General features: G+C 43.4%; 9 protein-coding genes and 1 long non-coding RNA gene across 15 annotated transcripts; 4 read left to right on the top strand and 6 right to left on the bottom strand.

The window, feature by feature from the left end:
* Positions 1-24,257: 24,257 nt before the first annotated feature.
* dact2 (dishevelled-binding antagonist of beta-catenin 2) lies at positions 24,258-45,667 on the bottom strand. Its single transcript, XM_067988270.1, has 4 exons — positions 45,196-45,667; positions 31,903-32,035; positions 28,077-28,379; positions 24,258-26,175 (listed from the first exon to the last, which is right to left on the bottom strand). Exons 1-4 carry the CDS (start codon positions 45,439-45,441, stop codon positions 24,554-24,556), a joined length of 2,304 nt encoding a protein of 767 aa, XP_067844371.1. The 5' UTR covers positions 45,442-45,667; the 3' UTR covers positions 24,258-24,553.
* An 8,420-nt stretch (positions 45,668-54,087) lies between these two features.
* Positions 54,088-58,295, top strand: LOC137324372 (microtubule-associated proteins 1A/1B light chain 3C-like). Its single transcript, XM_067988588.1, has 4 exons — positions 54,088-54,276; positions 54,390-54,445; positions 54,541-54,647; positions 56,025-58,295. The coding sequence occupies exons 1-4, from the start codon at positions 54,219-54,221 to the stop codon at positions 56,200-56,202; spliced, it is 399 nt and encodes a 132-aa protein (XP_067844689.1). The 5' UTR covers positions 54,088-54,218; the 3' UTR covers positions 56,203-58,295.
* A 2,572-nt stretch (positions 58,296-60,867) lies between these two features.
* LOC137324371 (mitogen-activated protein kinase kinase kinase 21-like) lies at positions 60,868-148,296 on the bottom strand. Its single transcript, XM_067988587.1, has 10 exons — positions 147,176-148,296; positions 88,324-88,504; positions 85,485-85,633; positions 82,606-82,781; positions 80,231-80,471; positions 78,443-78,565; positions 75,280-75,433; positions 73,535-73,635; positions 70,819-71,598; positions 60,868-68,950 (listed from the first exon to the last, which is right to left on the bottom strand). Exons 1-10 carry the CDS (start codon positions 147,969-147,971, stop codon positions 68,514-68,516), a joined length of 3,138 nt encoding a protein of 1,045 aa, XP_067844688.1. The 5' UTR covers positions 147,972-148,296; the 3' UTR covers positions 60,868-68,513.
* A 13,699-nt stretch (positions 148,297-161,995) lies between these two features.
* Positions 161,996-191,674, bottom strand: ints9 (integrator complex subunit 9). The gene is made up of 17 exons (XM_067988586.1): positions 191,617-191,674; positions 185,738-185,865; positions 182,980-183,040; positions 182,087-182,149; positions 180,998-181,137; positions 179,848-179,934; positions 178,296-178,416; positions 176,704-176,838; positions 175,909-176,020; positions 174,967-175,147; positions 172,976-173,036; positions 172,185-172,356; positions 169,550-169,674; positions 168,609-168,776; positions 167,677-167,775; positions 166,532-166,669; positions 161,996-165,400 (listed from the first exon to the last, which is right to left on the bottom strand). The coding sequence occupies exons 1-17, from the start codon at positions 191,623-191,625 to the stop codon at positions 165,224-165,226; spliced, it is 1,977 nt and encodes a 658-aa protein (XP_067844687.1). The 5' UTR covers positions 191,626-191,674; the 3' UTR covers positions 161,996-165,223.
* A 225-nt stretch (positions 191,675-191,899) lies between these two features.
* On the top strand, positions 191,900-243,616 carry LOC137324369 (homeobox-containing protein 1-like). Of its 5 annotated transcripts, none has more exons than XR_010963595.1 (10): positions 191,900-192,151; positions 224,216-224,689; positions 225,458-225,543; positions 227,110-227,220; positions 228,112-228,265; positions 229,353-229,435; positions 230,262-230,357; positions 231,805-231,899; positions 233,484-233,680; positions 242,980-243,616. XR_010963595.1 is itself a non-coding variant. In XM_067988584.1 (10 exons), exons 2-9 carry the CDS (start codon positions 224,226-224,228, stop codon positions 233,622-233,624), a joined length of 1,227 nt encoding a protein of 408 aa, XP_067844685.1. In that variant the 5' UTR covers positions 191,900-192,151; positions 224,216-224,225; the 3' UTR covers positions 233,625-233,651; positions 242,980-243,616. The 5 variants fall into 5 exon arrangements, 4 of the variants coding, with proteins under 4 accessions (XP_067844685.1, XP_067844683.1, XP_067844686.1 ...); XM_067988584.1 differs by having other exon boundaries at positions 228,115-228,265; positions 233,484-233,651; XM_067988582.1 differs by having other exon boundaries at positions 233,484-233,651.
* Positions 243,617-244,348: 732 nt separating this feature from the next.
* Positions 244,349-412,076, bottom strand: LOC137324366 (kinesin-like protein KIF13B). 2 transcript variants are annotated; one of them, XM_067988580.1, is made up of 40 exons: positions 411,663-412,076; positions 391,199-391,292; positions 330,286-330,298; positions 328,293-328,353; positions 326,458-326,550; positions 325,900-326,080; positions 324,290-324,377; positions 321,907-322,041; positions 320,594-320,706; positions 315,233-315,344; positions 312,805-313,017; positions 311,367-311,477; positions 308,803-308,937; positions 307,321-307,451; positions 306,493-306,579; positions 305,755-305,945; positions 301,389-301,596; positions 300,732-300,894; positions 295,663-295,809; positions 291,031-291,180; positions 287,796-287,924; positions 286,762-286,935; positions 285,882-286,039; positions 284,438-284,570; positions 282,054-282,200; positions 281,495-281,524; positions 280,858-280,957; positions 279,926-280,052; positions 278,932-278,987; positions 277,672-277,796; positions 276,245-276,421; positions 273,896-273,988; positions 269,331-269,483; positions 266,906-266,983; positions 265,562-265,615; positions 264,110-264,227; positions 257,059-257,192; positions 255,845-255,907; positions 253,573-254,779; positions 244,349-252,004 (listed from the first exon to the last, which is right to left on the bottom strand). In XM_067988580.1, exons 1-40 carry the CDS (start codon positions 411,715-411,717, stop codon positions 251,706-251,708), a joined length of 6,036 nt encoding a protein of 2,011 aa, XP_067844681.1. In that variant the 5' UTR covers positions 411,718-412,076; the 3' UTR covers positions 244,349-251,705. The 2 variants fall into 2 exon arrangements, with proteins under 2 accessions (XP_067844681.1, XP_067844682.1); XM_067988581.1 differs by lacking the exons at positions 324,290-324,377; positions 325,900-326,080; positions 326,458-326,550; ... (2 more) ...; positions 391,199-391,292; positions 411,663-412,076 and adding an exon at positions 323,521-323,618.
* Positions 267,262-283,763, top strand: LOC137324368 (uncharacterized). The gene is made up of 3 exons (XR_010963594.1): positions 267,262-267,291; positions 277,702-277,802; positions 283,743-283,763. It is a non-coding gene; the product is annotated as an uncharacterized lncRNA (long non-coding RNA).
* Positions 412,077-425,387: 13,311 nt separating the features above from the next.
* krtcap3 (keratinocyte associated protein 3) lies at positions 425,388-446,801 on the bottom strand. The gene is made up of 7 exons (XM_067988579.1): positions 446,680-446,801; positions 439,320-439,504; positions 436,244-436,303; positions 433,314-433,514; positions 432,239-432,373; positions 430,963-431,060; positions 425,388-429,248 (listed from the first exon to the last, which is right to left on the bottom strand). Exons 1-6 carry the CDS (start codon positions 446,690-446,692, stop codon positions 430,971-430,973), a joined length of 684 nt encoding a protein of 227 aa, XP_067844680.1. The 5' UTR covers positions 446,693-446,801; the 3' UTR covers positions 425,388-429,248; positions 430,963-430,970.
* A 9,234-nt stretch (positions 446,802-456,035) lies between these two features.
* Positions 456,036-522,953, bottom strand: nrbp1 (nuclear receptor binding protein 1). The gene is made up of 17 exons (XM_067988577.1): positions 522,768-522,953; positions 502,122-502,244; positions 501,687-501,788; positions 500,891-500,980; positions 499,532-499,572; positions 496,265-496,359; positions 477,224-477,307; positions 474,652-474,710; positions 473,420-473,518; positions 469,813-469,945; positions 468,411-468,513; positions 467,359-467,409; positions 467,022-467,157; positions 466,325-466,378; positions 464,508-464,571; positions 462,922-462,977; positions 456,036-462,031 (listed from the first exon to the last, which is right to left on the bottom strand). Exons 1-17 carry the CDS (start codon positions 522,936-522,938, stop codon positions 461,933-461,935), a joined length of 1,560 nt encoding a protein of 519 aa, XP_067844678.1. The 5' UTR covers positions 522,939-522,953; the 3' UTR covers positions 456,036-461,932.
* A 2,196-nt stretch (positions 522,954-525,149) lies between these two features.
* Positions 525,150-556,453, top strand: ppm1g (protein phosphatase, Mg2+/Mn2+ dependent, 1G). The gene is made up of 10 exons (XM_067988578.1): positions 525,150-525,444; positions 532,676-532,745; positions 534,305-534,390; positions 538,100-538,226; positions 540,679-541,190; positions 543,846-544,025; positions 545,653-545,887; positions 547,875-548,004; positions 552,381-552,483; positions 555,339-556,453. The coding sequence occupies exons 1-10, from the start codon at positions 525,334-525,336 to the stop codon at positions 555,519-555,521; spliced, it is 1,737 nt and encodes a 578-aa protein (XP_067844679.1). The 5' UTR covers positions 525,150-525,333; the 3' UTR covers positions 555,522-556,453.
* Positions 556,454-576,716: the final 20,263 nt, after the last annotated feature.

Here is a 576,716-nt window from a genome sequence, read left to right as displayed (position 1 = left end):
TAAAGTCTAATTGCTACAATTGGGCACGTCCTGAGGTTGTTTAGAAGACAATTCCCTGTAGACATATCCTGAGGTCAATTAGGGGGTTACTGTTTCTCTCTAGATTGGTAGCTGGTCTTAGGTCCTTGGCTGCACCCCAAGATAAGAAAAAACATCAGGAATATAACTGGCTGACGTTCTCTTTTTTTTTCCAATGTTGGTGCTCATGGTAAGTTGGAAGTTTTATAATAACAGGGGTCGTATGCTAGGTCGTATTAGCCAGGACACTGACATCAGTCTTGGGGCAGCCCAGGGCCCAGGGAGCAGTGGCGAGGGGGCCCAAGGGTTTGGCAGTACGGGAATGGGGGAAGGGTCTCATGGTTGAACAGTTATTTTGAGGAGAAGTCCCAAGTTCTAGGAGCACTGGGAGAGGGGGTCCCGGGAACACTGGAGAGCGAGATTTTAGGAATAGCAAAGAGGGTCATTGGGAGAGCAATCTGGAAGATTTGCGACGGGAGGTTTCAGGATCAGGGAGAATTGGCAATAAGGTCCAAGGGCTTGTGAGCACTGAGGCCCAGCAGGTCTGAGGAGAAGTTTTAGAGCATGGGGGGAGAGGAGGAGAGGGGGAGAGGGGAGAGGGGTGGAGAGTTTGGCAGTCTTAGTTGCTGCGAGCTGAAAGTACTGAGGGGAGCAGGATCTAACAGTCTTCTGGAGGAGGGGTCCAGAAAAATGGATGCTAAAATACCATCAACCCTTTTGAACCATCAGGCCCCAGCCCCCATGCTCATCAGCTAACCACACCAACCAGACCCTTTTTTGCAATCCTCATGTACCCCTTACCACTCTCTCAATAGCCAGTCGGTTGCTGCCTTAAAGCATTCAAATGTAAACATTCTGCTCGTAAAAATGAATGGATGGAAAATCAAAGATAAGGGGGTGCTCAGTTTCCTCAAATGCACTCCCGGCATAAACCGCGAGTGCAGAAATGGAAAGTTTTGTGCATATTACTGAGTTTGCTGACTTATTTTAAGAAAGAACTTGCATTTATATAGCGCCTTTCACGACCTCTGGACGTCCCAAAGTGCTTTACAACCACTGAAGTACTTTTGAAGTGTAGTCACTGTTGTGATGTAGGAAACGTTTGTTTTTATTACTTATTTCCAAGTTTTTACATATCTATTATACCTTAAAAACAGTGGGGGATATCAGATGGGCGATAACAGATCAATCACCTGTTATACATTTCTCCCCATTTTCATCTCCATCAAAGTCAAAAAGGCCCCCAGCGAGTGGTCTTAAACGTCTCCTGACAGTGGGCGTATAGCTGGCCATCGGCAGCCCCTCTTCACCCTCAGACACTGGCTACTGCTCTCCGCCTGCCTCAGACCAGTCGGTCTCCCCCCTCCCGGAAAATTTGCCCTTCTGGGACCGTTCAATAGTCAAATTACTGCTGGGGGCAAGCAGGAATCCCTGATACCCACACCACCACTAAAGGGGACAATATTGAGCTGCCATCGCAATATAAGATACAGTCACCAGTCTAGTTTGGGAAAGACAGATTTAGGAAATCCAGTTTTCCTCAGCTTCTCCACACCTAAAAGAAAGTGTTTTACTTTGACCTTGGCCTATGTGAGGGGGCTTTCCTCCCCCCACCTCCTTTCACATCCATCTCCCGTCTCCATTCCCCCTCCTTACCTACTCCCTCATCCCCCCCCTCAACGTCTTATCCTCCCTGACCCACTTCACCCTCTCCTTCTCCCTCTTCCTCACCGTCCCCTCCACTGAATCTGCCACCATTGCTTTAAACTTCTTCCCTTCTTTCCTTCCCTATCCCCTCGTCTTTCTTTACTACCCACCCACCCAACCCCCTTCCTTCTCCTGTTCCCTACTCTCCTCTGCCGAAGATCCAAGAGCTTGTTGGGCACTGGGGCCAGAAAGAATGGGTGGTGTAGCAAGCAATACACAAAGTATGCAAATGTCTTTAGGATTAGAGGGGAGGAAAATTAGGCAATTAAAAAAAACAATGGGCTCTTGAACTGTGCTCAGTTAGAGTCGGTGGGAGTTCATCTGGAGCTTCCTACTCCCTCCCTTCCCCCCTCTCCCATGAGACTCAAGCCCTTGCTATGACCCTATGTACAAAGAACGACTCATGCATATGGATAATGAACCCTGCTTCCAACTCCAGGAACAGCAAACCCGAGCCTGCTCTGGGAAAGGGTTTTACGTTACCGTAAAACAAATTGTTTCCATCTCGTGAAAGTTTTGTTGGCCCTTTTAACATTTCTGGTCTCCAGTACAGAATTACTACAGAGAACGCGAGCAAATGTATAAGATTGTCGAGCCATTATTAGTTAGTTGCATCGGGGGGGGGGTCTTAATCTGATGGCGGATTTGTACATCCACATTTCGAGGGTCTACGATGTCATGGTCCAAACCTTTATACTCACGGTGATAGTACATCCGCAGTGTTCCACTTTCTGCTAATAAAATTCTCATCCTTGTTTTCAAATTCCTCCTTGGCCTCGCCCCTCCCTCTCTCTGTAGCCTCCTCCAGCCCTACAACCCTCCGAGACCTCTGCACTCCTCCAATTCTGGCCTCTTGTGCGTCCCCGATTTTAATCGCTCCATTGGCGGCCTTGCCTTCAGCTGCCTAGGCCCTAGGTTTTGGAATTCCCTCCCAAAACCTCTCCGACTCTCCACCTCTCTCTCCTCCTTTAAGACGCTCCTTAAAACCTACCTCTTTGACCAAGCTTTTGGTCACCTGAGCTAATATCTCCTTATGTGGCTCGGTGCCAAATTTTGTCTGATAATCGCTCCTGTGAAGCGTCTTGGGGGCATTTTACTACGTTAAAGGCGCTATATAAATGCAAGTTGTAATACAATGTAGTAATACGTTGGCGATTTGTTTAAGCTCAGATCACAGGAATCCAACGTCCATACACCAGATCCCTGTGTTTACGTTGCCAAAAGCAGTTCCCTTAAACCAAACCAATGCATAAAAGTATGGGTCTATGAATCTGCCATCAGGGAAATGTCTTAACATAGACATGACGAGTCAGCGCACAAGTGTCGTCGTTCCTAGGTGGGCAACGACAAATAGCAGGAATTTCCTCAGAGCTGCTCCCGCTCTACCTCCGTAACTCCGCTAAAATGTTAACTTATTTTTCTCCTTCAGCTGCTGATGGGTCGGTCGTCTGTTTCTAGCTTTTTGTGTTTTTAATTGGGATTTCCGAAGTTCTCTGCCTTTCTTTTTGACTCTACAGAGTAGCTGAATGTTTGTTTTTGAAAGAAAGAAAGAATTTGCATTTATATAGCGCCTTTCACAACCTCAGGACGTCCCAGACTGCTTTACAGCCAATGGAGTACTTTTTGAAGTGTATTCACTGTTGTAATGTAGGAAACGCGGCAGCCAATTTGCGCACAGCAAGATCCCACAAACAGCAATGAGATAAATAACCAGATAATCAGTTCCAGTGGTGTTTATTGAGGGATAAATATTGGCCAGGACACTGGGGAGAACTCCCCAGCTCTTCTTCAAAACAGTGCCATGGGATCGTTTATGTCCACCTGAGAGGGCAGACGGGGTTCTTGATCCCCCTCTCAGACTCCTGATCTCCCTCTCCCTCAGGCTCCTGATCTCCCTCCTTCTCAGGCTCCTGATCCCTCTCTCCCAGGCTCCTGATCTCCCTCAGGCTCCTGATCCCCCTCTCCCTCAGGCTCCTGATCCCCCTCTCCCAGGTTCCTGATCCCCCTCTCCCAGGCTCCTGATCTCCCTCTCTCAGGCTCCTGATCCCCCTCTCCCTCAGGCTCCTGATCCCCCTCTCCCAGGCTCCTGATCTCCCCCTCTCCCAGGATCCTGATCCCCCTCTCCAGGCTCCTGATCTCCCTCTCCCAGGCTCCTGATCCCCCTCTCCCAGGATCCTGATCCCTCTCTCCCAGGCTCCTGATCTCCCCCTCTCCCAGGCTCCTGATCCCCCTCTCCCAGGCTCCTGATCTCCCTCTCCCAGGCTCCTGATCCCCCTCTCCCAGGCTCCTGATCCCTCTCTCCCAGACTCCTGATCCCTCTCTCCCAGGCTCCTGATCTCCCCCTCTCCCAGGCTCCTGATCCCCCTCTCCCAGGCTCCTGATCTCCCTCTCCCAGGCTCCTGATCCCCCTCTCCAGGCTCCTGATCTCCCTCTCCCAGGCTCCTGATCCCTCTCTCCCAGGCTCCTGATCCCTCTCTCCCAGGTTCCTGAACCCCCTCTCTCAGGCTCCTGATCCCCCTCTCTCAGGCTCCTGATTCCCCTCTCCCAGGCTCCTGATCGCCCTCTCTCCCAGGTTCCTGATCTCCCTCTCCCAGGCTCCTGATCCCCCTCTCTCAGGCTCAAGTTCCCCCTCTCCCAGGCTCCTGATCTCCCTCTCTCAGGCTCCTGATCCCCCTCTCGCACGCTCCTGATCCCCCTCTCCCAGGCTCCTGATCTCCCTCTCCCAGGCTCCCGATCTCCCTTTCTCAGGCTCCTGATCTCCCTCTCTCAGGCTCCTGATCGCCTGCTCTTTGCATGAGGCAAAGCGTGTGGAACACTCATCAAGATTAAGCTCAAATGTCTTGAAGTTTAAGAGTGTGGTGACTGATGGAGGTGTCTCATAAATGGGTCAGCAGCACTGGTCAGGTTTCATAGCTGGAAATTAGAGTGGGGGCTATCTTATGCATCTGTCACCTTACATGTGAGAATATATGTAAGCACTGGTGTGCAGACACTTTGAACTCTGGCCTTTCTTTTGTATAACTAACACCAGTTCTCAATCTGAGTGGAGAGATCACTTTTTATTTATATTCCCCTCTCTCTCACATGCACAGTTTCTCACAGAGAGGCCTTTTACACATCAATTTTCTTTCATGCTTTTTCGGATGGAAACAAGACACAATGAACCGAGACCCTGCAGTTCTGGCGCAAAGACAATCTCAACTCTGCTGCCCTCTCGGGTGTCACTGTTTTCTCTCACTCATCTGTTTTTAGTGATGTTGTTTGAGGGATAAATATTGGCCAGGACGCCGGGGAGAACTCCCCTGCTCTTCTTCGAAATAGTGGCCGTGGGATCTTTTAAGTCCACCTGAGAGGGCAGACGGGGCCTCGGTTTAACGTCTCATCCTAAAGACGGCACCTCCGACGGGGCAGCACTCCCTCAGTACTGCACTGGGAGAGTCAGCCTAGATTTTGTGCTCAAGTCTCTGGAGTGGGGACTTGAACCCAGGATCTCCTGACTCAGAGGCGAGAGTGCTGCGCGCTGAGCCAGGTATTTATCTCATTGGTGCCTGTGGGATCTTGCTGTGCTCAAAATGGCTGCCGCGTTTGCCAACATAACAGTCAACTCATTTCTGCGCTCGCTAGCCTGTGGTTTCCCTTCCAGCGGGAATGGAATTGGAGAACCCCGGCCTGCGGTTCAAATGAATTGCGTATGAAATATTTTGGGACATTTCTGAGAGGAAAATGATGACCCTGATAATCGAGGACAGGACATCTTCGTGCAACACATGGCGTATTTTGAAAGCTGCTTTTGAACTTCCAATAATTTCCACTTCGGCAAACTCAAGTATGTATTTTCCTTTGACCTTCTGTGACCCCTTGACAGAGCCTTGCCTTGGGGGGAACTGGATACTTACTGTCGTGGGATGCTCTTTATTCCACTCAGTTTTGCTCAAAATACTGATTGACGTCTTCTTTCTAAAGCTTGACCCCTGATGAACTGGTCACGGCCGGGGCCTAGCGCTGTAACAGCCTGCCACCTGAGCACTCGTGCCCTCTTTGTGCGGCTCCAGTTAATGAACAACCAGCCCTGCGTGATTAACTCAGTCAGAGGACGGGCTCACTCATTTTCAGCTCAGGGTAGTCAGGCTTGTACTGGCTTGTCTCTCGAAAAGGCCTCAGGGAGGTGGGGGAAAAGGTGTCAAACCTCCATCCCTATATCAACACAGGCCTCGTCTAACCCGTCTTTTCTCTTTTCAGATGCTGACGGGTCCCACTGTGTATTTTTGCAGCATTTTTAACCTCGTTTAAGGTTCCTGAATCTGTCGCAGACAAGCCACTGCCTTGCGGAAAGATTAACATTCCTTCAGGTTATTCAAGAAGAATTTCGCGCCATTCGCAAGTGAACGATCGGGTCGGTATTCTTATTCGCGGCAAATAAAGTGGCCTCCTTCTCCAAGGCCCAAAAGTGTCACTTTCTTCACAGGAGATTGAGAACGGGGCTAATCGCTGACCTGTCTCCAGACAGCCACAAGCAGCCCGTCAACACACCTGGTTACGACACGTTAACTGGCTGTTGAGGTCAATTTAAACATTCTCCAACCAACCCGCCCCCTCCCCCCTCCCCACCCCTTCCCTCTGATAAAAAGTTATCAGTTTGGGTAAAAAGACGCTGGAAATCTGAGATAAAAACAGCAAATGCTGAAAATACGCAGCAAGGTCCACCAGCATCTGAAAGGAGAAACAAGGGGGTTCATGTGTTGGGTCGAGACGTCTCAGAGTGCTTTAAGTCGTCATCCTTGACTTGTAGGCAAGTGTGCCAGCCGCACTGCGCACAGCAAGATCCCACGATGAAATGAATGACGGGTTAATCCGTTTTGCGTGATGTCGGTTTAGGGACGAATGTTGGCCAGGATATCGGGAGCACCGGCTGCTCTTCTGCAAATGGTGCCAGGAGATCTTTAGCTGCTTTTATACTTGTAAACAATTTTACAACACCAAGTTATAGTCCAGCAATTTTATTTTAAATTCACAAGCTTTCGGAGGCTACCTCCTTCCTCAGGTGAACGATATGGAAACGATGTTCACCTGAGGAAGGAGGTAGCCTCCGAAAGCTTGTGAATTTAAAATAAAATTGCTGGACTATAACTTGGTGTTGTAAAATTGTTTACAATTGTCAACCCCAGTCCATCACCGGCATCTCCACATCATGCTTTTATACTGTGAGTGGAGTGTTTATGCCAACAGCTCCTAAAGTGTGGGTCTAATGTCCTCCAGGGAAGGAAACCTTACCCGGTCTGGGCCTCTACGCGACTCCAGTCCCACACCAACCCATGGTTGACCCTTAACTGCCCCCTGAAGCGGCCTAGCGAGACACTCAGTCGCATCAAACTCTCTCAGGGCAACATCCACCTAAACCAGTGCAACGAGCAAGCGTGGAGTACCAGCCTCTGAGAGTGCAGCACTCCCTCAGAAGCGTACTGAGGTGTCAGCCTAGATTTCAGCGAGTTTACACCAGAAACGTCAAGCTCCTTTCGGATGGTGACAAGCCTGCTGTGTATTTTTGACACTTTCTATTATTTTTTTTTTTTGAGTCCTCTATATGTTTTTTGTAAAATGCACATCTCATGGAAAGAAAAACACACACCGAGAGTCTGAAGTGGGACTGTGCGTCGGTTGCTTAGAAACTACACCTGGAAAACTAAAACAAAAGGCAGACATCTCACATGGGGCTGTTTATGTAATTCGCAAATGGCACCAGCAGTGAAGTTCCAAGTGTGGGGAGAATCTTTTGAGTCAGCAAACTCTTTTCATATCTTTTAATGAGCCATGAAGCCGACATTAATTTAACTAAATTTCCAACTGCTTGAAAGAATATGTGTGTCCGTGTTCCCCTGTGTCATCACCTCTGTGCTCGTTGACCTGCACCGGCTCCCAGTCCAGCAACGCCTCGATTTTAAAATTCTCATCCTTGTGCTCAATTCCCTCCATGGCCTCGCCCCCTCCCTATCTCTGTAACCTCCTCCAGCCCTACAACTCTCCGAGATCTCCGCGTTCCTCCAACCCTAGCCTCTCGCGCATCCCTGATTTCTTGCACCTCACCATTGGCGGCTGTGCCTTCAGCCGTTTAGACCCTAAACTCTGGAATTCCCTCCCCAAACCTCTCTGCCTCTCCACTGCTCCCTCTCCTCCTTTAAGACGCTCTTTTAAACCTACCTCTTCGACCAACCCGTTCTAATGTCTCCTTTTTCCTGTTTACGATCCTATGAGGCGCCTTGGGATGTTTTACTACGTTAAAGGCGCTATATAAATGCAAGTAGGATGCAGGGAGGATGTTTCCCCTGGCTGGGGGTGTCCAGAACGAGGGGGGTCACAGTCTCAGGATACGGGGCAGGACATTTAGGACTGAGATGAGGAGAAATTTCTTCACTCAGAGGGTGGTGAACCTGTGGAATTCTCTACCACAGAAGGCTGTGGAGACCGAGTCACTGAATATATTTAAGAAGGAGCTAGATAGATTTCTAGACACAAAAGGCATCAAGGGGTATGGGGAGAGAGCGGGAATATGGTATTGAGATAGAGGATCAGCCATGATCATATTGAATGGCGGAGCTGGCTCGAAGGGCCGAACGGCCTATTCCCGCTCCTATTTTTCTATGTTGTTGTAGCAACCTGTCAGAGATGATAATAACCCTTGTATTTTTACAGCACCTCATCACATCAAAACGCTTCAAACCATGATTTCCTTTTGAAGTGCATTGACTCTTCGCAAATGTGACCAGCCATTAGAAAGAAAGAAAGACTTTCATTTATATAGCGCCTTTCACGACCTTAGGACATCCCAAAGCGCTTTACAACCAATGAAGTACTTTTGAAGTGCAGTCACTGTTGTAATGTATGAAACGCGGCAGCCAGTCTGCACACAGCAAGATCCCACAAACAGCAATGGGATAACGACCAGATAATCTGCTTTAGTGATGTTGGTTGAGGGATAAATATTGGCCACGGGGAGAACTCGCCCGCTCTTCTTCAAATAGTGCCATGGGATCTTTTATATCCACCTGAGAGGGCAGACAGGGCCTTGGTTTTAACATCTCATCCAAAAGATGGCACCTCCGACAGTGCAGCACTCCCTCAGTACTGCACTGGTGAATCAGCCTGGATTATGTGCTCAAGTCTCTGGGAGTGGGACTTGAACCCATGACCTTCTGACATTCAGAAGTGAGAGCACAAGCCACTGAGCCACAGCTGACACATTACCAGCGACTGCCTACAAACAGCAACGAGTGACTGGTTTATCTGTGGGGGGTGGGGTGTTGGTGGCTTTGGTTGAGGGAAGCATGCTGGCCTGGGCATCACCCTGCTCTTCCTCACCTAAACTGATAAGACAGGGCATTCAGCATCCTCCACGGTTCTGTCTCCGTCACTGTGGAACTGAGCAGCAGCCTGGATTTCGTACCTCATTGCAGGAGTGGGGCTTGAACCTAGGGCCTTCCTGGCTGAGCAGCGAAGGATGATATCAGCTGACACACTGTTGCTTGGTGAAGGGGAACATCTCATTCAAGATCATTTCCAGATCGTTGCCCCTTCTGATCCGTTGTTTTCTGATTTAGGGAAATGTGGCATGAAGCTGGCATGCCAAGACTTGTCCAAATGCTGAAGCATCTAATTCAGAAAAATGAATGTGTTGTTTTCATTTTCGTTTTGAAGTTGGAAAGAAGTAAAGGCCATAAACCCAATCAGAGTCTTGAAAATTTGAATTCAGTTTAAGAAGAATCTGGAATTAAAAAGTTGGTTATCAGTAAAAGTGGCCTTGAAGCTCTCGGGTTGTCGTAAAAAAAAACCCAACTGGTTTCACTAATGTCCTTTAGGGAAGGAAACCTGCCGTCCTTACCCAGTCTGGGCCTATATGTGACTCCAGTCCCACACCACAGTGTTTGATTCTTAACTGCCCTCTGAAGTAGCCTTGCAAGCCACTCAGTTGTATCAAACTCTCTCAGGGCAACTAGGGATGGTCAATCAATCCTGGCCTTACCAGCAAAACCCTCATCCCAAGAATGAATTTTTAAAAAATGAGTCCCAGTCATTGGGTCTGCAAAGGGACCATATCAAATCCATTTAAAAGAAAGAACAAACTTGCGTTTATATAGCGCCTTTCACATCCTCAGGACATCCCAAAGTGTTTCTTAGCCAATTAAGTACTTTGCAGTCACCATGTAATGTAAGGAAACTTGGCAGCCAATTTGTGCATAGCAAGATCCCACAAACGGCAATCAGCTAATTGACCAGATAATCTGCTTTAGTGAAGTTGGTTGAGGGATTAATGTCAGCCAGGACACTGAGCAAACTCCCCTGCACTTCTTCAAATAGTGCATGGGATCTTTTACATCCCATGGGAGGGCAGACGGGACCTCGGTTTAATGTCTTATCTGAAAGCCAGCACCTCCGACAGTACAGCACTCCCTCAGAACCAGCCTGAATTATGTGCTCAATTCTCTAGAGTGGAGCTTGAATCCTTTGCCTTCTTAACTTAGAAGTGTGTGTGCTACCAACTGAGCCAAAGCAGATACTTTATTAATTTCCCACATACCTGTCACTTCAAAAACTTGACTCCATCAGCGGTCAGTTCTAATCCCAGATAGCTACCTGCCTGGTCCCAGATATCTGACTGCAGTTAGTTCTGGTCCTAGAAATCTGTCCGCAGTTAGTTCTGGTCCCAGACATCTGTCCAAGGTTAGCTCTGGTTGCAGACATCTGTCAGAGGTTAGTTCTGGTCCTAGAAATCTGTCCACAGTTAGTTCTGGTCCCAGACATCTGTCCACAGTTAGTTCTGCTCCCAGATGTACCCCAGCTGGACTCAGTGCTTTCATGGGAAGAGAAAAGGAAAGAAAATTGTGAATAAATAAAACGCACCCAGTTATTTTTCATAATTGTTTGGAGCAACCCAGGGATTCTAAATTTAAAATGTTTTAACCTGCATCGAGTACTGAGGTATTGCAGCATTTGAAAGAGAACAAAATTCATTATCACCCCCGAAAATGGGGGTGAAATGGTCGACGGGCTTGTTCACGTGGGCTAAGGAACTGCGCTAAATTGGTCTCCGTGCCAGTTTAGCATGAAATAAGTGAGCTGCCAGCGTTAGTCACCCAGCAGCGAGAAGGTATCCAGGCTAGCTTCCCCGCCATCGTGGGCAGAGCTGGCAGAGCAGGTCAGCGCCAGAGGTAAGACTCCTAGCTCATAGCTCTCCCGATGTCCTGGCCAATATTTATCACTCAACCAACGTCAGTAAAACAGATTATCTGGTCATTATGACATTGGTGGTATTGGGATCTTGCTGTGCGCCAATTGGGTGCCGCGTTTCCCACATTACTACGGTGACTACACTTCAAAAGTACTTCATTTGCTGCAAAGCGCTTTGGGACTTCCTGAGGTTGTGAAAGGTGGGGGGTGGGGGGGTGAAGGGTGGGGAGAGTAAAGGTCATGGTCAAAGAAAGGGGTTTTGAGGGTAGGAGGGAGGTGAACTGGTTTTGGGAGAGAATCCCGGTGGGCAGCATCATGGTAACCGATTGCCCAGCCTCCGGTAGTGGAGCAGTGACATAAGAACATAAGAAATAGGAGCAGGAGTAGGCCTTGCGGCCCCTCGAGCCTGCTCCGCCATTCAATCAGATCATGGCTGATCTTCTACCTCAAATCCACTTTCCCGCCCGATCCCCATATCCCTTGGTTCCCCTAGAGTCCAAAAATCTATCGATCTCAGTCCTGAATATACTCAACGACTGAGCACCCACAGCCCTCTGAGGTAGAGAATTCCAAGGATTCACAACTCTCGAAGTGAAGAAACTTTTCCTCATCTCAGTCCTAAAGGGCCGACCTCTTATCTTGGTCTCCTTCCTTAGGTAAGGAGATCAAAACTGTACACAGTACTCCAGAGCCCTTTATATAATTGCAGCAAGACTTCCTCACTCTTATACTCCAACCCCCTTGCAATAATGGCGAACATACCATTTGCCTTCCTAATTGCTTGCTGTACCTGCATGTTAACTTTCTGTGATTCATGTACAATCCCTCTGAACACCAACATTTCTTAGTCTCTCACCTTTTAAATATTTTGCTTTTCTATTCTTCCTACCAAAGTGGATAATTTCACATTTTCCCCACATTATACTGCATCTGCCACCTTCTCGCCCACTCACTTAACCCGTCTACATCCCTTTGCAGCCTCTTTGCATCCTCCTCACTGCTTACTTTCCCATCTCGTTCACCTGAGGAAGGAGGAAGCCTCCGAAAGCTTGTGAATTTAAAATAAAATTGCTGGACTATAACTTGGTGTTGTAAAATTGTTTACAATTGTCAACCCCAGTCCATCACCGGCATCTCCACATCAGAGTTAGGTGTGTGGAGGCTGCGTAATAATGTACAATATTAAAGGGTTTCCCCTTCCCCTCACCTCCCCCACCCCCTTCTTTAGTGTCGCCCAACTGAAAGGAATTCCTAAGCTTAAAAGCAGGCTCTAGCTGGCATTTGGTCCCAGTGTTTAGTCTTTGATATGATATTGTCCTTGTGACACAGATCAAAGTGATCTCGATTGGCTGATTTACGGTAATATTTATATGGATATTTACTGGAACAGGTGTCAGTGACTTACTGCCCTTTTGTTGTCTGGGTTCCACATTTGAACCTGAAGCCAAGCTCCAGTCTATCACATTATTGCGCAGTTACTATGCTCCAGAACTTGAACAAAGGCCCACCCTTCGAATGTAACATGATTCAGGGGAGGTGCGCTCTTTCTACTGTGACTCCCAGTGGAACACCACTTGTATCGTTTTTATTGAGGGCACGTGCAAACGGTGAGGCCACGCGGGGGCCAGATCACTGGGGCGTTATCGGGAGCGCTGACCCAAGAGCGTGTGATGTTGTGGGGCCAAAACCGGCAACACTGGGGAATTGTTCTGAGTGGGACGAGAAAGAAAAGAGGGAGGCAGGTCATGAGACGTTAAACCGAGGCCCCTCTCGGGTGGGCTTAAAAGATCCCATGGCACTATTCGAAGAAGAGCAGGGGAGTTCTCCCCGGTGTCCTGGCCAATATTTATCCCTCAACCAACATCACAGATTATCTGGTCATTATCACATTGCTCTTTGTGGGATCTTGCTGTGCAAAAATTGGCTGCTGCCTTTCCGACATTACAAACGGTGACTACGCGTCAAAAGTACTACATTGGTTGTAAAGCGCTTTGGGACGTCCCGAGATTGTGAAAGGTGCTATATAAATGCAAGTCTTTCTTCTTCATTTAAACTTTGTGCACTTTTAAGAGTGAAATACAGTTAAAATAGGCTTTACACCAAAACAGAAGAGCCTCACTCCAATTTGACAGGCCCAGTTAATTCAGCAAAATAATAAAAGATCCAACAGCAATTTACATTTATGCCTTTCGTGGGACACAAAATGTCCCAGAGTGTCTGGCAGGAAGGAGCGGTGGAAACTGAGCAGGAAGTTAAGGGAGAGGTGGTGACCGAAAGAGTGGGCCCAGCCATTAACTGCAGCTCTCTGACCTTCGAATTGGAATTAAAGGCCAGGGCTGATTGAGAGGGCAGTAGTCCCACCATCTCCACCATCAGGGCCAATTGAGAGGGCAATAGTCCCACCATCTCCACCATCAGAGCTGATTGAGAGGGCAGTAGTCCCACCATCTCCACCGTCAGAGCCGATAGAGAGGGCAATAGTCCCACCGTCAGAGCCGATTGAGAGGGCAATAGTCCCACCATCTCCACCATCAGGGCCGATAGAGAGGGCAATAGTCCCACCATCTCCACCATCAGAGCCGATTGAGAGGGCAGTAGTCCCACCATCTCCACCATCAGGGCCGATAGAGAGGGCAGTAGTCCCACCATCTCCACCATCAGGGCCGATAGAGAGGGCAATAGTCCCACCATCTCCACCATCAGAGCCGATTGAGAGGGCAGTAGTCCCACCATCTCCACCATCAGAGCCGATTGAGAGGGCAATAGTCCCACCATCTCCACCATCAGAGCCGATTGAGAGGGCAGTAGTCCCACCATCTCCACCGTCAGAGCCGATTGAGAGGGCAGTAGTCCCACCATCTCCACCGTCAGAGCCGATTGAGAGGGCAGTAGTCCCACCATCTCCACCGTCAGAGCCGATAGAGAGGGCCGTAGTCCCACCATTTCCACCGTCAGAGCCGATTGAGAGGGCCGTAGTCCCACCATTTCCACCGTCAGAGCTGATTCACAGGGTAGTGGTCCCACCATCTCCACCATCAGAGCCGATTGAGAGGGCAGTAGTCCCACCATCTCCACCATCAGAGCCGATTGAGAGGGCAGTAGTCCCACCATCTCCACTACCAGTGTTGCATTTTGGCACCGCTCAGGACTGCTCTGACCTCTAATTCTCAGAGCAAACAAGGTATAAATACTTTCATGGGCGGCCAGGATGGCTGGCTCACAATGAGATCTCTGAGAAACAGCGATCGGATGGGAGATTATTTTCAGTTCTGATTATGAGGTCCTCTTTCAAAAAGGACTGCACCAGTCACATTGGTCAGGTTAACCCTCGCGTGTTTATTTTGTTTGTCTGGATCTGATTTGTATTATTTTATTGTAATTTCTGTGTTTTATTCAAAACATAATGAACTGTGCGTATCCTAGCCTGACTGGCAGGGTTTCCATTGTAAAGTGATGCTTTTCATCATCATGCAAGGTGATTTAAGATGTTAAAGAAAGAAAGAACTTGCATTTCACAGCCAATGAAGTACTTTTAAAGTGTAGTCACTGTTGGTAATGTAGGAAACATGGCAACCAATTTGTGCACAGCCAGATCCCACAATCAGGAGTGTGGTAATGACCAGATAATCTGTTGAATTGGGCTGTTGGTTGATGTGGAGATGCCGGTGATGGACTGGGGTTGACAAATGTAAGGAATCTTACAACACCAGGTTATAGTCCAACTGTTTTATTTGAAAATCACAAGCTGATGTTGGTTGAGGGATAAATATTGGGCCAGGACACCAGGGAGAACTCTTCTTCAAACAGTGCCGTGGGATCTTTTACGTCCATCTGAGAGGGCAGATGGGGCCTTGGCTTAACGTCTCATCCAAAAGACAGCACCATCCAAACAGTGCAGCGCTCCCTCACTGTTCGCCGTACCTCTCGCACACTCCGCAACCATCTCATACACCAACTCTACAGCAGACGCCACAACCTCGAAACCAAGATAGAGTCCATACTCTCAACCTGTACTCAGGACACAGCAGACCAGCTACGTTATACCGCCAAACAGACGAGGCAACGGAACTACGCTGCCTACATGAAAACCAAGAGCAGGAAGCTTGAGAAACTCGGCATCACCACCAGCAACGACCAAGCTTCCCCTGGTACCACGGTTGCAACCACAGGGAAGTCTATTGTCAATTTATCCGACCACACCCTTCAACCAGACGAAATCGAAGTTCTCAGCCGAGGGCTCAATTTCTGCCCCACTACCAAAATGGACCCCACTAGTCTCGCGGCGGACACAGAGGAATTCATCAGGAGAATGAGGCTCCGGGAATTCTACCACAAACCCCAAGATTTCAGCAGCGAACCCAATGAGACAATCGACGATCCGGAACAGCAGACAGAGGGATCCGCGGTACAGCAACCGAAGAGGAAAGAGTCAAACTGGACTCCTCCGGAGGGTCGCTGCCCTCAGCTGGACATGTATGCTCAAGCTGTCAGGAAATGCGTCAATGCCAGATTCATCAGCCGCACTCAGAAGACAGTCCAGAATGTCACCCGAGCACAACGCAACGCCATCAACGCTCTCAAGACCAACCGCAACATCGTCATCAAACCAGCGGACAAAGGAGGAGCCATAGTCATACAGAACAGAACAGACTATTGCAAAGAAGCATACCGACAACTGGACAACCAGGAACACTACAGACGGTTACCCGCAGATCCGACCAAAGAACACACCCACCAGCTCAACAAACTGATCAAGACCTTCGATCCAGACCTTCAAAGCATCCTACGCATTCTCATCCCACGTAATCCCCGCGTGGGAGACTTCTACTGCCTCCCAAAGATACACAAAGCCAACACACCCGGACGTCCCATCGTATCAGGCAACGGAACCCTGTGTGAGAACCTCTCTGGATACATCGAGGGCATCCTGAAACCCATCGTACAGGGAACCCCCAGCTTCTGTCGTGACACTACAGACTTCCTACAAAAACTCAGTACCCACGGACCAGTTGAACCAGGAACACTTCTCACCACGATGGACGTCTCGGCACTATACACCAGTATCCCCCACGATGACGGCATCGCTGCGACAGCATCAATACTCAACACCAACAACAGCCAATCTCCGGAAGCCATCCTACAACTCATCCGCTTCATCCTGGATCACAATGTCTTCACCTTCGATAACCAGTTCTTTACCCAAACACACGGAACAGCCATGGGGACCAAATTCGCACCCCAATACGCCAACATTTTCATGCACAAGTTCGAGCAGGACTTCTTCACTGCACAAGACCTCCAACCAACACTATACACCAGATACATCGACGACATTTTCTTTCTATGGACCCACGGCAAGGAATCACTAAAGAGACTACACGATAACATCAACAAGTTCCATCCCACCATCAAGCTCACCATGGACTACTCCTCAGAATCAGTTTCTTTCTTGGACACACGAATCTCCATCAAAGACGGGCACCTCAGCACCTCACTCTACCGCAAGCCCACGGACAACCTCACGATGCTCCACTTTTCCAGCTTCCACCCTAACCACGTCAAAGAGGCCATCCCCTATGGACAGGCCCTGCGAATACACAGGGTCTGCTCAGACGAGGAGGAACGCGATGGACACCTACAGACGCTGAAAGACGCCCTAGTAAGAACGGGATATGACGCTCGACTCATCGATCGACAGTTCCGACGGGCCACAGCAAAAAATCGCATAGACCTCCTCAGGAGACTAACACGGGACGCAACCAACAGAGTACCCTTTGTCGTCCAGTACTTCCCCGGAGCGGAGAAACTACGCCATGTTCTCCGCAGCCTTCAACATGTCATCAATGAGGACAAACACCTCGCTATGGCCATCCCCACACCTCCACTACTCGCCTTTAAACAGCCACCCAACCTCAAACAGACCATCGTTCGCAGCAAACTACCTAGCTTTCAAGAGAACAGCGTCCACGACGCCACACAACCCTGCCACGGTAACCTCTGCAAGACATGCCAGATCATCGACACAGATACCACCATCACACGAGATGACACCACCCACCAGGTGCATGGTTCATACTCCTGTGACTCAGCCAACGTTGTCTACCTCATACGTTGCAGGAAAGGATGCCCCAGAGCATGGTACATTGGCGAGACCATGCAGACGCTGCGACAACGGATGAACGGACACCGCGCAACAATCGCCAAACAGGAGGGTTCCCTCCCAGTCGGGGAACACTTCAGCAGTCATGGACATTCATCCACCGACCTTCGGGTAAGCGTACTCCAAGGCGGCCTTCGAGACACACGACAACGCAAAATCGTCGAGCAGAAATTGATAGCCAAGTTCCGCACCCATGAGGACGGCCTCAACCGGGATCTTGGGTTCATGTCACGCTACACGTTACCCCACCAGCGAACAAATGTTATCTGTTTTTAATATAATGGGTCATTTGCTGGCTCTCTCTGCCTTCCGGATGTTTCTGCCTCTCTCTGTGTTTTTTTTTCTCTGTTTTTTTTCCCTGTTTGTTTTTTTGTTGAATGTGTATTCGGAGGTTCTGCAGGTAACACCTCTCTGTCTGAACACGGTGATTGCCTTGGCAACGGGCAGTTGCAGGGGCAGTCTGTAAACACCATGTATTATTGTTCAATATGTATAAATGCGTAGGCTTCAAGGAGATCTTGAAACATTTGCCTGAGGAAGGAGAAAATCTCCGAAAGCTTGTGAATTTAAAATAAAATTGCTGGACTATAACTTGGTGTTGTAAAATTGTTTACAATTGTCAACCCCAGTCCATCACCGGCATCTCCACATCATGACTACTACACTGAGAGTGTCAGCCTAAGCTTTGAGCTCAAGTCTCTGGAGTGGGACTATGAACCCGCAACCTTTGGACTCAGAGGCAAGAGCATTACCGCTGACATCCAATGAGCTTCTATACAGGCACTCTCACGCTGGAGGAGTGCGGCCGATGGTAGACACAATGCAGTTCTCCCACAACCCTAAGTGTAAACCACCTGACAGGCACTGTGCCAGTGGCAACACAGGCCCGTGGTAATGTGAGTTTGCACCAATCTGTCTCCAACAGAATAAGGCCTCAGGCTGCAGCAAAGCATACAGAGGGGAGCGAGCCAGTCCAGCAATCTGAAGCCCAACATGTTGTCAGAGACCAGCAGCTGACACCGAATATAAAAATGGGGGAAGCTGCCGCAATTGCAACAGTGACTACACTTCAAAAATACTTCATTGGCTGTAAAGCGCTTTGGGACGTCCTGAGGTCGTGAAAGGCACGATGTTAATGCAAATTCTATCTTTCTTTCTTATAGCTCACAAGTACAGGACTCAGCTCTGTAGAAGGTAGATCCAAACAAGGCAATTGTGCATTGAGCTCTCACAAAATAGGTGGCCGAGGTCCCCCTTTGGACCCCACAGGAGGTCTTTTCTTTTTATAAGGGAATCAGAGGTTAAAGCGTCTGTACCCTGTGCACCCCACTGCAAATTGACCTGGGATCACACTCGCTCTCCAGGTCAAGCTATTGTCATGCGTGAAGATTTCTGAGCAAAGCCTATGGACCCCGACAGTCCTATTCATATGTACAGTCCAGTGTTTCTCTTTAGAAGCTGGGGCCTACCAGGAAAAGGTTTAAATTTAGAGATAGTATTTCTTTCTTCTCCCAATCTTTTTTCTGCCGTCAAATGTTCTCTCCTCCCCTTGTGACAGCGCCTTTACCTTTAAGCCATCAGGGTGACCCAGTAAGATATATATTATTTTCTTTCCTTTCTCTCTCTTCATCTTTGAGTCACCATCTTACCAGTTTATGGGCTAGACACTCCAGCCCTGAGCTCCCTCCCTGTAACAACAACAACTTGCATTTATATAGTACCTTTAACATTGCAAAACGTCCACAGGAGCGTTATCAGACAAAATCTGACACCGAGCCACATAGGGAGATATTAGGACAGGTGAGCGAAAGCTTGGTCAAAGAGGTAAGGTTTTAAGGAGCCTCTTAAAAGGAGGAGAGCGAGGCGGAGAGGCTTAGAGAGGGAATTCCAGAGCTTAGGGCCCAGGCGGCTGAAGGCACGGCCGCCAATGGTGGGGCAATGAAAATCGGGGATGCGCAAGAAGCAAGAATTGGAGGAACGCAGGGATCTCAGAGGGTTGTAGGGCTGGAGGAGGTTACAGAGATAGGGAGGGGTGAGGCCGTGGAGGGATTTGAAAACAACTCATTTTCCAGGTGCTACGAAGAGGATAAGGGGGAGGAGGACTGTCAGGTCAGAATTTCCAGTGTCTCCCTAGTCGGGCAGAGCCAGGGAGCGTAGCGGACATTCCCGGCCATTCCGTCTCAATTCCTGGAACTGCAAACCGAGGAGAGCCCACTTGAAGTGGCACCCCAGGAAATTGGCTCTGGTCCTTGCCTTGGACGCCCCCCACCACTCCCCCCCCCCTTTCAGACCCACGGCCCTGCAGCAAGCCGAAGAGGACCATAAAAAGGGTAAGTTTGAACTTCCCTTTACTGATACCCAGAAGCTCTTTGTCCTCCGGGCTATTGTTTGTTCTCCAATAGCAGCAAGAAGGCCCCAAGGCTGGTGGCCAGACCCTCAGCTGCAGGTCTTGCCGCTGATTCGCAGTGCAAGGGCTTGCCAGGGGATGTGTCAGGGGTCCGGCCGACCAGTCCTCATAGCCCAGCACAAAAAATTCAGGGGTGTGGTGTGCTGGACAAACAGGGAACACTTCCAATGAGTTCCACAGCAATGTGCACTCACAAACCACGCTCAAATGAGGGGTTTTGATAGATTAGATAGGGAGAAATTAGCAGGGGGGGGTCAGTAACCAGAGGACACAAATTTAAGATAATTGGCTAAAAAAAAGAGGGGGGCAGTTGAGGAGAATTTTTTTACATGGCGAGTTGTTATGACCTGGAATGCACTGCCTGAAAGGGCGGTGGAAGCAGATTCAATAGTAACTTTCAAAAGGGAATTGGGTAAATACCTAAAAAGGCAAAATTTGCAGGGCTATAGGGGAAAGAGCAGGGGGAGTGGGACTAATTGGATAGCTCTTTCAAAGATCCGGCACGGGCACAATGGGCCGAACGGCCTCCTTCTGTGCTGCATGATTCTATGAAATGGCGTCACACTTTATTGGAGGTAAGTCCAACCACCAGGACAATGACCAGGTTCAAAGGGTAAGCACACGTCAACGCATGCCTTGGTTTAGAGCACTAACAGGCTATGAATGACCTCCCAGTTAGAGGTCAAGCAAACAGTGAGCCATTGTCAAAACGTCGGCCTCCTACAAAAAATGCCTGCGCCCCTTTATTCCTATCTAGATGTCCAACGGTGGGGTCCCATTCACATTACAGCGCCGGTTATTGTCAACGTGGCGGGCGCCCTTTCAGGAAATCCCGTGCCTCTCCTTTGTTGGCGCTCCCCCTTCTTTGTGACAGATACTGTATCTGGAGAGAGCGCGGGAAGGAAAAGAACTTTTCAGAAAGCCCACCGGGACGCCACGATATTCCAAAAGCTCCAGCTCCACGACTCTGCTAAATGAAGCTCTTATTGTGAGCAACAAGGGGCACTAAGCCCTCAGCCCACTTCTGTTGGATGAAGAGGCTCTCGGGGCTGCACTGCGAACACATGAAGAGTTTCATTTCTTTTTTTTTTTGACCCCGGGCGATTAATTTGTCGATGCTGCCTGTCGGCAATGGCCGTGCTTTAAGTACCTGCTGCCTGGTGAATACAATGCGGTTAGTTAGGCAAATAACAAAGAGAGGCCCTAGCAAGGAACTGTGATCATTCTTGCAGCATCATCCACTATTGGAGAGAGCAGGGGGGGGGCGTGCCGTTTTGTCCCTCATCGCCTCTCATTTGGTTACTTCCAAAGGTTTTTATTTAAGGCCCTCTGGAGCCACTTAGTGTCAGCTGTTGCTCATTGGGTAATTCTCTCACCTCTCATTCTGGAAGATTGTGGGTTCAAGTCCCACTCCAGATATTCGAGCACACAATCCAGGCCGACACTCCCAGTGCAGTACTGAGGGAGTGCTGCACTGTCGGACGAGTCGTCCTTCGGATGAGACGTTAAACCGAGGCCCCGTCTGCCCCCTCAGGTGGACGTCAAAAGATTCCACAGCACTGTTTCGAAGAAGAGCAGGGGAGTTCTCCTCAGTGCCCTGGCCACTATTTATACCTCAACCAAACTCATTAAAACAAAAACAGAGTATCTGGTCATGATCACGTTGCTGTTTGTGGGACCTTGCTGTGAGCAAATTGGCTGCTGTGTTTCTTACATTACAACAGTGACTACACTTCAAAAGTATGTCATTGACTGTAAAGCGCTTTGGGATATCCTGAGATTGTGAAAGGTGCTATTTAAATGCAAGGTTTTTTAAAAAAATAAACACTAACAGAAACAGTTGCAACACAATATCCCATAATAATGCCAGTGGAGAACAGGACTACCAATGAATCAAATAAATACTAATGCTGCTCAAATCTAATTACAACATAACACTTTACTTCAACAAAAGCAAAATACTACGGACGCTGGAAATCTGAAATAAAAACACAAAACGCGGGAGAAGCTCAGCAAGTGAGGCAGCGTCTGTGGAGAAAGAGACAGAGTTAATGTTTCAGGTCGAAGACCTTTGGTCAGAACTGTTCAGATGCTGCGTCTATGCTTTACTTTTAATGTGCTTCAGTAAGCTGGTACAGGAAACTTCTGCACATGTCCACTTGACTGAATGTACTCCAGGCACAAGGATTTTATGATCAGTTCTTTCATGCACCGTTAACCATTTAATCACTTCCTGCGAGTGAAAGGAGCTCTCAAACCCAGTGTTAATAGTGCCGTGTCCAGTTATACCAGGGCACTTTGAAGCATGGGCAGGAACGGGTGATGATGGGATGGATACAAAGCCCTTGAAGTGGCAGCTGTAGTCAGAGCTAGGAGCCTAGGAACGACTGCTGGTGATATTGGCAAACAAAATAAAACTTCACGCATCCGTCTGACATTCCCGAGCACTACTTTAATGCGGGAGTTAACCTGTTTATTTTGAACGGATTAGTGCCTCTGCTAAAATAGGAACATCATACCAAGGTGTCCTCCCGCGAATACCAGCGAGTCAGTCTCAGGCTAGGAATAGTGTTATCTTTCTAAAGTTTGTTTTTTTCCTTTTTCTTTCCCCTTTTCTCTACTCGTCTCCTGAAAGCGTTGATTCCTTGTTGGGGTTCAGTTCAGTACCGCAGGCCCTGAAACCATTCTTCATGAGTTCTAGAAGTAAAGGGAATTAGGGGTTACGGGGAGCGGGCAGGAAATTGGACATGAATTTAGATTTGAGGTTAGGATCAGATCAGCCATGATCTTATTGAATGGCGGAGCAGGCTCGAGGGGCCGATTGGCCTACTCCTGCTCCTATTTCTTATGTTCTTATGAGGAAGCCTGGCTATGTAACCACGGAGGCCGTCACAACAGACGCTATTGCAGTCCCTACTCGTCGCCCAAACAAGCAATCAAGACTGGGAATCCAGGCTGATTTTGCACCCCCCCAACCTCAGCCCAGAGGACAGTTTATAGCAGTTCTACATCATGCCCAGCTCGAATCAGCTAACACAGCAATCGGAACATGGAGCCTTCTGGTTTACATGCCTTGGCACCACACCATCAACCTTTAACTAATTAACCAGCACCTTCAACCTTTAACTAAATAACCAGCAGCTCCAACCTTTAACTAACTAACTAACCAATCAGGGAAGTTTGATTGATTGTGCACCGTAATTTTGGCCATTTCTTATCTGTTAGTCACGAGCAAAAATTCAATATAAATAAATCAGGTAAGAAGATAAGAATTAATTTTTTTTTGGAACCGGAAAAGACCATTAGTTTCAAATAAGCCCATCCCTTTTTAATAGACATTCAACGGCATTACCATCGCCAAATCCCCCACCATCAACATCCTGGGGGTCACCATTGACTAGAAACTTAACTGGACCAGCCATATAATTACTGTGGATACAAGAGCAGGTCAGAGGCTGGGTATTCTGCGGCGAGTGACTCACCTCCAGACTCCCCAAAGCCTTTCCACCATCTACAAGGCACAAGTCAAGAGTGTGATGGAATACTCTCCACTTGCCTGGATGAGTGCAGCTCCAACAACACTCCAGAAGCTCAACATCATCCAGGACAAAGCAGCCTGCTTGATTGGCATCCCATCCACCACCCTAAACATTCATTCCCTTCACCACCGGAGCACTGTGGCTGCAGTGTGTACCATCCACAGGATGCACTGTAGCAATTCGCCAAGGCTTCTTCGACAGCACCTCCCAAACCCGCGACCTCTACCACCTAGAAGGACAAGAGCAGCAGGTACATGGGAACAACACCATCTGCACGTTCCCCTCCAAGTTGCACACCATCCCGATTTGGAAATATATCGCCCGTTCCTTCATTGTCGCTGGGTCAAAATCCTGGAACTCCCTTCCTAACAGCACTGTGGGAGAACCTTCACCACACGGACTGCAGCGGTTCAAGAAGACGGCTCACCACCACCTTCTCAAGGGCAATTAGGGATGGGCAATAAATGCCGGCCTCGCCAGCGACGCCCACATCCCATGAACGAATAAAAAAAAAAGCAACTCCCATCTATCCAAAAGATACTCAATTGCCCATTGAACCCATTTAAAGAATGAACTTGCATTTATATCGTGCCCTTCACGACCTCCCGAAGCACTTTCCAACCAACGAAGTACTTTTGAAGTGTAGTCACTGTTGTAATGTAGGAAACGCGGCAGCCAACTTGCGCACAGCAAGATCCCACAAACAGCAATGTGATAAATGGCCAGATAACGTGTTTTAGGTCAAAAGCAAAATACTGCGGATGCTGGGAATCTGAAATAAAAGCAGAAAATGCTGGAAATACTCAGCAGGTCAGGCAGCACCTGTGGAGAGAGAGAGAGTTAACGTTTGACTGTTTCTCTCTCCACAGATGCTGCCTGAACTGTTGAGTATTTCCAGCATTTTCTGTTCTTCGGACTGTGGAACTATTTACACTGCCTGCTTCATAGGTCTTCCCGGTGACTTGTTCCACAGCAATATTATCCTTTGGGTTTAAGACGATGAGTCTGACTTCTCTTATTCCCAACGCCCCGATGAGGTTTATCTTCTGCTCCCTGGTATTTTAACCCTGCACCATGGTGGACAAGAAACTGTCGACTGCCCAAAGTGACCTGGAACCAGTAGCCCCTGCACCGAGTTTACCTCTGCTGCCCTGTCGATCCATCGCTATGTGAACACTACACCGAGAAAGAAACTGGCCACGTCCGCTATCACAATGTGGTATTTTTATTCATATTTTCACACAAATGCCCTTTTCAACGGTCGAAATAGGAAAACGAATTATTATACACGGTAAAAAGACAACAGAGCAAGTTAGATAAGACTGAGCCCAGTTAGTCACTTGTATAAAAAAGGGCCCTTGCATTAACACAGGGGTCACTTGCAGTTCACGACTGAATGTCGCTCTTCTTTTAGGAGGTAATTTCCTTTGTTTCTGGGGACAACAGTTCCCAATGTGCTGTCTCCATGGGATACGCCAGGGGTTCACGCCCCTCCGCTTCCCCTTAAACCATGGTCATAATCTTTAAGGTCTCGGGTTGGAATCTCCGGATCTTTTTCTTCAGTGCTTTCGACGCCTTTATGCGGCAAATCCTGGCCTCGGAATGGCTGCTCCGGCTGGTCGCCCCCGCCGTCTCGGAGCCCTGCGGCCAGACGAGGGAGCTACTGCCCCCCGCGGGGATGCTCAGGCCTCCGTCGCTCGACTCGCCGTCACCGAAGCAGTTGGCCGTGTGGTCGCTCCGCTCGTCCCCGCTGGTCTCGGCCACGGTGGAGTGGAAGAGCGAGGCGCACTCGGCCGAATACTCAGACTGGTCCGACTCGCTCCGGGCCTGGTCCCTAGATGGCCGACTGAAGCCTGCATTGCCCCTGGCCACCCCAACCCTCCCCGCTCTCTGCCGGTGGGCTCCCCGGCACAGCTCGCCGGCAGCGGGGGCCTGGGCGAATATCTCGACGGACGACAGCCACCTGCGCTGTTTTGCCGTCGTCCCTCCTTCGCGGGCCTTGGCATCGGGGGCGGAGCTCTGGAAGGAGGGTCTGTAACACGACGGGGACCGCCTGCCGCACATGGGGTAAAGGCTGGACTCCGAGCACGAGCGGCCCGCCGATTCCGGGCCCGCGTCGGCCGTTGCCGTCGTACCGCTGCCCAGTTGCGGCCTGCAGCCGCCATTTCCATCAGGGGTTGTCCTAAAGCCCTCGCCGGCTCGGACGGGCAGCCGCTTCCCGGCTCGCACCTTCTCGCCGTTCCTCCTCTTGATCTTTACCACCTTGGTTCTGCTGCCGGCCGGTGCGGTTTGCACCCGTAGCCGGGGTTCTGCCGGCACAAACTGAGCATGCACAAAACCGTTCCCGGGCCAGGCCTGCCCGCCTCTCCTGGCTGAGCCCCCGTACCTCTGGCCGCTCCTCCGAGGCGCTTCGGCACCGGGTGCGGTGGGGTCGCTGTAGGTCAGCCGTTTGGAATCGGACCGCACGGGTAGGCCCGAGCCACTGGCCACGGGCGTGAACGGACGAGCGCCGACGGAGGCCGGAGGCTCTCCCGCCAACCGATTAGCCGAGGGCGCGACTGTCGAGCGGCCGGTAGCCTCCTGCCGCCTCAGTCTAGCGATGGCAGCGGTTTCTGCTGGGAGTCTCCAGCTGGAGCCCTGTCGTGGGAGGGCAGCGTTCTCGAATTGCCCCCTCACTCCGTCGCCGTTACTGTTATTTCTCATGGCCTCGGCGGGTCGAGAGAGGTCCTTTTCTGGCATGGCAGCTTTTGGACTCGTTTCAGGATCTCGGTCGGTGGAGGCCTCGTTGATCTCATGTACGTGACGTTGGGCTGGTTTATTTACGTGACCAAGTCTGGCTTCGAGTGGCATTGGCCTTATCGCTGGATTGGGAGGCGCTGTGCAGGTTAGACTGCGTCTGCCATCCTGCCCAGACAGACAGAACAAAGGGCTCTGCAGGGCCACGGCGTGGAGGGGGCTAGGGTAGTTGTAAACGTCGCCGCTGTTCTTGGAGACCAGATCGCATCGATACTTCTGATCTGCAATCGGGGGCTGTAGGTCGCCGCCAGCACGTACGAACAGAAGAACATTCAGACCAGGGGGGGTTGGAGGGTCTCTCCGCGACGGCTGGAATCTCTCCAAGTCACCTGTATCGCGAGTGAGAAGGAGAAAAATACACATCACAATATTGGGAATCGTTGTTCATTGTACTGTCACCTGTTAGCCGGTGCGTCTGTCAGTCAGTCAGTCAGTCACGTCTCCCGTGGGTCACTCGGTACCCCCCCACCCAGTCAGTCAGTCCGTCTCCCCCTCGCTCGGTCCGTCTCCCCCCCGCTTGGTCCACCTTCTCCTCACTCGCTCCGTCGCCCCCCACTCGGTATGTTACCCCCCACTCGGTATGTTACCCCCCACTCGGTATGTCACCCTGTCAGTCAGGAATGTGAAGCTCTGAATATATCCACAGAGAAAGGAAGACAGATAAGGAAAGAAAAAAAACCCGGAAAGACAGACAGAAAGAATTTGCATTTATATAGCGCCTTTCACAACCTCAGGACGTCCCAAAGTGCTTTACAGCCAACAAAGTACTTTTGAAGTGTTGTCACTTTTACAACGTGGGAAACGCGCAGCCAATTTACGCACAGCAAGATCCCGCAAACAGCAATTAGATGCATGACCAGATAATCTATTTTTAGTGATGTTGGTTGAGGGATAAATATTGGTCAGCACACCGGGGAGAACACCCTTACTCTTCTTCGAAATAGTGGGCTTGGGATCTTTCACGTCCTCCCGAGAGGGCAGGCAGGGCCTCGGTTTAACGTCTCATCCGAAAGGCGATACCTCCGACAGTGAAGCGTTCGTCACCTGATCACGTGAAGTGCAGACCCGTTGGGCTGCAGAGCCCAACCACCAAGAACTCAAGTGTATCTCTACACCTCTCCACTGGATGAAGTGAACACTGAGGGTCTATGTTACCCAAACACACAGACTTCAAACCTTGGATTATATGGATATTTTCACCTCATTATACCCATAGACACACCCCCAGCAGGTGAAGTAGGCACTAAGGATCTGCATCACCCAGACAACTTCGAAATGACACCGTGGGTTAACTGCACCCAAACACTTAAGTGTGTTGATTTGAAATTCCTCTCCCCATTACTTTAATGGGGGCATTAACCTACCCATTTCAAACTGGCTATCGCAATTTTCGGGCAGCATAATTTCAAGATTCTTGTGAGTTCGAACTGTGCTCTCAAAGTCTTCAGGCTTCTATTTAACAAGTGGAAAATCCTGCACAGACCCAGCGACCCCTCCACCCAACACAAATTCCCAAAGCTCTGTGTCAGGAGTACACACTGGGAAAATCTCCCTTATATGTACATTTGCACACCATTAAACTCTGAGGCACTTCCGTCAGCGGAGGTGGAGTCCGAGGCTACGCCGTTTCTCTCGTGCCTCAAGATTTTAATGCCCTCTTCGCTTCCGTATCCAGTGCAAGTGACCAGATCAGACCCGTTGACCATCAACGGGCGACAACCGTGGCTCAGTGAGTAGCCCTCTCGCCTCCGAGTCAGATGGTCGTGGGGTCAAGGCCTACTCCAGAGACTTGAGCACAAAATCTAGGCCGAAGCTCCCAGTGCAGTACTGAGGGAGTGCTGCACTGTCGGAGGTGCCGTCTTTCGGATGAGACCGTTAAACCGAGGCCCCCCCCATCAGCCCTCTCAGGTGGACGTAAAATCCCATGACACTATTTCGAAGAACAGGAGAGTTCTCCCTGGCGTTCTGGCCAATATTTATCCTTCAACTAACATCATTGAAAGAAAAACAGATTATCTGATCATTATCACATTGCTGTTTGTGGGATCTTGCTGTGCGCAAATTAGCAGCCGCATTTCCTACATTGCAACGGTGACGACACTTGAAAAAGTACTTCATTGGCTGTAAGGCGCTTTGGGACATCCTGAGGTCGGTGAAAGGCGCTTTATAAATGAAAGTCTTTTCTTTTAGGACAACGCGAGGTATATGCAAGAGCGAGAGGCAAAACTACCTGTAGAAACCGGTCTCGGCCTGGCGACTCCTGGCTTCCCAGCGGTAACGGTGAGCACTGGTTCAGCGGTGGTCCTGATCCCCGGCCCAGGTCGCTTGCCCGGCCCTTGCTGCTTGAAGCCTGCTGACTTCACGGTGGTTTCGTCGGCAGATCGAGGCCTGTACTCCGATTTGCTGGCCTTGGTCTCGGCTTGCTGGCTGCAGTACAGCAAGCTGCTCTGGGAGGACGACATGCACTCGCTGTACATGGACGTGCAGGAGTTGGACAGGGAGCAGGAGCCCCCGTCACTCAGCTCATAAAATCCTGCAGACCGGAAACAGAGTCAGATTTAGACAGCCCGCATTAGACGCACCGAATAGATTAATAAGCATCTCGGGGCCTCCGCGGTTACAACGTCACAGAAAGCGAAATACCGCAGATTACCGGGCATCGGAGATTAAAAACAGAAAATGCTGGAAACACTCAGCGGGTCAGGCAGAGTCTGTGGGGGGAGAGAGAGAGAGAGAGAGATAACGTTTCAGGTCGATGACCTTTTCATCAGAACTGGAAGACGTTAGAGATGAACAGTATTTAAGCAAATACAAAGCCAGGGAAAAATGTGGTGGGGGCGGGGGCAGGGAGGGAAAGAACAAAAGGGAGAGAGGTCTGTGATAGGATGGAGAGCAGGAGTGATTAAAATGCCACACTCTGAGTGGAACACTCTCCATTGATTACCTACCCTATAGGACTCTCTTTCACCAGCCCGTAAATTACCCTATTTATTCAGGAGCATCCCATGCCGGGATTTGAATGCACAACCTCTGGGTAAATAATCCGCTACCATAACCACCAGGCTACCGTATCCTTACTGCTGGTCATTAAAATGCAAGTCCGAGCAGCATCTGTTTCTCACTGACACCGAACTGGAAGCGACAAGTAGAGAGTGCAGTAACGTCCAGAAGATGCAGTAAGAGATTTGCAAAAGAATTTGGATCGGTTTTGCTATTGGACAGAAAGATTCAAGACCGAGAAATTCAAAGTATTACACAGAATTTACAGCACAGAAACAGGCCACTCGGCCCATGTTTACGCTCCACACGAGCCTCCTCCCATTTTACTTCATCTCACTCCCTCAGCATTACACGTTGGTCGAACAATTTATGGAATTGAATCATCACCAAGAGAATTTGGAAGGGACCCAAGAAAAAGGAAAGATCATTTTCAATTTCCAGACAACGTGGTGCTAATATAATTCAGGGGAACAGCCTGATCCATAGAATGCAAGTGTACAGAAGTTATGCTGAGGCTTTACGATGCAATTGGTCAGACCAGGCCGAGGGGACTTTGCCCAGTTTGGTCGTCACCTCGTTACATAAACTTACATTAGGAAGACTGCAGGCAAGACGGATCCCATGGATAAAGGGGGTGAACTGAAGAAGGATTGGAGAAGCTTAAACTTTGCAGCCTTGGAAACCTATTAAAGGGAGCGACCTCACTGAAGTATATAAATGGCAGAGATAACATAAACCCTGAATATTACTTCCTTTCAGAGTCAGCCAAGAAAGTGGGACCAGAAGCACATAAAGGAAAACGAGCGAAAAGTAAATTCAGAACAGATGTCGGGGGAGAAAAACGATCTCCTTGAAGAATGATGGTGATTGGAATGATTGGCCACGCAAGGTAGAAGATACAATAGATGCACTAACATTGGGGGTTAATCAAAGTACAATTAGAAGCCATGAGGAGAGTTAATGTACGAGAGGGATGGGCTTCGATGGACAATACCACACATGTCGGGAACGCTGTCTCACAAAATGACCCCAATTGAGTATAGGCTTAAACTGGCTTGTTAAACACGAGATGTGACCCTCCAAGTAAAAGGCACTGACTGTTGCTATAAATCTTGTGCACACGACAACGCCTGTGTCGTACGTTAGCTCTGCTAACAAAAAAAGAACGGCTGGCTGTTCTGCTGCTTCAGTGAGTCTTGTTGGAATCTGCCTGCCTGGAGGGTGAGAGCATTAGGATTATTCTGCGTGTCTGAGCCTCTTTGCCTGAAGTGCAAGGGACTTAACGGTGTTTTTAAGCATCACAGCAACCTTAAAATAGAAATAGCTCTTAGGCTGCATTTGCAGCAATGGCACTGACTGGTGTGAATAATATAAACGAGCTCTCACTCGTGCCCACAGGCGGCCAGGGAGACACACACCTGAGCGTACCGTTCGAAACCGGAGCTTATAGACTAGGCTGGGAGATACTATTGTACGAGCACAGTGGGACAAGGAACCTGATACAAATGCATTGAAGGATTCATACAATTAGATTGCACTGTGTAGTTTCCAGGCTTACATCATGCTGTTGCGTTATGTATTCAACAGAGGGAGTCTAGTCCTGGAGCATGGTCGCTGAAACAGGATGTGACAGGAATAAAGTACGGGGACAGCGATCTTGTACAAGGAGTGGTTTATCTTCCATTTATGTTCAAATCCAATTCCATTCACTACAGAATGAGGAGGTCACATAGAATTTACAGCACAGAAACAGGCCATTCGGTCCAACAGGTCTGTGCTGGTGTTTATGCTCCACACGAGCCTCTCCCTATCTTACTTCATCTCATCCTATCACCAAATCCTTCGATTCCTTTCTCCCCGAGGTACTCATCTAGCTGCCCCTTAAATGCATCTTTGCTATTCGCCTCCACTACACCGTGTGATATCAAGTTCCACATTCCAACCACTCTCAGGGTAAAGAAGTTTCCCCTGAATTTCTTGTTGGAATTATTAGCGATTATCTTGTATTTATCGCCCCTGGTTTTGGACTCCCCACAAGTGGAAACATCTTCTCTGCGTCTACCCGATCAAACCCCTTCATCATTTTTCACTACATAGTCAGAGGGTGAAGGAGGGTGGCAGTACATAAATGGCCGCTGTTGGATGCCATGTGCAGCTATTTATTCAGACCCATGGCTCTCAGCCCACCAGAGAGAGCCCGCTTGATCGGCAGCCCATCCACCACCTTAAACATCCACTCCCTCCACCACCGGCACACTGTTCCTGCAGTGCGTACCGTCCACAGGATGCACTGCGACAACTTGCCAAGGCTTTTTCGGCAGCACCTCCCAAACCCGTAACCTCCACCATCTAGATGGGAACACTATCCCGACTTGAACATATATCGGCCGTTCCTTCATCGTCGCTGGGTCAAAATCCTGGAACTCCCTACCTAACAGCACTGTGGGAGAACCTTCACCACACGGACTGCAGCGGTTGAAGGAGACGGCTCACCACCACCTTCTCAAGGGCAACTAGGTGGGCAATAAATGCCAACCTTGCCAGCGACGCCCACATCCTGAGGATGAATATTAAAATAATGTGTACACGACAGCAACCTGGTTTGTGCATCGCTGGTCTGTACATGCCTCGTCCTAAGATAAGGGAAGGCTTCGGACTAGAAAATGAAAGTCAAAATCATGATAGATTTTTGTGAGGCAAGGGTATTAAAGGTTATGGAACCAAGTCAGGTAGATGGAGTTAAGATACAGATCAGCCATGATCTAATTTGAATGGCGGAACAGGCTCGAGGGGCTGAATGGCCTACCCCCGTTCCTGGGAGTGTGCATAGTTATTTTCCCAGTTACCGCTGGCTCTCTGTAATCTGTCCCACTGTATATTTTCACATCGTTCACCTGACGAAGGAGGAAGCCTCCGAAAGCTTGTGAATTTAAAATAAAATTGCTGGACTATAACTTGGTGTTGTAAAATTGTTTACCACTGTATAAAACAGGGCAGGCTCCAAAGTCCTGGACGGCCCCAACACATTCGCTTCCATGACACAAGTCATACATCACCTGAACTCGGTCTGCTGTCACTCTCCAGCTGGTCTGTGGAAGCCTTGTTGACGTCCAGCTTGAGCTCGCTGATTTGTCGGTCCAAGTGTTGCAGATGAGTTTTCAGCCCCGCATCTTGTTTTCTTAAGTGTGACTGGAAAGCAAACAAGGACTGTTTACTCAGCAAACCAGAAAGACAATTAAAAAAAACTCTACTCTTGACATTCAGCTGTGAAAGTTACATGGGTCAATTTCAGCGGATTTACACTAACGGAAGGCCATTGGTTGTGATACTGCACAGCCACGGTTTGATATAAGTGGCCTGAGCTCGGGAGACCCCCCCTCCCCATTGGAGGTGTACATGTTCCCCGGTTGTATGGGCTGCCACTACCTTCACAAAGATAAGCACAGCCATTCAGCCCATCTAACCATAGCACCCTATTGTTTCCCCCATCACGGCATCTAACTGCTTCTGGAATGACTCGAGAATTTTTGCCTCAACTACTCTTCCCATTAAAACTGAAATGGCGGCGCCCATTCCCTCCCTTTTCCCCATGAAAATCGTGGATACCTGGACTTGCAAGGCAAGAAGAAAGGTAAACGGGAGAGAGAGCTGGTCATGGATCTCCGCTTCAGGATAGTCACCCCACTACCACTTTATATAAAGAAAGATTTACATTTATATAGCACCTTTCATGACCTCAGGGTGCCCCAAAGCGCTTTATCGCCAATGAAGGACTTTTGAAATGTAAACACGACAAGTTCCCACAAACAGCAATTTGATAATGACCACATCATGTTTTTTCTTTAAAAGTGATGTTGGTTGAGGGATAAAAGTTGGCCAGGACACCAGGGAGAACTCGTCTTCAAATAGTGCTGTGGGATCTCTCACATCCACCCGAGAGGGCAGACTGGAGCTCGGTTTAACGTCTCATCCGAAGGACGGCACCTCCAACAGTGCAGCACTCCCTCAGTACTACACTGGGATTTGAACCCACAACCTTCTGACTCAGAGGCGAGAGAGTGCTACCCACTGAGCCACGACTGGGACCTTGCATACAATATGTAAGGGGGGCATTTCAGCACAGAGCGGTAACTGAACACGTGTCCTTCCTGGTCTATACAGCTAAGTACCCACGTGGGCAACACGTTTACCAACTGAGCCATCAAGAGAACATATTGTTTTTAAAAAATTAGCTATTATGTATTTCTTCTCCCAGATCAAGCTATCCAATGAGGAGGAAACTAGAGATGGAGTTACCTCCTGGAATAAGAGAGAGTCTGCAGTGATTTATTTGTTGGTGTGTCTGTTTACCGTTTTGCAATGACCCAAATCCACTTCAAGCACTGACTAACCCGCAGCCAAAGCATCCTGAAGTCTAGACTTTCTTGATTAATGGCAGCAGGTCACAAAAAACCATCCTGAAGATATACAGCGGTCATTGATAATTTAGTACGTCTCAAAGATCTCATTTCAGTCATTTCAAGAAAAACAAAGACATTAATCGTTATTATGTGATGCAAGTATTCGGTTTCCTATAATTATAGCTTTCAAATGTGGAGAGAGAGACACACACAGACACAGAGAGAGAGAGAGAGAGAGACACACACAGACAGAGAGAGGGACGCACGCAGACAGACAGAGAGGGACGCACGCAGACAGACAGAGAGAGACGCACGCAGACAGACAGAGAGACGCACGCAGACAGACAGAGAGACGCACGCAGACAGACAGAGAGACGCACGCAGACAGACAGAGAGACGCACGCAGACAGACAGAGAGACGCACGCAGACAGACAGAGAGAGAGAGAGAGAGAGACGCACGCAGACAGACAGAGAGAGAGAGAGAGAGACGCACGCAGACAGACAGAGAGAGAGAGAGGGACGCACGCAGACAGACAGAGAGAGACGCACGCAGACAGACAGAGAGAGAGAGAGAGAGACGCACGCAGACAGACAGAGAGAGAGAGAGGGACGCACGCAGACAGACAGAGAGAGAGAGAGAGGGACGCACGCAGACAGACAGAGAGAGAGAGAGAGAGGGACGCACGCAGACAGACAGAGAGAGAGAGAGAGGGACGCACGCAGACAGACAGAGAGAGAGAGAGAGACGCACGCAGACAGACAGAGAGACGCACGCAGACAGACAGAGAGAGAGAGAGAGGGACGCACGCAGACAGACAGAGAGAGAGAGAGAGGGACGCACGCAGACAGAGAGAGAGAGAGAGAGAGAGACGCACGCAGACAGACAGAGAGAGAGAGAGAGGGACGCACGCAGACAGACAGAGAGAGAGAGAGAGGGACGCACGCAGACAGACAGAGAGAGAGAGAGAGGGACGCACGCAGACAGACAGAGAGAGAGAGAGAGACGCACGCAGACAGACAGAGAGACGCACGCAGACAGACAGAGAGACGCACGCAGACAGACAGAGAGAGAGACACACAGACAGACAGAGAGAGAGACACACAGACAGACAGAGAGAGAGAGAGAGGGACGCACGCAGACAGACAGAGAGGGAGACACACAGACAGACAGACAGAGAGACGCACGCAGACAGACAGAGAGGGAGACACACAGACAGACAGAGAGAGAGACACACAGACAGACAGACAGAGAGACGCACGCAGACAGACAGAGAGACGCACGCAGACAGACAGAGAGAGAGAGAGAGGGACGCACGCAGACAGACAGAGAGGGACGCACGCAGACAGACAGAGAGGGAGGCACGCAGACAGACAGAGAGAGAGACACGCAGACAGACAGAGAGAGAGACACGCAGACAGACAGAGAGAGAGACACGCAGACAGACAGAGAGAGAGACACGCAGACAGACAGAGAGAGAGACACGCAGACAGACAGAGAGAGACACGCAGACAGACAGAGAGAGACACGCAGACAGACAGAGAGAGACACGCAGACAGACAGAGAGAGACACGCAGACAGACAGAGAGAGACACGCACACAGACAGAGAGAGACGCACACAGACAGAGAGAGACGCACACAGACAGAGAGAGACGCACACAGACAGAGAGAGACGCACACAGACAGAGAGAGACGCACGCAGACAGAGAGAGACGCACGCAGACAGAGAGAGACGCACGCAGACAGAGAGAGACGCACGCAGACAGAGAGAGACGCACGCAGACAGAGAGAGACGCACGCAGACAGAGAGAGACGCACGCAGACAGAGAGAGACGCACGCAGACAGAGAGAGACGCACGCAGACAGAGAGAGACGCACGCAGACAGAGAGAGACGCACGCAGACAGAGAGAGACGCACGCAGACAGAGAGAGACGCACGCAGACAGAGAGAGACGCACGCAGACAGAGAGAGACGCACGCAGACAGAGAGAGACGCACGCAGACAGAGAGAGACGCACGCAGACAGAGAGAGACGCACGCAGACAGAGAGAGACGCACGCAGACAGAGAGAGACGCACGCAGACAGAGAGAGACGCACGCAGACAGAGAGAGACGCACGCAGACAGAGAGAGACGCACGCAGACAGAGAGAGACGCACGCAGACAGAGAGAGACGCACGCAGACAGAGAGAGACGCACGCAGACAGAGAGAGACGCACGCAGACAGAGAGAGACGCACGCAGACAGAGAGAGACGCACGCAGACAGAGAGAGACGCACGCAGACAGAGAGAGACGCACGCAGACAGAGAGAGACGCACGCAGACAGAGAGAGACGCACGCAGACAGAGAGAGACGCACGCAGACAGAGAGAGACGCACGCAGACAGAGAGAGACGCACGCAGACAGAGAGAGACGCACGCAGACAGAGAGAGACGCACGCAGACAGAGAGAGACGCACGCAGACAGAGAGAGACGCACGCAGACAGAGAGAGACGCACGCAGACAGAGAGAGACGCACGCAGACAGAGAGAGACGCACGCAGACAGAGAGAGACGCACGCAGACAGAGAGAGACGCACGCAGACAGAGAGAGACGCACGCAGACAGAGAGAGACGCACGCAGACAGAGAGAGACGCACGCAGACAGAGAGAGACGCACAGACAGACAGACAGAGAGAGAGAGAGAGACACGCAGACAGACAGAGAGAGAGACACACAGACAGACAGAGAGAGAGACACACAGACAGACAGACAGACAGAGACACGCAGACAGACAGAGAGAGAGACACACAGACAGACAGACAGACAGAGACACGCAGACAGACAGACAGAGAGAGACACGCAGACAGACAGACAGAGAGAGACACGCAGACAGACAGACAGAGAGAGACACGCAGACAGACAGACAGAGAGAGACACGCAGACAGACAGAGAGAGAGACACGCAGACAGACAGAGAGAGAGACACGCAGACAGACAGAGAGAGAGACACGCAGACAGACAGAGAGAGAGACACGCAGACAGACAGAGAGAGAGACACGCAGACAGACAGAGAGAGAGACACGCAGACAGACAGAGAGAGAGACACGCAGACAGACAGAGAGAGAGACACGCAGACAGACAGAGAGAGAGAGACACGCAGACAGACAGAGAGAGAGAGACACGCAGACAGACAGAGAGAGAGAGACACGCAGACAGACAGAGAGAGAGACACGCAGACAGACAGAGAGAGAGAGACACGCAGACAGACAGAGAGAGAGAGACACGCAGACAGACAGAGAGAGAGAGACACAGACAGACAGAGAGAGAGAGACACACAGACAGACAGAGAGAGAGAGACACACAGACAGACAGAGAGAGAGAGACACACAGACAGACAGAGAGAGAGAGACACACAGACAGACAGAGAGAGAGAGACACACAGACAGACAGAGAGAGAGAGACACACAGACAGACAGAGAGAGAGACACACAGACAGACAGAGAGAGAGACACACAGACAGACAGAGAGAGAGACACACAGACAGACAGAGAGAGAGACACACAGACAGACAGAGAGAGAGACACACAGACAGACAGAGAGAGAGACACACAGACAGACAGAGAGAGAGACACACAGACAGACAGAGAGAGAGACACACAGACAGACAGAGAGAGAGACACACAGACAGACAGAGAGAGAGACACACAGACAGACAGAGAGAGAGACACACAGACAGACAGAGAGAGAGACACACAGACAGACAGAGAGAGAGACACACAGACAGACAGAGAGAGAGACACACAGACAGACAGAGAGAGAGACACACAGACAGACAGAGAGAGAGACACACAGACAGACAGAGAGAGAGACACACAGACAGACAGAGAGAGAGACACACAGACAGACAGAGAGAGAGACACACAGACAGACAGAGAGAGAGACACACAGACAGACAGAGAGAGAGACACACAGACAGACAGAGAGAGAGACACACAGACAGACAGAGAGAGAGACACACAGACAGACAGAGAGAGAGACACACAGACAGACAGAGAGAGAGACACACAGACAGACAGAGAGAGAGACACACAGACAGACAGAGAGAGAGACACACAGACAGACAGAGAGAGAGACACACAGACAGACAGAGAGAGAGACACACAGACAGACAGAGAGAGAGACACACAGACAGACAGAGAGAGAGACACACAGACAGACAGAGAGAGAGACACACAGACAGACAGAGAGAGAGACACACAGACAGACAGAGAGAGAGACACACAGACAGACAGAGAGAGAGACACACAGACAGACAGAGAGAGAGACACACAGACAGACAGAGAGAGAGACACACAGACAGACAGAGAGAGAGACACACAGACAGACAGAGAGAGAGACACACAGACAGACAGAGAGAGAGACACACAGACAGACAGAGAGAGAGACACACAGACAGACAGAGAGAGAGACACACAGACAGACAGAGAGAGAGACACACAGACAGACAGAGAGAGAGACACACAGACAGACAGAGAGAGAGACACACAGACAGACAGAGAGAGAGACACACAGACAGACAGAGAGAGAGACACACAGACAGACAGAGAGAGAGACACACAGACAGACAGAGAGAGAGACACACAGACAGACAGAGAGAGAGACACACAGACAGACAGAGAGAGAGACACACAGACAGACAGAGAGAGAGACACACAGACAGACAGAGAGAGAGACACACAGACAGACAGAGAGAGAGACACACAGACAGACAGAGAGAGAGACACACAGACAGACAGAGAGAGAGACACACAGACAGACAGAGAGAGAGACACACAGACAGACAGAGAGAGAGACACACAGACAGACAGAGAGAGAGACACACAGACAGACAGAGAGAGAGACACACAGACAGACAGAGAGAGAGACACACAGACAGACAGAGAGAGAGACACACAGACAGACAGAGAGAGAGACACACAGACAGACAGAGAGAGAGACACACAGACAGACAGAGAGAGAGACACACACAGACAGACAGAGAGAGAGACACACACAGACAGACAGAGAGAGAGACACACAGACAGACAGAGAGAGAGACACACACAGACAGACAGAGAGAGAGACACACAGACAGACAGAGAGAGAGACACACAGACAGACAGAGAGAGAGACACACAGACAGACAGAGAGAGAGACACACAGACAGACAGAGAGAGAGACACACACAGACAGACAGAGAGAGAGACACACACAGACAGACAGAGAGAGAGACACACAGACAGACAGAGAGAGAGACACACAGACAGACAGAGAGAGAGACACACAGACAGACAGAGAGAGAGACACACAGACAGACAGAGAGAGAGACACACAGACAGACAGAGAGAGAGACACACAGACAGACAGAGAGAGAGACACACAGACAGACAGAGAGAGAGACACACAGACAGACAGAGAGAGAGACACACAGACAGACAGAGAGAGAGACACACAGACAGACAGAGAGAGAGACACACAGACAGACAGAGAGAGAGACACACAGACAGACAGAGAGAGAGACACACAGACAGACAGAGAGAGAGACACACAGACAGACAGAGAGAGAGACACACAGACAGACAGAGAGAGAGACACACAGACAGACAGAGAGAGAGACACACAGACAGACAGAGAGAGAGACACACAGACAGACAGAGAGAGAGACACACAGACAGACAGAGAGAGAGACACACAGACAGACAGAGAGAGAGACACACAGACAGACAGAGAGAGAGACACACAGACAGACAGAGAGAGAGACACACAGACAGACAGAGAGAGAGACACACAGACAGACAGAGAGAGAGACACACAGACAGACAGAGAGAGAGACACACAGACAGACAGAGAGAGAGACACACAGACAGACAGAGAGAGAGACACACAGACAGACAGAGAGAGAGACACACAGACAGACAGAGAGAGAGACACACAGACAGACAGAGAGAGAGACACACAGACAGACAGAGAGAGAGACACACAGACAGACAGAGAGAGAGACACACAGACAGACAGAGAGAGAGACACACAGACAGACAGAGAGAGAGACACACAGACAGACAGAGAGAGAGACACACAGACAGACAGAGAGAGAGACACACAGACAGACAGAGAGAGAGACACACAGACAGACAGAGAGAGAGACACACAGACAGACAGAGAGAGAGACACACAGACAGACAGAGAGAGAGACACACAGACAGACAGAGAGAGAGACACACAGACAGACAGAGAGAGAGACACACAGACAGACAGAGAGAGAGACACACAGACAGACAGAGAGAGAGACACACAGACAGACAGAGAGAGAGACACACAGACAGACAGAGAGAGAGACACACAGACAGACAGAGAGAGAGACACACAGACAGACAGAGAGAGAGACACACAGACAGACAGAGAGAGAGACACACAGACAGACAGAGAGAGAGACACACAGACAGACAGAGAGAGAGACACACAGACAGACAGAGAGAGAGACACACAGACAGACAGAGAGAGAGACACACAGACAGACAGAGAGAGAGACACACAGACAGACAGAGAGAGAGACACACAGACAGACAGAGAGAGAGACACACAGACAGACAGAGAGAGAGACACACAGACAGACAGAGAGAGAGACACACAGACAGACAGAGAGAGAGACACACAGACAGACAGAGAGAGAGACACACAGACAGACAGAGAGAGAGACACACAGACAGACAGAGAGAGAGACACACAGACAGACAGAGAGAGAGACACACAGACAGACAGAGAGAGAGACACACAGACAGACAGAGAGAGAGACACACAGACAGACAGAGAGAGAGACACACAGACAGACAGAGAGAGAGACACACAGACAGACAGAGAGAGAGACACACAGACAGACAGAGAGAGAGACACACAGACAGACAGAGAGAGACAGACACACAGACAGACAGAGAGAGACAGACACACAGACAGACAGAGAGAGACACAGACAGACAGACAGAGAGAGACACAGACAGACAGACAGAGAGAGACACAGACAGACAGACAGAGAGAGACACAGACAGACAGACAGAGAGAGACACAGACAGACAGACAGAGAGAGACACAGACAGACAGACAGAGAGAGACACAGACAGACAGACAGAGAGAGACACAGACAGACAGACAGAGAGAGACACACACAGACAGAGAGAGACACACACAGACAGAGAGAGACACACACAGACAGAGAGAGACACACACAGACAGAGAGAGACACACACACAGACAGAGAGAGACACACACAGACAGAGAGAGACACACACAGACAGAGAGAGACACACACAGACAGAGAGAGACACACACAGACAGAGAGAGACACACACAGACAGAGAGAGACACACACAGACAGAGAGAGACACACACAGACAGAGAGAGACACACACAGACAGAGAGAGACACACACAGACAGAGAGAGACACACACAGACAGAGAGAGACACACACAGACAGAGAGAGACACACACAGACAGAGAGAGACACACACAGACAGAGAGAGACACACACAGACAGAGAGAGACACACACAGACAGAGAGAGACACACACAGACAGAGAGAGACACACACAGACAGAGAGAGACACACACAGACAGAGAGAGACTCACACAGACAGAGAGAGACACACACAGACAGAGAGAGACACACACAGACAGAGAGAGACACACACAGACAGAGAGAGACACACACAGACAGAGAGAGACACACACAGACAGAGAGAGACACACACAGACAGAGAGAGACACACACAGACAGAGAGAGAGAGAGACACAGACAGACAGACAGACACGGCGGGGCAGCCACGGACAGCAGTTCAAAGCTGACACGAGGAAGATGAAAGCAAAAGAAAGAATTCATCCCCATGACCTACGACCTCGCCAGGCTCTAGGCTTTGAAGGAAATAAGCATCAATATTGAGTTTCCTTTCACAAATTGATGGTGCACATCATTTCACGCTAGAATCACACAGCACAGAAAGAGGCCATTTGGCCCATTGGGACTGTGCTGGCTCTTTGAAAGAGCTATCCAATTAGTCCCACTTACCTGCTCTTTCCCCATAGCCCTGCAATTGTCACCTTTTCAAGTGTTTATCCAATTCCCTTCTGAAAGTTACTACGGAGTCTGCTTCCACCACCCTTTCAGGCAGCGCGTTCCAGATCATTGCAACTCGCCACGTAAAAAAAAAAATTCTCATTTTTCCTCTGGTTCTTTTGCCAATTATCTTAAACCTGTGTCCTCTGATTACCAACCCTCCTGCTGGTGAGAACAGTTTCTCCTTATCTAGACTATCAAAGCCCCTCATAATTTTGAACACCTCTATTAAATCTCCCCTTAATCTTCTCTGCTGTAAGGAGAACAATCCCAGCCTCTCCAGTCACTAATGCCAGACGCTGTGATTCACCCTTAATGCAGATTCTCAGCTCCCCTGCCTGCTCAGTTAGGAAAGGCAGGATGTAACTGTGCCCATATGGGCCAGAAAGCCCCAGGCTCATTCCCAGTCTGTGCTGAGGTAGTGGACCTCAGTCCAGGTTGCAGTTAGTGAGGGGTGTCACAACTGACCTCAATCCCCAGGGCTAGGGAGGAGGACCCAGTGCTCCACTCCTGACTGCTGACCACTGCTAGAAAGTGCCCATGCACCAGGTGAGGACAAGATCAGGCTCGGCTACGATGCCCCCCATGGTCAAGCAGCCCACCGTCACTCAGTCTCGACGCACGGATACAAAAATGACCACTTGGGAGAGGCACCCATGGAACGGTAGCCTGGAACGAGTCAGCACCTTCAGGACAGTTGGGGAGAAAACTGAAGGGAAATAACATGAACTTGTTTAAAAAAAACAAAAGCACTGGTGCACGGTATCAACGGTCAGTGTCAGACTAACGTGGGCAGGTTCGTATAAAGGAAGAACCGTCCCCATGAAAAGGTGACCTTCCTTCCTTTCACTTGGTGCCAGCAGCAGTGACGAAGCCCCACAGATCCCATGGCACTATTTCGAAGAAGAGCATTGGAGTTCTCTCCAGTGTGCTGGCCAATATTTATCCCTCAACCAACATCACTGAAACAGATTATCCGATCGTTATCATATTACTGTTTGTGGGATCTTGCTGTGCGCAAATTGACTGCCGCATTTCCCACATTACAACAGTGACTACACTTCAAAAGTACTTCATTGGCTGTAAAGCGCTTTGGGACGTCCTGCGATCATGAAAGGCGCGATATAAATGCAAGTTCTTTCTTTTCTTTTTCAAGTGACCTCCAGTGGAAAGAGTAAGTGCGTGGAGTATGGGTGAGGATAGGATCATACTCAGCAGATGCCCCTGCAGTCGAATAACCTGAACACTTACTGCCCCGACTCACTTAGGTCAGGTACCGGAGGGTGACCAGAACGGTGTCCTGGCATAAATCAGCACCTTTAGGACAGGCGAAAGGGAGAAAACTGTCAAGAAAGTACGGTGTAACCGGGCTAGATACTACAGAACAAAGGCAAAATGACACCTTTAAGAAGCAAGTTGCAACGATCTATGAATGAATAGGTGTCCTCACAATAGGTGTCCTCACCTCCACATCATGACAACCTGGAAACACACAATTATCTGGTACTTGCCAACCTACAGCTTCGTAAATCAGGCAAACCCAGCCAAGGAGGAGGCTTATCTTAAGGGCAATTGTTCCCTGTCTGCCTTTAATTAACAGGTACAGGCTGCTGTTTACTGAGGTCACTCCCTCCACATCAATGCCCCATTCTTCTCAAAGAGGATTTCTTCTTTTGTTTGATTTCCTAAACATCTTTATCTCATCTTTTTGTCTAGCACTAAAGCAGCCTTCAGTGAACAGTCATCCCCCAGATGTTTTGAAATATTTCGTTCCCTCTCTCTCTCTCTCTCTTCCTCCCAGTTAAATTGGTCTTATTACCCGCTACTGAGGGAGTGCCGCACTGTCGGAGGTACCGTCTTTCGGATGAGACGTTAAACCGAGGTCCCGTGTGCCCTCTCAAGTGGACGTAACAGATCTCCACGGCACTAATCTCGAAGAGAAGCAGGGGTGTCCTGATTGTTTCAGATTATCTGATTATCCCACATTGCTGTTTGTGGGATCTTGCGCACAGCAATGAGATAATCAGATAATCTGAAACAATTTCACAACACCAAGTTATAGTCCAGCAATTTTATTTTAATTTCACAAGCTTTCGGAGGCTTCCTCCTTCCTCAGGTGAATTTTGTGGAAAAAAAAATTTTTTCCACAAAATTCACCTGAGGAAGGAGGAAGCCTCCGAAAGCTTGTGAAATTAAAATAAAATTGCTGGACTATAACTTGGTGTTGTGAAATTGTTTCAGATTGTCAACCCCAGTCCATCACCGGCATCTCCACATCATAATCTGAAACGTAATTCATTGGCTCTAAAGCACTTTGGACATCCTGCAGTCATGAAAGGCACTATGTAAATGCAAGTCTCTATTTCTTTTTACAAGAAAACAATCGAAAATTTAATCCATTCTAAAAGCCTGAATTATTAGTGTTGAACTTTTGAAGTGTGGGCAGGTGGAATCTAGTTTGTGGAATTGGTTGAGATGTCCCCTTGGAGAGGATTGAGGGGGGTGGGCGGTGGAAATGAGAGGAATGCACATCTGTAATGAATGTGTAGTGCGAGCAGATCACCACCGGAACAGCAATCGCCTAGACAGCAATTATCAGATGGGAGCGGGGGTCTGGGCCCTGGAGACGATCTGCCCAGTTTTCACACCCAGTTGATGGGGGCTGCTGATGTTTTAAGTGTGTAAAGCCGATTTGGGCTAAATGTAACTGTAAAGGTGAATGTGTATCCCGTGCGATGTGGATTGAGACTTGATGGCTCGCCGTCTGAGCGGTCACAAGCACTAATTAGCCGCTAAACACCACACCAAGCAGGTGACGGGGCTGTTCAACCAAGGGGTGAATCACTGGGGACTGCTACCCGTCCAGGGTCTCTCTCTCTCACCATTTAATCCAGTACTTTTTTAAAAAAAAATAAAAACTATGAATGTTTTACATCCGGTGCTTTATTTATGTTTACTTGAGACTCTTTAAAATAAGAAAGGTAATAAGAGGAAAACGGGGTGCAGTTTTCCTCTTATTACCTTTTTTATTTTAAAAAGTTTGAGGGATCAGCGCAAGGCAAAGCATATCTGAGTCTTAACCTCAATCACAGTCTGCGACGAAATATCAAGAATTAATTACATTTATATAAAACCCTTCTATATATGTATGTATAAATCCTTATGAATAACCTATTTAATCCTAAAATATATTCATATATCCTTTAAATATAAGTATAACCCTTATATAACATAAAATCCTGAAATATTTTATATAAATAAATAAATAAAAACACTCGAATACATAGATAGAACCCTTAAATACACTTCGGTAAAATTCTTAAATATATATGTAAAACACTTAAACTTTAAATATAAGTAATTAAGTGTATATATTCTTAAACATAGATTGTTGTAACGCTTAAATACACCTACAAAGCCCTTAGATATGATATATCTTTAGGAATTAGACATATATCCCTTAAGCATATAAGACCGTTACAAATATACATTACATTTTATCTTAAAGTAAATCCACAGCAACCCGTGGATTTTGTACAGCAAAACACAAATATATATGCAAGCAGAAAGTCTGGAGGATTTAACTGTTCTAGTTAAACAGTAAAACCTTCTAACCCTTTACATCAACAACTCGTTAAAAGTTACAGATTTTTTTTAAAAAATGATTGGAGTACAGGTTTTAAGGATCTAAAACACCGCAACTGGTGACTGGAAATAAATCAAACCAATTTGTGGTTAAAAAAATACTAACATGTTGCCATTAAACAGCAACTGTCAGATCAGAAGTTATTTCTGGCAGTGGGTTTGAGGCTGGAGACTCCTTACCAATTGCTCCTTCAGTGCACTCAGAGTGGCTTCTAGCCGCTGCTCCTCCGTGTAGCTCTCCCTGTTCCTCTCGTCCCTGCCGCACTTCGCTCTGGGGTGCTCCATCTCCAGCGCCCTTCTCACCAGCTCCCCCTGCCTCTCCTTCAGCAGGTCGAGCTCCTGCAGCCCCGCCAGGGCTGCCCGCAGCCTCTCGCCCGCCCTGCAGCGATCGAAAGCGGCCGAAGGGGCAGGGGTGGACCCGGGCATTGTGGAGACCGCTGTGCATTGGCCGTCAGCTCCCTGGAGCTTGACAGGGTCTCCCCCCTCTAACTATAGCGGGGGGGTTGGACGAAATGGTCAGGTTCAGTGTCCAGAGAGAGAGAGGCTAATGTGAGTATCTTACACAGAGAGAGAGAGAGAGAGAGCTGGGCTCACACAGTAGAGTGGGAGAGCAAACACTTAACACTTCAATCCCAACATACTTGCTGGCAAACTAAGCCCCAGCCACCTGCTCAAAGCAATCCCTCTGATCACCTCCCCCCACCCTGTCCTAAAATCATAAGCCAGCCTTCAATTGGTGAGACCAGATTTACACCCTGGTCGTCATCAGCTCCTGGGCCGTGCCCATTGACTTCGGAAATCCCAGTGCTGCTTTGCAAATGCATCCCAAGTAAAAAAAAAGATATTCTTAACATAAAGGAAGTTTACACGAGTCCCTGCTCAACAACTCCAGAGGGCATACAGCCAACTACTCCAGGATCCCTCACTAGAGTCCCAGCACGTCACACTTCAGTCCCCATCCTATTTCCCTTATCTCGATCTCAAACATCTGACCCCCCCCCCCCCAAAAAAAATTAAATTTCCCTGTAGGAAGGAGAGATTAGGAGATTGTATTTTTAAAGGAAAGGGTTTATTTAGGACATGGAGTTCCCTGCCAGAGACCGTGCTGCAAGCAGAATCAGTAATAGCTTTTACAAAGGAAATAGATTTTTAAATAAAGACTTGCATTTCTATAGCAACTTTCACAACCTCAGGATGTCCCAAAGTGCTTTACAGCCAATAAAGTACTTTTGAAGTGTAGTCATTGTTGGTAACATAGAGGAAATGCAGTAGCCAATTATGCACTGAGCAAGGTCCCACAAACAGTACATGAGATAAATAGGCAGATTATCTGTTTTAGGCACTAGTTGAGGGATATATATATATATATATAAAGCAGGACACACTGCTCTTCTTCAAATAGTGGCATAGAATCTTTTGCATCCACCTGGGAGGGCAGACAGAGCCTCAAATTAACATCTCATCCAAAAGACACCTGGATTATATGCATCAAATCTCTGGAGGGGGACTTAAACCCACAACCTTCATGACTCAGAGGCAAGTGTGCTACTCTGTGAGCCACAGTTACCCATGCTATAAAGGCCCCTTCAGCATTTTCACAGATCCCTCATGGTGATCCAGGACATAGCAAGAACCCAGATATGTTCTTTGGTTGTCATTACCGATCTGAACTTTTATTTACACACTTATTGTATCGACAGTAACAACAATGGTCATCATCAAAGTAATGGGAAGGGAGTTTGGGAGAGGGGGACGAGATCACACTTCTGGTAATTTGACACTGGAGTTATAGCTAGAAGAATAATAATGAAATGCAGCCTGTTGTCCTCTCCTTCAGAAGGCATTGATTCCTCTCTGGTGTTAGGCACAACGGCCTCTGGCCTCCCTCAGGTACCTCACCAGAGTGGCCATTCTTTACGTGTTGACAGTGCAGTGTTGTCATGCTATTCGACCATGGGAGGCAAACAGCCGACCCTCTGACAGTCCTCACCTGTTTCCCAACACTTTTCAGCAGGAGGTACCGGGTAGAACGGTGGCTGATTTTGACCCTCCAGATAACTCAGCGCAGACCGGCTTTGAACCTGGGACCCTCCAACTCAGTTAACAGCCACTTTCACCAAATAAGCTGTCAGGTCAGCTACTGCCCCTTCGAACTCAATATCCCTGCAATGTTAGTCCTTCTCTGAGCTAAAATAATTGGATCCATGGGCTCACATTACTGTATGGTTCAATGAAAGAAAAGAAAGAATGACTTACATTTCTATAGCATCTTTCACAACCCCAGAGGTCCCAAAGTGCTTTACAGCCAATGAAGTATTTCTTGAAGTGTGGGAATGTAGGAACTGCGCGGCAGCCAATTTACGGACAGCAAGCTCCCACAAACTGCAATGAGGTGATGATCAGATCATCTGTTTTTTTTACTGATATTGGTTAAAGGATAAATATCGGCCAGGACACCGGGAGAATTCCCTGGCTCTTCTTCAAAATAGTGCTGTGGGATCTTTTACATTCGCCTGCAGTAATTGTAGTACCCTTATTTCTGCCCTGGCTGAGATCAGCTAACTCGGCACTAAATTCTACTCGGGGGACCTCCTAGCCTGTATCATAGACACATGCAGCACAATCTTCTGACTCAGAGGCGAGAGTGCTACCACTGAGCTGCGACTAACACCGTGACTTGGATTGGAACAGGAGGGAGGCTACAGATCGGAGTCACAATCAGCAACGCTCTCCTTGGTCGGAATCTGTTCTGTGCTTGCTTGTCCTCGTTCTATATAACATTGCCCAGTGCCAGCTCCCTGCACAATCATTGATAGAAATTGGCACCTCCTGCTAACACACTTGGAGTGGTGCCCAGTGTATTGCAGTGGACAATCAGAACTGGTATTGAATGCATGCATTTACTGCAGGGGCGAGTGCTAGGGCTTAACACTACATTCAAAATCAATTTGTTTAATACATTCATAGATATGTATATATAGCTATGTATATGAATAGTTAAATAAATAAATTAAAAGTCCTTGAGTGTGTATTTAGTGAATAGTATTGTCTCATGATTTCTGTAGTATAAGAATTTATTTGTTAGAACTCTGTTTTGTTGTCTACTGATGAAGCTCTAAAGTAAATTACTGTTTACTTAGCACAGACTGGGGATTGAACCTGGGACTTCTAATCCCCTGTCTCTACATAGAATTTACAGCACAGAAACTGGCTATTCAGCCCAACAGGTCTATGCTGGTGTTTATGCTCCACATGAGCCTCCTCCCTCCCTATCAGCATAACCTTCCATTCCTTTCTCTCTCATGTGTTTATCTAGCTTCCCCTTAAATGTATCTGTGCTATTCGCCTCAACTACTCCATGTGGTAATAAGTTCCACATTCTAACCGCTCTCTGGGTAAAGAAATTTCTCCTGAATTTCCTATTGGATTTATTAGCGACTATCTTATATTATAGTCTTGGTCTCCCCCACAAGTGGAAAAATCTTCTCTACAGCTGTACGGCAGTGCCACTCACCAGGGTCTCTTTGGCCTTGAGTTGATTCCAAAATGACATGGTGGGCAACGTAAGTTTGGAACAGAGTCCCACCTCCATGGCAGACCATGTATTCCGATACCTGAGACAGACAGGTCCACAGTATTCTGGGACGCTGTTGATGAGTGACCAAACTGACCAGCTCGTTGGTGGGAGCTACAGAGATAAACTGGAGCGTAATCAGACAAAAATTTACACTGAACCACATTAGGAGGTATTAGGACCATCTTGGTCACAGATTAGGTTTTAAGGAGCATCTTAAAGGACAAGAGAGATGTGGAGTGAGGAGAGGTTTAGGGAAGGCATCAGGAAGCTGGCAAGCAGCATGGTTACAGCCAGTTAAACTCCACGATACCCCTATGCACTCTTGGGAGCCCCTAAGTCTCGGCTCTTGCCAGTCTGTGATTTCTCAGGGCTGATGCGTGACAGACACCTAGGTGACCAAAAAAAAAACTCACCGGATAAACTCGCTGACCCATCCGGGACCCTGTTTCTAACTTGTAATTTCTTTTGTTGGTGAAATATTAAATTCTACCTCATGGGTAAACCTTACACTTATCCCACAGTAGAATGGGACTAGATGCTGAACCTTCATTTAACTGTGAAAATAGTGTCTGTCTCCCCCTGCACATACAACGAGTAATTTTGCTCCACTGCAGAGAAAAACCTCGCCAGATAGCAGCATGGGTCGCTGATTTGGCCCCATAATGTTATAGGGCCATCTCCATGCTGGGTTATTATTATTGCTCTAACCTCTTCCTGAATAAACACAGCCCTGATCCTAAAGCAAGATGGTGTTATACTGCCACCTGGTGGATCCCTGTTATTTCACCTTTTAAAAAATATCATATTTAAAACGTGTCACCTTCGAAGCACCCCATGTTAACATTTACTTTTATTTTTCTGTGTTTTTCTCATCCAATTGCTCCCCTTCCTCTTCCCCTGAACAACAACTTGCATTTATATAGCGCCTTTAAGGTTGTAAAACATCCCAAGACGCTTGGGAAGACACTAACTGCTTGCCAGGTTATAGTTCCACGGACACCAGTTAGGCACCAATGCCTCGCCTCAGTGACTATTCATGTGTTAGTGTGGGTCGGCACATTATTTGAATGCGGGGGTAAGGGGGCATCACAATTGAGGCCAAACAGTTGTTGTTGGATAGTGAGTAGGACGGGGGGAACTTGGTCAATTTTCCCTCCCAACCCCAGGTTACTGAGGCCAATTATACCGTTCCTACCATTACCCCAGCTGAGATCAGCTAGCTCAGCTTATGTATACACAAGTATTCCGGCCTCTTGTGCATCCCCGATTTCCCATCGCTCCACCATTGGCGGCCGTGCCTTCAGCTACCTACGCCCCAAGCTCTGGAATTCCCTCCCTAAACCACTCCGCCTCTCTCTCCTCCTTTAACAAGCTCCTTAAAATCTATCTCTTAGACCAAGCTTTTGGTCAGCTGTCCTAATATCTCCTTATGTGGCTCGTTGTCAAATTTTGTTTGATAATCGCTCCTGTGAAGCGCCTTGAGGACATTTTACTACGTTAAAGGCGCTATATAAATGCGAGTTGTTGTTGTATGGTGGTGCCGCCTATGCAAAAACACTTCTATGAACCTTTGAGCCGATCAGATGAAAAGCTGATTCCCCTGGAGTTATCGGATGCCCCGTTGTCACATTGTACAGAAGTAAGAGTGACTGCGGAAACTGTCATTCCTGGAACTGTTTCTGGGAATACGTTTGCCAAGATCCTTCTGAACCATCTAAACATCAAAAGGCCCCGATCACTAAACAGGCACAAGATCGATGGAGACATCAGGCTCCAAATAATCTGCTTTGGTGACGGATGGCGACTCGGGAGGTGGAAACTGAAGTCGACTCCCACATTCGGCATCATAGATTTTATCCATCAGTGAATAATGCTCCGTCTCTCTCTCTCTCTTTCTCTTTAGGAACTGAGGACCTGCTGTGGAAATAAGTGAAGCCTAGTGGCCGTGCCTTTGGAGGCAGTGCTGTCATATAAACAAGTCGGTCCATGTGTCTCTAGAGATAGTAGTGATGGGCGGGCGAGACCTTGTGCAAGACAGGATGAGGGCAGCAGTTTTAGATGAGTTGAAGCTGGCGAGGAGACTGTGGGAGATGTTGAATCTGGTAATGAGAGTACGGTTGGGAGTTTCAACTGAAGTGGAGGCGAGGTTGCACAGAAGTGGACAATGCGTTGGAGGTGTAAGTAGTTACACTGAAAGGTCCTTAAATAGGTTTTGGGTCCCTCATTAACATTTTCAAGGGGCCTAATGCCTGTTTAAGACAACCACCTGGGAGGTCAATATCGCTTCGGACGTATTTCAGGTGTCCTTGGGGTACAGGGCATAACCCTGTGAGATTGGTCATTTTTGCCCCCAGAAAACGGACACGACGAGGATCAATTTCTACCCCTAAGCTCAAAGCTGTGGGGTTCAGGATAAACCTTGGGTATGGATAAGAAACTGGCTGTAGGGTAGAAAGCAATGGGTACCTGTTAGAGGAGTTATGTAGGGGTGAAGGAAGTACCAAGTGGATTGCTCCAGGGATCAGCGTTGGGACCACTACTGTATCAAATTGACATAAAATGACTTGGACTCAGAAACTCAGTGCAAACTGGTCAAATTTGAAGCAGATTCTAAACTAGGAGGGGCTGTGGAATTAGCTCAAGAACTACAAAATGAGTTGGTCAACATATGTAAGTGGGTGGAACAATGGCAGATGATATTTAATACCAACAAATGCACAAAGGAGGAAAAATGGACAACACACTTACTCCATGAATGGTGTGGTAATAGCTAAGGATGAAGTTGAAAGAGATGGTGTCTTAGTAGATCCAACATGTCCAACAAGCGACCTACAAGGCTACGGACCAAGTGCTGGAAAGTGGGATTAGGCTGGGTGGCTCATTTTCAGCTGGCGCGGACACGATGGGCCGAATGGCCTCCTTCTGTGCCATAAATTTTCTATGATTCTAACTAATGGAGAGCAGCAATTAACAAATCCAATAAAGAAGAAGGAAAGACTTGCATTTATTTAGCGCCTTTCACAACCCCAGGACATCCCAAAGCACTTCAAAACCAATGAAGTAATTTTGAAGTGTAGTCACTGTTGTAATGTAGAAAATGCAGCAGCCGAATTCCACACAGCAAGATCCCACAATCAGCAATGAGATAATGACCAGATAATTTGTTTTTTTAGTGATGTTGGTTGAGGGATAAATTTGGCCAGGACTCCAGGAAGAACTCCCCTGCTCTTCTTCAAACAATACCATGGGATCTTTTACGTCCACCTAAGAGGGCAGACAGGACCTCAGTTTAACATCTCATCCGAAAGACGGCACCTCTGACAGTGCAGCACTCCCCTAATTACATGCTCAAATCTCTGGAATGGGACTATGAACCCACAACCTACTCACTTCAGAGGTGAGAATGCTACCAACCGAGCCACAGGTAACTCAATGGAATGTTGGACCACATACCCCAAACAGTAGAATACGAGTCATAGCAAGTTACGATCAAACTGTACAGTGCTCTGGCCGGTTCTGAGCACCGAGACACAAGGAAGACATTCAAACATTGGAGGCAAGGGTCACAAGTCTGATCCCTAGTGTTAGAGGTCTGAGGTATGAGGAAAGATTGGAGATGCTTGGGCTTTTCGGCCTTCAAAGGAGGCGTCGAAGAAGTGACCTTGTAGACCTCAACTCCACTTTCCCGCCTGATCCCATTATCCCTTGATTCCCCTAGAGTCCAAAAATCTGTCTATCTCGAAGTAATACATTTCAGGAGGACGAACGAGGAGAGGCAATATAAACTAGAGGGCACAACTCTAAAAGGGGTACAGGAACAGAGAGATCTGGGGTATATGTGCACAAATCGTTGAAGGTGGCAGGGCAGGTTGAGAAAGCAGTTAAAAAAGCATGTGGGATCCTGGGCTTTATAAATAGAGGTATAGAGTACAAAAGTATGGAAGTTGTGATGAACCTTTATAAAACACTGGTTCGACCACAACTGGAATATTGTGTCCAGTTCTGGGCACCGCACTTTAGGAAAGATGTAATAAGACTGCCTTACTTTTGTACTCCAACCCCCTTGCAATAAAAGCCAACATTCCATTTGCTTTCCTAATTGTATGCTGTACCTGTATGCTAACTTTTTGTGTTTCTTGTACGAGGACACCCAAGTCTCTCTGAACACCAATAGTTTCTCACCATTTAAAAAATACTCTCTTTTTCTGTTTTTCCTACCAAAGTGAATAACTTCACATTTCCCCACATTATACTCCATCTGCCACCTTCTTGCCCACTCAGTTAACCTGTCTATATCCCTTTGCAGACTCTTTGTGTCCTCCTCACAGCTTACTTTCCCACCTGGCTTTGTATCGTCAGCAAACTTGGATACATTACACTCGGTCCCTTCATCTAAGCCATTAATGTAGATTGTAAATAGCTGAAGCCTCACTAGTTACAGCCTGACAGCCTGAAAATGACCCCTTTATCCCTACTCTCTGATCTCTACATCAACCACAAAATCATAATTTAATTGGTGTTTTTTCTGTTGCTTATCAAGCATATTATTTAATTAGATTTTTTTTGTTTATTTATTATATTAATGGTGCCTAAGGGCACATGTCACATTGATTTTATGTTTCTGTTTGGTGACACTGGGGCAACAAAAAAGGCCAATTGACTTAACTCCTCTGTAATTATCTTGTGAACTTGCAATCAGCACAAACTACCAACAGTGTGGCCTTAATTTTGCATCAAACGGTGACTTTATCTACGAGGTCATCAGCGGAGCCACAAGTAAAAAAAAACTTTCGACTTTCAGCTTATAGTCTCGCCAATTCAATGCATGTTCCTTGGAGCAAAAGGTCAACTTTGCCATCCTTTCATTCACAGGGTGTGGGAGGCTGCAGCCCCTGTTCCACTATTTAAGGGGGCTGCTCCTCAAGTTCTGGCTGCATTTCAGTCCCACGCTCCTGATCTTTGGCTGCCCGGTGAGGGTGGGATGGGATGGGGTGGGGCGGGCAGGTCGGTGGACGTCCTCGTAGGCCTGCTCCTGGGTGGCTATCCACAGGTCCAGGTTAGACGCGGCCCGCGGGGGCGGTCGCTCCGACGGTCTGCCTCTCTTCCGCGGCGTTCTCCGCGCCCGGGTGGCCCTGGAGAGGGAGCACGCGGTGTCTGCCGGTACGCTCGAGGCTTTCCGCGACCGGTGGGCACCGCAGGGGCTGGAGTGCATCCTGGATCGTTGTAATAAAATTATTATTTGACATTTATTTTGGGTTTATTGGTTGTCTGCACACGAACACACCCTTATAAAAGGGGGGTCTAAAATAAAAGGGGGGAAAAAAGCTGAATAAAGAACTTTGCCATCCTGCTTTGTCTTAAACCTGTTTAAAAAAAATGTTGCTATGCCAGTTTCAGTCATTATAATTGGACGGAAGTCGATTGGAATTAACACGTATCAATCATTGGCTTATATATTGAGCGTCTGTTGGCTGCTCAGATGCTGTTGGAGATCTGCCTAGCAGTTCATTCCTGGAACACGGGTTAATCCGGTCCGGAGTTCACCACCTACCCAGCACTTTCATTAACGTTCCAGGTGCTGGCCGGAACGAGGTAGGGGTAGGTTGGAAAAACTGGAGTGTGGAGTATGGCGGTGGTGCACCGGACACACGGAGCTCAGCGCTTCAAACACAGAAAAACCTTTGGTGAGTGATCCTGTGCTAAGCTACCAACACCTTAACTTGTCTTTATTGTGGAAGAGGAGACACACTTGCTCTGGGAGCTTGAACTGTTAATTTTTCCCCCCCATCTATCATAGCTGCAAGAAAGGAGGAGTCTGCGCTCATTCGATCCAAATACCCACATAAAACACCGGTAAGAATTGGCCTGGATCTCCTCCAAAGGCGATTGACTCAATCCCTCTCTCAATCTCTCGCTCTTTCGATAAAGATACTCGTTTCTTTCTGCAGGTTATTGTGGAACGGTATCCCGGCGAGCTGTATTTGCCTTCACTGGACAAAACCAAATTCCTGGTTCCTCAAGATGTGATCATGAGCCATTTCGTTACCATCATCAGGTATCATTGACCAGGCCACGAATAAAACGTTGCATTCAGGCCTAATAAATAGATTGGTCAACATCTAGTTACTGGTTTTGCCAACAGTGGATTTGTATGTGTGTTGTGAAATGGGGGTTTATATGTTATTCCAATGCTCTCCTGGTCAGCCTCCCATCGTTCACCCTCCATAAACTTGAGCTCTACTGCTTGTATTCTAACTTTCACCAAGCCCTGTTCACCCATCACCCCTTTGCTTGCTAATCTATATGGCTCCTGGTCTGGGAATGCTCACCCTTGTTTTCAAATCCCTCCATGGCCTTGCCCCTCCCTATCTCTGTAACCTCCTACAACCCTTTCAGATCTCTGTGCTCCTCCAATTCTGGCCTCTTGCACATCCCTGATTGGTGGCTGTGCCTTCAGCTGCCTAGGCCCTAAGCTCTGACATTCCCTCCCTAAACCTCTCTGCCCCTCTCCTTAAAACTGACTTCTTTGACCAAGCTTTTGGTCACCTGTCCTAATCTCCTTGTGGCTTGGTGTCAAATTTTGTTTAATGCTCCTGTGAAGTGCCTTGGGACATTTTACTGTTAAAAGTGCTATATAAATGCAAGGTGTTCATACATGTGCAAAATGACCATTTGTAAATGTGATCAGACCCTGTTGTGCATGTGGTACAGCTCTTTAAATGCCCTGTCCAGTGTTGGACTACAATGAAATGGTATTCATCCTATTTGTCTTTCTTGATAACTCGCTGCTGTATCGACATTGCTTCCAATGTTGACATCCTGTTTTTTTTGTGCAGGAGTAGGTGTGGCTATTGGCTATAGCGATTGAACTCTGTCAGCCTCCTACCAACTGGTGAGGCTAGCAGAAAAATAGCTATAATAAACAGGATATAGAGGCACGGGAGATGGTACAAAAAAAATTACAAGGTTGATGCCAGAACTGAGGTTCTAATCTGGGAAAGATAGGCTGGGGCTTTTTTTTCTAGACCTGGGTGAGGTCTTTAAAATTATGAAAGGGTTTGATAGGGTAGATGTAGACTAAAACTAGGGCTCAAATATAAGATAGTCATCAATAAGTCCAATAGGGAATTCAGGAGAAATGTCTTTACCTAGAATGTAGAACTTGCTACCACATGGAGTAGTTGAGGCAGATCGCATAGATGTATTTAAGGGAAAGCTAGATAAATGAGAAGGGGTTCGATGAAGACATGTGTGAAGAATAAACACTGGCATAGACCAGTTGGGCCAAATGGCCTATTTCTGTGTTGTACATTCTATAATACTACTCCTGGGGTCTACTTGTTTGGTATATTAAAAATCCATATCCCATTGGATTTGGATATGATTGAGGTACACAATGTAGTTTTCTTACTAATGTTTGCCCTTTCCTCAGGAACCGGTTGGCTCTGTCATCTAATCAAGCTTTTTACCTTGTGGTGAAGAACAGAAGTCTAGTAAATATGTGTACTACTATTGCTGAGTTGGACCAAGATTTCAAGGATTCTGATGGCTTCCTCTACATGTCCTATGCATCCCAGGAGATGTTTGGTGCAGGCTGTTCAGGTTCCTAGGGAATTCAAGGAGGTTGGAGCCTGGCGAGAGACTTTTCCTGATTGCATTTCAGAGTATCTATCTCTTGCCTCATGTCAGTCTGTACTGCACAGAAGTAGTTCCTAAAGTGCTACAAAGTCCAAAAAGTTGCCTAGTCTTTTGGAAGGTGAAAAGCAAACTTTTTTCCAATGAATTTGTGGTGGACACTTGACATTTCATTTAATCAAACCACTATAAAATTTGCACTTTTTGTTTAGTAAATTACCAACAGATTGAGTTAAGAGTTTACTAGAGCAGTGATGGATGTACATGGACTAAGGAAGAGGCAGTAGCACCGATGAAATAATCACCAAGCTTTGGAAAGCAGAGCTTGATTGTCAGACCCCTTTTTTAAGCCATGAAATTACAGTGGGTGACATTCAACTTTTGCTGTAGAGCAAAACAGGCTTCAGAAAGAAAAGTTGGGTGGGGCATAACAGGCTGCTGATTGGCTACCACCTGTTTGCATTCCTGCCAAAGTCAAATTTCAGGAGTGGATACAATGGCACTTCTCCATCTGGCCAGATTTGTATTGCTGTCTCCAGTGTCATGCACAGTTAAGTGGTACACTTCCCTTCAAACAATGCCCACATTTAATAGCTTCAGTTTGGCAGATCTATCTTGCAGTTGGCATACTTTAACAAGTCCCAGAATAGTGCTGACATGTCCTGTAGTCTACAAGTTGTGCCTGTTTTAGAGCAATGATGGCAGTTGCTTTCATGCCATTTGTAAATGTCATCCAGTGGAGGCCTTAATATCTTCTAAAGTCTAAACTTAGGATAGTGCCTTCACCCTTCCACCAACCCACAAGTGGCTTGTAACTTGAGTACCTGTTGGGTGCAAAGGGCATGGTGAAGAACAGTGAGTCAATGGAGATATAGCATTGGAGCATGCTATAGAGCAGCCTGTGATCTGCTGCCTCTTTAGGTCCTGGTTAGTCTACTCATGGTTCTCAGTTGCAAAATGCAGTAGTTTGGAGCCTTTCTGCTATTAGCTTGTACAGTACTAATAATTGATTTGATCTAGTTCAGACACAAGGTGCATGCTGTCATTGGGTTTATTTATAGTATTTGTATCCTAGACTAAAGGAGGGCATCAATTGCACTTATACCAGTGTGCTTCCCCCCTGACACTTATGTCACTGCTTTAACTTCTTCCCTCCCCTGCCCCCATCACCATTTTCACTACCTCAAGACCTAACCCAGTTGGAAAGAAAAATCAATTTGTATTGCTGATTTGTTTTTAACAGTTCAAATGGACAAAGGAGAAAAAAGTGTCTACAATTCAGTTTGAACGAAACCCTAGTGTCAGTATTCAGTCACAGATCTTTTGTACTTTAAGGCAATCATTGCTCATAAAGGAAGTTTATTTACCTCTTGTTTTTTTTATTGGAGAATAATTTAACTGCTCAATCCAGCACTACTGTAATAACCTCTTACACCAGTGCACCTCTTATTGTGAATAGCACTGTAACTGATATCCTGAAGTAAACTTTTATTTTGGTAACAGTAAGGTGGAATGGTTTACCTCAAAGTCTACAACTCAACTCAAACTTGGGAGGAATGAAGTAATTCCTGAGAAAACACTTGCTTTTCTGTATTAGCATTACTAACAGTGTGTAGAGGTGTGACATTTACTGTGAGAATATTCCAAAGATGAAGTATTGCAATCCAAATGGATGGCTAAGGCTACACTTTTTTGGGGGGAGCCTCTAGGTACAAGTGCACCATGAAGTGCTAAAGTATTCTTTCCCAATTTGCAAACTGAGGTAAATTGATTTGTAATCAGGTGGTCTTTCTAGTGAAAATTCTAGGAAAAATTTCCTTTTGGAATAAAAGATTCTTTAAGACCATGAGGTGAAATACTGTGCAAAAATGTTGTTTCCAGCCCAGGATAGCTGTGAGACATGTAAAGGAGTAACCAAGCCACACTGCAGCAGGACATAGCCTCTTCCCACCCTGCTGCTAGCTTCCTGTTCTAGGAAAGATGCAGGCAAATAAGTGCATTTTTGATACTGCTGAGCATCATTCCATTTAGATACTACTCTCTCCATGTACTGCGTGTCCATGTCGCCCAGTTTATACCACTAAGCTAGTCCCAATTGCCTGCACTTGGACCATATCCCTCTATACCCATGTAACTGTCCAAATGCTTTTTAAAAGACAAAATTGTACCTGCCTCTGGCAGCTCGTTCCAGACACTCACCACCCTGAGTGAAAAAATTGCCCCTCTGGACCCTTTTGTATCTCTCCCCTTAAATCTATGCCCCCTTGTTATAGACTCCCCTACCTTTGGGAAAAGATTTTGACTATCTACCTTATCTATGCCCCCTCATTATTTTATAGACTTCTATAAGATCACCCCTTAACCTCCTACTCTCCAGGGGAAAAAAGTCTCAGTCTATCCAACCTCTCCCTATAAGTCAAACCATCAAGTCCCGGTAGCATCCTAGTAAATCTTTACTGCACTCTTTCTAGTTTAATAATATCCTTTCTATAATAGGGTGACCAGAACTGTACACAGTATTCCAAGTGTGGCCTTACTAATGTCTTGTACAACTTCAACAAGACATCCTAACTCCTGTATTCAATGTTCTGACCAATGAAACCAAGCATGCTGAATGCCGCCTTCACCACCCTATCCACCTGTGACTCCACTTTCAAGGAGCTATGAACCTGTACTCCTAGATCTTTGTTCTATAACTCTCCCCAACGCCCTACCATTAACGGAGTAGGTCCTGGCCCGATTCGATCTACCAAAATGCATTACCTCACATTTATCTAAATTAAACTTCATCGGCCCAATTTATCAAGATCCCGTTGCAATCCTAGATAACCTTCTTCACTGTCCACAATGCCACCAATCTTGGTGTCATCTGCAAACTTATTAACCATGCCTCCTAAATTCTCATCCAAATCATTAATATAAATAACAGCGGCCCCAGCACCGATCCCTGAGGCACACCGCTGGTCACAGGCCTCCAGTTTGAAACACAACCATCTTCTGTCGTCAATCCAATTTTGTATCCAATTGGCTACCTCACCTTGGATCCTGTGAGATTTAACCTTATGTAACAACCTACCATGCGGTACCTTGTCAAAGGCTTTGCTAAAGTCCATGTAGACCACATCTACCTTCTTAGTTACCCCTTCAAAAAAACTCAATCAAATTAGTGAGACATGATTTTCCTCTCACAAAACCATGCTGACTGTTCCTAATCAGTCCCTGCCTCGCCAAGCCTATGGGCTGCAGTAGTTTAATGAGAAGGCTCCATCTTCTTGAAGGCAACTAGTGATTAGCAATAAATGCTTGCCACAACTATAAATCTGCAGAATTAATTTAATATAAGTACCAGACTATCTTTATTTTAAGCTAGTACCATGGATACTGATGAGGGACACTAAGCTGTATCAGTATGATTCAGGAATCTAGACTGAATTATCAATTACAACAGGAACAGTTCATTTAGTCCAGAGAAATGGGAGTTTAAGAAAATCCAGCAGGGCTGGTGTATCTCCCCAATGAATGCTTATAGGTTGACTTTTAGGAAGGTGATATTAGCACATGATACTTAAAGATACAATCTGGAGCTGACTTTGAAGGTGAGTTAACTTCCATATACTGTTTCCATCCCAGAAACCTGTAAGCAAAGGAAGTAAAAGTCCACATACCTATTTAGGAGGAGGTGTTGATGATGGGAAGTAATTCAAATACATTACACTGCAAGTTCAGTACCAAATTGCAACCTTGCTATTAAGACTACCATTTTAGATCAAATTGAAGTGGTTTGTGCTTGTGGCCCATTTTACCAAGGTAAATGTGATTAAATAGTCTAACCATCACATTGAGCAAACCAAGAGAAGCCAGCAGATGCCAAGGAATAAGCAAGCTCTGTTCTGTAATGTAGTTTCCAGGGCACTGTCAGATGCAGCTTTTGTACTTGAGGCAGTGCTTCAGCATCAAACCTACTTTTATGGTGTTGCTGGAGGTGGAGTGGCCAAATCAGTGTAATTTGGCTGCTTTTATATCAAAATATTTATACCCCTCTTGACATAAACTCAGTGCAAAAAAAAATCTCCCATTCCCTAAGGTGTTGAATCCTACTATGGTATAAAGTGCATAGTGGGGTGCAATCTTTTACATTTGCCTGATGGGGCAGATGGGGCTTCGGTTTAACGTCTCGTCCGACAGTGCAGTATCGCACCGGAGTGTCAGCCTAGAGTACATGCTCAACTCTCTGGAGTGGGGTTTGATCCCAAAATTTTGACTCTGGAGACAAGAGTGCTACCAATTGAGCCACAGCTTAAACTGAACCCTTAGAGGCCTTGATGAGGAGTACTAGCAGCCATCCAATTGTGGAGGACATCACAGCCACGTCTTATCCTGTCCTCACTAAAAGAAAATACCAAACTCCAAGTACTGTGTTTTTGTTAAAAAAAAGACTTTTATTCTAAACCAACCGTGCCTCATTTATCATACCCATAAAACTTTACAGCACATAGAGGCCATTCACCCATTGTGTCGTGTCGGTTCTTTGTTCAGCAATTTAAAACAAATTCCACGCTCTCCCCATAGCTCAATATCTTCCTCCATAGAACCATGGTAAGAAAACTAATTATATAGCAATAAAATAAACTATAAACAGCTTACTGAAAAACTGGGGTTTTATTAAAACTGATATGCATCTGGTGTTGGCCAAAAAAAGTGCCAGAATTCTCTGTACAGCACAATTATCTCATACAAATAACCTCTTTTCCAGAAAGTGATGCAGTGATTTTCCTCAACAGTACCGTGGGTGTCAACTACAACTTAAAATACAAAACACAAAAACAATTTATAGCTACAGAAAAATATTCAGTAGTACACACATCCGATTATAGATTTGTACTGTAACAGTGTTAATATTTGATTCCAAACAGCACCCGTGATACAAACTGGGATGTGAACACCACCAGCCTGCGATACAAGTAAAACTGACAAGCAGAGTATACTGTCCAATTACATCCATCCCATCTGTGCCAACAATTCAGTTTACACAATCCACTCAAAGGAATACTCCCACCACCATTTAAATACCTTCCCTTTAAGACAAAAAAATACATGGGCACCTTGGCCACACTGAGGTGCGTGCAACTCTGTATTGCAATGCAGAAACCCAGCAAGTGAAACCGTTATGAATTACAATACAAATCTTGTAGGCTGTTTAACCCAAATACTTTTGCAGTATTTTAGCAACTTTAAATAACTATATATTTTGGAATGTGCAATCAGTTTAACTCTTACAGTCTAAGTCAATCAGGGTATGCACACAGCAATATGGCAGAGGGATATAAGGTCCTTCAATACAATGGTACATTCTAATATTTGGTCTATTATCTATGAGCGGTAACATGCGGTAATCAAAGCTTCACCCAATACAGTATCCTTTTCAATCAATTACAAACATCAATGGGCTTTTCGTTCTGACCCACTGTATTTAATGCAAAATAGATTTTAAGGCACAGAAACAATGTAGTTATACATCAGCCCAGCATCAGGGAGGAGTAACACCCAAACATCTATTCAAGCAGTTTGCAACATTTTTTTTGTTTGAAAAAAAACTCGTGGTTAATACTGAATTGCTTTAAAGTCTCTTAGCATTTAAAATAATTTATTTTACTCAAATTCAACCTTGAGAAGGGAGGGAGGGAAATTGAGGTTTAGATATTAACGCCCGATTCCCCCCCGCCCCATAGGGGGGTAGGGGAATGACGTCCTTTGAAGTAGGTGATCAAAGGTAGTGGTGACAAAAAAAAAGTGGCCATGATAAAATACATGGACTCTGGTCAAAGTGGGGTCAATGGGCCAAATGATATTTCCTCACTCTGACTTTATGTTCATGGGCGACAAAAGGCTCCCCCCATACAGTGGAAGGACGCAGGATTGTTCCTAATGTTACCCACATGGCTGTCAACCGTATCTGGCTACAAGGGGAGAAACCAAAAGGGTGCTTGGGATTTCCCATGATGTTGGGAGGGAGAAAAAAAAAAGGTATTGGAATCTTACCAAAAGAGTCAGTAACTCACTCTAAAATTGCTGTCGCACACCTTCTAACTTCTACTTAAGAACAGTATTAGCACTAGTTTAGAAATCAGACTGCCTATCTCAAGTTGTATAGCAGCATTTTTGTGTGTGTGTGTTGGGGGGGGGGGGGGGGAGGAGGAGAAAAGAGAATGGGGGGTAGAAGCGTCTAATCTGAAAGGCAGGAGATAACAAAATAGGGATCAAAAAGCCCATATTAATCAGTTTTAATTCAGGCTGTTTGAAAATGTTTCATATCACTGTATTTAATTCAAAATAGGAATGCCAGTTACTTTCTTAAGGTATGAGGTGTATTGTACTGTATGGAGCATTATCAGACTGTCTTGTTCCATACTCAGGACACCATTGTAAACTCTTAATAATAGATTTTAAAAAATTAAAAATCCAAATACATAAGCGCACTGGTTTCCAGTAATAACTTAGTTAAAAATATGCATTTCGTGAGTGACCTCAACAGCAATACAATCTTCAATTTCTCTGTCCTGTTGAAAACAGATACATTCAAACATAACTCATTTTATAGGGAAACAGGCTGACTTTATGGAGTTATCTTAAATTTTTAAAACAGTGAGCCACGTTCTTGTATTATTTGCTTTTTCATTGTCAGATTTCTAGAGTGGAGGAAGATAACTTTTAAGATGGAGAATTCCACCCTGAAATTGGGGAGGGGAAACAGAAGTCTCATATCCACAAGAGAGAGAATATGTTGTAGCTAGATTTGTTCTAGCTTGTGCATAGGCATTACATCAAAAGGACATTGTAATCAAGTGGAATTTTCACTCCCTTTGGCAGTAGGACACTGCAGGACATCCTTTTTTTTTGTTTTGGCTTGAAATTATTGGCCACACCAAAACTTTCCAGCATTTCTCACCAATGTAACCACCCCTAGAACACCAGATACTAATCATCCCAACTGAATACTGACTTGGCTGAAGGCCACCCTCATTATGATGGTGGATTTTAGTTGAGGATGATTGGATAATGCAATTGTTGATAGTCTGGACTAATGCCCAGGCCTTGATGAGGGCAAAATAGATTTAATTTTAAAAGGGGGGAAAAGAAAAGGAATAAAATGTTAAAAAAAACTCAGTAAATCTCCTCCCCATCTCTCTTGAAGGCACGGACTCTTCCTGGGGTATAGCTCCATGGGTACTAGCTGCCCTCTGGTACCTTGCATATGTGAGCTTACTCAGCAAGTTTTGGCAGATTGGTTAACCAGAGGGTACTACAGTCAAGCCCAATTGTGTTCTCACCCAATGTCTACACGTGCACTCAAAGTTATCAGGCACTGCTGGGAGAATCCCATAATATGGATTTTTTTTTTAAAAATTAAATAATTTATATGATCATTGTTGAATTAAGAATACTTTCATTAAAATTAGATTCATTACCTAGGAAAGAGATTTAAAATGGATGGTACTGATCTATTTATTGTATAGTTTACACTTGGTCAGATTCAGATAATTAACATTAAATGATGGAACAAGGGGGCACAATCTTAAAATTAGAGCTAGGCCATTCAGGAGTGAAATCAGGAAGCTTTTCACCCAAAGGGTAGTGGAAATGTGGAACTCTCTTCTGCAAAAGGCTGCAGATGCTGGGGGTCAATCGAAATTTTTAAGGCCGAGATCCACCGATTTTTACTAGGTATTTTATATGGGTTTTAATCAAGGGACATGGATCAACAGCAGGTAAATGGAGTTGAGGTACAGATCAGCCGTGATCTAATTAAATGGTGGAACAGGCTCAAGGGGTTGAACGGCCTACTCCTATGATTGACGGCGTACATTATGAGTAAATGAAGAGATTTCACATCACCCAATTTCTATAGTTGCACTGATCAGTGATTAACAAGCCCTAGTCGTCATGGTTTATGTTTAGGCTACACTGGTCAACAGAATTTGTTTCTGCAATTTTTTTGTTCAGTCAAGACACGATTAATTATGAAATCAAAATAAGGATATTTTTTAGAAAGGGCTTTCATACCAAAAAAGATACATTTGACGAGGGGAACAAAATGGGCTATACACATACTCTGATGCTGAGCTTCTCAAAAGGGACTCCCATTAGCTTTTGTTGGGCTCAGCATGGACCAAGCCCGCTTGGCAAAATACACTGGCAAAATATAAAACAAGTTCTTATTTAATACCTAAGATTTTACATAAATATTATTCAAAGTCTCAAACTGCAGTAAAAATACAACTAAACAAATATATAAAGCAGCATCTTCAAGTGAAAAGACCTTTGACAGATGATTTACATAGTGGTCGTATGCATTCTTATTTTACTGAAAAAAATCATAGCACAAATATATTGTATGATTTCGAGTAGCAAGAGTCAGAATCAGTCTCTTTGAATGTAAAGTAATTAATGCTTTAAAAAAAATTAAGATTGTATTTGAACAGAGGTAAAAGATGATGATACGCCATCAACAACCTGTTATTCAAAAAGCTTAGCTAGTTTTAAAGTACACAATAACACTGGCAAGATGAATCAACTGGATTACAGATAAGAATGTGAAACAGTTCCATTTTCTACATTAAAGTTTAGTATTATTGGACTATTTAAAATAAAAAATGACATTCTCTGATAGAAAAAAATTCACACTTAGAGAACTCTGAATCATCACTGGATCCTCTTGCATTTCCCTGATTATTACTGGCCGCTGGTACAAGTACAGAAAGGTATAATTTAAAACAAAATGATTCTTTCAAAAACAGATACAATCAGCAGGGGCACAAAGTGCTCCACTGTTCCCTTTCTCGTTTAACTTATGAGGAACTATACCCTTTATGACTCATTTCAAACATGAGGAACTCAAACTCCACTGCCGTAATACCATCATTTCATTTTATTAACACAAATGGCTGGAGTGTCCCCACATACATCCAGAACAGCTTTTACCGTGGTATGAACGCCAAGTTCAGGTCTCAGAAAAAGGGACCTACTTACGCTATTTATATGGTAAAGTGGAAATGGCCTCATGCAGGTCAGCTCCTGAAATAAAAGCTCGTTGTTCTGGGCAATCGGGAGGGGGGGGTTTCCTACTGCTGGCACTGACAGCTGCTGAACCCTACATCTTGCCCGGAAGTCTGGCACCGAGCATGGCCTAAGCATGCTGGCAGACCGAATCAGCTCAGCACATCTACAGGGCTGTACAAGGAGCTCAGGAGTAACAGAGGCAGATCGGGAGGCAAAAGAAAATGAACGTAGATCGGTAAATTTGCTTTTGGTAGTGATGTTGACTGCGCGGGACCCACTGGTTGTGCTGCTGTGATGTAAAATGCCTATTAACTTACCAACATTCAGTAAAAATCCCAACCTCAACAAAGAAACATTAGTATAAGAAGAATTACAGACATTTGAAAGCTACAATGCCCTACAGGCTGCTTTTTATGATTTTACTTGTCCAGTACTAAAAAGCAAAATGATGTAGCAAAATTTTGCTGCATTTGACACTGAAAACTAAGGATATACCTTTGTTCAATACAGTGGAATGTAATATTTACTTGTAACTCAGCTCTTGATTGTGCAATACCCATGTACAAAAAAAAAGAAAATTAGAAACATTTTCAAAATGTGCCAACAGAACAATTTTCTTTAAATAACATTCATACTGAACAAACCATATAACTTTGTGAGGCATTGCAGCTTTAAAAGGACTTGGGAGTGATAGTTGATTGTACCCTGAAAGCATCAAGTTTGTGTAAAGCAATAATCAATAAGGCAAATTGGGTACTAGGATGCATCTGGAGAGCATTGGGTTACAAGTCAGAACAAATTAAATACAGTCAGTCAAATCTATGATAGCTATACAGTACGAAAGAAATCAGTGTTCAAACTGGTCAGTAGACTTGTAAAAATATCTTCAGCATACGGACTACATTTTACACACAGGCTAACTTTTTGAGAAGGCTTGTCACATATGTTGAGAACTAGCAGCAGAATATTTTGTATATGCCATTGTGTTTTGATTTAGAAAATAAGTCTTTTTAGTGGATTCTTGCAGCCTGGAAGAATTGAATAAGTTAATAAGAAGGTGGATAAGTAGAAACCAAAAGGTGAAACGATTCACACTCTACAAACTTTTCACGTAAGCCTTCATAGCCATTCCTTTCTCAAAAAAAAATTGAGACGACACTGTAAAAACAGCTGAACTTCATCAACGAATTCCGGTGTTTGAGTGGCTTTTACTGTATCTTTCAAAAGTAAAGTTGCAGTTTTAAAAAAAACCCTTGGCGGTGGAGTTTTATGACCTTATACTTAACGTACATAATCTTAGCTACAATTTTCTGAAATTCCACTTCTAAAAGGTGAGCCATTAATCTCAGAGACATGTCATTTAAATGATAGCCCTCTTAAATCACTTCAGAAACAGTTACAGTTCTCAGAATTTATTCTACATTAAGACTTCAGATCTAAGTGGCAATGTCTCAGTACTTTAATTCCTTTTCTATATGGTAGAGTTTGTTCTATTTAATGCTCAAACTTTATATTATATGACTGCAACAAAACTTTAGACAGTATCCCTTTTGTTGGTTTATCAACAGTTGGTTCCATCTTTGCTCCTCCTTTCCTGAAGGCGTACACTCCCTCACTGAGGTAAAGTTTCACAAGCACCTGGCCCCCTCCATTACCTCACTCAAATTGCCACAATTCATGTGTGAGCCTCGAGATAGAGAGAAACTATTTCCTCTGGTGGGAGAGTCCAGAACAAGGGGGCATAACATTAAAATTAGAGCTAGGCTGTTCAGAGGTGATGTCAGGAAGCATTTCTTCACACAAAGGGTAGTGGGAATCTGGAACTCTCTTTCCTCCCCCCCCCCCCCCAAAAAAAGCTGTTAAGGCTGGGGGTCAACTGAAAATTTCAAGACAGAGATTGATAGATTTTTGTTAGGCATGGGTATTAAAGGTTCTGGAACCAAGGCAGGTAGATGGAATTAAGATACAGATCAGCCATGATCTAACTGAATGGCGGAACAGGCTCGAGGGGCTGAATGGCCTACTCCTGTTCAGCTATTCCTTTGACAGTCAGTGCTGGTAGGTTATTTGACTGCAGGGTCATTATATTCCGGTCCAATCCTGTCCTCATTCCACAGCCACACTTACGGCAAGGGTCGTTTGTACAGTGATCACAAATGCAATTCCTGGTCGATTTTACCTTCCAGGTGTGCTACAGTTAGTTGTAGCACCCCTAACTGCTGCTCTGCCTATGATCAGCACAGACAGGGAACAAACCTGGGACATCCCTGGTCTGCATAGCTCAGCGACGGAACCTCTACTCACGAGCCATTTGTGAGGAGCTTCGCTGATGTATTTTTAAAAAAATTATTCATAATCTGTGCAATATGGCTGCTTCATCTGTCTCCCGGATTCTTGGGGCACATTTTGTCAAACATAATGAAAACTGCAACATTTAAATTGAATTTGTATAGTGACTACCATGATAAACCTTTGAGCAAGGTAGGTCATCTTAGCATTTGAGAAGACAACTATGTCGATCATCGACAAAAGGGATACCGTCTTTACATAGAACTGTTTTGACTCTGCCAGAGTGAAAAAAAAATTAAGGTCGTGAGCTAGAAGAGAACGTCAAGTCGATATACTGGTCAACTACACGTAGAGAGAGTGTCAAAGTTCTTAAGACCACAGTAACGGTTCAATGCATAAAAGACTAATCAAGTTTCTTCAGACAGACAACCCAAAAAACCCAACTAGACTTGCAATTTAAATATGAACGGGCACGCTGTAATGACCTCAGATTAAATTTTGTTGCTGTTTAAAATATTCAAAGTGCAATGTACCATGGGTTACATGCAAAACTGATCCTTCAGTTTCACACGCAGCATATTGATCTCGAGGTTGGCAGCAACAAAATGCACTTCCTTTCCCAAATATGAGAACCATAGCTAGGTGCAGTATAAACAGTCCTTCTGTACCAGAGACCCAAGATCAAATCCAGCTCAGATCCAGGAGGTGAGGGTCAGGTGTTAACGAAGAGAGCTAAGTAGTGAGATAACATTCTTCATCTGTTCTGATCAGATAGGACCCCATGGGCCTACAGTAGAAAAGCGCCATAAAACACCTAAAAAAAAATTTACATTCTGTTCACATTTTTTTTCCCAAATAAGGTCTCATTGCATTCACATAATTAATCTCCCAAATAAAAAAAGGGAATGTTTGCATGGTCCTGTCTCCAAGGCAGTGAGTGCTAAGACAGAAACTCTTTCTCCAGTTCAAAGACACTTGGTCTGCTAGGCTTGGATTCACTTCTGCAGAGGGGTACTGTGCCATCCTGGCTTTGGCCTTCCATGTCCATGTCGAGTAGAGAGTAGGCACCAAAGGGCAAACTGGGTCGACGCTCAGCAGTGAGGAGTGTGTCCAAACTAGGAGCTGTGGCATCTCCTGAACCTTCTGGGGACTCATTTTGGCTGATCGAGTGAGACACAAGTCGCCAAGGGTCTGTTCTGATTCGGGGCAAGGAAGGCCGAGGCCTAGGCACCATGTCCCCAGATTTTGGTCTCTCGGGTGTAGCGTCCCTTTTTGGGGCCCTTCGTCTTGCAGACGCTGGGTACATGGTTTTGGGATCTGGAAGACGAGGGAACTCTGATGACTCTCTACGTGGACTGGAGTCAGCAACTCCATTAGCTAAGAGAAATTAACAAAAGAAAATGAAGAAACCATCAGTGGTTTCACGTCCATCTGAAAGAGTAAGATTCTGCATCCAAATAAATAACAACAGACATACAATGCAATGAATTTGACAAGCTGATTTTTGTGCATTGCCTACACCAGGTTGGCACATAATACCCTAAACACGAAAATCATATGGCCAAATAAATAGGACAACTGTTCTGGAAACTCATAGCCCAATAATCAAGTTTGTACTTAGCAAGCCTCAGCCTCCTTCCATGTACTGCATATATAGAACGGTTACAGCACAGGAGGCAGCCATTCGGCCCATCGAGCCCATGTCGGCTTTTTGCAAGAGCAATCCAGTTAGTCCCATTCCCCCGCTCTTTCCCTGTGGCCCTGCAAATTTTTTTACCTTCAAATATTTATCCAATTCCTTTTTGAAAGCCACAAATGAATCTGCTTCCACCACCCTTTCAGGCAGCGCATTCCAGATCATGACTGCTCACTGCATAAAAAAGATTTTCCTTATGTCACCTTTGGTAGTTTTGCCAATTACCTTAAATCTGTGTGCTCTGGTTCTCGACCCTTCCGCCAATGGGAACAGTTTCTCTTTATTTACTTTATCTAAACCCGTCATGATTTTGAATACTTCTATCAAATCTCCTCTTATCCTTGTCTGCTCTAAGGAGAGCAGCCCTAGCTTCTTCAGTCTATCCACGTAACTGAAGTCCCTCATCCCTGGAACCATTCTAGTAAATCTTTTCTGCACCCTAAGGCCTTCAAATCCTTCCTAAAGTGCAGTGCCCAGAATTGGGCACAATACTACAGTTGTGGCCAAACCAGTGTTTTATAAAGGTTCAACATAACTTCCTTGCTTTTGTACTCTATGCCTCTATTTATAAAGCCCACGATCCCGTATGCTTTTTTAAAACCACTACTCTGTTTCCTGTCACTTAGCCAATTTCGTATCCATGCTGCCACTGCCCCTTTTATTCCATGGGCTCCAATTTGCTGACAAGCCTATTATGTGGCACTTTATCAAAAGCCTTTTGAAAATCCATCTACACCACATCAACCGCATTGCCCTCATCAACCTTCTCTGTTACCTCATCAATAAACTCAATCAAGTTAGTTAAACACGAATTGCCTTTAACAAATCTGTGCTGGCTTTCCTTTATTAATCCACACTTGTCCAAATGACTATTAATTTTGTCCCGGGTTATCATTTCTAAAAGCTTTCCCACCACTGAGGTTAAACTGACTGGCCTGTAATTGCTGGGTTTATCCTTACACCTCTTTTTGAACAAGGGTGTAACATTTGCAATTCTCCAGTCCTCTGGCACCACCCCCATATCCAAGGAAGATTACAGCCAGCACCTCTGCAATTTCTACCCTTACTTCCTCATAATGTGACCCATGGATATTTGTAGCCCACCTGCCCTTTTGTGGCTCTCACCATACGTGCTGTTCCATATTTCTCTGGGCCTCCCATTCATTACCTTGCTAGCAATGGAGGTGTTGACGGATTCACTGTTAATCTCTTTCCTTTTCTTGCTCTCCAGCAAAAGAAGGCAAGGGTGTGTGTCTTATGAGGAGAGAGGTTTATCTCAAGTTCCATACAGGTGACAGAGCTCTGCTGAAATACAACTGTCAAATAGAATATTGGTCCAAAGGGGAGGTTCTGTGCCCTTTCTGGTGAGAGAAGTACCCAGGCCTCCAAGTTGGTAACAGGCCTACAGTGGCGTGATTAAAATCAGGTGTGGAGTGGGGAATTCCAGGTGCAAATCCACATCCCTTCATTCATGATGCAGCATTCCAGAGAGTGGCCCCCGAGCAAGACACTTGGTTGGAATTGTGGCCCTTGACAAAAAAAAACTTACTGGCTGGGCTTCCTTCTGATGGCATCTGCCCGCGGTGGGTTACATTGTGTTTAGCAGCTCCCTCTGCTGGCACTGCACTGGATTCTTCCAGACTTACAGAAGCGGGTGCATCAGTGTCCGACAAAGGAGACTCGTCCAGATTCCTGTGCGTTCCATTCACAAAACTGTTTGAAGGATTGTCAGTCAAGAATTCTGGTTTGTGGATGACAGTGTCAGGAGTGAGGGGCATGTTACCAATGGACGTTTCCTCGCTGTCTGACCGGAGCAAGGACCTTGTGGAATTACATTCGGATATGGAAGACATTGACAAGAGATTAACAGCGTGCGAGTTCAGCGAGGGAATGTTTGTCTCGTCCTTCTTGGGTGCTGTCCTGTTTGGAGGACTTGTGCTTCTGCGAAACCTGCTGGTTCTCTGAAAGAGGCCTTCCTTTTTCTTCTTCTCCTCCTTGACCTCAATTTCTTCCAAAACCTGCGATTTGTTCACTTCTCTGACGTCAAACCCTAAGGCCACAGATGCAAGCAGCACAGCACACCCGTACAGTACCATATCAGTTTTCTTCCTCTGAGTTAATCGCTTCAGGCTGTTTGTGGGAGTGACCTGCGGGGTGCTGTTGGCTGAACTGACTGGTGTCGCCTCCTCCTGGCTTTCACTGCCACCATCTCCCTCTCCCTGATGATCTTTACGAAGAGGTAGATTAATATACACCTGATTAGGTAATTTGGACTGCTTTGGTCGGTTTTCGTAGTCTTCAGCTGCTCGTGTCTGCTCAGAAGCACTCCCTGTGGATAAGACAATCGGACAGTTCAGTAACTCAACCAGCACCTGTTAAACGACGATAATTAAGTTAACAGGTAGTTGTTCACAAAAAGAGGGGGGGGGGAGGGATTTCCTCGGGCTTTCTCCCACCCACAGCCGTAGCTTCAGTGGAAACCCTATTAATAGGCATAAGTGGGGTTTACGCCAAACTCACAGCAGCAAAGAGGAAGAATCCCAAGGAAATTCATCCTTCTAGAATCATAGAATGTTGCTGAACAGAAATGGGCTGTTTATCCTATCAATTTCATGCTGGTGTTTCTCTCCGTGACCCACCTTGTCTAAATCCCACTCTCCTGCTCGCCGCCCGTACCTTTTAATAGTCCTCTTTTTTGAGTAACTTTCCAATTTATTCTTCTAAAGATAATTTATAGACCTGATCTGACCATTTTTCATTTCCTGGACACCCTATTCCTGCGCAAAAAGTAGGTAACTGCTCCAATTCCCTATCAAGCACTTCAATAAGCCTGTACTCTCTGCACTAGATGCCACTCTGTTCCACAAGTTCATTCGTTTTTATTCCTTGAGCTTAGTCACTCCCACTCCATGTACTATGTATTTCATAATATGAAAAGCCATTTGCGATTTCTTTCCAGTTACTAAGTCTAAACCACTGAATTTTATTTTTTCATCTAAGGTGGTGTCTTTATTCCCTCCCTCTTTTTCTGAAGGCACCAACTCCATAGGTGCCGGGAATGCTCCTGTTCCCTACCCAAGTAGTCAGTCTCCATGTGTCAGCCTAGATATTGAGCGCTAACAGACTGACTGTGGAAGGGATCACAGCCAAGCTGATTCAGGTCCTCACCGGCCATGCGCACACTTAACACTGGACAGTGATTAGAAGTAGGAACCCTGACCGATTGCCGGGGTGTCGAGGTCCCGACTGATCCAAATCTGTACTGCCCAGGGATCTAACCTTGGAATTTCCGATCAGTCCCACACCGGACAATGGCTTTATATATCAGGCCATCAGGGGCACTAGATCTCTGAATGTGAGATCACTTGAAAGCTAAACTATTTGGTGAAGGTAAATACCCTTAAAAAGAAAAGAGCTTGCATTTATATTTATATCTTTGGGATCAATGGCCGGATCCAGGTCTCAGGACACAACGCTGCCGTAATAATGAACAGGGTGATCATCTGGAACACACGCCCAAATTTCAGGTCAACAACGGAACTAAATCTGCGCAACCTCTCAGGGAATACTAAATACCGTGAAAAAGAAACACTCCTTTCCTCAGTTCAAAACATCTACTATAGTATGGGCACATTTTAAAAAAACCTTCCATCCTGCTTCCCCTCGTGGCATAGAGGGTTTATCCAGCCATACAAACCATACAAAGCCCTAGGTTCAATCTCAAGTCTGTGCTGTTAGTTGATCTCAACCAAGGCTGTTGTAGAAGCACTACAATTGGTTTCAGTGTCCCTGGGCTAAGGCGATTAGAGTATGGACATGTAGATGTCAGGTAAGGAAATGAATGGGCTTTGGTTGCGATTTGCCCCTCCCTGTGGTTAAATAACCTGCTGGATCTCACGATCATGGTTTAGATATGAGTAATGGCCACTTGGGTGAGATACCAGAGGGTCCCTGCCTTCAGATAACCATACGATCATCAGCAGTAAGCCTGTATGATTTACCCTTTCCTAGCCCGGGCCACCAGCGTTAACTGTTCATCCCCCAACTGAAATCAACTAACTCATCACAGACTATCAATCAAAACTGGTCTGTAACTCTGGCACTCCCCTAGATTGGTTTTCACGCACACAAAAAAAATCATCCGCTGTCACATCAATGAATCATAAATTTCCTTTCCTAGACCAGTGGATGATTAAACTGCACATGGAACTTCAACAGACGTGGAATAAAAGGCATTTGTTAAAAATGTAAGCAAAAATTCATACCCTGGTCTTCAACATTTGCAAAAACTGAGGTTAGAGGTAAAGTTGGAGTCTTCAATAAACTTGTAGACCATGGATTGTTTCCATCTGACAAAGGCCTGGTCCTAAAATTTAAAACAAAAACCATTTTGCATCATCTTACTTCTCATTGTGTGCTAGTTTTTTATCCCCCCTAGTCATCCAACATGTACAGTGAAAGAGAAGAGGACCTGTTAACACAGCCATTCACACAGCGTCTTCTGAGAAAACAGAGCCATCAAAAAGTAAAACTGTGCTTTCTTCAACAGGTGCACAATCACCACCCAGCAGCACTGGCTCGCTTCAGAGTGAGTTGTGTGCAGGTTCAGAGTCTAGGAACCCTGGTTCGCTTCAGAGCGAGTTAGATGCAGGTCCACAGCCCAGTAACACTGCTTCACTCCAGTTAGTTACATACAGTTTCACCGCACAACAGGACAATGATAACCCATTATGGCTACCACTACAATTTTTCTTAAAAATTCCTCCTTCGCCTGCTAATTGTCTCTTTCCCCATCCTTATGTCCTGAAGGTGTTCCACAGACACCCTCTGGTACACTTTACCTCAAGTGGTCATTCTCACGTGAGCCAGACAGCGACTGTTTGCAGGTGGTCTGAATGTTGGGAGCATCACAGCTGTGCCTCATCCTATCCTCGGCTGATGCCAAACACAGATTGCCAGCCAGATTTGGAGTGAGAAGCTTGCCTAATTTCTCTTCTTTAGCCCAGGTGTGCTGAGGCCCATTATAGTGCTCCTATTATCACCACTCCACTTATCATCAGCCAACGCAACAAACCGGAGATCCAACTTGGGGTTTTCCTGGTCTCTATGGCTCAGCTACATCACTCTTTAATCAGCTGAGCCACCACAGAAATCTTCAGCCATTAAAATTCTATTGAAACAGGCAGGCACTGGGACCCTGAAGACATTCAATTGTTACTTCAGCCTTCTCTGACCAGAGTTACCAAGTACAAAAAGCTCAACTTTCCACTGTACCAGCAGCTGTAAAACATTTAGCTGCATATTCCCCAGATACTGAAAAACAAACAACTTCCGTTGATTCGGACTGAAAAATTTATTTACCCAAACATTTTTCCGAAACAGCTGAACAACCTAATCCTTGCAGGAACAACCAGCCTGTGTCTAGAATGAATGCTTAAAAGTTGTATGGCCATTTTATGTATTTTTCTCCAAAATGCTTGTGTATAATGATCCAGGGATTATAAAACAAAAGATAGACTCCCTCACTAAATCAGTTTATCTAAAAAATGTTAAACCCTGCAATTTTTTACAAATATACGTGCATATCTATTACCCGAATAGATAAAGGCAACAGCTGGTGCAGCACTAATTAATATGGAACAGGAATGGCGCACGGTTGATTCCCAGCCTGTGCTGAGTGAGCTGAAGTTGCAATTTGGGTGACCTCAGCAGAGGGAGGTGGGGGCGGCGGTGGGGGGAGGATTGAATCAGCACGGGCTCCCATTTCCCGATCACTCTTCTATGATCTCTGCTGAAAAGCGCACATAGGTGAACATCGGGTGAGTATGGGTTCAGGCGCAACTGTGACATCCTCCACAGTCGAGCATTCTGCCAACACGTAACAATTTAGCCTCACAAATGAAGAACGGCCACTTGGGTACGTACTGGAGAGCTGTCAGTGCCCCCCCAGAATTGTACCCGACCACAACACGAGTGAGTGGGGGAACAAGGCCCATCTTCCAGTACTCACCTTTCCTCACAACTGGCTCGCTCCTTGGTTTGCATAGAACTAGGACCCCAAGTCCGCCCTTTCTTCTTGCATGCTTTCTGCACATCTTCATCATAATCTTCATGTCGGTAGACTGTGCTTTTACCCCAGGTTCTATTACTCTCATCAAGGGTAACTGTACAAAACAGAGTCAGAACACTTTGTTACGGGTAATCTAAGAGTCTTAAGAACATGGATTTATCCCTGCAGGGTTACAGAAAGTGTCAGCTGGATTTTAAACCAAATAAAAAGCATAAAAAGGCAGAGACAGCCAGGCGACACAGAACACGACAGTGCATCATTAAGGCCACGAAATCCCAGCAGAGAAGATCACAGAAGTTAAAACATTTCGTTTCGGTTTTTGCTAAATAGACCTGACAGCCGAAGAGAACCACAACCAAATTCCAGCAGCAAGCCGATGGGGCAACAATAGCAGAACCCGCTGAAGAGAGGAAAAGATGGATCAGTTTGTCAATTGACAGACGTCTGACAACAGGCAGATTTAATCTCAAATGCACTGTTCAGTGGTGATTGCCTAGAGTCAGGCTGTCAAAATATGAAAGCATTCACTTCAAAAGATGTGAAGTCAAGGATGAAGAAAGGTCAGTTTATTCAACCCATTCTTCTTGTATTAACTTTCAGCATGGTATCTAATTGTACTTTGAATAACCCCAATGTTTTTATCTCTATTACCTTGCTTGGTAGATCATTCCGAACTTTCATCGCTCTTCAAGGGGGATTGTAAAAAAGACTGCCTATAATCTGCATATATTAAGGAAGGCACACAGAATTTAAAATAATCAGACCATGTGAAGTATTTGAGGGAGCACTGTAGAGGAATTTAAAATAAAATGTTAGCCAATAATAGTGATAACTTTTTTTCTCCCACTTTTCCTCCCTGCATGGATAATTTCTACCTACGTCTGAATCCAGTGTTGGGAGCACATTTTGGTCCAGGCCTTATGTTCGACAGCTATCGACACCAACTTAACTTACCATTAGATAGTCGGCTACTGCAGGGCAGACTGGCCTGACATCCTTTGCTACTTCGTCCCAAGGACTGGGGTTGGGGGAAGGAAATTAAGGCAGTGTCATCTAGCACCTTGTCTGAGGCGTTCGTTTAAACTGAGAATTTAGCATACACCACTGAAAGTCAGTTAGCTCATTACAAGATGACAGAACGCATGAAGATTGGGGTGGGGGGGGGTGTGTAATTTTGACCGTGAGATAGTGTATAACAGGTGATAGCAAATCGGCTGCCCGTTTTACATCACTCCTGATTTTTATTTCCATTAACGCCAATCGGAGAGATGTTAAACGGGCAGCCGATTCACACTATCACCCGTTTTACACTAATCTCTAAAGTGATCGTACACATACAAGCACACCAAAAACATTATGGAACTAAAGGAATTGGTTTGATTGCTTTAGGGACACCACTTAACAGTGCATTATGGAGTACGAAGATGACTTATTGCCTGCTGACAATTTAACACAAAAATCTTGCCTTTTGTCTTAGCCCTACTGAGGGATTTCCTTGCACATTCACTTGCGATATCCACATCCTGTTGGTATACATATATGCTGTTCCGATGGCCGCTGGAATTGGCAGTATCAGTTTTGGAGCTCACTGAAGAAAATAAACAAAATTGGGGAGGGGGGCAGGGAAAAAAGCTGCGTGTTTTAGTTAAGTATAATTGTTTTTGAACCTCTATTATTTGTGCGCAGAATTTAAGATATTGAGAACGCAATTTATGATAACCACTTTTAATAAAAACAATACCGCAGTCAGGTTACTTTGTGACACTTTTTGTTGCCAATTTTGTCCCTTTCTCTGAAGGCTTAGACTCTGGTGTACAGTCCCACAGGCACCAGCAGCTCTCTGGTACTTCTTCTAAGCTCAATGTGCCTAGATGATAAATCCCAGTGTGGGTATTCAGTTATGAAAGCCTAGCCCGATTCCCACCCTCCCATATACACGTTCCAGTAGGAGTCAGTGCCATTAGAACCCTGCGTGATATCCCCTCCCGCCCTAGTTTGGGTGCAGAGGGTAATTGTAGCACCCCACCAGGCTGAGATCAACTAAATCAACACAGATATAAACAGAAACCCCTGATCTCTATGTCTCTGCATTGGGTGGTGCCTTTACCCATTCGACCATCAGCTTCAAAAATTTCTGACCTCTCAGTTCCTGTGTATCAGTACATTCGGTTCCTGGTACTGGACCAGCTCCAGAACTAAGAGACTGATCATGTGTGTGACTAATGCTGGAAGGGGACGTACAAGACCCAAACCAGGATGCCATCTCCCTGGCCATATGAATTGCAGAGAATGCCGATTGCTTGGTGCATTTTTCTAACAGTGCTCCCTATCTAAACTCAGTTCCTTTATCTGGCCTGGAGCTGTGGATTTACTTCCTGGAAGAAGCAGAGTTGAAGGCCTCTTTGCATTGGGGAGAACTGAATTGGGGATACCTTTCCAGTGAATCAGACTAGCATATGAGCCTTTTTGACAAGACCACACACTGCTGAAAGTGAGATGAGGGCAGAAATAGCCTATGAATAGTATCAGCTATGAGGAAGGTTTAACCATGATGTAGATCCCAAAGCCAGAAGCTGACATCAAAAGAAAGCCAAAAAGGAGATATCAACCAGAGGCTAATCAGAACTTGCTCAGTCAAGGTAGGCCTTGTGGCCAAAGTAAAGCAGGCTAAAAGATGGGGTTGGTAACTTTTAAAACCAAAGTCAACAGAATTATACTGACCGTTTAAAAATTTGGAGATCATCACTAAAATTGTAATTTAGTTAACAACATTATTTTAGGGGGATGGCGGGGGAGACAGCAAAAAGATAAAACCTTTTGCCTAGGTCGTCTTGGAATAAACAAGATTGTCACGAGAAATGAAAAGCAAGATTTTGGTCCAGAATAAGAAACTCAAAGAATGCCTGGACAAAATGTACTGCAAAGATATAAATTCCCTCAACCTTTGGTCATTTTTTTCCCTGCCCCATAAATACAGGAAAATTCTATGTGGAGGATAACTGAAAAAATAAAGAATCACATTCCAATCGCTTCTCTATTTGCCAAGCACTACAAAGCAGTTGCAAAGCACAGGATTGAACAACAGAAACTAAATTCCGCTTACGCTGTATAGCCCTGAGTCGAGGGATGATGGTAGGGCTGCTTGGCGGACTATAACTGCTGCCATTCAAGCTTTTCCGCTTGTCGAGAGTTGGAGATGCTTGAACTGTGATCTTGTGCTGAAAATCTATCAATTTAAAATAATTTAAAATGTCACAGTACGCACAGAACATGTTCCATCACAGTTACAAGCCCGACTCACAATATTACAAAGATGAAATCACTAAGGGCTTGGAGAAACATGAGCTGATATCAGGTCATGCTTGACCAACCTTCTAAAATTCTTCAAAGAAATAAAAGAGGATAGATAAGGAAATGCAGTGGATGTGGTTAATGAGTTATGAAAAAGTATTTGATAAGATACTTAAATAAGAGACTTATGGTGAGGAAAATGTCAGAGAATGTGGCCACCAGCATAGATGGCTGGAGGACTAAAAGCAAAGGGAAGGCTAAAGGGACTGGAAAGATACAAGTAATCCTCCACTGGGGTTTATTTAGCGGCCATTCTTATTTACTGTACATATAAACTATTTGAACTTAGGAACTGAGGGAGAAATAGCGAAATGGCACCAAATTGGTATAATGGCAAACTGTGACCAGGATTGCGACAGGATACAGGAGGGCATTAATAGGCTAGCACAATGTGCAGAGAAGTAGCAGATGCAGTTTAATGTAGAAAAATGTGAAATAATACATTTTGAAGTATAGGGAAAGGGAATACATCTTTAAGATTTTAAATGGAGTAGAGGGATGTTGATGTGCAAATACAGAGGTCATTAATGGTGGCAGCACAAGTAGATAAGGCCAATAATAGGCAAATGGAATCCTTGGTTCTATACCTCGAGAAACAGAATACAATAGCAAGGAGGCGCATGTTCAACATCTTAATTATGCAGTAGATGGAGCATTGTGTGTTATGGTCACACTGTTATAGAAAGGGCATAAAATAACGTAGACGGTGCAACATTGGCTCACTAGATGTTACAGGGAATGAGGGGTCACATTAATGAGGAGACACTTGAAAAGTTAGGGTTTTTCTCCCCCCACTAGAGCTTTGAAGTCTAAGGGATGAACTGATCGGGGTCTTCAAGACCATGAAAGACGATGATAAGGTAGATGGTGATAGATTGTTTCCACCTGTTAGTGAGATGGTAACATGTGGGCAAAAGTTTGAAAATAAGCATAAAGAATTAAAGGGGATATTAGAAAGTTTCTCTACACAAAGAATCCTCTGCCAAAACCATTGCTGAAGCAAAGGTCAGCAATTCTTTTGAACAGGAATTAGATAGCTGTTTGAAAAAGAAGAATATTAAAAGGCCTTGGGTGGCATTAGGCTAGGTGGCTCATATGGAGAAATTATTGGCAAAGTGTTGATGGCCTGTTCCTGTTCTGTTGCATTATATGTATTAAAGCACCCCTGCACTGAAATTTTAGCTTGTTTGTGGCGACTTTTCATGCCTTTTCTCCTGAAGGTGACTCCTTGCTGGCATACAGTTCCACGGGCACTGGTAAACCTCTGGTATCTCTGGACATGTAGAAGTTCAGAGAGTGTCGGCAGGCTATGACTGCTGAGGTATCAGTCAAACCCATCCTATCCTCACCGTTCATTAAAACATGTGCACTTTCCAGCAGGGGTCACTGGATAGCAATCAGGATCCAACACACTGGCTGATTTATCCCCTTAAGAAACACATTTCTTAATACACATTTGCATCAGACTGAAATTCCTGTTTAGCTTGACATGAGTATTCCCCCTGTGCACACACAGACACCTTAGTTTCTAAGTCCATACCTGAGGGCAAACTGATTCGGTTTCCATCTTTTAGCTTTAGCCGGTTTTTCCTGAACTTGCCTTTTCTTTTCTTCACTTTTGGTTTCTCTTGGTTCAGCTGGAAGATGAGAATGTTCAGCTCGCGTTCCAGCACATCAATCTCCCGCTCCGCCAACTGCTGCTCCCGTCGCTTCAGCAGCTCCTCGTGGGACTTCTGCTGCAACTCCGCCCTTGTCAACTCCTCCTCTCGTGATCGTAACTCCTAGGAACCACAACAGGACAAAGCTAAAGAGAAAACTGCAAATACTGGATTGGTCGCAACAGCAACTTGCATTTATGTAATGCCTTTAACTTACAATCGACATCTCAAGGCACTTCACAGAGGCATAATAATAAAAAAAATAATGGACACAGAGTCAAAGGAGGAGATATTAGGAAGAGCAATCATCAGCTTGGTCAGAGGTAGGTTTTAGGGAGGGTCTTAAAAGGAGGAGATGGTGGTGGAGAAGCAGGGATATTTTGGAAAGGAATTTCAGAGTGTAAGGCATAGGCAGCTGAAGGCATGGTCGCCAACGTGGGGTGAAAGGGTGGGAGGAGGGGTGGTGGGTGGGTGGGTGGGGTGTACAAGGAGGTCAGAGTTAGAGAAGCAAAGATTTCGGGAGCGAGAGCTTGAGGAGGTTCCAGAGATAGAGGAGAGACCATGAAGGGATTTAAACATGAGGATGAAAATTTTAAGTTTGAGGCACTGGGGGACCGGGAGCCAATAAACACAAATGTGACAATGACCAAATGTTTGCAACATTACATGCTTCAGTTGTATCATTGATATCGGTATGTTAAATAAGCCCAATGAACTACTAGAAAAATCACATCTAGGCCAGTATGTTTCAATGTTGTGCCAACAAACTTCTTGTACGATACTCCTAATTAATTGCTTCAAATTTGTCCCACCAATGACAAGACCTGTAATCACCAGTACTTCGCCCTAGTGTTATACAGCTCAAAATGCTCTCTCCAGACACAAGCCACATTTGGATATACAAAATAACTAAAATAAGGGTGAAGTAATTACCAGTGGTTACAGGTCTGCAATTGGCGGCGTTAATGAGTTAACATCACTAATCTATATCCTAAATCTACTGGGAAATGCATTACACAGTTCAGGAGAACACAGCGTGAAGACTTCACCCATCCACAATTGTTCTTTAAATCACAGTGACATTAGTTTTTACAACATTTCAAACCGTATGAAGCTAGAATCAGTCAATTTCCATGTGCTGAGTTCATTAAATTAAATCTACACTGGAGACTTATACAAGAGAATTTGGAGTAAATTTCATACAAGTTCATATCGTATGTGGATGACAGGCATTTTAGACATCAGCAATGACTGAGTGACAACGATACAGTATGGACAGCAGAAAATATGTCATTTATACTGCACTATGTCAAATCAAATTGTCTTAAAGCATATTACACATTGAATTACTTTGCAGTAAAGTGATTGTGGGACATTTCAGCTATAGAATACTGCCACATTTCCCTAATGGCACTTAATCACGGGCGTGACTTTACTCTGAATCCTCTCTTGTCCCTGTCGCCAAGTCACAACCTGAGCTTACACAGACGACAAACAAGAGAGGATGTGAATTTTATAACTACTGTGAAGATAGTTTATTTTGAATCGGGAGCCGTCCGACGTAGCCCTCAAATTGAGATGGGCTGGACCCAAGGCATCAGTATTTTTAGGATATGGGCCTTCAAGATGTTATGCCAACCATTGTGATGTGGAGGGCGCCCTTTTAACATTTACAGGTTATGTCTTAGCAGCAGTTTGCAGATTATACGTCATAACCAGATATAAATTTGTTCCTACTTTTAAATGATCAAAAAGTAATTAGTGCATCCAGACAAATTGCTCCAATCTTCTGTATCATGGAAAACACACTGCAACTGAAAGCAAATGTTCTCACCGGGGTTTTAGTAAAGTATAATTGTGGGTCTGTGGATTTTCTGGGCTTAAATATGGGTTATAGCTTCACATATATAATATATGACATGAGGTTAGCCAGTTACCAGTAACCAGTTAGCCTTTATTTTTTTTGTTGATGCTAGTTGAGGAAGAAACATTGGACAGCACACTAGGAGAACTTCATGCTTCAGCTTAAATAATGGGTCCACCCTGAATCAGCAGAACAGGCAGACAGGGCCTCAGACTCTCAACTGAAAAATAGTACCTCTGACAATTCAGCGCTCTCTCAGTAACTACACTGGAATGTCAATTTAGGTTATCTGTTCCAGCTCTGCCATGGGACTTGAGCTAAAACATCTAAGGTAACGGGATTTTTAAAAAACTGCACTAAATACTTTCAAAGAAGAAAAAAAACTGGACTCACTTTTTCCTTTGTCCTCAGCTCATTAAACATTTGCTGTATTTCCATCTTCCAATCGTCCTGCATGGAGTGAAAGGACTCTTGGGGCATGTCAGTTATGACTGTCGCCTCGATAGCAGTAAGCTGCTCCAAAATGGTAGCAAACGTTGGACGAACGTGAGGATCCTGGTCCCAGCACTCTGAAATGTACAACAGAATTATCCTTTCAAAAAAAAAACATTTATTTACTGTTTTTTCCCCTCCAATTTTCTCCCCACTTCTCCCGAAAGCACCAACTATTCCTGGAGTTTGGTTCCGCAGCCAATGGCACCCTCTAGTACCTTGCCTAAGTGACCATTCTTCGTGTCTGAGACTAGGCAGAGCTCATTGTCAGGCTATTAAATCTGAAGGCTATCACAACCAGGCCCAAGTTCCGCAGGGGTCACTGGAAAACAATCAGGTGTAAGAATTCTGGCTGGTCTTTCTTTTCCTCTCTAGTCCATGTATACAGAGGTCTCCTGTAGCATTCTAACTGCTGCCTAACTGAGATGAGATGAGCTACTGCAGCACAGACCATAACTCAAACCTAGATCCTTTTTGGTCTGTATGGCTTGGTGCTACACCTGGTAAAATTTGTTTTACACAATAGCTCACCAGGGGAATTTTGAGCTGTTCAATTTTACACAAAGCAAAAAAAAACAGGTCCACCAACAGAAATATAGAAGTGGAAAATTCTGTTCTATTCTGACAGAAATTTTATTGCAATCATTTGTACATTATAAAATTGATAGCTATGGTTTTACACACTGAAATCTAGATTAACCACTGGGATATTTTTTCTTGCCATATAGCCACCATGCAGATTCACTTCAAAGAAGAACAAAATTCACTCCCTGGTCTGTGCTGGGTAGCTGATCAGACAGGCTCCAGTTCCCCCAGGTTAGGGAATACAGGGAAAAGAAAATAGCAGACTCCTGATCCAGCGATGCCTGTTAGAAATGCCTGTGTGCAGATGTCGGGTGAGGACCAGAAGTGCTCGGCTATGATGCCTCCACTCGCTCACTTGAATGGCCTGCTGACACTTTACTGTCTAGGTTCACACACGAATAATAGCCACTTGAACAAAGAACAGAGGACATCTGCCACCCAGAGAACTGTATGCCAGCAAGAAGTCAATGTCTACAAATTTGGAGCTGGATAACCTCCTAATCATTTGCTGCAGATTTTGATCGAACAAGGAGGACTGTAAATATACCTTAAAGAGAAACTATAGCAGGAATTGCTGTATAATGCCTTCATTTATGCTCCAGATGGCACGCAGCACTGCTTCAAAACCAGACTTATAACACTTACACATTTTGTAATTCTACTACAAAGTGATGAACTAAATAGAGTAACCAAGTTAAACAGTGAATTCTTTTTTTAAATTAATAGACTAAGATGAAGGACCAAGGCCACATGTGCAGGTATCACCAAGGTTGAAAAGCCAGAAGACAAAGCAAGGCAAATCAGTAAGTATTAATAACATGAACGAAAGACAAAGAAAGAACACCAGAATATCCTTATGAGAATTAGCAATGCATATGGGAGGTGACCACCCTAGAGGACCCTAAATATCTACCATGGAGGCCTACAATGGATCCTTTCCCTCCACCGAGAAAGTTAGAGTAATCCCAATACAAACTAGGGTGGATACCACACCAAAAACTGAAGCCCAAAAGCAGGAGTGGATTTGGGGCTCAGTGTGACTGGTAACATTTGCCTCAAATCTGGACAAACACATAGCGTACCATAATTTACTATCCCACTCATTCCCATCACACATAGCGTACCAGTTTATTATACCCACTCACTTCCATTATACATAGCGTACCACAGTTTATTATACCCACTCACTCCCATTACATACAGCACACCAGTTTACTATATCCACTCACTCCCGTTACACATAGCTTACCGTAGTTTACCATACCCACGTAGTCCCATTACACATAGTATACCATAGTTTACTATATCCACTCACTCCCATTATGTTGAAGTACTGATCCATTTCTTGGCAAAATTGGTTCTGCACTTGCCAAGATTAAACTGCAGTTTCAACTGTGATCTTTCAGCTGCGCTCCTGTCTTACAAAATGCTCACCATGATCCATCTGGATTTTCTGGACCAGCAATAGGGCCAAGTCCATGCCCAAGAGCAATAAAGCCACTTAAACATGGAATAAAAGCAGAGACTTTGAAGTGAAAAATCCATCCATAACATTATCTTGTGATTAATTTTTTTCACTTTACAAGTCAACAACAAAGAAATGTCAAGCAGCAAACAGGATAAGCTATTGCCACAGCTCATACAGAAAGGTTTTTGTTGTTAAGGAAGTGAGAGCATGAAAATGACATCACTACTGACTTGTTACTTTAAAATGTAACTTTTGACATTTAACAAACTGACCTAAGTCAGTAGCAAAGTAGATTTATTTGGATTCTGGCTGCCCAATGTGCAACAGAGCCATGCAACTAGGTCCCAGGTTCAATTGCTGGTCTGTACTGAGTTAGATATCATCAGCCGGGGCACACCAGGGATACCACAACTGGCCCAACCCTTCAGTCAAGGTGGATTTGCTGAGCTCTGTTCCCTTCTTGTGTTGTGCAGAAACCCAACACTGGATGCAGTTGGCTTAGTATGTGAACGTAATAGTGCTTCACTGCAACAAGTTCATTGGCTACAAATACTTCACGCAATGTGAATGTGAAATCAGCAGGTAAAACGTACAGCAAAGAGAAAAACCAATCACTCGTAAATCAAAGTTACTAACCTTAAATAATTCATAATGAAACATTATTCAAGAAATCAAAGAAGCCTATTCTTTCAAAGAAGTCCATTTTACAAAAAGACCCCCTGCTTACCTTCCATTAGCTTGGTGAATGGTTCAGGACATGTAGATGGAATAGGAAGGGTTAATTTGTTGACAGCTACTCCATACGCTACTGCAAGGCCATCAATCCCACGATAAGGGACTTCTCCCGTCAATAACTCCCACAGCAACACTCCATAGCTGCATGCAAAAAGAGAGGACACCAAACTTATTAAGTATCAACAGTAGGAACTTTAGGAACAGGCTATTCAACCCCTTGAGCCTGATCCGCCATTCAATTAGATCATGGCTAATCTGTACCTCAACTCCATTTATCCGCCTTTGCTTCATATCCCTCGATACCCTCACCCAACAAATATCTATCAATCTCAGTCTTGAACATTTCAAATGATCCAGCATCCAGTGTTTTGGGGAGGAAGAAAACCCTGGATTTCCACCACCCTTTGTGTGAAAAAGTGCTTCCCGATTTCACCTCTGAACGGCCTAGCTCCAATCTTAAGGTTGTGTCCCCTTGTTCTGGATTCCTGCACCAGAGGAAATAGTTCCTCTGTATCTACCCTAGCAAACCCATTTAACATTTTAACCACCTCGACTGGATTACCCTTGAAACTTCTAAACTCCAGGGAATACAAACCAAGTTTATGCAACTTGTCCTCATTATTTAACTCTCTCAGCCCCGGTATCATTCTGGCAAATTTGCACTGTGCCCCCTCCAAAGCCAATATATCTTTCCTGGGGTGCGGTGCCCAGAACTGAACGCAGTACTCTAGATGGGGTTTGACCAAGGCTCTTTCCAAATGAAACTTCATGAGATAAAGGCCAACATTCCATTAGCTTTTTTGATTACTTTTTTTTAAAAAACCTGTGCACTAGCTTTTAGTGATGTGTGTTCCTGGGCACTTAAATCCCTTTGCTTCTCAACAGCTCCTAAGTCTCTCACCATTAAGAAAATATTCCGATTTGTCTTTCTCGGATCCCAAGTGGATGGACGTCACACTTCCCCCCCCCCCCCCCCCACTGAATTCATTTGCCACAGTTTTGCCTACTTGCTTAGTCTATGTCCCTTTGTAGCATCCTGCTCCCATCCACACAACTTACTGTGCCTCCAGTAGGCTATGTTCAATACCTTTGTTGGTCTAAATGAATCAAAAATGGATAACGATTATTATCCATTTATGCTCCAATTAATTGATCTTATTTGCAAGAAAAGTTACTGTGCAACAATTAAACTTAGTGCTTCTAGGTAGCAAAGAAAATCATTCCCATCACTGATCCTTAAAGTGAATTGTTATTGCTCAGATTTAGTCAGAAAACCAATATTTTCATCGCCTCCAAGACTTTTAATGCAAAATTGCAGTACTTAAGCAGCAAATCAGGCTTAGGCACTCACAGGATCTGTCACAGGACGTTGCACTGTACCAAATCACTTGTCGACTGACTGCTATCCAGTGAATCTTCCTGGAAGCATGTGTGAGGATAGGATCAGGGTCAGCAGTGATGGCCCCTTCATAGTCAAATAGCCTGGCAATACAGTCCACCACTTATACTGTCCGTGTTTCTCAGGGACAGCTACCTATATTGGGCAAATAGTGCTACCCATCTGACATTACGATAGGAGTCAATTACAAAGGCACCCCGCTTAGAACGTATGAAGTACACTGGCTATTTCAGGCATGCTTTGTCACAGAATCCTTGTTTTTAACAGATCTTCCTGCAAGTTTTCATCCCTCATCCATTGCTCATCTTCCGGCAGCTGCCTGAGAGTTTGCTTTTCTTTCTCTCTCGCTTTCCTTTCTTGCTGTGCCACTTCGGTACTCTCCCGTTCAGTTGGACAAAAGGTCAGCGCTACAGTCCCGTGGCTGCCTCCTGCCACTTGTTTTACAACAACAACTTGCATTTATATAGCACCTTTAACATAGTAAAACATCCCAAGGTGCTTCACAGGAACATTATCAAACAAAATTTGACACCGACCCACATAAGGACGGACTTGATGCAAGTTAGGATATGGGCAGCAGAGTTTTGGGTGAGCTCAAGTTTATGGAGGGTGGAAGATGGGAGACCAGCCAGGAGAGCATTGGAATAGACCAATCCAGAGGCAACAAAGGCATAGATGAGATGAGGTAGGGGCAGAGACAGGCAATGTTACGAAGGTGGAAGTAGGTGGTCTTGGTGATGGAGCAGATATGTGGTCAGAAGCTCATCTCAGGGTCAACTAGGTTGCAAAGATATGGAAGACAATTTAAGCATTGTCCTGTAAATGATATTTAACCTTGCTTTCTCCTGCTCAGAAGGTAAATTCTATAGCCTACACTCTATTCAAGGTATCACACTGGTTTGTATGGTCTGAAGAAAGTGCATAGCCTCAGACAGTGCCAGGGGGAGGGATGGAGTCGGTGGCTAGGGAACGAAGTTGGCAGCGGCAACCAAAGACAATGGCTTCGGTCTTCCCAATATTTAGTTGGAGGAAATTTTTGATCATCCAGTACTGGATGTCAAACAAGCAGTGGGACAATCCCTATCCCTACCACCCAATCCCTTTGGCGGGCGAAGCACGTTAGCACCAACACGCCCGTTATAAGCAGTAGGGAGTGTACTTACCATGAGGAAATGAACACTTGGGCAATGTACCAGAGATCTGCCAGAGTCCCCCCACAAGAGTCAGTGGCCTCAGGAGAGAAAGGGAAAGAGGTGGATGGAAAAGGACAGTAGCTTTCAAACCTGCATTCTGGCTTAATTACAGAAAAAAGAAACTGTTGTTACCTTACTCAAAATTAATTCTGTATTCGCAATAGCTTCCTTAAAGTACTTAGTAATTGCAGCATAATAATCCACAGTTCAGTGTTAAGACAGTTCGAGATCCTACCTACCTCCAGACATCACTGCCTTTGGAAAACATGGAAGATTTGATAACCTCAGGTGCCATCCAAGCATAGGTTCCTGCAGCACTCATTTTAGTCGTTTTGTGCCACTCCCTGGCCAAGCCAAAGTCCGTGATCTTCAGTGTCTTGTTGGCTATATCATCATTTTCAATCTTCTCGAGTAACAAAACTGGGAAGGGGGAGGGGAATATGAAAGGCAATTTAAGCATTGTCCTGTAAATGATATTTAATCTTGCTGTCTCCTGCTCAGAAGGTAAATTCTACAGCCTGCCTACACTCTATTCAAGGTATCACTCTGGTTTGTACGGTCTGAAGGAAGTGCATAGTCCACCTCTATACTTTATGATCAATATTACCACCAATGGAACATTTTTAAGTACATGAGTACCCCTAGAAAAGCCACAGCCTGTACCGGCCCCCTCACAAATCCCAGTTCCATAAACAACTGGCCAGGTCACTATGTGTAATAAACTGGAACTGAGCTGAATGGATTTGCAAGATGGTGACAAAGCATTTAAATGTGGCCCAGTTCTTTTTTGAGGGGGTGCAAGGGAATAGGGGAGAAGGAGAAGAGTATTTTTCTGCAGTTCTCCTCAAGATGATAGGCTCCAGGGGCACCTGCAACCTTCTGGTACCTCGCAGAGGCACCAATTGTAGCACCTTAAAAGGGAACTTGTGGTTTGTTCAGCTTGGGTGATGCACCAAGCTGTGCCTTTACCCCAGGAAAATTGTTAAGTTGAATTCAGATGTCAGGAGTCCATCTATTCAAATAAAAAACTGTTTAATTCTCATCAGTTAGAATCCATTACAGCACACACCAGAATTACAATATCAAAGTGTTTAAAATAGGATAATCATTTGAATATCAGGGACTTACAGAAGAATTTTTTTTAAACCATAAACAAGTCCCAGATGTAATTCTGCTTCATGTTGCAATGGATGTTAACATGGAAATTAAATTCTACCTCCAGTTCAACGTAGGAACATAGGAACAGGAGTAGGCCATTCAGCCCCTCGTGCCTGCTCCGCCATTTGATAAGATCATGGCTGATCTGTGATCTAACTCCATATACCTGCCTTTGGCCCATATCCCTTCATACCTTTGGTTGCCAAAATCTCAGATTTAAATTTAGCAATTGAGCTAGCATCAATTGCCGTTTGCGGAAGAGAGTTCTAAACTTCTACCACCCTTTGTGTGTAGAAATGTTTTCTAATCTCACTCCTGAAAGATCTGGCTCTAATTTTTAGACTGCGCCCCCTACTCCTAGAATCCCCAACCAGCGGAAATAGTTTCTTTCTATCCACCCCATCTGTTCCCCTTAATATCTTGGTTGAGGTGAGGAGACCAAGATGAAACAGACTCCTTGAACCTTTAAAGACACACAGCCCCCAGTGCAGGCACAACTGAACTTAAAATCTACCTGATCCCATAAGCACAGTGCAACAAAAATGTAAACGCTTCACAAAAATACATATTTGCAGATAAATGCTTGAAAATTTAATTTAAAATAAAAAGCCCTTACCAGGGAATTCCTACCAGCATTTGGGCTTGCTAAACACTTCAACTTGAAACATTGGAGCATGTGCAGCGAGGTCAAAGTTCTTATTAATTGCTCTAGAAGCATAACCCCACCCCAAAAAACAGAACTAAAATTGTCCAGAGTTTTACAGCAGGGTTCTTATTTTGTACAGAGGTGCCAAAAACCACAAAGTTGTCCACAGAATTGCCAGTTTAAACGCAAAGGTGAGGTGCCTCATAATGGTACACTCTATCAACAGCAGAACCACACAACTTGCAATTTAATCTCACACTTTTATTGATCTTCCCAGATCAACTCCGGTGCTAGCTCCCATTTACCAGTGTTTAAACTGCAAACAATGCCTGTATTGTAACACTTATCTCGGGAGTCAACACCATTAGGGCAAGTTTCGAATTCCACTCCATCATGTTGTTGAATCTCAAAAGTATTTAATTAGTAGTTTGAGACGAATGATAGAATAATAGTTGACCACAGAATTTCTGAAGCATTAGCATGATAGCTGACCACTGATAGTTTCCGGAGTATTACCCAAATTTGTCCTGTGTGTCACCACTTACCGCTCTTAGGACAAAAGTGAGACACAACAGGCACTTCTGGTTTTACGCTGGGTTTTGGGACAATGACGCTAAACCGGCCTCCATGCATCAGACTTCTGTATGGCAGGCTGATTTGCAAAACGGGGACTCAGCCTTCTGTGCATGTGCAGAAAACCACCCAGGTTTCCTTTTTGCAAATCAGCCTCCTCCAACTGGCTTGTCAGGCAGCGGAGGCATAAGTCAGGATAGAATAGTTGTGTATTTTTTCTTAAAACTCAAAATTACAAAAGGTGCATGGCCTGAGACAAGATGCTGGACCAGCCCTGTGCATCAGTGTGGTTGCATTGTCATGTGATTTGACCTCTAGGCTCATACATAAAGAATGGGCACTTAGGCGAACTATCGAAGAGCTGCTGTTTTTTTTCTCCTCCCTGCTTTCAAGGAGTTGACTCATTCTGGGGTAGGTGGAGCCAAACCCCCAAAACAGTTAATTGCTTAAAAGGCGAGAATGCGGTATGACCAGGACAATGTAGTTTTTGTACGGCATCTTCCAATTTATATTCACTCAACTTACCTAGTTATATTATTTAACATTATGTTCATTCAGATGCACCAAAGTTAATTACCAATTCAATCAATCCCCAATCCTTTTCCACTTCACCTTTAGTTATTTCTGCACAATCTATTGTATACTAATGACACATTTCCCAATGAATAACACTGTACACTAATCTGTACAGGATTTCATCTGCTACTGATCTGACCATTTACAGATTTTATTTAACTCCTTTTGTAGGTCTCTGGGTGTTTCTTCCAATTTAAAATTCCCCCCTAGGTTAGAATCATCTGAAATTAACCACTTTACATTGGATTTCTGAGTCATATCGTTTATAGGAGCCTCAGCACCAAGTACCGGGGACTCAACTCAGGACTCTCTCCCTCTCCCCCCCCCCCCCCAACTAATAAGCCCAATCTATACGCATGTCCAGGTTTTACCTTCTATTGCTTCCACTTTCAGTTTCAGGTGCAGAGAAGAGTAAAGGGAAGAGAACTGGCATAAAAAGATCACTTTTTAAGTCAGCAGGGCTCAAAGAGTTAGAAGGTTGTGGGTTCAAGACCATTAATCTAGACCAACACTTCAGTACACTACTGAGGGAATGCTGCATTGTCAGAGATGCCATCTTTCAGATGACTTGTTAAACAAAGATTCCTGTCTGCTTCTTTAGGTGGATGTAAGAAAATCCCATGGCATTTTTTTTCCCCAAAGAGCAGGAGTTCTCCCAGTGTCCTGGTCAATATTCCTCCCTTCTGAAATATCACCAAAAACAAGTTACCTGGTCATTTATCTCACTGCCGTTTAGGGGACTTTGATGTGCGCAAATTGGCTGCCGTGTCTGCCCACAAAACAACGACTGCACCTCAAAACAATTCATTGGAAATGAAGCCCTTTGGGATGTCCTGGGGATATTTTTTTTTATTATTCGTTCATGGGATGTGGGCCTCGCTGGCAAGGCCAGCATTTGTTGCCCATCCCTAATTGCCCTTGAGAAGGTGGTGGTGAGCCACCTTCTTGAGTGGCTTGCTAGGCCATTTCAGAGGGCGATTAAGAATCAACCACATTGCTGTGGGTCTGGAGTCACATATAGGCCAGACCAGGTAAGGACGGCAGGTTTCCTTCCCTAAAGGACATTAGTGAACCAGATGGGTTTTTACGACAATCCAGTAGTTTCATGACCACCACTACTGATACTAGTTTTTTTTTTTATTCCAGATTTTTATTTAATTAATTGAATTTAAATTCCCCAGCTGCCGTGGCGGGATTTGAACTCATGACTCTGGATTATTAGTCTAGGCCTCTGGATTACTGGTCCAGTAACATAACTACTATGGTACCGTACCCTTGTATGAAAGGTGCTATATAATTGCAAGTCTTTCTTTAGTTATATTTTTTCTGTACTTTGCATTTGAGACCTTTATTCGATATAATCAACACCATCAAAACATTTAACTACAGAACATTCTGAAGAGGGAGGGAGAACAGCCAGAGGTCGTGGTCCATATTAGTACCAACGACATAGGAGGAGGGATGAGGTCCTGCAGGCAGATTTTAGGGAGCTAGGAAAGACATTAATAAGCAGGACCTCAAAGTTAGTAATCTCCAGATTACTCCCGGTGCCACACACTAGCGAGTATAGAAATAGGAGGATAGAGCAGATGACTGCGTGGCTGGAGAGATGGTACAGGGAGGAAGGCTTTAGATTCCTGGGGCATTGGGACCGGTTCTGGGGGAGGTGGGACCTGTACAGGCCGGATGGGTTGCACCTCAACAGAGCTGGGACCAATGTCCTCGCTGGGAGGTTCACTAAGGCTGTGGGGGAGAGTTTAAACTAATTTGGCAGGGGGATGGGCACGAGGATGTAGCATTGGAAAGGAGAAACAAGGTGCACAAAGGATTGGGAAAGACAGATAGCACTAGAGTAAGAAATAGTATGGTATTAGGTGGGTCAGACTAAGAGAATACAAGAAGGTCCAAGATAGGTTTACAGTGCATGTGTTTAAACGCACGAAGCGTGGTAAATAAGGTTGGTGAGCGCCAGGCGCAAATAGCCACATAGGAATATGATGTTGTGGCGATAACAGAGACCTGGTTCAAAAAAGGGCAGGATTGGGTACTAAATATTCCTGGATACAAGGTGTTCAAGAAAGGTAGGGAAGGAAAAAAAGAAAGAAGTGGGGGGAGGTGGCAGTATTGATTAAGGAGAATATTGCAGTGCTGGAGAGAGAGGATGTCCTGGAGGGGTCAAGGACAGAATCTATTTGGTTAGAGTTAAGAAACAATAGATGTGCCATTACACTAGTGAGTGTATTCTATAAGCCATCAATTGGTGGGAAGGATATACAGAAACAAATCTGCAGAGAAATTAGAGGTTCAAGAGCCATACAGCAGTGATAATGGGGGACTTCAATTATTCTAATATAGATTGGGATAGTAATAGTGTAAAGGGCAGAGAAGGGGAAGAATTTCTGAAGTGTCTTCAGGAGAACTTTCTTGATCAGTATGTTTCCACCCAATGAGGAAGGAGACATTGCTGGATCTGGTTCTGGGGAATGAAGTGGGTCAAGTGGAGCAAGTGTAAGTAGGGGAACATTTAGGGAACAGTGATCATAGTATCATAAGGTTTAGATTAGCTATGGAAAAGGACACAGGAATCTACAGTAAAAATACTTGATTGGAGGAGGGCCAATTTCAGTGGGTTGAGAACAGATCTGGCCCGGGTAAATTGGAATCCAAGATTGGCAGGCAAAACTGTAATTGAACAATGGGCGGTTTTAGAGGAAATGGGTCGGGTACAGTCTAGGTACATTCCCATGAGGGGGAGAGGTAAGGCAACCAAAGCCAGAGCTCCATGGATGACGAAAGAGATAGCGAGTAAGATGAAGCGGAGAAAGGGGGCGTATGACAGGAGTCAGGTTGATAATACAAGTGACAACCAGACTGAATATAGAAAGTTCTGAGAAGTGAAAAAGGAAATAAGAGAGGCAAAGAGAGAGTATGAGAACAGACTGGTGGCCAACATATAAGGGAATCCAAACGTTTTCTATAGGCATATAAACATTAAACGGGTAGTAAAACGGGTAGGGCCGAGTAGGGACCAAAAAGGAGACCTATGCATGGAGGCAGAGGGCATGGCTGAGGTACTAAATGAGTACTTTGGCAGCATCTTCCTTGGTAAAGACAGATGCAAAGTCACTGTAAGAGCAGCATTATGGGAGAACTAACAGCACTGTGAGGAAACTTTTAGAAACGATAATCTGGGGCAAAATTGTCACTTGGACAAGTGTGGATTAATTAAGGAAAGCCAGCATGGATTTGTTAAAGGCAAATCTTGTTTAACTAACTTGATTGAGTATTTTGATGAGGTAACAGAGATGGTTAATGAGGGCAATGCGATTGATGTGGTGTATATGGACTTCCAAAAGGCGTTTGATAAAGTGCCACATTGCTGCAGGAGTTCCTCAAGGCAGTGTCCTAGGCCCAACCATCTTCAGCTGCTTCATCAATGACCTTCCCTCCATCATAAGGTCAGAAATGGGGATGTTCGCTGATGATTGCACAGTGTTCAGTTCCATTCGCAACCCCTCAAATAATGAAGCAGTCCGAGCCCGCATGCAGCAAGACCTGGATAACATCCAGGCTTGGGCTCATAAGTGGCAAGTAACATTCGCGCCAGACAAGTGCCAGGCAATGACCATTTCCAACAAGAGAGAGTCTAACCACCTCCCCTTGACATTCAACGGCATTACCATCACCGAATCCCCCACCATCAACATCCTAGGGGTCACCATTGACCAGAAACTGAACTGGACCAGCCATATAAATACTGTGGCTACGAGAGCAGGTCAGAGGCTGGGTATTCTGCGGCGAGTGACTCACCTCCTGACTCCCCAAAGCCTTTCCACCACCTACAAAGCACAAGTCAGGAGTGTGATGGAATACTCTCCACTTGCCTGGATGAGTGCAGCTCCAACAACACTCAAGAAGCTCGACACCATCCAAGATAAAGTAGCTCGCTTGATTGGCACCCCATCCACCACCCTAAACATTCACTCCCTTCACCACTGGCGCACTGTGGCTGCAGTGTATACTATCCACAGGATGCACTGCAGCAACTCGCCAAGGCTTCTTCGACAGCACCTCCCAAACCCGCAACCTCTACCATCTAGAAGGACAAGAGCAGCAGGCACATGGGAACACCACCATCTGCACGTTCCCCTCCAAGTCACACACCATCCCGACTTGGAAATATATCGCCGTTCCTTCATCGTCGCTGGGTCAAAATCCTGGAACTCCCTTCCTAACAGCACTGTGGGAGAACCGTCACCACACGGACTGCAGCGGTTCAAGAAGGCGGCTCACCACCACCTTCTCAAGGGCAATTAGGGATGGGCAATAAATGCCGGCCTCGCCAGCGACGCCCACATCCCATGAACGAATAAAAAAAATGAAATTTAACACAGAGAAGTGCAAAGTGATATATTTTGGTAGGATAAGGAGAGGCAATATAAACTAAAGGGTACAATTCTAAAGGGGACGCAGGAACAGAGAGACCCGGGGGCATATGTGCACAGGTCATTGAAGGCGGCAGGGCAGGTTGAGAAAGCGGTTTAAAAAAACCGTATGGGATCCTGGGCTTTATAAATAGAGGCAAAGAGTACAAAAGGAAGGAAGTTATGCTGAACCTTTATAAATTACTGGTTCGGCCACAACTGGAGTTTTGTGTCCAATTCTGGGCACCGCACTTTAGGAAGGACGTGAAGGCCTTGAGAGGATGCAGAAAAGATTTACTAGAATGATTCCAGGGATGAAGCACTTCAGTTATGTGGATAGACTGGAGAAGCTAGGGTTGTTCTCCTTGGAGCAGAGATGGTTGAAAGGAAATTTGATAGGTGTTCAAAATCATGAGAGTGTCTGGACAGAGTAGATAGAGATAAACTGTTCCCATTAGCGGAAGGGTCAAGAACCAGACGACACAAATTTAAGGTGATTGGCAAAAGAACCAAAGGCGACATGAGGAAATTTTTTTTTAACACAGCGAGTGGTTATGATCTGGAATGCACTGCCTGACGGGGTGGTGGAGGCAGATTCAATCGTGGCCTTCAAAAGGGAATTGGCTAAGTACTCAAAGGGAAAAAATTTGCAGGGTTACGGGGAAAGGGCGGGGGCGTGGGACTATCTGGATTGCTCTTGCAGAGAGCCGGCATGGGCTCAACGGGCCGAATGGCCTCCTGCTGTGCTGTTATGATTCTAGAATTCTAACTGATCCTTCATTTTATCTGCTGTCCATTGCGAGAGCCAGTTTGTGCAAGGCAATGTGCAGTTGTCTACATAACACCAAATGCACTTTGGAAAGTAAATAATTCGATGCAAAGTTCTTTGGGGCCTGAGAAGGCATTATAAAAATGCAAGTTTGTTCTTCAATGTAGTTAAAATAGAAAACAAGCTTCAAACTGTACAAACAACTGCAATACTGCCTTCTGCTGAACAGGGGCAGCATAACTACACCTTCTGGTTTCGGTTTAATTGAAAAAGACATCCAAAAAACAAGGGGATAATAGGCACTATCAGGAATGAATGCCTCTGCATTCAGAAGCAGAAAGAGAAATTGATGGAAATACACATTTGAAAAACAGAGACACAAGTTAACATTTCAAGAGGAAATACGTAGTCAGAACAGTCAGTTACATTACAGATGCTGAAGGACCTGCTGGGTACTTCCAGCATTTTGCTTCAGCTTCTCCTGATTTTTCTTCGTCCCACTCTATGCCTCAGCATTCTGATATCTGCTGCATCTTTTTTTGCTTCAGATGCAGAGAATATTTTTTCCAGCAGAAAGTCATCTGTCAATATAATTTGGCTCAAAATACAACTACTTACTCTTGGATTACGTGTGACTACATTGGCAGTGAAACAATTCCCAATTATCCAATATAACTAGCATATAATTAAATGGCCTGTCATGACTACTGTGAGATTACAATCTGCTTAAGAGGGAAAATCATAGCATAAATCTCCCAATGATTACAGATGTGCAACTTGCCTCCCCAATCAATGACACTATTGCCTCATGCCAGAAGGTGCTTAACTCAAGTCTGCATACAAACACAAACTGACTGCACTTAGATTAAATAGTCATCAAGACAGGGAAGACTGGGTGGTCCAGTGTGTTTAGATACTGGCCTTTCACCCCTCGACCCTGGGTTTAAATCCAGCCCAGAGAGGTGAATGAAAGATCTGATCGCATAGACTGCACACTGCAACCTAGCCATGAGCATTCAAAATCTCAGGAGGAATTTGATCTCGAATGGAATTTTAATTGAGAAAGCCTTTTAAAAAAAATAGTAAGTAGAAGTAGTATATTGTCAATTCCTGTTCCTTCCACCTCCCCCACCACCACGCTTCCTTCATAAAAGTCAGTTTGTGAACTGTCGTCCCGCCACTTTATCTCTGGTTTTCAGTTTAAATTAGAACCCGTAGTTTTGCAGGATTCTGTCAGTTTAGCAATGTTTCCAGACTAAACCCTTGACCTAGGTAAAATTTGCTAACATAATTAGTAATTTGACACATCTCTTAGTAATTTGGTAATAAATTCTATTTCTTTACAACAACAATGCTACATTAAATGCCTTGGTATCAAAGATCAATTCAGAGTGAGAGAGGAGCCAAACATTTAGCAAGCTGTATATTCCATAAGCCCTTACATCTCATACACTGAAAAGTTCTTCATAGGATTCAGTCCGGCAAAACTTTTTTTTGTTAAGTGTGAAATTTTTCAGCACAGAAGGCGACCATCCAGCCCATCGTGTACCGGCTCTCTGAAGGAGTTACCCACTTAGTCCCATTCCCCTACCCTTTTCCCTTTCAATTTTTTCTTTTCCAAACACTTAACCACTTCCCTTTTATAATGCAATTATGGATTCTGCTTCCACCACTGTTCCTGGTGGGGCATTCCGTGTCCCAACAACCCTCCGCGTAAAAGAAAAAGATTCCCCTAACCTCTCCCTTTGCTCTTATGATCATAAATTGATGCCCTCTAGCTACCGACTGACTGACTGTGGAAATATTTACCTCATCAAAACTGCTCATAATTTAGTGGGGGAATATTTGCTTTGTTGAATGAGCAGGAGCAAATAAGAGAGGACAGAACAGGATGCAATTTGGAAGAACTGTAATAAGGACAAAAGTCCCATGAAATTAACCCGACTGAGTGTACAGAAAGGCCCAGAGAATTTATACAGCAGTGTCAAGAGGCAAGGCCCAAATTTCCATGTAAGCTGACTCATGCTCCAACAACCTTGGCTCTGTCAGTGATAGTTAACTGTGTTTGAGCTGCTGCATATAAAGGAGTATTTCAGACAATGAGCACAGTCTATAAAGTGTATAAAGCTTTGCTGCTGGCATTGTGCTGATTCTTGGATACAGAACGTTGAGGTGCAGTTGCAGCAGCCCACGTGTGCCTGGGATAGACACAGAGGTTGTACTTAAACATCTGCACCGTTGCTGCTGTGGGCACATAGGCTAGAAGGCCCCAGATTAGGGTCACAGTCTGTGCTGAGTTGGGTGACGGCAGTTGGGGCAATGGTAGGATGCTAAAACTGCGCTTGACATCCTGGGTTAGGGCAGGGACAACTGGCCGGAGAATCCTGTTGGAAATGCATGCTCGGTGAGGACAGGCTCAGGCTCAATTACTCTGCCTTCCACAATGAAACATCTTGCCGTCCCTAGAATAAAGGCCACTTGGGCAAGATATTAGACTTCACCCACTGTGCAAAGAATCCCAGAGTCAATGCAATCGGGGGGGGGAAGGCGGGAAAAGAGGAAACAATTGACCAAACTAGCAAAAGTTGACCAACATCTTGAAAAAAAGCTGACATAGCCCCCAAAAAGCTGACAGCTGAAAAAAGAGTCATTCAAGACAAGGGAGTTAGTCTGAAAATGCAGTGGGACACGGGTTTGGCATTATCTAGGCAGCAGGCATTTTTTAAAATGGGATCTTGGGATGTGGAAGACGCTGTCAAGGCCACATTTATTGTCCATCCCTAACATTCCACCACTTTTACTCAAGTACAAAAAAAAACACCGGCAGCGCCGATTTTTTAATTACAGAAGAGGGATGCGAGTGCTGTAGACAGGAGATTTGTTTTCTATGGGAGCATGCTGCACCCTCAGAACACTTCAATTTTGGACACCTGATTCGATGCATTCATTGACATTTTGGAGCCAAATGTAATTGAGCATCAATCTCAGTATGATTTTTCAATAAAATGCACCATCTCTCCAACCTGACTCCTTATTTTATTTTTAAGCCGTGGCTCATACACAGCTGCAGTGACAGGGATGGTCAAATAAAGCCAGTAGATGCAGTCGTGCCCAGGACCGTCCACCTTATCTCAAATGAACAGGTGCAAGCAGCATCGGGAAAAAAATAAACCCATATATAAAACAACAGTTGGGCGTGCCCCCGAAAATTTCTTTTGCGGAAAATAAAGTTTCAGAAGCTGCATTTTGGCAGCTTATTTATTATACATCATTTCTTCAAGGAGAAACACTAAATAACGCACTTGTAACTGGGACTCTCAGAAACCAACAGCTCATTTTAAGTTGTGCGGCCTCAAATTAGTACACAACCCTCCAAACTATCTGGTTCATGATAGGCTCTAGTCCCACCTTCTAAATTACCTGATTAGTTGATCCCGACAACCTCCAATGCCAGTGGAAAAAAGCCAATTTTTCTTGTTAAATACTGACAAGCGGACTGTCAACTTGAAATGATCGCAGGCATGCATACCATCTAATTTTGAAGTGCAGTCATTGTTGTTTTGCAGGTAAACTTAGCAGCCAATTTGCACACAAGAAAATCCCATGAACAGTAAATGAGATGAATGGCCAAGTAATCAATTTCTGGTGGTGTTGGTTGACCAAATAATGTTGGCCAGGACATGGAGAACTATACTCCTCTTTTGATTAGTGCTATGGGATTTTTCACATCTACCTGAACTGGCAGATGAAGCCTCACTTAAGCATCTAATCCTAGAGATACATCTCTTGACAATGCAGCACTCCCTCAGTACTGCATGAAGTGTCAGCCCAGGTTATGTGCTCAAGTCCTGCAATGGGGCTTAAACCCACAACCTAGTGACTCATGAGGCCAGAGTGCTACTGCTGAGCAAAGTTGACACTTTTGGTATTAATTTTGGTATATGTGCTGTTGAAGCAAAAACAACTCATACCTACGCCAATATGCCTTGATCTTGATTTATGTGTCACTCTTTAATTAATCATCTCAAATTGCTCCCACCATTTCCAATGCCAGTGACAGACCTGTGGCTACCAATACTTGTGTTTCGCAGCTCAAAATGCTCTCTCCAGACACATCCCAATTATGGACAGTCTAAATTGCACTTTCATAGCTCAAGTGGGCATAGCGTAAAAACGCCATTTGCTTACCCGTAAACTTTATTGAAATCCTAGTGGGAGGAAACTCCTAAAGTGTAGTTGTGTGAAAATATAACATACCCATCCTTATGCATCATTAGTGAACAATGCTCATTTAAGTGGGTGGGTGAGGGAAGAAGGAAGAAGAGAATGAGAAAAAACAAAAGAGAAAGCGAGAAAATGAAAGAAAGAGAAAACGAAAACAAGAGAACGAAAATGAGAGAGAAAACGAAAGAGCAAGAGAAAGAGGGAGGGACTTCTCCATTTTACCGAAAATAGTGCCTCCCCTCAGTCCCACCCAGTATCAAATACTGAGATGGACTATAACCTACTGCCTTAATTTGGGCATACGCATTACTCAATTAACCCTGCAATATATATCAGAAAAATATACAACAAACTAATTCAACACAGCCAATGCACCCCATTCTATTTTTTTTTTTGAGGTGTACATCAGATTTGTATTAATTCTTTTGTACCAATTTCTCCTGAAGGCACCAACTCTTCCTGGGTTTCTGATCCACGGGTGCTGGCAGTGATCTTGCAAACGGGAGCAACTGATTCCGCCCCCACCACCCCCACCCCAGCCCCTGCCTACCACCCCCCCGCCCCCACCTTAACTCAGGGCACGGAGACCAATTAGACAACTCCCACTGCGGAACAAGATCAGACTTGTCCAGGACACCGCACCCTGCCCCCCCCCCCCCCCCCCCAGTCAGTTTGTCACCATTCACTGTCTAGACTCACACAGAGAAAAAGTGACTGCTCCATTAGGAATCAACGTCATTGGCAGAGAAGTGGAGAAAATTGTTCGGGAATAAAACGAAAGTCCACCAAGACCAATAACACAGGTTAAAAGGTTGACCATAAAATCCCTTAAACAGTTTACTGCTTGTAATATAATTAGTAGAAGTTGCTCCCAGACAGCTTTAGAGAACTACAAGATGTACAAGGTATATTGCAGCAAGTGGCCAGCGAGCTGGCTGGCATAGAAAGTCTTTTGACAGAAGCAGTCCCATTAGCTGCGCTGCTGTTGTGCTAGAATCAACAGTAGTGTTTTCACTCCGAAGGTGAACAGAGACATTCCTGAAATTTCTAATCGTACGTAGATCTGGCCGAAACCAAAAAAAAGGCACCAAGGACCAGCCTGGCGATAAGCCAAGTTTCACTTGAACCAGCGGCCCAAGTTTCGGAGAGCACTTTGCTCTTCCGCTTTCTGCCAGTAAGGCACAGTGCTTCAGCAGGCAGCCAGCCAACATGCAGAGCTGAACAAAAACCCAGGCTTGAGGGCCAGTGATTGAGGCATTCTTGTGGCCCAAATGCCTAGCAACCTGCATTCCACAGAAGCGTTTTGTTTACTTTCCAATCAAGTGGAATTCAGCTGAACCCTGACAAACGCACAACTGATCTGCCAAGTAACTGTACACTTGGATCAGGACTTCTATACGAATGCTAATGGTATACTGGAATTTAAATGGCGTTTTTATATTATCCCGATGGGAGAGCCACACTCAAGGGGAAACCCATGGCTTGTATTTGTGTATCAGTCCTCGTGTGGAAGAATGTCACAGGGTGCTTTATGGTGGGGGGAGGGGGGGGGGGTAAGGAGGGAGAGAGCACAGAAGGATACTGAGCATGAGATGTGAAAGACTGATGGAGAAGGGAACTGAGAGTTAGGTCAAAGAGATAGGGCCACATGGAAGAAGGCCCAGACGTTGCTGTAACTGACAGCAGCTCTCAATACTTAGGCAGGTCCAGGATATGGTCAGAGTTCCTCCCAGCACATTATTAACGTAAAATGGACCTTAAGGTTGGATCATACTTGAACATGTTCCGCTGGATTTGACTCCATATTTACGTAGCCTCTGTTAATTGCTGCTGTTCAGCATCACCTCACACACACTCCAACACAACTCCACACACTCTTGCAGAGTGAGGGACAGGCTGACACAGGAGGTGAAGATTGGAACACACCACCACCTACTTCAGGCGCAAGAATATCTCAACCACATCGGCAGGAAAAGTAGGACAATCACCGTGTACCACTGTCTGACCACCTCCGTCCCGGGACCCCCCTGAAGCACAGAAAATGATAGTACCAATAAGCAGAATAATGCTGATATGCTCGTATCAACGTATCCTCCTTGTAAATATGGTGTTAGAAAAATTTACAACGGTACCAAGATGTAAATCTGTGTACGATTCTTTTCTTTTTAAGTGGAAAAATACAAGGCATTGCCCTGAAGGTAGGGAAAAAAAAGTAAAAATGAAACTTTACTCCCCGAAAAATGTAAACTGAGGTACTTTGGAACATACTCAAGAGACGAGATAGTTCTCTTCAAACAAAGACTGACATACCAAAAATGAATCAATGCATCATTGTTATATGCTCATACAATCTCCAACTTATTCACACAGAACAGCAAGAGTGCCATACAAGAGTGTAGTGTTAAAAGATCAAAGATCCCCAAGCTTCAGAATCGAAGATTAATTAAAAATAGCTCCCCCAATGACATAGCACGTGTATCCAGTAACTAGCCGAGCCATGAAAACCGGGTAAGCTACCAGATTTGATTCTTGCGCTGTACTGAGTTAGCTCAACTCAGCCAAGCAGCCACTGGGGGGTAGAACGACTATAATTAGCCGCAGCACAGCTGGACAACGAAAGGGAAAGAAATGAATCGGAAAGTAAGCTTGCTACATTCAACTTGGAGCTGGAGTAGAACGTGACAGAATCACTTCTACTGTGGCAACTGTCCTGACAAAAAACATTGGTAATCTTCACCAGACAATCCTCAGGTTTGGTATTCAAAGTACAGCTTTGGGGGGCACGGGGACGGGGGGAAAATTACCAATGCATGTCCACAACAAGGACAGTTTTTAGCCACTGAATTTGCTGTGAGCGAATCTCACCTGCTGGTAAATTTTCATTCACAATGCAAAACACTGAATTTAAGAATGAAGTTATGCAATGCACCAACTGAAACAAGAATGCCACTACGAGAAGCAAAGAAGCGTATCCTGGCCGGACTCCTTTTTCGGGGAAATAGCGGAAGAAAATAAAAATGTGGTTGACTCCGAAAGCTTTTTGAAGCGGCCTGGGAAGCCATTTGTACAAATATCAGTTTTGAACCAGGGATGAGCAATAAATATGACCATGCCAACATCGTCCACAACCCAAGAACAAATAAATTCTATTGTTCACAGACCCAGAGGCAAGAAGGAATTTTATTTAATTCTGCTTCCCCCTTCTAATTTTCTCCCCTTCCTCTCCTGAATGTGCCGACCCGTGCGGGGCTACACTTCGATGGGTGCGTGCAGCTTGCTTCCTCGCTAGATTCTTCATGCAAGAGCTTAAAAAGGCTATTCCACATTTGGGAGGCATCTGTACTGAACCTGATCCTTCAAGAGGTGTCACTGGATAGAAATCAGGAACAGGAACCCTGGCTGAATTTTTCCCCCCTTCACAGCCCAGGGTGCTGTGGCCAGATGTAGCAGCCAACTGCCACCCTGGTCACCTCTGCAGAGAGTAGGAATTGAACCCAGGACTTTCTGGTCTGAATGACTCAGTTGTACGATGGCCTTTATCCATTTAATTGTATTGCTTTTCTAAGCATCTTGGAGTGACGCAACACTACTGAAAGAAAGAATGCGGAATCCCAGACTCAGCAACTCTGACTGACAAGTTAAGACAGCCTACAACAAATATTTTACATTACAATTATGATAGCTACCTGACTAAACTTGCAATGATGAATACTTGAAATGCACATATTTCAGGGACGATTGCAAAACATGTTTGAAGGCATCAGGCTCAATCTAATTAAAGGACATGTACAACACCCACGATTTACTTTTAAACAAATGTTCTGAGCCAAAAAAGGTCATTTTTTGGGTGTGGGGATAATAGGTCAAATGAATCTTTTAAAAACATTTTCAGATACAGTCCCAATAGTGCCAACACACCTTCAGCTCCTAGTGCTTTTCGTTCCCAGTGAGCTGAAAATTCCTCATCTTCCTCCCTGAATCATCACTTTGCTGAAATCAAGACCCATTGCACATCATCCTATTCTAATTCATTCTTTCGCTAGAACTCAAAACTGTATCATTCCTCAGTTCCCTTAAGGTGCTTTTACTTTGTAGCTCAAATATCAGGAGAGCAGCGCAAATGATTCCTCCCTCACCCTACGTACATACCTGCCTCTGTTTTCCAATGGATGCCAAACAGAAACAGAGCCAGCAAATCAAGGAGGAGTTGACGATGCCCATAAAAAAGTGTAAACAATTTTACAACACCAAGTTATAGTCCAGCAATTTTATTTTAAATTCACAAGCTTTCGGAGATTTTCTCCTTCCTCAGGCAAATGTTTCAAGAGCTCCTTGAAGCCTACGCATTTATACATATAGAACAATACATGGTGTTTACAGACTGCCCCTGCAACTGCCCGTTGCCAAGGCAATCACCGTGTTCAGACAGAGAGGTGTCACCTGCAGAACCCCCGAATACACATTCAACAAAAAAACAAACAGGGAAAAAAAAGAGAAAAAAAAAAGAGAGAGGCAGAAACATCCGGAAGGCAGAGAGAGCCAGCAAATGACCCATTATATTAAAAACAGATAACATTTGTTCGCTGGTGGGGTAACGTGTAGCGTGACATGAACCCAAGATCCCGGTTGAGGCCGTCCTCATGGGTGCGGAACTTGGCTATCAATTTCTGCTCGACGATTTTGCGTTGTCGTGTGTCTCGAAGGCCGCCTTGGAGTACGCTTACCCGAAGGTCGGTGGATGAATGTCCATGACTGCTGAAGTGTTCCCCGACTGGGAGGGAACCCTCCTGTTTGGCGATTGTTGCGCGGTGTCCGTTCATCCGTTGTCGCAGCGTCTGCATGGTCTCGCCAATGTACCATGCTCTGGGGCATCCTTTCCTGCAACGTATGAGGTAGACAACGTTGGCCGAGTCACAGGAGTATGAACCATGCACCTGGTGGGTGGTGTCCTCTCGTGTGATGGTGGTATCTGTGTCGATGATCTGGCATGTCTTGCAGAGGTTACCGTGGCAGGGTTGTGTGGCGTCGTGGACGCTGTTCTCTTGAAAGCTAGGTAGTTTGCTGCGAACGATGGTCTGTTTGAGGTTGGGTGGCTGTTTAAAGGCGAGTAGTGGAGGTGTGGGGATGGCCATAGCGAGGTGTTTGTCCTCATTGATGACATGTTGAAGGCTGCGGAGAACATGGCATAGTTTCTCCGCTCTGGGGAAGTACTGGACGACAAAGGGTACTCTGTTGGTTGCGTCCCGTGTTAGTCTCCTGAGGAGGTCTGTGCGATTTTTTGCTGTGGCCCGTCGGAACTGTCGATCGATGAGTCGAGCGTCATATCCCGTTCTTACTAGGGCGTCTTTCAGCGTCTGTAGGTGTCCATCGCGTTCCTCCTCGTCTGATAAGACCCTGTGTATTCGCAGGGCCTGTCCATAGGGGATGGCCTCTTTGACGTGGTTAGGGTGGAAGCTGGAAAAGTGGAGCATCGTGAGGTTGTCCGTGGGCTTGCGGTAGAGTGAGGTGCTGAGGTGCCCGTCTTTGATGGAGATTCGTGTGTCCAAGAAAGAAACTGATTCTGAGGAGTAGTCCATGGTGAGCTTGATGGTGGGATGGAACTTGTTGATGTTATCGTGTAGTCTCTTTAGTGATTCCTTGCCGTGGGTCCATAGAAAGAAAATGTCGTCGATGTATCTGGTGTATAGTGTTGGTTGGAGGTCTTGTGCAGTGAAGAAGTCCTGCTCGAACTTGTGCATGAAAATGTTGGCGTATTGGGGTGCGAATTTGGTCCCCATGGCTGTTCCGTGTGTTTGGGTAAAGAACTGGTTATCGAAGGTGAAGACATTGTGATCCAGGATGAAGCGGATGAGTTGTAGGATGGCTTCCGGAGATTGGCTGTTGTTGGTGTTGAGTATTGATGCTGTCGCAGCGATGCAGTCATCGTGGGGGATACTGGTGTATAGTGCCGAGACGTCCATCGTGGTGAGAAGTGTTCCTGGTTCAACTGGTCCGTGGGTACTGAGTTTTTGTAGGAAGTCTGTAGTGTCACGACAGAAGCTGGGGGTTCCCTGTACGATGGGTTTCAGGATGCCCTCGATGTATCCAGAGAGGTTCTCACACAGGGTTCCGTTGCCTGATACGATGGGACGTCCGGGTGTGTTGGCTTTGTGTATCTTTGGGAGGCAGTAGAAGTCTCCCACGCGGGGATTACGTGGGATGAGAATGCGTAGGATGCTTTGAAGGTCTGGATCGAAGGTCTTGATCAGTTTGTTGAGCTGGTGGGTGTGTTCTTTGGTCGGATCTGCGGGTAACCGTCTGTAGTGTTCCTGGTTGTCCAGTTGTCGGTATGCTTCTTTGCAATAGTCTGTTCTGTTCTGTATGACTATGGCTCCTCCTTTGTCCGCTGGTTTGATGACGATGTTGCGGTTGGTCTTGAGAGCGTTGATGGCGTTGCGTTGTGCTCGGGTGACATTCTGGACTGTCTTCTGAGTGCGGCTGATGAATCTGGCATTGACGCATTTCCTGACAGCTTGAGCATACATGTCCAGCTGAGGGCAGCGACCCTCCGGAGGAGTCCAGTTTGACTCTTTCCTCTTTAGTGATTCCTTACCCACGGCAAGGAATCACTAAAGAGACTACACGATAACATCAACAAGTTCCATCCCACCATCAAGCTCACCATGGACTACTCCTCAGAATCAGTTTCTTTCTTGGACACACGAATCTCCATCAAAGACGGGCACCTCAGCACCTCACTCTACCGCAAGCCCACGGACAACCTCACGATGCTCCACTTTTCCAGCTTCCACCCTAACCACGTCAAAGAGGCCATCCCCTATGGACAGGCCCTGCGAATACACAGGGTCTGCTCAGACGAGGAGGAACGCGATGGACACCTACAGACGCTGAAAGACGCCCTAGTAAGAACGGGATATGACGCTCGACTCATCGATCGACAGTTCCGACGGGCCACAGCAAAAAATCGCATAGACCTCCTCAGGAGACTAACACGGGACGCAACCAACAGAGTACCCTTTGTCGTCCAGTACTTCCCCGGAGCGGAGAAACTACGCCATGTTCTCCGCAGCCTTCAACATGTCATCAATGAGGACAAACACCTCGCTATGGCCATCCCCACACCTCCACTACTCGCCTTTAAACAGCCACCCAACCTCAAACAGACCATCGTTCGCAGCAAACTACCTAGCTTTCAAGAGAACAGCGTCCACGACGCCACACAACCCTGCCACGGTAACCTCTGCAAGACATGCCAGATCATCGACACAGATACCACCATCACACGAGAGGACACCACCCACCAGGTGCATGGTTCATACTCCTGTGACTCGGCCAACGTTGTCTACCTCATACGTTGCAGGAAAGGATGCCCCAGAGCATGGTACATTGGCGAGACCATGCAGACGCTGCGACAACGGATGAACGGACACCGCGCAACAATCGCCAAACAGGAGGGTTCCCTCCCAGTCGGGGAACACTTCAGCAGTCATGGACATTCATCCACCGACCTTCGGGTAAGCGTACTCCAAGGCGGCCTTCGAGACACACGACAACGCAAAATCGTCGAGCAGAAATTGATAGCCAAGTTCCGCACCCATGAGGACGGCCTCAACCGGGATCTTGGGTTCATGTCACGCTACATGTTACCCCACCAGCGAACAAATGTTATCTGTTTTTAATATAATGGGTCATTTGCTGGCTCTCTCTGCCTTCCGGATGTTTCTGCCTCTCTCTGTGTTTTTTTTTTCTCTTTTTTTTCCCTGTTTGTTTTTTTGTTGAATGTGTATTCGGGGGTTCTGCAGGTGACACCTCTCTGTCTGAACACGGTGATTGCCTTGGCAACGGGCAGTTGCAGGGGCAGTCTGTAAACACCATGTATTGTTCTATATGTATAAATGCGTAGGCTTCAAGGAGCTCTTGAAACATTTGCCTGAGGAAGGAGAAAATCTCCGAAAGCTTGTGAATTTAAAATAAAATTGCTGGACTATAACTTGGTGTTGTAAAATTGTTTACAATTGTCAACCCCAGTCCATCACCGGCATCTCCACATCATAAAAAAGTGCATCTTTGCTGATGCCAGATCAAGGCAAGCTGGCCTTTTTAAACTTGCTTGAGCAGCTGACTGCGTGAATGCCATCAGTTCCATCTTTAGAATGTATAAATGTCCCTACAGTCTATATTTGTTCCATTCATCATTCAGGCTAGAAAGCCCAGGCTTTGGGGCATCTATCCACTGTTCTCTGCTTTACCCGATCTTTCCTTTTACTCTTTCGTATCTTGGTTTTATTCTGCATTATGGGCTTTGGCCTTTCACCTTGGTTTCAGAATATTAAAAAGTGTCCATCCACCCATTACAACACCACCAATAGATTTGTAACACAGTCTACTGATGATAATTCATAATTGCCTTCTGAAAAAATTCAAAATCTCCAGTAATTCAAATTAAGCAATGTAAACAACAGTGGGAATTTAGTGCGAAGAATTGCAATTATTCAACAATTCAAATAAAGCGACATTGAATTAATAGCAGACTATAATTAGCTCAGAATGCACTGCAAGGCAACAGCACTGCAGGGCAAACACCGCCATATGTAATCAAGAGTCTAAGTTACAGAGCTATCTGCGAGCTATGGCCAAAACATTTCCTTTGGGCAAGCAGATCCCCTTCTTTTGAAGATGGAGAATGTGATGTGACACTTCCAGAATCAAACCATGTGACAGGAGCCATTCAAGCCTCATCTTGTGCGATATCCAGCTACTTGATCAGGATTAGCTATTCCACAATCAGCACAGAAGGGGCCCATTCGGCCCATCGTTGAAAGAGCTATCCTACAACCCCTGCTCTTTCCCCACAGCCCTGCAATTTTCTCTCCTTCAAGTATTTATCCAATTCCTTTTTGAAAGTTACTACTGAATCTGCTTCCGCTACCCTTTCAGGCAGTGCATTCCAGATCATTTGCTCATGATTTTTTTTTAAAAAACTGCCAAAATGTAAACCTCCTCCCCAAGTAAAACAAAAACTGGCCATAACTCAAACGGTACAAGCTTTGGATATCCATGGGAAAACATGGAATGAAGAAGATTCCCAATTCTGATAAAAGTTAATTTACAACTGTTATGTTAAATTATTTTTGTTTAAACTTAAAAGTTTCTGAAGAGCCTACTAAGAATCAAACAGGTTTGGAAAATGAATAAGAAACAATACAGAACCACAGTACTTGGGATTATGTACACCACTTGTACTCATAACATGGCCTGTGAGCCTTTTGCAACTCATCGCCCCCTTCAGTTGTAGGCCTCAGCGCACTAGGCACTCCCAGGGCTTCTAAGCCTCCATTCACAACCTACCCAACTATGGATTAAGCACCACTCCTGCTTCTTTTCCTGCTATGCAACAAAAGGCAAGGTTATCCCAGCCTCCACACAGCAGTTGCAGGAACACTAGTAAAACAGAACTATAGTTTTCCTTTCCACTTCCTGTGGGGAAATTGCATTGTGGCATTCAAACATCAACCAGCCAAAGTGGAAGGACTGAACACAAAAGTTTGTTGTCCAACTCTGGGTTACAGGTTTCCTGAGAGTAACTCTGACGCATAACGTTGGTTGGGATTGTAGCCCTTGATTAAAAGTTACTGAGCAACACTGATCTACAATAAAACTTTGACGTCAGAAAATAGGACACCAACTTCAAAACAAATGAAGCTTCTTGAGATTGCAGCTTAATGCCAAATTAGGGACAGTTTTGTGCATGCATGCCCACGAGGAATTAGATTGAGACTATCCAAACCTATAGTCAGCCAACAGAGAAGAGGAGATTCATACCCAGGTTCCAGAGATGAACCCACACAGTCAGAGCTGTGACTATGGGCATGTGACTGAGTCAGGGCATGTTTAGGGCAGAAGCCAGAAGGTATTTCCTTATACCAGTGATCAAAAGCTTGGGCTGCCAGGAAGAGTGGTTAAGGCTAATGATTGAGGCCAAGACTGAGCTCATTTAGCAACTAGGTGGTGCAATGGAATGATAGTAGGGTTGGTATTCTGGAAGGATGAAATCAAATGTGCTGATGGGCATTCTGCATCTGAACTCATCTTGCGATGTATGAGCCTCAATGTTAACGGTCAGCAGGCTATTTGACTGTGGAGGCCTCATAGCCAAATCCAATTCTGTCTACGCCAGAAGTCAACACACACAACCAGTTCTAGCATGGGTAAGTGGATAGCAATTGGAAGAGCCAAATTTCTCCCTTCCTTAACCCACTGGTGCTGAGGCCATTCGTGGTATCTCACCACTGATTCAGTTGAAAGCAGCTAACTCAGTACAGTCTGAAATGTATGATAGGCTAGGTGAGTTGGAGCACTTGTGGAGCAAGTATATTTAGGCCAAAGAGCCTTTTCTCACTCTTGGCCAAAAAAAGGATAGTTTCAGGAAGCAGCAGGAAAACAGATATGGTCACTCACATAGCACAAATATCTTAACATTAAAAGGAAAGGAAAGTCTGAGGGCTCAAATGTATACCCCTAGCTAGTAGAGTGGAATCACAGGATCCCAGACAGCTCTCAAATTGGTCTGAAGTCACAGCCCCATTTTGTTTCCAATGAAGCTGTTCTGGGACATACCCTGTATCTAAGGTGACCTGGAAATAAGGCAAACTTGCAATGCAACTCAGAAAATATGATAGAAAATTTCAGGCATACTTCTCTGCACTTTGAAAAACAACCCTGCTTAGACCTTGCTTCCCTTTTAAACAAGTGTATTATAGCTGAAGTTAAGTTCAGGATTAAACCTTCTCAGGATCCTATCTACTGAATAATTTCTCAATAGATCTGCTGTGCTCGGTCAAAACTTTTAAAAAAGGGAATGTATTAAATGCAACAGGTCTGTTTGGCACAATTTACGTGATGTCAATGAGCCAGAACGTCCCTAAACCTACAGGTCAATCATCACTTAAGCGGTTTAGCAAGCTTCCTTGCAGAAGAGTGAATTCATATTTCATTTTGAACAGTCAAAAATAAATAATGGTAGAGAGAGAGGTTTGAAAGGAAAGGAAACCTGCATCACACCACTTCTTACAATCTTTCCAGGTAACCCACAGTTCCTCACCACTGGAATCAGTCTAGACATTTTTTTATTCAGCAATGATCTGAGTATGCTGCGTCATCATAATTCAACTCCTCTGACTGCACTAGAACCTGGAGAAAAGAACTACGAATGGTAAAAGAACGGTCTTTTAAAACAGTGAAACAAACAAATGTCATCAGTCACAGAATCAGACTGGAATGCTTGGTGCTACCATAACAAGACATTGTTTTCAGGCTGGCTGGATGAATTGGGCAGCTTTAGCACTGTGTACTGCCAGGGTTTTTGAGACGCTGGACATGGACAATGGTGCCAATTCAATAAAAGTTATTCAAGCATAACGACACACATTACATCTGAAAGGCTGCTGTGGAATAAGTTCACACAAGATTGGGGTGTCAGTAGAGATCATTTATTTTCATTAATATTCAACAATTACTCACACCACTAGCCTAAAAGGGGGGAGAAGGGAGAGAAAGACATTTATATTTAGACCCCAGGCAGACAGTCGAGCAGTTGACTTTTTTTGTACTGGGAAACAAGTTCTCTAACCTCCACTGAATATAATGCAAACCATTTTAAGGGGCAGATAAGGCCACTTGGCCCATCAGTCCTTCTAGTGTTGCAACTCCACCCAGCCCAATATCTCACTGTATTTCCTTCAGTGGTGAATTAGCTTATCTCAACTACACTAGCAGTAGGAACGTCACACTTGGCCTTAGTGCCCCCGGGGTTAGAAAAGTGGGGGGGGGGGGGGGGGGGGGGGGAAAGAGAAGCATTCCCAGTCCTGATCGTTATCCAGTGATCTGGCTGGAATTGTGTGTGTCTAAGACAGTGAGCTAGGACAGAATTGAGCTCAGCCGTCTTGCCCCGCGCAATCAAATAGCCTGCTAACACTCACCAGTAAATGATGAATCATGCACAAGCACAACATTTGTTTTGATTTCATATCATGTAATTCAAGCTCCACAATGTTCCTTTTCTTAAGAAACCATACAATTCAAAAGGTGCAATGGAATTGATATTGTCCTTTCACCCCGATTCATATCCAGTCCAGACTAATGGGGTGAAGGTCTCCTCCTGTGCCTTCTAGCTGTGAAAATTACCCCCTGGGGTTATAGCATCTGCTGCCTGCGCTGCATTATTTACATTATAGCACTACCATCAAAGTCCCAGCTGCAACAGGGTCCCGATATGAAGCATTATGATTCCCAGCCCAAGAGATGCAGATCTAGCTTAGCAAAGTCAGAAATTACATACGTGTGAAAGTGCAAGTGGGATCAAGTTTTTTTTTTGATTGTGTTCCTTGATTATAACACATTATTATACATGGTTACGTAGTGCTAATGAATGAACTTTACAAAGTGGGAGCCCAAGATTTTAAAAGGAGTGTTATAGTGCAACACAATAACCAGATAACTAGGTTATAATTTTTAAAGTTCCAAACAGAATTTTATGTATAAAAAATGTGAAAAAAACATTTTGGAAGGTTTATATAAACTCACTAGAAATTAGAATTCTTATATTAATTAACTTTTTTTTAACTCCTCAATTTCCTCTCTCCTCTCTGGAAACTCCAACTCATGGTGGGGTACAATTCCACAGTGCCTTGCACCCTCTACCCAAGCGACCATTCATGTGTGAGCCTAGACTGCGAGCCTTGCAGGTTATTCGATCACGGAGCACATTCAATTTAAGCCCGATTCTGTCCTCAGCCATGCACTTTCTAGCAAGGGTCACTGGGTAGCAAGAACCTTGGCTGATTGTCTGTGTCCTCCCTAAAGCCGGGTCGCTGAGGGCAAATTGTAGCACCCCTACCACCACCCAGCTCAAGGCGCACAGAGGCTGAATGTAGCACTCCTGCTGTTGCCCCAGACTGAAATTAGCTACCTCACCACAGACAAAGGATCGATCTTTGGACTTTCCTAGTCCAATTATCTGATTATTCACTAATTCCTGAAGCTGTACTCTTTTGCAGACTTTACATATCAGGTCTGGAACTACTCCAATATTATGTTTACATGTGAGTTCTGATAAGCTAGCCAGGCCCAGCCCAGTCCCATTAAGTGTAATGATTTAGTACGATGAGAAGGTTATACTTTAACAGTATGTGTACTGCTCAACAATCTGATCTCTGGTGCTTATCACCCAGTGTTAGCTATGACAGGTTTTCTCAATTTGTTAAAAAAAGAACTTTTTCTTTTTGGTTTTATTTAATGAATAGTACAGCAAAAGTCTAATCTAGGATCTATCAACAGAGCAGGCAGTCTGCACTATAACAAAAACTGGCTGGAATGTGCTGCCAGGGAGTAACATATCAAAGGGAAATTCAGGTTAATGCCATTATGTTCTCTCAGTAGGTTAACCATCTGAACACAGTTACTGCCTGGAAACACACTTCCACCAGCTTTATCTTTAAAATACAAAGAGAAAGAAAGAAAACGAGATAGTCACCCACTTCAGACCGATAGACTATCACAACCACAGCAATAGTGCTTGTGAGCTTTGCTTCAATGCAAGATATAGAGAAAACATACACTGAATACATTATAGAGGAATAGGACACATTGTATAGCTCACGTTACCCCCGAGGAAGTGCACAATGCAGGTCTTCAAAATGCTAAAATGTACCTACATTAGTATGTTTAAGTTTGAAGCTTTAATGTCACAGCCTATTTTCACACATTATACTTACCTGTTTGACCCTTCTATGAACCCCAAGCTCTAAACATTTGGGATTGTAGCCAATGAAAAAGTGTATTCCAAATAGTTATCTTATGGTTGCTTGTTAATTGCATACATTAACATTACATGCTAACAAGACTGCATTCCGGGGGTTGATTTACTTAACTGCCAGACAAAGAATTAATGCTCTGCATGGTTAATGATCTGTGTTATTGCTGTTGCCGAGCAAAGCAGTTATAATTTAAATTAACACAAAGATTCTTCAATCTGAAGCAGGTCACTATGTTGCATTGTAAAGATGTAAAAATCTAAAGATTTATACCATGGTTGAGGTCAGCAATACTTTAAGTATTACGAAGCAGGAACAAAGTGCCTACTTAGTTTGTTAAAATATTGCAGAAACGGATTTCAAAAACCACTTGCATTGCTACTTAGGTTTCTATCCAGAGGTCGGTCGGGGGGAGGAGAGGTGAAAGATCTCAAAGATTTTGGATTGGCGATTTTTTTCGTTCCTTCTCACCCCCCAACTGAAATCCATTCATTTCGATTTTGGGTTGCTTTAGGTTCAGTTTTCCAGTGGAACTGTCAAATTACCCATCATTGAACATTCAACATCCACATTCAGATAAGCAGGCTGTACAGGAGGAGGACAATGGAGAGAGAAGACATCACTTGGACACTGCCCCTTTTAAAAGTTTGGCATCATTCAGCAGCCACATCTATCATGTGGACTTTCCCCACTATTGCTAGACATGGAGCTTCAGTCTGGAAATATACCGCTGTTCTTTTCAAAGGGCAACAGCTAGATCAATGTCACAGAATGCTCCGTACATGGAAGTCAAAATACATTCCAAGAAGGAGGAAGGCGACATCAAAGGTAAATCACCTCACATCCTTCCTCATTCATTCAACTTCCACATACATGTGAATTGTGCTAAAGTAGTACAGAAAACAGAGGTAGGAAGCTTTACAACTTAATAGTAACACTCGCTTGTCACACCATTGAATTTGGGGATCACAAAAGCATATGACATGGCACACGTAGGAAAAAACCTCAACTTCTGAGGATCACAAACAGCTGAAGAGTAAAGCAGTATAGGGAGATTTGTAATTGTTGCCTGCATTAACCATGAATTGACAGATTGACACCTTGCTAGGTACAGTGACTGATGCAATTGGGGTACTTTAATTAGGGATGGTGTCAGCTCTACCAAAAGCATTGCACTCTCTGCTACAGTGAGTGACAGCAAGATCAGGACCAGGTCTTGCAGGGCTGTGGAGATAGAACCAAAGCCTTCAATCAGTAGATTCCAATAGATTCTACAAAGGGTACTTCAGTAGATTACTTGTCTCAACGTTTATGGAAACATTGTCAATCAAGGCCAATTGTGGGTCTGGGGAACAAGGAGAGGCGATATTAATAACCTCCACCTGCGGTTGAGCACAGGCAAGCACCAGCATATTGGGTCGGTGGCAGTCTGACTGCAGTGGAGTTGATGCCAGTATAGTAGTCAAGACGGGTCGGCAAGGTGCCAATGTTCTCTCAGTAAAAGGTTATTTCAATACTGAAACCTCAGATCACGTCGAGACTTATGCTCCAGTCCCTTACGATACTAAAGGAACTCCAGAGTAATCGGACTGCTACATTTTACTGCTGGAGCTGGAAGAGGTTGGACATGGACTCAAGGAGTTGTACAACACAATTTAGTCAGGGCTTTGCATTTGGACCATTCCTGGGAACATCTCCTACACGCACTCAATTCTTTGGCCGACTCAAGATTGCCTTTTTTCCCCAGAAAGCTCAACTCCAATGAGTGTGGAACATTGAAAGAAGTCACTATACACTGCAAGATTTTCCAACAAATTTAATGTTCACTACAAGTCCCATTGCTGCTTCACCAAGAACAGGCTTTACACCTATAACATTTCCAAATGTTGCATGCTACAGGCACTTACCACTAGAAAGGATTCCTGAATTTGGGCACTGCCATTGACTGAAGCTAATGATCAGTAGTAAGGAATAGAACCCCTTCTCACTGATCGCATCCAGCATCTCGTAGAATAAAGCTTCTGCTAGTCTATCTCAAAGTGTCTTAATCCCAGTTTCAGAACAGCAAACCCCATTGCAATATCAACCACATTCACTGCCAATATCAGTCACCCACAAGGTCTAAGTGATATTGCTAACTTCATCCAAAAGTCAGTCTGTTTTGAATAATACAGCCTAAGAACTGAATTGAGACTATTTTCCAAACGTAAGTAAACAAGATCTCATTAAACTGGTATAATTTCAAAGCCAAATCTTAAATGCAATGAGTGCGGTAATCAAATGTGCACATCATCAAACTATATTTTCCTTGCCCCCCTTCTATTTCTCATCTACATGCCGCCCTTCGGCGACATCATCCAAAAACACGTCAGGTTCCACATGTACGCTGATTGCACCCAGCTCTATCTCACCACCACCTCCTTTGAACCCTCCACTGTCTCTGATTTATCACGCTGCATGTCCGACATCCAGTACTGGATGAGCCTGAGATGAGCTTTCAATCACATACCCACTCCATCACAGCTTACTTTCACCTCTGTAACATCACCTGTCTCCGCCCCGCCTCAGTTCATCTGCTGCTGAAACCCTCATTCATGCCTTCGTTACCTCCAGACATGACTATTCCAATGCTCTCCTGGCCGGCCTCCCATCTTCTACCCTCCATAAACTTGAGCTCATCCAAAACTCTGTTGCCCGTTTCCTAACTCGCACCCATCATCCCTGTGCTTGCTAACCTACAGTGGCTCCCGGACCGGGAACGACTCGATTTTAAAATTTTTATCCTTGTTTTCAAATCCCTCCAATGGCCTCGGCCCTCCCTATCTGTGTAACCTCCTCCAACCCTAAAACCCTCCAAAATTGTTGCACTCCTCCAATTCTTGCGTCTTGCGCATCCCCGATTTTAGTCGCTCCATCATTGGTGGCCATGCCTTCAGCTGTCTAAGCCCTAAGATCTGGATTTCCCTCTCTAAACCTCTCTGCCTCTCCTCCTTAATTGTAAACAATTTTACAACACCAAGTTATAGTCCAACAAATTTATTTTAAATTCCACAAGCTTTCGGAGGCTTCCTCCTTCCTCAGGTGAATCGTGTCGAAGTGACATTTTCGAATCCTTCGCATTTGAAAATCACAGAACAATGCCTGGTGATTACTGCCCGTTGCCAAGGCAATCACAGTGAGCAGACAGAAAGGTGTCACCTAAAAGGCCACCGAATATACAAACCCCCAAAAAAGAGAGAGAAGGAAGACAGTCAATGACCCGTTATATTAAAAACAGTAAGAACGGGATATGATGCTCGACTCATCGATTGACAGTTCCGACGGGCCACAGCGAAAAATCGCGTACACCTCCTCAGAAGACTAACACGGGACGCAACCAACAGAGTACCCTTCGTCGTCCAGTACTTCCCCGGAGCGGAGAAACTACGCCATGTTCTCCGCAGCCTTCAACATGTCATCAATGATGACGAACACCTCGCTATGGCCATCCCCACACCTCCACTACTCGCCTTTAAACAGCCACCCAACCTCAAACAAACCATCGTTCGCAGCAAATTACCCAGCTTTCAGGAGAACAGCGTCCACGACACCACACAACCCTGCCACGGTAACCTCTGCAAGACATGCCAGATCATCGACACAGATACCACCATCACACGAGAGGACACCACCCACCAGGTGCACGGTTCATACTCCTGTGACTCGGCCAACGTTGTCTACCTCATACATTGCAGGAAAGGATGCCCCAGAGCATGGTACATGGGCGAGACCATGCAGACGCTGCGACAATGGATGAACGGACACCGCGCAACAATTGCCAGACAGGAGGGTTCTCTCCCTGTCGGGGAACACTTCAGTAGTCATGGACATTCAGCCACCGACCTTCGGGTAAGCATACTCCAAGGCGGCCTTCGAGACACACGACAACGCAAAATCGTCGAGCAGAAATTGATAGCCAAGTTCCGCACCCATGAGGACGGCCTCAACCGGGATCTTGGGTTCATGTCACACTACACGTAACCCCATCAGCGAACAAATGTTATCTGTTTTTAATATAACGGGTCATTGACTGTCTTCCTTCTCTCTCTTTTTTTTGGGGGTTTATATATTCGGTGGCCTTTTAGGTGACACCTTTCTGTCTGCTCACTGTGATTGCCTTGGCAACGGGCAGTAATCACCAGGCATTGTTCTGTGATTTTCAAATGCGAAGGATTCGAAAATGTCATTTCGATACGATTCACCTGAGGAAGGAGGAAGCCTCCGAAAGCTTGTGGAATTTAAAATAAATTTGTTGGACCATAACTTGGTGTTGTAAAATTGTTTACAATTGTCAACCCCAGTCCATCACCGGCATCGCCACATCATCTCCTCCTTAAAACCGACCTCGCTGACCAAGCTTTGGCCACCTGCCCTAATATCTCCTTATGTGGCTCGGTGTCAAATTTTGTTTGTTAACGCTCCTGTGAAGCACCTTGGGATGTTTTACCATGTTAAAGGTGCTATATAAATGCAAGTTTTGTTGTTGTTGACCACATTGACAATGCTTTAGGTTGCCGAATTGTTAACTAGCTTCATTAAAGATCACAATCCAATCTAAAGACCCACTCTGTCACTAAAACATTACAGCATAGCTGGTGTATAACTGCTTTCTGTTTGGTCCTCTTGAGACAGATGCAAGACCATAAGTTGAATTTATTCGGTAGATCAGATAACTTGCATGAAAATGTCTGTGCATGCTACGATTTCAGTAAAGCCTACATTAAAACAGTGACTACATTTTTAAAGTACTTCACTGCCTGTGCATTATATAAATGCAAGCCCTTTCATGTCCTTTAATAGCAGACACAATATACGTCCCCACAATTTAGGCCTTTTCTACCAGGCATATAGTATATTGTAGTGGCTATGAGCAACCAGAGGTCGTGAGTTCAAATCCCACCATGGCAAAATCAACACAAAAAAATGACCATGAAAGCTGCCGAACTGTCACAAAAAAACAACTGGCAACCTGCCTAACCCTATCTAGTCTGGCCTAAACGTGACTCCTGTCCCACACTACAAAGGTGGTTCTTAATGCCCTCAGGAAAACAAGGGATGGGGAATAAAAACTCCCTTGCAACAACATCTACATCTGAAGAACAAATTTAAAAATATTTCAGTAAATGTAACGGCGGGTATGCAATACTTTTGCATTATAACGACTTAAATAGTAGTAAACAGCCAGCAGTTTGTCTGATTACAGTACACTATAAAAGCAAATTGCCTTAATTAGTTGTTCTTCCTATAGTGTATTGATGCCAACAGCCCCAATAAACTTAGTGACAACAATAGTGCATTTAAAACATAATATGAACATACCAAGATTATCTGACCAAGAGAATTTTTCAGTGCACTATTTTCATTCCACCTACGGTATGCATTAATGCAAGTTCGATTAAAAAAACCTAACACATGCACCCATTTCATTTCACCTACTTAAAATACAATAATCCCAGAGTGTTTTATCACTGCCTCAAAGCTTCTGCTGCCTACTGGCTCCTCTTCTACCCACCTCTTTCCCACCCAGCAATGCCTTAATCTCTAGCCCAGGAGGCACATTTACCGTAGGCCAGGAATAACAGTCTCAAAGTTTTCTCTGTGAATTACAGAGCCAGACTGATTATTCCTACCGGACACGTTTCAGCCAACAGATTTGTATCACAGCAGCTGATTCCCCATAGGGCATTTTTAAATCCGTCTCCTACTTTTTTTTGTTAAATTAGGTGCGAATGTAAACCAGGCACTGTCCCTTTTTAATTCATGACTATTTTTTCTCTAAAAATTAGCAAATGGTGGAAAATATACTTGTTGTTAACTTAAGTACCACAAAAAGAACCCAAAAAGGACCAAAGTGTAAACAGGGAACAATTCATAACTCAGCAAAGCTCAATTCACTTGCATTTTATACCAGAAGGATAAACTAGTCACCTTATCCACTGTGACTACGCCATAGAAAAGGCAGGTATCTGTCCATAGACAATTTTTTTAGCATTCTTCAACTTTTATCCAAAGCAGGGGGGAGACTTCAAACCTGATAATAAAAAAAAAACCCACAGGAAAAGGCCATTTGGCCCAACAAATCTATCCCTTTTCACGTACATACCTTCTCACCACGTCTTACAATCCTGTCTCCCTACAGAAATATGTTCAATTGTTCCTTGAACCAATATACACTGTCCACTTCAAAAGTAATTCATTGGCTGTGAAGTGCTTTGAGGCACCCTTAGGACATGAAAGATGCTACAGAAATGCAAGTTCATTCCTTCTTCTCCTGGGTAACTTATTGTACTGTCCTTTTGTTGAGAAAGTTCTGCCCGACTGACCTTCTTACTCAGAATTTCTTGTTCTATTATTTTCATTTGAACCCTGTATTCTTTTCAAAGAAATTTATTTCCTTTCAAATAAATAGGTGAGCAAAACTGCACACAATAGATGAGATTTGATCAACACTTTATACAGCAGCCATACAATCTCTCTTTATCTGTACTCTATTCATCTCCAAATGCACCCCAGTGCTTGACTTGACCTTCTGACTGTAGCTTAGTCCACTGTAACTAAGAGTTGTCCACTGTAACTAAGAGTTGTCCACTGTAACTAAGAGTTGTCCACTGTAACTAAGAGTTGTCCACTGTGAGTAGCCTTTAGATTTTTGGAAGATGTGATGCAAGCAGCAACTTTTCCCGGTTAGCACCAGGGCCATGTCATCTTCTCTTGAACCAACAGACAGCATAAACAGAGCACATCTGCAGTCATCCTCATCACACACGGTCAGCAGAAGGAAGTTACATCAGGGAGGTGCTGAGCTGCAGCTAATGATGCACATCAACTCCTTTTAGTATTATACTTTGTGAAGCCAATTGCAAGTGTTTATTATTCTACCATTCCATGTAAAATTGTTTTGCTCTTTAAACCCAGGAGTTTCCCAGTTTGGACACTTTTATTTTAAAGCTTGTAAAAGAGTGGATTGCCTCAAAGCTGTTACCCAGTTTGTTGACTTGAATTCAGTAAAATGTAAATTCAAAAAACCAGAAGGCATTTTTTTAATCCTTTGATCTTTTCCCTGATCAACGCAGCACCCCATTTAGCACACATTCCCTCTCGATTCCTTACTCCCATTAGGAATTATTTTAGTTCTCCACACGGAACTGCTTTTGCCGTCGAATTATTAAATTACCTAAAAGGTTAAATAAAGGGGAGAAATAAATTGCATTTTCTAGCACCTTTTATATCCTCAGGATATCCCAAAATGGCTTCACAGCCAATTAATTACTTTTAAAGCATGGTCACTGTTGCTTTGTAGATAAATACTGCTGAATCTGGCTGTACTATTCCTCATTATTTGCCTTTCCTTCTATTTTTGTATTATTTACAAACCCGCAGTGTTTGCCAGTGATAGACATGGTCAAGTCATTAATATATTATAATAAGGGCTCTCATGACAGACCCCTGAAGTACACCACTTATGACTTGCTCCGAGTTCATCTATTACTAACCATAGAATCATCGAATCCTACAGTACTGAAGGAGGCCATTTGTCCCATCGTGCCTGTTCTTTGAAAGAGCTGTCCAATTAGTCCCACTCACCTGCTCTTTCCCCAGAGCCCTGCAATCTTTTCCTTTTCAAGTAGTTAACCAGTTCACGTTTGAAAACCACTTCCTGTTTTTAAGCCAATTTTCTGATGAGTGCCATACCTCACCTCCTATTCCATATGTTAACTTTATCTTAGCTAGTAACGGATGTAAAAATCGTTCCAGAAGCTTTCTGAAAATCCATGTATATAATACCAAGTGCATTACCTACCGTCCTCCAGGTCAGTAATATATTCAAAAAACTGCAGGTGGTTAAGTTAAACATGACCCATATTTCCTGAATCTGCTGATTATGTTTTCCCGAGCTTTCACCTATTAGATTTGCCATAATCGTTTCAAAGGCAGATGTTGAACTTACTGGTCTACCATTTTCAGCTTTGTCTTGATTTGTTTTATAATAGTTAAGCTGGTCACTTTTCAATCCTCAGAAATTTCTCCATGCTCCATACACAACATGCTGCAATCAGTACCCGCCAAGCATGGAAAATACATTTTCAAAGCTTCTGTCAAGTGCCTGGTCGTGTCATACACTGCTCGAGTTTCCAAGAAAACAGTCAACTATTTGATCTGTAACGGCATACCACACACACCTTATTTAAAATGAGCTTTCCTGATAAATATCTTCTCTCTCCCCTCTACACATGCCTTCAAATACTAAGTACAAAAACCTTTTCCTCAAGAACTAATTACTTGCAAAAAGAAACTTTCTACTGCATAATTACACAAAAGAAGCCACTTGATGTCAACTCCAATGAGAACAGTCCCAGTTCAGAATCTGTTTCAACGTAAAACACTATTTCCATTCATAACAGGGTAAAGGAAGCATGTAGGTTACAGGCTCAATCCCTGGTCTCAACTGAGTTAACTGATTTCAACTGGGGCAGCAATAGGGCCACTATAATTGGCCACATTGGCTCTAGCCAATGGAGGGACAAAAAATAAGCTAGGGTTCCTGTTGTTGATTGTTAGAAAGTAGTCTCTACTGAAGGCTGACAAGTGTGCGGATGGGAGGACAGGACAGTATTCTTTTTGGCCGTGATGTGATGTGATAGACTATTGACACTCGCTGTCTAGGCTCAATGGTTACTGGGAAGAGGTGCCAGATGGTGACCAACATGTCACCCCAGCATGCGACAACAACTACAGGAGGGAAGAAAACTGAAAGGGAAAAAAAAGGTACCCTTTCACCACTGGATATCTCAAATATATAATGTAAATACATTGGGGTACAGTTTCTGCTTTGGGCGCAAATTGCGCCAGCTAGGTTATAGTTCAAGTTTCCGCTAAAATGCATTAACATAATCACAAACGTAAAATCTTCCATGAATCAGTGCAATCCGGCAACTTAACAGAGCATAATAGTTTTTTTTTCTTGGCAATAAAAAGTATTCATTGATATATTTAAGATGTATTTAAGAGTGGTAACCTGCGGTAGTTTTATTAATACAGCTGAAAATGGGTTTATCACAAACAATAAGCATTTTTAATCAGAGCGTCTAGTCCTCCACCTGTGAGCAACCTGATTTTAAATTACTGAAAATGACTTAAAATTATACTGAGCCATACTACTTTCATTGGTGGACATTAGTCAGTTTCTTAATAAATTAAATATTTTTTTAATATTTAAAACCGTTTAAAATGTGCATACTAGTGCCTGTGCACGCTTAATTTGAAGACCCTCATCGAATGGCCGCAGGCAGGCGCAATCGGCAGAAACTCCCATTCCTTGTTATTGCATTTGGGGGCGTGGCCAGTTTTGTGGGCGGGGCTGGCTCAGCACGATGATTTTTGAACCAGCACAAAAGATCGTGGAAACTCAAATAATGCTGGACGTAATTTGCACCCAGCGTAGAACAAAATTCCTCAATCTTTTGTGCTGATCTGATCGAATTGCGCTGAAAAAAAACAGCGCAATTCAGTGGAAACTCTACCCTATTATTTTTTCTTTAGGAGTCTAATGTTTCCCAACTGTAAGCACTGAGCAACTGAGACTAGAAGAATGTTTGAAAGTTTATTCAATTTGAAAACGATGAAAGGTACCAAATGAGTAAACAAAGATGTCGGTCAATTAAAAAAAAGTATCAACATTTACTGTAACATTATGTACAGATAATTGTAAACTTTAGCAATGTAAATCCTTCCAGTATTAATAATTTGAATTTCAGGAAATTCTACCCATCTCCTTACACACGCCTAAATGCTAAGAAGTTCCCAAAGAGCACCTCAATAAGAAATTCTGCTGGATACACAGCAGATCTAAATTCTCTATGTCATGAACTGCTGATTACTGGGTATGATAAAGGAACCTTATATGCAAATCTATACATTTAGACTAACACAAGTACTGCACATAATGGTACTAAGTGCAAGGCAAGGAATATTGAGCGGAGGTATTAAACAGTGTTAAAAAGAAAAATTGTGAATTCTACAAATCTTCCATCACCCCTCTCTTTACCAAGCTCCACTGGCTCCCTATGCCCAGACAAAATGACCTTCAACATCTTAGTCCTTGTCTTCAAATTCCTCCACACCCCTCGGACTTGGGTTTCCTGCTTATTCCCCACTCCTTCCACTCCACCATGGGAAGCCAATCTTTCAGCCATTACTCCTCTGTCCTCTGGAATTCACCGAAGCCACTATGCCTTGCTGTCTCCTTCTCTGCCTTCTGAATAACTCTTTTTCTTTAACTGCGTTTTCAGGCTCTATCTTTCCCACCTTAAATTTTGCTCCTTCTTCCTGCCTCATCAAGCTTTTGGTCACCTGTATTAACGTCTCCTTATTTGGCTCGGTATCAATTTTTGTCTGATTGCAGTCCTGTGAAGTGCCTCGGGACGTTTTATTATGTTAAAGGCGCTATATAAATGTAAATTGTTATTAAGCACTCAAGACATTTACTTCTACTTGAGGAGCGCTATGCAAATCCATGTAGTGGGAAATGCACAGCCTAGGTCAGTCAGCATCTGAAAGGTTAACATTTCAGGTGGGATCCAGAATTGAGTATTTTTTTTTAAGCACAGAAGTATGTTGTGAACAAAAAAGGGGCAACAGTATTGTTATATTTACAGTATAAGTGTTCAGTATTGATTGTGTTACAACATTCAACTGTAAGCATATTAATTAGTATTTTATAATATATTGTAAAATATATAAATTATAATATATCCAGGACAACTGAGAAAAGAAAAAGAATTTGCATTTATATTGCACCTCATCACATCCTAAGGAGATTCCAAGTGCTTTACCATCAATGGATTACTTTCTGAAGTGCAGTCACTGTTATATAGGCAAACAACGCAGCCAATGTGTGCACAGCAAGATCCCACAAACAGCAAATGATTGAATGACCCAATAATCTTTTTGGTGGTAGGAAATAAAATGGCCCAAAAAAGTGGTGTTTTAAACCACTCTGCTGATTTCCGGTAAACCAAAAAGTTTAAGACTGGAATACTGGGAGTTTTAGACAACATGCTCAAGAGAACAAAGAACTCTTGTACTGCTTGAGCTAAGATGTCCAGACTGCTCAGGGCCATTGACTAAATAGTTGTCTGGAATAGTACCAGATAAGAAAAACTATGATCATGCTTAAAACCCGAGAGAAAGACAGGAGTTGAATCAGCAACTAATTGGATTTTGGCCATTACAAGTCTTTCTTTCTCTTAGGTTTTAAGCATCAGCATGAAAGTACCAGAAAAGAGAAACAATTCCAGACAACATAACTTTATATTGTATACAAGTAAGGCCTAGCTAGTGCCAAGTTATTGTGATACTTTAAACTGCTCTTGTGCATGCAAAGATTTTTTAAAACTCACATTGAATAGTATCCACCAAATACGGTGTGTACTCCTGTGTGTAAACCTGGAGATAGGATTAATTATGAAAAAGTTAGTAATGTAGTGTCAGACTATATCTTTGATGACTTTAGAAAGAAGAGGTTAACTAGTTCACTCAATAGTGCACAGTGTTCCCAAGGGGGTTAGTTTGTTTTGAGTTAACTATTAATATACTTTGGCTAGATGTTGTAATAATGTGAGCCACAATTTTAAGCTTCTAAAAGCCCTTAGATGTGAGTGATCGATCTCCAGATAATTCTTTGATGAAGCACTGAGATAGAGGGGTTATAGATCTGTCTAATACTTGAATGTAATATCCTGCATATTCTTTATACCCTTGAGCGTGTTGTCTAAAGTTCCTAGAGTACTACTCTTAAACCTTCAGGTTTTCCCAGAATTCAGTAATGTGATTTAAAACACCACCTGTTTAGGCAACTTTTCCTGCTGGGAGCTATGACTATAAGAACATAAGAAATAGGAGGAGTAGGCTATACGGCCCCTCGAGCCTGCTCTGCCATTCAATAAGATCATGGCTGATCATCTACCTCAACCGCACTTTCCTGCCCAATCCCCATATCCCTTGATTCCCTTAGCGTCCAAAAATCTGTTGATCTCAATCCTGAATATAATCAACGACTGAGCATCCACAGCCCTCTGGGGTAGAGAATTCTAAAGAGTGAAGAAATTTTTCCTCATCTCGGTCCTAAATGGCCGACCCCTTATCTTGAGACTACGACCCCTAGTTCTAGACTCTCCAGCCGGGGAAACAGCCTCTCAGCATCTACCCTGTCAAGCCCTCTCAGAATCTTATACGTTTCAATGAGATCGCCTCTCATTTTCTAAACTCCAAAGAATATAAACCCATTCTACCCAATCTCTCCTCATAGGACAACTCTCTCATCAAAGGAATCAATCTAGTGAACCTGCGTTGCACACCCTCTAAGGCAAGTATATCCTTCCTTAGGTAAGGAGACCAAAACTGTACACACTATTCCAGGTGTGGTCTCACCAGAACCCTATATAATTGCAGCAAGACCTCCTTACTCTTATACTCCAGCCCCCTTGCAATAAAGGCTAACATACCATTTTGTCTTCCTAATTGCTTGCTGTACCTGCATGTACAATGGGAAAATTCCCCACTCTTCTTCAAAAGGATTGTTTACATCCACCTGAGCAGGCAGATGGGGAAGGCAAATGGGGACTCCATTTAATGTCTCATCCAAAAGACAGCACCTCTGACAATGCAGCACTCCCTCATTACTACACTAAAATGCCAGCCTAGATTGTGTACTAATGTCTGTAGTGGGGCTTTAACCCGTAACATTGTGACTCTCAGGTAGGAGTGCTACCACTGAACCGAGCTGAGATCCTGGATGTATATATGGCTCTTGTGAATAAAATCATTCCCAATTCAAAGCCATGCTCTCATACTGACATTTCCCTTCTTCAGTCTCATTTTCGCAAACGATACATGGTAAAGCTTTGGTGGCTGTAACACACAAATTCGTTTTTCCCCATCCCATCCAGAAGGCATTGACTCCATGCTAGCATACAGTTCTATCAGCACACCTCACATGGACATTATTCATCTGAGCCTAGATGATGAAAATCTAGAATATTTGACTCCATGATTGATTAGTCTGTTGGCACTCACTGTCCAGTTTAACACCTAAGGAATGGCTATTTAAAAACAATTTGCATTTATATAGCACCCGTAACGTCGTAAAACATCCCAAGGCACTACATAGGAGCGTTATCAGACAAAATTTGACACCGAGCCACATAAGGAGATATCAGAACAGGCGACCAAAAGCTTAGACAAAGAGGTAGGTTTCAAGGAGCATCTTAAAGGAGGAGAGGGGTAGAGGGTCAGCTGAAGACACAGCCGCCAATGGAGGGGCGAATGAAATTGGGATGGAAGAGAGACCAGAATTGGAGGAACACAGAGCTCTGAGAGGTTTGTAGGGCTGCAGGAGGTTAAATAGATAAGGAGGGGCGAGGCCACGGAGGGATTTAAACACAAGGATGAGAATTTTAAATTTAAGGCACTGCCCATGGGATCATACTTCAGCATGAGGCACCAGCTTCAGCAGGAGGCTAGGGGGATATTAAAACATGCTGGTGTTGATTCAATGCTTGTTTTAATTCAACTCTTTTATAGGGCTATGAAAACCCTGACTCCAGAGAAAGTGCAGCACAAGATTAATCAATGACTCCTGAAAACAGAACAAACCAGGAGTATTGTGCAATTAATCTCCTGCTGCATTTGTCATCACACCCCGTGAATAGGATGTTCTGATGAGGAACCGCAGCAAGATTACATCTGGGGCAGCACCACAAAAGCAGCAAACATTTAAATCAGTGCTCGCATTGGCATTAGGAACACAAGAGCTGCTGCAGCTGCACTTCTCCGTTCCATGTCAATCCATGAAGTCTGAACACAACGCCAGCAGCAAAGCTTCACACACTGCTTCTGCTGACTGTGGAACTCTCTCTCGCGTTATCACCTGGAATTCTGTCTCTCACTCAAACTGTACACCAAGTTAACCATCACTTGAAGGGAAAGGATAGGAAAAAAGATTTTTATATGCCAAGTGCTGTTGGAACATGGAATGTCCTACCTGAAGTTGGTTAAAGCAGATTCAATTATAGTTTTTTTTTTAAAAAGGGGAAGTGGATAAATATTTGAAAATAAATCTTTTTTTAAAAAAAAGGTATAGGGGTAGAGCAGGGAATTGGGACTAATTAGATTGCATTTTGAGAGAGCTTGCACAGGCACAATGGGTCAAATGGCCTCCTACTGTGCTGTAACATTCTGATTTTATGAACCAGGGTCACTGATGGTCACAAATACATTCTATAAGGAATTCAGAAGAAACTTCTTTACCCAGAGAGAGTGGTTAGAATGTGGAACTCACTACCTCAAGGAGTAGTTGAGGCAACTAGCATAGATGCATTTAAGGGGAAGCTATATCAGTGCATGAGGGAGAAAGGAATAGAATGATATGCTGATAGGGTGAGATAAAGTAGGGCGAGAGGAGGCTCGTGTGGCGCATAAACACCGGCATAGACCAGTTGGGCCGAATGGCCTGTTTCTGTGCTGTAAATTCTATGTAAGCCCACCTTAGCAAACTGGAAATCTGTAGGCGATTTTACATTGTCAAGAGAACAGTGCTCATCCTCTATGAGCTGCTCTCCCAGTTTTCCCACTAGAGACCCAATAGGGAGTCAGGGTTCTATTTTCTCTCTAACTGCAGCTATTGGAGCCGATGAAAAGACATGTGGCCCTGAGCATCAAGGACATGGAGTTGACATCCTTTGCGTTGATAGTGAGTTGCCAGGCATGGGAGTAGCATGTACCTGTTGCTATCATGATCAACTTAAAATGCAATGACAGCTGCTGTTCTCTCCAGCTGCACGCACCCTGATATGCAAGTAATAGCCTCGGAAAAAAAAAATCATCAGTAACTTGACATTTGGCTAACATGCTGAGATTTGATGTGGAGATGCCGGTGATGGACTGGGGTTGACAATTGTAAACAATTTTACAACACCAAGTTATAGTCCAACAAATTTATTTTAAATTCCACAAGCTTTCGAAGGCTTCCTCCTTCGTCAGGTGAACGGTGTGGAAACCGTTCACCTGACGAAGGAGGAAGCCTCCGAAAGCTTGTGGAATTTAAAATAAATTTGTTGGACTATAACTTGGTGTTGTAAAATTGTTTACAAATGCTGAGATTTGGTAGAGTTTGCACAGTCACACACATACCGGCAGCTCCACGCACCAAGAAAAGGTTATTTGTGTGCCAAATGGCGGCAGTTCACAGGTTACATGGCTTCTATCCTCAGTACTGATTTAACAAGGATTCTCTTCTTTTACCTAAACTAGATGGGGGAGGGAAGGTCCTTCCAATTTGCTTGAGATTTGTGCATTGTACCCAGAGATTCCAAAAAGATATAAATTTACCAGATGCAAACATTTTTAAGTATGTATTTTTTCACACAAAAGTGCAGTAAGTGATTAATACTGAAATGATGTGGAGATACCGGTGATGGACTGGGGTTGACAAATGCAAACAATCTTACAACACCAAGTTATAGTCCAACGTTGGGTACAGGGAACCCCCAGCTTCTGTCGCGACACTACAGACTTCCTACAAAAACTCAGTACCCACGGACCAGTTGAACCAGGAACACTTCTCACCATGATGGACGTCTCGGCACTCTACACCAGTATCCCCCACGATGACGGCATCGCTGCAACAGCATCAATACTCAACACCAACAACAGCCAATCTCCAGACGCCATCCTACAACTCATCCGCTTCATCCTGGATCACACTGTCTTCACCTTCGATAACCAGTTCTTTACCCAAACACACGGAACAGCCATGGGGGCCAAATTCGCACCCCAATACGCCAACATTTTCATGCACAAGTTCAAGCAGGACTTCTTCACTGCACAGGACCTCCAACCAACGCTATACACCAGATACATCGACAACATTTTCTTTCTATGGACCCACGGCGAAGAATCACTAAAGAGACTACACGATAACATCAACAAGTTCCATCCCACCATCAAGCTCACCATGGACTACTCCTCAGAATCGGTTCCTTTCTTGGACACATGAATCTCCATCAAAGACGGGCAACTCAGCACCTCACTCTACCGCAAGTCCACGGACAACCTCACGATGCTCCACTTTTCCAGCTTCCACCCTAACCATGTCAAAGAGGCCATCCCCTATGGACAGGCCCTACGAATGCACAGGATCTGCTCAGACGAGGAGGAACGCGATGGACACCTACAGACGCTGAAAGACGCCCTCGTAAGAACGGGATATGACGCTCGACTCGTCGATCGACAGTTCCGACGGGCCACAGCAAAAAATCGCATAGACCTCCTCAGAAGACTAACACGGGACGCAACCAACAGAGTACCCTTCGTCGTCCAGTACTTCCCCGGAGCGGAGAAATACGCCATGTTCTCCGCAGCCTTCAACATGTCATCGATGACGACGAACACCTCCACTACTCGCCTTTAAACAGCCACCCAACCTCAAACAGACCATCGTTCGCAGCAAATTACCCAGCTTTCAGGAAAACAGCGTCCACGACACCACACAACCCTGCCACGGCAACCTCTGCAAGACATGCCAGATCATCGACACAGATACCACCATCACACGAGACGACACCACCCACCGGGTACATGGTTCATACTCCTGTGACTCGGCCAACGTTGTCTACCTCATACGTTGCAGGAAAGGACGCCCCGGAGCATGGTACATTGGCGAGACCATGCAGACACTGCGACAACGGATGAACGGACACCGCACAACAATCGCCAGACAGGAGGGTTCCCTCCCAGTCGGGGAACACTTCAGCAGTCAAGGACATTCAGCCACCAATCTTCGGGTAAGCGTACTCCAAGGCGGCCTTCGAGACACACGACAACACAAAATCGTCAAGCAGAAATTGATAGCCAAGTTCCACACCCATGAGGAGAGGTTGAGTAGATTGGGACTCTACTCATTGGAGTTCAGAAGAATGAGAGGCGATCTTATTGAAACATATAAGATTGTGAAGGGTCTTGATCGGGTGGATGCAGTAAGGATGTTCCCAAAGATGGGTGAAACTAGAACTAGGGGGCATAATCTTAGAATAAGGGGCTGCTCTTTCAAAACTGAGATGAGGAGAAACTTCTTCACTCAGAGGGTGGTAGGTCTGTGGAATTTGCTGCCCCAGGAAGCTGTGGAAGCTACATCATTAGATAAATTTAAAACAGAAATAGACAGTTTCCTAGAAGTAAAGGGAATTAGGGGTTATGGGGAGCGGGCAGGAAATTGGACATGAAGCTGAGTTCGGATCGGTCAATGCCCTGTGGGTGGCGGAGAGGGCCCAGGGGCTATGTGGCCGGGTCCTGCTCCGACTTCTTGTGTTCTTTAGATTTGTGGTTGGGATCAGATCAGCCATGATCTTATTGAATGGCGGAGCAGGCTCGAGGGGCCGATTGGCCTACTCCTGCTCCAATTTCTTATGTTCTTATGTTCTAACCGGGATCTTGGGTTCATGTCGCGCTACACGTAACCCCACCAGCGAATAAAAGTTATCTGTTTTTAATTCAACGGGTCATTTTCAGTCTTTCTCTTCCTTTCGGATGTTTCTCCCTCTTTCTCTCTGTTGTGTGTTCTGGCCGTTTGTATATTCGGTGGTCCTGTAGGTAACACCTATCTGTCTGAACACTTTGATTGCCTTGACAACGGGCAGTTGGAATGATTATCTGTAATCACCAGGTATTGTTCTCTGAATATAAATGCGAAAGGTTCAAGGATTTCCTGACATTCACCTGACTAAGGAGGTAGCCTCCGAAAGCTTGTGATTTTCAAATAAAGTTGTTGGACTATAACTTGGTGTTGTAAGATTGTTTACATTAATACTGAAAGGACGCATTTAGCAATGGTCTCAAAATGCAGCAAATCCCTGTTTGAGCAGCACTTCTTCCTTTGACTACTGACATCTGTGTATCTGAATTTAGTCCAATTTGCCTAAGACTTTTGTCTAACCACAACTCCCCAAATGACTGTAAATAGGCTCAAGTTACACAACTGGAATTTTCAGAGAGTTATGCCCAGTGCAATCACTTTGTCCTCAGCAGCATCTCCATGCACAAGAAAACATGGTGTAAATGTATATTAGTCTGCGATTGCTATTACATTTAGAGTATAATGCACTATCGCCAATCAAAGCCTTTGGCAGTTACTATAGTTGTAAACAAAATTCAAATGCACTGTGGATAACAAGCAGCAATCAGTCCAATGTGCAATTAGCAAGTAATACTACATCTCATGTTTTAATTACTGTAACTTATTTTGCTCATTTTCTTTCTTCTCTCCTAAAGGAGGTGACTATTGCTGGGGTCTGGGTCAATGGGTGCCAACAGCCCTCCGGTACCTCACTATTTGCTACTCTTCACGTGAGCTGAGGCAACGATTATCAAGAGCCTTATTTATGGAGGCTATCACAGCCAAGCCTCGGCCTCACCCGACGTCTACACACATGAACTTGCTAGCTGGGGAGTACGGGAGTTACTGAATAGCCACCAAAAAGGAGAATCTTGGCTAACTTCCATCCCCCCCGACCCCTGTCCTTTATCTGGCCTAGAGCACTGAGGTAAAATGTTGCACCACAACTGCAGAAATTGGCTAACTTGGCACAAACCAAAAATCAGGCCTGATCTGTAAACCATTTAACCTACACCAGGCAGTGCCTTTACTCACTAGCCCATTAAGAGACGATGTAAAATCTAATTAAATGTGTCTTTCAAGGCACAAGAGAGAGAAACAACTAGCCCCAGTCCTCCTAAATTAGGGAGGGGAGTAAAAGCACAGCCAGGGTTCCCATTCCTGATGGCTGTGATGCCCCTGCAGTCAAGTAAACTTACCGACACTCACCATCATGTGTAAAGATTGGCCACTTGCACAAAGCACCACAGTGCCATTGGAACCAGTGAAGAGTCAACACTTTCAGGAGGAGGACGGGGAAAAAAAATAAAACCATAACTCTTGGGCTGCAATAGAAGCACAGTACACTGCATGGGTAGGACAAGGGTTCACAGACTTCCTGGTGAGGTGTTTTGTCGCAGCACTGATAAAGAAAGACTTTTACAACACCAAGTTATAGTCCAGCAATTTTATTTTAAATTCACAAGCTTTCGGAGGCTTCCTCCTTCCTCAGGTGAACGTTGTTAGAAATTGTCAACCCCAGTCCATCACCGGCATCTCCACATCAAAGAAAGACTTGCAATTAAACAGAGCCTTTCACGACCTCAGGACATCCCAAAGCGGTTTCCAGCCAGATGAAGTACTTTTGACGTGTAGTCACTGTTGTAATGCAGGAAAAGGTCACAGAGGTTACGTGCCTACCCACATCAACTGGGGAATGACATGCATGAAGATGGGGAGAGAAAAACTGAAGGGGAAAGACAGTAGAAGACATAAGGTGCAAGTACTTTCCCCTATAGGATGCCTTCTCTTTCAAATGAAAATAGTTAAAATGTAGACTGTTACATTGAGCAATCTTAAATCCAGACAGTATTTGGAAGTGTGGCATCCAGAAGGTAGAGCAGCGTGGAAGCCAAGGCTGATGTGGCAGGCATGGAATCTAGTCTTGGCAATTGTAACACACCTGCTCAGAACTCTCCTGTTCAGAACAATGGGAGCACGTGCTTGACAGCAAGAGGTCTTGCTGCCCGAGCTGCGTATTTTTGCATTCACAGCTCCACTCTCACGGTATTCAGTAAGACAGGCCTCACATGCAGTATTACCAGAAGGGGGAAAAAACATTTAAGATTTAAAACAAAGACTCATCTACATCTGAACTCAACTTTTCTTTCAAAGTAATCCACTTTTCCTCCAATGAATTTTGGAGCTAAATTTGACATAGCATTGGAAAGAATGCTGTAACATGAGATGAAAAGTACAAAGTCTCAAATTAAAGGGACTCTGAAAGCACAATGTCAATGAGCATTCGATCAATGCAGATTTTTTGGGAGGGGGCAGGGAGGAAATTGGAGAGTCACACCAGACAGCCAACAATGAGAACATTGGCAGCAACTTGGGAGAAGGCTGCTCACCTGCTCGCTTGGCAACAAAGACGAGTAGGTCAGGCTGACCGAACATGGGAAATAATTTATAAATAGAAAAACATTAAAAAAATAAAGTTGGCTATCTACACTCAGCTCTCAACCTATTGCTCATGTGAGCCTTTGCCTTTTTTATATGAAAGAGTGATAATGTCAACTCTCTAACTGGCCTGCAAAACTAAACATAAGCTTACTCCCTCCAGAAGATTTCTGTAAAAGATAATGGCGGCAGTGTGAAATTCTCGTTCCTTGTCCATTTAAACTGTGGAAAATATCCGATGGTATTATTTCAGATTCTGTCCTTCCAAGACTGGGCTGTGCCTAGAGAAAGTACTTTGAGTTGTTTAATACTAGATGCAGTATTGATGGTTGCAGGTTTCGGTGGCAGCAATTTGAGGCGATGAACTGAAGTCTCTTTTATATTGGGCTGAGTGCCAGGTTAGTGCTGCTGACTCCTGTTGCACGGGTCTCTTATTGCACCGAAGTAAACTTTCTGCCAGCTGGGACAACCTTCTTTTTAAAAAACTGAGTCTTGCCAGCCGCCAGCCTTATTCAATTCAGCAACTTGACTTTAGTGTCGCCGCTGGCTGCACAAGATCCATGTGACATAAGTAGGCAGATCTAGCACAACATTAAACCAGAAATATAAAAGCAAATTTAGACCGTCATTGGCAAAGTTTGTTGGCGCAGCACTAAGTGCAGTGCAGTGCAGTGTTTCTCAATATGCTAAATAAGCTCAGTATGAGGGGTGACCTAATAGAGGTCTTTAAAATTATGACGGCATTCGATAGGGTAAACGTAGAGAAGGTGTTTTCACTTGTGGGGGAATCCAAAACTAGGGGTCATAAATATAAGATAGTCACTAATAAATCCAGGAAGGAATTCAGGAGAAACTTCTTTAATCAGAGCGTGGTTAGAATGTGGAACTTTCTACTGTATGGAGTAGTTGAGGCGAATAGCATAGATGCTTTTAAGGTGAAGCTAGATGCGTACATGAGGGAGAGAGGAATAGAAGGATATGCTGATAGGGTTAGACGAAGAGGGGTGGGAGAAGGCTCGTGTGGAGCATAAACACCAGCATAGACCAGTCGGCCTGAATGGCTGGCTGCTGTGCTATAAATTCTATGTAAGACACTGCATGTAAACAGTATGTATTCGTACTGATTCGATGGGTATCACACAGAAGTTTAAATGTACACACCTTTTTTTTGAATGGCCACAAAATGTTCTGATTAGGCTTCAGTACTTGGTCCTAATTCAAAACTTGAATTTTTTTAACAACTTGGAGAGGAACCAGGGACTGGGTCGTGCAACAAACAATATGAATGGACTTCATTACCGTCTCTGACATATTTCAACAGCGAGTTTGTTCAACACTTCAATTTCCTAATATTAACAACTTATGCATCTTGCGTCCTTTCCAGATGTCTGATAACTTATACATATGAAGGGAACTGATCCAAGCAAACTGCTCACTGTGGTGAAGGGCTCAAATACCAGGCAGCACGAGTTAAAAATAAGGAAGTGAGGAGTAAGAAGGAAACTGGGCAGAATCTTTTTCATCCAAAAGGCAGCAGAGCTGTTGAATAAGTTATGTGGGAGTGCCACTGAGGCACATAGGATTCAAGGAACAATCCGATGTACTTCTGAAGGGCTTATAAGATATGGTACAATATTCCTTATGGTGAGAATTTGGATAGGTGGAGTTGATCTCTGTAAAAGGGACAGACTTGTTGGGTCTAATGGTCTTTTCATGTTCCTAAAAATTCTGCCCCTCGGGTGAATGCAAATGAGTGTGATAGCTTTAACAACAGCTTGTACAAAGTTTAAAGTTGCAAAATAATTTGAATTTGTTAGCGATTTTAATTCATTAATCAGGGCTCAATACAAAACTTTTGGACATACGTAGCATGGCAGCATACCAATAACAAAATAGCAGTCTCCAACATAATGCACTGCATAATTAACAGAACTAGTGTTTATATGGATTAGGTGATATAGCAAAACATAAAACTGCACACTAACATATGGAAAACTACTGTGCAAATTTGCTCTACCTAGAACTAAAATTTCTGATGCCTCAATATCCATAGGATCATTAACTTTATAAACATCCAAGATACGCACAAGGCATTACTTGCCTGCACCGGGGTAGCTGGTCTCAGGCACAGTGTAGTATTTGGAAATCAGAAGGGGTGGAGAAGATCAGCCAGGGTTCCCTGATAGAAAGTGCACTTCATATGGCTTTTGGGTAAGAAAAGGATCAGGCTTGGCTATGATACCCTCCAGAATCAAACAGCATGCAGACACTCACCATCTAGGTGCATGCTGCAGCGGTTCAAGGCGGCTCACCATCACCTTCTCAAGGGCAATTAGGGATGGGCAATAAATGCCGGCCTCGCTAGCGACGCCCACATCCCATGAACGAATAAAAAAAAAATCTAGGTGCATGCAAGAATGGTCATTTGAATGAGGCATCTGTGGAACCACATACCAGCAAATATCAGGGAGGAGAGAAGAAACTGGGGTGGGGGGTAGGGAAAGAGAGGGAATACAAGGCCTATATAGTGACAACTGCCATGCTTTTAAATGCATTTGTCAAAAATATACTCACAATTTTTCCTACGCTCTGCAAACCTGCCATTATAAATACAAACGGGAGGAAAATGGAGAGAGAAGAAACAAGAGACAGCTAAAAGAAATAGCAAGGAAAGACAAACATAGAAAGCTAAATGTATTTTGAAGAGGGAATATAAAGTATAAATAAAAATAATGGAAATTCCTCCCCCCCCCCCCCCCAATCAACCTCCAATCGCAGCCTCTTCTCTCCCTCTCCTGAAAGCAGCAGCTCATGTCAGTTTATGGCTCCACAAGCGCTGGACTCTGGTACCTCCTCCAAGTGACCAGTCTCTATTTGTGGGCCTAAACAATGAACGTCAGCCAAATACCGAACCATGGAGGCCACCATAGCCAACCAAAGCTGTAATCTCACTTCAGCCTTCAGATGACTATTATAAACCACCCAACCTCATCAATGAAACCTCCAGTAGCAGAACAGGAGAGAGGCACTCTGGCACTGAGCAGAGTTGGCACTGAGCGCTGGTAGCAGCAATTAAACTGGTTCATCCAGGGGCAAGAAAAGTTCTGCCACATAAACAGGAAGGTCACTAGCAGGAGTGCAGGTAATTTGGATTCTATTATAGCATCACAGTCCTGATAGCTACATTTTACTTCCCACCTGCGGAAAAAAAGGTCCTTAGACCATCCTGTGAACCACATCACATTATTCTGCAATGTCGTCAGTTTGGCACTGCTTTGAACTGTCATTAGTTGAGATTTTATTTGGAATCCATAATAGATCATTTAAAAAATAAATCTATAAACCACTCAGCTTTGTGAAGTCATGTGAACCCCCTTGGTTAAATTACAGCCTATTACTCACTCTCAATCATTCATAATTCTATATGCACAATTTAGAATGTAATTAAATGGGACACAATGTACAACGACTACCAGACCCAATAATAAATATTCCTTGAATTGCGTCAAGGCTGAAAGAATTTCTTTGTACATTTCTGGTCACAAGCAGTAGCAACATTCAACAAGCCACTAGACCATGCCACAGGACTATTCCAAAGACCTTTCAAAACCAGCAATCAACAAATATCTATATAGATGTCTCCAAAAAGGACTAAGAGATCATAACTCTAGTATAAATGTTCACTGCTCTCATCTGTAGGTCTGCTCAATATGATTTTTTCCCCCTACAAGACTACCTGAAACCAGACACTATCTGGAACGTTTTAATGCAAGTCACATTAAAATCTAAAAGACGCGTTGCAACAATTCCCAATGTCTTCAAACCCAACTCATCTCACTAGTCCTTTTCTTGCTAGTGTTCTCCCTCTCTCCCCTTCCTTAAGGCATTGATTCTTGTTGGGATACAGTTCCACAGGCACCAGCCATCCCCATTACCTTGAAAAGTGACTATTCTTCGCACGAGAGCCTGGACAGTTCATGTCAACCAACCTCCACATATTCCCCCATGTGTTATTGGCGTTTTGGTCAGTAAGCAGAAGTTAGATAAGCACGGGAGGGAGGGAGGGAGGGAGGGAGGGAGGGAGGAATAGAAGGTATGCTGATAGGGTTAGACGAAGTAGGGAGGCAGCTCACTTGAAGCATAAACACCGCACAGACCAGTTAGGCCGAATGGCCTGTTTCTGTGCTGTAGTTTCAACGTAACTAGTCTGAGACTGGCACAGAGTAGCGCTTTCAAACTTTTCAGCAATCTCCTGCAAATACTGGCATGCTCCCCCAAACATTGAAACACCCTCAGGCATCTGCTGTTATCATTGCAGAAAATATGTTTCATTAGTACACGGCTACAAAGCTAACAAATACAGAAAAATTCAGGACTGACGACAGTTGGACTGAAATCTGATGACCTCAGGGATCCCCTATTGTCTTGGTCTCCACTTTGAAAATGTACAGCATGGGGGGCATTAAGTTAATGGTCCTCAGTCTACGAATGCAAGAATGAACAAGAATGAAAATAAACAGCACTATAGTCGATCAGGTTAGGCCCAAAATCCATAAAATAGAATTCCCCTCTATCTAGGGTACCTGTCAAATTTTGAAGATTCCAGACCAATGAATGACACTATGATTTTGATAAGTACAAAAAAAATCCAGATGCTTTCTAATTGTCTACCATTCTTAATTCAAATTATCTGATGATTAATTTTTCAAGCTCTAAATTCCCACTTAGCTGTGTTGTTTAATTCAAATAATCGGATACATTTTTTGGGACATAAAGCAACTTTGAGTTGTCAGGGGTAGGCTGTACACAGATGCTGTACGACTCCCCTGCAACATAAAAGAGGAATTGGTGTTCCTTGCCTTTATTTAAGACATCCTCAACCATCACAGTAACCTGCCATGAATTACTACACCTGCCAGCACTAAAACAGAATCAACAAACTAGAAGTTAACCACCATCTCATTGAACTCCACTCAATTATAGTATACACAGATTACTACATGCTGGAATCCACTTTGAGGACACAGCATTAGGGCTGTGGTTTTCAAATATTTCCTGTACGGAAATGTTGACACGCTCTCAGAGACACCCCCACCCCACAAAAAAAAATCGCAGGGACCCCATTATTCTGTTTGACTCATCCTGCTCCTGCCATTGAACCGTTTACTTAAATTTACTGGTCAAGGACCAGGAGACTAGTGTTATGTCGAGCCGTACATTTTTAATGATTAAAATAACTTTTTAAATAGATATATATGTCTCCCGTGGCATTGCTCATGATCAGCCAGAGGATAATGTTATTTTGTAAGGTGCTTTCTATCACGTAATGTACATTTATCCTGTTAGGTGGAGCCGTGTGCAATCTGGCCACTCTCTTTAAACGAACCAGGTCTAATCTGTTTGGTGGTTGGCTCCTTTTGTAGACAATGGTTGGACGACCTTCAGCTCTAATAAACAGCCTCCACCTACACTCGCCTTTGTGTTATACAACTCAAAACGCTCTCTCCAGATATAACCCAAAATCCGTAATTGTTCTGCTAGGTGTTTCTCACAGTTCAAGAGGAACACAACAGCAAAAAAATCTAATACATCTACCGTTTCTATTTACTGAAATAACCCATCTGCAGTGCGGCTGCATGAAAATTTAACACACATATCAATACATCTTGCCAATCTCCCAATCTACCCAGCTTGAAACGCCCGATGTTGCATGCAAAACGCTTTAACGCACTGCTTCACTGTTCCATTTACGGCAATTTAGTTCTAAAGTTTGTCAAAGTCTAGAATAAGCACAGCCACTACCAAATGAACTGGGATCTTCCTAAGAGGCATTACTGAAATCCTGGTGCCAACACTGATGTATAAATCTTTCCGTACAAAATTCAATCATTTTGGTTTAAAAATGTAACCTATTTTAAACGCGAGAAACATAATAAACACAGCTCTATGCGGCTTTGTGATTTGGTTGACTTTTATCTTGCTTGCAATTTTTTCTCCCTTCCTGAGAGAATCAATTTGAGAGCGACAGCAAGCTGTTCAACAAACAGGGTGGGGGGAGAAGACAGGGGTCACAGATGAACCCTCACCAGTCCTCATCCCAAACATTTCCAGTGGGAGTCACTGGATACCAATTAGGCATGGGCACTCTGGCCAATTTTCCCCTCCCTAATCCAGCAATGCTGAGGCCAATTGTGGTGCCCCTATTGTTGCCCCAGTTAGATCAGCTAACTAAACACAGACCATAGCTCAAACATGGCACTTTACTGATTTATATGGTCCACTACTCACTGTCTCACTTTTTTCTTAAAATCACAAACCTTCTAACATATCCCAAGTTCCTGAAAGCTCCAATATATAAAAATACTTAGGTATACATACAGTCTTTGTTCAGTAACATTCTACATTAGCCCGTGCCCTTTCAGTATATGCAAACCCAGGTGTCATTTAGTAACGTTATATGTAACCCACTCATCCATTTAATAACATCTAAGCCCCCAAATAACAATGTTTTTTTATTCATTCATGGGATGTGAGAGTTGCTGGTAAGGCCAGCATTTATTGCCCATCCTGAATTGCCCTTGAGACGGTGGTGGTGAGCTGCCGTCTTGAACCGCTGCAGTCCGTGTGGTGAAGGTTCTCCCACAGTGCTGTTAGGAAGGGAGTTCCAGGATTTTGACCCAGCGACAATGAAGGCACAGTGATATATTTCCAAGTCAGGATGGTGTGACTTGGAGGGGAACATGCAGGTGGTGTTGTTCCCATATGCCTGCTGCCCTTATCCTTCTAGGTGGTAGAGGTCGCAGGTTTGGGAGGTGCTGTCGAAGAAGCCTTGGCGAGTTGCTGCAGTGCATCCTGTGGATGGTACACACTGCGGCCACTGTGCGCCAGTGGTGAAGGGAGTGAATGTTTAGGGTGGTGGATGGGGTGCCAATCAAGCGGGCTGCTTTGTCCTGGATGGTGTCGAGCTTCTTAAGTGTTGTTGGAGCTGCACTCATCCAGGCAAGTGGACAGTATTCCATCACTCTCCAGACTTGTGCCTTGTAGATAGTAGAAAGGCTTTGGAGAGTCAGGAGGTGAGTCACTCGCCGCAGAATAGCCAGCCTCTGACACGTTCTTGTAGCCACAGTATTTATATGGCTGGTCCAGTTAAGTTTCTGGTCAATGATGACCCCCCAGGATGTTGATGGTGGGGGATTCGGCGATGGTAATACCGTTGAATGTCAAGGGGAAGTGGTTAGACTCTCTCTTGTTGGAGATGGTCATTGCCCGGCACTTGTCTGGTGCGAATGTTACTTGCCACTTATGAGCCCATGCCTGGATGTTGTCCAGGTCTTGCTGCATTCTATGTAACTCTGAGTTAATTAATAAAATTCTACAAGCCTGTGGTCTATTTAGTAACATTTCTGTAAATTGCATTCTTTATAAACCCTGTGACTGATTTAGTAACATTCTATATAAACCTGTAACATATTTAATAACATTTCATTTAAACTGGTTGGCCTATTTAATAACATTCTATGTAAACCAGTGACCAATTATGTTAAAAGTTAGATTATTTCTCAATCTGACATTTAACACTATTTTATGTAAATACGATCCGTTTCTAACATACATAAATCCGACCCTTAGAATGGAATGTAAACAGTATAGTGTCACAATGTAGTCACAAGCTTTGGCCACTAGATAGTGCTGTGGTGCCGGTCTCGCTCTCTTCCCAACTCTGTCTTGCCATCTTGTTTTCCTTTGGTTTTGAATCTTGAAGTATTGAGAGCTTGCCTGCAGGTATTGTTTAACTTTTTCATTGTTTCAAAAGTAAAATATTCCAGTATATTGCTTACCCAATATATATCGCCCAGCATGCTAGTTCTCCCCCAGCGCTGCTCACCCACCTGATACATAATAAATATCTCCCCCACATGCTTTTCTCCTAGAAGCGCTGCCTACTTGCCCAATAAATAAATACTGTTGTACTGTTTGCTCAGATTTCATGATACTGCCCGACACCCCATTTATAAATAAATATTTCCCTGCTGCCTGCCTTTGCTCTTAAAATTCAATGTTGCTACCAACTCACCCAAATTTATAGATAAATATTTGCTGGGGAACATGGGGCATTAGACACAAAGATATGACAGACACATTACAAGACAATGCAATGGACAGAGATCCCAGCAACAAAAACACAGCAGTGGGAAGAAATGCATCAGGGTGCAGAGACACACACAAACATTATCAACAAAGAGGGAAACTGATGTACACAGACATAGATATGGGCAGAGACATAAATCAGTAAATAAACAGTGGCACAGTCTGGACAGAGGGACATGGATGACAGAAATCATTAATTCACAGACAAATTTTGGAAAAACTTCAACCCAGAAAATTATATGAAGAACAACTTGCATTTATCTAGCACCTTTAATGTAATAAAATGTCCCAAGGCGCTTCACAAGAGCGTAATCAGACAAAAATTGACACTGAGCCAAAGGAACAGCCATTAGGACAGACTCAAAAGCTAGGATAAAGATGTAGGTTTTAAGAAGTGTCTTTTAGGAGTAGAGGTGGAGAGGTTTAGGGAGGGAATTCCAGAGCTTTGGGTCTGGATGGCTGAAGGCACCACTGCCAATGGTGGGGTGAAGAAAACGGGGGATGGACAAGACCTAGAGTTCTCGGAACGCCGAGATCTCGGAGGATTGTAGGTTAGAGAGGCAGGGAGGAGTGTGGCCATGGGGGGATTTGAACATGAGGATGAGAATGAGGATGAGAATGAGAATTTCAAAATTGAAGCATTTGGGTACCGGAAGCCGATGTAGGTCAGCGAGCAGAGGTCATGGGTGAGTGGGAATTGGTGCGAGTAAGGATACAGACAGCAGAGTTTTGGATGAGCTTAAGTTTATGGATGGTGGAAGATGGGAGGCCTGTCAGGAGAGTATTGAAATAATCGAGTCTGGAGGTAACAGAAGTATGGACGAGGGTTTCAGCAGCAGATGGGCTGAGGCAGGGGCGGAGACCGACGATATTAGAGGTTGAAGTAGGCGGTCTTAGTGATTGAGCGGATATGGGATCGGAGGCTCAACTCAGGGTCAAATAGGATGCCAGGGTTTCAAACAGTCTAGTTCAGCCTCGGACAGTGCTCAGGGAGTGGGGATGGAATCAGTGGCTCCAAAGACAGTGACTTCCTGATGTTTAATTGGAAGAAATTTCAGCTCATCCAGGACTGGATATCGAACAAGCAGAAATGGAAATCAGGCAGGCAGACAGAAAGATTAATTGGAAATAAGATCAGCATGCACACAGATCAGAGAGAGAGAGAATTCAAGCAGATATTAAACATCATAAAACACACATATCGGTAAGAAAAAATGTTATACCAGAACAGTAGACAGGTCAGGGTGATCGAATAACAGATACAAAGATCAAGGAGTGAGAACACTCACCATGAGATCTACTAGTTACATATAAATCTGTCCAATTTCTAACATTATATATCTGACCCATTTCTACGGTTGTATATAAATCTGACCCATTTCTAACATTTTATGTAAATCTGATCCATTTCTAACATTTTATGTAAATCTGATCCATTTTTAACATTGTATATAAATCGTACTCATTTCTAACATTGTAGGTCTTTAAAATTATGAAGGGGTTCGATAGGGTAGATGTAGGAGAAGATGTTTCCACTTGCAGGGAATCCAAAACTAGGGGCCATATGTATGAGATAGTCACTGGTAAAGCCAATAAGGAATTTAGGAGAAATGCCTTGACTCAGAGTGGCGAGAATGCAGAACTCACTACCACATGGAGTGATTGAGGTGATTAGTATAGATGCATTCAAGAGGAAGCTAGATAAACACATGAGGGAGAAAGGAATAGAAGGATATGTTGATAGGGTGAGATGAAGTTATGGTGGCTGCAGGCTCATGTGGAGCATAAACACCAGCAAAGACCTGTTGGGCCGAATGGCCTGTTTCTGTGCTGTAAAATACTATGTAGACAACTTTGATCCAGTCATATCATTATTGTATACAACTCCAATTATAGCTATATAACCCTGACCCAATAAAACACTGTACATAACACCAGACCATTTATATTATTGTATACAACTCAAATTATAATCCTGTATATAATACTGGCCCAATAAAACACTGTACATAACACCTTTATAGCATTACATATATGTAACTCCCACCCATTTATAACACTGTAAACAGCTGTGACCTCTTCGTCCATGTATCTAGCCCTGCCCCATTCGAAACATTGTATGCAACTCAGACCTTTATAACGCTGCATATAGCTCTAGCCCACTTACAGCTGCATATAACTCTTAGCGCCAATGTATATCTGACCCACTTAAAAGACTGTATATACTGTAACTCACCATATACATTTCCCTCTCCCCATGAATGTGACCCCCTAACTCCCTCCCCAAATTTTAAATAGCCCTGATTCTCCTCAATGTATACAGATATGACCCTCCCGTACACTGTACATGTCGGTATGGGTGACCCTCCCGTACACTGTACATGTCGGTATGGGTGACCCTCCCGTACACTGTACATGTCGGTATGGGTGACCCTCCCGTACACTGTACATGTCGGTATGGGTGACCCTCCCGTACACTGTACATGTCGGTATGGGTGACCCTCCCGTACACTGTACATGTCGGTATGGGTGACCCTCCCGTACACTGTACATATCGGGATGACCCTCCTGTACACTGTATATATCGGTATGACCCTCCTGTACACTGTATATATCGGTATGACCCTCCTGTACACTGTATATCGGGATGACCCTCCCGTACACTGTATATATCGGGATGACCCTCCCGTACACTGTATATATCGGGATGACTCTCCCATACACTGTATATAGGTATTTCTGACCCTCCCATACACTGTATATAGGTATTTCTGACCCTCCCATACACTGTATATATCGGCATGACTCTCCCATACACTGTATATAGGTATTTATGACCCTCCCATACACTGTGTATATCGGTATGACCCTCCCGTACACTGTGTATATCGGTATGACCCTCCTGTACATTGTATATATCGGTATGACCCTCCTGTACACTGTATATATCGGTATGACCCTCCTGTACACTGTATATATCGGTATGACCCTCCTGTACACTGTATATCGGGATGACCCTCCCGTACACTGTATATCGGGATGACCCTCCCGTACACTGTATATATCGGGATGACCCTCCCGTACACTGTATATATCAGGATGACTCTCCCATACACTGTATATAGGTGTTTCTGACCCTCCCATACACTGTATATAGGTATTTCTGACCCTCCCATACACTGTATATATCGGCATGACTCTCCCATACACTGTATATAGGTATTTATGACCCTCCCATACACTGTGTATATCGGTATGACCCTCCCGTACACTGTGTATATCGGTATGACCCTCCTGTACATTGTATATATCGGTATGACCCTCCTGTACACTGTATATATCGGTATGACCCTCCTGTACACTGTATATATCGGTATGACCCTCCTGTACACTGTATATCGGGATGACCCTCCCGTACACTGTATATATCGGGATGACCCTCCCGTACCCTGTATATATCGGCATGACTCTCCCATACACTGTATATAGGTATTTATGACCCTCCCATACACCGTGTATATCGGTATGACCCTCCCGTACACTGCATATATCGGTATGACCCTCCCGTACACTGCATATATCGGGATGACCCTCCCGTACACTGCATATATCGGGATGACCCTCCCGTACACTGCATATATCGGGATGACCCTCCCGTACACTGCATATATCGGGATGACCCTCCCGTACACTGCATATATCGGGATGACCCTCCCGTACACTGCATATATCGGGATGACCCTCTCGTACACTGCATATATCGGGATGACCCTCCCGTACACTGCATATATCGGGATGACCCTCCCGTACACTGCATATATCGGGATGACCCTCCCGTACACTGCATATAGCGGGATGACGCTCCCGTACACTGTATATAGCGGGATGACCCTCCCGTACACTGTATATAGCGGGATGACCCTCCCGTACACTGTATATAGCGGGATGACCCTCCCGTACACTGTATATAGCGGGATGACCCTCCCGTACACTGTATATATCGGGATGACCCTCCCGTACACTGTATATATCGGGATGACCCTCCCGTACACTGTATATATCGGGATGACCCTCCCTTACACTGTATATATCGGGATGACCCTCCCGTACACTGTATATATCGGGATGACCCTCCCGTACACTGTATATATCGGGATGACCCTCCCGGACACTGTATATATCGGGATGACCCTCCCGGACACTGTATATATCGGGATGACCCTCCCGTACACTGTATATATCGGGATGACCCTCCCGTACACTGTATATATCGGGATGACCCTCCCGTACACTGTATATATCGGGATGACCCTCCCGTACACTGTATATATCGGGATGACCCTCCCGTACACTGTATATATCGGGATGACCCTCCCTTACACTGTATATATCGGGATGACCCTCCCCTACACTGTATATATCGGGATGACCCTCCCTTACACTGTATATATCGGGATGACCCTCCCCTACACTGTATATATCGGGATGACCCTCCCTTACACTGTATATATCGGGATGACCCTCCCGTACACTGTGTATAGGTATTTATGACTCTCCAGTACACTGTATACCTGTAGGCAGGTAGAACCCCCTCCCCTCCCCCGAAGGCTACTCACTGTTGCTGGATTTCAAGTCCCGGTGGATGATCGGCACGATGGCCTCGGCGTGCAGATAGCACATGCCGCGGGCGATCTGCACGGCCCAGTTGACGAGGGTGCGGGGCGGGATGCGTCGGCCGGCCAGGGCCCGGTTGAGGGGCCCTCCCTGGGCGTACTCCATGACCAGGCAGAGGTTGGGCTCCTGCAGGCAGACGCCGCGCAGCGCGATGATGTTGCGGTGCCTCAGCATGGAGAAGAGGCGGGCCTCTCGGCGGGCGCTCTCGGCCGTGGCGCCCACCTCCTCGTCGGGGTCTCGGCGGGCCGCCTTGACGGCCACCAGCTGGCCCATCCAGGTGCCCCGGTAGACTTTGCCGAAGCCGCCGACACCGATGATCTCCTGCAGGGTCAGCTGGCTGAACTCGATCTCGGTGGCTACGGCCTGGGCCCCGACTCCGACCCCGGCCTGAGTTGAAAGCTCGCCCGCCTTGCCCCTGGGCCGAGCCGGGTTGCGGGTCACGTAGTTGGACGGGAAGATGCCGACCCGCTCGCCGATCTTGCCCGTCCACCAGCCCTCGTCGCCCGACACCTTGGCGTCCGTCGACAGCACCTCCAGCACGTCGCCCTGCCGCAGGCTCAGCTCGTCCTCGGCGCTCGCTTCGTAATCGAACACCGCCGTCCAGAACGGGCCTGAGCCGGCGCCCGAGCCCAGGCAGGCCGACCGGCACCGGCCGCCGCCAACTCCGACATCCGGGCTGAACAGGGCCTTGAAGGGATCCATAGCAACCGCGCCGCCGCGGGTTCGAGTCGCGCTCATGGGCCGAGTCCGACCAGCGCAGCAGCGGTGGCCGCGTCCAGCCCCGCCGCCACCGCCGGTACCGGCGCCCGCTCCGGCTCCATGGACACGGCCCCTCCTCCTTCTTCTTCTTCCTTCCCCGGGTATTCGCTTCTCTCCCCGACCCCCACAGCCGCGCCGTGCTCCGCCCGCGCCCGTTGCTACCGGGATGCTGGAGCCCCCGGGGGGGGGGGGGGGAGGAAGGGAAGAGTTAGGCCGCGGCTCCCTGCGCTCGCCGCGGGGTTACTGTCAGGCACAGCGCGGCCGCCGCCAATCCGCCCGGACTTTGAACCGCGGCGGCGCCCATTGGACCGCGCCCGTCACGGGACTGCGGCCGAGCGAGAGGGAGGGGTTGCAGGGAAGGAGGGGTTGCGGACGAGGGGGGGAGGGGAGGGGTTGCGGACGAGGGGGGGAGGAGTTGCGGGGGGGAGGAGTTGCGGGGGGGAGGAGTTGAGGACGAGGGGGGGGGAGGAGTTGCGGGGGGGGAGGAGTTGAGGACGTTGAGGACGAGGGGGGGGGAGGAGTTGCGGGGGGGGAGGAGTTGCGGGGGAGGGGGGGGAGGAGTTGCGGGGGAGGGGGGGGAGGAGTTGCGGGGGAGGGGGGGGAGGAGTTGCGGGGGAGGGGGGGGGAGGAGTTGCGGGGGAGGGGGGGGAGGAGTTGCGGGGGAGGGGGGGGAGGAGTTGCGGGGGAGGGGGGGGAGGAGTTGCGGGGGAGGGGGGGGAGGAGTTGCGGGGGAGGGGGGGGAGGAGTTGCGGGGGAGGGGGGGGGAGGAGTTGCGGGGGAGGGGGGGGGAGGAGTTGCGGGGGAGGGGGGGGGAGGAGTTGCGGACGAGGGGGGGGAGGAGTTGCGGACGAGGGGGGGGAGGAGTTGCGGACGAGGGGGGGGGGAGGAGTTGCGGACGAGGGGGGGGGAGGAGTTGCGGACGAGGGGGGGGGAGGAGTTGAGGACGAGGGGGGGGGAGGAGTTGAGGACGAGGGGGGGGGAGGAGTTGAGGACGGGGGGGGGGGAGGAGTTGCGGACGCGGGGTGGGGGAGGAGTTGAGGACGAGGGGGGGGGGAGGAGTTGAGGACGAGGGGGGGGGAGGAGTTGCGGACGAGGGGGGGGAGGAGTTGCGGACGAGGGGGGGGAGGAGTTGCGGACGAGGGGGGGGAGGAGTTGCGGACGAGGGGGGGGAGGAGTTGCGGGGGGGGAGGAGTTGCGGGGGGGGGGAGGAGTTGAGGACGAGGGGGGAGAGGAGTTGAGGACGAGGGGGGGGGAGGAGTTGCGGGGGGGGAGGAGTTGCGGAAGGGGAGGAGTTCAGGACGAGGGGGGAGGAGGAGTTGAGGACGAGGGGGGGGGAGGAGTTGAGGACGAGGGGGGGGGAGGAGTTGCGGACGAGGGGGGAGGAGGAGTTGCGGACGAGGGGGGGGGAGGAGTTGCGGACGCGGTGGGGGGGGGAGGAGTCGCGGACGAGGGGGGGGGGGAGGAGTCGCGGACGAGGGGGGGGGGAGGAGTCGCGGACGAGGGGGGGGGAGGAGTCGCGGACGAGGGGGGGGGAGGAGTCGCGGACGAGGGGGGGAGGAGTCGCGGACGAGGGGGGGGAGGAGTCGCGGACGAGGGGGGGGAAGGAGTCGCGGACGCGAGGGGGGGAGGAGTCGCGGACGAGGGGGGGGAGGAGTCGCGGACGAGGGGGGGGAGGAGTCGCGGACGAGGGGGGGAGGAGTCGCGGACGAGGGGGGGAGGAGTCGAGGACGAGGGCGGGGAGGAGTCGAGGACGAGGGGGGGGAGGAGTCGAGGACGAGGGGGGGAGGAGTTGAGGACGAGGGGGGGAGGAGTTGCGGACGAGGGGGGAGGAGGAGTTGCGGGGGGGAGGAGTTGAGGACGAGGGGGGGAGGAGGAGGAGTTGCGGACGAGGGGGGGGGAGGAGTTGCGGACGCGGTGGGGGGGGAGGAGTCGCGGACGAGGGGGGGGGGAGGAGTCGCGGACGAGGGGGGGGGGAGGAGTCGCGGACGAGGCGGGGGGAGGAGTCGCGGACGAGGGGGGGAGGAGTTGCGGACGAGGGGGGGGAGGAGTTGAGGACGAGGGGGGGGAGGAGTTGCGGACGAGGGGGGGAGGAGTTGAGGACGAGGGCGGGGAGGAGTTGAGGACGAGGGGGGGGAGGAGTTGAGGACGAGGGGGGGGGAGGAGTTGAGGACGAGGTGGGGGGGGAGGAGTTGAGGACGAGGGGTGGGGAGGAGTTGAGGACGAGGGGGGGGGAGGAGTTGAGGACGAGGGGGGGGGAGGAGTTGAGGACGACGGGGGGGGGAGGAGTTGAGGACGACGGGGGGGGGGGAGTTGAGGACGACGGGGGGGGGGGAGTTGAGGACGGGGGGGGGGAGTTGAGGACGACGGGGGGGGGGGAGTTGAGGACGACGGGGGGGGGGGAGTTGAGGACGACGGGGGGGGGGGAGTTGAGGACGACGGGGGGGGGGGGAGTTGCGGACGACGGGGGGGGGGAGTTGCGGACGACGGGGGGGGGGGAGTTGCGGACGACGGGGGGGGGGGAGTTGCGGACGACGGGGGGGGGGGGGAGTTGCGGACGACGGGGGGGGGGGGAGTTGCGGACGACGGGGAGGGGGGGGAGTTGCGGACGACGGGGGGGGGGGGGGAGTTGCGGACGACGGGGGGGGGGGGGAGTTGCGGACGACGGGGGGGGGGGGAGTTGCGGACGACGGGGGGGGGGGGGAGTTGCGGACGACGGGGGGGGGGGGGAGTTGCGGACGACGGGGGGTGGGGGGAGTTGCGGACGACGGGGGGGGGGGGGGAGTTGCGGACGACGGGGGGGGGGGGGGAGTTGCGGACGACGGGGGGGGGGGAGTTGCGGACGACGGGGGGGGGGGGGAGTTGCGGACGACGGGGGGGGGGGGAGTTGCGGACGACGGGGGGGGGGGGAGTTGCGGACGACGGGGGGGGGGGAGTTGCGGACGACGGGGGGGGGGGGGAGTTGCGGACGACGGGGGGGGGGGGGAGTTGCGGACGACGGGGGGGGGGGGAGTTGCGGACGACGGGGGGGGGGGGAGTTGCGGACGAGGCGGGGGGGGGGAGTTGAGGACGAGGGGGGGGGAGTTGAGGACGAGGGGGGGGGAGTTGAGGACGGGGGGGGGGGGGAGTTGAGGACGGGGGGGGGGGGGGGGAGTTGAGGACGGGGGGGGGGGGGGGGAGTTGAGGGGGGGGGAGTTGAGGACGGGGGGGGGGAGTTGCGGACGAGGGGGGGGAGTTGCGGACGAGGGGGGGGAGTTGCGGACGGGGGGGGGGGGAGTTGAGGACGGGGGGGGGGGGAGTTGAGGACGGGGGGGGGGAGTTGAGGACGGGGGGGGGGGAGTTGAGGACGGGGGGGGGGAGTTGCGGACGAGGGGGGGGGGGGGGGGAGTTGAGGACGGGGGGGGGGGGGAGTTGAGGACGGGGGGGGGGGAGTTGAGGACGGGGGGGGGGGGGGGAGTTGCGGACGGGGGGGGGAGGAGTTGCGGACAAGAGTGGGGGGAGGGGTTGCGGACAAGAGTGGGGGGAGGGGTTGCGGACAAGAGGGGGGAGGGAGGGGTTGCGGACAAGAGGGGGGAGGGAGGGGTTGCGGACAAGAGGGGGGAGGGAGGGGTTGCGGACTAGAGGGAGGGTTGCGGACAAGAGGGAGGGTTGCGGACAAGAGGGAGGGTTGCGGACAAGAGGGAGGGTTGCGGACAAGAGTGGGGTGGGGGGGGAGGAGTTGTGAACAAGAGTGGGGTGGGGGGGAGGAGTTGTGAACAAGAGTGGGTTGGGGGGGAGGAGTTGTGAACAAGAGTGGGGTGGGGGGAGGAGTTGTGGACAAGAGTGGGGGGAGGGGTTGCGGACAAGAGGGGGGGTTGCGGACAAGAGGGGGGGTTGCGGACAAGAGGGGGGGTTGCGGACAAGAGGGGGGGTTGCGGAAAAGAGTGGGGGGAGGGATTGTGGACAAGAGGGGGGAGGGGTTGCGGACAAGAGTGGGGGGGAGGGGTTGCGGACAAGAGTGGGGGGGAGGGGTTGCGGACAAGAGTGGGGGGGAGGGGTTGCGGACAAGAGTGGGGGAGGGGTTGTGGGGGGGAGGGGTTGTGGGGGGGAGGGGTTGTGGGGGGGAGGGGTTGTGGACAAGAGTGGGGGGGCAGTGGTTGTGGGCAAGAGTGGGGGAGGGGTTGTGGGCAAGTGTTGGGTGGAGGGGTTGTGGGCAAGAGTGGGGGCGGAAGGGTGGCAAGAGTGGGGGGAAGGGGGCAAGAGTGGGGGGAGAAGGGGGGTATGAGTGGGGGAGAGCGTGGGAGAGGGAGAGGGAGAGGGGGCAGCAGAGGGGGAGGGGAGAGGGGGCAGCAGAGGGTGAGGGGAGAGGGGGAGGGGGAGGGGAGAGGGTGAGGGGAGAGGGGGAGAGGAGGGGGGAGAGGAGGGGGGAGGGGCAGACAGAAGGGGCGAGAGAGGGGTGGGAGAGGGGAGGGAGAGGGGAGAGAGAGGGGGCGGGAGAGGGGAGAGAGAGGGGGCGGGAGAGGGGAGAGTGATGGGGCGGGAGAGGGGGCAGCTGGGGGGAGAGGGGGAAGCAAGGGGGAGAGAGAGAGGGGGGAGAGAGAGAGGGGGCAGCAGGGGGGAGAGGGGGAAGCAAGGGGGAGAGAGAGAGGGGGGAGAGAGAGAGAGGGGACGGCAGGGGGGGAGAGAGAGAGAGGGGGCGGCAGGGGGGGGGAGAGAGAGAGAGGGGGCGGCAGGGGGGAAGAGAGAGGTGGCGGCAGGGGGGGGAAGAGAGAGGTGGCGGCAGGGGGGGGAAGAGAGAGGTGGCGGCAGGGGGGGGGAAGAGAGATGGGGTGGCGGGGGAAGAGAGAGGGGGCGGCGGGGGGGGGAAGAGAGAGGTGGCGGCAGGTGGGGGGAAGAGAGAGGGGGCGGCGGGGGGGGAAGAGAGAGGGGGCGGCGGGGGGGGGAAGAGAGAGGGGGCGGCGGGGGGGGGAAGAGAGAGGGGGCGGCGGGGGGGGGAAGAGAGATGGGGCGGCAGGGGGGTGGAAGAGAGAGGTGGCGGCAGGTGGGGGGAAGAGAGAGGGGGCGGCAGGTGGGGGGAAGAGAGAGGGGGCGGCAGGTGGGGGGAAGAGAGATGGGGCGGCAGGGGGGTGGAAGAGAGAGGTGGCGGCAGGTGGGGGGAAGAGAGAGGGGGCGGCGGGGGGGGGAAAGAGAGAGGGGGGCGGCGGGGGGGGGGAAGAGAGAGGGGGCGGCGGGGGGGGGGAAGAGAGAGGGGGCGGCGGGGGGGGGGAAGAGAGAGGGGGCGGCGGGGGGGGAAGAGAGAGGGGGCGGCGGGGGGGGGAAGAGAGAGGGGGCGGCGGGGGGGGAAGAGAGAGGGGGGCGGCGGGGGAAGAGAGAGGGGGCGGCGGGGGAAGAGAGAGGGGGCGGCGGGGGGGGGAAGAGAGAGGGGGCGGCGGGGGGGGGGAAGAGAGAGGGGGCGGCGGGGGAAGAGAGATGGGGCGGCGGGGGAAGAGAGAGGGGGCGGCGGGGGGGGAAGAGAGAGGGGGCGGCGGGGGGGGGAAGAGAGAGGGGGCGGCGGGGGGGGGAAGAGAGAGGGGGCGGCGGGGGGGGGAAGAGAGAGGGGGCGGCGGGGGCGGAAGAGAGAGGGGGCGGCGGGGGGGGGAAGAGAGAGGGGGCGGCGGGGGAAGAGAGAGGGGGGCGGGGGGGGGAAGAGAGAGGGGGCGGCGGGGGGGGGAAGAGAGAGGGGGCGGCAGGGGGGGAAGAGAGAGGGGGCGGCAGGGGGAGAGAGAGAGGGGGCAGGGGGGAGAGAGAGGGGGAAGGGGGCGAGAGAGAGAGGGGGCAGGGGGTGAGAGAGAGAGGGGGCAGGGGGTGAGAGAGAGAGGGGGCAGGGGGTGAGAGAGAGAGGGGGCAGGGGGTGAGAGAGAGAGGGGGCAGGGGGCGAGAGAGAGAGGGGGCAGGGGGGCGAGAGAGAGGGGGGCGAGAGAGAGGGGGGCGAGAGAGAGGGGGGCGAGAGAGAGAGGGGGCAGGGGGGAGAGAGAGGGGGCAGGGTGGGGGAGAGAGAGGGGGCAGCAGGGGGGGAAGAAAGGGGGCTGCAGGGGGGGAGAGAGGGGGCAGGGTGGGGGAGAGAGAGGGGGCAGCAGGGGGGGAAGAAAGGGGGCTGCAGGGGGGGAGAGAGGGGGCTGCAGGGGGGAGAGAGGGGGCTGCAGGGGGGAGAGAGAGAGAGGGCCGGGGGGGGAGAGAGAGAGGGGCCGGGGGGGAGAGAGAGAGGGGGCAGGGGGGAGAGAGAGAGAGGGGGCAGCAGGGGGGAGAGAGAGAGGGGGCAGCAGCGGGAGAGAGAGAGAGGGGGGAGGGGGCAGGGGGGAGAGAGAGAGAGGGGGGAGGGGGCAGGGGGGAGAGAGAGAGGGGGGTGAGAGGGGGGTGAGAGGGAGGGCAACAGTGGGAGAGAGGGGGGAGGGAGGGGGAGAGAGGGGGGAGAGAGGGGGCAACAGGGGGGAAGAGAGAGAGGGTGGGGAGAGAGAGGGGGGTGGGGAGAGAGAGAGGGGGGAGGGGGCCGGGGGGGAGGGGGAGGGGGCCGGAGGGGGAGGGGGGGAGAGAGGGAGGGCAACGGGTGGAGAGAGAGAGAGGGTGGGCAGCAGTGGGGGGAGAGAGGTGGGGGCAGCAGGGGTGGAGAGAGGGGAGCAGCAGGGGGAGAGAGAGGGGGGCAGCAGGGGGGGGGTGAGAGAGGGGGGCAGCAGGGGGGGGAGAGAGAGGGGGCAGCAGGGGGGGGGAGAGAGAGGGGGGCAGCAGGGGAGGGAGAGAGGGGGGCAGCAGGGGGGGAGAGAGAGGGGGGCAGCAGGGGGGAGAGAGGGGGGCAGTAGGGGGGAGAGAGGGGGGCAGCAGAGGGGGGACAGCAGAGGGGGGAGAGAGGGGGGGCAGCAGGGGTGGGGGGGAGAGAGGGGGGGCAGCAGGGGTGGGGGTGAGAGAGGGGGGCAGCATGGGTGGGGGGGTAGAGAGGGGGGCAGCATGGGTGGGGGGGAGAGAGGGGGGCAGCATGGGTGGGGGGGAGAGAGGGGGGCAGCATGGGTGGGGGGGAGAGAGGGGGGCAGCATGGGGGGGGAGAGAAGGGGGGCAGCATGGGTGGGGGGGGAGAGAGGGGGGGCAGCATGGGTGGGGGGGGGAGAGAGGGGGGGGCAGCATGGGTGGGGGGGGAGAGAGGGGGGACAGCATGGGTGGGGGGGAGAGAGGTGGGGCAGCATGGGTGGGGGGCAGCATGGGTGGGGGGGAGAGGGGGGGACAGCATGGGTGGGGGGGAGAGGGGGGCAGCAGGGGTGGGGGGAGAGAGGGGGTGTGGGGGGGGGAGAGAGGGGGGGCAGCAGGGGTGGGGGGGGAGAGGGGGCAGCAGAGGTGGGGGGGGAGAGAGCGGGGGCAGCAGGGGTGGGGGGGGGGAGAGAGGGGGGGCAGCATGGGTGGGGGGGAGAGAGGGGGGCAGCATGGGTGGGGGGGAGAGAGGGGGGGCAGCATGGGTGGGGGGGAGAGAGGGGGGGCAGCATGGGTGGGGGGGGAGAGAGAGGGGGCAGGATGGGTGGGGGGGAGAGAAGGGGGGCAGCAGGGGTGGGAGGGAGAGAGGGGGGCAGCAGGGGTGGGGGGGTGGGAGGGGGGGCAGCAGGGGTGGGGGGGTGGGAGGGGGGGCAGCAGGGGTGGGGGGAGGGAGGGGGGCAGCGGGAGGGGGGGCAGCAGAGGGGGGGCAGCAGGGGGGGGAGAGGGGGGCAGTAGGGGGGAGAGAGGGGGGCAGCAGAGGGGGGACAGCAGAGGGGGGAGAGAGGGGGGGCAGCAGGGGTGGGGGGGAGAGAGGGGGGGCAGCAGGGGTGGGGGTGAGAGAGGGGGGCAGCATGGGTGGGGGGTGAGAGAGGGGGGCAGCATGGGTGGGGGGGTAGAGAGGGGGGCAGCATGGGTGGGGGGGAGAGAGGGGGGCAGCATGGGTGGGGGGGAGAGAGGGGGGCAGCATGGGTGGGGGGGAGAGAGGGGGGCAGCATGGGGGGGGGTGGGAGGGGGGGCAGCAGGGGTGGGGGGGTGGGAGGGGGGGCAGCAGGGGTGGGGGGAGGGAGGGGGGCAGCGGGAGGGGGGGCAGCAGGGGTGGGGGGAGAGAGGGGGGCAGCGGGGGGGGGAGAGAGGGGGAGAGAGAGAGGGGGCGGCGGGCGGGTAGACAGAGGGGGGCGGCGGGGGGAGAGGGAGGGGGCGGCGGTCGGGGGTGGGGGAGAGAGAGAGAGAGGGGGCGGCGGTCGGGGGGGGGAGAGAGAGAGGGGGCAGCGGGGTGGGAGAGAGAGAGGGGCGGCGGGGGGGGGAAGCAGGAGAGGGGCGGCGGTGGGGGGGAAGCAGGAGAGGGGCGGCGGGGGGGGGAAGCAGGAGAGGGGCGGCGGGGGGGGGGAAGCAGGAGAGGGGCGGCGGGGGGGGGAAGCAGGAGAGGGGCAGTGGGGGGAGCAGTGGGAGAGGGGCAGCAGGGAGAGAGAGAGAGACAGCAGGGAAGAGACAAGCAACGGGGACGGGGGTGTGGAAAGAGAGATGGGGGAGAGAGAGGCTCCTTTGACAGGCATCTTCAATAGCAGCAGGCACATGGGAACAACACCACCTGCACGTTCCCCTCCAAGTCACACACCATCCCGACTTGGAAATATATCATGATGTGGAGATGCCGGTGATGGACTGGGGTTGACAAATGTAAGGAATCTTGCACCAGGTTATAGTCCAACTGTTTTATTTGAAAATCACAAGCTTTCGGAGGCTTTCTCCTTCGTCAGGTCCTTCTCACCTGACGAAGTAGAAAGCCTCCGACAGACAGCAGTGGGAGAGAGAGAGGCTGCCGGGGTAGTGGGGGGGGGGTGGTGAGGGAGATAGAGAAATACGGACAGCAGTGGGGGAGAGAGATAGACAGCAGGGAGAGATAGTGAGACACACACAGCAGGAAGCATCTACACAGGGCAGCGTGCATCGTGTCAATCACCTTGACGTTCCCGATGTCCATGTCCACTACTGTAAACCAAGCTTACTCTTCACCAATCTCTTAATCCTCATACAAGCTCGGCAAAGTGGCATGAAGTTGACCCCATCCCCATCCCTATCCCCATCCAGCGTAATCATAGGTGGGACCTCTCCCTCCCTACAGCTATCAGGGTGAGTAAGAGACTCACTGAACCCATCTCTGGAGTAAAAAACCAGACTGTTTCCCCTTTTTGCCACATGTCCACCTCACAACTTAGTCCTGGATTGATAGGCTGGAGGAACATGCCTAGGAGATTTGAACCATGAAAGAGAATGGTTTGGACACATGTTTTATATGCCCCGAGCTTGGGATGTTGTTTTCGTCGAAGACAGACCAAAGTTCTCTTCACCCCTTCTTAGTGCATTCATCAGGACCCCTAGGTACTGATATTAATTAACAATTGGAACAGATAACTTTGAGATCTTGAGCCATGCAAAGCCATAATACTGCATTTGGGGGCACCAACACCATCTCCCACCGGCTGGCCTATTATTCAAGTTGTTAGAGTGCACTAGATCCCCAGGCGAGTTCACCAACACAGTATCATCCATGAGAAGGAGCATCACAATACTTTCAGAAATGAGTGAAACAGACACTGCAGGTTCATCCTTCACGATGCCACCTAACACATCACTGATGAAGACATCAAAGAGGATGGGTGACAGTGGACAACCTTGCCTCTCTTTTTTCTACAGAGATGGTTTTCAGTGAGTCTCTTACTCACCCAACACAGATCTTGGAACTCGAGGACACATCCCAGATAAAATCCAAGATTTGGTTACAGAATGCCACAGCCTCCAGCTTCTTCATGAGGCCTGCGTGAGGCACAAGGGCGCAATCCTTCTGAACATCAATGAAAGCAACGTAAACAGGTTTCCTCTGAACCTCACGATGCTCTACAATCTTGAATAAAGCCAGAACCTCTTCCACACGTTCCATCAAGAGCAGAATTCAGCCTATTCCTTGCTGATTACAGACGAAAAAATAACGGGCAGGAAAAGACCCGCTGGTCCATCGAGCCTGTCCCACACTCACGATGGCTGGAGCATCATGACTAGACACTTCCTACCTACACCCCCCCCTCCCCCAGCCACCATGTAATCTCCTGGGAAAGGCGAAAAAAAGCCAGGACAACAAAGTGGAAAAACTCTGGAACGTTCCTCTCCGATCCCCTGAAGCAATTGAAACCAGTCAAGGTAATCACATGGACCAAGTGTTATCTGTAAAACCACTTACCTTCCATATGATGCGATCTCTGCCCCAGTCATAAACCGGTCCAGCTCCCTCTTGAAGTCATGATTATTTCACAGGCCTCCAGAGCATCTGATGTACGTGGCACAATAACATTAGAACCATCTTAAACGCCAATGACATCAGCAAGATTCCATGGTTATCATCAGGCTCACTGGGACTTTACCGGCTGATATGATCATGTTGCTTGAAGTAAACGTTATGAAGATTATGAACGGGTTTGATAAGGTAGACGTAGAGACGGTGTTTTCACTTGCGAGGGAGACCAGAACTAGGGGCCAGAAATATGAGATAGTCACTGATAAATCCAGTAGGGAATTCAGGAAAACTTCTTTACCCAGAGAGTGGTTAGAATGTGGAACTCGCTATGACAAGGAGTAGTTGGGTCGAATAGCGTAGATGCATTTAAGGGGAAGCTAGATAAACACCTGAGGGAGAAAGGAATAGAAGGATACGCTGATAGGGTTAGACGAAGTAGGGTGGGAGGAGGCTCGTGTGGAGCATAAACACCGGCACAGACCAGTTGGGCCAAATGGGCTGCTTCTGTGCTGTTCATTCTATGTAATGGTTTCCTCCAACCACAAGTCTTTTTCTTACGGAACTGACCCTCCTCAGTGTTCCTTCAGACTTTGTACATTGAAGACAACCTTCTCTACTGTCAACCTTTCAAGGTCGGTGAGGCCTTTTCCGCAAATGTTAAGACATTTCATTGACCTTTCTTTCTTCCCAGTGTGGTCCGTATGTATATTTGTCTCCTCTGGAGTTGCTAACATGATTCCATCCTGACAAAAAGATCTTTATTAACTGTTTGGTAAAAAAATAAGCAATTCAGATTGTGCGATATACGCTCGTTTCTGGCTCTTTCTTGATTCCATTTAGTGCCTATACCTGTACAGGAGCCAACTTATAGTGTCAGTTCTATTGTTGGAGAAATACCTTTACCGTCTAATGTATATATTTATTTTTTCTTTGCATTTACTATAAGCAACATCACTCAAGGGGAAACAGGGGATCTCCCATATTCCTGTTTCCAGCCCTAAGACCTATAAAACGGTTGAGTATTGTTCAGCCTGGCTGAGGGTACCCAGCCTACTGCTTCTGGCTTGTCCCATTGCCACAATGATTTGCTGCCATCTGGTGGATAGTTGCCATTTGCTCAATGCAGGAATCCAGACATTCAGTCCATGTCTGCATACCCCAAACCGTTGCCCTTCCAATAAACAGGGTCACAACTAACTAGGTCTGACCAACAGACGCAGAATGTCAATTTGGCCCAAGTCATTGTTGATTTGCTGACCTAAAAAACCCAGCAATTTTATTTCCATTTTCAGCATGTTGCACAGCTCTTCCGTGGCACAGTATTGCAAAGAATTTCAGGCAGGTGATTCTCTTCAGTCATCATACAGCTTGTGGGTTAATATCATCCTTCAGGCGTTCTGCAACTGTATCCTCTACTTTGATCCCAAGGGCAGAGTTCATTTCTCAGGAAGGGTAAAGCCTCTTTAGTAATGGCAAAGGAGTGGGCCTTTCCTGTCCCCATCACACTGAATCAAGCAGCAGGACGAAGCTAGTAAGGAACGTCTCACAGGCTTAATTCCCTTTTCACCTCATCAAACCATCTTCTCTGCTTCTTTCAACAAAAAGCAAAGTACTGCAGATGTTGGACATCTGAAACGAAATGTTGTTTCAGATGTTCATCGAGTTCTGAGCAAGAGTTCATACCTAAAACGTCAAATGACAGAGAATGAATACTGCATTGATCCAGGTGAATGATGAGTGATCCATCACACTCCTGATGTCAGCCTTGTAGATGGTGGAGAGGCTTTGACGGGTAAGGAGGTGATTACTTGATTGAGTAACTTTAGATAGCAGGGAGAAACTACAAAACTTTCCCTCAGGAGATTACATAAGTAGGTACAGAGTCCACGTAGAGCAAATTGCACAAGGTCTATTGGTGGGGAGGGTTGTGGGAGGACAGTATCAATGGGCCAAATGGCCTGTTCTCATTCCATATATTATAAAATCACTACTGCTGAAACTTCAATGCCTCTAGTGTACGAAACTTCCTTTCAAAGGTAAAAGATCGAAATAAGGATCAATTGTGTAAAATAAAAAAGGATTAATTATATTATTTTGGCCTCTGATCATTTGGGAGAAAAATAAGTGAAAATGGCTGCCCCTTTTCCTCACCTCAATAAATACTACACTTGTGCGAAGACCTCACAATTCCAGCTGAACTTTATTTTCAGTGAGATAGGAAAGTCATCACATTGGGGAAGCATAGTAACTTCCCTTATCCCTGGTGTGGTGTATTGGCACTCCCATATGCAGTATCTCTGTGCATGGGTGATTAATACTCAGCCTCGTCAGTCATTTTACTAACCTTGTACCATTTTTTAAAAAGGGAATGAGAGATAGACCGAGTAATTACAGACCAGTCAGTCTAACCTCAGTGGTGGGCAAATTATTTGAATCAATTCTGGAGGACAGGATAAACAGTCACTTAGAAAGGCACGGAGTAATCAAGGACAGTCAGCATGGATTTGTTAAGGGAAGGTCATGTTTGACTAACTTGATTGAATTTTTTGAGGAGGGAACAAGGAAGGTTGATGAGGGTAGTGCATTTGATATAGTCTACATGGATTTTAGCAAGGCTTTTGACAAGGTCCTACATGACAAACTGGTCAAAAAAGTACAAGCCCATGGGATCCAAGTGAGAGTGGCAAGTTGGATACAAAATTGGCTCAGTGGCAGGAAGCAAAGGGTAATGGTCGACGGGTGTTTTGTGACTGGAAGGCCGTATCCAGTGGGGTTCCGCAGGGCTCAGTACTAGGTCCCTTGCTTTTTGTGATAGATATTAATGATTTGGACTTAAATGTAGGGGGCATGATTAAGAAGTTTGAAGATGGCAGAAAAATTGGCTGTGGTTGATAGTGGGGAGGAAAGCTGTAGACTGCAGGAAGATATCAATAGACTGGTCAGGTGGGCAGAAAAGTGGCAAATGGAATTCAATCTGGAGAAGTGTGAGGTAATGCATTTAGGGAGGGCAAACAAGGCAAGGGAGTACACAATAAAAGGGAGCATACTGAGAGGTGTAGCGGAGGTGTGGGACCTTGGAGTGCATGTCCACAGATCCCCAAAGGTAGCAGGACAGGTAGATAAGATGGTTAAGAAGGCACATGGAATACTTTCCTTTATTAGCTGAGGCATAGAATATAAGAGCAGGGAGGTTATGCTAGAACTGTATAAAACATCGGTTAGGCCACAGCTTGTGTACAGTTCTGGTCACCACATTACAGGAAAGATGTAATTGCACTAGAGAGGGTACAAAGGAGATTTACAAGGATGTTGCCAGGACTGGAGAATTTTAGCTATGAGAAAAGATTGGACAGGCTGGGGTTGTTCTCTTTGGAACAGAGGAGGCTGAGGGGTGATTTAATTGAGGTGTACAAAATTATGAGGGGCCTAGATAGAGTGGATAGGAAGGACCTATTTCCCTTAGCAGAGGGGTCAATAACCAGTCGGCATCGATTTAAAGTGATTGGTAGAAGGATTAGAGGAGAGCTGAGGAAAAAGTTTTTCCCCCAGAGGGAGTTGGGGGTCTGGAACTCACTGCCTGAAAGGGTGGTAGAGGCAGAAAGCCTCAACTCATTTAAAAAGTACCTGGATGAGCACCTGAAGTGCCGTAGCCTATAGGGCTACGGACCAAATGCTGGAAAGTGGGATTAGGCTGAGTGGCTAATTTTTGCCCGGCACGGACGCGATGGGCCGAATGGCCTCATTCTGCACGGTAAATTTTCTATGATTCTATGATTTACAGAATGCTCTTTCATAGCCAAACATTGAAAACTTGATTCAAGTTTTATTTACAGTAAATTTTGTACACATATTGTATTTTGGTACAACATCCCTTAAGAATGCCATATTGCTAAAAACAGGATATCAAAATAATTACATTGGTAGTGGAGATAGTGGAGACCATTCGGCCCATCTAGCTTTCCTGGTGCCAACCAGATGCCCACAGTAACACCTTTGATAATAAATGGGTACCCAGAGGGGAGGTAGAGAGCACAGTGAGGGAAGGGGGCTAAAGAAAATGAAAAATAAATCTCAAACCTAATATCACAATTATTTATTAAAGCAGCTGATGGATTCCTTATTAGAGTGTAGCTTTTCCAAGTGTTAAAAAAAAAATCCTGAACCTACTTCTTAGACTATTACTAAAATTATGTTGCTTCCCGTTTTTCATTCTATTACACTGGATACCATGGATCGGAGACCCTGTATGTACATACACTACTGTTACTTTTTTTAAAAAAACTCAATAATGAAAGGTCATTGTCCTGAAACGTTAACTCTGTTTCTCTCTCCACAGATACTGCCTGACCTGCCGAGTGTTTCCAGCATTTTTCTGTTTTTATTTCAATAAAGGCAGCAGGCACATGGGAACATGTTCCCCTCCAAGTCACACACCATCCCGACTTGTAAATATATCGCCGTTCCTTCATCATCGCTCGGTCAAAATCCTGGAACTCCCTTCCTAACAGCACTGTGGGAGAACCTTCACCACACGGACTGCAGCGGTTCAAGAAGGTGGCTCACCACCACCTTCTCAAGGGCAATTAGGGATGGGCAATGAATGCCGGCCTTACCAGCGATGCCCACATCCCATGAGTGAATAAAAGAAAATTTAAAATTAAAAAAAAAAAATAGCAAAGTTGAACCAAATTCAAACTAATGACGTTATTTTCATAGCAACACAGAATGAATGTCCTCCTACAGCATCATCAGATAACAAGTGCTATGAATAAATACAGCCCCAAGACCACAAATCTGCTCTGGTTGGGAGGCAGTTAGATGGAGTTGAGATACAGATCAGCCATGATCTAACTGAATGGTAGAACAGGCTCGAGGGGCTGAATGGCCTACTCCTGTTCCTATGAATGCCACCCAGGTTAGCGATTTGGAATAGAAATCTCATTGTGAAGATTGCTATTCAGTCTAGATGTTTTTGTTTTACTCCATCAGGCATCATCTAGCATTGGTATGAGGCAGCATTTGTAAGGAGTCTTCGCGCACTGTACATAAAGTCAGCAAGGGCGTAAATTTAGTGACCTTCAGATTTGCAGCGATGGACTGTAATTAAAAAGCACACTTATAAAATGCTCGACTTGCATTTTGTTCCCTTCTCACTGGTTTGTATTTTAATGAGAAAAGGGTGCTGCCTGGGCATATGGCATGCCAGACAATGGCTTGTGCTCTTGTCAAGGGGGGAAATAAAAGTGATATAAAAGATGCACTTCAATAAAGGTTTACTCTGTAAAGGTTTTAGTTGAAGCGGTAGGTAGTCCTTTTGTGTATCTCCTAGCAAGCAGCTCACCACATAATTGGCAGAGGTCAAACAGCAGGTCTCTCTGCCACAAGACACAGGTGGCCTGAGGAGACTTGAGGAACTGGGAATGAAATAAAAGGATTTCAAAAACAATCACACAGGTACGTACGGATGTGGGAGGTCATTTGGTCCATCTAGCTCCTTCCATAGAAAAGCATTGTGTTCACCCTGCCACCCCCCCACTATCTAACTGGCTTTGGATGATCCCAGAATTTCCGCCTTCACAACCATACCCATTCAAGGCATTAGTCACACTTTGCATGAAGAAGTGGCTTCTGATACCAGCCTTGGGCTTGCCCTTTTCCAGCTTCTACCCACGTCTGCTTGTCCTGCAATCGCAGTTTAACTTTAAGTAATGCTCCGGATTAACCTTTTCTATTTCACCCACGTTGTAAACCACTGTAAAGTTTCCCTCTTGTTCATCTTCTTTCAAAGTGATTTTTTTCCAGCCAGTCCTCATAACTCTATCTGATAGTGAAGTTACAAATATACACTTTTTAAAAAAGTATTTATACAATTGTAACAAAATATAAAAATCCTCAAAGAACAATAAGCTATTAAAAATTTAGAAATTATCAAAATAAACAGCTGCTAATTACACTTGTGTGCAGCCTCTAAGCCTGATGGACTAGTGGTCACAACGCACCATAACAGTCAGTGGCTTCTAAAAAGGAGTCCGTTGCTACACCAGGATTTGCAGTTTAGATGTCGCTAGAATGCCTATGTTTACTATTCGGTACTGTGTGGACAGTACTGTGGGCAGCAGGAAACTTGGCCCTTCTCCAAATGATTTCCAATCACAGTTTTATAAAATATACATCGCAAATAGAATTACCTGAAAAATCAACTGGGGGTCATTTCTCAGTAAACCTGCAGTAAAGGTGTTGGGACCGATGAGCCTCTGTTTATGAGATTATCGCACATCAAGGACATTAAGTTCAGTGCCATCCGTTAGGCACATCAACTGAACAACTCTCCCCATCTACATGTAAAATTTAAACTATGTATATGAATGTCAGGGTGTGAGTTCAAGGCTGTTATGTAATCTTGAGGTTAAGATGAAAGTTTCAAAGTTCTCAAGCTTCACTCTTGCAGTTTATGTCATCATCTGCTTATATCTGCCCTTTAACAGAAGATTAAGGGGTGATCTAATTGAGGTGTTCAAGATGATTAAAGGATTTGATAGGGTAGATAGAGAGAAACTATTTCCTCTGGTGGGGGGGGGGGGGGTCCAGAACAAGGGGACATAACCTTAAAATTAGAGCTAGGCTGTTCAGGGGTGATGACAGGAAGCATTTCTTCACACAAAGGGTAGTGGAAATCTGGAACTCTTTCCCCCAAAAAGCTGTTGAGGCTGGGGGTCAACTGAAAATTTCACCGAGATTGGTAGATTTTTGTTAGTTAAGAGTATTAAGGGTTACGGAACCAAGAAGGATAGATGGAGTTAAGATACAGATCTAATTGAATGGCGGAAGAGGCTAGAGGGGCTGAATGGCCTACTCCTGTTCCGATGTTCCTAACAGCGCACATTACCCTCTATTGACCAGTTACTCTGCTCCATTCAGTGAGTCCCAAATCCAGCAGCCACTACAATTAGTCACAGGAAGGTCAGGGCCTCGCTCACAGCTTCTGCAGAAATTTGAGGACTAAGTCTCGGAGTTTGGTGCGTAGTGGCTCATTGTTGTCACAAATGATATGTGTTGAATCTTCTTCGATTTGAATCAGGGTGTCTTCAGACTGAAGGTGGACAATGTGTCCTTCTGGCGTGTCCTCGACCTTGACATCCGTGATGCCGTGCTGCAGGAAGAACGAAGGGGACAATTTACTGTAAGCGGAGAAGAGCGGCATTCCAGCTCCTCCGCTGGCGCAAGCCGCACCCTCAACTAAATCGCTCTTTAAAAATAAAGACATAAGTGGTTCAGTGACGCACTGTATTGGGAGTACCAGTGTATTGTGCCACAGGAGTGGGGAAATTGTGGTTCAATTCCCCCATGTCACTAAACTTCCTCCCTCAGGATCAAACAACCTGCCGATGCTCACAATTCATTGGGAATGGTCACAGGCAGGGATAGAAAACTGATAGGAAGTACTTTTAAAGAACTGCATTCACACAGCTTCTCTACAGAACTTGGTAAACACCCATAAACATCCATAGCTACAGCACATATAGGGTAGGGGATCCTTCAGTCAATCTGCTCAGTCTCTGCTTCTTCCCCACCCCCGCCCTCAACTTTGTGACTAGCATTTGCTGAACATTATAATTGGTGAATCCCATATACTTGAGGCTCTGAACAATTTACAAATATCTGCTCCACGAATGTGTATAAGACTTTAAACAAACATAGAATGGTGGCATTTGGGGAACGTTTTAATCTGAAGACTTACCTTCTTTATTAATGTGTGGCATACATGAGGAGGGTGTGTGTCTTGCCCCAAACATGGAGAAAGGAGAATGACCTCACCACGGTTGTGATAGAGCTCCTATGGTTACAATGCAACTTAGCAATTGCAATGTGTCAGGGTCACTACTACAGAGAAGGTACTGGACCACCTTCTTCAAGCTCTAGCTTTACAGACACTTAACTTTGGCACATTCTGTGCCTCTAATAAGTTCAACAACAACAATAACTCGCAACTATGCAGCGCCTTAAACGCAGTAAAACGTCCCAAAGCTCTTCACGAGTGTTATCAGACAAAATTTGACATCTAGCCACATTAAGAGATATTAGGCCAGGTAACCAAAAGCTTGGTCAAAAAGAGGTAGGTTTTAAGGAGTGACATAAAGGAGGGAGAGGTGGAGAGGTTTAGGGAGAGAATTCCAGAGCTTGGAGCCTAGGCAGCTGAAGGCACGGCCACCAATGGTGGAGCGATGGAAATCGGGGATGCTCAAGAGGCCAGAATTGCTTCAGAGAGCACGAACATATTTACCTTCTCTAGGCTCTGTACAAACTGTTCGATAGTGATCGAACCACACAGAAGTGGTTTAGGAGGTTTGAATTCGGGAGTATCGTCATTTATCCGCTTCCTCTTCTTGCCAGTTGGCTGCTGCACTGGCTTTGGGAGTGACTGCACGAGAGAAGATTGGAATATTACAATTCATTTAGTAGGAACATAACGCAGCAAGTAAGAGCCACTCGGCGCATCTCTCCGCTGTCTTAACGGACAGTGTATAATTTGACCCATCATGAATTCTACGCAAATTACTCAATCTCCTAAAGGAGGCAATCAACCACAAAATTAAGCCGGTTCGCTTCGGGATCAAGTTGACTTCAAAATGAGATGCCTGAGAGTATTGGGTATTTCAATAATTATAGTAAGAAGGTCTGGATTATTCCAGGGTGTTGTTAATGATTCACCAATCAGGCTGGTTAACTAATGGGAAAAGTGAGAGAGAGAGAGAAAAAAAAAAACGGAGCGAGCGAGCGAGAGAAAAACAGAGCGAGCGAGAGAAAGAGAGAGAGAAAAATGGAGAGAACTTGTATTTATATAGTGCCTTTCACAACTTTAGGACATCCCAAAGCACTTTACAACCAATAAAGTACTTTTGAAGTGTAGTCACTGTTGTAATGCAGGGAAACGCAGTAGTCAATTTGCGCACAGCAAGACCCCACAAACAGCAATGGGATAAATGACCAGATAATCTGATTGTGACGTTGGTTGAGAATAAATATTAGCCAGGGCACTGGGTGAACTCCCATGCTCTTCTTTGAAATAATGCCATGGGATCTTTTACGTTTAACGCATCATTGTCCCTTTGGCCGTTATATAACCTTAATCAGTAACACTGCTCCTCCGTCAGCTTAATAACTCTTATCTTGAACTAGCTGCTAGAGAGCACACATGAGCAGCAATAAACAACATTGTTATCCACCCTGTGATTTTTCCCATCTCGGCTTGGGGGAGGCAGAAGGGTGGGGCCAAGAGAGGTAACATACATGTCGGGCTATCCTGTGGTGCTCTAGTATGTTGCGTTGCTGGCACCATTTATTTAAATAAATCAAGTGGAATTGAAGAAAACAATTCCAATCCTTCAAGTCTACTGGGCTAGTGTAAATTCTCTTTACATGACTTACCTGCAGAATGTGCTTATTGTCTTTGGTCTGCAGTACTGCAGACACAGTTGCCATGGAGATGCCAGGTTTGATTTCAGAAGGCACGAGGGATTCCGCAAGCTATAAAACAATGATACCATGAGAGGAATTAAATGAAAGGAGAAAAAGATAAACTTTGCATTTATATAGAGTCTTTCATGACCTCAGGACGTCCCAAACTGCTTTACAACCAATGAAGTGCTTTTTGAAGTGTAGTCACTGTTGTAGTGTAGGGAAACGTGGCAGCCAATCTGCACACAGCAAGGTCCCACAAACAGCGATTGGATAAATGACCAGATAATGTGTTTTAATGATGTTGGTTGAGGGATAAATATTGGCTGGGACATCGGGGAGAACTCCCCTGCTCTTTTTCAAAATAGTGCCATGGGATATTTTACGTCCACCTGAGAGGGCAGACGGGGCCTCGGTTTAACGTCTCATCGAAGGACTGCACCATCAACAATGCAGCACTTTTCTTTCATTTACGCGTGTGCAAAAATTGAAAAATAAAGAATGATTAAAACACAATCCAACATATGATAACTCAGCACCTTGGGAACCAAGCATTTAAACACATTCTACACAAAATATCAGAGTTTGCCATATGGTTTTTAAAACTGCCGGCAGCCGCCAGTTTGAATTGGCAATACATGAGCTCTTTTTTTCCTCCGCACTTTGTGTCTTTCCCCACATGGTAAGTATTCTGATCTCAGCCATTCTGTTCCAGGGAATGTTTTAAGTGGCGGCTGGCATCAGTCTTCAGTAAGTCTGGAAGGAGGGTCCAAGCTCATCCTCTCATGTGGAATGGTGCGTAGTTTGAGGAGATTGAGGGGTGAAGGAAAGGAAAACAATAAAGTAAACTTACAAGAAGAAATGCAGAAAGACTCCAATCGGTTAAAAAAAAAACCACTTACATCGGGCATGAGCTCAATCTTCTCATAGCGCCGTTTGAAGGGGAGGGTCAGTACTTCAGCTCTACGGTAGGCCATTGGTGGGGGCTGGCAATCAATCATCAGATCTGTGCGGTGGGATTGGGCAGGTGGAGGTTGGGTGTACTGCTCCGGGCACACAACATGCAATGGCTGGAGAAACAAAACAGGGGTGGGTGTGGGGTAAGATGGAAATGAAACAACAATTCCCAGATCACGTTCACATCCTGTCACTCACTGACAATGAGGGCACGAGAGGGAAGGAAAACAAACTATCTTTGCCTGGGGCTGATTTCCATAATTTTTAACATGAGAAAACAGCACAGCACAGAGATACAACATCCCTCCGTAGCCAAATCGATGTCAAACAACACCTTCCCCCTCCCACTAGAGTTTCAGAATCTCAGACTTTGTACGCTTTGCACTTGTATTTATACACTTCACTCATCATGGCATTGCTGTCTTCACAAACAGAGTGGTGTGTATGCGGAATGGACTACCCAGTAGGGTGCTGGAGACAAAAAGGTGGAGACAAAATCCCTGGAGTGTTTTAAGAAACAGATGGATGAGTAAGGATTGGCCAAATGGCCGCCTTTGTGAAGTGAAGGCAATCTTGCACCTGACAATTCATCGGGCGGCATTCTAATTATTTTTTTTACACACTCTAAAGTTATAAAAATGAACTGAAAGATGTAATATATTTGGCTTTGTATGCCACATCATTGATATAGATTTGTAAAACACATCCACATAAAAGTTCTGTGCGACTTTACAAAATGTACAGAAATTTAAATGTAATGGCAACAATACAAAACCAACACAACTGGTTGGGAGGACCAACCTCGCTGTCTGAAGTTTTCTGCCTACTGCTGGCCAAAAAGACATTCAAAACAAGAGCACCCCACCCCACCCCACCCCCACCTTACCTGCACCTCCTTCAATAATTTCGAAACTTGAATGAAGTTTAATCGAGTGTCAATTGGGCAGTAAACACATTTCATAGCCAGTGGCTGGTACGGTGCCAATGCGTCCAGGTAGGAGAAATCTGGTTCTAGAAGAAAAATCAGATGCATCAGATTGCGACGGCTTTCTTTTTTTTAAGGCAGATTTTTTAATACTCAACAACAACTTGCATTTACATAGCGCCTTCATCGTAGTAAAACGTCCCATGGCGTTATCAGACACAATTTGAAACCGAGCCACATAAAGAGATATCAGGACAGGTGAAAAGAGGTAGGTTTTAAGGAGCGACTTAAAAGGAGGGGAAGAGGCGGAGAGGTTTAGGGAGGGAATTAGGGATGCGCAAAAAGGCCAGAATTGGAAGAATTCAGAGATCTCGGGGGGTTGTGGGGCTGGAAAAGGTTACAGAGATAGGGAGGAACAAGGCCATGGAGCGATTTGAATACAGCAATGAGAATTTTAAAATCGAGGCACTGCTGGACCGGGAGCCAATTTAGGTCAGCAAGATAAAGGATATCAGTGGTGGAAAATGGAGCTGTCCACCTTTTGCACAACAGGGAGGGGAACAATAAACCTTCTATACATATTTTAATAAATTGTTTTAATTTAAGTAAAACCAATAAGGAATTCATTCCCATCCTGAGGAAAAAAAAGTCTTGTCCGAGAGGTAGCACTTTAAAAGAGCAGGGTTTGAGGGGAGGCAAAATGGGTTTTTTTAAAAACTTAACTGGAATGCTTGGGCAATCTACAATAGAGAAGTAGGGAGTATTAAGGAAATGTATATGAGGCTACGATTCTGGCCAAACCACAGGGCAACAGATCACAGAAGCTTATATGGCTAAGTAGGGATACTAAGGGATGTACTAGGGATAAGTCAGCCAGCAAACTGGGGAATTGGGTGAATTATAAAGACTAGCAAAAGCAAATGAAAAAAGCAAATTGCTGCGAATATCTCAAATATCAATAAAGTGTTTCTCAAATATGTATCTACAACAACTACTTGCATTTATATATCGCCTTTAATGTAGTAAAACGTCCCAAGGCGCTTCACAGGAGCGATTTTCAAACAAAATTTGACACGGAGCCACACATCTCAGAGGGTTGTCGGGCTGGAGGAGGTTACAGAGATAAGGAGGAGCGAGGCCATGGAGGGATTTGAAAACAAGGATGAGAAATTTAAAAATTGAGGCGTTCCCGGACCGGGAGCCAATGTAGGTCAGCAAGCACATGGATGATGGGTGAACGGGACTTGGTGTGAGTTAGGATACGGGCACCGGAGTTTTGGATGAGCTCAAGTTTATGGAGGGTGGAAGGTGGGAGGCCGGCCAGAACAGCATTGGAACAGTCGAATCTGGAGGTAACAAAGGCATGGATGAGGGTTTCAGCAGCAGATGAGCTGAGACAGGGCAGAGACCAGTGAGGTTACGGAGGTGGAAGTAGGCGGTCTTGGTGATGGAGCGGATATGTGGTCGGAAGCTCATCTAGTAAACAAAGGGAGTATAAAAGTATTGATGTACTTAAAATGATAATGGTAAATTGGAATCCAGGAACAAATGACTAAGCAGTTACTTTAGATCTGACTTTACCCACGAAGAGAAAGGAGAGTTATCCAAACCAGGCATCAGATTTCTGGAAATGACAGAGGAAGAGCTAGACAGTAAACTAATAATAAAGGATATATGGTCATAAAAGAGTGAGATTTTCTTAAAACAGCTTGCACCCAGGAGTGTTGAGAAAATGGGGAATGGAATTCACAAAGCGTTGACTGACAGTTTTGTATATTCATTAAATTTGAGAGAGATTCCAGAGGACATGGCTAACACAACTTCACCAATATTTAAAAAAAAAGGAATCAAGAGTAATGCCTGAAAATTATAGACAAGCAACTTTAATGAAAGAATCCTGACAGGCAAACTTATCAACGTCCCCAGAGCTAAATACTCTTAATATCCAGTAATACTAATCTTTTCCAGTTCCTAAAAATGTTCTTGTTTTTATATTGTTTTGTCTCCAACCCATCAGCTACAGCTTTAGCACATGAACATATAGCATCTAGTTTCAAAATGGAGGGCTAATCAAGATACTTGAGTGAACGATTAGCCTCATGCTTCATATAGCTCCCCATTTTTCATTTCAGCAGATAATTTGCATTTTAATGCATCACGACCTCACACTAAACTATCATCTCAATTTATTGTCAGCCCCTCCTTTGGGCCAGTCCGTATCATGCACTCCAGGCTGGCCAGACGGGCAAACAGGTAACCTGAGCCCTGGCTTTGCAAATGCTGTAATTAGCTGCGACTGCTCTGCCAACATTCGCTTTGTTGCGATGGGAAACTTATGCTAGCTGTCCACTATTAATCGCCAGTCTGCAGTATGGAACATACCGTCCAGGTGGGAAATTGTGAGCATAAACTGGAGTCCTGCCATTGAATGGCGCAGTTCAATTTGCCGTGCAAATGGCCCAGCCACAATATTTGAATTTTGGTTTCAATAAGTCAACGTGTGATGCACCGACTTACAATATGTCTTTGAAGCTCCTCCACCAACACCTCACAGTTTATCCTTCCTTCCCTTTTCTACTGACAATGGTTCAGTTACCTGTGAAAATGATGGTGTTGAGGCTGGATTTGCCCCACAGCTCCAGGAAGTGGACAACGTCCCCATAGCGCAGGGATGGATGGCCTGTGAATACCACGCACGGCTGCTTGAATTCATTGCTGAACTCCCCGTGGATACTGGGATAGTGCTTCAATTTATTGGTCTGAATCAGCTGAAAACAAACGAGAAAGGAAAGGAGGGAGAAGAAGAAGAAGAAAAGATAAAGAAAAATGATTAAGAGCTACCGGCAATGCTGGAAAGATGCAGCATGATTTGAGTGGGTTCAGCACACTAAACAATTCGCCACTACTCCCACCCTTAGCCTGGAGGGTGGGCAGGTGAGATGCTCCCAAGTTCTGCCAGATAGTGCAGGACAACAGTCTGGAGTGGCATCCTTAAATTCTCCCTCCCTAAGGGGAAGTGATTGGTTTGATCTTCTGCTATGCATTTACCCATAACCAACTGGTTAAGATTAGGGTGGGAGGCACATAGGGGTGCCATGTCCCAGTGCTTTGTGAGGCAAAACATTAGAACCCAACTTACTGCAGCACCTTGCGACTCTTGGACCACCGCATTCCAATAAAAGCTAACGTTAAGGATTAGGTCATTTTAATAGCTGCCTTACTTCAGGAGTGCATACGTCATATTTAAACATCCCCTCCTGGATTAATTAGCAAACTGTGAACAGCTACTTGTTATTTATATTAATAAATACACAATATTATCACATTCAAAGCAACATCAGGGGAGTGCTAATGGTGAGATCCCTTAAGTTCTGGCTGTGCCCTTACCTCTGCGTGTGGGAATGGCGGCTCTGGCAGGTAGACCTTTGACTGCTTATTGTGACAAAGCCTTAAGTGAGAGGGGAAGAAAGTGAAACAATTAGAGTTCAGAGTTTGTCATAACTGGTTAATGCCACCAAACGGTAGAAAATAAAACTGCAAGTTAGGGCATTAAGCCTCATACACACAGACACTGGTATGGTAGTACTGGACTATTATCCAATTATTCAATAATTCAGAGAATTGTAAATTCAAATCCCACCTTGACAGTTTGAGAATTTGAATTCAGTTTAAAAAAAAATGGAAATAAAAAGTTGGTATCAGTAAAAGTGACAAGAAGTTATCGGATTGTCATAAAAACCTAACTGGTTCACTAATGCCCTGCAGGGAAGAAAACCTACTGTTCTTACCTGGTCTGGCCTATGTGTGACTCCGAACTGCTACAAGGGTCAAAATCCTGCAACTCCCTATCTAACAGCAACGTGGCAGCACCTTCACCACACAGACTGCAGTGGTTCAAGGCGGCGGCTCACCACCACCTTCTCAAGGGCAGCTAGGGTTGGGCAATAAATGCGGCGTTGCCTGCAACGCCCACACGCTGAGAATGAATATAAAAATAAAAAGCACCTCGATTGTATTAGTGTGGAGCTGATTTTCACAGTAAGTTTCAATTTCCCTATTCATGGGGAAATTTGACTCTTGGAAATATACTAGCCACCAATAGGTGGTGCATAATAGCAGCTTGGGAAGAATTCCACTTTTCCCCTCTTCTTACTGCAGATCATATAGAGAATATATGGAATAGAGCTTGAGTCGCACACTTCAATTTTCCACAAACGTGCACAACCCTATTGTCACAAATCTTTTACAGTGTGAATTTAAACAGTTCTACAGAATTTCCTTATAATCAACTGTGCATCATTACTTGAGGTGTCGGCCATGGTTCAGTGGTAACACTCTTGCCCAGAGTCAGAAGGTTGTGGGTTCAAGCCCCCCTCGAGGATATAATCTCGGCTCGCACTTTAGTGAGGGAGTGCTGCACTGTTGGAGGTGCCATCTTTTGGATGAGACATTAAACTGAGGCCCCGTCTGCCCTCTCAGGTGGACATAAAAGATCTCACGGCACTATTTTGAAGAGCAGTGTCCTGGCCAATATTTATCCCTCAACCAGCATCTACAAAACTGATTAACTGGTCAATTTCTTTTTATTCGTTCATGGGTTGTGGACGTCACTGGCTAGGCCAGCCTTTATTGCCCATCCCTAATTGCCCTTGAGAAGGTGGTGGTCAGCCGCATTCTTGAACCACTGCAGTCCGTGTGGTGAAGGTCCAGAGTCAGAAGGTTGTGGGCTCAAGCCCCTCTCTTGAGGATATAATCTCGGCTCGCACTTTAGTGCAGTACTGAGGGAGTGCTGCACTGTCGGAGGTGCCGTCTTTTGGATGAGACGTTAAACCGAGGCCCTGTTTGCCCTCTCAGGTGGACGTTAAAGATTCCATGACACTATTTTGAAGATCAGGGGCGTTCTCCCCGTGTCCTGGCCAATATCTATCCCTCAACCAGCATCTACAAAACAGATTAACTGGTCAAATATTCCATTGCTGTTTGTGGGACCTTGCTGTGCACAAATTGGCTGCCACATTTCCTACATTACAACAGTGACTCCACTCCAAAAGTATTTCATTGGCTGTAAAGCGTTTTGGGATGTCCTCAGGACATGAAAGCTGCTATATGAACGAGAGTTCTTTCTTTTTGAGAAACCTGTAGTGATTAGGTCAGAACCATTAATCCTTCAGTGTGGGTGCCAACATGTACCTTTGGCATGGCAAGCACAGGATGCTGGCTATGCCACAAGGGGAAGTAAAAGAATAAAAAAAAAATGACCCTAATCTTAACTAAAGCCACCCACAAACATCCACAGCAATTAGTTCTCAGTAATGCTAAGAACGAAATGGTTACTTTGAGTGCCCAATTCATTAAATACATGATTGTCGCACACTTACCACTCTGCAAAGATCTGGGAAAACTCCAGCGAGCTGTTGGCTACAGGAGAGATGAAATAGAATGGGACGCTGGAGAGTCCGGCCGAATCAATGTACTGGTACAGACATTCCAGCAAGTCATAAATTACGCCCGAGGGATAGCATGGAACCAGGACATTTCCACCACTTCGGATAGTCACAGCTAAGGGTGGAAAAAACCCACACCAACGTATTACAATGGGAAGCAACATCTCGAGAACCCTTTAGAGACAAAGATTTTTTTTGTCACAAAGCATGATTGGATAATTCAGCACTATGTGAATACACTAACCTTAAAAGCTAAAGAAGCGGATTTAGAGGGTATCAGAAAAACCCTTGATGCGTTTTTTATTTGCTTGACTTTTTTTTTAAAAAAAGGAAGTATTTTTGTTTTGTGTTCATTAAGTTTGGGAACCCAGTGTCAACATCAAGCACTCCCAAGTTAGATACATTACAGCCAGATGCAGAGTGAAGCTACCTGTTCTCTGCCTCAACAATGCGCCTTAGCACCAGTTTTGGAATTGCACCACATGCCACATCGGTGCGACACTTTAGTTTGTCACAACCGCCTTCCCTACTGGCTCTCCTGGTCGGACTGCTCATTTTCGGCCAATTTGTGAAGAATTTTGCACTGTTAACTGCTCATCAGAATATTAGAGACTTCTGAACCTCAGCTCATATGGGGTGAACATAGCTATCAAAAAGAGGAGATATCAGTTTGGATTGGATTCAAACCCAAATCCAAGGCAGAAATATTAGAATTTAAACATTCATCTCGAGATGGTAACGTACACTTTCAATACCAAGAGGCCTCAAAAAAAACCAAACAAAACACACTCAGCAGGCACAAAATAAAATGTTGAGCCCAGCACTGAGGAAGCTAAATACACGCAACCTCACCACACCTCCTTCCCAGTGTGTTACCTAGGTTACTGCAGAATTCTCCCAGCATGCCGTCGGGATTAGCAGTGGGGATCTGCGTCAGTCCGGACAGGATGAGGACGTCACTATTTTTCAGGGAGGTTTGCTCCATGGGCTGAAAAAAAAAATTTGTTTTTACTAATTCTTCTTTCTTGAACTGATTGCACTTTAACTTTGAGAACGTGAGTGAATTTTAAAGTCTGAACTTATAATTCAAATGAGTACTTCCCACCACCACCCCCCCCTCCACTTTATAATGTACTTATCTTTATTATAGTTTTCAGAGTGTCCATTACTTCAAAGTGTCAAAAGTATGTAATTTTTTTTAAACAAGAAATGACATGCAGCCATTTCAGGCTGTTTTTCAGACCTGAGGACAGGAATTTACAAATACCCTCCAATGGGGTCTGACACCAAATTGTGAATTGGCTTGGGACATTAAAGGTGCTACATAAATGCAAGTTGGTGTTGTTCAGGACTGTGGTGATGATGTCCACCGACATTCACCTGAGGAAGGTGCAAGCCTCCGAAAGCTTGTGAATTTCAAATAAAATTGTTGGACTATAACTTGGTGTTGTAAAATTGTTTACTAATGGTGGAGTTGAGGGAGGAGGAAAGGGGTGGGTGGCATTTACCAGCTGGGATGTAGGGCTGAAGGATGTTGCTGTTTTTCCATATTATTGAACTTACTGTCAATCGTGCTATGCTTCTTCAAATAAACTTGACTCACCGCGTCGCACGGGCTGAAAAGATATCGAACGCAGCTTACAGTCATATGTTTAGTTTTTAAACAGTTACCTGCGGATGAGTGGTGAGTAGCGAGGACCCAGATACGTAGGCCACTTTCTCATAGTGCGACTGGATAATCCAATTTGAGCTGCCCAGACAGTAGCCCGAGCTGAGCGGAGTGATCTGAACTGCGCCAAAGAGCTCCTGATATTCCACAGAAAAAGAGCAGGAGAATTCAACCAACAGCATTTTAAAAAGTATTTTTTTAATAAAAGTAATCTCTTTCCACTCCTCAATGTTTCTCTCCCTTCCCCCCCCCACCACCCCTTTCCCCCTCCTCTTCTGAAAGTAATGACTGGTTAATAAGAAGCAGTGTGTTGGCAGGCTATTCCACCATGGGATCTTCACAGATTTCCTCATCTGAAGTCCACATACACACACTTTCCAGCAGAGCTCATTGGCTAGTGATCAGCAACTAGAACTTGGCTGATTTTTTTCTCCTTTCCTTGTGCTGAGGCCAAATGTAGCATGCTATTACCACCCTGACTAAGATCAGCTAACTCAGCACAGATCAGGAATTAAACCTGGTCCCTCTGATTTCTATTCAAAAGATCAATACACATATCTTCTTTTGCGATACTTTAATTCAAGTGAAAGGTGATTCAGACAGTCTCCTGCAGAAAAAAACATATATCACGTATATAGCTGTCTTACATCTGCATGCGATTCCTGTTAACTTTCCCCATTATAAATACCTATAATCCATATTTATAATGGAAACTGCCTATGTAAACTTGTCACGCTTTAATTACACTTTCCTGAACGTAGAAGTGCTGCAGCTCCATCGCTGATGGGATGCTGTAATTACGGCGTGACAAGTTTACACGTACAGTTTGCATTATATATGTTGACGTGCGAATTTAGAATTGAAATAGATAAAAATAAAGACAGAATGTATAGAACTCTAAAATGGTGACTGAATTGCATCTGTACACCCTGGTCCAATAATCCATCACCTTCTAATCACGTTTCATCTGAGGATTACACTTGGTTCTGACTCTCCACATGCAACGCCAAAGGAGATCAACTAACACATTATTAAAAAGTTTCCATAGGCACATAAATCCGGCTGTCATGGGACGTTTTACTACGTTAAAGGCTCTGTATAAATGCAAGTTGTTGTCACAATTTTTAGTCAAGCTTTTCTTTCAACATTTGCCATTGTTTAGTTGCTATGTCAACATTTCCCATTCAATTTTGCTATGTCAACTGTCACAATATAGTCCAGGCTCTGACCACTAGGTGGTTCTGTGGAGTAAGTTTCTCAAGTCTCTCTCCCAACTCAGTTAGCATCTTATACACAAAGAACCTTACATTTGTCAACTGACTGAAGGCAAAATATATATATCTTCCAGCTAAATTTTCCCAACAACTGGATAAAATCTTACGATCAGCAATGTCAATCACTCAGGAAGTAGAGCAAAAATCAAACTACAAATGCTGGAAATCAGCCAAAAACTGAGGTGAATGGTTTCACCCAAAATATTAACCCAACTTTTCTCTTCCAAATGCTGACACCTTTGCTCTGCATTCTAACCATTTTGTTTCCCTCACTCAGGAAGTTCAGTAATCACTGTAATTAATCATAAACAGGTACTTACTATTTTCTGAGAGTACCCTACGAGCTGAACTTTGCTTAGGGCCAAGTTGACTTCCTGCATTGTGTAACAACGTTTCCACGTCAAAACCTCCACAGCATCCTTTAGAGGAGCAGGTAAGTGCCTGGAAACAGGAGATGCATAACACTTTGAGAACTAGGTGCACATTTGTGTATGTATACTGGATGTACTCAGTCTAAACTTCCATATCCCTGGATTAGGGAGTCTGGTGGCCAGTGGGAGGTGCGAGGACAGAGTAGAAGAACCAGAAACCCTCAAAAGGCTGTGAAGCAGGACCCTGTGACTTTAGCTCAGGACAGGCTGCATACAGTTGGCCTGTAGTGCTAATCATTTTTCAACTCTTTTGCAATCAGTAACATTTCACATTGGCAATGCATCTTACAACTGTAGATGCACACAAAAACCATTTTTTAAAAAATCCAAGTTGTTAGAAACTTAGATAAACTTACAAGAGAATGATCATTATAATTGCATACCATGTAATGAAACTGAATACCCAATGAACTGTGATATGGCCGTTGAACATGGGTTCAAACGGGTGCTCTTGGCCCCCACACTGAACTGAGGTAATGAGCAAAGGCATTTCCACACAAAGAAGACGACTGTGGGTAATTCTTGAGCACCTCAGTTGTTTCAGAGTGACACTGGCAGTGAATTAAGAGCACTGGCTCAACTTCTCTGCTTTGCATAGCATGTGGCAGGGAGACACCGGTGGGAAAAGGGGGGGGGGGGAATAAAAATCAAAGATTTTTATGGAGAAACTTTCAATTCAACGCCTCCTACTAAAGCGGGGGAGTGGGGAGGGGGGGGGGATTAAGAAAATATATGGAGCTGGAATTAGGTTGGAATTACCTCACATACAAATGGCCACCTTAAACTGGATTCGATGCACAGCTTATAGCTCATTTTGCAGGCCACAACCCCTCTTCTGAAGGTGTGAACTCAAGCTGGGTTGCACATTCACAGGTAACTACTACTGTCTGATACTTCACTAAATTACTATTCATCACATCTAAGTCTAGGCCATGACTGCTGGCCGACTATTCAATTTCGCAAGAAATAGCGTCCTGGGGCAATATTCCTGCTAAATTCACAATGTTGCTAACAAATGGAAACCGGAAGAAATCTTTCCTCCCCACCCATCCCCCCACCAATGTGATAATGTTTAGGAACCGGTGGTAGTCACCAACTCTATTTGTGTTATAGGCAGTTACTCAGAATCGAATGGGACCATTCCATACAGCTTTCCACAGGCATTTTCTCACAGTAATATCAGGCTAGTGTTTTTTTGCAACCCGCCCTCCTAGAAATTAAAAAGTGGGCAAAGAGCACAGCGTGTACTTGTAATAACCTAAAAACAAAAATGTAAAACGAACCAAAATTAACAAACATCAGCAGTAAAGCTGTTAAAATTCATAGTGCTGGTCATATAGCTCCAGAAAATCCTCATGAAAACCTCATCAGAAATAAAATGGGAAAAAAAAATAGCAAATTGTATAGTCTTAGCCCGAAATAGTTATGCTCGTCACTGTACCTGAGCATTTCTCGGTTCTTCCAATAGGTGGCAGACTGTGGCTTTGGCACCCGTTCCATAAAGTTCACCAGCTCTTCCATGAGAAGCCTGTTCCATAGAACAGGAGGGAAGCAAAATATAATCATTGAAATGTCAGTGATTTAAATATAATGGAAATGTACTAAGTTGTATTGGGCACAAATCAGTGTGTATACCACTACTGCGAGTTCAGGGACACACCCCAAACTTTCTCCTTTAGATGCTGTGCCTTTTCAGCAGTTTTGTTTTTAACTCCGATTTTGCGGTCTTTCTATTTATTTCCGAATATATTTCCATTTAATAAGGCTTAGCGATGTAGGAGGTCAGCCAGGGATATTTGATTTGGCAAGGAATAGCAAAACAAGGGGAAAGAACTACAAGCTGAAAAGGGGTAAATTCAAGCTAGACATCAGAAAACATTACTTCACTGAGAGAGTGGTTGATTTTTGGAACAGCTTACTAAGGGTAAGTAGTTTCAAGGTCAAATTGGGCAAATATCTTGACAAGAAATACATTACTGGTTAAAACTGGAGGGCAGAATAGATGGATCTATTGATGGATTTTCCAGCCTTGAGATTTTGTGTGCTTCTGATGATAGGTGTTATATGGACCGTTGTGTACTTTTAAAATTCATTCGTGGGATATGGGCGTCACTGGCAAGGTTGGTATTTATTGTCCAACCCTGGTTGCCCTTAAGGAGGTGGTGGTGGGCCTTCTTCTTGAACTGCTGCAGTCCGTGTGGTGAAGGCAGTCCCATAATGCTGTTAGGTAAGGAAATCCAAGATTTTGACTCAGCGACGATGAAGGAATGGCGATATATGTTCGTCAGGATGGCGTGTGACTTGGAGGGGAACCTGGCGGTGACGGTAAACCCATGCACCTGTTGCCTTTGGCCTTCAGAGGAAGTTTAAGACTGTCCTCAGTTGGGACGTTCCCTACAGGCGACACTCGCTATTACTCATGAAGAACGGCCTTTTGAGAAAGTTACCAGTAGGCAAACGGTGCATGTGGAATAGTATTCCAGCAAGGGGCAACATCTTCAGGAGAGAATGGGAGGTTAGAAAATTAGCTGACACAAGCTGCAGGAAAGAGAATAAAATAATAATAAAATAAAAACAGCTGAACCACTCACCTTCCGATCTGCATTGTGGGTTCTGTGGCATATACTGTCCCAGTGAAGCCAGTGTGCTCTGTGATGTACGGCAATGCCATCATACAGTGATAATTTGATATCAGGATCACATCTACGGTGGACAGGTCCAGCAACTCAGTCTACAATGCAGGTTACAAAGATTTTAAGAGGAATACTGCTACAAAATGAAATGGACTCCACTGCAAAGGACACAGTACCATTTGCACACTCTGCTTAAAGGGGAAAGAGTGTTTAAGGGAAAGCATTTCCCCAATGTCTATGCATAAAAACATTTGTTACATTTCTAAAAAAAAAAGGTCCCTTTTCCTGCCCCATGAGGGCTCCACCGTCACTCTTGGTCATTCTGGTGGCATGACTGAAGAGGATGAACCTCATGCTTTTCAGACTGGCCAGAAGCAGGTCCGGAGCTGCCTGACTCAAGGAAAACATGCCATGGGCAAAGCATACAACTACTTAATGGCAGCCTAGAGAAACTGTTACTGCTAGAGAAACCAGTCTGAATGAGAGTCCACTACTTTATTACTAGAGGGACATAGGGGCAGGTCATTCCAGCCCCTCAAACCTGTTCCGCCATTCAATTAGATCATGGCTGATCTGTATCTTAACTCCATTTACCCGCCTTAGTTCTATAATCCTTAATACTCTTGCCTAACAAAAATCTATCAATCTTAAGTATGAATGGGAGTCCACTACTTTACTGCAAGTCCTTAGACCCTAAGCTCTGGAATTCCCTCCCTAAACCTCTACAGCTCTCTCGCCTCCTTTAAGACATTCCTTAAAATCTCTCTCTGACCAAGCTTTTGGTCACCTGTCCTAATATCTCTTTATGTGGCTTGGTGTCAAATTCTGCTTGATAATGCTTCTGTGAAGCGCCTTGGGATGTTTTACTACGTTAAAGGCGTGATATAAAGTTGTTGTTGTTATTGCTAGAGGTACTAATATGAATGGGAGTCCACTGCTTTGCTACTGGTACGAATGGAAATCTAATGCTTCACCACTGAAGACATCAGGCTACTGCTCTTTCTCATGTCATGTCACCTACTCAGACACAATGTAATTTTTTTTTACCTCAGGTAGGCAGAATTCTGGTACAGAGTCAACGAACACTCGCCCAGCACAATCTTTCAGCTCCTACAGTGAAAACAGTATATTAGTACTGGTAAAATTATATGCAAAATATTACAAGTAAGGTAACAGTATCTTGTAAGCATCTAATCGTTTCTCAACGAGTGAGGTAAAATTTGTGCCATTTTCACAGAGTTTAATCAGAAATTTCAATACAGAAAGAGGCCATTTAGTATATCGTGCCTGTGCTAGCTGCACATCAGAGCCCATAGGAATGATTTGTAACAAAAAAAATCTTCGTTCAATGGCACCCCTCCCTACCTCGCATGCTCACCACAGGAGAATCCCAAAGTTCTAGCCTTGATTTCCTTTTCCTTGTCTACATGCTGTCACTCAGTGCGTCACCATAGGGATGGAGTTACTCCCCATATGTACGCTGCCAACACTCCACACTCTGCCACTTCCCTTGACTCCACGACAACCTCTGTGTTGCCCAAGTTGTGGATCAACAAGAAATCTTATCAAGAGCAAAGCCAACCTATTTGTCTCCTGTCAAAAAACCTGGAGCACCTGATCTCAACTGGGGTGTCATTGGAAAGCAACAGGTGCATTCCAGGCACTTCCATGGGGAAGGGGGAAGAAACAAAAATGGAAAAGTCACCTTTATACTGCTGCTATGTACTTCCTACTGTTTGCCTGCAGAGAATGTACAAGCGGAAGTGCCAGGCATAATGTCCAGCCCTTCCTCTTTAATGGAAATGAGACACATCACTGGGTCTCACCCAAATTAAGAAAGGCAAAAATATTATCTACTGCAACAACTTTCTGAGAATAATTATTAACAGTATTCAGAATGAATTTTCTCACGTTTATACAGTGTACCGCTTCTACTATACCTTTTCTAGCATGGTATTTCCATCTTTTGAAATCCAGCCTGGTAGCTTAGAAAGTCTTGGGCTTAGGGAGAAAAACAAACATGATTTTAAAAAATGCTTTTTCCCGGTTAAAGCATTTTCATTTATACGTAATGATGTTTAAAGGCCTCTTAATACAAGCACCATTGGTCTGAGACTGGCACCCGTGTAGAATGATGTGAGGCCTGTAGACCCGAGTTATACTGCAGGCTGTAGCATTACACTCTGCATAGGAATGACAGAGCTCTGTGTATGCATCCTCGCATCCACGTGCAACAGTCTCTTCACCAACATCTGTACACTGGTTAAAATTTTACATTAGAATGGAGCTAACTAAACAGACCAGTGGGTGGACAAGTGATTTGACACAGCACACCACCATCCATGACAAATCCTGCAAATTTCCACACTTATCACATGATGCTACAATTCTACGCAAAAAGTCATGGAGGTAGTGAAAATACCAACAAAATGCAACAAATCACTTGACATAGCTGTTGGCTTGCGCTCAATGTTAAAAATGAAGTTTTAAAACTTTTAAAATCTGGTTTCATTCCAGAACAGGGTTACATGGCAAAGGCTACAAAGCAAAACAAGCAAGACTACTTCCGGGAGTTGGTCTAACACTCCTTCCCCAAGTATAGGTGGCTATGCACCAAAATTATACACACTTTGTAACACACTTTAGCATCCTGTCCTCACACCACAACCAGCATGGTATAATTTCAAAAGTTTCAATTTCACATGGGGGACTTACTTGAGTGTTGAATCCTTTATTTGCATGGGCAGCCACCTCAGACATAGACTGTCAAATGCCCTTTCATGTTCTGGATGCATATCGATACTCAGACAACAGGATTAATGATTCCACCCTTCCTTCAGATTTTGCGACAATTTTTCCTGAAGGCACTGACTCACGCTGGGTTACAGTTTCAGGACTGTAGCTGTCCTTCAATACCTTGCACAAGCGATCATTCCTTCTCACCTGGTCGGTGATATAGAGGCCGTGGTAAGGATTCAAAGGAGGGCCGCTAGAATGCGCCCTGATTTAAAAGTCCTTAGTTATCACGATAGGCTGAGAGCGCTAGGGTAAAAAAACTTTAGAAAAGCGTAGACTTTGGAGTGATTTAAAGCGATGAAAGATGACTGTGTCTGTGTGGGTAGACCATTTGAACTAGATAGGTTAGGGAAAACAAGGGGTCATGTGTATAAGCTATGAAAACATAGATGTCTGGAGGTGAATTCGCGGCAACAATTCAAAAAAAATCTGGATGAGTTCTTTGCTGTGGCTAATATCACCGTATACAAAAGGTAGGTGGGATGTAGGATGTGGACCACCTGGAACCTGTTTTGATTCACCTTCAGGGATTGGAGAGGAATTTCCCAGATTTTTTCCCCCCCCGAATTGGCCTAGGATTTTTTAACCTTTTTTTTTGCCTCTCCCAGGAGATTATATGGCTGCTGGTGGGAGGGGCCACTGGGGGTAATGATGCTTAGTTGCATCATGACTGTTTGGGACAGGCTTGATAGACTAGCGTTTCGTATGTTCCTGATATGTGAGCCTAGACAGTCAGCGTTAGCAGGCTATTTGACTATAGAAGGATGACATCCATTCCTCACCCAATGTCCACACTGGAAGAGTTTCCAGATGGGAGTCACTGGATATTGATTTGTGGGGCCACTGGAAAATCGCAAAGGATTGTGGCAAAAATTGCAGAGATTTTCCATCATTTCTTGTGTAGCAATTGCAGGCTACTGTGGATAAGTCTTGGTACCCTCTGTTGCTAAATCTGACAGTTAGATTGTTTCATTAAGGGTTAAATTGTTATACAATTGTTAATCGCCACTCTCTTCCCAACTCACGGAGTTAACCTTCTTCCCACCTCCCATTTTGCGCTGGTACGTCTCGTGACGCGCTGACGCGCTTCTTGCCCTAACCCTCATTCACGTTGCCACTCTTAAAATCCCCCCAGCTCACAATGGCACTCTCCTCCCTCCACAGTTCTTGAAGCCAGTCTCCTCCGATGGTGCTGCTGTTCCAGAGGATTGAACTTCGCTGAACGCTGATGAGAATTCCAGATCTCGCAAAAGTACCAGAGATCACAGATTTTCTGCCCACACAGTGCAATCTTACCTGAACAACAGCAATGTCAGGTAGGAGCAGGACGGTTTATGCGGTCTTGAGGAGGGAGGAAGGCCCCCCCGAGAGGCAGGATTTTCATACATTTCGTGATTTAAAAAATCTGCAGCAGGAACACAGGCTGATTTTTGTTAGTCGGAGCCTAGGGTCACTGATACCAATTATTTCACCCATATCGTTACCTTAGTTTAGCTAAGGTAATTCAGCAGAAACTGGGGATTTAACCCAGGGGCAACAACATTATTGCTGTTGTTCAGTGAGTTGGGAAGAGAGTGGCAATTAATAATTGTATAACAATTTAACACTTAATGAAACAATCTAACTGTCAGATTTAGCAACAGAGAGTACCAAAACTTATCCACAGTAGCCTGCAATTGCTACACAAGAAATGATGGAAAATCTCTGCAATTTTTGCCACAACCAGGTGGTGTAAAGTCAAATCATCAGTGGAGCTTATGTGATTTACGATTTTAAATGTCACCTAGAAATATTAGGAAACTCAACAGGATACACCCTAAGTACAGTACCCAGTGAAGGCTGATCCAACTGATCACAGGATTACTTTGCCGTGCGTTTTTCCACTGAGGTTCCCCAGCTTACCTGTGGACAAGTGGCAAAGGCAGGAAGTGGAGGGCCGAGGTCATGTCCAACCCACAGTCCAACATGATGGTGGTGGACTTGAACTTCAGGACATTGCATGGCAATGTCGGATGACCAGACAAGCAGTACTGAGGGAGAAAGCAAAAGATCAGGGTTTCATTCCTCACAGAAACACACACCACACCACACACATAAACATATAAACACAGATAGGGAAGGGAAGCAGTACTAATAAAACAAATTATTCTCCTCCAATTAAAGTGACCACGTCGCCCAGTAACTTTGCCATTGGAACTCGCTGAATTAATTCCCCTATTGGCTGGAGCAACACTGATAACTCAATCTTTAACTTGCTGGTTACGGCTTATGAAAAATAATAGATTCCAGCAAGCAATAGTTTCTTTTCCTATACCCTCTCCTGTCCTTACTCAATGGCCACATGGGCACTTTCTGCAGGGGCTGTTAGATAGCAATCAACAACAAACTGCATTTATATGGGCACTTCACAGAGATGCAAGAAAATAAATGGATGTCAAGCCAAAGAAGGAGACATGAGAAGGGGTGAGCAAAAGCTTGGTCAAAGAGGTGGGCTTAAAGGAGAAATGAGAGCTGGAGAGGAGGAGGGGTTTACAGAGGGTATTCCAGAGCATGTGGCCTAGGCGGCTAAAAGCATGGCCGCCAATGGTAGGGCAAAGGGAGGGGGTGCACAGAGTCCAGAGTCAGAGAAATGAAGTGTTCGGGAGGGGCTGTAGTGTTGGAAGAGGTTACAGAGGTATCTGTAGAGGCGCCATTCGGGAAGAACCTTAGTTGATTCTCCCACCCCCTTCCCTTAACGCAGGGGTACTTAGGACATTTGTAACCCTCATTGTCACTGCCTCAGCTGAGGTCAGTTAACTCAACACAGACCACGGACCAAACCTGGGAGCTCCTAATCTGTATTTTTCAGCTATTCACCAGACAAAATTGCTGAGTCATTCTCCACATCCTTATAGACCGTTGCCAGCCTACTGCCTGATTTTCCCACGATGTGGCAGTGGAGTTAGCAGGAAATGCAAGACAAATGACAAGCTGATGTCATGTCCACCACAGTAATGTAAAATTTGTATATCCTGGGGTTCAGGTGGCCTCAGGACTTCACAGAGGACAGTCTCTAGCCATAAACTGCAATTTATGATCATTGGCAAAAGAACCAGATGGGAGATGAGAAGAACATTTTTTAAGCAGCAAATTGTTATGATCTGGAATGCACTGCCTGAAAGGGTGGTGGAAGCAGATTCAATAGTAACTTTCAAATGGGAATTGGATGTATACATTGAGAAAGAAAAATTTGCAGGACTATGGGGAAAGAGAGGAGGAGTGGGACTAATTGGATAGCTCTGTCAAAGAGTCAGCACAGGCACGATGAGCTGAATGGCCTCTTTCTGTGCTGTAAGGTTCTATAATTTCAAGAGGTGCAGATCTGTAATGACGTTACTATATTGTAAGAATATTGGGGATAGAAATAAAATTGATATCTCTTGCTTGGCAATATTAACCATGATGCATTGCGAGCCACGCTTGCATGTTTTTGCTTAAGTGGAAAATCACTGACTTCAAACTATCACTAAACTTTGTTAACCACACCACAAAATAATCACAAGCTGCCTGGCTGACTCAGGAAGATAGTGGAACAATGGTTCCAAGATAGCTGCAGAAAGTGGAACAATGGCAAGACAGTTAAGGCAGTTAAAGAAAAAAAACATTGTAAAACCACTTCGACCTTTCTAGATAACCACTTGGTCCCTTCCCACTGTCCAGGGCCCCAAACACTCCTTCCTTGTACTTCTTTCAATTTAGTATACTGTATTCACTGCTTACGACGCGGTCTCCTCTACATTGGGGAGACCAAACGCAGACTGGGTGATTGCTTTGCTGAACACTTCCGCGCAGTCCGCAAGCATGACTCTGACCTTCTGGTCGCTTGCCATTTTAATTCTCTGTCCCACTCCCACCTCTCTGTCCTCGGCCTCCTACGTTGTTCCAATGAAGCTCAACGGAAGCTTGAGGAACAACACCTCATCTTTCGATTAGACACTTTACAACCTTCCGGACTCAACATTGATTTCAATAACTTCAGATCATAACCACTGCTTCCATTTTTTTCCAGACAGCAAGTGCTGGTAATGGTTCTGCTGTTGCCATTTGCAGCTCCTCTGGACCCATCTTTTGTTTCTTTATTTGTCCCATTACCACCCTCCTTGCTTTGCACCATCATCCCTTTTGTCATTTAATCACTCCTGCCCTCCATCCTATCACAGACCTTCCCTTTTGTTCTTTCCTTCCCTCCCTCCCTCCCCCCTGCTTTGCCTGGCTCTGTATTTACTTAAAAACTGTTAAATCTTTAACTTCTCCGGTACGGGCTCGATGGGCCGAATGGCCTTCTTCCGTTCTGTAACCATTCTATGATTCTTCCAGTTCTGACGAAAGGTCTTCGACCTGAAACGTTAACTCTGTTTCTTTCTCCACAGATGCTGCCTGACATGCTGAGTATTTCCAGCATTTTCTTTAGATAACCACCTGGAGGTTTGTGCATAACAACTCCATATATGGTCTGAAGGAACTGTTTCGATGACTATAAGAATCCAAAGCCCCCTGAGCTCAGGGTAGAGAGAAGCCAGCGGAAAGCACCACGCTACTAAAGAAGTTTAGACCACCACGGCACGATAGTAGTTGTGCACTCTACCCGGGATTGAACGGGGTAATACTGTTCTGATCTTTGTATCGCTACTGCTTATAATGTGCGTATTTATATGTTTGGATTGAATTTCAATAAAGATCATTGATTGCCATATTGGTGTCATCTCCGAATCTCTTACAATATATACTGATACCAATGAAATATATGTGTAACAGGCAGACAAGTGTGCGCAATAGAATGAATGCTCATGATTCTGTGCTGGAAAGGCATAATTTTCCCATTATTCACATAAGGTTCACAGCTTGTACTGTTTACCAGTGTATATGCAAGAGATTTATTCATTCATGAATATGCACACACCCTAAATCTAAAGATGGAGAGCCACAAGTTTTCAGACAGCCTGGCACATATTTTTTTCTTTTTTTAAAAAAAAAATCACCACTGGTGAGAGAGATCATTTATCAAATATTCACACATATGCACTGGCATATAAAAACCAGGAAACTCCAAACAGCCAAGTTAACACTATGGAATATACACACTATTATAACATTGGAAAATGATCTACATTTTGGAATATTCTTCAGAAATAAAAACAGCAGGTTACAATTAAAAGGACGTCTGGGTGAATTGTGGTACCTCAGGGACTAAGATGGGCTAAAGTATTCACTCATTTTCTCAGTATGTCTGAAAGAAATACATTTTCAATGAGTTCTTATTAAAACAAGATTTCCTAGTAGCGGTTCATCATTAATCATGGGCATGGATGAAGAGAGACCTGTTCAAGATCATCTCCTGTACCCACACAGTCACTTCCAGGGTGTCCAAAGTTCCATCCCTAGATCCCTCTTATTCCTCACCTATATGCTGACCCTCGGTGACATTAACCATTAGCACAGGGTCAGCTTTCACAATAGCCACCTTAACCTTTCCAGCATCACCCTTGTTTTCACAACTGTTGTTGTGCTATCCCAACACCAGCCAAACAGACAGAACTTTTTGCAGCTCAACATCATCAAAACTAAAGTTATTCCTATTTGGCTCCAGCTAGAAACTCCACACATTGGCCCCTGATCATATCCCCTTCCTGGTCAAGTTCAACCTTGGTGTCCTTTTCAACCCTAAGGTGAGCTTTAAACTGCAGTCACTCAATCACCAAAATTGCCTACTTCCATTTCTAAAATATTGTCCATCTCCATCCCAACCTCACCATGATTACCGCTGAAAGCATTATCCATTCCTTTAACACTGGACAGTCTGTAAGAATACTGGAGATAGGAGTAAAATGGACATCTCTCGTTTGGCCATATTAACCATCCTGCATTGCAGAATGGTCTATCCTGGATTGCTTTTTCTTAGATGACTCAAACCACACCACAAGACAGTTACAAGCTGCCTGCCTAACTCCAGAAATTTCATTTCCACACCGTTCACCTGAGGAAGGAGGAAGCCTCCGAAAGCTTGTGGAATTTAAAATAAATTTGTTGGACTATAACTTGGTGTTGTGAAATTGTTTACAATTGTCAACCCCAGTCCATCACCGGCATCTCCACGTCATAACTCCAGAAAGATAGCGGATTAATGGTTCTGAGATAGCAGCAGAAAAACTATTGACTTTACGAACAATGGCAAGACAGTTAAGACAGTTAAAGGAAAAACCATCGACTTTAGGAACAATGGCAAGACAGATAAGACATTTAAGGGAAAAACCACTGACTTTAGGAACAATGGCGAGACAGATAAGACAGTTAAAGGAAAACCACTGACCTTGCTAGATAACCACCTGGAGGTTTGTGAAAAACAATTTCTTATTTGAAAGGGTGTGCATGACCAGAACTATATAAAGGAAGGGCATAGCACCGGGTAGAGTTGTAGAGGTCAAGATGCCGCATCGTAAGGAGCCAGCTGGACTATGCGCTCTACCCAGAGGAGGAACAGGGTAATATCGTTTTACTTCTCTGTAAATTACTACTTAAATACTGAAATGTATTAATACTTGCAATAAAGAACTGTTGTACCCAATTTGGCGTCACCTCCGAATCTCTTACACCGTTCCTTAGCCCTCCTTGCTGGCTTCCTGAACTCTACCCAACATATATTCCAACTCATCTAGAACTTTGACACCCACATCCTATCTCACAAAAGCCCTGCTGACCTGTCACCCCTGTCTTCGCCAGCCTCCGCTAGCTCCCTACCCTCCAGGGCATTGACTCAAAATCCTCATCCTCACCTAAAAACCCCTTCACAGCCTTGCTCCTCTACAACTTCGTCTGGTCTACTGTATATTTTTGCATTCTACCATCTTACCCCTACATTCCAGAACTCCCTCCCTATCTCTTCCCCACTTTCAAAGCCTCCTTAAAACCTACTTCTTCTACCACCTCTCGTCCCTCCTAACCCTACCGAGGACTGATCCTCACCTCCCCTTCCCCAACCGTGGGTCGTTTTGCTACATCAGTCACGGAATCACCTGAGGAAGGAGGAAGCCTCCGAAAGCTTGTGAATTTCAAATAAAATTGCTGGACTATAACTTGGTGTTGTAAAATTGTTTACAATTGTCAACCCCAGTCCATCACCGGCATCTCCACATCACGGAATCATAGACTTTAGCAGCATTGAAGGAGACCAAATGCAAGTTGATGGGGGGAGTACACAGGGCACTTTTGCATGGATGAGTTAGGGGCACCTTCCTCATCCTTATCGGTCTTGTGAATATATAAAACTCAGGAAGGAGAAGAGGACTTTCGGCCCATTGAAGCTAAACCCTCCAAGCCGACTCACCAGAGCATCCAGATGTACCTCGAAACAGCCTCATGTAGCTTTTTGCCCCTACAAATCTGCCCAGCATGTTATTCCAAAACATTAATTCGAGTAAAGAAGCCTCTCCCCTTCTGACGAAAGGTCTTCGACCAGAAACGTTAACTCTGTTTCTTTCTCCACAGATGCTGCCTGGCTTGCTGAGCTCCTCCAGCATTTTCTGTTTTTATTTCTCCCCTTTACAGCTCTGTAAGTTCATAGTTGCTCATTCAAAATGCACGTCCTCTGCTCCTAATTGGAAGTGAAGTGATATTCTGGGTTGACTCTACCTGCACGCAACACAACCATCCCATATTAAGCAGACCTCCTTGAGATTAATCTGATCAACCTCTCTTCCTTCTTCACCCTTAAATCAGTTTCAAAATGAAAAATAAAAATTCCTCACCAGCTTCATCCTTTCCCCCTCTCACGCACCAAGAACCGTTTCCATGGAAAGCTTTTTTTTTTCGCGCGAGGAAGTCAAATGTCAAAGTTCGAGCGGTGGCTGGGGGTGGGGGTGAAAGCAAACGAGCCGGGAAGATAATACGCGTGCGCCCGCCGGCGCAAGGCACGGCGGGATTTGTAGTCCCGCGCTGACCTCACTTGTGTGAGTCACACGGCGGGGCGCCGGGGGTGGGCAACTACAAGTCCCAGCGGCCTCCGCGCGCGCGCTCCCGGTATCGTCGATTCGTCGTGTGTGTGTGGTGTGTGTGTGTGTGTGTATTTGTTGGGCCCCCTCTGTGGGAGTTTGGTGTTGTTAATCATGGCGGGTGTGAGGCAGACAAAGGCGCTGCGGTTCACTCCTGAAGTGGAGATTTAAGAAAGTTTCTGAGGGTTTCTTTTTTTCTTAAATGAGAGATTTATCTCTTTTTGGAAAAATAACTCATCTATTTAAATGGATGAGGTTATTCATAACAATCACAGAGGAAGCTGAGAAGGTGGTAAGTGCTTTAATTATTCCTGCTGAGAGAGAGAGCGCTGGAGGCTGTTTGTTTATTTTTTATGTGTGGGAGTGGATGGGAAGTGATTCTTGAGTCTTGTTTGAACTTCCCTTTTCACATTACTGTATCTGGATTGCTTTTACTTCAGGCCACGGACAGGATTTTTTATATATATATATATATGTGTGTGTGAGAATCTTGTATGGAATCAACTCAGGGCTAATTAACAGAACTGTCATTTTAAGGAAAATGCTGAGATTTATAATCAGAAAGGTGACACTTGATTGCAGATTTGTTTAAACACAAGGAACGGTGCTGATGTTATTCCAGAGTGCAATGCCTCAAAATAAATAAATGACATTTAAAAGGAAAATTGATGAATGTAACTTCAGTTGAGTGGGACATGGCATTTCTGAATGTAAGAGTGGTGTTGGAAAGTTAGAAAAGGTCCTTTCTGAAGAATCTCATGAGTGTCATGGTATGCAAGTAAGTTACAGTGGACTTTTGCATTGCATGATCTCACTGTACTAGATGACTTATGGCAGGTCTCCATGTGGAGGCAAGACACCCATAAAGTCATTGAATATATGTCTAACTGAGTTGTGGTCTTCTGCACTTAGCAAAGGATGGTATCATCCAATGTTAGCACCACACATTTAAAGCCAGATAAGTTATGGTAAAGATCATAGGTGGCTTCATATTCTTTAAATGTGACTTTTGAGTTTCTATGCTGCTGTGCACTGTGTGATTCACATCTGAGTTTTCACAGACTTATTATGCGTGTGCTGCAGAACCTGCAGCATACCTGGGTAACTTGCTGTGCCAGTTTGAAATTAGGAGGCTAGCTTGCCTTCGCTCTGTTTAAATTGAGGCTGTGCGGTGCTCTGTTCTTCATTGAATAGAGGTATGAGGATCAGATTCTCAATCAGCGGATATCTTTGAACATGCTTGCAAAATGGGTTGTTTTAAATTTGGTGCAGATTTTCTCAGTTATTTCATCTGGGACATCTCTTGTTTGGCAATATTAACCATCCTGAATTGCAAATCATTTTTGATTGCTTCTTCTGAAAGTGGAAGATTACTGGCTTAACACAATCACTGAATTTAGATGACTCAAACAACAAGACAGTAACAAGCTGCCTGCCTGACCCTGGAAAGATAGCGAATTAATGGTTCCAAGATAGCAGCAGAAAAACCATTGACCTTAGGAACAATGGCGAGCCAGTTAAGACAGTTAAAGAGAAAACCATTGACTTTAGGAAGAATGGCGAGAAAGATATAACAGTCAAAGGTAAACCATTGACTTTGCTAGATAACCACCTGGAAGTTTGCGAAAAACAATTCCTTGTTTGAAAGGGTGTACGTGACTAGAGCTGTATGAAAGAAGGGCTTACCACTGGGTAGAGTTGTAGAGATCAAGACACTGCACCATAAGGGGCCAGCTGGACTATGCACTCTACCCAGAGGAGGAACAGGGTTATATCTTTTTACTTCTCTGTAAATTACTGCTTAAATACTGAAATATTAATACTTGCTTGTGCTTGCCATAAAGGACTGTTGTACCCAATTTGGTGTCACCTCCGAATCTCTTACAAAGTGGTGAGTCAAGCAGGAGGTGACAAACAGCAGCCAGTGATTAGAGTATAAGCGAGTCCCTATGACAGTGCAACTCTGTTTGTTAAGGGAGGAAACCGTTTTGCGGGAGTGCAGGACTCGTAAAGGGACCGCCAGTAATATAGGTAGTCATGGGGGACATAGAAGAGGTGTTAAAAAGGAAACTAGAGAAATGCCCCCACTGACTCCACACTAAACACTTTCATAGGTTCTCTGTTAATAAGGGGTAGGGTCAATCGTAGGGGCAGGACCATCTTTCCCTTTGTGGTATTACAAGGTTTCCTGACCAGATAGGCGCTCCCATACCTCCTTGCTATACATAGGTCATAGTCTGCTTTATACCATTCCCGTAGGTGTTTATCCGTTACCCACTTTTAGCACCCTGTTATTCTCAATATTGTTCAATCCCTGCTGCACTTGTAGCACAAAACTTTCATACATCCCACAGGTAATTCCTGTAGGAACCTTCTGATTTTCATAGTCCTGATTTGTGGCGTTAATCATCTCATTGATTTTGCCGTATTCTTAGTCAATTCCTGGATGGAAGTCATCCCCTGCCCAGACTCGTATATTAAATCTTGGTCCACCTGATTCAGCCCCCTGAGTATACTCTTAAGTTGTAACCTTATGACCTCATCATGCTCCCTCAAGGATTCTGTGTCTATTCTGTTCCCAATGCCAGTTCCTGCAGCGGCCCCTATTCCTATCCATTCTGCCATGGTATGCTTTTTCCGTGTATTTGTGTTCTCTTGTTCCAAAGAGGACCCCTCCTTACTATCCTCCCTTCCGGCGTTCAGTTGGTGGAAGGCGCGTACCAATTGTTATAGCATTGCTCAGTACAATCGTACATAGGTGGGACACCACAGGCCGGGGGTACACAGATCTTTGAGAGGGAAACTAGTACCAACGCCAGGTCGTATCGGATGTTGTTGTATAATTTCTGATGAGTGCGTATGACCACCAACCCATTGCTGGGTCCCGGTTGTATTAAGGGACACTCTGGGTTATCTGGTTTCACCGTGGTGTTGGTTTCATTAAATTCAGACGCAATCTTGAGGATTAGCCACCTTGTCCCAAAGACCCTCTGCCCATTCCAGGTACTATTTTCCTTCAGGCTGGCTTGGCCTCCTGATGTATTTATATATTGGCACATAGGGAAACTGCGAACCACCCCATCCTGATTGCTGATATGACTCCCTTCACTGGGTATCCCAAAATCGGATATGTATTCCCTATCCTTGAGAAATTTGGGAGTCCATTGTTGGTAAGGGGAGGTCTTATTATGTCGACAAGTGAGAATCTGGGGATATCCTGGTTCATTCGTGACCACCGGGGTATTGTTGGTGACTGTTCTTTCCATGGACGAAGTAATGTCCACCTGACATGCCGTCTGAGCCTCTTCCTGTCCCTGGGACGTGATGTTGTTCTTGCAGATGGAGCTTCATACACAGTGTGGTCCAATTACTGTACACCAACTCTCACACCCCTGTTCTCCTTTACTCAGTACAATTAGTCCTACAATGGTGGTGAGGAGAAGTACCCTGGACACCATTTGTTATCCGAATTCTCATCTGCGAATGTCGGTAAATCAAGCACAGTGTCTGCTTACTTATCAATTAATTTTTTGTCTTCCTGTGCATTTCTACAGTTTTCAGTTGGTTAATATGGTGCTATCAGTTGTGTTTTGCCTTCCCTGTTCCTGTACCAAATAAACAGCCGGACTTGTCTTGTCTACAATTGGCAACTGCCCTTTCCACTTTGGCTCAAACTCGTGAGCTCGTTTCCCATAGTCCAGCACCATTACAACATCTCCCACCTCGTACCGAAATGGTGACCATGGCATTTGGAGGGCATGTAGATCTGGTGAGGTTTAGATACGGGACATGGATGCCACCGTTGGTCCTGGTAGTTGCCAGGGATCACCAATATTTGCTGCCTTTTTGGCAGCTTGGTCTGTGCTGAATTACCTGGGGAATGGGGGTCGATAGCCTTAGAATGGGCTTTAACTTTTCCAATAGAGCAATTGACTGCGGGTTTTAAGAACTTGCCACAATTTCTGGAAAAGATGGGCATGAATAAGGAGTTTACCATCAGTGGTATTAAACTGATTTTTCTGGAACAGCGGCAGAGATAACACGGTGTTAATGGTTTAGGCACTATCGATCCGTCGATGCGTACATCCATAGCTTCTGGTATAGGATTCTTCTAAAGGGGATGGATTTCGAATTGCAACAGGGGAAGTGGGCACTCATGAGGTTCCCCTTCATACAGCATTAACCATGGTAGTGACATGGTTTGTTTAGGGGTGATGCCCAAGTGTCTTGCCACGAGTAAAGGTCCAGTGGCTCAACCGGGCTTTGGATATTAGCGTATCGCCAGGTCATACGAGCAGGTACAATGGTGTATGCGGGGAGTGAAGCACTAGAATCGAATCCAGTTATAAAGGTGAAGTGCTTGAACGCCCAAAATGTGGCCAACAGGTGGCGTTCACTGGGGTCACAGGCCTTTTCCACTGCGGTGAGGATTCTGGATGTATATGCAATGGGGAAGAGTTTCCCTTGAATCTCCTGACTGGAGCTTGGCGGCCATCCTCTATCAGTAAACCCCACCTCTAGATGGAATGGCTTCTCGGGATCTGGGCAATAAGGCATGCGGCCTGCATTACTGCCTCCTTAAGCGTCGGCACTGCCATAGTATGCTCCTCCATCCAGTGTTCCCTTACATCATCGTTTTTCCCTTACAGTAGCTCATACAAAGGTTTAGTCAATTCAGCGAAACGTGGAATAAATGCTCCCTGATATCCTACCAGTCCTAACAGTGATCAGAGCGCAGTCTTGGATGCGGGCAATGGGAGCCTCTGTGTGATTTGCACCTTGTGCTGGTCTGGGCTCTGACCGGTCGGTGTGAGAGAGAGATACCCCCAAGGAGGTGACGTGTGATTGCATTAGCAGTGCCGTTCTGGGATTGACCCTCCAGCCAGCTTCCTGTAAAATCTGCAGCAGCTCTGTCAGCCATACTTTATGTTCCTCCTCAGCCTTTGTAGCCAGCAGCAGATCATTGACATATTGCAGAAGACACTCTGGGTGGGAGAACCCCTTTAAGCCCTCAGCCATTCGTTTGTGAAATATATTGGCGGCGCTGTGAAACCCCTGTGACAAGCAGGTCCAGGTATATTGTTGATCCTTGAACGTAGAAGCAAATTTGTACTGATCCTCTCTTTGGACTGGAACACTTCAGAACCCATTCAAGATGTCTAGAGTGGAGAACCACTTTGCCCCCGGTGGGATCTGGGAGAGGAGATCCCTTCCCTTATGACTGATGGGCAGGCTGGTGTCACTGAATTGAACTTTCGGTAATCAATCATGAGCTGCCAGCTGCCATCAGGCTTCCACACGGATCAAACAGGTGAATTTGTGGTGAAAGTGCCTTTCCGTATAACCCCCTGTTGTAGCAAGGAGTCGATAGTGTCCCGTACGTGGGAGTGACTTTCTAGCGGTATTGGCTGTTGTTTAGCATGTGGATGAGGTGGTCCGTTGACCCCCTCTTCCCCCTGCAACTTTCCACAAACATGCTTATGCGTTGCAAATACAGATTGATGACTATGCTTTTGATATTGGCGTGGCGTGGTCGGGAATGGAATAGGCCTCAGATTTCTTTACCGCGAACACTGTGCATCGGACAGGACCCTCAGGTCGATGGACGGACATCCAAACCATAGACAGCTGTTACAATAATCAATCACTACCCCAGGTTGGGGTCCAATTTATGCATTGTGTCGGACCCCAATATCCCTCTCCCATCCACCTTACGCATCGCCACCGTGGTGTTTAACTGACAACTGGTTTCTGGAAAATGTAGCATTACCAAAATCTGCCCAACAGCATATTGAGTAGATCCGCCAAATCCAAGCAAAGGCAAGTGCGTCTCTCCAGTCGCCGGATGGCTTTCGGGGTGAGAAGTATGTATGATCGTGACTACAGAGCCAGAGTCTACCAACATTTGCTGCTGCTGGCCCCCATCTAAAGCAACAGAGACAAAGGGTCATGCATCACGATCTCGCCAGAGCCTCATTACCGGCTGGTTTGGGGGGGGGGGTGCGTGGGGGTGATGATTTTCATTGGCTTCCATCTGGGACGTGAAGTAGCGATGGAGCCGAAGCAACGGCTGCCACTCTCTGTCCCCCTTCTTGCGTTAGTTGTGGGTTAGTAAAGCCAATAGTTTATCCAATTTTGCATTGTTTAGGCTTTGGACGTTCGCCCAAGGGATATGTGTTGAAGGGGGTCTGTTCTGCGGCTCTCTCTGAGGTACCCTGGCCCTCACCCCACTCCTACAGTCCGGACAAAATGTCCAGTACAGTCACAACGGAAGCAGTGGGACTCAACTCGGTCTGAGAAACGGCCTTCCGTTCAAGCAGACCCTTGGGGCTCGATTTTAGGGTCGGGTTTCCGGCGGGTTACCAGCGGGGTGGCCCCGAAAATCCCGATCTCCGGTCACGTGACCGGATCGCGACGAAATCCCGGCCACTTCCGGGTACCGCGCTGACGTGCGGGGCTGCGCGCGCAAGCCCCGCTGGTGGGAATCCCGCAGGCAATTAAAGCCAGCGGGGTTCCACTTGAGAGTACTTAACTTGCTCGTTGTGGTCAGTTAATGAGCTGAAGCAGCTGTCAAAAGAGGAAGTGTGGGATTTTAGGTTCAAGGCAGTGAGTTTCCCACACTGGGGGAAACAGACTCCCTCCAACCAGGCGTGTTGCAGCCAGCAGCCTGTGGCAGGTGCCAAGGTGCGCTCCACGGGGGAGAGCCCTCACCCACGCAGGAGGCCACCGCGTCACATAGGGCAACCCCTGCCCTCCACCACCCCCCGCCAAGCCAGAGGACAGACCGACACGAAACCGCAGCCCCAGTCCGAGGAACCACACACCTACCCTGCACAACCCCTCAGACCAACACCTGCCAGTTGGGTGGTGTGTGGAGACCCTCGGAGGACGAAGAGCATGACCAGCACCAGCAGCCTCGCAGTCCACGCCGTCCGCCGCAGAGACGGACGGCGTGGACTGCACAGCAGGAGGGAGGGCTACCGCAGAGAGAGACGCGTCGCAGAGGGCACTACCCTCGCCACAGGGTCCACAGACCGAGGCGCAGCTCCCCGGACCTCTCCGAGCAGCAGTGCACAGGGAGGCGCAGATTCGCTCGACATGTAGTCGTGGAGATCTGTAGCCTCTTTCATGCCGAGCTGCTCCTGGCTGGCCCCAGCACCAACTGCTTACCTGTCGCTGGCAAAGTCACCACTGCCCTCCACACCTTCTCCTCCGCATCCTTCCAGGGTGCAGCCGGCTACACCGCCGATGTCTCTCAGTCGTCTGCGCGGACGAGCCCTGCAAATACACCTGCACCTACTCTGCAGTAACACGATGGGTGGCATCAGTGGTGGGTCCTCATAGTGATACCCAGGAGCGGGCATTATTGGACACAACGGACAGGATTCGCGGAGACATGGCAGTGGTGGTATCAATATAATGTGTGCTGTTTGTTGCTCTGAAATTCAATATGGGTAACACCCATGACAAACCCTCAGACACCCTTGTGCACCCCCTTCATGCTGACGAGACGTTTGCCTTACGCTGCCTACTGCACATATGTGATGCATGCCCTGTGGCTGCAGCACAGGTGGTGGCAGGTTGAGTGAGGCTGGCCGTGAGGGAGATGCACGAGAGGGTGAGTATGGGATGGAGCCATGAGATTGTATGAGGATTGGGTTGCGTGTTAGTGGCAGGATGAGTACTGGCGAAGTGAGTAGGTGACTGGTTAGAACTGGTAATCTACTGTCAGCTGGGGCCGACCCAGGTGATTGGCATTCTAGCTAGCATAAATTCAGAAGGGTTTTGCGAATGCACGGAGTGAGGGAGCACGGAGTAGCAGTTATCGACAGAGTCTCGTTTCGACGGAGTCTATAATTGGGAATTTGGTGAGTAAGGGGTGAGGTGCATTTGATTAGTCAGCGGGGAGGAGCGTACTGAGAGCGGGGGGGAGCATACTGAGAGCGGGGGGGAGCGCACCGAGAGCGGGTCACAGCAACAACAAAACAAAACTGCAGTGTGACGTCACAGGTAAGGCAGGTAGGTGGTTGGTGGTGAGTATCTCTTCTGTTTTCTTCTTTCTTAGGACTGTGTGCTAAGTAACTTACAGCATAAAACTAAATTAAAAAAAAACTAAACTTAATTTAATAAATTAAACAAGGCCAGTACTTGGTTCAACCTAAAAATAATTTGATTAGCATTGTAGTAATCAATTAAATAAACAAAATAGTTATGACAGGGCAGGAGATGTGTTGCAGCTGCAATATGTGGGAGCTACTGGATAGTTTTGTCCAGGGCGACCACATCTACGGTAAGTGTATGCAGCTCGAGGAACTTCGGCTCCGAGTTGAGGAGCTGGAGTCCGAGCTGCAGACATTGCGGGGCATCAGGGAGGGAGGAAGTTACCTGGACACTTTGATTCAGGAGGCAGTCACGCCCCTTAGACTAAATACTGTAGAATTGGCACGTGGACAGGGAAAGGATGGTGTGACTACGAGTGAGACAGGTACGGGGATCCAGGAGGTAGCATTGCAGGAGCCTCAGCCTCTGCACTTGTCCAATAGATATGAGGTTCTTGCAGCCCTTGTGGATGAGTGCAGGGACTGCAGGGAGGATGAGCAAACTTGCCACGACACTGTGGTTCAGGGGGCCATTCAAGTGGGGGGAGTAAAAAGGAATGTGATTGTAGTAGGCGACAGTATAGTTAGAGGGATAGACACTGTTCTCTGCAGCCAAGACCAAGAGTCCCGAAGGCTGTGTTGCCTACTCGATGCCAGGGTTAAGGACATCTCCTCAGGGCTGGAGAGAAACTTGAAGTGGGAGGGGGAGGATCCAGTTGTCGTGGTCCACGTAGGTACCAATGACATAGGTAGGACTAAGAAAGAGGTTCTGCTGAGGGAGTTTGAGCAGCTCGGGACTAAATTAAAAAGCAGAACCACAAAGGTGATAATCTCTGGATTATTACCTGAGCCACGAGCAAATTGACACAGGGTAAATCAGATCAGGGAGATGACTGCGTGGCTCAAAGATTGGTGTGGGAGAAGTGAGTTTCGATTCATGGGGCACTGGCACCAATACTGGGGAAAGAGGGAGCTGTTCCTTTGGGACGGGCTTCACCTGAACCATGCTGAGACCAGTGTTCTGGCAAATCGAGTAACTAGGGCGGTAGAGAAGGCTTTAAACTAAATAGAGGGGGGGAGAGCTTAGGTGGGGCCAAGTTTAGATTGACAAAGAGAAAAGACAAGGAAGTAGTACAGGAAAGTGATGGGGGTAATGATAAACAGAGTGTGTCAGGAAGGGACAGAGCGTACAAACATAAGAGGGCACTAGCAAATGGGGCCAGGGTAGGAAAGAATGGTAAAAAGACAAAATTAAAGGTTCTTTATCTGAATGCGCGCAGCATTCGTAATAAGGTAGATGAATTGACGGCACAAATAGAAACAAATGGGTATGATCTCGTGGCCATTACAGAGGCGTGGTTGCAAGGTGACCAAGGTTAGGAGCTAAATATTCAGGGTTATTTAACATTTCGGAAGGATAGGAAAAAAGGTAAAGGTGGTGGGGTAGCTCTGTTAATAAAGGATGAAATTGGTATAATAGTGAGAAATGATCTTGGCTCAGAAGATCAAGATGTCGAATCAATTTGGGTGGAGGTAAGAAATAGCAAGGGAAAGAAATCACTGGTGGGAGTAGTATATAGGCCTTCTAACAGTAGCTACACTGTAGGGCAAAATATGAATCAGGAAATAAGGAGGGCTTGTAAAAAAACGTAATGCAATAATCATGGGCGATTTTAACTGTCACATAGATTGGACAAATCAAATTGGCAAAAATAGCCCTGAAGAGGGGTTCATAGAGTGTATTAGGGACTGTTTCTTAGACCAATATGTCGGGGAACCAACCAGGGAACAGGCCATTTTGGATCTGTTAATGCGTAACGAAACAGGATTAATTAATGATCTCAAAGTAAAGGATCCCTTGGGAAGCAGTGATCATAACACGATAGAATTTCACATTCAGTTTGAGAACGAGGATCTTGGGTCTGAAATTACTGTATTAAACTTAAATAAGGGCAATTATAAAGGAATGAGGGCAGAATTGGCTAAAGTGGACTGGGTAAACAGATTAGATGGTATGATGGTGGATAAGCAGTGGCAAACATTTAAAAATATATTTTATGACTCGCAACAAAAATATATCCCTGTGAGGAGGAAAGACTCCAAAAAAAGGGTGAACTAACCACGGCTAACTAAGGAAGTCAAGGATGCTATCAGGTTAAAAGAAAAAGCATACAACATGGCAAAGATTACTGGTAAGTCCGAAGATTGGGAAAACTTTAAAAACCAGCAAAGGATGACTAAAAGAATAATAAAGAGGGAGAAAATAAATTGAGAGTAAATTAGCAAGAAATATAAAAACTGACAGTAAAAGCTTCTACAAGTATATAAAAAGGAAGAGGGTAGCTAAAATAAACATTGGTCCCTTAGAGGATGAGACTGGGGAAATAATAATGGAAAACAAGACACTAATAACATACCAATAATAGTGGAAAATCAAGGGGCAAAGGGGAGGGAGGAACTAAAAACAATCACTGTCACTAGAGAAAAAGTACTAGGTAAACTAATGAGTCTAAAGACTGACAAAGTCCCCTGGACCTGATGGCTTGCATCCGAGGGTCTTAAAGGAAGTGGCTACAGAGATAGTGGATGCATTGGTTGTAATCTTCCAGAATTCACTAGATTTGGAAAGGTCCCAGCGGATTGGAAAACCGCAAACGTAACACCCCTATTCAAGAAGGGAGTGTGACAGAGAGCAGGTAACTATAGACCAGTTAGCCTAACATCTGTCATTGGGAAAATGCTAGAATCCATTATTAAGGAAGTAGTAGCAGGACATTTGGAGACTCATAATACAATCAAGGAGAGTCAACATGGTTTTATGAAGGAGAAATCGTGTCTGACAAATTTATTAGAGTTCTTTTGAGGAAGTAACGGGAAGGGTGGATAAAGGGAAAACTATGGATGCAGTATATTCGGATTTCCAAAAGGCATTCAGTAAGGTGCCACATAAAAGATTACTGCACAAGATAAGAGCTCATGGTGTTGGGGGAAATATACTGGCATGGATAGAGGATTGGCTAACTAACAGAAAACAAAGAGTTGGGATAAAAGGGTCATTTTCAAAATGGCAGTCTGTAACTAGTGGGGTGCCGCAGGGCTCAGTGCTGGGGCCTCAACTATTTACAATATATATCAATGACTTGGATGAAGGAACAGAGTGTCTTGTGGCCAAATTTGCTGATGATACAAAGATAGGTGGAAAAGCAAGTTGCGATGAGGACATAAAGTGTCTGCAAAGGGATATTGACAGGTTAAGCGAATGGGCAATAATTTGGCAGATGGAATATAATATGGGAAAATGTGAAGTCATCCACTTTGGGAGGAAAAATAAAAAAGCAAAATATTATTTGAATGGAGAAATACTACAAAATGCTGTGGTACAGAGGGATCTGGGTGTCCTCATACATGAAACACAAAAAGTCAACAAACAGGTGCAGCAGGTAATCCGGAAGGCAAATGGAATATTGGCCTTTATTTCTAGGGGAATGGAGTATAAAAGCAGGGAAGTCATGCTACAACTGTACAGGGTGCTGGTGAGACCATACCTGGAGTACTGTGTACAGTTCTGGTGCCCTTATTTAAGGAAGGATATACTTGCATTGGAGGCAGTTCAGAGAAGGTTCACTAGGTTAATTCCGGAAGGGTTGTCTTATGAGGAAAGATTGAACAGGTTGGGTCTATACTCATTGGAGTTTAGAAGAATGAGAGGAGATCTTATTGAAACATACAAGATTCTGTGGGGACTCGATAGGGTAGATGGTGAGAGGATGTTGCCCCTCATGGGGGAATCTAAAACTAGAGGGCATAGTCTCAGAATAAGGGGTCGCCCGTTTAAGACGGAAATGAGGAGGAATTTCTTCTCCCAGAGGGTTGTGAATCTTTGGAATTCTTTACCCCAAAAAGCTGTGGAGGCTGAGTCATTGAATACATTCAAGGCTGAGTTAGACAAATTTTTGATCAGCAAGGGAGTCTCGAAATATATGGGGAAAAGGCGGGAAAGTGGAGTTGAGGTAAAAATCAGATCAGCCATGATCTCATTAAATGGCGGAGCAGGCTCGAGGGCCGAATGGCCTACTCCTGCTCCTATCTCTTATGGTCTTATGCTCGGGTTACGACCATGGGGTCATCCCCGCCTTTTATAGGGCCAAGCTCCCGTGCCAACGCATAAGCCTCTTCTGCCTTCAGGAGTCATTCCTCAGTCACTTGTGAGGTGACTTGCCCCTGGGCATTTCGCCGAACACTTGTTGTTATCACATTCACTAGCATCCCTGTGATAAAGTGCCAGAGTCTCCGCCATCACAGTCCGGTTTGTGATAGCAGACTGCTTTCCTATCTAGGTCATCCCAGTCTCTATTATCATCATCCCCATCTCCTGCACGTTCTCCCATTGAAATGGCTGAGACCAGAGCCACTTGCCTTCCCAGCTTTCCCTGCACCTGGTAGATTTTTAGTCTACACTGAGTATGGACTGCCTCTCCTGTGGCTCGGTTCCTCATCTCCCGTAGTGCTCCCCGTGCCTCGTCTAATCGTCGTTTCAATTGACTATTTCCCCATGATGTTTAAGCTGTTGGGACCCCAACCCTTGTACAGTGGCTGTGGCTGCAGTCATTTAGGCACATTCCAGCATTGTACTTAAATCCCCATTCCTTTGGTTCACTTTCTCCATCTCTTTTTTTATGTTTTCCCATCTCTTCCTCTTTTTCACAATAATTGCACCGTCCGCTTTTCGCTTCTTTCCGCGCAAAAATGAGTTGCATACATCAACAGTTTACGGGCTGCCTTGAGCTTCAGTTTCTTTTTGTCCACTAATCCTTGAATCCAATTTTTCACCGCTTCTTATGGCGTCTTGCCCGCCATGGGTATCGGGTCGGCAACGGGGACTTTGCCTATCTGATCAGGAAACCTTGTAATACCACAAGGGAAAGATGGTCCTGCCCCTACCTTTGACCCTACCCCATATTAACGGAGAACTATGAAATGTTTAGTGTGGAGTCGGTGGGGACATTAGAAGGGAACGCCCTTAAGGAATTTGAGACCTACCCAAAACATTTAGAGAAGGGGAAGAATGGCATGCCACCGACCTGTCCTATTGCCGATTGATATCCATTGTGAACCCACATGGTGATATGTTCCCTTGGAGCACATCACCATGTGGGTTCACGATGGGAGAAGAGGGTGTGGAATGTCATGTTCGGGTGACCAATCGTTGGAGGAAGACGAGCTCAGCTTATCAAAATAAGGGTAGATACTTTGTTACCACTAGTGCCACTACGTTCACTTATGGGGGTGTCACCTGTCCTATAAGTAGTCCTTCCTTCTGCCTGACCCCTACCGAAATTACCCGGGTGGGAGACCACATCCTTATGCTGGTCCAAATTCACAATATAACTGAGATCCAGGTCAACGTTTCACCGCAGGTAGAGGTCATGCAGGCTATAGTGCCCTATGGGCATTCAATTCCTTCACTATCTCTAAATTACAACAACTTGCATTTATATAGCGCCTTTATTGTAGTAAAACATCCCAAGGCGCTTCACAGGAGTGATTTTCAAACAAAATTTGACACTGAGCCACATAAGGAGATATTAGGACAGGTGACCAAAAGCTTGGTCAAAGAGGTGGATTTTAAGGAGCGACTTAAAGGAGGAGAGAGAGGCGGAGAGGTTTAGGGAGGGAATTCCGGAGCCTAGGGCATAGGCAGCTGAAGGCACGGCCGCCAATGGTGGAGCGACTAAAATTGGGGATGCGCAAGAGGCAAGAATTGGAGGAGTGCAGAGATTTCGGTAGGGTTGTAGGGCTGGAGGAGGCTACAGAGGTAGGGAGGGGCGAGGCTGTGGAGGGCTTTGTAAACAAGGATAAGACTATTAAAGTACAAGGGTATTTTGGCCCAAATGCAGGTATCCACACAGCACCTAGTAGAGATGAAGCAGGACAATGAGGCAGCTGAGCGACGAGTATAAAAGTTAGGGGATCACGAGTGGTGGGAATTGGTCTATAATGCAGGAACGCACCCATGGTATTGAATAATCTCCATGTGCTTTGTAATAGCACAAGTGATTGTATTAATTGTTTTAATTATCTTGGTATGTTGGTTTAAGCATGCGATGTGGCGATTGTCACGGCAAATGTATAACTATGCATTAGCATCATTGATTAGGTAATGAGGGATCAGAAATTGTCCTTCACCCTCAAGGTGGGGAGTCTGTAAGAATATTGGGGATAGGAGTAAAATGGACATCTCTTGTTTGGCCATATTAACCATCCTGCATTGCAAATCATTCTTGATTATCTTTTCTTAAAGTGGAAGATTACTAGCTTAACACAATTGCTGAACCTAGATGACTGAAACCACAAGACAGTTACAAGCAGTTGCTGCCTGACCTGCTGAGTGTTTCCAGCATTTTCTGTTTTCATTACTGTTTCAAGCTGCCTGCCTAACTCCGGAAAGATAGTGGAACAATGGTTCCGAGATAGCAGCAGAAAAGCCATTGACTTGAGGAACAATGGCAAGACGGTTAAGATAGTTCAGGGAAAAACCATTGACTTTAGGAACAATGACGAGACAGATAAGACAGTTAAAGGAAAAACTATTGACTTTGCTAGAGATCTGGAGGTTTGTGAAAAACAGTTCCTTGTTTGAAAGGGTGTATGTGACTAGAACTGTATAAAAGAATGGCACATCACTGGTTAGAGTTGTAGAGGTCGAGACGCTGCACCATAAGTGGCCAGCTGGACTATGCGCTCTACCCAGAGGAGGAACAGGGTAATATCGTTTTACTTCTCTGTAAATTACTGCTTAAATACTGAAATGTATTAATACTCGCATGTGCTTGAAATACAGGACTGTTGTATCCAATTTGGTGTCACCCCCGAATCTCTTACGCCATATATAAAGACAATAGCTGAATGCAGTTGAGTTCCTCAATTGGGAGGCAGCTGTACAAACTTGACTATGAATGGAGTGGCGATGGTGGTCACATGTGACCTTGTAAGAATGGCTGAAAACACTTGAGTGAATCAGTGAAGAAATGTCTGCCCAGAAATGCCGTATTTAAAAAAAAAACTTTGCAGCAGGCTACATTAGAGAAGTTTTTGTTTTGCAGTTATTGTTCATGTCTTTCCATGGTCCCCCCCTCATGGCGCACTACAGTTCTGAGCTTCTAGCTAAGACGTGAAGTTCTGTGAAGAGCAGGAAAGTAAAAAAAAAAGTTGTGCCATCACAGACTTCCAATGGTGCTGATTCCAGCAGAATCAGCATGGCAGAAATAACTTCTCTAGAAGCAACTTTTGTGAGGATGAGGTTGGTTTGGTCCTGTAAACAGCAATAATTCATAAGAACATAAGATAAAGTCAAGGATGAGAAAAGACCATTCAGCCCACTGAGCTTGTCCTCAAGCATTTCAACTTGCCCAGTGAGCGTCCAAATGCACCTTGAACTCCCTAATGTCTTTGATTCCTATCTTATGTGGTAGATCATTCCAAACACGTATCACCTAAGATTACTTTGTAAATGTACTTTTCAGTAATTTAATTTTATACCCTCTGCTGTCCTTGAAGTAATATTTTGGGTTCACCTTATCTATACTATTTAATACTTTACATATACTTCAATGAATTTTGCTTTTCGCCACCTTCTCTCTGGACTTTGGAGCTTAGCATTCTCCCATTCTTTGTACTTCATCCCCTTTATACTTAGGATCATTCTTGTTGCTCTTTTCTGCACTTTTCCTCAAGCACGTATATGTGTCCCTTTTTAATCCCTCAACCAACATCACCCAAACAGATTATCTGGTCATTATCATATTGCTGTACGTGGGACCTTGCTGCGCGCAAATTGACTGCCGCGTTTCCTACATTACAACAGTGACTACACTTCAAAAGTACTTCATTGCCTGTAAAGCACCTTGGGACATCCTGAGGTTGTGAAAGGCGCTATATAAATGCAAGTTCGTTCTTTCTTTTGAAGTGTGGCTTCCAGAATTGCACACAGTGTTCAAAGTGAAGTCCGATGAGTGCCTTCTAGACCCTCAGCATAACCGCTGTAGATTTATACTCCATGCTTCTGGCTATATACCTCAACATTCTATTTGCTGTTTAATTACTTCTCCACATTGAGTTGTCATTCCCAGGTCTCCACTATCTCCCTGTGCTAATTCTGTTGCTTTCACTGGATGTTGCTCGTTCTGTCTTCCAATGCCAATACTTTTCATTTGATGGTATTAAATTCCATTTACTATTTACCTGCTCAACAATAAACTTAAATCCTGCTGCAAAACCCTAATTGCGTTCTCTTTATTTCAGCGTTGTCTGCAAATTTAGCAAGCATACAATTTGTTCACTGCATCACTGCCATGTTGGTGATGAAGACAAGGGTCGATGCACTGATTCCTGTGGTACGCCACTTTGCACTATGCCTCTCATGAGTACACTGTTTCCTATCTTTTTTTAATCTAGTTTCTTATCCAGTCCCACAATCTTCCCAGGATTTCCATGTATTGTAGTTGAATTAGCAGTCTTTCAATTGGGAATTTGTCAAACGCTTTCTGGCAGAACGAAAAGCTTGCATTTTATGGCTCCTTTCATGTCCTCAAGATGTTCCAAAGCACTTCACAGCGATGTACTTTTGAAATGTAGTCACTGTTGTTTTGTCAGCAAACTTGGCAGCCAATTTGTGAACAGCAAGGTCCCATAAACAACAAATGAGACAAATGACCAATTAATTTGTTTTGAGTGGTGTTGTTTGAGAGAGAAACTTTTGCCAGGACAACAGGAAAACTCTCCAGCTCTTCTTTAAATAGTGCCATGGGATCTTTTATATCCACTTGAACAGGTAGATGGGACCTTGGCTTAACGTCTCACCTGAAAGATAGCATCTCTGACAATGCAGCAGCGAAGTGGCAGAACCCACTAAAAGGGGATCTGTCTTCAGATGCTGCTATTCCTGTTTTTATTTCAAATTTTCAGCTTTTGCCATTTTTCTTTTTCTCGCTGTAGGCTGTATCATGGGCTTAGCCTCCTTAATTACTCAGTCCAGTGGAGCCAAAGCCCGTTGTTATTGTTTGGGTCTTTTCTGTTTAGTGCTCATAGAATTAGAATCCCCTGATTTGTGGTGGTGAGTTTGGCTGATTGTCTACTGCTCCAGCTTGCTGCGGACCAACTGAAATATGGTTTCCAGTGTGTTACTCCATCCTCTTGCCACTTGACACAGTGCTTTTACACAGAAACAGGTCATTCGGCCCAACTGGTTTGTGCCGGTGGTTATGCTCCACATGAGCCTCCTTCCACCCTACTTTATCTAACTCCATTTGCACAGTCTTCTTTGTATTTAAGATATGGAAGTGATTTCTTAGAAAATAGTGAACATTGTGAAGGAAGTTCATTTATTTGCAGAATGCTGGCTAAAATATGGGACATGGACTGGAGATGCCAATACTAGAGAATTTATTTTTCTTAACTGCCCCCCTCCACCCCCCCCCCCCCCCCCCATTTTTCTCCCTCCCTCTCTTGAAAACATTAACTCTTGGGTATAGATGCCAGCAATCTCCTGGTATCTTGCCCTGTGGTTATCTTTCTAGTGTGAACTCGAATATTGAATGTCAGCAGGCTATTTGACCATGGGGTATCACAGTTGAGCCCAATCCTGTTGTCACGTGCAGTTTCCGGCAGTTGTTTGATGGCGACCAGAAGGGGGAATCCCTTAGCCAACACCATCAAAAACAGATCAACTAGTTATTCATGTCATGATTGAATGTGGAACCTTGTGCCTACTAAAATGCCCCATTTGCTACATAACAATCACTTCACTTGAAAAGAACCTCGTTTTATGTAAAGCACTTTGAGACACCTGAGAGATGCAATAAGACATCATATAAATAGAGCTCGTTCCTCTCGCCATCTTTTGGGGAGTTTCTACTGGGCGTGCAGAGCCCATTTCCCACTGTGTACATGCACTGAAGAACCAAAGCTGCTGGAGTTGTAGTTTCTCAGTGAATTTACTGTCCGTGTTTGTTCTCTCTGTCGCTAGTAACTATATAGATGGAATGAGAAGCTAGCAGAGGAGTGTTGTGTCTCAGGCCATTTTGCATATCTATCTAGGCCATGTTTTACATAAATATATATATTTTTATTTATAAAATATATATTGAGCAGAGGTTTGTAAAGACAGAGAGTGCACCTCTAACAGTGAATTGCTAACAGAGTGAGGATTTTCAACTGGGAATTTGGTGAGTGTGAATTCACTGGTAAGTATTAAGTGTATTTTATGTTGATATTTTTATCAAACTGAAATTTAACTTAGTTTAATAACTTTAAAAAGCTGCAAATCAGTGGCAGTTAATAAATAGTTCACAGACAATCAGCTGTAAGTAGATTCCTGACTAGGTGTTAATTATTGTTGCTGGAAGTTTACTAACCATTTGTAACTAGGGTGTGTCACAAAGGTATATAGTACAAGGATCTTTGCAAAAGTGCAGAGCTTGAGCACAAGTTGGTAAAGACAGAGTACCCCTCCAACAGAGTGAATTGCTAACAGACTGAGGACATTCAACTGGGAATTTGGTGAGTGTGGGAATTTGGTGAGTGTGGGAATTTGGTGAGTGTGGGAATTTGGTGAGTGTGGGAATTTGGTGAGTGTGGGAATTTGGTGAGTGTGGGAATTTGGTGAGTGTGGGAAGAAGGTACTAAGTGTTTTAAACCAAGGAATGGTAAACTAGAATCATAGAATGGTTACAGCACAGAAGAAGGCCATTCGAGCCATGCCAACTCTTTGTAAGAGCAATCCAGTTAGTCCCATTCCCCCGCTCTTTTCCCGTAGCCCTGCAAATTTTTTCCCTCGAAGTATTTATCCAATTCCTTTTTGAAAGTCATGATTGAATCTGCTTCCACCATCCTTTCAGGCAGCGCATTCCAGATCATAACTACTTGCTGCATAAAAAAAGCTTTTCTTCATGTCGCCTTTGGTTCTTTTGCCAATCACCTTAAATCTGTGTGCTCTGGTTCTCGAGCCCTCCGCCAATGGGAACAGTTTCTCTTTATTTACTTTACCTAAACCCTTCATGGTTTTGAACACTTCTATCAATTCTCCTCTTAACCTTCTCTGCTCAAAGGAGAACAACCCCAGTTTCTCCAATCTCTTCAAGTAATTGAAGTCCCTCATCCCTGGAACCAATCTTTTCTGTACCCTCTCTTAAAGCCTTCATACCCTTCCTAAGTTCGGTGCCCAGAATTGGACTCCAGTTGTGTCCGAACCAGTGTTTTATAAAGGTTCAGCATAACTTCCTTGCTTTTATACTCTCTGCCTCTATTTATAAAGCCCAGGGCCCTGTATGTTTTTTTTAAACCGCTTTCTCAACCTGTTCTGCCACCTTCAAAGATTCGTGCACATATACCCCCAGGTCTCTCTGCTGCACCCTCTTTAGAATTGTACCATTTAGTTTATATTGCCTCTCCTCATTCTTCCTGCCAAAATGTATCACTTCGCTCTTCTCTGTGTTAAATTTCATCTGCCATGTGTCTGCCCATTCAACCAGCCTGTCTACATCCTCTTGAAGTCTATTACTATTTTCCTCACTGTTTACTACACTTACAAGTTTTGTGCCATCTGCAGATTTTGAAATTGTGCCCTGTACACCCAAGTTTTTAATATATATCAAAAAAAGCAGTGGTCCTAGCATCGACCCCTGGAAAACACCACTGTATACCTTCCTCCAGTCCGAAAAACAACCGTTCACCACCACTCTCTGTTTCCTGTCACTTAGTCACTTTCATATCCATGCTGCCATTTTATTCCATGGGCTTCAATTTTGCTGACAAGCATATTATGTGGCACTTTATCAAACATCTTTCGAAAGTCCATATACACGTAAACTCTATTGCCCTCATTAACTCTCTATTACCTCATCAAAAAACTCAATCAAGTTAGTTAAAGACAATTTGCCTTTAACAAATCCGTGCTGGCTTTCCTTCATTAATCCACACTTGTCCAAGTGACTATTAATTTTGCCCCGGATTATCGTTTCTAAAAGCTTCCCCTCCGTGGTTAAACTGGGTTACACACTTTTTTGAACAATGGTGTAATATTTGCAATTCTCCAGTCCTCTGGCGCAACCCCAATATCTAATCTATCAACTTTTAAAACTTAAATTAAATAAAATATAATTTTTTTTTAAAACACTAAGGGCCCGATATTAGGAGGGAGGCGGGTTGCCAGTGGGGGGGTTGACTGGGCACGTGGGTAACCCGCCCAGTAAAATCGGTGGTTTCCCCACATGATCGTAAGTAAATTGAAGCCATTTACCTTGGCTTCCGGTTTTCGTGCTGGAAAGCTGCGCAGCGGGCGGACTGCGCGCCCGCATCATAGGCTGTCAGCTGGAAGAGCCCTATTTAAAGGGGCAGTCCTCCACTGACTGATACTGCAGTAAGGAGCCAAAATTACAGCATGGAGCAGCCCAGAGGGAAAGCTGCTCCCAGGTTTAATGATGCCTCACTCCAAGTCCTACTGGATGGGGGGAGGAGACGGGGGAAGACAGAGATCTTCTCCCCGGCGGACGGGCGGAAGTGGCCTGCCTCTGCCACCACGAAGGCCTGGCTCGAGGTGACAGAGGAGGTCACCAGCACCGCCAACATATCACACACCTGCATACAGTGCAGGAGGAGCTTCAATGACCTAAGTAGGTCAGCCGAAGTGAGTACACTTACTCATTCCCTTACACTCCGTCTGCCACATCACCGCCCCCACCCCATGTCTCCTTCTGCACTGCCAACGCTACTCTATCACGTCACTCCTCAGACCCACTCAAACTTCATCCTCATCTTACCTGCACTTACTCACTTCGCCAGTATTCATCCCACCGCTACCACTCAACTCAATCCTCATACAGTCTCATGGCTCTGTCTCATACTCACCCTCTGATGCATCTCTATCGCGGTCAGCCTCACCCAAGCTGCCACTACCTGTGCTGCAGCCACAAGGCATGCATCATATATGTTTGCCTTGCGCCTCCTACTAAATATATCGTGAGCATGAAGGGGATGCACAAGGGTGTTTGAGCGTTTGTCATGGTTTTTACTTATATTTGATTTCTGATCAACTCACATTACATATTATATTGTCACCACAACTTCCATGTCTTGGCCATTCTTGACTGGCTTGTGCAATAATGCCCTTTCATGAGGTTCTCCATGAACACCCTTGATGCCACCCATTGGGTCACCCTACAGTGGGTGTATGTGTAGTTGAATGACTACTTTGTGCAGCACTGTGTTGTGTAGCTCTACGTGGCGGAGGTGGACGGCATGCCTGGCGAGGCTGATGATGTTGCTCGTCCTCCAATGGAGCGATGAATACAGCAATGGAACCCCCCTCCCCCATCCTGACGGTGTGAGTGTGAGGGGGTCCACAAAGTAGGTAAATGTGTTTGGACAGCAGAGTTTAGGGTATAGTTTAATAATTTGGAGTATGGAGACAACAGTGTGGCAGACAAAACTTTGTCTGAGGTGACAGAGTGCCCTGCTGCAATGAATGAGGGTTTACCCCGCACCTGTTAAATGGACCTTTGCAGCTGCCACTGGCTGCTGGCTGCAACACGTCTGTTTAAACAGGGAGTGTATCCCCCAGCATGGGAAACACGCTCTGGGTAATCCAAAATCCGAATCCTCCTAAAATCTCCAACTAATGAGGTCTGTAAACGACCTCAAATACCCAGATAATGATCTTAAGTGGGATCCCGCCAGCTTTGATTGCCAGTGGGAGTCCTGCATGCGGGGACTGCGCGCGCACCGATTCGCGTCATTGGGGAACCCGGAAGTGGGCAGGTTGGAGCCGGGCTCTGGACCCGCTCCGGGAATCCCCAATTTTAGGAGCCCCCTGCCACGAATGCACTCGCTCGGCCATCCGAAAATTGACCCCTAAGACTGAGCGGAGCATAAAGGGAGCCGTGTGAGGAATCAAAAAATCAAGAAAAAGTCAAACAGTGACGTCACAAGACAAGGAGAAGCACCGAGGGTAAGTCAGTAAGTATTTAGTTCATTGGTTAGTGTTTTTAGTGGTTATTGTTCTTAGTGGTTAGTGTCTTTAGTGGTTGGTTAGTGTTTTTTAGTGGTTAGTGTTAGTAAATTGCTTTATAGATAAACAAACAGTTTAAATAACTAGTTAACATGGCAGGACAGCTGGGGCCCATTGCATGTGCATCCTGTGCCATGTGGGAACTCCAGAACACTTTGTGTATTCTGGAAAACCACGTGTAGGAAGTGCCGCCAACTGCTCGAGCTCAAACTCCAGTTTCTGAGCTTGAGGGGCGGCTGGCGTCACTATAGTGCATACGGGAAGCTGAGAGTTTCTTGGATAGCATGTTTCAGGAGGTGGTCACCCCACAGCTACAGAGAGTTCAGGCGAAGAGGGAGGGAGTGAGTGAGTGCCCACTAGGCAGGCAGTGCAGGAGTGTCCTGGGAGTGGCATTTATAAACCGGTATTCAGTGTTGAATATGTGCTCAATACCAGTGAGGGTGTTGACACCTCTGGGGAGTTCAGTCGGGAGCAAATCCACGGCACTGGGAGACTCAGCTGCACAAGGAGTTAAAAAAAATGCAGTTGTTTATAAGAGGTTCGATAGTCAGGAGGATAGACAGGCGTTTCTGCAACCGCCGATGTGAGTCCCACATGGTGTGTTGCCTCCCTGGTGCCAGGACATCATTGACAGTGTACAGAACATTTTGAAGGGGGAAGGGGAACAGCCAGAAGTTACAGTCCATGTGGGAACCAATGACATAGGAAGGAAAAAGGTCAAGGTTCTGCAGTCAACATTTCAGGAGCTAGGGAGAAAGTTAAAAGTAGTAATCTCTGGATTGCTGTCAGTGCCATGTGCTAGTGAGTATGGAAATAGTAGGATAGGATAGGTAAATGTGTAGCTGGAGCAATGGGGTAGGAGGGAGTGCTTCCAATTCCTGGGCCATTGGGACCAGTTCTGGGGCAGTAGGGATCTGTTCAAGGTGGACAGGTTGAACCTCAACAGAGCTGGGACTAATGTCCTTGCGGGGAGGTTAACTATTGCTGTGGGGGAGAGTTTAAACTAATTTGGCAATGGGTTGGGCACCAGGACGAAACATTATAGAAGAGAAACAAGGTGTACAGAAGAATGGGAGGGACAAGCAGCACTAGAGTAAAGAATAGTTCAGAAATAGGAGGGATCAGACTGTGGGCAAATGCGAAGCAGTCTAAGATGAGATTGGAGTGCATGTGCGTAAATGCACGTAGCGTGGTAAATAAGATTGGTGTGCTGCAGGCTCAAGTCGCCAAGTGGGACTATGATATAGTGGCAATAACAGAGACCTGGCTCAAAGAAGGAGAGGATTGGGTACTTAATATTCCTGGCTACCAAGTATTCAGGAAAGAGAGGAAAGGAAAGAAAGGAGGGGGGATGGCAGTATTGATCCAGGAAACTATTATAGTGCTGGAAAGTGATGATGTAGTTGAGGGGTCAAAGACAGAATCCATTTAGTTAGAATTAAGGAACAATAGAGGAGCTATTACACTGCTGGGTGTATAGTATAGGCCACTAAATAGTGGGAAGGAGATAGAGGAGCAAATTTGCAGGCAAATTACAGAAAGATGCAAGAACTATAAGAGTAGTGATAATGGACTTTAATTATCCCAATAAACACTGGGACAGTAACAGTGTAAAGGGCAAAGAGGGGGAGGAATTCCTGAAATGTGTACAAGAGAACTTTCTGGAACAGTGTGTCTCCAGCCCAACCAGGGAAGAAGCAGTGCTGGACCTAGTTCTGAGGAATGAAGTGGGTTAGGTGGAGCCTGTTTCAGTGGGGAAGCATTTGGGGAACAGCAATCATATTATTAGGTTTAGAATAGTTATGGAAAAGGACAAGGAACAATCAAATGTGAAACTACTTAACTGGAGGAGGGCTTATTTCAGTGAGTTAGAAAAGGATCTTGCCCTGGTGGATTGGAAACAAAAATTGGCTGGCAAAACGGTAATTGAACAATGGGAAGTCTTCAAGGAGGAGTTGGTTCGGGTACAGAGTAGACACATTCCTACAAGGGAGAAAGGAAGGGCGTCCAAAGCCAGAGTTCCCTGGATGAGTAAAGATATAGAAATTAAAATGAAACAGAAAAAGGAGTCTCATGATGAATGTAAAGTTCATAATACTTTAGAGAACCAGGCTAAATACAGAAAGTATAGAGGAGATCCAAAAAAGGGAATAAAAGAGGCAGAGAGAGAGTATGAGATTGCAATGTTACACTCCATTCAAAAAAAGGGGAGAGGGATAAACCCGGCAATTACAGGCCAGTCAGCCTAATGTCGGTGGTGGGGAAACTTTTAGAGATAATAATCCAGGACAAGATTAATTGGCACTTGAAAAAGTATGGGCTATTAAATTAAAGTCAGCGCGGATTTGTTGAAGGAAAATCGTGTTTGATTAACTTGATTGAGTTCTTTTTTGAAGTAACGGAGAGGGTTGATGAAGATAATGCAATTGCTGTTGTGTATATGGACTTTCAAAAGGCATTTGATAAAGTACCGCATAATAGACTTGTTAGCAAAATAAAAGCCCGTGGGATTAAAGAGACAGTGGCAGCGTGGATACAAAATTGGCCAATGGACAGAAAGCAGAGAGTAGTAGTAAACGGATGTTTTTCAGACTGGATGGAAGTAAGTATACAGCGGTGTTCCCCAGAGGTTAGTATTAGGACCACTGTTCTTTTTGATATATATTAATGACCTGAACTTGGATATAGAGTTTTACAGATGACACGAAACTCAGAAATATATTAAACTATGTGGAGGATAGTAACAGACTTCAGGAGGATTATAGACAGACTGGTGAAATGGGCAGACACATGGCAGATGAAATTTAATGCAGAGAAGTGTAAAGTGATACATTTTGGTAGGAGAAATGAGGTGAGGCAATGTAAACTAAATGGCACAATTTTAAAGGGAGTGGAGAAAGAGCGAGACCTGTGGGTGCATGTACACAAATCTTTGAAGGCAGCAGGACTGGTTGAGAAGGCTGCTTCTTTTTAAAAAAAAAGCTTATGGGATCTTGGGCTTTATTAATAGAGGCATAGAGTACAAAAGCAAGGAAGTTATGCCGAACCTTTATAAAACACTGTTTGTTTAGGCCTCAGCTAAAGTAATGGGTTTAATTCTGGGCACCACACTTTAGCAAGGATGTCAAGGCCATAGAGAGGGTGCAGAAGAGATTTACTAGAATGGTACAAGGGATGAGGTATTTCAGTTATGTGAAGAGATTAGAGAAGCTGGGGTTGTTCTCCTTAGGGCAGAGAAGGTTAAGGGGAGATTTGATAGAGGTGATCAAACTTTGATAGAGTAAATAAGGAGAAACTGTTTCCAGTGGCAGATGGGTCGCTAACCAGAGGACACAGATTTAAGGTGATTGGCAAAAGACGACATGAGGAAACATTTTTTTACGCAGCGAGTTGTAATGATCTGGAATGCACTACCTGAATGGGTGGTGGGAGCAGATTCAATAGTAACTTTCAAAAGGGAATTAAATAAATACTTGAAGGAAAAAATTTTACAGGGCTATAGGGAAAGAGCAGGGGAATGGGACTAATTGGATGGCTCTTTCAAATAGCCGTCACAGGCACGATGGGTTGAATGGCCTTCTCCTGTGCTGTACCTACTGTGATATGTTCTGCTTTCTCATGTGCCTTGCATTTCTCAAAAAGTGATAGTCATCCTACACAAGATGTTTATTTTGCTTTCTCTGCTCCAAAAGAGCATACTGTTTGCTTTTATCAAATGAAAATTGATCTAATTGATTAAGCAATAACTCCCCTCCCTTTCTGTTTTCCTCATCAGTCTTCTTGTCAAAATTATGAATGGTTCCTAAATTATTAAAACTCCCATCCAAGCTCATTTTGACCTGCCTTGATGTCTAATTAGCCTGAAGCGGTAAGAGCTTGTTTTTGAAAATGGTGGGATTGATATTTAAGAAAACAGGGGAAGGACTAATAATAATGTCAAGTTATGCAGTGTGCCTAATTTCCCAAGATACTTTATACAGCTTTCTGCTCAGTAGCTTTTCATTAAATAATTTTGAAAAACAAGAGGGCCAATTTCAAAAGCTTATTGAGGTAATATTTATATTGAGTTTTTTTTAAAAAAACAGAGCGAGTATGGCAGAACGAGAAAAACGTGTTCTGATTACAAACCTGTTGTAGTTGTTCTGTTGTAGCTTTTGTTTTGTGTTCTATAAACTTCGGTAAGAGCATTAGTTTGAGGGGAAGAAAGAGAGACTTCGTGTTAAATGTTAATTCAATTTTCAAACAAAAATACCAGTTGAATTTTGAAGTCAATTAATTATCCACCTATATTTCGCTGACAGCAGTAAAGGTCAATCTGATACATCAGGCAGGGAGAGCCGGTTTTGGAGCAAGAGTTTGAGAGGGTAGACACGCAGATTAGAGAAAGGGAGCAGAAACTGGAGGGGGAAAGTTGGTGCTGAGGGACGGCGGGGGGAAGGCATGTGGGAAAGGTTAGAACAGCAGTGCCTAGAGCAACTCATGCTCTCAAACATATCTGAAGTTCTGTGGCTAGAGCCATCAAATAAATACCAATTGCACCAACATAGAAGAGATGGTTCAAGGAGAAAAAATGAGCAAAACATCTACAAATGCTGTAGTGAGAGGAGATTGAGGGGCTGACATCTTTTACAATCCAGTTTGATAGTCCCTGATGCTTTGTTACCTTCTAAGTGCTTGGACAAGAGATACATTGCATAGACTGGAAAAGATGCAAGGGGAGGGAGAGCAACCAGTCATCATGGTCCATGTGGGAGCCAATGGCGTAGATAAAGGCTGAGATGAAATTAGGAAACAAGTTTAAGAGCAGGACTTCACAAGTGGCAATCTCAGGATTACTTCCCCAGCCATGTACTGGAGTAGGGAAGGATGAGAAGATTAGGGAAATCAATGCATGGCTAAAGGGGCAGCGTCAGGAAGAAGGATTTTACTTTGCTGTGCATTGGCACCAGTTCTGAGACAGATGGGAGCTGTTCCAAGAGGATAGGCTATATCTGAACAGGGAGGGTGCTAATATACTGGTTAAAAGGTTATATAGGGAAGTGATGAGGTATTTAAACTGGGGAGGGGGTTACTGAATGGAGAAAGGACTGAAGTAGGGAGAAATTAGACGAAAAAAATCATATGTTAAGTTGTTTGAAGAAAAAAAATAAGGTCAAAATTAAAATGTTGCAATGCAGAGAGTGACGGAAACAAACTGGGAGAAAATATTTTACAGGAAGATCTAGTCTTAATAGCAATAACAGAAACCTGTCTGCAAACTGGACAAGAAGGGGAAAATAAACATATTGAGATATAATGCAATTAGGAGAGATAGGAAAGACAGCAAAGGAGCTGGAGTGGTAATATAGGTAAAATAGGGAATACATGACGTAGAGAGGGGTGATGTAGACAAAGAGAAGAGTCTATATAGTTGGAGCTCAAAGATTTTTAAAAAGAGCTTGGTGCAAAGTACCAGGGCCTGACAGGACATATCCTAGGATCCTGAGGGAGAGGATTCCTAGAGTTCTGAGAAATTATATTCCAGGGCTCCATTGTGGATATTTATTGCAGACCTCCAAATTGTGGGAAGGAAATGGAAGAGGAAATCTGCAGTCGGATTAGGGAAATGAACAACAATAACAGGGATTATTGTTCTGGGAGATTTTAATTAACCACGTGGCAATTAGGACAGAGCGAGGGAGTACATGGAGAAGAGGAAAGGAATTCCTAAAAGATGTACAGGACTCCTTTCTCAAGCAGTGTTAGTCGGCCTATAAGGGAGGAGTTGTTGCTATAGATCTGGTTTATGGGTAATGAAATAGATCAGGTAGATGAGCACCTTGGGCATAGTGACCCGATAAGATACGGTTTAAGGCTCAACTAGAAAGGGGAAAAGTCAGTACAAAAACAAGAACACCCGATTTGGATTTTGGCAGATTTTAGAAAGTTGAGGAGCAAACTAGCTGAGGTGGGAAGAGAAATTGGCACACAGCACTGTAAAGCAACAGTGGGAAGTTAAGAGATTGCAACAGTACAGAGTAATATTTCATTAAAAAAGGAAACTACTAGTACTTTTAGGGTGCCATGGATAAATAAAGACATTGGAAACCAATTACAAATGAAAAAGAGAACCTATATGATTAATAATGAGAAAACTGAAGGAGAATATGAAATATAAGAAAAGAGGTTAAGAGTGGGATAGGAAAGCTAAATGGAAATATGAGGGGAAATTGTCTAAAAATATCAAAAGGAACAGTAAAAAGAGAATTGTTAAAAGCGGGTTGGGACCCCTGGGAGGAGAGAATTGGCAATTTATAGATGATGATCAAAAAATGGCAGAGGTAGTTAATAAGTATTCTGCATCAGTCTTTATTAAAGAGGATATCAGAGAGGCAGTGAATCCCAAATTGGCTGAGAGCAAGATGAGTGATATTATTAATGAACGATAAAAGAAAAAAATTAGATGGGTTAGTTAGGCTAAAGGAAGTGGAAGTGCCAGAACCTGGCAGAATACATCCTAGAATCCTGAGGGAGAAAATTGCAGAGGCCCTAGAAATTATATTTCATAGAATCATACAGCACAGAAGGAGGCCAGTCGTGCCTGTGCCAGCTTTTTGAAAGAGCCATCCAATTAGGCCCACTCCCCCGCTGTTGCCCCAGACCCCTGCAAATTTTTCCTTTTCAAGTATTTATCCAATTCCCTTTTGAAAGTTACTATTGAATCTGCTCCCACCACCCTTTCAGGCAATGCATTCCAGATCATAACAATTCACTGCGTAAAAAAAAAAAATTCTCCTCATCTCCCCCTCTGATTCTTTTGCCAATTATTTTAAATCTGTGTCCACTGGTTACTGACCCTCCTGCCAGTGGAAACACTTTCTCCCTATCTACTCTATCAAAATCCCTCATAATTTGAATACTTCCTATTAAATCTCCCCTTAACCTTCTCTGCTCTAAGGAGAACAATCCCAGCTTCTCTAGTCTCTCCTCATAACTGTAGTTCCTCATCTCTGGAACCATTCTAGTAAATCTCCTCTGCACCTTCTCCAACGCCTTGACATTTCATGGCAACAACAACAACTTGCATTTATACAGTGCCTTTAACATAGTAAAACATCCCAAGGCGCTTCACAGGAGCGATTATCAAACAAAATTTGACACCGAGGCACATATAGAGATATTAGGACAGGTGCTTGGTCAAAGAGGTAGGTTTTAAGGAGCGTCTTAAAGGTGGAGAGGTTTAGGGAGGGAATTCCAGACCTCAGGGCCCAGAAAGCTGAAGCGCGGCCACCAGTGGTGGAGCGATTAAAATCAGGGATGCGCAAGAGGCCAGAATTAGCACTACTGAGTGTGGATGTGTGCTAGAGGGCTGGAGAGTTGCCAGTGTAGTACTCATTTTTAAAAAGGGAGATGGAGCTAATCTCATAATTACAGGTCAGTTTGTTTAACATCTGTGGTAGGGAAAATTTTAGAGTCTCGAATTAAGGATGAAATTGCCACATAGCTAGATAAAGAGAAAATAGAAATAGCCAGCACGGATTTCAAAAGGGACAGTTGTGCTTCACAAACCTCATAGAGTTCTTTGAGGAGGTAGCAGATATGGTAGAGGGGGGAAATGCAGTGAATGTCATGTCCATGGACTTTAGGAAATCCTTTGACAAGGTATCACATGGGCGATTACTAGGGAAGATTAAGGGTTATGGAATTGTGGGGGGTGGGTTAGGAATGTGGATTTAAAAATTGATTAGAAAGGATAAAACCGAAAGTAGGAGTTAAAGAGCAGTTTGTCAGAGTGGTTTGAAGTGGGTAATGATGTCCCACAGGGATCGGTTCTGGGTCCTTTTCTGTGTCTATCAATGATTGGGATATATGTCCAGAGGCCTTAATGTTGAAATTTCCAGATGATACCAAAATAGAAGCTGTAGTTAATTCTTCAATAGACCAAAGGAAACTGCAGAGGGATATTGATAAGATGGGGGAATGGTCTAAAAAGTGTGTGGTAAATACATTTTAGTAAAAAAAAAACAGCCATAAGTGTACTCTGCTGTGGAAGAGCAGAAGGATTTGGGGGTCCAGGTCCACAAGACATTAAAGGCAGCGCCTCAGATTGATACGGCTGTAAAACAAAAAGATGATGGAATTTTATCACGGTATAGAATAAAAGCAAAGATGAGCTTTGAAAAAAACGTAAGACCTCAGTTAGAATACTGTGTGCAGTACTGGGCTCTAAACTATAGGAAAGATATTGGGGCTTTAGGGAAGTTCCTATTCATAAGGATGCTGCCTGGTATGAGGAAATAAAAATACAAAGAACAATTTGAAAAAGTGGAGCTTTTTTCCTTAGAACAAAACAGGTTACAGGTGACGTATCTCTGTAACCTTCTCCAGCCCTACAACCCTCCAAGATCTCAGTGCTCCTCTAATTCTTGCCTTTTGCGCATCCCCAATTTTAATTGCTCCACCATTGGCAGCCGTGCCTTCAGCTGCCTAGGCCCTAAGCTCTAGACTTCCCTCCCTAAACTCTCTACCTCTCCTTGTTTAAGACGCTCCTTTAAACCTACCTCTTTGGCCAAGCTTTTGGTCACCTGTCCTAATATCTCCTTATGTGGCTCGGTGTCAAATTTTGTTTGATAACAGTCCTGTGGGACGTTTTACTACGTTAAAGGCGCTATATAAATGCCAGTTGTTGTTGTTGACGTGATAGAAGTGTTTAAAATGATGAAAGGATGGGACAGGGTAGAAAGAATCAGACTGTTTCCAGTAGTTGAGGGGGTTAGATCGAGGGGCCATAGACACAAGATTAAATGTAAGAGATTTAGAGCAGAGAGAAGGAGAAACTTCTTCATCCAGAGAGCTTGAGGCTGTGGAATTCACTTCCAGGATTATTGGTTGAGGCAGAAATATGTCAACATTCACAATTAGATTAGATAAATGGATGAAGGGATTTAGGAGCCAGGCAAGTAAATGCAAATTGGATTTTTGCTTGCATGGAGGGTTTTACCACACGGACTGCAGCGGTTCAAGAAGGCAGCTCACCGCCACCTTCTCGAGGGCAATTAGGGATCGGCAATAAATGCCGGCCTTGCCAGCAACACCCACATCCCATGAACAAATATATAAAAAAAATACCAATATGGACTGGTTGGGCCGAATGGCCTTTTTCCATTTTGTGACTTCTGTGTATTTCTATGTAAGGTATTAAAGTAGATATTTTTAATAATTGGATTTTTAAAAAAAAAATTTCAGCTTGGAGCTGTTTCTCTGTGCTAGGAATGAGTTCTAGGCGCAGAGTCTTTCACATATAGATTTATTAGAGAAAATGATACAGACAACACGCATAATGTGCAAAGGCTGCAGGAGACCTCACGTTACAGTTGCTGAGTTCAGTTACAGGATCTTCCTAACTTCGCGCTGCAATGGTCTCGCTTTTATTCCTCAGCTGAAAGGCCATTACATGATGTCCCACATTCCATGAAATTTATCCTTGGTTTATACTAACTACCATGAGTTCATCATTCCACAGATTTGGTATCACTGGGTGAAAGGTCCATTATGGGTCTCACGACATAACAAAAACTGTCTTGTCTCGTCACATGTACAGAAAAGGTGAACATATAGTCATCAAAACAGGTGGATTTATCTACCGGAAGGTCAGGTCTATGCAAATAACAAGACAACTATCTTCATGATGACAATGATACCCACCTTACAAGGGGTCTTGGAGATTTGGGCTGATTTTTGGCCATTTTCCAGAATGCTCTCGCCAGCAAATTCCGGAAAAGTTGTCTATTTGTTGCAAAATGGTGTCTTTAACATAAAATAGATTTTCAAATGCAGTCTTTCCTGCTAACATTCCTAACAACTGTCATTAGGATTTCACTGCAGGGAAATGGTGAGTGTGTGAAATATTTGTATTATATCTGCCTGTATGCTAAAAAAAACACCTGTTATACATTTTGTCCTTCTAAGTTTACGTTACGTTAAAGAAAGCATATTTCTATTGCATATTGATGTGCTAAATAAGCTCAATGATACACTCTTGGGCACTGATGATGACATTCAGTCATTAAAGTTAATCGGACCACTTTTTAATGGAATAAAACGGGCAAGGCGGGATAATGGTGACCAAATGGTCCATCTTTGGGGGGGTAGTCATGTTGACCTGTCTGTTCACCATCGAGGGTTTAGTAAATTCCTTTTTCTGTGTTCCATACAGCGGTAACACGATGTCTCACTACACAGACGAGCCTAGGTTTACTATCGAACAGATCGACTTGCTGCAGCGACTCCGACGAAGTGGAATGGCAAAGCGTGACATTATCCAGGCGCTGGAGACCCTGGACCGGCTCGACCAGGAGCACACTGAGAAATTCGGCAAACGGCATAGCTACACTAGCAGTTCCTACGGCAACAGCAACAACTTCCCCGCTTCGTCCTCCACCGTCACAGCTGCGACACAGACCCAATGCAGTGGTGCGTCGCCGTCCCCTAGCAACAGCTATGACACCTCCCCGCCGCCTTGCAGCACTAACCTGAACGGACGGGAGACCATTAACAATGAGAAACTGCCGGTGGCGAACGGCAGGCTGTCACCCAGCCGTTTCCACAGTAACAGCAGCCAGAGGACGTGTAGTTTTCATGTCATGGAAGAGGAGACAGACCTAGAAGAAAAGGTGGAGGAGCTCATGAGGTTAGTTGAAATGACTATTAAATGATTTTGTTGTTGGGGTATAATATACAGAAGAAGCTAATAAGGTAAGCACTACCTTAATTGTAAATCTGAGATCGATAGATTTTTGCTAGCTAAGGGTATGAAGGGATACGGAGCCAAGGCAGGTAAATGGAGTTAGGATACAGATCAGACATGATCTCATTGAATGGTGTACATACTCGGGGGGCTGAATGGCCTACTCTTGTTCTCATGTTGCTATGTAGTACCATCACTGGGATATCAGTGCAATTCTCACTACTATGTCCACTTAAGCTGTGTAAATCACCCAGCACTTCAAATATAGATTCTATCCTCAAATTTGGGTTGTGTCTGGATCGTGGAATGGTTGACACACCTGCAAGCAGCTGCTGGGAGCTCTTTTGAGTAAGTCACCTTCTTGCTCACTTGAGTGGTGAAATGCTAAATAGCCTGAGAGCTACCTAAAGAGACTAGATGAAAATGAATTAGTTTTTAAAACAAAAGGTTTGAATGCAAAAGCGAACTTTGTGAGCATTTAAACATGTGGATGCTGAGACTGTTACAACCTGCTGCCCCAGTCTTTATGTGGTGGAGAACTCTCTCATTTGATTAATAACAAGGTTTCTCTCTGTAATTTAATGGGTTGGATGACCAACCCACACTTTGCTGGGAAACGGGGGTGGAAAGAAATTCAAGCTCCAAAACTTAGAGAAATGTTTTCTAGAAGCCATTAATTTTATTTTTTCCCCTCTTGTTTACATTCTGCAGGAGAGACAGTACTGCTATTAAAGAAGAGATAAAGAGCTTTCTTTCTAATCGGATGATTTCCCAAACTATCGTGAGCCAGGTCACAGGTGAGGAGACCGTTGCCCAAATCTGTGCTTTAAACTGATGTACTTCAAAAGAAAACGCACACAAATCTCTGAGAACTGTGGAGCCATTTACTTCATGTATTGAAAATAACATTGCAAACATGTTAGATCTTTGAAAGTCTGTCTTTCAGTCCCCAATTAACGTGGGCTTGCAAGGTTTATTGTAACTCCCCTCCAAACTTAAAAATGCCCTGTTCTCTTGTTTTTCCAATTAGTATAAGCTTGGAGAGTCAGACCAGGCAGTAAAAACACAGCCAGAAAGGAGAGAGCTGCATTTCTGAGGGATATCTTGCCAATTACAGAGAGTTATTAGCAAGGGTCTCTCAGTTTGTTAGCGCTGCAGCTACATGCATCACTTGTGGGCACTTCTTTATAATTTAGGTTAAAATTTTAAAACTCCCTTTTTATATTTATGCAGCCACAAAATGTGAGGTAAGGTGCCACAGTGAGTGAATTCTGATCTGTGGGCCTAACTAGCAGCCAGCAGAAGAGCAGCACTGACAGAACAAACAAAAGAACGTACTTGCAGTTATCTACCCAAAAGTGCTTCACAGCTGAAGTGCAATTAAATCCCAGCCTTGACTGCCATCTTTCAATGGAGCATTGACCACTTTAACTGAACCATGTCAAGCATAGGGTGGAACTGCTTAGCTGCTGGGGAGAGGGGAGGAAGAGAAAAAGGTGTATAGGCGGTTATATTTCAGCTGCCTTTATCATTTGGCTATAGGAGATACTGATCGTGGGTTGAGATTAAATTGAGGCCCAATCTACCTGTCAAGATGGAAGTTAAAGATCCCATAGCACTATTCGAAGAAGGACAAGTTCTCCTGGCCAACATTCCTCCCTTAACTAGCAACATTAAAAAAACATATGAGCTGGTCTTTCATCTCATTGCTATTTGTGGAATGTTGCTGGTGAAGAATGGCTGCTGCACTTACTTATACAAAGCAGTCACTGCACATCAAAAAGAATTCATTGTGTGAAACACTTTGAGACATTTTGATGTGATAAAGCACTACATAAATTAACGTTCTTTAATTTACTCTTTACCACCCAAATAAAATCTCCTAACGGACTAAATGTTACCCAGATCAGATAGCTGTGCAGTTCCTAGATTAATGATCGGTGGGAAGGCAGGCAACATTTATTCAAGGAACATGCCGTTCTATAGCAGTTGCGGTGCTGTCAGTTAGCCTCTGCACCCCTGGGCTGAGGAAAGGAAGAATGAGCCTTACCTCTCACTCCTCATCCTTATCCATCACTCCGGCTGGAAAGTGAGTGCGTGTGGATGTTGGGCAAGGATGGGATCGAGCTTGGCTATGAAGCCCTCCACAAGCAAATAGCCTGCAGACAGCCATTGTCTAGGCTCATACAATGGTAAGAAACAAGAGGGTGGTTACTTGGGTACCAGAATACTGCTGAGTCCCATTGGACTATTCCTAGGCAAGAGTCGGTGCCTTTAGGAGAGGAGCAGGAATGTGGATGGAGAAACACACCTGTCCAAGTGTGAACAGCATTAACTGGGGATTGCATGTTCTGTGGTTTCAGGAATGAGCCGAAGCTTCATTTCCCAGTGGCTATTGCAGCAGGGACTAGATATGAATGAACCCAAGAAAAGGACGTTGTACAGATGGTACCTTCTGGAGAAGACTAATCCAGGTATTGGATAATTCCATTTTATTTTAGCACACAAAGCAACTTTGAATTGTCAGGAGCACTGACTGTACTTGCAGGACTCTGTCTGGATCTGAATGGGCCCTTGGATGAGATCTATCCTCGAGGTGGGACTCAACTGCAGTAAAGATTTGGATGCAGTGGGATTAGGCTGCTGACAACAGTAAGAGCCGTCCAGGTTTCAGATGTATTTGCATTTCTTTTCCCCTGGTAAACACAGTTGTAGATTGTGACAGATTATAGTCAATGTCTACAGACAACTCTTTGAGCCTTGGATGGTCATCAGCAGCTGAACAAATCCAGGTTTGGGCATGTGCATTTGGTACCAGTTTTGTTATTTCATTTTTGAGACACTAAGGCAATGGGCCAAGTCACATAGTGCAGGACACTGCCAAGATTGAAAAGATCAGGGAAAAAGGCAAGTTATATCAAGAAGTAGTAACTGGGTAATAACAAGCTTGGGTTTTATGACCCTGTAGATTATAGTAGAAACGGGAGACTGAGGGAGGCAAAAAGTTCCATAGTTTTGAGGGTCTGGGAAAGAGTGAGTTAGAGTTGGAGATGGTTATCAAGATAAAGTTGTCCATAATCCTACAACCAGGAAGATATCATGGCTTTGATTATTGCTTCAATTGGCTGACTTCTTGAGGATCAATATTTTGCATTTAAACCGAAATGGGTCTGGGGCAGAGACCAGATCTGAAATATCAAAGCAAATGAGTCTGATAATCTAAATATTTTGAAACTATCATTGAAACTTGCAACAAACGATAGGACGGAATACTTGTTGCTCAGAAATGTTTTTAAAAAATCTTCCTCCAGTCCTTGGAGCTGATATTTTGATCATTAAGTGGCCTTCCTTTCATTTTTTTGGAGGAGCTACCTTAAACATGAGGCCGACCTCATCCACCACGGAGGAACCAGAGTGGAAACAGTCAACGCCACCCATTGGTGCCACATTGGGCAACATCCGGCTCCGAAGGGGTAGCCGATTCACCTGGCGTAAGGAGTGTCTGACTGTCATGGAAAGGTACGTGCTTAAAGCACTGCTCAATGAGCTCTTTTAGTTTCATTGCAGTTATTCTTTGATGACATTGCGTTGATGTACATCATATAAACATGATTCATTACGATGGCGAGTGAGCTTTGCTAAGTGGCTGGGATTGTGCATCGCCAAGAGGTGAAGGTAGGGTGTTCGGGTTGTATTTCTTTCTCCCAATGACGTGCATTCTGACATTAAATGCTTGAACAGTTGCTGTAAACTGAGTGCAAACACATCAACCCGAGGTTTTTTCAGCAGAGGTGTACAGAACGCCTGTCCACCCCCGTAACCCAAAAGATTTAGACGCTGTACTAATGCAGTGTTCCACGTGGATTAGGATATGGGTTTGTGCCCACGCATCAGGATTAATTGCTGAATGAAGGACAGGCACTTCTCTGACCCCTCCTCCATCTTCCCAAAAAAAAACTAGATGACTCATCTATTGCATTAATCACATCAAATCTATCACGAGCAGTGTCTCACTTTAAAATGATTTTCAGCGCTGCTCTAATGCGCTGTACTGAAACGCCATTTTTCTTCACTTGGCGAGCTCTTAATTTCAATTATGCCGTGTGGGAATTGCTGTGTGGCCCTTTAACTTGTGGTGCAGACTGATTTAGCCCCAGCTCCCTGTAGCAGCCTCGCTGTTTCTCTCACTCAGGCAACATTCCACATCCAAGTGACTCAACACCTGGAGCAGCAGGTCTTCTAGGGCCACAAGTGAGGAGAGAGGTGGGTCACCACTGAGTTAAGTAATCCACATCTGAAGTTTAACCTTTGTAAACAATTTTACAACACCAAGTTATAGTCCAGCAATTTTATTTTAAATTCACAAGCTTTCGGAGGCTACCTCCTTCGTCAGGTGAACGATGTGAAAATGAAATCCTCGAGATGAAATCGCATTTAAGTTTAACCTGTTTTAGGACATTGCTTAAAGTGCCATCTCTTCCCATCTGGACCTAATCTGCAATTCATAACCACACTAGTGAGATTGTTGGACTAATCTGCTTTTCATTTCTAGCTGTCACTGTAAGATATATTATTGAATCTGTAACCGGCTTTTCTTCACGTACAGTTACTTCAATGAAAATCAATACCCAGATGAAGCCAAGAGAGAGGAGATTTCAAATGCTTGCAATGCAGTTATACAGAAACCAGGTAAAGAGCTGCATATTCAAAAAATGAAATAATAGTTCATACTGCAGAAGAAACCCTTACATACTGGCTGGAACTACTTTAAGAACAGCTCTATAACATTAGAAGAGCCCGACTCCATATTCTATTGGGAGGGAGTGCAGCGCAGGGGCTGGTTTATGGTGAGACTCCCTTTTTTTTTTAAGGTATTTTCTCAACCATTCCCTTGAACCTTCTCCTAGTGGCGTAGATTTTAGGCATTCGATTATTTGATTACTGAAATAAAAGCAGAAAATGCTGGAATATACAAAGGACACTCAGCACCTAGAGCAAAAACAGATTAACGATTTGGATAGAGACATATTGGCTACTGCTGGAGAGATCATCTAGGAGACTTGTATTTCAGATTAGGTATTCATCGACAAGGCATTGCATAGGGGAACAGAGATCGATTATGAACTATATTTTTGAACCCAGAGGGTGTTTCCAACGTTGCAAGAACATTCATTTTGTAGTGGGTGCCCCCAATGGACATTGCTAACGATTATTACATTTGATTCCTATTGTAATGTTGTGCAATCTTCAAATTTTCAATTTGCTGATTTTTGTATTTTAATTTGTAAGTAAGTACTTTAGTTATTTCAGCTTGTAAAAGCTTTGATCCATGTTCTGATATTCTGTCATACCAAGTTGTTTTAAATGGTAGTGCAATATAAATTTTGCAGTAGTACCACGCTGGACTGTGCTGTTCGCTCCTGGTGCAGACTACAGGCTGCTTCCCTCTTCCACAGTGAGAAAGCAGCTGCTTGTTTGATGGAGACTTGAGTAACACATTTTCCTGTTGTTGTAGGTAGGAAGCTGACTGAGTCCGAGCGAGTGACCCCTCTGAAGGTCTACAACTGGTTTGCCAATCGCAGGAAGGAGATCAAGAGGAGAGCTAACATTGGTAATGTTGTTGCGAGACAGTAGGGTTTAGTGAAGGAGCGTCTCAGAAAGAAAGCTCCTTACCTGCAGCCAAACTATAAGGAGGTTATGATGTCCCTGTACTGTTTTGGCTTGGAGATATAATAGCATGAACAGAAATTGTTTCCATTTCTTTTCACATTTTCCTGCAATTTTCATTCCTTCCCCCACCCCTCCCAAGATACTGACTTCCACTGGGGTACAATATGGTTCTACAGGCAGGGGCTACGTCCCAGTATCTTGTCCAAGTGACTGCTTTTCACATGTGAGCTTAGACATTGACTAATCAGGCAGGCTATCTAACTATAGGGGACATCACAGCTGAGCTTGTCCAGTCCCCTCCCAGTGCTCACACCTGCACACTATCCAGTGTGAGTACGTACATAGCGGCCAGGAGCAAGGACCCTTGATGATTTGTGTCACGCCTTTCCCCTCCTTCTGGCCCCGGGGAGCTGAGGGCAGTTATATCACCCCTAGTGCTGCTCCACTGAGAGAAGAAAACATTGCCCCAGAATTTCCTGACAACTTGTGCCGTATTAATGGCGCAACTACAGCACACACCATCACGATGGTACAGATCTTCCAGGAAATTGTGGCGTGCACAAGTTGTAAGTGACATGCACCAGTATTTATTCCACGCCAAAATTTCCTGGGACCCTCTGTGCCGATCGGCCCTTACCCTCGCCGAAACAGTGAGAGTTTTATCATCATAATTCTGCCCCCCTCCCCCCCCCCCCAATTAAAATCAATGGCGATCGCCATTTAAGCCAGTTTTCATACAGCTGCCACTTAGACTGAAAAATTATGGTCTAAATGGCCTGTCAGCGGCGTGATTAAAGGATGCATTTTCTGATATTGCATTTAAATGATGTGCTAAAATATGTTTGATCAGGACAATAGGTTTGGATCACATGCCTGCAAACATGTGTGCAGAGGGGACCAGAGCTCTGCATGTGCCTGCAGACACGAATGCACAGAGGGGACCAGAGCTCTGCATGTGCCTGCGGACACGTGTGCACATAGGGGACCAGAGCTCTGCATGTGTCTGCGGACACGTGTGCACATAGGGGACCAGAGCTCTGCGTGTGCCTGCGGACATGTGTGCACATAGGGGACCACAGCTCTGCGTGTGTAGAGAAGACCCAAGTTCTGCATGTGCCTCCAGACAAGCATGTGCAGATCTCTCAGTGCACGCTAAGACCTGAGACGGTGGCAGTGAGGGGTATTTGTTTTCATGCCCCATTTAGCCCATAGTGGCTGCTCACTCTTAACTTATTTTCACTCAGCCAATCAGCCTTCCCCATCATCAAATTAAATAGCCTACATTGGAACTAACAGTAAGGCTTTCTGCGATGCTCCCATAGCTTCTTAACATTTTATCTTTAGTGTAGCAATAGTATTTTCTTATGCAAAATTCTGCTTTTTCAAAGAAGCAGCAATCCTAGAAACCCATGGTATCGATGTGCAGAGCCCGGGTGGACATTCCAATAGCGACGATATCGATGGGAGTGATTTCCTGGAGCAGGTAGCGTTTACTTTTTATGTTGTATTAGGTTGTCAACCCTTTTGAGTACTTCAAAAATACTTGCTTTTTTCTGTCAGTTATCTGCAGACCTTTTATTTTAAAAAGAAATTGATTCTTCCCATCTCATGACGACGCTGACTTGCATTGGGCCACAGATCCATGAGTAATGACCACCCTCTGGTACCTCACCCAAGTGGTCATGTTTCACGTGTGAGCCTCGATGGGCTGTTCTACCAAAAAGGGCACTGTAGCCAAGCCTGATCCTGTCCTTGGACACGTGTGGACAGAATATGGTAGCGTTGTGGTTATCAAGAGTTCAAATCCCACTGTGGCAAGATGTTCGTTGAATCTGGTCATTTGTGAGCTGGCGTCAGAAAATAATGATCATGAAAGCTGCACGAAAGTTGTAAAAACTCAACTGGTTCACTAATATGCTTCAGGGAAGGGAACATGTGAAATTGAGGGGCAGGAAAAGACCATCGAGCCTGCCCCATACACCACGATGGTTGGAGCATCACGACTAGACGTTTTCCACCCACCCCCACCCGACAGCCATGTAATCTCCTGGGACAGGCAAAAAATACCAGAGATGAAACCCAGGGCCAATAAGGGGAAAAAATACTTGGGAAATTCCTCTCCGACCACCCTGGGGTGATCGAAACTGGATCAGGAGATCACATGGGACCAAGTGTTATCTATAAAGACAACACTTTATACTCCCCACTGTAGGAAGATGCCATCCCTTCGCTTGACTCTAGCCCACACTACACTATTGACTCTTACTTAATGAGCCGATGACCCTGAGGTGGTCAAGCAAGTCACTTTGTTGCTGAATAAGGTCCATCACCACCTTCTCAGAGCAACTGGGGATGAGCAATGACTGTGGCTGTGCCATTTATCAAGAAGCGGACCTCTTGGCTGATTGTATCTCCTACTAAGTCCAGGGACGCCAAGACCATTTCTGTTGTCTCACCGCTGCCCAAGGATCAGTGATCTCTGCTGCTGGCTCCTTTTGCTTTCCGTATACTGCACTGAGTTCTACATTGAGTTATTAAGTCTTGTTTAATTGCTAATCTTTCCCTTCAAAATAAATGGTGGATCACAACAAAAAAAAAATTGGAATAAAATGTAATAGAACAGAGGGCAGATGAACTGCCCATTGTGGGAGTGAGCTGCACAGACCAGGAAGGTCCCAGATTTGATCCATGCGCTGTTGTTGAACTAGTAGATCTCGGTTGGGGCAGCAGTTGAATCATTACAATTGGCCTCAGCATTCCTGAGCGGGGTCGGGGGGGGGGCGGTGGTTGGGCGAGGATATCAGTGGGGATTCCTGCTCCTGATCTCCATCTAGTCACTCCTGCTGGAAAGTCCCCATGTGTGGACATTGGGTAAATAGGAGCCTGTTGACGTTCAGATTGCAGGCTTATGCCTGAAGAGTGGCCATTTGGGCAAGGTGGCAAAGGGCTACTGACGCCCAATACCCTAGGGCAGTCAGTGCCTTCAGGAGAGGAGAAGGAGGAGGGATGTATTTCTGACAGGTTCCCAGTTCTCCTCATGAACCAATGATTTTTTTTCTAAACACAGGATGACAACACGAGTCACAGTGATCCCCAGCAAGATCCCATCTCTCTCGCTGTCGAAATGGCTGCAGTCAATCACACCATCCTGGCATTAGCCAGACAGGGAGGTAGCGAAATAAAGAGAGAGGTGATTGAAGACGACTGATGCACTGTAGGAAAGGACTGCGATATGGTACATCATTGGACTACCCTAACCTTAATGTAATCTCAATATATCTGTGCGTGATCTTGTTTTGAACTAGTTAATAGGGTTCTCTTCATCCAGATTGCAGTTAACTATCCTGCTAGGTGCCCTAGGCAAAAGTTGTGCCTCTCACCCAGCAGGCCTCCAGTGTCCTGGCTAAAGGTGCTCCTCTGCCCTTGGTGTCTGGCTGCAAATATTCCTGTGGACCTGGTATCCCAGCATGAAGTGTTCCTGAGCCCAGCATTCCAGACAAAATGTACTTGTCAGCCTGTAACCTCAACGGAATGCTTCTCAAGCCTTTGGTATTGTAGCTTAACGGCTCTCCCTCCTCCTCCTCCAGCATTCTAGCTGAAGGAGTTCCAGCTTAAAGTGCCCCCTGCACCCAGCGCTGTGGATTTGAAGTACTCCGCAATGGATGTCCTGGGGATTGAAGTGTTCCACTTGCCCTGACTTCAACCTCCAATATGAAATATTCCCAGTTCAACGTGCACCTTCCTCGGCCACATCTTCCCCCCCGAATTGCTGACCTTGGTTTTCGTTATCCGGGATGGACTTGGGAACTGAAGAGTTAAAAATGCTCAGAGTCACAGTGAAAATAATTTCTCCCGCCGCTGGATTGTCTGTAATAAAAGAAACTAGTACTGGACCCCATCACTTTGCTTGGAGTTTTATGGGAAGGAGAGATCAGTTCCAGTTATGTAGCCAGTGGCAATCTTCTAATGCTAACTGGCCACCGAAAATTGCAGGTGGTTAGGACATCAAATGCACTGTAATATCGTAACATGCAGTTGGTGGGACGGGACAAATGTGGCTCCTTAGGTAATCAGTCTTGCATAAACCGGGAACGCCTGTAACAACAACAACTTGCATTTATATAGCGCCTTTAACGTGGTAACGGGACTGATTTTATATGAAGATCAAACTGGAACCTGGCTAAACATCTGATTGTATTGGATTTGCACTTACAAGAGTTTGGCTCCACCTCCAGCCCAGGAGACGGTTCTATTTTTTTTGCATGCAGTGGCCATGCAGTGAATGTACTCGCTGTAACGGACGGACCTGTTTAACTCCTTTGAAATTCTAAAAGAAAGTCCTTGCCTCTTGGATCAACGCTTCTACAGTAGACTCCAGAATCCTAGGTGAAAGAGCATGTCCGGTGCCAGTGAGCTATTTTGCATTAAAGGGGATCCATATACATCTGAGTTGCTACATGGCCCAAGCATTATTCTGAAGGGAGAATGGTGTCTTTCAGTCATGCTCCATTTCTGTGCTCTATGTTTTAATACTGTTGGTCAGAGGCAGACTGGAAACAATTTATTGTGTGTGTGGGAATTCCCTTGTGCAGTGACATTATGAATGTGAAATAGCGGGTATTCTGTGTGCAGAGCTGTCCACTCGTGATATAGGACTTCCCCGTGTCCTGGCAGAGGAAGTCAACGGGAAAATGTCTGGTCTCAGGTGTCTCTGCCACAGACTCCTCAGTTTTAGCTGAATTAACAGATCACAATCTGGGTGTCGGTAAGAACATAGGAAGTAGGAGTCGGCCCCTCGAGCCTGCTCCGCCATTCAATCAGATCATGGCTGATCTTCAACCTCAACTCCACTTTCCCGCCTGATCCCCCCCCCATATCCCTTGATTCCCTTAGAGTCCAAAAATCCATCAATCTCAGCCTTGAATATACTCAACGACTGAACATCCACAGACCTCTTCATCTCAGTCCTAAATGGCCGACCCCTTATCCTGAGACTATGACCCCTAGTTCTCCAGCCAAGGGAAACAGCCTCTCAGCCTCTACCCTGTCTAGGCCTCTCAGAATCTTATATGTTTCAATGAGATCACCTCTCATTCTTCTAAACTCCAGAGAATATAGGCCCATTTACTTAATCTCTCCTCATAGGACAGCCCTCCCATTCCAGGAATCAATCTAGTGAACCTTCGTTGCAGCACCTCTAAGACAAGTATATCCTTCCTTCGGTAAGGAGACACCAATACACCAGGTGTGGCCCTGTACAATTGCAGCAAGACTTCCTTACTCTTGGCCTTTATTACAAGGGGATTGGAATACAACATACCATTTGCCTTCCTAATTGCTTGCTGGGATGATACAATTGGCCTCAGCTTCCCTGGTTTAAGGAGGGGATGAAAAATCAGGAACGAGTCCCACTCCTAGTCACTATTCAGCAATACGTGGTGAAACGTGTGTGTGTGTGAGGTGGTTGAGGATATTGCTTGAGGCTGTGACTGCCCCTGCAGCGCAACAGTCTCCAGCACTTGCTGTCTAAGCTCCTATATGGAGAATGGGCGCTTAGAGGAGGTACTGATGACAAGTGGAACCTTTTCCAGCAAAGGGTTTCTACCTTCTAGAGAAGAATTGGGGAAGGGAGCAACCTAAAACTTGGAACAGTGGTAGATGAGAGACACCATTAGCCATGCGTGTGCAGTGCTGGATGGCATTTCAGATGGATGTTGTTTGTTTCCCTTTAACTTCTGCTTCTCAATGACTTGAGCTCAAATCAGAAAGTTTATTTCCAGTAAAAAATGTGGGGGGAGGTGTGAAACTGGACATGGGCGGGTGGGTGAAACTGAATGTGGGTGGGGATGCAGAACGGGTAGTATAATATCGGTCATCTGTTATATGCCCATCCCAATATTCCGTTCCACTGACTCAAACGTGACTTTAAAACAACTGGATGTACTGATCTTGCAGTTGGTCCAGCATTGCCCCCAATGCACCTAATAAGCCCCACGGTGTAAACGGTGAATCCCACCATAAGGCACAGCCTCTTCTGGGATATGACTTGGGAAAAAAAAAATTCTTTGCAAATTTAGAAGTCTGTTCAGCAGTTAGAGAAAGAAAAGAATAAAAACAGAAAATGCTGGCAATACTCAACAAGTCAAGCAGCATCTGCAGAGAAAGAAACAGTTAACCTTTCAGGTGGAAGACTTTTGTCAGAACTGGAAGATAGATCTAACAGTTTTTAAGCAAGGACAGAGCCAGGTAAAGTAGGGGTTAGGGGGAGGAGGAGGGAGGGACAAAAGGGAAGGTCTGTGATAGGGTGGAGGGCAGGAGTGATTAAATGACAAAAGGGATGATGGTGCAAGGTAAGGAGGGTGGGAATGGGACAAGTAAAGAAACACAAGATGGGTCATGCTTGTGGATAATTGCCATTTTAATTCTCCATCCCACTCCCACTCCCACTCTGATCTCTCTGTCCTCGGCCTCCTGCATTGTTCCGATGAAGCTCAACGGAAGTTTGAGGAACAACACCTCATCTTTCGATTAGGCTTCATAACCACCGCTCCCATTTTCTTGGACAGCAGGTGCTGATAACGGTTCTGCTGTTGCCATTTACAGCTCCCCTCGACCCATTTCTTGTCCCATTACCACCCTCCTTGCCTTGCACCATTATCCCTTTTGTCATTTAATCACTCCTGCCCTCCACTGGATCACAGACCTTCCCTTTTATTCTTTCCTGCCCCCGGCTCTGCACTCGCTTTAAAAACTGTTAAATCTTTAACAACTTCCAGTTCTGACGAAAGGTCATCGACCTGAAACGTTAACTCACTCTTTCTTGCTACCTGACCACTACCTGATTTGCTGAGTATTTCCAGCATTTTCTGTTTTTATTTCCAGCATCTGAGCAATTATCTCTCAGATGTCCCAAAGTGCTTCACAGATAATTAATTACCATGAAGTGCAATCACTGTTGCTATGTAAGCAAATGCAGAAGCCATTTTACACACCAGATAAATGACCGGTTAATCTGCTTTTAATTGTTGAGGGTGAGATTTGGTTTTGTGTAATAATATTGCAATCAACCCATGGACCTGAAGCACTGTGCCACTCCTGAGAAACATTCCACATACAAAGGAGTGAAGAAACTTCTGTATTATAAATACCAGGCCACTGATCACCCCGTGTATTGTAAATACGGAGCCACTGAGCACAGTGTGTATATTATAAATATAGGGTACTGAGTACCTTGGATATATTACAAATACAGGACACTGGAGCACCTTGTGACTATATTATAAATACAGAGCCACTGAACACATTGTTTATATTATAAATACAGCTATTAAATAACCTCATAATATAAATTGTATGTTATTGATTACCACTAAAAAGTCCCAAAGAACAAACTTTTAAAGACTATCATTTTGCAATTGTATTAATTCCAGAAAATGCGTTTGTAGAAAAGGGAAACAAAGACAGTGTAGGCTGCTAGTAACTAACTTCATTTCTGCTCAAATCAGTCTTGACTGTTGTAATTATAGAGCGACAAAAATTTAGCAGTTTCTTACAAGTAAGAATGTTGCATTCAGCTCTCCAATGAAGTTCTCCGAGCTCCTGTAAGCTGGGCTCAGTGGAAGCTCGCTTGGCTCTGAGTATTGTAGTTTGTGGGTTCAAGATCTACTCACAGAATCTAATCTGACACTTCAGTGCAGTACTGAGGAAGTGCAGCATTGTCTTTTGGATGAGATGTTAAACCAAGGCCCCGTCTGCTTGTTCAGCTGAATGTTAAAGATTGAATGGCACTATTTGAAGAAAAGCAGGACATTTTCCCAGTGTCCTAGCCAACATTCAAAACTGGTCATTCATCTTGTTGACTGTCTGTGGGATCTTCCTGCGTTTGCCTACATAACAATGACTACACTTCGTAGGACCTCCTGATGATATGAAAGGCACTATATAAATGCAAGTTCTTTCCTTCTCTCGTGTCCTTAGGGCAAAAAAGGGAAGCGTGAGGGCAGTAGCTGGAAGTGGGTCCATCCCTGTTCAGTGCCCTTAATTGATCATTAGTTTAAAAAAAAATGAAACCACTGAGAAATTCAAAATTAATTCTTTCTACTGCGGGTTTAATTGCAAAGTTAGTATCTCAAGCCCCACTCTCGAACTCCCTCTCTAAATCTCCGGCTTCTTCCTTTTGTCCCTGCTGTTACAAGTCTTTTTTTAACCGTGCTTTTGCTGAGCTCTCCTAGTTCTGCTACCACATGTCTCGCACTTTCCCACGTGAGGCACCCTGGGCAGTTTTATTACATTGAAGGCACTGTGCAAGTGCAAGTTGCTTGTATGAAATTCCTTTGTCTGCTATTGAAAATGAAGACATTAATTCTACATGAGTTGGTGCCTCGGTTAAAATACCAGACACTGGAACTTCATATCAGCCACACTTTTCCAAGGTATTAAGTTAGTTGTCTTTCACTGTGCCCTCTCCTGAGGCTTGTGTGATTGACCCACTTGGTCCGACCACGACCTGGGGTTTTATTTCTCTGCTTATTACAGCAAGATAACGGGCCGTGTGTCGAATTTAGTTAGAATACTTTCCTTTTATATACCTTTCACATCAAATCATCTGAAATCACTTCACGTAATAGTAACTTACTTATCGATGTTCCGCTGCCTTCTGACTGCTGCATGAGGAGGGGTTAGTGTGTGTCCCTCCACCGGGCAGCTTGCCTACAAGAAGGCAGAGCCGTGCTGCTGACCATTAACTGTTGTTGGGATGTGCCAGCCCTGTGCTGCACGGAAGCTGCAGTCATCTGCACTTGGCTGTCAGGGCTGAGCTGGACCCTGTGATGAGAGCTTTCTCCCCCAGTTATCACCCGGTAGGGTCTTCAGGTTATGATTGCTGGATGACATTTAACGGGGGCATTCTTCAGAAGCAACGTTCCGCATGCACAAACGTCAGGATATGGCGGGCATACCTCCAACTGCTGTCGGTCCCCTGCTCCTTCCCCGTAGCCCTGCAGATTTTTCCGTTTCAGGTATATATCCAGTTCCCTCTTGAAAGTTACTATTGCATCCGTAGTGCAGTCCAGATCACTACGTTAAATAATCTCTCTTTCCCCCCCCCCCCCCCTGAATTTTTTGCCAATTATCTTAAATCTGTCTCCTCTGGTTACAAAACAGCATGCTACACTGTCAGCCTCTGGTGTTTTTTTTCTAGTGATTCGCTGAGTGTTTTGTTGATAGAAAGAAGGAACTTGCATTTATATAGCGCCTTTCACGACCTCAGGTCGTCCCAAAGCGCTTTACATCCAGTGAAGTTTTTTTTTGAAGTGTAGTCACTGTTGTAATGGAGCCAATAGCTATCCCTTCTACATGGGATGGTGGGGGCCGGTGGTGGTGGTGGTAAGGGGAGAGGAATAGCCTTCTATTTAATAATCCCTGTAGTTCTAACTTTCTGTATTTCAGTTAGCAACAGGAAGGCTCCAGGATATGCTGGTTAGGGCACCGGGGGAGTGCATCCGCAGTATACAAATACCATCCTTCCTTGAAAGGTGCTGCCAGTCTGTATTGGGTCTGTTAGAGGCTTCCCCTTTGTTCGGCTTCAGACTCTGGGCTTGTGGATATTTGGAGCCCAGTCGTCAATGGTGATGCAGAGTTTCATGCCCTTGGATACCTGGCACTAATACAGAGCATACCCCTCACTGAACTATGAGAGGGGAACACAGAAGATACCATACCGGGAATCAAAAGACTAATCAAATTTAGATATTGGAATAGGAGTAGGCCATTCAGCCCCTCAAGCCTGTTCCATCATTCAATTAGATCACGGCTGATCTATAGCTCAACTCCTTGTTCCATATCCCTTGATACCCTTTCTTAACATCGATCTCAGACTTGAATGACCCACCATCCACAGCCTTTTGGGGGAGCAGGTTCCAGCTTTCCACTACCCTTTGTGTCAAAGTAGTTCCTGATTTCACTCCCAAATAGCCGCACTCTCGCCACCATCCTCAATGGCAAAAAGTGTTCCTATCACCTGAACTGCTCGTTTGATCAATAATATTCAACAGCTCTCGGTGAATTTATCTAATCATTTTATGTATCTGTAGTGTGTAAGAGTGAGTGAGTAACTTGAAGAAATACGTAAACAGGAGCTGGTATGCACCAGACATCGGGTGTAGGACACAAAAAAAGTTGTGGATCAAGGAGCATCAGTTTTCTGATCTAGGGCCAGGCTATTGCTGACAGTGACCTTCTCTTAGCTCGCAACAAATCCTGCAAATTACAACATTTAACGCATGCAGTGTGATCTGCCGCTCGAGTACCAGAGTTTGCATGAAAAAGCTGGGAGGCAGTGAAAGTGGCCGGTCTCTGAATGATAACAAATCCCTTGTTGCAACAACTAACTTGCCATATCAATAGCTAATTATGTAACTCCTAATGCAGTGGTTATGTTGGTTTGGAGCATCACTCCCAGGGACAGTGGAAATAAACATTTAAGTTGGTGGATTTAATTTTGTACTTATTACATTCTCACAGGCTGATCTGTTGATTAGCTGATATCAAGATAACCATTTACTTCCTGTACACCCTTTGAGCTAATTCTGCCAAACCTATAACCTAATGTACCTGGAATAGAGAAACTGCTCTTTCATGGTTTGTTCTGTCTTGTAATAAGTTGATGTATTTTTCTGCTAAGCAGAACAGGAATATCCTGTAGATTAAGTGAAGGAAGGATTCAGGGTGGCATAATCCTTCTCTGTGTTATATATGTTGTATTTGCTATTTTAGCAGCTGTCTGTGTGTTACTGGGTGTCTGTAATACAATTCCACCTCCTCCCCTAATACAGGCCTCAAATGTTTTGCACACAGCAGGATACTTAGTTATCCAGTACTTTTTTTTTGTATGGGAGACACTGGACAGTGAGCCCGGTGCCAGAGTTGTTGGACTCAGGTATCTGAATGAGCCATGTTGCTAACTTGAGAGCCACACTGTATTTTGACTGGTGGCAAGAAACAGGTTTTCATAAGTTAGGTCTCAACATCAGCACCCCTTTTTAAAAGAGCAACCCATTACAAAGAACTGGGAATGACCAGTTACTTTTTTTTTGGGTGGGTATTTGTTGAAGTATGTGAAGGTTGAGGAGACTTGCCCTAGAAACACTCCTGCACTTCACCCTGCAAGTGCACTGAACCAATACAATTGAAATAATGCAGTCCCTGAAAAGCTCTGGGTACAGGAGAACATTGATCAGGTGGGTGGATAAGAGTGTGTGCATGCGCACCCAATGATGGGAGGTTTTAAATACCAGTCAGTGTGGACATGTTCTGAATGAGGAACCCACACACACTACTTCCACTACCCAGCACTTACATTCATAATTTGAGAGCTGGACTGCTGCTGAGCTTAGACAGGATGATGGACAAGGAGATCCTGCCATTGTATTTTCAGAACCTGTCCATGTAGAAACTGATAGATCAGAATGAGATGCCTGGGCTCTTCAGACCAGCCCTGCTACAGCAGAAGTACAATCGGGTAGATTCAGTTTCAAAAACTAGTGCAGGGGTATAAAAGAAAAATCTATTCACACTAATGTTCCCCTTTAATGAATGATGCCAACTCACCCCAACCAATTTCTCGATTGCTGTTTAAAACAAAAATGTCAGAGATTGGGGGAAAGACACACAAAAAGACTAAGCAAATCATAACTTAGAACGGTAGATGTTTACAGCATAGGTTGTCGTACCAGTGCCAGCTCCTTGCTAGAGCGGTCCAAAACTCATCCCACTGCCCTGCGCTCTCCCCATACCTCTGTATCTTTGCTTCAAATATTTCTCCAATTTTCCCATAAAAGATGCAATGCTTTCTGCCTGAACCACTCCCTGTGGCAAAAACATTCCGTGCTTCAAAAACCCTTTTAACCTCTGCTCACTTCTTGTAATCAATGTATATATTTTTTTTAAGCGATGGCTGGTCTGAATGTACAGAGATGTTTGTTTCTGGCCCTACCTCAACGTTGCGGTCAAGTGGAAGAATTTTAATTTAAATTTTTTTAAAAATAATCATCTTTCTTGCTATTGTTTTAAGATAATCATAAATTTCAGTACACCGTAGTTCTTCATTTATTAAAAAAAACATTGTTCTGGAATCTTCATCGCCTCTGTCCAACCAACAAAAAAAAGGAAACCTGCTCCTCGTACTCAGGGCAACAAAACCAGGAGAGGCAGCTTTCCTCATGACAACGCATGTCGCTCTCATTCCTCTACTGCCTTCCCCCCCCCCCCCCCCCCCCCCAGCAGCGAGCATAGCCAGTACCACTCAAGTCTGTGATGGCGGACAAGCTCAGATTCACACTCCTTGGACCTTCCCCTTTAAGACTGGGTCATTGTCCCAGCCAGATTTTGAGCTACCATTGTGGCCTAGTTCTCAACTTTTTAAGTAACGAGGTTCGTGGGAGATGTCAGCAAGATTTATTTTCTTAAAATGAAGTTTGAGTAGAGCTGCCCAGTAGCAGGCCATTATGGTTCTAGTTTTGAAGCTTTATTTCTGATAATGGGTTTCTCTCTTTGTTCCCTCTCAGATACTGGCTGAAATGCCACTTTACATCCCTCTGCTGTTACCCATTGAACCGTACGGGTGAACTCTGGAAATGGGAACCATTCAATGGTTATGCTCAGATTCACGTTGGCGGGTTCATCACTGCACAGAATGTTTTGAACAAAATCATCTCGGTGCTTCAGATAAATTTCCATGAGGTTTCATATATATATATATATATAATAAAAAAGGAGTTTATGTAGCATAGATGCAGAGTAAAGGAATGTCATCCTACCTAGAATGCAACGCCTACGTGATTTTTTTTAAAAAAGGGTGTAAATGCTAATTTAAAATTGCCCCACCGCACATTTGTAAATGTCTCAGAACAGTAGGCATCGTGTGCAGCTATTCGTTACTACTCTGTATTCTGTTGCAGTTTGCCTTTGAAAGGCTTGTTTTGTCATTTCTGCTTTTCCACAGCCAGGATAGGTGAAATGATGCATAATACCGGTCATAAAAACACCATGCCAGGTTTGTTTTGGTGGGGGGGGCCGGGGTGGGAGTGGGGGGGTGCGGGTGGAAGATGCAGGAAATGTGGCAGGTCTGCATTGAAATAGCCAATTGATTTCCAAACTGGAAGGTGAATAGGATAACCTTAAAAAGCCTTAGAGATTTTTTTTTTAAAATAAATATATACTGAGCAGCAGGTGTATTTTCATTTGAGTCCTGTATCAGTTTTTTTTTCTATTCTGGATTAGTGCCTTTTTTGGACAGTAGACTGTTCTGCAAAAAAGTAAAAATGTTACGATGCTGTTTGTACAGTTTGTTTTAACAAATTATTATTTTTTAAAATTTGTGTTAAATCTCTGTATTGTATCAAGTAGGAAAAAATAAACTATAATTTAAATTGCTCTGCATTTGGTGTCTTTATAATTTTTAAAATGGGATTTCAATTTTAGTTTTGGTCGTCGCTAGTGATGTGGTTGAACTGCTGGTCACAAACACCCTCCACATTAAATGAAGGGAAACAGAAAATCCTGGAAATGCACGTGGTTTGATCAGAACCTGGGAGAATGATAGCAGCATAAGAATGGGAAAAGACTAAAAAAGACCACCAGTGTCAACAGATGGTCTCAAAGTTAAATTTGTTTTATACTATTCGCTTGCATCCCACAATTGCTTCTTTTGGCAATAAAACTATTCAGCTCCCACTAATTTGCTGACTCTGAAGCCCTGATTTTGGGAGCCTCACTACAGTTGAACCAGTCCAGATTTACCTTTTCTACACAATTTAATACCTTGTACATCTCTACAAGGTCCCCTTTCAGTTAGCTCCTTGTCATATCAGTGTCCTATAATTAATCAGTACACCCCCAGCAACAGATGGAAAACCAAGGAATAAATTTTAACACTTGTTTGTACATTAATTTGTATTTTTTTTATTGCTCTTATTTTTCAGCCCGAAGTAACGAGCAGTGTTATCGTACAGAATATTTAAGTATACAACAAAACAGTTGACAGACAGCAAGATGACAAAGCGCCTTTGGATTTCATTAAGTCCTTAAATACATATTCAAAATTATTACATATATTCAAATCTTCAAATTGTGCTTTTATATACAAACCCGACAGATATACAGATTATCAAACCAGCTACAGAATTCTGCGAATACTTCCCACCAGACTGCAACCAGCAATTAGTGTTAAGTTAAAACCCTTGCTAGGCTCCACACAACTGTTGAGCCTTAGTTAGGAACTGGAAGGTCAGTGTTTTATTCATACATAAAATGCCTTCAGCATCAGAAGCTAGAATTTCATTTTTTTTAAATGGTTGCATTTATTATAAGATTATCCAGAAACTAATATGGTACATTTCTGCTCCACAGAGCTACAAACATTATAAATAAATGATTGTATTTTAATCAATCCTGATGCACGCAGGCTATCATGAGTATACTTATAACATTGTAGAGTAGCATGCCCTGTTTTATTTACATCATAGCTCCCATATTTTATAAAATAGAATTTATATTTAAAAAATGCCATGTTTGGACCCAATACTCTTAAATCACATAGTGCCAATTCAAAACAAAAACATTAACTCGTTCACTAATCCTGCTGCTTGCTACAACCTGTACACTGGTGCGCACTACTGCATTGACACCAATTAAGAACGTTAGAAACCTTTTCACCCTCGTACTCCAAATCATCCAGCCTTGAGCCAAATGTATTTTGAACTCACGTCTTTGACTCCATTTCCTTATCGTGTAGATTATTCCAAATGCTGATCATCCTTTGAGTAACAACTTTTTTTCTAATAAGTTTTGAATTTTTACTGATTTACAGCCTCTTGTCCTACAAGCCTTGAAGTAATATTCTGGGTTCTTTGCTGGGTTGTGAGCTGGCAACAGTAATTGCATTGAAGATGTGCCATAGTGAATATGTTAAGAGGTATCAAAAGCCTAGTGTCGCATCGTCCTAAACATTTTTTAATGCATACACAATGTTTAGAACATCAATTGAACCCAAAATACACCAACACTGCAGGTCAACTATAAGGACACAGATACTTAGCAGTGTGATTACTCCAAACTTTTTACAAAGTTAAGTTCTCTATTCCCTCAACTAAAAGAGCTTTAAAGCCATAGTTTTCAGGTGTGTTACAAGTGCTATATCAGTCCAATAATTTACGACCAACCATTCACATGCTCACGTGTAATATAAACACAGAACAAGACCTAGCAGCAGTGCATAGAAAAACACACTCACTTGCAACAATGCACCTCAAACCAGGGCATCTGGTGATGGTGACTTATGTGTTCCATACTTGCCTTCTGTTCAGCTTCTCCACTGCTCTTGCCATATTCTAATGAGTCAATGCATGTTTTATGAATAAAAAGTGCTTAGCCTGCTTGCAGCCACAATCTATTGCAGTGTGAACATGATTACTAAATAATAATTTGTCAGCAAAGGGTGGAGAGCAACTAAGGCAAGTTATACTGTAACTGTTGATCTCTGCCTAGTATTTGTGGAGAGAAATATGCAGTCAGCAGACTGGAGTTATACTCCGATTAGCCACAAAGGAGCTCTGCACCTGCGTGCTCAAATGTTTGTACGGAACATGGCTCCTGAGCCATCCATTTTTAATATGCACCAAAAACCATTTCACAGCAACACAAAAAGTAGCAAAATAGCCTCACTGGAAGAGTCTACAACAGAGTGAAACTGGCAACGTTTCCCACGACACTATCCTTACGGACGTTTCAAATAGATTGCATAGTGGTGTAGAATTGCACAGAGTCATAAATCAGGCTATAAAATCACTTTCATGTTGCATGGAAATCTGTCAGCTCTCCAAATGGAAAATGGACTATTGAAATCAAATGTTCTACCGGCTGTACTCACACATCACTCCAACATTTCAACACTTGCGAAAAACTCCACAGTCTTGAGTTAAGCAAGGCACTGGAATCTTGTTAGTTTTTTTAAATGTAGTGCTACGTTCTTTGAGGAAGCTCTCTGCCTATGTATCAGTTCTATAGCACGAGGAATATTGAGCTCTGCACTTCTCAAACAGCATTTACACAAGTGCCAAGAAAGTTGACAAACTTGTTGCAAAAATTTTTTTTTTTAAATTAAAAAAAGGTACTTTTCACTAATTTACTTAAAAAAAAATCATTGAATTACCATTTCACCGCTTCACCATTTTAAAAAAAGGACCATTTTGAATCTATAGCAGACTGACTTCAGATATGGTTGAGTGACCAGACAGAGCCCTTACATTATGCCTCCTATTTAATTCGTCAGCTTTGATTCAAATACAACTAAACGTGATAACAAAAACAATTCCATTCTTCCCACTATTGTAGCTCATCCTCTTTGTTCTCCACCTCCCCTGTACCTAAAGGCATTTTCTTCAGTGACATTATATCAGCAGGATTAAGGCAAAAATGTCCTGGGTAACCCAGGATGCCTATTTGATGCACACAATATCTCTTAAACGTACCCAGTGGGAAGTATTCACAGAAGATTTTCTCCTGGTCCAAACCCATCTAATAACATTAATATGTCAATTATAGACATGAAAAACAAACAATGAATTATGCCCCCAATTGCACCATATGAACTCCAAACCTCCTGGGGACATTACTTGGGGCAATATACGTGGCTCATTTTATTTTAAAAAATAACCAAGTCATCTTCAGGGCATCATACTCAACAAAATTACTTTGTCCAGTGATTCCTCGAGATAAACATCAGCAAATGACAGCTCATAAGCCACGCAATAATGACAGACTTAATTTGGTCATTATGAGTTTACAAGACCTGTATTGTGGGCAGGATAATTCTGTAAGTGACCACATGCCAATGCTTTTTCCCCCCCAAAGAAGTAAAACGTAACATTTAGCTCAAATTTTTTTTTAAAAAAAACACCGTTGAGCAATGCTGTGAGCTGGTAGCCCTTGCTCGTCAGATCGCATGCGTGGTATAAAATGTCCACAAAACAGACCGTTGTCATATTAAAACCTCTTGTTGTCCATACACCAATACATGTACAGTAATTACCACTCCCAATTAATAGACAACAGACATTTAACTCTGTATTTGATGTGAAAGCAATGGACTGAATACGCAAGAAAAAAAAAGATTTAAAAATATTAACATGAAAGCCTAGAGTTAGGTTTGGATGTGCATTCGATTAACATTTAATCATATGTTAAATCATAAAAATTGCTAACTGTGATTAAAATTTCAAAACCATTAAGAAAAAATGGATGGCTAAAGCCATACTCAAAGCATCATACGATGTTGTCATTGGTGCCTGCAGCGGACAAATAGCAATCTTGGAGAAGGTGCTAAACTTTATATAATCATCCTATAACCTTAAAAGGACTATACAGGGTGATATACAATCACCATTGACCCAGTCTAGAAACCGGTGTTATATTTTCTAGCTGACACTCTTCCTATACAAATGCTTAATGTAGTAAATTTGTATGTGTGCTTTTTTAAAAATAAGCAGGTGCTAAACCATTTACTCTAAACAGGTTAAACCCTTGTGTTAAAAGAGCACACATGAATTTAGTACAATTGCATACAGGAAAGGGGCTGGTTGGAAAATATACCCTGAGATGTTTAAACTTGTATAGACCTGTACTAATTCATATTACAAGGCTGTTTTCCTCTCCCCCTCTTCTAACTGAAGTAAAGAGCTAGTTACAAGGCAGATAGGTGCTTGGAGCAGTCCGTTTTTATAACTGTACATTCACAGAGATAACCAGCACTTTGTGAACCAGGACCTCTTAGACGAAACAAGAAATCTGTTGCAAGTTGGTACCCTAGAATTTCTGTGCTCTCCCCTTCAGGATCCAAGTGTCTGAGCTATCTGTCCTTTTTGCACTTGTGCCTGGCTGCATTCTTTTGTTCTAAAACCCAATATACAAATAAAAAAAACCACAAGCTACACAAATACACAATCCCATTCTGTTCATGAACTGTTTACAAAAGTTTAATATTATAGGTACTGGGAAATAAAAGGTGACTGATTAGGACAGAGATAAAAATATAAAACATGGTCATTGAATCCAGATCTAAAAGTCCTACCTGCAACTGCTGAGAACAAGTGATTGTGCGTTAACACACAGAATGCACACACAAGTGTCAATTTGGCAAACGGTCTCCTACAGAAATTAGGTTTAAAAGTAGATCATCCATTTTTCCCAAGTCATACTTTTCCCTTTCTACTCTCTTTCAAAAAAATATAAAAATATCAAGAAAATAATCAGGTTTATCTTTGAACTCAAACAGTGCCATTTATTAAGCTCAACAATTCCTTCAAATTGAGTTATTCAGCTAGTGCATACGAGAACATCTACATTACAACACTGGCAAAGAGGAGAGGGTCAATAATAAAACCCACAAACACAAAGAAAGGCAATCTAAAGTATAGGACTTCACACTGAAATAGAAGTGTCCAGGTACAATTCACACAGAAAAAGTACTGAACTTGAAGAGGCCGTTCAGCCCATCAAGTAGGGTCCTTCCACACACTGTATAATTTACCCCACCCTATTTAAATCTCCTGAGGGACACTTATGCATAGATACTCCCTGATACCCAAAAAGTAATGATGCAAAATTGCAGAATATTCCTCCATGCGCAAATCTCAAATGCTCACCAACTTAAAGGAGCCCCATTAACTTAAGGGTTTTTTGGGCTCATGGAATACCCTACACTGAAATCTCAAATCTAATAGCATCACGTAGAGAGCCGGAGAGAGTTCACACTATGGCAAATGCTGAGAATTTCTGATTGCTGGTCGCTACAGCAAGGTTGCCTATCCCCTTAAAGGGAATGGCATGGAGAAATTCTGTGGAGAAATTCTGCAACATCTTGTCAACCCACTACCTGTGGGGAGAGAGAGAAGTCAGACTCGTCTTTCACCCATTACCGTCTGAGAAGGACATCCCGATGATTGGCTCCACGTTAAAGAATATTTACACTGAATTCTGGTTCTTTTAGTTCAAGTATCAATGACTGTATATGTGTGTGTTTAAAAACACACACATATATAGCGCAACTACAATGACGTCCATGAATGGATTACATGAAACAGCAAAAAGATCCATCCGAGGGGTGGCAGAGCAAAATGTAAATAGCTCTGACCAGCACTCAATGTGACGCAATAAACTTATTTTTCCCACCACACACAATCAAGAGCACTTAAAATGAATATGCTTGCGTCTCTAGTGCCATTGAATGATTCTGGATATCCTATAAAATGTCACATTTATTAAAAGTGTTTGCAACAGTGGTTGCCCATGCTCAGAGTTCAAGATGCAAATCTAAATATCACAGATACAACTGAAAAGACTGCAGTTGCAGAAATTTTAAAATAAAAATAGAAATTGTTGGAAATACACGGTAGGTCTATCAGCATCTGAAAAAGAAACAAGTTATTTTTCAGGTAGAGATTGCTGGCCAGAGCTGGGAAGAAACAAAGCAAAGCCCTTTATAGATATTTAATAGTAGTTAGCATGCCCCGACTCAACTTTGACCTATACTCTCCCCTCCCCCTTTGTTTTGTTCAGTCCTATAAAAGGGGTTCACCTACCTTCCAGTTTCCAGTTCTGACAAAGGCTCTACACGTGATCCGTTAATCAAGTCTTTTCTCTTTTCAGGTGTCTTCTTCCCTCGTGTGTTTCCAATGCTTTGTTTTTATTAAAAATGATTACTTTGATCATTAAGAACACGCCAAGAAGTGGAGTTCTAGAAACTTGAAATGTCACATGGCACAGAGAGAAAGCTTTTTCTTATTCCTCTTGTAACAGTGCTCTTTGCTCACTCATTGTGACCACTTGACATTTTTCCTTGTTAAAAATTCTAGGTGAACCAAGGAGGTTCTGTTTCTGTGCAAAGCTTCACCCTATCCCAATAGAATTAACATCCACATATCTACAAAATCTGTAATGTAAATTAAATCAATATTTGCATAGTCGGTAAAATGCACTTTTTTCCCCCATGGTCTTTAAGCCAATTGTGGAAATGGTCCAAGTGAGGCAGAGCTTTCTGTCTGAGATCTGGCCATGTTGAGCCACACATCTGCTACCACAATTTGGTTCTGGTTGGGACAGTCAAACTCAATTCCAAGTTTTACCAGCAGTAAAGGGGCTGAAAATCCCATCATTCCCAAAGGTTCGGAACCTACTCATTGCAGCCCCAGATTACTTGAAAACATTCATCAGTTAAAATTGCACTGCACACGAACAGCACTTACATTTCTGCTATTAAATGCGGTGAACCGGATTTATGGGCCCTGATATTGAGGGCTTCCGCCCGGTGGGAACGGGACAGTGACATCTTGGAAATTGTGCCAAAACACATACTGCCCCGTTCCCGGCATTTTTGTCGGGCTCCTTCACATGGGGAGCCCAAGCACGTGCCTGTTTCACTGAGGAGCCACTGGAATTTGTCCACCCCATACCGGCGAGACACCCATGAGTCGTGGAACAGCTTCCGCAGCTTCCAGCAGGAAAGAAACGAGGCCAGCCCTAAAAATGGCTCTGACCTCTCAGCAAGGACTTTGAGTGGATGGCACGAACGCTCGATGCGTGCCCCCCAACCACCCCTGCTCGAAGTCCGCCCACAGTTAAAATCGCCCCCTTGGCGTTTCCTGGTGAAATCTAAGTGCTGCAACAATACAATGCTGAGTAAACAATGTCTCAGGATCAGGAAATGAACACTCAAGTCCTCAAATCCTTTTCATCAAGGTTCAAAGAGGTGCACATGATAATGTTCGATGCAGCAATTGCAGTAAAACAGATTTTGTTTTTGTTGCATGGGCGCGTTGACTCCAAACTAGGAAAAGTGGAGGCAATTCAATGTTATTGAAGGGTGAAGTCAGACCCCTCGTGTGTATCATAAAAAATATTGTTGCAATACATGACCAGCAATTCACAAGCCCAACAGATGATTGAGGTTTTCAGGTGCCATTTGATTATCTTCTTCCGAGGTTTTAGTTTGAAAAAGGAAAATAAAATGAGGTTAACCGTTAGAAGATAAATGATGGGGGGCGGGGGGGGCGGGGGGGGGGGGGGGAAGAGAGGAAAAATAAATGAGCAGTGGGTATACGTCGGTGGATGTGTGTTCTCGGGATGGGGATGTTACTCAGCAAAGGCACCAAGTCCAGCTTAAAGAAGTTTTCTCTGGATGTCCAGTTCCTAACACTTGCTGGTAAGATCTAAAAATCGCCATTCGTTCGTTCATTTCTCACGAAGGTTTTTGCTCAGCGGACCAGGATTTCCTATACTCGCTCTTTCTCTGAGTCCTGTCGCCCGATCGGCCTTCAGATTTGGCGAGTGCAGTGAGAGCTGATAAGTTTGGGTTAGACCTTGAAAAGTTTCCACTTCTCCGATTCTCCGAAGTCGCAGCCAACTGTATCCGGAGGCCGGTGTTGCGGCGTTTTGCTGAGCCAGTGGCTTTTGCGACTCGGTTGGGTCTCACCAGGACTCCGTAGCCTGGGTTACATCGGAAATACTGCTTCCCACCAACAGAGCCATCATTCTTTCCTGAAACATAATTAAATATATATATTTTTAGAACTGTAAGTTAAACACAAATGTGAAACATTCGGAGAGTAAATCAAAGTAACCCAATCAAATGCCCACTTCCTCTTATTCTGCGATTCACCCACAGTGAAGCTAAACAGTTTGGGGAGTTTACAAGAGTAGAAAATATTACAATTATATATCGCTTATCCGCTACACAAGTTGATTTATTACAATGCTGTGAACTGGGCTCTCCTTTTCTAAAGGACGTCACACATGCTCTCTTATCTGATCTATTTAACACCCAGAATCTGGCCCCATGAAATGGTGAGATATGCAATGTTTAGCTATCACCCTTTAAAATGTTTAGACAGCTTCACAAAAGATGGATATTTGGCACACAGAGTGGTAGGACACAAAGGTATGCTTTTAATTCCACACCATCACTGCAGGGAAGAAAATAACAGAGCCTTTCTCTATAAGGTACTCGCTCACGTTATAATGGCTGGCCCAAAGCAGGTCAACTCCCCCTGCCCGTCCTCTGGAGGAGCAGGATGAAAGGAACATAGGAACAGGAGTAGACTTGATCTTTACCTCAACTCTATTTAGGGAAAAAAATAATTTGAAAATGAGAAGGGATCAATTCCTCACACCCCAATCCCCCAAAAAATAAAACAAGTCATTCTCCTAGCTCTCTAGTTTCATATCCTGGCTGGTTCAAAGCAAAAAAGCACAAGATTACAAGATCAGCTGACATGAAGGTCCTTCTGTCCATCGTCACCAAGAGTGAGGAAAGATGGTGGGGCAAATTTCTTTGCGCAGAGGGGTGGAGCAATGGAATGCTTTGCAACAGAGGGTGGCTGAGGCAGAGACCATTGCATCTTTTACAGGAGAATTGGATAAATATTTGACGCAAAGGAAGATACAGGGGCAAAGCTGTAAGGGTTTTGGAGATAGTCTTCTCCTGAGCTGTAAGTCCTACCAACTTCCCATTACAGCTTTAATATCCACTTGAACAGCTTGTGATGTCTCATCCAAAGGATGGCACTTGTGTCAATGCTGAACTGGAGTAGTTTATGAACTCAAACCCTGGTATGGGTCTTGGACCCAGAGGTGAGATTGTTACTTACTGGGCTAAGGTGACCAATAATAGATAAAAAGATAATAAGATATTAAAAAATAATTTACAGAAGGTAGGTGACCATTTGATCAATGCAACCATATTAATATATTTCTCCAATTGTTAGCTGGCAGAACAAAATTCACCATCCACAAACATCAGCATTTTGTGGCTTATACAGTAGACAAATTTAATTATTTATAAAACACAGATACTGAAAAGAAGCACCATCCAGTACTTCACCTGTTCATAACAGGGAAGAGAATGAATAAGAAGAAAGGAAAATGAAAAATTAGAAATAAGAGTGTGGTTTACAATAATCAGACTTCTTTCCTGTGGAAAGGATCAACTCAAGGTCTTGGAAACCAATTAAAAACAAAATGAGAGAAAGTATTGAAATTTAGGTGAAGGTATTTTTGAATCCTTCTATAAAAACAGAAATCAATTGAAGCTTTTCTCAGTCTCTTACCTGCTGGTACATCCAGCTCAATTCCAATCCAAATTCCATCAGCAAATCCCGTGGGTCCTATATACCTGACTGTACCAGTCTTGTTCGTACCGACTGAGACATACTCCCCCTCTTTCAGCCATTCGGGGACAGTGTCAACAGCTTCCTCAGAATCTGAAATGACTTCAAGTTTTTCGCTTGATAACTCATGATCATCAACCCTTGTACTTACAGATCGCTTACTCATAGATCGCTCAGAATCGTCATCTGGCACCAATGCGCTATCTACAGCCAAGCTACAGTCCCATTGCTCTGCTTTGTCTTCAAAGCTACCTTCAAAATCTTGCAAAGTGCTTTCCTCCCCCAAGATGCCAGTGAAAGATTTCAGCTCGGATGTTCTCACTTTTTGGATTCTGAAGGGGTTGGATGCTGCGATTTTGGGCTGCGTCGAATCGGATTTCGGCTCAGATTTTGAGCCAGTTAATGTTGAGGCTGGCTTCTGTACTGGTGATCGATCTCTCAAGTCATCAATTTGGAGGGAATGCAGTGTGGACATCAGGTTGGGCAAAACAGTGCCGTCTGTTTCGTCCAATGATGGTTCGGTTGTCTCAGAGGTAGAGAAGCTGTTTTTAGTGTCACCTGATGCAGATTTTTCTATGGCTTCTGCTGCCATTGCTTCATGTGCTGATACTGCTGTTACCTCAGAGTTTAGTGATCGATTTTGAAAGCTTCCACAATCCTTCCCAGTATCCTTGTTCGTGCTTTGCTGTTGGGGTTGACTTGCAGCTTGCGGAGCAGCACTTTTCGCTTGATTAATTTGATGCTGCACATCCAGAGATCCATTGGTTGCATGTTCTGCAAAGCAGGAGCTTGGTTTCACCTCACCACCCAGTTGTGTCGAACTCTCGCTGCTCGATATTCTTTGATTTTGTAACTGGGCAGACGTGTCCTTATCTGGAGTTGCCTGTTTGGAAGGGGGCAAGCCAACATCGCCGCTCATCACTATGGCTGTTTCGGAGAGAGTTGCAGTGGAAACGCTGTGGGAGAAATATCCACTGGAAGCTTCACTCAAAGGACTCTGAGGCTCTTCTTGGGATTCATGGCTTGGTGCATCTGCAGGCTCATTCTTTGAAGGCACACTTTGAGTCGCTGAGACAGTCGCTGCAGGGTGGGCAGATTTTGTCATCACCACTGAAGCAGAAGGTACTTTCTCTTTTTCTTCCTGAGCCTGATGAAAATGTACAGAAACACCACGTTTTGGCAATGCAAAAGGTGTTAGTGCAATTCACCCCCTCTCTTCACTACCCCCCATAGAAATTTATACTTTGCATTGATCATGTACAAAGAGGCACCTGTGATGCTGAGAACATGAATAAATCTCAGATATGCTCATCATCCTCCTAGCTGGAGAAAGATACCTCAGGGGACACTCCACGAGGGAGTACAAAGGGTGGCGTGGAAGAGAAGTGAGCAAAACTAGGGTAAAAAAAAATGTCTTTTTAAAAATAAATTTGCTCAGTCTGCCCTTGATCTAATTAGCATTATACCATATACATCACTAAAGACAATTACTATCTATGAAAATTGATTTTCAAAATACATCATTTTATTTAAAAGGAAATTAACTTGCATTTATATAGCAAATTATTGAGTCCTTAGGACATCCCAAAGTGCTTCACAATAAATTCTTTTGAAGTGCAGTCACTGTTCTTATGTAGGCAAAAATTAGCAGCCAATTGTGCACAGCAAGGTCCATTTTTAGGCTCAATAAAGAATATTCTGGGTGGAGGAGACAATGACCACTTATTGAAAAATGTGAACACAAAAACTTTGTTCTTGTTTTCAAATCCCTTCTTGGTCTTGCACCACTGTATTTGGGTAATCTTCTCCAAGCCTACGTCCCAGCTGACACCCTCAGTCCTTAGGATTCTGGATTACTGCTTGTCCCTCTGCTCCATCATTGGAAAGCTCTCTCCCAAAGCCATTTGGCCTCGCTACCTCTCTCCCTGCCTTTAAAAGTATCCCTCTTGGACTGTGCCTTACATGTCCCTTCAACTTCCTGCTATGTCCACCTTTCATCCTTGTAAAGCAATCTTAAGTCTTAAGTCATTTTGCAGGAGCACTATATAAATGTAAGTTGAGTGCACGGGGGAAGAGACATGGGACAGTTGTAAATAAATTTTGATCTTTCATAATTTAGTGCAAAAAATGTTATCAGTCTAAGATGTTACAGCTGCCAGACACGCACGTATTGTAGTACTAAGCCTTTTCAAGTCTGAGAGATTGTACTTACGTCTTTGTCTTGTTCAACAGCATCTTCAAGGCTAGCAGACTGCACCAAGATTCGAGGAACAGACTACAAAAAAGAAATACTGATCAGTTATTATGTGCCACATGACCAAATAAGGCTCAAACACCAAATTCAAAACAAACGTCCAGACTGCCAATGGCTCAATTTAAATAATTGCAGCATGCAGTAACCTATGCAAATTTGGTTTTTAAAAAGGGCCTTACTATTAAGTATTTTATGTACATATTCCTACGTAACAGTGACTACTCTTCAAAAAAAGTACATAACTAGTTGTAAAGCACTTTGGGATGTCCTGAGAACGTGAAAGGCGCTATGTGAATCAGAGTTCTTTCTTTCTTTACACTTTTTATTGAAATAATTCAAAACATTATTTTGTCATAGAACAGTTTGTGAGGAGTTACTGAAACCAACCAGAGGAGGGAGCTGGACTTGCAATGAACACAGTCACAACACAGGGCACTTCAGTGATCCCTTCCTATTTCAACTGCAGCCAGGTGGCAAGGTTATGTGTGCATACAAAAAGATTCAATATCCTGTTTAGGAATGGGACAAACTGTGCATAGAATGACTTACCATTGAGTATTCTAATACACCGACAGTGGTATAAAATTAGGAAATATTAGTGTGCCAGGCACCTTGATACCTCCCTGTACTTTTGTGAGTAGTGTCATTTGCTTATCTCAGGCATATTCTGTCCAGCATGTTGAAAAGCCAGCTAGTAGATACTAACATTGGAAATATACAGTTGATATTTCCAATCAACTTTAGAAAGGTTTCCTTAAGTTTCTAGTTCAGTATTTAGGATTTTAGAAAGCCCACACTGGCCAGCTTCAGTGAAACATTGGGAGTGTTTGCCTGCCAAATTCACAATGTCTCCGCACCTACTTCTTGATGATTAAGCTCACCACGTTCACCATTATTGAAATCTTCCATACTTCAAGCCTGCTTCAATTGCTTTTCCCTTAACTTGGGCACACGCATTGCCAGAACTGGCCTGCTTCAACAACGAGCCAATTAAACCACCCAATTCAAATTTCCCCATGCTTCTGGAAGCCGCAATGACTTATTAAGTCCTTATTGTCCCTACATAGGGAATAAATAGACTGAAATAAGACTGAACAAAAAGTGTATTCAGTGTCTGTAACCCCTCCCTCCCCCCAAATATATTTTGTTTATATTCCAGTTAGATTCCTCACCTGCTGATTTGATGGAGGGGCAGATCTTCTCTTCTCATCCCGTGCAGGGAAGAGCGATTTGAGAAGTCTGGGCATCTGAGGTACAAAGGCTTTCACTGGGTTCAAGTAAGAGGCTGCTAGCGCTGAGAACGAGTCTGATAAGAAAAGGGAGATGATGACATAGATATTCATTAAGAAAGACCATTATTTCACTTATATTTTCCCACCCTGGTATTTCTCACTGCCACTTGTTGCTCTGCAACCAGCAGAGCAAGGATGGATAGAAGGCAGAGTCTCCTCCACAACCACCATCACTGCATCTTCATCAACAGGAGGTCCAACCACAACTTGATCACTAACTATTTCCTCAATATCCCTCCCATTTCCATTACCTCCTTCCTGTGCACCCTATACCAGCATTGGCTCAAGACCTAGGATCACCATTTTATTTCTGTATGGGTCCAGGTCGGCATAAATTATCAGTCTCAAATACAATAGGAAACGTGTATGGTTTAGTGTTGCAGTACCCTATTCTCAGCAATAAGCAGCCTGTGATAGCAGGAATAAAGTAGTACAATGCTACAGTACTGACCAAATCTATACATTTCTCCCTCAAGACCACAACCAGCAAGTTCACAAGAGCATTTTCAATCTATGCCATATTCAAGCAGCGCTGGGACTCCAAACTAATTCAGTGATCATGCACTATTACCTCTGGAGTCCCCCAATGATCTATCCTTGGCCCCCTCCTATTTCTCATATACATGCTGCCCCTCGGCGACATCATCCAAAAACACGGCAGATTCCACATGTAAGCTGATGACATCCAGCTCTACCTCACCACCACCTCTGTAGGATCCCTCCACTGTCTCTCATTTGTCACATTGCTTGTCCAACATTCAGTACTGGATGAGCAAAAATTTCCTCTAACTAAATATTCGGAAGACCGACGCCATCGTCTTTGGTCCCAGCCGCAAACTCCGTTCCCTAACCACCGACTCCATCCCTCGCCCTGGCCACTGTCTAAGGCTGAACCAGACCATTCGCAACCACGGCGTCCCATTTGACCGAGATGAGCTTCCAACCACTTATCTGCTCCATCAAGACCGCCTACTTCCACCTCCGTAACATCGCCTGTCTCCACCCCTGCCTCAGCTCATCTGCTGCTGAAACCTTCATCAAGGGAACCAAGGGGTAAACGAGACTGAGGAACTTAAAACAATTAATATCACTAGAGAAAAAGTACTGGACAAACTAATGGGACTAAAAGCCAACAAATCCCCTGGACCTGATGGCCTATATCCTAGAGTTCTAAAAGAGGTGGTTGCAGAGATAGTAGATGCATCGGTTATGATCTTCCAAAATTCTCTAGATTCTGGAACAGGTTTGGAGGGTAGCAAATATTACCCTGCTATTCAAGAGAGGGAGGGAGAGAGAGAAAATAGGGAACTAAAGGACAGTTAGCCTGACATCGGTCATCGGGAAAATGCTGGAATCCATTATTAAGGAAGTGGTAATGGGGCACTTAGAAAATCGTAATATGATTAGGCAAAGTCAACATAGTTTTATGAAAGGGAAATCATGTTTGACAAATTTATCCTCAAAAAACAAGAGTTTTTTGAGGATATAACTATCAGGGTAGATAAAGGAGAACCAGTGGATGTAGTATATTTGGATTTTCAAAAGGCATTCAATAAGGTGCCACATAAAGGGTTGTTACACAAGGCAAGGGCTCATGGGATTAGGAGTAATATATTAACGTGGATAGAGGATTGGCTAAAGGACAGAAAACAGAGAATAGGGATAAATGGGTCATTCTCAGGTTGGCAGGCTATAACTAGTGGGGTGCCACAAGGATCAGTGCTTGGGCCTATATACAATCTATATGAATAACTTAGACAAAGGGACCGAGTGCAATGTAGCCAAGTTTGCTGACAATACAAAACTAGGTGGGAAAGTAAGCTGTGAGGAGGACACAAAGAGTCTGCAAAGGGATATAGACAGATTAAGTGAGTGGGCAAGCAGGTGGCAGATGAAGTATAATGTGAGGTTATTCACTTTAGTAGGAAGAACAGAAAAGGAGAATATTTTTTAAATGGTGAGAAACTATTAAATGTTGGTGTTCAGAGACACTTCGGTGTCCTCGTACAAGAAACACAAAAAGTTAGTCTGTTGGTAAAGCAGGCAATTAGGAAAGCAAATGGCATAATAGCTTTTTTTAAAAATTTGTTCATGGGATGCGGGCATCGCTGGCAAGGCCAGCATTTATTGCCCATTCCCAATTGCCCTTGAGAAGATGGCGGTGAGACGTCTTCTTGAACCGCTGCAGTCCGTGTGGTGAAGGTTCTCCCACAGTGCTGTTAGGAAGGGAGTTCCAGGATTTTGACCCAGCGACGATGAAGGAACGGCGATATATTTCCAAGTCGGGATGGTGTGCGACTTGGAGGGGAACGTGCAGGTGGTATTGTTCCCATGTGCCTGCTGCTCTTGTCCTTCTAGGTGGTAGAGGTCGTGGGTTTGGGATGTGCTGTCGAAGAAGCCTTGGCGAGTTGCTGCAGTGCAGCCTGTGGATGGTACACACTGCAGCCACTGTGCATGGTGGTGAAGGGATTGAATGTTTAGGGTGGTGGATGGGGTGCCAATTAAGCGGGCTGCTTTGTCCTGGATGGTGTCGAGCTTCTTGAGTGTTGTTGGAGCTGCACTCATCCAGGCAAGTGGAAAGTATTCAATCACACTCCTGACTTGTGCCTTGTACATGGTGGAAAGGCTTTGGGGAGTCAGGTGGTGAGTCACTCGCCGCAGAATACCCAGCCTCTGACCTGCTCTTGTAGCCACAGTATTTATATGGTTGGTCCAGTTAAGTTTCTAGTCAATGGTGACCCCAAGGATGTTGATGGTGGGGGATTCGGCGATGGTAATGCCATTGAATGTCAAGGGGAGGTGGCCATTGCCTGGCAGTTGTCTGGCGTGAACGGTACTTGCCACTTATCAGCCCAAGCCTGGATATTGTCCGGGTCTTGCTGCATGCGGGCTCGGACTGCTTCATTATCTGAGGGGTTGCGAATGGAACTGAACACTGTGCAATCATCAGCGAACGTCCCCATTTCTGACCTTATGATGGAGGGAAGGTCATTGATGAAGCAGCTGAAGATGGGCCTAGGACACTGCCTTGAGGAACTCCTGCAGCAATGTCCTGGGGCTGAGATGATTGGCCTCCAACAACCACTACCATCGTCCTTTGTGCTAGGTATGACTCCAGCTACTGGAGAGTTTTCCCCCTGATTCCCATTGACTTCAATTTTACTAGGGTTCCTTGGTGCCACACTCTGTCAAATGCTGCCTTGATGTCAAGGGCAGTCACTCTCACCTCTCCTTTAGAATTCAGCTCTTTTGCCCATGTTCGGACCAAGGCTGTAATGAGGTCTGGAGCCGAGTGGTCCTGGTGGAACCCAAACTGAGCATCGGTGAGCAGGTTATTGGTGAGTAAGTGCTGCTTGATGGAAGGTGTCGTCGACAGTGCTATCACTTTGCTGATGATTGAGCGTAGACTGATGGGGCGGTAATTGACCGGATTGGATCAGGCGGGAAAGTGGAGTTGAGGTCAAAGATCAGCCATGATCTGATTGAATGGTGGAGCAGGCGAGGGGCTATACGGCCTACTCCTGCTCCTATTTCTTATGTTCTTATCCATGCCTTTGTTACCGCCAGACTGGACTATTCCAATGCTCTCCTAGCTGGCCTCCCACCTTCCACCCTCGATAAATTTGAGCTCATCCAAAACTCTGCTGCCCGTATCCTAACTCGCACTAAGTCCCGTTCTCCCATCACCCTCTGTGCTCACTGATCTCGGTCCGGGAACATCTCGATTTTAAAATTCTCATCCTTGTTTTCAAATCCCTCCATTGGCCTCGCCCCTTCCTATCCCTGTAACTTCCTCCAGCCCTACAATCCTCTGAGATCTCTGCGTCCTCCAATTCTTGCCTCTTGCACATCCCCGATTTTCATCGCTCCACCATTGGCAGCCGTGCCTTCAGCTGCCTACGCGTTAAGCTCTGGAATTCCCTCCCTAAACCTCTCCGCCTCTCTCTCCTCCTTTAAGATGCTCCTTAAAACCTACCTCTTTTACCAAGCTTTTGGTCACCTGTCCTAATATCTTGTTATGTGGCTCCGTGTCAGATTTTGTTTGAAAATCGCTCCTGTGAAGCACCTTGAGACTTTTTACCACATTAAAGGCGCTATATAAATGCAAGTAGTTGTTATTGTTTTGTTAATGTTAATCGCTTTAAAGAAGCTATACAGCATTGTGCCATCTCGCAAGATTGTTCTGTGGAATAAATATTATGATTTTGTCATACAAGTGTCATTTTCATGTATTAGTCCAAATTCCCAAACATACTGCAGAGCGATCGTACCAAACATGGCATAGCACCAGCAGAGGAATTCGTACATCCCCCAGTCACCATCCTTTTCCTGCAATACCTCCAGCGTGCAGAAAAGCCACCCAGGAGCCTTTTCTGTTCCAAGCAGTCCTTCCGATTCTCAGGTTAGTACTCGCACACACAAACTTGAGGCACTGGGTCCTCTTGTGGTTATCTTGGTTATCTTGTGGTTATCTTGTTCCAAACAAGACAGCGAGTTTGGTAATGCCTTTGAGGAGTGCCCGCACAATGATATAGTCCCTCTTATTCATACACTATAGAGTTGGCAGGATTTCTGTATCTTTAGCACAAGAGAGCTTGAATTTGTTATGGAAACAACATATACAATACAGTGAGCGACTGATTGAGAAATAAAAATGCATATAGAAAAAGAGTAGAAGAGGGATGGGAGAGCAATACAGGCATGGGATTGTTATTTATAGAATAATAATTCGAGCTACAAGTGCTCATGTTTGCTATGAATCTGTAATGGGATCAAATTTGGATTGACGCCGAAAAATGGCATCTGTATAATTGGAATTCCTTACCATAGCATAGATCCCATCATAGAAGCAGTAGGTGTAATTGAGGAATAATGACAATCCATTAGTTACAGCAGAGGAATTTTTAAAAAACAAATTTGTAGCAATTTCACATGATTACTATAACATTGTAGTAACACAAAAGTTTTTTTTTAAAAAGTTAACAGTTTGTATCACAATATTAGATTTTGCTGGTGGAACAGCTGCAAAGGGCTAGATGTGTTGTGCTGTTGGGCTGCTTAGCTGCCAGTGCAGTCATCTGCTCAGCACATACTCCCCATTGGTGGCTGTCTTCATCATTGTGTAAACAATTCAAATAAACAGTTTAATAAACCTTATCAGAGCGGGGCAGCATTGCAGTGATAAAACACTGGAACTTGCACTGAAAGAGGAAGTATATGGATCTGGAGATAAACCAAATCCAACTACTGGCGATGCTGGCAGCAAGCTGTGGGGGGGGGGGGGGGGGGGGGGGAGCGGGTGGAGGAGGTAAAGAGAGGAGAGTTGATCCTGGCAGCCAATCATAGCTAAAATACTCATTGTACAATGCTGCTTATTTTCTGAAGAAGTTATTACTGCTGCTTCCATTAAAACTTGCATCATCCAGAGCTGTTGAAATTTCAGTCCACTGATTCTTGGGTTGTGTTTTTTTGTAGATACTGCAGTCAGCATATTTTCCTCCCAGTCGCACATCTCCTCTTTCAGCCTATGGTGAATCCTACAGTGCATACCTAACACTATAGTCCAGGTCAAAGAGCTAATTTAAATGGACTCTTGAGATGGCACATGTCTTCTGGTCAACTGTTCAAGGAGGGGTTATTGGGAACCACTGAGGTTTTTTCCAAGTGAATGCACATGCCGGTTTGACATGTGCCTTGAGTATTTTTGTAGGGTTACCCCCGAGATTTCAAGTCCTCCTCTTCCAGCGCTGAAGACTCTTTCTCCCCTTCGAGAGTAAAGAGATCTTTTACTCTCTGGAGAAAATCTAGATCCACATTAAGTACAGAAGGCTATTGAAAGCTTATGGTTCCCAATTTGCATAATTTCTACCCACGATACAGAGAAAGCATGAGTCAAATTTGGTTTGCTGCCCTTTCTTTGCTCCTTTTGTTCAGTTATGTTCTACTAGATGCATCTTGAAGTTTGATTTTAAAAAAATCTATGGTTGAACCCTGAAAAGTTGTGCTGCAATTTTGGTAACCACCTATCAACAGCATGCCACTGATCCATAGGGAGAGTTTAGGGTCTGCAGAAGCATTGGTCATTGTATACAGTGGTAGTTTGAAGTAAACAATGTGTTTTTGTGAATATAGATTTGGTGGCAGGAAGCAAAGATTTTACAAGATAAAGGCAGGAGAAGCAGTTGACAGGAGCTGGGCATTTTCCTGAAAAATAATAGCTTTTAACTAGGTTATGGTCTTGCTTAGATTATAAAGCTGTAATACAGTGGAAGGTTTCACACTGATTGCAGACATTGAAGTAAGATTTGTTCAATATGTACAAAGACTTTCAGGATCTTTCAATCCATTTTGCTCAGTTCTTCTCCAGCTGAAGATCATACCAGCAGAATACTTGACATCTCCTCGATGAAACACAAGCTTTCTACAACAAGGAAGGCTAGAAGAGCTCTTGACATGCTGGAAACATCCCTTGGTGAATTGAAAAATTGACTTTCTACACCTAGTAACAAAGTTACTGGCATAAATTTTGGTTGGAGATCTCAACTGGATCAATGAAATCTCAACTGGTCTTGGCTCAAAAGGAGGAATTCCCATGTAATAAGGACAATTCTTGGTAGTTGGAAGCTGCGTTAAATAGACAAAGGGGTAAAGTACCTAATTATGAAAGAACGTCCTCTTAAATGGAGAGACGTTCCACAACCTATTGTGGGGGTGTGTAAAGGGCAGTTGGTCTGCAAGCCAACGTCAACTGTCTTTCCTTTAAGAATATAAGTTTTCAAAAAAAAACATTAAAACAGTACCTTTGTGACAGCTGAATATCTGCTATTTTTAATACCCCCATAATTCAGGCATTTTGACTTGCCCAAAATTCCTTGCAGTATCCCCTTAGAAGAAAAGTAATTCCAAGTCGCATTGTTGCACCAGTTCTCACCTGCGTCTTGTGACTGGATCGGCATGGAATGCCTGGAAACTGGGGAACGGTATGGGGGCGTCTTCTTGCTTGATTGCAGTGCAGTCGTAGATATGTCCTGGTGACTGTCCCATCGACTCTGCCCGGGGGTAAAAAAAAACAAGAAAAGAAATCCATTCAACATTTTAAGTTATATTTTTGTTGCTATCATCAAAAAAGACATGAGAGAAACACCACATTAGAATTTCGCCTTTTTCTCAGAGTGTGGGCACTGTAACTAATTTTTACGGGGGACACAGGTGGGGGCGAGGCTCTCCATTTACTCACTCATTTAAGTCCCTTGGGGCACCATTCACTAGATAAAAGGGGAGGCTCTGTAGCTAATTTCTAGATGATGCACAAAGGCCACTGCAGCAATATTACTCCCAGCTTGTGCATGCTTGTGCTCGTGTGTGTTTGGGTGGAAAGGAGAGGCATAGAACATATGCGTGTCTGGCTTCTGATTAAGAAGTCACCTTGTGCAGAAATCAAAGGCATAAACCTAAGTTCTAGTATTCCCATCAGACCTAATGAAAGAACTAGGAAACAGCTATGGGTCAGCACAAGTGTATCAATGTTTTCATTCTACTGTAAAAACACTGCAATTTGGACGAGACACTGCACATCATATTTTACTAATAAAAAATTATAGCAATAGTTTTCATTAATATATTATGATTTTTAAAGATTAGTCCTTTACAGGCAAACATTTTTCAATACTTACTGGATCCTTACATAGAAAGCAAAAACCTGGAGCTGCAATTACAACGAATGCAGATGGAGGGAACACCAAAGAAACTCCTTCCCACGAACAGACTCTTAATTCGATTCATTTTAAAGTACAGCTGATTTTATGAATCCAAAGTTTTTTTTTAAATGCAAAATTACTGGAGATTTAAATCGAGTAATGCAGATATCAAATTCAATTTTCAAATCAGCAGTAGGCAAACAGTGGTCGGTTTATGATGATGGTGTGGACCCTTAACACAAATTGGTGACAAAAAAAAATCTTCTGAAAACACATTCAAAGCAGCTTCAAGAGGCCAGTGCCCATGGGATATCATAATTACGCTGCAATTGGGAGTGGGTGTTTCTAACACGATATGCATTTATGGCGTTAATCAGCCTAAGCACTACATACTCATAAGACACACAGGGAATAGGGTGGTTTATCGAAGCGCAGCAATATCAGCTGCATGGTTCCCATGATTTTGTATCCCTGAGGTGCTCAACTGTTGGTTGATAGCAGCATGTGCTGGGATACACTTAACCAGAATTGTACTATTTCAACTGTAAGTTCAGCATGTGGTAGCGATGAAGGAATTAACTAGTAATGTCAAGGTTTGATTATTCAGAAAAGTTAGTCCTTGGTGCAGTTTAATAATTTTATTATTTTGATTCTCTGTTTTATACTAATTGCGGGAACGCAGTTACCTTGTTACGTTCGAGGCTTGATCTTGCACTGAGGTCATGACGGCTCCCAGACAACTTTAAAAACAAAGGTTCAAAAGAAGCACATGTTACTTGAGCTCAAAGTGAAGTAAAACTATTAAGGTATCGCGATAGATCAGAACATGCAAACTCAGGATAACCAGTCGTGTTCTACCAGATCTAAACACGGTGTGTGACAGGAGAAAGATCGAGGGATTGAAATTGTATTGTGCAGCATTTTTAACAAACATATTAAAGTGCTTGTTAAAATAGCAGAAGGGAGGTAAGCGACAGAACTTGATACTAAAGGAATCAACAGGTATTGTGAGAGGAAAATCCACAACAAAATAATCAAACATGGACTCCTGAGAGATTGGCCTTGATGGGCTGAATGATCTTTTCTCACTTTGGAGTTTATGTTCTTAGATATAGTATATACTGAGCACACAATATATTCCCAGTGAATAACTAAATTATTATTTTTACAACAAATTGGCAGTGGGACATCACAATTTCTAATCCTTGTGTTAACGTCATCGTGCATCAAGGATGTTGACCCTTGTAACTGCTCCCAGTTCATTATTTTCTGTGGGAACACTTCATGTCGACTTCAACAATAACATGATTAGATTTTTTCTGCAACTGGAGGCAAAGCAATATTTTGCTGCATTGCTTACACTACATTAGCAGTTCAATGGCCAGCAAGTGATGCTTCATTCATAGAATCTTACAGCACTGAAAGAAGCCTCTCACACCTGCTTTGGCTCTCAAAAAATTATCCACTTATTCCCAATACTTTGCCTTTTCCCCATACCTTTTTTAAATTTCCAACATTTATCCACTTCCCCATGAAAAGGTATTATGAATTCTGCTTCTCTCACTGTTTCTGGCAGGGCATTCCACATTCTAACAACGCTACGCATAAAAAAAAAATTCTCCTAGCCTCTCCCTTCATCCTCTAGTTACTGACGCACTGGCCAGTGGAAATAGTTTTCCCCTAATTACCTTGGAAAAATCTATTCATTTATTTTGAATGGTCCACTTTGGAGAGTCAGCTTAAAGCAGGCCCCACATGAACACTAATGCAATCTTACCTTAGCCATTTTCATCAAACCTACGCTGACGAGTAGGGTGTTTCCCCCATCCTGACATTCAAAGGTCTCAAGTGAAATGTATCTTGGACAGTTGAACTAGACAAAAATCCATCACACAGAACTTTCCCCAGTTTATTAACTTTTGGTGCTAAGCCAGCAGTCTCAGGACAACGCTCCTAGAAACATGGTGTAAAAAACATTCCAATCCTAGCTACATATTCAGACGCAGAGGAAAAATAACTTCGAGTCATACCCGGTTGACGTTTGGAGAGCTGATGCACCTTCTGGTCAGTTTACGCTTTGCATTTAACTGTTCTTTTACTGCAACTTCCTGTTCACAAAACACAGCAGAAAAGAAACAACACAACATAGCATCAGGACAAGGACAAGACCAGACAACACAACAGAAAGAGAAATCTGCAGTTCCACAATGTAAATGTAAGAGTTCATCACATAAGCAAGCAAGCAAGCTAGCAGTTCAATTTTTGTACTACTTTTGCTAATTTCCCTCCTCATTCTCTCCTGACAGCACCATTCTGCTGGAGGACAATTCCATAAATGCTGATCATCATCTCACCATGCAGCTTCTTCATATGTGAGCCCTGGACCACCGGTGCTGGCAGGCTATTCAACTACTGGGTAAGGAGAAATTGGAGGCGGTGGGGGGGGGGTATCTCACTGAGTTCAATTCTGTTCTCATCCAACAAATGCATTTTCCAACAGGTGTCCCTGGACAGCAATCAGGAGAAAGAATTTTAGCTGATTTTGCCCCTTTCTAATTCCATCTTGCTGACTTCCATTGGCTCCCTGCCCTCCAATGCACTGAATCCAGAATCCTTGCTTTGCCTACAAATTCCTCAACAGCTTCACCCCACAATGCAACCTCCTCCAGCTCTATGTCCTGTTCATTCATTCATTCATTCATTCATTCCTTCAACTCCCTTTCCCCACTCAAAGTTTTCAGACATCTTGGACTTACTCTCTGGAACAACCTCCATAAACAACTTTGCTTTGCTATTTTTATTATCACTGTTAAAAAGTCAACTGCAACGCCCGATCTTTAAAGCCATGCTTTTGGACACTACAGTTCATGTCTGCTCTCCTTTGAATGTTCATTATGTTAAAGATGCTGTACAAATGCAAGCTGTTGGAGCTTGAGATGGCCAATGGAAGTAGAAGCTGGTGAATTCCATCTGCCCAAGTTTTTCTACTGTGAATTGATTTTTTTAAAAAAATGATCTAATGCATGTCCACTGGGCTTTGTTTACTTGTTGAAGTGCTCTGGTTTCCACCTGCATGACAGACAAATAAAAATACCAAAGGCCAGTCTTTTTAAGTGAACTGAATTTAACAAAGTTACATGTAAATTTTCACCAACTAGAAAGAAAATGCACGTCCCACTACTCCAATATTTTTTCTGCCAGTAGCTTCACCCCTCCTCTTTTCTCCCCTTTCTCACCTCAATTGTATTCCTTCATAATAGTTTGGTCCCAGTGAACTTTTTGGTCTTCGTGCTGCATTTGCAACAGTTTCAATTCCAGGTTGTTCTTTCTCCCTTTGCAACTGTTCAATATCTCATTCTTAGAGTATCATGGAAAAGGACAAGCTAATATTCAAATGCAGAATGCTGACAGACACACTGATGTGGATGGTTCAGACAGTGCCATCGTAAAAAAGATGCCAGAGTCTTGAGAGAAACAGAAGCTTAGGACATTTGATGAACATCTGACATATTCTAAAATATTGATGCACGACACCAATCCACACAGATAGATGGAAGCACACCTCCATTAAAAATAACATTTTGCTTAGACAGTGATGGCAAATGGGATCTAAAGGTTCGGAAGAGTTAAAAACACAGCAAAAGCTCGTACAAAAGAAACCTTATGTATCTATTCTAAATTTAATTTTTTTACATCGGACTGCCAGCACTGATGTGCAAGTCTCATGCAAGGCTCACATCTAATAAAACCTCTGCACAACTGCAATTTATACATCAGATTTTATATCCCAAACTGCACCTTTCTACTCTCCAGTGACCATTGGCTCATACTCCAGTCTTGCCATTATGCCCCCTGTGAAGACGTTCTCACAACCTTCCTTCAGCTGACACTATACAACTGATCCACCAGCTCATAGCTCCCCTTTGAACCAGCTCTCTCAAATCTTCAGCAGGTCTGGCCGCTCGAGTCACAGGTGAGTGTGTTGAAAAGCTGTGAACTGGAAGATTAGCTACGCAGCCCCAGCTAATCTTATTGGTCAGAAATAACAGAGGCGAGTGTTACTGGAGAGAGATGAAGAAGATGGGGGGAGGCAGAGCAGCATACACTCGATTATCCACCAGTTTCGATTATGTGCCAGAGTCCCCTCCAACACGATGGATAATCGAGGTTCCACTGTAATTAAAATGATAGGCTACTCCTATGGAGCAGTTGATTTTGACCTCCACACACAAAATTGCAAACCAAAAACAACATCTGGCATCTATTTTAACACTAAACCTGGCTCACATTTCAGTCCCCCCGCTTTTCTGAACTTTAACCTTCCTTGCTTGTGCATACACTGCTCAGGTGCACAAGTACTAAAAGATAATATGTCCACAAGTTTTAAAAACGTAAATTGAAGAGAGCGCCAGCATTAGCCTGCTGATCAATTTCTTTCCTCTTAACAAAACTCACCTGACGCAGGCGGTCCAGAGTGAGGATATTCTCCACTGCCAATACACCACGGAGATATTTCTCGATATATGCCTCTTTCTCAGTAGACTCTGCATTTTCCAATTCTGCAGCCATTCGTGCCAGTGTTTCACGGTCCTCAGACGCCTGGGCATCCTGAGAAACAGAAAGGAAAAGCCTAGATCATTCACACTACTCACGATGTTGTCCGAAGACAAATCATGGGAAAAAAAATAAGAGCAATTATTTTCATTTTTTGCTGAAGCAGATTTATTGAGCATGTTAATTGTCAGTAAAGTCGGAGGCTGTCATGCTGAAAAACCATATGGTGCTCTGATCAGGCTGCACCTTCAATACTGATCACATAAGCACGTGAAGAACAGTCAGTCTAGCTGATCCCTAGTACCAGTGGACTTAGTTATGAGGAAAGGTCAAAAATCTTGAACTCTTCAGCTTCAAAAGGAGTAAACAGAGGCATACAGTACAAAAGCAAGGAAGTTATCCTAAACCTTTATAATCACTGTTTAGACCTCAGCTGGAGTATTGTGTCCAATTTAGGAAGGATATCAAAGCACTGGAGTGCAGATTTACTAGAATGGTACCAGGGATGAGGGACTTCAGTTTTGTGGAAAGATTAGAGAAGCTGGGATTGTTCTCCTTAGAGGCCATGGGGAGATTTAATAGAGGTGTTCAAAATTATGACTGGTTAGAGTAGATAGGGAGAAACTGAAACTGTTCTGGCAGGAGGGTTGATAACCGGAGGACACAGATTTAAGATAATTGGCAAGTACCAGGAGGGAGATGAGGAGAATTTTTTTTTTTTACACACAGTTAGTTGTTATGATCTGGAATGCACTGCCTGAAAGGGTGGTGGAAGCAGATTCAATAGTAACTGTCAAGGGAAGTTGGATATATACTTGAAAAGGAAAAAAAATGCAGGGCTATGGGGAAAGAGCAGGGAGTGGGCATAATTACAAAGAGCCGGCACAGGCACAATGGGCTGAATAGCCTCTTTCTGTGCTGTATGATTCTATAAATGAGAGGAAACTTTACAGAACTAAGATAGTAAGTGGAATAGAAAATTTGAGCACGACTGCAAGACAAGGGGAAATGGGAACAAACTGATAAAAGGCAAGTGCACCACCAAGACAGCAACATCAGCACGGCCAACTATCTGCTTTTAGATAATGTCTTTAACATAGAAAAATGTCTCAAAATAAGAGGAGGAGACATTTATAGGGATGACCAAAACCAAAAGACCAAAGAGAAGGGTTTTTAAGTCTGGTCTTAAAGGAGGAGAGAGAGATGAAGACACAGCCGCCAATGGTGGAGGAAAGAGAGGGAATGATGCACAATAGACTAGAATCAGAGGAACATCAAGCCAGCATTCAAACGAGTATGGCATCAAGAAACCCTAGCATAACAGAGGTCAATGGGAATCAAAAGGAAAACCTTCATATCTGGAGTCATATCTGACACAAAGAAAGATGGTTGTGGTTGTTGGAGGCCAATCATTGCATCCTAGGACATTGCTGCAGTAGTTCCTCAGGGTAGCACATGGTCCAATCACCTTCAGCAAGTTCATCAATAACCTTCTCTCCATCAAAAGGTCACAAATGGGGCTACTCGCTGATGAGTCGACAGCAGGACTAGGACTGCATCCAGGCTTGGGCTGTCAAGTGGCAGGTAACACTTGTGCCACATATGTGCTGGGCAAAGACCACCTCCAACGAGACAAAGCCCAAACACTAACCCTGGCCTCAACAGCACCACCATTGCCAAGTACCCCCCATCATCAACATCTTGTGGGTCACCAATGACCAGGAACCTAACTGGACCAACCAAATCAACTCCCTGACTACAAGTGCAGTGGAGAGGCTAGGTAGAAGTGGCTCACTTCCTGACCCCTCAAAGCCTCTCCACCATTTACAAGGCTCAAGTCAGGAGTGTGATGGAATACTCACCACTTGCCCTGATGGGTGCAGCTGCAACAATACTCAAGAAGCTCAGCACCATCCAGGAAGAACCAGTTTGTTTGATCAATGTCACTGCCACTAGATTTAATACCCAACACCTCCATCATCAGTGCACTGTGACTGCAGTATGTACGATCTACGGGATGCAAAGCAGCAACTCGCCAAGCTTGCTTCGACAATACCTCCCTCCCCTGCGACTTCTACCACCAAGAAAGCTGAGCAACAATGTTGTGGAAACATAGTCACCTCTAAGTTCTCCTCCGAGTCACACAGAGGATTTGGACGTAGACTGATACTCCGTCATCACTGGGCTAATATCCTGAATTCCCTACCTGACATCAACGTGGTAGCACCATCAGCACAAAAACTGCAGCAGTTCAAGGAGAAGGCCCATCACTACCACCACCCTCTTAGGGAAACTATGGATGGGCAACAAGTGTGGCATTGCCAGCTTTGCTCTGGTCCAGAGTACAAATTAGGGGTGAAGCCATAGAAAGGATATAAACACAAGGGTGAGAATTTTACATTTGCAAATTCAGGACTGATACGAGAAAACACTTCTTCATACAAAATGATTAATATCTGGAAAGGCCCTGAAGGTTTCTATTGAAGGATGAGCAAATGAGCTGAAAGACATCCCTCAATCTGTACTAATATTATGATCTCCATCTATGCGGCTGTACGACTGCAACGTTGCATCTCATGTCTCAATATTGGAAGAGGTCAGCATATAACAGAGGTAGCATAATATGGTGAAAATCAAAAATACTGAAATAAAGTGAAGGATTACAACATACCACATCACTTTAAAAAAAAAAGTAGACAAATTTAGGTGAAGCACCAGGGCCCAAAAAAGAATATGAGCACGCTGTGTGGCTGCGATTGGGAGCTCAGTATTAGGGGAAAAGAAGGTTGAACCTGTATCCACCACTGATGCTCCAACATGCTCCAATACTGCACCATTTAGCATGAACTTTGTACCTTGTTTATAGTGGCAAAGGGGAGCTAAATTGTTAGAAAATAGTTTGGATGGAAGATGATTAACCACTATATACATCGGAAAATTGGGCTGCAGTTATACTGCCACTTTCATTTTGTTCCAAAGTGTTTTTTTATGCACATCAATGCAAAAGAGGCAGTTATGACTCAGGAGACTATCTAACACACTAAAGCCATGAGGGGAGGGGCCATCAGTAGGCAGTCTCACACCAGTTTGAGTTTGTACTGACTGCAACATAACTCCAGCATTAGCTGAGAATAAACCAAAACCGTTGGGTGCATTTTGTTTATGCTCTAAAGTTATAGATCCTGCTGCTATAAATACTGACTGGCTCCAAGTGCTAATTTGTGACAGTGATACAGCTGTTCACACTCTACCTGCCTCCATCAGATAGAGATATGGGTCAGAATTCTCTACTGAAGAGTCATCGAGGTGTGTGAGTGCACTTTTCAGTTAGGGTAGCTTCTTCCAGGAAGCAAGTTATGCTCAGGATTAGTTTTATGACCAAAAGAAAGTACGTCACATAACCTCAAGTCACCAATTTTCTTTAAAATGCCATTTTATTCCTAAACTGTGTTGAAAATGTAACTTGGGAGAGGCTTCAATGCCAAAGGAGACAGAGTGTTCCCATAACCCTATAAATTATAGATTCACTCTCACGTATGGGTATGCTCTGCCTACAACAGCATAAAATTAATGCACCCCACTATTGTTAAAGCAAATTGGGCCATATGCAAAGTTAATTATAACATGTCAGGCCACATATGGTTAATAAGCTCAGCAACAGTGAGAATTGCATTTGTAAGCCTAACCCTAGTAAATGCAAGTTGGTTAAGCAGAAAGTTAAAATTTACCTGCATTCGTCATCACATACCTTGCATTTAATGGCTATTGCAGTCTCCCTGCAATTATTTTCGAAGCAAAAGAATGACAGAATGATGTGGGAATGCAGAGTGCTGAGTTATAGAATCATACAGCACAGAAGGAGGCTATTCAGCCTATCGTGCCCATGCTGGCTCTCAAAGAGCTATCCAATTAGTCCCACTCCCCTGCTCTTTCCCATAGCACTGCAAATCTTTCCTTTTCAAGTTATTATCCAATTCCATTTTGAAAGATACTACTGAATCTGCATCCATCACCCTTTCAGGCAGTGCATTCCAGATCATCAGAAGTGAGTAAAAAAAAATTCTCATCTCCCCTTTGGTTCTTTTGCCAATTATCTTAAATCTGCGTCCTCTTGTTATCGACCCTCCTGCCAGCGGAAGCAGTTTCTCCCTATCTACTCTGTCAAAACCCCTCATGAGCTCCACATCCTGACTTCCACACTGCCCTAAAATAACCTTTGATTAGTGTATACATTACATGCACCTAATGTTTTACTTAAAAGACTTGAAGACAGCAATACACATTTTTGTTAATCAGCCTTCCTTTCATTATTTATAACAAACACAAACACAGACTAGCAAATTGTCTGAAGATCCTGTTATGCAATATCCACAAGCAGCATCCGTAAAGGGTTACACTTCTTTTAAAAAAAAGCTCGCAAAACAACATCAAGCTATGATATTTATTAGGGAGAATCCCTTACTTACCTCTGGAATATTGGAGACTATCTCAAAGGTCACTCCACACGCATTAAGTGTACTTCTGTAGGACATCCTTCTCAAGAAGTTTTGTGCAAAACCCTGTAATTAGATTTTTAAAACTTTTTTTTAAAAAAAGATACATCCCCAGTCTCCCAGAACAGGCATCAGCTGCAAATCAACCCGATGCTGAGTTTCTGGCGCTCCATGACATTCTCTGGCCAGTGTGGCGAGAGTTTTCAACCAACTTGGAACTTTCCCTAAGCAGCACAGCTTAAATCAGCATTCCAGACAAATTGTTTTCTTTTTGGGTCAGCCATGTGTCCCACGCACGCAGACAAAGTCGATAAAGTCCCCCACAGGAGACTGGTCAAGAAGGTACGAGCCCATGGAATCCAGGGTGCCTTGGCACTTTGGATACAAAACTGGCTTAGTGGCAGAAGGCAGAGGGTGATGGTCGAAGGTTGTTTTTGTGACTGGAAGCCTGTGGCCAGTGGGGTACCACAGGGATCGGTGCTGGGTCCCTTGCTGTTTGTGGTCTACATTAATGACTTGGATATGAATGTAAAAGGTATGATCAGTAAGTTCGCTGATGATACAAAAATTGGTAGGGTGGTAAATAGCTAGGAGGATAGCCTCAGTCTGCAGGACGATATAGATGGGTTGGTCAGATGGGCGGAACAGTGGCAAATGGAATTTAACCCGGAAAAGTGCGAGGTGATGCACTTTGGAGGGACTAACAAGGCAAGGGAATACACAATGAATGGGAGGACCCTAGGCAAGACAGAGGGTCAGAGGGATCTTGGTGTGCAAGTTCACAGATCCCTGAAGGCGGCGGAACAGGTAGATAAGGTGGTAAAGAAGGCATATGGGATACTTGCCTTTATTAGCCGAGGCACAGAATATAAGAGCAAGGAGGTTATGATGGAGCTGTATAAAACACTGGTTAGGCCACAGCTGGAGTACTGTGTGCAGTTCTGGTCGCCACACTACAGGAAGGATGTGATCGCTTTGGAGAGGGTGCAGAGGAGATTCACCAGGATGTTACCAGGGCTGGAGCGCTTCAGCTATGAAGAGAGACTGGGAAGATTGGGTTTGTTTTCCTTGGAGCAGAGGAGGCTGAGGGGGGACATGATTGAGGTGTACAAAATTATGAGGGGCACAGATAGGATGGATACTAAGGAGCTTTTTCCCTTCGTTGAGAGTTCTATAACAAGGGGACATAGATTCAAGGTAAAAGGCGGGAGGTTTAGAGGGGATTTGAGAAAGAACTTTTTCACCCAGAGGGTGGTTGGAGTCTGGAACTCACTGCCTGAAAGGGTTGTGGAGGCAGGAACCCTCACAACATTCAAGAAGCATTTGGATGAGCACTTGAAATGCCATAGCATACAAGGCTACGGACCAAATGCTGGAATATGGGATTAGAGTAGACAGGGCTGATGGCCGGCGCGGACACGATGGGTCGAAGGGCCTCTCTCCGTGCTGTATAACTCTAAGACTCTATGACAACCCAACACCATACTTGAGAGTCTCTAAACCCAGCTCCAAGCTATTGAGAAATCTACACAGGTAGGAGCTGCTGTTTGCCAGATATGGAGTGCACACTGTTCCTTGTACGAACACACCTCAGTTGCCGAAGCCCAAGGAGTTAGCACAGGTTCACAGAGCTCAGGCCTAAGGACCCTGAAGACTGCACCTGGGGAGTGTGGTGGGGTTTGCAGCACTGAGCATTGGTAAGCTTCCTGCTGCTTTGCCAGCCAAGAACACATCATAAACAGTCCCTCTCAAGAGCAAATACAATTTTCCTTTCTTGAATTCTTCTTAAACCCCCCCCCGCTTACAGTGCTAACTCATGCTGAGTTACGGTTCCACATGTGCCAGCTGCCCTCCAGTATCATTCTTCACACGTGTGCTCAACTGAGCTTTGATAAGCTACTGAACCACACAGGGCATCACATTAGAGCCCAAGCCTGCCCTTAACCAATGTTCACGCCAGCATGCTTTCAAGCAGGGCCACTGGGTAATGATCAGCAGCAAAATTGGCTGACTTTACCCTTCCCAAAACGAGGGACACTCAAGCCAATTGTAGCATCTCTAGTGTTGTCCTGGCTAAAATCACATGAACACCACAGACCAGGAGCTTCCCAGTCTGAATGGCACAATTCACACTGGGCAGTGCCTTTATAAACTGAGCCATTTGGGAGGCCTGTCTTAAATGTTCAATTAGAATTCTATGTAATTAGGCTGCTCGCCATTTTGAATTCACCCGTACTTCTGCATTGAATCCAGGAAATAAGCAAAATGAAGAAAACGCTCTCATTTTATTAAGACCACCTGATAACTTTCTTCCGACTGTACCTGTCGGCTGTAGACGTTTATGCTGACGCGCTTACGTAACACCAGCCGCATGTCGGCGGGATGGCTAAGCTGCACCACAGTCTTCACGATAAGGAAAACCCGTTCGTCGGCTGGAGTCCCTCTGCTCAAGGATGCACAGTTATGGACATTGGAGTCCCAGGAAGCCTCTGCTTTCACCTTTTGGAAACAATTTTTTTTTAAAAAATCAGCATGGAGCATTACCACGTATAAATTCATAAGAACATAAGAAATAGGAGCAGGAATAGGGGTAGGCCATACGGCCCCTTGAGCCTGCTCCGCCATTCAATAAAATCATGACTGATCATCTACCTCATACCTCACTTTCCCGCCCAATCCCCATATCCCTTGATTCCCTTACAGTCCAAGAATCTATCGATCTCAGCCTTGAATATACTCAACGACTGAGTATCCACAGCCCTCTGGGGTAGAGAATTCCAAATATTCATGACCCTTTGAGTGAAGAAATTCCTCCTCCTCTCAGTCCTAAATGTCCAACCCCTTATCCTGAGACTCTGTCCCCTAGTTCTAGACTCTCCAGCCAGAGGAAACATCCTCTTAGCACCTACCCTGTCAAGCCCTCTTAGAATCTTATATGTTTCAATGAGATCACCTCTCATTCTTATAAACCCCAGAGAGTATAGGCCCATTCTACTCAATCTTTCCTCATAGGACAACCCTCTCATTCCAGGAATCAATCTAGTGAACCTTCATTGCACCGCCTCTGAGGCAAACATATCTCTTTTTAGGTAAGTTCCTAGTTCATCTTACAACCAAAATACTGATAAAGGTAAAAGTCCAAGCAGGAAACAGTAGACTTTATAAAACCTTAACAGATCCAGGGAATGATTTCAAAGCAATAATCTCATTGAGATGAGCTTTAGACATTGTTGCTCAGCATAGCACACTCTTGCTCAGTCACAAGTTAGGGACTAACCTATAGGCTCAATCCCCGTTTCATTTCATTCTATTTAGCTTTGCTCTTGTCATTTGATACAAGAATTTGATTCCCTTGATTAGATTACAGTAATGTTATGCTGGGCCTGATTCCATTTTGGTTCATTATATATCAATGGAGAAATAATTTGCAATTGCTAAAAATTCTCAATCCATGGATATTAAGTGATCCTTCACTTCTTTCCTCTATTCTCCTCCTTCCCCTCCCACCCTGCAAAAAAATCCTAATTTCACCCATCACAAGATCAGGCATGATTCCGGCTCCTTTCTGGTTAGACAGCTTTACTGCCAACTTCGCTATCTCCCTTCAACAACCACCTAAAAACCCTTTTCTCCCTCAAATTTCCTCCCCATTCCTGCTTGCTGTCCAACTTTCTGCCTAGTTTTGTGCTTTGAGAAGCTTCTTTTATTTGAAGAGTGCTATATAAATTCAAGTTGTAGGGTTATCTCACCTCTGTGTCATGGTGTTTTGCAATCTGCAGTTCAAAAAAGTCATCACTATCTTCATCCACAAGGCTGGCATCCAGTGCACCAGGTTCTGGCCCATCCAGATCTTCCCGAGAGCTGAAATCATCTGCTAAAGGTGGGTAAGAAGAGAAGTGGAGAAACAGCACATACATTAATCTAAATAAATGGGATAACATTTGTTGAGCATTGGTAATTACTTTTTAAAAAATGTCATTTTGTAATTTAGATCCATATCCTCTGCCGCTCTCCCTTCCCCCCCAAGTTAATGCCACTCCTCCCTCTTAGGTCCACAATTTCCTCATTGATTGAGAGAGAGAATTGGTTTAGCTGCATACATGGCCACAGACTCAGCAAAATGAAGAGTACCAGGAGGAAGTAATGAGCATTGTGGAAAGGCATTCATTGCTTCCCTGGTTTCTCTTCACTCTTTCCCACCAAACAATTCAGAGGGGACTGAGAAAACCTGACTTTGTGCAAGTGGCATTTGACATCAGGAACCAAACTGAGTGACAGTCAAGCACATCCCCATAGGTAAAGGAAGAAATTAGATCAGGGGCAGATTTACTCTGGCAAGGAATGACTTGGGTGAGGAAGACGTGTTAAGAGAGGACTCAGTAGCAGGTGTCTCCATAACCCCAGTTCTCTGACAGTCTTGGCAGATTGTTGACACACCTGTACATTCTAAAGTGCGTTTTTACGCTGACTGATGTGGCTCTGTCTCCAAGTCCCCACAAGCTGTCACATCCCTGGAAAAAAAAAATACTTCTCCCTAGGCTCTTATGGAAAAATCTGTGGAATGGAAGAAGACGGGATTCCAAGACTCCCTGGGACACTCTGGAATCAATCTAATCACTAGAACACTTTCTGCCTCCAGTTACAGTGCCTAGATGGGGTAGCAACAGTATTTGAAACCTAGAATTTAATTAGATCAGGAACAAGAAAAATAATGGTCTCTGCTCATTAATTCAGGCAGCTAACAGCATAATTGCCATGGGAAAATGCATAAGTACTTTGTCAGAAGGTTGTGTAAACAATTTAATAGTGAGCCTTAGTTAAGGAAATTCACTGCATAACAACGCAATATCAAGGTAAGTGTGCTAACAGTTTTTTAAAAATTTGTTCTGAGGACATGAGTGACACTGGCAAGACCATACTAATTGCCCATCCTCCAAATTAAAAAAAAAACAAGCATAATTTCCCCCTTCAACTGGTGCATTAAGTAAGAAAACTATGGAAAAATTTACCATTTAGATCAAGGAAAACTACAGGAACATGTGTTTCCATTCCAGCCGCTGGGCTCCTGCAATAAATGCCAAAGATATATCAATATAAAAGGGGATAAGCAATGCCACTAATTTATGATTTTCATGGAGAAAAATGGATGGAATTACAGAATTTGATCCCCAACCACTGGCTATAACCCCAGAATTCAGTACAATAAAAATTAAATTTGACCCAGTTATTGTAAACTAGTGGCTCTAATTCTAAATGGATGGAATTGCAGAATGCGATGCCCAAAACGCTGGTAAAAATCTTGGGATTCCATATAATAAAAAACAGAACTTGATTTATTCAAGTCACCATAAGTCGGTGGGCTTGGGGAAAAGATAATTTTGCTGGACCTATAGTGGCCATTATGGCTGTACTTTAGAAGTCATTATTTCTGAATGTTGCGAATGACCCTCTGTCAATTTGAAGTCATGTAATTTGAATTACTGGATAATTCCAAACAGGCTTAAATGCTACAACTTCTAGTATTTTTGTGCAACTGTTAATTTGAATTTCTGGATTATTGGAATTTGTGGCGGGGGGGGGCAAAAATCAACTTTAAATAATCAGTAGACTGTCCTGCAATACAAATTATTTCTTGCACAAAGTTGAATATTTACCTCAGTTTGCATTAACATGCCCCAATACACAATGGCCATTAACAACTGATTTCTTCTTGTCAAGACTACAACTGCATCATAATGGTTAACTTCTTCAGGTTGAATCTAATTGCACATTTGCATTGGAGTGCACTGGCCCAATGCTGAAAAAACCATCCCTGCAAAGATCATAGCGTACTTTAAACGTAACCGGTGAGACACCTTTAGCGGAGTGAAGGGAGTAAGAGAAATTATCGAACCCCATTTTTTCTGCAAGAAAGAAAAGGCACCTGCAATTTTGAAGTTAGGATTTTTAGTCTGCCAAAAAAAACAAGGATTTTATTTTTCTTAAAACATTTTCTGAACGAACCATTTTGCAGGGGACCCTGGGATTCCACTCCCAGCTGATGGAACCAATACGGCATTCCTCTCCTCAGTTAGTGTCAACCTTCGCTCCAGCAACTGCACCTCACGATCTGCATCATCTTCAGACTTATCTGCAAGACATATGGTATAGAATTCACATATGGCTTGCGAACAGCATTCAACAAACTGAGGTGGGTGGTGGGGGAATGGGACATCACATGACCAACGTAACACTATCAGGGCTCATGTTCCATCAATGAAGAATGGGATGGGAAACCACATGACTAACACGAGAATTATGTCAGAAGTCATGCTTGGCCAACCCAGAATGGGACAGGACATCACATGCCCAACATTTGTACTATATCTGGGTTCACGTTCGACCAATATAGAGTGGGGCGGGATAAGCGAGCAACTCTGCATTATTTTAAACACAATCATAATTTCAGGACTCCAATCTCTGAAACTCATAATAATAATGGTAAATAACATTTACATAGCATCTTTCACATCAAAACATCTCAAAGTGCTTTACACACATTTTTTTTTGAAGTGCAGTGACTTATGTAGACTTCCTTTGTACCTGTATTTTAATGGCACCAGGATGGCTTCAGTGACCTCTGCTAGTAAGTACACGAGTCCAGAAATCAGGTGAGGACAGGATCAGGTTCAGCTGTGATACACATTGAGGAGCCTGCTGACACTTACTGTTTAAGCTTACACAAGTATAGCTTCCTGAGTGAGTTTCTGGCGGGTGAATGGGGCTCATGGAGTGACATCTTAGCATGACTCGTGGTCTGAAGGGGACAAAGGGCGAGAATTGGAATGGCTGGGGCAAGAAAAGGAGAATTTAGTGGTTGTAACCAGGAAAGGTTGCAGTTAAATTGTTGCAAACCGATTCTCCAAAATTGTAGACTCTGAGCTTGCTTCACTTACTGGATTTGCCATCGAGTTTCTGGAGCTGCTTGTCAAGATATTCCTGCCTCTTCGTCAATGCACTTAGCCATTTCCGACGGAGTTTCTCCAAATCTCTCTCCTGCAATGTGCAAGAAAGCATGAGTTAATGCTCTTCCACCACCCCCCACCTTTTTTTTTTCCAAAGCAGTTTAACGTCATTTCTCCTCAATTAAGCCCTTTCCAACAAGTTAATCTGCAAAAATTTAAATTTTTATAAATGATCACCTTTCAGTTAATCACATTTAGGATTTCAGTCCAAGAACTAAAATTAATTGGACAGTCTAGATCCAGTTCATGGTGAGCATGGACTCATAACACAAAATTGCCCCTCTAATTCAGCACGGAATGAGCAACCTCATTTGAGAATGGTTGATGTGTGAAATGGAAGAATGTTGCACTAGTACAGTAGAGTGTGTCCTTCTGTGACTGGAGCCGACACACAATGTTGGGGCAGAGCAGAGGGAGTTGAATTAGTTAATACAGGCCCCTAAACTTTCATAAAGGAAATTTCCAACAGAATTGATGTGGCTGTTGTACAATTGACAGCTCTGGAGAACAGCTGACATGAAATAAAGGCAAGAATAGACAGCAGAATTCACAAGCTTCCAAACCACACCTGGTAACTGTCCATGTCGTCCTCTTCTTCCTGTGTAAAAAGTAAAAAGAAAAGAAATTTCAAAGAAATGCCAAAATACACAAGGTATGCATATTTATAACCCAGCTGAGCAATTCAACTAGCCAGGATTGAGTTAACATACAAGGTCTGTGTGTTTATACGGTATGAGTTAATTTTCATTCCTGCCAAGAACAGAATTGGAAGCAGACAGGGCTGAGAGTGCCAGGTATAGTTGTCAACTACAGTATTCAATTAGTCAAGCAATAGAGAACCAGGAGCAGAATCAGCAGCAGGGGTGGCAAATAAAGTGGGCATTTACAGTAACTGTTTCTCAGTTATTACAAAATTCTCATGCTCTTGTTGCTGTTACTCCCTTGAAACTTTCCATGCCAAACTCAAAATTCAATAATTATGCCCATTTTCCCATTAAAAAACAGAAAACCAGTGGCTTTAGCAATGATACTTTAATCCGGTGTTATGTGCTCCTTCTGTGACACTCCTAATTCATCACCATAAATTGCTCTGCTACTACCAACAGTAACAGACTGTAACCTCTTACCAAGTGAGTATCTTGATATTTCTGGGTTCTAGCAGGTCTTGTTTTGACACATCCCACAGCAATAGACAACACTGCTTCAGCAATCAAAGGCAACGTCCCAGAGTCCTGAACTGACCTTACTTCCACTTGAATACGTCGAGACTGACCCTGCAAGGCAACGAAAGAAAGCTGGATCAAGTTTTTGCCATAAAGGCTGATGTGTTGTTCATAATCAAAAAGGTGGACAAATCAGACACAGGCAACTACAGACCAATGAGCCATATTTCAATGTATAATAATTGAACTGATCATCAGAAATACATTGGAAGATTATTTGTCCAAATCAATCTAGTAAACAGCAGTCAAATTTAGAGGAAGATCCTGTCTGACCAACCTCCTTTACACCTAAGTGAATTGTAGACAGCCCTGCGATGTGTTATACCTAGACTTATAAAATGCATTTGAAAAAGTTCAATGCAAAAGGCCATTAGTTAAGTGCAAAGCTGCGAGCATTTATTGTAAATCTTGGGTATGGTTAAAAAAAAAAATTGCCTGAAGGGTAGAAAACAACGGGTACTTGTTAAAGGAGTTATGTCAGGTAGAGAGGTACTAAGCGCCCAAGGGATGGGTGTAGGGATCATGCTGTTTCTTATTTGTATCAATGACTTGAACTCTGAATCCCAATGCAAATTGGTCAAGTTTGCAGATAGTATCAAACTAGATGGGGTAGTGGAATCAAAACATGCACCACAGAAACTACCAATTGAGTTAAACAAAATAGGCAAAGCAATGGTAGATTAGATTTAATGCAAACAAATGTAAAGTATTGCACAGAGGAAGGAAAAATGGGTGGCACATGTACTCCATAAATGGTGCTGAAATAGCTACAGATGAAGTTGAAAGAGATCTAGGAGACTTGGTAGTTGTCCAATTAAATGTAGAACTACAATCATCAAAGTCAATCGAATGTTGAACTGCATTGCCAAAACAGTAGTTTACAAGTCAGAGGAGGTCATGATCAAACTGTACAAGTGCTCTAAGCAGACTTGCACCTTGCATACTGTGGCCAGTTCTGGTCATGGAGACACAAGGATGACACTCAGGTTCTTGAGGCAGTGCACAGAAGAGCCACAAGCCTGATCCCTAATATCAAAGGGCTGAGTTACAAGGAAAGACCAGAGAAACATGGGCTTTTCAGCCTTGAAAAGGCATGTCTGAGAAGTGATCTTATAGAAGGTTCACAAAATAGTAAAAAGTTTGGAGAATCAGGAAAATTATTTTAAATTTAAGAATGAAAGTAGGACAGGAGCACTAGTAAACGACAAGTTTAAATTTGATGTCAAGAAATTCTCTGTACTGGAAGTGATCAATACATGGAATGGACGGCAAGGTAGAATAGTGGAGGCAAAAACACTGAAATCTTTTCAAATGGATTAACGAAGATGAGCCAAATGGCCACTCTCATCCGTAACTATCTTGTGATCTTTTAAATTCTACTTGTAACAGACTTTGCCAGAACAGCTGCTTTTATATTGGTTTTGTGCAGTGTACAATGCCCAAGTCTTCCTACATCTGGCTGTGCAAGACCTGTACTTTGGGAGCCGGCTGCACTAAAATAACAAGAGGCAATATAAAAGCAGTTAATGTCTGTCTGATTGTACAATGGGGGTGCAGATGTCCTGATTGCCTATATACTTTACTTTTTCACAGATAAATTGAATAGAGATGGGGAAAAAAGTACATAAAGAAAAAAATCTTTGATTTCTTCTACCACCACTATCTGATCACTGCCACTAAGGTATCACTTACATAGATGAAATTTGTTAAAATGTTACAAAAGAAACAAAAACTTGAAATTCAACCCAGGATATGGCAGTGTAGTGGTAATGGTACTGGAATAGCAACCCTGAGCTAATGAGCTCAATCCCACCATGTTGGGAAACTGAACTCAAAAAAATCTGGAAATTTGTGCGTGAGCACCAGAAAATGACCATGAAAACTGCCGGATTGTTATAAAAACCCAACTAGTTCAATGACATCTTATAGGGAAAGGAGCCTGTCACTCTTACCCGGTCTGGCCTACGTGTGACCGTAACTCTAGTCCCACACTATGTGGTTGACACTTAATGCCCTCAGGGCTACTAAGGAAGGGCAATAAACACTGCCTTGCCAGTGTTGCTCACAAGGAAGAACACAAGAGGAGACAATTCAACTTATCCTACTCAGGACTTGATATATATTCTCCACACCCCAAATCCATATTCCCTCCATCCCACCTCAACATTAAAGATCCAAAAGGAGTTTGAGACCTCCATCATAGAAGCCAATTAAGGCACAGTTGAAGACAGGAGAGACAGGGCCTCTCCTGTCTCGAGAAGACAGGGCCTCTCCTGTCTTCCTGTTACCTGTCGTAGTTGAAAGATGCCACCGGTGGAAACGTCCTTCGAGAGGGTCACCTCCACAGGAACGTACTCCCCATTCTCATTCAGTTCCAAGATCTGGATCCAGAGCTCTACCTTTCGCATCACCTCACTCCACCTGTTAACAATTTATTTTGAAAAATGGTGCATTTAGTCACTCAGGTGTACAAATTATTATTCCTTAAACAAAGGTTAAACTCAATACTCCCCAAGCTCCTCCTTTATAGCAGGTTATTGGTGGTGATACGGTATTAGTATTTATTATAATTTATGACAGGTTTATTTTAACATATTACATTTTTGTTGGTAATGTTTTGAATCAAATAGCACCTACTATTGCTTCCTTAGACTATTGTTACATATTGATTGTTATTACATCATATTGCACTTGAACAGAACACCAAAGTAAATCTGTTTTTTATTTTTACGGTTAAATCTGAACATACTAAAGTTGTCTTAAAACTTAGTCAGCACATAGGCATCAATATACTGCAGGGAAAAAAAAAATCATGCATTCTAATTGTATGTTTTGCTTTCCTTTCCACATGCACCGAAGCCCCAGCCATGCAGTGACTCCTAGTCGTCTTGGGGCATGCTCCTGGAAACTGTAATCCTGATCAATGGAAAGTAATCTCCAGCAGGTGGACTCCTTCACCTTTGTGGGCTGGCGGGGGGTGGTGGTAGAGACAGTACACAACGAATTCTGAGGCTTTCTCTACTGAGTAAAACTGTGGTGTCTCCTGGGATTTACATACATTATTAATACAGATTTTGCCCAGTTGTTTGCCAGGAACGGTGTGCCAAGTCAATACGCTCGGCAGGGTGTGGAGTGTTGTAATGGAGGGTAGGTAAGTTGAATGAAAGAAAGAATAAAAAAGATGATTCGGGCATGAGTGCTACTAATTGAGGCCAGCTGAGACAACAAAGTTTGTGTAATTTTGCAATTTTTTTTGTGCATTTGTTCTGTTAAAAATGCTTATTGTAGGATGGGTGAAGAAATTGAGGGTTACTATGATGACTTTCTTACTCACCAAATTATTTTTGCTAAATGCAATTGAGTAGGTTTTTTTTTGGTGGAATAAGATTGACAGAAAATTGAAATTGGGGAAAAGGTTTTGAATAAGAGCAATTGTTGAATAACAAGAGTTGACCAATTCAAAAGGAGAAATAACAAGGAAATAGCATGAGGGAGCCAGAAACAGAGGAAAAGGGAGACAAGGTCAGAGAGGTAGACAGAAAGAATGAACAAAGACAGAGAAGTCAACAGAAAGAGAGCACGAGACAGTTATGGGAATAGTGATAATAATTGGTTTAAAATTTCATCCATTTGCAACGCCACATAATTTCTACAATTTTTAATTATACTTTCTACACAAGTTTGTAGAGTAATGATCTAATGGTAATCGATACTCAGTTCCAGAATAATCACCTGTCCCGCAGTGATCGCGTTTTGGCTTGTATTATTCCCAAGTCCCATATGGAAGGGTTTTTTCGAGGGTCACGTGATTTATGTCCATATACTTGAAATGCCAGTGCTCCTTCCGAGAGATACTCCAACAAATCTTCAGAAAGATTGATCGAGAAGTCCTGATTTAAAAGCAACCAGATGTAATTATACATTAATTTCAATGCAATGCACCAACATCCAACACTGCGTGGGCAGACAACCTACTCACAGGGATACATTTTCAACATTCTAGAGTACAAACATTTCTTTACGAGCATACTAGTCCAGGATTTGACAATGTTAAACCGTTTATATTCAGAGTACATATTAAATACTGAAATAATTTGAGATAAAATTAAAACCATAAATGCTGGATACCAGAGAGATGATAAACATAGAAAATGCAGTAAATGTATAGCAGGCTGTTCTGAAACTGAAAGACAGGTTTATCTTTCTGGTATAGCCCCATCTTTAATTAAGGGTTACACCAAAAATACTAACTTACTTCCTCCAGATGTTCACTAACCTGCTTTACAATTCCAGCATTCTCGATTGGTATCAAAATGCTGAAGTATGATTGTTTCTGCTAGTAGGAGCCCATAATAAACCAAACTCTGGCATGAGGAACCAAATGTTGCACTATTAAAATTCATTCTATGAATACACTAATATTCAGAAATCTCCCCCACCCACCTCCCCAGTTTCCCAGCAAAACACCCAAAGATCTGTGGGATTTTCAACATCCAAACAATTCAAAAATTGTTTCAATTTGAAATCTCTGTAACACAGCCAAAACAAACACCTGTGCAAAATGGGAGATGTGATAGAGAATCAGATGAAGTTCCAAGATTTAATCTCTCACCTTACAGTGATCAAAAACAACCATGCACTCCGGGTCCTTGCCAGTAGGGGACAAGGAGGCAGGATCCACCTCTGGTGCAACCATAATCGGTTCAGTCTGATCCCAGAAGGTGTACTGGCAGAAAACAAAGTTTGACAGGTGTCGAGGCAAACCCGTAGCCTGAAGAATTTTTATCTGGAGGAGAAAAGAAGTTGAGGAAATAGGAGTTTTGGTTTTCACACAAAAAACATCTACAGAGAATATACAAGACCACCAATGGTTTACAAAAAAAAAAATCAATATGTGTGAGATTAAAACTAACAGGAGGACAAGGAGGCACAGGCTCAAACTGGCAAAAGGCCCTGACATCAGGAAATTCTTCATACCAGAGTGATCAAAATGTGGAATGGACATCTCAGGGGGGCAGTGAAGACAAAACCTTGGAATAATTTAAGAAACGATTAGCCGCTGTGATTGCTGGGGATGGGTGGGGATTGGGGAGGGGGGAGGGGGGGGGGCGGGGGAAGAGACTGGGGATTCCCATTGGATGGATCAGCCATGCTTGGCCAAATGCCATTCCTGGTTTGTATCTACCTTATGAAATCTGAGGGCAACTCACAAATGCCCGCAGTGTAAACTAGTTAAGTTACATGTTGTCATATGAAATTTACTTGCTGTGTAATCAATCCTCCTGGTTGTGTATGCTATTTATATAAATACAGATTCTGCCTTCTCCCACAAAAAAAAAGTAGTCATCAAACTAAGAACGCTTGCCTTTCTGAGATAAAAACTTAGAGGCTGCTAAACATGTCTGCAATATCATGTATAGTTGCTCATCATCTCGAATACAACAGCGATAACCAGTTAACTGAGTCATTATTAAGAAGGATTAACAACCCTTGGTAGCATTAATAACATATTTCATACCAAATAAGTATTTATATAACAGACTGCTTCACATGCACTACTGTTTTCAGCCAATTTTCAGACAGCAAGGTACCATAAACAGCAATATGCACCAGCAGACTGGAGAACACCCGTTGAGTGACACTTACTCTGCAGATGATTTCTCTCTCCTGCGTTTCACTTTCATTCAGACCGTCCAATGCATCTTCTCCACCAGCAATCCGATCGCTAAGATCACCGCTCATCCGCATCACTTCTACATGCAGGCGTCCTGCAACCTAAAAAGTAGGCAAGTAATACAGCTTATCCCAGCTGATGGTTTAAAAATCCATAATCAAAACTCCTCCAAATTACTCAATGTTTACATTGTAAGTTTACATTTCAGGGTTCACACACAAACCCAAGAGTCACCATTAGGGAAATTTCCCCATATTTGTTCAAAAACCTTGCCGGGGGTTAAATGTTGTTGGGCACCTGACATCGATTGGCAGGGCTCTTTGTGGAACTGCACAGCCTCACTCAAAGATAACACTGATAATGCCCTGTTTGGCTCAGATTCTATTGCACAAAAGACACTGCCACTCATGCCATGAAGGATGGCTGAATGGGGTTTCACCCAGTCATCCTTTGTGGCATTGAATGGCAGTTCCCCTTTGTACAGTAGTATAGCCTCAATCAGAGGGCACTGTCTGTCGATACATAGTCAGCTCTGCTTCATTGCTCTGACAGGTAGTGCCCATTTGCAGAACAGTGAACCCTGACCCAAACAGTCAGGCACACACTGTGACAATGACTTCAGCTCCATTGTGCTCGATGACACAAAGATTGGTGGCATTGTAAGCAGTGTAGATGAAAACATAAAATTACAAAGGGATATTGATAGATTAGGTGAATGGGCAAAATTGTGGCAAATGGAATTCAATGTAGACAAATGTGAGGTCATCCACTTTGGATCAAAAAAGGATAGAACAGGGTACTTTCTAAATGGTAAAAAGTTAAAAACAGTGGATGTCCAAAGGGACCTAGGGGTTCAGGTACATAGATCATTGAAGTGTCATGAACAGGTGCAGAAAATAATCAATAAGGCTAATGGAATGCTGGCCTTTATATCTAGAGGACTAGAGTACAAGGGGGTAGAAGTTATGCTGCAGCTATACAAAACCCTGTTTAGACCGTACCTGGAGTACTGTGAGCAGATCTGGGCATCACACCTTCGGAAGGACATATTGGCCTTGGAGGGAGTGCAGCGTAGGTTTACTAGAATGATACCCGGACTTCAAGGGTTAAGTTACGAGGAGAGATTACACAAATTGGGGTTGTATTCTCTGGAGTTTAGAAGGTTAAGGGGTGATCGGATCGAAGTTTATAAGATATTAAGGGGAACGGATAGGGTGGATAGAGAGAAACCATTTCCGCTGGTTGGGGATTCTAGGAGTAGGGGGCACAGTCTAAAAATTAGAGCCAGACCTTTCAGGAGCGAGATTAGAAAACATTTCTACACACAAAGGGTGGTAGAAGTTTGGAACTCTCTTCCGCAAACGGCAATTGATACCAGCTCAATTGCTAAATTTAAATGTGAGATAGATAGCTTTTTGGCAAAGGTATTAAGAGATATGGGCCAAAGGCGGGTATATGGAGTTAGATCACACATCAGCCAAGATCTTATCAAATGGCGGAGCAGGCACGAGGGGCTGAATGGCCTACTCCTGTTCCTATGTTCCTATTCACATTGATAATTACTCTTCCTTCAATGATGTCAGGTGCCTCACTATATCAGGGCTTTTATATTTGGATCAGTTACGCAGATATCAGTTTCCTGATAAAAACAGCTTTGGGGACGGTTTTAAGTATTTCAGTTTAGAAAACTGGAGATCATCATTCAGCAGCACAGAGCGCTTCTGGTTTCAAATTAAATCCTCCACATATGCAGTTACTTTAAATAGATACCATGGCTATTTCTCTACTAAATAGTTCTTTGACAAAACACATTTAAGGCTTAAAATGCAATTGCACTCATCAGAACTTCCACATGATTCTAAATGTAACAAATGTACAGGTCCACAGATATAAACAGGAAAAACTACAAACGCTGAAAATTTGAAATAAAAATGAAAAATACTGGAAATACACAGTACATCAGAAAGGGAAAGATGGTTAACATTTTGGGTACCGACCCTTCGACTCTTGAAGGACTTCTTTCTGAAGTGCAAGCTTATCTTTCAGATACCAACAGATCTCCTGTGCATTGCCAGCATTTTTTACTTTTATGTCCATAGATTTACTATCTTGAGTTGCTTCTTGGCCCAAAACATCAATAAAAACCTTGGTGGAAAAAAAGGCAGTTGCAGGCAACACAATAGAATTCTGAATAGCAATCACTGCAGTGAAAGGGTCACCCTGAGGGACTCACTTTCAAGCCAATTGTGATTAGCTATTGAAGTCACTTCAGAGTCAATTTAGTAACCAAAGCTGGTGCCTGCTTGGCTGAAGCAGAATCTGATGATCTAATTAAAGTGTTCAAGATGATTAAAGGATTTGATAGGGTAGAGAGAGAAACTATTTCCCCTGGTGGGAGAGTCCAGAACAAGGGGATATAATTTTAAAATTAGAGCTAGGCCGTTCAGGGGTGATGTCAGAAAGCACTTCTTCACACAAAGGATAGTGAAACTCTCTTCCCCCAAAAACCTGTTGAGGCTGGGGGTCAATTGAAAATTTCAAAACTGAGATTGATAGATTTTTGTTAGGCAAGAATATTAAGGGTTACAGAACCAAGACAGGTAGATGGAGTTAAGATACAGATCAGTCATGATCTAACTGAATGGCGGAACAGGTTCGAGGGGGTGAATGGCCTATTCCTGTTCCCATGTCTGCTTGGCTGAGGACTATGTTCTCCTCACTCTCCACAGTTATGATGATATAGCAAACAGCGAATTTAACAAAAAAAACTAACAACCCAGGGGCTTTAAAATACATAAACAGATTTAAAACTTAGATATTCTGATCGTATAATGGTCACTGTTCGGTTCATAAAAGACTTGCACTGTCGGAAATGACCTTGGACGAGAAACTACATACCTTTGACCAAACAGCTTTAAAGAAGAGTTGTTTTTTTATGAAAAAAATACAAGAAAAAGGGAGAGCAAAGCGACATCTCAAAATGTGGGTAATTCCCTTGTATTTTATTTGGGACTTTTGGGAATCTCTCTTTAATGCTGTCAGATTTACTTTCAAATTCAGGTCCCAAAGATGGATGGATAGTATTTCAACATATTGCACCAGCCAGTTGTTCCATTTCCTCAACTTTTTAAACTCTATACAAGGCGGAAAACCCACTAAAAACAACCTTGCAATAGACATAACATGATGCTCTGATTTATCACGTACCTCCCCCTTCTGGTTGATGATTGGTACTGCATACTGCAATTTAACATCATAGAAGAGCAACTCCAAAAAGACATTTGCAACTCCAATCAGACTGTGGTTCTCCTGTTCGTCAAAGAACGGGTCAGCTCGCTTGAAGTAGGACCTCATCATCTGCAAAAAGCATACAATATCATTCAATCAACAATCTACAAATTAACTAAACCAATTCCCGCCTATAAGGCATCAGAATATGATCCATCATCTCAATTATATCCAGAATCACTGAGGCAATGTCTGAATAACAATTAAAAGAAAGAACAAACAAGAATTGCTTAAAAGCTGAAAGAACAACAGAAAATGCCTAAAATATGTAGGTCGGTCTGCATCCCAAGAAGTATAACGTTTCACTGACCTGTGCATTTCTAGCATTCTCTGTCTTTACTTCGGTAGTATAAAAAAGAAATCAACACGCATCAATTGTCTTCCATATGCAACGTGATGCTATCTGGCCCATAAACACCTTGGGAGATTATAGTTTACAATCTGCCTCAGATTTATGGTGTTCAAAGGGAAACAAATTGGCTTAGGTACAAAAAAGTATCATGTCAGATGGTTGCAGAGTGTGTAGGATACAATTATCATAAACTGATAGAAAAAACAGTGGCAGTTCAAAATATATTAGTTGGAAGTGATTAACTAGCAATGCACGCTACAGCTTAGAATCATAGAATAGAAAATTTACAGCACGGAAGGAGGCCATTCGGCCCATAGTGTCCGCGCCGGCCAAAAATGAGCTACCTAACATAATCCCACTTTCCCGCATTTGGTCCGTAGCCCTGTAGGTCACGGAACTTCAGGTGCACATCCAGTTACTTTTTAAATGAGTTGAGTGTTTCTGCCTCTACCACCCTTTCAGGCAGTGAGTTTAAGACCCCTACCACCCTCCGGGTTAAAAACTTTTTCCTCAGCTCACCTCTAATCCTTCTACCAATCACTTTAAATCTTTGCCCCCTGGTTATTGACCTCTCTAAGGGAAATAGGTCCTTCTTAGCCACTCTATCCAGGCCCCTCATAATTTTGTACACCTCAATTAAATCACCCCTCAGCCTCCTCTGTTTCAAAGAGAACAACCCCAGCCTGTCCAATCTTTCCTCATAGCTAAAATTCTCCAGTCCTGGCAACATCCTCATAAATCTACTCTGTACCCTCTCTAGTGCAATTACATCCTTCCTGTAATGTGGTGACCAGAACTGTACATAGTACTCAAGCTGTGGCCTAACCAGTGTTTTATACAGTTCCAGCATAACCTCCCTGCTCTTATATTCTGTGCCTCAGCGAGCAAAGTTAAGTATTCCATATGCCTTCTTAACCACCTTATCTACCTGTCCTGCCACCCTCAGGGATCTGTGGACATGCACTCCAAGGTCCCTCACTTCCTCTACACTTCTCAGTATCCTCCCATTTATTGTGTACTCCCTTGCCTTGTTTGCCCTCCCCAAATGCATTATCTCACACTTCTCTGGATTGAATTCCATTTGCCACTTTTCTGCCCACCTGACCAGTCCATTGATATCTTCCTGCAGTCTACAGCTTTCCTCCTCATTATCAACCACACAGCCAATTTTTGTATCATCTGCAAACTTCTTAATCATGCCCCCTACATTTAAGTCCAAATCATTAAAATATCACAAAAAGCAAGGGACCTAATACTGAGCCCTGCGGAACTCCACTGGATACAGCCTTCCAGTCACAAAAACACCCGACCATTACCCTTTGCTTCCTGCCAATGAGCCAATTTTGGATCCAACTTGCCACTCTTCCTTGGATCCCATGGGCTTGTACTTTTTTGACCAGTCTGCCATGTGGGTCCTTGTCAAAAGCCTTGCTAAAATCCATGTAGGCTACATCAAATGCACTACCCTCATTGACCCTCCTTGAAGCAAACAGTTGAGGGGTTTGACATGCAATCACTAAACTGTCTCCAAGACAATTTGGAGGGGAAAGTGTTTGTAATTTCAGCTTTTTTTTGTCAGGGACGATACTGAGCAAAATCAACCCAAGCTGCTCGTGTATCTCAAGAGCATCTCAAAAGCAGTACTGGCAGAAGCCAGGGTGTATGCTGTCTGCATGCTCTCCTTGCCAGGTTACTTTGCATGGGACAAGGAGAGAACATTTTTTTTTCAGTTTGTTAGTTTGGCTTAATTGGTAACACTCCCATCTCTAAGTTAGATGGTTGTATGTTCAAACTCTGCACCGCAAATTGAGCACACAATCATCCAAAGCTGTTCTTATATCTCAAGGCCAGTGAATTACTGAGAGAACGTCACATTGTCAGAGGCACAGTTTGGATTAGACATTAAACCAAGGCCCTGTCTGCCTCTATAAATTAACATTAAAATCCCTTGACATTGTTCGTAAATTAGATTTAGAATGCAAATGTAATCACCAGACACATCTGTTTTATTTTATATACATGCATGTTTAAGATAGAGGCTATTAGATTTTGAATTAAAATACTGAGCAGACCATCAAAACTTTTGAATTGTAGCTAACCTTATAAAACTAGCAGTCTAATTACCCTTTTTACAGAAACAATACTACAAGTCCACCCCTGTGAAAGGAATGCAGCCGGGTGGTAGAGGTAACATTCCTTCAATTAAATCAAATTGGACCACTAATGTTATCACTTGAGGTTGTTTGTTTATGTTATTTTCCTTCATCACAATGGTTACTGTGTAGAATCTCTTATATACTGGATATTTTGTACTCATTTAGTACACGAGTTATATTACTGTGAAATCTACATTTAAAAAATAATAAAGCCTGATCTTAGGAGGACTAGGGTGTGGAGTGTTTAACTGAGGGTCTCAAACTAAAAAAAAGCAAGCAGATACTGCAACACCATTAACTGAAGTAGTCTTGGCCAATGTTTCTTCAAGTACCACCATCAATAACAGATTAATTGTTATCTCACTGCTGTTTGTGGGATCTTGTAATGTGCAAACCGGCTGCCACATTTGCCTGCATAACAATCACTGCACTTCACGTGAAACACTTTGAACATTTCTGAGAGATGTGATAAGGTGCTATACAAGTCTTGCTATATTTTATTTAAGCAAAAAAGATTATTTTTAAAGTTATAAGCGTGATGGAATCTTTCAAGTCTTGCAAAGCTATCGGCCTACATGCCAAACTACTACTGTGATCCAGTTCAGTTTATAAACAAATATTCTCACTCCAGTTCATTGTGTAGTTTGGAGTACATCAAAAACAGTCCATGGATCCACACATACACAGTGGTAACATCACTAACATACTAACACCAAACCCACAACCCAGTATCAGAGGCTTAACACTTAAAAAATAAAAATTTTAGTTGTGGAGTTGAATCTAGATGCAACTCCTTCCAGTATTAATATCTTCTGATAAACAAATTTTTATTGCTTACGGATATTTCTACATGATCAAATGCAGGTAATAAATTGAGTTTATGACACTACCAGAACCTTTACTATGTTGAGAATGTGCGAGTTGAGTAGCCGAGTTGTTATGGTACTGGAAGGGGGAATAGGCTAGGTAGCTCTTTTTTGACCGGCACAGATGCGATGGGCCGAATGGCCTCCTTCTGTGCCATAAATATTTCTATGTTTCTAAGAGCAAGCCAGAGGTCATTAGTTCAAATCCCATTACGGCAAGCTGTGAAACTGAATTCAATAAATTAATTTATGGGCTAGTAACAGGAAAAAGTGACAATGAAAGCTGCTGGATTGTCATAAAAACTCAACCGGTTCACTAATTGTCTGCAGGGAAGGGAACCTGACACCCCTACCTGGTCTGGCGTGCATGTGACTCCGGTCCCACGTGATGCGGTTGACTCTTAATGACCTCATGGCAATAAATAATGCCTTGCAAGTAATGCCTCCAGCATTTTTTTAAAAATCAAACTCCCCATTTCAGGTACTTTTACTCCTCTTATCCCCTTTCTTGATCTTCCTGTGGCACACGTCAACCACAGCGGAGCGGGTAGAGCAATGAACTGATCCCTGACTTTCAAAATAACTCAAATGAGATGCACAAGAGCAGCCTTGGAGTGAAGAATGTCTTCTTCCAGTTTTCACTCTTCGTGGGGAAACACACAGCCCCCCATTCAGCATCTCCTCATTGGATTTTGGCTCGTATCAAATTTAAAGTCGGGGAGGGGGAAATTGGAGGCCTGTATCTACTTCTCAGGGGTACACACGAATGCGCAAGGGCATTCCACGTGTGGCATCAATGCACTGCTCATCAGGACCCCTTTTACATAATGTTAATGTTTCAGGTATCGAGAAATCAAACATGTTCTCAAGCACATAACAGGGTAGATGAACATATGGTTCAGATTTAACTACTTTAAAGGGTGATGAATATATGAAACAGACTGGTCAGGATGACATCCATAGAGGCAAATAGTGGCTGCAAGTTCCAGAGGGAACTATACTGATATATGACGGAAAGAAATTGAGGGATATAAAAGCTGTTGAAGGGTACGATCAATGTATCTTTCAAACTTTGGGACTGGCCAGACGGACTGCAATGGTCTCCCTCTGGTCCTAAGCATTCCCATGTTCCCAAATCTAAGAATGTATTAAAAAAAGCCACAAATTGTCTACTTACAGGATTGTCCTCTTCACAGTCTTTCCATTCCTGGTAAAGTTCACGGATATCAATTAATCGATTTTCCAGTTTCTCCAGTGACCAGATCTGTTTGCCTTTACCTTTCCGTCGTACCTGGATGGCTGGTTCACTGAGAACGGAGTTTCGCTGTTGGAAAAAGAAAAAGTGATAACAGCGGCTTTCTCCCCCACCCCTCCCAAAACAAACACACACAGAAATAACAGGCAGTCCTCCTTCCGTTCACGTATGCAGTCAAGAAACAAGGACTAGGAATTCTGTTCTTATTTATTGGAGTATGGATCTGTCCAGAATAATGACAGAAACGCAATGAGAAACAGGACGTTGAAGAAAGACGGATAGGGACTCGAAGCCCTTCTGTGGAGGACCTGCCCAAAGTCTTTTTGAAATCATGTACAAGGTGATTCAGGTCAAACTTAAAACTTAGAAAGATTCCAAGTCTGAAATATTGTGTCCTGTGCTAAGGGGTGGGGGCATAATTTTCTTTGGGGACAAGCTGGCTCTAAAATGACATGCCTGTCAATAAAACATCAGATCCACGGTAACCCTCTGTAGCAAACTCAGTGATCAGATACCTAAGCCAGGCAGGTCCACAACATCCCAAGGCACTGCTGATGGTTAACCAATTGGCCTGGTTCACCAAGGGAAACTGGACATATGGATCTGATATTTGGGGCAGGGATCTATCCTGCTCTGCTACAAGTGGATAAGACACTTGCAGAATACTAGCTGCAAGCATGGATGAAGAGTAACAGATGAGGTAAACCAATATGTGGTGCAATGCACATTGAAGATTCAAAGAGCTGTATTTCATTTAAAGTTTCATAGTACATTAAAATAAGGCAGGCATTCATAATAACCCAAGAACTACACGAAGTGCTGCACATTCCACTGGAGAACGTGTTCTATTAACCTTTTGAAAAATCGCAGTAACATTTCCAGACCAAAACGAACAGTATCATAGTAAGGTACAGCACAGGAGGAGGCCATTCAGCCCCTCGTGCCTGTGCCCGCTCTTTGGAAGAGCTATCCAATTAGTCCCATTCCCCTGCTCTTTCCCCATAGCCCTGTAAATATTTTCCCTTCAAGTATTTATCCAATTCCCTTTTGAAAGGTACAATTGAATCTGCTTCCACTGCCCTTTCAGGCAGAGCATTCCAGATCATTACAACTCACTGTGTAAAAAGATGTTTCCATGTCGCCTCTGGCTCTTTTGCCGATCACCTTAAATCTGTGACCTCTGGTCACCAACCCTTCAGCCACTACAAACAGCTTCTCCTAATTTACTCTATCAAAACCGTTCATGATTTTGAAATTGGAGTGTTCTCCGAAATTGTACCTTGTAATATATTTATGATGAAAAGACGGAAACAGCTTCATTGTGAATACCACGTCATATGAATCAACTGCAGTTTGAAGGGCTTGATTACATTATGCCAAGTACAACATACAACTCAAAGATATGGGGCATGATTCGCAGATTCCAACTGGCAGTGATAAATATTGGAAGTGAATCAATGACTGTTGCAGTAAGATCTGGAATCAGACGAGTTTTTTTTAAAAAGTGTTGTGTGCCTTAATGGATATTAAGTGCACTTGTCTGTTCTTTAATCTCTTAAATGTTTAGGAGATTACTCATTTGTATTCTTCCACTGAGTACATGTTTAGCAGCAGATGCCTTACAGGGACAACCAAAACTAATTACAAGATCTCTCCACCTTCAGTCAATCATTCGCAAACAAATTATCAGAGCAGAGATTAATCCCAATGCTGTGCCGTCATTCATGGGCACAGCAGGCGTGTACAGCAAGAATTAACATTAATGATGAACATTTGCATTGTGTGCAGTACTGACAACTCATTTCTGTTATAAGGAACTGCTTTAAATTGAAGTTCTGTTTATTTTGGCTCTTGGTGTCCTGGAAACAATCCTGTTGACATTGTGGGATGGATTTCAGGGTACTAGGTCACAGATTAAGTGCCACTTGCAGTTGTTTGAAAGCCATTTTCAAATCCCTCTATTAGTTCAGTACTAAATTGGGTAATTTCATAACAAAGGGCATGAATAGGTGTGATGTAGGAAATGGAAATTTCACTGGCACGGTACAAGACTCTCCTCCTAGGTTGGGGCTGAAGGACTTTAGTAGGGTAACATGAGGGCGCGCCCTTACTACTCACACCCTCCTGCCTTCCCCAATCCCACTACCCTTAACATCCAATCCTGGAAAAAATTCTCCCTGATCTCCCTCACAAACTTGCAACTCCATCTCCCAAGAGTGATCATAATACAATAGAATTTCATACTGAGTTTGAGAGTGACGCACTTAAGTCCAAAACTAGAGTCTTAAACTTAAACAAAGCCAATTACATATGAGGAACGAGTTGGCTAAGGTTGATTGGGAAATTAGATTAAAAGATATGATGGTAGATAAGCAATGGCGAACATTTAAAGAAACATTTCCTATTCTCAACAAATATACATTCCATTAAGGAATAAAAACTCCATGGGAAAAGTGATCCATCCGTGACTAACTAAAGAAGTTAAGGATAGTATTAGATTAAAATAAGAGACTTATAATGTTGCCAAGACTAGTAAGCCTGAGGATTGGGAGAGTTTTAGAAACCAGCAAAGGTTGACCAAAAAATTGATAGAGGGAGACAATAGAATACGAGAGTAAACTAGCAAGAAATATAAAAAACGTTTGTAAGAGCTTCTACAAGTGTGTAAAAAGGAAAAAAGAATAGCAAAAGTAAACATGGGTCCCTTAGAGGCTGAGACAGGAGAAATTATAATGGGGAATAAGGAAATGGCAGACGTTAAACAACCATTACTATCTGTCTTCAGAAAATATACCAGAAAGAGTGGGGAACCAAGGGTCTAATGAGAGTGAAGAACTCAAAGTAATTAAGATTAGTGAAGAAAAAGCACTGGAGAAATTAATGGGGCTAAAAGCCGATAAATCCCCTAGACCTGATGGCGTACATCCTAGGGTTCTAAAATAGGTGGCTGCAGAGATAGTGATCGTCCAAAATTCCCTAGATTCTAGAACAATCTCAGTGGATTGGAAGGTAGCAAATGTAACACCACTATTCAAGAGGGAGAGAGAAAACACGGAACTACGGCCAGTCAGCCTGATATCAGTAGTCGGGAAAATGCTGGAATCTATTATTAAGGACGCGGTAACAGGGCACTTAGAAAATCACAATATGATTAGGCAGAGTCAACATGGTTTTATGAAAGGGAAATCGTTTTGACAAATCTATTAGAGATTTTGAGGATGTAACTAACAGGGTAGATAAAGGGGAACCAGTGGATGTAGTATATTTGGATTTTCAAAAGGCATTGGTAAGTTGCCAAACAAAAGGTTGTTACACAAGATAAGGGTACAAGGGGGTTGGGGGTAACACGACAGCATGGATAGAGGAGTGGTTAACAGACAGAAAACAGAAATGGCAGACATTAATCAACCATTACTATCTGTCTTCAGAAAACATACCATTTTCAGGTTGGCAGACTGTAACTAGTGGGATGCCACAAGGATCAGTGCTTGGGCCTCAGCTATTTACAATCTATATTAATGACTTAAATGAAGGGACCAAGTGTAATGTATCGAAGTATGCTAATGATACAAAGCTAGGTGGGAAAGTAAGCTGTGAGGAGGACACAGAGTCTGCAAAGGGATATAGACAGGTTAAGTGAATGGGCAAGAAAGTGGCAGATGGAGTATAATATGGGGAAATGGTTATTCATTTTGGTGGAAAGAATTGAAAAAAAGGAATATATTTTTAAATGGTGAGAAACTATTAAATATTGGTACTCAGAGGAATTTGGGTGTCCTCGTACACGATACACAGAATATTAACATGCAGGTACAGCAAGCAATTAGGAAGTCAAACGGCACATTGGCCTTTATTGCAAAGGGGTTGAAGTACAAGAGTAAGGAAAGTCTTGCTGCAATAAACAGGGCTTTGGTGAGACCACACCTGGAGTACTGTGTACAGTTTTGGTCTCCTTACCTAAGGAAGGATATACTTGCCTTAGAGGCGGTGCAACAAAAGTTCACTTGATTGATTCCTGGGATGAGAGGGTGTCCTATGAGGAGACACTGAGTAGAATGGGCCTATACTCTCTGGCGTTTAGAAGAATGAGAGGTGATCTCATTGAAACATATAAGATTCTGAGAGGGCTTGACAGGGTAGATGCTGAGAGGCTGTTTCCCTGCGCTGGAAAGTCTAGAACTAGGGGGCATAATCTCAGTATAAGGGGTCGGCCATTTAGGAATCAAGGGATATGGGGATCGGGCGGGAAAGTGGAGTTGAGGTCAAAGATCAGCCATGATCTTATTGAATGGCGGAGCAGGTTCGAAGGGCCTTATGGCCTACTCCTCCTCCTATTTCTTATGTTCTTAAGTTCTTCTCTGGCCCTCCACCTGTTCTGACACCTCTGTCACTGATGACCTGCTCAACCTCTGTCTTCGAGGCCCTTATTCCCACCAAATGCTAATTCAATTGTTCCCCATTACACACTCCAACTTTGCTCCCTTAAGTCAGAGGGCATATATTCAAGTACACCTGCTGCACAACATTCAGCGTCAGATCTGGGTAGACCATATTAAGCACTACAGTGTCCCACTCTGCTCACTCAATTCGCCCCACTATTCCAGGAGCACCTTGCGGGTAAAGACAACTCAAGGCTCCTTTTCTCCATGACAAGCTGCCTCCTCAAACCCCTTTCTCCTGTTTCCTCCAACAAAACTAACTGCAAAGCATAAGGATTGTTTAATTTCTAAGACCGAGACCATCCATGCAGCTTTCCTTTTTATATTTGTTCTTGGGATGTGGTGTTTAAGACTACTGCAGCGTATAACAAAGCAGAACATGGAGAATTATAATGAACCACAGGACATTTCCAAGCGGACAGCACTTGAATAGCACAAAAAAGTAACCTTGGTTTAATTTTTAATTTGCTGCAGGAAAACTAAGGCAATCAATGAAACCTTCACCATTTCTACCCACTTTGACTAAATAAATTGAAATATATCAAATTTTACCTTTCGGTTTGCGTCAAGGCTAGATGCTGGAATCTGCAGTGTCACCTGATACTCTGTCTTCTTCTCCATCTCGTCAGCTATGTAATTTGCTTCACGTACATAAAGATTTGCCTTGGCAATCTGTTCCTGCAACTTCATGAGACTGTGGTTTAGCATTGCCTCTCTGTAAGGATCAGAAAACCTTTGTAAAAACCAAAACACTAATTCTTGGTTACCTGCAGCACTATCACTGTATTATTACAGGACACAAGAAGTGAATTTCTGCAAAACTACCAAAAGTCAGGCAATTTACTTCGATGGCTTCCTGCATCTTCGCATATCCGAGGGAGTTTTAATGCTGTTCCCTTTTTAAAATACAAAGAGCTGCCTGTAATTATTCACATTGACCATCAGGCCAAAAATAAACAATCATCTGAGGAATTGGGTCAACGCAGAGCTGAGTTCTCCTGTATTACCCATCCACCGTCAAATATTCTGCCAACACTCAATGTCATGGCTCACACATGAACTTGGGCTAGGTACTGAAGGGCAGACTGCAGCTGCAAATCTATGTCAAAGGAGCAATCAGTATCTTCACGAGACCAGGGGAGAATCCCCCCTCCGCCCAACAAAAAAAGACTATTATAACGAAGAATACAAAACTTGCCGATGACCCACCTCTCCTCTGTCCACTGACGTAGCCGCTGTTGAGTGTTGGGGGAGCAGAACGAGAGGCGCTCCATACTGCGGTAATGTTTCCCGGGGGACAAACGCCTGCGCAACTGCTCCAGTTCGTGTTCGTACATCAGGCGCTGCTGTTCAAGTGCAGAACGCTTCTCCTCCTGGTGTTGTCGCTCCAACCTCTGCAGCACTGACTGCATTGCATCTGCCAATGCAATAAATCATGGTATCAGCACAATGCACAAATTCCTACTGTCTCTGCTTATCTGGCTTACAGATGCAAATACCTTCAAAAACAGCTGAAGAACTAGTTTCATACAAGATGTGAGACAGAGATGTTGGGTATCGAGCTAATTTCCTTTAAATCTATGAATACAATTTCTTCACGTTTTTTTACAAGTCCAACCAAGTTACCATCTCTTACCCTTGATGGCTTTACCCTCAGGCCTTTATTCATCTACAGTGACACCTCTACTCTCAGTGCTCCAATCTTGGAGCCTTCCATTACTTGACAGAATTTTTGCAGGTAAAACTTTGCACAGCCTGCTAACACTAATATCCTTCTCAGGAGATGACTCCACTTCACATGATAAAATGAAATAAAAACTCAACTTATTATGTTATTTGGATTGCACACACCTTTATTTCTATGTCTAGAATGATACTGGATCATATGTTTGTGAATTATCTGACCGTTTCCATGGGAATTCCCTCCATTACAATAGATAACTAAGGTTCCTACGTATCGACATTCTTGGCCTCAGCTCCACTGATCTCAAATAGAAGTTTTACCTCTCTTTCATTGCTAAATTTGAGTTCATGAAGCTCAGTTTTGTTTTTAATGTTAAACACTCATTTTTCTCTCAACTCTCCATAAAGCCCAAGTATATCCAAGAATTGAACACTTTCCCCAAATCTGGAGGTGCTCCAAAATATCTCTTCCCTTCCTAGATCTAAGATGCAACTTAACAACTGCTAAAATCCATTCGAGTTTATGCTTCTGGATCCTCCCACATCTTTGTCCCATTGGACAAGTGGTTATTGCAACCATACTGACTTGTGAAAAGGTGATCAGACAGGGCAAGGGAGAGGGGGAAAGGAAAGAAGGAAGGAAGAACAAAAGATCTTACATTTACATTGTGCCTTTTCACACCCTCAGGATGTCTTAAAGAACTTTGAAATCAATGAACTACTTTGAATTCTAGTCACTGCTATGTAGACAAATGCAGTAGACAACTGCGCACAGCTACGTCCCACGAACAGCAAGAGAGATGAATGACCAGCTAATCTGTACTTTTGCTAGTGCTGGTTGAAGGGATGCTGGCCAGGACAGCGAGAGAATTCTCTGTCCTTCTTCAAATACTGCCATAAGGTTTTTTAACGTCCACCTGAACAGGCAGACAGAGCCTTGATTTAGTGTCTCATCCAAAAGACAGCACCTCCAACAACGCAGCACTCACTCAAGTGAGTGCCTAGATTGTGTGTTTAAATCCTGGAGTGCGGCTTTTTTTTTTATTCGTTCATGGGATGTGGGCGTCGCTGGCGAGGCTGGCATTTATTGCCCATCCCTAATTGCCCTTGAGAAGGCGGTGGTGAGCCACCTTCTTGAACCGCTGCAGTCCATGTGGTGACGGTTCTCCCACAGTGCTGTTAGGAAGGGAGTTCCAGGATTTTGGCCCAACGACGATGATGGAACGGCGATATATTTCCAAGTCGGGATGGTGTGTGACTTGGAGGGGAATGTGCAGGTGGTGTTGTTCCCATGTGCCTGCTGCTCTTGTCCTTCTAGATGGTAGAGGTCGCGGTTTTGGGAGGTGCTGTCGAAGAAGCCTTGGCGAGTTGCTGCAGTGCATCCTGTGGATGGTACACACTGCAGCCACAGTGGGCCGGTAAATGTTCAGGTTGGTGCATGGGGTGCCAATCAAGTGGGCTGCTTTGTCCTGGATGGTGTCGAGCTTCTTGAGTGTTGTTGGAGCTGCACTCATCCAGGCAAGTGGAGAGTATTCCATCACACTCCTGACTTGTGCCTTGTAGATGATGGAAAGGCTCTGGGGAGTCAGGAAGTGAGTCACTCGCCGCAGAATACCCAGCCTCTGACCTGCTCTTGTATCCACAGTAATTATATGGCTGGTCCAGTTAAGTTTCTGGTCAATGGTGACCCCCAGGATGTTGATGGTGGGGGATTCAGCGATGGTAATGCCGTTGAATGTCAAGGGTAGGTGGTTAGACTCTCTCTTGTTGGAGATGGTCATTGCCTGGCACTTACCTGGCGCAAATGTTACTTGCCACTTATCAGCCCAAGCCTGGATGTTGTCCAGGTCTTGCTGCATGCAGGCTCGGATTGCTTCATTATTTGAGGGGTTGCGAATGGAACTGAACACTGTGCAATCATCAGCGAACATCCCCATTTCTGACCTTATAATGGAGGGAAGGTCATTGATGAAGCAGCTGAAGATGGTTGGGCCTCGGACACTGCCCTGAGGAACTCCTGCAGCAATGCCCTGGGGCTGAGATGATTGGCCTCCAACAACCACTACCATCTTCCTTTGTGCTAGGTATGACTCCAGCCACTGGAGAGTTTTCCCCGAGTCCCATTGACTTCAATTTTACTAGGGCTCCTTGGTGCCACACTCGGTCAAATGCTGCCTTGATGTCAAGGGCAGTCACTCTCACCTCTGGAATTCAGCTCTTTTGTCCATGTTTGGTCCAAGGCTGTAATGAGGTCTGGCGCCGCTTGGTCCTGGCGGAACCCAAACTGAGCATCAGCGTGCAGGTTATTGGTGAGTAAGTGCCGCTTGATTGCACTGTCGACGACACCTTCCATCACTTTGCTGATGATTGAGAGTAGACTGATGGGGCGGTAATTGGCCGGATTGGATTTGTCCTGCTTTTTGTGGACAGGACATACCTGGGCAATTTTCCACATTGTCGGGTAGATGCCAGTGTTGTAGCTGTACTGGAACAGCTTGGCTAGAGGCACAGCTAGTTCTGGAGCACAAGTCGTCAGCACTACAGCCGGGATGTTGTCGGGGCCCATAGCCTTTGCTGTATCCAGTGCACTCAGCCGTTTCTTGATATCATGTGAAGTGAATCGAATTGGCTGAAGACTGGCTTCTGTGATGGTGGGGATATCGGGAGGAGACCGAGATGGATCATCCACTCGGCACTTCTGGCTGAAGATGGTTGCAAACGCTTCAGCCTTGTCTTTTGCACTCACGTGCTGGACTCTGCCATCATTGAGGATGGGGATGTTTGCAGAGCCTCCTCCTCCCATTAGTTGTTTAATTGTCCACCACCTTTCACCTACAACCTCCCGATTTTGATTCTAATTAGGGTATGTGGCATGTTATTGCCCAGATTCACTCAGAAACTGGCATCTTCACACCCCCCATGATCTTGTAGGCGAACATTGTAGTGCTCAGGTGGTAATTTTCAGTAAACTATGGGATTTATGGTGAGGTTTTACACTATAATAGACTCTGCCCTCTCAGGTGGATGTAAAAGATCCCACGGCATTATTCGAAGGGCAGGGGAAGTTTCCTGATGTCCTGGCCAACATTTAACTCTCAACCGCAACAGTGGCAACAGCAACAACTTGCATTTATATAGCGCCTTTAACTAGTAAAACGTCCCAAGGCATTTTACAGAAGTGTTACCAAACCAAAATTTGACAACGAGCCACATAGAGATATTAGGACAGGTGACCAAAAGCTTGGTAAAGAGTTAGGTTTTAGGAAGGAGAGGTGGAAAGGTTTACGGAGGGAATTCCGGAGCTTCGGGCCTAGGTATCTGAAGGCTCAGCAGCCAATGGTGGAATGATTAAAAGCAAGGACACACAAGAGGCAAGAATTGGAGGAGTGCAGAGATCTCGGAGGGTTGTAGGGCTGGAGGAGGTTACAGAGATAGGGAGGGGCGAGGCCACGGAGGGATTTGAAGACAAGAATGAGAATTTTAAAATTGAGGCGTTGCCAGACCAGGAGCCAATTTAGGTCAGCGAACGCAGGGTTGATGGGCGAACGGGACTTGGTGTGAGTTAGGATACGGGCAGCAGAGTTTTGGATGAGCTCAAGTTAATGGAGGATGGAAGATGGGAGGCCAGCCACCACCCAACAAAGATGATCTGGTCATTTATTCCATTGGTGTTTGTGGGATCTCGCTGTGTGAAAATTGGCTGTCGTGTGTCCTACATAACAGTGATTACATTTCAAAAGTATTTAATTGGTTGTAAAGCACTTTGGGATGTCCTGAGATTGTGAAAGGCGCTATAAAAATGCACGTCTTTATTTCTTTAGAGTAGCGCTATCTGAACCAAGGGAAAGGATAATAGTGGGCAATGCAAATAAAATAAGTGCTTCCTTCCTACCATTGTTTCCAAGAGCCTTCATAGTGACCTCCATCTGTGCAAATTCATAGCTGTAATTGGTCTCACTGGAGCCCTCACTGGCACTATCCCCATCTCCATCCAGTTGTTCACTACTGGAACTTGGCTTCATGGGGCTGTCCTGCTCGTCCTCGTCCTGCATTGCTTTTTGTTTAGTTTTTGGCAAATTAATTCTGTTAAGGAAAAAGAAAGAGTCTCAAAGTTATTGAGTGGACTTAGGCAAACTTTTGGATGTGTTGGATTGGCACCTGTTACCTATCTTATGGCTTTGGTTCTGCCACAGCTAATAATGAAGACATGAAAATACCAGTAAAAGCTCCTCCTCCTCATTTGCAATTCACGACATGCTGTTTCTGGGTAAAACCCAGCCCCTCAATCTGAATCCTGGAGAATGCAGTTGAACAGATTTCTCACAGGATATGGAATTTGCAGTGACAATGCTTACTCACCATGTTTTGCATGAAAATAGATAAAATTAAGTATGGCAACACAGGCCCCCAAAATAGTGAGCAAAAAAAAAGTAAAATGTCAATAGAAAAGCCATTCACTCCATTTCATTACTTTTAATAATTAAAATAGTTTTCCTAATCTCAATTCACTTATTCAAGCTACTTGGGTTGCACTACACAAAAAATGTGACCCCGTTTACAGTTAAAAGTACACACGATAACAGAACTGAAAAAACTAGTGAATTTTCATTTTCTACTCATCCAAACTTACCTGAAGAAATGGTTGTTTCCCCAAAGGATTCGATCGCCGTGGTGAAGCTGCACAGGGCTCGTCAACAGGTAGCCATTCACAAATGTTCTGGGAAGAAAAATAAAAGTTACAACCAGAGAGACCGGGAAAACATTGGTTAAGTGAACAAACACGCAGAGTTAATTTCAGTGAGTAACAAATAATAAACAAATAAAAATGTAATTGCAGGAATTACTAACAAACAGAAAATGTTGCAAATGCTCAGCAGGCCAGTCAATGTCTATAGAAGAAGAGACCATTTATCAGAACAAGCTGCGATGCAATACAGCAAGACATTGCTATGTCTTCATCATCGACAATGCAGTGGATATTTCAATCACAATTTAAACTGTTGGTAAACCATACTATGGCAGGAAAAGGAAATCAGTTTCCTACTGAAAGATCAGCTAGATAGGGTGAATGGCCTCCCTGATCGGCACTGAACTTCATCAAGCTAAACTCTTCTGCCTATATTTTGTCAGTTGTCACGAGGCCACAATTTACTTAGCTTCATCACAGAGCCTGGTCATCCAAAGGGATTTATGATGTTTCAAAGTTGAAGTATCACTATGAACACTAAAGTTAGGCAATGTCAATATCCCCCTCCATCTGGGAGGAGACTGATGTTTCCCTTAAGGGGAGGTAAAAGCTTGTGACAATTTGCCATACTGATTCACTGCTTCTCATTTGGCTCAAAAGCAATATTGCAAGACCAGGTGCAAGTGTCCTGCCCAGCGCCTCAGACAGGGAATGATGGTGGGGCAAGTTTATTTTTAATCAATTAGACAAGTTTGATTGAAAGGCTCTCACCTGGAGCTTTGCTTTGGTGTGAGAATGACTCGTCTCTCTGCAGAGATATCAATGATACAGTGTTCTGGAAGTATTCCCATTCCACATAGTTGGATATCCTGGGAATCATCAGACCCAACTAGAGTGTGATTCTGTCAGATGGAATAAAAATCATGAAATACCAAATCCTGACCCACACCCCAAATGTGTTCTTCAACAAACAGAATTCTTGTCTTAGACACCAACAGCAACTTACAAGTTGCCAATGCAATGAGTTATGAAGATCTGGATTGCATTGCCTCAAAGGGTAGTAGAAGCAGATTCAATAGTAACTTTCAAAAGGGAATTGGATAAATACTTGAATGAGAGAAAACTGCAGGCCTATGGGGAAAAGAGTAGGGGAGTGAGACTAATTGGATAGCTCTTTCAAAGAGCTGGCACAGGCACAATGGGCCGGATGGCCGCCTTCTGTGCTGTGTAATTCTATGAATAAGGACCTTCCACAATGAGTATAATCACATTCATATAGTCCCAAGTAACGTGCCAATATATCCTATTTTCTACCTGCTTTATACGACCACTCGTATCCAGTGGTATATTGCTGAGATAACAGTGCAATATTTCTGGGAAAAAACAGTGCACACAAATTCCCAGATTTAAGTCGGAGGGAAGCACAAAAACACAGAAGGCAGCAAGAAAATATATGAATATACGAGGTTTTGTTTTTCCATTGTCTCCTGTACACATTTCAAAGTGGCTGCCAAGCTTTCCCAGTTGTCTAGTGCTGGGGGAGCACAACTGTTCCTAGAGGCATAGGAAGGGTAGTAGGAAGTGTGAAGACAAGTGTGGAAAGTCAGAGAATCATAGGGTTGTTTTTTTAGGTCTGATCGTACCGATTAAATCATTCCAGTTTAATGGATAATTATTCATAAACAATAGTTCTCAGTGGGTAAATGCACCACAGTGTGGTACTACACCAGAAAGTTCTATGTTCAATTCTCAGTCGGGACTGGAGTGATACCTAGAATTTACAGCACAGAAACAGGCCATTCGACCCAACTGATCTATGTCGGTGTTTATGCTCCACAATTATTTTTAATACCCCTGAGCCAGTAAAAGGGGGGGGGGGGTGAAATCAGTCAGGCCTGCAGCTCACTATTCGGTTGCTGCTGAAAAGTACATATGTGTGTGGATGGATGAGATCAAGACTGAGTTAACTATGAGGCCCTCCACAAACAACCTGTCCGCAATCACAAAGTCTAACACTTAGCAAGGTAGTAGAGTCCTTTGAACTGTAACTCAGCACAGAGTAAGCGGAAGGTTAAAAAACGAGAAAAGACGTATTTTTAAATGCAAGTCGAAACAATGTAATACAGTTACTTTTTGTCAGTTATGCAAAGGCAGCATGTGGCAATAGTAAGAGCTCTGCATAAAGAGATAACGAGGCAGACTGTCTGATGTTACAACAGAAATGACCATATTATCAACAAGCAATAATATTACCTTTAAATAGTAAACAAGTAGCTCATTTAAGGCTGGATCTGCATTCAGATTCACCAAGAAACACTTGTCATCTCCAACTTTGATTCCCGAGGACTGGAGAGAAATGCCAAGACTCTCCAATTGCTTCTGACGCTCCTGTAAATGCAGTCAGATGATATGATACATTTAAAAAGATTCAGTGAAACTAAGGCAAGTTTCCAGTTGAGGACACTAGTGCACAATATTCAACACAGTATGGTTCCAACAACGAACAGGCAAGAGAGAGGAGATGGGGAACTGACATAAGAAAAGTACAGCCGCAAGTCATTGTTACTGTGAGGCAAATGGACCCTTTATCTGTATTAGTCACCAGGCCCAGTTTAAACATCAACCATCAATTAATATAGTTACATTCTCATTAGCCACATATTCAAGCTTGTAACTTTTCAGAACATTGCTGGCTCCGTAATATAAAGAGTAATAGATACCCAGGCACAATTACAAACCAGTAATCGAATCAAGGGATTCAGACATCAAGAACAATTGGTACTATAAGCTATCTGAACCTCTTGATCAGATTACTTACTGTCTCATAATCAATAATAGACTTGGAAGTTGGGTTCAAGATAAGTGGGAAAATTGGTAAATCACAAAGTACGTTAGTGCGACAGTACTGACTACAGGTACAAACGATCAAAACCACAAAAAGATCAATCACAGTTTGGAATAAGAATTGAAAATAAATATGACAAAGCCAATACTAATAAAAACAAGGAGGACCTCTCAAGAATGTGATCTTAGAATGTTATGGAAATACAGCATCTAGATAACATTGTTGACCTGGGTAATCTAATAACATCAGATAGTCAAAATGAAGTTAAACAGATTAGCAAATGCAAAAGTGGCATTTAACAAGACAAAGGGGTTTAATGCGACTATAAACTGAAACTGGTGATAATTAAGAATGTTTAGATGTTGTCACTAGTATTGTACAAATGTGAACACTAGACCTTGAATCATTGCACTACAGACATATTGAAAAGTAGTTGAACAAAAAGAATGACTAATCAGGGGGTCCTTTAACAAGCATGAGAGAAAAGTGATATAAATATTACATACTGTAAAAGAAGAGCCTTTACCCCTCTCTCCATATTTCCGTTTCTTTGCATCTTTTTGGTCCCTGCTTCAAGAAATATTCCTCTCCTGAGAACGTGGACAATCTGTTCCCAACCCTCTGCTATTATCGCTCTGTAACTGTGCTTGGAGATATCGAAGGGTGGTCGGTGACAATTTAACTCTCGTTTTTTCTTAACTCCCTGTGAGGAAGCTTCGGTTTGGCATCAATGACTAGGAAGAGTACCAGAACTCACCACAGAAACTGTGGCCAGCAACTTGTATCTCAGCATTTCAGGATACAGTGTGTTAGAACACCAACAAACTGACCCAGTAAGCTCCCCTATGAGCAATATGTTTAACACCCACAAATCCTTCAAACTGATCAAGTTTTCATTCTGAAAACTAGTTTGTACAGATTGCCACCAGAATTCATATCGAGAAATGAATCAAACTAGAGAATTTACCACTGCATAAACCTCACAATAGCAGTTAGAGAGACCTGGAAGCAGATCCCTTGTCTTTCTGCTCAGCCAAGGAAATAGAGAATTGGGATAGAATACAAAATGCAGCCAAAGTAAGGAGCAAGAAAAATATGAAAGGGGTGGGAAGAGAAGAAGAATATTTCAAGAGGCTACAGTTAGTCTTAGGCCATTTTCTTCTAGAAATTTTCTTCCTTCTTTTCAGCATTATTTCGCAAAATTTGAAGATCACGGTGAAGCATGTCTGGGAGAATGGAATTCTCCTTGCACCTGGCATCAAGCAATCCAAGGTCCCATACAGATGAAAGCTGTATTTACTCTGGCCCAGCATGGCTTTACCTGAACCTCCTAAAAGACCCCCAACTAGTGTGAGTTCTTCCATTGCACACCCCTAACATATTTAGTGTCTTGGAGGGGCAAAAAACACAAATCTCTGGCAAATTATAGGCATTGAAATACACAGAAGCTACAACGTGGACTTAGACCAATCGACCCAACTTGTCAGTGTTGTTGTTTACCCTCCACACGAGCAAATAAGAGTAATCACATTCACCCGCCCTGTTCCCAAATCCCTTCAACTCCTTTTCCTTCATCCACCTATCCAATCTAATCTTCAATGTTGACATAGTTTTTGCCTCAACCAGTAACCCTGGAAATGAATTCCACAGCCTCTCAACTTTTTGTTTGAAAGAAGTTTCTCCTGCCCTCTGTTCTAAATCTCTTACATTTACTGTACATCTGTGGCCCCACATTATTGACCCTCATTTTGTGCTGTGACCCTGCGTCCACTGAAAACTGGGTTGACACTATCCAAATTCATTTCCCGTAGAACCTGTACAGCCAGCTGAAAAACAGTCTGATCTCATCTGTCTAGACTGGATTCAAACTCTGGTCCCCAAGGTGGAAGTGCAACGTGCCACCCAGTCACCAAAAGGCTTCACCTTTGACTTCTGTCGTACACTAAAGGGAAGGTTATACTGCACAACATACCTGTGCGATGGCTTCCGTTTTCCTAAGTTTGTCTTCCCAAGTGACGGTCATTTCCTGAATTAGATTTTCGGACTCTTCCAAGCGATCCTTCAGCTCTGGGGCTTTCATTGCCTGATGTGAGAAATCAAATCAAATATCTGTCAGTAAGTATTCATACATGATTAAGTTCAAACAATCATTTCTAAAATACAAACAGGCATTTAAAAATAAAACTAGTTTAAGTCAGTACACAATAAAGAAACCTAGTCTCTTTCAATGAATAATCATTACATTTTTTTTGAGGCTATGCACCTTCCAACAAGTGTACACATTTTCTCCCCTCCATTCCGTTTAACACTTAACTTCACCGAGCCACACATCTCCAGAAAGAGCTAAAGACAATACGGTGAGCCTGACATCAGGAGACAAATCTCTCTTCCAACTTTCCCTCCCCCTACAGAGAACTGCTTGGCATGATATTCGGGATGCAGTGCAGTGGAGGATGGGGGGGGGGGGGGGGGAATTGAACGACAAATACTTTAAATTGGTGGTGCCTAAAAAGAGTTGAAAATAAACACAGCAGATACTGGACTTAGAATTGCCCAGCAGTTAAACAAATTATAAAATAACTGGGAGTTCATTAAAAAATAATGATAATCACTTTGCATGCTCGTATTAATCTACTTGAATGAATACAACAAGCACGAAGGTCAAAGTGCACAAATCACCACCCCAGGAAATCAAAAATAACCCTGTAACAGTACATATTGCTAGTAAGTACAGATATCTACTGTGTAATATAATCCTGAAGTTCAAATGCCATCATAAATCATGAAAGCAAAGGTGAGCAAGTTTCTAAATGATCACCGGAAAATATTAATGTCTTTATAATCCCTCCTAGGCATCAATTCTTTGCATATTATGGGAGGTCTATCTTTAGCATCCAAGTTAAAAAAAAGGGAACTTTGAATTGTTTGACTCATCACTTAGCAAATATTTGACTGTGGGGATCATAGCAGAGCCGAATCCTGTATTCATCAGAAGTTAACATAAGTATATTCTCCAGCAGGGGTCACTGGAACCCTGAATTTTCCCTTCCCTATTCCAACTTAAGCATCCCTATCACTGTCTCAGCTGAAAGCAGCTAACTCAACACTCACCAGGATTTGGACTTGGTACCTCCCAGGTTTGCATAACTGAGTACAACTCCTGTCAGTGCATTTACTTATTGATCCATCCTGGATCAGACAACTGCCTCTGGATTAGGAATTATTTAACGCCCTGCAAAACAATATTCTGTGTAGCTAATATTTAATGGTCTGATGCATTTAAAGTTGTGCTTAACATTCACTTACTTATTTCTATGTCCTCTTCCACAGATTAGATGCACATCCTACTAATCTATTCTCAATGGATTTGACAATTGCTCAGTTTATCTGGGATTCATACCATGTCATACCTCTGCTCTGGAGAGCTGCTCCCGCAGTTTATCTACTTCCTCACGAAGTTCCCGGATGATCCGGGCATTAGGATCCTCATTCACCACAGCGTGGTTAATGATGTTTTTGGCTCTGTCTGCATACCTCAGCGTTGACAGTGTTTCGTCATAATTGTCCGCTGCAGGGCTGACTGTTGCAATCATTGCTGTTTTGCTATTTCCACCAAGACTATCCTGCATTAAAAAAAGCACAGAATTGTACTTCATCTTTCAATTATATCTTACCTCTCCAAATCTGTGCTACGTCGCTTCCTTAGTTTCTGAATGTGAATTAGGTTTTTAAAAAACCTTATAAAGTCACATCTCTACATTTCGAGGTTATAAAGCATAAAAAGCCCACTCTGCCTTAATGCCTCACTGGGTACGTGTACTGCTTTGTATAGAACTGAGCCACATAGGTCAAAAAGATCCCAGTTGGAGTTAGATTATCTCTACCCGTGGAATAAAGAACCTGGGGGAAGGGAAGGGGCAGGGAAGGTAAATCAGCACTAGGGTCCCATTTCTGATCATTATTCAGTGAAATGTGTTGAAAAATGTGCATGCATGGACATCAAGTGATGACAGGAATGGACCTGCCTGCTATGTTCCCCCTTCGCCCGTGATCAAATCGCCGACCAACACCAACTATCAAGGCTCACACAAGGAATGACTACTAGCTGAGGCACTGGGAAGAGCCAATGCTCAAACAATTCTATCCCGCTTTAGTCAGCACCTTGAGAATTATGGACAGTTATGCATTCAGGACTCACGTCAAAAAAGGAAGCAAGATGAGACCGCACCCAACAACCAGGAGAATGAGATTACATCCATCCCAGTCAGTGACCAAATCCGCAGAGCCACCGAGTCCTCCAATAAAGAATCCAATTCATAAGGGAACCATTTTATTATTTACTTTAAAAGTATATATACTTTAAATGCAAATCAACTGGGACAGACAATGAGAAATACAAATCGGATGCAATCTTATGGAGTAAAGGACTGATTGTCAATAGCTCCATGGTTGTCACTGTGGCACTGCTGTGCTTCACTATATGCAAGCTAGTTTGCCCATTCACAAGTATTTTAAATTTTATATTTGGTACAGATTAATGCAGCATGATTTTTTTTATTGGTTTTACACAGGAAGAACATATAGAGCATTACTTTCTTACTATTCACACTAAACTAATCTCTCCAAGTAGCTGCCTATTTATTTAAGGAACAATCACCTAATGGATTTGGATTAGGTCGCACTCAGGCACTTGTGCCAGAAGCCACAGCAGCACCAATAAAACTGCAAAGGTTACTGGCTTGTTATGAACAGTAACCAAGTTCTTTTTAAAGTTGTTTAGTCTCCTCGGTTAAGTACATTGAAAAGGCTGATAAACCAGTGTTTTTATATTACCCAATTAGTTACTAGAGAGGGGAAAGTGTAGCTTAATAACAAACAGCAAACTTAACCAGAAATGGCAAACATAACCCAAAACAGAAAGAATTAGCCAATCTACAGCTGGAATAGATTAAGCTGTAAACTCTAACAGAGTAAACATTTGGTAATGAGTCAGCGAGGGTAAGAGGTAAAGATTCCAAACTATTTCCCTTGCTTGAAGGTGACCCAGTACAGTAACTAAGAGTAAGACTGATAATTAACTAGCTGAATAGAAATACAGCTCTTATTCAGTCAAAATCCCAACCTTTATGACCACTTTTTTTAGTTTTCTCCTCTCCTGAAGTCAGCGACTGAGGTACAGTACCATGGGCGCCAGTACATAGCTGTACACATAGTCCTTCATCACCACACCCAAGTCACCATTCACTATATGTGATCCTAGAAAGTGACCATCAGCAGGCCATTAAATGTGGGAATATCAGAGCTGAGCCTGATCTAGTGATAACCAGATGTCCACTTCACAGCAGGTACCAATGGAGAGAGTTGAGGAATGGGAAGCCCCATTGTTGAGATCAGCTAATTAAGAACAGATCAGGGATCAAACTGGAGAATACTGGGCAGTACATTTACACAATAAGCCAAAGAACCCTACATCACCACATGTTCTATTGAATCATAGCTGTACACATGACAACAGTCCACATTCTTAAGTCTACCCTGTGGCAAAGTTAACTATTAATAGGCTTGCATGTAAGTCCTGTGGCCATCCACCTTTTGATTTTCCCATCGCCTTTTAATTAAAAGAGAAATGCACTTAATGTTCTCCTCATAGCACATTTCATTTATGAAAACAGCTTACTACAAAGCCTCTCAGCACTTAAGACGTGGGGTGGCTCTTTTTTCTCTCCTCATTTCCTCTTTCTCCACTCTTACCACCCCCCACCCCCATAACTGCCTAGGCTCCACTCTGCTTTCAAACTCCTGCTACGCAGGTGTAAACAAAAACATTTATCGGTTTACCTTGAGTAGCCAGGTCAGTACTGAATCCCTGTAGGGAACAAACTTGTTCTTGTTTTTACTAGCAGCCTGATCTGCCAGAGCAGAGATGACCAGGCCTAGAGTTGTTAAGGATCTGAAAAAAAAGTCAGCAGAAATAAACATAACATTAGCAAGAAAAAGGTCTTGGGCTAGAAATTGGGCCGTGTAGCGCCCGTTGTTTCGGCGCTATGCGGCCTCGAAGTGCCAAGATAGCGACTTGGCTGCACACGCACATTTCCCGCATAACATGCGCTGGACATTTGCATGCGCAAATACCGAACACCAGCTGCATGTAAAGTAAGGAGAAAATGGATACAGTGTGCAACTTTGATTTAAAGTGACAGACAACATTTTGGAACTTAACGCTCAACTCAACGCACATCTGAATATGTCTTAGAGTGCTTGGAAGACCCTGCTCCACCAGTGCTATTTAAAGGGACCATGCAGGATTTACAGGTTAGTTGCTGGATTATTGCTTCTGGTGGCTGATGAATTTGTAACTGATTTTGGAGGTCTCCCATACTTGAATACTAGGACACGGGGACATAGCCTAATATTTAGAGTCAGGACATGAAGTTAGGAAACGCTTCTACACGCAAACGGTGGGAGAAGGTTGGAACGCTCTTCTGCAAATGTTGATGCTAGCTCAATTGTTAATTCTAAATCTGAGTGACAGATTTCAGTGAACCAAGGGTATTAAGGGATATGGGGCTAAGGCGGGTATATGGAGTTAGATCACAGATCAATCATGATCTCATTGAATGGCAGAACAGGCTTGAGGGGCTATATGCCACTGCTACTTGCTGCCTCCTGTTATGCGCCACCTTCTCCTGCAAGAAAGCGAGACATGTGTCTGGGTGATGTGCCTGTCATGGTTGAATAGCTGCCAGTATGTGTGACCTGCGAGTTGTGGGTGGGTGGCTTGCAACGATGGTAGTGTGCAAGAGTGAGAGGAAGCATCTGATTGAAAGAGTTTGTTGGTATGTGGGTGACGGGGGGTGTCGTGCTTGGAGCAGTGGATGCGGCTAGTGGTGCAGCTGGTAGGAGACACCACTTGACAGTTGACCTCACTCATCTTGACTACTTGTGTCAAAGCATTGAGCTTCTTCCAGCACTCGTCCGTGGTCGTGGTGCTGTGCGCCTGGCATTGACTGCATCCCCTACTGCCTCCCCACTGCCTTTTGGGCACATGTCTGGAGGGCCTTTTGCCCTCCTGCAGATAAAGGATGTCCCTCCTTCTGTCCACCTCTTGCATCAAGGCCTCTAGTGCATCAGCAGAGAACCTTGGTGCACGCTCTCTCGCAGGCCTGATACAAATTCAGATCGGAAGATTGGTGAGGTCTGGCATGCAGATTGGAGGATGTGGGATTTAGTGGTGTGCAATCTTTATTCAATGTTTTAACATAACTCAACAGTTTGTAAACATAGGGACAGGACCTGCATCTGTGTTTTATATATGCGATGTCTGATTTCCATTCAGACTCCGTGCAGACAGCAGGCTGTTATTTTTAGCTAATAACTGGTACCGGCTACCTTTAAGAGACAGCATCCCTTTAAGAGATTGGGACTCCCCCTGCTGGTGGAAAGTACAAATTGCATTGAATCCTCACGTCAATACTGATTTCCAATGCAACTTACAGGTAAATCCTCAGGATTCACAAAAGTCTTGTCCAGCCTGCGCAGGGGCCATTGGACACAGATTAATAGCGGATCGCGCTATCCATGCCCAAAAATAGTCCTTATCTAACTCTTCCCCCCTTATGTCTATCAACTCTTGGAAGACAAATCCAATATGTACAAGGACCATAAAATAAAATAAATATTTTCCACTGTAAGGGGACATACTTTGTACGTGGTTTGAATGCTGCATTATCAGAGGTATGTGATGGATCAACTTGGCTCAATTGGTACATTCTTATCCGAGTCAGAAGAAAGTGGGTTTGGACCCTGCACCAGGGTTTGAGCACATAACCAAGGCTGCAGAGAGTGCTCCATTTTCAGGGATGCCACACTTTGGATGAGGAGTCTCATCTGGTGGCTCAGGCAGATGTTAAACATCCCAGGGGACTATTCAAAGAGTAGAGATCACTCGACGTCTGCCCAACATTCTTTCTTAACCAATACCACCATAAACAGATTGACTGCTGCTAAAACCCTTTGTCACCACCAGCCTCGACTATTTCAATGGCAGGCCTACTATCCACCCTCTCTAAACTTTAGCTCATCCAAATCTCCGCTTCCCGCATTCTGTTCCGCACCACACTCCTCTCACCCATCCCCCGTTCTTGTTGACCTACTCCCGGTCCCCCAACGCCTCCAATCGAAAATTCTCATCCCACCCTATCTAGAGCAATACGTCATGGAACCAACCACAGAACGGGCTATTTTAGATCTTGCATTATGTAATGAGATAGGGTTAATTAGTAATCTCACAGTAAAAGAACCTCTGGGGAAGAGTGATCATAATATGATAGAATTTCACATTGAGTTTGAAAGGAATGTACTTAAGTCAGAAACTAGAGTCTTCAACTTAAATAAAGCCAATTACATAGGTATGAGGGGCGAGTTGTCAAAAGGTAGATTGGGAAATTAAATTAAAGGGTTTGACAATTGGCCTTTCCCAATTGAGAACTTTAACTCCTGGTCTATCTTTGTCCTTTTCCATAACCATGCTAAAACTAACTGAATTATGATCACTATCACCAAAATGCTCTCCCACTGATACTCCTTCCACCTGCCCAGCCTCATTTCCTAAAACTAAATAGAGAACTGCGCCCTCTCTTGTTGGGCTTGCTACATACTGGCTAAAAAAGTTCTCCTGAATGCAATTTAAGAATTTTGCACCCTCGATATCCTTCACCCTGTTTGTGTCTCAGTTAATATTAGGGTAATTGAAATCCCCTACCATTACTGCCCTACTGTTTTTGCACTTCAGAAATTTGCCTACATATTTGCTCTTGGGTGCCCCTGTACAAAAAACACAAAGTTAGTATGCAGGTACAGCAGGCAATTAGGAAAGTAAATGGCATGTTGGCCTTTATTGCAAGGGAGTTGGAGTACAAGAGTAAAGAAGTCTTACTACAGTTGTACAGGGTTTTAGTGAGAGCTCACCTGGAGTACAGCATACAGTTTTGGTCTCCTTATCTAAGGAAGGATATACTTGCCTTAGAGGCAGTGCAACGAAGGCTCACTAGATTAATTCCTGGGATGAGAGGGTTGCCCTATGAAGAGAGGTTGAGTAGAATGGGCCTATACTCTCGAGTTTAGAAGAATGAGGGGTGATCTAATTGAAACATATAAGATTCTGAGGGGGCTTGACAGGGTAGATGCTGAGAGATTGTTTCCCCTGGCTAGAGAGTCTATAACTAGGGAGCATAGTCGCAGGATAAGGGGTCGGCCATTCAAGACTGAGATGAGGAGGAATTTCTGCACACAAGAGTGTTGTGAATCTTTGGAATTCTCTACCCCAGAGGGTTGTGGATGCTGAGTCATTGAATATATTCAAGGCTGAGATAGATAGATTTTTGGACTCATGGGGAATCAAGAGATATGGGGATCGGGTGGGAAAGTGGAGTTGAGGTCGAAGATCAGCCATGATCTGATTGAATGGCGGAGCAGGCTCAAGGGGCCGTATGGCCTACTATAGCTCCTATTTATGTTCTTATCTCTGTAACCTCCCCCAACCGTACAACCCACAGAACTCTCCAATCCTCTGAATCTGGACTTGTGCACGCCCCCCCATCCTCGCCGTGCCCTCACCCCATTATTGGCAGTCGTGCCTTGAGCCATATAGGTCCCGTATTCTGGAATTCCCTCTCTGAACTCCTCCACCCCTCCTCCTTTAAGACCTGCTTTAAAACGCACCTCATTGACCCTTTTAGTCACCCTTCATAATAGCTCTTTCTTTGTCGGTGTCCATTTTTGTCTGATTACACCCACGAAGTGCCTGGGACAATTTTCTACTTTACGGCGCTGTAAGTTGTTGTTGCTACTGCTGTACCCTCTGATATCAGCCTACTCCTTGTTCCCTGCTCCCTCTCTTCCTTCAGCCTCTAGGCCTCTGCCCTCAAACTCTCTTTCCCAGTACCTTACCACCTTCCTCCCTGCCTTCAAAAGTCAAAAGGCTCTTCTCCTCAACTGTGTTTTCACCGCTGAACAAAACACTCTTTCACTTTCTCCCTCAGTGTCTCCTTTGTCCAACAACCCATGAAGCACTCGAGGAGCTCTATCGAAATACAAGTTATGATTGCTCGATGAGAATTTCTTTTTCGCACTAATCCAAATTCAGAATATACTCTTGAAGTTACAGATACGCACAGCTAGTAAAAAGGAATTATTGGCCTAACAGAAACAAACGTAAGAGCAGAAGGTGGACAGCTGATGGAGTAGAGAGGTTTTACATTTTTTCAGAATAGTAGACCTCAGACATTAGGCAGAGAGCTGCATTATTGGTAAGGGTTGATTTAACACCTATCAAAACGATAGGTAAAACAGAAGGGGGAATTCAGCAAACAATAAAAGGTAGGAATTAGTGTTACGGGCAACAAAATAATTGGCATCTATCAACTGTCAGCTCAAGGTAAATAGGTAGATTAAACAAGAGCCTGTAGGGATCCACAATGTGATAATCACAGGGCATTTCAAAATCTCAGCAGTCAAATGACCAAGCCAAAAGCAACTAGAAGGAAGGTGTTTAAATACAAACGACTTAACACAACATACAGAACACTAGGACAGGCAATGGAGTAGGTTTAGTATGCACCAATCCGCCAAAACTGGCTAGCAATCTCAAGTAGATAGAACTTTTGTGTTAGTGATTACAGCTCAGGGTGAAAATGCAGTTGGGCAAGCTTTTTCAGAAGCCTTTTGGAGTTACGAGAAAAGCTCAGGGGAGGAACTAGTCAAGTTGCAAGTCAAATACAAAGTTTTTTAAGATCCTTTTTAAGGAGTTGGAAAATAAGCATGTCTCTATAAATTATTACAGGTAGAAGAATAAAAGAGGTGCAGTTCCAGAACATATGGCAGGGGTGAGGGCAGATCAAATCCACTATACAGCCCAAATGATAGTCACAGACCCAGTGGCTCTCACATTTAGATAATGGCCTATTCATTTGTTTAGCAATTGAATGACTTAAGGAATAATAATAATCTTCTAGTCAGCATATATTTCTACAAGGTTGATCAAGCACAACTTGCCTTTTAGAAATATATGCTGACTTTGAATTTGTTGTATAGCATCACTTTAATATTTTACTATGTGTCACAACAATGTCATTTTATAAGCGTGAGTCAGTGATTAGATACAGGTTAAACATTTCATCTACGAGATCCCCAGAAACTAACTTGTTAATGTTGCTTCCTTCCTTTAGACGATCTCCAGCAGCTCCAGACTTTGCTGCCCTCTCGCTGCCTGCCAGGTCCACAAGGCTCAGCTTACTCACTTTCTCACCTGAAGTCTACATAGAAAGAAAACATTGGAATTACTTTATATCTGGCTCCAGTGATTTCAAAAATCCTCCATCTACTCACGATTATTCCCATTCCATCCTTAACACTACCTCATTGCTTTTATTCTATGCCTCTAGATATAAACTAAGGGTTCCATTTACCTTTTTTACACCCTTATGTACTTGCCACTTTTAATGGCCTGTGTATCTGCACATAAAGGTCCTTCTGCTCCTCTAATCCATTTAAAATCTTACTTTTCCCTATTCATACTTCTAAAATGTATAACTTCACATTTTTCCACATTGAACTGTGCCTGCCACCTATCTGCCCACCGTTGGCCTATATACATCATTCTTCATTCTTTCACAACCCTCATCACCATTTGCCAAGCCCCTCAATTTGGTATCAGCAAATTTCAACATTGTTCCATCAAGTCCTAAGTCCAGATCATTTATGTATACAGTAACAAAGTGGACCAAACACTAACCTTTCTGCAACACTACTCATCACATCTGCACAGTCCAAGAAACTTTATTTTACCTCATCCACATGGCCACATTGCCATTAATACGTCATTATGCTTGCCACAACTCTCTTATGTGGTACCTTATCAAATGTTTTCTTGAAAATCCGCAGAAACCACATCTACTGCACTTCTTTTTCTACCCTCCATTACTGCTTCAAAGAATTCTACAAGGTTGATCAAACACAACTTGTCTTTTAGAAATAAATGCTGGCTGGCCCTGATCATCTCCCGTTTCTTCGAGTGCTACTAATTTCATCCTTTGATTTCAAAATTCTCATCCTTGCTTTTCAAATCCCACATGGCATCACCCCACCTTACCCTTACTTTCTTGCAAGCACGCTCTGCTCCTCTAATAATGGGCTATTGCTTGCCCCCCCCCCTCCCCATTCCACCATTGGCCACTCATTCAGCCACAATGCACCTGGAATTTCCTCTGGAAAGGAGGTATTTAAATACAAATAACTTCACTGCTTCTCTAATAATGAGCTATTGCTTGCCCCCCTCCCCCACTCCCCCCCCCGACCACCCCAGCCTAGTTCCCACTGCCTCACCATCTCCCTTCCTGCTTTCAGAAGCTTTAATTTTCCCTTTTTGCCTTCTACTCGGCATCCACTCTTTACTCCTTGATGCACTCAAGCAGCACTACAGAAATTCAAGTTGCTATCATTGCTCGTGCCCTCACCCCAGACTGGAGATCACATAGCGTGTGTGTAAGAATAATGTTGAATACTGCATGGGAACGGCTGCTCTCCTCATTCATGTTGGTTGCAGCGACTGTTCGGGACTTGTTCCCTTCTGACATCAATGATTCAATGTCCTGTTGAACGAGAGAAATTAAATTTCATCATTGGTTTTTTAAAAATATTTTTCTCCCCCACAGAACATTTTTTTTCTGTTCTCTTTGGGTTCCCTGCTATCTTCACCCAGACAACCAAAAGTTCAGTCAGACATTCTCTTCCTAATCAACTTTTGACAGCACCCTACAACCAAGTTCTAAGAGGTGTATGTGAGCAGCATGGGGTCACCTGCCCTCTGCAAATAACGTGTTCCCAGAAAACAACCTTTTTCTTGTTAGACAGGTGAAAAAGCATGTTGAGCAGAGTACTGTAAACAGCATATTATCTACTTATGCTTCACTTTTAAAAGTTTCTGCCATTTCATGCTGTAAACGCCTCTCTGGCTCATGCCTGTCCGTACAGCAAATTACCGGTTGCAGTAAATGCACCCTGGTACCCTTAGTGAAGCATAGGAATGCGAGAGGTGCTCACAAGTGCTGTCCACTGAAGCCATAAAGCTTCGGACATAACTCATTCTTCCCAGGATCTTATAGCTCTAATCGTTCCCTATTCCTACAATCTTTGGGCTAAAGCTGGGCATCACCATAATCACTAGTTTCTGATTGAGTTAATCTTCTCATACTCTCTTCAATCTTGGTGGTGACAGTAGCTCCACTCAAAACCATCCCTAGAAAAGGTAGGATACTCTTCATGCACTCCATCCAACTGTACTGCCCTCATATAATGCCCACCTTGTGCCTCAAGCATGTTGAATCATATAAATATGCACACCCATATTTACCATTACCATGTCAGCGTGAAAACGAATATATGAATTAAAAATGTTTATAGGAGGACTGTTAATTGTTAAATGTTTGCTAACTTTAGGTTCTTGAAATACATTTGTTTACATATGAAAAAATACTGAAAACCCCAAATATTCAGTGAATTCTGATAGCAAAGAGTGCCATTGTTCCTTTCAATGTATACTTAGAAAGTAGAAAAAACAAGAACGGGGGTGGATGGGAAACCCATTTGTTTCCCCTCGCGGAGAGTTCAAGAACTAGAGGACATAGATTAAAGCTGATTGGCAGAAGGATTAGAGGGGACTTGAGGGAAAACCTTTTTACCCAGAGGGTGGTGGGTGCGTGGAATTCGCTGCCCGAATTGGTGGTAGAAGCAAGGACCCTCAACTCTTTTAAAAAGTACCTGGACCTGCACCTGAAGTGCTGTATGCTACAGGGCTACGGACTGGGTGCTGGAAGGTGGGATTAGAATGGGCACCTGGTTGTTCTTCGAGCCGGCGCGGACACGATGGGCCGAATGGCCCTCTTCTGTGCTGTATCTTTTCTGTGGTTCTAGAATTCAAATATCACCTGTCTTTTTCTTTCAGATGATTGCTGATCTGTTGTGTATTTTCAACATTTTCTGCTTTTATTTCAGATTTTCAACTTTACATACTTGAATTAAACTTTTCTTTGGACTCCATTAAATTATTGTGATAAGGAAAAATAACGCACATTTGATAGGGATGTGGGTGACCCAGGCAAGGCTGCATTTATTGTCCATCGCTAGTTGTCCTGAGAAGGTGGTGGTGGGCCTTCTCCTTGAACCGCTACAGTCCTTGTGCCGATGGTGCTCCTACAAATAATGTTAGATAGGGAATTCCAGGATTCTGATCCTGTAATGAAGAAGGAACAGCGATGTATGTCCAAGTCAGAATGGTGTGTGACTTGGAGAGGAACTTGGAGGTTGCCACAACATTGCTGCTCTTATTCTACGTGGGGGTAGGGGGTCATAGGAGACAAAGTTCTGTTGAAGTAATCTTGATTTAAACGGTCATCCAGAAAAAAATTATGAAAATGAAAGGCTCTATAGTAAATCTAGGGTTCAAATGTCAAAAATCATCATGGTATATAATTAAAGCAAAATTTATGTTGTTCCCCTAATTATTGGAATATTCACAAAGGTCAAAAACTGAAGTTCTGCCATTTCCTTCAATCAAAAGAATAGTAAATAACATGTCATGCAATAGATTAGAGAGTCAAAAACAGGCAATATCATGTCGGCAATAAAATTCAAAGGCATAGATTTGAAATTCTGAGCAATAGATTTTAACTGGAGTCACGTTACCAGTTTTGAGTATAAAGGTTAATTTCAGTTCAATTGTTACCACAAACCAAAAAGCTGATTTAGACCAACCACTGTGAAACCCTATTCTGCTATTATCTAGCAGTTTGTTGCCCACGAGATCCTGTTCCATGCAGCTTTATTAATTTGTTTTCTTACCTTGTAACTTGTCACAGCCAGTTTGGACAAGCCATCCACATATGGACCAAGAACCTTGTGTTCTCTCACCTTCAAGGTGTGTCGACTCCTACAAAACAAGTATGCAAAAATGAGTAACAAAACAAACTCAATTGTTAGAAATATTGGACTTGTACCTTAAGTGTTATACCTGAACAGTGCTAATAAAACCCAAGCAGCAACAAATGCTATATTCAGACTGAAAGCTCTGCGCTTCCAGCAGTTGGTGATGTACAAAATGGTACCACAGTTTTGCAAAGTTGGAACACAATGAATCACTGACTGCCCTAATGATCTTCTTCAAATAATAAAAAAATTAGAATGACTAAAGGCCGTTCAATACATCACAATTCAGTCCTCCCCCTTTCTCTCAAGCTTTTCTGATTTTTCCTCCTAGTTCAGTTTCTGTACCATTTTCCAAAGCATTTTAGTAGCATGGTGGTCAAAATATAGTACTTTAAGTGTGGACTGACCAGTGTCATTGTGATGCCTTAGAATATATTCTGTAGGCATGTTCAATTACATACATACTTCCAAGTTCCAATTGCTTCACCACATTGGATATTGAAAGTGATGACATCTACTTTTTAATGGTCCCTCTGGTAATTCAATTCCATTCATTGCCACATCGTTTTCAACCCATGCGTAATATGATGATGCAGATAGAAATGAGAGAGAACAGACCATTAAGCCCATCATTTTGCCCCATGCAGTAGACAGGGTAACCTTGCACCCTCCACACTCACGCATCCATCACCCACCCCCAATATGATCTTAGTTTCATTCTGCTCGTGCTTTCTTTGCCTATTTCTTCTTGTTCGCTACTTCAGGGCAATGTTTTAGTTCCTTCTAATCTCCAGAGACAGCTGTTGTCCTAAAGACATGGCTTATTTAAATCACACTCCAGTCAGCATTAAACAGCAAGAAGTCGTAAGCAGTGGTTTACTCCAACAGCTTCCAAGGAAGCAGCTGCTCTTCTGGGCCAGAAAGGCACTTGAGCCTATGCAGCTGAGTAATGCCTAACATAGGCTGACGGCGGCAGCTGTATGAGTCAAGGTGCCAGCCAAAAAGGAAACCTGAATGAGAAGATATTGGAAGTGGCCTTGGTTGGCTTAGGGTATAAAGTGAGATCAGCAAATGCTGGTTCTCCAATCATCATACAGCCAAAAAGAGATATAATAAAACTAAATAACTGAACATGGGTTTCATTTATTTTGGTATTCTTTTATAAAGCAAGATCTTTCATATTCTCTTTCATCACATTTTATTACAGGATAGTAAATGTACGGTAACCTTGCCTCCCAGGAGCAGCAACCCAGTTTGATTTACCATTCCTAGGGGCACATAAGTACGGCTGAGAATGGAAATTTGCCATGTAGAGGAAATTTAAATGCAGTCATTAAAGTTGAAGCAACCAAGAACTATAGACATGTTGCATATCACTTACAGACACATCTATTTTCTTGGCAAGAAGTATGGGTAAAAGGATGTCAGTGCAGACTATCACAGCTTGTATAAATGCATTCTCTACAAAATCACTTCCACTCCTGGATTTATACTGATTTACTTATCAGCTTTTTCCCCCCACTTACCCTTTTGGATCTAGAAGGTCCCGGACCTTCTCGTTGTATATTTCCATGTACGACACTTCAACTGTGAAACTTTGTTCCTCATTTGCCTCTTGTAACGCTCGTTCGAACAGCTTGCTGCACAGTCGGGGGGTCAAACCAGGTTTGTCTTTTGAACCCATCATTGTATACGATTTCCCTGAGCCTAACCATTAAACAGGTGCACACAGGTAGTTAATAAAGTCTATAATACATCAACATGAATTCAATCTCACTTTTTAGATACCATACAGAATTAGATCGGTATGAAATGAACATAGTTACTCAGCATACAGATGCACCTTTTTATTTTAATCAGTTCAAGTACCATCTACTTAACAGAAGTTACACTAGATAAAAGAGACATACATTAGAAGCCTGCAAGTATCCATGTAAAATTATATTTACATCCATTCAAAAGGTGTGCTTGCGGGAAATTCACCTGAAATTTCATATGAAAGCTAAGGTGCTCTGGTAATTATTTGTAAAATATGTTTTATAAGTTGGCTTCATTCAAAGAAATACACTATTGAGGCATCTTACCAGTTTGTCCATAAGCAAATATACAAGCATTGTATCCTTGGAAGGCATTTTGCAGCAGATTTTCACCAAGGCACTTGAACACGATGTCTTGACCTGGAGTGGGAACAATGGAGAAAAAGAGCAGGAACATAGTGGAAACCCCCAAGAATGCAGAAACAGTAGTGATAAGGAGGAAATAAAAACAGACATTTAGTGAGGTAAATATATTTTAGGAGACAGGATAGGAAATGTTCTCAAGTGAGCAGGCCTGATAACTCAAGTGGGAATAAATTCTGTATTCTATACATCCCAGCAGTTGCTCATTTCTCTGGAACCTAATTATGGTAAGCACCAAACCCTGGATGTAAGTGTATATTCTCAAGCCCAGCCTCCAGCAGCCGTTGTCCCAAATCTCAGAGTTTCCTCATTAGCTGTCTGATAAGCATTTGCCTTCCATGTGATGGAAGGACACACACTTGGCAACTTGTATCATGCTAGCCTCTTTGATGCCCTAGACATCCATGTTTATTGCCACATACCAGCCTTACTCATTACCAAATGCTTAATTCAAGTCCTCACACGAAGGGGTTTGGCTAAGAGGTGTATCCTCTATAATTGTGGCTCGCCTTCCAGGGTGCTCAGCAACACTTTAGTGTAGGGCATAGCCCTCCCTCCCTACAACCACTAACACTTTTAGTATAGTCATTCTAATGCAGTGTTTGACGTGTCATTGAAGTGGTTCAGAGTCAAAAAGATCTTAGGTTTAATCCCTGGTCTATGCTGATCTCAGCCAAGCCAGCAGTGTGCTTGTGGGGAAGGGGGGTGGGGGGACAGGAGGTGGGAAGAGGGGGTAGTACTACAATTGGCCTCAATACATATTCCAGGGGGCAGGCATGACTTTATCAGACTAGGTTCCTGCGCCTGACAGTTATCTAGTAACTGCCACTGGTCAATACAGATATGTGGATGTTGGTTGATGCCAGGATGAGACTCAGCTGTAATGCTACCCCCACCACTCAACTGTACAGGTTTACATACTTAGAATGGCCATTTTTTTGTGAGGTACCAGAGGACTGCCAGCATCAAAACACAAGGGGACAAATTGGATCAGTATTTTTGAACTCGAGAACAAACTAGACACCAATACATTTCACACTGGTAATTTTAGCTAGAATGTGACTCCCAAAGGACGAGCCATCGCGAAGAGCCACAAAAGTGACCTCTGTATCCAAAATGGAGCTTGCTCAGTATAACCAGGTGTCGACATAGCACAACAGGGTAGCCACCATCAAAGACCAAAAATGGCACACAACTCTTCCAGTAGTCTCTGCTTAATGTCCGCACCTGCCTGCATAACCTACACACATATATTGTAATTTACTGCAGCAAAGGTTGTCACATGAATATTTTCAAAAGGGATGAAAAATCACAGTGCAGGGCTATGACGTAAGCAAGAGTACAGCGCGTCTGTTGATACAATGCTCTAGTATTTTACCTTGCTGTGCCGCAAACATGCAAATTGTTAAGCAAATCCCCATACAGCAAGTCCCTGACCTCAACCCGGTTAACAGAAGAAGGTTAAGGAGGAAGAGGTTGAGGAGCCAAGATAAGGCAATCTAGAGGGCAAGTCAACTCCTATTGTGACTTCACACCTCAGCAACTGGCTCAAAGGCCTCCATGGTCACTGGCCCACCTTCTCAAATGGTGTGGCATGCAGAGGGGTCTAAACAAAGGGCAGGAGTGAAAGGATAATAAAAAGGCAGAATGTTAGTACCACAAGCAAAAGCTACTGTTGCAGACTATAATGAAGCTCTTAACCATACACCTGTAGAATGGAATTTTTAAACACAACATACCTGCATACTTCTCTTTAATGGACTCATCCATTGACCAGAAACAGTGGTCGTATGCAAAAACCTAGATGATAAAAAAGGACAACAAATCAGAAAATGCCCCTCTCCAATAGCAATCTGAAGTAATCAAGTATCAACACTTTTGGACAATGAAATTAGAAATGATGCATACAGAACTTCAAAAAACCTGCTAATTAAGCCAGCATAAAAATGTTTTTTGAAATAAACAGAATGCATTTCAGTTGGAAGCCATCATCATAACTCAGAACTTTCATTCCAGTTCTGATGAAGGATACAACCTGAAACATTAACCTATCTTTTCACTCTCAGAAACCGATTGATTGCCCTGTTGCACATTTCTGGTCTCCAGCATTCACAATTATTCACAGCATTCACAGACCCTTTTCATCTCAAAATATTTTTGGCCCCAAATTAGCCAAAATTGTAAGAATTGAATAAAATGAATAATCAATTTGGGGGACATTAGGCCAAATGGACCATTTTGCTGCTGCTTTTTGTTTCAAGTATCTGATTATTTTATCAAGGAGTCTTTTCTAATTATAAAATATAAAGTTAGTTCACCATACAGTATGTCGGACATGCAGAGTAAAACCTATGTTGCATTATTTATTGCCACAGAAGAGTACTCAAACTTTAAAGCTCTCCATTACGCGAAGGCCAGATGTCTGGCCAAAACATTTGATATCAGATTATGACGAAATAAGCATAGTTTAAGCGTAAATAAAATTTAATTTAAACAAACACACCCAATGTAAAGTGTATGAGTAGTCCATAAAGTTTATTGTAGAAACATGGGCGCCAATATAGTCTTTCCTGCCATAAAAATGAATAAGTCTTCAGATCTGCATCATAAACTTGACATAACATTTTCTCTCTTGCGTTGTATGATGTATACTTTCAATCTCAAGTGATAGCAGAAAACCTACGGAAATAACTGTTTACATTACAAAAGCTAGGATACCTATAAACAAACACAAGGTGGTACTTTAATATTGGGATGCAGGCATTCAACATTAAAGCACTCAAGCTTTGACCAGTACCCCATGTACATTAGCCACATTGGCTTGAAACAACAGGTAACTTAACCCTCCGTCAACAATCCATTATTCTCCAGTGTATTTCTCTCACAATTCCTCTAGTACTGCACTCAGTTAAGCTATAGGTTTGAAATTATGGCACAGAGTATGGGAAACCAGGCCTAGGACTTCAATGCCAAAATATTCAGCAATTTTTTCTCTCTCATTCTTCGGGATGCGGGTGCCGCTGGCAAGGCCAACATTTATTACCCATCCCTAGTTGCCCTCGAGACAGTGTGATTGTTTGTCACTTTGAACTGCACTGGTGAAGGCTCTCCCACAATGCTGTTAGGTAGAGAGTTCCAGGATTTTGGCCCACCGACAATGCAGGAACAGCTGATATATGTCAAAGTCAGGATGGTGTGTGACTTGGAGTGAAACTTGGAGGTGATTGTGTTCCCATGCACCTGCCACCCTTGCCTTTCTAGGTGGTGGAGGTCACGGATTTGGGAGGTGCTGCCGAAGAAGTCTTGGTGATAGTACATGCTGCAGTGATGGGGAGAGTGGATGTTTCAGGTGGTGGATGGGCTGTCAATGAAGCAGACTGCTTTGTCCTGGATGACGTTGAGCTTAGTGAGTGTTCTTTCAGCTGTACCCATCCAGCAAGTGGAGAGTATTCATTCACACTCCTGACTTGTGCACTGTATGTGGTGGAGAAGCTTTGGGGATTCAAGAGTTGAGCCACTCACTGTAGAATACCCAACCTCTGACCTGCTCTAGTAGAAAGCGGCTCATCAGCACCTGCTCAAGGGCAACTAGGGATGGGAAATAAATGCCGGCCTTGCCAATGCCCTCATCATGAGAATGAATAAAAAAATATGGTACACAGCACTGTAATCTACATCTCTGATCCTTCTTCACCAGCACCAAACACAAAAGAAACACAAATTACAACCTACCTTTGGTTGGCTCCTGTTGTTAAATCACGATATCCATATTTTTCAGGAGAAAGTGCCCAGATGGAAAGAAAAAAAAATTTAAAAATAATTTAGATTATAGTCTGCTTGCTAAGTAAATACATCTTAAAATTATACAATGAAAACTGAGCACACAAGTAGCTGAAGTGCTTTCAGTCTTTTGCCATTGTTGCTCTTGCACAACTCCCTAGTGGTCTGCTCAAGCAAAATAAAACCCATATCTCTGGCAATATATATTCAGTAGAAAAATTAAATTAGATAATATCGGATTAATCACAAAACAAAGTGTGGAACGTTTCAGAAGGTATAATAAACCACAAGAGCAAAGTTTAAGTTAAAACCAGTCTGAACCTCCAAAATGAAGTCAACAGCCATAAAATCAGGCCATGGTAATATATAATGTTACGTTCATGGAAAAGGTTTCATTACCTATGTATTTTTTTGAAACGCAAGCAAGCAAACAACCAGTGTGTTCCATTTAACTCATTTGTGACGACATCTACAAGGTTTAACAATTACAGCAAAATCAGTGCTAAATTATTTGGGTCAACAATCAAGAATTGATTTCAGAAAAAAGTATATTACACTTTGGGCAAGATGTGTTGGAATGTTTTATGTTATCTCAAACTCTTATGTTTTTCAAGGACTTAACACATCAAACTGTGTTAAGTTATGATATATAGGTTGCATGTCTCATTAGATTTTTGGTAAATTTCATGTGCTTCACATTTCACATCAGCTGCTGCTTATGCCCTTACGTGATGACACAGGTTTGTAATTTTTCAGGTTCAGACCACAAAAAATGTGCAACCACAACAAAATGAATATCAAGTTCATGGGTGGTTGCTATATTCCATTTTTGTTTAGTGCTTAGTTTTATTTTTGCCAGCAGCATGCTTCAGTGAAGCACAGAAGGCTCCAGTTGTTGCACTATGTGATTTGGACTGCATTCATACTAAGCTAGTTTCGCTGCACCTAGAATATACAAGAGAACATACACCTTACAAATGGATTAAAATGGAAGTCATGCCAACCCTCCCAGTACACTAAGTGGGATTCTTTCTGTATGCTAGTTTGAAAATGTAGAACGTCCTAAAGAACGTAGGACAGCATTGATCATGAAAGGTAACAAGGTGCTCCCCACTGGCCAAGAATGATGTACTGCATATACTTACCAAGGAGGGAAAGGAAAGTAAAGAAAGGAAGAGAGAGAAAGAAAAGAAACAGAAAAGAAAACAGAATATGCGCAGTGTTTCTTTTCTAGTATTTCTTACCAGTGGAGGAGCTATGCTAGGCTGAACGATATCTCTTAGAAGTTCCAAACTGATTTTAAGATTCAAACCGCCAGCCCCTTAAATATCCCTGAACAGAGTTACTGGGTTTCAATAACGACCACATTCAGAAAACACACAGTTGTCATGCGTCTGTGTTTGTTCAAAAGTATTAGCTGATTTCTCAACCTTTGCAGACAATTGATAAAACTTGCAATATTGTATTGAATTAACCTTGGGACAAGGTTTTGGCTGTAGCCAGTTATTTTTTAAACCATTTTCTACTCTATACCATAACTCTAAATGAATCAAAGGAACTTCTATAAAGGCAAAACAAGACAAAACTACTTCATTTCGGTCATGCATGCACATGCAAAGGAGTGGTGCACCTCTGTGAATTATTGTGTCATCAACAAATAACTTTTTTATGTGCATCGCCAAAACAAAATATACAAAGTCCAATGGTGATTTGCCATAGTAAATATTTTTTGAGACCGTGCTTTAAGTCTCTTACTGCTTTTGGAAGCAGAGGACTAAAATGCTTATCTGAGCCTATTTAATGAGAACAAAGACATAGACATGTCCTTATATAAATTGTTAAAGCATAACATGGTACAGAGAAAACGGTTAAAACTACAACATACTTTTTGTCCAAATAAACATAGAGGTCAAGAACATGAGCATTTTATAAGCTGTGCACTGGAGTACAAATATTTACTTTATAGTGTACAATAAAGGTGTGGATGGATTATAAAAATGTAACCAGAACACCCACGCTGTCACTGCAGCAAATTTTCAAAAAGTAAAATTAAACTGATAGTGTATATAACATGCAAGTTTTACAGCCTTAACTCAACATCTTCAGAACACAACACTCTTAAGTGTTGTGGAGAGACTAGAGTGGCACTAATTGGATAGTTCTTTCAAAGAGCCGGCACAGGCATGATGGGCCAAATGGCCTCCTCCTGTGTTGTATGATTCCATGACTCATAGTACGTTACAGCACAGAAGCAGTGGACAGGCCACAGCTGCTTTGTTCTAATGTATTAAGAAACTGCACTATCAGATTCTGGTCTTAACCGGTCACAGAAAAGAAGCAAGGCAAAAAATTCTGAAAAGAAAACCACAGCTGCTGTCACACAACACATTGCAAGGAGTCAATTACTTTTGCTTTTGGACTGAGAATAATGGGCACACGGGATAATATACATAAAGGAACTTGATTTTTGTTTTCCATCTCTTCAATGAAAAAAAGTTATTTTCAAATGCAACGTTAGTTTATTAACAGATTGGTATCACCAACTCCTATGTAAATAAAAAGCAGAGTTTCATTATTGAGCTGCTGTGGGCCACTAGCCAACTTTGCTTTGGAGGCAGATCCATTTAGTCATCTTTTAAGCTTCAACCACGTCAATAAAGAAATAGGAATGATAATTCACAGTCTGCAAATTTCATTACTTTTTATATCAACAAAAACAGAGAAGCTGGTGTTGTTTACTGTAAGAGCCACGATGCAGAATGCATTCGATATTCAGCTCTCATAGCCAAAAAGGACGTTGTTTTGACACAATGAACCAGTAATAACCAAGACTAGTTAAGTATGGAAAGTATTTTACGATCCTCTAGAAACAAACTGAATATCTGATCCTTATTTACACAAACACTCTAGGCACATGGCTTTATCACAGTAATCATGACAAATGGGGCTTGTGATAACTTCCAATTGTCAAACCGAATAACATTCAATCTACTGGACATTAAATATTTGTAAGAAATGGTTTGTAAAAAAGCTTGTGGCTATAAATAGTAACACCAGTACTGTGACAAAGCTTATTACACAGTTTCATCTTGGCTCAGTTCAAAGCCCTCTCACCTCTCCAAGATTTGAGTGCATAATATAAACTAACACTACAGTGCAGATCTGAGGCAGTACTGTGCTGTGGATGAGACAATAAACTAAGGCCACATCTACTAGTTCAGGTACTCATTAGAGATACCATGATACTACTCGAAGTTCCTCCCTCAAGCATCACCAACAAAAAACTGATTAAATGGGTATCAACTGTACTGCCGTTTGTGGGATTTTGCTGCACATAGTAGGGAGTGGCTATATTTCAAAAGTAATTTATCATCAGTTTCTGAGACGTGATAAGTTACTCTATAGAGACAAGTCTTTATTTGCAAAAACTGAGTGCATGCCAATGATTCGCTAAAGGAAGCCGAGAACAGGTTATTTTCTGCAAGGAATGGAAAGCATGGGAAGAAAAAGAGAGTCATTGGTGAGTTCTAATCTTTGTAGTAAACTCTACAGCACCACTGGTGCCTAGGAACAAGTCACCTGGGTACGGGTTCATAGCACCAGGAGGGGGAACTAATAACAGTGAATTTAGTCATGATCTATCTGTGTATACATTGTTTTTAATGTTGATCTCTGAAATACACTCAGGAAAATAATTCCATTTGAAGATATCTGTTTGGATTACTTCAGTTCTGGCAGAAAAATAATGTAGATTATATTTTTATACTGAATGTTATGTTAAAAGCTTTGAGGGGAAAAGATAATTGGGTTGTGCACCCTAAAGTCATTATTTTATTTGTGTATGTGAAGCAGAGATTAAGCTCCCACCAAGAAAATAGATTAATAAGTAAAGCTATGTTCTTCAGTGCTCCTTCAAAGACATCTTCTAAAACTTGCCATTTCTCTCCTACTTCTTTCCTACTCAACAAGGAAACAAAAACAAGCAGTAACTGTTAACACACTTGCACAATAAAGACCCTTATACTCCAAAACATTCTTAGAATAGCTCTTAGCTATCAAGTTCCAAAAGAGAATATTTTTTGCTGATTCACTTAATAACAAAGGCCTGCAGAAATGCCAATTTGTCAGGGCAATGAGCTTGGAGGGCTCTTGTATATTATGTGATATAACAGGGATGCAGTGGGAGCAAACTGCACCAAGTGTCAAAGTCTCAGATTTCATTTTGATTGTTCATCTTTTTGTCCCTTGCTGCGCAAATACTGGGGTGCCAGTAAGTAGGTTATAGATTCCGCATAGTAAAATGTATGCAGCAATAACCTGCTCCATCAAGTAATAGTTAACTCCACATATCCCATCACATACTAGGCAATAAACTCCCATACTCCTTCCTATGGTGCTCTGTAACCAGTTGCATCTGGAGAGCATGCAAGGGTAGCTCTAGTCTGCTAAACACCCATTTTTCCCTCCCTTCCACTTCAATGTGCACACAAAGCAGCGATCAACAGCTTTGGAAATCTGATGTTATAATGTCTGAAGATACATTCCAAGCTGTACATCACGGTGCATTTTTCCTACAAATGATACTGCATTACATTTCCCAAACTACTGTTTAGCAGGATTAGCATATGTCTTAGCAATTTTCTATTGCTAAAAAATGGAAATAGGCATTTTGAAAACATGAGTAGTTATGTATAATTAATTTAGAACACACTGGCCTATTAAAACAGAGGTTAGTCATGTGTGTTTGAAAACAGCTTTAGGAAGTGGTTATTGATCAAGAACCTACTCCACCGAATAAATTGGGGATCGGAGGCTTAGGGTTTGGGTACAGGGGGAAGGAGGGGAAAAGAACCATTAGGCCAAATATTGAGATATCATGAATCAGAATTCCCAGTTACCCAAAACCTGTGAAACAGTGTTAAATTGGCAGGACCGACCAGGAACCTAGCCACCAGAAGGAGAATCTCAATTTTGTTTCAAAAAATTTGGAAAACTCCAAAACAAAAAAATAGGAACTATGCTTTTATATGCATAACAGCTCTTGGGTAAAGCCATTCAACAGTTTTATGGTACATTCCTTTAGAACCTAGCAATGGGTCATAATGCAATTGCAATCATACAGTAAAATCTTCTACATACATTTCAATAATGGCCCAAAACACCTTTATTGTAATTACACCGAGACTTTGTTCTCTCATTTCATTCTTCTAAATATTGTACAACAACTTGCATTTATATACTGCCTTTAATGCAAAAAGCATTCCAAGATGCTTCACAGACAAGCATAAGGAAAATGGAAGTTGAACCAGCAAAGGAGAGATTACAATGAGTGACCAAAAGCTTGGATTGACAGCTTGGATTACAGCGGTGTTCCCCAGGGGTCGGTGCTGGGACCACTGCTTTTCTTGATATACATTAATGACTCAGACTTGGGTGTACAGGGCACAATTTCAAAATTTGTAGATGACACAAAACTTGGAAGGGTAGTGAACAGTGAGGAGGATGGTGATAGACTTCAAGAGGATAGAGACAGGCTGGTGGCATGGGCGGACACATGGCAGATGAAGTTTAACATAGAAAAATGCGAAGTGATACATTTCGGTAGGAAGGATGAGGAGAGGCAATGTAAACTAGAAGGCACAATTCTAAAAGGGGTACAGGAACAGAGAGATCGGGGGTATACATGCACAAATTATCGAAGGTGGCAGGACAGGTTGAGTAAGCAGTTAAAAAAGATACGGGATCCTGGGCTTTATAAATAGAGGCATAGAGTACAAAAGTAAAGAAGTCATGATGAACCTTTATAAAACACTGGTTCGGCCACAACTGTGTCCAGTTCTGGGCACCTCACTTTAGGAAAGATGTGAAGGTCTTAGAGAGGGTGCAGAAGAGATTTACTAGAATGATTCCAGGGATGAGGGACTTTAGTTACGTGGATAAACTGGAAAGGCTGGGGTTGTTCTCCTTGGAACAGAGACGGTTGCGAGGAGATTTGATAGAGGTATCCCAAATCATGAAGGTGCTAGACAGAGAGAAACTGTTCCCATTGGCAGAAGGATCAAGAACCAGAGGGCATAGATTTAAGGTGATTGGCAAAAGGAACAAAGGTGACATGAGGAAAAACTTTTTTTTTTACACACAGCGAGTGGTCAGGATCTGGAATGCACTGCCCGAGGGGGTGGTGGAGGCAGATTCAATCATGGCCTTCAAAAGGGAACTGAATAAGTACTTGAAAGGAAAAAAATGCAGGGCTACGGGGATAGGGCGGGGGAGTGGGACTAGCTGGCGCAGACTCAATGGGCCGACTGGCCTCCTTCCGTGCTGTAACTTTTCTATGATTCTATGAAAACAAGTTTCAAGAAAGTTTTTAAAGGAAGAAAGAGAGATGGAAAAAAGAAATTTAGGGAGAAAATTCCAGAGAATGGGACGGAGGCAGCTAAAAAAAATTTTTTAATACAAGAAACATAGGACGATGCTGCGACAGAACTATTTGAAGTCAGTGTGTCTTGACTCTCTTTCCAACCAGTCACCGGGTTACGTACAGCAAAGGACACACATGAGCAAGCCAATTACATCTGCACTCTGTGGGGGAACCTCCCCTCATCCACACTGAAAACAGTAAGCCATTGTAGGTCAGTAAAGTAATTACTGTCCTTAAATTTAGTACATCCTTAATCATTACAGTCTTAAATGTTTTGCTGTCAATTGGACTAAATTAAGGCACATCTCTCTTTTAAGGCTGTATAAACCAATTCCAACAGGCGTTGTAGATGACAGCACATAGTGATTCAAACCTAAAAACTGCAATACAATGACTGTTTTGCTATAGTGTGCTATTTTGAGCCCAGAAACAGGTCTGTGCAAATATTAAAATTGTGAAAAGCAGCAAACACGCTCTCATACACAGCTGTTGTGCTGAAGAAAGCACAAAATAAGGGTTTGGCCTTTACAGGTGTGTACTAATATCAAAGCTAAATGAGGCAAAGAATACTTTAGTCAACTTACTAATTTGGATCCAGTCTCACTCATCTTGGTTTAAAAATGCAACCTTTTTTGATGCATCGCACTCTTAAAAATAAATACAGCGAGTAGCTGAGCCTTACAGACAGAGAAGGACCCAGGTTTGATTTCTGGTCTGTGATGAATTAAGTTTAATTTCAGTACAGTGGTAGTAAGGACAGTGCAATTAGCATTGTGCATCTAGATTACGGTTAGCAGGGCCTTATGCCCGATGGCTATTCAGTGACGCTGATGGAAGTGCAGGTCTGAATAGGAGTGGGCTGGGCTACGTTCACTCCCCAACTCAAATAGCTTGCTGAAACTGTCAATGCTCACTGTATGGCCATATGGCAGAAGCAGCAGATGGCAACCCAGCCCATGAAGCCATAATTTTACACCAGCAATGCAGTCAGGAAAAGAGAGGCAAGAAGAAAGATTGGAGTAAAAACAAACGCATCTCCATGCATTTTGTGATGTCTTACTTTCTCATCAGAAATTCAACCAACAGTTTTGATCCTGACATTTATGAGCTAGTTTTCCCTTTCTACTACAGTTTAAAACTATTTCAATAATACTAGGGTGCAAATCTCTCCCTCACTGCCCAACTTTTATTCTCTGAATCACTCCCAAAGAGTTATTACAAATATTCTGAAAAGTGTACATGAGCACCCCAGTACACATACAAAACCATTATGGTGCAGACTCTCACATCGCTAGAGTCTATCTAGTGACGTATGATACTTCTTGAATTTGCATACATTCAGTATCAATAGTGTGTATTATTATGGTACAGATATGCTAAACGGTTGAGTCACTATTATTGAGTTTTGAACAGGTTCCATTCACCGAGCAGCTCTTTTGACAACTCTGCTAAACATCTGTTATACAACAGATTTATGCCGACAAAATGTTTAATTTTGCTATACTGCAAATATTTTACTGCAATTTTCATATTTCCATTATTAAAACACAAACACAATTTATAGCATTACATCTCATCAATTTATGCTGAATCTTGCAAGATTATACTCGGCTCAGCATTTTCAACTTTTGAATGACAAGACTAATGCTGCATGTAAACATCAACCTTATAAAAAGATCACATTTTGGCTTTCTTGTGTGTCTGTTTCATTGGACCATGGTAACACAACAGTTAATGCAATATTGGTCACATAGTTCCCAGGGACCAATTCCCATTCTCACAGCCTGATTCTAACTTTGAAGTCTGGCTCCACAACAACAACTTACATTTATACAGCACATTTAATGTAGTAAAACGTCTCAAGGCGCTTCACAGGAACATAATCAGACAAAAATCGACACGGAGCCATAGGAGACGACATTAGGACAGCTGACTAAATGTTTGGTGTGGAGATGCCGGTGATGGACTGGGGTGGACAAATGTAAGGAGTCGCACAACATCAGGTTATAGTCCAACAGCTTTATTTGAAATCACAAGCTTTTGGAGCTTTGCTCCTTCGTCAGGTGAAGTGAGGAGGATTTGCATAAAGGCACAGCATATATAGTCAGAGAACAATGCCTGGTGATTACAGATAATCTTTCTAACTGCCCTTCATCACACCTCGGCAGACAGATAATCACAACAATCAAAGGAGCGTTCAAACAGGTTAGTCAAAGAGGTAGGTTTTAAACAGCATCTTAAAGGAGGAAAGAGAGATGGAGAGGCAAAGAGGTTTGGGGAGGCAAGATAATAGCTATCAAATTAATTACATTACTAAAGAAACATCTTCAAAATCCATTAAAAATGTGAGACACACTGTAGAGAGCACTAAAGCAGGGGGAAGGAGAATTTGCAGCAAGAGGAAGGGAGAAAGTGTCAGAGATAGAGATAGAAAGATAATGGAAAGTGTGAACAAAGCATGCAGACTGAGGGAGACAGAAAAAGGGGGAGACAAAAATAATTAAAATAGCGGGAGACAAGCAGGGTGGGGGGAATTTACTTTTGTCCAGCAAAATCTGAAAAAACATTGGGTTTATTTTTGCAGAAACTCCCATCTCACTTTCGCAATGATTACTAAAAGCTTAAACCATCAGGATGGGTTTTTAAATTTCTCACTCCCAGAATTCAGGGCCTAGAAGGCTGAAGGCACGGTCACCAATGGTGGGGGGAAGGAAGTAGCTCCAACTTGCCAATCAAGCATCAGACTCCCAGTTTAGACTATTTTACTTTTACACTTCAACACTGGGTTAAGAGATCCTGTTTTTGGGACCGTGCCTTCCAAGCATTACTATCTCCTTTAACATTCCAAGTTGGGAGGCATGCTAGGCTCTGTTGTGCAATAAGGAGACGTAGGGAGCAAATACACAGGACCAGCCCACAGCATTTAAATCGCTGTTTGCATTATGAAATACAGACAGTGGAGGAGAGCTGCACATCCACGGTACTCCTGTAGTGTAAAATAACTTATTCCCTCATCCAGCACCATCCACCCAGTCTCTTCTCACCCACCACACTTCGAATGCCATCTTTCTGCTCATTCTGGACTTTAAAAGATATCAAATTAATTACATTACTAAAGAAACATCTTCAAAATCCATAAAAAATGTGAGAGACACTGTAGAGAGCGCTAATGCAGGGGGAAGGAGAAATTGCAGCAAGAGGAAAAGAGAAAGTGTCAGAGAAAGAGGTAGAAAGATAATGGAAAGTGTGAACAAAGCATGCAGACTGAGGGAGACAGAAAAAGGGGGAGACAAAAATAATTAAAATAGTGGGAGACAAGCAGGGTGGGGGGAATTTACTTTTGTTCAGCAAAATCTGAAAAAACATTGGGTTTATTTTTGCAGAAACTCCCATCTCACTTTCGCAATGATTACTAAAAGCTTAAACCATCAGGATGGGTTTCTAAATTTCTCACTTCCTGAAAAAATGAGTATGATTGTAAAGCTGACAACGTAGAAAGTCTCGAGACTAAATATTTATGCTGTAATAGGGAACTGAAGTATAATCTAAGCTCCTGGCTCAACTTTCATGACCAACACCTTTCGCACACCTGTTCCTTGTAAAATCAGCACAGCCTCTCATTCACAGTCTGCTACATCCTGTTGTGTTTGCCAAGCATTTGTTGCTTAGCATTAATGAACTAAATCTCAGTCAATCTGAACCAGTGGTTAGTAATGCTAAGAATATGGTCACCACCTTCATTTTGTAATTATGGGATTTATCAATTCAGGTTTCTGAACTTGTATAGTAAACAGGGGTGGCATCATGTTGTTCATCAAAATAAGAACAAAGTCACATAGCAAAGCTCAATGCATGACATTTCAAAGTACTGCACCACAAAGCGTCTCCATCAAGGGGAAGCAGTAAACAGAGATCAGGCACTTTCTTAGAGAATTGGAGATAAACACAACCTAGAGGGTACCTTGTTGTACCAGGTTGCAGAGCAGCAATGGTTGAGGCTTGGGATAAGATTAAACACCACCGCCCCCCCCTCCCAAACAGGAAAGTGAACAGCTTGAGGAAACTTCAAAAGAAAAACAAAAAATGAGGGGGCGGGGGGGGGGGGTGATTTAAATAAATTTGACGACCAGTCTTTTCAAACATTTATCAAATTTACATTTTACTCCTTTCATTGTGCAGGGAATAGAAGCAGCACCAACAATATCTACTGAGCTTTCCACTCATGTTTTAGTTTGAGAGTGCTGATGACAACTGTCTTGAGTAGAGTTTCTAGGCCTGACATTCTGAAGGACCTGAATTAACATTAATAGATATAGTCATTAAGCCAGGGTGCTGTAATTAAATTCCCTCACATTGTTGGGTACAATGAATACCTCACATCTGACAAACAAAACCAGACAGTGCAGCAGGTACATCCACTGCTTGCTCCAATGCAGGACACTATACAGCGACATAGTGCTGAGTTCCATATTTTAGCCAAGCGCGAGAAAATTTGGCACAACAAAACTGGGGGACATGGATTCAATCCCAAAACCACAAAAATGTGGATATAATCACATAATTTGCACCTTAAGATACCACTAACATTCCCATGTTTTGCAATAAAAACACAAATTTCACTAGTTCAATCACCATAAATCAGTCACCCTGATAATATATTGTGCGTTACATGGCATTGAACAGTGTACCATCTGGTGCAATGATCCATGCCACAGGAGATCTGCTAGTAATGTAATTTTAAAAATCTGTAACTCGTATCTGTCACAACCTTCCTGTAGTATTTTTGTGCAGAAATTCCTGCTTTTTTTTTTAAAAAACATAACATTTTCTGTAACGCTTCTGTGTCACTCTTATATGCAAATCTATTGCACCTGATTGGATCATTCTTCCCAGGTGATTGTCTCCTAACCCTGACTTACATTTTTTCAAGACCTGCAGCACATCACAAGCAAGTCAGTTAAAACAAACCAACCCACTGAACAGCTCCAAGATAGGTCAGAAATCTTAAAAACTTTTTGAAGTAATAATTCTAATGATTAGAAACGTTTAATATTAGGATTATTTATTCCATCTACCTCCTGCACTCAACTATCTTTCTTACTAGTAGAAGCAGTGTTTCAGCTCCCTCTCTCCATCATACCAGTTCCACATGGTATCCAACTTATTAATTAGTAAAGCCCAGGGTTCCCATCTGCAATTTGATCTTCATTTATTTCAAAAATGCAGAACAATAACACCTACTACACTTAAAGGGGCACACACATACTATTTTAGCTGTTATAATGTTCCCCGTTTGTCTTACCATCAGTGTCACAGGAAATGTTTATAACAACATTCAAGAGAAAGGAAAAAGGTTGAGGCCAAGGTGTAGCCTCAGTGGTTGAATAAGGATGTTCTTGGAGAAATGAACAAAGGGTCAAATTGGCAGGAAATGAAGCCCAAATATAAAAAGATAAAAATAAGTTTAAAAAAGAAAGTTTAAGATGTTGTTGGAACTAAAAATCGAGGGATAGTATGGAAGACAGTAAGATTAATGCTACAGCATTTTTTTAGCTAGGAGAAAAAAAAACAGATTAGACCCTTGAAAGATCTATTGGGATAGGTTAGAAACAAGGATAAAGAAATAGCCAATGAATTAAACAGAAATTTTGCATGTGTTCATTTCTGAAGACAATGTTGCAATCCCTGTTTTACAGGATAGGTGTCTAGGTTAAATTAGAAATAACATATCTCATGGCATTAGCTAAAGTCAATGGATTTAAGATTGATTTGGTCATCCCTCCTAATATGTTTCCCTTACGCCTGTGAAGTGCTTTGAGATTTTTTTTCTATGTTAAAGGCGTTATATATATGCAGGCTGCTGTTGTTGCAGTTATAAAAAACATAAATGCCATTGAAGGAATAAAGTACAAAAGGAAGGAGGTAATACTGAACAAGACCTTAGTTAGCCCACAGTTAGGGCATTGTGTACAGTTTTGGAAAGGCCATTATAGGAAGGATATAAAAGCAATAAAAAAGATATATTCACTCGGATATTGCCAGAGATGAGGGATTACAATAAAGAGAGACTTGAGAAGTTAGTGTTTTTCCTGCCACTGGAGCTGAGCAGGTTACGGCTTGAACCGATAAAGGTCTTCAAGATTATGAAGGGTCACAATAGGATAGTGACACTGGCCAGTGAGACAGTAACAAAAGGGTATAATTTTAAGATGAACATAAAAAGAATTCAAGAGGAAGTCAGGAATATCAAATTCTCTGTCACAAACTGTTGAAGCAGGGTCCATAATTTATTTTAAAAGGGAACAAATAATTGCTTGAAAAAGAGGAATACTAAAGGCTATGGAGAGCAAGAGTGGGATTGACAAGATGGCTCAAGTGGAGAAAACACCAGCACAGACCTGATGGACTGAATAGCCCATTTCTGTGAAGTAACATTCTGTAATTCTATTAAGTCCCATATTTCAAAAGAAAAATCAGATCCCAAAGAACTATTGCCCAATGATCTTAACTTCAGCTGTATTTAAGATATTAATAAGTATAATATTCAAATACTATAAGCAAACATTTGAGAGGGCTTTGCAGTTACTGGGGACATTTTTTTTTGAGGAATTGACAAACAGTGGGAGAAGGAAGTCCAATCAATATCATCCATTTGGATCTCCTGAAATAGCTTCTGATAAAGCTTCACATAAAGGATGAGAGAAAAATACATGTCATGGTATTCTTAAAAAAAAGGTAAATGGAATGAGAGAGGGATGAAGTGGTATGAACAGAGTAGTTACTAACTGGAAGGGTTTAGATTGGGGGCTGGTAAGTAAAGTTCCTCAGGAATTATTACTTTTAGTAATGATCTTAAGGATAGCATTAATAGAACTTTATGACATTTGTGGATGGTACAAAAATGTCTACAAGAGTTTTGAATAAGAAGGAGATTAGTGAGTTGCAAGATAATTTAGATAAATTAAGTTAATGGGGTCAATGTTATTTAATGTGCTGTGTTATACACAAAGAGCAGCCATGCAACTTGAGGCATCGTCTATTCCATGCCTGGATGCCAATTAAAAGTAGCATAGCAGGAAAAGTTACTTGGAAGTAGTCATTGACTTTCAGCAAAAGATTACAAGCAATATGAGATAGCTATAGGGTAAGCAAATACAATTCTATTCTAGTTCAATGAAGAATAAAACTAAGAGCACCATACTGGTTATAGACGATTTTATTTTGTTCACCTGGAGGTATCGTATCTAGTTTTGAAACCCACAACTAGTGATGGCTATTGAATCTCTAGAAAGAGTACAGATGACTTGCATCTTTTGCAATGCACTCACACTTCACTTAGTTCCAGTACGAAGCCACAAAGGCTTCACAGGCGCTAAGCTTGGAGTGTAGATTTTTCAGATGAGATGCTAAACTGAGGTCCTATCTGCCTGCTCAGATCGACATAAAAGATCCCATAGCACTTTTTGAAGAAGAGCAGGCAATTCTTCCCACATCCTGGCCAACATTCCTTCCTCAACCATCATCACCAAAAATAAATTAGCTGCTCATGTCTCATTGCTGTTTGTGGGACACTGGTGTGGCCACAGTGGCTGACACATTCACCTACATAATAGTAACTGCATTTAAAAGAAACCACTGTATGTGCGGCACTATGGGATGTTTCACAGACACAAGCAGCTGCTATAAAAACACAAATCTTTCTTTCCTACAAGAAATTTCTAACTAAACAGAATGCAACAAGAAAGCCTACAGATGCAAATGGCACTGAGCACGATGCAGTGTGGAAATTCCCCCAAGACATTAGTATTATAAATACTTCCAGTCACTTAGCTAGGTTAAACAATGCTTCATATGAATGTCAAGGCCTATAGATCCAGAGCAGCCGCTTTGTATGATCCTGGAGGCTAAGAATAGCTGGAATCAACGCTCCAGTAAGATGTCATGACTATCAGAATCTCCTGAATGTCAATTATCACATACTGGGAATATCTCCAAACGACGAGTTGGAAGAAGAAATTACTCATAACGCATAATTACAGCATTCACTGACTTCTATCCAAAATGTGACAGGTCTTTACAAAACCTGAAGCTGAAGGTGCTTTTTTTAAAAAAAAAATAACCCTCTAAAAAGGTAACTCTCTGGACTACGGGTGGGAAACTGTTTTGAGTATTTAGGCCGGTTTCCAAATCAGCACTTCTACTTTTAACAGTGCAGTACTGTGGGCAGGTTGAGAAAAAAAGTTTCAATGCTTTGGTAGGTCAGATATTTATGTAGGAGTAAATAAAAATCCCAAAGCTCCAGGCAATGTTCAGTGCACGGAGCCAGTGTGGAGGCAGGGCAAAGTCCAACTGCTCAATTCCTAATATGAGCTATATCAAGCATGGGATAAGAGGGACCAAAGAGGGGGAAAAGAGACCCATGTTGAGGTTGTTCTTGATATCTCCTGGTAGCCAGCACAAGCAGTGGGAGTAGTAGCCTGAAAGATTGTGCAGCTACCCTTTCAGATGCAAGGCTGCCATGCCAGACGAACAATGGGGGATAAAACTACAGCGGAGAACTCAAGTCAAAAATCTCAGGAGAAAGTAAAATAAAATACATTTCAAAATTAACTAAAATGATAACTGCCACAACAGCAACTCCAGATTACTGAAACCAGTATTTGATCTACGTTAAGTATGACACCAATTCTATTGATGGAATGCAAAGGAAAATGAACTCTAAGCATTCAAATCAAATTTGGAAACAGAATCTGATGACTTTAGAAATTCAGCAAGATGCATTTTTGACAATGTCACAGGCTGGCATACTGAAGAATTTTACAAGAAGAGCATCAGCACTAGGACACTTTCGATTAACTTTTTTTATTTTCCTCCTTTTGAGTACAAAAGAATCCAGTTGTAGAAATCAACAAGCCAAAATGATCATTGTCGCCTTCTGATGGTAGACGATTCCCCTTATATAGTCCCATTCATTTAATCCCAACCTTGCACTCCAAAGTGGAACAGCGCTCAACACTAACCAGCAATTTAAACAGCTATGTGGTTCAGGCTTTAGCTTGCTGGTTAGCCCTGAGCAACTTTCTGCTCATTGCTGGTTTGGGATAAAGTGAATGTAACTAGAGAGGAGAGGAGAGAGTAAGCAGCTGATTATTCAGTTGTTTCAAGTGCTGGCCAGTTCTGAGGGGCCCCACATGGCATAAGTAATCTGGTGTAACCAATGGAAAACCTATAAATTTGATAAAAACGGGTTGGAATGACTATATCCAAGGATATATTGTGCTCGGCAGCACGAGGGAACAGATCACATAACATCCTCCGTTAAAACAATTATAACCCTATGGACATCAATCCAGGTTCCTCATATTGGCCAGTCTCTCTAACTCCTCAAAACTATTCCTCCAATAAGGCCTATTTCCATTTTTAGAAACATGCATATATTGTGGCAAGTAACTTTAAACATAAGTTGATCATAATTCATAGTAACTAGTTTTCTGAAAAGGCATATCAACACAGCCTAGTCCTGATTATTTCTTGCATCAAAGTATATGAATTACCCAATAATTCAAATTAAGCAACATAAATAACTCAATTTTTTAGCACTAAATTTAATCAGATGCTTGCTTTTTGTGGATAGGAAAGACCTGAACAAACTTCCACATTGTAATGTAGATGCCAGTGTCATATACCACAGCAGCTTGGCTAGGGAAGAGGTTAGCTCTGGGATGGACAGGTCTTCAGCAGTGTAGCCTGGATGTTGTCAGGACCCAGAGTCTATGCTGTGACCAATCCACTGAGCCGCTTCTTAATGTCAAATGGAGTGAACAGAAATGATTGGAGCCTGGCATCTATGATTGTGGGAACCCTTGGGAGAAAGCAGAGTAGGATCAGCCACTATGCACTTTTGTCTGAAGACACTTGTCTCTTGCACTCGCATGCTGAGATCCACTGTGGTTGAAGATGGGGAAATAATGCTCCTGGAGCCTCCTCCCTGTTAGATGCCTGGTTGTCATCCGCCCTTCTCAACTGAATGTGGTAGTGCTACAGAATTTTGCTCTATTCCATTGGTTGTGGAACCACTTAGCTCTTTTGGTGTTTAATGTGCAAGGTTGATCTCATTCAAAGTTATGCCTGGTGCTGATCTTGACACACCTTTCTACACCCCACATTGAACCAGAGTTGATATCCTGCCTTGATGGTGATCGAGGAGTGGGGAATAAGTTTACAGATTGTGGTCGTATATAATTCTGCTGCTGCTGATAGTCCAGAGTGCCTCATGGAGCCCACTCTTTGGCCTGCTAAATCCTTAGTCTGGCAGTGCACACTACATGATGAAGGATATCCTCATGAGAGACATGAGTTTGTCATCACAAGAACTGTGTGGTGGTTACTTTTACCACTGCTATCTTGGATGGACATATTTACGACAAGTAGGTTGGAAAGGATGAGGTCAAGTAGTTACTTCCTCGTGTTGGTTCCCTCACCACCTGACACAGGCCCAGTCTCATCACTATGTCCTTCAGGGCTCAGCAAGCTCAGTCAGCCAGTGGTGGTCTTACCAACCACTCAGTGGTGAACAATGAAGTCTCCAACCCAATATACATTCTGCGCTGTTACTTCCCTTAAAGCACATTCCATGCCATTACTTCCCTCAAAGTTTCCTCCAAGGGAGGAGTACTGATTCTTTATTTGGGGTGGGGGCATAGGTGGTAATCAGCAGATCCTGATCTTGTTTGACCTGAAGCCTGGGCCATCGCCGATGGGTCCATCTGAATTTCTGATGATTGAACCTTGTAGCAATTGTTCACTTCAGAGGGCAGTAAGAGTCAACCGCGTAGTGTGCGACTGGACTCTCCTGTGGGCCAAACCAGGTAGGGGTGGGAAGGCTCCTTTCCCTCAAGGGCATGAAGTGGTAAAAAGTGAACCACGGTTTATAACACGTTGGAAGATTTCATGTTTATATTTTTCCCTGGTGCGAGCCTACAAATCACCAAATTTTTGAATTGAATTTCACAACTTGCCATAATGGGTTTTGAAATCAGCACCTGAGTTGCTACTCCAGTACCATAACCTCAAGGCTACCATTTACATCACCAGCAATGTCACACTTAAAGTGTCAGACTGGATTAGAGTGGAACTTGAAGTCACAACCTCATGACTCAGAGACAAGAGTGCTGCCAACTGAGCGCAGCTGGTACTTCAATATATGCAGATTCTAATCCATCACAGTTTTTTGAAGAAAGTAGATTTGATTTTTATTTTAATATATGCATGTGCAAGAAATTGATCTCAGAAGGTATACATTTACACTGCATTAAAAACAATACTGGTTTCTACATTTGCTAATGTCAGATATAAATATCACATTGGAAAGTCTCAAGTGATTGACACAATGAATTACTCAAAAATATATGCAGTCACTGTTATTATGTATCCAAAATAGACCAAAAAAATTTTTACTCCTAGATCTGTTTTTTTCCAAGCCCATTGGAAGCAGAGTTTATTTACCAAGCCAGACTATGGCATTACAAATATGGAGCCGCATTCCGGCTTAAGCTAACCAAGTGACCATTACTCAACTGAACTCGAACCATCCTCTTTCAAGATTATGGGTGCCAAATTCTGCAAAGATTTTCAACTGTTACTATCATAAGACAACATTGACACAGAAGGGAGTGTGGTGTAGAAATGTAGAAGCAAATACAAGAAAAGAGAATGTCAGAGTCTGTGCAGGTTGCTCAAATGCTACATGTGCTGATTTCTACAGTTCTCCCTCCCACCCCCACTGTTGGGTTGGATTTTCAATCAGTTAATACATTTTCTCTATGGAAGGCTATAACTCTACAAATAGGTTACAGCAAATGATAAATATTTATAGAGTTCATCCACAACATTAAATTATTTTTACCCTCACCTCGTCTGAAGTTAGTGACTCATGCTGGGATCATGGCAACATCAACTTTCCATTACTTCATCCAAATAGCCAATCTCCATGTGAGCCTAGAGAATGTCAGCAGGCTTTTCAACAATAAGAGGCATCATATCAAGCCCAATCCTATCCTCAATGAATATCCAAAAACTTCACTAGAGAGCAACAGGAACCATCAGCTAATCAGCAATATTAGGAGTGAACCGTTAACATTTTTTCTTATCCCATCCACCTGAGACTGTCTGCACTAATAAGCTAGGGGTAACCCTGCAATAAATTTTTTTCACATTCCAGGATGTTCCTTCCCCTCCACCCTGGAATGCTACCAAATGTCCACTGCACGTAACACGCAAAGTGCTACGGTGAAAGTTTTGAAGGTACAAGAAAAGCCTGTGTAAAAGATTACTCAGAAAATTAACTTCACAGTCAAGAGCTCCACAAGTACCTATCACTTGGTAATTGGTAACAATTGCAAATAATGATTATTTGACATGTCAGATCTGCCTGGGAACAACGATATCACGTGGAAGAAGAAAATGTAATTTGCACTCGTTCTATACCTCATCTAATTGAATCCACCAATCCCATTAAACAGGGTAAAGATTTACCTATAGCATCCGGAAAAAAAGTTTGCATAACTTCTACTATTTATTTTAAAACAATATACTGGCACACAATGCATCTGTGTCTCTGCTGCAAGGGATTCAGCTGTTGTTGATTCTTTATAGACAGAAAATACATCTCCAGTGAATTTTCCTGATGTTCTGGCCAACATTCCTCCCTCAACTAACAAAAACAGATCAACTGGTCATTCATCTCACTGTTATTTATGAGATCTTGCTATATGTAAAATGATTGCCATGTTTGCCTACATAATGATCACTGCACTTCCAAGTAATTCATTGTATGAGAAATATTTTGAGACATTTCTGAGAGACATGATAAGATGCAATGTAACTATTTATTTCTTAAAACTGAAAGATTACCTCCACTGATACTCCAATCTGGTAACTATGTTGTTAATGAGAAAATTAGGTCACAGAGAGACATTAAGGAACTTGGGAACATTTACTAAGGTGAAAAGATAGCTCAGGAAAGATCTGATTTCTATTGTTAGTACCCAGTCCGTCAATTTCTTTTTCAATTAATGTCGCTTTCTCTTTGGGTCATGTTGAACCATACTTGTGGGATTTGGTGCTTCTGCATTCAGAAATCTTATATGCTGGGTTTTCCAGTTCTGCAACACCCAGCATGCAGGATTGTTCACAACAAAAAGTAAAGTCTGCCATGAATTAAAACCTGCAATGTTTTACATGTACCATTACTGTAACTGTACATCATGAATTAATGATCAAATATTTGTGTTACACACGGGAGACTACATAGGATGCACAACACTGTCTCTTCTCTATTACATAAAAACCACACTATCAGAACACTATGTTCAGGTTAAAACTAATAGATTTGTAAATAAGATATTGCACAGGAGCTGAAAGACACCAGCAGTGCAATACTTACACAATACATAAACTGTTTCAAATTAAGAAAAACGCAGTCCAAAACCTTTGCAATTCTTTTCAGTAGCTTTTGACTGAGTCTCTAATCAATGTTATATGGGAGCCAACACACGTCGCCTTTCATAGCCTCCTCACATGGTATCAGCAGCATGCAGCGGGGAACTAAAAATTATATTGGGTGGCCTTCCTTCGATGTAAAGCCTGGCCTCATCAGATTCTTTCGCTGTTGACACTTCTTAGCCACTGAAATCATATCTTGTCCAGTTCTCACATACTTCTAACAATGTAGAACCTGAATTCTTCTTAGAACAAAGCTCCTTTGATGGCGCAACAATTTAAAAGGTTTTGAATTTGTCTGTAAGCTTGCAGATTAACAATTGCCAGCAATTGAATCTGCATCTTTGACTGATGGGCAGAAGCTAGTGTTCACATACCTAATACTCACTGTATGTCAATGAATCAATTCAAACAGCATTGAGCACCAGGTTTCTGCATCCTTGCTCATCTATAGATTAAAGAACCTGTCTGCATCTCAGACAGCTGAGCACCAGTCTCCATTTTGTACTTTAACTGAGGGAAGTCAGTATCCATCTGATCTCCAGCCGTTTCAAAATTGTACAACATAAAATGCAGAAATGTTTCAATATTTAACACAGCCAAATCCTTTATCATACTATGCTCACTCAGATTTACTGTTCCATTTCCTTCTTTTCAGCACTTGTCATTATCTTTACCCAAGATACAACAAAGCACTTCCTTATTATCTAATAGCTTGACTCATTGAATTTGTAGTGAAATTTGTTTTAGAACACCTCCAGTTAAGCACTTGATACCGTCAAGTCGTCTCTGCCACAGCATTTGGCTGCAGAAAGGGCCTTATTGTCCAGCTGCAAAAAAATGCAAATTAGGTTATCTCAGTTTATCATCTGTGTTGCAAGCTGTTTTCCCCAATTTGATTTAGCTTTCCTACTGTCTTCTCAACAACATCCCTTTTCATTCTCCACTTAGTTTCTCGACCCTTCCACTGTCTCTCATTTGTCACACTGCTTGTCCGACATTCTGTACTGGATAAGCAAAAATTTCCTCCAACTAAATATTCAGAAGACCGAAGCCATTGTCGTTGGCCCCCGCCGCAAACTCCGTTCCCTAGCCACCGACTCCATCCCTCTCCTGGCCACTGTCTGAGGCTAAACCAGACCATTCACAATCTTGCCATCCTATTTGACCCTGAGATGAGCATCCAACCACATATCCACTCCATCACCAAAATCGCATACTTCCACCTCCATAACATCATCCGTCTCCGCCCCTGCCTCAGCTGATTTACTGCTGAAACCCCCATGCATGCATTTGTTATCGCCAGACTGGACTATTCCAATGCTCTCCTGGCTGGCCTCCCACCTTCAACCCTCCATAAACTTGAGCTCATTCAAAACCCTGTTGCCCGTATCCTAACTCGCACCAAGTCCCGTTCTCCCATTACCCCTGTGCTTGCTAACCTACATTGGCTCCTGGTCTGGGAATGCCTCCATTTTAAAATTCTCATCCTTGTTTTCAAATCCCTCCATGGCTTCGCCCCTCCCAATCTCTGTAACCTCCTCCAGCCCTACAACTCTCCGAGATCTCTGCACTCCTCCAATTCTTGCCTCTTGTGCGTCCCTGATTTTAATTGCTCCACCATTAGTGGCCGTGCCTTCAGCTGCCTAGGCCCTAAATTCTGGAATTCCCTCCCTAAACCTCTCCACCTCTCTCTCCTCCTTTAAGACGCTCCTTAAAACCTACCCCTTTGATCAAGCTTTTGGTCACTTGTCCCAATACTTCCTTATGTGGCTCAGTGTCAAATTTTGTTTGTTAACGCTCCTGTGAAGCGCCTTGGGAAGTTGTTGTTGTTCTTATCACAAATATTTAACCAAGATAAACTTCGTGGGTTCTCAGCGCATTTTCATGCTGCTTCTGGGGCACGTCACAGAAACACAAAGTCCATATTACAAACAAGCAGCATTCACATGCATTTACCATAATATTGGGCTAGGCTGATCAAATAAGCCAAATTCCAAACACAGAAAGCTTTTAGCTGTACAGGCAGGATTTTCCTTATCTACCGCTTTTTTTTAAATATTGGTTTACAGCCACTGGCATCAGTGAAGGAGATTAAAGGGAGTTGCCTTTTAAAAGATCCACCATTGTAAACTTATGGAATGAACGCCTCGTGAGTACATTACTTACTGTATTAGTCAATAGGGACTCCCAACATACTTTTTGTAGATTAGAAAAGCTATTTTTACATAAGTGTATTCATATCAATTTAATAAATAAATATAAATTTATAGCATTCACATGATTAAGCCTTTAGATCTATAAAGTAAGAGATGGGCTTGTTTGACTCAAGTGTTCTTTGCCTGTACCTAAAAATACTGCTAAGTACTTATTTTAAATGAGAGAGATATCTCTAGACCAGTACTGGGGAGACTCATTTGTCAATCCTGCCCCACCCTCCAGTGAGAAAACAAATTCCCAGCCAGTTCCCAGTAATGGCCGGGGACACAGCTTTTGACAGTGGGATGGAGACAGGCAGCTTCGGGTCACAGGTCTGATTTTTAGAAGCTGCAAGATGGGTTGTGCTGTGGATACCATGCCACAGCACCGCCTATGTAGGAAAGTCTCAGAGGCAAGTATGCAACAGCATACTTGGACATAATGTTTGGAGGATTCAATCAGAGGGAAGTAAAATGAATAGGTACCTTTAAGCATGACAGAATAGTGTGACTGAAAGTGTAACACATAGAAAATAAGTATACACAAGACTAACTTATATTTCTGCTTCTGAGGACGGAGTTTTATTTTGTTTTCTTAAGGCTAGCAGTAGGTGCAAAGGCTGACAGACACACCCAGGATGTTCCGTTCAGTTGATACCATGACTGAAGGATTAAGAATTATGGCACAACTGCTACAAACACTAACCCAAGTTGATTAGAAAATAACACAATCAACATACATTACAGTTTGTCAGATTAATGGGCACAACATATTACTGAATTCCTGCACTGGTTTTGAGGCTGCTGTGTCACCACAAATCAAAAAAGTCAGTTGCCCATAACATACAAGTTATAAAGGATCAATGTCAGTATGATTACCATATTTTGTCCAGCGTTTGCTTAACCATTCACATCTGTCAGCCATATTCTTAAACATGAATTATACTTCTCTTTTATATGAAGCTGAGCTTCATATATAAGGAATCTGATGTAGGGGAATTATCTTTTTTGAGAAGTTCCTCAGTAAGATAAATAGTTAAACATATTGAGGAGCTCAATCATTTGTTGACATATTTGAGCTAATAACTATTGTTATCACCCTTGACATTGGCGTTTCCTACATCACAACGGTGACCATACTTCAAAAGTACTTCATTGGCTGTAAAGCGCTTTGGGACATCCTGAGATCAGAAAGGCGCTATATAAATGCAAGTTTGTTCTTTCTTTCCTTGACAGCCTGCTGTCACCTAAGTATCATCGAATGTACTTTCACTCATCCTTGACCTCTTTCCCCAGCTGCTGCAGGGGTGTGGGTTTCCAAGTACTCATCGACTCCTTAAGTAGTGCTACAATCACTACTAGTTTAAATCTTGAGACAGGGTAAGATTCTACAGCAGACTCTTTTGCAAGTCTTTCAAAAACACATTTAAGACCATTGCCAATCAGCCTAGCATCAGGTTCTGGTTTTTCAGGTGTAGGACATACTTGGAAACCTAGCACCATTGCCCACGAGTAGAGTTTCTCAATAGTTCGGTTTAAAAACTTTAATGGAGTGCTCACTCTATCCCCAAACAGATCTATATTATTTACTAAGCCCAGAGAATTTAGCTGTAAGTTGCCAAGAACCAAGGTTAGGGAGCCCCAAATGTGTGCAGGAGTACTGCTAGAGTTTCACCAGCTAAAATCCACAAAACTTACCAGCAATGAGCACTAGTAAGCTTCATGCAGCTTGTCCAATTAGAGCCAGGCTACCCATTAGGGCATCGGCAGGTAGGGATTTCCACAATTGAGTAGAAAGTTTCCACCAGTGACAGGTCTCCAGGTCCCGATGAGCCAATCCAGCAAGTCAAACCAACCACACCATGAAGTAATGCAGACCTGCCTGGCTCAGTTATCAGATCAAGTCTTGATGTGGAGATGCCGGTGATGGACTGGGGTTGACAATTGTAAACAATTTTACAACACCAAGCTATAGTCCAGCAATTTTATTTTAAATTCACAAGCTTTCGGAGGCTACCTCCTTCGTCAGGTGAACGATGTGAAAATTTTCACATCGTTCACCTGACGAAGGAGGTAGCCTCCGAAAGCTTGTGAATTTAAAATAAAATTGCTGGACTATAACTTGGTGTTGTAAAATTGTTTACAACAGATCAAGTCTGTCATTTAAGATCAACAATCATCAGCATGAATCTTATCTCAGAGATGATCCAATTCAGAAGAGGCCTTGCTTACCTCCATCCCTTCCCCCAAAGAGGCTAGTGTATGGCTCTAAAGAATATCCTTGCTGATATATGTGCCCATACAATGGTGACTGAATAAAGATTCCCAAAATGTGACTTTGAAAGGTCAATTTTCTGGCCACATTTCCTGGACATCTGAAAGCACAGAAGGTACACACATGACCAAAGAAATTTATTTACCTTTGTAACCACCTCCAGCCCTATAGCCTCCCACATCTTGAAGTCCCCATTCCTCTGACTCTGGCCTTCTGTGCATCCTCCCCTTCTTATTCCCCACCACTGCCAGCCATGCAGTCAGCTGCCAGGCCTCACACTCTGGAATTCCATCCCTAAACCCCTCTGCCTGTCCATCTCCCTCTTCTCCTTTAAGACTGTCCTTAAAACCCACCTCTGATCAAGCTTGTGGACACCCCTCCTAATATTTTTTTTATTCGTTCATGGGATGTGGGCGTCACTGGAGAGGCCAGCATTTATTGCCCATCCCTAATTACTAGAGAAGGTGGTGGTGAGCCGCCTTCTTGAACCTCTGCGGTCCGTGTGGTGAAGGTTCTCCCACAGTACTGTTAGGAAGGGAGTTCCAGGATTTTGACCCAGCGATGATGAAGGAACGGCGATATATTTCCAAGTCGGGATGGTGTGTGACTTGGAGGGGAACGTGCAGGTGGTGTTGTTCCCATGTGCCTGCTGCTTTTGTCTTCTAGGTGGTAGAGGTCGCGGGTTTGGGAGGTGCTGTCCAAGAAGCCTTGGCTAGCTGCTACAGTGCATCCTGTGGATGGTACACACTGCAGTCACTGTGCGCCGGTAGTGAAGGGAGTGAATGTTTAGGGTGGTGGATGGGGTGCCAATCAAGCGGGCTGCTTTGTCCTGGATGGTGTCAAGCTTCTTGAGTGTTGTTTGAGCTGCACTCATCCAGGCAAGTGGAGAGTATTCCATCACACTCCTGACTTGTGCCTTGTAGATGGTGGAAAGGCTTTGGGGAGTCACTCGCCGCAGAATATGCAGCCTCTGACCTGCTCTTGTAGCCACAGTATTTATATGGCTGGCCCAGTTAAGTTTCTGGTCAATGGTGACCCCCAGGATGTTGATGGTGGAGGATTTGGCGACGGTAATGCCGTTGAATGTCATGGGGAGGTGGTTAGACTCTCTCTTGTTGGAGATGGTCATTGCCTGGCACTTGTCTGGCATGAATGTTACTTGCCACTTATCAGCCCAAGCCTGGATGTTGTCCAGGTCTTGCTGCATGCGGGCTCGGACTGCTTCGTTATTTGAGGGGTTGCGAATGGAACTGAACACTGTGCAATCATCAGCGAACATCCCCATTTCTGACCTTATGATGGAGGGAAGGTCATTGATGAAGCAGTTGAAGATGGTTGGGCCTAGGACACTGCCCTGAGGAACTCCTGCAGCAATGTCCTGGGGCTGAGATGATTGGCCTCCACCACTACCATCTTCCTTTGTGCTAGGTATGACTCCAGCCACTGGAGAGTCTCCCCCAGATTCCCATTGACTTCAATTTTACTAGGGCTCCTTGGTGCCACACTCGGTCAAATGCTGCCTTGATGTCAAGGGCAGTCACTCTCACCTCACCTCTGGAATTCAGCTCTTTTGTCCATGTTTGGACCAAGGCTGTAATGAGGTCTGGAACCGAGTGGTCCTGGCCGAACCCAAACTGAGCATCAGCGTGCAGGTTATTGGTGAGTAAGTGCCGCTTGATAGCACCGTCGACGACACCTTCCATCACTTTGCTGATGATTGAGAGTAGACTGATGGGGCGGTAATTGGCCGGATCGGATTTGTCCTGCTTTTTGTGGACAGGACATACCTGGGCAATTTTCCACATTGTCGGGTAGATGCCAGTGTTATAGCTGTACTAGAACAGCTTAGGCTAGAGGCGCAGCTAGTTCTGGAGCACAAGTCTTCAGCACTACAGCCGGGATGTTGTCGGGGCCCATAGCCTTTGCTGTATCCAGTGCACTCAGCCGTTTCTTAATATCACGTGGAGTGAATCGAACTGGCTGAAGACTGGCTTCTGCGATGGTGGAGATATCGGGAAGAGGCTGGGGATATCTCATTTTTTGGCTCAGTATCCATTTTTTTGATTATAGCCTTGTGAAGTCAGGCATTTTTCTATGTTAAAGGCGCTCTAAAAATGCTAGTTGTTGTTTTGCAGCTTTGTCTTAACCACAGAATCTTTTACCAGGCTTACGTGGAAATGTTTCCTTGTAAATTTAAATCTCCTCGTGGTTTCTGCCCTGCAAATATGGCTTTGAAATGCAAGCGCAGCATTCTACGATGTACATTTAAATTTAAACAATACATTCTGGGGTCACAAATGACATTCTGTGATCATGACTATCCCTCCTCAGCCACTCCACAGCATTTAATACGATTGACCACGCCATCCTCCTCCAATACTGCTCCTCTGTCATCCACTGCTTTTGGAGTACCTTCATATGGTTCCATTCTTACCAATTTGAACATATCCAACTCAGCTTCAGCAATGGCTTCTCTTCCCTCTACTGCACCCTCACCTCAGGAGTCCCCCAAGGATCTATTCCTGACCCCCTCCCTCTTCCTCATCTGCCAGCTGTCCCTCAATGGTATCACATTTAAACATAGGGTCAACTTCCATATGTAGGATGATTACTCCCAGCTCTACCTCTCTGCTACCTCCCTCAACACCTCAACTGTCTCTGTGCTGTCAGAGCTCAATATCGGAAAGACGAAAACCGTGGTTGTCAGCCCTCACCACACAACACTCCCATGGTACCAATGCCTTCCCCCTCCCCACGCACCGTCTCAGGCTCGACTGACCATTCGGAATATTGGCGCCCTGTTCAAATTGGATCTTTGTTTCAGACCCTATATCCTCTCCACCACAAAGATCTTTTACTTCCACTTCTACAACACTGCCACTGCTATCCTTGCCTCTGCCCCTTCACTGCTGAAAACTCTTTTCTCACCTCCAAACTCAACTATTCCAGTGCCTTTCTTGCCAGTCTCCCATCCTCCACTTTCCACAAATTCCAACTTGTGCAAAACTCTGCTGCACATATCCTGTCCTTGCTCTTCCATCTTCCCATCCTCACCAACCTACAATGGCTCCCTGTTCCCCAATGCATTCAGCTTACAAACTTCATTCTCATTTTTAAATCCCACTATGGCCTCACCCCATCTCACCAATGACCTTTTGGGCATTCTTCCATCCCCTTATTTTTATTGGTCGCGTCAGTGTAAAAGACATACCGTAGATATTTGGGCCAGCCTTTCATTAAATTTAAAGTTTCCATCAGTGCTTGGGTTGCAATACAAGATTTGCAGCTCATACAAACCACACACTAGATTTTACAGTAATTAAATTATACATTTGTTGCTCCGAAGGACACAAAACTGCACTTCTTTAGTAATGGAAGATAATACAAAGAAACATAATTCTCTTTCTTTTTTAAAACATACATTATACATGCACGTAAATCCAGCGAAACAATTTCTTTGTGCAGAACATTTAAGAATAGGTTAGATAGTTGGTTGAAGAAAATGACGATAAAGGGATATGGGAACAGGATGGGTACATGAGGTTAGGACCACTGCTTATGTGGAGGATATACACCAATGCAGACTGGTTGGGCCCATGGACCTGCTTCCACATTGTAATTTCTATGTAATTCCATGTAAAAAGGCTTTGAATAAATGAAGCTTCAACAGCACCAGAGACAGGAAGGACTCTGAAGTCATTGAATACTCGGTGTTAAGAAATATGTTCTTATGTTCTTATGAATATACCTATTAACATGATCAATCCCTTCTTATCCTTTGTCTCAATCCATATGGATTTGGTTTGTTTCTTAATGTTACTTATGCCCCTTTTTTCTATTGCCATTATGTTGTCTCTAATTAGTACAGCTACCCCACCCCCCTTCTTCCTTCCCAATCCTTTCTAAATACATTATACCCCGCAATATTTAACTGCCAATCCTGTTCCTTGTGTAGCCATGTTTCAGATATCTCTACCCCATCTGGCTCATTATTATGAATTACTGCCTCCAGTTCCCCCATTTTGTTGCTGTGCACACTGCTGCGCAGGCGATTTAGTTTGTTTTTAGTCATTGTTTCCCTCACTTTATTTTTTAACAGTCATGTTGTACTTATGTTCTATAACCATATATGTTCCCCTTATCCCTGACCTTTACTCTAATTTCTTCAAACTTACGTTATCTTCACCAGACCCTCCACCCGTCTTACTACTTGAAAATTCTATTGAAAGCCCTATTTATCCTTTCCGCTGGGACAGTGGTCCCATTCCGGATCAGGTGGAGCCCGTCCTAATGGTACAGCTCCTTCCTGTCCCAATACTGGTGGCAGTTCCCATGAAATGGAACCTCTCCTTCCCACACCAGTCTTTCAGCCACGCATTCGCCTTCCTGATCCGTTTATCCCTATACCAATTAGCATACGGCTCGGATAGTAACCCCAAGATCACCACTTATGAGGTCCTTTTTTAAAAAAAATTTAGTTCCTAACTTCTGATATTATATCAGCAGGACCACCCCCCCACCCCCGACCTTTCCAAGTTCCTCTCCAGTTGCTGAGATATCCTTTACCCTTGGATCAGGTAGGCAACACACCCTCCTAGACTCTCGGTCGCGACTCCAGAGGACGCTACCTATCCCCCTAATTATTGAATCCCCTATGACTACAACCTTTCTATTCTGCTGCTCCCCCCTTGGACTGCCTCTTGCTCCACAGTACCATGGTTAGCATCCTGGCTGTCCACCCTGCAGCCTGCATCCTTATCCTCACAGGTAGCAAGTACATTGTACCTGTCGGACAGGACCAGTGGGACTGTTGGCCACCCAACTTCCCTTCCTGGCCCCCATGTTAGCGGTTAATGTCACCCTCCTGTTCAAATCTGATGGCATTACACCCTTCCTCAAAATAACCGCTCATCAGCCCTCTGTCTTTGCAAACTACCGCCCCATCTCCAGCCTCCCTTTCCTCTCCAAAGTCTTCGAATGTGTTGTTGCCTCCCAAATCCGTGCCCATTTTTCCCGCAACTTCATGTTTGAATCCCTCCAATCAGGTTTCCACCCTGCCACAGTACTGAAATGGCCCTTATCCAAGTCACATAACATCCTATGTGATTGTGACCGTTATAAACTACCCCTTCTCATCCCTCTCGACCTGTCTGCAGCCTTTGACACAGTTGACCACACCATTCTACTCCAACATCTCTCCTCCCTCGTCCAGCTGGGTGGGACTGCATGCGCCTGGTTCCATTCTTATCTATCCAGTCATAGCCAGAGAATCAGCTGCAATGGCTTTTCTTCCCGCTCCTGCACTGTTATCTCTGGAGTACCCCAAGAAGCTATCCTTGGCCCCCTCCTATTTCTCATCTACATGCTGCCCCTTGGCGACATCATCCGAAAACACATCAGGTTCCACGTGTAGGCTGACAACACCCAGCTCTACCTCACCAACACCTCCCTCGACCACTCCACTGTCTCATTTGTCACACTGCTTGTCCGATATCCAGTACTGGATGAACAAAAATTTCCTCCAACTAAATATTCGGAAGATTGAAGCCATTGTCTTTGGTCCCCACCACAAACTCCGTTCCCTAGCCACCAACTCCATCCCACTCCCTGTCCACTGTCTGAGGGATGAACCAGACCGTTCGCAACCTTGGAGTTCTATTTGACCGAGATGAGCTTCCAACCACATATCCACTCCATCACCAAGACTGCCTAATTCCACCTTCGTAACATCGCCCCTCTCTGCCTTCTGCTGCTAAAACCCTCCTCCATGCTTTTGTTCTCTAGGCTCGACTATCCTAATGCTCTCCTGGCAGGCCTCACATCTGCCACCCCCCATAAACTTGCTCATCCAAAACTCTGCTGCCAGTATCCTAACTCGCACCAAGTCCTGTTCTCCCATCATCCCTGTGCTTGCTGACCTACATTAGCTCCTGGTCTGGGAGTGCCTCGATTTTAAAATTCTCATCTTTGTTTTCAAATCCCTCCATGGCTTCGCCCCTCCCTATCTCTGTAACCTCCTCCAGCCCTACAACCCTCCGGGATCTCTGCGCTCCTCCAATTCTTGCCTCTTGTGCATCCCCGATTTTAATCACTCCACCACTGGCGGCCTTGCCTTCAGCTGCCTAGGCCTCAAGTTCTGGAATTCTCTCCCTAAATCTCTCTCTCCTCCTTTAAGACGCTCCTTAAAACCTACCTCTTTGACCAAGCTTTTGGTCACCTGTCCTAATATCTCCTTATGGGGCTCAGTGTCAAACTTTGTTTCATAATGGTCCTGTGAAGCGCCTTGTGTCGTTTTACTATGTTAAAGGCGCTATATAAATGCAAGTAGTAGTTGTTGTTCCCTACCTCCCCTTGGTGCCCCTTACCCTGCTGGCTTATGTGTCGGAGTGTCTCTAACTCACACTCCAGCTCAAAGACTGAGCCGGAGTGTTTCAAGCCAGAGACATTTACTGCAGGTGTGGCAATCTGGAACAGTCTCGCTGTTCACAAACTCCCACATCACAGTCCTGACACGTAGCCTGCACAGTCATTTCTAGTTTTTATTTATTTATTTGTTAGTATTCATTTAATTCTAGAGCTAATAGAAACACTTACGGTCCAGATTATATTTAGTAGATGGATTTAAATTAATTAGTAATTAATTATTTTGTATATTTATATATAGTTTATAGTTAAAAATAGAGCGTGTATAGTAAATTAAAGGCTTCGTTTAATTTCCCCGGGTTCCGCCGCTCCCCACTCTGTGCTAACTATGACATCACCTTTTGAGATATGTCCCTGGGTTTGTTTAACTGCTCCGGTCCCATTCTTTTTAGCTGTTTGTTTAGCTTTAAGGCCATTTAACTGGTTAGCTAACTCTAACACACTAACCACTAAAAACACTAACCAACCACTAAAAGGACACTAACCACAACTAACAATAACCACTAAAAACACTAACCTATAAACTAAATACTTACTTTGACTTACTCCTCTGTGACATCACTTTTTTTTATTTGCTCTCATCGCTCCCGCTTTATGTTCCGGGCCTCCTCCTCTCACCACTCCCGTTTTATGTTCTAGACCTTCTCTCTCACCGATCCCGCTTTATGTTCCGGGCCTCCTCTCTCATCGATCCCACTTTATGTTCCGGGCCTCCTCTCTCCCCGATCCCACTTTATGTTCTAGACCTCCTCTCTCACCGATCCTGCTTTATATTCTAGACTTCCTCTCTCACCGATCCTGCTTTATTTTCTGGGCCTCCCCTCTCACCGATCCTGCTTTATGTTCTAGGCCTCCTCTCTCACCGCTCCCGCTTTATGTTCCGGGCCTCCTCTCTCACCACTCCCGCTTTATGTTCCAGGCCTCCTCTCTCACCACTCCCGCTTTATGTTCCAGACCTCCTCTCTCACCGATCCTGCTTTATATTCTAGACTTCCTCTCTCACCGATCCTGCTTTATGTTCCGCCCTCCTCTCTCACCAATCCCGCTTTATGTTCCGGGCCTCCTCTCTCACCGCTCCCGCTTTATGTTCCAGGCCTCCTCTCTCACCAATCCCACTTTATATTCTAGGCCTCCTCTCTCACCAATCCCGCTTTATGTTCCGGGCCTCCTCTCTCACCGCTCCCGCTTTATGTTCCAGGCCTCCTCTCTCACCAATCCCACTTTATATTCTAGACTTCCTCTCTCACCACTCCCGCTTTATGTTCCAGACCTCCTCTCTCACCGATCCTGCTTAATATTCTAGACTTCCTCTCTCACCGATCCTGCTTTATGTTCTGGGCCTCCTCTCACTACTCCCGCTTTATTTTCTGGGCCTCCCCTCTCACCGATCCTGCTTTATGTTCCAGGCCTCCTCTTTCACCAATCCCACTTTATATTCCAGGCCTCCTCTCTCACCAATCACGCTTTACGTTCTGGACCTCCTCTCTCACCAATCCTGCTTTATGTTCTAGGCCTCCTCTCTCGCCGCTCCCACTTTATGTTCTGGGTCCAGTCATGCATTCCACAGTCTCAAGCCTCTAAGAAAAAAAGCTCCTCCTACATCTCAAACTTAACCTTACATCTATATCCCCTCAACCAATGGAAACATTCTGTTTCTATCTACCTTGTCCCATAATTTTAAACACCTCTATCAAATCACCTTGTAATCTCCTCTGTTCTAACAAAAACAGCCCCAATTTTTTTTTCCATTATTTGTCTTTTCTTCATATTTGTAATTCCTTCTACCAGGCAGCATCCTAATGAATCTGCACTGTACACTCTCTATTGCCTCAACATCTTGCGTATGTGGAGCCCGAAACTGCACACAGTACTCCAATTGTAGTCTAAGGTTTATATGGATTCACTATTACATCACAACTTTTATATTCTATTCCTTTTACCATAAAACGCAGTATTCCATTAGCTTTTTCTGGCCGTATCCACTTGAGGTGCTACTTTTAATGTGTCGAGAACCTAAACCCCCAAAATACCATAGGTGTTCCACATCGCACAGCTTTCCCCATTCAAAGTATAATTACTTTTTTAAAATAAAATGCACCATCTCACACTTGCTGACATTGAATTCTTCCGCCACTTTTTTTTCCCTTTCCACCATCTTGTCAATATCGCGTTGCAGCTTCATTTGATCCTAAGAATTACTTACAATGCCTCCTATTTTATCATCTACAAATTTGGGCACTACTCTCTCGACCCTTGTATCCAAATTATTTATGTACAGTGAATGGAAGTGGTCTCAGAACAGATCCCTGTGAGGCATCATTACCCACTTGCGACCACTCAGAAACTGCTTTCATTTTCTACACCATTTCCTCCCTTCTAACCAGTTTTCATTCAATGTTCTACCCTTCCCCTAATTCCATACCCCTTGATCTTCTCCAATAGTTTCCTATCTCAACTTTTCATCAACTGCAATACTTTAAGGCAAATTTATAAATGTCATTTTGTAGCTGCATGTATGTGGCTGAGCATAACTCAGAGACAACACTTCAAATGTCCTAAAGAAAAACAAACTGCCCATAAAGAAAACATTTGTAGGCAATAACTGCTTATCTACAATCTGGCACATAATGCACACAGTTTTGTGTCTTCAAAGCACAATTCGAACATAGAGAGCATATTTATAAACTAAAGAGTAGGTGGACCGAGTGAATTAGTGCCTGCATGAGTTGAAGTATATTTAAACCTGGGCAGTCATACGGCAAAGCCCAATCCCAAGACGTGGAGATGCCGGTGATGGACTGGGGTTGACAATTGTAAACAATTTTACAACACCAAGTTATAGTCCAGCAATTTTATTTTAAATTCACAAGCTTTCAGAGGCTTCCTCCTTCGTCAGGTGAACGATGTGAAAATCCCAAGATGCTTTTAAAAAAAAATCAGTCACAGTCATATTGAATATTAAATCAGTCATAATTTACATAATGTTGCAAAGTTTAGTGACTGAAAAAGGATTTAAATGTTATAGATGTTCCCACAACTGTGGCATCAATAATCAGTTCCTCTTTGTGCTCCCCCACACACAGACAGCTGGTACCGTAACCAAGGCAACAGAGTTTCAGCAAAAAGCATAGTAGGGAAATGGCACTTGGCACTCATAACATCACAGACAACAAAAAGACAATGTAGCAGCTGAAGACTAGACCAGCAGTGCACTGTGACAATCAAGCAATTTAGGATGCATCAAGCCATGCCAAGTATATCACTCCTTGCTCAGATCAGATTTTGCTCATAATTGCTCTTCTTTTTTTCAGCAAAATAAAGCATGGAGACTGCCCCCTCCCCAAAGAATTTATTTATCTCTCAGCAATTGTGAGAAGAATGTGATCTAAACCCCCCTCCCACAGACTAATCCTAAACTCGATACTGCACTTGTAGGCTATAGCTATGTAGGGAAGGAAACAATCTGAATGTTGTTAAAGTTTAATGCTCCAAAGTGAAATCTATAAATGATAGAAGTAACATTAGAGCTACACACACGCACGCAAACTTCATAGATGCAGACACTGAAGCTTCACAAATTGCAAATTGGAATTGACTGATCCCTGAGCCAGGGGCAGGGACTTTTCATACTGGGAGAGCAATGATTGACACTACTTCAAAAAGAGAGAAAAGAAATACAAACTCGTGGTCAGGTGAGGCTTCCAGAGAGAGAGAGAGACTGGGGCAAGATCACAAGATTCTCATAACTTGAGAGCATAAAACACAAGAGAAAATACTCTTCATCCAAGCTGGATGGCAAGTCCAAAGAAAGAATGAACTTGTGCATTTATATGTCACCTTAGCACATGCTAATTAATTACAAATGTAGTGCCTATTGTTATGTAGGCATGCACGCAGCCAGATCCCACAAACAGCAAACGAGATGAAAGACTAGTTAATCTGCTTTTGATGGTGTTATTGACAGAGGATTATTGGCCAGCAATCAGAAAAACTCTGTTCCTCTTCAAATCATTGTAAACAATTTTACAACACCAAGTTATAGTCCAACGATTTTATTTTTAATCCCACAAGCTTTCGGGGGCTTTCCCCTTCCTCAGGTGGTGTGGAAAAGACAATTTCAAATCCTTTGCATTTTAAGATCACAGAACAAAGCCTGGTGATTACTGCCCGTTGCCAAGGCAATCACAGTGAGCAGGCAGAAAGGTGTCATCTAAAAGGCCACTGAATATACAACCCCCCAAAAAAAAAAGAGAGAGAGATAAGGAAGACAGTCAATGACCCGTTATATTAAAAACATTTGTTCGCTGGTGGGGTTACGTGTAGTGTGACATGAACCCAAGATCCCGGTTGAGGCCGTCCTCATGGGTGCGGAACTTGGCTATTAATTTCTGCTCGACAATTTTGCGTTGTCGTGTGTCTCGAAGGCCGCTTTGGAGTACGCTTACCCGAAGGTCGGTGGCTGAATGTCCATGACTGCTGAAGTGTTCCCCGACAGGGAGAGAACCCTCCTGTTTGGCGATTGTTGCGCGGTGTCCGTTCATCCGTTGTCGCAGCGTCTGCATGGTCTCGCCAATGTACCATGCTCTGGGGCATCCTTTCCTGCAACGTATGAGGTAGACAACGTTGGCCGAGTCACAGGAGTATGAACCGTGCACCTGGTGGGTGGTGTCCTCTCGTGTGATGGTGGTATCTGTGTCAATGATCTGGCATGTCTTGCAGAGGTTACCGTGGCAGGGTTGTGGACGCTGTTCTCCTGAAGGCTGGGTAATTTGCTGCGAACGATGGTTTGTTTGAGGTTGGGTGGCTGTTTAAAGGCGAGTAGTGGAGGTGTGGGGATGGCCATAGCGAGGTGTTTGTCATCATTGATGACATGTTGAAGGCTGCGGAGAACATGGCGTAGTTTCTCCGCTCCGGGGAAGTACTGGACGACGAAGGGTACTCTGTTGGTTGCGTCCCGTGTTAGTCTTCTGAGGAGGTCTACGCGATTTTTCGCTGTGGCCCGTCGGAACTGTCGATCGATGAGTCGAGCATCATATCCCGTTCTTACTAGGGCGTCTTTCAGCGTCTGTAGGTGTCCATCGCGTTCCTCCTCGTCTGAGCAGACCCTGTGTATTCGCAGGGCCTGTCCATAGGGGATGGCCTCTTTGACGTGGTTAGGGTGGAAGCTGGAAAAGTGGAGCATTGTGAGATTGTCCGTGGGCTTGCGGTAGAGTGAGGTGCTGAGGTGCCCGTCTTTGATGGAGATTCGTGTGTCCAAGAAAGAAACTGATTCTGAGGAGTAGTCCATGGTGAGCTTGATGGTGGGATGAAACTTGTTGATGTTATCGTGTAGTCTCTTTAGTGATTCCGCACCGTGGGTCCATAGAAAGAAAATGTCGTCGATATATCTGGTGTATAGTGTTGGTTGGAGGTCCTGTGCAGTGAAGAAGTCCTGCTCGAACTTGTGCATGAAAATGTTGGCGTATTGGGGTGCGAATTTGGTCCCCATGGCTGTTCCGTGTGTTTGGGTAAAGAACTGGTTATTGAAGGTGAAGACATTGTGATCCAGGATGAAGCGGATGAGTTGTAGGATGGCGTCTGGAGATTGGCTGTTGTTGGTGTTGAGTATTGATGCTGTCGCAGCGATGCCGTCATCGTGGGGGATACTGGTGTAGAGTGCCGAGACTTCCATCGTGGTGAGAAGTGTTCCTGGTTCAACAGGTCCGTGGGTACTGAGTTTTTGTAGAAAGTCTGTAGTGTCGCGACAGAAGCTGGGAAGATACCGTGTTATGATTTGAAGTGAGGTGCTGAGGTGTCCGTCTTTGATGGAGATTCGTGTGTCCAAGAAAGAAACTGATTCTGAGGAGTAGTCCATGGTGAGCTTGATGGTGGGATGAAACTTGTTGGTGTTATCGTGTAGTCTCTTTAGTGATTCCTCACCGTGGGTCCATAGAAAGAAAATGTCGACACTACGACATTTTCTTTCTATGGACCCACGGTGAGGAATCACTAAAGAGACTACACGATAACATAAACATGTTTCATCCCACCATCAAGCTCACCATGGACTACTCCTCAGAATCAGTTTCTTTCTTAGACACACGAATCTCCATCAAAGACGGACACCTCAGCACCTCACTTCAAATCATAACACGGTATCTTCTACATATACCTGAACAAGCAGACAACCTCTGACATCGCTCTCTCAGTGCTGCACTGAAGTGTCAACCCAGATCATGTGTTAAAGTCCTGCAATTGGGCTCAATTCCTCAACCTTTTGACTCGGGCGAACGTGCTACCAACTTAGCTAAACTGACAGTTGTAATCTAAAAAGGTGTCAGCCTTGGTTGTGATAGCACTCTCATCTCCAAGTCAAAAGTAAACAATTTTACAACACCAAGTTTATAGTCCAACAATTTTATTTTTAATCCCACAAGCTTTTGGAGGCTTCCTCCTTCCTCAGGTGAACGGTGTGGAAATAACAGTTATTTCCACACCGTTCACCTGAGGAAGGAGGAAGCCTCCGAAAGCTTGTGGGATTAAAAATAAAATTGTTGGACTATAACTTGGTGTTGTAAAATTGTTTACAATTGTCAACCCCAGTCCATCACCGGCATCTCCACACCAAGTCAAAAGGTCATGGTTTTAAGCCACTCTCCAGACTGAAGCACGTAATCTAGACTGACACGTCAGTGCAATACTGAGCAAGTGCTGCACTAACTAGAGGTGCAATCTTTCTGAAGCAACCTTAAACTGAGGTGCCGTGTGTCCTCTCAGGCAGGCATAAAAAAAACGGAACTGTTCAGAAAAGAGCAAGGACGTTCTCCCAGTGTCTTCGCCAATATTTGTCCCTCAACCAACACCACCAAAACAAATGACTTGGTCACTTATCATTTGTGAAAATTGGCTGCCACATTTCCCTACACAAGTGACTACACTTAAAAAGTAATTAATCGGCTGCCAAGCGCTCTGGGGCCATTCCAACAAAGTGAAAGGCACTATATAAATACAAGATCTTTCTTTATGTGGAATTAACGGAAACTTTTTCTCAAAAAGCTAGGACCAAATATCTACAGAGAATAAAATGGTGTGGCATCTCAACTATGAACAGTGGCAGCAGAATTGCATTTACATTTCCACCAATAGCACATTCTGGTTACCTACCAGCCAACACAACTTTGAATGCATGTCCCTACCCATCTGCAGTCTTACTTTGATTTGCAGACAATGGCTAGTACACGACTAGCTGGATGAATGCACTCGGGTATTAACTTCATTTCAACAGTGTTCCAGTGTGGAATTGGTGCAACATGATTCTACTATAACTAACTTTGACCACAAAACATCTAGTTTCTGTCAGAAAATCAAGATCTACAGGAAATACCATTTTCAAGTGTCAACAAGTAGCTCAAAAGAGCGACTGTTGCATTGTCATTTGTTCTGAAACCAGTCATGCTGAAATTCTATTTTTAGGTCCAGCTTTCAGATGTGGTCTGCAATCTACATCTCATCCAAATGACTGAAACTAATGCTAGCAAAGGCCAAAGAATCTTTTCTTGTTTGCCCCAGAAACAAGTCAGGCTTGAACTTTACATTGAGCAACTCCCTTCTCCCCTCACCAGAAAAAGAAATGAAGTACATCCAGCAGTATTCAGCAATGTATACCAGAAAATAACAGCTTGGCTTAGTCAGTAACTCCCTGTTGCCACAGTCAGAAGGTTGTGGGTTCAAGAATCTCTCCAAGACCTATCTTCGCCGGATCGAAATTCTGGAATTCTATTGTGGGAGCACCATCACCAGAAAGATTGCAGCAGTTCAATAAGGTGACCCACCACCATCTTTTTGGGGTAACTAGGGATGTGCAATAAATAAGGACTAGCCAGCATAGCCTACATCCTGAGAACAAAACGATCTAGACTGACACTTCAGTGTTGTTCTGAGGGAGTGCTGCAATGTTGGAGATGCTGTGATTCACATAAGATGTTAAACCAAGGTCCTCTCTGTCTGTTCAGGCAAATGCAAAAAAATTCCCATGTCACTATTTGAAGAGCAAGGAGTTCTCCCAGTGTCCTGGCCAACATCTTTGCTGCCGACCATTTCAGCAGCAGAGATGCAAAGACCAGGTAGATCCAAAACTAAAGATTTTACCAGAATTACAATTTTTAAACATGGATTTCACAGTGGTTGCATGGCACACAAATACCTACACACACTATGCTATTGTCTCTTGCAGAGTTACTTAACCCAAACATTATAGTTCTTTATTTCCTAATACTCCATTAATTTTCCTCTTTGTTTAGGCATGTTTAAGATTAGTTTTCACCAGTATGTGCATTAGGCCAATTATTATTTAACTGTCTGATAATTTACTCTATATTCATGATGGTTAGGCAAGAAAAAGCAATTGTTCATATCTAATAGTCCTGCTTTTTAACTGGATGCTTGGAAGCAAGCGAGAGCTGTCCATTTTGGCCAAACCAGCATTTCTTTTTCCTCTCCTGTCGACAATATTTGAAAGCACTTCACAAAATAGCACTAACTCAAAACAGATCTACAGTTTCATTTATTCATTGATCATAATATGATTAAATTTGATATCAGGTTTGAGAGGGAGAAGGGAGAGTCCCAAGCCCAAGTTTTAAATTCAAGTAAGGCAAACTTCGGAGCAATGAGAAATAAAATAATTGCAGTAAACTGGGCCTAAGTATTAATGGATAAACCTATAAACAGTGGGAATTATTCAAAGAAGTATTTGGTATGATACAAAACCAGCACATACCCCTAAAAGACAATGGCTCCACTTGTGAGTTATGCAACCACTTAACAAATGAGGTAAGAAAGGGAATTAGGGGTTATGGGGAGCGGGCAGGAAATTGGACATGAAGCTGAGTTCGGATCGGTCAATGCCCTGTGGGTGGCGGAGAGGGCCCAGGGGCTATGTGGCCGGGTCCTGCTCCGACTTCTTGTGTTCTTTAGATTTGTGGTTGGGATCAGATCAGCCATGATCTTATTGAATGGCGGAGCAGGCTCGAGGGGCCGATTGGCCTACTCCTGCTCCAATTTCTTATGTTCTTATATCAAGCTAAAAGAAAAGGCTTGGGACGTTTTACAATGTTAAAGGAGCTATATAAATGCAAGTTGTTGTTGTTGTACAAGGAATGCAAGGAAAAGTAGAAATCCAGCAGGCTGGGGAGCTCTAAAAAGCAACAAAAGGATACAAAGAAATTAATAAGGAGTAAAAAGGAAATAGGGAAAAAAAAACTTGCAAGGGATATCGAAGCTAACAGCAAAGTTTTTATAAATATATTGAGAGACAGTGGTAAAAGGGATTGTGGGCCCACCAAAGACGGATGTAGGCAAGAATATAATGGATAATAAGGAAATGACACACTGTTAAATGAGTACTTTGGATCCATTATCAGAGTGGTGGAAGAGGACAATATATGAGCGGTACAAAGGCATTTCAAAATAAGTCACGGGGAGGAGCTTAGTGAATTTAATATAAGTTTAAAAAATGGTCAGAGAAAATAATGGAACTTAAGATAGACAAATCTTCAGGACCTGATGGTTTCCACCCCAGGGTATTAAAAGAAATAGGTGAGGTAATTGCAGATGCATTAATCATAATTTTCCAAAGCTGTCGAGATTCAGGAATTGTGCCTGTTGGTTGGAAAATTGAAAAAGTCACTTCATTATTTAAGAAGGGAGAGAGAAACCAGGTAACTATAGATCTGTCTGTTTAACATCATTTGTGGGGAAGTTACATCAGAGACAGTGATGACAAGTATCAGCTGATCAAAGCAAGTCAGCATGAATTTGAGAAAGGGAGGTCACGTCCAACTAATCTAGTTGAATTTTCTGAAGAAGTCACTAACATGGTGGATAGGGAGTGTCTAAGGATGTTATCTATATGGACATACAGAAAATATAAGGTTCAGCACAATAAATTATTAGCAAAAATGAGAGCACACAGAATTGGAGGTAGCCTTGTGACAGAGGTCAATAATTGCTTGGAAGGGAGGAGAGAGTAGGGATAAAGAGATTGTTCTCTGGTTGGTGGAATGTGACAAGTGGTGTTCTCTTGGGATCTGTAGGGGGGTTTTAGCTTTTTACAATATATATTAATGACTTGAATGAAGGAATAGAGAGTTGTATATCCAAGTTTGCAGCTGACATGAAGTTTGAAGGCATAGTAAGTTGTGTGGTTAAGAGCAGGAAGTTACAAGACTAAGCGAGTGGGCAAAACTTTGGCAGATGGCGTTCAATGTGCAAAAGTGCGAGGTTATCCACTTTAGATCCAAGAAAGACAAATCGGAATATTTTCTTAATAGAGACTAGGAGTTGTGGAGAAACAAAGGGTGTCCAGGTATTCACTAAAAACTAGCGCTTAGGTGCAAAAGGTATTGAAAAAGGCTAATGCAATGTTGGCCTTTATCTCAAGGGGACTGGAATTCAAAAATCAGGAGGTGACGCTTCAGTTGTACAGAGCCTTGGCCAGATCCCATCTGGAGTACTGCGCTCAGTTTTGGCCACTGATCCTCAGGAAATATATATTGGCCCTGGAAGGGGTACAGCGGAGAATAATACCAAGGCTTGGATTTAATATATGAGGGCCGTTTGCATAAACCTGGCTTGTATTCCCTTGAGTTTAGAAGGTTGAGGGGTGACCTAATCGAGGTCTTAAAAATTATAAAGGGATTCAATAGGGTAGATACACAGAAACTATTTCCTCTGGTGGGGAAATCTAGAACAAGAGGGTTATAATCTTAAAATTAGAGCTAGGCCATTTAGGAGTGAAATCAAGAAGCACTTTTTCCACACAGAGTATTGGAAATCAGGAACCTGCTCTCCCAAAAGACTGTGGCTGCTGGGTCAATTGAAATTTGCAAGACTGACAGATAGACTTTTGTTGGGTAAGGGTATCAGGGATATCAAAGGAAGGCAGGTAACTGGAGTTGAGGTACAGATCAGTCATGATCTAATTGAATGGCAGAACAGACTATAGGGGCTGAATGGACTACTTCTGTTTTTTCGTAGCACTAGTTTAGTCTTGTGCATATTTAGAATCAACCACATGGCCATAACTTGAACTTCAGATGGCAGTCTGATTTTAGCTACATCCACATGATTTACTCAACAGTCCAAATGTAAAATTTGTTGTTGGCATTAACTATACCAGAGCAGACGGAATTGAAGATAGCAATTTTATTGTAATCTGGAAAATATTTTAGAAAAGCAGAACAATGGAGTTATATAGCTTTTTATTGTACGGTTAAATCTCTCTGTCCGGCTCCCGCAGTTTATTTTTTAAAATTCGTTCCTGGGATGTGGGCGGCGCTGGCAAGGCCAGCATTTATTTCCCATCCCTAATTGCCCTTGAGAAGGTGGTGGTGAGCCACCTTCTTGAACCGCTGCAGTCCGTGTGGTGACGGTTCTCCCACAGCGCTGTTAGGAAGGGAGTTCCAGGATTTTGACCCAGCGACGATGAAGGAACGGCGATATATTTCCAAGTCGGGATGGTGTGTGACTTGGAGGGGAACGTGCAGGTGGTGTTGTTCCCATGTGCCTGCTGCTCGTCTTCTAGGTGGTAGAGGTCGCGGGTTTGGGAGGTGCTGTCGAAGAAGCCTTGGCGAGTTGCTGCAGTGCATCCTGTGGATGGTACGCACTGCAGCCACAGTGCGTCGGTGGTGAAGGGAGTGAATATTAAGGGTGGTGGATGGGGTGCCAATCAAGCGGGCTGCTTTATCTTGGATGGTGTCGAGCTTCTTGAGTGTTGTTGGAGCTGCACTCATCCAAGCAAGTGGAGAGTATTCCATCACACTCCTGACTTGTGCCTTGTAGATGGTGGAAAGGCTTAGGGGAGTCAGGAGGTGAGTCACTCGCCGTAGAATACCCAGCCTCTGACCTGCTCTCGTAGCCACAGTATTTATATGGCTGGTCCAGTTAAGTTTCTGGTCAATGGTGACCCCCAGGATGTTGATAGTGGGGGATTCGGCGATGGTAATGCCGTTGAATGTCAAGGGGAGGAGGTTAGACTCTCTCTTGTTGGAGATGGTCATTGCCTGGCACTTATCTGGCGCGAATGTTACTTGCCACTTATCAGCCCAAGCCTGGATGTTGTCCAGGTCTTGCTGCATGCGGGCTCGGACTGCTTCATTATTTGAGGGGTTGCGAATGGAACTGAACACTGTGCAATCATCAGCGAACATCCCCATTTCTGACCTTATGATGGAGGGAAGTCATTGATGAAGCAGCTGAAGATGGTTGGGCCTAGGACACTGCCTTGAGGAACTCCTGCAGCAATGTCCTGGGGCTGAGATAATTGACCTCCAACAACCACTACCATCTTCCTTTGTGCTAGGTATGACTCCAGCCACTGGAGAGTTTTCCCCCTGATTCCCATTGACTTCAATTTTACTAGGGCTCCTTGGTGCCACACTCGGTCAAATGCTGCCTTGATGTCAAGGGCAGTCACTCTCACCTCACCTCTGGAATTCAGCTCTTTTGTCCATGTTTGGACCAAGGCTGTATTGAGGTCTGGAGCAGAGTGGTCCTGGCGGAACCCAAACTGAGCATCGGTGAGCAGGTTATTGGTGAGTAAGTGCCGCTTGATAGCACTGTCGACGACACCTTCCATCACTTTGCTGATGATCGAGAGTAGATTGATGGGGCGGTAATTGGCCGGATTGGATTTGTCCTGCTTTTTGTGGACAGGACATACCTGGGCAATTTTCCACATTGTCGGGTAGATGCCAGTGTTGTAGCTGTACTGGAACAGCTTGGCTAGAGGCGCAGCTAGTTCTGGAGCACCTTCTGGTCTCTCAGTATCAGGCATCGTGTAGGGTCAAGGACATGGGTAAATGGTCAGATTCCAGGCCTTCAATCTGCTCTGCATTACCACTTTTTAAAAATTTTCTCAGCGTGGATGATGCTGGCAAGGCTGCTTTTATATCCATACCTAGTTGCCTTTGACAACTAAGTGGCTTGCCAAGCCACTTCAGAAACCATCAAGTATCAACTATATATTGTGGGACTGGAGTCACTTGTTGACTAGACTGGGTAGAGTGGCAGGCTCCCTTCAACAAAGGACATTGGTAAACCAATTTGTTTTTCACAACATTCCAGTAGTTTTCATTAATGTGGGACTGGAATCCATGATCTCTAGGTTGCTAGTCCAGTACCAAAACCCTACTGTACCTGTAGACAATAGAACAGTGACCTGGTGCACAACCATGATCTACAGACAACTGTCAATGGATCGCTCCCTCCTTCCTTGTAATCTCCATTGCACACATTTTGAAACTTAGATGAGCTACATTTCAGAGGGACAAAAAAGATCACAAGCAATTTGAAAGTGGCATTACTGACAATTCAGTCAGCGCTCTAGACTTTTATTCTACCAGACATTTTGTTAGAAATATGTATGCTCTATTTCATGCAATCTATCAATAAAAGTGGTTGATCATCAAATTCTAGGATGGACTGCCACAAAAACAGCATAATTCATAATCCTGTTATCTTGTTCTTTCCTGTAATCTCTCCAAGACGCATTAGGTATAGGGAAGCAGAATACATGCTTCAGAGTTTGGATGACTTGCATTTTTCTCTGGTGATCCATCCTACTACTTCATTTCCAGATTTTTCCCCTCCTTTCCTTGATAGCAGTCATTATCCAACCCATTGCTACAAGACTCTATTCTGTATATCTCAATTTTATATTGTTGACATAGTCCACATGGCACTGACTGAATATCATTTGGGTGAAATCAAATGAAGTGGAAGTGAATTTGGCACAGCTGAGTTTATAAACTGTTTTTTATTTCCAGACTAAGCTTATAGTTTTCAAACATAGTTGCTGTAACTCATTGCTTCACTATATCCTTGGTTCTATTGCAAGAGAAATGCGACGTTCAGGGATCTTGATTTTGCTTTTATTACTTTACAAATTCTTTAAAGAGGGAATGCTTCATCATTAGTTCCCTTCTTCAAAATGAAGTGCTAATCTCAGACAGCAGCATATATTTTTTTGCCTTTTGTTTTTAGTCAATGTTGTATTGCAGTGATGTAATGACAAAAAAAGCAATTATTTAGAAATACACATGTTTATTATTCGACTTCAAATAAAGTGTTTTACTTCACTTAAAGAACAATGGTCTGACTGAGGGACCTCATTTGGTACATTTAAAATGGTACAGATTAGGGAAGCCTAAATACTATTTCAAGGTGAATGAGATCAGCAAAAACAGACACCATCTCGAGTGAAAAGTAAAATTTAAAAATGTTAGGAAGAATTGTTTACTTAGAGGTTGATCACTGTGTGGAAAAAATCTGCCAAGTCTGGTAATTGAGATATTGGAAGTGTTTAAAATGCAGTTGATTGCTACAATGGAGAATACCAGAGGCCAAATGGCTTTTCTCATCCTTCACTATACTTGTGAAGAATCCTTAGAGGAGCACCATCATCTTGTGGCTTGCACTTCATTTCAAAAGCAAACATTTTTATCACCACCAACTATGTCCACCCTAAGATGTTAACACCAATTAGCATGAAATATATTCAATAAATTAAATGAAAAGAGAGATGTTACAGATAACTTGTTGTCACTGATTCTTAAAAAAGAAAGAGTCCTGATGGTATCACTCCATCCAACTTTCAGACGAAGTGTTTAGAAGCCACAAAGGTTGACGCAGGGCTCCTTTTATTTAGCAGGCAGAAACGCTGAGTTTATCTGAAATGCTGTGTGTAACTGCAATCAAAACATGTACAGTGTTAGTTTTTCCCCACCCTAAGTTCTGCAAAGGCATGCTTTGGTTCCAAAAAATATTCTGCAGGTTATCAAATCACCAAAAGTACTCGATCCCCCCTTCCCCTCCACCCTAATCTCAGAGTATTTGCACAAAAATGAAGGAAATTCTGTGCCAGACCAAGAAACACTATCCACTTCTAATGTCACAGCACGCCACACATAGTTTTGCAAAATATGGAGGCAGTCACAACTACCCAGCAAATCCACATTTAGCAATTAAGACTTCTCCAAAGCTGCCCAGATGGCTATGTTTGTAAATATACTGCCTGCTGTGGAACTGAGTCATAAACAGCCGGAAGTACCCACTTTCTGCGCCGAATCAGATAACATCAGTGGGAGCAGCAATAGGGATACGAGTTAGTCTCAGGTACCCCTATGTTAGTTTTTAGGGAGGGGGAAGCCAGGAAAAAGAGCATAAGCCTTGAAGGAAAAAAAATTACGTGAAAAATAGAGCACAGAATTCACGCATGCATTACACAGATTTCCAGCCTTCTATAGTCTATAATTGCACTAAGGCTAATTTTTTTGTACCACATACAAGTTACTTTCAATAGTTTACATTGGCAATATTGCACTGGAGTTAATGTGGTTTTCATAGGTATAACTACAGTCAAAAAGAAGTTTACATTCATTGTGCAACTTAAAGCAGCATCACACCAAGCAACTTCACACTTATCCAATTATCTACCAAAACCAGGTTGTTCAGTCAAGCATCCTATAAAGGAACATTTTTTTCCTCCTTTCATTGAAAATATATAAATCTAATAAATGATTGCACAATTTAACATTCTCCATTTACTAGCCCTGGGAAAGCCAAAATTATGTGTGCACCTAAGTTTAGTGGAGTAGAACATTAATGAGCTAGTCAATCTGCGTATTCCAGGGAACTATAGACCAGTTAGCTTGTCAGTGGTAGGAAAGATAATGGAATCTTTACTCAAAGATGTAATAGAAAGACATCCAGAGAACGAAAATATAATAGATTAGTCAGCACGGATTTCAGAAGAGAAAGTCATGCTTGACCAACCTTATTGAATTCTTTGATGAAGTAACAGAAAGAGTAGACAATATGCAGTATATTTGGATTTTCAAAAGGCCTTCGAAAAGGTACCGCATTGTAAACTCAGCTAAGGTCAGGGCATGTGGAGTCAGGGGACAGGTAACAGAATGGATAGCAAGTTGGCTACAAAACAGAAAGCAGAGAGTAGGGGTTAAAAGTAGCTACTCAGACTGGCAAAAGGTGGGAATTGGTATTCCACAGGGATCGGTGCTGTTCACAATTTACATTAATGATTTAGATTCGGGAATCGGAAGTACAATTTCAAAATTTGTGGATGACACCAAATTTTTGGGGGGGCGGGGTATAGTTAATACAAAGGCAGAATACATCAAAATACATGAGAACATTAATAAACTTGCAGAATGGGCGTGTAATTGGCTACTGAATTTCAATATAGCTCAGTGTGAGGTGGTGCATTTTAGTAGGAAGAATAAGGAGGCCACATATTGCTTGAATAATAAGAATCTTAACGTAATAGAGGAGCAAAGGGATCTAGGGGTACAGATACACAAATCACTAAAAGTAGCGATGCAGGTCAATAAGGCCAGAAAAAGGGCAAATCAAGCAATAGGGGCAAATCAAGCATTAGGGTTCATTTCTAGGGGGATAGAATTGAAAAGCAAAGAAGTTATGATAAACTTGTATAGAACCTTGGTTAGACCACACTTGGAGTACTGTGCACACCTCTGGTCTCCATATTATAGAAGGGATATAGAGGCATTGGAGAGGGTGCAAAAAAAATTCACAAGGTTGATACCAGAACTGAGAGGATATCCCGATCAGGAAAGACTAAACAGGCTGTGGCTCTTTCCTCTGGAAAAGAGAAGGTTGAGGGGTGACCTAATAGAGGTCTTCAAGATAATGATAGGGTTTGATAGAGTAGACGTAGAGAAAATGTTTCCACTTGTGATGGAGTCCAAAACTAGAGGTCATAAATATAAAATAGTCGCTAATATATCCAATAGGGAATTCAGGAGAAACTTCTTTACCCAAAGAGTGGTAAGAATGTGGAACACGCTACCACAAGGCGTAGTTGAGGCAAATAGCATCGATGAATTTGAGGGGAAGCTAGATAAACACACGAGGGAGAAAGGAATAGAAGGGTACCCCAATAGAGCTAGGTGACGTATGATGGGAGGAGGCTCGTGTGGAGCATAAACGCCGGCATAGACCAGTTAGGTCAAATGACCTGTTTCTGTGCTGTAGTTTCGATGTAACTCGATGTACATAACTTTCCCACACCATTCTATCTGAACAGGAAGCAAACATTACATAAGAACATTAGAAATAGGGGCAAGAGTAGGCCATATGGCCCCTTGAGCCTGCTCTGCCATTCAATCAGATCATGACTGATCTTTGACTTCAACTCCACTTTCCTGCCCGATCCCCACATCCCTTGATTCCCCTGGAGTCCAAAAATTAATCTATCTATCTCAGCCGTGAATATACTCAATGACTTCTTACCCTTGGTGTCTGTCAACAGTATCCGCGTGTGATATCACATCACAAAATGCCACTGCACGCAAAGCCCATAGATTGATAGGATTCTTCACCTGCAGTTACCTCATTCCATAGGTGCCTTTGCTCATTTCATGACCCCCAAATTGATACTGAGCAGGCACAATGGAGTGGTAGGATATAGGCTACTTCACAAAATTTCCCACTACAGAGTGACAGACCAAACATTTCCCAAAGCAGAAAGCTCACAACAGAAAGAAGCAAGCATTTCAATGTATACTGCTCTCAAGTGGTTCCAACAGAAACATTAGACCAATTGTATGTAGAGAATGCATTCTGGTCTCTGAGGTCGTGCACCTCTGCCATACATGAATTCTGATGTGGACACATTCACTGCCACATCAAGCCTATAACTCATTGCCCTGGAGCAAACTGATTAAGCAATTAGATTCATGCGATTCCATACCAAATGCATCAGCATTTTCTGGTTTTATTTCAGATTTCCAGCATCTGCAGTATTTTGCTTTTATCATCAACATTTAATTTGCACGAACTGAAGCAGATCATCGAATCATAGAAAAGTTACAGCACAGAAGGAGGTCATTCAGCCCATCGAGTCCGCGCCAGCTCTATGCAAGAGCAATCCAGCTAGTCCCACTCCCCTGCCCTTTCCCCGTAGCCCTGCAAATTTTTTTTCTTTCAAGTACTTATCCAATTCCCTTTTGAAGGCCATGACTGAATCTGCCTCCACCACCCCCTCAAGCAGTGTCTACTAGCCACTCGCTGTGTAAAAAGGTTTTTCCTCATGTCACCTTTGGTCCTTTCACCAATCACCTCAAATCTATGTCCTCTAGTCCTTGACCCTTTCGCCAGTGGGAACAATTTCTCTCTATCTACTCTGTCTAGAACCTTCATGATTTTGAATACTTCTATCAAATCTCCTCACAACCGTCTCTGTTCCAAGGAGAACAACCCCAGTTTCCCCAGTCTATCCATGCAAATGAAGTCCCTCATCCCTGGAATAATTTTAGTAAATCTCTTCTGCACCCTCTCTAAGGCCTTCACATCTTTCCTGAAGTGCAGTGCCCAGAACTGGATACAATACTCCAGTTGTGGCTGAACCAGTGTTTTATAAAGGTTCACCATGACTTCCATACTTTTGTACTCTATACCTCTATTTATAAAGCCCAGGATCCCATATGCTTTTTTAACCACCTTCTCAACCTGCCCTGCCTCCTTCAACGATTTGTGCACATATACCCCCAGATCTCTTTGTTCAAGTACCCCTTTAATTTATATTGCCTCTCCTCGTTCTTCCTACCAAAATGTATCACTTTGCATTTCTCTGCGTTAAATTTCATCTGCCACGTGTCCGCCCATGCCACCAGCCTGTCCATATCCTTTTGAAGTCTATCACTATCTTCCTCACTGTTTACTACCCTTCCAAGTTGTGTGTCATCTGCAAATTTTGAAATTGTGCTCTGTACACCCAAGTCCAAGTCATTAATACATAATCAAGAAAAGCAGTGGTCCCAGCACTGACCCCTGGGGAACACCACTGTACACCTCCCTCCAGTCCAAAAAGCAACCGTTCACCACTACACTCTGTTTCCTGTCCTTTAGCCAATTCTATATCCACGTTACTACTGCCCCCTTTATTCCATGGGCCGCAATCTTGAGCTACCGTGCAGCACTTTATCAAACAGCTTTGGAAGTTCATATACACCACATCAACTGCATTGCCGTCATCTACCCTCTTCTGTTACCTCATCAAAAAACTGTATCAGGTGAGTTAAACACGATTTGCCTTTAACAAATCCGTGCTGGCTTTCCCTAATCAATCCACACTTGTCCAAGTGACTGTTAATTCTGTCCCAGATTATCGTTTCTAAAAGCTTCCCCACCACCGAGATTAAACTGACTGGCCTATAGTTGCTGGGTTTATCCTTACACCCTTTTTTGAACAAGGGTGTAACATTTGCAATTCTCTAGTCCTCTGGCACCACCCCCGTATCTATGGATATTTGGAAGATTATGGCCAGTACCTCCTCAATTTCCACCCTTACTTCCCTCAGCAACCAAGGATGCATCCCATCTGGACCGGGTAACTTACCTACTTTAAGTACAGCTAGCCTTTCAAGTACCTCTTCTTTATCGATGGGTTGATGTTGCTATTTCAAAAATCACACGGTGCACTATAGATCTTCAGACGATAGTGATGCTGTCCCAAAGAGATCTAGATGGTTTTCAAACAGCATTCTTAAATTCCACTTCTCTTCCTATCCTACGCACCACCCCCAACCCATCCAATCAAATCCAAATTGTGATCCACATCACAACATACAACATTGCTCTTTTAAGTCAGCCATACCAGAATCAATACTGCGAGCACTGCAAGCCTTTAGAACCAAATTGGCTAATCAAGTTCCCCAGAATACCAATATGCTCTGGGCTTAAAAAAATTAAGTAACTTGGGCTAATTAGTAGAAATTCACATAAAACCTTCTTTGTTGGTGACATTTTTGTCTTTATTGTTGTACAGGGTCAGGTTGGCAGGGGAATTGATGGGATGGAGATCAGGCCATGGGCCTTGAACCCCCTCGGCCAATTAGTAGGAGTTGCTTTAAGGGGAACTCAATGTCCAACCCTACTTATACATAGAATAAAAGAGCATATGAATGATGCATTCAATAAGTGGATTGATTCAACTTAATGTAACTCTTGGTGAATTTCCAAAGGTCACAGGTACAGATTACTTTCCTGTTTTTATAAACAGTTGGTAGCAAGATCAAAGTCAGTAGCCAATAAATGGCCAACAGTATCTCTGCTGTCCAAACCCCAACTGTATAATATCACGCCAGTGTAGTTTCTCCTTAGTGCCTTTGCAAAGTTGTGGCGCAAAACAAGTTAAACATTTTCAAATACTGCACGGTGCTTCACCTGCTGTAGGCCATGGCTGTGTCTTTTTCTTTAATTTAAAAAGTTTGCATTGCTTGACTCTGCAGAGCTGATGAGGTGATATGCCAGTAAGTGTTGGTAAATCTGCTGCAATACCAATATAGAAAGAACAAGACGACTTGGGGCAGTAGAGTTATTGGCAGAATTTTGACTGCAGTTTTCACCCTCTACAAGTGAAAGACATAAGCTGATCAGGAACAGTCAGCATGGTTTTGTAAAGGGAAGGCTCCACTTGCCTAATTTTAATTAGGGAAATTACAGTGTATAGATAAAGGGAATACGATTGATTTTTTTATATATGCATTATCAAAGCGTGTTTGTTAAAGGTGCCACATAACAGATTGGTTGTAAAGGCAAATGATATTTCAGGGAACACGGGTATGTGAATGGAGAGATAGGTACGGAATTTAAAGCAAAGAAAAAGGGATAAATAGATTTTTTTGGATTGGTGGGATATGGGTAGTAGTGGGCCTCAAAGCTATGTGCTGGTGCCTCTTGTTTTCCATTCATACAAATGATTTGAACCTACGTCCAAAAAGAATATCAAAGCTACAGATACCACCAAATTAGGGAGAAAGAATGCAAGAGATGCAGGTCAGGTTAGTGGAATGGACAGATAGTAAATGCAGAGATATGTAAAGTAGTACACTTAGAGAAAAAGAACAGCAAATATATCCTAAATGGTAAGACGCAGAACAGAGAGGTCTATGAGTTCAAATACATGGGTGGTATTCTGGGTTATATACACAGGGGCAGTGAATATAAAAGAAAAAAAATGATGTTGAATTTATATGGGTGCGCAGACTGTCTGTGGCATGTTGGTCAGTGTGCATAGGTGGAGTAGTGAAGTCACTACACAGAGAATAGCAGCCTGCATGCATGATGACGGAATTGTTTATTTGCTCTGAGAACACCAGATGCAGAGTCATCCAGGAGGATCCCATATAAAATAGATCTTCATATAAAACAGCAGTTTTACATTCATCTGGCCAACAGGTATGGGTGACCCTGGCTACAGGAGCCAAGAGCCAAAAATAGATATAAAAGCAGTCTTAATTTCACTGGCACTTGAGACAGGCACAATTTAAATGGGAGACGTCACCTGGTACATTACCCAACAACACACTTGGCCAAGTCTGAAACAAAACCACGTACAATGACTTAAATCAGTGGCTCAACATCAATAGTCGTGTTTGTGTGGACAATTGAAACTTTATAATTTTTAAAAACAAAATCTTGCATTGAAAGAGTTCATATTGCAGCAAATACAGTAAATACAGCATAAGCTCACATCTAAGTAATGTATTGGAGCATGCCTGTGGACCTGTACCCCAAGGGAACAGATTCTGTCTTTAGGAGGAAAGAGGAAAATGCAACGGCTCCACTTATACAGCTCAGCAACAATGGTCAACAAATGAAGCAAGAGACAGAATCAAGCTAAAGGAAAAGGCTTACGCAAAAGCTTATTACCTAAGCAGTCATTCTTCAGCGAGCAAGTGCTAGCAAGCTATCCAAAATAGGGGATATCACAGCAGAGTCCAACTTATAGACAGACCTTCCTGCAGTAGTCACAAATAGCAATCAAATGTGAGAACCCTGGCTGTTTCACCCCTCCCCCACCTGAGGAACATCTCTACTGCAGCTCTAGCTGACATTGAACCTGGAACCTTCCTGGTCTATACAACATTCATACTTTTCGAGGAAACAAAAAAAACAACAACAACTTGCATTTATATAGTGCCTTTAACGTAGTAAAACGTCTCAAGGCGCTTCACAGGGGCGTTATCAGACAAAATTTGACACCGAGCCACAAAGAGGTATTAGGACAGGTGATCAAGCTTGGTCAAAGAGGTAGGTTTTAACGAGCGTCTTAAAAGAGAGAGAGGCAGAGAGGTTTAGGGAGGGAATTCCAGAACTTAGGCCCTGGGCAGCTGAAGGCACGGCTGCCAATGGTGGAGCGATTAAAATCGGGTATGCACAAGAGGCAAGAATTGGAGGAGCGCAGAGATCAGAGGGTTGTAGAGCTGGAGGAGGTTACAGAGATAGGGAGGGATGAGGCCATGGAGAGATTTGAAAACAAGGATGAGAATTTTAAAATCGAGGCATTCCCGGACCAAGAGCCAATATAGGTCAGCGAAACAAATTAACAACATTTTTTCAAAAAAGAATTGAAAAATTTACAAAATTTAAACTGAAGAGGAATTTTTTTTAAAGCAACTAAGATATTTGAATTTCCTGCTATCAGACTTAAAATATGTTTTCAGAAAACGCCAGACCCTTTGCATTATTTACAGCCATCAAGTTTTGTGACAGCAGACAATGGAGGCATTAACTAGTGCTGGCTCTAGACTACAGCTGGTTTTATATCCGAGTCATAAGAATCTCTGTAAAAGCTGGCCACATTAGGAAGCTCAGTGCCAAACCTCAAAAATATACAGATTTAGAGCTGTGAAAAATCCAAGGCATTTTAATGAGCAACTTTTTTTTTATTCGTTCACGGGATGTGGGCGTCGCTGGCGAGGCCAGCATTTATTACCCATCCCTAATTGCCCTTGAGAAGGTGGTGGTGAGCCACCTTCTTGAACCGCTGCAGTCAGTGTGGTGACGGTTCTCCCACAGTGCTGTTAGGAAGGGAGTTCCAGGATTTTGACCCAGCGACAATGAAGGAACGGCGATATATTTCCAAGTCGTGATGGTGTGTGACTTGGAGGGGAACGTGCAGGTGGTGTTGTTCCCATGTGCCTGCTGCTCTTGTCCTTCTAGATGGTAGAGGTCGCGGGTTTGGGAGGTGCTGTCCAAGAAGCCTTGGCGAGTTGCTGCAGTGCATCCTGTGGATGGTGCACACTGCAGCCACAGTGCGCCGGTGGTGAAGGGAGTGAATGTTTAGGGTGGTGGATGGGGTGCCAATCAAGCAGGCTGCTTCATCTTGGATGGTGTCGAGCTTCTTGAGTGTTGTTGGAGCTGCACTCATCCAAGCAAGTGGAGAGTATTCCATCACACTCCTGACTTGTGCCTTGTAGATGGTGGAAAGGCTTTGGGGAGTCAGGAGGTGAGTCACTCGCCATAGAATACCCAGCCTCTGACCTGCTCTCGTAGCCACAGTATTTATATGGCTGGTCCAGTTAAGTTTCTGGTCAATGGTGACCCCCAGGATGTTGATGGTGGGGGATTCGGCGATGGTAATGCCGTTGAATGTCAAGGGGAGGTGGTTAGACTCTCTCTTGTTGGAGATGGTCATTGCCTGGCACTTATCTGGCACGAATGTTACTTGCCACTTATCAGCCCAAGCCTGGATGTTGTCCAGGTCTTGCTGCATGCGGGCTCAGACTGCTTCATTATTTGAGGGGTTGCGAATGGAACTGAACACTGTGCAGTCATCAGCGAACATCCCCATTTCTGACCTTATGATGGAGGGAAGGTCATTGATGAAGCAGCTGAAGATGGTTGGGCCTAGGACACTGCCCACCGTCAATTCAATTTCAGGGTTTAGCAAAGCTGGATCCCAGCTACAAAAGCATCAGAAGAATCTACCCAACAAATGTAATATATAAAGTATGAGGTGCGAGTTGGCTATGATAGATTGGGGAACTTTACTAAAAGGGATAACAGTGGATAGGCAATGGCTAATATTTAAAGAAAGTGTACAGGAATAACAATTATTCATTCCTGTCTGGCACAAAAATAAAACAGGAAAGGTGGCTCAATCGTGGCTTACAAAAGAAATTAGGGATAGTATTAGATCCAAAGAGGGGACATATAAAATTGCCAGAAAAAGCAGAAAGCCTGAGGATTGGGAGCAGTTCAGAATTCAGCAAAGGAGAACAAAGAGATTGATTAAGAGGGGAAAAATAGAGTACGAGAGTAAACTAGCAGGGAACATAAAAACTGACTGTAAAGGCTTCTATAAATATGTCAAGAGAAAAAGATTAGTGAAGACAAATTACAGCCAGAAATGGGGGAATTTATAATGGGGAACGAAGAAATGGCAGAACAATTAAACACATACTTGTCTGTTTAAGTATGTGTTTAATTGTTCTCCCTCTCACTATACCCTTGGCTCCCTAACAGAAATGTTAGGGAGCCAAGGGTATAGTGAGAGGGAGGAACTGAAGGAAACCAGTATTAGTAATAAAAAGTGCTATGGAAATTAATGGGGCTAAAGGCTGACAAATCCTCAGGGCCTAATAATCTACATCCCAGAGTACTAAAGGAAGTGGTCCTGGAAATAGTGGATGCATTGGTGATCATCTTCCAAAATTCTATAGACTCGAACAGTTCCTGCAGATTGGAGGGTGGGAAATGTAACCCCACTATTTAAAAAAGGAAGAGAAAAAACAGGGAATTACAGACCAGTTAGCCTAACATCAGTAGTGGGGAAAATGCTAGAGTCTATTATAAAAGATGTGATAACAGAACACTTGGAAGGCATTAACGGGATTGGACAATGGGTTTATGAATCATGCTCAACAAATCTACTGCAGTTTTTTTTGAGGAGGTAACTAGTAGAATAGATAGGGGAGAACCAGTGGATGTGGTGTATTTAGATTTTCAGAAGGCTTTTGATAAGGTCCCACACAAGATGTTAGCGTGCAAAATTAAAGCACATGGGATTGGGGACAATATACTGGCATGGATCGAGAATTGGTTGACAGACAGGAAACAGAGAGTAGGAATAAACGGGTCTTTTTCCAGGTGGCAGGCAGTGACTAGTGCGGTACCGCAGGGATCAGTGCTTGGGCCCCAGCTATTCACAATACATATCAATGATTTGGATGAGGAAACGGAATGTAACATTTCCAAGTTTGCAGACGACACAAAGCTGGGGTGGAATGTGAGCTGTGAGGAGGATGCAAAGAGGCTCCAATGTGATTTAGACAAGTTGGGTGAGTGGGCAAGAACATGGCAGATGCAGTATAACGTGGATAAATGTGAGGTTATCCACTTTGGTTGTAAAAACACAAAGGCAGATTATTATCTGAATGGTGACAGATTGGGAAAAGGGGAGGTGCAACGAGACCTGGGTGTCCTTGTACACCAGTCGCTGAAAGCGAGCATTCAGGTGCAGCAAGCAGTTAGGAAGGCGAATGGTATGTTGGCCTTCATTGCAAGAGGATGTGAGTACAGGAGCAGGGATATCTTACTGCAGTTATACAGGGCCTTGGTGAGACCACACCTGGAGTACTGTATGCAGTTTTGATCTCCTTATCTGAGGAAGGATGTCCTTGCCATGGAGGGAGTGCAACGAAGGTTTACCAGACTGATTCCTGGGATGGCAGGACTGACGTATGAGGAGAGATTGGGTCAACTAAGCCTATATTCACTAGAGTTTAGAAGAATGAGAGGTGATCTCATCAAAACGTATAAAATTCTAACAGGACTAGACAGACTAGATGCAGGGAGGATGTTCCTGATGGCTGGGGAGTCCAGAACCAGGCGTCACAGTCTAAGGATTCGGGGTATGCCATTTAGAACTGAGATGAGGAGAAATTTCTTCGCTCAGAGGGTGGTGAACCTGTGGAATTCTCTACCACAAAAGGCAGTGGAGGCCAAGTCAATAGATGTATTCAAGAAGGAGATAGATATATTTCTTAATGCTAATGGGATCAAAGGGTATGGGGAAAAAGCGGGAACAGGGTACTGAGTTAGACGATCAGCCATGATCATTTTGAATGGCGGAGCAGGCTAGAAGTGTCGAATGGCCTATTCTTGCTCCTATTTTCTATGTTTCACAATATTGCATTCAAGGATACCATAACTTGGACCTCAAGAATCCCAACCCATCCATAACTGGCATTTATATCACCTCAGCTAAGTGGAAGAATTTAATGAAGTGTTTGATTAATCCAAGTAAAATGTACATTTCAGAAATTGGAACTTAAAAGATGAAGTGTTTTAAAAATAGCAATCTAGACTTGCAGTGATACCTAATATAATCTACAGTATTAGTTGGTGTATCAGGCAAACCAAGTACAGGAGAATGAGTTGTAATGACATAACTAATGCACAGTAGCTCTACAGATCTAAAATACGAACATACCCATAGCAATTATGTACTACAAAGTCAATCTGTTTATGGTGTAAACTACGTTTAAATGTTGAGAATTTATCTGGTCAGAAAAAATCTCAGATCACAAAGTACACACGAGCGCGATTATTCAGTCCTCTGGTTCCACAGAAACTTACAATCCTCCCATTACAGCATCTGCCTGTCTATTGATTGATTCCAGAGTTTTTGCCTTCATTACCCTACCCAGAAGACCATTTGAAGTATGAATCATTGTCTGTAAAGTGCTCCCTGACATTAGTCCTGACATTGCCTTTTACTAGTTTGTACATATGTGCCCTTGTCCTGCACTTGTGGTTTAACTTGAAATAGTGCTCAAGATTCATCTTTTCTATTCCACTTAGTATCTATATACATCTCTAGAAGGCCTCCTCTCATTGGACCTTCAGCCTTGAAAGAAGGCAAAAGTTTTTTAACCCTTCCTTATAATTCAGTCCAGTGACAGTAAGGATCAGCCTTGCAGTCCTTCACTGCACTGCTTCCAGGGTTTGGATGTTTTCCTTGTGCCTCAGTGACCAGTATGGAGCATAGTATTCAAGGTGCAGCCTTATAAGCAGTGTAGATGGAAGCATAATCTATTAATATCGCTCTGTAATTTTAAGAGAATGGGCAAAACTGTGACAAATGGATTTCAATGAAGGCAAGTGTGAGGTCATCCATTTTGGACCTAAAAAGGATAGATCAGAGTACTTTCTAAATGGTGAAAAGCTCAAAACAGTGGAGGTCCAAAGAGACTTGGGGTACATGTACATAGATCATTGAAATGTCATGAACAGGTACAGAAAATAATCAAAAAGGCTAATGGACTGCAGGCCTTTATATCTAGAGGACTAGAATACAAGGGGGTAGAAGTTATGCTGCAGCTAAACAAAGCCACGGTTAGTCCACACCTGGAGTACTGTGTTCAGTTCTGGGCACCGCACCTTAGGAAGGATATGTTGGCCTTGGAGGGAGTGCTGCGTAGATTTACTAGAATGATACCTGGACTCCACAAACTAAGGTTGTATTCCCTGGAATTTAGAATATTAAGGAGTGATTTGATCGAAGTTTTCAAGATACTAAGGGGAAATAATAGGGTAGATAGAGAGAAACTATTTCCGCTGGTTGGGGAGTCTAGGACTACGGGACTTAGCCTAGAAATTAGAGCCAGGACTTTCAGGAGTGAAGTGGTGGGACTCAGATTGAGATCTCCTGCTGCTTAGGTTCTGATCTTAGTGTTGTGTGTGTGTGTGTGTGTGTGTGTGTGTGTGTGTGTGTGTGTGTGTGTGTGTGGGGGGGGGGGGGGGGGGAGGGGGGGAAAGAAAGCGAGAAATAAGGTGAGCAAAGGAGCTGGAAGATAGGGTTACGAGAAAAATAATTGGCGGAGCCTTCCTTGCATTGGTGGCACTCATCTCTTATGAGTGAGTACAAAGTAACACTGGCAGTAGCCTAAAACAGGATGCTTTTCCTCTTGGCCACAGCTAATGCATAACCCATAGGCAGGGAGACAGGCAAAAGTAGCTTGCACAGGATATAATAAATGTGAGATAGAGCTCAGTTAGCTCGATCTCCCGAGAACTAAGCTTTAATGTAAAATTGGCATAATAGTCAGCATTTCCAGAAGATGGAAAAAAAACTGAAAGAAAAAATAATTAAAGATTGACCATAATTAACAATGGATAGGTTAACAGCATAATTATCACCATTACAACTTGTATTTACATTAATTAGATTTTGTTTAAATTTACTAAGCTGTACAAATCACTGTCCAAAGTAACCATGATGTGGAGATGCCGGTGATGGACTGGGGTGTACAAATGTAAGGAATCTTACAACACCAGGTTATAGTCCAACAGTTTTATTTGAAAATCACAAGCTTTCTCCTTCGTCAGGTGAGTGTCGACACTCACCTGACGAAGGAGAAAGCCTCCGAAAGCTTGTGATTTTCAAATAAAACTGTTGGACTATAACCTGGTGTTGTAAGATTCCTTACATTTGTCCTAAGTAAGACATTCACAAATTATTAGAACACCCACACATACCAGTAAGGAGTCTGATTTGCATTTTGCCCAACTCCTTCAGATCAGGAGATTCCTTTCAAAGCCAATGCTAAATACCCTGTACAAAAAAATTTATTGTGCTGGACCGCGACTATTGTTGCGCTATCTCAATGACAATCAAACATCATAAAACTAGAAAAGCCATGAGTGGTGAATAGCTATGCAGAGAAACAAGGCTATACACAAGGACACTAGCAATCAATACAACCTGGAGGTGTGAAATTCCAAATGACAAGTACAGCTCACTCTATTAGCAACAACAGGTCTTATTGTCTTATTTAAATACTTGCACTAATTACCTACTAACTGTAACTCTAATATCCTTCATTCTTTATATCTGCTCTAACCTCCCACTGTTAATGTGGTTTTGGGGCAGCCCAGCCCATCAAATTTCCAGTGACCAACCACAAAGTGCTAGAAAATGGATTTATGTCAAGTTGCTTCACTCAGCTGCTTTCCAAGCTTATCCACATGCAAGTGCTTCTCCTCGGGGAGGGAAAATTGAACCCCGGGGAGGGAAAAATCACATCCCTCTTGTATATTTGCAAGCAGCAATGATAGACATCTAGGAACAGGACTCCATTCCATTCCTCAGCCAGACTTCAGAGTAGTAATGGAATATTTACAAAACAACAAAATGAGTTTACATGCAAAGATAATATCTAGCACTATATATAATGCAAGCATGTGTTATTAATGAACAATGACACAAGATCTTACAAATATTTTGGTTTAACATTATAGACAATAACAATGACAGATACTTTGAACTGATTACTAGTCAGAGATCTAACCACAGTGATCCAGAGTGATCCATCAATAAACACAAGAGCAAACTAAAACTTTTAGAACAGTCCCCTGAAATTAGACTGCTGTTTTCTAATTGCTCTCGGATTAGTTATAATTTGACATGGGCTTTTATTTTGCATTCGCTCAGGTTTTTGTGCTGGCAGCATCTGCTGACACCAACTGTCAGTGCACTTCCTGCTCATGGTGCAGGGTGATGTTCACACAAGAGAATTCCTTGTCCAGTAATACACAGAATAATGGATACCAGGAATCAATTACAACAAGGGTAATCTCAAAGGGATTCAAATTATATCGTAACAAAAAAAAAGGTTAAAGGATGCGGCATTCACAATCATAGCTACAAAATAAGATTACAGCTTTAAAAATCACTCTGATCTATCCATTGTTCTTTATAACACATAATGTGAAGTCCATAGAGGTTGTTTTTAGTTTTTTCTTTCAAACTAGAGTGTCCCATGACAGAAAGAGATACAATGTTTAATACAGTGCCTTTCAGCAAACTCTGGCTATCTAAATTTTCTCACAACTTTTGCAACTTGGAAGAAATTGCAAGAAAAGTTAGACAGCCGGATTAATTCAGTGTCTGTTTTATATGCAGCAAGTTTGTTTCTCTGCAGACACCGGTCAGTGCACTCTGTAGTGTGGCTGCGATTTGACTTGCATACAGAAGGAACGGTGGTGACCCAATTCCTGAAATTTTAATAGTGTTTCAATCAACAGTTCATTACTGAGAATTAAGACAGTTGGTATACAATTGTTTAATGTAACATTTTAATCTTTTGTTTAAATCTTGCAATTATGTGACCCAGTAGTCTCTTCCAGGATACAATATATCGCGAATCACCATCACACACTCAAACATGACAACATTACCTGGCATCTCCTTTACCGAGGTTGGCATTGGCCGGTTTCAGAATGGTCTGATTGCCCTCAACATCTATAACGCACTTCGTGTTCAAATCAATCTCTAAAAAGAAGAAAAATGGTACATCATTTACCAGAACAAATACAGGAGGGGAAAAAACTCATGTCACCCCATTATATTCATTTTTTTTGGTTGGGGGGGGGGGGGGGGGAAGATGTTGGATCTTTTGTTATGTACCTATATCAGAAGGCATGTCGTAATGCAGCTAAATATTTTATATATGTGTAAAAGTAAACATTTTCAGCACGTATATAAACAAATATGATTACAATTATTTCTTTACTGCACATGGCTTTGCCCCATTCTACCTTAATGATCTCCTCCACCCTTATGTCCTCACATGCACTCTCCGTTCCTCTCATAGCAGGCTACTCCTTGTCCCCCTGCTCTATTATTGACTGCTTATTATTCAGCCATGATGTTTCTGGCCACTGCAACTCCCTGCCTAGTTTCCTCCAGCTACCTCCTTGATTTCAAAAATCTCAACAACCTTTACTTAAACCAAGCATCCGGCCCTCACCCTCACATTTTTTGCTTTCTCCCTTCCTGCTTGGCATCTTTTTGTTTCCCTCCTATTTGTAGAGCACTTTGGAGATCTTCCTACACAAAAAGCTCTATAGCAATGCAAGCTGTTACTATTAAAAAGTAATATTCAGCAACACCCCCGGTGCATGGCCAAGTTTATTCAGTGAGCAGTGAACCATACAGACGAAGATCTCAAGTGTGATCCCTAATCTTTGCCGTTAGCTGCTCTCAGCCAGGGCGGGGATAGGGGTGCGTACAATTGGCTTCTGTGACGTTAGGCTAAGGAGCGTTAAATCAACCCAAGTTCCCACTCCTGAACACTATCTCGTGACTCTTGCTGGAGGTGCACATTTGTACACTCCAAATGAGGACAGGATCAGGTAGCGCTGCGCTGTTCCCCCTCCACCGTTCTGTGGCCCAATTCTCTGCCAACACTCACCATCTAGGCTTGCATATGAACAATGACTACTTAGTCCAGGTAACAGAGACTCAGGTGCCCATGAAACCATTTCCTAGCAGGAATCCATGCCTTCAGGGAAGAACAAGTTCCGCACCCATGAGGACGGCCTCAACCGGGATCTTGGGTTCATGTCACGCTACACATAACCCCACCAGCGAAAAAAAGTTATCTGTTTTTAACACAACGGGTCATTCTCTGTCTTTCTCTTCCTTTCGGATGTTTCTCTCCCTCTCTCTCTCTGTTTTGTGTTCTGGCCGTTTGTGTATTCGGTGGTCCTATAGGTAACATCACTCTGTCTGAACACTTTGATTGCCTTGACAACGGGCAGTTGGAAAGATTATCTGTAATCACCAGGTATTGTTCTCTGAATATAAATGCGGTAACCTTCCATGGAATCCCACACTCGCTCACCTGACTAAGGAGAAAGCCTCCAAAAGCTTGTGATTTTCAAATAAAACAGTTGGACTATAACCTGGTGTTGTAAGATTCCTTACATTTGTCAACCCCAGTCCATCACCGGCACCTCCACTTCAGGGAAGAAGGTTAGAAGGGGGAAATGGACAAAAGAAAAGTTATTGAGCAACTGGTAAAAAAAAGTTCAGCTTGCTGTAACAGATGTACAGCCAATTGTTACCAGAGGTGGGCAGGCTCTAATTCTGTTGCTGATAACCTGGACTTTCTTTCCGAAATGCATCTTCCTTCAAGACTTCCCCATGAGAAAAAGGGAAGACACCTTGCTCCACCTTCGTGTCTCACCTAGGCTTTCCCAATGCCAAGCACTACACGCCAGGTGAGAGATAGTTAAGTGAACCGTCTTGTCATGCTCGAGTCACTCCAGTTCTTCATCCTACAAATTCATGAGTACAGACTATCCTTTTGACTTTCCCTTCCTGTGGGGAAGTGGCTGGCCTCCATTCTTTGCCTACCTTAGACATGTCAACATTGGAAATATTCAACAGGGGAAATCCTGAGCACAAAACCACATCTACCACTCTGTGATGTATCCTGGTGCCACTTTATATAATACTGTAGAAATCTATAATCCACTGTTTTTAATAATTAAATGTTAGTCAGCTGTTAAAATGATCCAAATTCGTAGCCGGGTGTCTCTTGCACATCCGCGTACAAGACGCTCTGCGCATTTTGTAACCAAATAATAATCAGGGAGTACAAGCTCGCTGTTAGATTTATGTTATTAGAAATTATTTGAAAAGAAAAAGGATATGAGGAAAAGGAAAGAGAAACAAAATTAGAGTAGAGATCCAGTTGAAGAACAAGCGGAGGTGCAACAGGCCAAATGACCTACTTTTGTGCTATTATTTTTATGATTCTCTCTAGCCCAGGGTGCTGATATCAACTGTAGCATCCCAACTGAGGTCAATGCACTCACCATAAGCCAGGAATCTAACCTAGAGCAACAAGTTTCTGACAAGTTAAAAAAATGACATTTGATAAACAGAATTATATTAACCCAATCCCCCAATAATGTTTAAATAACGGAGGACCAAATACCCTGTTCCAGCTGGTTTTGCTTACTTCCACAGAATATCTTGGTCAGCTGGAGTAACAGACTTGAAATGGAATCTATAAACGCTGGTCATTCATTACTTGGGGAAGAGAGTCAGGCTGCGGGTGGGCATCAATGTTCAAGTGTAATCTGCTAGATTTGCCTACATGCAAAATAGTGGGTTGAGTGCAACAAGGCATTAGCTGGTTGAGAATTGATCATTATTAATAATTTGATAAAAATGTCCATGGCTGTGGAGGTTTACAGATACAGCATGCAAGTTTGCCTGCATTTCATTGGTCATCACAGCCTAAGCCAATTCACAACTTTTAATACAGAGGGAGCACAAGAGAGGGGGAAGAGATTGAATCCACGTGTCTAAATGCTGGATTTTTATGTTTGCACAGGGGAGGTGGCTGGCAAAACAAAAAGGTCAGGGCCTGGAAAAAATGTCCATTTAACATCTATGGAATGCATTGAGTAAACTGAAATGGTATTCTACTAGTTTCTCCTTCTACTGGAGGGAGTGCCATTTGCTTAGCACACTCAAAGCCTACACTGAAAGGCACACAGCAGTAAATATTAAACAAACCTTCAAATTTTCCCAATGAAGTGAATATTCCAATAGATAATGAGCAACATACCCACAGAGAGTTTTCCATTCCTGGGGAATAAAATCTATAAACATACAACCTCAGGTCATACAGAAAGAGAAACTCATACAAAAATACACCTTACAGTAAATCTGGCTGCATCTAAAATCTACAGCATCGGAGGGAGTGCGAGTTCTTTCTGGATGGACGAGCTGGGATGGACAGAGTGGCCTTCCTCATCCATATCCACCTTGTAATCTGCCTCTAGACAATAGAGAATGCCAGCTGGGTACTTTGATGTTAATGGAAACTCCGCTCCCTAGCCACCGACTCCATCCCTCTCCCTGGCGACTGACTGAGGCTGAACCGGACCGTTCGCAACCTTGCCGTCCTATTTGACCGAGATGAGCTTCCGACCACATAACCGCTCCATCACCAAGACCGCCTATTTCCTCCTCCATAACATCACCCGTCTCTGCCCCTGCCTCAGCTCATTTGCTGCTGAACCCCTCATCCATGCCTTGGCTACCTCTAGACTCGACTATTCCAATGCTAGCCTGACTGGCCTCCCATCTTCAATCTTCCATAAACTCGAGCTCATCTAAAACTCTGCTGCTTGTATCCACCAAGTCCTGTTCTCCCAGCGCCCCTGTGCTCGCTGACATACATTGGCTTCCGGTCCAGGAACGCTGCAATTTTAAAATTCTCAACTTTGTTTTCAAATCCCTCCATGGCCTCACCCCAATCTCTGTAGCCTCCTCCAGCCTTACAACCCTCCGAGATCGCTGCACTCCTCCAATTCTGGCCTCTTGCGCATCCCTGATTTTAATCGCTCCATTGGCAGCCATGCCTTCAGCTGCCTACGCCCTAAGCTCTGGAATTCCTTCCCTAAACCTCTCCGCCTTTCTACCTCTCTCTCTCCTCCTTTAAGACACTCCTTAAAACCTACCTCTTCGACCAAGTTTTTGGTCACTTGTCTTAATACCTCCTTCGGTGGCTCGGTGTCAAATTTTGTTTGATAATGCTCCTGTGAAGCACCTTGGACATTTTATTACAAGGTGCTATATAAATGACGGGCAACTGCTTTGCTTAGGTGGAAGGTTTAATAAGATGAACATCTTAACCCTTAACTAACTTTAGCTGTTTTAATACAGTTCTTTTAATTAATATTCCAAGAGGGCAGGCGTTCATGAGATGGCTCCTGGAGTCATGCCGTTAAATCAGCTTTTAGTAGCCTGGAAGCAGACTCATAGATCTAATTTTACCACCTAGATGCCAACTAAGAATTTAAAAAAGAGTGTAAGAGCAGCTTACCTTACAGTTTGCATGTGCCAGAAGGCATCAATTCCTTGCTAAGGATATGGCAGGATTTTCGACTGGGAAGAAAGCATCCAATCCTGTGCTCATTAAATGTCGATTGTAAACAATTTTACAACACCAAGTTATAGTCCAGCAATTTTATTTTAAATTCACAAGCTTTCGGAGGCTTCCTCCTTCGTCAGGTGAACGATGTGAAAATGAAATCCTCGAGGATTTCATTTTCACATCGTTCACCTGACGAAGGAGGAAGCCTCCGAAAGCTTGTGAATTTAAAATAAAATTGCTGGACTATAACTTGGTGTTGTAAAATTGTTTACAATTGTCAACCCCAGCCCATCACCGGCATCTCCACATCATTAAATGTCCACACATGCTTTCAACAGGGATTGTTCGATAGTAATCAAGTCACCAGCCCTGGCTGATTATCCCTTTTCCAACCCAGGAGCATAGAAGCCAATTATAGCACCCAGCTGAGATCAACTAATTGAGCTAAGACCAGGAATTGAACCTAGGATCTTCTACTCCATATGGCTTAGCTGCTCACTGCAGAAACTTGCTGAGCCATTTCAAATCAATTTGCTGCAAAACTGAGCCCCCAATTAAAAAGAAATACATACATGCATTTGAAAAAAATCCTGTAAAACAAGTCTGCCAAAATACTCTGGGATGAGTACTGTGCCTGGCTAAGGCTCTCTCAGAACAGACAAATTTGTAAATTGGCTGTATTGGAACAAAAGGAAACACTTCAAATATTTCACAAAGTATTTCACATTAAATGTACATTTGCAAGCAGGGCTAATGTCTCCAGCTGAAGTTTTACAACTGAAAGTAAAGAATCACAGGCCCAGATGGCATACGTCCCAGAATATGGAGGTCAGGGAGGAGATAACAGACACTAAACATAATTTTCCAAACATCTTTGAAAAGTTAAATTGCCAAAGAACTAGAAGGTTGAAAATCCTACACCCCATTCAAAAGGGGGAACAGGATAAGCCTTGAAATTACAAGCCAGTTCATCATACTCCGATTCTGATTGAACTTTTAAGAGTCAAGATTAATTTAGTTAACACTTAGAAAGAGATGATAATTAAAGAAAGTCAGCATGGATTTGTCAAGGACAACTTGTCCTTGACTAATTTAGTTGAATATTTTGAGGCAATCAGAGTACAGGAACAGAATGAGAGCCGAGTCCATAACTTTAAAAGTGGGAATACAAGTAGAAAAAAATTGGAATTCTTGGTTTTATATATAAGCACCGAATACAAAAGCAAGGATGTGATGTTGAATTTGTACAAGACATCGGTTAGGCCACAGCTTGAATATTGTGTGCAGTCCTGAGCACCCTACTACTTTAGAACCATTGGAATGATACCAGGAACAAGAGGTTACTGTTATGAATGGTATGAGGAAACAAAATAAATTAAAGGGGGAGGGAATGGGATAAAAGCAACATTCAATGTTTCACGTGGTAACACGTTCAAGTTGCACCAAACTGGCCTCCGCTCTTTTGGATTGCATTCCTAGTGTCAATATGTGAACTGTCCCAGCTTGTACTGAAGAACTGATAATAAACTTTACTGCTTGCACTGTTATTAAACAAGGACGGAAGTTCTCACAACAGGACTCAAAAGAAAGGTATACAAATTACAGTACTACGTAACAGAAAATCACTGCCTGCCTCCCCCTTCCCTCATTTAAAAAAAAGATTTGGCTCCTCGTTTCTTCCTCCCCACTCCACCATGTATAGGCAGGCAACTACCCCCTCCGCCCCACACCCACTCCTGCCATTGTTCAACATGGAACGAGTGCATAAGGACACAATTTAACTCCGCCTACCAGCTTTCCCTTTCGTGAAATGGTGGTAGCTCGCTAATGCTCATTTTTCAACTCCGGTCTGAACTCAACCAAGACTGAGAAAACCATAACCATAAATCCTACTTTTCTGGTACAACAATGCCCTATAGCACTTAAATCACCCAAACCCCCCGAGCCCAAAGGCAGCACTGATGACAGGCCAAATATCTGACTCCCTTTAGTTGCGATGATAAACTTGGCATGGCTTTTATTTGTTGTCCCTTTTAATATTTTGGTATTAGAGCCTCTGGAGTTCAATATTAGGACCGGCTTGATATTTCAAACAGTGAGAAGGGGTGAAGGGAGAATAGTGGGAATGAAGGAAGAAGGCTAACTGTTGTAGCAGCAAAGACATCTACTGGAGTTAGTAGAGGAGAATTTGATAAACTGTCCAATTATAAAAATCAGCTTGGGCACCAAATATGCACTATTAACAGTTATGAAATATTTGAGAACATTGATCTCTCCTGAATTAAACAAAACAATTAATAAAAATCTAGTGCCCTTTAAAACTAGGAGAGCGCAATTTTTAACTGCTGGATGATTACTCTAATTTCACTATGGGTAGACTTAGTAAAAATGAATATTGTAACTACAATTACATAATCTTCATGAAAGTAGAGGCAGCATGTTGGCACAGCAGTACCAGCTTGTGAAAGTCAAATGTTAACTTAGTTCATTTGGTAGCATTCTTGACTGGGAGTCAGAAGGTTGTGGGTTCAAGCCCTACTCCAGAACCTGAGGACATAATCTGGGCTGACACTTCAGTGCAGTAATGAGGCAGTACAGCATTGATGGAGATGGCATGTTTCAGATGAGATTAAACTGATGCCTATCTACCTATTGAGGTGGATGTAAACGATACCATAACACTTTCCTTGCAAAGAATTCTTCCAGTTTCCTGACCAATGTTTCTCCCTCAACTGCCGCCACCACCAAAATAGATTAAATGACTATTTATCTCATTGTCGTTTGTGTACCTCGCTGTGCACAAATAAGCAACCTACAAAAACAGTGACTGCATTTCAAAAAGGTAATTCATTGGCTATTAAGTGCTTTTAAGATACCTACATATAACATGGAATATACTTTTACAACTTGATGATTGAATTACTGTTTATTTGTAAATACAAAGCACAAAAACATTAATTGATCTGTATAATATGTGCAATACATACTAAATATTCAACAAGAATTTGATCAGGTGGTACATTACATTACGCAGATTATTGCAAGTAAGCTAATGGTTAGTCACTTGGTTCTCAGTAAAAAGAAAATGACGTGTTTTAAAGGTTAAAAAAAATCTCCATGCAAGCACTAACAATGTAAAGCAGTCCCACAGGAAAGGGAGGGAAATCTGGAAGCCAAGTCAAATCGTGCCCTCTCTGCACCTCCTGTATGCACAAGTGGCATAGGCCTGGGTAGAAGTTGCCTGACCTCTCATATCAGAGAATGGGGGAGAGGAGGGAGAAGGGGAAAGAGGACATGAGAATCAAATAGGAGCAAAAATTTCTCAAATATATTATGTATATCAAATATAAAAACAGAACACATGTGGTTGCTCCACCAGTTATTTGTTTCTACCATTATGGAATTTGAACAATGGATATTTCATTTCACCCCTACACATCACCAAAAATCAACTGCAAGCACCCAAATATATAACTTTCCACAATTTCATTCCAAGGAGCGAGGGAGAGAGGAGTGCTGGGTAACAGCAGAATCAGCAAGGTCAAAATATGTATTCCTTGTTTTCGCTTTTATCCATTTAATATTTAATGAAACCCAAGACGCGAAAAAGCACATGCACACAAGCATGATGATTTTAAACAGTAGAATCCTGGGTATCAATTGGTGTAATTTTGGACAAATTTTCTCAAAATTAAATTCTCCTCCCTCTTCCCCAATAACACAGTAAAGATATTGTGTATGTGTTTAGATGAGAAATTAGATTGTTGTGCTACAAGTAAAAAGGAGAGAGAGAAAAGGGAAGAGAAAGAGAAGATAAACCATACCCACAGCATCTCCTGCCAAAAGAAAGATAACATTACTTGACAGAGTTAAATGAATCACATTAACAATTCAGGTCATTTAGGAATCACAAAATAGATTTGGATGAAGCAAGCCATTTGGCTCAATTAAGCTCATCCTTCCAGAATATCCACCATTTTCCCATTACCACATCTAACTGTTACTTAATAGCATCCAGCATCCTTAACAATTCTTCCCAGAAACCTACCCTGTTGGAGAAGCTACATTAAGTGAGATTCTGTTGAAAGTCCATCTTGTACTGAGGACTCAATTTTGTGATTAAAAGATAGTGTCTGAAGAAATCTGCTGAACCAGGCAGTACCTGGAGCATGTCCAGGTCAGTTCAGACCCTCAAGGCCCCTTAGTGGTTGGTACAAGTAGGAGTCAAAGATAACTGTTTGTTCTTGGTGTGGCTCTAACCTTCTGGTGGATAAATCTATCTGTCATAATTGCTTTTACCCTTTCCCGTAAATGAACACAGGCAGGCAGCTTATGAGTGAAAGCGGCGGATCTCAACCGTAGAGACAGCAAGTCTCAAACGCTAAGCTAACAGAAGTTAATATAATCTAAGGGTAAAGATCATGGAAGGTAGATGGTGTAATAGCCTGGAGATGAGAAAATAATAACCAGGCCACTGTAACAAGGAGGCAGGGATAGGATAGCGAGGGTTAGCCATCCTGTTACTGAGCTCAGCAAATGTAATGGGAGGGTTTCCGCAGCCTTCACAACATTGCACGTGTTGTCTGGGATAATTTCCTCTAATAAGTGAAAGACCCCGCGCCTAGAACTCATTCCTGGCATGAAACAGATCCCACAGCACTATTCAAAGAGCAGGAAAGTTCTCCTGGTGTCCTGGCCAAAATCTTTCCCTTAACCAACATCACTAAAATAGATTATCTGGTCATCAATCATTTTCAAGCTATTTGTGAGACCTTGCCATGCGCAAACTAGCTGCCGCATTTCCCTACATTACAACTGTGACTACACTTCAAAAATACTTAATTGGTTGTAAAGCGATTTGGGACGTCCTGAGCTCATGAAGAGCACTATATAAATGCAAGTTCTTTCTTTTTTTGGATGCAATTACTAAGCCAAGGAGTAGGAAATTTGTAAATGAAGGGAGTTTAGAGCTCCTACAGATGACAGGCATTTGGGCAATATCACAGTCAACTTTTGTCAACAAAAGATGCTGACTTGGTGTTCGACACTGAAAACAACCCACTATTTGTTTGCAAACTCTCTTATTCTGCCTGCATCTGCTGGCAGCAATTCTTTGGAGTCATACCACGCTGAGAAGACCCTGCAAAAGTGCTATGATACATAGGTTCCACAGGCATAAAATCATCCTCAATAGTAGTTTGCGATGCAGACTTGGATGACATTTTGGGATGTACAATTATTTGTACTGATATAAAATTAAGTTCTTATGGAATAGGTCAACAATACCAATGTCAATGCAACAAATCAAGATTCATATTATACTGTATCGTACTATTAGCAGGGACCATCAGAAAAACTTTTTTAAAAAATGAGTCAGTTATCGACTCCAAGTTGATCTCTAGCATTTCTAACAATCCCCATTCCTGCTATTTACTGATCATCCCTCACATAAAGAGATACTCCCTGGCACCAGTCCTTCTTCGAACTGTCTGCAACAGGGTACTCACAATCTGGAACTGGATTCCAAAATGGGCTTTACATGGTTATGAACTGAGCCAAATAGGCCAGAAAGGTCCTAAATTCAATCCTTGGACTGTGCTGTGTAGGCTAATCCCTAATACGAACATACGGCAGGAAAAGACCAGCTGGTCCATCAAGTCTGCCCCACACCACGATGGCCAGGCCATCATGGCTAAACACTTCTTCCATTCTCCGATTTCCCACTCTCACAGCCATGTAATCTCCTGAAAGAGGCAAAAAAACAGAAGGGCTGTCACCCTCATAAGGATGAAGGGGGAAAAAAAACAGGCAGCAACCACTTGTGGTTGGTATCCAGTAACCACAACTGGAAAATGTCATTTTGAATGGATTTAGAAGTGAACAAGATCAGCTGTGACGCCTCTACAATTGAATAGTATGCCATCACTCACCACCTGGGCTCAAACATTAAAAAATGGCAACTTGGGTGAGGTACTGAAAGCTGTTAAGTGTCCACGAGATCATACTCCAGCATGAGGCACTTCCCTTCAGGACAGGATGGGATAAAATTAGATGCAGGGAAAATGGCCTAACAGAACATGCATGCTTCTTCAGCAAGACAAACACCGACAGAAGCAGCAATTTTACAACCCGAGGTTCCAGCATGACAAACTGCTCTGCTGCACAAAGTGAAATCCCAGAATTAATGTGGGCCTTGTTTCTCCTGTCAGGACAGAAGCAAAGACACATCAACTGTGTTCTAATTACAAACATGATAGGCAGAGTGCAGCTTCAAATAATTTACTAAGTATGCCAAAGTTGTCCTGTGGTAAACTGCCAGACTGGATCCACTTGCTTCGGATGTAAAATACTATGCAAAACAAACACATGCAAACAAGACAACCAACAAACCCTACACTGATGCTTCTCACAAAACACCCGGACAGCCTGATAAAGGAAATGATGGCCACGGTTTAACTACCCTATAATGGTTGTGTGTGACTCTTTAAACTGAGACCCCCTCCAGTTTCCTGCTGACAGCTGAGTTCATTTCAGCCAAGAAGGAAGGGTGGGGAAAAAGAAGTGAAAAATATATTTTCCAACAACTTCAGTCTACTTACTTTTAATTTTGGCAGATTTTTTTGGGGGGTGGGGGCAGGAGGGTCTCCTGCCAAATAACATTCTCTAGTCAAGAGGTTATGGTAGCCTAGTGGTTATGGTACCGGACTAGCAACCCAAAGGTCGAGATTTAAATCAAGTTGTGAAATTGTATTCAATAAGTCTGATAATTTGTCGGCTGGCACCAGAACAAGTGACTATGAAAGCTGCTGAATTGTCATAAAAACCCAATTGGTTTACTACTGTCATTGAGGGAAGGGACACACCACCCCTACAGAGTCTAGCCTCTATGTGACTCCAGTCTATGCCCTCAGGACAACTAGGGCTGGACAATAAATATTGCTTTGTGAATGTCGTCCACATCCCAGGAACAAATAAAAAAAGTGATCTTCTCTCAGGAGTTGCACAACAGTGCCAAATGTCTAACAACTAGATATGAAGCAAGAGTAGTTCAGGGTGACTCTCCCCTTAAAATTTTCACTCCATCCTCATAACGAAGTTATTTTGGCAACTCATCATGAGAAAAATTATATTCATAAACTAGAGCTTTTCCACTGCAAGAAGCAGTATGTTATTGCCCAATATACTGTGACTTTTCTCTCCTCCCCTCCCAAAGAATGGGCTCTCATTGTACAGGCAATAACAGCCTTCTGATATTTCAGCCAGGTAGCTATTTTTCATATGTGCATCTAAACACTGACTGTTGGCAGGCTACTCAACACTTGAGGGTGTCACAACCAAACCCAATCCAAAGTCCACAATTATGCACTCTCCAATGGGAGTCACTGGACAAGAATCAGGCGGAACTGATTTGTTTTCCCTCTCTAGTCCGGGCACACTTGGGGCGTGTTAACTCAGCACAGACCAGGAATCAAACATGGGACTTTCCTGGGCTTTATGGTTCACAGAACACCAAACAGCCCTGTGGGCAAATTTACTTTCGGGGAATCTGCAGAGTGATCTTTTAAAAAAACAATATCTGGTATCATTGTACCAGATAAAGCCATGACTTGAGCTTGGCAGTTTTCCTGAAAAACAAAGCAGCAAGGGATGTTCATAAGAAAAACAACCAACATCATTGCTTATTTTCTACTAAACCTTTAAACCCTACTGTTTCACATACAAAACATGCAACATGCATAATTAAAGGATGCTGAATTATCCAATGGAACATGTAATAAGTTTATCAGACAAGTTTACATGCACAATACAATCCATAATTTTCTATCATGATACAGTAATCAGTCACAAAAACAGGATAATTACAGTGCAAGACAAAAGATATTTTAACATCTTTGCACATCTTTAAATTAGCATGCTGGTTATGTTGGGCCACCCTGATAATTCAGCTAGTGAAGATAACACACAGCTAAACTAAACTCAATAAGGAGGTCCCAGATTTGACCTCTCCCCACTCCCAATCTTTACTGAATCATTAGATCTGAGTCAGGGTATTACAATTGACCTCAGTGCCCCTCAGCAGTTGAATGGTCTACTGACACCCACTGGCCAGTCTCACATATGCAAAATGACCATTTAGCAGAGGTACAAGAGTAATGCACCCCAGGAAAGGAGAGAAAATTAGCAGGAAAAAAACATAGGTAAGTTATTTTTCTCCTATGTCCAAGCCACTACACCATGGAGTCAAAAGGATGAGGGCTCATGCCCCAATTTCTAGCCATAACAATGTACAGATCTGAAGTACCAGGCTTCATGCAGTGAAGTGTCACACCTTGTTGCAGGCCTGTGCTGGAAACTATCAAGTAGTGGGGCATGGGTGTGCACATACAGCTGAGTTCCCCAACTCAACCATATTACTGCAAGCTATGAAAATCAGAAGAAAGAATTTCAGAGCGAGATTGGAGGATTTAGAGCATGTTGCCCATTGGCCCTCTAAGTACTGGATTGCATGTAGTGTGGGGAATGGCAGATGAGCAAATAAAAAGGGGAACAAATAGCCTTGGAGGGGCAAGGGGTGTATATTAGAATTTTTTTTTTAAGTTTGCAGTTTAATGGAAAAGGAGGGTAGAATAAAACAAATCTCACTGAGTCACCCCACTCTCAGTTCACCTTTTAGCAGCCAGTTACAGAGCTATAGTGCCAAGAATCTGACAGTAAGCCTGACAGACACTTGGGGGAAAAGGGGAAACATTTCTCCATGGCAGATATGGCATGGAGAAATGTTTCTCCCTTTGACTATGTAAATAACAGGAATGCTGATCACATATTTTACCCAATAATATTACATTTTATTTTTTATTAAATAAAGGCCTCCAAGACATCAGTCAATGAAACCTTCATGGCTTGCATTAAGCAGGATATCATTTTCATCTCTATTGAACTGAAGTTTAATTACAATAACTGCAATCTCACAATCAGGGTTTAGATCAAAATAGATGCAAAAGGCACTGAAACACTCTAAAGAAATTAAAGTAAAATATTGAATGGCCTTGTCCTCTTGTTTTAATATCCTGACATACCCTGCATTAGTGCCCCAGATTAACCTCATCTGTGTAATGTCATTTTCAGTCGCTACTTTGTCGCTACTTTATCTCACTCAAACTCAAGCGCAACAACCACAGAACGCGAGGCTTTATCTCAAGTGACAGCACTGTCGCCCACCAAGATCACGTTTGTATGATAAATCAGAGATATCCAATCTGCGAGCTCCATGCTCTGCCAATCTGGCCCTTGAAGCCCAGGCTGTTTAGTTCTTCTTGCACTTATTTCTCATCTGTTGGTTTGCCCTGTTTTAAATTTGTGAGTTTGCAAGTTTGGAAAGGGCTGCTATTAGCACTATACTCTCATCGGTAGGTAAATCTAAACTCAGAATGCCAAGAACACTTGTGTATTCAGTAGTCTGGGATGTAATGTTTCTCTGGCTGAACACCATCCACTCCTTTGATTGCTTTGATTATATCTATGCTGAGGTGCGATAACGGGCAGTTGGAAAGATTATCTGTAATCACAAGGCATTGTTCTCTGACTATATATAAGAACATAAGAAATAGGAGCAGGAGTAGGCCAATCGGCCCCTCGAGCCTGCTCCGTATATGCTGTGCATTTACGGAATCCTACACTCACCTGACAAAGGAGGAAAGCTCCGAAAGCTTGTGATTCCAAATAAAGCTGTTGGACTATAACCTGGTGTTGTAAGACTCCTTACAAAGATCCATTAGTATCAACAACTTGAGATATATGCTAATTAACGATAACTCTGATTTCACTTTGGTGTGTTGGTCCCAAAGCTCCATGGTGCGCACGTATGGGGGCAATGAAGACTTAAGTTTTGCTACCCATGCATTAGATGACACAAGGTTCATATCCAGGGCAACACTAATGGAACCAATTGCCTCGAAAAAATTGACTGCTAGCACAGAAAAGCATGGAGAATTTGTACACAGTTACAAGCAGTCAAGCCAGAGCCTTTCCACCTTGTCTAACGACTCTGGTTCAGCAAGTGATGCTCGCTCAATGTACAAGTGACAGTAGTCCAGGTGATAACACTGTCTGGGAGAAAATTCCACACTCATGAGGCTATCTCCACTGAGTTTGCATTGATACAGAATGCCGAGGTTGAGCCACATCAGCCCATACAGCCCCATAATAAATATTGCTGTTTAGTTTAACTGCTAGCAAATCACTACTCCAATCATAATCTTGCAACAGATCAATAAGTCAGTCATGTCTTTCTGATGTTACATACACAACAGGGCCTGGGATGGGAAAGGGTAATCTTTCCTGAGTCCACTGGTCTTAGCAGCTTTGAATTGAACTGAATCCAGGGGCAAAGAATGGATTTATACTACAGCCTGTCAGATAGGAATAAAGTATTCCACCACTCGACCAATAGAGTTTGTGGAATATGTACTAAAATTGCCAATGGTTACAACTATGGCCATGTTTTAAGCATCTTCAAATAGTAATGAGGGAAAAATCATTGGGGAAAATACGATCCTAGCATGTACTGCTCTAAAGTGAATGAATCGAAGAATCCTGAATGGTGAGCAGAGTCAATTCAGATACTGAAAGAGGAACTAGCACAACTTGGCTCCAGCAAGGTGATCTTGTTTGTGTAACTTCTTGACTTCATGGAATTGATTAAGGGCAGAAAAGGACATTTCATGACACTGTCTTTGCTGGTCTTGATTAGACACTTTGGAACCGCCAGAGATGGAGAACTCAGACTTTAGTACATAATCTAGGTTGACACTTCAGTGCAGTATGGGTGCTGTCTTTAGGATGAGATGTTAAACCGAGACCCCCTCTGCCCTCGCAGGTGGATGTAAAAGATCCCATGTCACTATTCAAAGAGAAGGAGAGTTCTCGAAAACAAATAGGGCCATAGTGCAAAATAATACTATTAAAAAGACAAGTCTAAAGGCGTTGTGTCTTAATGCGCGGAGCATTCGCAACAAGGTGGATGAATTAACAGCGCAGATAAATATTAACGGGTACGATATAGTTGCAATTATGGAGACATGGCTGCAGGGTGACCAAGGATAGGAACTGAACATCCAGGGGTATTCAATATTTAGGAAAGACAGGCAAAAAGGGAAAGGAGGTGGGGTAACGTTGCTAGTAAAGGAGGAAATCAATGCAATAGTGAGGAAGGATACTGGCTCGGAAAATCACGATGTAGAATCTGTATGAGTGGAGCTAAGAAACACCAAGGGGCATAAAACGTTGGTGGGGATTGTCTATAGGCTCCCAAACAGTAGTGGAGATGTAGGGAAGGGAATTAAACAGGAAATTAGAGACGCATTCAAGAAGGGTACAACTATAATCATGGGTGACTTTAATTTACATATAGATTGGTCAAACCAAATTAGCAATAATACTGTGGGGGAGGAAATCCTGGAGTGTGTACATGATGGATTTCTAGACCAATACGTTGAGGAACCAACTAAAGAACAGGCGATCCTAGACTGGGTATTGTGCAATGAGCAAGGATTAACAATCTTGTTGTGTGGGGTCCCCTAGGGAAGATCGACCATAACATGATAGAATTCCTTATTAAGATGGAGAGTGAAGTAGTCGAATCCGAAACTAGGGTCCTGAATCTAAATAAAGGAAATTATGAAAGTATGAGGTGTGAGTTGGCTATGATAGATTGGGGAACTTTACTAAAAGGGATGACGGTGGATAGACAATGGCTAATATTTAAAGAACGTGTGCAGGAATTACAAAAATTATTCATTCCTGTCTGGCGCAAAAATAAAACAGGATAGGTGGCTCAACCGTGGCTTACAAAAGAAATTAGGGATAGTATTAGATTCAAAGAGGAGACATATAAAATTGCCAGAAAAAGCAGAAAGCCTGAGGATTGGGAGCAGTTCAGAATTCAGCAAAGGAGAACAAAGAGATTGATTAAGAGGGGAAAAAAGAGAGTATGAGAGTAAACTAGCAGGGAACTAAAAACTGACTGTAAAAGCTTCTATAAATATGTCAAGAGAAAAAGATTAGTGAAGACAAATGTAGTTCCCTTACAGTCAGAAATGGGGGAAATTATAATGGGGAACAAAGAAATGGCAGAACAATTAAACACATACTTTGGTTCGGTCTGCACAAAGGAGGACCCAAATAACCTCCCGGAAATGTTAGGGAACCAAGCGTCTAGTGAGAGGAAGGAACTGAAGGAAATCGTGTTAGGGACATTAATGGGGCTAAAGGCTGACAAAGCCCAGGGCCTGATAATCTACATCCCAGAGTACTAAAGGAAGTGGCCCTGGAAACAGTGGATGCATTGGTGGTCATCTTCCAAAATTCTATAGACTCAAACAGTTCCTACAGATTGGAGGGTGGCAAATGTAACCCCACTATTTAAAAAAGAAGGGAGAGAAAAAACAGGGAATTACGGACCAGTTAGCCTAACATCAGTAGTGGGGAAAATGCTCGAGTCTATTATAAAAGATGTGATAACAGAACATTGGAAGGCATTAATGGGATTGGACAAAGTCAGCATGGGTTTATAAAAGGGAAATCATGCTTAACAAATCTACTGGAGATTTTTGAGGAGGTAACTAGTAGGATAGGGGAGAACCAGTGGATGTGGTGTATTTAGATTTTCAGAAGGCTTTTGATAAGGTCCCACACAAGAGGTTAGTGTGCAAAATCAAAGCACATGGGATTGTGGGGGGAATATACTGGCATGGATTGAGAATTGGTTGACAGAGTGGAAACAGAGAGTAGGAATAAACGGGTCTTTTTCCAGGTGGCAGGCAGTGACTAGTGGGGTACCGCAGGGATCAGTGCTTGGGCCCCAGCTATTCATAATATATATCAATGATTTGGATGAGGGAACGGAATGTAACATTTCCAAGTTTGCAGATGACACAAAGCTGGGGTAGAATGTGAGCTGTGAGGAAGATGCAAAGAGGCTCCAATGTGATTTAGACAAGTTGGGTGAGTGGGCAAGAACATAACAGATGCAGTATAACATGGATAAATGTGAGGTTATCCACTTTGGTTGTAAAAACAGAAAGACAGATTATTATCTGAATGGTGATAGATTGGGAAAAGAGGTGCAACGAGACCTGGGTGTCCTTGTACGCCAGTCGCTGAAAGCAAGCATTCAGGTGCAGCAAGCAGTTAGGAAGGTGAATGGTATGTTGGCCTTCATTGCAAGAGGATTCGAGTACAGGAACAGGGATGTCTTACTGCAGTTGTACAGGGCCTTGGTGAGACCACATCTGGTGTATTGTGTGCAGTTTTGGTCTCCTTATCTGAGGAAGGATGTCCTTGCCATGGAGGGAGTGCAACGAAGGTTTACCAGACTGACTCCTGGGACGGCAGGATTGACGTATGAAGAGAGATTGGGTTGAATAGGCCTATATTCACTAGAGTTTAGAAGAATGAGAGGTGATCTCATCGAAACATATAAAATTCTAACAGGACTAGACAGACTAGATGCAGGGAGGATGTTCCCGATGGCTGGGGAGTCCAGAACCAGGGGTCACAGTCTGAGGATACGGGGTATGCCATTTAGAACCAAGATGAGGAGAAATTTCTTCACTCAGAGGGTGGTGAACCTGTGGAATTCTCTACCACAGAAGGCAGTGGAGGCCAGGTCATTCGATGTATTCAAGAAGGAGAGAGATATATTTCTTAATGCTAAAGGGATCAAGGGATATGGGGAAAAAGCGGGAACAGGGTACTGAGTTAGATGATCAGCCATGATCATTTTGAATGGCGGAGCAGGCCCGAAGGCTGAATGGCCTACTCTTGCTCCTATTTTCTACGTTTCTATGTTTTCTCCTGATGTCCTGGACAACATTTATCCCTTAACTAACATCGCTTAAGCAGATTATCTGGTCATCAATGTCAAGCTGTTCGTGTGACCTTGCTGTGTGCAAATTGGCAGCCGCATTTCCCTACATTACAATAGTGACTACACTTCAAAAGTACTTCATTGACTGTAAAGCGCTTTGGGATGTCCTGAAGTCCTGAAAGGCATTGTATAAATGCAAGTTCTTTCCTTCTTTTTCCTTCGGATGCAATTGCTAAGCCAAGGAGTAGGAAATTTGTAACTGAAGCGAGTTTGAAGCCCCTACTGAGGACAGGCATTTAGGCGATATCAGTCAGCTTGTGTCAAGAAAAGATACTGACTTGGTCTTTTCAACACTGAAAAGAAAAGACTATTAGTTTGCAAACTGTCTAATTCTGCCTTCATCTGCCCACAGTGATTCTTTGCAGTCATATCATACTGAGAAGCCCCTGCAAAAGTGTAATGATATAGGTTCCATAGACATAAAATCATCCAGAATAGTAGTGTGCAGTATAGATTCTTAGGTGACATTTTGGGATGCAATTATTTTTCCTGGTATGATATCAAGTTTTTATGGCATATGCCACTAATGCCACTGTAAATGCAACAAATAAGATTCATATTTTGTGTCATACTATTAGTAGTAACCATCATATAAACTTTTTAAAAATGAGTCAGTCATTGATGATATCATCTTTGTTTAATAGCTCCCTGATGGCTGAGCAAGTAAATTCACTGCTCAGTGTGGAATTCGTTCACACAGACTAGGAAGGTTGCAGATTTAATCTCCAGTCTATCTTGGAGGTAGTTGCATGGGGGTTTCAGCAAGTGCAGCAGGCTGGGCTGGACAGAAAAGAGTCAGGGTTCCTGGTCTATATCCAGTGATTCATGATGAAAGTGCAGCTGTGTGGATGTTGGATGAGGACAGAATCAGATTTGCTGTATTGCTCCCCACTGTGGAATAGTCTGCCAGCATTCACCATTTGTGTTCACATGAAGAATGGCCAGTCAAGTGAGGCACCAAAGTGCTCATGGTATCTGCGAAACTATGCCACAAAAAGAAATACCATCTTCAGAAGTGGAGTAAAGGAGAAAAAACAGAGAGAGGCCTGATACAAAAAGTTTTTAAAAGACTATAGCAGGATATCCCTAGTCAAAGCATTAAGCAGCCCTGGTCAGCTGAGGAACTGCATATCTCTCAGATTGAAACGAAAAGCTGATAAATCTCACTTAGAAAGTCCTTGCTTTTCTGCAGCGTTAAAAATTAAACAGAAAACAAATATTTAACTGGGGGGGGGAGCGGATGAGGATAAGAGTTGACCACTGCTAAATGTGAAAAACCTCCTTAAAAAGATCACATCCTGAAACCAAAATAAAACGCCAGCTCAAATAAGTCCTAACTACCGTTGCTTCAACTTGCATAATTTAAATTGAAAATAAGAAAGGAATTTTATCACACTTAAAATCAAATTGTAAAATAGATTAGCCTCAAGGCTAATGGCTAGAAAATGTCCTTCACCAACTGAATCACGTTAACAGGTGATCCTAGAAGTTAGTCAGGAACACCTAGTTTCTTTTATTCATGAAGTGACTCAGCCCGACCTTGAATCCCTCCTCCCGAATAAAAACCTGATTCAAATAATAAACGAAGGGAGGGGATTGAAACAAACCTACTTGGTACAGTTTACAGATACATCTGCACAAATTATTACTTGGGAGTCTGGCAGGATTTGGGGCATCCTGGCTTGATGTTTACTGCTTAGCACACTGTACTACTTGTGAAACAAGTACTAAAAATCAGTTCCGTAAAATGATCACCTCTTGTTTTGGAACGCATCAGCAAAATATCAAAAACAAATAAAATATTTATCAGGGCTACTGAAGGCGATTTCATATTTTAATTATATATACACATCAAGTGAGTCGAACTGGGAAAGCTTTGGACGGTGAAGGGAGCTCTTAAATTACAAGCTTAAAACCCCCATTAATATTAACAAATCAGATCCAGAATAACAATATAATTTAAAGTGCGAACACACACATATATATATAAAAAAATAATGATAATAATGGCTCATGTCTGTCGGCGCTGGGTTACCTCTCCTGTTCATGGGACGAATCCTCACGGCCACTTTCACGTTAGACTCGGACATGTTGCTGACAGGATGAGGCTGAAGCTCCGACTCCAAAATAAAACTTTTTCCCTCAGTTTTAAAACAATAACAATAAAAAAAGGTGGAGGACGAAGGGTTAAGAAGGTTTTAAACGTCGACACGACCGGCGACGACCTCAGGCTCGAGCTCGGACTCTCTCCGCTCCGCGCTGCACTTTTCATAAACTCTCTCTTTCTCGCAACTTTTTATTAACGAGTTTGTTTTCTGAGGTTATTTTTTTTCTTCTTCTGTCGCCTTTCACCTGTTTCGTTCTCTGAGTTTAAAACTATAACCCTTCGCCATGACAGCAACAAGCCGAAGCCGGTAGCGGCGGCCGGAGAGACTTGAAAAGACAGAGAGGGCGGGGGTTGGGAGGAGAGTGCGGGGGGAGAACGTAGGAGATGTTTCGGGAATTTTCGGAGAGAGTGCGAACGATCGGTAATTTCCGGAGAGTGTGAATGATCGGTCATTTCCGGAGCGAGTGCGAATGATCGGTCATTTACGGAGAGTGTACGAATCGGTAATTTCCGGAGAGTGCGCGAATGATCGGCAATCGCCGGCGAGTGAAGGATCGGCAATTTTCGGAGAGTGCGCGAATGATCGGCAATTTTCGGAGACTGCGCGAATGATCGGCAATTTTCGGAGACTGCGCGAATGATCGGCAATTGTCGGATTTTTATTTGCGCCAAATGATTTCGAAGTAAATCGCCGTCGGCTTCATGGGCACAGTTTGCGCAAAGTTTAGACCGGGCCGTCAAAAAATGGGAGAATGTCAGAGCTTTAGGAGATTTTGTATAAATGAGCTGCTCAACATTCAAAACCGTGTAATTTAATCCTCCTTTAAATGCCCTGTGTTGTCTTTGTGGAATCTCCAACCTGTGGAGGTGGAGCCCAATTATCTGGGGATTCAGGGGAAGGTTTAGGCCCCAAGTGCTTTAGATAGAGTTGCCAAGGCTGGTTGGACCTATTCCTGGAGCTTTCATCTGACCTTTTGCTTCCAACCACCCAGACCCCACACTCCCACCATTGGCCGCCCCAACACGTCCATCCTCGCGGCGCAATGCGCCCCATAAGAATTGGAAAGCGAACATACTCTTCATTACCCAATTGGATGAGTCTTGAGTGTCCATCAAACAGCCTTCCTCCCCACCCCACCCCCATCTCCAATATTTTTATAGCTAATAAAAGTATTCAAAGAAAACGCCCCCAAGTTTTTTCTTCTGGGTTGCTTGCAGCAATGGCCAGGAGATTAATCTTTAATTCCTGGAGGTTTGGCAACTCTAATTTGGGCTGTCACAGTCTCTTAATTTATTCTGTCTCATGGAAAATAAATGAGCTAAATCAGGTATGTTTCAAAAATTCAGATCATTGTTCCAAAATGAGGGTGTGTTAGAAAGGAAAAAGGAACTTGTATTTATATAGCCCCTTTCACAACCACAGGACATAACAAAATGCTTCAAAAGGCAATGAGTTGTAAAAAAAGAACTTGCATTTATATAACACTGTACCACATCCTCAGGACATCCAAAGTGCTTGATAACCAATGATTTACTTATGAACTGTAAACTGTTGTTATGTCACCAGCAATTTGCACTTAGCAGGATCTCACAAACAGCTAATGAGATAAATAATCAGTTAATCTGTTCTTGATAATGTTATGATGTGGAGATGCCGGTGATGGACTGGGGTTGACAATTGTAAACAATTTTACAACACCAAGTTATAGTCCAGCAATTTTATTTTAAATTCACAAGCTTTCGGAGATTTTCTCCTTCCTCAGGCAAATGTTTCAAGATCTCCTTCCTCAGGCAAATGTTTCGAGATCTTGAAACATTTGCCTGAGGAAGGAGAAAATCTCCGAAAGCTTGTGAATTTAAAATAAAATTGCTGGACTATAACTTGGTGTTGTAAAATTGTTTACACTTGATAATGTTGGCCAGGAAGGCCTGCATTTTTAGTTTGGGAATGGAGAAGAGCTATACATCGTTTCCATGGTGCTGGCATGTGCTAATGGCTTGAAGCAATTTTTACGTCAAGGGGGAAAGTTTCCCCTTTTTGTACATGGTGTCCCTTTAAGTAACTAAGTTAACTAACTTCCTCCATTGCGTCAGTGACTACACTTCATAAGTACTTTGGGAAGCACTTTGGGATGTTCAAAGGTCATGAAAGACACTATATGAATTCAAGTTCTTTCTTCTTTCTTTAACGCAACCCTGCCCTGCATTATATACCATTTTATGACTGAGAGGATGTATAGGGAATGAGAAAAGACAGATTAATATTTCGGGTGTGGACCCTTTGACACAACACATTTAAATTTCCCAGGAGAGGTAATCAAACACAGGAAAAACTTCCAAGAAGCTAAAACCATGAACTTCCTGCAGATAATGTCACCATGTGCTGAATAATATGCTTCTTAGTGCTTCATATATACAGGTTATTCATCTATGCTTAAATTATCCATGTAATCCTCAATCCTATTTCTAGCCAAATAATCATCCAACTCCTTTTTTTAAAAGTTCATTCGTTTAGCACTAACTTTGAAGGAAACCTGAACCTAGAAAGAAAGACTTGTATTTATATAGTGCCTTTCATGACTTCAGGATGTCCCAAATTGCTTTACAACCAATGAAGTACTTTTGAAGTGTGGTCATTGTTGTAATGTAATGTACCTCACACCAACGATTTTGCAAAGAAAATAATTCTATGAGTCTCCAGTATCATGATGACAGTTGAATCAAAATTCATATTTCTTATCAATTTAATCCATTCTTTTCATCATTTTAAAGACTTCATGCCACCTTTCAAGCTTTTCCCACCATAAAACCCATTTCAGTTCTATAAGTCTATCATTATAGTTATGTTTTGAATCTGCAATCATTCTAGTCAATCTCCCCTGAATCCTCTCAACACATAGAATCTTACAGTACAGAAGGAGGCTATTCAGCCCATCGTGCCTTTGCCGGCTCTTTGAAAGAGCTGTCCAATTAGTCCCACTCCCCTGCTCTTTCTCCATAGCCCTGCAAATTTTTCCTTTTTAAGTATTTATCCAATTCCCTTTTGAAAGTTACTCTTGAATCTGTTTCCACCACCCTTTCAGGCAGTGCATTCCAGATCATTACAACTCGCTGAGTAAAAAAAATTATCTTCATCTCCCCTCACTGGCTTTTTTGCCAATTATCTTAAAATCATCTATGCCCTTTTGAAGGTGACTAAAACTTCACACTATTTGAAAAGTGGCCTCATTAATGATTTACAACGAATCATAATTAACCATTTGGAATTATAATCAAATGCTCTACAGATGCATCAGAGGACCTGAAATTCCTTGTTGACAGTAGCCTCCCATTGCCTGGATAATTTTCATGTATTGCCAAATCATTTTCTGTCAGTGGGGACCCCATCCATTCTATCCAGTCAAAGTCTGCCATCCACAGGTGCAGGGTAGGATTTCCCCAACTGCTTGCTTTGATTTCTAGTCTTACTTCACACTAAGGATGTATCTCATCTGGCCAGGACTCTAGAATGTAATTGATCCGGACCAGGTGGGTAGATGGAGTTAAGGTACAGATCAGCCATAATCTAATGAACCCCTGCTCTTCTTTGAAATATTGCCTTAGGGATCTTTTATGTCCACCTGAGAGGGTAGATAGGGTCTTTGTTTAACGTCTCATCTGAAAGATGGCACTTCCGACAGTGCAGCATTTCCTCAGTACTGCACTAGAGTGTCATCTTAGATTTTGTGCTCAAGTCCCTGGAATGGGATTATGAACCCATGACCTTCTGCCTCAGAGGCGAGAGTGCTACCCACTGAGCCACGGCTGACACTTCAATTACCACATGTCTAGATCAACATGGAGTCATGGAATCAGAGAACGTTAAAGATTAAACAAAATGGGGAGAGGGGGATGAGAAGCAAAGAAAAGGCAGGAAACAAACAGCAAAAAAGACTTAGTAAGAAGAGAGAACCAACAACAGAACATATAGGGTTTGGAAGAGAAAAGCAAAGTGAGGTAAACGGTACATTATGAATATTATAAGATGGGGGAAAAAACTGCTGAATCCATAGGAATGAAATGCCTGAAAAGGGTTCCATGTTTCAGTGCCTTTTTCTTGTGTTCATACTTGAGTTCATAAAGATACAGACTTAACCAGATTTGCACACAGCAGGAAGCAACAACATTAATTGGCATGGGTTACGAATAAGGCTGCAGTAATTGGTTAAACCTTACCCCCAGGCAGATTACCGTGATTGTCAGACAATGTTTTCTGTCAATGAGCTTTAGAAGTTTCCAAACTATTGTCTGATAATTTAGAGTGACAATAGAAAAGATTTCATATTGGAGGGGAGAGAGGCCAGGATAGTGTCACTTCCCAGTAGTGTTCTTTAATTCTCACTGCCAGAGTTGTGACACCACTCGTTAGATCGTTCCCTAACATCTTTCAATTTTGAAACAAAATATAAAAATGTAAAAGTTTTTTGACAAAGAACTTTTTTCATGTTGAGGAGATACAAACTTGATATGAATTGTACTTGCATATTGTGTAACTAAACACTAGAGGTCACCAAAGTCTCTAAGACTTCGTATTTGATCTATAAGATTTCTTGGACACAGATGTGCATGAGGTGGACACAGATCTGCTGACACAGATCTGCTCACTGTTCTCTCTGCCACTTAGTGGTTAAACTAGCAGATGCAACAATGGGAAGAATTTATTCACAAGGCGGGTAGATGGATTTAAGATACAGATCAATCATGATCTAATTGAATGGTGGAACAGGCTTGAGTGGCTGAATGGCCTACTCCTGTCCCTATGTTCCTATGAAACTACTGTTTCTGATACAGCACTAAATGCAAGCCTCAGGGATCAGACCATCGAGGAGCTAGATATAGAGCCATTTGTGAATGAATTCGAAAAGGCTCTACCATCAGGACAAGAAGGAGTCCAGCTTAAGTCCTGAAACAAGGAGGACAGGTTATGTTTAAACATCTGCACAAGTCTTGCTTCCTTGTTGGAGGGAAGGACGGGCACCACAAGACATGAAAGATGCCAACTTCATCCCGTTGTACAAAAACAAAGGAGCTCAGAGCGATTGCAACAACTGTAGGGGAATTTCCTTAGTGTTGCTGGCAAGGCATTTTACACGGGTCATTTTTAAAAGATTGCGAGTGCTTGATGAACGTGTTTATCCAGAGGTCAACAATCGACATGGTCTTTGCACTAAGGCAACTGCAAGAAAAGTGTCAGGAGCAGGGAAAACCTCTTGCAAAGTCTTGTGACCTGGTCAGCAACAAGAGCCTTTTCCAAAAGGAGAGAGTTGGTTCAGCCCTCCCACCCACCCCCGCCCCAGTCCAATCCAATCCTTACAATCCAGTAAGAAGATAATCAACCTGACAGTTCTGAAATCTGTAGTGGTGCCAAACAAAGCTGTGTTTTGGCACCAACATTCTCTGATATATTCACTCTGCTGTTTCGTTATGCTTTCTCATCTAGTCCCAAAGGTGTATTACTCCGTTCAAGATCGGGTGGAAAACTCTTTAATACTGCTCGCTAAAGAGCAAAAAGTAAAATCAAACACCCCTTGGTAAGAGAACCTCTTTTGGCTGACGATGCAGGGTTCGTTTCACACAGTGAAGTGGAAATTAAACAACTTTGCAATAGCTTTTCGCTAGATTGCGATGAATTTGGACTTACCATCAGTCTAAACAAGACAGTAATTATGGTGTGTCAACTGCACCAGAAGTTTCAATACTAACAACGCGCTAGAGGTTGTACATAAATTCTGCTGCCTGGGATCAATTGTATCGAATTACTTTATTTCTCAATGAAGAACTAAACTCTCACATTGGAAAGGCAGCAACCACATTCAGCCAATTGACTAAATGTGTGTGGAATAATAGGAAATTAACATTGATCACCAAGATATGGGTCTACCCTGGCAACTTCAAAATGATCATAATTCACCTGTAGGATTTGGAAGCCGCCTTTTCTTTTAAAGACTGATGTCATCTCCTTGATTAAGCCGCCATACATTGGTTCCTGGCACATGCACAGGATGTATGTTTGATGACTCACTGTTACCTCACCTCGCTCATCATAAACAGTACACGCTAACAACCTGTTAATTGACTTTTCTTGCTGATCTAAGTTGGATGACTCATATTGTACTGGCCTCACCCTTTCATATCCAGTACCCTTGCAGTGTTTGAAATGGCATTCTGACTTGACAAAGCACTGCACTTTAAACTCAGCCAAGGCGCTTTTATTTTGGTGGTGTGGCTTTGCGGAGACCTGTGACTTTTAGGCCTTGCTGTGTGGTTACTGTGCAGATAAATAGCACCCTATTGGACAGCCTCGACAAGGAGGCGCTCAATTTTCTGTGTGTCCAACTTCTGCTCTTGGGATCCATGTAAAGTTGGGTACTAGGTGTCATTGTAGGGTTGCCAACCTGGAGTCTCCAGGAATTTAAGATTAATCTCCTGGACACTGCTGCAAGCAACCCAGGAGGAAAATCATAGCGGCATTAAAAAATGGATTTTTTTTTTCATATTTTGAACATTTTTGTAAATTAGTTATAGAAAAATTGGAAATAGAAATAAAGGTTGTTTGACTATGCAGGGCTATTGGAGGCGGAGGTCATGTGATGAAACCTCCAGGAATACGTTCAACCAGAGTTGGCAACCCTGTCATCGGGAAGTCGATTTTATATTGGAGAGCCGCTGACGACAAGAGTAGCGCACATCTGCCATCAATGTCAATCTAGTGGAGGGAAAGAATTTCTCTGTTAACTGGGGGGGAGGTTTGGAGGGGGAGAATGCCTCTGAATTGGGGGGTGGTGGGGTAACGGGGGTCAGAATGTTGGCTGTGGATGTGACAGAGAACAGCAGATGGATTAGGAGACAGCAAAGGTTAGCAGTTGAATCTGGAGCTGACAGAGATGAGGAATTGGATTGGGAGGTTGCAGAGATCAGGTGTTGGGCAAAGGTCAGGAGTAGGTCCAGTCATCATCCACTTTAACCACTGCTTTCACCCATTGAAAATGGAAGCTGCCTGAGAGAACAACCAACAAATAATGCCCACATCTGGTCAATACAGCTGTATGTTCAAATTCAATAAAAACTTGCATTTATATAGTGCCTTTCACAACCTCAGGACATCGCAAAGTGTTTTACAGCCAATAAAGTACTTTTGAAGTGTAGTCACTGTTGTAATGTAGAAAATGCGGCAGACAATTTGCGCACAGCAAGATCCCACAAACAGCAATGTGATAATGACCAGATGTTGGTTGAAGGATAAATGTTGGGCCAGGACACCGGGGAGAACTCCCCTGCTCTTCTTCGAAATAGTGGCCGTGGGATCTTTTACATCCACCTGAGAGAGCAGACCTAGGTTTAATGTCTCATCTGAAAGACGACACCTCCAACAGTGCAGCGTTCCCTCAGCACTGCACTGGAGTGTCAGCCTAGATTTTGTACTCAAGTCTCTGCAGTGGGACTTGTACCCACAACCTTCTGACTTAAACATATTTGAGTAGACACAAGAGGAACCAGATGAGATGGAGAATTTGTGTCTTTGTAACATAGTTATTGCTAAATAATTGTAAAAGGGACACTAGGCTCACACTAGTAGGTTAACTGTTGACTTGGAGCAAATTGCGGATTGCAATGATATCTTAGGCTTCCAAAGGCTACAAAATTGATTCAGATTGAGCTCTCGCTACTGAATGTTATCACCAAAACATGAAGACTGTCACAGCCTGGCAAAAGAACCAGGGGGGAGATGAGGAGAATTTTTTTTTAACGCAGTAAGTTGTTATGATCTGGAACGCACTGCCTGAAAGGGTGTTGGTAGCAGATTCAATAATAACTTTCAAAAGGGAATTGTTTATACACTTGAAAAGGAAAAGAATTGCAGGGCTATGGGGAAAGAACAGGACTAATTGGATAACATAAGAACATGATAGGAGCAGGAGTAGACCATACGGCCCCTCGAACCTGCTCCGCCATTCAATAAGATCACGGCTGATCTTCGACCTCAACTCCACTTTCCTGCCCGATCCCCATATCCCTTGATTTATCCTAGAGTCCAAAAATCTATCTATCTCAGCCTTGAACATAGTCAACGACTCAGCATCTACAGCCCTCTGGGGTAGAGAATTCCAACCTTGTGTGTGAAGGAATTCCTCCTCATCTCAGTCTCAAAAGGCCGACCCCTTATCCTGCGACTATGCCCTCTAGTTCTAGACTCTCTAGCCAGAGGAAACAATCTCTCAGCATCTACCCTGTCAAGCCCCCTCATAATCTTATATGTTTCAATGAGATCACCTCTCATTCTTCTAAACTTCAGAGAGTATAGGCCCATTCGACTCAACCTCTCCTCATAGGACAACCCTCTCATCCCAGGAATTAATCTGGTGAGCCTTTGTTGCACCTCCTCTAAGGCAAGTTTATCCTTCCTTAGATAAGGAGACCAAAACTGTACACAGTACTCCAGGTGTGGTCTCACCAAAGCCCTGTACATCTGTAGTAAGATTTCTTTACTCTTGTACTCCAACCCCCTTGCAATAAAGGCCAACATGCCATTTGCTTTCCTAATTGCTTGCTGTACCTGCATGCTATTTTTTTGTGTTTCTTGTACGAGGGCACCCAAGTCTCTCTGAACACCAACATTTACTAGTTTCTCACCATTTAAAAAATATTCTGTTTTTCTATTCTTCCTACCAAAATGAATAACCTCACATTTCCCCACATTATACTCCATCTGCCACCTTCTTGCCCACTCACTTAACCTGTCTATATCCGTCTGCAGGCTCTTTGTTGTCCTTCACAGTTCTTTCAAAAGGCCGGCACAGGCACAATGGTCCGAATGGCCTCCTCCTTTGCTGTATGATTCTATGATAACCAAGCTTAGATTTATATCTTTTGGGCAACCTCCCAAAGTTATTTTCTCCTCTCTCTAAGATCCCTCGCACAGACCATTCCAGGAGCCTTCGCCTTTCTTGAGCTGAGTGCTAAGAGTTACACGAGAATAACTTGGGCTGGCTTTCAATTTAATTAAACATAACTTTTTAAAAATGTTCTAATGCTCCAGTTTTCTCCCCTCCTTCCTGAAGGCTACTGCTTGGGTGCGGTTCCACAGTTATTGGCCAACCTCTGGCACCTTGTCCCGGTAACTGTTGAGTTTAGCCAACGAGTGTCGGCAGACTACTTGATCTAGACAGGGCAATGCAGCCGACCCTGATCCCGTTCTCAGCTAACATCCAAACATGCAGTTTCCAGCAGGGATCTCTGGATAGAGATTGAGGGGGTGGGGGCAGGAACCCCAATTGATTGCCTCATCACCCCCCTCTCTAGCACAGGGCAGTGAAGCCAGTTGTGACCTTACTGTTCTGCAGAGAGACAGGAATTGTCTTAACCCACACTCTAGAGCCCACATTCACTCACAAGAGCAATAGTGCTTCAAATTGTGAATTCTAAAGTGTCAGCTGTGGCTCAGTGGTAGCACTTGGTTGTGGGTTGAAGTCCCACTCCAGACACTTAAGCCCATAATTCAGACGAATACTGAGGGAGCTGCACTGTCAGAGGTGCCGTCTTTCGGATGAAACGTTGAATTCAGGCCCTCTCAGTTGGACGTAAAAGATCCTGTGGCACTATTTCAAAGAGGAGCAGGGGAGTTCTCTCCAGCGTTCTGGCCAATATTTATCCCTCAACCAACATCACAAACAGATTATCTGGTCATTATCACATTGTTGTTTGTGGGACCTTGCTGTATGCAAATTGGCTGCTGTGTTTCCTACATAACAACAGTGGCTACACTTCAAAAGTACTTCATTGGCTGTAAAGCGCTTTGGGACGTCCCGATGTCATGAAAGGCGCAAGTCTTTCTTCTTTATCGTAACATTCTTCAGACAATGATGTTGGTGTGTTACACCAACCACTCGATGTCCTCCTCTAGCAGTATGAACAGATAGATCCCCATACTAAACAACTTATTTAACTTGCCTCTGACACACGCTCTGCACTTTATTTATAACCCAGGCCCCGCTTTCATCTGCAACTGGGATAATAATCTAGGCCACAGACTTCTCCATAGCTACAATCAATGCTGCTCTGAGTGGGTGGCAGGAAACAAAAGGGCAAGGTCAATCTCAATTGTTTCTCTGCTATCCTCCCCTCCCTTCGCAGAATTAAGAGCAATCAACAACTTGTCAAACACAGATGTCTGGGGCACGTCACAGATTTTACCTGACCTAATGCGACCGTGTCAAATGGCACTCATGTCAACAAGAGGCAATAGCTGTTGCAGAACACAGGGCTCAAATCACCGAGATTTCTCTCTGAGCACAATAGAAGACAGATCCACAGTGGCATTAGTCATGCATTCTGGAGTGGACAGGGTAGAGAGAAACTATTTCCTCTGGTGGGGGGAGTCCAGAACGAGAGGACATAACCTTAAAATTAGAGCTAGGCCATTCAGTGGTGATGTCAGGAATCACTTCTTCACACAAAGGGGAGTGGAAATCTGGAACTCTCTTCCCCCAAAAAGCTGTTGAGGCTGGGGGTCAATTGAAAATTTAAAAACTGAGATTGATAGATTTTTGTTAGGTGAGGGTATTAAGGGTTATGGAAACAAGGCAGGTAGACGGAGTTAAGATACAGATCAGCCATGATCTAAGTGAATGACGGAACAGATTCGAGGGGCTGAACGGCCTACTCTTGTTCCTATGTTTCTTAGAAGCTCATGAACGTCACCTCCACAAATGTGAGGGTTTAAAGCATGTTCTAATTTTATTTTTTCCATTCTAACCCAGGCTGGCAATGGTTAAACTTGGTACGTTTGTTTGTTGGACTCGAGAGCATATGCTCAAAAGAGCACCGGAAGGGGGGCAGTCGCTCCTGGGCTAGTTATGTGTATTACCCTCTCAGGCGACATAGGAATGGCACCGACAGAGCAAGTACTTGTCCTCTCTATCGCTATTGTTCCACAACATTCACCTGAGGAAGGAGGAAGCCTCCGAAAGCTTGTGAATTTCAAACAAAATTGCTGGACTATAACTTGGTGTTGTAAAATTGTTTACTATTGTTGAATGGGCAGGGCACAAAATTCAAGAATTCTCAGGCTCAAGATAAAGTTATTTCTTTTTAAAGTTAATTTTAATATGAATCTCTCTATTTAGCCATTTAGGTTTCACTTTATCCTGCACGCTCCTTTTTATCTGAGGAACATACAAGGTTTTCCTGTCCACGAGCACAGATTTAAATAAATTCCACTCTTCTTCTGTATCAGTTATTTCTGCTCAACAGCATACCCCACCATCTACCCTCTCCAGCTCTTCCCACATACTTAAAAACTGAGCCCTAATGAAATCTCGTACTAACGTTAAATGATTTACAGCAATAACTTGCCTAACCCACTGAAATCTGACAATACAATCAGTACTGTTGACCAGAAGCTCCCACACATGGAAATCTGATATCACCCTGGGGTCGCTGTTAAGAAGTCAAGCCAGTAGTTTTCCCCTGAGGAAACCATTGGTAACAGTTTCAACAAATATTCCAGCCTGCCTCCCTCTAGAATTAGCTGCCCCCAATCTGTCTATTTGATGGATGAGTAGTTGAAATTCCCCATAACACTACTTTCTTCTAGTGTCCTTCTGAGAATCCCTACGTGGTCAGTTTTCAGTAAAATATTAAAATGTCTACGTGGCAAAGAAGCAGAATGCAAAATGGTTAGAAAGTGTTAATTAGTTAGTAACTGAGATTGGTACAGGTGGCCTGGCCTCCTGCTGGGCCATATGTTTGCGTAGTCAGCAGGTTTGCATGGTCTTAGCAATGTAGAGTCTTTGATGTGATTCAAGGACTGGTCTGAATGTCTCCATGTTTATGGCAGATCAATATAGGTAACGAGCTTAGCCAAAGTTGAAAGACATTCCAGGTTGGGAGATAAGGAACAGAAGGAACAGGGAAGAACATTCCAAGTTGGAAGGTGAGGAAGTATCCCCTTTGATGTCTAACAGCAGCATGATCAGCACATGGACGATTTATGATTGGCCGGAAATAATGTAACCTCGCATGGCAACCTATGCCCGGCTTATGATTGGTGTTGACCCTCGTTAAGTATGTTCCAACCCTATTGATTTGTATAAAAACGTGTGGATCTCTATGTTTTTGTTCTTGCTCTGCCAGCATAGAGGGACTCTATCAGGAGTCCAAATCAATGCTGCAGACTAAGAACCCTGCTATTAAAGTTGTGTTGAACTTTAAAATGTATTCGACTTCAGTTTTTACTGAACCAGACTGAGGGGAAAGAATCCGGATCGTCACTTCCAATTTGTTCACAGAGTTCCCCAGCTTGCCAGAGGCTTATAACATTTACCAAGGATCAACTGTGGGCAATGCTTAATCTAGGTGTGGCCAAATCATTCCAGCTCTTCCTGCTGGCCAATATCCTTCCTCTCTATATATAGAGAGGTTTTCCACAGACTAAATCAAACTCCCACCCCGGTTTAACAAGTGATCAACTCTGCATTTTTTTTTAAAACACTTGGGCCGACTCTGCCAAATTTAATTGGCTCCTGAAAGCAAAGAAAATTTCACTCAGAGTTAACAACCGGCACTTGGTGTTTTGGCTTGTCCACCATTAACACTTCCAATGATTTGAATCCATATGTTTTTTTTAAAAAAACAGTGCCTTGAATCATCACTTTCCCACAGCTCTTTTGTCAAGAGGCTAGGCAGGTATCTGCTTCCAGGCCTCTGCCAGCGCTAGTCTACCTCTCCCACTAGAAGATCTGCAGAAAAGGTTTGGAATGACATCCCATTCAGATTTTTCCTCCTTCCCCTGTGGAAAAGTAACAAGCATTCACTCAGTACCTCTTTGCTTGCTTTCCTTCATCCACCATAAAAAAAACCAGAAGCTCCATGTCAAAGAAAAATATCTTGCACTAACATAGCACCTTATCAGGTTCTCAGGACATCTAAAAGTGCTTTACAACTAATGAGTTACTTTTGAAATACAGTCACTTGTTATATAGGCATAATCCATTCCAACCCCTCCTTTTTCCACTAATTTTCTCTTCTCCAATGCAGATATCTTGCACCTCACCCAAGTATATCTATCAGCCTCAATGGTGAATGTCATGTTGGCATTCCATGAAGGGAAGGGAAGAGAGAAGGAAACAAAAGAAAGATGAGCATTTATATAGCACCTTCCACGAACTCAGGACATCCCAAAGCACTTTACAGCCAATGAAGTACTTTTGAAGTGTAGTTACTGTTGTAATGTAGGAAACGCAGCAGAGCCTGAGCCTGATCTCACCCAGTGTTACCGGATAACAAACAGGAGTAGGAACCGTGGCTGGTTTTCCCCCCACCTAGCACAAGGGCACAGAGACCAATCCTCACCGTGTCTGAGCTCAGCTAACTCAGCACAGACTGGGTATCAATTCTGGAACCTCCCTGGTCAGTACAACTTAGCTATTCGGTGTCTTAAGCATCTGAGCCACCTGCAGAAATGTAGCTCGTAAATCCCACTTCCTACCACTCGCACCGCATGCACTAGTGCATCTGGTTAATTTTTTAAAAAATGAATCAGCCTGGACTTTGAGACCTAAAATCATTAAACCATGAAAAATATAGGAGGACGACGATACAGAGATTTTATCAACCTTTATTTGAAAGACAGTAAGACAGTCACATTTAATACATATTATGTAAACAAATAACTTGCATCAATTGCACACAAATGAGAAGAAAAATCTGAAATAAAATTTCACCTGTTTTACGAAGGTCTATTTTAAACAGAACTGACTTGTTCAAAACCTGGGGAGAAAATTTCATAGATCTCCTTGTATATGGATGGGGAATGTGATATTATAAACTCCATTTGCCCTTTTTAAAAAAACACAATAATTCAAATACTTTCCAGCTATGCCTATGAAGGCGTTCTCCAAGGCGGCCTTCGAGACACACGACAACGCAAAATCGTCGAGCAGAAATTGATAGCCAAGTTCCGCACCCATGAGGAAAGGCCTCAACCGGGATCTTGGGTTCATGTCACGCTACACGTTACCCCACCAGCGAACAAAAGCTATCTGTTTTTAATATAATGGGTCATTTGCTGGCTTTCTCTGCCTTCCGGATGTTTCTGCCTCTCTCTCTTTTTTTTCCTGTTTGTTTTTTTGTTGAATGTGTATTCGGGGGTTCTGTAGGTGACACCTCTCTGTCTGAACACGGTGATTGCCTTGGCAACGGGCAGTTGCAGGGGCAGTCTGTAAACACCATGTATTGTTCTATATGTAAAAATGCGTAGGCTTCGAGGAGCTCCTGAACATTTACCCGAGGAAGGAGGAAGCCTCCGAAAGCTTGCAGATTTCAAATAAAAATTGTTGGACTACAACTTGGTGTTGTAAAATTGTTTACAATTGTCAACCTCAGTCCATCACCGGCATCTCCACATCATGCCTTCATAGTTCTTTTGGAATTCAATTAAGCCAAATAAAGTTCATAACTCAGGCTTCCGCCCCACAGAATCATTTTATCTCTCCTCTCCTGAAGGAACGAAGTGTGTGAAGGAGGATAGTTTCACAGCTATAATCACACACTCCAGAGCCTCTCCCAAAGAGGCCAATGTTCTCCCAAGGGCACCATCGCCAATTGTAGCACACTCTTACTTCTCCACCCCCGCTGAGAACAGCCAACTCAGCAGAGAATCTGGGATCAAACTCAGCAACCTGATGGCCCGTATTGCTCAATTACTCACTGAGTAAACCCAATGCGCCCTCGAGACAGCCCACCAATTGTTCTTAAAAGCATAAAACCTTCAATACTAAATGGTGAATTAAAATGGCTCCCGGGGGATTGAGTGGGAATGATTAGACCGCCCGCCATGTTTTCAACTCTGGGCCTAGATTCAAATGCAGCCCAAGCTGTCTTTACCATCTGCAAGCCTCCTACACAAACTGCGTTTGGGCATCATGCAATCAAGCACCAAATTACCCCTCAAAATGGCCAAAAATACAGCTGCTCTGGAAATGGAAATGTTGAGAGTTAAGGCATGTAGTTTGGTCAGCCCAATAAAGGGAGCTTTGGTCAACACCCAACCTGACCTGGAACTGCTTGATGCCAACACAGTTTGCAAAAAGTGGAACTGTGCCATTCTCCACAGAAACAAGCCACAAATTAAGTGTTCTGTGTACTTAAATTGACAATGAGGTCTTAAAACAAACGCAGGTTTCTTAACACATTAAATGACATTTCAGATGATCAGTTGTAGAAACCCATATACGAGTTTCTCTTCCCCACCACCACCCCCCCGCCATGCCTTATGTTCTTCCCTTTTCTTGAAGGCTGAGACAGATGACAGACACCCTCCTGTATCTGTACAAGTAGCCATTCCTCATTTGTGAACCACAACTAGTCAACTGGGAGACATCACAGCCAAGACCCAGCAGGGGTTCACCAGACAGGGATGAGGAGCAGGTACGCCGGGTCATTTCTGTCCCTCCCTAACCAAGAACTTCTCAGGCCAGTCGGAATTACACTACGGTTGCCTGAACTCAGCACAGAGTGGAGATTGAACCTGGGACTTTCCTGATCTACTCAGCTCAGCACCGTACCATGTTGGGCCACCACCAAATGAGCCATCAGAGGAATTTAGACCCACTGCAGTTTACTCACAATTTGCCCAGCTTACTGGGTAAGGTGGTAAATGTTAACACCGTACAAGAAATAGAAATGTCATAATGCAGCCATTTCCACAATGGGGAAAGGGAAAGAAGGTGGGGGCGGGAAAGAGAAGCGAGACAGAGAAAGAATAAGATAAAACCCCTGGTCTTATGCTTGGACTGAAATGCCCATTCAATATTTCTAACACACGATATAGTTGGGTTTTCTTAAAAAGCCACTTTCTTTTTTTTTAAATTGAAAAAGGCGACAAACCACGATTTTAAAAAGAGTAAAAACATTAAAAACACTTCTAACCCTAATAAAAATTCTAACTTTTGTTGTAGTTTCTGAACAATCCACATCAACAACTAACCTGCATGAATACTTCATTTGGTGGGGTTTTGGGGGGGGAACGAAACACAAATCCTCGGAATTCAGCACCGTCGCAATGCACAATTCATTAGAACTCTGGGACGATGTCCGTTCCTCCCCTCTCCTCCTCTCCCGAAGGTGTCGACTCCGCACCCGTGGTACGATTCCAGCGACTGATGGGCACCCTCGGGTATTTCTCTCAAGCGGCCACTCTTTACGTTTGGATCTTGATCATCGATCTTGCAAAGCCTGCCGACATTCAGGCGGATACCCACGACAGGCGCTGACCACGTGCAATTTCCAGCAAAACGCCACTGGATATTTAGGAGGATTTCTTTCCCTCCCTAACCCGGGTTCGATGAAGCCAACTGTAGCATCGCAATCTCTGCCCTGAGCTAACCCAGCAGAGACTGCGATTTGAACCTCTGTGCCTTCCTGGTCCGTAATCGCTCAGTACCACACCACCATCAGAAGAAACTGAAATTTAACACTAAGCTGGAGTTGTACAGACATTAGAATCTTGATCCAGTACCATTCGGACCCTCTGCCTTTAGAAGACGGGATTTAAAAAAATCAGCAGCAGAGTCGCAAAGCGCTCATTGTGGAAGAGTGGTGGAACCCAGTCGTTTCCCGAGCTTAGCCAGGACAAGGCACCGAGTGAGCAGAACACGAGGGCAGCTCTCGTGTCCTCTCTCACATCCTAGTTCCAAGGAGCAGCATCAGCAGAAGCAATTGGAAAAACCAGACCCCACCCCACCCCCCCAACTCAAACCCGTTAGATCCCTTTACATGACACACGAAAACCTAAACGGAAGTTGGGTGGGGGGGAAAGAACACTCCTTAAGGTGCTAACTCTTCATGCGTGAGTCTTAGACAATGAACGTGGCTGGTTATATTCTTTTATGAGCAGAATCACAGCCATGTCTGTTCCTTTCTTCAGCTGATGCTCACTTTCTCACTGGGCAGCAACCAGGAGCAGGAACCCTGGCTGATTTCTTTTCTCCTCCGTAACCCATTCATACTGTAGCAGCCACACCTCTCCTAACTTAACACAACCGACTCAGCAGTGACTGGAAATTAAACAGGGAGCTTCTAGCTAGTAAGACTTCATGCTATACCATGTGGTGCCTTTAACACAAAGCCATTGGGTGAAGCTCAGATTTTTTTTATGTTAATAAAAATTTAGCTCAGAATAGCATTCCTCCCAACATGAGATAAAGACACCAGTTTTTTTTTATATATAATGAAATCAGACTAGATGTCACTTAGTTTTACAATAATACAAATGAGTTTGAATCTGGAGTGCTATTAGACAGCTCCAGTTCCACACTACACATTAAAAACAGAAATTAAACTACCCATGCAGTTCCCCATTGTGAAAACACTACACGTCCATCCCCCAAACCCATCGATCACTTTTAGTTGCTTTGGGTGAATTCCAATATAACTGGCCCTGCCTCGAGTTTGCAAAGGAGATGTTGGTTGTACTGCCTGAAAAACAAAAGACGTGAAATTTATACTTGTAGCAACTCCAGTTACACTCATGGCTCATTTGGTAACACTCTCGCCTGAGTTGGAAAGTTGTGGGTTCAAGTCCCACTCCAGAGACTTGAGCACATAATCTAGGCTGACACTCCAGTGCAGTACTGAGGGAGCGCTGCACTGTCAGAGGTGCAGTCTTTCGGATGAAACATTAAACCTCGGTCTGCCCTCTCAGGTGGACGTAAAAGATCCTGTGGCACTCTTTTGAAGAAAAGCAGGGGAGTTTTCCCCCAGTGTCCTGGCCAATATTGTCAGACACGCCGTCCTTTGGATTAGATGTTAAAATCTCTAATGGGAATACAGTAGGGTTGGTACCCTGATAGTGGAGATTGAGGTCTTTTTCATCCTAACCTATCTCGTTAAAATAATTATTGTAAACTGATAATGCAGATAAGGAAGAGTGCGTAAGGTAGCGCCAGTGCACAGAAACACATTTTCTCCAATTGTCCTGTGCCATGATCTATTTCCAGCCTGTTCCCAGGCCTCTACCAATCCTGCTGTGAAATCAGTGGTCATGAGGGTGAATCTTCAGGTCACACCCTCTCTTGATTTTTCATGCTTCCCTGTGGGAACGCGCCTGCGCTCCCGTCTCACGCTGAAACCTCTCCCGCAAAGCCAAGGAAACTCAGCACGTCGAGGATGGCAGTGAGGTAGCAAATCCCTTCAGTTTGTTAAATGGCAACCTGAAATCAGACCATCCTTTTAGCCGGGGCCAGAGTTTGGGGTGTGGTGGGGGTCAAGCAGTGATTTGTGCAGAAAGCATTTTCCCCTTCTCATACCTCAGGCATGATCCCAGGTTCACAAAGTGAGATGTTCCCCTTGCAGATGACTGACGTGAGAAAACAGTCTCCTCCATCCCTTCCCCCTCCAAAAAGGAAGAAATTTTCATCATTTGCACAGCTTCACTTAAACTGTGTGCTGAACAACCACCAAACTTTCCAATGGCTCCAAATGGGACAAGCCTTGGGTAACAATCTTGTTCTGCGTGATAGGAATTCCCACCACCCCCCCCCCCCATCTTTTGAAGGTACCAAGTCCTTGCTGGGATTAAGGTTCACCAGATGGTACTTCATCCAAATGGCCCCTCTTAACATTGGAAAGGTATCGTGTTAATGGGAGTAAATATGCAGGGATGGATGGATAGAAAAGCATTAGCTATTCACTTAAACAAAAATACTTGGCTCTTTTGATGGCTCACAGGGTAAAACCGCCACCTGGTGTGACAATGAGATATACAAACCAAGAAGGTTCAATCCCTGATCTGTGCTAAATTGGTTGATCTCAGCTGGGCATTCAAGAGAGGTGGAGGAACAAGGGGCCTCGATATTTATAAACTACAGATTAGCCAGAGTTTTTGGTTTCAAATGCCATCCAAGGAGTCTTGAAAAAGTACGCAAGTATGGACGTCAGAATAGGATCGAGCTCAGGTGTGATACCACCTCATCATGATCAAGTGGCCTGATGACACTCAATGTTTGCTACCTCACCCAAAGGGACCATTCTTAATGAGTGAGATTGGAAGGCTGATGGACTCATGGAACCAGCTTCAGGAGGAGGAGAAAGAGGAGGAGGAGGAGGGAGAAAACACACATAAATAATCAGAGTTTATATTATTGTACGTTAGGTCTTACAGTAACTTCAGAAAAAGCTCCACTTCACTCACCCACTTCACTACACCTGGATGTCTCTGCTGTTTCTGATAAGTTTATAAGTTTCCAATTCTCGGCCTTTCTTTCCTGTCGCTGGGTTTTCCTCTTCAATCTGCCAAACAACATTTATTTACAGAAGTGAACTTCAGGGGGATTGTAGACAAATGATTTTTTTAAAAATTAAAGTAGTTTGACACAACTTTCTTGTTCAGAGAGCAGGGACTCAATCATTTCTGTTGCAATGGTGTCATATTCACGTAGCGTGCTAATGATATTTCTGTGCGATTAATCTCATTAAAGCATTATTTCTGTGAATAAAACGAGAAAAGGGTGTTGCCAAACTATTTTCATGGAGAAAGTGCACCTTTAAATAGGTGTCTGCAGCACAACAGAGTATCAATAAATGGCAGGATACAGACCGGATTCATTCCTCCCTACTCCCTGTTCCCATTCTCAGATTAAAGGGTGATCTAATTGAGGAGTTTAAGATGATTAAAAGAGTTGATAGGATAGATAGTGGGGGGGGGGGGGAAATCCAGAACAAGGGGACATGACTTTGAAATTAGAGCAATGCCATTCATGGGTGATGTCAGGAAGCACTTCTTCACACAAAGGGTAGTGGAAATCTGGAACACTCTCCCCTAAAAAGCTGTTGAGGCTGGGGGTCAATTGAAAATTTCAAAACCGAGATTGATAGATTTTTGTTCAGCAAGGATATTAAGGGTTACGGAACCAAGGTGGGTAGACAGAATTGAGATACAGATCAGCCATGATCTAATTGAATGGCAGAACAGGCTTGAGGGGCTGAATGGCCTCCTCCTGTTCCTATGTTCCAGTCATACTAATTTTGGGGGTGGGTAATAGAATGCTCAAGTCTTTTATGTGGTCAGCAGCTTTGTACAGTGTGAAGTTAGTCCATGAGCCCTAAAGAGAGATGACTGGAGGCAAGTTATACGGCTGCAGACATATCATAGAATCTTACAGCACAGGAGGAGACCATTCGGCCCATCATGCCCGAGCTGGCTCTTTAAAGGAGGGCAGATGAGAAAAGGAAGAATGAATGATTCAGTGGGGTGAATCAGATCGTCCAGTCTGAGGCTTCACCACTTCAGGAGCGGTCAAGGGCCATAAAAGGAGAATTGCTCAAGGCACTAGAGAAGCAACCCATTGTTAGATTCAGTCTTTGCATTTTCAATATAGAAAAATAGTGGTGACAAAAGCACACACATCTACTCTCATACACACGCATGCACGCACACACATGCCTACTCTTACACAACTATCTCTCACCCTGTCTATCATGTCGCTCTGTCCACAAGGGCCTATTCCTCGAAGAATCATTGACACCACGAAGCAGCGCATCGACAGGATTCCTTCAACTGCTGACATCACCATCGATGGAATCAACAAGGCCAGGGTGGTGTCCTGGAAATGGACAGTTTGGATAATTATTGCACAGGACAAAATATTCCACATATGTTATTTTTAAAAGCAGTTTACCAAATTCCGGCATGTTCTCAGTCACACCTCTTCGCAACAAATTGGTCTCTGAAAATGACACTGGGTAAAGAATTGGACTTTGAACAGCCAATGCTATTTGAAGCTCCCTCTGCCCTATATTTTACTTGATTTTCCTGCTGTTTCCTATGAAAATACAGTGGAACAATACAAAGGTAACAGAGGGTTATCTGCCAGTGCCCCAACATTGGTGTCATCTTTGTGTCATTCAGAGCCTTCGTGGAATTGAGTTCAACACTGCTTTTACATTGAGCGCATACAATATCGCACTTAAGCTTCTTTTGCATTGGGAGCGCCAAAACTGTCACTCTTAAGCTGCTCTTATATTGTTTAAATGCCATGCGAGGGGTATCAGCTCTCAACATACGTTTTCCATGCAGCTTGCAGCAACCTCAATGTAATTTTTCCAGATGCACCAAGGCTGGCAAGAAGAAAATGGATCTTGCACAATATAAAAGTAGCTCTGAAGAATGCTGAAGTCAACTCAATGCCAACTCCCTGATTGTGACAGGCCTTTAACGTCCTGGGGGGAGCTGGTATAGTTTTTATTTACTCTAGGCTTTACTAAGATGGTCACAGGGTCGGCAGAAAGACTACGGTATCAGTTTATTGCACAGATTAAAATGTAACAGAACGCTCCCTTCAATGCAATTAAACTTACAAGCCCAATCCTCAACTTTCCTTTACTAAACAGACTTTGTAAAAAATAAACACACCACTTAAAAGCAAGTGGTTGCTGTTGATACTCTGCGAACGGAGCAGGCTTGGTGGGTGAAACGGCGTTACCTAATTTTCCTGTTGTCTCTTTTACGAGTTTGTAAAAACGCCGCAATGCTCGATTACTTACATAGATGCGCGTCGTGTCAAACGGGCAGTCGTTCATCATCGTCGCCCTGCTGGCAACAGCTGGCACCATCGTAGAATTGCAGCCAGAAATCAGGTTCCTGCCGCCTTGCGATATCGTCAGCACAATGGCGAGCACAAGTCCAACCGAGCAGGCCAATGATGTCAAAGAATTTAACAGAGAGATAGTCATCAGTCCCCAGTGCTGCGAAAATTAAAAATGGGAAATACAGCGATAAAGGCGAAGCCAACACACAATGGGACTGCGATATTTGCCCCAACAGCAAGGCGGAGTGAATCATTTACCAATTCGCCGAACTCTGGTTGTGTAGGTAACACACTTACAAGCAGCACAAGCTCCATATTCATCACTGGACCATTGAGTACTTGGTTTACTTCTGCAGGTTTGGGATAAAATATTAAATCCAATTGTACTTTCAATTTGATTGTGCACAAGACTATAAGATCAAAGGATGCTTTGACACCTTCTGTGTATTCCTTGTGCAATATTTTCCCCATCAAGTTTATTTTCCTCCTCAACAATTAATTGTTTCCCCTCCTCTCCTGAAGGTATTACTTCCCTGTTGGGATATATTTCTACTGGCACCAGTCACCCTCTGGTACTTCACCCAACTGAGATGGAGATTGAAATCACCCAGAATGAGAAGTTGATCAGTGCAGAGGCTGAGAGAGGAAAGGAGGAAGGAGGGGTGGGACTTGGGGGCAGTAAGACAACAAGGATTTTAAAGGTGAGGTGCTCAAAGGGGAAGATGGTGCCAAGAAAGTTGGGGTAAAGCCTAAGATGTGATTTGGTGATAAGAGCCACACTGCCAGTGAGGCAGTTTGGGCGGGACAGGTGGTGGAAAGTATTGCCAGGCGAGGAGGCTGCAGTAAGGGGCGAGGAGTCGTCACCTGTGAGCCAAGTTTCAGTCAAAGCCAGGCTATCGATGCAATCATCAATCATAAGGTTATGCATAGCAAGGGCCTCGCTCACAAGTGAAAGGACATAATGGAGGGAAATGCAGACAGGGGCAGTGATTGATCCAATGTAGTTGTCGTCAGTGAACAGGATGGGAGGGTGTATGGCGAGGTTAGCTGGACGGGAAGGTCAGCGAGAGGGGAGGAAGGGGTAGTTGGGGTTGCTGTTATTAAGGAGGCTGTGATGGATCCCTCGATGGGCTCTTCAGAGAGGCACAGAGGGTACCTACAGGCTTATTCAAGGAGGGGATTCAAGCCTGGAATGGCAGCAGGAGAGGAGGAACAGAGGAGCTGTGATGGGTCGGGGGGCAAAGTACGCAAGAGGGGAGAAATGAAAGATAGCGCGACTTGGTGATAGCAAGGGAAGGAGACAGAAACGAAAGGCCAAAGGCTAGCCAGGATAAAAATAAAAGATACTGGACTCAGGTCCGGAGTGGCAGCCATAACGTGTGTGCAATTGAATACAGATTACCCACTGAGCCATTTCGGGAGCCAAAATGGTCATTCTAGATTGTAACAGGAATCCTACCTTTTAAGTAATAGACAACATTGGCAACACAATAGGTTTATCATGCTTCTGAGCATTCCTTCCTTTTCAAGCCTTAAGGTAAACACATAGCTGGGTAACAATGTGTCCCTTTAACCAGGCACTGGAACTAGTTTATGGACAAGGAGTAGAATGCACAGTGATTGTTATTCAAGTATTGTAGGCTATTGCTCAGCAGCAGTCTGATAGAGATAAGGAAATTAACTCATGTGCATTGTACCCTGACCAGTCACTAATCCAGGAATCCACACCTTGTTCAAACAGACTTCACTGCAGAGTGTTGCACACCAATAATATCCTGAAGTTGTGCATCAGCAGGATCTCAGAATTAGGTCTTAACCAAATATAAAGATATCCGTTTCAGATTTTCACTGTAGGATACACAGCAAGTCATTATCAGTTGATGTCCTGAGTTTGTCATGGGGAGTTGTTAATAGGGGGACCCTTTCAGCGCAATGCACTCTTGCTTCTGAGTCCGAAGGTTGTGGGTTCATCCCACTCCAGGAACTTCAGCATAAAAATCTAGGCTGATACTCCCGTGCAGTACTGAGGGAGTGCTGCACTGTCGGAGGTGCTGTCTTTAGGATGAGACATTAAATCGAGGCCCTGTCTGCCCTCTCAGGTGGACGTAAAAAATCCCACTGCCCTATTCAAAGAAGAGCGGGGGTGTTCTCTCCAGTGTCCTGATCAATATTTATCCCTCAACCAAAATCACTAATCCTCAACCTTCATCGTCGCTGGGTCAAAATCCTGGAACTCCCCACCTAACAACACTGTGGGAGAACCTTCACCACACGGACTGCAGCGGTTCAAGAAGGTGGCTCACCACCACCTTCTCAAGGGTAGTTAGGGATGGGCAATAAATGCTGGCCTTGCCAGCGACGCCCACATCCCCTGAACGAACAAATTAAAAAAAACTAAAAAACAGGCTATCTGCTCATTATCTCATTGCTGTTTGTGGGATCTTGCTGTGTGCAAATTGGCTGTCGTGTTTCCTACATTACAACAGTGACTACGCTTCAAAAAGTACTTCATTGGCTGTGAAGTGCTTTGGGGGGTCCTGAGGTTGTGAAGGTGCTATATAAATGTGATTTATTTCTTTCTTTATTGTACACTGACAAGGGGCAAATGGGGCCTGGATGGAATGCCAAGGGAAGTCCCACACCAAGGTCACCCATTACAGCCAACCACACTCCTACACCATTTGTGCACCTGCACCTCACTCAGCAATCCTACTACATATTATGCAAATGCTCCCCTGCACAATCCCTGTTATGGTCAATCCATCTTGTCCCTGTGATTTCGTGTTGTTTTCATATTTGCAAAAGCTGAAAAATAAACAGTTTAAAAAAAAATTGATATTTATTTGCCTTTGACTCTAAGCATATGACAATAATCGAACCACTTACCAGTTTTACTCTGAGTAAGTTTCGCGAGACTAGAATGGCAATGATCCCAGTTGCAATACTCTGTAGATTTAAAACAAAAGAAATCCCAATTAGCCACACCCACACAGGCCCCTGGAAGAGTTAAAGATTCATGATGGGCGGAGGGGAACAATCTGGTAACCTGCATTACCTCATATCCAAATATATATATATCCCTCACCCTTACGCACATTCAAGCAGACATCCTTTCATCGTAGCCTTGATGACTGTTGCCAAGAGACTGTCACAGTGAAAGAGAGAGAACATGATGCAAAAACACAGCAAGTACAAAGAGCAAGGACAGTTTAGTGCTTCAGGTGCAGAATCCTGGTCAGAACATAGCTCTCTACCAGAAACATTAATCCATCTTCCTTCCACAGATACTGACTGATCCGCTGTGATTTCTCCCCCCCCCCCCCCCCCCACAACATTTTCTGTTTTTATTTCAGATTTCCAGCATTTGTATTTTTTTCCCCTTTATCCTGGACTGTGACAAGCAGCAAGTTCAAGAAATGAGAGCAGAGATGGCAAACCAGAGAGTGAATGAGAGGGGAACCTAGGTGCAGACTTGCTGCATCTTTTTTTTGGCTGGGGGGTTTAAAGTGAGGGGAAGGAGAAAAAGTTGATTCATGCAGTTTGTCGAGTCCTCATGCACAAAGGAAGTTTAATGATTAATTGACTCTTGGGGGGCGAGCGATTGCTCCAGTGGAGCTGGAGAGAGAAAGAAAGGGGAAAAGGGAGACAAGTACACATCACTCCACTCACTTTGTTGGTTCACCAAGGGCTCTCCTGATGGTAAAAAGAAAAAGACTTGCATTTATAAACATCCCAAAGCACTTCACAGCCAATGAAGTACTTTTTTTTTTTTTAAGTGTAGTCACTGTTGTAATGTAGGAAAAGCGGCAGCCAATTTGCGCACAGCAAGATCCCACAAAGAGCAATGGGATAATGACCAGATAATCTGTTTTAGTGATGTTGGTTGAGGGATAAATGTTGGCCAGGTCACTGGGGAGAACTCCCCTGCTCGTCTTCAAAATAGTGCCAGGATAAAGTGGAAAAAAAAATACAAATGCTGGAAATCTGAAATATAAACAGAAAATGTTGGGGGAAAAAAAACAGCGGATCAGTCAACATCTGTGGAAGGAAAATGGATTAATGTTTCTGGTAAAGCGCTGTGTTCTGACCAAGATTCTGCACCTGAAGCATTAAACTGTGCATTAAACTGTCCTTGCTCTTTGTACTTGATAAATATTGGGCCAGGGCACCGGGGAGAACTCCCCGCTCTTCTTCGAAATAGTGCAGTGGGATTTTTTAACGTCCATTCGAGAGGGCAGACGGGGCCTCGGTTTAATGTCTCAACTGAAAGATGGCACCTCCAATAGTGCAAGCTCCCTCAGTACTGGACTGGGAGTGTCAGCCTAGATTATGTGCTCTCTGACTCAAGAGTTGAGAGTGCTACCAACTGAGCCATGCTGACACGGCATGTTACTGAATCATACAGACCAGCAAAGTCCCTCATTTGTACGGAGCTACCTGATCTCAGCCAGTGTTACAATTGCCCTCAAATCCTCAGGCTTTCGGAGAGGGGGTGGGAATGGAAATAATTTATCAAGTTTGCTATGCATGGCTGTCTGCTGGAAGGTGTGGTAGGGTGAGCAAGAGAAATTGTGTGTGTGTACACGCGCATTAGTCAAAGACAGGACTGGCCATGGGTGTGACTGTTCCTGTGCCTGAAAAGCTCATTCACTGCCTGAGTTCACACCTGAAGAACCAGCATTTGGGTGAGGTTCTGGACGGCCATCAATGTCCCTGCAGCCACAGCCCAGCCTTCAGGGCAGGAGTGTGGGTAAACAATTTAAACAAAAGTCCAAGGGTAGACAATTCAGAAATAAAGTGGTTTAACATCCCTTCCCTCCCACCCCCTGCCCCGGGGCTGGAGAGAGGGCAAAAAGCAAAAAAGCCACTGTTCCCATTCTTGATTGCTTCTCAGTGAACGTATGCCGGTGTCTGGTGAGAACAAGGATCCAGGCTCAACTATGATGGAGGAATAGCTCACCAGCTTTCACTCTCCAGGGTTACACACAAAGAATGGTCAGTGGACCATGGCACGGGAGAGTTTTTAACACCCATGGAAACCAACCCCTAGAAAAAAAATCAGCCGTTTCAGGAGGGGATCAAGGAAAAAAAAAATTAAAAGTAGAAAATATCTTTAGAAAAAAATAAGGCAGGCCAATTTTAAAAATCATTGATTTCTCCAAGTTGAGTTCTTCCCCCTTCTTTACGCACTCTGGACTCACTCCTCTGTGAGTAAGAGGGCACCATTGGTGACCAGTTTGCTGGATCTCCTTTGAAATCGCTGCCAGGAAACACGAGGAATCTCCAAGGCTGGACTATCCCATCTGATTTTCCATCCGCTCTCCATTTGGCACAGCTCAGATTGGGAAGTGGGTATTGCACCTTCATTCTCTATGAGGCCCAGTTGGTAGCCCTCTCGCCTCTGAGTCAGAAGTTGTGGGTTCAAGTCCCACTCCAGGGACTTGAGCACATAATCCAGGCTGACACTCCCAGTGCAGTACTGAGGGAGTGCCGCATTATCGGAGGTGTCGTCTTTCGGATGAGACGCTAAACTGAGGCCCCGTCTGCCCTCTCAGGTGGGCGTGAAAGGTCCCACGGCACTATTTTGAAGAGGAGCAGGGAAGTTCTCCCCGGTGTCCTGGACGATATTTATCCCTCAACCAACATCAATAAAACAGATTATCTGGTCATTATCTCATTGATGTTTGCGGGACCTTGTTGTGTGCAAATTGGCTGCCGCGTTTCCTACAGTGACTCCACTTCAAGAAAAGTACTTTATTGGATGTAAAGTGCTTTGGAACGCCTTGAAAGGCGCAATATAAATGTAAGTCGTCTTCTTCTCTCACCCAATGACAACAGCCTGTTAGCGCTCTAGTGCTCAGAGCCTCCCGTCAGCTTTCTTGAGAAATTTAACAACTGTATTCCAGGCAGTAAGAATACAAGCCACTGCCAACGACAAAACAAACCAAACAGAAGCACTCACCAACAATCCCGAGATGACAGAAATGATGTTCGCCACCGAGTACTCGGCCGTCACCTTGTCCTCGGGCTTCGAGATGTGCCTCAGGATCGTGCCATGGACAATCGCGCCAATGATGAAATTGATGTGCCCAATAAAAATCAGCGTGATGCCCGTCCTCATCAGCTGCCGGGTGCCGTTCACCTTATCTGTAGGGTCAAGAGAATATCCACTTCAGTCACGCACTAAGGAAACATAGAGCGCAAAAAAAAAACAAACAGGGACTGGGCGATGCAGTGGGTCTTCCAGATAAACCTACCAGATTCACTAAGGACAGCGAAACATGGTTCTTCCCCACTGCTGGCCTTGGTAAATCTGACCAGTTTATCATAGCGCTGTGGTGGTAACAGGAGCCCCACGTGTCAGGAGCTAGCGACACTTGTACAGTGTAAAAGCAGCTCATGCTCTCATCTCTGAGACCGCGGATCAAATCTAACCCCAGACTGATGGGTTGAAAGTCTGATACTTCATTGGCTGTAAAGCGCTTTGGGACATCCTGCGGTCGTGAAAGGTGCTATATAAATGCAATTTCTTTCTTGGAATACAAAGGGATGGAAGTTATGCTATTATATAAAGCTCTGGTTAGACCGCATTTGGAGTACAGTACTGTGTTCAGTTCTAGGCTCTGCACCTCAGGCAGGATATATTGGCAGCGCAGATTCACCAGGATGATATGGGGGCTAAAAGAATTAAATTATAAGGACAGGTTGCATAGACTAGGCTTGTATTCCCTCGAGTATAGAAGATTAAGGGGTGATCTAATTGTGGTGTTTAAGATGATTAAAGGATTTGATAGGGTAGATAGAGAGAAACTATTTCCTCTGGTGGGGGAGTCCAGAACAAGAGGGCATAATCTTAAAATTAGAGCTAGGCCGTTCAGGGGTGATGTCAGGAAGTACTTTTTCACACAAAGGGGAGTGGAAATCTGGAGCTCTTTCCCCCCCCCCAAAAAGCTGTTGAGGTTGGGGGTCAATTGAAAATTTTGAAACTGAGATGATAAGGTAAGGGTATTAAGGGTTACAGAACTAAGGCAGGCAGATGGAGTTAGGATACAGATCAGCCATGATCTAATTGAATGGCGGAACAGGTTCGAGGGGCTGAATGGCCTCCTCCCATTCCTCTAATCCAAGAATTGCTCTCTGTAGGCACTGGTTTCCCAGTTAATACAGAACTTCTCACTGCTTTTACTCTGAGAGATAGCTTTTACCCGACGCCAAAGTCATATTCACAGATCAACAATTTCAGGGAACCTAGAGTAGTTAACGGAGATGAGGGAAGGAAAACTGTGCATTTGAATGCAGCCCTGCTCCTATAGCGTAAAAGCACTTTTAAAAGAAGTTTTGAGTGACAAGTTGAATTGCTGTTTGAATTGCTTCTACAAACTGAAACACAAATATTTGCAAACTGTCTTTTTATCTGCACTTGGCAGGAAACCCGACCTCAGCATAAACACAACCAGTTTACCAGGCAGCATTTATCTGAACCATACACATGCGAGAGAGAGGAATTTCAGATAACTTTGGGGAGGCAGGGGTGGGGGGGCAGGGGAGAAGGGAGAGGGAAGAATTCTTTCACCTTCTCTGGATGCCAAACACAGCCTGATCCAGTCCAAGCCGTCCCGATGACAAGGCAAAGCCTCTATTCAAGAAGTCTTGACTGACACAAGTCTTTATAATGCAGCCTGGTCTCCAGAGGCAGTACTGATGCCTCGGAGAGACAACAAGATGCCTTCTCCTTATCCACCCCGTCTCCCCAACCCTTCTCCTGACATGACACATTCACCTCATGTATGCTTTGCTCCCTGCACCCCCCCCCCAACTCATTGTTGCTCCTTTTCTTTGCTTACATGTTGCAACATTATCCAGCAATAGGGTCAGCTTTCACGTTCATGCTGATGATACCCAGCACTAACTATCTGCAGCCATCTTTGATTTTATTGGCCATCCCTTCGGCTCCCACCAAACCTCGATATTCTTACCCTGACTCCATCGCTCCTCACTTGCTCAGGCTGAACTAGCATGAAAACTGTGTCTTGCTCAGCCCTTAGCTAAGCTTCATACCACATTTCCCTCTGTCACCATGACTATCTACTTCAACCTCTACAATATCCCTTGCCTCCACCCTTAACCTACAGAAACCCGCATCCAATCTTTCATTACTTGCATCAACTTCTCCAATGCCCTCCTCGCTGGCCTCCCAAGCTCCAACCTACATAAACTCCAACTCATCCAAATCTCTGCTGTCCCTTTTTGCAAGTCCAAGGACATTGCAAGTCCCACTTGCCCATCACCCATGACCTCACCGACCTCCCTTGAACCCAAAACATTGAATTCAAAATCTGCACCCGGGTTTGCAAATCACAACACAGCCTCACCCCTCCATATCTCTACAACTTCCTCCAGCCTTACCTTCATGCCCTTTGGCCTTTCAACTCTGGCCTCTTGTGCACTCCCCTTCCCTCCACTGCACCACTGGTGGCAAAGCCTTCAGCCATTTCTGGCCCTATTCTCTCAAGTCCCTCTGCCTCACTAATCCTCCCCCAATCATCAATGGTTTCCTCAAAAGGTCTTCACCCATGTTTGTCATATCTCCCACTACTGCCTGTTTCAGTGTGTGAAGTGCCTTTGGGATGTTTACCATGTTAAATGTAAGATTCCTTACATTTACCATGTTAAAGGCTCTATACAAAAGCAAGTAGTTGCTGCTGATGTGTGTGATCTAACCAAATAACCAAAGGATTTAGAAAGGCAATTATTCACTCAACAGGAGTGAACACAACAGGTGCAGATAGACGCTCCTGCGCATTTTCTATTTACTTGAATGAATTGCTGATAATTGACTGTTGATGTTGTCGAGAATTGAATTTGCTGAATAATTTATGATTAGCTAAGTGCGTGTAAAGATGCCACCATACAGGTCTGAAGGCTTGCTCATCGGTGGTTGAAACTGATGCTGCCCATTGAAACCTTTCACACTGCCTCCTTTTCTCAGCTCCAAAGTCGAACTTTAATCCCCATCTGTTGGAGGAGCAGTAAATTACAGCTCTTAGGCCGCTGACTGCAACAGGGAATTCAAGGCTTCACTTGATAGTCCTTGCAGTTTTCAACTCTCACATTGTGACATGATATTCATAAATCATCACAGGAATAAAGCTACTCAAATGTCAGAGGCTTATTGTTCTAATATAAACCCAATACAACATGAATACACACTTAAAACAATTCTAAATAAGAACAGAATTGTAAACACTTCATTGCTTCCTCGTTTCATCCCATCACTTTCTCTTCTATTTTTGATTTTATACCCCTCCCTAAAATTCTCTCTCCTAAAGGCACTGCCCCTTCCTGGATGTGATGCCCTCCTATTGACAATACCTCCCCATTCTTTAATTGTGAGCTTAGAAAGAGCACGTTGTCAGGATGTTCAACAACAGGGTGCATCACAGCCAAGTCTTATCGTGTTTTACAGACGTAGAGAGGGATACACACACACACACACACACACACACACAGACACAGACACAGACACACGGGCAGACACGAGCTGTCACAATCAGGCACAAAAAAAAACCCTGGCTAATTTTTACCCTTAGCCCAATGGCGTTGAGAACAAGTTGCTTAACAAAGATTGAGAAGCAAAACTTTCTGGTCTGGCTATGGTCCACTGGGCGGCGGCCTTATCCACTTGGCCGTCATGGGAGCTCCATGCATTTGTCTCCAAACAATAAAACACGTTCTAATTCCTTGGGGGTAATTTTTCTTAACAAAATAACTTTATAAATACATTGCCCAGATTGGAACTGGCTTGAATTACACAGATCAACCTTATTTTGGTCAGCTGGATGGCTGACACAAACTGACTCTCCAATTGAAGGTATTGAGAAATCCACACACACCTGAACAGATTTGTTTGCCCAGTGTGGAAGGCACACTGTCTCTCCCTGTAAGGACATGCTTGTGGAAAGTTGGGTAGAACTTAGTGACCCCAAGTATTCACAGTACTGCTGTTGGCATTTAACCAACTAAAATTCTGCAGAACTGATAAATATCCCACTGCTTGTCCAGAAAGGATCACTTAACCCATTAGACCATTGGCTTGCAGGACTATCCAGTAACTAGTACAGAGTGATAGGTCCAAGGCATAGAGAACAAGAAAGGCCTGATTCTGCTCTGGGCTGAGTAGGCTGACCTTAATTGGCTTCAGTGCCGAGCTAGGAAAGTGGGGGAGAAAAATATCAGCTCGGATTCCTGCCCCGATTGCTATCCAGCTGCAAAGTGCCGACCTCGCTCTCCTCCTTTAAGACGCTCCTTACAACCTACCTCTTTGACCAAGCTTTTGAAACTTGTCCTAATGTCCCTCTCTTTGGCTCGGTATCAAATTTTACCTGATTACGCTCCTGTGAAGCGCCTTTGGATGTTTTACTATGTTAAAGGTGCAATATAAATGCAAATTGTTCACATTTGGATGTCAGATAAAGGCAGGACTAAGCACAGCCGCGATGCCCTCCTAATAGGAACATAGGAATATAGGAACAGGAGTAGGCCATTCAGCCCCTCGTGCCTGCTCCGCCATTTGATAAGATCATGGCTGATCTGTGATCTAACTCCATATACCCGCCTTTGGCCCATATCCCTTAATACCTTTGGTTGCCAAAAAGCTAGTATCAATTGCCATGTGTGTGTCGAAACGTTTTCTAATCTCACTCCTGAAAGGTCTGGCTCTAATTTTTAGACTGTGCCCCCGACTCCTAGAATCCCCAACCAGTGGAAATAGTTTCTCTCTATCCACCCTATCTGTTCCCCTTAATATCTTATAAACTTCGATCAGATCACCCCTTAACCTTCTAAACTCTAGAGAATACAACCCCAATTTGTGTAATCTCTCCTCATAACTTAACCCTTGAAGTCAGAGTATCATTCTTGTAAACCTACGCTGCACTCCCTCCAAGGCCAATAGGTCCTTCCGAAAGTGCGGTGCCTAGAACTGCTCACAGTACTCCAGGTGCGGTCTAACCAGGGTTTTCTACAGCTGCAGCATAACTTTTGCCCCCTTGCACTCTAGTCCTCTAGATACAAAGGCCAGCATTCCATTAGCCTTATTAATTATTTTCTGCACCTGTTCATGACACTTCAATGATCTATGTACCTGAACCCCTAAGTCCCTTTGGACATCCACTGTTTTTAACATTTTACCATTCAGAAAGTACCCTGTTCTAAAGTGGATCACCTCACAATATCCCTTTGTGATTTTAGGTTTTCATCTACACTGCTTACAATGCCACCAATCTTTGTATCATCGGCAAACTTAGATATGAGACTTTCTATGCCTTCATCTAAATTGTTAATAAATATTGTGAACAATTGAGGTCCCAAGACAGATCCCTGCAGGACTCCACTGGTCACATCCTGCCAATGTGAGTACCTACCCATTATCCCTACTCTCTGTCGCCTTTCGCTCAGCCAACTTCCTAACCAAGTCCGTACTTTTCCCTTGATTCCATGGGCTTCTATCTTAGCTAACAGTCTCTTATTTGGGACTTTATCAAATGCCTTCTGGAAGTCCATATAAATATCATCCATTGACATTCACCTGTCCACTACTTTAGTCACCTCTTCAAAAAATTCAATCAGGCTGGTCAGGCATGGCCTACCTTTCACAAATCCATGCTGGCTCTCTCTGATCACCTCGAGAATTTTCAGTTAATCAGTCACCCTATCCTTAATTATAGACGCCAGCATTTTCCCCACAACAGATGTTAGGTTAACTGGTCTATAATTCCCTGGTTTCCCTCTCTCTCTCTCCTTTCTTAAAAAGCGGAGTGACATGTACAATTTTCCAATCTAGAGAACTTTGAAAGATTATAGTTAGGGCATCTGCAATGTGCTCACCTACTTCCTTTAAAACACCACCAAGACAACTTGCTTTCATCTTCACAATGCTTGCCTCCGCTTTTACATAGGAACATTAGGAGCTGGAGTACGCCAGCCTTCTCCACCATTCAATTAGATCATGGCTGACCATAACCCCACTGCTGCCTAAACCCTTCATCGCCATCGGCTCTAGACTCAATCTCTCCAATGTTGTCCACAAACTCTGATTCACCCAAAACTCTACCACCATGTTCTGCTCGCCTATCATCCCCTCCCAATGACCTATACCGTCTCCCTGTCCCCCAGTGTGTCAAATTTAAAAATCTTAATCTCTTTTACAAATCACTCCACAGCCTCGCCCTACCCTACCTCTGTAGCCTTATGTCCCCTCAATCCTCTGACTCTGGCCTCTTGTGTGTTATCATCCCCTTCCTCTGTTCCATTACTGATGGCAGAGCTTTCAGCTGCTCTGCAACTCCCTCCATATCTCTACCTCCATCCTCAACTTTAAAAGTCCTCATAAAACCCATTTCTTTCACCAGGCTCTCGGTATCTTCATCCAACTCTCCAACAAAGGCTCCTCTGCTTCCTGTGACGGGACTTGGGATGTTTATCTATGTTTCTTTTTGAAATACAACAGGTTTATTCTGGCATTGCTTGTTTATCTTGGAAAACAGTCATGCTGAACACAGCATTCATTCAAATGATATTTGAGCTCGAGTGTCTATTTCACTCTCTCAAAATGAAGTTAATGTGCACAGCAGCAGTAGAGACAAGGACAGCGTAACAAGCACTAGCTGTATGAACAGGTGAGCATTTTTAGTGTAGAGCATGAATCAAAGGCCCAACTGCAAGATCCATTAATTCTCCTATACACGATCAACCAACTTGATAGGCTTATAAAACAAAAATTCAGAATAGGTAATCTATAAAATGAAAGATCTATCTTTTTCATAGAATCTTACAGCATAGAAGGAGGCCATTCTACCCATCGTGCCTATGCCGGCTCTTTGAAAGAGCAATCCAGTTAGTCCCACTCTCCCCCTGTAGCCCTGAACATGTTTCCTTTTCATGTATATATCAATTCCCTTTTGAAAGTTACTACTGAATCTGCTTCCACCGCCCTTTCAGGCAGTGCGTTCCAGATCATAACAACTTTTTGGATTCACTGTAGCATTGCAGACCAGGAATCCTTCCTCTTAAGCCCTATAATATTTTAAAAACAAAATGGAAAAATACATAATTACATTAGGGATGGAATCTATCATTCCACTCGTCACATAAAAGTTGTTTAACAAGATTTTTGGGGGGGAGGGAGGAGGATTTCGTCCATGGAAGTGTCTCCTGTTCGCTTTGAGAGGTTGTTTGAATTGCTGCTCCCTTCTCTCTCTCTCCTTTGTCTCTCTGAACAGAGGCCGCTCCCCTAAATATGGAGCCCAGCTACAATCACTTACCGAAGCGACACATGTCGCCCAGAGCCCGAATCGGTGGCCGCCGCCTGCTGCACCTCTCCCCGCACCTCCGCCAGGTACCTCCACTGACGTCACCACCTACCTCGGCACCGGAAGCAACACCTGGATGGGCGGGCGGGCGGGCGGGGGAAAGAGACTCTGAAACCACTTCCGCAAAGCGAGCATCCTGGCAAAAACGTGTGATACTGGCAAAATGGGAAACGGGATCAAGCAATCTTATTTTGTATTTATCGTTACCAATAACACACGAAGCCCAGCCTATTAAATAAATACGCCCGAATGAGAAATACTGGCCAGGTCAGTGGAGAACTCCCTGTTGTTCTTCGAATCTTGTCATGGGATCTTTGTAAACAATTTTACAACACCAAGTTATAGTCCAGCAATTTTATTTTAAATTCACAAGCTTTCGGAGATTTTCTCCTTCCTCAGGCAAATGTTTCAAGATCTCCTTGAAGCCTACGCATTTATACATATTGAACAATAAAACATGGTGTTTACAGACTGCCCCTGCAACTGCCCGTTGCCAAGGCAATCACCGTGTTCAGACAGAGAGGTGTTACCTGCAGAACCTCCGAATACACATTCAACAAAAAAACAAACAGGGAAAAAAAACAGAGAAAAAAAAAACAGAGAGAGGCAGAAACATCCGGAAGGCAGAGAGAGCCAGCAAATGACCCATTATATTAAAAACAGATAACATTTGTTCGCTGGTGGGGTAACGTGTAGCGTGACATGAACCCAAGATCCCGGTTGAGGCCGTCCTCATGGGTGCGGAACTTGGCTATCAATTTCTGCTCGACAATTTTGCGTTGTCGTGTGTCTCGAAGGCCGCCTTGGAGTACGCTTACCCGAAGGTCGGTGGATGAATGTCCATGACTGCTGAAGTGTTCCCCGACTGGGAGGGAACCCTCCTGTTTGGCGATTGTTGCGCGGTGTCCGTTCATCCGTTGTCGCAGCGTCTGCATGGTCTCGCCAATGTACCATGCTCTGGGGCATCCTTTCCTGCAACGTATGAGGTAGACAACGTTGGCTGAGTCACAGGAGTATGAACCATGCACCTGGTGGGTGGTGTCATCTCGTGTGATGGTGGTATCTGTGTCGATGATCTGGCATGTCTTGCAGAGGTTACCGTGGCAGGGTTGTGTGGCGTCGTGGACGCTGTTCTCTTGAAAGCTAGGTAGTTTGCTGCGAACGATGGTCTGTTTGAGGTTGGGTGGCTGTTTAAAGGCGAGTAGTGGAGGTGTGGGGATGGCCATAGCGAGGTGTTTGTCCTCATTGATGACATGTTGAAGGCTGCGGAGAACATGGCGTAGTTTCTCCGCTCCGGGGAAGTACTGGACGACAAAGGGTACTCTGTTGGTTGCGTCCCGTGTTAGTCTCCTGAGGAGGTCTATGCGATTTTTTGCTGTGGCCCGTCGGAACTGTCGATCGATGAGTCGAGCGTCATATCCCGTTCTTACTAGGGCGTCTTTCAGCGTCTGTAGGTGTCCATCGCGTTCCTCCTCGTCTGAGCAGACCCTGTGTATTCGCAGGGCCTGTCCATAGGGGATGGCCTCTTTGACGTGGTTAGGGTGGAAGCTGGAAAAGTGGAGCATCGTGAGGTTGTCCGTGGGCTTGCGGTAGAGTGAGGTGCTGAGGTGCCCGTCTTTGATGGAGATTCGTGTGTCCAAGAAAGAAACTGATTCTGAGGAGTAGTCCATGGTGAGCTTGATGGTGGGATGGAACTTGTTGATGTTATCGTGTAGTCTCTTTAGTGATTCCTTGCCGACAACGCAAAATTGTCGAGCAGAAATTGATAGCCAAGTTCCGCACCCATGAGGACGGCCTCAACCGGGATCTTGGGTTCATGTCACGCTACACGTTACCCCACCAGCGAACAAATGTTATCTGTTTTTAATATAATGGGTCATTTGCTGGCTCTCTCTGCCTTCCGGATGTTTCTGCCTCTCTCTGTGTTTTTTTTTTCTCTGTTTTTTTTCCCTGTTTGTTTTTTTGTTGAATGTGTATTCGGAGGTTCTGCAGGTAACACCTCTCTGTCTGAACACGGTGATTGCCTTGGCAACGGGCAGTTGCAGGGGCAGTCTGTAAACACCATGTTTTATTGTTCAATATGTATAAATGCGTAGGCTTCAAGGAGATCTTGAAACATTTGCCTGAGGAAGGAGAAAATCTCCGAAAGCTTGTGAATTTAAAATAAAATTGCTGGACTATAACTTGGTGTTGTAAAATTGTTTACAATTGTCAACCCCAGTCCATCACCGGCATCTCCACATCATGGGATCTTTAGTGATTACCTGAACTACTAGAAAAGGCAGCTGGGGTTTTGGTTTAATGTCTCATCAACAAGATAGGAACTCAGCACTGATATATCAACTTAGATCATGTGTCCTGAAGTGGAGATGGTTTCACAACCTTCTAACTCAAAGGCTAGACTTCTACCAACTGAGCCAAACTGATGAATGGTAAAATACAGAGGTTGTGCTTGCAATATTCCCCTCTTCAGTTCAATTGAAAGAGACATCCAGCAGAAACCAGATGCACTGCAGCAACTCGCCAAGGCTTCAGCGACAGCACCTCCCAAACCCGCGACCTCTACCACCTAGGACAAGAGCAGCAGGCACATGGGAACACCACCACCTGCACGTTCCCCTCCAAGTCACACACCATCCCAACTTGGAAATATATCGCCGTTCCTTCATCGTCGCTAGGTCAACATCCTGGAACTCCCTTCCTAACAGCACTGTGGGAGAACCTTCATCACACGGACTGCAGCGGTTCAAGAAGGCGGCTCACCACCACCTTCTCAAGGGCAATTAGGGATGGGCAATAAATGCTGGCCTTGTCAGCGACGCCCACATCCCATGAATGAATAAAAAAAACATCACCCTTAGGGAGGAATGGAAAATCTGAGAGTGTTACAACGTAGGAATGTACAGGACTGAAAAAGATCATTGCAGTCCATCCAGCCAATCTATGCATCTAGGAACTATCCATTCCACACTGCCTTTCACACCTTGTTAAACACCCAGTGACCAACACAAGTGGAGAAGTGACAGGCCTGAGGGGAACATGAGTTGCCCACATCCCATGAAGGAATTTTAAAGAAGTGGTAAGGCTGATTGTGCATTTACCCTACCAATCGTGGCAAGTCTCAACCAAGGTTTAAAGAGGCGCCTGAACTGCTGTCCAAGGAGCTTCCAGGTCAACCATTGGTGCTGCTTATGCAACATGAACAAATGTGGGTGAAAGCTCCTAGTTTGAGACAGTCAGCTGTCGGAACTCAAGGTTGTGGGTTCAATTCCCAGTACAGAAACTTAAAAATCCAGTGCAGTACTGCTCGAGTGCTACATCGTTGGAGGTGTTGTCTTTTGGGTGAGACATTAAACCGAGGCCCCGTCTGCCCTCTCAGGTGGACATAAGAGATCCCACGGCACTATTTCAAAGAAGAGCAGGGGAGTTATCCCTGCTGTCCTGGCCAATATTTATCCCTCAACCAACATTACTAAGAACAGATTATCTGGTCATTATCACATTGCTGTCTGTGGGAGCTTGCTGTGTGCAAATTGGCTGCCATATTTCCTGCATTACAACAGTGACTACACTTCAAAAATGCTTCATTGGCTGTAAAGTGCTTTGGGAGGTCCTGAGATCATGAAAGGCAGTATATAAATGCAAGTCTTTCTTTCTACCAATGATTATTTAGCTTTTGGTACCCCACCAAATAGCAGGGAGACTAGTGGAGAAAATGCATTTCTTCAGAGGAGGGTCACCCACAATAAAGTTTTAGAAACCATCTGGAAAGTGGCTGGGAGGAGTGACTGAGGCAGCCAATATGGGAATAATTCATCCAGGAACACCTCTGATATAGTCTCAACAGTGTGTGTTATTCAGCTCCCACCTCCCTAACAGTGTCACTCCTCCCAGCAACCATTCCCCTGATCTCAGATCACTTTTTAAAATATAAATTGTTACCTCTCAATATTTATTTCTGTTTTTTTAAAAAGAAATACATTGAAAAACATCACTTGATTGTAATTCTTTGCAAATAACTTGTAAAAGTACAACTGCTGAGAAGTTCTGATTAAGAGTCCAAAGATCAAATATTTGGTGTGTTCTCAGTTTGGTATTGCAATCTGTTGATTGAACTAATCTACATGACCTTTGTTATGGCACTGCATTAAAAAATGATACAAAATCCACAGGTGCAATTTTATTTTTACAGAACTGTGGAATGGAAGTGAGATTTTGCAGCCCATCTTTTTAGCTGATGAAGCGCAGAATTACACCAAAGCTTATAACAGTGCAACTCAGCCCTTCAGCAGGTTCAATCCCATATTATCCCACATCAGAAATAAGAATTAAAACCTAAGCTCCCACCCATAGAAATACACTACAAGTTTTGGCACTGGGCCACATGCATCATAAAGGTTACAATTCCACTCCTTAGTCTATACGGTGTCTCCACTGGGGATATCGTATGATCATAATAATTGGCCTCAGTATCCTTTGGCTAGAAGGGGGAGAAAATCGATCATGATTTGCACTCCTTATTACAGCCCAGTGATCCCAGCTGGAGGTGCAAGTGTGCCGGCAAATGGTTGAGGACAAGATTGAGCTTGGCTGTGATACCCTTTCATAATCGAATAGCCAACTCATTGTCCTACTTCCCATATCAAGAATGGCCATTTCGGCAAGGGTGGCCGGCCAGCATCTGTGTACCAGATCGCAGCAAAATTACCACCTTCCAAGTAGCAAGCATTTTGAGCTTGACAAATTAACACCTGCGACATATTTGTATATTTGTTATATTTAATGTAAGAATAAAGGGGAAGAAAGGATAATATTGTGGAGGCAGGTAAATTTAAACTGCAGCAGTATTACAGCACACTGAAGTTCTTTGGGACTAAACTGGTTTCTTCAGACTCTGTGGTAATGATACAATGCAAAATCCCTCATTTGTTGGAAAGAATGACTGAGTAGGACCCCAGCAATCTTCCATGAAAAGGGTAGGAAAATCAAGAGAGTCCTTCAGAGGTCATTCTGACACATTTCCCCGTAACCAATTACAGCGGGAGCGAAGTAAGAACATGCATTGAAATAGTGTCTTTCACGACCTCAGGATATCTGAAAGTGCTTTACAGCCAATGGAATTACTTTTGAAGTGTAGTTATTGCTGTAATGTAGGGAAATATGGCAGCCAATTTGCATACAGCAAGGTCCTACAAACAGCAATGAGTTAATGGCCAGATAATCTGTTTCAGTGATATTGGTTAATGATAAACATTAGCCAGGACACGTGGTAGAACTCCTCTGCTCTTCTTCGAATAGTGGCATGGGACTTTTGCGTCCACCTGAGGGGGCAGACAGGGCCTTGGTTTATCGCCTCATCCGATAGATAACACCTCTGACGGAGCAGCACTCCCTCAGTACTGCACTGAGGTGTAAGCCTCGATTATGTGCTCAAGTTTCTGAAGTAGGACTTGAACTCATGACCTTCTGACCCAGAGGTGAGAGTGCTAGCACTGAGGCATATCTAACACTTAATTCAGTACATTCAGTCCATCTTCTCACCAGGAAGGGTGACCGGTAGAGAGAAACTTTAGAAGGGAAAATAGGTGATGTAGAAAATAAAGTAATAAGACATTGTATTACTCATAACTCACCTTTATCCAGCATTAAGCCCAGACATAACCCTCTTCAAGCCCAACAGAATTGATCATTAAATTGGATAATATTCCCTTCTGGACTGCTGATTGGTAATTGTGCTGCTAATCAGTGTTGAGTCATATGGGTGTGTCTCAGTTATCACTTTCCCCCGACTTGCTAAAATGGCTGTTTTACATGACAGGTTAAGATGGGATTTAGCCTCTGAAAATCCCATTAGTAATCACTTCACAAATTATCCCCATTTAACATGATCAAAACCAACATCATTCATCATCCCATTTTGCAAACAGCTTTTTTTAAAAATCATTTTAAAATTCCTTACTTCCTTTTCAATCATTTCCCCTGCTCTCCTGAAGGTTTGTCCAAAGATAGGTTCTCCATAGGATTGGCCACCCTCCAGTACATTGCCAAATGTGTTAACTTTGGCTGGCTGTGTGTAGGAGCATCACAGGCAAGGCAGATCCTGCACCCCCCAGATATTTACATTGGCACACTTTCCATTAAGGATCACTGGATGGAGTGGGAATGGAGCTGGCTGATTGTACCTGAGCTGAGGATGAGAACACTGAGGCCAACTTTAGCACCCTACCACTACACTGCACCAGTCAAGATCAGCTAACTCAGCACAGGGTTAAAGCTGGATCTTTGTGATCTATGTGCTCACTAGGACAGCATTGTGTTTACCCACTGAACTATTAGGGTCACACTTTTTAAAAAAAAAATTGAACTTTCAAAAGAAGCTCTAATACAAATGATTCATGTGGGACTCCCCCATAAGCCCATTGGATAGTTGAACTGAATTGATAGGTGCATACCTGGAATGGGCCATAGCCGATTCACATTGTACTGAATCGGCTAATTTCAGCTGATAGATGTGGGGAAGTTCAAACGTACTCCGCAAGCTAGGAAAGAGAAAATTGCCCAAGGGTTCCACTGCTGATGGATAGCTCTTACAACAGTGTATCTCCAACTTTGTTTGTAAAGCCCCACATTCTAGACCCTCTCCCCAGTCCACTCCATACTGCTACCTCTCTCCCCTCCTTCAGAAGCTATCCTCTTTGACTATGCATTTGGTCACCTCAATTCTACCACTGCTCCATGTTCATTTTCATAAAGCATTCATTCATTTTATGTTAAAAGCACTTTAACACTGCAAGTTATTGGGTGTTGCTTTGTAACTGTTGGGTGAGTACAGGAATGGGCCTAGCTGTTTTACTCCCTATATCAGAAGATGATTAATCATTTGGGTGAGGTTAGTGGGAGGCTCTGGTCCCCCATGGAACTGTACCTTAGTGTGAGTCAGTGCCTTCAAGAAAGCTAAAAGCATTAATTTGAAAAATAAAACACTAATAACATTGTAATATATACTGCATAATAATGATATAGTTTACACAATTTGGTGTTTGCATTGCTTACACCTTTTTAGCATTTTAAAACATGTTATTAATGCTGATGCAATCAAATTCACAGCTGGGAGAACAACAAAGATGAATAATTTACAGGATTCAATCAGATCCAGCTTAATGATATAGTACAAAGGTGTGCAGTCAGTCAGATTCCACAATGTTAGTGAAAAAAACAGTAGTCAGATTACACTCAGTGCTATAGTGCAATGATGTACAATGTAACTTGGTTTCCCAAAGCGTTTTATAACCAAGGAAGTACTTTTGAAGTGTAGTCACTGTTGTAACGTAGGAAAATGCAGTAGCCAATTTGCACACAGCAAATTCCCACAAACAGCAATGAAATAAATGAACCGATCATCTGTTTTAGGTGCTGGTTGTTGGTTGAGGGTTAAATGTTGGCCAGGACACGGAGAACTCCCCTGCTCTTCCTCGAATAGTGCAGTAGGATCTTTTAAGTCCACCTGAAAGGGCAGATGGGGCCTCGGTCTAACGTTTCATCCAAAAGACGGCACCTCCGACAGTGCAGCATTCCCCTAGTACTGCACTGAAGCGTCAGCCTAGATTATGTATTCAAGTCTCTGGAAACTCAATCAGTGCTACCCTCCATGGGGTGTATCCAAATCTAAAGAAATATTAGAAGTACAGACTCACCTGGGCAGAGAAAGATGGACACCCACTCAGACAAGTGTGCACACATACAAACAAAAGTATATACACACATACATAGGAATAAAGTCACAGCAACAGCCTCAGACTTGCTAAGATTTACAATGACATTTTTCATATACTATAAGCTTATCATTTAGGCTGCAAGAGCTGTTCAGTTTTGCATCTTCATAGAATCCTTAGCATTATATTTGGTTCTTAAATATGTGTATGCATCGCCCTCTGTTGGTCAAAATGTTTTGCTGTTGCTGACAGACACTGGCAGTGCACTAACATATTCTGACAGATTATATTTGTCCTTGATATATTTCTGGAATACTTATTTCTTCCTCTGTTGAACAGTTATCAATGAGTTAAATTTGACATACCACAATTATGGTACAGTACTGTAGAGGTTAAGGTACTGGAGCAGCAACCCAGAGTTCATGAGTTCAAATCCCACCATGCTGAATTGTGAAATTGAATTCAATAATTGATAACTTTTGGGTGCCGAATTGTCATAAAACCCCAACTGGTTTGCTAAACCGCTTTAGGGAAGGGGAACTACTGCCTCTACCCAGTTTGGCCGACGTAGTTGTCTTAATACCCTCTGAAGTGCCCTACAAATAATTGCTACATAGACACCCAGCACCATCTTTGCAGGGCAACAAATGCAGTCTAGCCAGTGCCACATTCATCCCAAGAACAAGAAACACCGATGAACTATGCCAGCAGGAGAAAAGACCAGCCTTAAAGTTGTTTCATGCTACACGCAAGAGGATAAGAGCAGCAAGTATATTTTTCCATTCACCGATCTTCTCTGTCCCCTCCTGAAGACAATGAGTCTTTGCTGGGGTACTGTTCCACAGACATCAAATCACTCTCCACTACGTTGCCCAAGTGGCCGTTACTCTTTTGTGAGCCATGACGGTGCGCTGGAGGTCTATCCAACCAAGGGTACACCACAACAGTTTGATTTTGTTCTGATTCAACATTCACACTCGTGCATTTATAGCAAAAACTGTGTAGAAAATTAGAAGCAGGAATCTTTCTTCCCTTCCTAACTTAGAGGCATGGAGATCAGCTAACCCAGCACCTGGGACCTTTCCCTGTCCCCTATTTTATGGTACCAATAGCAACCTCATGTCCTTATAAACGGAGTGACTGCTGCAATCACTGAAAACTTGACCATGGGAGAGTAAGCATTTATGGTCATTAATCCATTAGCTAGGGAAAAGAACGAACTTGCATTTCTGTAGCGCCTTTCACGACCCAAGGACATCCCAAAGCACTTTACAGCCAATGAAGTGCTTTTGGAGTGTAGTCACTGTTGTAATGTACCTATAGGGAAAAAAAACCAGTAATTAGCAGGCAACACTGCTTCAGAAGGGGAAGGTCCTCAAAAGTCAAGGTTGGCTAGGCAGGAAGTGACATGCTTAGTGGACACTGGGAAGCCTCATTACGTAATACACCTGGACTGCTAGAAGGACCGATAAAATCCTGATGAAAAACGAGAAACCAGCATACAACTTAAGCCGGTAGGTATCCTGCAGGGAAAACTTAGAATTGAGCATAAAATTCATCCACCCCACTTTCCCAACAAGTCTTCTTACAACATGGAAATTTGCACTTTTTTTTATTTTTTTTTTAAAAGGATGCTTACAACTGGAAAACAAAACTGAACAAATGTGAAAGTTGTGTGACTGACCAGTTTAAAAAATAGTTGAAAGTTCTTTCAACCCCCACCTTCAAAGTTCTATTTTCAAATTTACACATTATGCATTTAAATAAGGGTTTTGGTACAATACAGAACCAGTATAACAAATAGAATATCGCAAGGCATCTCTACATTGTGCAAAGCTAATGAGTAAGCTTTTCCATTGTTCCTTAGGACTGGGGCAGACAACTGCATCCCCTCAAACACAACCTACGGCAACACCATCTTTATGACCCCCAGTACAATTACTCTGAGCATTTCTCACACCCATGTGTTACTTCCTACTTAAACTTTTGTGGGACTCAACAAAAGCTTTTGAATTAATAGTCATGTCTGAACTCTTGCTTACATCCATTTTGTCTGGGGAAGGGCAGGGAGGGTTAAGAAATAGCTTGAAATAGAAAAAGGGATCCAAGCCCCTAGCCTTAGAAGTTGATTATTCCCCCGTTATGCTGCACTTCTGGTCTGAACAAACCCAGATCTTCAATGGCGTCCCCGCCTGTCTCTTGTTTGAGATTCCCCAGGAGATAGTGGAGCTAGCCCTAAGGCATCTTACTTTTTAAAAAAAATTCCGGATCACTATAGGGATGTGGTCAGCTTTCTGCACAGTGCCTGTCCCGTATGTATTAGGCAAGGTTGGGAACTCCTGTGTAAGACACAATTAAGCTGGGAAAGTTTTTAAAATGTTGGCATCTTGTAGTTATCTCCAGAATGCCCACCATATTAAAGACAGTGGGAGCCACTGCAAGAATTGATGAGTCAACTTTATCACCAGCTGCAATACTACCAGCAATGAGTTGAGTAACATGTACTAGTACATGGGTTGCCTCCTCCACCACCCCCACCTCAAAGACCTGCAATAACATTTTTAATGGCATCAGAACATTGGAACACTAGTGGAATCGCTGATCTTCCAGTCAACCTTTTGTTGGGTGGCACATATTCACAAGGCACCAACTTATGAGTAGCTGTGCTGGTTCAGCAGGTTGAGAGCTGAAAAAGTCTTAGAACAAAAAACAATCTCTTCCCCCCCCGCCCCCCTCCAACCACCCATGGGCAGTCCAATACAATCAAGGATATTCTGAAGTTTGTGTTGTATCATACTGGAGTACCAGATATCAGTGGGCAACAGATCTGTGGTAATAATCCAATATTGGGTAAAACATTACGCGACTGAAACAGCAACAGAACATTCATGTGGTAACATCCCAACAATCTCCGCCTGGGTGACAGATCTCACTTGTCTTGTTTTCACACTGGGCAACTCAAAAGTTGAGCTATCAGCAAGTGTTTGTCTGCTACTGCTCAACAAAGACCCAACTATCTAGACATTGAGCCTCCCGCCTATTTTACAGGTTGTCAGTGTCTTTCCATCAACCCAGAATAGACCCCAATCAGTTCCAAGGTGGAACGGACTCTACTCATGCGCCCCAAGACCCGAAGCCAATGTTGCCGAAGGAAGTGTTTGAAGGAACTAAAGCAATCCCAGCCTGGAATTATTTTTTTTCCCTTATGAGGGAAGGGACCGTTGCCATCTTGTCAACGGACCAAATCACAGCACTTGAGAGCACATTCAGAAATTGATAACGTGTAAACATTGCAAAGGTTTCACATACAATCACTGAGAATGGAAAATCCACAGTATCCCATGTGCTTCCTCCTCTTGTTTTATTACTACATCTGCTTATTGTGCTAATAGGACTTAATTCAGCAGAATTCCCTTTCCTAGACTAGATTACAGCCTTTTCAAAAATGGTAAATCTCAACATTTCTCCTATACTGTTTGTTCATAATGTTTTGTGATGTGTGACCACCCTCCTCTTCCCCCCACCACACCTTTCAGGGTACAAGTACCACAGGGATAGCAATTTTTGTATTGAAAGAAGGAAATGATACAACTAATGCAGTCAACCTATTGATACACACTCTCCCCCTCACAGCTTTTAAGAAAATAAGACAACCAAACCATTGCTCATTGAACCGTTGGTCACAGATAGGAAAAGGGGAGTAAAATATTATTTTACAACTACTCCCGTTTTAGTTAACAACTGGTTAGTCAGTAGCAGTAAGGATGTGACAAAAGCGAGACAAAATGCACAGGTATCTTGCTGTTCTGCTGGATTGCTCCACTGAAACTGCATAACTCACTAGTAATACAGCATCTCAGAGTTGTAACCGTGTAATACTCTGCTAACCACTGTAAGAAATATATTTATTAAGCAAGCTTTTAATTGAGCATTTCTTGCCCCTCCAAAAAAAAATCCCCGTATAGGCCCTTTTTTTCTTAAACAAAGTCTCCACAAATAAACTATTTGCCTACTGGGTCCCATCATTTTTGGAGTAGCTAAGTCAAATTTCTGTTGCGACACACTAGTTATTGGATGAAAGAAAAATGAGCAACCCAAGTTAATGGTGAAATTCACATTAAAAAAAACTCTGCTCCAACTAGATACTGTCACATGCAATTTAAGGAAACAGTTTTAAAAAAGACAGACATTTCTCACCAGGGGTGCAATTTTGACCTGTGCCATCATGTGAAATGATAGTCGTTAATCCAATGGTAATCAGTATGTGGCACCACATCCAACCTGATGCCCAAATTACCATTGGCAATCCAGACCATGTTTTAAATTTTAAACAATTTTACAACACCAAGTTATAGTCCAGCAATAACTTGGTGTTGTAAAATTGTTTACAATTGTCAACCCCAGTCCATCACCGGCATCTCCACATCATGTTTTAAATTGTGTGTGATGAACTAAGAGTCCAGCAAAATACAGATTAACTGAGATAGCAGGAAATCCATGCAGCAAACAGAAACTAGGAACACCCACCACCCTTGTCCTCTAGAATTAAATGTAAAATTCAGAGCAGGGGCTGCTAAGATTATTCTTGGTTTTTGTTAGAAAGGAAGATGGAGACAAAATGAATTTCAATAACATAACTCTTCGAAATGTTTCGGGGGGGGCGGGGGGAGGAAGAGGAGCAAGAAAAAGGAAAAAAAGCAGCAGACAACTTCTTGCATTTGCTGGTTTCAAGCTTCTCTGCAATTGTGGATTCTCTTGTACCTAAATGAGGGCTCAATTAGCCATTGTAGCTCTAAATGGCTTATTGTAGCTCTAACCGGATACAAGAATGAATGACTAAGACATATAACAACTGATTTGCTTTTTCTGTCACCTTGGTTTAAAGAATTTACACATTGCTGTGATATATATTTTCGTACTTGGGTAGCAATTCTGTTCCACCTTTGCCAAGTCCTTCTGTTCCTCAAGCGGGATAGCTCATGTCTTTGTGCAATAATGTGTTTAACCTTAAAAGAAACCCCACAATGATACACCGTTTAAGGACTGGCATCAAAGCAGCAAAGGCTTTCCCCATTGCCATAAAACAGAGAACCTCAACATGAGCCCCAAGTTATATGCAAACTTTCACTGAAGCAAAAGACCATCAGTAGCAGAACTGACTTGCACCCATAGGACAAGTGATTCAGGATCTCTCACACTTTGTAAAAAAAAGGCAAATGGCTGTAATGTATGATCTCAAATGTTCCAAGCATTGGTAGAACTGGGAAAATGTGATTTTTAGATTTTGGGATAGTCTCGAAACTGCAGATCAATCCAACCGTGGCCATTTGCCTCCCTCACCCAATGTGTAGTTAACAGAACCGGTTTTGCACTGATCTTTCACGTCAAGGTGACTGAATGATTTGTCTTTGACGCAGTATCAGGACATCAGTTGTCCCCGTTTTATTTAAATCAAGCAGGGGACAATCTAAGTATGACTAAAAACTTCCTTTTTCAAAAAAGCTACTTGCTCAGACATTTTAACCAAATACCAGTCCTTGTTAATTTTTGCATTTGCAAGCTTTCAAATTGATTGCCTGAAAGCTCTATGGCTGATCTCTCTCTGAAAAGTTTTGTCCAAACAAAATGAATGAATTGCAGACCAAATAGTTCAAACAAAGTAGGATGCTATCTTTTGTTTTAAAAACTCATAGCAAGTAATGCTCATCAATACACATGGAATAGGATTTTAAATTTTCTGGTAACGTGGTATGGATGAGCATCCTTTGATATCCAAAAACTTTTATACACATTAACTGCAAGGTCGAGGGCAAACTTGAAAAGCATTCTCCTATACATGGATTCAAAACACAACGCCTTGCTACTCAATTCAGCAGGGTTAATAACAAAAGAATAGCCACGCACTGCTTTTTCACTACAGTATATTTGCTTCAATGAATGCTGCATTAAACGCAGACAGGGCTTTGAAAAATGCCACAACACAGTGTTTGGCGATTCTCAAAAATACAGCAATTCTAATTAAGTCTCTGGCTTTCCTTCCCCACCCTGAATTTTTCTTTTCCCACAGTTATCTTAGCATTTCTCAGTTCCCTTTATCTCAAATTTCCATTGTCTATGTGCAGCAAGGGTTTAAAACATTTCACAACTTATACAAAAACTATAACTAAGCTGAGAAAATGCAAGACTTAATCAGAAAAGGTTACTGGCAAACTGGTTCTTGCAAGTGAACTTCACCCTTCTCATTGCTCGCAAAATAAAATAACCAAGAAACTGTGCCCGGTGTCATTTCATGGTCATCGTGCACTATTTGGCTCAAAACAGAAGACAACACACAAATCATCTCAACTTCCTTTGGCCAACTGACCTCACAGAAATACATGGCTAACAAATAATCAATGCAATTGCCATGGTGTGCTCTTGTATCAAAACAACCAGCAGAAACTACACTACCTCAGCCACAACTTGTACCTCAAAATACTACAGGGTGAGGATTACAGGTCTGTATCAATGGCCTGCTTTACATAGATAAAGCTTTAAGAGAGGGGTTGGGGGTGGGGGGGCGGAAAAGAGAAAAAAGGAAGGCAGGCTTTAATAAGCATTCAATTAAAACGAAGGCAGCCTGGTGTATCAGGTGAATCCTAACAAGACTTGTAGCTAATTTGCAATGAATTTTCATTTCTGGATCAGGAATTCTATACACATTGGATGAATGACAGTGGGACATATCAATTCTATGCTTGGATCCAGAAAAATTCATCCAAATTCTAATAACCAATTTGGATATGTTCACTAAACTGGCCACTTAAAAAAAAGACAAGATAACCATGGGTTTTGTGGCCATCACTTTTCCCACTTTTTTTTTGTGCACAAAAGCTGTGCCATTTTAAGAAGATTTCAACACTGAAAAGTAGTGGGAACTTTCTCTCATGGGGATGGCCTCTTAAAAGTGTGTTTACTGGAACATTTGTCAGGAAGTCATTAAAAATCACCCAGCATCCCACATCTTGGAAAACAAATGCCACTATGTGCAAGGATTATACAACATAGAAGAAACATGCACATCACTGGCATATATAAAGCGATACAACGTATTGAAAGAGTTCACAAAAACGTATCTAGCGATACTTCATTTCGTGCATACCTCACTTTTTCTCTCCCGTGGAATCTCCACGTCAGATTAAGCAGCTCCCCCCCTCCCTCCAACCCACCTATACTTCAGTTAAGAGAAAAGCGCCTTTCCAATGTGGCAGCGCTCTGCAAGTCATACGGCTAAATAAAATACGACAGTCACAGGGTGAAGCACAGATGGGACATAATACTGACAAAAGAACTTTTCAATGGTGGGAACGTTCACCATTTGTAGCTGGGAACTCAACATCACCATACTACAACATGCAATTGAGCCAGAATGCGTGGCTTCCTGTGATGTCGTCTTTCGCCCGTTTCAGACCGGTGATGAAATAGCTGCATCAAACGATGACTTCTTGTGTAAGCTAGGAAGAGACAGTGACAGCGGCGAGGGACCCATTCCTGTTGTAGAAGAATTTGCTGAATGTATCTTCGAGCAAGGTGGCTATTCGGCTCTGGTCGATCTGTTCAAAGATAGAAATGAGCAATCACATTAGATACAGGAAAAAAAATCAAGTTGTGCTTTTAAAAAGGAGGAATATTTCTTAATTGGACGTGTTGACACTAACTCTCGCCACATACCCTTTAATTTATCTGAAACAACTATCTAATTCCCTTTAAAATAAAATGCATGGCCTCAGCTTCAACAATGGTTTGCAGCAGAGAATTCCATATTCCAATCATCCTCATTGTAAAGACACCATTCCCTGAACCTCCTCTTCAATTATTGATCATCTTAAATTTAAGAAAAATCTTGTACAATTATAACACTTCTGTTAATACATGCATTATTGGTCTACAAATTCCATCCTTAAATTCCTTTCTGCACTCCAGCAGTCTATTTAGTTCTGTTTAAAAGAAGACATTCGTTTATTTTGAAATAACAGAATTGCAAATATTTTCTTGAATATATGCATTCTAGCATAACTGCCCAGAGGTGTGAAAGACATGTTGGATTCTGGATCTTTAGAAAATGGAGTCACCCAAGTCAAATGCTGATCTACTGACTATTACCCACACCCACGAGGCTCAGTGGTGATGTGCATAAAAGTCAAAACAATTAAAATATGAAAAAGAAATGATATAGTTGGCAGTAAAGTCCAATTCCTTTTGTTCAGATGGACGACAAGATTATCACTTTAAGCTAATTACATAGTTTTAATAAAATGGTTAAAATAGCCTGCTGATAAGCATGTCTTAAGCCCACATATGGAGAATGATCACTTGGGCAACGCTCCGGAGCGCTGGCAGCACCTGTGTAACCAAACCCCAGCACAAGTCATTGCTTTCGGGAGAAGACAGATAAGAAAAAATAAAGCACTTCAAAATCGAAAAGCAAAACTAAACCGCTTACCTCACTGATGAATCCCAGCTGAACAAGTTCTGCTGCCAGCTCCTGACAATTCTCATCTACAAGGAAGAGACAAGTATTAGTGCCACTGACCATACTTGGACAACCAGTGTTCTTGCTTTTGGTAATTATAGCCCAGCTGTTCTGGTTCGTGGATTCTGTTGAAGGCGGCATTTCTAAACATAACTCCTCTTCCCCATTTCATTATTTTCTTAACCTTTTTTAATGTTATTTGTTAAATAAAGCAATATTCTTCCCCCTATTTCAAGTTCCCCAAGCAACAAAACTAGGGGTTATAATTATAAGATAGTCACTAATAAATCCAATAGGGAATTCAGGAGAAACTCTCTACCCAGAGAGTGGTTAGAATGTGGAATTTGCTACCACGGAGTAGCTGAGGAAAATAGCATAGATGCATTTAGGGGAAGCTGGATAAGTACATCAGGGAGAAAGGAATAGAAGGATATGCTGATAGGATTAGACATAGCAGGGAGAGGGGAAGGCTCGTGTGGAGCATAAAAGAAAGAACTTGCATTTATATAGCGCTTTTCACAACCTCAGGATGTCCCAAAGCGCTTTACAACCAATGTAGTACTTTTGAAGTGTAGTCACTGTTGTAATGTAGGAAATACGGCAGCCCATTTGCACACAGCAAGGTCCCACAAACAGCAATGTGATAATGACCAGATAATCTGTTTTAGCGGTGTTGGTCGAGGGATAAATATTGGCCAGAACACTGGAAAGAACTCCCCAGCTCTTCTTTGAAATAGTGCCCACGGATCTTTTACGTCCACCTAAGCAGGTAGACGGGGCCTCAGCACTGCACTGGATAAACACCGGCATAGACCAGGGATCTGTTCTGGGATTCCTGCTGTTCACAATATTTGAATGATAAGGAACAGGGTACCTGTAGAATTATTAACTTTGATGACAAAGATATGTGGGAAGGTAACAAGTAGCATTATCTCCAGATCTTGGCCCAGTTACATAGATGGGTTGAAATATAGCAGATGGATTTTAATGTCGATAAATATAGGGGCAATGCATATAGGTACAGGCAATGGCAAACACACCTGCAACATAAATGTCTCTACTGGCAGAATCTAGAAAGGGCAAGGATTTGGGGGTAATCAATGATAATACTGTGGAAGTATCTGGCCGGTGTGAAGTAATAAAGCAAATTGTTTATTGAGATGCATCTAGAGGGCATTGGATAACAAGTCAGAACAAGTTACACTGACACTGCACATATCAATTTTGAGGCAAACTCTGAAATTTGGTTCTGGTCACCCTGCTTCAAAAAGGATATCCATGCATCAGAAAAGATTCAGAAAAAATGACCAAGGTATTGTTTATATAATTTCACCCCAATGTAGAATCAGAGAAAAAAAAATTCAATATCTGGACAAACATCTGATAAATGGGACTCTTCTATAGCTGCCGTATAACAAATTATTTAATTTTTAATCAACTTAAGCTACTGAATTGATTCGACAAACTGGTATCTAAATTTCTGTGAAATTAAACAAAATCATATGCAAGAACCGAAATTCTGATTTGCACAAAGCAACAAACAGAAAGGTACATACTGGGCAACAGGTCACAGCTGAGGTGTCGGTTTAGCTTGTCTTCCAGTTTCAAGAGTAGAGTTAACTGAAGGATAAAAGAATAAGTAACATAAATAAGAAATGTTTCATTATAATTTTTTTTTCTCGGAACAAGAGTTATTTTCTTAGTAACCAGCTTAAATAAAAGATTCATTATTAAATATGTCCAGATCACACACTGACACGTCTGTTATGCAACTTGTGGGCATCTCATGATTGAACCAGAGATATTTTTAATTGATTAATTTACACCACACAGTTAAACGCTAGTTTAAAGCGCCCTCAATGGCCTATTGAGTAAGTGTACCACGTGATGGAATACTGTCCAGAACAGAAAGTCCCAGGTTCAATCCTGGGTCTAAGCTAAATTAGCTAATCTAACCTAGGGCAGCAGCAAAGAAACAACCTACATATTTGTACAGCACCTCACTATGTCCTCTGGATGCCCCAAAATGCTTCACATCCAACGAATTACTTTTGAAGTGCAGTCACTTATATTTGCACATGTGCTCAGTAAGATCCCACAAATGAAATCAGATGAATGGCCAGTTAATGATTCTTTCTGGTGGTGTTGGTTAAGAGAGGAATGTTGGCCAAAACACCAGAACTCCCTTCTCTCTCCAAACAGTGCTATGGTATCTTTTACACCCATCTGAACTGGCAGGTGAGGCCTCGATTTAACATCTCATCCAAAAGATGGTACCCCCACCTCAGTGTTAGTCTACATTACATGCTCACATCCTTGAGTGGGACTTGAACCCACAACCTTCTGACTTAGAGGCAGCAGTGCTACCAACTGAACCAAACTGATAAGTACAGCAGTTGTCCACAGCCCACCTGGATTAGGGAAGTTGGGGGGTGGGGGGCGGATGGAAGATTTTTGCTCTTGATTGCCATTTAGTGACCCTGTCGGAAAGCACATGTATGGATATTTGATGAAGACGTGCAGGCTCAGCTATGAGTTTCACCACCAAGCAGCCCATCAACACTACCTGTCGAAGTTCAGTTCCATGGCATTATACCACAGCAAGAGTCAGCACCGTCAGGAAAGAAAGGGTCAAAATTCAAAAAACAAATTTAATGTTAAATGAGACACCAACACACAACAGGGAGTAAGCCTGAATACTTCCCATTCCTCATATGGTCTACCTCTCCCCTATTTTCCATGGTGATTGCCTGACATCTTTTTTAAAAAAAAGAATTAAAGAATAAATATTAATTAACAGGGTTATCTCCACTCAAGAATTGATTCAGCAAAGAATCAAGGAGCTGACATAGAATTTTAAAACTTCAAATAAATCAAATATTCAGTTTCAAAAAATAGAACAGAAATTTTGCTCCTGTAGGTTTCCTATACTGCAACATAAAAAAATTGCCTGGACAACACATTAAGAAGTGTCCTCACTCAACCGATTTGCATCAGATAACATGCACTTAATGTATTGGTTTGCAGTAGCTGCTAGATTTTTGAGACAAGTCTACTGTGAGTAATGCTAAAATACTCATCAAATTACATCAGTGAGTATTTTCTGACTGTGCTCTACTCACATTAGTGTCACAAATATACACTTATTCGCACAACCATCATTCTTCACACAACTTGAACATAGGGAAAATAAACAGCCTAGCTCTGGAGAAACAAACATACAAAAAATTCATGACTATCCTGTATTGCATATAAGTTTTTGTTAAACATAATCAGACACTTCCTAGTTTTTTTTAAAATAAGATGGCAGTAATTTTATTCAACTAACTGTAAACTTGTTCAGCAACACTTCAATGGAAGGGGACGAACTTACATGATGTTTGGCGCCTTCATCTACTAAATCAATATTGCATTGCATCTGAACGACCTAAGATAATACAAGAAGAAAAATACAAGAGTTGGTCAATTATTGCTTCACTTCCATTACAGTAAGTGGATATTTCAGTTAAATTAATAATCCTAATTTTGTGTAATTTTAAATCCACCGATGAAGCAGCAATGCTGACCCACTAGACCTGAAAAATTCCAACCCACCTCCATTACTGCTATTGACCATCACAGCAAATACAAAGTCAAATTTAAGTAGGCCCAGCTTTGGTACCCCTCCATCACTGGTGCACTGTGGTTGCAGTACGTACTATCTACAAGATGCAATGCAGCAATTCACCAAGGTTACTTCGACAGCACCTCCAACTTGTACTTCTTGGTGGCAGAGGTTGCATAAGAGCAGCAACAATATGGGAACGACTATGCTGACTTAGATTTATAGTGCTACTTCATTGGTGTTGGTGCAATATCATGGAACTCCCAACCTAACACCATCATGGGAGCACCATCACTACAGGGGATACAACGGCTCAAGAAAGCCCATCACCACTTCTCAGGGCAACTAGGGATGGACAATATATGCTTCTTTGCCAGCATCACCCACATCCCATGAATAAACTAAGTTGCCAAGACAACTGGCTAAGCAGAAAGGGTGAAACTTTTAAGTTTGTGCCATCTCTTACTTTCCTAGTCTCCAGCTCTGCAGGTTCTGGTGTTGGGGTTTTCACAGATGGTGGGATAATAGGTGATGTCACAGTCTCCTGCTGCGGTTGCTGAGGCATGGGCATTCCAAATGCAGTCAAAGGGTAAATACCATTCCTACAAGTTGGAGTAAAAGATCAAAGATCACTGCTTAGCACAGTATGTATCAAAAACAAACATTTCACTTTCAGATAACCAACTCCTGGATCATACCGTTCTGCATATTATCTCAAAAAACAAGTCTACTCAGAGTTCATTTTAATCCACGTGATAAGAAATGAGGGAAGATGCTCATCAACCTTACTGTGGAATTCTTACCTCACATCCTCTAAAAATTTATCCAACTCCAGTGCAGGAAACTGGGAGAATCTGTAAGGAACAGCAAAGGATGTGTCCTTTAAAAAAGCTATGTAAGTCACAATTTGACATACTATTTGAAACTAATTAGAAAGTAGGATTTTTTTCAATTTTTGTTAGACATAGATGACGATGCATAGCTATCCTGCAACAGCCTTCTACTTTCAAACAGCCTCAAGTTTATAAGGCACTTAATCCAAATGCATTAGGGACTGATGGTACATGGAAGTGAATCAGTGGAATTCCACTACTGTCGGATGACTGTAACCCAGTTTGTAAATTAAGTATGGTAATGGCTCAAGTTTTTCAAAAATACAAAGCAAATTTGGCCAGGGGAAGAAAACTGCCTCCTTTGTGCATCAAATAGGATTGGTCAAGTTATTGCCTGAATTGTACCCAGCATTTGCAGATGTTAAAGCACAAAAACAGCATCATCTGTTGCAATGAGACTGCTGTAGGGTGTCACCATTAGACCATGGAAGGCTTTTAGGGTGATCCTTTGGCAGCCCAGGACAAATTCTGTGTCTTTTGTGCTCAGAAAAGATGATCAACTTTGCAAAACCGTGATACTTTTTATATTGCATTTGACTGGTCTTGAAGTTTTACTGATGAATTTTTGTGATCAAGGTGAACCATGGGATGGAACATAGCATGAGATTGTAGGGTACCTGCAAGGAGATCTCCAAAATGAGATTTCTAAACATCAGACTTCCAAATTTTTCTCTTTTTTTTGACCTACTTCCATGTTAATGCTGTTGCTATATACTAATAACACCTTTAACCCAATGACAGCACTGTTTTCCTTTGGGTAGCCAACACTTGTCTTTCAAAAGTTAGGACATCCAATTTTGTTCTTCCGTTGCAGGTCCATAGTGTGCACAAGATAATTGGTGGACACTTGAACATGACGGGACATTAGGGAATCTCCATTCCAACAGCATAGTGAAAACATGGACATTAGCCTAGTCCCTTCCTGACCAGGATCTATGAGGTGCTGGTCACGCCTGCAATACCTGATCTGTACTCCCTCTACATCATGATGGAAAATCTCTGCTAGAACTGCATTCATGTCCATGTTTTTCGTTATTTCTTCCAAAGCATTTTCAGGAATCATGTCTATAAGAGAGCAGAAGACTGACAATTAAAATCTTGCCCAGCCTGTGAATGGGTATCTACTTTTCACAAGTACTGAAGAAACTGTTCGCAATTTTAAATTAAAAAAAAAACACCCTGCGCCTTCATTCCCAATTTTTCTTTTCTATTTCTCTGTAATAGCCAGAATCATTTAAGTGACCCTCCTCCTTCCTGACAGGAGAATGAGGGGATCACAGATGTGGTCATCTGCCCAAATATATTTTTTTAAATGTACAAAGGGTTGGTTGGATAATTTCATAAACCTAAGGATCTGGTACTAATTTTTGGAGTCAAGTGTTTCAAAGAAAATAAATCCAGTGCTTAAAAAAAATTGATCGATCTGGGAACCCGCAGAAGAACTTGAGTTAGAAACCATGACTTGCAGTGTAACACAAGATGGTCTTTTATTTTAAAAAAAGCATTTAAAGCTGATATTCTTTAGATATTGAACCTATGTTGTCAATTAAAAAAAGAATCAGTGTAAAGCTTCAACTATTGCTGTCGAGTATTCAAGTAGATTTTCAGCAAGGTAACTGTTAAACGCAATGTCTACTTCAGATACATTATTAGTGACAATCTTGCTTCGCAATTAAAACATTCATGCATAAATATAAACCTGAAATCAAAGATTTCAGGAAAAGGTATCCTGTGATTCACAACATACTGTTAGTTTCCTAGGGCAGAAAACAGTCTCACTTCAAATTAGCACCCGCCCAGAAGGCTTGGGACTCATTATAATATATATATTTTTAAAAAGTTAATCCCACGGGGATTTGTTGTTCGACCAGATAAGTGACTTTTCAAATTCCAGCTGCTACAATTAGTTTCCCCAAAAGATTTTTTTTTAAAAACGCTGATGAATTGGTTTCTGCAAATTCCTACATAATAAGTAAGTGATCCTTATTCTTCCCACCAAGAGATAGCACAGAAAGCTGACTTTGAAAGGAAAAATGGCCTGCAAATCACTGACTTGTAAATAAAGTCACTTAAAAAAAGTTACTTTGCATGCACTTGGGGAACCAAATGAATGTTTCACAGCAGGCTCCTGCACCCACCAATACAAGTCACATCCCTGGACCTAAGTATTCAGGATGTGGAGATGCCGGTGATGGACTGGGGTTGACAATTGTAAACAATTTTACAACACCAAGTTATAGTCCAGCAATTTTATTTTAAATTCACAAGCTTTCGGAGACTTCCTCCTTCCTCAGGTAAATGTTATTAAGTATTCAGAGCATAAAAGGTTTGCTAACGACGTGAGCTTTCACACCAGGTACTTACGAGGATGACTGACGATGCAATGTGCTGCTAACAACTTTAGTGAAGGTACTTCAAACAGAGCTGGGTGAAAGAGAAGCTCCCGGGCAGTGGGCCGTTTAACAGGATCAACCTCCAAACATTTCTGAATAAATTCCTGTCATAAAGGGGGGAAAATGGAAAAATATATTTAAAGTACACATATTCATCGACCTCAGTTCTATTTTTTCATCTCTCTGAAGCTATCTCCTTTCTTTTAACAATTAAACTCATTATATGTTTGTACATATAATATCCTGAGGGGACTTGAAGAGGTGGATGCTGAAAGGATGTTTCCCCTTGTGGGAGAGACTTGAACTAGGGGACACAGTTTAAAAATAAGGGGTCTCCCATTTTAAGACAGAGATGAGACATTTTTTCTCTGAGGGTCGTGAGCGTGTGGAACTCCCTTTCCCAGAGAGCGGTGGAGGCAGGGTCATTGAATATTTTTAAGGCTGAGTTAGAATAGACGCCTGATTAACAAGGGAGTCAAAGGTTATAGTAGGAAGATGGGAAAGTAGGGTTGAGGTCACAATCAGATCAGCCATGATCTTATCAAATGGCAGAGCAGACTCGAGGGGCTGAATGGCCTACTCCTGCTCTTAATTCATATGTTTCTACCTCAACTCTTTTGGAGTGATTCAGCATTTAACTACATGTTGTGGGCTTGAGGCAATGCTAACCAGAACAAACTGTTGTAAGGAGACAGTTTTAGCAACAATGAAATTAGTCTTCCATTATGAGCAAATGTACAATGATCGATATTTTGTGCTCTAGCCTCCTCCAGTACAATACCCACCAGAGAAGTTTATGGCATAGGAGGTCTGTGCTAGAACTTTGCAAGAGCAATCCAAAACTAATCCCACTGCCCTGCTCTCTCCCCATAGCTGTCACCTTGCCCGGCATCAAATATTTATTCACTTTCCCCTTAATAGGTACAATTGTTTCTACCTTGGCCACCCTCTGTGGCAAAGCATTCTATTACACTGCATAAAGAAATTTCTCCTAACCACTCTCCTCATTTACTGTTTAAAAATCAAGGATCCCTAGTCACTGACTCCTTAACCAGAGGAAATAGTCTTTCCCTATTGTCTCCATCAAAACCCTTCATAATTTTAAAAATCTCAGGCGAGAGCTTAAAAATCTGTTATCTCACAGTAACAGAACACTTGTGGATAATCCTTTCACAAATTTCAGCTTTGGTGCACTTTTAAGTTGTCTTGAGGTCTTGCACTGATCTGCTGTAATCTATTTCAACAAATGCCAACTAAAGACCCGTTGACCACAATTCCCCATGATACAGAGAAGAGTCAAAGTGGAAGTTGAGTGCTTCCCTTCAGGTGTTTTGAGGAAAGGGGAGAAATTAGGTAAATGTGAGAACCATTCTTCAGTGTCCCCAGGGCTTAGTTACAAAGCTGCACAGGCAGAGGTCAAACACATCCTCTGGGCCAGGAGAAGTGTGCATTGCAGCGAGGGGACAAAAGACCAAACTGTGAAATGCTACAGAGAGTCAGAAAGGATAGAAAACCATTTCCTCACAACTGGTGGCCGATAATCTATAGCCAAATAAAACCATGAGTGTCTTACAAACAGGCCACCTGCCCTGAAAACAAGACACTGCAGCAGCACTTGGCTGTGAGGGGGTTAAATAGCGATACTGCATTGTTTAATACAAGTTTACAACTCATGGTCCTCAATGAGGAAACACAATAATGGGGAGAGATGATCAAAAAGAGGGACAAAACAAACCAGTCCTTAGAGAAATCACTGGACCAAATATATCTTGTATTGGCATATTTACTGATGCTTTCTACAGGTAAAGAAAACAAAAATGGCCCCAAAATGGTCAATTGATGAAATTTTCTAAACCTACCAAAAGACAAATATCAAACTTAGTATTCAATGGCTTGTTCTTGGTTGATTCAGAACTTTGGTGTGACTCATCTCCTTAACACTTCAAGTTGACAATCTATTGCATCTTATGTATGGAGTCGTACAACACCAGGTTATAGTCCAACAGCTTTATTTGAAATCACAAGCTTTCGGAGCTTTGCTCCTTCGTCAGGTGACGACTCCGTACATTTGTCCACCACCGGCATCTCCACATTATTGCATCTTACCCAGACAATGCAGCACTTGTATTTTAGATCTGTTTCCATCAGGGTAAACATTTAACCATATGTGGAGTCCTACCTTGCTGTGTGACTTTATATTTTTTTCTCCCAGCCACAAAGTTTTAAACAATAATATCTCTGTGCACACAGAGAAAGACCTCAATTAGGAACTGAAGCCACATCTTTTAAAAATATAATTGAATTGCATCAAAGGATCTGTAGATCTGTACAACCTGAAACTGCCCAATTCCAACATGGACATTTACTAACACAATTAGCACTGCAGTTATATAAAGCTCAATACCATCACAAACATCGCCGTGCTGACCTAAGCTAAGCTCTGATTAGCATTATTTGCAAGACACATTCTTATTAGGGCCTATTAAAATTAACAGTCTAGACCAGTGAAGTTTTAAAAAATATTCTAATCTCATCAATACTAGAAAAATCAAAAGATTAATATTTTGGAAAATTACCCCCTCCTCCCCCCAACTGAGGCAGTTTCTCCCATCCCAATCCGGCCCCTCTCCTCGGTTCCCTGTTCCCTTCCTTGGCCTTGGTCCAATTAACCCCTCACCCTCTAACCCTACTCGACCTGAAGACAGTATTTCCCGTGTCGTGCCACAGATCGACTAGCATTAAAAGAAATAAAGGCAAGAATCACGGTCAAGTACGTAGCCATTTTATACTATAATCTCTTGGAACACATTCTCACCATATATTACCAATTTGAGATTTGAATTTTGAGATTAATCTGGCCTCTATTTGCTACTATAAATAGGATTTTGGAACAGCCTGGCCATTAACAGGCAATTGACGTTGGTGTTCTCAAAAATTAGAGTTCAACCCAATGTGTGCAACAGTGATATTTACAAAGAATAGGATTTTGTAGTATAATTTGCAGTATTAAGAGGGGACCTTGAAATCCCTTCAAAAGGGAATAAACTTCAACTATTTACATATTCAAAATGAGAACAGTTTGCTAGCAGTAACTTGCAAACCAGAAATCCCCAAGATATCCTCCTGTTAATAAAATAGCATGTTGTATAAACAGGTGAAAACCAAGATAGGTCAGACTTTTGCTTATTGAAACAGTGAAAGCCAGATCTAAAGATCAATAAACTAGCAAACTTCAGGTCAGGTGTGCATCCTCAATTCCAGGTCTGAACTCACTCCTTTCTGTATGCCCCAGGTTTTGGCTGGGATGGACAGAAATTTTCTTTCTGAAGTAAGCCAGTCTGTGAAGTAAAAGTGAAAGAAGAAAGGGGAGGACCCAAAGCACAGCATCTACCAGATTCCCTTAAACTAAACCTCAAGGCTCTATTTAATGATGTGCCTATCAAACTTATAGTCTAAGGAAAACTAAAAATGCAAATTTCAGCCAAGCTGGATCTGAATTCCAAGGCTTCTAGTCTCACATTCAAACAGCTGAATAAGTGAACCTTCAGCTTTTGCGGTTGAATTGGTGCAATACTTACTCTTTGCAGAGTGTCTTCAAGTGACTGAATTGCATTATTGATTGCTTCTTGCGACACATATGATGATTCTCCATTACCCTGGATTTCCAATACTGCCATCTAGAACACCGAAAGCCAGCAGTGACGAATGGATTCACACAAAATGGACAAAATTCTACTCCAATTACTCAAACACTACTACCAATACGAAAGTTGCACTCATGATTGTCCTTCCAACCCCTCCCCACCCCCCGAAATAACCTAATGAATTCACAAGTTGCACCCTCCACACACTGACAACTCATAACAAAATCTACTCAGACTTCATGAGAAGTATTTATCACATTTCAACATAAATTCAAAATCAGTCTGATCATCAAAACTTTCAACAGTTAAATTGTGCTAAAACTACAGTTATATTTATGCTTCTATTTCAGTTGATTGCTCTGAATAACGTTTTTTCACCTTGTACCTGTCCAGCATGTAGGGCACCCACAACATTGAGTGACACCGCGAGCTATTCAACCATAGAGTGCTCACCCATCACCCACACGTATGCACTTTACAGTGGGGTCACTGGAAAGGAAATCAGTAGCAGCAACTTTGGCTGATGTTTCCATTTCCTAGCTGGGGGATTACAGCCAAATGTAGCAATGTCCCAGTTCAGATCAAACTGGGACATTCTGATCTATATGGCTTAGTGCTGTACTACAGGTTGCATTTAATCATCATAGGAGCTCTGAATTTTTTTTTAAGAGGAGAATTTTATGAAGGGCACAAGCAGGAAATGGAGAAATTAAGTGCCATCCCAGAAACCTTACGAGGAAAATAAAATTATAGAATCCGTCTGCCCCCCAATGCAACTTCCAATTCCTCACATCAACACACACCCTGCTGGGAATCAGTCACTATTGGGCTGACTAGTGGAAAAAGATCACTGTGATGATGTAGCTGCTAGGTTTACAATAGATGGAAATCTACATCCTTCCCAGCCTCGGATAACTATCCTGAATGAATGATTGTGTACAGATATTCTAGCCACTAAGATTTTCTCAAAACCAATTCCCTGAACACACTATCAACATGACTATTGAAAGTGACAAAACTATTTCTAATTAGAAACTTCATGTGGGAGAGAGGAGTAACAATTTTCTTTGATTTCACTGTAATGCAGCCATGTTCAAAATTTTATATAATTCAGCTTGATTTCCCCTTTCTCTCAAAAATAATTTTCAATATGGATTACCACATACCTCTAACGCACACATTCCAAATGAATAAATATCAACAGCCGTAGTCACATTTGTTACAGCTGTAAAAAACAGAATATATCAGTATTAGATTACTAAATTACTAAAAACAAATTCAATTTCCATTTTAGATACACTACTAGAATATTAAAATCCAAACAAATAAAACAGCACCATATTCAACAAAGGAACTTCTATTTCAATTTCCTTTTTGTAAGGCGGCGGAACTAATGTGCAAGACAGTTTGAGGGATTGGATAGCACACGGTTAAGAAAATGGTCTTTTTAGAGCTCAGAAACTAGGTCAAATTCTAACAGCACTTGGCAATAAGCTACAGTCTTATAGAATCATAGAAGTTTACAACATGGAAACAGGCCCTTCGGCCCAACATGTCCATGTCGCCCAGTTTATACCACTAAGCTCGTCCCAGTTGCCTGCACTTGGCCCATATCCCTCTATACCCATCTTACCCATATAACTGTCCAAAATAGAATCATAGAAGTTTACATAGAAGCTTGCTTCAGATGTCATAGGTTTGGAAAGAAACTGACATGGATCAGCTAGGTTACTATACTCAGATCAGGCTAACTGGCTTCAAGGCAACAGTGGTAAATTGCCAGAAGTTCTCCTAGTTTTGGCAGACTTGGCTGAGGTTACCTGCAACCAAGTCTAGAATTCAGTCCTTATTTGTGCTTCGGCTCTCCAGAGTGTGAATTCCCAGAACCTCAGTAGGAATTACAGTATTGTAGGAGATAATCAAACCCCCAGGAAAAGGAAAATTGAGGAATAGTTTCCTCTCTTTACAATTCTGCTCATGAGCATCCCAATTCCCTCATCAACAGGAACTTGCAGTTATATAGCGCCTTTAACGTAGCAAAAACATCCTAAGACGCTTCACAGGAACGTTATCAGACATAACGTGACACGGAGCCACGTAAAGAGATATTAGGACAGGTGACCAAATGCTAGATCAAAGAGAGGGGTTTTAGGGAGCGCCTTAAAGGAGGAGAGGTAGAGATGCGGAGAGGTTTCGGGAGAGAATTCCAGAGCGTAGGGCCGAGACAGCTGAAGGTACGGCCTCCAACGATGGAGCAATGAAAATCGGGGACGCACAAGCCAGAATCAGAAGAGCACAAAGATCTGGGAGAGATGTAAGTCTGGAGGAGGTTGGATTAGATGGTTTTTTTCCATTCTTCAGAAACCCAAATAACTTCAGATAAGCCAATTGGGTCTGCAGACTCTGAAATGGCACCTTAAAAAGCATGGGGTCTACGAGTATTAGTATGGTTGTGTTTAACTGGAGACTCCTAAATTGGAACTGGAATCAGAAGTTCTGTTGTAGCCATCTGCTCAAAGCAATCATGCCATAACATCACACTGATGGTATTCTTTGCAAAGTCTCTGTGGAGAGCACCCCTGCTCAACACCTCATCTTTATAATTGAAAGATATGCAATGGTGCAAAGCCTTTTCAGCTGAAGCCAGTTCCTCTTGCTCATCAGTGGGTCCAGTGTTTCTTGCTAGGGATGATTTTGATCAATACTGAGCTGAAAACAGCAGTGTCAGTGACTTTGCTAAAGGAGTCATTAACATCATCTGCATGGACAAAGACTTCAGTGCTTTAGTCATCAATTTTTGGCATCAGGCAGTACTGCAGCAGTTATATAACGCTGTTGCGCAGGACTGCCAGTGCAGGAGGTGGCTATCTGAATTCAGGAGGACTAGATGCCTTTGTCACAGAGGAAACTTGGAACATTGCCCAACCACTGCATTTTTCCTCAAATACATTCCACTTAAAACAGATTCATTTTCTGATCAGGAGTAGAAGGTGTGCCTTTTGAAAGAATGGGAATGTAAAATCTTTAGATTCTGGTTACTAAAATAGTTTTCAGGAAAATTAGATAAGTGTATCAACTGTTATTTAACATTTTACGTAGGACGAATTGAATAAAGTTAACTTGCACTGTAAAATTAAAATGGTTTTACGAAGCAAGAAACACTAAGGCTATAGTTCATGCCTTAAACAATGCAACAGCAGAAAATCACATGTCAAAATTTCCTCTCCCAGTGGATGAGCCCAAATCTAACTGCCTATGGGCTAAAAGAATGGGGGAGGGAAAGGGAAAAAGATCTACAATGAGAAGCCATGGCATACTATTTATATCCCACAAATGAGTTGACCATCTTGAGTGCAAGCATTGCAAGTGGATCACAAGACAGTACCACAAGTGGGACGTATTTAGAATCCCACAGCTCTTCATTATCTTGTTGACATCACATATTAGTTAAGTAACAAAAATAAAATAGCTGACATTAAACAAAATACAAAAAAATTCTGCAATATCCCATGTGCAGTAACAGACTGCATTTGTTCACTCCACTTTTGTATGATTTATGTGCCAAGGGAAGAAGAAAAAAATCAAATTAACAGAGGTTGGCAGATGGGATATGGCAATTAAACAACCTATGTCCCACATGTAATCACAGGTGATTTAGTCCAACATTACTTAACATCCCCATTCAATCAAGTTAGTGTTACTATTTAAGCTTAATTAGATTTTCAAATTGTTGCTTACCTCCATATTCTGGGGCAAAAAAGTGCAAGTTCTTCTGTTCCTCTCTACATGTTTTCACATGGTTGTTAATTGTATCAGGCGCAACTGCGAAAGATAAAATGTTTGGAAGTTAGAGGAAACTAAAGAAAAAGCTTCATATCATATTGCACCATTATGATTCAGTCAAACAGAATTGGGGGGGGGGGGGGGGGGGAAATCGCAGTGCTCAAAATCACGTGTAAGCCAATTTGTTCCCCCTCTCCCCACTGAAGATGTTGACACTCTGCTGGGATATAGTCCCATGGATGTTGATAACTCCAGTATCTCAACAAAGATAATATTCATCAGCGAGTCATTTCAGTGAGAGTTGCAGGCTATGTGATTACAAGGAACATCAGAGCCAAACCAAAACCTGTCCCTAACTAATATCTAGACATGTTCACTGACACCAAGGAAAGCAATCAGGAGCAGGAACCCAGACTAGTTTCTGCCTCTCCATTCTCATGAACGATAAAGCTAATTTAGTGCCCCTACCACCACCCAAGTTGCTTTCAGCTAATTTTAGCACAGAGCAGAGGTCAAACCTGGGACTTGCTTAGTTTCGATAAATCAGAGCACCAAATATCCCTTTTTAGTAATCGGATGCCTGCTTTGTCAGACAAGATCAACAGAACCGAGTCAATAAATTTCTAACAAAGTGAACCTGACTACAGTTTTAAAAAATTCAAATGGCCTAGTTCATTATGTAACACCATTTGTTATAGTGAACTACAAAGTAAAAACAACTACCTATTTTTAAGCCTATGAAGTACAGTGGAATGCACCTCAATGGAAGTCAGAGCCACCAGTCAAAGTACTTAATCTTAGCGTTCATATCCTCAACTATTTCATCAGTAATATATTGCTCTTCCAAAAATAAGCAGGATCCTTCTATTTCAGCTGCAGAATAAATCAAGTTGGCAATTTCAAGATCACTAACTTTGGAAGAAGTCAATTTTATTCCAGCAGACTCACCAGAAACACAATGCACACTTCATCTAAAGTAAAGATTGTTTGCTGCAGTGAAACTTGACACTGCTGCGTTTTCCATTTCTCTGAATCCAGCCATCCCAGACAGTGAAATTTTATCTTAGTACAGCAGATCTGATGAGAATAGTTTGTACAAAGTAAAATTGTTAAACTGTACAGAACCATAACTTCCCAATTTAAAAAAAAACACTGCCTACTCCAGTGCCAAATACAGCCAGATGTCCAGTTAGCCTTCACCTACATGAAACCACCACACCTGTGTTTTTAGTGGCTGCATTTAATATCAGGTCTAAGAAAAGTTTTCATCCCAACCATTAAAATTTAAACTGATTTACAAGTAGCTCTGTTCCTCAAACCTAACATTCCAGTGGATAGGAAAAGATCGATTGCCTAACAGCGTGGGGATACTCATTCACATAGAATGGCTGCAGCACAGGAGGTGGCCATTCAGCCTATCGAGCCTGTGCCAGCTCTCTGCAAAAGCAATCCAGCTAGTCCCACTCCCCTGCCCTTTCCCTACAGCCCTGCAATTTTTTCCCCTTCAAGTACTTGTCCCATTCTCTTTCGAAAGCCACAATTCAATCCGCCTCCACCACCCCCTCAGGCAGTGCATTACAGATCATAACCACTCGCTGTGTAAAAAATTTTTCCTCATGTCGCCTTTGGCTCTTTTGCCAATCACTGTAAATCTACGTTGTCTGGTTCTTGACCCTTCTGCCAATGGGAACAGTTTCTCTCTATCTACTCTGTCTGGACCCTTCATGATTTTGAATACCTCTATCAAATCTCCTCTCAACCATCTCTGCTATAAAGAGAACAACCCCAGCTTCTCCAGTCCATCCACGTTTTGTACCAATTGTAAACAATTTTACAACACCACACCGTTCACCTGAGGAAGGAGGAAGCCTCCGAAAGCTTGTGGAATTTAAAATAAATTTGTTGGACTATAACTTGGTGTTGTAAAATTGTTTACAATTGTCAACCCCAGTCCATCACCGGCATCGCCACATCATGGTTTTGTACCAAGTCAGTTTGTCACTTACTGTTAATACAAGTCCAAATTGGGGCAAAATTAATAAAAATGCAGCATACATTTACTCAATATGATCAAGCTATATCTGAACAGTCTGTGCATCTATAACCCAGAGGAAAATTAAAAAGGTGACAGGGCATGAGTGAGAGATGGTGGGTTTTTGTTCATGTATTCTTATCTCAAGTATTAGTGTGTTTTTTTTTAAAAAGAAAAAACAAGTAATGTTTTTTGCAAATAGTGTGAATATATAAATGGCAACACTCAATTCTACACCCCAAGTAATTTGGGGTTAAATAGCTACTTCATAGTGTCCTCAGACCAACTGGATTGCTGGCAGGTGTCTCTGTTCACAGTAAGATCCAGTACAGTTGAAAACCTTGGTTATGTGAATTTCTGAACACAAAGTAACAGAATGAGTCATTCGCTACGGGAGTAGGAAAATCAGCCCGTGACCACCTTAAAGACACAGATACCAATTTGCTAAGATTTGCCAAACACTTCTGTGACGAATAGGGAGTTTCAGATTTTGAATCGAAGTTGTCACTTGAAATTTGTCTTTCTGCAATTGCTAGTTTGGCTAAATATACAAACATCACCAGGAAGCTCAGGCTGGCATCCTTGTTGTGTTAATGAGGGCAAAGTCATTATGGATGGATAGAACTTAAATTAAGCAGTTAACAGAAATGCTTCCTTTGTTTTGCAAGTAATCAAGTTAGATAATTGTTCAATAGAGAAGGTGCAGTCCCATTAACTCTCCAATGTGGTAAACAGGTTAATCTGATCTCAAGAAGGAACCAGGCCAATCAATTTAAATCTGGTGACGTAAGCCAGCAAGCAACCATTGTGTTTTAAATTCTGCAGAAGTTGGACACCAGTGCAAGGGTGAAAGATACATATATGATTCCCTATGTCCTAGGAACAGAGACAGATCAGACACTGAACTGGATCAGGAACATAAATGCCGAGGCCACTAGAGCAGGTCAGAGACTTTGGTATTCTGCAGAGTGGTTCACTTCCCAACTGCCCAAAGTCTCTCCACCACCTACAAGGTAGAAGTCAGGAGTGTGATGGAATACTGTCCACTTGCCTGAATATCATTGGAGCTACATCCACTCAAGAAGCTCGACACTATCGAGGACAAAGCAGTCCGCTTGATCAGCAGCCCATTCACTCCCTCCACCAGTGGCATACCGTGGCTGCAGTGTACTATCGACAGGATGCACTGTAGCAACTCGCCAAGGCTTCTTTGGAAACATTCCAAAAACCTGTGACCTCCTCTTAGGAGGACAAGGGCAGCAGGTGCATGGGAACACCATCGCTTCGGTCTCACACCATCCTGACTTGGGACATATATTGTCATTCCTTCAAAATCACTGGGTGATAATCGTGGCACTCACCACGCAACACCATTGTAGGAGTACCTTCACCACACGGACTGCAGTGGTTCAAGACAACCACCATCCCTTCCTTGAGGGCAACTAGGGACGGGCAATAAAAGTCGACCTTGCCAGCGACACCCACATCCTGGAGAAAGTTCATTTTTAAAAATGAACTGAGTTATCACCGGCTGGGGAAGATCAAACAGGACATCTTTGGAGCAGGGGAGTTTGACATCTCAGACTAGGCAGATACACATTTCTGGCCATCTTTATCAGCCCTTCTTTTATCAGTGTATTGCAATTTGTTTGGAAGTGGCCTTGTGGAGCTCTATAAGCCATGAATAAGAGTTACAATATGGATATCAAGAGTTAGTAAATTGTTCTGTCTAATGTTATTATGTATCCAAGGAGACAGCGAGAGTTATAAAGTTCTGTAAAATTAGTGCAAGCTGCTCCATTGTCGCTTGCAACTACCACTCAGATTTTTTTTTAATAAAACCTTATCCATGGTATATAGCTTAAACCATACTCTGACAGAATGTATCTCCTTCTGCTATCCGAATCCTAGGAGATTACAAGGATGCTCATCGGATCCTGAAAGCTAAATATGGTAAGATGGATATCTGTTCTATCCCTAGGCAACTCTACAATACCAGATATTAGCAACATAGTCATTCTCTGTTTGGTAGGAAGCAAGGGCTCACTTATGGGAGAAGGGAGAAGGAGGGAAAGCAAAAAGGGGGGGGCGGGATTAAAAGGCACTAGAAAGAGGACGAGCCCTGCTAATCTAGGGAACCCCTATGACCCTGGATCATGACTTATAATCTCTTCCCAAACTTGATTAAATAAGCAATTCTCTTTTTCTTGTATCAGGCATTTGTTCCACATTCACATTCAGGGGACCACTGTCGAACACAATAGGACTCCTCCTGACAGAAGGCCTAAAAAAAATACGGTCCAATGTTATACACACAAAGTATTTTATTACTGTTAACTGATCTTCCAAGATTGTTCACGGTATGTTGGAGGAAATGCTGTTTCAGAAGTTCAGGAACATTATGCAGTCAATGCACAATGCATTACTCTGTAGCTAAGGCAGAGCTGTGTATCCTCATGAAAGGCCACAAGGTCTAATTGCTGTAAAGAGGTATATACTGAAGTCAATTGGAGGCCAACTGTCGGGGATGTTTCTCCATAGATCAGCAGTTGGTTGTAAATGCCCATATCCTCAAGGTCAGAAGAAACGAGGAGGAAATGCATGATATGCACAAAACATACAAATTGAAATATAACAAGTCAGTGTAGTCATACTTTTCTGCTATTAAATGCTGCACTAGATTTACAAACCCTACTTCACAAAGTTAGTGAATTTTGGCACCTATTTACTAACAGAGGAATGGATAGTAGAACTGGATGCCAAGAGCTCAACACATTCATCAACTCTTCAACAGTAACAAACACTTATTAAAAAATGTTGAGGGAAATACTGATAGGCAATTCACAGCCTGTATATTCTAGGTTATACATGCATAGAAGTTACAACGTCAAAACAGGCCATTCAGCCCAACCAGTCCATGTCAGTATTTACCTTCCATGCAAGCAAATAGTCCTAATCACATTTACTTGCCTTATTCCTATATCCCTTCATTCCCTTTTCCTTCATCCAATCCAATCCAATTTTGAATATTGACATAATTTCTGCCTCAGCTACTAATCCTGGAAGTGAATTCCACAGCCTCACAACTCTGGTGTAAAGAAGTTTCGCTTGCTCTGTTCTAAATCTCTTACATTTAATCTTGTATCTATGGCCACTTGCTCTAGACCCCTCAACTACTGGAAATAGTCTGCTTCTATCCACCCTATCCCATCCTTCCCTAATTTTAAAAACTATCATAGCGCCTGTAATCTGTGTTGTTCTGATGAAAGAAAAAAACCCTAATTTTTCACATCATGCAAGAACATCTTGGGCTCACCAGCATGAGGGATGCAACATACCAGAAAGCAATGCAGAATATAACTAGCAGCAGAACAAATAAGGAGAAAGTCACCCAAATAAAACTGCTGGATCTTGGGTTGGGCGAGAAAGTGGAGAGATTAATACATCGTAGACTGAGGCATCAAGCTTGAGTTTTATTCGCCGGAGAAAGGAGTGCTGCTGTACTAAATCATCTCATTCTCAACTTTCCAAGCACGGGATTGCCAATTCCTTGAGGGACAAAAAACACTCTCAGTCTCCTCTCAAAGCAGCTCCTGAAATATGTGGATTCGTGCCATTTTATACTAAACTTAGAAGTGCTGTTTTTGAACAATACCAGGACAAATTGAATAGTGAGAATGGATCGATATTGGAGTTTTGCTTGATTATTTTAGACACCAGGGAGTATTTGATGGGCTAATGATAAGGGTTGGTTGATGGGCCAAACTGCCTTTTCTTGTCCCACGCTTAATATTCACATGTAGAGCAAACAATAGCAAAACTTCCAGAACGAGTGTGATTTGTTGGATCAAGTGACATATCCCTATTACTAAACATTACATAAGAAACAGGAGCAGGAGTAGGCCATACATGCCCTTGAGCCCACTCCGCCATTTAATGAGACCATGGCTGATCTTCGATCTCAACTCTACTTTCCCGCCCGATCCCCATATCCCTTGATTCCCTTAGAGTCCAAAAATCTATCAATCTCAGCCTTGAATATATTCAATGACTCAGCATCTACAGCCCTCTGGGGTAGACAATTCCAAAGATTCACAACCCTCCTAGTGAAGAAATTCCTCCTCATCTCAGTCTTAAATGGCCGTCCCCTTATCCTGCGACAATGCCTGCTAGTTTTAAACTCTCCAGCCACGGAAAATAGCCTCTCAGCATCTACCCTGTCAAGACCTCTAAGAATTTTATATATTTCAATGAGATCACCTCTCATTCTTCTGAACTTGAGAATGTAGGCCCATTCTTCTCAATCTTTCCTCATAGGACAACCCTCTCATCCCAGGAATCAATCTGGTGAACCTTCATTGCACTGCCTCTAAGGCAAGTATATCCTTCCTTAAGTGAGGAGACCAAAATTGTACAAAGTACTCGAGGTGTGGTCTCACCAAAGCCCCATACAATCGTAGCAAGACTTCCTACACAAGAAATAGGAACAGGAGTAGGCCATACGGCCCTTGAGCCTACTCCACCATTCAATAAGATCATAGCTGATCTTCAACCTCAACTCCACTTTCCTTACTCTTATACTCCAACCCCCTTGCAATAAAGACCAACATGCCATTTTAAAACTTCTAATGCTCCTGCCAGGATATAGTTAAAAACACAGGACATACTACAGGCTCAGTGGTTCACTACCTCAACTGGGAGGGGGGCACATAATGTGACAATACAGATTCCAAACATCTAGAAGGGTTGGCCTTACTGGCTCTTGTTCCTAAAACATTTTGAACTCAATTTAGTTCAGAGCTTTCTCTTGATTAAATTACATGAGAAATCATCCAGTGCAACAATACACAGCCAGAACATAACCTGCTGAAATGTGACCTCAATTTTGTTAAGCTTCAAGTTACACAGTGGTCAAATTAGAAATATCCTACCTTGTGGGGAACAACCACTAGCCTAAATACTTTCAAAATACAAGGTACACTTCAGTAATATTCTGCTATAAATCCAGAGTCTGACAACTGGTAACTTGCTTGCTGTCAAGTAGCTCCAACAGGACACTTGCACAACAGCCAAAACTAAAAAAGTTGAACATGTCCAGCTACAGGTCCTATTAACAAATTCCATACTGGTAGTGGTTGGCAGAGAATAAACTGCAGTGAATGGTAACCTTATGAAAACAAAGCAACCAACATGACTGATTGCATAAAGTATTGCAGGATAAGTCACACGAGGAATTGATTCACATTCTATAGAACAGATCACCTGGCACTGTTTCATGTTTATAATCCTGCATTTCTCAGAACATGTTATGAGTATCAAGAGGATTACTAGACTTACACATCATTATGAGTCCAAAGAAAAAAGGGTAGGCATTGAGAATAATGATTAATTTTCCTGTCATCCCAATTGTCTCCCCTAAAAAGTGATTCTTGTTGCAGTACAAGTCCATGGCCCTCCAGTACCTGACCCAAATAGCATTCTTCATGTGTGAAGCCGGCTTCATGTTTGAGTGCTGGGAAAAAAAATTCACCACAGGGAGTTCAAACTGAACAAGAACTGGTACTAACACGATGTCCCCACCCTCACACTTTCCAGCAAAGGTCATTGGGCAGCAATTAGAAAGCACCTTGGCTGATTTCCTTCCGTCAACCCCCAGTTCCCTCCCCCAAGGGCTCTGAGGCCAATTGCTGCTCCTCAACTTGGTTAAGATAACTCAGTTCAAATCTGGGGGCTTCTGGTCTGCATGGTTTAGTAACACCATACAGGGAAATTTACTACCATGCTAAACTACTCATAGGTTGTTTATTCAACTTACCCCAATTTCCTTAATGGGATTTTGAGGTCATGGCAACCATTGCACGAGAAAGAATCCACTCGTTAGAAAAAGCTCGTTTGTCACAAGCTCTGGGTAATCATTCACGCATTCTCCAAAGGGCAAATACATACACTTTATAAAACTGAACTGACATCCTAGGATTTTTGCTGACAATGACAACATTGAAATTCTCAAGCACACATGTTTGCGCAATATATTCATCTAAAATTTAAAAAGTAGCTGTCTACCTTCCCCAAACCATTTAAGAAACCTCATAACATACCCTCATTCCAATTTTTTTGTCTCTTTCCCCCCCCCACCCACCCAACACAATATTTACCCCTCAACCAATACCACTAAAAGGGGTTATTTGGTCATTATCACATTGCTGTTTGAGACCTTGCAAATTGGCAGCCTCGTTTCCTACATTACAAGTGGCTAGACTTGAAAAGTACTTGATTGACTGTAAAGTGCTTTGGGATGCCCTGAGATTGTGAAAAGCGCTATATAAATGCAAGTTTTTTTCTTTTACAGGGTCTGAAATGGGGGTGGGGGAAAGCAGATAACACTGCAATTCTATTACTGTCAATTTTGGCACATTATTCCTTTAAAAAGTGACTAAACATACAACGTAATAGCCCAAAGCAAATTTTAAATAGTTTTCCAAAACAGATGCCTGATTAAAGCCAATGTTGATCAAACTATTTCACTTCCATATTAGTTTGTTCAACTTCAAAGATGGGTTAAGTGAGCATTCAAAATTAATGAACATAGATTAAACCCAAAACCTGAACAGGATGAATGATTTTTTGTGTGTGTAAGAGTCAATGCAGAGGCCTGGGGCTACTGACTGGAACTTTGCATTAAATTATTGAGTATTTTCTGATTGTGTGTACTCCAACAGTAATCAAAGTTTGAAGCTCTGTTTTGCACAATTCTGTTAAAAGGTAAACTGGACCTGTTTTGCCAATATACATGTTTAGTTATAATCCTTCACTTCATCCACTTTACGAAGTTATCAACAACAATTCTAACCTAGAATATCTGGTGACGGCAACTGGGTACCATTGTTGGCTTTCACAATGTCCTTTCATTTCTAATACCTGGTTTCAAATCCAGTCCATATTCAGGAGATTAAATGAAAATATTCTGCCTGCTGTAAGGGCCTTACTTCCTAGTGGCAAAGCCCACAGCATGAAATGGCATCAAACTGGTAATCCTGCACAGAGATATAACAACTGGCATCTGTGGAGACCTAACATTTCTAGGACTCTATCATGCTAACAGGCATCTTTAGCACTGTATAAACCTTGGAAGATGCTTTAAAATTAAAACGAGAGCACTTAGACGGTCATCTCTGGCGACGCTTTTGTAGAAGAAAGTGAGTGGAGTCTATTTCTCCTACAAGTTTACCATTAGAAATCAGACTTGTTATGGATTTAAACCCATACAAGAAATTAGGAGCATGTTACCAGCATGAAGCAGTGTGTGGATTGGATGACAACAATGATCTAGATCAACTACCAGAGATTTGTTGTGGGTGTCACCCATAACATCCAACATACAAGGCCAATAACTGTCATAGAAACTTTAGTCAATATGTGGCAACAAATATATTCAATACTTCCACTTATATATAATCACCTTTTTTCCATAATTGATCTGGAATATCTAGAGAGATAGGAATCAAAAGCTTACATTTGAGATGGTTTTGTTCCTAACGAGTGAACTTGCATTTATACAGCACCTTTCAGATCCTCGGGACGTTCCAAAGTGCTTCACAGCCAATGAGCTGCTTTTGAAGTTAGTAATGTTTTTAGGCAAACATATCAGTTGTGCAAAGCAAAGTCCCACAGACAGAAATGAAATAAACAAGCTAATCTCTTTTTGGAGGCGTTGATTGGGGGATAAATGTTGGCCAGGACTCAGAACTCCCCTGCTGCTCTTCGAATAGTGCTATGGGATCTTTTACGCCCTTCTGAACAGGCAGACAGGGTCTCATTATCGTCTGACGGTACCTCCAGCCGTGCAGCACTCCCTCAACACTATACTAAAATGTGAACCTAGTTTATGTGCTCAAAACCCTGGAACGAGGCTTGAACCTATAGCCTCTGACTCAGAGGGGAGAGTGCTACCACTGGACCAAGCTGACACTTACTGTATCAAAGCTCAAGTAAAATACCAGCTTGTATTCTCTATGGACTCAACTAGCTGATTAGGCTACGGTTCTAGGATTGATTACAAAAATGCACTTTCCCCACACTCACTCCCAACTAGAGGGTCCAGGAGTTGAATTTAAGAGCTGCTGGTCACTTCAACCTGCTTGCTTCAATACTGTAAGGGTAGTTCAGAGCAAGACCATTGTTTAATGCACAAGGTATTAGGAAAAGTTGCGTCTTGGGGGATGGAGGAAAGGAGAAAATTGAATACTATCCGACTGAAGCGACTTGCGCCAATCAGTGCATCTCGTTAAGTGATCACATATCTGAAGACCCTTCTACCTTGCCTGCTAGATGATGTAGTGGGATGGTGAATTGTCTACAAGAGAACAAAAATAAGAGCAGGGAATATTTTGGAACTCAGGATGTATTTTACTAACTTAAAAGACTTGGCTTCCCTGGAGCCTGAGATGTCCATTAAGCGATAGGTAAAATGATGGATTATTACAAGCGTATTACAAAATGTATACTTGGTCCAAAGTTGCTTTGGGGTTAGTATGCACAGGAGTAGCTTCCTCCAAACGCAAATTTTTCCAATCCTAATTTGTTTCAAGATGGTCGTTGTAAAGTATTATTGCTGATACGCAACAAGAGAATAGGTGGATGAATCTAATGAAACAAAGGTATGGTAAAAAAAAAATCAGATTTTAAGCACCAGGTGGGTTGGCATCTTTTCACAAATGGGAAAGACAACTAACCCATAAGAAATTGGTGCAAGTGCTTGCTCAAAATAAATGCAGAGCTGTAATGCATTAATTACACTATTCTATTTGTTGTGTGGTTGAATGGTTAAAAACAATTCTCATTCTGAGAACACACTTTGTTGGACAATGTTAACTCTCTATAATAAATTATCACTTGCCAGACTCCGAAGGAACATCCGCATCAATAGAATAAAGCTAATTAAGATGTCATTTTATGCAACTCAACTCATTTTAAAACTATAACACAAGTGTTAAAAACTCCATATAAAGTCAACATTGCTTTTGTATTGTAAACACATGCACTCATGCAAGAGCTAAGACTGCTAAGCATTCCCAACATAAATTGCTTACACTGGCACATTTTAAAAGCTAAAGACAAACATAACAATACACAGTCACATCACAGGAGCCGAGAAGTGTCTCACCATTAGCAAATATCCTATGAAAGACTGTTCGCAACAGAGCGGCCGTAAGCGGGAAATAAAACAAGAAATTGATGAGTGATGGAACAGCAAGCATTCACAAATACAAACAGCTGGGTTAGAACCACCGAAAGCTTCAAACAAGACACTGCCTGTACTGTAGCTAGATGGGGAAAATGGGGGAAGAGAAGAGAAGAGAAGGGGGAAAAAGAAAGAAGAGGGGAGAAAAGAGTCTTTGAAATTCATGAAATATTTGTGCAACACTCTTGTTTAACTCACTTTTGTTTAACTTATTAGTTTCTCTAATGTGAGCTGAACAAAAGTCCACATACAGCAATGTGTTTTTCGGCCCTTGCCTAGAAGAGGAAATCACTTACCACAATAATCCAGGTCAAATGAGATTCTCTACACAACTTGTTTTAGTCCAAAGCTAGGATTGCCACCTTTTGTTAATTACATACCGAATGGTTGGACATTGCGGGGTGGGGGTGGGGAGGAATGGATAGCTTATATTCTTCAATTATAAAAATTCATTGTACACTGCAATAACTAGTGTTTTATAGTGTAGCGAGTGTAGAAAACCCCCACACTTCCCATCTGGAAAACACACTTAAAATCGATTTATAGTTTAGAAATTTCATTAATTTAACTGTCTGATGCAAAACCAGACAGGTGCTGTACATATGTGAAAATCAATAATTTTTAAATTCACAGGTACATTTCTCTCCTCCTCACCAGTACCTTGAAGGTGTTAATTCCTATAACTAGGAACTTTTAGTGACAGGTTTGTGGATGCCAATATATTCAAAGCATATTTGTCTCACACATAAATCAAGAACCCTGTTCCTTTGGATAATTGGAACTGCTGCATTAACTGCCCTTCAGATAGTCATAACCCATGCGTGTGCACCCATACAGACCCCAAATGGTCCTTAAATTGGATAGACAAGGAGAGCAATGAAACTGAATCCGATTATATTTACCATTAGGAATGATGAATGATCGAGAACATCAACTGTAGTCCGATCTGCCAGCTTCAGCAAGTTTCTCGAAAAATGCAAAGCAATATATACTCCCTGCCACTACACATGTAATTTTCTGGGTAGAGAACAATGGGGCAATTCCTTAATCGCATCTTTTCAACTGGATGGAATAGGATTTTATCACCATGAGATTAAAATATAGAAATGCATTTGACTATCCACTTAAAGTGAAGATGCTGGAACTTCATCTTTATAGGGGTTGAGAACTGTTAATCTACAATACTTTCTCCTATAAATGCAAGATCAGCTGTAGTCAAAAAGAAAAAGTTTATTCTTGGGTACAAGGGTAAAGATTTGGTATTACAAACTAGTTAAAAGCTCCTGAGGTTAAAGGAGCACCATCCTTAAGAATTTGCACAAAGTTTGCTGATTAGCTAATTGGAAGTGACTGTCTTCCGTGTCATGCATTTTAACGCTCAAATATAGGCCCAAAAATTGGGTATATCATTTGAAGGGCACTCTGAGATGGAACTCCACTTAAGTGCCTTCGCGCACGTAACAAAAAGTAAAACTAGCAACCTAAAAAACAATACAATAGATTGAGCAGGCAAAGAGCCAGCTGTAATTGATTGCAGGCCTCAAACAGTTACATCATCTTGTAAAAGTATGCTGGCTAATGGCATTGGATATTTATCTCATCCAAATACCTAGAAACAATGGGAACAGATAGCTATAAACACTGTGAAAGAAATAACAGACTCCTCCAAGGAAGCCAGGCCTTCTAATCCAAGGCTGGGGGGGGGGTCAGAATGGATGATAGTTAGAAATTAAAAACATCTAAATGTGCACATGGAAAGCCAATTATGAAGTGCCGCATACACCGTGATGGGCAAAAAGCCAACTACAGAAACAAACAGGCTTTTTAACAAGGCTCCTAAATAAAAGGAGTTTGTCTTGGTTGTACAAAAGTCTTCAATGGTGGTCTTTTTGCAGAAAAGCCAAAATCAGAATTCAGGGTAGCTCAGTATCACTGTAGATTGGAAATCAACACATAGAATCAAAACTAGAGTGACAGAGGTTCTATTACTTCTTTAAGTTTTTGATCTCCCCTGTGCCATGAGAAAAGCTCCTAAGTAGCATCCAGAGAACTCAATACAGGAGGAAGGGAAAATCTTGGAGTCTTTAGCTGGACAGCCGTCATTCAGTTAGCAGATGCCCGAGAGCAAGCCACCTGGTACTGGTGTGTGTGGCCAAATGAGGCCAAAGCAAGAAGGAGTCAGGATGAAATGAGTGTTTTTTTTTAAAAAAACAGATCAAAAAGAAAGCACTATCCAATGTAAACAAGATGCTGAATAGATTTCAAATGACATTTTGGCAATACAAGGAACCCTAACCCGTTATTACTTAGGGCAGTGCTCACTCAACTGGTAAGAATCTCCGGGAAAGGGTAGAGATGGAGGTCCTGCTCACAAGGCAGACAACAAACGAGGGATTTTTTGTGAATATTCTCAGAACAGCACACCAAAGCAAAAAACACATTGGTAACAAGTAGAGTCTGCTGTACACTTGATGAGCCACTGAGGACACTGATAGATGGTAAAATAAACATTCTGGAGCCCATTAAGGATGGGATGTGTCACAGAAGTGGGATGTTTGCATGAAGACATTTGTTCAGCCTTTTTGGGTCATGAGGGGATGAAAATTCGACTGATTTAGTCCAGATGATGGAAAGCTATTGCTATAATTGAAGTGCAAGCTTATCTCCATCAAGTTGCAGATTTGCACAGTCTTCCAAGTCAAGTCCCAAGTACTTGATCATAATCACCATCTAGAGTGGGAAACATGAACACAAATCTCCTGCATTCCCTACATCATAGCTCCCAATCATCAGAGCAATACTGTGCAGATTTAAATTTACCTTCCGAGGATATGATGGTGACCAGGGGCTCCTAGAATTGTGCAGCACCTTGAGGTCAAATTCTGCAGCACACTTAACTAAATTCAGCATACAGATTCTACGGCAGGTCTGTAGAGAGCTTGTCACATCTCAATATAATTATCCTGAAGAAGAGATAAACTGGTGGCTTTTGTTCTGAAAAATTAGTCATTTTAAACCATTTAAAACACAGAATATGAGAGGGAAGGTAGACAAGGTCTTTTGGGGATCATGGTCGCTCCAATATGACACACCCACTGACACAAATTCAGAACCAAGCCTACCCTCCATAACAGACTTGTGGAGATGGGCAGGTTTACAGAGCAGGCTTGATGATACAGTTAGTCTGGTTTACTAACGAAACCTAGAGAGGGTTCTATCACTAGAGAATGGAAATCATCTCAATTCTGCAGGCTGAAGTCTTTGTGGATAGGGTGCCTCTGGCTGGATAAGCAGCAGCAAGCTTGCTGGTGGTTTGCTCTGGTTAAGTTTTCAGCTTTAGCTAGTTAAACTCCAGCAGCACCCCTGCGCACACCTGGAAGTCCCCAAGGCTTGGATCAGCCAACCTGCACCTAAGCTCTCTGGACTTGAGTTAAGTGGGAGCTGTTCCTACAGGGAAAAACTGTGCACTCCACACTAGAAAAACACAAACCCTTCAGGTGGCTGTAGATTTCTCAGTAGCTTGAATTAGACTCAAACATGGTGATGGGTTTCCATGCATCCAAACAGCCAGCTAACCAAAAAAAAATCTGACCCTTCGATGGTTTGCAGAATGATCCATTCTATTAGCAACCAGATGTTTGATGATGCCAGAACTTTACATAAGTGAATAAAGCTCTTGGGTTGGGGATACCCCAAAACTATTTTTCTTACGTTCCTAATAAAGGGGATGCAGGAACAGAGAGACCTGGACGTTCGCATACACAAATCTTTGAAGGTGGCAGGACGTTGATAAGGCTGTTAAAAAAGCATACAGGATCCTTGGCTTTATAAACAGAGGCATAGAGTACAAAAGCCTTTATAAATCACTAGTTAGGCCACAGCTAGAGTATCGTGTCCTATTCTGGGCACCACACTTAGGAAGGATGTCAAGGCCTTGGAGAAAGTGCAGAGGAGATTTACCAGAATGGTACTAGGGATGAGGGATTTCAGTTATGTGGAGAGACTAGAGAAGCTGGGATTGTTCTCCTTGGAGCAGAGAAGATTAAGGGGAGATTTAATAGAGGTGTTCAAAATTATGAGGGGTTTTAATAGAGTTGATAGGGAGAAACTGTTCTCACTGGCAGGAGGGTTGGTAACCAGAGAAAACAGATACAAGATAATTGGCAAAATATCCAGGGGGGAAATATGCAGAAATTGTTTTATGCAGCAGAGCGGGACTAATTGGATAGCTCTTTCAAAGAACTGCAACAGACACAAATGGGCCAAATGGTCTCCTTCTATGCCGTATGATTCTACGAAAATGAGAAATGGCCATTTAGTCAAACAAGCCTGCTCCTTGTACAACTGATATCAAACTCACTTTACCACTGTATCCTTCTATTTCCAGAAAAGCATCAAGTGATCTCTTAAAATCATTTATACAATTTGTTTCAATGGTACGCCTGTGTAACTTATTCCATATGTCTACTACCTGAGGAATATAAAAAGGTATAGATAAGTACACCAAGAAAGTAGCACCAGAGGACATAAATGCAAGCTAAATTTCAAATGCAAAAAAAAGTCTTTACTCAAAGAATGATAAAGCTTTGAAGTAACCTACCAAGCAAGATAACAAAACAAATCTAGATGTTATCAAAATTCAATTAGATCCCATGTTAATTCACCAGAGGGATGAGCTCCAATGAGCCAAGACTCAATCTTAAGAAATTCTTATTTGTTCTAAATGCTTTGGAATTCCCTCTAAATCGCACTGCCTCTCTCTCCTTTTAAGATCAACCTCTTCTAATATCTCCTTCTTTGGCTCGGTATCCATCCCCACTTTGGAGCGGAGAATCAGACTTCTTAATCAACAAGGCAGAGGAAGCTTATACATCCAAAGCAGCCAACTTCTCTGAACACCCTTCTCTCACCTCCAACCTCTCCCCTCTATTTGGTTGATGTGATGGTCACCCTTCCTCTTAGCTCTCCTCTGCTTAATCTCAAAGCACATCTTCCTCTGTGTTTCAAATCAAGACTCTGCATACTAACCACCATTTCCCATTCTTTAACAGTGGAACACCTTTATGTCATCCATTCTTCCTTACCTCATACAATCTAAGGCACTTAGTCAAAAGTTTGGGGTCATCTAACCATTACTTCTTGATTTACCTTGCCCTATTGTACACTTTATAATCTTAGTAATAAATATCCTGCACTACAAGCACTGGCCTAAGTTTCTCAAAAAATAAAAGTTTGTGCAGCAATGTAAATGAAACAGCTGTGAAGGGGAAACAAATCAGCTGACATATCAAGGAACAGATAAATATATTTATTAGACTGAAAAATCGTATAATTACATGCACAATGAGCTAAACTAAAACTACGTAAGGACAGCATGTCATCAAAATACATTCCTATACGTATATACTCATGCACCATAAAATCCAAGCCACGTGTGTTTTCATTGTTCCCCTATTTGTAAAGTAACTGTTCTGGTAAACAATAGGATAGCCATGACTAAGTCCCTGCCCTATACCTAGAGGATGAAGGTGATGTGAAGGTACAACAAAGGCTATATTTAAAAAAGTATTTGCACACATTCAAGTTTATAACCCAAAAAGATAGCTAATAGTTCATTACTGTTTTAATTTGAGTTTTATGCCTCCGGTTTTATCTTCTTTAAAGCACACCATGCTGGAAATTATATTGGGACTCAAAGGAGCAACTAAAGACAAATTTCAGTTCCCCCCCACCCCCTCGATTATTGAATTTGGTCAGAGTTGTTTTGGGACGCAAGCTGTACAAGAAACCATCCTCCTTGGTCAGAACTGCCAGATGCTGGCAGAGACTGGAACCCCATAGGCAATATTCTTCAGATGTCACCCATTCTATCAACCTCTGGATGAGCAAACTGCAGTGGTGACAATATCTTTACCAAAAGATGCAGTATCTCATATCCCTCATCTGTGCTGTCAGAGACTGCACTTGGTAAGACTAGAACTGGATGATCTATTGACAGGAGGACATATTGCTGGCACAGGTGCCTTTCTAAAAGATACCCTGATCTGATAAAGTGTTGTAACACTTCAATGATATATCCTAGAGAAGGTCAATCAGCTGGTCTTCGTCCTGCAAAGCTGCATATGATCATTTAAGCTGTTGACAACTTTTTTTGGCCAACTTAAATAGGATTTATTTTTTGGGGGGGCAGGGGGGAGGGAAGCGGGGGAAACAGGAAAAGAAGTCCTTATGATTTACCCATGTCTGTGGTCCTAGACTGACATCTGATTTTTTCTAAATTTTCATGGTTAACATTTAGAGACATAATATTCTGCACAAAAAAGGTCAAATCCCAGCAACAAAACTATGTATTTGCAAAACTATACATATACACACATATATTAGACAGAAAAAAAACACACTTATGGCATTGTACTTCACCTAAGCTAGCAACTCAGATGTGAAGGCCATACTTGAGTTGCTATGGAGAAAATACTGAGCCGCTGCCCAAAGGTGGAGTTTTTAAAAAAAAGGGCCATGGAGAGTGAATTGTTGACAGCATTGCTATCTTTGAAGTTTAAATGGACAATATTGTTATGATTTTCCCTCAAGGACTTGGGCAATCTGAAGGAACATGCACAAATGCATAATTGAGCCATGCATAAAATGCAATGCACCATTTTCACTCACTCCCATTATAATGGTGTCCTGATTGAACTGTACATACAAAATACAGCAAATTAAAAAAAGGTCAATAGTTGTCCTCACAAAAGGTCACTGTGACATAAACCCAAATTATTAGTCATACCACAAGTTTTGTTGCAAATGCCCACTCTCAGTCACAAACAATTCAGTTTTCCTGCTCCCTCCCAAGCACAGGGTTTACCACTATTAACATATAAAGTAAATTTTACCAGTAACAATGTAAAAAGGATATTTTTAATTTCAGATGGTTTTCAATCTCCATTGCATTACATTTAAATCAATTGCTATGGAGAAATTAAGAACCAGACATTATTTTTGTACAAATTTGGAAAAGGGACAAAAGGAGGAGAAAAGAAAGAAACCTCACACTTACCAAATTTTAAGTAGGAAGTATAAAAGCTCAAGGTTTTCTGAAATAAACTAGTTAGAGCCTTAAAATATATATTTAAGACTTGCTAGTTCACCAAACCGGCTTCCTCATGTAATAAATGCACCGTGCAGTGTACAGAGCCATATAGACCATGAAGATCTTGGGTTTTATGTGCCGGGTTAGCTGACCAAGGTGGTGGCAGCAGATGAGAAATTAATGTTAACACAGGGGGAGGATATTTTTTTTAAACCTCTGCCACTTGGTCAATGTTCTGGAGAGCTGCGAGCACCCATGAAAACCTCAGGTGTGTACCACCTTGAGGATAGGAACAGCAAAAATTGCCACGGATTGCCCATCCATTTACTCTCCCGCAAAATAGTAAAAAACAAAGTTGTTGCTTATTGGTCTGGATGCTCCATGGGTTCAATTTTGTGTTGCACAATTATGGTGTTATGTAATGTTAGTGAGAAAGGGCATTTGTAACAATTTATTGTTATAATTTGTTAATCTAGTAACTTAGACATATGAATCTATAAATTTGAGTCCAAAGACTGGTGAGATGGACCAAATTAAGTTCTCTCATTTTGTGGTTTTAGGTTCTTAATAAACTTTTATTTTGCCATATAGATTCAACATAGTGCTAGCAAATTCAGAGTATCCAATACTTACCAGACCCAATTTTTATAAGTCCATTATGCTGGATGAATATGGTGTCACAAGTCAGATTGCCATGGATGATGGGAGGATCACAAGAGTGGAGGTAGCTGGTAAATAAAACAAAATTCAACAAATTGAGCAACTTGGTAGTTACTTTGCAAATGTATAGAATTTTACTAAACTAAGACATTGTTATATTAGCAGAATGGCACCTTACAAGAGGACCATTTTGTGTACAATTATAAAAGAAAATTATACACTTAGCTAAATGGGACACAACTGTACAATACTTAGCATTTTTTTATATAAAAACTTAAATAAATTTTTGAACATTTCCCCATTTTTAACTAATTTCCTACTCTTCTGTAGCCAGCTAGTTTAACAGTACTTCAACCAAGGGGGTGGGCATATTGCCACCTCCCAGGCCGCAACCAATACCCAAATATGGCCGTCTGCCAGGAGGTGCTGAGGACTAGCCGACTGTAACTCTCCCCCATGATTTTACCCTTCCTGATTGAGGAAACTGCAGACAGTCTCTAGTCGGCACCCCCCTGCTCCACGTTTCTCAGGTCAGGAACTGAACAGAAGAACTTACATTTCTATAGCGCTCATCAATGTGTTATTGTTTAGTGCCACCATGTTGCCGAAGATCTCTAGGTGACATTGAATACTCCAGATGTCAAATTAGCAAAGCCTGGACAGACCTATTGAAAAGATTTGGGCGAGGTGAAAGAACAGGCGAGTGTTTAGCTGTTACCCACCAAGCTAAAATACCAGAGGGGCAAGCTCAACGGGCTGAATGGACTTTGTTCATCCTTGACTACTTCTATAGAGAGCGAGTGATTTTGTCCAAATGGATGGAAGGACTTTACCGCTTGTACATGGAGGGTGATCAGAAAAAGGAAATGTTGCAAATTTCAAAACTGAATTTTGTTTACCTTCATCTAATGCTATGCATTAGTTCTGGAAGCACTTAAAACAGCTGTCTGTTGACCTGATTACACAGTGCTGTATCAGAGTCAAAACAAATACCAAAAGGACTCAGACAGCTTTGAAGACATCATTTTAGGTTATTAAAAATATACCTTCAGCAGTCCTAAGCTTTTAACAACTTTTTCCTAGGTTAAAAAAAAATCATGAATGCTGGAAATATGAAATGGAACAGAATGCTGAAAATACACAGCAGGCCATTCAGCATCTGAAAGAGAAAGATGGGTTATTTAAACAAGTTAAGGGCAGAGATTTATGTTCTCTACTTTTTTTGTTTAATCCACGAACACACTAGATGTCAAAGTAGGAAAACATGGACAGAATCTTTCAAACTACATTTGGATGGGAAGATTATGTCAGGAGCAGGCAATGAAGGAATTGGTTAGCTTTTCTTTCAGAAGCTGTACATTTCCACCAATTTGTTTCTTTCATGAGTCCCCCTTACACCCTCATGAAATAGCAAACCCAAAGTTCCAAATGTGAAATGCTAATAGATTGCACTTATATAAAAGTTAATTATTTCTCCCCCCACCAAAAAAACTTCAGGTTAAACACAGACAGCATACACAATTCGCTTTAGTACCTTTGAGTTTAGATTGAGATACAGCAAATTAAAGACTGTCCCAAATTATCACTTATTGCAGAGCAGAATCTAAGATACTTAAAATAGGTAGTAAACAGCAATGGATTTACTATCACTGCCTGTTAACAGTGAACACAAGAAAAAGCCAATCTCTAGGTCCATGTTCAGTTCCAACATTTCCATCTTCCACAACATCACACCCTTGTAACTCTTTCAAGTCAGGGATTTATCCAATATGTTTTTTTTTTGAACATGTCAACTGAGGGCATATTCAACACACTATGCAAGCTGAATGCAAAGGTAGTTTACTCAAATTCAGTGTGGAGTTTTGTTACATTGTGTAAAGCTAGGTCAAATTACTACAAAGAACCTCTTCATCTAGTCACAATTCTCTTTCCCCACTCGCTTCCCAAAGCAATGAAAACAGTTCTAATCCCTGGGAGGACAGCACTAGACACATCTGACCATTTGCACCTTATTTCACAGCTAATTATTCAATTTATAGTTTCACCTCAGGAGGTCCTGAGCTTTCACTACTGCATCCAATGAGAAACCTTATCAAATATTTTCTGAAAGTCAACAATATCCACCTACCTTGCTATCATTCACTATTATATACCTGAATTTTGATTTGTTATGCCCAAACCCCCTTGTATAAAAATACACGAGCTTCAATTTACCAATCTGTCGAATTAATTACTTTACAAAAAAGCTCAATTTCCCCTCAGATTAGATATCACGGAAATAGGCCTGTCACTGTTATTTTTTTTTAAAAAGACATGAATTGCACTGGCCACCATCTGGTCCTCTGTGATCGTCCTGGTCCAATGAAGTTTAAAATTTTCCACCATCCTTTACAATTTCTTTTACTATTCTTGGATGCATTCCATGTGGGCCTGGTTTTTTTTATGAACCTTTAAGTAGTCCAGCTTCTTAATGGCTATTTAAATGGTTAATTATTTTCTAATAAAACTTTAATGCAGCTGCACTACTTCAGTTACAAATTTGGGAATAAGTAATTTTTTTCTATAATGGCAAAGTTCTACTTTACATTAGCTTACCCTAAATGGGCATCCTCACTTTGAAGCACTTGGCTTCAGCTCCAACTTGCTGTAGTCCTGCATCTTCATTATTGGTGAATTGAAATTCAAGTTGTACATTTCAATTGTTATTTTTAAAACAAGTTGATATTTTTAAAAACAAATTTTAAACTTTGTTTTTTGTCTATTAGCAATGTTTAGAAGCTTGAAATTCTCAATACACAAGTTTCATTTTAGAAGAATAATTTGATCATATTGCTCCCAGTGAACTATTGCAATAATTCAAGCAGAATGTTTCTGGTTTGATTCCAGTCTGTGCTGGGTTACCTTATTTCTGCCAGCGAAGTGGTAAAAATACAACTGGCTTCAGGGTCCCTGGGCTGGGGAAGACAAAAATAAACTAGGATTCCCACTCCTAATCATCAGTGACCATGTGATAAGCACTGGACTGGACTCGGCTATGATGCTCTCTATTACTGAATACACTGCTGATACTCACTACTTGAACTCATGCAATTGGATGACATTGAAGGACTCCAGCATCTGTGGGACCATAGCCAAGCAAGAGACAATGTCTTCAGAAGGGTGGGGGGGGGTGCAAAAGAGAGAAAAAAGAAGATATTCACCACCAGAACTGAGATTCATTTGAGGTCTGTGACTTCTTACCTCAAGGCTGACAAAATCTGGGTGCACCATCTCTTCCAAGCCTATATCGAAATGAACAAAGTTACATTCAAATGTGGAATATTACTTTAAAAATTCTCTCAGTTTAATTCTATTGATGTGTGAAATTTATCCTTTCCTACATACACTGAAAGCATGAAGCAATCTCACATCACAGATCTAATACCTGGCATTGCCACCTTTACTAACCCAATCTAAACCCTAGGCAGTAATCTGCAGATGCAGCATGTTGACACTTCCATTTGCTAACCCACCTCGATGCTAGTGTTTACTCGCAAATCGAATTATGTCAGGTCACATTTTAAAGAGCTTTGCTCAGTCAACCAGCAAGAAAAGGACAACATTCCAAAGCTGATTTCACTTCACACTGCAGGCAACAGATAGACAGAATAAACTTCCAACTAGACATCTTTAAAGAGAAAGTCTCTTATTATGCGTGGCCTGTATAGGGATTTGACCCACATCCCTGGCTTTGTTAGCAGCATGTGCATTGGAATCAAAGATGCCTTCTCAGTCAGGCTGAAGTTATGCTTAAACTACCAGAAGTGAAATGTCCTAATACACCATGTATTCATTTCTCCATCTCCCTTCTCCACAACGAGGTTGCTACTTGCACATGAAATTGAAACATTCTTCATCTTTCAGAATTATTGCAGGCTAAACTCTAAGAGCAGTGAGCCTCGGCTCAGTGGTAGCATTCCCACCTGAGTCGGGGGTTTGGGGCGGTGGTCTTTAAATACTCGGTTGACATCTCGCATGGTACTTGTGTCTGATGGGAGTAGACTGGCAACCACCCCCATTGCATCTAGCCAGTTCCCCCAGTCAGGCTAACGACTTGTTCACACAAAAAGGTTGTCTCTGTTATGGAAACAGCTTAGAGCATAATCTGCTGGATCAGGATTTAAAATATCCAATACATCAGCATCAAATCTATCTGGGAATGCTCACTATTCCTGCATATTACTTTCTGGTGCGTCAACCTTGGAACGGCAAAAGTTGCCAAAAATGGGCTGGTTAGGATTCTGATACGACCTTCCAATTGCACCAAAAACTGAATATCAGAACACTAATGCTGTGCAATAGGCAGAGGGATGCATATTTTTCACCCCCTACTATGCTGAGTTCAGCCACATGTTGTGGGCAACAAGGGGTGCTCATACATGAGCATGAACACACACACCCCCACAAAACATGGAGCTTTTACACATCCACTTCTGCATGCTGCCCAGATGGCCAAAAGCAGCACTCAGCCATTCAGAAGCAGCTGGTGCATGCAAAGTAGCAAAAAAAAGAGCAAAATATCTCAATGTAGTCTTTTGCAACCTGTAATCAACAGCCTACCTTTTCATTCATAGTTTTGTGATTTTTCTTAGTTTTCTTCAAAAACTGTTTTAAGCTTCCTGATGACATGTATTCTGTTATAAATATAACCTGCAGGAACATATAAACATAACAACCCCTTCAGCAGTTCCAAATACATTAGACACACATGCTAACAGAATAGATCACGTGCACGAAATCAAAAGCAAAATACTGCAGATGCTGGAAATCTGATATAGAAACAGAAAATGCTGGAAAAGCTCAGCAAGTGAAGCAGCATCTGTGGAGAAAGAAACAGAATTAACGTTTCAGGTCGAAGATGAAATTTCAGTTCTGACGAAAGGTCTTCGACCTGAAATGTTAACTCTTTCTTTCTCCACAGGTGCTGCCTGACTTGCTGAGTATTTCCAGCATTTTCTGTTTTTATTTCAGATCAAGTGCACTCCCTCCCACTACATCTTGCCACTCAATTTATAGTACAATAAAATTATTTCCAAAAAAAGGGAGGATCTTAATTCTCTGCAAAATATGCAGATTACACTGGTTCAATTTTCTTGAACACTTTTAAGACTTTCCAAATAACTTGTTTCCTTTCATATTCTTAAAGGATTCTTTTCAGTATGAAGCATAGAAACTAATGAACATTTCTGAATCACAGAAACTACTGTATATTTTACACTCCAGGTTTAATGAAAATCTTCAGCTATAAATTATTTAGTTGCAAGAAAAATTTTTAAAATTTCAATTTAGATACAAAAAACACAGCTTCAGTCAGGTAAATCAGCCACCAACACTGAGCAGTACCAAGACAGCTTACCCTAGCTTTATTTTCTTTCACATCTGCCCAGTACTTGTGGAATTTCACTATGTTCAGGTGCTCCAGCTGGATGAGATTGTCAAAGACAGCTTTAACCTTATCCTAAGGAACAGAAATATACTCATTAGAAATGGTTAATGTATAAATTTGATTCCTTTCTGCCCTTGCCCCACTTGTAGGGGTGGTTAAAGACTAAAAAAGCTAGTTGCCTGAATTCTTGGACAGAGGCTCCAAGTGAAATTAAGTGGACATCCCATTTGGAGACACTCAATTTCTGGAACTTAAGTTTTTTTTACAAAATGAAAAACCTAGTAATAATCTTATCACCATACTTAATGATCACACTTCAAAAATACTAAAACCAAAGTGAACAAAATAAGGCAGAAGGAGTCATTAGCAGCTCATATCAAAAGAGTTTAGGGTTTTTACTTTCACCTCTTGTAGTTTAAAGTTTTTCCGTTCTGAGAACTGAACTTCATTCCAAACAACTTCCACCCCCTCCTCAGTGTCCATTGCCAAGTATGCGCTGTCAATTCCAGGAACATTCCGCTGATTCACCTACAATTAAAAAACGGATATTCTTCAAAGAAAATGAAGTAATTTATTATGAAAAGATTTGCAATTTTATCACTATTAAGCACTTGTAAGGCATCAACTTGGCTCAGCTGGTAAAACTCTGGCCTTGAAGCCAGGTTTTGGGTTCAAGCCCCATGCAAGACTTGAGTGCATAATCTAGGCATATACTCCCATCCAGCACAGAGGGTCCAGTGTGTTTTTGAAGGTGCTGTCCTTCAGATGAGGTTTCGAACTGAAGGCCTGCTTCAAAATAAGTGCCACATTTGCTTACATAAGTCAATACTTTAGAGTAATTATTTGTACATTAAGGACTTGAGACATTCCTGAGAGTAGTGGTGCAGAGCTACAAAAGTGTACATCTTTCTTTCTCTTTGTTCCAACAGTCAGTTCAATATTAGGTTAGAGGAGAGTGAGGATCTACATTTTTTGAGGGTTTGATATTTTTCTTCTTCCTCCTCCTCCTCTTTTTCTGCCATGAAAGATAAATAATCTTCAGTGTTTAACACTGAAAGGAAAAGCACTAACCAAGTGGTCACAGTGATGACTGGCTTAAAAACGCTTTATCCTCCTTAATATGCCATTAAAAAAATTAAAATAATGGTCCCCTTTTAAAATATGTTACTGGCATTTTCTTTAGCATATACATAGCATTCAAAATCTGCCTTGCTATTGGAAGCAAAGCCAAGTATGCTGGAAATCTGAATCAAAATAGAAGATGCTGGAAATATGCAGTGTTGTTGGTGTTCATTTGATTAAAATGGGTTACTCTTCATAAGAACCAATGTGATTGGGAAGAGATACATGAGCTAGCTCTTTCGAAGACTCACCAAACAAAGAGAATGAGCAAAAAACGGTAGATAGATTGTCATATGAAGCAAACAGTTTTACCAGGCCAAGAATTCTTACCCCATCACCTCTTTTCTATTTTGGTCACATTTTGCTTTTATTTCCTTGTATCCTGCATCATTAATTATAATCAAAAATCTATTTTTCCAGGAGGTAAATCATGATTAAATTTGCCTAAAAGATGTCTCATGCTGCAGTTGGAAGGCAGGTTATTGTTCAGCTTTGGTGAAACTAAAAATAGCAATTGTGCTATTCTGGAAGTGATAAAAAGCACGACAGACAAACAGAAAACTGCAAATGCTGGAAGTATGATGGATAAACAGACCAGATGTCACTAGCAGTATAAACAGCAGGTGCTAGAATTGCGCAGGTCTATCGGCATCTGAAAGATACATTGATGTTGCGGGAAGAGCCAGTTCTTCTGACAAAGGGTCTGCATGCTTTTAGATGATGGATCTGCTGTCCATTTGAAGTATTTTCTGTTTTTATTGGATCAGCTGTAGTTCTTTCTCTGTTCCAAGAATTCAATTTTGTCAGCTTACGAACGTAAGTGAAGAATGCATGAAAAATGATCTCAAAGAAAAAAAATGATTCATCAAGCAATAAACAACTTTCTAGAACTTTGTCAACCACAGGTGTCATCCATTTTAGCCTTGCCGTGTTTACGTTATCACCAACGGGACAAATTTACATTTTTTTAATATATCTTTACCCCATTGTCAACCAAAAATGCAGATCAGGTGATCTTGTTGGGAAAAGCTTCCCGTGAAAAGACACGGCTTTCCATGTTCTAATGGGACAAGCTTCTGCTGGAATATCTGATCAGTCAGCATTTTTGTTGAAGGCGACGATGAGGATGAGTGATGTCAGAGTACTCGGGAAGATTCAAGTTCAGTAAGCTGCTACAAAGGTTAATGAGCTTCTTCAAGGGAACCTAGTCATGACAAGAATGACCAGGCAGCTTCCATTACTGCAATACAAGCAGGTTGAACAAACAGCCTCTACCCCAAAGCCAATCAGAAATGCATATCAGATCATATGTACAATGTCAAATATACATATACTCATGAATATTTGATGGTAAACAGGTTATTTCCTTCATTACTTATGTAAGAAGCCATTAACGGGTTGAGAATTCTTATGCAGCGGTTTTCTCTTTCTTTTCCCCACTCCCAAGTCACCTCAAACCAGAAAGGAATTAATTTTGTCACATGTGCCTCCTGCCACTTGGATTTTCAAATATGGCTTATGAGTCCTCAGGTCCACAGCAAACAATGCCAGAGTGCAAGTAAAATAGGATTTTCTGAAAGTATTTTCAATGATGAAAAGATTAGAAGGTTACAAAAAATAAAGCAAACAAAATCATCTCCAAGAAATTGCATTACAGTGGCTTCAGGGAACTATATGAAGGTTACTTTGGGGCCAAGTTTCCAGCTTGCAAGTTCTGCACAAAACATCAGATTTTTTATGTAGCTAAACTAGAATTAACATTTTATGAGTTACAAGTGCTTAGCCAGTAGGCAGAGATTAAGAGCACCACTTTCCATCAGTAAACTCATCTTGTTCAGTACAAGGCAAGTGGAGTGAATTTCAATAGTTAATTTTTTCTACTATAAACAGATTGCATTCACTGCAACTGGATTCCTTTACATAGTGTAAATAAAGTTGATATTTTGACAGAGACAAAAGTCAAATTGTCCACACAACCATCATCCTATTTTTCCCCAACTCTTCATCTGCACACTACCCCTTGGGGGTACCATATGCCAACACAGGGTCAGCTTCCACATGTACTTGATGACACCCAGCTCTCTCTCTCTCTCTCTCTCTTTCTTCTGTGCTGTCAAACTGTTTATCCAACATCCAGTTTTGGATGAACTTTCCTCCAGTTAAACATTGGGAAGACCAAAGACCATCTTTGCCCTCCGCCACAAACTCCGTACCCTTAACAATGACTCCATCCCCCTCCCCAGTAACTGTCTCAAGTTGAATTACAATGTTCTCAAGCTTGGATCCTACTTGACCCCGAGCTGAGCTTCCAACCATATATCCTCTCCATCAAAAAGGCTGTCTACGTCTAACTCCATCACAATGCCTGCATCTGCACCTACCTCAGCCCATATACCCTGAAACGCTCATCCATGCCTTTGTCACCTCCAGACTTGAATATTCGATGCTCTAGTGGCCGGCCTCCCATCCTCTATGCTGTGTAAACTTAAGCTCATCCAAAATTCCGCTGCCCGTATCCTATCCCGCACTAAGTTCTGCTTACCCATCACCCCTGTACTTGCTGACCTACATTGGTTCTCAGCCTGTCCCCACTCCAATTTAAAATTCTTATCCTCAAGTTTAAATCTCTTCACGGCCTCACCCCTCCTTACTTCTAACCTCCTTTAGCCGTATAACCCCGCCTGAACTCTCCGTTCCCCGCCTCGGGCCTCGTGAATTCCACTTTCCCTTCGCCCCACCATTGACGGCCGTGCCTTCAGCCCTACACACTAGAATCCCCTCTCTAAACTCCTCCACATCCCCCTGCTACTTAAAACTCACTTCTTTGACCAAGCTTTTGGCCACCCCTCCCAACATCACCTCCTTTGACTTGACGTCCATTCTTTTGGTTATTCTTCTGAAGTACTTTGGGATTTTTTTTACGTTAAAAGTTTTAAATAAATGCAAGTTGCTGTAGGTGATTTTCGTAAGTTATTTCCTCCCTCTCTCTTTTTGGTGGGGAAGGAAGAAAGAATACTACTTTACATTTAAATCATCAGTTAACCTGCACAGATGGAAATGCCCACTGAGCAGCAAAGACACCAAACCAGCTTGGTCAACTAAATCGAAGGAAAATATTCAAGATTTTAAAAACATGCAAGTATGACGTGGATAAAGAGTTACATTTTGTACATGTGTGTTATCAATCTTATTTGGGAACAGCTGATACTTGGATTTCAGTGAAGCATAATGGTAAGTGTGTGAAAATTTCTTACTAAGGAACTACAATTATATTTATTGTTCTTCCAAGCCGTGGGTTTGTAATGGTCAAAGCAATCTGAAATGGGTACTGACACATTAAATCATGTTGACTTAATTGTGATTTCCCTTGCGTGATACCAATACGGTTAGTGACAACTGTTGGGTGTTTAATTTTGAAGTAAATATCCATTTTGAATTGAGCCAAGCATCAGGGGGAATGCTGCATTGTCAGAGGGTGTCAAACTCCTGCAAAAAGACATTAAAAATGTCATGGTACTAGTAGGGAGTTCTACTGATGCCCTGACCAAAATTCTTCCTTCAACCACTACCAAAACAGATTAACTGTAGGATCTTGCTGTGTGCAAACATTGCCCACATTCATTTATCTGACAGTGACTGCACTTCAAAGTAATTTGTGTGAAGTGTCGTGGGACATATGAAAATCATTTTAAGCTGTTAGAAAAATGCAAGTTCTTCCACAGAACAGATGCACAAACTAGGTAACAGAATGTATGTGGAAGCATCCCATCACAATGTTAACAATTATATAAATCCAAATTTTCATGGGGGGAGAATGTGGTGAAGAGTAAGGAGGGAAAAATTAATGAATGGGACTCTACGGCCATTTGTTGTGGCAAAGGCCACTCTTTGAGACACAAAAAAAATGAAACATCTTGTGTAGCACTGTTGTTAAACAAAGTGCTGCAAATGAATAGACACAAATGTTCTGGCTGATAATGCTACCCTCTTACAGAAAAAAATCTTCAGCCAGACAGAGGACAGTATGTGAGCCCAAAGAAAAACTGCAACAAAAATATCCGACAAGCTAGAAACACTGACCCAATAGATGTCCTTAAACTCACTCAGGTTATATAAGTTATAAAGACATGGATGAATCAATATACATAAACAGGATTGCTTAATTTGATTACACTGATAGCAATACATCACTATGGGCAAAATTAGATACAACTTGTTATCAACTGACAATGGTCTCAATGCCAGAAAACAAAACAAGACAGGCATCGTGTAAACCACGCTGATGTCTGTCCCTAGCCTGACCCCTTTCCCGCAAATCAGCTGCGCTGAAATGCACTCTAAGCTAATTACGGGTGTGCATATTCCACTGAATCTAGGTGTCCATCAAACTTTCTGCTTATAAACAAATTTTAAAAAACATTTTCAACACTTGAATTTAAGGAAATGTCAACATTAAGGATCAGGAAAAGTACCAGATAAATTTATTTTGTTTAATATTTCTAGAAACAGCTGAGTGCACTGGACACAGCAAAGGCTACAGGCTCAGACAACATCCCAGCTGTAGTGTTGAAGACCTGTGCTCCAGAACTTCTTGGGCCCCTAATCAAGCTATAACACTGGCATCTATACGACAATCAGGAAAACAGCCCAGGTATGTCCTATCCACAAAAGTCAAATCTAACCTGGCCAATTACTGCCCCATCAGCCTACTCCCATTCAACAGCAAAGTGATGGAAGGAATAGTCATCAGTGCTATCAAAAGGCACTTAATCACCAATTACCTGCTCACTAAAGTTCAGACTGGATTCCACCAGGACCACTCGGCTCTAGACCTCATTACACGACACAAGACCTGAATTACAGGGGTTAGGTGAGAGTTAGTGCTCTTGACATCAAAGCAGCATTCAACCAAGTGTAGCTTCAAGGAGCCCTAGCAAAAATTTTCAGGGGAAAACTCTCCAGTGGCTGGTCATACCTAGCACAATGGAAGATGGCTGTGGATATTGAAGGCAATAATCTCAGCCCCAGGCCATTGGTGCAGGAGTTCCTCAAGGCAACGTCCTAGGTCCAACTATAGAATTGGGGCTGTTCATTCATGACTCCAATACGTTCAGCTCCTTTTGCAATTCCTCAGATAATGGAGCAGTCTATGCCCACATGCAACAAGACTTGTACAACATCCAAGCTTGGTCTAATAAATGGAAATAACATTCATGTCACACAAGTGCCAGACAACAACCATCTCCAACGAGAGCGCCTAACCACCTCTTCAATGGCATTACCATCACCGAGTACCCCACCATCAACATCTTGGTGATCACCATTGATCAGAAATTCAACTAGACCAGCCACGTAAATGGCATCGCTACTAGAGCAAGTCAGAGGCTGGGTATTCTTCGTTGAGTGGCTCAGCTCCCAACTCCCCAAAGCCTCTCCACTACCTACAAGGCACAAGTCAGGAATGTGATGGAATACTCTCCACTTGCCTGTATGGGAACAGCTGCAACAACACAAGACGCTCGATACTATCCAGGACAAAGCAGTCCGTTTGATCAGCACGTTATCCACTAACCCAAATATCCACTGCCTCCACCACCGGCATACTGTGGCTGCAGTGTGTACTATCTAAAAGGATGCACTGCAGCAACTCACCAAGGCTTCTTCGGCAACACCTCCCAAAACCACGACCTCCACCACTTAGAAGGACAAGGGCAGCAGGCGCATGGGAACACTATCACTCCTAAGGTCGCCACAAGTCACACACCAACCCAACACGGGACATGTATCGTCGTTCCTTTATCATCGCTGGGTCAAATCCTGGAACTCCCTATCTAATAGCATTGTGGGAACTGCAGCAGTTCAAGAAGGCAGCCCACCACTTCTCAGGGCAACTAGGAATGGGCAATAAGAGCTGGCCTTGCCAGCGACGACCACATCCTGATAATGAATTTTTAAAAACTGGAGGCATTAAAATTTGCTTAAACCTCAAAACCCATTAATACTGAAAAACCATCCAGTGTCTCTTTTCCTTTCCCTAGTACACTGTCGGAATCCATCTTTCTAAATAGTATTTTACGGATTGCATGCAAGGTTAAAAGTTAGCATTACGAAATTGTGGTCTATACAGGAATATCGTCTCCCTTCAGCTCTTCATGATGCTTTCTGCATTCGAGGTGGGTCAATATTTTAGTTAAATTTGGAAGCTTTCCACCACAAATATTTAATCCAATCTAGCTTTAAAAAACTCTAAGCTTCCATTTGAAAGCAAAACACAAATATTACATTTCAAACACAGTATCTAAACACACACTGCAAATCTGGAACATCTCAAGCACTGTAAAATGCCTAACTAGCAACAGATGCATATTATTTATTGTATGTACCAAAAAGGTATTTTCAAGATTAGGGCTTTCCACTTACATTAGCAGCCTTATCATACCAAGGCTTACCCAAGGTCCCCAGTTCACTTCCCTGCACACAGTACATATTTCATCTCATTCAGTAACGTCCCCCCACCCACCTCCCTGAGCAAAGAAATTCACTTTTAACCACTTACTCCACAGGGAAAGAGAAAGGTACTCCTGTTTGGGACAAAGCTCGAGGTTCTTCAGAGGCTACCGTATCAAACTTAAGAGATGGTGCAGTAAATTAACCTTGGGAAGAGGCACTCATCACTGGGAAGTCGTGAATGCCTGCGCTGGAATGCAAAACCGGGTATGGTACACAACCTGTGGTTTAATACAGCAGCGGGAAGAAACGGCACCCCTTAGCTATTAATCCAAAACCCATTGATTAAGAACTAAGGACCTCCCAATGGCTCAGTTGGTAAGTGCACTGTCCAATGTGGAACTGAGCCACACATGAAGGAATTTCAACAGACATAATACATTTTCCAAATCATCAATTAATTCGCCCTCTCTCTTTGTAGGCAAAAGATGAGGAACTGCAAAAAAGGGGAAGGACTACTCCATTTGTATCAACGCTGAACACAGTCATAATATGCACTGCAGGGAAGTTATCTGAAAGCTTATACCACGCATCCAGACTGGCATTTCCAACCAAACACTTATTGCTCATGGGTTGAAAGCAAGGTAGAATACAGCATAATTTCTGCTGTTTTAAACTGAAAACATGTGCATAGCAGTGCTGACAGATACGAATCAATGACAAAACTCCCTACACGGGCTAATCAGTTCAGCATATGAAATGGAAAATTCCACTGGTTCTGCAGCCACTTTGGTTGTCAAAGCATCAGTGTTGCTTTGAAATCAGCGTACAAAGAATGTTTTTGCAGCACAATTTCATGAAATGTGGAATTGGTTACAAAAGGAAACTAGGATTTTTTTGGCAGTTTAGGCCAGCAATAAAATAAAGTCAAGTACAGATGGTTGAGGTACAGCATGCTACTATGGTGTTGGCCTAATTCTACAATACATGCAACTATCACATGGCTTAGCTGCAACAGCTATTCAAAGAATTTAGTTAATACAACTCAATTTGGTCTTCAAACCTGAGCATGGTACATCAGGTCCTGGACCAATTTCCCAAGGAAAAATTGCCCCACAGCTTGTGCCAGCAATCCAGTGAGCCTTTAGGTGTGGTCACCTGAACCAAATTTGCTTTTACTGGCATTTACAATTGATCTTTGTTCCAAAATAGTCTTGTAGCAGCTGCTTAACAAGAACATGCAACAGATGAAAAAAAACCTCAAGTATAGCACGATATAATGTGTAGAGCAACAAAATTAATTACATAAATCCAATGTACGAAGGAGTGCAAATCAACCAGATGCAAAGCCGACAACTTCTTGAAATCACCAAATTCATTTCAATTATCAAGTGACACAATACAACGTGGTGTCCAGAAAGCTCCCTCCAGTAGCATAAAACAGACGAAACAACTCACAATTGTATAGCACCTTCAACGTAGTAAAACGTCCCAAAGCGCTTCACAGAAGCGTAATCAAGACAAAATTTAACACTGAGCCACATAAGGAAATATTAAGACAGGTGACCAAGAGCTAAGTCAAAGAGGTAGATTTTAAGGAGTGTCTTAAAAGGAGGAGAGAGGGGCAGAGAGGATAACGGAGAGAATTCCAGAGCTTAGGACCTAGGTAGCTGAAGGCACGGCTGCCAATGGTGGAGCGATGAAAATCGTGGATGCACAAAGGGTCAGAATCTGAGGAGCACAGAGATCTCATAGGGTTGAAGGAAGTTAGAGTTATATTCTACATTACAGCTCTGGTACACGTCCATAGTCCTTGGATTGTGCTAAGGATCAGAACTGGATCTTGCGCTCATATTTAGCTGTAATGGACTTTCTCCCTCATACGAGCGTGTTCAACATAATTCCAAATAAAACCCAACAGCTAGCAATTCAGAAGAGATAGTTGCTCAATAGATCTGTATTTAAAAATGCTACCTCCACAGTTCAAAAAACGTCCAGCCATTACTTGCTCATCCAATGACCAAAAACACCCATTAGAATCTAAAAGCTTTGCAATCAATACATAAATAGACTGCAATTTCAATACCATTACAGTAGCTCTGCATCAAAAGGAGAAAATCAAATCTCAAAACTGTCTTTAAAAAAAATCTCTTCTCCATCATCCTGGGAACAAAAAAAACCAAGAGATTCCCCTCTTGGCTCAGTGAGTACTTGAACCATATAAACCAGATGGCCCAACATTTGATTCTTAGTCGACGGAAGTTAGCTGATCTCAGTGGAACGGCAATAGAAAGGTGCCACAATCAGCCTCGGCGCCAGTGGGTTCGGTAAGAGATAATAGATTGATTTTAACAATTTCAGACATTAGCTCTCTGTCTGATTCTCCCATTCACATTCCACTGCATTCCTTCCATTTTAGAGCGATTTTATTCACCTTTTGGCTTTCTAATGACTTTTCACTACCCAGATGATGGCCTTTCCACAAGAAACCAAGCACTTCTCACTCCTTTCCACTATTGTAAGATCTAATTGCTCCCCAGTAAATGTATTAGTTGCCTCTTTGTAAAATTAGCATATCTACATTATCTCCCTAACCCACCTGCTTCTGTGTCTTGGTCAGTCCTATAAAGGGTCTCTTCTGCTTATCTGTAACAGTTTTAAGGAAGCATCTCCTCTTGCAACACGTATTTCCATCATTTATTGTTTTTATTTTGGATTTCCAGCAAACGCTGGTTTTCTTTTCCCAATCTCTGTCTGGGTTGCAAGGCTTAGGCCATGCTTATCTGTTTGCCTAAGAAGTTAAGATAAAGTTCGGAACCGTTAAACCTCCAAAGTTATTGTTTATCGCTTCTGAATTCAGATTTTGGATTTAGGTGCCAATTATCTAGAAGTTTTATGTACACATCCTCCACTATTAGCTTTTGCCAAAGGAAATGCCAAACATATGACATGCACAGCTCCCAGCAGAATCACTGTTGAATGAAATCCTCCCTCCCCCACCAGTCATGTGCATAGATACACAATCCCTTTGTAGCATTCTTATACTTACTTCATTCTAACCTAGTGACCCATTTACCACAACCACTCCCTGGAAACCCACTCAGCAATGAGTTAATCTGATGAAAGAACTCACAGCAATAAACGAATCACAGCAGTGTATTGTGGAAGGGATGAGAACTGCTCAGCCATCTCCTTCAGCTGAAAAATTACTGATCTCACTGCAATTTTGAAAAGTTTGCACCTTTATATGTTTTAAAAATCTGCAAGAATTTTAACAAGTTGTTTTTATACAAAGGTTTTTTTTCCAACCAAATGTACACAAGTGTACAGATGTAATGTGAATTGTTGATTTTTCCCTCCACTTTTCATACAAAAATAGTCCAGCCTCTGCCCCATACCGCCTTCTGCTAGCATAGCAGGAACCATGGACACAAGCTCACTTCCTACCACTCCGTAGCACAAACTTTTTAAACTCAATGCATATGGGCAGGTTATGTGGGGGTTGGGGGGAAATATCACAGCCAAACCGGTTCCTAATCAATATCCAGTGACCTGCTAGCAAGTGCAACTGTATGGACGTCATGCAGAGTTAATGGCCGAGACTGTCCCGTGATTGAATCACCCTGCTGACACTCATTGTTTGGGTTCACACAGGAAGCATGGGTACTTGGAAGTTATAGGAGGGTGTCCAGCTTCTGTGGAACTGTACTTCAGCATGAATCAGGGCCATCAGCAATGGCCAGGGGAAAGTGCAGTAGATAATTTCACCCAATAACAATTTTGTTTTAGACATCAAATGCCTGAAACATTTTGGTGCAATAATGTAAGTTAGGAAGGGAAAGGCCGATAGAGGTTGTGAAAATTTTGATAGACTATTTCACAGAACTTGAGACTTCCACACTCCTTCCCCAGCTATGTACACAGTCAAGTCTGCATAACATAAGAATCTGTTGATATTTGAAATAGACAATTTGGTACTAAACTACCAATGTAACTAAACATTTTAGTCCGATACTTCAAAATCACATCTAAAATGAGTGCTTGCAGGGATATCTTCCAACTAATTCCTCAAAACAATCCCCAAATTGCATAATAAAACAATTGCATAACAAATACTGTGTTCAAGTTTGAATAATGTAAGAAAAGCACTGTAAACAGATTACTGTACAACAGGATAAATGCACTACATTACTTATGGGAGACAAACACAGAAGAGAAGTTTACATAGAAACTTTTAGTGAACAGATGGTCCAAAGTCTCAAACGTCAAAAGAACATCTTGTCTTTTGTGGAAAAAATGATTGACATTAACACTTGTTCTTTGTTTTTCTGTTTCAATTAGAATCATAGAATGGTTATGTCACAGAAGGAGGCCATTCGGCCCATTGAGCCCATGCCGGCTCTTTGTAAAAGCAATCCAGTTAGAACCATTTCCCCGCTCTTTCCATAGCCCTGCAATTATTTTCCCTTCAAGTATTTATCCAATTCATTTTGGAAAGCCACGATTGAATCAGTTTCCACCACCCTTTCAGGCAGTGCATTCCAGATCATAACTACTCCCTGCGTAAAAATGTTTTTCCTCATGTCGCTTTGGTTCTTTCGCCAATCACCTTAAATCTATGTCCTCTGTTCTCGACCCTTCCACCAATGGGAACAGTTTCTCTTTATTTGCTTTTACCACACGATTTTGAATACTTCTGTCAAATCTCCTCTCAACCTTCTCTGCTCTAAGGAGAACAATCCCAGCTTCTCCAGTCTATCTACGTAACTGAAATTTTTATTTTAAAATCATAAATTTTGATGACATTAAGGGGGTATTAACTTCCACAAGTCACAGACACAATATAAGGAAGTTGAACCAACACCAGCTGAAATCAATCATCAACTTTAAGGTGCATCAGCATCAACTGTAAGTCAGTGGAAGGGTAACTAAATTGTCAAGCCAGTACCAATGATGTCGTAACAAGGTGTTCAAAATTTTTAAAAACAGACCAAGATAGACACTGAAAATTAAGGATTTTAATCATGATTTCTTTTGTCCATTTTTAATAAGGGTTCTGATGAAACAGCATCACTACAGCTATATTTTTTCACACCAATTTAAATTTTTCCATTTTTAACAGCCATCCATATCTTTCAGTGTGAAGATGTTAATCTGCAGCCAGTTGTGGCCACTTTCATGTCATGCAACTATGAATTTAGCATCAGGCTGCTCAAACTAATTTTACGGATGAGCCTTGCAGCTAGTTGAAGAGACTTTCATCTCATTAATCTGGGCTGGGTGCAAAACGAGGCTGGATCCAATCCCTGTAAAGCACTTCGGGGCAAAGTTAAAGCAATAATAAAGTCATAAATTCTGTGCTAACAATGGCATCATGGATCAATGTGAAGCCCACTGGAAGTTATCATCAGCACAGAAACCCACTACTGGCATGACAGAAAACTCAATAAAAGCAACATGAAGTATAAATATAAAAGATACTAAAGAGCAATTTTAAGGCAATCTAATATCAGGGATTATACACATATCTATAAAAAATGATAAATAAATACCTGCAAGGTATCTGTTTCAATCTATACCACATCTAGATAATTGTATCAATTATTCTTTTAATTAAAGAGATTCTCCCTATCCTGCACCATTTTACTGTTTTCACAGTAAAGCAAGATAACAGTGATGGTTAACCAGGATTACTTAAATCTCCACATTTATATGGTTCCATATTTGACAACTGACTTTTGGTGGGGGGGGGGGGGGGAGGGAAGAGGAGACAAGAGAAGGTGCTGACAAAATTCTGGACAATACACTTACCCGTGCAGGCAATTAGCTACTAATTGGAAAGCAGATGTGGATTTCCCCCTTTCCTTATGACTTTGATCATTGTTAGACACCTATTTTTCTTTCCAGAGTTCTGCATCATTTTGGGGTATAGAAATCACCAAGAGCCATAATTCCACACTGAAAATATTAGCTTTGTATAAAAAATATTAACCACTTCTAAAATAAATAAGTAGATAACATATTCTGCCAAATAATTTCATGAACCCTCTAAAGGAATGAAAAAACAAAAAAAAACTTAGTGTGGTACATGACTGTGATGAGCACAATTACCCCCTTGTCCATCAAATATCAAATTTTAGTCATGTTCTAATAAAACATAATGGTAATAAGCCAACAGTGGTAACCATGCAGAAAATAAATTGGATTTAATGCATCAAGATGGATACAAAACAATTTTGCAAAATGGATGAGGGTATTTTTTGGGGTAGGCAAAGCTGAATAAAGGATACATTCAAGCAACTGAATTAGAAGTGCTGTATAACCACATCAGTCAACCAAATTCCAAAAAGGAATGCAAAACCTTGGCCTGGAATGCATGAGATTTCAATTTGAAACCATTCCTCACATTCCCAGGAGAGAACTCGAAGTCCGTACTACAGGGTATTGAATATCTCCTATATTTATAAATGAAAGTTGTTCTTCTTTGCTGCCTAGAATACTAGACGCATTTTCAAAGAAAGGTAACTTTACTACTGGCACAATAGCCTCCATATAAACTGGGATTGCAGGGGAAGAGGGAAGGAAAGAGGGCGAAAACTTTAAATAAACCTAATGAAGCATTACTGCAAACTGACATTTGCTTAAAGGCACTGACGATCTGTTCAGCGTGCACTCAGTCTACCAATTCTCAAACAAAAATAACACGTTTTTAGCAATGACTGCTCAAAGATTTCCACTGAGATTAAGCAGCAGTAGGAAGTGGTTACTTTTGGACACATGATTATTTGATTTTTAAAAAAGACAACCTGCAATGTGCTCAAGGAAAACCTTTGCAAAGAAAACTCAGCATCTTCTACAGTTTAGCTAAACATTAAATATACAATGTAAATTCCACTTGCTATTGCATCTCTCACAAACTAATCGAATGACCACAGCAGAATGCATAAACTGCCCTAGTTGCTCTTAAAGAATGTAACTACTTTAGAACAAATTGAATTTATATAAAGATAATACTTCTGTCTTAGAATGAATCTCCTGAAACTGAAGGACTTGTTGGAATGCTCATCCTTGGCATTTTCCAACAACTTGAATTTATAAACTTTTCAAGTTTACTATGCCATTATACTAAGTGCACATTGAGACAGTCTAGTTATTCTGGCAGCATTAGGAAAAGTCTGATTCAATTTGTAAGATTGTTTATACACTCTCAACATCAGCCAACTGAAGTCTGAGACAAAGCAACATAGCTCCTTTAGTGCAAAGGAGGCCCACACCAAAGTCCAACATCTATTGATGTTCCTCTTTCCCTCATAATAAAAAGGGACAGATTTCATTGGCACTCAAACTTATGACGCCTTTGAATTATTTATTTTTTTCAAAAAAAAGGTAGAATTGACAAAATTTAAAAATTGGCAATTCAAGATCAGCCAAAAGGACTGCATAGTAATGAATCCAGAGATGGTGAATTAATGTGCTCAGTATATAATGACAGTGTGGATTAGGCCAGGAAAATGGAAGCATTACTTTTGCTTTTTAAACAGCTCAAATCATTTCCACTGCTGGCAATGTAGCAAAACGCCATACAGACCAGAAGAATCGTAGAATGATGCAGCACAGAAGGCAGCCATTCGGCCCATTGTGCCTGTGCTGGCTCTTTGAAAGAGCTATCCAATTAGTCCCATTCCCCTGCTCTTTCCCCATAGCCCTGTAAATTTTTCCCCTTCAAGTATTTATCCAATTTCCTTTTGAAAGTTATATTGAATCTGCTTCCAATACCCTTTCAGGCAGTGCATTCCAGATCACATCAACTCGCTGCGTAAAAAAATGTATCCTCATGTCACCTCTGGTTCTTTTGCCAATTACCTTAAATTAATTTCCTCTGATTACTGACTCTTTTGCCACTGGAAGTAGTTTCTCCTTTTTTTCTCTCAACGTCCAGGAACACCGACTTTAAAATTCTCATCCTGTTTTCAAAACCCTCCATAGCTTCGCCCCTCCCTATCTCTGTAACCTCCTCCTCCAGCCCTACAACCTTCCGAGATCACTGCACTCCTCCAATTCTTGCCTATTGTGCATCCCCCGATTTTAAGCGCTCCACCATTGGTGGCCGTGTCTTCAGCTGTCTAGGCCCTAAGCTCGAATTCCCTCCCTAAACCTCTCCGCCTCTCTATCTCTCTCTCTCCTTTAAGAAACTCCTCAAAACCTCTCTCTTTGACCAAGCTTTTACTCACCTGTCCTAATATCTCCTTATGTGGCTCGGTGTCAAATTTTGTTTGGTAATCGCTCCTGAGATGCGCCTTTGGACGTTTTGCTACGTTGAAGGTGCTATATAAATGCAAAGTCATTATTATTTACTCTATCAAAACCCTTCATGATTTTGAACACCTATCAAATCTCCCTTTAAACTTCTCTGCTCTGAGGCGAACAACCCCAATATCTCTAGTCGTTCCATGTAACTGAAGTCTTTTATCCCTGGTAGCATTCTTGCAAATCTCTTCTGCAGCCTCTCTATGCCCTTGACATCTTTCCTGAAGTGTGGCCCCCAGAATTGGTCACAATACTCCAGCTGGGGCCTTACCAGTGTTTTATAAAGGTTTAGCATCACTTCCTTGCTTTTGTACTTTATGTCTCTATTTATAAAGCCAAGGATCCCATATGCCTTCTTAACAGCTTTCTCAGCTTGTCCTGCTACCTTCAAAGACTTGTCGACATACACCCCCAGGTCTCTCGGTTCCTGCACTCCCTTTAAAATTGCACCATTTAGTTTATATTGCCTCTCCTCATTCTTCCTACCAAAATGAATCACTTCACACTTCTCTACGTTAAATTTCATCTGCTATGTGTCTGCCCATTTCACCAGTCTGTCTAAGTCCTCTTGAAGTCTGTTACTATCCTCTTCACTGTTTACTACATTTCCAAGTTTCATGTCATCTGCAAACTTGGAAATTATGCATTGTATACCCAAGTTCAGGTCATTAATATATATCAAAAAGAGCAGTGGTCCCAACACCGATCCCTGGGGGACACCACTGCACACTTCCCTCCAGTCTGAAAAACAACTGTTCACCAATACTCCCTGCTTTCTGTCCCTTAGCCATTTTTGTATCCACACAGCCACTGCCCCTTTAATCTCATGAGCTTCATTCAAAAAAAAAATTCTCTACCCTTGATCTGAACCCTTTCACACCCAGCATAATCGTGTGAGGTGACTGTATTAATGCAAAAACACTCAATTCCAAAAAAAAACAAGCCGAAGATGTACCTCCTTCCTAGATCAGCACCCCTTCCCCCTCCAGGCTTCGCCTCTGCAAACTACCATATGGGAAGCACAATTCTTGCCCACTACTCCAAAAAGGGGGGGGGGACGGACTTCTGACTTAACCAATCTGCTTAACTGGTGCACATCTTTTTGAATACTACTTACTTCCGCTTGTCACTTAACTTTCCATACACTTATGTGAAGCACTTTAGGATGCTTCTTTACATTAAAAGGCACTATATAAATGCAAGTTGTTGACTACAGACTTTGGCATTAGCCAAATATTTTTAGGTTGTTCTGCAATCAGATTTTTACTCAGCTATATTTCAGTTAAATGGATAAAAGTGTACCACAGCGCCACACTTTCCTTAAATCCATTAAAATCTTGAAGACAGCAAATTGACAGCGTGGTTTCCCTGGGTCTCATGACTTCAGACCTGCTCTCAGGCTGGGCGAAAGTTACAGCCCAGATTTTTGATGTAACCATTCCAAGACAGCCTCAGCCTGTGACGTCAATGGAGTAACCTAGCTAGCAGGGAGACCTGATCTGGTGTACCTCCTTGTCGGTAAGAAGACATTTCTTTTTTTAAAAAAAGAGTATCAGTGCATTTTCGCCCCCCACTAAAAAAAATGGGGGTGTACCCTGGATAAAAAATACTTCAACTTACCTTCTCCTCGTCAGAAATTAGCAGCTCCTTCACTAAGGATGTGTGATAGAAGTAACAAGATTTCACCACATACGTGCAACATTCACAAGAAAGCCTTGCGTTGCACCTTAGGAACACTAACCAATTTGCTACGGATTATTGATCTCATTCCAAATATGAGCTCCCTAGTGACAACTGCCATTGTACTTGTTAGTCAACAACATTGTAGATCGGTCCAGTGTTAAGGGTGACAACAGAGTACTGGCAGTATGTTGCACACAAACTTCAAAAATGAACTCTTCAATCCTCCACTTTATGTGGCAGAAGCAAAAGAAATACATCTCTTGTTTGAAAGGCTAGGATACAGGTCCAAGATGCCAGCTTGTCCAAGTGTATGGGTTCATACGTGGAGGTCAGTTATTCAACTGCAGACGGATCATATTATTCATCTGTCTGATCATCAGACAGATCCTGTCTTCGCCTAACTTCCACAGCTCTAAAGAAAAAGCTGGAAAACACTGATGTGCATGACACAAAAATCTTTCCTCGATCATAAACAGTAGGAAGGAAAACAGTTTGCAACTTCTCCCTTGCTAATTCTATTAGTGCTGTTTGTGCATTCATTTCACAGCAAGCATTATAAATTGTAAAACAAAGGAGTTGGGAGAAAGGAAGTGAGAAATGGATTTCTACCACAGACATTCCCTCTGCATGTAATCGTATTTAATTACTTGGAAGTGGTATTAACAAAACTAGTTTTGCCACTCCAAGATACTTTTTAAAAAAAAATATGGTTAAACTTATCCCATCTCTCCTCTTGCCCTCTGAGCTCATCCTGTCCATCGCACCCACCTTTTGCTCCTTTGAACCTGTTCCCACTAAACTGCTGACCATCCAATTTCCTTTCCTGACCTTCATACTAGCTTACATTGTAAATGGTTCCCTCTCCTAAGGTGCTGTCCCCCTTTCAGAACTACCATTATCACCCCTTCCTCAAAAAAAACACAACCATTCCCTCCTTGCAAACTACCTTCCCTCTCCAAAATCCGTGAATCTATTATCACCTCACAAATCTCTGCCTACATTTTCCACAACTCCATGGTTGAATCTCTCCAGTTAAGATTCTGCCCCTGCTACAGCTCTGAATGTCACAAATGGCATCCTCTGTCCTACTCGACCTCTCTGCAGCCTTTGACACAGTCGATCATGCCATTCTCGTCAAACACCGTTCCTCCATGTCTGTTTCCACTCTTGCCTATCTAGCCACAGCACCTCCACCAATGGCTTCTCTTCCCGTCCTGCTTGCTCTGGAGTCATCCAGGGATCTATCTACGGCCCCCTCCTCTTCATCGTCTACAAGCTACACCTCAATGACATCATCCAAAGACAGGTTCCACAGGTATGCTGATGACACCCAGCTCTACCCCGCCAACACCTCTGGACCCCTCCATTGCCTTTGTATTGTCAGCCTGCTTGTCTAATATCCAGACCAGGTTGGGCCACAATTTATATGCAGTTAAACATTGGGAAGACCCCTGCCACAAACTTCATACCCATGCCACCAATCCTGTGCCCCTTCCCGACCACTATCAGTTTGAAGCCGATTGTTCACAACCTCAGCATCTTATCGGACCCTGAGCTGAGCTTCCAAACCTTGCATCATATAGGCCATCTACTTTCACATCCGAAACATCGCCGCCCCTGCCTCAGCCAAACCACTCTATTTATCACCTCCAGATTCAACTATTTCAAAGTTCTCCTGACTGGCCTCTCATTGTCCATCCTCCATAAACTTCAGCTAAACCAAAACTCTGCTGCCTGTATCCTGACTCACACCAAGTCCTGCTCATCCATCATCCTGGTATTCTTTGACCTACAGTAACTGTCAGTCTCCCAACACCATCAATTTAAAATTCTCATCCTCGTGTTCAAATCCCTTCATGGCCTCCCCCCTCCCTGTAACCTCCTCCAGCCCACAATCCTTTGAAAAACTCCTGTGCATCCCCCACTTCCTTCATCCCACCATTGACAGCCGTGTCTTCAGGCGTCTAGACCCTTAGCTCTGGAATTCTCTCCCTAAACCTCTCCATCTCTCTCTGCACCTTTAACACCCTCCTTAAAACCTACCTCTTTGACGAAGCTTTCAGTCAACCTTCCTAATATGTTTGACTTGGCATCAATTCGGAAGGGACTTAAGAGTTCTGTGGGGGGGGGGTGGGGGGGGGGTGGGGGGGGGGGGGGTGGGGGGGGGGGTGGGGGGGGGGGGGGGTGGGGGGGGGGGGGGGGGAGGAGGAGGAGGAGGAGGAGGAGTTGTGCAGGGCATGAAGGGGTTAGGGGAAGGAAGGGATGAGGCCATGAAAGGATAAAAACACAAAGACAACAATCTTAAATTGGAGGAACCGAAGCCACTGTAGGTCAGCAAGGACAGGGTGATGAGCAGGAGACCAGACAGGAGAGCACTGCAATAGTCAAGTCTGGAGGTGGTAAGGGCATGGATTAAGATTTCAACAGCAGATGGGCTGAGGCAGGTGATGTTGCAACAGTGGAAGTAGGCAGCCTTTGTGACGAAGATGGTGTGGGGTAAGAAGCTCAGCTCAGAAACCTAATTCAATGAGAAGCGGATTACTGACAGGCTAGAGATGAATTTAAATTTGGGAGGTATGACGTGAAAAAGTTATGAATCCTTTACTGAGGAGTGAAATAATTAAGATAAATTGGGATATTTCTTTTGGCATGGGATTTGCAAAATTGGAATAGCACCAAGATAACATGAGGGAACACATTTACAAATTTTAAAAAAACTAGTAAGAAAGATTACTTTTGAGGACTACAGGGCATTCGATTTCCCCTAATATGCAGTGAAATAAAACATGATATCACTGTGCTTCAAAACAGCCAGTAAAATACAAATTTCAATCACAAGTTTGCCACCTGCCTCTATCCAGGGTATCTGCTATCAACAAAATCAAGCCAAATAACACCCCCACAAAAAAAGTTAGCATTGTACATTAGATGGAATAAATAGAATATTTATCTCCTATATGCCAAACTATTGCAAACCAATATGCAAGTGTTGGTTACTTTCTGAAGGGCTTGGCTTAAAAGAAACAGCTGCACTTTCTATAAAACGAAATAGCATGTCAACAGAATTGAATTTATGTGGGCTAAGAGTGCAAAAGACAAATGTCAATGGAGACTCAGTATTTTCATAGTGCAAGAACTGAAACTGGGGGGGGGGGGGGTGGGGGAATGCGAAAGCAGAAGTAGTAGCAGCATCCACAGCTCCATTCTGCTAGCTGCACACTTATCTGGCCAAGAGTCTCCACCCAGACATTAACCTGTTCTTTTTCTTCACAGATGCTGTGGGGGCCTGTTGTAAATTTCCAGCATATTCTATTTTTATATTATTGATTGCAAAAAATACATGACAAAAAAACATCGTTTGTTCAAACTTGTATCAAATTAAAAAGGGGAAGTTTTGTTTTAAAATGCTTCAATTAAAGGGGGGAATGTAGCGTTGGTGAATAAATAAATCGCCTTTACATCTCACCCTGCTAGTTTCTTTAATAACCTCACCTCTTCCCGTCGCTTCTGCCAGCGGCCGCACGGACTCTCCTCCAAGATTTCACTCTCATCCTCGCTCTCCTCCTCCTCCTCGTCATCCACCTCAGCGGCCGCGTTCATGGCCTCTGCCGTCTTGTCTGCAGTTGCAGCCACTGCTGCCGTCGCTTTTTCCCCTTCCGACATTACCCCTCTTCCCCTCCCCTCCCCTTCCCTCCACACCACACCACACCACACCCCCCTTCAGACCTCCGTTGGAATTGGACTCCACTCACGGCGGACTTACTGCTCAGGGACTCTGAGGTGGGGGGGGGGGGGGGGGTAACCGGAGAGGAGGGTGATTAAAGAAAGACCCAACAGTTGTCGCTGAATGATTGAAACGAGGAGCCGTTTTAAGATATTCTTTTTATGAACGTATTCCCTTCGGCTCCTCTCGGATTTTTCTTTGAAAATCCACGATCTCACAGATCCGTTTTCCTCACCACGCTAATGGCGACCGCAACTGCATCTCCATTCGTCCAGGCGCTCTGACTCACTCAAACAACCCCCGCCCACTTCCCCCCGCAGGCGTCGGACGTCGGCTTGATTGACGTTCGAACAGACCAATCAGCATTCGCCGCACGGCCCACCGGCTTCCAAGTCGGGGGTGGTGGCGGCGGCGGAGGCAGTTGACGTCAGAGCCACCGAGTGGACCATTCCGATTTCCTCCAACGGTTGTGTCACGCGCAAGGCTGCGCGAGCGAGGTGACGTCAGAGAGGGGGGGCGGGACGTTGGCGTCATTCCCTGGTTTGACTGGACGTCTTCCTTGTGACGTAACGCACAAGGGAGACAAGCGCAACCCGGCGATGATTGACAGGTACAATACCCAATCAGCGACTCGCAAAAGGTTGCTTCCCGCAAATCCCAATAAAGGGCTAACCCCCAGGACACATCCAAAAAGTCTGAATTCATTCGTGTCATCTAGTTTGTGGGTCTTGTGTTTTTCTTTTAAAATGATTGTCGAATAAAATTTATTACAACATAAAAACGGTCGATTTAAAGCCTCTAATTATCTGCCGAGCGAATCTAGGCGCGTTATTTACTATTTACGATTTTAAAAGGCTAGTTCTTCCTTGCTGTCCGAGTTTATTTCAAATGGAAATTATTTCCCAGTTTTGCTGCTCAGTCATCTCTTCCATCCGGCGCCCTTGCGACTCAAAGCACAACAAACCCTTTCTTTCAGTGTTAATCTTCTCGACTGCAATTTGGCAAACACGTCAGATCCGACCCAACGGGTTTACTTTAACCATCGGATTTAATCCCAGCTCATAAGTCAAACAACTTTTTAAAGGTAAGCATGACACCTCACTGACATCACATCCGTCTTTATAATTGGTAAGAGTTCCCCGGCTTTCTCCGAGGTTATTCTTGGCAATGATGCACACAACATATTAACGTAAGAAAGGGCCATTTCGCACTTGGCAGCGACGTCCAACTGTGTTTTTAATGTCCTCGAATGGTTTCTGTCTCTAGTAATAATCTTATCACGGATTTCTCCAAACATTTAGTCCTTTTTTTTTTGAGGAAAGAAGTTCTTCATGATGCGGTAATCGATTTTTACAGTATAATTTTCCACATATTTCCTCTGCTCCTGATCAGATCTGTATTTCAGATTGAACGTGACGCTACAAATGGAACCCTATCTATTCAATAAAAATAAAATTAGATTTCCCCCCCCCCGTTACAGATTTAAAATAACACTTTGAATGCAAAGAGCTCTGGAACCTGTAGTTCTACCATCAGAGTTTCCGGGTTTGTGGTGGTGTTAAAATCCCGCGCTTTGTCAGACGTCACCTCCCGGAGCGAGAGATGCCGCCACCAGTCCCCGGAAGTGACGCGTGAATTTAGCCGCCATTTTCGAAAGCGTCACGTGACCGGCGGTTTTCCCCCTTTGGTCTGTGTTATCCCCTCACCTCATTTTATATATATATTTTTTTTTAAAAGTCTTTTCTTTTAATTATTTGTAGGTGTAAAGATTTGTTGTGATCCGAGTGTGCGAGAGAGAGAGGGGGGAAAAAGTAATAGAGTAAACGTGAGCTCGGTGAAACACTATTTATATATATATATATATATAACAATTAATCCCCTTTGGAGTGAGTGAGTGAGCGAGCGAGCGTGTGTCTGGGTCCATATGTCCGCGTGAGTCGGATCTCTCGTCTTTGTTTAAACAATAACAACAACCAAAACCCTCAGCAAAAAAAAAACGGAAACGGCGCCGAGTTTATTGAATGAAGTTCGTCCGTGTCCGTGCGAGCGGCGTGTAGCGGTTTCCGTGTGCCGCCTTCTCGCCTGCTGTGGTAGTGGTGGTTGCCAGGCCGGCCGGTTACTGTGGTGATCGGCCCCCGTGGCCGTTAGCGCGCGTTGATTTTCTCCCCCCCTTCTCCCGCGTGCGCGCCTGCCTCTGTCTGTCTGTCTGTCAGTCCGCCTGAGCGTTTCCTCCTCTTTCACGAGAAAGCGGATCGAGCCCATCTGCGGTTTACAAGGGGTGCTGCTGCTGCTGGAAGAAGAAGAAGAAGAAGAAAAGGAGGAGGAGGGGGGAGCATGGGCGCTTACCTGTCGCAACCCAACACGGTGAAGAGCTCGTACGAGCGATGCACCGATAAACTCGGCTTCGGCGTCTCTGCCATGCAAGGCTGGAGGGTTTCCATGGAGGTGAGTAGAGAGTGAGTGAATGAATACACACACACACACAAGCACGTTATCTGCAAGGGCCTTGTATGTGGGCTTCGCCTAGTCCAGATCGTGTTATGTTAGATTTAATCCCTCCCGGTCGCGTGTTCTATCATGTTCAGTGGTGGATGGGAACAAATTAATCGTCCATTATGTTCGTAATAGTCCATTAACAATGAACGATAGTGTGAATGTAGGTATAAAATATAATCTTTGAGATCAATCTAAATCCCTTAAGGAAAACAGGAGAGAACTATTCTGTAATAGCTCGTGGAGGAAACACGATCCAACATTTTGATTTGCATAAAAGGTGTAATCGGTTTAGCAGGTGCATTATCAAAAGTGCATGCATGCCTTGCTAAAGTGTTATATGTATAAAGTTGTTAAGATTCGCCTCTTCTTTCCTGCTTGGAGACTTGAGTAAATAAATGCAGGGTCTGACGCCAATAGTAATTGGAAATGCACAACTTTCCAAGAATTGGTAACCTACATTTTTATTTTGGACACTGACCACCTGCATATTTCCAGAATTTTCTGTTGTTTCAGATTACACTTTGTTTCAGCTAATACCAGTAGCAATTGTGTTATGTAGCGTGAAACTGTTCATTGTCAGTCACTCATAAGAGTTGCAATTCACATTGGTGGGGGGGGGGGTATTTAATTGAGACTCTGGCAACCTTGGACTCTAAATCCTACATGAGAAGGTACAGATGTTAACAGCCATAGCAAGACAGTGTGGTTTAAAATGCAAAGAGAAAAAGTGAAAATCTGCAATAAAAAAAAAACTTGCCAGAAATAACCCTGCAGGTTTGTCAGCATCTGATGCTTTTTCAGAACACTATATAATTACCACATGTTTATGCATGAACCTTCACACAAGTGGAGTTATTTAGAAGTGTAAGGTAAATTAATGTGTCTGAGTCCTGATCCTCACCTGCCAAGTAATCTAGTATATTATATATGAAATTAACTCTCTACACCAAATCCACATAATTATACAATTTGAAAGACAAAACTCCAAGTGGCCAGAAATAACTACTAACCTGTAATGCATAGCCCCTACCTCACCCGGACTGAGTAGCTTCTAATGGCCAGCCGTTGTTTGTAATACAATTCAGTGACTAAAATTGGGAATAACTGGATTTAGGTGGCTACAGTATGGAGTATAAAGATGATGCTCTATAAACGGTATTTCCTACTGACTTGTATTATCTGTTCTGGACTGCAAAGTGTGGCAGCTATAAACAATTATTTTTTTAAAACTGACTTAAGTACATGTTCCACTACCTTTTAGGCTAGGCATGATGGAAGTGAGCCTCTGACTTGCATGATAATTTGGTTCAGATAAAGTCATAGACCAACACTTTTGACTTGTGGCTGAATAATTGCTGTAAATTACAATTACAAGTGCAATGTAAAATGAAATGATTTTTTTTTCTCAAATTGCATGCATTCTTTTATCATCGATTTTCTTGTGTTTAAAGATGATAGATGTAAACCGGAGGGTATAAATGTTTATGGAGACTTGTACCTGAAGGTTTATTGGAAAATGTGATAGGGCAAGTATTGTAAGTTTGTTTTTAATTTAGATAGTAGATTAGAGTGATTTACTTGGTGAAGTTTATCAAATAACTGGATCAATAGAATTTGTGAAAAATACTTCAGTGATGAAAGATGCATCAAGCTTTGCCAGATAAATTATTTCTATACATCCCACTGTTCTAAATGATCAGCCAAATTTCTTTTCTTTTCTATCACCTCCCTCGGTGATTTGAGCCAACGGGGCATAATCAGACCTATGTCCCGGTTATGATTTAGCTCATTGACTATGACCCATTGTGTAACACCCATGTATGTTGACTGCCAATTTCAAGGTCACAAAATGCATTCTACTCCTATTTAATTTCAATAGTCATTAGCTCAAATTATCCAATAGTTTGAATTAGTAATATTAATGAAACAGGACCGCAAAACAATATAACAACACTTAAAAAGTCAAAGTATCAAAGCAACTATTGCATTGCACATGATTGAAACTTGAGCATTGTACAAACTGCGCACTGCAAAGTTCAGTCACTTTGCAAAACACTGTGATTGTGGTTTGCTTGTTGATGACAGCACATTCGCCCACAAAGTATTTAACGCTGAGAAAAGTTCTGTTGAGACATCTGACTTAGTTATCGTCCATTTCCTCAACAATTGCACAGACCTGGACGCCATGACTGTGGTGAGGCTGCTACTTCTACCTCCACCTGTTGGCTGGATCCATTTATTTGGGTCTCTCCCTCACTGCTGCACCCAGTAGGAGCAGTATCCTCCCATACAGCATTGTCAATTTTCATGTTGGTCAGTAAGTTGCATGTCAGGATTTCCTTGTGAATACCGACATTGGATTCAAAGCTTGTGTCTGCTGGAAGTCCCAACAGGCAATGCAGTTGAACAGAGGTTTGTTACTTCAGAGTTGGCCATCAGCACCTGTGTGGGAACCTCGGCTGTGTTAGATGTAGCTGCTTCCTCTGCTGATGATATGAATTTACGTTGCCGAAAGCAGTTGGCACTAGATTTTGCTTTTATTTGCAGGCTCTTCATGTGAGCCCCACAGTTGCCAGCTGAAGGCAACTTTTCTGCCTTGTAGTGCCATGCTTCAGTTAAAGTTATGCAACTTTTCCTCAAAAAGAGCACAAGTCATCTGTGCCTTTTTGTGTTTCTCTAGTTTATAAGTAGAATAGCAATACTACAAAAGTATTGAGGGTTTTTGGAATTACCAATTGCTAGCAATTTTCTTCTTTCCCCAGCCATACTAGCATAAATCATGACAGTGCGTCACTGCTTAGCTTCCTCCCTCTCCCCATAAGCCTTTATTGTTGATGAAAACTAATACTCTGCCTGATTGCAGCTTGTAAGAAGGCCAATCTCATCAGGTTTAAAGATATCTTAATGCTTATAACAAGATAAAATTTTAGGAATTTTATCACTCACCCAGTTGACGGTGCTTTCTGGGAATGTCTCTTGCCTTCCCACATGGATCCGGGCTTGATTACGTGGCATTTTTGAAGTGGCTGATGCATCTTGTGGCAATAGAGTGCCTTCCAAATTCTTCAGCAAATTCAGTTGCCTTTTCCAGCAAGATGAGGTCATAATGCCCAGAGGGTTATCTACTCTGGCCTGCTCAAATCAGGTTGAATTGAATCAAACAGCAAATTTCATTTGTCAAGACCCATTTGGATTAGGAATTGGAATTAACTAATCATTTGAATTAAGAAATTGCAGTTAAGCAAGAGATTTTCAATGGGGGTGGCTTTTGCATGTTTTCAATTTGAATTAACATGTATGTTCCAATACTTCACTAATCTTGAAGGGTACACAATTCAGAAGAAAAGCTCAAACAGGAAATATAGTCGGAGATTTATATAATTTTTTTATGAATGTGTTTGATTTCTTAAACATGGCCCAGATAGGAAATCTCTTTCCCCACCCACTGCCACCACCATGTGTCTCTTTCCTTTAAAAAAGATTCAGACAGCAAGATACCTAAACATATGGTACATAGCTTGATAAACTTACATTTTTAAGTTATAATCATGTACCTTGTTACAACAGTGTGGGCCACACCCCGCTCATCATGATTTCTATTTGGTCCCACTCTCCTAGAAAGCAATAAACTGCCTGGTTTCGAAGAAAGAAAGAGCTTGTATTTACAGTGGAACCCGCTTAATTGCAACCATTCAGGACTTCCTCGCAAATTGCGATAAAACGGGAATTTCTATAAAGTGGGAAGCAACAAAAATCATGGCTGGTCTGGAGCATAACAACTTTTGTTTGCCTAAATTTTGTACATCTTACAACAAGGGTGAATACAGTATAACATCTAAAAAATCATTTCAGAGAAGAAACTATTTCTGCATTAATCATCTCTCCGCTGATGTCAGTCATAGGAACAGGAGTAGGCCATTCAACCCCTCGAACCTGCTCCGCTGTTTGGTTAGATTAAGGCTGATCTGTACCACAACTCCATTTACCCATCTTTACTCCATATCCCTTGATACCCTTACCCAACAAAAATCTATCGATCTTAGTCCTGAAAGCACCAAATGACCCAGAATCCACGGCCATTTGGGGCAGAGAATTCCAGATGTCTACCACCCTTTGTGTGAAAAAGTGCCTCCTGATTTCCGTCCTAAATGGCCCCTTGCCCTGGATTCCCTCATCAGAGGAAATAGTTCACTCATTGAAACAAAAAGATCAAACTTCACCTAACTCAAACCACCGGGAATCGCTTTATTAACCACCTCAACTTTGATTGGGTCATTGTTTTCTGAACCGCAGTATCTAACTCAGCTACTGATGCAGCTGGGAGTCAGTGCATTCCAAGCTCTACTGGATAAGTGCAGAGCACCCAACACGCTATAGTTTTTCATAACCTGTGAAACGCTTATTTCCTCAGTGGAATCTAAAACTGATGCCACTTTGTGCAGGAATTGCTGCTTGTAGAGTTGCTTTATGCTATGAATGATGCCCTGGTCCAGGGACTGGATGATGGCAGTGGTATTAAGGCTGACCTGTACCACAATTGGACCCTCACATTTGAAAGTTTCAGAACCATGTCATGGCAAGAGAAATTATCTACTAAAAGCAACACCAGTCGCTGCTTTTTCATTCAGGCATTGAAAGACTGCAGTTGAAAATTGTTTGCATTATCCAAGCATCAGCACTGCTTTCATAAATCAGTTGGAAAAATTTTCACAATTTTAAAGCAACAAGGATTCTTGCTTTTCCCAATCATGAGAAGTTTCACCTTGTCAGAGCCCATTTGGTTAGCGCACAACAACAATGTAAGGAGTTATTTTCTCATTTTGCCACCGCTCATCTCTCCTTTTGCATAGGTTTGATCAGACAGAGCACGATAGAAAAGTCTGGTCTCGTCATAACTGTAAATGCAGTTGGATCGATAATCTGCTCACAAACCCAGCAACAATTCCTCAGTCCGTACATCAACATTGGGTTTGTTACTGTCTGCTTTTTCACCACACAGCTTTTTGTAAACAAGGTTGTCTCTCACTTTCCAGCAGCACAGGGGAACCCATTTGATGCTTCAAAGCTTTTCATGCCAAGTTTGTTGGCAAGTTCATTGGCTTTAGCTTTCAACAGGCAGCTGTAAAGCGGGACTTTCTGAGCACATTTGTGATGAAACTACCAAAGCAGGGCTTCATGAAATATCGCCCATCTTAGTTTCATGCTTCCGTTTCTTATCCCGGTTCTCATTTCTTGCCCAATCCTTCAAGATGTCCGCTTTTCTTTTCAGAATTCTATAAACCAGAGATTCAAAAATGCAACACTCTTGTGTCCGACTAGCTTTGGAATCCTCGACTCCTTAAAAACTGTTCAAAACATCCATTTGCTCCAGCAGTGACAAGTCACGGCACTTTTTTTGTTGAGCCATCTGGAAATTTGCTTTCCGTTTGTCCCTCACCCGCACAACACCAGCAAAGGGGTGGAAACCAGTCCTTAGCCATGCTGACCACCGAATCCAATCGGATTGAGAGGTAAAAGCCTCGGGTTCAAGGGCAGCACACTTGCATATAAGCGGAAATGCAATAAAACTAACTTTTCACAATTGACAGTATAAGGGAGAAAACGGGACTTTAGTGGTAAATGGTTGTGTTAAAATGGGAATTGTAATTAAGCGAGTTGCGAATAAACTGGTGCAACTGTACTTTCATGGCCTCGGGGTGTCCAAAGCACTTCACTGCCAATGAAGTACTTTTTTTTAAGTGTAGACACTTCTACAATGTAGATAATTTGTGCACAGCAAGGTCCCACAAACAGCAATGAAATTATGACCAGATAATTTTTTTTTAAGTGCTATTGGTTGAGGGATAAATGTTGGTCAGGACACTGGGGAAAAACTCTCCTATGAAGTGTGCTAGGTCAAAGTTAAAGGTGAAGGAAAGTCAAGGGAGGGTAACTTACTGTTGTCCAAATCCTCATTGCACTTTGTAAGTCAAAACATTTTCCAATGTAAATGTAGATATTGTTTTTTTTTCCTGATAGACCATCGGGGTGCTTTGAACATTCCTTTCCCACCCGCACTCTGGAATTCTCTTGCTAACCCCCTCCATCTTGTTACATCTCTCCTCACTTTCAGAAGCTTCTTCCAAATCTAAATGGTTGACCATGCCTTCAACCACCTTGCCCTAGCTTTTCTCTACCCCGTTTGTATTGTCTGACCAAGATCTTTTTACATCATCTAACAATTTCCTGCTTTCTTTTAAGCAGGTTACAGATCATTTGACTGATACCTCCTTTCCGTGTTTGGAGTATTCATTGTCCCTTTAAACAGTTAAAGGGTGTGTCACAAAAGATATGAAGTACTGTAATAAAAACCTGATTGCATGTGACTTTAAAAGTAAGTTATGTAGTCTGTAGGGTAGCTTCAGTCTTCATGTGACTTCTGGCATTTATAATTCTGTACAAATTGACTATCTTTAAAAAATTTTTTAATCTTCATGCAACTGTGTCTCAATGTCTGTAGCCGGTCTTACTGTATTTACATGCAAGTTGACTATCCAGTCTGGTTTAACCAGGAGTCCAAAGCTGGAAAAATAAAATTGTAAGAGAATCTTTATTCTGAAAGTAATATTCATAGTCTAGAATATTTTAATCTTCAGACAAATATTTTACAAGCATGTTGGATAGCATGTCCTTAGTTCAAGTAACAGACCATTTCGTTATCGTGAGCACTTGATGTTTTCTTTTTAGGGCACTCAATGGCTAACCTATGCTAGTAAAGAATATTGATGCAGGGAAGGTTGTCACATTTGCTTTTCAGGATATTAAAATGGTGCTCATAGCGATAGAATCATAGTGGTTACAACATGGAAGGAGACCAATTGGTCCATCAAGTCCACGCTGGGTCTCTGCAAGAGCAATCCAGCTAGTCCCACTCCCCTGCCCTTTCTGAATGCAGTTAGGCCTGATGAGGAAACCTGTTACACTATTGAAATCAGCAAGTTTCTTAGTAATGTGGTGGTTCGGATTGAAACCTGGCAGGTCATTGTTCAGAGATACTTTATTTCATATATGAGCATTGAATTTTAAATGACATGCCAAATGTGTACGTGCAGTTATTTTTTTCCTCCTTACCATGTTAAATCTCTTGGCTTGTGGATATTTACAAATTGATTGCAATATATTATGAATTTATATTTTTCAGGATGCCCACAATTGTATTCCTGAATTAGATGATGAAACTGCTATGTTTGCAGTTTATGATGGACATGGAGGTAAGGGAATGTGAGCAATAGAACTTTTTTGACTGCAGGGTCATATATTGTGTGTTCGTACATGCAAGATGTGGACATTATAGAAATATTAATAAGTACAGGATATATGCTTTTAAAATGGGGACTGAATAAACATCTGCACATCCTGGTCTAATTATCTGCTGCCCTGTAACCCTGTTTCACCTGAAGACCACAATTTGCCTTGATTCCCTGTGTGCAGCGCTGCAGGATTTAATACGAAGATATGAAAATGATAGGCAGAAAAAGACCAGCTTGGTCCATCAAGCCTGTCCCACATTCATGATGCCTGGAGCATCATGACTAGACACTGCCTTCCTGCCACCCACCCACCCGCTCCCTCCACAACCATGTAATCTCCTGAGTGAGGGGAAAAAAAACAGTAAAAGAGAAAAATAAAATCTGGAAAATTCTTCTCCGAACCCCTCAGGCGATCGAACTGTGTGTTTGTCTGTTAATTATATAATTTATTCCTTTTGTCGGTTGCCAGCAGCTCTTCATACAAGAATGCATTTTACAAACTTTTCCTATTGGGAAAACATGCAAGTACACGTTTAGGGATTGATTCGGCCATGTGTTAACTCATTAACGAACTACCTTGTCAATTGCGTTTGATTTATTAGCTCATGCAACTTGGCTGCTACAGGATTAAATTATATAAAGCACAAGAACTTTACAGTGATCAGCAATTTTGGTCAGTACTGATGTATGCGTGTTTAAATCAAACCCCATAAGCAGGTGGCTTACATGCTACAAGAGACTGCCATTTAATGAGTTTGTTGCAAAGAGCTGGAAGACCAATGGACTCCTTTTAAACAATCCTAATAATTCTCCGCACTCCGGAATTCTCTTGCTAACACCCTCCAACCTGTTATTATCTTGCCTCGGTTTCATGTCTTCAGCCACCTCCCCTAGCTTTTTTTCCCTCTGTCTCTCACCCACCCCCTTTATATTGTCTGACACAGAACTTTTTGCATTGTTTTCAATTTCCTACTTTTTAAGCAGGTTGTAGATTATTTGACTGATATCTCCTCTCTATGTTTTGGGTATGTATTTGTGTTCCCCTGCCCCACACACACTTGATAATCCTATTGCTTGTCTTTTAATTTTTAGTTCTGAGGGAGGGCAATGATGCAGCTCAGAGATGGTAGATAGATAATGACAGAAATAGAGTACATTGGTTTTGAGGAATGGAGTGTCTGAGAAGTCACCTGGAAGAAGACTGTGGCAAATAGCAGATGAAAACCCAATGATAGACTTGTAAATGCACTGGTTTGTCCATGGTGTTGCTTTTATCCGTTCGGGAGTAGTTCTTGCCTTTATTCCTTGACTTTCATTTATTTGAAGGGAAGGGATACAAATTGTTGCTGTTTTGGCTTTTGGTACATCCAAAATGTTAATTTTGAGATCTTCCACCCGTGCTGCCCATTACTGCTAATGGTACATAACTGGCGATGTACCAGGTATCTGATGCTGGATTGGAGAACAGACCAATTGCATGTTGATTAAAATGGAAGCCCTAAATTTATTATTTCTTCCAGGTGAAGAGGTGGCACTATACTGTGCGAAGTATCTGCCAGAGGTTATTAAGGACCAACAGGCTTATAGGAATGGAAAATTGCAGAAGGTATAACTTTCCTAATTTAAAAACAATGTGTTTGTAAGAGTGACAAAGCATTCACGATAGTAGACAGGTTCAGATGCAATATGTAAGATGAGCCATCTTGAGTGCTTGATTTCTGGAAACATTTGGTTCATAAGGATTGAAATTGGTTTTAATGCAAACTTTAAAAGCCCAGGATTTTCATGCGTTTTTCAAATTTCACTTGTAGCATCAAAAAACCACGTGAAAATTGGGTGAGGAGTGGGGCAAATTCAGAGAAAATAAGGATTTATTTGGAACATCACTAACTTGCAGATACCCTATGAAGTATCATGTGCCAGTACCGCCTAAGATAACACATCTGAGCTCATGTCGTGTCTGAACTCTTCTGCGGACAATACTGCATTGAATTTGGATCTGAAAATTATGCATACATTACATTTGTGAAGTCATCATCTTGTATGGTGTACATGCTGTGCATGACACAAAGCACGGACTGCATGATGCCATGAATGTGTGTGCATCTTGGCACCCACATTTCTGTGCGACGATGGGGGTTATTCAAAGATTGGGAATTGGCCTTTACCAAATCCCCCAAAAATCCAAGAATTTATGATAGAAATCAGCGAGACTTGTCTTTAATCATTAGAATGGCCTCCTTCTGTGCTGTATCATTCAGCCCATCGTGCCTGTGCCAGCTCTTTGAAAGAGCTATCATAGGAACAGGAGTAGGCCATTCAGTCCCTCGTGCCTGCTCCGCCATTTGATAAGATCATGGCTGATCTGTGATCTAGCTCCATATACCTGCCTTTGGCCCATATCCCTTAATACCTTTGGTTGCCAAAAAGCTGTCTATCTCATATTTAAAATTAGCAATTGAGCTAGTATCAATTGCCATTTGCGGAAGAAAATTCCAAACTTCTACCACCCTTTGTGTGTAGAAATGTTTTCTAATCTCGCTCCTGAAAGGTCTGGCTCTAATTTTTAGACTGTGCCCCCTACTCCTAGAATCCCCAACCAGCGGAAATAGCTTCTCTCTATCCACCCTATCCGTTCTCCTTAATATCTTATAAACTTCGATCAGATCACCCCTTAACCTTCGAAACTCCAGAGAATACAGCCCCAATTTGTGTAATCTCTCCTCGTAACTTAACCCTTGAAGTCCGGGTATCATTCTAGTAAACCAACGCTGCACTCCCTCCAAGGCCAATATGTCCTTCCGAAGGTGCGGTGCCCAAAACTGCTCACAGTACTCCAGGTGCGGTCTAACCAGCGTTTTGTATAGCTGCAGCCTAACTTCTGCCCCCTTGTACTCTAGTCCTCTAGATATAAAGGCCAACATTCCATTAGCCTTCTTGATTATTTTCTGCACCTGTTCATGACACTTCAGTGATCTATGTACCTGAACCCCTAAGTCCATTTGGACATTCACAGTTTTTAACTTTTTACCATTTAGAAAGTACCCTGTTCCATCCTTTTTTGATCCAAAGTGGATGACCTCACATTTGTCTACATTGAATTCCATTTGCCACAATTTTGCCCATTTGCCACAATTTTGCCCATTCACCTAATCTATCAATATCCCTTTGTAATTTTATGTTTTCATCTACACTGCTTACAATGCCACCAATCCATTTAGTCCCTCTCCCCTGCTCTTTCCCCATAATCCTGCAAATTTTTCCACTTCAAGTATTTATTCAATTCCCTTTTGAAAGTTATAATTGTATCTGCTTCCACCACCCTTTCAGGCAATGCATTCCAGATCATAATGATCCTTATTTGTTCATTATCCATTTAAAAATAGTTTTTCTTCCCCTCCTAGTATTTGTAATGCTATTACAGTATTTATCTCAAATGACTAGTTTTTCACCTTAGATATTGCTGAATATTGGAGAAGGTGGCTAGGTTAGCTATCCTATTCTCCCCTTTGGGATTTGAGTTTGAATTTTGACTTGGGATGATGGGATAAAGTCTCTCTGGCTATCTGGGTCCCATATGCAATGCATTTGAGCTCTCTAAAATTTAAATAAGAGCCCCTTAATTTTGGTACTAAAGTGGCAATGTCACCTGAAAACTTGTAATAGGAAAATATTTCATTTCCCAATGCTAAGACACCTCCCCTTGAGTACAAAAATTCACCAAATGAGACCTCTTTTTGCGGGCATACCAAACAAGCACCTGGTGCTTCTCTAGTAGTAAACGGAAGGGGTCACCTCAAGTCACACTCACTCACCTCTCAGCAACCGACTCTTGTGGCACTGAGGAGCCAGGAAGCACGTTAGCAGCCTGCTGGTGTAGATGGGAATGGTTGTGGTCAGACAACCTAAAAGCGAAGCAAAGGTTTTTTTTCTGCAAGTGTGGAGGAAAAATATATTCAAGCTTCTGAGGCCAATTGTATAGGGCCATTCGGTTCTGCATTGTTTACTATTCCTACCACAAGGTGATGTTGAAGAGCTATGTAAACTCACTAAGGACATCCAGTGCAGAAATATAGTTGACACTACTTTCATTAATCTGAATTATTCTTTTTTTTTTCTCCCTCATGCTCTGATTGAAGAACAACAGTCACATTTCCAGATCTTTGCCAATGATAAATTTTCACCCTTTGTCTGCATCATTTTTTAGTATGCTGCCCTACTGATAGTTTCCCACGCAGAGGAAATGAATCTTTTACAAAGTACCTTTTTCAAGCTGATTCTTGTAATTGTGTGGATGTCATATTGCTGGTCTACCTATCATCATTTCTAATATTGTACTGGAATGTATAATGTCCTGCGTCATTTGTGGTGAAACTACAGGGCAGTCTTTCAAAACATTGCTCCTGGGTTTTTTTAGTGTTACAATGCAATTTTATTAATTTTTTTTTGAAAGACTGAACTATTGCAGTTAAGTCAATACTGTATTGAAAGATCTTGCACTTATATAACGCCTTTCAGATCTTCAGCAATTCACAACCGATAAATTATTTTTTGAAGCAGTAGTCACTGTTGTTTTGACATGAGACATTTCAGCCAATTTGTGCACATAAACAGCCAATGAGATGAATGACCTGTTTTGCTGAAATTGATTTGAGGGATGGATGTTGACCAGGGCACGGGGAGAAATCCCTTGCCTTCAGAAAAAGTGCCATGGGATCTTTTATGTCCACTGGAACAGGCAATGAGGGTCTCTGGTTTAACATCTCATTTGAAAGGCAACATAGAATCATAGAAAGTTATGGCACAGAAGGAGGCCATTCGGCCCTTTGTGTCCATGCCAGCCGATAAAGAGCTAGCCAGCTTAATCCCCCTTTCCAGCACTTAGTCCAGAGCCCTGAAATGCAGCACTCTGAGAACTGCACTGAAGCATCATCCTAGTTTATGTGCTCAAGTCCTGGAGTGGGACTTGAACCTACAACCTTCTGACTCAGTGGCAAGAGTGCTACCATTAAACCAAGTTGGTACTTTCTCACCATCATCCTCCTGGGTTGGCCAATAGTATATTCAGTAGATCAATGCAGGAGTAATTATTTTTTGAATTTTAGTATGTTCTGTAAGGATAAAGTACCGCAACGAGGTCATACAATAAGCAGTTTCTGTGATTTATTTCCCCTTCTTCCAACTCCCTCCCCAAATCAAGTTCCTTTTTCATGCCCAACTATATCCACCACGCTTCATCTTGTGACTTGTCAGCATTCTGAAACCCTAAATTGATATTAATATCTCTGTTTTGTTTTTTACCTTTCAAATTCAAGGCACTGGAGGATGCTTTTCTGTCTATAGATGGCAAGCTTACAGAGGAGCTAGTGATCAAAGAACTTGCCCAGATCGCAGGCCGACCTCAGGAGGATGATGGCGAGAAAGTTGCAGATGAAGATGATGGTAAGTTGGAAATAAACTGATTTTTGAATGGAGTGTAACCCAGACACAAACGGTCCAAATTCTACTGAAGAAAAGTCGTTTATAGGCATGGGAGTGGCATCGTAAATATAAAGTGGAGTAAAGTCAGTTCTCTGCCTATTGATAGCTAAGGGCCAGAATACACAAACAATGATCTTTAAGGAATTCAGTTTTTGTTGAGAGTGTCTTGTGATCTGACTTACTACAAACCAGCACAAGAACCATGCAACTATTTCTAACAATTTGATTTTCTTTTTCCATTTCCTACCATATTACCTCCTCATTCCCCCTCACCACTCCCCAACCAAAATAAAACTTAAAAGAGCAACCTACTTTAAAAGGAACAAGGCATATACAGACAGGCCAATGAAGCAAATATGAATTGGTTCAAGAAACAACTTGATGTATTTCAACAGGATGGGAAGACAGAAGGATATGTTGAAAAGGCAAGAAAGTAGGGTTGAGATCAGGCTTCTTGGACAAAATGGCTTTTTTTATTTTTATAATGAGACTGTCTTACAATATTTAACTTTGTGTTCTTTGAGCTTGAAAATCGCCCTAAATGAGCTTGGTGCAACAGTTCTAATGCAGTAAACTTACAAATTCAAGTGATCTTTCCCAAAGGAAAATAGTACAGAAGGAATCCTTTTGTCAGACACTCAGCTGCAGTGTGCTACAATTCAACTTTAAGAAATTTATCAGCAGTAATTTAAAATAAGCACTTCCTTAAGAGTAAACGATTACTTGTGTGCAATGTGTTCCTCATTTTGAAAATTTGAAATACACGGAGTAAAGTGTAAATGTTGCATGTGTGTTGATTCCCACTAGCCTTCCAGTCATTCAAATATACTGGATATGCTTATCAGTTCTATCTTTTAGTAATGCACTAGACAGAGATTGTAATTTAGATTTACGCTAACAATGAAAAGAATGTTGTTTCTTTTTTGCTACATTAACGTACTGAACCAACAGAGAAGTCCTAAACTCTTAACACTTTGTTCGCTAATACTTAAACCGTATCACTGTTGTCACTAGGATTTCAGTGTAATGGCAGGTGATGTGAATTTTTCATAGGTCCACTTGAGTTGAAAAATACCCAGGAATATAATTTTATACACTTGGTTTCTTCCAAACTTCTGTCTGGAGATGCTTTTTGATCTATATAATAGTAGAGTGAAGTACTAGTAATTAATGGTTTGCTCCAGGTGTTAGTGGCTGCATTTTGAGATGATTGAAATTATCGGATGGAAGCGATTCATACAACATTTAAAGCATACTCACTTACTGTATATACTCGTGTATAAGATTATAAATTTACTGTTTAGAATATAAAAATGGGCACAGGGAGTAGACTTGTATGCAGATAAAGTCCTTTCACATTTTCCTCCTAGTTTGTTTCCCTTTTGGCAAAGCAATCTGGAATGATTGAACAGGCTTGGGGCTCTTTTCTCTAGAAAATAGAAGACTGAGAGGTGTCCTGATAGAGGCCTTGAAGATTATGAAAGGGTTTGATAGGGTAGACCTAGAGAAGATGTTTCCACTTGTGAGGTAGACCAAAACAAGGGGCCATAAATATAAGATAGTCACTAATAAATCTAATTGGGAACTCAGGAGAAACTTCTTTACCCAGAGAGTGGTTAGAATGTGGAACTCGCTACCACAAGTAGTTGCATTTAGGGGGAAGCTGGATAAACACATGAAGGAGAAGGTTATGCTGATAGGGTTAGACGAAGAAGGGTGGGAGGAGGCTAGTGTGGAGCATAAACACCAGCATAGATCTGTTGGGTGGAATGGCCTGTTTCTGTGCTGTACGTTCTATGTAATTAAAAAGATAGCAGACCCGACAGTACATTCATCTCATCCAATTTGTAACCTCTTGTGCTCCTCGCCTACAGTGTTGTGATCTTTAAATGGCAGCTTTACCTTCTGATTCCCAACTTCAATCTATGCTCCCAGTGTTGATTTAAGATCAGGAAAAAGCCTAGGAAGATAGATATAGAGAGGCAATAGATACAAGGGGAGGAAATTTTAAATTGGCCATGGGAAACAGAATTGAAGTCAATAGCGAAAGTTATCATTTAAATATCACAGTGCTGGAGAAGTAAAGCAATAGCGGATAGCTATGCGATGGTAGAAATGAAAAGGAACAGAGAAAATGTACTTGTGGACTCAAGCTGGCATAAAGATGAGAATTTTTCTAGATCAGGGCTTTTTAATGTGGATGCTCATGAGATCATAGATTATTTTCTTTTGGGGGAAGATATTTTCTACATGGGTCAGATTATGTGTGAGTGTGTACGGTATGTGCATTCCCCCACCCCCCGGCAAACAACATATTAGTACCAATACACTAAGCCCATTTGTAACTAATAGCAAGATATGCCCATCCATCCCATAATAGTTCATTAGACTTTTTCTCTTTTTTCCCCTTCAGTTGACCATGAGGAGGCTGCACTTTTACACGAAGAGGCTACAATGACAATTGAAGAATTACTCACCCGATACGGACAAAACCAGAACACTGCCAAACATGCAAAGAGCAAAATTTCACCTGCTGTTAAGAAACCTCTGCCCAAAGATGGAGATAAAAACAAAACTGAAAAGGAAATTAATGGAGAGCTGGAGAGCAGTGAAGCGGGCATGGGTGAGATAGAGAGCAAAAATGGGAAATCAGAGGAGGCTGTGGGAATCTCCTCAAGCTCTGATTGCGGAGGCGAAGAAGCTGGAGTGGGGAGTGGGGGCAGCAGTACTGGATCTGGTTCTGATAAAGAAGCTGCCAAAACAGACAAGGGCACCTCTGAAGAGGCTGTTGTGTCATCGTCTACAGCTGATGCTGGGCCATCCTGCTCATCATCTGCCAAATCACAGCGGGCAGCCAAGTCGGTGTTCTTTGAGGACAGTGAGGATGAATCCGAAGAAGCAGAAGACGAGGAAGACAGTGAAGAGGTAGCTTTCTCATTTCCAATTTTTTCCTTGAAGAGCTTTTCATTCTCTCAGTCTTTAGTAACTGGGAAGGGCACGTGAGGGAACTGTGCACTTGAGGTAAGAGTTGATGTTATCCTTTTGAGGATCTACCAGTCCAGTCTCAGTAATGTGAAGAATATTCAGGCCCTTGAACAAAACTAGATTTGCTCAGTACTGTCCTGTTGTAGTCTAATATTTGGCTTTGGGCTTTGTGGATATGCTGATGTGCTGTAGCTGATTTAGTGATAGAAACTGGGTACCGGAGCACTTCTAATTGCTAATTATTTTCCAAGAGAGTAGATTTCCTGCTGTTTCAGTCCCTGCGCTGACAACCCTTTCCAAACGCACCACCAAAAAAAATTTAAGCAGAGGAAATTTTCCATTTACTTATTGCAGGACAGTAAGTGCTCTTAATTTTTCCTTCTGAGATGTGACAACTGGACTGAAGTACTAAAGAAATTAATCAGATCCTTGAGATGCTGTAAGTCAAATGTCACAAAGCCCTGAACTAAAAGCATTGTGATCACAGTGTTCTGACATCAGCATCCTTTTTTCTTTTGTCTTCCAATTTCTCCATGCTTTTCTGAAAGCACTAATATATGCTGGGTTACAATTCCACTGGTGCTGGTGGCTTTCTGGTACATTGCCTGACAGTTCATTCTCTACATGTAAACAACCTTGGTAGGCTAACTTAGTCCCTGTGTGTGCACATGCCTCTATTACCTCTATGGTGAGAACAGTCAACTCAGCATGGACCATGATCAAATCTGGGGCTTTCCTAGTCTGCAACATATTTGACACTCTGAAGTAGCAGCTGTGTGATTAAATCAATTAACATTGGACAACTATTATGTTAGCAATACAGAATCTAGCTGGGCTAGGACAACTTTAAGTCTCATTTTTTAATCTGAATGCATACTAAGTTATGTTAATAGGCTTCTCAGTGTTCTTAGTATGTGGAGCACTTGGTGGAGAGATTAAAGACATCTGTTGTAGTTAATTTGATATTTTACTTGAGCTGGATTTTATTTGCTATTGGTAGCAAACACCATACTTGAAATTCCCCGTAAACAGCATTTTGTTCCAAAGAAAGTTCATGCCTTTTTTGAGCTGAACCCAGAGAGACATCACATTGAAGGTATGAAGATCTCCACAGCTTACTAGCAGAGCTGAAAGAAACTGACGTGAACCCTTGAGCCGTCCAAAGAGGGAACATGCTGAGAGATACCTTAGGCAATTGCTGCTAGAATCTTTCCCTGTTGCTATTTTATTAGTTGAATTTTTAGTACAAAATAGTGCTATGTGTGCAAGAAATATGCACATTCTGGATTTGAAGCACCGTAATGCCTGGAGATTGAGGTATTTTCGTGAGTTACCGCTGTTGCTGTACAATTTTTGGCCCTTAAGAAACTGATAAGAGAATGTATGCATTCCTTTGTCTATCTACTGTTCGAAGGAATAAGAAATGATAGATAAAATTAATGTCTTAAACGCATTTTCAAAAAGAATTTGATACGCTACCACGCAAGAGGTAATCCATTATAGAATTAATATAAAACCAATGGAAAAGTTGATGTTAGTAGGGATGAGGAATTACAGTTATGAAGCGAGATTTGAGAAGTTGGAGTTTTTCATTTAAACTGAGGTGACTAAAGACAACCTGATAGAGTTCTGGGTTATGTTGAGGATTATTTCCCACTCTGGTTGGTGAGATAACGATGTAATTTTTCGGTACTATAATCACACAAAAAGTTAATGGGGCAATTAGAAAAAGATTTTAATTTTAATTTGGTTAGATTGTGGAATTGTCAACGACAAACCGTTAAAACAGAGTCCATTTATTATTTTAACAGGGAATTCGATAGCTGTTTGTAAAAGATCAACATTAAAGGGTTATGGGGAAGGAGCAGAAGATTGAGATTAGAGTGAAGACCTATGATGTATAACTATATCCCATATGCTGTAACACTTGGGAGTTGCACTCAATGTCAGGAATGGGATCTAACTTGTATCCTAAGGCTTTGTATATTGTGATTATATTACATGTTGTCCAGTTGATATAAATTTGCTGGAAATAATTTGAAATGTATAGTGCATTGATGTCTGTACCAGCACTGGTGACGTTACTGGGAGCTGCTTTTCCTTCATGTCCATCTTGTTCCGTTGCCACACATTTGTGAAATACTACAAAATGTTTTATACTGTTATAGTGTTTGAGTACCAAAATAATACCAAAAAAACTGAGGTATACTGCTCTGAGGCTGGGGAAGAGTAGTGGAAGATTTACGCTGCAGTTAGCTAGCTGTGCTGTATTTGACTAGGGACTGCTTAATGCTGTCACTAATGGCAAAAAGTGTTTATTTCCCTAGCATTAACATCCTTTACTCTTGAGCACAACATTCACCAGATTGAAGAATTAAGAAATTAGATTTTGTTTCCTACAGCCATTTTGGAGACTATCTGAAAATCAAGTCTCAAGCTATAGCACCACTAAGCCTTTCTCTAACACATTAAATTTAATCTTCCAGGATTAGGAATTCTTTACGAACAATGCAGTTGTATATTTTTCTACTGCTCTGACCAAATTAACTTTGAGTTACTATATGTCTTAAGCTTTGTTAAATCTTTCATCGGCAGGATTGCAGTGAAGAAGAGGAGGAATACAGCAGTGAAGGAGAAGAAGAGGAGGAGGAGGAGGAAGAAGAAGAGGAGGAAGAGGAAGAGGAAGAGGAGGAGGATGAGGAGGAGCAAGAAGACAGTGATGATGCGGAAGAGGAAGATGAGATTATGTTGCCCGGAATGGATGGTAAAGAGGAGGTAGGCATCGTATTGCAGGTGTTCCTTGTAAATTGGAAGAGAATATACTATTATTCCGTCTGCCAGTCTGAACTTCACTGAGACTAATTTCATACCTTTAATCCATGTGAATAGAGGGGTTGCTTTGCTCTGCTGTGGCTTGAAAGTGGCAAGTAGGAAAGCTTAATTTATTGCCATTTTCTCCCCCCCCCCCCCCCCCCCCCCCCCCCCCCACCCCAGCCTTATCCCCTACTGCTTTCGAAGGTATTGAGGCTGGATGCCCTCAATGCCTTTGCCCAAAGTGCCATTATTCATATGTGTGCCTTGGGAGTGAGTTTCAGCAAATTATTTTAGCCTGAGGGGGGTGGGGGTGGTTGAGCTCAGGGCGTCCCAAAGCACTTCACAGCCAATGAAGTGTAGTCACTGTTGTAATGCAGGAAACGTGGCAGCCAATTTGCCCACAAACAGCAATGTGATAATGACCAGCTAATCTGTTTTGAGATGTTGGTTGAGGGATAAATATTGGCCAGGACAGTGGGGAGAACTCCCCTGCGCTTCTTCAAAATAGTGTCATGAGACCTTTTACGTCCACTTGAGAGGGCAGACAGGGCCTCGGTTTAAAGTGTCATCCGAAAGACGGTACCTCCAAAAGTGCAACACTCCCTCAGAACTGCACTGAAGTGTCGGCCTAGATTTTGTGCTCAAGTCCTTGGCGTGGGACTTGAACCCACGACCTTCTGACTGAGGCGAGAGTGCTACCAACTGAGTCATGACTGACGCATGCCATTGTAGGTAGCAATGTTGCATCACATATACTTCATTCTGTCTGGAATGTAGAGGACATTCCCATGATGCCCTTTACCTATGCTAAGCTGTTAACCTATTATTTTATACACTAACCTATTATTATCCTACAACTTCCACCAGAGATTGACAGATAACGATCTAAAATGGGAACTTTTTTTCCCCCACCCTTCTCCCCGGCCTTTTACCTTTTTATTTCAAACCCCCTTCTTTTCCCTATCCCAGGGACGCTGAGGCCAGTTGTAGTGCCCTTATCACTACTCTGACTGAGATCGGGCAACTCAACACAGACTGTAAATTGAATTTTGGACCGTCCAGATCACTGCGTTTTAATGCCATTGCATTGAAGTTTTAAAAATGCACAATTGGAGGGTGCATTGGCAAAAGGAACAAGTGAAATGTGAAAAATATTTGGTGTGATTCTAAAATTAAGTCCAGTTTTCTTTAGTTCTTTTTATTTTATTTGGCACCCCAGGACAAATAGATGCTTTGCAGAAAGTGCAAAACTTGTCAATGTGCAGGAATCCACAGAATTTCTGTCTGGATTTGTTTTTCCCCTGCCATTTGTTCCATAATTTTAGTAAGATCGGTTCTGTTCTGTTCATGGGTATTACAGGGCAGGAGGGGGTTGGAATACACTCGGTATTACACATACTTCACATCTAGTTACCTTTGGATAAATCCCTTGGGACTATATTCCCCAGAAAATCCCATTTTAAGAGAGCCAGTAAATGCTTTAAAACTTCTTCTATCCAGAAGATAGCTGCCACTTTCTTCAGGTTTTACTGTACAGTGACACAGTTGAAAACATTGATCAATCATTGAAGTGGTTTTTGATTTCTAGCCTGGCTCTGATAGTGGTACGACGGCTGTTGTGGCACTGATCCGTGGGAAGCAGCTGATCGTGGCCAATGCTGGAGACTCCCGTTGTGTTGTTTCGGAGAGTGGCAAGGCGATTGACATGTCCTATGACCACAAACCAGAAGATGAAGTAGAACTGGCCAGGATCAAGAATGCTGGTGGAAAAGTTACTTTAGACGGGAGAGTCAATGGAGGGCTGAACCTCTCTCGAGCAATAGGTAATCATTTTATTTCTCCAAAAAGAACTGCTACCTCAATTTACACACTGAACCAGGAATATTACTGTCCTGCTACAGAATGCCTTCAGCACCTCTGTTAGATTGCAAACCTGCAACTTCCTCCTATGTGTTTCTTGTTCTGTTTATCATTTGTGTCTGGAAAGTAGAGTGTTTCTGTGTCAAGTTTAAAATCTCTGTTCACTTCAAAGACTGTATCAACTGCCTGCTGAGAAATTTACCACTACCATTTTCAGTCCACTTTAAAGCTCAGACTGGGGTGGCATGATGGCACTGTAAACAATTTTACAACACCAAGTTATAGTCCAGCAATTTTATTTTAAATTCACAAGCTTTCGGAGATTTTCTCCTTCCTCAGGAAACATTTGCCTGAGGAAGGAGAAAATCTCCGAAAGCTTGTGAATTTAAAATAAAATTGCTGGACTATAACTTGGTGTTGTAAAATTGTTTACAATTGTCAACCCCAGTCCATCACCGGCATCTCCACATCATGATGGCACTGGACATTGGAGCTCTCACAGTATGTCAACCAGGGCTGCCCTGTTATATCTGTAAGCAGCATTGGTTGCTGCCTGTAGGTGCTCTTGGCTAGGGAAGGTGCATCACTAAAAGATTCTTTTGTAAAGGAGTAAAGTGGGAGGAGGTTTTTTTAATCACCAAAGTTTTAAAAAGTACAACAAAGCTCAATCTAATAAAAGAAACTTGCCCAACTTGAAATTTCATGTATAGTTTTCTAATAGATTGACATTTTTTTCAAGTCTAAAATTTCAGGTTGAAGCTTGTTATCTTGCATGCATTTGGTTTCTAAGCATGCCTTATTTAATAAGTTAAGTGTAAGAGTACTACCCACTGAGTCAAGCTGACTATACAATAGAAGACAGAGTTAGTACATGTCTGAATTTGTTCACAAAGAAAACTGAGTGAACTAGACTAAGCGGTGCACTGCCACCTCTGGGATGTTAGTCCAGACTTATAAACATACGAATTAAGTGTCGGAGTCGGCCATTCAGCCCCTTGAACCTGCTCTACCATTTGATAAGATTATGGCTGATCTGATTGTGACCTCAACCCTACTTTCCTGTCTACCTTTGACTCCCTTATTAATCAGGAATCTTATCTAACTCAGCCTTAAAAATATTTAATAACAGAAGTCTCCCTTTTCTGCTATCTACAAGGGACTACATAAAATGAATTTGGGCAGGTGTTCTTTGCAGTAATGGGCCTAACAAACAAACCTGCCCACAATTTATCACCAGTTCGCAACCTCACTCAAGAAGTCACCACAAAATTTTAAAATGACCATCAGTGGCCGATAACACAATAATCAATCTCCGTCAATGCCTTCAGACTTCGTAATCCGAAGAGTTGCCCAAAACCCTTTCCAGTTCTGTGGAGACTTATTTGCAGTACCGTCTCTGCACTGATCCTCGCCTAATGCTTAAATGCCAACTTTCTTGTACTTATCATCTTGACTTCTTTCCTGAGCTCATCCTATTGAGATAGCAATCTATTGCCTTATTTTCTCTGAGATTTGCTTCTGGGATTTGTGTGGGGGAGGGGTTAATGAGTTCCCCCAAGTCCAAAATTGGCACACTAAATGGTATATCTGATGAAGGCCACCATGTTTAAGTAAAGCTTGCCTTTTGTGTTTTCTGCCCAACACATTGCAACTTTCTGATCAGCACTTGAGGATTACTTGCCTGGTACCTTTATAAGATCATGAGTCTCATTTGCTGCTTGTTAAGGTGCTTAAATTGTGATTATGACGGCAAAGGACTGAGTAGAAGACTTAATTTCCTGCCAACAATTAGTGAAGCTGCTGCTTACTGGAAAATTTTGCATTCCAATATAAACAATAATTGAAAGAGTTTAACACATTGTTAGGTACAGTGCTTCAATGCCTGGCCTGAAGTCATCCCGCAGAAATGAATTTGTGTCTTCTACCATCGATTTGTATCTGTTGTTACAGGTGATCATTTCTACAAGAGGAATAAGAATCTTCCTCCAGAGGAGCAGATGATCTCGGCACTACCTGATCTCAAGGTGTTGACATTAAATGATGACCATGACTTCATGGTGATTGCATGTGACGGTATATGGTAAGCATTGATTTGTTGGTTTTGTGATTTTAATGAAGCTCCAAATCCTCCTGTTTGTTGAAGCTAGTGAGCGAAGATGAGGAAACAACATAGCAGGGCGGTAGAAGTCAAATATATCTTTAGAAACAGCATTTTCTATTTTTGAACTTTTTAATGACATAATCTATACTTGAGTTATTGATGCCATAACCAACCTGGCAGGGGCTATAGCTATTTAGTTGTCAGCCACCAATTCCAACCCCCTCCCCAGCCACTATCTCGGTTTGAATCAGATTGTTGGCAACCTCTTAATTCTATTCAACCCTGAGATGAGCTTCTGACCCCTGTCTGCATCACCATCTTAGTATTTGCTGCCAAAACCCACATCCATGACTTTTTTTATTTTGAGACTCAACTGCTCTGCTCTCCTTGCTGGCTTCCCATCCTCCAGCCTTTTAAAATCTCCAACTTCTCCAAACCTCTGCCACTCATGTCCTGTTATACGCTAACTCATTCATCCCTCCCCCTCCCCCTCTTTTTCTCTCTTCCCCCCCCCCCCTCATCCTCACTGCACTGTGTAATGAGACTGCCTAGCTCTGGATTACTGAGTGGGTGCCTTACTTGTATATTTAGCAGGAACTGAAAGCTACCCAATTATTTTTGTATATACATGACATTTTCATAATTGACTTTTTCTAAACTTAAGGTAATGACAGTGTAATCATTCATCATGAATGTCAGCAAGGCAGTGATCCAACAACTATTACTGACACATAAATGGACCTGAAAACTGAAACTGTAGTTCCTGATGGCCTAGTGATTAGACACCATGCAGTATAGTAATAAACCTTGTAGACCCTAATCTCCATGATTCGATCCCTGGTCTGTGCTGAGTTGGTTGATCTGAGTGTGTTACAGTTAACAATATCACTGAGCTAGGGAGAGGAGCAAAAAATTCACCATTCACTAGTGTTCCTACTTCTGACTGCTGTCTAATGACCCCTGCTGGAAAAATGTGCTTGAACGGACATTGGGCAAGAGCACGATCGGCTGTGTTGTCCTTTGTGGTCAAACTTGAGCTTAGTTTAGTCATTGCCACTTGCCTCAGTCAGATGATCATGGGCTGAAGCCTCACTCTAAGACTTGAGACACCTAATCTTGATTGACACCCCAGTGCAATACTGAGCGTGTTCCGCATTGTCAGCGGTGCCATTAGTCAGGTGAGATGTTAAAATGAAGTCCCATCTGTCTTCTCAGGTGGCTGTTAAAGTCCCATTTCCCCACTCCTTTTTTTTAAAAAGTAGAAGAGGGAGTCTTCCTAATGTCCTGACCAACATCACTCCCAGGGACCCCTTACAAATATTGACACACACTCCGGGATTCCATGTGCTAATATCCAAAAGACTGTGAGCAGCCGAAAGGCAAATGTTTTAGGATACAACAACAGAAATAGTCAATGTAAGTCAACAAATACAGCAAAGTTCTGATGACTTCTGGGTTCCCTTCCAGGCCTCCTAGAGTCTGGAGACCACAGTTTGAAAACTCATGTGTATGGCACACTCCAGAAAATTAACTTTTATAATTTTTCTTGATCTTTATCCTGTTTTCATTCTATTCAAAATGCTGAAACTTAGAACTTGAAGGCTGAGGCGGGTGTGAAAGGTTTTTTAAAATTACTTTGTATTTGAGCTTGTATTATTTATCAAACTTAATGCATTTTTATCCTCTTTAAAAAAAACCTTAAAATGGTTTGCCATTAGTTGGAGAACATACCAGGTGATCCAGGGCAAGTTTTTACTTGAGACCTGAATGTTTGTTTCTGCTGAGCCAGTGAAATCAATGCATTTTTGTTTTACCTGATTCCATGTTACTGAGCAAATGATGCAATAATTGCTCCATGTTTTAACTCTTGAATGAAGGGTTGAAATGGGTGCATTCTACCAGCAGTGTTCAATTAATCAGATTTTCACACATCTGACCCTATTTTCTGGAAGAAGCTAGAAGCCAGGTCAGTTAGAGTTGAGACATCTCCAGGCACTGAAAGGAAGAGGGATGTTTGCAAAGCTGCGTTAGGGGACTGAAATGGAGGGCTGAACATAAGAACATAAGAAATAGGAGCAGGAGTAGGCCAATCGGCCCCTCAAGCCTGCTCCGCCATTCAATAAGATCATGGCTGATCTGATCCTAACCTCAAATCTAAATTCATGTCCAATTTCCTGCCCGCTCCCCGTAACCCCTAATTCCCTTTACTTCTAGGAAACTGTCTATTTCTGTTTTAAATTTATTTAATGATGTAGCTTCCACAGCTTCCTGTGGCAGCAAATTCCACAGACCTACCACCCTCTGAGTGAAGAAGTTTCTCCTCATCTCAGTTTTGAAAGAGCAGCCCCTTATTCTAAGATTATGCCCCCTAGTTCTAGTTTCACCCATCCTTGGGAACATCCTTACCGCATCCACCCGATCAAGCCCCTTCACAATCTTATATGTTTCAATAAGATCGCCTCTCATTCTTCTGAACTCCAATGAGTAGAGTCCCAATCTACTCAACCTCTCCTCATATGTCCGCCCCCTCATCCCCGGGATTAACCGAGTGAACCTTCTTTGTACTGCCTCGAGAGCAAGTATGTCTTTTCTTAAGTATGGAGACCAAAACTGTATGCAGTATTCCAGGTGTGGTCTCACCAATACCTTATATAACTGCAGCAATACCTCCCTGTTTTTATATTCTATCCCCCGAGCAATAAAAGCCAACATTCCGTTGGCCTTCTTGATCACCTGCTGCACCTGCATACTAACTTTTTGATCTTCTTGCACTAGGACCCCCAGATCCCTTTGTATTGCAGTACTTTCCAGTTTCTCGCCATTAAGATAATAACTTGCTCTCTGATTTTTCCTGCCAAAGTGCATAACCTCACATTTTCCAATATTGTATTGCATCTGCCAAATCTCCGCCCACTCACCCAGCCTGTCTATATCCCCCTGTAGGTTTTTTATGTCCTCCTCACTCTCCACTTTCCCTCCCATGTCCTGGAAAAGCACCTAACACTGAGCTCCCAAACTGGAAATGTTGCAATTTCCACCACTGACATCCCGCACTTCCACCAAAAAATAAATTTAGTAAGAAATTTGGCTGTGAAAGATGATGGCTGGTTTGAATTTGGAATAAAGAAGTGTTAGTGTGACTCTCACTATCCAGTTTACCAACTGGGGCTATTTTGTGTACTGTACCTGTGCTGATTGGAACTGATGAGTGATCCAAGTAGGAATTTTTCACAGTTCTTTAAACCAAGGTACTATCAACATCCTGGGGGTCACCATTGACCAGAAACTTAACTGGACCAGCCACATAAATACTGTGGCTACAAGAGCAGGTCAGAGGCTGGGTATTCTGCGGCGAGTGACTCACCTCCTGACTCCCCAAAGCCTTTCCACCATCTACAGGCACAAGTCAGGAGTGTGATGGAATACTCTCCACTTGCTTGGATGAGTGCAGCTCCAACAACACTCAAGAAGCTCGACACCATCCAAGATAAAGCAGCCCACTTGATTGGCACCCCATCCACCACCCCAAACATTCACTCCCTTCACCACCGGCGCACAGTGGCTGCAGTGTGTACCATCCACAGGATGCACTGCAGCAACTGGCCAAGGCTTCTTCGACAGCACCTCCCAAACCCGCGACCTCTACCACTTAGAAGGACAAGAGCAGCAGGCACATGGGAACAACACCGCCTGCACGTTCCCCTCCAAGTCGCACACCATCCCGACTTGGAAATATATCACCGTTCCTTCATCGTCGCTGGGTCAAAATCCTGGAACTCCCTTCCTAACAGCACTGTGGGAGAACCTTCACCACACGGACTGCAGTGGTTCAAGAAGGTGGTTCACCACCACCTTCTCAAGGGCAATTGGGGATGGGCAATAAATGCTGGCCTCGCTAGCGACGCCCACATCCCATGAACGAATTTTTTTTAAAAATTAGTTTCTCCCCTTTTCCTTTTTGAAGTCTTTTACTTTGCCTAGTTGAGACACTGTGGAGACCTACTCAGATCTCGATATAATCTTTAGAAACAGGAAAAGCCCAAGAGACCAAACAAGTCCATTGTTCTTTTCCGTTCCATCAATTTTATGAAACCTTGATGACTTTGGAGGACTTCAGTTGGATCAACTCGAATCGGCATTTTCCAAAAGAAAGCAAAGCCAACTTCCTTAATCTTTTTCTTACAACTTAAATTGCAGATAACCAGTATCATTGTGCACTGCTCCATAACTGTAATTATCTGTTCAGCTATAAGGTTACCATTGACGTGATTTGGGAGGGTTTCTAGTACTTGGAGATCACATAGATGCACTCACAAATAGATCTTGCAACTTCAGTAATTTGTCTTCCCTTTCAGGAACGTAATGAGCAGCCAGGAGGTGGTAGATTTCATCAGTGAACGCATCAACAAGCAGGATGAGAATGGAGACCTGAGGTTGCTGTCTTCCATATCCGAGGAGGTAGGTGCAGCTGCCAGGGTTGTACAAGAAGGGCTGCTGGGGCATTTGCCAAGTCATGCTAGGAAAAAAAATCATACTCTCCCTAGATTTAATAAAACTAGATGGAAATTAAAATGCTGCTTTCCAAAAATACAGTATCACTCTAGCCCAGACTGCTTGAAATCATTTTTCATTTGCTACAAGAAAACTGAAGTAATACTTGGTTTGGGAAGGTGTTCATGAGAATGTCGAACTAGAATGCGCAAGTTTAGTAAATGAGCTGAAGTGGGACTTGAGATTAGGAGAAATTATATTCCCTGCAGACCACAGCCCCAGCAAAAGTAGTTGATGCTCGTTTGTTTATCTCCTTTTGAAAAGGAGCTGGTTACATATTTGGTAATTGAATTGAAGATTATAGGGACAGGTATAAGAACATAAGAAATAGGAGCAGGAGTAGGCCAATCGGCCCTTCGCGCCTGCTCCGCCATTTAATAAGATCATGGCTGATCTGATCCTAACCTCAAATCTAAATTCATGTCCAATTTCCTGCCCGCTCCCCGTATCCCCTAATTCCCTTTACTTCTAGGAAACTGTCGATTTCTGCTTTGAATTTATTCAATAATGTAGCTTCCACAGCTTCCTGGGGCAGCAAATTCCACAGACCTACCACCCTCTGAGTGAAGAAGTTTCCCCTCATCTCAGTTTTGAAGGAGCGGCCCCTTATTCTAAGATTATGCCCCCGAGTTCTAGTTTCACCCATCCTTGGGAACATCCTCACCGCATCCACCCGATCAAGCCCCTTCACAATCTTATATGTTTCAATAAGATTGCCTCTCATTCTTCTGAACTCCAATGAGTAGAGTCCCAATCTACTCAACCTCTCCTCATATGTCCGCCCCCTCATCCCCGGGATTAACCGAGTGAACCTTCTTTGTACTGCCTCGAGAGCAAGTATGTCTTTTCTTAAGTATGGAGACCAAAACTGTATGCAGTATTCCAGGTGTGGTCTCACCAATACCTTATATAACTGCAGCAATACCTCCCTGTTTTTATATTCTACCCCCCTAGCAATAAACGCCAACATTCCGTTGGCCTTCTTGATCACCTGCTGCACCTGCATACTAACTTTTTGATTTTCTTGCACTAGGACCCCCAGATCCCTTTGTACTGCAGTACTTTCCAGTCTCTTGCCATCAAGATAATAACTTGCTCTCTGTTTTTTCCTGCCAAAGTGCATAACCTCACATTTTCCAATATTGTATTGCATCTGCCAAATCTCCGCCCACTCACCCAGCCTGTCTATATCCCCCTGCAGGTTTTTTATGTCCTCCTCACTCACTACTTTCCCTCCCATCTTTGTATCATCTGCAAACTTTGATATGTTACACTCGGTCCCCTCCTCCAAATCGTTAATATAGATTGTAAAGAGTTGGGACTAAGGTGATCAAATACTCCATGCGACATGGCTCCTGCACTGCTGTGATTGTGTTTTTTTTTTCTGGAGGGCAGCGGCCAAGGACACTAGGGATTGATGCATATTCTGGAGTCTACTCGAGTACCTTTTAGGGGATCTGGGTATTTGTTCAGTGTCCTGATGGTTTTAACTATGAAGTGAAATGTTCAGCGGCAGTTTACGTACTCATGTCTGTCTATTGATATTATCCTCTTGCTGCTTCCCTGCTATTGTAATGGTAGGCACCAAAAATAGTGTTTTGATTTTGAAAAGTTCTCGCGGAAAAAAAGACCCAAAGATTCAGGATATTCAGCACTTCCCATTTAAATGGAGGGAAAATTAAACAAAATATGCCATGGCCAATTACATAAGGAGCCTTGGAGTTGGCTAATCTGATAGCTCACAAGTGACAGGAATGCATGTCAGCTTGCCATGAAAAGATACAACATTCTGGAATAGCCTCCCTTAGGTCTTCATAATATATTTGGTTCACACAATAAATAGAAAGGGGATAGGGTGGGAAAATGGAGTTGAATGGTGGAGCAGGCTCGAGGGGCCTTATGGCCTACTCCTGCTCCTATTTCTTATGTTCTTATGTAGCTATTTCCAAACTACTCTCATTTTCAACTATTCAAATCTTGAAAGGGACACTGATCATGGGTCATCTGTTAACAAAGTAGATTGACAAAATGGCACTTGACAATTCTCATTGGTTCTGCTCATACTTCTGCATACCTATTTTTTGCCACTAGAGGGTCCTGCTGAGCTATGTAAACAATGGAAGTCTTCAATGGTAGAAATTGTCCATTTTGCATCATCCACACATTGTGGGAGTGTAGTCTAGCTTTATAGGTCTTGAGGAAACTGTGCTGAGCACTCAAATAACATTGCAGGTAGCCAGTGCTGCAGAGTACTATAAAGCCCTGAACCTGTAGCAGTTCATTTTTCTATGGTTAATGGTTCTTTGCTCCTTGTATTGGACCTTTTGGTGCCAAGTTTGGAACAAAGCCTTCTGCCTCTCTAAGGGCATGTATTAGGTTATATAGAGTATTGTGCGTTTTGGTAATTCAGCTTCTCCTGACTGCTGTTTTTTCAGCTCTCTTGGGAGTCTAGGATTGGTTGACACCAGGTGATGAACTTCCAGAAAATATTGCACCATTCTGCCCTTTTCAGGACAAGACTACAAAAGGAAAAAAAGCTATGCTGATTGGGTCCGATGGCAGCAGTGAGAACCAATGTTAACTCCCTAGAAAGCCATATATAGGGAGAAAATAAAGCAGGCAAAATCCAACTAGTATTAACATACAAAAGGGCCAAAGAGGCAATTGGAATTTTATACTCTGCATGTGATCCTTAAGTTTCAGCTTTGGTTTTGTGTGCACTGTCTTCATAAACTACCTCCTTTCCCTTTCTGTATTTGTAGCTCCTGGATCAGTGTTTGGCACCTGACACATCAGGTGATGGAACTGGATGTGACAACATGACTTGTATTATCATCGCTTTTAAACCACGGCCTGTGAAAAGCCAGGCTGACTGCAGCAAGCGAAAACGCCCAGACTCGACAGACGACGAGAAAGAAAATGGGAAGAAGGCAAAAAATGAATAACACAGCGCACCCGAGGAGTGGGGTTGGGAATCTGCGGAGACTTGACGTCGTTGTGTAATTAAAGAACTTGAAATCTTTTTTTAAAAAAAAAATATAGCAAGAGATTGCTGGAAATTGTATAAAAATAAATCTGAAGTATTGTACAATGTAGCCTTAGTTTGCCGCCCTAGGTTACTGTGTGTCTGAAGCACACACCCTTTAGCAGCAGTCAGTCCAGGAACCCTACATTGTAGCACACGGGCTGTTGGAAACAAAAACATGTGAATGTTTAAGTTTTTCGTTGTGGGGGTTTTTTTTTGGGGGGGGGGTCAGATGGAAATGTCCACTCCTTTTTTTTTCATAGGGTTTTTGATACAGGAAGTGCTTTGATTCACTCCACAAAGAAACACAAAATGCTTCAGAAGCCAAACTGGATAATATGTAAAAACTGCAAGAATCAGAAATGAGGACTCCTTTTGGGGGGGAGGGGGGGTTGAATTTGCATTAACACTGAGTTTGTTTTTAACAGTGAGCTGTTTAACTGAATGCCATTTGTCTCTGCTTGAAGATGGGAATACCGTGTCACAATGTGATCATAGTCGCTGTTTTGTGCTAGCGATCCTTTTGTGTTGGGGAATGAGGAGGAGGTGGGAAAAATATTTGGGCTTTGGAATTTTTTCAATGTTTCAATTTTTAAAAAAAATCAGGAGAACATTAACATTTTGGAGGTATATGAATTTGTAAACATAAAGGCAATGTTGGACCTCAAAGGGATTTCAGCTTTCTTTCACTTCCTTTGTAAAACTACATTCACTCAAAATTAATGTCAACATCATCATAGACTTCAAAATGGTATGAAGTTGTGGTATGATTTGAAGTTGCATCACCCCATGAACGCTACACTGGAGAGGAACTTTCAACCACTTTTATATATTAAAAGAAAACATAAATTAGCTATTAATTGTTTTTTTTTTGCACTCGCTATATCGTATAAGCGAAGAGCACTGTTGTTTGAGAATCTTGGTGACGGTTGTTGCCGTTTAGTTGGTAGATTGCGTAGTTCCCAAATAGCCTATGTAAATGATGACTACATTGTAAACACAGGATTTCTCCCCCTTGCTGCATTTGGTATTGCACTGGGATGCATTTTAAAGCCTAATTTGCACATTAACAAATACTTCACATTTTAAAAAAGCAATAGGAAAACCCAGGTTGGGGGCCCACTTGTCTCCCAACTAAAAGGTCATGGATTCGCATCCTTGCTTTACCTTGATCAAGTTGGTGGCCCAACCAAGGAGAAAAGGCAGAGGCATGGACTGACATGGCTATTCACTATTACCTCCTGACAAATTTTCATGGAGCAGCTCTGCTGATAGCCAGGAAAAAATCAGCAGGGCCACCTAGTTTAATTAATACGGACACTAACTTTTTTTGTTCAAAAAGGGTGCATCACCATAAGTTAATTGTAATATCAGTTTTCCTGGAAATGTATTCTATTACATCCAAGTAAAGCTTTATGATTATACTGTAATCAATCATGATTTTGGTATTTTATAAATGATCTCAACGCACACTCTTTCGTCCAATTTGGTTTAGGATCCAGAGTGTGACACCCTAATGTGCTAAGCACTCCCTCAGTACTGCAATGCAGGTCAGCCTTAACTCAGTGATAGCCCTCTTGCCTCTGAGTCAGACGGTTGTGGGTTCAAGCCCCACTCTAGAAACTTGAGCACGTATTATAGATTGACACTTCATTGCTGTACTGAGACTGTGCTACGTTGTCGGAGGTGCCCATGGCATTATTCAAAGAACGGAAGAATTGTCTGGGAGTCCTGGCCAACATTTCTGTTTAAAGTATCTGGTCGTTTATCTCCGTGTGAGACTGTGCATAAATTGGCTGCCACATTTGCTTACATTAAAACGGTGACTACACTTCTTCAAAAGTACATATATTGACTGAAGTCGTTTGGGACGACCTGAGGTTGTGTAAACGCTATATAAATGCAAGTTCTTTCTTACTAGGTGCCGAGGTCTGATCTGAAGTCTTAGCATAGTTATCTCAGCCTCAATTCAGTAAAATGTATTCACAGTTCTGAATCTGCTTTTGCCATCATAAAGTGCTGGATATGTTGGGGGGGTTTTTTTGAATGAGGTCTTGGAATTTTTTCTCAAGAATGTAAGATGCTTAAGTAGATTAATCCTGGTTTTCAGCTGCCAAGAGTACTCAATAGTCTAATCTTTGCCACTTTGCCTGTTATCAGCCAGTACAGGCTGGAACCTGGAAAAAAACACTAAGAAACTGATCATGTTGTTGCAGTCTGGTCTTTACATGTTTTCCTTCTCCCATCCTCCCCCAAGTTTACTTCAAAAAGTGAGCCACTGAAAAGTGATTTGGTTAATAAACATCAATTGATGGTACAGAGGTGGAGCAAGGCCAAAGGCTGAAAGTTTTTTATGTAATGAACTGGTTGCCTGGTTGTGTATTATTGCCTGGATAGTGCCTGCAGCTCTCCACACATTGAGTTCCTGGGCTCGTTTGCAAGATGGAGCATGCATGCCAACAGGAGTCAATAGATAGCTGTCAGGAGGCTTTGGCTGCTTTCTCTCCTCCCCTTGTTTTCTACACACCTCCCTCACCTAAGGGCACTAAGTCCCATTGCAGTGTCACTAAAGCTGCCTTAGCTGAAATAACTAATTCAGCACAAACACGACCAAAATTGGACGGTTCCTTGTCCGTAAGCCCCAGTTGTTCACCTCCTTTGCCAACTAATTTAGGCTTTTTAAGCTGGAGAAGGCAGCCATTCATTCACTCATTGCAGTTATAGGGTGATTGTCCAGTGGGTGGGGGATTGCAACATCCATCACAGTGTGGCTTCGTATTACCACCACTGCCTGAGTCCTGAAGCGCATAGCTACCAGAATGGGCTTGTGGTAGGTGGTGAAAGAACCAACGCGAGGGAATAAGTTACTTGACCTTGTCCTCATCAATTTTACAGAGACTTTGCAGAATGACAGCACCTTGTAAAACCCGTGACCTCCACCCCCTTGGACAAAGGCAGCAGACGCACGGGAACACCATCCGGTCCAAGTTACACACCATCCCGACTTGATATATCACCGTTTCTTCATCACTGCTGAGTCAAAATTCTGGAACTTCCTATCTAACAGCATTGTGGGAGCACCTTCACCACAAGAGCTGCAGAGGTTCAATAGGAAAGGCCCAACACCACCTTCTCAAGGGTAGCTAGGGATGGGCAATAAATGCGGGCTTTGCCAGTGATGTCCACATTCCGAGAATGAATGAAAGAAGCTATTTTAAAACTTTGTAATTGTAGTAGCACTGCCTGCTGGGTAGAATTGCAGCTGTGAAACTGAAAGTGATTTTGTTCTGAAGAATTTAGGAGGCTGCCGGATTTTATCAAGAATAGCAGCAATAGAAAAGTCAGGGATTACTAAAAAGCCATTTGCTTGACTGAAGCTCATCACCCCATCCCCCCAAATACCCTAACGTACCTATTCTAGCATCCAACTGGGTTTCGAACAACCACAACTATTTGTCTCTATTACTAATGATGGACCGAATGGCCTCCTGTGCTGTGCCTACTATGATAATCTGCTGGGTAGATTTTTTCCAAGTATTTTTCAATTTGAGTAAAGACATTCTTCCTGAAATATCTACTGTAAATTGACTTTTCTGGCTTATTTTGAAATACAGTGATTTAGATTTACTTAAGCTATATTAAATATTTCATATACTTCAATGAGTTTGTTTGTTCTGCATCCCCATTGTCTTTGAAGACTACAAAGTTCAGCCCCTTTTTACTTGACATCAAGCTGGTTCTTCTCTGCACCCTTCATGGTGGGATAACCGAACTTTAACACTCTATGCTTAGGGTACATTTGCACCGCAGGCATAGTATCCCTGTCAAGCTTTTTCTTTGAAAATGCTCATTGTCTCAAACCTTTTTTTTAAGAATCTCAGCACAGGACTCTAAAATCTATCATTTGTTAGGCCTATTCCCCTGTGAAGTTTTTCTGCCATGTTTATAGCTGCCATTCCTTCAACAAAAATAAATCAAATGTCACCCTTGTATCTAAAATGTAAAATGGCTGCTTTAGGTCTCTGAACCTTATCACACTGTAGGATGCTAGGACCTAAATTCCATTAGTGACTGATTGTAAGCTTATCCCTCCAAGCAAACTGAAAATAAAAATGACTGTCCTGGCAATTGGATCCCTAGATAAATATGCTTTTAGGCATGATAACTAGGATATAATTTTTTTATTTTACCATAAATTCCTCCTCCTTTATTCAACTTCAACATGAGAGTTGAATGCTCTGCAATGAAAGTTTAAAGCAGGGATAGAAATCACAAGACACTGACCCATTGAAGGGTTTGGTACCATAGAAGAGACATCTTGAGCTCAGCTCATTTCCACCGACCTTCATATTTTGTTCTGAGCTATGCCTCAATATATTTTCTCCCGTCAAGGACAGCAGTCAATAGTGTCATCTGCACAAGTGAAATATTTCTCCAGTCTAATGGGAGGATTCGTACATTGATATAGCAGGTCTGGATCGTTGATGTTTTTCCAAATGTTTCTTTAAAAGCTTGAGGAAGAAAGGTTGATTGCAAAGTACATGATCTTAAGCAGTCATCTGGTCTTCAACTTCGGTCAATGCCAGCACTTAGTTTTAAGGTCAGCAACAATAGATCCTTCCCAGTGACCAACTCTGGCAACTTTTGTGTTGTCTGTTCCTGTTTGACTCTCAATACCAAGACCTGTCGTCAGTGAGAAATTTAGTAGGGTAACGCTCAAAGATACTCATTACTGGAAGGCATTTATATATGAGCATATAATAAGGTTAAGAAAAATCCATCAAGCCTATCCATGTTTACCATATCTGTTAAAATATTACAACTTAATGAATCACCTTCTACTGGACTATGGTGCTGGCTGCCCCCCGAGTGCAGTACTATGCCTTTGCGCAACCCCAGGGCTCTCAAGGTAGTGATTAGCATGCCATTTAACCATCTCCTGTATTCCACTTAAGCACTTTACAGGTCATTCTGTTTCTTTTGCGTTATGTTTGTTTGCATTTTCCCCACAGATGCTGCCCAACTTGCTAAGTGTTCCCAATTTTTATTTGTTTCTGTTTCACATTTCCAGCATCTGCAGTATTTTGCTTTTTGGTTCTTCTAAACTTTCCCTCTCTCGTGGTACTGAGGTGTTTCCTTAACAAACTAAATCGAAAACATAAAAATTATGAGAAGGTGGGGCCAAGGTCCACTCCCATTTACTCACCCCTCACTAACATATCTGATACTTTCCATTGCCTTCTCTTCTTTCATCAGCAATACAGTTAATAATTTAAGCTTCACTCAGAAAAGCTTCTCAACCCTTTGTGTTCAGCTACATCACTTGGATCTCATCTACATTACTTGAATCTCATCTACATTATTTGAATCTCATCTACCTCTCTAGAGTCTCATTTACATTACATAGGACTCATCTACATTTTTGGGTCTTATCTACATTACTTTATCTCATCTACATTATTTGGGTCTCATCCACATTACTTTATGTCATTCACATTATTTGGGTTTCATTTACATTTCTTGGATCTCATCTACACTGCATGGGACTCATCTATATTATTTGGGTCTCATCTACAATACATGGATCTCATCTACCTTACTTGGATCTCATCTACATTACATGGGACTCATTTCTATTATTTGGGTCTCATCTACATTACATGGGTCTCATCTACCTTACTTGGGCCTCATCCACATTACTTGGTTCTCAACCACATTACTTTATCTCATCTATATTATTTGGGTTTCATCTACATTGCTTGGATCTCATCTACATTACTTGAATCTCATCTATATTATTTGGGTCTCATCTACATTGCTTGGACCGCATCCACATCACTTGAATCTCAACTACGTTATTTGGGTCTCATCTACATTACATGGATCTCATCTACATAACATGGGTCTCATCTACATTACATGGATCTCATCTACATAACATGGGTCCCATCTACATTACATGGATCTCATCTACATTACTTGGATCTCATCTACATTACATGGACTTTATCTAAATCACTTGGATCTCATCAACATTACTTGGATCTCATCTACATTACATGGACCTTATCTAAATCACTTGGAACTCATCTACATAACATGGTCCTTATCTAAATCACTTGGAACTCATCTACAGTACATGGATCTCATCTACATTACTTGGATCCATCTGCAGGGCCAAGCCCGGTCCAAATTGTCCTGCCTCACATCAATAGAATCATAGAAAATTTACACCACAGAAGGAGGTCATTTGGCCCTTCGTGTCCACGCCGGCGGAGAAACGAGCCACCCAGCCTAATCTCACTTTCCTGCAATTGGTCCATAGCCCTGCAGGTCACGGCTCTTCAGGTGCACATCCAAATGGCCAGCTCTTTTCCTTCATGCCTCCCTCCTAGCTGAGCTAAACCACCGAGTCAAATTACTCCCCGCGCCCTTAACTAGAAAAAAAATAGACCTGCTCTCTAATGAAATGTTTACCAATTACAGCATAGAAGAACGAAAGCAAAAACAGCGAGCAGCAGCGGCTCAAATTAGGTTCTTTTGGGGCGGGAGGACAAGAAACATGTCTCGGAACATATGATGCTGCAGCCTGATTCTGCTCTCAATTTTTATTGTCCCTTGAGCAACAGAGGTGAAAGTTGTCAGCTCCTTCGATGAATGCAGCCAGTTCTTTTGTAACGCCATTGGAGCCCTACTATTTAACGACAATAACCTGGTCAGTTATCGGCCAACGCTATAGAAGTCAATACCACTTCGCCACGGTATACAACACAAAGCTCTGCATCCCTGTGTATTCCGCTTACAAGGACAGTTATAAGGGAAGTGCTAGCAAAGACGTCAGACCCAGACGCTTTTTTACTGAACCACAGGTAGGAAATCGTCTCAACACGAAATCGTTTCTAGAACCAGCTGGTGGTCATTTCTCAAACGATGCGAGGATGAGAAATGGATCATCTGAATAAGTGTTTATGTTACTGGGTAAGTAATCCAGATATCCGGACCAAAAATCCAGAAAAGATGAGTTCAAATCTCACCTAGGGCAGTTTGTGAATTTGAATTCATTTTTTTAACGCTGGAATAGAAACAGAAAATGCTGGAAATACTCAGCAAGTCAGGCAGCATCTGTGGAGAAAGAAAGAGTTAACGTTTCAGGTGGATGACCCTTCGTCAGAACTAATCAAAAGCTGGTATCAGTAAAAATGACCATGTCAGATTGTTGTAAAGCGCAACTAGTTCACTGATGGTTCATTAATCCAAGTGTCGTTTCTCTCAATCTCCGATTTTAACTCACTATACCTGGTTCCAGGGTAAAGGACATCATTGAAAGGGTGCAGAACATTTTGAGGGGGGAAGGGGAACAGCCAGAAGTCGTGGTTCATATGGGAACCAATGACATACGAAGGAAAAGGATTGAGATCCCGCAGTCAGAGTTTCAGGAGCTAGGGAGGAAGTTAAAAAGCAGGTCCTCAAAAGTAGTAATCTCTGAATTACTCCCAGTGCCATGCACTAGTGAGTATAGAAATAGTCGGATAAGACAGGTTAACGCATGGCTGGAGCAATGCTGCAGGAAGGAGAGCTTCAGATTCTTGAGGCTTTGGGACCAGTTCAAGGGCAGGAGGGATCTGTTCAAGATGGACGGTTTGCATCTCAACAGAGCTGGGACCAATATCCTTGCAGGGAGGTTAATTAGAGCTATGGGGGAGCGTTTAAACTAATTTGGCAGGGGGGTGGGCACCAGGACGAAACATTAGAGAGGAGAAACAAGGTGCACAGAGGCCTGGGATGGACTAGTAGCACTGGAGTAAAGAATAATTCAGCAATAGGAGGTATCAGACTGTGGGCAAATGCGAAGCAGTCTAAGATGAGATTGGAGTGCATGTGCGTAAATGCACGTAGCATGGTAAATAAGGTTGGTGTGCTGCAGGCTCAAGTCCCTACATAGACTATGATATAGTGGCAATAACAGAGACCTGGCTCAAAGAAGGGGAGGATTGGATACTTGATATTCCTGGCCTCAAGGTATTCAGGAAAGATAGAGGAGGAGAGAAAGGAGGAGGGTGGCAGTATTAATCAAAGAAACTATTATAGTGCTGGAAAGTGATGATGTAGTTGAGGGGTCAAAGATGGAATCTATTTGGTTAGAATTAAGGAACAATATAGGAGCTATTATGCTACTGGGTGTATAGTATAGGCCACCAAATAGTGGGAAGGAGATAGAGGAGCAAATTTGCAGGCAAATTACAGGAAGATGCAAGAACTATAGCATAGTGATAATGGGGGACTTCAATTATCCCAATATAGACTGGGACAGTAACAGTATATAGGGCAAAGAGGGGGAGGAATTCCTGAAATATGTACAAGAGAACTTTCTGAAACAGTGTGTTTCCAGCCCAACCAGGAAGGAAACAGTGCTGGATCTAGTTCTTTGGGAATGAAGTGGGGCAGGTGGAGCTTGTTTCAGTGGGGGAACATTTACGACGGAGATGCGGGGAAATTTTTTCTCTCAGAGGGTCGTGAGTCTATGGAACTCCCTTCCCCAGAGAGCGGTGGAGGCAGAGTCATTATATATTTTTAAGGCTGAGTTAGATAGATTCCTGATTGAAAAGGGAGTCAAAGGTTATAATGGGTAAACGGGAAGTAGGGTTGAGGTCGCAATCAGATCAGCCATGATCTTATCAAATGGCAGAGCAGACTCGAGGGGCCAAATGGCCTACTCCTGCTCTTAATTCATATGTTCGTATGTTTGTAATACAGGTCATACAATTTGCAAGGTACATACAGTACAAATCAACGGTCCCGGTACAATCAATAGTTACGCACCATATATTGTAAATACAGTTCATGGCACCCTAGGGTGCCTCATTGCATTACAGTTGTTACCGGTTACCGATACAATTCATTTTGTTACATTCCTTTATCATTTTACGTTTCTGTCCGAGGGGGCTTTTCCCTGATTCCAGCCTCTCGGTACATAATGGCGGGAGGGCTCTAAACGGTAGCCTTTCCCCAGAGAGCCTTTGCGTAGGTCGCACCTCGCTTCAGTGCGTCCCGCAGCACGTACTCTTGCAGCGTGCCAGGTGGCAAAACTCGGTCGTGGACAGCTCCTTCAGCTGGAAGACCAGCATGTTTTGGGCGGACAAAAGGGCCTCCTTCACAGAGTTGATGGTCTTCCAGCCGCAGATGATATCTGTCTCGGTGTGCGTCCCGGGGAACGGCCCGTAGAGCACAGCGTCCTGTGTTATCAAACTGTTTGGGATGAACCGGGACAGATACCAATGCATCTCTCTCCACACCCTCTGCGCAAAGGGGCAGCCCATCAGGAGGTGGATGACGGTCTCCTCCCCGCCACAGCCTCGAGGGCAGCTTACGGTGGTGCTGAGGTTCTGTGTTGGAAGAACCGCACTGGGAGGGCCTTTCTCACCACCATCCAGGCTACATCCTGGTGCTTGTTGGTCAGTTCCAGGGACGAGATGTTCTGCAAAATGGCATCGACCATCGGTCGAGGAAGAAACCAATCGAGTCCACCCTCTCCGTTCCTTGCAGGACTCTGAGAATGTTTCGTGTCGACCACTGTCTGACGGCCTTGTGGTCGAAGGGGTTCCTCCTCAGGAACTTCTCCACCTGGGACAGGTGAGTGGGGGGGAAGGTCCAGCTGGACAGGACGTCTTGCGCCTGCTTGGCCAGCGTGGCCAGACCCAGCCTTCTCAGTGTGTTGGACAGGTAGAAACCCAGCGCGTAGTGACACTTGATGTTTGTGTACTGGGGCTCTACACAAATCCAGAGGCAGCCACACACAAAGATGGCCATCAGGATCAGAGCGGCGTTCAGGACCCTCTTCTCCCCTTTGTCTGGGGTCTTGTACATGGTGGTCCTGCGGATAAAGTGGAAGATAGCTCGGGTGACAGTGACAGCAGAGTTGTGGGGAATGGGCCAGACACTGGCAACGTAGAGCAACACCGCGAGTACCTCACACCTTATCACCAGGTTCCTGCCGGTTATGGAGAGGGATCGCCCCACCCACATGCCAAGCTTCTGTTTGGCCTTAGCGATCTGCTCCTCCCAGTTCTTTGTGCAGGCCAGGGGCAACCCCAAACCAAATCGCCAGCACCTTCAGTCGGACCTGACCGCGAAGGGGGCAGAGGATCGGGTCTCCCACCTGCCAAAGGATATGGCCTCGCTTTTATTTCGGTTCACTCTGGTCCCCGAGGCCAGCTCGAAATGGTCGCAGATGCCCATCAGTGTGTGGACCGACTGCTGGTCAGAGCAGAAGATGTCGATACTGTCCATGTACAGGGAGGCCGTAACCTGAGAGCCTCTGCTGCCTGGGATCATCACCCCCGATATTTGCGTCCTTCCTGATGGATGCGGCAAACAGCTCGATACAACATACGAGCAAGACCGCGGAGAGAGGACAGCCCTGCCTGACTCCAGATTTGATCGGAAAGCTCTCTGACTCCCACCCGTTGATTAGGACTGCGCTACGGATGTCCGCGTAGAGCAGTTGGATCCAATTGCAGATTCCCTCCCCAAAACCCATTTTGGAGAGCACAGCCATCATGAACATGTGGGATATTCTGTCAACGGCCTTCTCCTGGTCTAGGCTGATCAGGCAGGTGTTCACCCCCCTGTCCTGCACGTAGGCAATCGTATCCCTGAGAAGGACAAGGCTATAAGAGATGATGAGCATTGAACCACCAGCTAGAGTTGGGAAGAACCAAGTCCTCATCAGTGATTATACAAATACATCTTACGATCGAGGTCTCCTGTGCCTGTTCTCAATTAACCCTGGGAATGACAACGCGACATGCACCCTCACCAAAGTTGTGCCCATGACAAGGAAAGTGAACAGCATATGATATCATTACGTCGAGAAAATTATTAAAATGATGAAAAAGGATTGTCCACGGGAGAACTTGTTCGTGATCACTGGAGCCATCCCATCCACTGAGTGTCTCAACGACAGGGTGAACGTACCCAAAATAGTGTAGTCGTATCACAGCTGCTGCCCGGAGGGTCGGGACAACGAAACTGAAGATGAAATACAGGCTTCCGGTGGTCTGTCACTGGTTGTGAGTGTCAATGAGGGCGGAGAGTCTGTAGTGAACCGGGAGAAAGTCACCCTGGAGAAATTGCAGGAATGGCTTGGGAGCTCGATGGTGTTCAACCCAACCTGGTTCAAACATGCAGTCTCAAAAAAGGAAGCAACTCTGTTGGAAGAGATCGATGAGATTCTAGAGCAGTGATGAACTGAGATGCTCAGTGACATTAGAGTCATAGAGTCATAGAGTTATACAGCACGGATAGAGGCCCTTCGGCCCATCGTGTCCGCGCCGGCCATCAGCCCTGTCTACTCTTATCCCATATTCCAGCATTTGGTCCGTAGCCTTGTATAGAAAGTAATTGGCTTATTCGATACCTTGAGGTTTATTGCACTGGGTGTCTATGGTGGGGTGGCTTGGGGTATTTATGGGCTGTTCGGAGTCATTTATGGACTGGTTGGAATAGTTTGGGGGATCTTTGACACAGTTGCAGCCCTTGTCGGTCTACTGGTGGCTGCTGCCACTGGGATGATATCGGGAATACTTGGATTAATCGGTGCAATTTGCAGGGGGATTGTGGCTGTGGTGTCTGAGGCTTTCCTGTCTGTTGCCAATACCCTTCTGAGCCTCATTACGAGTGTGGCCAGGTTCCTTCTGATATCCATAGCCAGCATTCCCGCTCACATCATCGGTATCCTTACCAACCTGCTCACACTGGTGTCCAAGGAAGAAGATGCTGCCAGAGTCTCAGTAAAGGAAGATGTAGTTGAGATACTGGATGGGCTAAAATTTGATAAAGAGGAGGTACTAGAAAGGCTAGCTGTACTTAAAGTAGATAAGTCACCCGGTCCGGATGGGATGCATCCTAGGTTGCTGAGGGAAGTAATGGTAGAAATTGTTGAGGTACAGGCCATAGTCTTCCAAACATCCTTAGATATGCAGGTGGTGCCCAGAGTACTGGAGAATTGCAAATATTACAACCTTATTCAAAAAAGGGTGTAAGGATAAACCCAGCAACTACAGGCCAATCAGTTTAACCTCAGTGGTGGGGAAACTTTTAGAAACAATAATCCGGGACAGAAATAGCAGTCACTTGGACAAGTGTGGATTGATTAGGGAAAGCAAGCACGGATTTGTTAAAGGCAAATCATGTTTAACTAACTCGATTGAGATTTTTGATGAGGTAACAAAGAGGGTAGATGAGGGCAATGCAGTTGATATGGTGTATATGGACTTCCAAAAGGCATTTGATAAAGTGCCGCACAATAGGCTTGTCATCAAGATTGAAGCCCATGGAATAAAAGGGGCAGTAACTGCATGGACACAGAATTGCCTAAGTAACAGGAAACAGAGGGTAGTGGTATACGGCTGTTTTTCAGACTGGAGGAAGGTGTACAGTGGTGTTCCCCAGGGGTCGGTGCTGGGACCGCTGCTTTTCTTGATATATATTAATGACTTGGACTTGGGTGTACAGGCACAATTTCCAAATTTGCAGATGACACAAAACTTGGAAGTGTAATGAACAGTGAGGAGGATAGTGATAGACTTTAAGAGGACATAGACAGGCTGGTGGAATGGGTGGACAGGTGGCAGATGAAATTTAATGCAGAAAAATGCGAAGTGATACATTTTGGTAGGAAGAATGAGGAGAGGCAATATAAACTAGAGGGCACAACTCTAAAAGGGGTACAGGAGCAGAGGGATCTGGGGCTATATGTAAGCAAATTGTTGAAGGTGGCAGGGCAGGTTGCGAAAGCAGTTAAAAAAGCATACGGGATCCTGGGCTTTATAAATAGAGGCATAGAGTATAAAAGCAAGGGAGTCATGATGAACCTTTATAAAACACTGATTTGGCCACAACTGGAGTATTGTGTCCAGTTCTGGACACTGCACTTTAGAAAAGATGTGAAAGCCTTAGAGAGGGTGCGGGAGAGATTTACTAAAATGATTCCAGGGATGATACACTTTAGGTACGTGGATAGACCGGAGAAGCTGGGATTGTTCTCCTTGGAACAGAGAAGGTTGAGAGGAGATTTGATAGAGGTGTTCAAAATCATGAAGGGTCTAGACAGAGTAAATAGAGAGAAACTATTCTCATTGGCAGAAGGGTCAAGAACCAGAGGACATAGATTTAAGTTTGATTGACAAAAGAACCAAAGGTGACATGAGGAAAAACGTTTTCACACAGCGAGTGGTTAGGATCTGGAATGCACTGCCCGAGGGGGTGGTGGAGGCTTTCAAAAGGGAACTGGATAAGTACTTGAAAGGAAAAAAAATTGCAGGGCTATGGGGATAGGGTGAGGGAGTGGGACTAGTTGGATTGCTCTTGCATAGAGCCGGCATAGACTCGATGGGCTGAATGGCCTCCTTCTGTGCTGTAACCTTCTATGATTCTATGATCCTATGATACAGCGCTACCCCATTATAACAGCCATCGCGTATAGCGGGCAAATCGCGTCCACACGAATGCGTCCGTAATAAGCGATGGGGACTGTATTAGGTTTTGATTTGCTGCTCGGGTTGCTGGCTTGTGATGGGCTGTTCTCGCACAGTCAGCAGAGCAGAACATTCATTGAACTTGGTAGCCAGGAAAACCTGGTAAAAAATAAACAGGTTTTACCAGTTGTCGGTCTTTAGCAAGCTTATTTTTGGGTGATGGCCCTGACAGCCCTCTCAGCCCATTATAAAATCAGCTTAAGGCAAGCTGATACTCACAGGGGAATTTCAATACCCCAGAGGTAAAGAGAACAGACTGACAAGAACCAGAGGGGTGGGGTGACAGTGCAAGGAATTTCTAAGATGTAATCAGAGACTGCTTCTTAACACGTCTGAGGCAGAACGACAGGGCAGCTGAAACATTTAGCCACCCTCCAGAATTGATCAGTAATCTCAAAGTGTGTGTACTCCTGCGTTCTATTGAGCATCGCATGGAATTTACCCGGGCCAGATCTGTTCTCATCCCACTGAAATTGGCCCTCCTCCAATTGAGTATTTATACTTTAGAGTGGTCCATGTCCTTTCCCATAGCTATTCCAAACCTTTTGATATTATGATCGCTGGTCCCTAAATGTTCCCCCACTGACACTTGCTCCACTTGGCCCGCCTCATTCCCCAGAATCAAATCCAGCAATGCCTCCTTCCTCGTTGGGCCGGAAATGTACTGGTCAACAAAGTTCTCCTGAACACACTTCAAGAATTCCTCCCCCTCTTTTCCCCTTACATTATTACTATCCCAGTCTATATTAGGATAGTTGAAGTCCCCCGTTATCACTATCCTATGGCTTTTGCACCTCTCTGTAATTTCCCTGCAAATTTGCTCCTCTATATCCTTCCCACGAGTTGGTGGCCTATAGAATACACCCAGTAGTTTAATGGCACCTCGATTGTTTCTTAACTCTAACCAAATAGATTCTGTCCTTGACCCCTCCAGGACATCCTTTCTCTCCAGCACTGCAATATTCCCCTTAATCAATACTGCCACCAACCCCCCTCCCCCTTTCTTTCCTTCTCTATATTTCCTGAACACTTTGTATCCAGGAATATTTAGTACCCAATCCTGCTCTTTTTTGAGCCAGGTCTCTGTTATCGCCACAACATCATATTCCCATGTGGCTATTTGTGCCTGCAGCTCACCAACCTTGTTTACCACGCTTTGTGCGTTTACACACATGCACTGTAAACCTATCTTAGACTTTCTTGTACTCTCTCTTAGTCTGATCCCACCTAATACTGTACTATTTATTTCTCTAGTGCTATCTTTCTCTCCCAATCCTTTGTGCACCTTGTTTCTCCTTTCCAATGCTACATCCTGGTGCCCATCCCCCTGCCAAATTAGTTTAAACCCTCCCCCACAGCACTAGCGAACCTCCCCAGGAGGACATTAGTCCCAGCTCTGTTGAGGTGCAACCCATTAGGCCTGTACAGGTCCCACCTCCCCCAGAACTGGTCCCAATGCCCCAGGAATCTAAAGCCCTCCCTCCTGTACCATCTCTCCAGCCACGCAGTCATCTGCTCTATCCTCCTATTTCTATACTCGCTAGCACGTGGCACTGGGAGTAATCTGGAGGTTACTACCTTTGAGATCCTGCTTATTAATTTCTTTCCTAGCTCCCTAAAATCTGCCTGCAGGACCCCATCCCTCTTTCTACTTATCTCGTTGGTACCGATATGGACCATGACCTCTGGCCGTTCACCCTCCCCCTCCAGAATGTAACGAGAATGTTGTTGTCGCTCATCAGCATCCGCAGCTCCGTGAACGACCTTACCTGAACGAACCTCCTTGCTGCCAGACCTCAGACCTGACCCATGGACCTCAGGCCGCGCAGCACCAAACTCATGAAAGTGGTTCGATAACGTGGTGCAAGCGGCTAAATTGTTTCGCCCGCCCACTGTCGATGCCTTCGATCCAGGGGCCAAGAGAACAATTCAAGGCGTTCTGTTGTTCATGTCTATGAAAACTTGTGTAGTTCACAAGAATATATCAAGGATGTTGTAGATCAAGGCTGTGAGGTGCGCACTAGTGAGCAAGCACAGCTACTTCTGACTGAAATAAACCGTCACAATTGGCAACTTTGAAATTGATGTTAATGCAAATGGATAATGGTTATCGCTTTTCGGCGGACAGCCCGTTTTAAACATGGATGTTTTAAGTGGTGGGGACAGTATAAAAGCAGCTTTACTTGCCTAAACAAGAGTCTAGCTGTGGGGTTAGTGCAGTGTGTTTTGTCGTGGGGCACGGTGAGGGGGGAGGGGGTTGAATGTTTTTTTATTGGGTGGGGGTTGAGACCTGGGAATTCAAAAATTTTGCTCTTTTCTATTTTATTTGGTGCATTTTTCAGTATTCTGCATGGACATTTTATACCCAGCATCGCCAACATCCCGGGAACCAATGAAACAAAAGATGACCAGCAGAATTGTAAAAACTCACACACAAGCTAGAGAAACTGTTAAGCTTAGTGTGACGATGTGCAGCGCTCCCTCAGTATAGTCAGCCGAGATTATGCGCTCAAGTGTCTGTAGTGGGACTTAAAACCCACAACCTTCAGAGGCGAGAGTGCTACCCACTGAGCCATGGCCGACACCTAGTAGTTTAGCACTTTAAAAGCTGGATGTCCTGAGCACTCGCAAGTGATGAGGTACTTTGCACAGCACATCGAGTGTGTGGCAGTATGAATGGGAGCGCCGTGTGTGTATGAGCATGAATGGGTACACCGTGTGTGTGTGTATGACCATGAATGGGAGCACCGTGTGTGTATGGGCATGAATGGGAGCATCGTGTGTGTGTATGAGCATGAATGGGAGTACCGTGTGTGTATGAGTATGAATGGGTACACCGTGTGTGTGTATGAGCATGAATGGGAGCACCGTGTGTGTATGGGCATGAATGGGAGCATCGTGTGTGTGTATGAGCATGAATTGGAGCACCGTGTGTGTGTATGAGCATGAATGGGAGCACCGTGTGTGTATGGGCATGAATGGGAGCATCGTGTGTGTGTATGAGCATGAATGGGAGCACCATGTGTGTATGGGCATGAATGGGAGCATCGTGTGTGTGTATGAGCATGAATGGGAGCACCGTGTGTGTGTATGAGCATGAATGGGAGCACCGTGTGTGTATGAGCATGAATGGGAGCATCGTGTGTGTATGGGCATGAATGGGAGCACCGTGTGTGTGTATGGGCATGAATGGGAGCATCGTGTGTGTATGAGCATGAATGGGAGTGCCGTGTGTGTATGGGCATGAATGGGTACACCGTGTGTGTGTGTATGACCATGAATGGGAGTACCGTGTGTGTATGAGTATGAATGGGTACACCGTGTGTGTGTATGAGCATGAATGGGAGCACCGTGTGTGTATGGGCATGAATGGGAGCATCATGTGTGTGTATGAGCATGAATGGGAGCACCGTGTGTGTGTATGAGCATGAATGGGAGCACCGTGTGTGTATGGGCATGAATGGGAGCATCGTGTGTGTGTATGAGCATGAATGGGAGCACCATGTGTGTATGGGCATGAATGGGAGCATCGTGTGTGTGTATGAGCATGAATGGGAGCACCATGTGTGTATGGGCATGAATGGGAGCACCGTGTGTGTGTATGAGCATGAATGGGAGCACCGTGTGTGTGTATGAGCATGAATGGGAGCACCATGTGTGTATGGGCATGAATGGGAGCATCGTGTGTGTGTATGAGCATGAATGGGAGCATCGTGTGTGTGTATGAGCATGAATGGGAGCATCGTGTGTGTATGGGCATGAATGGGAGCATCGTGTGTGTGTATGAGCATGAATGGGAGCACCATGTGTGTATGGGCATGAATGGGAGCATCGTGTGTGTGTATGAGCATGAATGGGAGCACCATGTGTGTATGGGCATGAATGGGAGCATCGTGTGTGTGTATGAGCATGAATGGGAGCACCATGTGTGTATGGGCATGAATGGGAGCACCGTGTGTGTGTATGAGCATGAATGGGAGCACCGTGTGTGTGTATGAGCATGAATGGGAGCACCATGTGTGTATGGGCATGAATGGGAGCATCGTGTGTGTGTATGAGCATGAATGGGAGCACCGTGTGTGTGTATGAGCATGAATGGGAGCACCGTGTGTGTGTATGAGCATGAATGGGAGCACCATGTGTGTATGGGCATGAATGGGAGCATCGTGTGTGTGTATGAGCATGAATGGGAGCACCATGTGTGTATGGGCATGAATGGGAGCATCGTGTGTGTGTATGAGCATGAATGGGAGCACCGTGTGTGTGTATGAGCATGAATGGGAGCACCGTGTGTGTGTATGAGCATGAATGGGATCACCTTGTGTGTGAGTTTTAATGTAAGGAGTCGTACAACACCAGGTTATTCCAGTGTTGGCGGTAACTCGGTTCGTTTTAAATGGGTAACATTCCCAGGTCAGGCATCTCCCTAGGGGGTGCTAGTTTCGGATCAGACCTTAATGTGATGGACTGAAATCCCTCTTTAATGGGAATGTTAACCCATTTAAAACGAACCGAGTTACCGCCAACGCTGGAATAGCGAAGAGAGGGGACTTTCGGATGAACGAGTTTAAAGCGTACATATCCCACAGGGTTATTTCAGGGTGTTCTACCTTGTAATCAGCACATCAGACTTTCCACAGTGCGTTGGAATTCCCTGTGAATGGGTTGGGCCCCATTGCCTGTCATATTTACCATTAGACCTAACCCAATAATGCACAATATTATCTTTTTTTTTCAAAAAATATACTTTATTCATAAAATTTGCAGCAGTACATACAAAACAGTTGTCATATCACTTTCCAAACGTACACAATACAGATTATACAATTTGCAGGTTACGTTCAGTGCAGTACAATGAACACATTGGACATCATTGCAGTTCATGACACTCTAGGGTGTCTCATTGCATCATACTCAACACAGATTATTGCTTACAGATTCATTTCTGGTCCATTTCAGATTCATTACAGGTACATTACAGCAATTTGAATTTTACATTCTGCCCGAGGGGGTTTTTCCCTGATTGCAGCCCCTCGGTTTACAATGGCGGGAAGGCTCTAAACGGTTGCCTTTCCCCACAGGGCCTTTGCGGCGGCCGCACCCATCCTCAGTGCGTCCCTCAGCACGTAGTCCTGGACCTTGGAATGTGCCAGTCTGCAACACTCGGTCGAGGACAGCTCCTTGTGCTGGAAGACCAGCAAGTTTCGGGCAGACCAAAGGGCGTCTTTCACCGAGTTGATGGTCTTCCAGCAGCAGCCGATGTCCGTCTCAGTGTGCGTCCCCGGGAACAGCCCGTAGAGCACAGAAACCTGTGTTACGGAACTGCTCGGGACGAACCTGGACAGATACCACTGCATCTCTCTCCAGACCTTCTTTGCAAAGGCACATTCCATAAGGAGGTGGGTGACGGTTTCGTCTCCACCGCAGCCTCCTCTGGGACAGCGCGCGGTGGCGCTGAGAGTCCGGGAGTGCATGAAGGATCTGACTGGAAGGGCCCTTCTCACCACCAGCCAAGCTAGGTCTTGGTGCTTGTTTGAAAGCTCTGGCGATGAGGCGTTCTGCCAAATGACATTGACAGTCTGCTCGGGGAACCAACCGACAGGATCCACCATCTCCTTTTCCCGCAGGGTCTCGAGGACGTTACGTGCGGACCACTTGCTGATCGCCTTGTGGTCAAAGGTGTTTTTCTGCACAAACTTTACCACGAAGGACAGGTGGGGCGGAACGGTCCAACTGGACGGAGCGTTCCGTGGCAGCGTGGCCAGGCCCATCCTTCTCAACACCGGGGACAGGTAGAACCTCAGCACGTAGTGACACTTTGTGTTTGCGTACTGAGGGTCTATGCACAGCTTGATGCAGCCGCACACAAAGGTGGCCATCAGGATGAGGGCCACGTTGGGCACGCCTTTCCCCCCTTTCTCTGGAGATTTGTACATCGTGACCCTGCGGACACGGTCCATTTTTGATCTCCAGACAAAGTGGAAGATGGCTCGGGTGACTGTCGCGGCGCAGGAGCGAGGAATGGGCCAGACCTGCGCCACGTACAGCAACACCGAGAGCACCTCGCACCTGATGACCAGGTTCTTGCCCACGATCGAGAGGGATCGTTGATGCCACAGTCCCAGTTTCTGCTTAACCTTGGAGATACGCTCCTCCCAGTTTTTGGTGCACGCCCCGGCCCCCCCGAACCAGATCCCCAGCACCTTCAGGTAATCCGACCTGACGGTGAAGGGGACAAAGGATCGGTCGGTCCAGTTCCCAAAGAACATGGCCTCGCTCTTGCTACGATTTACCCTGGCCCCCGAGGCCAGTTCGAACTGGTCGCAGATGCTCATCAATCTGCGGACCGACAGCTGATCCGAGCAAAAGACGGCGACGTCATCCATGTACAGGAAGGCCTTGACCTGAGTGCCTCCGCTGCCTGGGATCGTCACCCCTCTTATGCCCGCATCCCTCCTGATGGACTCGGCAAAGGGTTCGATGCAACACACGAACAAGACGGAGGAGAGAGGACAGCCCTGCCTGACTCCCTCTTGCCATTTAATCATCTCCTGCCCTCCACCCTATCACAGACCTCTCCCTTTTGCTCTTCCCTCCACCCCCACTCCACTTTTCCCTGGCTCTGTACTTGTTTGAAAGCTGGCTATCTCTAACATCTTCCAGTTCTAATGAAAGGTCATCGACCTGAAATGTCAGCTCTGTTTTTCTCTCTCCACAGATGCTGCCTGACCTGCTGAGTGTTTTCCAATATTTTCCGTTTTTACTGCAGTCTGCTTATATTAGGAGTCGCACATCATCAGGTTATAGTCCAACAGCTTTATTTGTCCACCCCAGTCCATCACTGGCATCTCCACATCATGCTTATATTAGGTAAACTTGCTTAAGACTGGATACTCCGCCTGTCCTGATCCTCCCCCTCTGTAGCTGTGCACAGCCTTTCTGCGGAACACATTTAGCAAGATGCTAGGAACTCACTCAGCACCCCAAACAGCACCCTGTGCCCCAACCACCTCCCCCCAGAAGCTAATATTCTGCATTATGGGGGACCTGAGCTCACTTCTTGGATAATCATAAAATCCCAATGGGATTTTGATCCATTTTTCGTTCCTATCCTAGTTCTCAGGTGTTTATATTTTAAATATTACTGGCGGGTCTCCCACAGAAAATCAGGGCAATTTCCCTCAGAGTGCATTCATGCTGCTGTAGGAATAGATATGGGATCTGTGGCCTTTGAGGCTTATTGGATAAGTACTTGAAGGGAAAAAATTTGCAGGGCTATGAGGATAGGACGGGGGAGTGGGACTAGCTGGATTGCTCTTACAGAGAGCAGGCACGGACTCGATGGGTCGAATGGCCTCCTTCCCTGCAGTAACCATTCTATGATTCTATATAGCTCCATATAGTGGTAGAGGCGAGCAGCTACAAGGATGACTGTGTATCACAGAATGTGAGACCCCAATAAGGAGTGCGAGACATATGGAGCAAATTTAGTGCACCGTAGAGCTTTTATTAAATTATTTATTTTGGGGGCGGGCAAATTGGAGTTGTAATCAACGGCACTACTTCAAAGAAGAGCAGGG

This window comes from Heptranchias perlo, chromosome 8 (genome assembly GCF_035084215.1).
Source record: "Heptranchias perlo isolate sHepPer1 chromosome 8, sHepPer1.hap1, whole genome shotgun sequence".
Taxonomy (NCBI): Eukaryota; Metazoa; Chordata; class Chondrichthyes; order Hexanchiformes; family Hexanchidae; genus Heptranchias; species Heptranchias perlo.
Note: the sequence above shows the minus strand (reverse complement) of the source record. Positions and strands in the feature narration are given on the sequence as shown.

Coding starts and splice junctions, on each gene's coding strand:
- dact2 (XM_067988270.1), bottom strand. CDS start 45,441: ATGCCCGGGTCCACCCCTGCCCCTTCGGCCGCTTTCGATCGCTGCAGG. Junction 32,036..45,195: donor GTGCACTGAAGGAGCAATTG/GTAAGGAGTCTC, acceptor TTTGCTTTCCAG/TCACACTTAAGAAAACAAGA. Junction 26,176..28,076: donor GCCGAGACCGGTTTCTACAG/GTAGTTTTGCCT, acceptor CTCGCGATACAG/GTGACTTGGAGAGATTCCAG.
- LOC137324372 (XM_067988588.1), top strand. CDS start 54,219: ATGGCGGTGGTGCACCGGACACACGGAGCTCAGCGCTTCAAACACAGA. Junction 54,446..54,540: donor AATACCCACATAAAACACCG/GTAAGAATTGGC, acceptor TTCTTTCTGCAG/GTTATTGTGGAACGGTATCC. Junction 54,648..56,024: donor CATTTCGTTACCATCATCAG/GTATCATTGACC, acceptor CCCTTTCCTCAG/GAACCGGTTGGCTCTGTCAT.
- LOC137324371 (XM_067988587.1), bottom strand. CDS start 147,971: ATGAGCGCGACTCGAACCCGCGGCGGCGCGGTTGCTATGGATCCCTTC. Junction 80,472..82,605: donor AGCTGAGGACAAAGGAAAAA/GTGAGTCCAGTT, acceptor TGTGGTTCCTAG/GAGTTACGATCACGAGAGGA. Junction 68,951..70,818: donor ATCAGAAGGAAGCCCAGCCA/GTAAGTTTTTTT, acceptor AATTTCTCTTAG/CTAATGGAGTTGCTGACTCC.
- ints9 (XM_067988586.1), bottom strand. Junction 179,935..180,997: donor CCCACAATGCAGATCGGAAG/GTGAGTGGTTCA, acceptor TCTATGGAACAG/GCTTCTCATGGAAGAGCTGG. Junction 172,357..172,975: donor CGCCATTCCCACACGCAGAG/GTAAGGGCACAG, acceptor GTTTGTTTTCAG/CTGATTCAGACCAATAAATT.
- LOC137324369 (XM_067988582.1), top strand. CDS start 224,226: ATGTCTCACTACACAGACGAGCCTAGGTTTACTATCGAACAGATCGAC. Junction 227,221..228,111: donor TCTGGAGAAGACTAATCCAG/GTATTGGATAAT, acceptor ATTTTTTTGGAG/GAGCTACCTTAAACATGAGG. Junction 230,358..231,804: donor CAAGAGGAGAGCTAACATTG/GTAATGTTGTTG, acceptor GCTTTTTCAAAG/AAGCAGCAATCCTAGAAACC.
- LOC137324366 (XM_067988580.1), bottom strand. CDS start 411,717: ATGTCCGAGTCTAACGTGAAAGTGGCCGTGAGGATTCGTCCCATGAAC. Junction 322,042..324,289: donor TGGCTGTGACAAGTTACAAG/GTAAGAAAACAA, acceptor CTCGTTCAACAG/GACATTGAATCATTGATGTC. Junction 269,484..273,895: donor TAGTCTCCAATATTCCAGAG/GTAAGTAAGGGA, acceptor TCTGTTTCTCAG/GATGCCCAGGCGTCTGAGGA.
- krtcap3 (XM_067988579.1), bottom strand. Junction 436,304..439,319: donor CTGTCATCTCGGGATTGTTG/GTGAGTGCTTCT, acceptor TTAAATCTACAG/AGTATTGCAACTGGGATCAT. Junction 433,515..436,243: donor ACTTACTCAGAGTAAAACTG/GTAAGTGGTTCG, acceptor TAATTTTCGCAG/CACTGGGGACTGATGACTAT.
- nrbp1 (XM_067988577.1), bottom strand. CDS start 522,938: ATGTCGGAAGGGGAAAAAGCGACGGCAGCAGTGGCTGCAACTGCAGAC. Junction 501,789..502,121: donor AAAACTTTAAACTACAAGAG/GTGAAAGTAAAA, acceptor TCTGTTCCTTAG/GATAAGGTTAAAGCTGTCTT. Junction 464,572..466,324: donor ATGAAGGCGCCAAACATCAT/GTAAGTTCGTCC, acceptor TTTATCCTTCAG/TTAACTCTACTCTTGAAACT.
- ppm1g (XM_067988578.1), top strand. CDS start 525,334: ATGGGCGCTTACCTGTCGCAACCCAACACGGTGAAGAGCTCGTACGAG. Junction 525,445..532,675: donor GCTGGAGGGTTTCCATGGAG/GTGAGTAGAGAG, acceptor TATATTTTTCAG/GATGCCCACAATTGTATTCC. Junction 538,227..540,678: donor AGTTGCAGATGAAGATGATG/GTAAGTTGGAAA, acceptor TTTCCCCTTCAG/TTGACCATGAGGAGGCTGCA.